The following is a 474,317-nucleotide window of genomic DNA, read 5'->3' as shown; positions in this document are numbered from 1 at the left end:
CAACAAATCTGAGATTTGTGCCAAGTTACTACATTCAGTCATCACATTCTCACAAACAGATTGCATCTAATTGCCAGCTTGAAGGGCGTGGTCTGCGGTGCTGCTACAGGGGAGGCGGACGCACCTGAGCGGCATCCGCAATCATACCTCAACGGCATAAAGAGTCTGCCCTAGGTCCTGTCGGTTGTTGTTGGAGTGTTTGGCTGAGCTGAAAAGCTGCAGCTGTGTGATTGTGCACAGCAACCGTGAGTGTTAAGAAAGATTATGCTGCAAAGCATGTAAATATCATCGGGTTTGCCGTGGGTCATTTACACTATTCAATTTCAGCAACCATTGAAAAAGCAACAAGATCACAATTCATTGCACATGGCCACTGTAATTTTGGTTGTGCTCCGGCCTCCACCCACAGCTTTCTCCAGTGTGACTGTAGCATTGCTGACACAGTGTCTCAGCCTGTAGGTTGGTCACCATCTTTAGTCTGGACTGAAGTATCTCAACAAAAATTAGATTGCCGTAGAGTTTGGGCAAACATTTTTGGTCCTCAGAAGTGGTCACCCCATCCCCTCTCAGAAGTGTTTGAGCAAATCTACTGTTCCCACCAGAATTATTGTGGTTTCCATTAACTCTAATCATTGAACGCTGGGTTGTTATTCACTGGTGAACATCTAAACATAACTTTTAAATATCACTATTTTAGCATGGCTGCACATGTTGATATGATTTTTTTTTTATAGAACAAATGCATAAACCAGTACTTAACATTAAAGCCAAAATCCCTAATATTGTTTTTATGTCTCGTTGTGATGCCAAAACAGCTCTTAGTAGCTGGGACATGGAGAGGAGCTCTCTGGCAGTGTCCAGGGCAGTGTGATGTTGGCAGAGGATCCTTTGGGTGCGTGCTTTGGGCTGGGATTTCCCTGTATTGGATTGTCCCTGGCACAACAAACACATGCTGGATTGGATTTAGACTTGCTAGTTTGAAGGCTGGCTCAGTGCTTTGGGATCTGATGCCGTGAGCAGGTTGTTCTACTATGGGAAACTGCTGCCATTGGGGGAGCTTTGTTGAAAAATAATGTTTAGGCTTGTTCTAAGTGTATAAGTATAATACAAAGCAATAGTGCACAAAACTCCAAATGTATTTTCATAATTGTCATAATTACACTTGAGTAAATACCAACAAACAAGGTTTCCCAGCTGAACAATGCGCTGCGCAATATAATGACCTGCCAGTGGTTTTAATGCTGAGGCTACCGCACCACCTTCTAGCAGAGAAGACATCTGTTTGTGTTCCACGGCACAGATCTGTATATACATATATACTCATCACAGCTACAAAGTAAAGGGATTTGCCAATAGTACACAATAACCCTCTCTGTCTCTCTTTAACACAAACACACACGCGCTTGCATGGGCAAAAGTATTGGGAATTAGATTGTTGCCAGCTCCCAGGCACAGGGCTGCCATGTGTTTGAGGCACAGTTTTGCAGAACATACAAGCCTTGTAAGTGCTGCCAGGAGCCGGGCTTGCATGTGGGTTCCTGACGCATTGCAGAGGCAAACAAGTATTGAACATGTCTCTGTGCTCACACACAAACATACACACAGACACACACATGGTGTAGATATACAGAAATTACACAAACATCCATACTCATGATTGTGTGTTATCATACTTTCTTCCCACTTGTCAGTCACATGCTCATGCACTGAGACCATGCATTATACGACACTCGGGTTGGCAGAAGAAGGAAGGTGATGATAGAGGAATTGCTGAGGCTTTATGTTTCTTCAAGTAGGAACATTAGAATGCAGAAGACTGCAAGAACAAAAGCTTCTATAGCAGCTTGAAAAAATGTGAAGTTAAAAGTGGTAGGATGCAACCCAAAATGTTCTCTGGGTTTCAAGGACTGTTTGGTTGATGTGATATTTGTTGATTTCACTGTCGCACGCTTATGTTTTAAATTATTTTCTATGTATTTATTGTTTTTGATGATCAGAGATGTCTGCATCTGACAATAGAGGTGGAGACAGTTTTATTTCTCAAAATGAGGCTAAAAACAATAAAATCTCATATTAAGGGTAGAATAGAAAACATAAGGTAAAAGGAAATGGAAATGCCATAATCAATACTAAATCAACAGATGGCTAAATTAGTACTTAGGGTTTGATGAAGAATAAAATGCATTTCTAATACAGTATTTGTATTACTATTATTGTAAATTGCCTTTTGACTGGAGTGGTACTGCAATAATTACATTCTTGTTTACATTAAAATGTGTATATTAAGACTTTCCCTTGTTACTCACAATAAAGGAATGAGGTGATCAATTAAAGGTATATGATATATAAAGCTTTACGATGGTATGAGATTTATTGCTAAGAAGTAATGTTACAACAAAGAAAGTTTATATTCTTTCAATCACAGAGATACACTAAATAGATTCCCCAAATGTTTCTCTGACCATGGTGACCACTTCATGACGTGCCATGATGGCACTTGGCAAATAATCAAGGTAAAGTGCAAAGGTGGGGTGAAAAAAAAAAAGAAACGCGCAAGAAGAAAATGAGGAAGTTAAATTACCTGAAACGACACGGTGAAATAAGGACAAGCTGCTAAAGTTATTTGTATGTGTAGCTTCACATGGCTGCATCACAAAAGCAAAAAGCAAACTGTGCCGCGTATAATATAAACATCCCAAACAAACAGTGCTGCTGGCGTCGACATCAGGCTTTGAAATCTTTGTTCCTGCTTCTGATTCACAGCATCGCTTTTTGTCTGTCTGGGGTTTTGATTACAGAGAGATGCTGACTGAAATATCGTCTCCAAAGCTGTTGCTACTTACTGTTAAACCAACAATCCTAATGGAAACAAGGGCAATATTGGACCAAATATCAATATTGCATCATTTCCTCTTGCAATAACAGCATCAATACCCGGGCGCCAAATATTGATATTTTCTTAAAGCAGGCAGGTGCCCTAATCCGATTCCCGGGCATTTTATCCTAGCAGAGTGACTCCTTTATGACTCCTCATGGTTGTAGTAATCAAGTAAATGCTTAGGAAGATTAAATTGAAGTTGTTGTGAAAAAGAAGGAATTGACAATGAGAAATACTGGATCGGCGGGGAACAAAAACTACTACTTTACTGAAATCAGTAATGAGTAATATTACACACAGACACCAATACTGCAGAGCTGTTAATACATAATTCCTTCTTTTTGCCTATTTTACAGTCGCACAGATATTGTGCAACTGTGCAGTTGTGCAATTGTACATCAGAGATGATTGGCTTGCAGGATATTGTAATAGCATCATAATGGGACTGTACTGCATTGAGTTACTCTTTGATTCTCAGCCCTACTGTGGACAATCCAGTGTAACCAAGACAACGTATAAAAATGTATTAACAGTATTAACAGCAGTGCAAATCAAATACATTCATCTCCACTGAACTAGCGGGGATCTGTCCTCATGTCTTCTATTATTGCTATGGATAAATGTTCTTCCTCCTTTTGAATTGCAGTGCTAATACAGCTGATAACTATTGCGTAAAGCCAAGGCTAAACATTACTGCTGTAATAGGTGCACATTAATTCACACTGGTGCAGTGAGTCATAGCGAAGAGGCAATTTGTTGATGCTTCAGAAGTCTGATAAAAAAAATGGCTCAATTTAAATTCAGTGCAATTTTGTGCCCTCATACCCTCAGCACAATAACACAGCCCGCAGCGTTTGATTGTCTCTTGCTCTGTTTGCCATGAACTGTGTCGCATGGAGACATAAGCACACATTTACTGACATACTCTATGGATGCCACCCCCTGTAGGCCATAACTCCCAGTTACATACAGAGTGTCTGATTACAGCAGGGCTGAAATGTGCAACACGGGGCATCGAACAGCACCGAGCGCTGTTGGATCACTTGGTCTTATGATTAAAAACCCCACGCTGCACGGCGGTGCAAGACCCCAAGAATTTTAAACTGTTTAAAGCTTTGCTAAAAATGTTTAGTTTAATGGAAATATTAGAACATTTATTTTTGGATGAATTGTTGCGCTTGGATCAAACATTCCTTTGATTTGCTTAGAAAAGGGAAGAAATCATGTTGGCTTCAACGGTGACAATATATCAAAATAACCCAGCTGTCACAGACGGTGTGAACTCATCCATCAACTTTCAAAAACATTTACCAAAGTGATCTCTCTGTTCTACAAATCTGTAAATATCTCCTTGCTTCTGCTGCTTATTTCCAAGTTTTTTTTGTTGTTGTTTTGTTTTTTTGCCAAGAGGGATTCAGACCTTTTCATAGGTTATGCCTCAACTTCCTTAAAAACTTTATAAAGAAAATGCTAAAAGAAAAAAGTGATTGATCTGAAGTGTTTACTGTACTCTCCAGAGCTCCAGCTGGTGCTTTAGACCTTTTCCCTGAAGCGTGCCGTCATGTTTACATCTTGCTGAGTTGCAGGTATTATCAAGTGATTGATTTTCCAAGAAAATTTGTGCTTTAAAGTGTTGTTTGTGCGTTCTGACTCGCTCTTCAGCAGGATCGGGATCATTACTGAGTAGCCATGAATGTCTTTATTTGTTTGTGTAGCTTCACGTGTGTGCATCACAAGCTGTGCTGTACAATATGAAAATCACAAACAAACTGTACTGCTGGCTTCTCTATTGTCAGTCTCTGAAATGTTTGTTCCTGCTGTCGATTCAAAGTATCAATTTTTCTCTCAGATGGCGATCTTGATTATAGACAGATGCTGACTGAAATATTATCTCCGGAGCTGCAGTTCTTTACTGCTTTGCAGTTCTGTGCCAACACATGAATGACTGTAATTGCACTCCAAGACGTCATAGCGCCATGCTAAAAGAAATGTGAAACATACATGTCCCTGTACTCAACGTACTTGCTCGTCTTGCATTAGAGGTCAGGTTTCTGATTATGAAGCCCAGTTAATGCACTTTTGTTTTAAAATGTGCTGTGAAACTCATGAAAGAGCTGTTAGTTCAAATGTGCGTCACAGACATCAGTCCCTTTAATGAATACAAACAGAAAACTGTACTTAAAACGTAGTTGTAGACACTGTTTTGGCACCCCTGTGTTTGTGAACTCACATTTTGTGTCATGTTTTTCTTTTGTTTTGTTGTAATCACTGGTTCTAGTTTTACTTTGGTAATTTTCACTAATTGTCACCTTCCTGATCAATAGAATCGTCTTTCACATCTGTTTCCTAGTCGTGGTTATGCTCCTGTGTTCAGTCAGTTAATCACCAACTAGCATGTTTCATTCTCCAGTTCTTTGTCAGATTGTCTTGTTTTTAATAGTCAATCATTTCAGCATTTCTTGATTTCCTGGTGTTCCTCTTGGTTTTTTTCCTTGAGTTATTGATTAAACTGTGTGTGACGTTTGGACTGTTCTCGGGTTTTCCCCTTTTTCCTGTGTCTTACTAGTTTGGATTGAAGATTAAGGTTAAGATTAAAAACTTTGAACTTTTTAATCTTGTTAGTTTTTGTTTTCATTGTTCTTCTGTTTTGTTGTGCTTTGTTTTTTAATTACCATATTGCAAAAGTCATATTTTCCATGGACACATCTAAGAAGGTAAAATATTTATTACAGCATAAAAACAAAACAGCGATGAAGACATCCCAAATCCACGAAAGCTTTGAGAAACTGGTTTGATCCTAAATTTGACCAGATTGACAAAGATTAAAAACACTTGCTGCAATTTTTTTTTAATTTTAGCTTTATCTTTTGATCATACAATATCATGTGCCTTTTTTCAGTGATCTTTTACGGCCTAGTTTGAGTTTTTAGTTTAGTTTTGGTTTGTTACGTTAACCTTGAATGGGACCATGCTTTACAAAATGGTCATATTGCTTGTATGAAATTTGGAACCGGTAACTGAGACCATGAGCTCATTAGAAAAGTGTTTACTGAGGTCATAAATCAAGACGTAAGCAGATTTTGTGTTCCTGTACAAGTCCATACAACCCGACTTACTCAATACATGAAAAATTAATTATCTTGCAGCTGGTTTAAAACCACGTTTTCTTATCATCACAGCAGATACTTTATTGGTTTCATGTTTCTGTAGTTTATATATAATCATTACAGGTTTGTGCTGCCAGAAGTGATTAGACTGAAGTGATGGTGCATGTCTGTAACTCTCATTTAAACTCATTTTTAAAAATCAGGAATTTTCAGTTTTTACAGAATTTTCCTAAAAAAACATTTAAAAGCTGCAAAAAAACATGTAAACATTGTAAAAGCAGGAAAATGACATCATTCAAACACTTCATTTCAAAAGCTAAAGCTGTTGTAGTGCGTAACAATATTTTGCTTTGTAACTAAATGCCATTGTGGGGTTAATAATCAGCTGGTTTGGGGTCTGTACACACAGCAGCACACTGAATGAAAAACCATGCAAACAAATGTATCCTTCCCTCAAAGGATCTCTTATTGTCAACACAAGCAAAGCTCGTCACTGTTTAGGAATATCAACTGACTGCACAGACACACACTCCTTTAGTGCTTAAAAAAAGAAAAAAGATTGTTTTTGAAAGTCTAGCAGAGAATCTTCTCAGCATGCTTTCCGTCTTTTCATTCTTTCGCTCTTGATTGTTTTCCCAAAAGCCTTCTCGACTCTGTTTAGACACGTTTCCTTTTGTCTCTTTTGTTTCTCCCCTGTATCTTCTTTTACATCCTCCTCTGCATTTAAAGTTGTTTTCTTGTGCGCGAGATATGTGAAGACTTATCGAAGTGTCTGAAATGTAACATTCCAACTTCCCCCTTAGTGTGTTTGTTGGGCAGCTTAGATAATGTCACTTCAGAAAAGAATATAGCCCATATGATCTTCACTGCCCTATGCATAGCCAAGAAAACAGTCCTCATGAACTGGAAAAATAAAAATAATCTTAATTCTAACCAATATAGAAATTATCTATTAGATTACATTAGTCTTGATACAGCCTCTGCCACCACATCAGATCAATTGCTCTGGGCTCCTTTGATCAGCTCCATCACCTAGTGGGGGTGGGGGGTCATAGTTTGGTCCCGCCTTCACTGTTGTGATTGGTGTGGGGGTAGGGACAGGCTTAGGGCGTCGGGGGGTTCCCCGGAGGCATCTTCCTTGGGGGGCTCAACCTGGGGTAGCGGTCACGTCCGGTTGAGGGCTCTGTTGGCTCTCAGGTGACTGTTTCCTCGCGGCTGCGTGCAGCGGGGCTAGGGGAGGGTCTGGGCTGACGGACGTGGGTTACTGACCTGGTAGCCTGGCTGCCCCTGGGTGGGTCCGGGATGGGCGTGAGGTTCTGGGGGCGCTCCGTCTCTGGGCTGGGACCCGGACCGGGCCTCGGGGGCTTGGGTCCTGGTTGGTGTGTTGCCGGGGTTGTGGGCGGGTGGGTGCATGGGGGCCCAGCCCTGGAGCAGGGTGCCGCCGGTGCGTCGAGCCACCTGGGGGGCTCTTCAACTGGTGGGGGAGATTGTCACATCTTGCAGGAGCTTTCCTCTCCTCAGGAGCTCCCTCTGCAGGAGGGGGAGATACAGGAGAGGTGGAGGAAGATCTCAGCCTGGGTGTTTATTGTCTTATGTAGTCTGGAAGATGAGTGGATGGTGGGGTGGGTGCAGTTTTCTCTGTGGTGGGGTTGGGTGGACTGTCCCGGGCTCTGTGGGGCCGGGCGGCGCTGCTGCACTGGGCCCGGTCTGGATGGGCCTGGGCCCCCTTTCCCTGGCGGGTCGCGGAGTATGGGGGTGCCTACTGGGGTCAGCGGGGGAGCTGGCCCCAGGGAGGGGTCACTTGCCCCTCCCTTCCTTCCCTCCCCATCTCCAGCTGCCTCCCTCTTCCCGCTCCACCACAACCACCCACACATGCAGGGCCTTGGAGTGGGGGTATGTCACCAGGGTGCAGAGGAGGCTACCCCCCCCCCCCCCCCCCCCCTCTGTCTTCTTCTGGCTGCCTCTGCCTCAATTTTATCCCACAACTTAGACATTCACATTACTCACACTCTCATTACACATACATATAGGATCTTGGGGGTGGGCACGATACACGGAGTCCAAAGTACCATCAGGGTGTACACCCCACCCCTGGCATCGTTGCCCACCTCTCAATTTTAAATACACGTAGACATTGAGGGCTAGCAGGAGGGACCATGCGCTTACCTGCTGCTCTCTGGCAGGTAGCTCCAAGCCCTCCTGGGTTTTAAATGCACCTTAGAACACACATGCATCAACACTACAATGAGCGGGTGGAGGGAGGTTTGGAGTCTTCTCTCACCCCCATTCTCTGCGACCTGCTGGAGCAGGGGGGCTAGGACTAGGAGGAGGAGTTGGCCGTCCGACTGCGGTCTGGAGTGTGGAGCCTTCCTGCTGCTGCGGAGTCGGGGCGGTCTGCCTCCCCCCACCGCAGGGAAAAGGGAAACACCACCTGGGTCTGGGTGCAGTTCCCCCCTCCAGGGGCGGGGGCACCTAGACCCGGTTTGTAGAGTACGCTTGGGGAGTGTGATTGTGTGTACAACGTCTCTTTATGTCTGTCTCCACGTTGGTTGAGTGTGGAGTAAGTGCATATGAGAGCATGAGGGTGGGATGGATGTTTGTATCTGTGTGTGCCTGTATGTCTGTGTCTATATGTCAGGTTGGGTGTCAGGCGCCACCTCTCTGGGGACATCTCAGGCCCTCCAAGATTTGGAGGCCTATCTCCCCCTACCACCACTTCCCCTGCCAGTGGCGGACTCCCTCAGACATCGGTGCGTTGGTGGTTCTTTGTGTCCGGGGATGGGCGTCCAGGTACACACCGGCTCACTCCTTGGCGGCCGCTTATCGGGGCCTGGAGCCTGGGGCTCGCTCGGGCCACTTCGGAGGTGGGGTGCCCCCGGCCTCTCGGCCTGGGGCTCGGTCACTCAGGCGCAGCTGGCTGCCGGCGGAGCTCACGGGCGCGTCACTGCAACTCCCCCTGGCTTCTGCTCCGCGGCTGCTGAGTGAGCCCTCATCTGGGACTCTCCTCAGCTCTTTCCGGGACAGTGGCGCAGCTGCCCCTCTGTTGGTCTTCCTTGGTCTCTTGTGTTCTGGGGGCCTCTGGATGTCTGGAGTTTTGATCTCCTCCATACCTGCTTCATGCCCTGGAGGACGGGGCTGTGGCCCCCCCACACCCTCTAGCAGATTATTACATGAAGGAACCTTTTAAAAAACAAAAAACAAGCGCGTCCATGCTCACAGGTGTACACACGGGTGATCACACCCACAAACTACACCCTTTTTGGCTCCTACCTCAAAGCACACTGTGTTCTGTTGATCTTATGTGCTGCACAATAATGTTTAACATTTAGTATTTACTGTCATATTCCCATATATCATTGTGATGTTGTTTATTCTATTACTCTTGTTCTCTTCTGCTTGCTTTCTTTTTTCTTTCTCAGCAGGTGATCCAGGTGATTGATATATGCATTTTTTTTCTCTGCCCGTTCTGTTGGTTTTTGTCTTTTGCCCTTCTCCCCCGTCCCTCTTCTCAGCTGTTTCTCTTTCCCTCTTTCTTTCTCCCCTTCTTTCCCCCAGTCAAGTCTGTCCCGTATTCAGTAAGTGAAAATAAAATAAACAATAAAAGGTGAATCAAATGGACCATTACGGCAAGGCTGGGATGGTCAGTTTGGTAAAGTAAATCCGTTGGGCATCTTTCTTTGCCTTCAGACAACAATTCTGATGGCAAAAGAGCCAAACGGGACAGGCCAAAAAAAAAAAAAAAAAAAAAGTTTTCTTGTCGGTGTTTTCAAAGTCAGCGTAATTATACAACCTCGGTACGTATGCTTGCTGAAAACCACCGCAGAGCCTTCTTGCAAATAATCCTGTCAAAACAAGGAAGATCAATTTCCCTGTGGTTGTACTGAGACCAGGAACTACTGACTGTGTATTTGTTTACTGTGCCACAGACAGAAAAGGGATGTGTGACGCAAACACACACTTATTTTCCATGTTTGTGGAAAATGCACACAGAGTGAGAACACAGGAATTGATATTCTGACAGGAGAGGTTTCAGAGAGCAGCGGGGAAATGTGTATAAGAATTCTATTATTTTGCAGCCATTAGAGCTCGACTGCACTCTTTTTCTTTTTTTTTTTAAACATCAACCCTGACCTCCGCGGAGTCCTCATCATTAAAACGGCAGCTCTGAATAAATGTTTGTTGTCCCTATTTTAGATCTCGGGACAAGCTGCGTGACTGCATCACCATATCTTGCAGCTGAGGCGCACTCTCCATGTTTACGCATCCTTACACTGCCTGATGTTCATGCATGGTGGATATACTTGGTAACAGGACAATAAACCCAGTGTGTATCTGTAAAATTACAGTGTGTCTCCACACTCGTTCATTGTTTTAAATTTGACACATTCTGTGTAACTTTATTTCACTATAATCGATATAAATAGAATAAATATACCAGTTATTCTAAGGATATCTCTTACTATAATGATGTGTATGTATATATGCACCCTCTCCTCCTTAACGAGCAGGCCAATCTGAATGAAACCTTGCACAAACATTGCTACACACACAGCAGTTATTCAAATATATATGTTTTTAAAAAGCTTTTAATATAAATCCCAATTCTTTTGATTTTCCTGTATATCATTCAGGTCATCTCCAATTTGCATAAAAGTTTATGGCTCCAAGTTTAATTGACCTCAATTTCAGGTATTTAGCGGTTAGACCCCGACAGCCCAGGGGAGCAAAACTGAATCCCAGCGGTGACAGCGATTAGGACAGGACTCCCCGAAGTCTAGATGCTGGTGGTGGAGATGAAGGTGGAGGCTTGGGAGGAGGTGGGTTGCACAAAGGCGACTGCAAGGAAAAATGACAGGTGCACAGTGAGATTTAAAGCATGCGGACTGAAAGCTACATGGCCAGAAAAAGGCCGGCAGAAAGCTGATCAGACTAGACCCATGATGTCACAATCAGCTGGACAGCGTGGGAAAGTGGAAGCGATGTAAAACTTAGATTAGCCAAAACCTGGAAAGCAGACAGGTGAGTGACAACAGATCTTCATCACTGAACTTACGCATAAATTTCATAATGAAACCTTTGAAGCTATAATGAAAAACCTGTTCACAAAGCTGCCAAAATCAACATTTAAATCCAGTAATATGCTTATTGGGGGTTTTCCCTTTCCTCCAGTTTATGGAGTAGCTTTAGTGTTCAGAGTGCACACTGAAGGAAGTTACTCATGGAAAGTACTTACCACAATCGAGCTGAATTCCCTGTTGCCAGTCCAAGCTTTTCACCTGTTTCTTATTTCTATCATATTTGCATAAATAACACCTCACATCTAGTGTGGCTCCTCCTTAAACGAATAACAAAGAGCTGCCTCTCAGTCTGCAGCTTCCTCACTAGAGCGGCTTATGGTAACTAAAATGTCTCAGCCAGGAAAAAAGTTATATCTGTGGTTATTCCAGAGTCCTGATATGTTTGAATTTCAGTAGAGTTGGACTTGTTTTAGATTTCTTGTATTAACCTTGTACTTTGAATTGTTCCAAGCCCCTCAGTGCTCCTTATGTCATGTTCAGTGTGTGTGGTTCTTGGCTCTCAGTCAAAAATCCAAAACAACTGAAGTGAAACCCTTAAAGGGTTACTGTGCTTTCAAATCACCCATTATCTATTTTGCTGCCTAAAAAAAGCAGCTTAATGCTACTCTCACAAAAGGGAAGTGTCTGGGCACGGCAGGATTACAAAGTAATGACCTTGCGGGCTTGTTGGCTTTGAAATGGTTGCTTTGAAGATTTGGATCAACCACTGACAGACCTGGTCTTCAGAATGCCTTTAGTGCGTCAAGACAATGCTAACACTTCAAAAAGATGGAATTACTCAATCACATTGCAATTGCATGGAGTCAAGTTGGCAATTACCTGCAATTTGTTTGCAATAGATGGTGATTAACTGTTATATAATAGTGAAAATTACCAACCTGTTGCTTTGTGCATGCACAGAAATTTGCATTAACTACTTTAATGTCCAGCCAGAAACCCACAGATTTGACACGCAAATTTAGAAAAATTAGCAATTTAACAGAAAAATGACATGGACAGTCATGACCTTGCTTTTATATTAGAAAATAACCAGTTGGCAACCAGCTGAGTGGAGTCCCCTATTGCAAAGAGATGTTTTAGATGAGTTGTGCTTACTCAGAGTGATTGCAGGCTATCAGCATCACCTTTCTATCCATCCAAAGTTAGAAAAAGTTGATCATTTGGGTTAAATAACAGCCCTTTTTTCCAGGTTAACATTTACTGGAGATTTACTTTATGGTGTATCTACAAGTTCTAATAATTGCAGTGCATTGCGTGAGAAAATTAAGTATTTTTTAACATTCAAATGATGCCATAATTCTAAACCTCACAACAAAACTGAAAATGAGATTAACATGGGGACTTTAAGTTGGTATGAAAAGGGAACTAGTGTGACCTCATTGTCAGAAAAAAAAACTATTACATTAAAGAAGCATCAACAAAACTCACCTTTAATAGTAACTCTTAATATCTGTGCCCTCAGAAACATAGTTCATTCATAAAAACTAGATTGTCCTGTCATATATAGTACACTATCTATCCACTGCCGTCATCTCACAAATGTTCCAATGCAGGTTTTTTTGTTTTTAAATCATCAGTTTTGATCTTTACTAACAACACCTGAATGATTTCTGTGTCTCTCACTGGCTCAGAAAAGTCGAAAATACTCCTAACATCCTGTAAAGAAGCTGGTTTTAGAGCTAGTGTGACTTTGGATAGTTTGTTTCAATTTTGAATTATGTATAAAAAATATCCTCTTTATTAAATTAATGTTCACATTTCTAGATCACATCAACACATTTTCCCTGTCAACACGGTGCAGCAGAAACATAATGCTGAAAGATTACCACCCGTTGTTATGGTGAACTTCTTATGAAGCTGTAGCCTGTTTTCATGTGTCTGACTGCACGTTTCGTCCTACTGATTATAACGTCTACATTCACGTGCCACACTGGGCGTTTTTCTAATCACCGCTAACACCTCCACGATGGAATGACACGCTCGCTGCTGTGCGTTTCAAAGAGTTTCCCTCGTGACTGACCATATCCATTTGGATTTTACTCCACACGGCTTTTGCCTCCCTCATTTTCTCCATGCTACTGCAGAACCAGAGGAAGTCAGTCTTCGCCTTTGCTGAGGCCCAGACGTAATAAGATTTGAGGGACATCAAAGTGCCTCTCCTTTGAGGAGGAAAAATAGATCGGATGAAAAATAGGCCTGAAATGCAAATGTCCCACTGCGCTGATGAACATGAGTCAGCTTCCTCAGGAGTGCTGCACAAAGACACGAAGACAAGCTTGGACAGTTCAGAAGTTTTGGAAAATGAGTTCATGGATACATTTCAAAGAAAAGCTGTTTGTGTTTAAAACAAGATATGAATCATGTTGTGATGAAAGGCTGCAGTTGGAAAATTGACACTCGGAGGTAATGATGTGAAGCTGTTGAAAAACAAGACAGAGATGAATGCACACAAAAGCAAATACACTAAAGTGAGTCAACAAGGGAGGCACAATGGCATCTCAAGAAGTGTCATTCCTTCTTTTGAGGAGCGTGAATGGAGTTGGCTCGTGCTTTGAATACTGATCACTGACCTCGCTGCAACGTGAAGCAGGATTAGAGGCTGTTTGCGTGCACAAACTTTGAGGTTAGGACCGACTTTTCCGTCTCATTGACAAGTTAGATCTAAGCTCTGTCTCCGTGCTATTTAATTACCTGACACCGTAATAAGAGCGCGGTAGTGTAGCAAGCATATGAAAAACAAGAGTTTTCAAGATAACACAGTTTCATATCAGCCTGCGTTTCCTGTCTCTGTGCTTTGTTTGTTTGCCTTTAACTATTTATTGACAATGCAACCAAGTGGAAGCTCGATTCGGCATTGATCCCCTCCCTACAGCTACAGATACTGTCAGGGGTTGGTTGAGTCATAGTTTCCTGTAAACATTAGGGCCCTGCGAATTTAAACAAATGCGTGGATTTGTGTATGCACAGCGATGTCACGTGTGTAGAATTCTTCTTTTTTATGAAAGCTTGAGTGTTGCAGGAGATGTGCGCAAGTTTCATTTCAACTTGTAAAGAAGAAGTGCAAGTCTATAATTATGAATTGATTTGTTGACTTGGCGAACTGAAAATAACTTTCCACTGATGTGGACAATGAAGGTATTCTTTTCTTTTCTAGTCTAGTCTAGTCTGCACACACAACCATTGCACACATTTGTGTTATTGGTTTTTGTTTTAGTCAGTTATCCTTGTTACAAAATGCCACTCTCATCTGTCTCTGGGCTTTTGGACATGATGTAGCTTGTTGCAGCGTTAGTCTTTCTCAAAAACCCAAGCATCAGATACCATCACTGTCAAACAATTCCTGGACTCCACAGTAAAAAATACCCAACTTTACAGCAGAGAGATTTCAGTTTCAGTATTCAGATGAGTTTTTATGGACCAATTTGTAACGTTTCTGCATCAGTACTTGGTGAAATTGGCTCTGTTTGTTCAAAGGCAGCACAGAAATTAGGTGCCAAATAAGGATTCACCACATACTGGAGTATTATGCAGTGAGCCTGTTTAATTATTCTCAGTTCTCATCTTCTGGCAACCAGCGTTCATCATCATAATTTTTTGGTGCTGTCATTAGATTTGTGTAAATAGTATCATGCAAACCACTTGCAAAAAAACTGCGTTTTTTACAAATTTTCTACTAAATTTAACCAGATCTCAGTTTGTATTAAAGTTACATTATCATCTTATTTCTGCTGCTGTTTGCTTTATTGCTCTCACTTAATATGTTTCGCCTGTGCACACATTTACATTTCAGTAATGCAAATAACAGTGTGGAAGTTTGCGTCCCTGTGTGTGGGTAATGGGACATTTTTCCCATAGTGATTTGGATGACGCTTGATTGTTTTTGCTTTTTATTACAAATGGAGCATTTAGAGGAGCATTACGAGAGCATTTGGGCCGTAAGTGCTGCTGGAAATGGACAGTTTAAATGCAGCCTTATGCTTTTTTTATTCATATATTTCGATTTACGCTCCATTAGGAATTGTCACATAAATTAATATGAAAGTATAGTAGAGAAAAAGACATAAGATGAATGTTTAGAGAGCATCATAGAGAGCGAGGAAATAATGCCTGGAGGCTCCAGGTGGATATAGAGAAATGATCAGGGTTAAATCATCTGGCATCCTTGGCCTACTGGGCGTCTGGACTTCTTTTCTTTTCTCTGGATGATCATCCTTTTGTGAAGAAATGCTGGTAGGAATTTTTTGTAATGAAAGTCTCGAGGGGCTAGTAAAAGCAATGGTAATAACAAACAGTAATACAGCACAGCTAAATGAATTTCCCTTTTGCTTATTTCATCGCCACACAGCAAGGATAACTGCAGGGATGACAATGAAGTTAACAAATGAAACAAGTGAGTTTTGTCAAAGGCGGGGAAAAACATTACAGTTTGTCATGTTCACTTAAATACAAAAGAAGTATCCTAGAATCTTCAATCACTGCTTTTACTAAGGAGTGTGATGTAGTAATATTCATGCGGATGGCTTTAATATGTATAAATGTTATTGCTTTAGTTTTGCTGATTTGTTTTTTTCAGCTCCAGGGTCCTTAGATCCCTGCTTCTTTGTGGGGATTTCGTTTCTTTCCTTTTGGGATGTAAGCCCTCTTAATCTGGTTTTTCGTAGCTTTAATTGTTGGTTTACCTCATTTGTTTATGAAGGGAAGTCCCCAGTTTGTGGCTTGCACATACTCCTTCCACTTTTTTTGCATTATTTTTTTCTTTACAGCAAGAACATTGGTTTATTTTCTGTTTTCTGGAGGTTTTGGTGCAGCACCTGCTTTGCATCTGACTTGAGGCAGGAATGGCAAACAACCAAAAAAAGTGTTTTTGGGGAATACACAAGTTTGGCTGACCGCTCTTTAGGCCTGAGTGACTGAAGCATTATCAGTGAGATATGTTGAGGCTGTTTTTCCTGGTTGTGGCTCTTGCACAGTGAAAGCATTGCAGTTAACATCATCACCTCACAGCAAGAATGCTCTGGCCTCAGATCTGTTGCTTCCATAGGTGTGAATGTGAATGGTTGTCAGTCCGGTGATTAACTGCATGTGGTGCAAAACACATATCAGCAGTTGATTCTGCACACGCCTCAGGTAGTTTTCTTCCCACAGCGATAGGAGTTGGTAATCTTGCTGCAGAGTTAAAGACGTAAAGCCTGTCAGCTCGCCTGCTCCCTCTTACCCCATTACTCCCTGCAGTATTTGAAACTGAGATGCACATTGGATGAAAAACGTCAGCATTAACCTGCTTTTCTGCCACTGTTCCACAGTGAGTCTGTGGTCTTTTGCCGAGCAGAGACATGGTTGCAAATGTGACAAAGTTAAAAGTATCTTTACATGTATGTAGCATGTGTTGAATTAAAGTGCATTTAGTCAATTATTCTGCATTTTTACCTTAACTAATAAATTAATCGTAGTGCTTAGGAGCACCACACAACAAAAATCGAATTCTTCAGTTGACTCTGTTTTAACATAAGTGTGAGAAGCCATCATCTTTCCCCCACTTTGAATTCCCAACTCAAAATAATATGTGCTGATCTATGAATCCTCGCTGATTTCAGCTTCTATTTAACCTCCGTCATTTTGCCCTTTACGTAATCGATACTTTTAACCTCAGTAGTTTGTGTGATTTTGCCAGACAGATTAAAGACAAATTAAAATTTCAGACAACCTTCTGTCCCATATTATTGCTTGCAAAACACACTCTTTACACCACATTTAGTCTGTTGGGATCTGGTCACCCTGAAGCCAAAATTATGCTCGCTTGCAGATGTGGACAAGGACAGCTGCAAACATCACAGTTGAGTAGTTATTCCTATTATCCTTTTTTTCTAGTCCACTTGGATTCCGCCTCAAGGACAAATGCATAGATGCTGCGTCATAGTACACATTGCAAAAACTGAAGACCATCCATTTGCATTTGCTCTTTGATTATGAAATGTCAGGAATTCGCTGCATCCATAGTGTCACAGCTTCATTAATTTAACAAAATAGTAAATAAAACACAACCTGTGTTCCTTACTGTGTAACAATAATGAAACAAAGACATGTTATTTGTGACTAATTACAGCCAGCAACCTCCTGCAACCACTCTCCAATCAGCAAATACACATTTTTCCCTAGCGACCGGTGGATACCAGAGGAACACTCACTGATTTCCAAGCATATGTTTAACAATAAATTTCACAACAACTATCAGCAGCATGCAGCAACCAATCAGGGTGTACTAATTTTTCCCTTGGTCAGTGGTTGCCAGGGGTCCCCAATTGGTCTGTAGGCCTGTGTGACTCGAGCCTTAGAAATGAACATTTGAAGTAGATCACACACAAATTATACTAGATGAAAAAAGTTGCTTTTATAATCATCTTATTTATAAATGTATTTATTTTTATTTGCTTTAATCATTTATTTATGAATAAAAGTATAAGTAACCATGGTTGCTTGATCTCACATATTCTTAAAAAATTAAGACGAATGTCTGAGAATGTATTGAAATAATAAAGGACCCTCTTCAATTGTTTCCCCAACACAAGAAGTGAAACGTTTTAAAACCCAGCAGTTGATTGTATTGTACTGGCACATAACCTTGAGCACAGCAGGGCCTGTATTAAGCAAAGGACAATATGTTAACTTCAGTCAACAGAGATTGCTATCTTTACGGGCTTGATTAGGTACTTGTGCAATTAAGGCAGAGTACAAGCTGCATGGAGCGATCCATTATTCAGAGCAGAGCATCTCTAGTATCGGGCTCTGACAGCCATTTGTTAGATTAACTCTCACTCCCGTGCACCGGACAATTCATGTTGAAAAATGTATACTTTAATTGGAAAGTGTTGCTCCTTTACCTAAACACACTAAGCTTGTTTAAAGAGTTTGACAGAATGGTGGATGCTGCTGGGGTTCTGTAGTCATATTCAAAAAGGATTTGACTGCTCATTTGCAGTTGCAGAGGATCACCTTGCAAATGTCACAGGTGCAGCTTTCCATTAAAGTGGGGTTTTGTTGTTATACCAACAAAGGAACACACAATCAGCGATAGGGTCAAAAATACAAGTGCAAAAGGCAAGAAGGAAATGAGGTTAAATCGAGGGCATGGGCATGAATAATGCTCACTCTAAACCACTTGTTTTTATTCCTTTGTCCTCTCAAGTGTGAAATATTGTGGTCTGAATAAGGGATTCAAGATGCAGCTACCTTTCGTTCATTTGATTTCAGTGGTCTAGCCGGCATAAATATATTTATTGTATTTTCAGATGAGTTCCTCATGTGGAAATTGCATTTTATGCATCGACTTTCTGGTGCTCAAAAACAAAGATTACCAAAGAGAAGCACTCCCAGTTAGATTGCTTAATAATTGAAAAATCATTTATACAGCTGGTTCTGACATTTGGCATCAGAGTCATATTTACATTGTTCTTCTCATTTTGACTGATAAGCATTTTTTTTTTATAACAAGCTTTTTAAATCCTACACATTGTACCAATAACAATATGTAAAAATTAATTTATGAGCAGGGCGGGCAATCAGTGCTTCCATAGGATTAACACTGGAAGAAAATGGGGATTTAATTCAGTCTGTGACCTACGCAGACAGTTTTTATTGCTTTTTTAAATCTCCAAAATCTCTTCAGCGTTGTAGCGTCAAGTGCAGAGAGACAATAAAATACTGGGTTTAGTGTTAAAGCTCTAAATGCCATTTTTGCCCTTACTGTATGGAAATACGCCAAGGCTGCTTTGGCAACATTTAGATATGGGCTTGAACTGAAAAAGTTGAAGGCTGTCGCTCGTGTGCTCTGTCATTTTGGCATAATTTTACTTATTATATGTACAGCCAGGTGAGATCATTAACAGCTCAAGCAGTAAAGCAAATCTTTATTTAAATAACACATTTCATTGCATGGGGAATACAGTGTGTTTCACAGAAAGCCAACGATCATTAGAAGAATATGCATATGCATGGGCACAGGTTTCACTCGCACACTGGTGGGAAAGAGGACATATTAAGTGTGCAGCCTGGCGGTTTCCAATTAGAATTTTTTTAGTGTCAGAAAATGAATTTCCTCCGTGGATTGTGGTGAATTTTTAAGCATCAACATGTGTCCTTTCTGCATCAAATAAAGCTGGACTTTATTTCTGTAAAGGAAACATAAAAACCTTTTCTTTTCTAAATAAAAGGTTCTGTTTTGTTTGGTTTTTAATTTTACTGAGAGGGAGGAAAGCGTAGGGGGAAAACATATAATTTTCCACATATGTGTATGCTGTATAGATTGCTAAATGCAAAATCACAGTGACAAATTGCACAAAGCCCAAGTGAAGCACTGCAAGTTATTTGTCTTTTTAACCGCAATAAGTGTCTCAAATACAATCCTGAGCTTTCCATCAATTTCTAGAAAGAAAAAAAGACTTTGCAGACATATTTGACTGTGCCATTTGGCATTTTTTTGGTTTCGTGGCTTCGGTAATGTTGATAAATGGTGAATCCAAATCCAAGTCTCGAATTTCCCAGATGCTCTCTATGCATTTCTCCACAGTCTGTGGTGGGAATAGATTCATATAGAAAGGCTATTATCCATCCAGCTGTCCATCTTCACCCTCATTCACGTGTTCATCCATCCATTCTCCAGACCAGATGTCCTCATGGCATCTTCCCCCAGCTCCTTTACAGCCAAATCTCTGCATAGTGCATGTAATGCGCTCCTAGTGGATTCTGTAGTGGTTTTATGCCAGTGCAGGAAGAAGGGCTGACATTTGAAAAGCATGTCGCCAAAGGTTAAGTTTAGGTAGTGCAGTGTGTAATTAAAGTGCTTGATTGGACACTTGGAGAATTTAATATTCATCCTTGAAATTGATCTTGTTGTAAAGTAGTTGCTCATGAATAAACCCAGCACTGCATTTGTGTGTCAGTAGGTGGTTGTACTACTGGATGGATTGGCAAAAACTAAAACTGCTCTAAAGTTCACAGTTGATGCATTTCTCCACCATGCTGATCCCCCAGCTTCATTTCCACCAGCAGGTTGATTTTTGATCCAGAGTGAACGTGTCCTGCATCAACTGGCTGGAGCGTCATGCAATTTGGCACACGGTTGCTGTCCCTCAGTAATTGGCGTCCTTCGGCGTTATCACAGCAGCAGCTGAAACTGATGACATCTGAACTAAAAACTCCAGATGCAAGCCTGTAAATCACGCGCCTATTCGACACCCTCTTTAAAGCAGAACAGAGAGGAATACATCATCATTATTATTAACTAGTGTCTTTCTGTGAGCAGCCGGTGGTTATTTGGTTGTTGGCGCTTTATTTTACAGAACAGGCTCTTCCTGAAAATAGAAGAGGAAATGAAACAAAGCAGCAAATGACACTAGCGCGACGCCAAACAGAAAGTCTCATATTAGGGTTCACATTTTAAAGCCCTGTGTGGGAATGCAGACACACAAAAATCGTTCATGTGTGTGCTGCAGTGGCATTTGAACTTGAAATAAACCTTTATTCTTTACACATTTCCACTTCTGCAAACCCATGAAATGTAAATGCCACACATTCTGGGTGTTCAGTGTCAACAGAGTGTGTCACTCTCGGAGCTGACGACTGCCTGCATATTTGCGAGCAAGATTAGCTGGACAGAAATATCCGTATGGCTTTCAGGGGCTGTACATTCACCAAACACAGGATGTCTCTCAAGACTGGAGAGAGGAAGGAGAAAGCTTTTGAATCCCTGAAGCTTCACTTCATAAGATCTTCCGGCGCCATGCTCTTTTTAAGAAAAAAAAAGTTGGACTTTATTCTAAAAAAGATGTGATGGTATTATTTATATATTTTTTTTGAAAAAAGAAAGCTTTTGCACTTTACCATTTGATGATAGAATCCTTGATGCCTTCGGGATCTCAGCGGGACGGCTTATTTGAAGCAATTGTGTTAATTTTGCTGCAAGAAAGAAGATTATGTTTTTCCAGCTGTTATTTTGATCAAAATAAGTGGTGTCTATTATCTCTCAAGTTTAATATTATATTTGATGATAACAAAGAATATTATCCGCTCTGTATCCACAGTTGTTGTTAGCTATTAAATAAGTGGAATGATGCACAAGAAAGCGAGAATGAGATTGTAGTGAGAAGAAAACACGTTTTATTAAATATGATGCGTAATCTAGGGGTGACAAACATACGGCTCGCAGACCAGAAATGGCACGGCAAGGGGTGCAGTCTTGCTGGTTGCCTTTCTAACATCCAGTGAGTTAAAAATAAGGAATATATAAGATGCACCATATATTAGAGCCAAATGTTAAAAAAACAACAGCATTTAGAGCGGTCTGAAGCCTGCTCTTTGTCTGATGTAGGTTTCTATCTGCGCCGCAGTGCTGCGTCTCCTTTGTTATATTTTTCACTTCCAGCGGGGCAAAGGCCTGAACTGCATGCAGGTCGCTTCAGCATCCCGACTCCTCTGCTATGAAGCCATGCTGCTCTAATAGCCACAGTAAGCTGTTTAGCATCATCATCATCCTACTGAAATATATAAGCTTCCGTGAACAGGACATCATCTGGATGGAAGCATGTGTTCTTCTAAAACCTTTAATACCTTTATAGCACTGATGGTCCCTTTCCATATGTGAAAGCTGACAATTCCATAGGCACTAACGCATCCCCATACCATCAGAGACAGCAGGTTTCTGAACTTAACTCTGATTAGCCAGACAGTCGCCCTCCTTAAATTCAATTTAATTCAATTTTACTTATATAGCGTCAAATCACAACAGTCGCCTACAATAATACAACAGAGAAAAACCCAACAACCCCCTATGAGCAAGCACTTTGGCGACAGTGGGAAGGAAAAACTCCCCTTTAACAGGAAGAAACCTCCTGCAGAACCAGGCTCAGGGAGGGGCGGCCTTCTGCTGTGATTGGTTGGGGTGAGAGAAGGAAGACTGGACAAAAGACATGCTGTGGAAGAGAGACAGAGATTAATAACAAGTATGACTGAATGCAGAGAGGTCAAAATGAGCTTTGATCCAGAGAAGACGGCGGCGTTTTAGAATTATGTTGACATATGGCTTCTTCTTTGCATGATGGAGCTTTAACCTGAATTTGTTAATGGCACGGTGAACTTTCACACACAATGACTTCTGAAGTGTTCCTGAGCCCATACTGTGATTTCCATGACAGAATGATGCCTGTCTTTAATGCAGTGCCGCCTGAGGACCTAAACATCACATGCATCCAGTATTGATTTTCAGCTTTGTCCCTTGTGTACAGAGATTTCTCCAGATTCTTGGAATCATTTCATGGTGTTACGTACTGTAGATGATGAGACATTCAAAGTCTTTGCAATTTTACATTAAAGAAAATTATTCTGAGATTGTTGTAATGCGCATTTTTGCATATTGATGAACTAATTCCTAGCTTTACTCATGAAAAACTTCGCCTACTTAAGATGCACATTTTATGCTCACCTAAATAGTTGCAAAATGTTTCTCCAGCATTTTTTAGGACCATTTTTCGAGACCCTTTTTGCCCCTGTCCCTAATTTCCACATTTTTTGCTGGTGCTATCAAATTAAAAACAAGACAATATTTTCTTAGAATTGTAGATAATTTTATTTTATTTAGAAAAAGATTTTATTGGAGTAGGTTTGGACATATATGTTTAAAAGATATGATAATTGATTAGGCTAACAGATGAATCAATAAAATCGAGTGCTTTATTGAATAAAAATATTTCACTATCCACCTTTCTTTAAAAATCAACTGTAAAGGGATATTAATCAAACAAGACAATAAACTCGGAAGGATTATTAATTATTTTGGTGATTATTTCTAATCACTTCATGTGTAAAATGTCTGAAAAGCATGGGCATACTCCCATATAGTCAGTTTACGTTTGATTTTTTCTAAAGAATTATTCAATAAATTGCTCAATTTTATTGATTCTTCAATAGACCTAATCAATTATATTAAAAAAATGCACGTCCAAACCGATTCCAATCAAAATATAGCTATTTGTGGAATCCTATTAATAAAATGTATCTGTATATATCTATATTAGTTATTTTATTATTAATATATATTATTATATTTCCCCGGCTCTTACATTGTTTCCTATTACAGTGTTTCACGCCTCTGTTACGTCCATTCATGACATCTGAATGTTCATTGAGGTGAATGACTCCCAGATTCTCAGGGGGAGGGAGGGAAGGATGAGGAGGAAACGGGGATGGAGGGGGTCTCCGAGGGGGTGATGATGAAGTCAATAAATAAGGGCAAGTGAGGCGAGTCAAAGAAGAGGATTGCGCCGCATTTCACGCGACACGAACGTCCCGACATGTGTCCGTGTGTACAGTGCGTGCTTTACAGTGGAATTCCTGTAGAGAGCAGTAGATAGTTTTAATAAGTGCTTACACCGCCGAGCGCTGCCCTTACTGTACCGGGCATAAGCGGAGGGAGGAGCGAGCGTGTAGTATTTCTTTTTCGCTTCTTTCCCCCGATGTCGTTGCAGCCCATCCAAACGCTACTGGAAGGCAGCAAAAAGAGGAAACAAACGGCTTCAATCCGCGCTGAAGCTTTGCAGGAAGGAGCACTGGGGGTTGTTGTCCGAGCGGGGAGATAATTTGACGGTACGAGGAGCAGCAGCTTGGCCGAGGAATGGGCTCGGAGTGAGGGGACGGGGGAGCCATCCAGCGCTTCTCTACTGCTACACTTGTGCATGAACCCGGGGACTTTCTCACGCTTTATTTCCGCCTCGTATCCCAGCGGGAAGTTGTGTCCAAACCGCGTGGGGAGTAACTGAAGGTGAAGGTGAGTGTCGCGATCATGCCGAAACACGACGTTCACAGCGTGGTGGGCAGGCAGTTGTTTGGCGGCGCTAGCCTCAGTAGCCCGGGCTGGTTTGACAGATCGGATCAGCAGCGAAGGGTAACGCACGGAGTGGAGTCCAGCAGGGGCTGGGTAATCCTGCTCGTCACTCCGGCACCACCGTATCACTCCGGCTAGCAGTTGTCAGCATACCCAAAGTGATCGTCAGGGTACTGACAGCCTTTTTTTTTTGTTTGCTTTTGTTGCGGTTAATTGTGGTGTGTGCAGCTTGGCATTTACGCCTGCTGCACACTGACGCGCACGGTCAAATCACGCATGCACACGTGCACACACGCATAGGGGCTGATAGCCTAACTGATAAAGATCAGTAGCTATGACAGGCTACACCTACAGTCCTAAAGGGAACCTCAAGCGGCGGTTACCTGACCCTAATTTGGTTTCCAACTTTTTCTTCCCTCGGATGTTGCAGAAGTTACAGTGCTGTCTGTAATCTAGTATCAGTAAGAGCACTGCAGATCAATACTTATTATTACTATGACTTACGGCTCTAATAAATTAACTTTTATGTCAGGGGCGTTTCCAGGATTTTCTTTTTCTTTTTTTACAGTGGGGTGGTGAAGGGGAGGTCCACAGGAAGTCAGAATATTTGATCAGAAAGAGGGGAAAAAACTTTATTGTATTTTCAGGCTCCTGTGCAGCCCTGTGCACTAATGCAAGCAATATTAAATGAAAAGTAGTGTTGCACAAGAGTTTAAGCATCATTTTGTAGAGGGTGGGATTTAGACTCTTGAAGTAAAAGCTATGGCCATAATTTAGTAATAGTACTAAAGCTTATCATCAACACAAGTGTCTACAGTGAAAATAGTTATTATACAGATTGCACTTATTGAGTCATTAATGTGATTCACTGCAATCGTGCTGAGGCATATGATTCCACTTTCAATTCTGCTTTATCAATATCAATCTGCAAAAATAGCAACTGACTGTGCAAAGCTATAATGTATATGGTGGTTGAGCAAATCTACTGACTATATGCAACCGCTGGTTTTATCCATGCTCTCATTCATTGGTGGGAGGCCAGTAATGTGTCACTGATGGGGGGTTGTGTCACTCTGTTTCCCTCTCATGGACACCACAGCCCTGCTCAGGTGATGCAGAAGTAAGATTTTAAAGCACTGGAAATGATCTTGCATTGCAAACAGTCCTATAGATCAAAACGAGTATGCACTTTTAAGTTTGCAAGATCCTATGTTTGCATGTATTTTGTGCATTTGTGTAAATATAGCTGGTTACATAATAGTCCCTGTAATCCTTACAGGCTAGCATTTAGGACCTTTTCTCTTCCTGCTTCTGTCTATGCACAAGTACACCAGTACAGCTCTGGTGATCGCTGTCGGATCTGATCACTTTATATTGCACATATCAGAGCATTGTTCCAGTTGATCAGCACATTAAAGCAATTGCAGCTGTTAAATGCGCTGTTATGCTGTGCATCCACTAATACAGTTTGTTTTAGATAAACAGCTGCAGAATAGAGTACAGTTCAATACAGCAGGGTGGTTAAAGCCAGCTTTGGCATGAATGCCAAACCAAATGCAAAGTGTTGCCAACTGAACTGCTTAATGATGCCAAGAAAAACCTTAATAATGCTTGTTAATATGCAGCAGCTTTGACTGACAGATGACAAGCAACACTGACACCTTCATCATCCCCACGAGGCATGTGAGAATCCCTGCTGAAAACAACCACTGTGCACAATTGCAGATCGTTAGTAAATGCAACTGGGATTGTTCCCTGTGCGCACTCGCAGCTGTTTGCGTGCAAAAGCAGTCATCACCACATTACAGCACTATAATAATGAAATCACTTAATGTAACCACTCTGCTTAACGCCTTTCCTGGGTCTGGATTCTTAGCGGCTTGTGCTGTGCTGATAGAAGGTGACAGTCTAAAAGCTGTAGGCTCTTGCAGTCGAATCCATCAAGCTTGCAACAGAAACACTTTCTCTGGCTCAGTGAAGCATTTATCAGTTAGCAGGCTATAAGGTTTTAAACATGCTAACCAGCTGCAAATCTTAACATGGAGAGTTTTTACATTTGGAAGCGCTTCAGAGATAGAGAGCAATTTGCACATCAAAAGGACCTGAAACCTAAAAGTGTATTAGTCATATTTTTGGACGAGGCTCTAAATGACCGTACAGTCTTGGGGTTTAATACAAAAGCAGTCTAAAAGTGTTACTTTATGTCAGATGAGGTGATATGACCCCAGATGGCTGCGATTCATTAATCATTAGCTATCAGTTTAAATCTCAGGGTTCTGTCCCTGGGTTGATTATTAGCCTTGGACAAATCCACCATTCGAGTGCAGCTGTGTTCTTTAGAGGTCCGTTTAGAGGCTGTGACTGTAAATGGACTGAAAATGAGGTGTGAGACAAATTTAAGTGATGTTTTTTACACTCAAACTTTTATTAGTGTAAATGTATTTATTTTTTCTATGCAAAGAAGAAAAGCAAATAAGAAATCCTGGCTCTGCTTGTTGACTGAGTGTGTGATGTAACAGGGTTGCCTGAAAGATCACAAGGATGGTGGATCTGATCTTCTCTTCTCTTCTCTTCTCTGGGGCTCCTTAAGGGGGCCAAGGGTGACCTTCAGTTTCTCCCGGCAGCAAGCACCCCAGCGGGCCTCTCTTTTTCAGACGCTCTTTCTTTTCGTCTTTCTTCCTGGCCTCCTTGCTCTTTTTCCTTTTCCTTATTCCTCCCCCCCATCATCTACTCCCATCCCCTCCCTTTTCCCCATGGTGGGGCAGCAGAGCTGAATGCTAAGAAACATAGAGAGTTCACTTATATAACCTCGACTGTGCAGCTGATGTCCTGGTCTGTATCTGCTGTATAATGATGTCAGAGCTGTCTAGAGAGGCAGAGGGCATGCTGGGTAGGCCAATATGTCAAGAGCTATTCCTGAACCTAGTATGGTGAATGGGTTCAGTCCAAGTTTTCCTTCCTTTTTAACCTCCTAGAGTCCATTTGGACCTAAATTCCAGGTACTGAATATAGAATTGACAGTCTTGGTAAAGGGTCATAGATTTTATTGGATCATGGATTTTATTAGCACAGGTTGTCACAGTACTCATGCACTCTTTTCCCCATAAATGTACATTCTTGATTACCATAGGACATGTCAGTTATTCACTGGTCTTCACTGTCTCTTTGACTTTAGTTGCCCAACATCTGTGAGTTGACCCACAGAGTTTTTGCCTTCCACTAATTAAACCATGAATCTAAATCGTGAATGGATTTCATAGATGTTTTGAGCTTTATTCTGATGGGTTTTATCAGTAAAAACATCCTGTACAAGTGCTCATGATGTTTGATTCAGTTTGTATTTATTCAAGCGAAGAAATTGGCCTCTTTATGCACAAAGAGAGTGCTCAGATGACTAACCAAACATCCAGCATCTTTGACTGAGTGTGCCTATACATGATTATGCATACTAATTAATGAGTCCAAGCATGCAAGCAAACAAGAAATGATGTTAACCTGCATATTTAGATGGACTTTAGGGCTATTGGAGAGTTTGCCGGCCCTGTATAATGCTTGCAAATGTACAGGTTTGACGGTAGCTTGGAATAACATACAGAAAACTAGGGATTGCTCTTTCTTTGTGACAGTGCTGCAAAAATTCTATTATGGCACCAAAATACAGAATTCTACTTATTTCTGTCACTTATAATGAATTAGATTAATTAGATACCTAAACAAAACCTGTGCATTTACAATAAATGCTGTGAACCTGTTACCCTTTTACGAGCACTATCTCCCATTTATTTCTGTATAAAGGCAGTCTCTGCACCCCAAAAAGTAGCGTCATTGTTAAAACCTTTGTTTTTTAGGGCTTGATTTGCTAAAGCTGAATGGACATATTTATTTATCAGATTGTTAGAAATACAGTAAATTCACTTATTTACTGAACACACCCAGACTCGCTGCCTTTAATATAAGCGAACCAATTGTTCTTACATTCGTAGTCACTCCCAAAGGCTGTTGGCTCCTAAGCCCTCAAATGAGTGTAGATTTGGTCTCATTTTGTTTAGGGACACAGAAACCACAGTTTCCCTCCCTTTTACTGACTCAACATGTGACACAATTTTGATACACAGAACTATCAGTGTAGGATTGGTGTCCTCCTCAGTTACACTGTGTGCACATCTAGCTCACAGCCCAACACATTAGTGAGAAATGGCAACGCTAATACTAATATTAGTGATAGGTGAAAGTTATGCACCAAATACAAAAATGCATATGATGTTAGTATCAAATATGAAATTGCCAGAACAGTGGTAACATCCTTACTATTAATTACACGCATGTCCTTATAGTTTGGTAATTTCATTAGACTTAAACCCCCAAATAACAAAATGTGTTGAAAAATCGAATAATCCACTGTGAAGAAGAGTAACGCACAGAGTTTGTGTTCCAGAAATCAGTAAAGACCTGGATATTTTAATTACTGAATAATTGATTATTTTTAAATTGCTTGAATAACGCCAGACAAACCAGTTTAGTTCAGTTTACCAGTTTCTAAGCCCCAATATCTTTGTGTCATGTGGTTAAGTTCTTGCTGTACAACGCAGAAAAGTGCAAATATATTAGTTTTGACATTTTTGTCCTGATGTTTATCAAAAATGTATTCATATTATTTATTTCAATTACCAGACTGTTGGTTCGGCTGCAGTTTAATAGCAGGCCATCCTGCTGTAATGTTTTGGGGACACAGTAATGGTTCTAATGGAAAGTGGCAATTCAGACCTCATTAGCAGAGAAGAATGAGTCTAACCCTCCAGTGTGATGTCGTAGCTGGTTTGCGTGTTGCATTCAGAGGCCCGTGACGCTCCACCGCTGATAAGCATGCTGTGTTGGTGAGCAGGACAAGAGATTATCACTCTGCTCTGCACCAGTCTTCACACAAACCTCTGGGGGTCCTGCTGTCTTTTAGATACTGCAGCGTCTCATCCCTCTAGCACACAAACACACTAGTAGATGTATTACATCAGATGTCAGCCAGCAGCGGGTACCGAGTTTGTGGTTTTCTTTTTTTTTCCCCCTTTTTCATAGTGTAGTATGTTTGGGACCCTCCTTTTTGTCTTCTCTTTGTAGGTTAGGTTTCGTTTTAATGCGTAGTTGGGGTTTTTTTTTCAGTTGTTTCTGTTAAGCAGTGGTTTCAATGCAGATGGTTACCAGAGGCTCCCCTGCTTTATCTTTTGTATTTCTCATTCCCATTGAACCGTCGCTGCTCTCTGCTGCCGCTCCTCTTTGCCAGCTTTTGCTTCACCACCTTCCAAATCACCGGGGAAAATAATAACTTGTAAAATGGCCTTTATTGGCCAGAAAGAGCTGCAAGAGTGTTTTACACAGCCGCCCTTCTTTCTTATTAACGCCAGTCAGCTTGGCTCTGCCGGGGTACGACTGGGGCCACTCACAACTAGCTTTTCATCAACGGGAATACTTTGCACCAAGGGCTGTGAGGTTTATTTCTGCCAGGGTGAAGCGTAGCACTTTACGAGGTGGAGTCCATCCGACGTTTGATGGCACTGCTTCCTCTCTCTCTTGTCTCTCTGTGAGAGCCACCTAAGTTTATGCAGATTTGTTGACATGTTGAACAAGCAGTTCCCGTGACGCTAAAGTGGCTACTTACAAAAAAAAAGTTATAAAGATTCAGAGCTTAATCCAGACAGATTCCCTACATGGGCATCCAGGATTAAATGGGCAATAATGCTTTCATTATCTTCGCCCCTGGGGCAGAAGCTAATCGGCTCATAATCAGAGGTCCTTTGAGAACTCCTTGTGTGATTATAAGTTTGTATGTGAGTACAACAGCGGAGGACGCTGAAAATAAAAGTAATCAAAGATAACTGTAAGTTTACTCTAATAATACTCTTGATTAAACTTTTTCCTGCACAGAAATATTTGTGGTAGCTACTAAAGAGCTTTTAGCCAGAGCTTCAAGAACATCATCAGCACTGTAATTATGATCTGCTTTGATTAAGTAACACAGATTTGTTGCTTTTAGTGTGAGAGGAGCAGCTGGTACCTCAGACCTCAGGCACACAAGCCTGGAGACCAGTTGGCAAACCCCCTGGCAACCTCTGGTCGCTGGGATAAAAATGTGTACTCCGTAGCTGGTTGGTTGGTGAGTGGTTGCAGGCAACCAAAGCAGTTGCACAGAGGTTTTCTGTGCAGAGCATGCCTTTCGGTGACAAATTTTACCAAGCGACAGCATGCAAACTTCATCAAGCTGTGACCTGTTACCAGTGTGCTGTGCATCAGTCTCTTACATGTGTAGGAAAAAACCCCAACTGCTCATTTTAACCCCGGAAAAACCCTGCTGATAGCTGTTTTAAATGCTGTCTTAGATTATTTCTAATGTCCTGGATGTATCCCTGTACTAAGGATGTGCCAGTTGTCAGTTTCTTTATAAATACTAATTTTCAAAATGTCGATTTACTGATAGGCAGCATCAAAACTGATGTTTTTTGTTTTTTAAATGTAAATATTTATTTTTACTTTGGTTTCTGTTTTTGCCAGTGAACCAGAGAAAGCTTCCTTAGGAAAAAAAAAAAAAGTCCTTTGGCTCTTCGTCACACTATTTTTGCATGATTTGCTAGTGCATAATTGATATGACACAACAAATTAGTCACAGGCATCAGTCAATGTATTTATTTACCATCAGGCAAACAGCAGCCGCACCATCGTGACCAATATCAATATTAGGCCAGTGTATCGGTTAATCCCTAAACTGTGCATATGACACGTGTAAAATATCAGAAAATAGTTCAAAATGCCTGTCAAAAATGAAACATTGCACCTTTGAAAAAGCTGTTGTGTAAAAAGAATGAAGATCACAATCACAGCTAAATACCTCGCAGCATATGGGAGCAGAGCGCAGCTGACAGGGCTACAAAGCAGTGGAGCCAAACGAACAAAATCTGCTGGAGTAATGAATAACGCTGAGCAAAGAGATGCTTATAACAAAAATCCACAATTACAATTTTGGCTCAGACCCAAGCCTTGATATGGATACTCTGTCCTGCCAGCATTTACTGTACATCACTCAGCATTTCATTAGCGCAGAAAAGAAAAAGCCATGAGTACAGGACAGTTTGACCTCCTTTATCCTATCAGTGTGTGTTTAACGTGTTTGCCTTGCTGCTGCTGCGCTGTATTGTTGAATAGAACTTAACCAGGATTACTTCTTTTGGGAAACCAGGATTTAATTTCTCTATGAAGCCAGTGCAGCTCGAATTCCGCTAAAACCCCCGGATTTAGGAGCTGAATGAATGGTCGGCCGTAGAAGCAGGAGTTTTATTGCTCCCTCTTTTTCCTAATCTGTCACGCTTGAGGAAATTTAGATGGACTCGTTCCAACACCTGATGGTTTGGCAAGATCTGAAACGCCACCTCTTAATCTTTGTAATTTTATTTATTTATTTTGTTTTGGAAGTGAGGATAAGGCCATTACTTATTCCGTGCAGTGCTGCAAAGTAGCTGCACTTACAGTTGGCCTTCGGGAGAATAGCATGCAGCTTTTCATTAGGGCCAAGGCTTTTCACTTTAGATGGTGTGGAAATAGAAGTGTAGTAATGAGGCCGTGCTTTGCTTGCTCTACAGCACCAGCCTTGCTCGTCGGGTGCTCGTACAGTCTCTACTAAAGTACCCATTTCAGTGTGACCACTAGCCATCTTCTAGATGTTTTCAACTGATTTTATTTTAGTGGGATATCACTCAACAATAAGAGTGTAAATTGTGCTTGCACAGAGGATGTTACAATTGCATTTTCAGTGCTTACATTTGCAGCTGTACTTGCAGAAATGGAATAGAATACCCTTATCTGTCATTGTATGGGTATAAGGCGAAATTTGGAAGTGGAAGCTATAAACAATCGTCGTTAATTTCTGCAAATTTGAATATTAATTTAACAATGCTGAAAGTTCAACTGTTTAGCTCTATGCACACATCCTCCTTGCACGTTGCTTTAAAGTTGAAGGTTGGTTGACCCAAGACCTTTCAAGCTCTAGTTAGTTAACCCTTTTATATATATTTTTGTCATATATAATTCAGTGGTACCTATACATTATCTGCCACTAGCAGCCACTTCAAGGTTGAGATGACTTGCCCACTTTGTGCTGCTAAAAGTTATTTCGCTGACTTTTATTGTCACTTCTTGGTATCTGGCCACCACATCGCTGCTAATCCTCTCCTTTGTGGACTTCAGTTTGTCTCATAATGCTTCTGTGGTAGCTGCTTATCTGCTACTTCTGTCAAACTGTTTCAGCTTTACGTCACTGTTTTGGGTAGCTGTAACATCTTTGGTACCTGCTAACTAGTTTATATGCTCTGCCTCTTTGTGTCTGAGTTGCTGTGGTCCCTAAATACTTCCACTTTGCAATGATACCACTGGTAGTTGATCAAGAAATATCTAGGAGGGTCAAAAATTCACCAAATCACGTGTTGCAATAGTGACATCCTATTACGGTGCCATACTCTCATTCGGTGAACTCTATAGAATGAAATAAGGCAGACTTTATGACTAGGTGCTTAAAGATGAAGAAACTTTGTGGCCCACGGCACAAGTACCACTTTGTACCACTAATCCATCTACTACTGTTAGTTACTGTTAACTAAAAGTCCAATCAGTTGTTGAAATTGTTATTTCTATTTTTCTGAATGAACCACTGATTCTGTATACACTCTGGTATCCCTGGTTGGGAATCAGTGTTGTGCAAACACTTCGAAGTAACATTTGCTAAGTATTTGTGAGATATTATTACGTATTTAAAAAAGGTTTAGGACTCTGTTTTTAAGACTTATCAAGATTTGAATCAGCTTAGTTATGGCAGGTTGCTCTCGTTTCACTACTTTTTAAAGCAACTGCTTCTTAAGCCAGAGAGTGACCTCTAGTTTGTCCATATGTGGGGTTTTCACAGTAGCAGTCCCAACTCCTGTCTGACTGATGCAAATATGAATGTGCATGCAAGATATTCCCCCGGGCTAAGGAACTAGACGTTGGTTTATGTTATGACTGTCTGTGAGGTTAAAAGATCACTTCAGAGTTTAGTTGAGCTCCTTTGAAGTGTGACCAACAGTTACCCACACTAGGCTCTCTGTTATTGCGTGCCGTGCACTTTTCTGTTTGAGGAAACTTTTTTTTTTTCTGACATCACATTTCCAAACATTTCTGAAGACGTCATTTGTCCCCCCCCCCCTCCCCCCGATGGCCTTTTTCCCTCCTCCCGTCACGGCGAAGGCACCGCGTTTGACAGAAAGTGAAGCCGGCCACCGGCTGAGCGAGGTCAGCTCGAGCCCGAGTGTTTCTGTGAACATCGGTTTGTCAGCTGGCCTGTGATCGAATGATGATTGTGGAAATGGTCTGTCATTAAACACAGCTGCAGGTAGGCACACTGTGGCTTGTGGAGAGGCTTACTGTTAACAGGAAATGTCAATCACCTTTACAGAAATTTGTTGGTGGGTGCTATATCGGGAGCGGGGTTATTAGTCATCTCCTGTTGATTAATATCTCTCCTGCACGTTGGCACATTAGCACAGTTGTTTTTCACGCTTGCGTTTTCTGCTTTTTCAAGGAACAATAATAATAATGAGGGAGGATTATTGTAATTAGCTTGCACATTTTAAGAATGTGTTTCAAAACATTTGAATTTGTTATAAATACATATTCATATGAAGGCAATGGTTGTGAAAAACAGTGTGAGATCTGCCACTCGGTCCTGAAGGCTTAAAGTATTTTTCAGATGAGCACTTTAGAGGCTTGCTTCATGCTCGGAATATTTCTAAAACGAGGCGATGTGACCTTTGTGACCTTTTTTTTTTTTTTCCTTCATCCAAAGCAACCCTACAGGCTTCATTTGCTGATGCTCGCTGTCTGTATGGATTTAACCTTTTAAAGCTGTTATAGAAAACTCACGCTGTGCAGCCAAGCTGAGCAAAAAACCCCACATGCCGACTTTGATGCTCTTCTTTATAACGCAGGATTGTAAACTCGATATCCGAAGGTAACGTTTTACAGATAACCAATAAATAAAGCTAATAACGGCATTTTAATCAGCAAAGAAAATCTAGTAATTAGTTACAGGCCTATCTTTCCTGTCAGACACTGTGAAATGAGATGATTTTTAGAGCATGTAATTAAAAAAAGAATATAATTAATTTGTTTTTATATCAGGAATCAGGTTTGCCCATCAGTCTATGTTTTGAATGAGTCAAAGGTGTAAACTGAAATGCTCAAAGGGAAATTTGTTCTACTCCACGTGTGAAAATTGCAAATAATAAAGTGAAAGATAGAAGAGCCGGTCTTGTGCTTCCAGTCTTTCCTCAAAACTAAAAATCAATCCAGCGTATAGGAATGGTTGTTTTCGAGAAGGCTGCACTGCAAGGTCTTTCGGCCGATTAGGAGTATCCTGTAATTAAATTCGGGAAAATTTCTTCAAGAATTACAGAAATTTGGAAGCAGTTTTAGATTTGAAAAACCCACCGAGGTCCCTCAGTCTACACACAGCCTTGCTAGCTTTGCTCAGTTGGAATTTGTGATTAATCCAGGGATCCGCGCAGCATTTTAACTAAGTCTATGCTTCAGGTTTTTTTAAATACCTCCAAGGATGGTTTAATCCACTAAAATATAGATGACAAAAGAGCCCAGCTGATACTGGCTTTCTGGGGTGGATGTCATTACTCATTGATTGCTGCAGTGGTGTTTTTGCTGACAGCACTCTCTCTCTGCTGTGCTTCACTGGGTGTGCGAACAGTGAGACTCGAGAAAGTCACAGAGAGCAGTGGCAGATAGTGTGAATGAAACTCACTCCTCTCACCCACGGCAGTCGTGGCAGATGGCTGCCCCTTTCTGAGCCTGGTTCTGCTGGAGGGAGCTTCCTGTTAAAAGGGAGTTTTTCCTTCCCACTGTCATCTAAGTGCTTGGTCATAAGGCGTCGTCTGATTGTTGGGGTTTCCCTGTATCATGGTAGGTTCTTTATCTTACAGCATTAAGCGCCTTGAGGCGATCATTTTACCTGTTTTCAAAGCCAGCCTTTGTTAGTTTTTTGGGTTGTTTTAGATGTGCACTCCTTCTGAGCTTATTGTGCACAAAACATTTGTGTATGTTGTACAGTCTGGTCATCCATGATGCTATTTTGCTACAGGTGCTGCAGAAAATGAAGGACTGTAAACAGTGGAGTCTGAATGTTGCCGAATAAACAATTTCACAAAATCATTTGCATTTTGGTCAACGTATACGTCTATATCAGTATATGTAGGCCAGTATTGGCTAGTGGTCTGTCTCTGCATGACAGGATTCGCACGAGAGTCAAGGAGTGCTTTTCATCTCTACCTGTTAATTTTGCTAGCCAAGCAGGGATGGAGAGCTACACACTGGGAGGTCCAGAGTGCAAAGTTAATGCCAAGCACCCTGAGGCAGTGCATGTGCATGTGTGTATGCGTTTGTACAAGAACCAAGAGACTTTTGGATCTGGCAGCCTCGTGCATTCCTCATCTGAATTGTTTCAACTACAGCCAATCAACAAACGCTGGCACATAGCAGAGATCTGTGTAGTCCAAGTTCATTCAGTTTCTCACTTGTACTGAAAGTAACAGAATTTATGTGTGGGCATGTAGTGAGAGCTGTGTTATATGTTAATGCGTGTACTCGGATGGTGCTAATAGTATGCGTGGGAATATGTGTGTGCTTGTGTAATTCTGATTCTTAGAGCACGGTGTTTCTGCACCGTCTCCATGTGTTTGATGCCGACGACAGGCTCATGTTTCCCTCAACATAACTGGCCTTGCTAGAAGGAAACTTAATAGGCAAAGTGTGAGGCAACCACTCTGTGATTAGTTTGCACTACCGCTTTGAAGTAGCCTTTGCCTGGCAGCGCTGGACACAGAAATTCTGGCAAGCTGCACGCAAGCATTGCACACTTGCACAGCTTCTCAGACAAACGATACGCATGCATGTACGTGCATGCTTTCAAACCAGCATGTAAAACCCGCACATGCATGTTCACAAACATGCAGACAGCTGTTCTTAGTTACGACGTCGTCAGCTTCAAATTTTATAAATCACTGCCCTTTAATGAACACATGTTCACATTCATTTGCCTTTACTACTGACGCTGGCCCTTTTTTATGTCTCATTTTTTTTTTATTATGGGTTAGCAATTCACCTCATTGATCAGTTCGTGTTTTAAACACTTGCATTTCATAATCGGCGCGTCGCTAGTTTGCACAGATTTGTGTATATACACAAAGGTGCATCCTTTTCATTTTTCCGCTGGCCGACCAGCTGCCTGTTTGTACAGCTCTGTCCAAACTGTCTCCAGTGAGCGGCTACTTCTGTGCCCAACAACAACTGTTCGGCTTTGTTTATTGCAAGATGACACTGGATGGCAAAAGCAGCTGCCAATAGCCCTGTATGACAGAAACAGCTTCTTGTTTAGGATTACTTTGACATGGGTACACTGTACCACTGCAAAATTCTCAAGCTGTGAATACTGTCCAGTCCTGAGCATGCATAAAACACATAAAACGCACCAGAGAAACATCAACAAGAGCAAACTGAAAGTACACTTGTAGCCCCATGCAGCACATGGATTTTAAGTAAAGCTGTTTTCAGGACTAAACTGATGATTGAAACAACGGATGAGGTGTGAAAGTGAACTGTGAAAATAATCAAATGAGTCCACCGATGATTTATAGATTTGTTTTTAAGGTGGTCCAGGGTGACTGAAGAAGGTGACAAGCCGGCAGGCCCCTGAGAAGAAGCTCCGATTGCTGCTTGTGTTCTCTCACTCGTGTCCCTGACCCTTGTCCAGGTTGGACGGGCTCCAGCTGGTCCTCAGAGCGAGCGAGCTCTCCGTGCTTTCACATCTGTAGCCCTGTTTTTGTGCCAAGGCAGGCAGCGCTAACCCCTCTGACCTTCCATTCGGGTTTGTGTGTGAGAGGGAGCGAGAACTATAAACAGATGACATTACAGTGAGGAACTGGCATAAAGGGAGAAATGGTGCCAAGACCGTGTTTGTATTATGAGTTTGTTTATTCTCTCCGTGTTCATATCAGGTGTCACGTGAAAAAACATGGTTAACAGTCTATTGCTTCCCCTTGTTATTGGTTGTGCGCGCGTGTGTGTGTATGAGTGTGTCAGACCTTATCTGACACGAAGGATTAGCAGACTGAAGCCAGCCTCTGGTGTTCTTTACCCTCCCTGCCTGCAGAGGTCCATCTGATTCTTGTTGCCTTGCTGTTTTGGGTTTATTACCAAAAACGACACGATTGTCTGGTATTCCTTTTGAAGTAATCAGCATCTGAGACATGATATCCCCCACTGTATCAGTAACTATAAACTTGAATTTCGTTATGGAATTAAGGACAAAGTCAAAGGGAGCCAAATTTGGCGTGTAGGGCGGCCAACATTTACGTGCATCCAGCTGCCTTTGTGCTATAATTATAATTTTGAGCGTTCTCCTTCAGATGCTGAAGAACGTCAGCATCTGAATGAAAGTCTTGCTGTTGCAGTCTGACCCTGGAGGGTGGATTTAAGCTGCACCACCCTGTTAATGTCAAAGAAAATGTTGTGTATTTTTTGGGCTCGTGCCCCTGATAGTCTTCTTCAGTCCTTTAGACTGCAGCCTCTTCTACTGCAAACTTTGCATCCTGTTTTCATCACCGGTGATGATCCTCAAGGCAGGTTTGCTGTCAAAGAGCCCTGCAGAGAAGGTTATTAGACAGGATACTGACTACCAAAGTTACTGCTAGCACCTGTTGTGTGGTTGTGCATTTCTCCTTCTCACCGGGCGTTTTTGATTTGCAAGCATCATTTTAAATGTGCAGTTTTTAAATAGCAGCCAAATTCCTAAACAAAAAGATCAGGCTACGCACTTTTATTTTATTTAGCCTCTTTTGTCATTAGCGGAAGAATCTGTTTTGCCTGCACAGGATTCAGATTAACTTCACGTAAACAAGGGGTTCACAGGAAATGATGCAGCATGCAGCCCATCCTTTGTTAGTGTTTGCGATCTTATCTTGATCAAGACAGTCTCACTCTGCTCTTACCGTCTATCAGACTTCAGCCACAAACAATGGATGGTTAATGAAATGTAGTAACTGTAACCTCTGATAAATGTAGAGCTGGGCGATAGAACGATAACGATATGTATCGCGATATAACTTTTACTCGATAGAGAAATTAAGCTATCGCGATAGACCTCGCCGCTCTTGTTCTCTTAAAAAAAAAAAAAAAAAAAAAAAAAAAAAGGTCAGCCGATCCAAATTAAGTAGCGCAGAGCCGAACCAATCACAGCCGCAGCGTCACGTCGCGTGACTTGTTACGTACAGAACAAGTGCCAAGCCGCACGTGTGTTTGTTTGGGAGGGTAATGGAGCCAGCGCATAATGGAGGAAATGTGTGTGTCGACTAGAAAAATCAACCGAGCGTGACCGAAGAGAAAACAGATGATGGTTCCAACGCCGGAGAGATTGTTGAACGGAAGAGCCATAGAAGTTCCGTAGTTTGAAGGTATTTCGGCTATTTCAAGTCTGACAAAAAACAGAGTAGCGTGCACTGTAAATTGTGCCGAAAGCAAGTCTGGAAATACAATAAACTGGTGCATGCGTCACACTGTGCGCCACGTTATTGTTTCGGTGAAATGATTTTCTACAATACTGTCACTGTTAATTCTACTCTCTGCAGTGTTTAAATGCTTACATATACACACAGTTACTGTCCCTCCACACATACGACTCGGTTCTGCTTCTATGCCCCAGCTTTGTTTACTTTTTCCCACCGAGGCTTCTAGACTTCTGATTGGCCAACATTTCTGCACGGTTAGGAATCTAGCGCCACCTGCTGCTTTGGCATGTTCATAGCAGCGTTTTCCTTCATTTCTGCCTTTATGTGTGGACGGGATTATTTTTTAAAACGAAAACGGAAAATCTCCGTTTTCAAAAATACCCGTGTACGTGTGGACATAGCCTCAGTCTCTGACTGGAAGCGCTAATTCGTCATTCGGCTTTTGTCAGACTAAAGTAACTGTTAAAACTGTTTGAAAAGCTCAGCTATACAACAAGGAGAGATTGAGAATTTCCTTTTAGTTCTCAGTTTATTTGATATTGACAAAAGTTAGTCAGTTTTGTCTGTTCTTCTGTAAAACAAACTAAGATTTATTTTTAGAATTAATATTTTGTTTCTAAGTGGAATTGACAATTTAGTCTGTTTCGTTTGTCCTATTTTGAAACTTAAACGCTTTAGCGGCTGTCTTTTGTGTAGTTTGCAATATTTGCCTTTATTTATCTGAAAAAGTCTCATGTTCCATAAGTACATCTACCCTGTTGAACTTATTATGGGAAATAAATATTTAAAAACAAGCTGCTGATTATTTCACATTTTACTTGTGAGCAATGGCACATTTAAATCTTACAAATATAGTTATTTGGCTTATATCGTGATAGATATCGTTATCGCCTGAAATGAAAAAAACATATCGTGATATGAAAAAATCTCATATCGCCCAGCTCTAGATAAATGTTACTTTAAAAAAAAATAACATCTCTCCCACCTATCCTTTTATTTTTTACTAATTTGGGGAAACTGTACCTTTAAAACTAACTCGAAGCAACTGCGAAATATGCAGAAAAAGTTATGTAGTAAGCGTAGTGCACTCGAAAAACTGAAATACAGAAAACACTATATAATGTGAAAGTAATATGCATTAAAACAACTGGTGGGAGGGCGCCATTATGTCTTATCACTCTATTTAATGCCATACTGTATGTTCATCGTTTTGGCCTAATGTGAGTCGATTGTGTGCTTCAGAAATGCAATAAATATGTATTTTGTTTTTGCATCCAACTGTTGTGCCAACAGATTTTATTATTAGAAATGAGCACCAGTGTATTTCCAGCGAGTGAATAATTGATTATTGAACCGTTTCTTTGGGAACAAAGGCCTCTCGCCATGCATACTGATGAGCTCATACAGTACATGCGCCTGCCGTGCATAGGGTACACACATCCCCATAAAAGGCCACTCAAAGGATATAAAACTGTCAGCAGTTGAAGCAGAGCATGGTCTGGTGCTATACTCTAGATCACGTATACGTGTTTGTCTGTGCTGGCTTTGGTCCTGCGGCACACTGCTGCTTCAGTGAATCAGAGTCCCAGAGCTTCTTTACTCTAGATTAGAGAAAGGAAGGAAATTAGAGAGAAAGAGAGAGCAAAAGCTGAAAATAGGTCAGACATCTAAGAGCCAGGCATTTCTTTTTCTAAGATGGGTGTCAAGACTTTATCCAATTGCTTCTCTTTCCTTCTTTATCTTACTTTGTCTCGCATGCACCCCCCCCAACTCTCCCACTATTCCAGCCAAAGAAAAGTGCAAAGGGAGGAGAAAGTTATTATGCCTGGCATGGCTGCAGAGGACTGCCTTTAATTTGGACGCAACCCAGCTGATCAATCTCCTCATTGGCTCTGTTACAGCACTGTGTGTTTGTGAGTGAGAGTGCGTGTTCAAGCCCATATGTAACAGCTAAGCTTTTAAACTACGCAAACCAACAGAGTGTTCCAAAAGTAAAGCACACTGGATTAATTCCATGTGGAATTGACTTAACTCTGTAGACAGAGCCGCGGAGGAACAATGAATCGGATTAGAGCTGGAATGAGCGTTAGCGGAATAAATATTGCAACAAAGTCAAAATAAAGGACCATCAGATGCATGTGTGGAGTTCTATAGATGCTGATGTTAGACCGGGTCAACGGGTTTGGAAAGAGGGGCTCTTGAATGCACACACACACACACAGATGGAGGCATGCATTCACTCTAATTTACATTTAAGTAACTCTGCGTGATTTGCATACTGTGCAAACATATGGACGTGATTCAGCGGGTGGTTTGGCAAAGAGGGAGAGCCTGCAACATTTCCTTTTGAGGCTATTCTCTGGCATTGACAGCATTTAGCCGACTTCTTTTAGGAAGCATTAGTTATAAATGCATGACAGCAGCTTTCCAAAACAGCAGCCTGGGTCCCCTCAGAATTCATTTTAACAGGAAATCCCCGAAAGGAAACAATAACGTTTATTCATATGTGTGCTGTAAGGAGCACAGGGTCAGTTATTTTCTCTTTATTCTAGTTAATTATTTTGCCAATAAAATGCAATAAAATGTTTGCAGTTTTTTTTAAAAAACTGAAAATAACTGTTTGTTAAAACAGCAAAAAGTGACCAATAGCCGCTTATCAGTACCAGCACCTCACAATGAGGCCTGCTCCCACAGGAAACAACACGGATAATGTTGTAATTCCAAAGCACTTACGTGACGTCACAATTGTGGAGCAAAAAAGCCAAACAACCTGCTCAGTTTGGCCACAATATACAGGTTACACTGTTTATAGACTGTACTTTGTATTACCTTCACTGCTGTTTGCTTGCTTTCTTCATACTCAGCATACAGCAGTGTGCAGCACTTCATGCATTTGCATTAAATGTCTTTATTATAGCTGTTTGTTTTTGTTTTTTTTACTTTAAAAAAAAAAGGGCTACCAGCTTGTAGGCAAAGCAGCCTCCATATTGTGCATTTACATTGACATGCAATGTGTGAGTGTGGTTGATTTTGATTGGCTATTTACTGTTTCCATGGTTACAAATTGATCATTGGGAACAGTAGTCTTCCCTTCAGTGCGCCGTCCTGTTCTATTTTCATGTGGAAGAACTTGATGCATTTTAAAATGTCAAGCTTTGGATAAATGGCTCGGTACTAAAGCTGAGATTTATCTAAAAGGATTAACAGTCCTCACAGAAGCTGTCATCTTCTTTTATTATTGTGAAGATAAGCATCACACTGTGCTTGCAAAATATTGGTTTGCAGGACCGGCATACTGATTTTTTTTTTTTATTTTAAACTCGAAGACTGAAAAGCTCATGACGAGAAAATGGAACGATACTTAAAGCTGAAACAGCTTTGCAAGAAAACGTAACAGCCTGTTAGTAAATATCCTTTTATGCGGTCTCAGAATGATTGCAGAGCAAACAAACAGACTCGTACTCGCTCCCTTTTCCATCACCTGCTTTTCTGATGGACTTCTGATTGAAGAGCAGAAAGTAATGGCATTTTATTTTTCAGTCAGGGCAAAAGTGAATCGAGTTTTCTTGATGTTGTGTGACACTTTTTTTTTTTTAAATTTTTTTTTTTAACATGAGCCATTTTGCTTTTCTTCTGGAAAATAAAATAAAATAAAAATTCTAACAATAATCAGGGTCAGAGCTTCCTAGTTGTTACTGTATATATCACTGGGTTTATCCAAGGTTTTAAAGATTCTTTGTCATTATTCAGTCACATAATGAAATTCTGTGAGGTAGTTATCATCTTTAAACAGCTGATATTGAACACACAGACAGAAACCCATTAAATAAATAAACCCAATAGGGAAACATAAACAGTAGGTAGCATTGCAGTTACATGTTGTAAAGTGCATGTCCCTGTCTTTGTAGGCATGAGGTGTGAGCTCTGGGGAAGAAGATGGCCCTCAGTCTGATTCTTGTTTTTTTTTGGTCCTAGACTGTCTTCGAGAAGGCAGAGGGACAAACAGCTTATTACCTGGGTGGGTGGAGCCATCATCTGGACACAGCCAGCATACATTGTCATAGAACTGGGAGAGGAATTCCTACAATCCCCATTACTGTTCTGAGTACTTACCTTTGCATACACTCATTGGGAACTTCATTAGTGACATCTGTTCATCTCCTTGTTAACACAAATTTCTTATGAGCCAGTCACTTGGCAGCAACTCAACGCATTCAGGCATGTAGACATGGTCAAGATGACCTGCTGAATCTTAAACAGAAGTTCTTAGAATTGGGAGTAAAAATTAATTATGTGACTTTGAATGTTGCATGGTTGCCAGATGGACTGATCTTAGTATTTCTGAAACTGCTGATTTACTGCAGTTTCAAAAGAGAAAATATGCAGTAAATTGAAGTTTTCTGGATGAAACTGCCTTGTTGATATCAGCGGTTAGTGGAAAATGGTCAGACTGCTTCATGCTGACAGGCAACAGCAGCTCAAATATGCTCTTCTGCAACCGAAGCGAACCGAGCATCCTGAATACCCGACATGTTGTCCATACCAGGTGCTACTTCTAACAGCTAAGAGTAAGAGACTGAGGCTACAGGAGATATTATGCTGAAAATATTATATCATTATGTGACTCAAGGTGCACCTAATAAAGTGGCTAAGTGTAGACAGAAATGCCACCAAATCTCTCACATTTGCAGATTCAACAAAAACATCCTAGCATAGTATCACTGGGTTTACTCATCCTAAAAGCATCAGTTGTAGTCACTGCTAAAATATGGAAACTCTGCCCCAAATCCAGTTATATTTGCTATATCATCTTCCAAACATCTTCCAAACAAGCATCTGGGATGAAGGGGGCTTGTGTTGTATTCATTATGTGGTGAGACTCAAGAAAGAAGGGAAAAAAAAAAAAAAAAAAAAGAAAGAAAGAAGGGAAAAAGCCTCAAGGAACAGCTGATATTATTTAATGCTTTTAAAACTGCCGCATACGTAATCTGTTGTGAACATCTGCTGAACCTTTAAATCAGACATTGACCTCTCGGTGTGGCTGTGTGTCGCTGTGCACCAAAGCATGTCACAAGAATGAAGCTCATGTGAAGACATGTTATGCTGTTGAGGAAACAAGTCAGTCTCTCTCAGGCTGACAAGTTAGAAAAAGAGCATTTTTACTCCTCTTTGTATCACCTGTTCTTTTTGTGCATCACGATCGGAGGCAGGAATATTAATGAGAAGCTCATATACTGCCATTTGTAATCTCTGCTCCCTGCTTATCTTTTATTTGCTCAGACAAATTACTCAAGTAATGATGTTTGGCTCGGGTGATATTTTTATGCCCGTGTTTAAACACCACAACAATAGTAGTGCAATAAAGGTGCAACTGCTAAAGCCGGTTGTTGGCTATCAAAATAGATTAATCAATGCTGATAAAGAAATGAGCTGTCTAATACTCCAGTGCAATAAAGCCTTCCTAGTATGCGTTACTCCATGTAAGTCCTTTGTTTTGTTTAGCACTTAGGCGTTATCCAATGAGCTTCAAGCTCTGTGGATTTTCTTTCCGAATAGCATCTTCTTTTTGTGTTCCAACTCTTTCAGAATAAAGCACCGGGTTTTCATATAGCAAAACAAAAATCTGGAGAGGTGCTGTCTCCTTACATGTAGCAAGAGAACTTGTAAGGGAACGAGACTCACAGAGTGAGATCTTGGTTGGATGAGCCTACAAGTGCGTGAATAACGTTTACATTTTGATTTACATCAAGCTATAGCTTAGCAGGGTGCTGGTGTAGCTCACCTGGTTCAGCAGTTGACTATATGGTAAAGGTTACAGTGTGTGTGCCCCCTACCCTCTCCCTGATTTCCAGTCTACACTCTAATAAAAACTCTAAAAATAGCTGTTAATTCTCTAATATGTTTAACATGTTGATCCTGAACGCAGCTCATTGCTTTAAGTCTGTTTTGGAGTCTGATTGATCCTTTATGATTTTTGGTGAGCTCAGCACGGTGCATTATGGAAAATGTCGCATGGGGAGGAAAGCGCCGCTGAAGAGTTTGCTGCAATGACTGCTAACGTTGTTAATAAGTTAAAGCTTGGTACGTCTGGACCCTTCTTGCATACCAGCACTAGTGTACGGCACAAAATAAAGTATCATTAACTACAAACACCAACTTATTTCTCTTTTAAATAGATTTTATAATGTAGGTTTCCTGTCAGGTTTACCTCTTCTCTCTGCCACCTGTGAGGATGCATATTTATCCCTCCCCAAGTCCTAAGAGCTGGGTTAGCATATGGGTTAACTGAACAATCAAATGCATGGCTGCCAAACTCGATCACTCTTATCAAATGAAGAGTATTGGTTGCAGAAACGTACATTTCTTCAACTTAGAGCTAATTTATCGAAGAGATCCGGTGTGAAGTTGTGCGTGATTGGATGATGGTACAATCCTTTTTTTTCTTCGTTTGATCAGTCCATGAGTAGTAAGGCTTGGCCTCTCTGGTTCATTCTGTTAAAAATTAAAGGCCTTTTAATAGACCTCCCTGCTTTACAAGCATTAGGTAGCACTAACAAACTGCTTCTGAAATTAGTTCACTGAGATTAGGTGTGGTGAGGTCTTGTGTAAGTTTTTAGGTCCATTATTTTATTGGCTACCACTGGAAGGAGACACTAATGCTGTTCCCAAGCCCTGATAGATTGGGGGTGGGTTGCATCACAAACCTGGACAATAAGGAAAACACCCAGATCCATCTGCTGTAGCGACCCTTTGGGGGAAAAAAGTGTAGCCAAAAGTACCTTTTAAGTTATTAGCTGTCACCGTGTTCCCAGCATAAAATGAAAATGAGAATAATCAATCCACGTAGCCTCTGCATATCTTTATATTTTAATTTGTGAAGCAGCAACAGCTGTGAGACAACATCTAACACCCAAAGGCCACCATTTCTGTTTCTCATTCCCGTTGATTGTGCCGCCAACAAGCTGTCTTTTAATGAATAACTTCATCATTATCTTTTCAGTGCAAGATATGATTTTATGTGTGCTGCCTGTCAGGTCAAGAGGAAAAGTGTCAGCGGTGATGTGCGTCTGCGACTGAAAGTCATCAGATAATGATACAAGCTATGGAAATATATCTAGTATGCCAAACAGAAGATTATGATGTAAAGATACCAAGTGTGTTCAGTTGTGTGTGGATATCTCAGTCAGAGCTTTGAACGTATTTCTTTACATGTCACATTGTTAACTACGCTCGGGAGGCATCTGTTTTCTGGACTTTGTTATTCTCTTGACATATAAGCATGTGAACGTATTTGTGTGTACGTAACAGTAGCGTCCTTAAAAAGGATCCTGATGTTTTGCACTGTTGACATTAGCTGTATTCAGATTATTGTTACTACTATTATACTTACTTATTTTTAACTTTTTGCTGTGATCAATGATGATTCTGAGGCCTCATTTACCTTGGAAGTCAAAGGAGAATCGCAGTGGGCAAGGCAACGACGAACTCATTGGATAAGGTCTTCAAATCTAAGGACATTTCTTAGCCGATGAAAACATTGATTTTCACTTTTTTTTTCTCCATGGGGACCTATAGTTGGGGAAAGTTTTCCTGGGGAAAACAGGACAGTCGACAAATTGTACGTGGTGCTGTAGAAGGATTTTATTAAAACCATAGACAGCCACCAGAAGGACCAACAAATCAATCTTGGAAGAAATCAAGCCATCAACGTCACTGGAAAGACAAAAGATATGACACGCCAACTTTGAACATGTCATCAGAACAGAATAGTCATTAAAAAAGGACATCGTTATTGGAAGAACAGTAGGAAAAAGGCAATGCGTTGGTTCGGCGCCATTAAAACAATGACAAGAAGACTTCAAACTCACACAGGATCAATGTTGCTGTACAATCCACCAGATTTAGATTTCTGAGGTGAATCTTTGCAGAGCCTATAACATATCCTGCATCCTTGTAAAAAGAGGATGACTGATATTTTCTGGCTGGAAATCAAACAAGAGGAACTGACAGTACCGGACAGCTCATTGACAATAGTAGCGGGCTGTGTCGACCCTACATGTAGTTGTGCATAAATCCCCAGGAAGGCCCAACCTTTTGCCTTCTTGTAGGAGTTGTGAAACTTGCCATGTCATTGGCATATTTTCTGACTACATTCTGGTTGAACTATTGTCTTCAATTTCAGAAACTCACATGCATTCATCTTAGCCTGTAGCCCCGCTCATGTGATGCTGTAAAACAGACTTTTTTTGTGCTTGTTTCTATTTTCACACAGTACACATTAATGTGGGCACCAACCTCTGCACCCCCCACCTCCCACAGGGTGTGAGATACAGCATCTTATGAACATGGGCATGTGTTAAACATTTTTGCAGTTTATATACAATTAAATGCTAATAGAGTGGGAGGCTGGAGAGTTGGAGGGAGTTAAATAGCTGAAAGCATGAAGTCATGCAGAGCGAGGATACAGAGGTCAGCACAGTTGTACGCATCGCCTATGGGGAGAGGTAGGCCATGGCTATACATGATTAGAGCGTGCGTGAAACTATTGTGAGCATAAATTTACTGGCATGCCTAGCTGAGCTATTGCGAGGCTCAATTATCTGTGGTTGTTCGTCCCATACTCTTGCATTCACTGCCTGTATGTATTAATTAATCATTTCAATCCCCCTTTTTCACGATCAAAAAATAAGCTAAATAAAATCGAGCCATTTTGAGTTGGCATTTTTATCAGACTGAGTTAGTGTTGTCCGAAACACAAACACACACAAAACATTATTTAATTTGCTTCTACCAGATCACTTCAGTTGATCTGATATAAAGGGCCTGTTCAGAATAAAACAACTCAATGTTAAATATAATTTACTTTAGTGGTCATATATAAAGACCAGCTCTATTATGCTTATAGCCTTTAGAAAAAGTGCAGGTATGCCTAGCGTGAATGCTCTCTCTCAGCTTGCTTTTTACTTGGCGTTCATCAGCATCGCCATGAGTGTGCAAGTACCTTGATAGTATGTGTTGAAGCATGAGTGGTAATTATTCAGTTTTTCTAATGCAACTGATTAAAATATTTAACTTGGCCGAGATGTCTGTTAATATTGCCTGGGGTCTTTCGTTTATGTACAGTAATAGGTGTTAATATTGAAAGGTCTTTTTGTACAAAGTGTAATGAAGCCAAGCAGACAGTAAAGCGAATATCTGCATAGTGTACTGGAGAGCTGTATACTCCATATACCTGCCCCTTTGAAAGTTCGGCAACATTCATGCTATAACGGCGTTTTGATGCCTTTGACCAAAGCCTCGAATTAGACAATTCATTTGGTTGAAGGATTAGACTGCTAAGGTTTTTAGTGGTAAGCTGGTCACATGAAGATCTAAAATTGGTTTTGATAGACAAGAAAACCTTGCGCCTCCTTTGGGGATTTTCCTCTCTTGAACTCCCAGACTCCTCCCATGTCATCCCTGACTTAGCAGTACATGCATGCTTCAGTGGCCATGTGGATTTGCTTGTGCTTGAGTTGTGGCTATCTGTAGGATTTGGCTCACAGGATTCCTCTGAAAGCCTTTTCACTCCCTGGAACTTTTGGCCTGGTGAATGTTTTGCTTTTGTTGGCAAAGACACGAAGAATCACAGATTGTCTCTTCTGATTGCAGAGTCTGCGAAGACCTGTGTTGGGATAAAAGCTGTATTCAAATCTAAAGAAAGGGCACTGAAGTGAAGGCAGCTGACAACCAAGGTAAGAAAAAGTTTGCATGGCTTTGTGTACAACGCTGGCGGCTTGTATTAACTGTCAGACTTCGTCAATGGGATCTGTTAGTGTGATGGTACTGTGATATATTGACAGTGAAAAGCCTGGTTGGTGGTTGGTGTTACTTTTCCACTGGAACACAGTGTCTCATTTCCACAGGTACAGAGTTGATGGGGTTTTTTTATGGTTGTTTTACGGGAGACTTCTGTATATATAGTACATATGAACTGTACACTTATTGACTGGCACTGACATGTTTGTCAGGTTCCCATGGTTTCCACCTGTCAAGAATGTCCAGAACATTGGAAAACGATCAAAAATAATCTATCCAGAGCGTTTCCTCATCTTTCCAGACGAGCTATGTTAGCAAACCTGATTCTATTTGCCACCTAAGCACCTCAAGGGTCACATGTGTTGTATGAACAAGCTCCAGACTTCATTTACAAAGGAAATCGCATGCTAGATAGTTTTGCATTTTGCATGTGCTTAATGATTCTTACATATGCTGTTTCCTGTGTATGCAGCTTTTTCAGTGTGGCAAATGAAGGAAACTACACTTTGAGAACAATAACAGTGTGTTTGGGCAGTGCATTATGCGTGCTATGCAAACACATTCTCAACTGGTGCAACATCCCTGTAGGGTTGTGGAGAGTTGAGGAATCACTCAGTCTTGACAAGACAGTAAATGTGGACATGGTGGAATTAACCTTGTTCTGCAACACATTTTCTGGGCCAGCTTTTCTTTTTTGTCTGCTGGCAGCGGGTCAGCGTATCGTCTGACAGTTTACATTCCTGAAATTGCAACAGTCAACGATTTTCCCCAAGAGTGGTGTCTTGCACCGTGTTGGATTTTTGCCTTTTATCATAACTGCTACATGTTAACATGCTGTGCCTCATTGACGAGTCGTGTCTTTGATTCAAAGCGGCGTTCCTGATGACTGATGATCTCTTTCTTGCTTTATGCATGTTCTCACTGTCTAACACCACCCTGGTTGATGGAGTAATTGGAAGAAGTCTGCTGAATCCTAATCAGGTTTTGAGTCTGATACAGAAGAAGTAAAAGTGAAAGATTCATATGTAATGACTTCTGTTGGCTGAGGAGTAGGAAACAATCAAGCTTTGAGCTGCAACCTAATAAATGTTAAACAGCCTGTGTCTACAATCGGAAAGTGAGAGTAACCGCATATCTAACGTTGATTAAATAAATGCATTAGAATGAGAGCTGGAGGCTGCTGACATTTCCAAGCTTTTATTTCTTTAGCTAATTCTCCAAATGCAGGTGGTCCCAGGTCAGAACTTGAAGTTGACAAGCTTGAATTACAGATTTGATATAAATCAGAGATTAACATAGAGACTCTGACATGTGGAACCGATATGGTGTTATTAGGTCCATTGTTTTTCTGAGGATTTATAACTCAGTCGGTCACAATCGGAGGGCGGCTTTGGGCACTGACGCATGGATCTATATCTTTACTTACTTTGGCTGATTACTGTCATCACTTTGCAGAGCCAAATTTCATTTTGACATTTGGGATAATGGCAGGAACATGCTCCTCTGCACTGTATAAAAGCATTCATACTGTAGATAAAGGGTAGATATGAAGCAGAGAAATTCAGGGTCCAATCATCTACAGCAGCTGAACGCATTGAATTAAAATTGTTAAAAAATGCTGAATGAAATTTTAAATAAGGTAGGGAAAAGTAGGAGAAGTTTGAATATTTTTGGAGATTGTACTATCTATATAGCTGAATCATCCAGGTTTGACTGTATGATGGTGGGTGCCACAGATGGATGTGCTTCTCTTTTGAAACCTAACTGCACATTGCTACGATGCCACGTTGTTGATTGTTTAGTGTGGGAGCACTCCTACACACTTACATTGATCTGAACACTTTTGTTTCCTTTGTACCCAAAAAATGTAAAAGTTGTGTGATAGCATCTGGCTACGTCAAAGAGCTAACTAGCATCATAATTATTAGAAAGTTGTCAACTGCTGCTTCCCCATTTCTATAGTTCTCTAATTCTGTGTGTATTGTTAGTTGCTTTGAAGTTCTTCCTCTTTTTGATATCACATTGTTTGAATTTACTACATACAGTGGGAAAGTTACCCCACCTCCTACTAGTTTTTAAAGGTATAGTTACATAGTGAATAGGACATAAAATGGTCATTTTCGGTTGGATTTTATTGTACTCAAAGCTGAGTCCATTAGCCTGCATCACACTTTAAAATTTGTTTTAGTGACAGAAATAGTAGTTTTTGTAACAATCAATCCATCCATCCATTCATCCAACTATCCATGATCTGCCGTCATCTGTTTTATAAGGGGCAATAGTCCAGGCAGAGATACCCAGTAGCAGAAACGCCTAAAATACCTCACCTAGAAGACACCTGGTTAGGTGCCTGAACCACCTTCAAATAGTGGCTCTCTGAGGCCCTCTTGAATGACTAAGCTCTTTCCTCTGTCTCTCAGGCAGAGCCTAGACACCCTTTAGGTACAGACTAATAGAATGAGATCACAGCAGAAATGAGCTTTCTCAAGAGTAGGTGAGGATAGGAACGCAGATCATCTGGTAAATCTGCAGCTTTGCCTTCCTGCTCTTCACCGCAACAGACTGATACACAGTCTGCGTTATTGTTGTGTCGTGTCAATCTACTGCTCAAGTCTTGCCTCACTTGTGAGCAAGATCCAGAGATGCTCAAACTCCTCTACTTGGAAGAAATGGTTAGAAATCTTTCTAATAGCTTAAAATGTGTCAAATATAGGGCGTTATTACTTCTGCGTCATTACTTCTGACTAAAAAGGGTGGAACTGATATTTAGGTGTGGTACTGAGATTATGTATTTCAATTGCATTTTGATTAGAAACAGAATGATGACGTGACTCACATTATAGTAGGTATCAGTGCAAACATATCAAGTGCATTTTAGATACATAAAAAAACCCTTTCTAAAATGGGCCTGCCTTCTGACATAAACTTGAATAAAAGTTCTTGACTCAAATGGTCAGGTTTGCTGGCTGTGTGAGAACACAGATTACCCATAACACACAGATAAACTCTGTAACAGCAAGATAAATATCTGTAGTTGACAGAGCCTACCGCAGTTTATGAATTGTAGTACTGACTAAAAATGAAACGCTTGGCGTCTGAGTGTTTTGTAGTTTGCTAATTGCTATTAAACCAGAAACCACAATATAATCCTTTTCTAATTATAGTCAATTGACTTTTCTGTTGTGCTGCGCCGAGCGACTAAATCAAAACAAAGCAATCTCTGTCAGCGGATTGAGCGTCGGGCATCGCCTCTGTATACCCTCGTGGCTCTCAGGTGGCAGAGAGAACGAGCAGATCCACTCCCTCCCCATCTGTCGTGCCCGTCAGGGGAATCACCTTCTCGCTCTGGCACACACTTGCAAACAGACGCACACACACATCCACCTGGGAATGCATTCACAGCTACAATCATAAACAAGAGCAAGCATAATCAAATGAGCATCCACAAGCTCACAGTCGCTGATAAAACAAATGGGACGCATTCCGATTCACGCAAAGATAATCTGTGAGCTTTGCTTATCTGCAGACAGGATGTACCTGGGGATGTGTAAAGCAGGATAGGCAAAGTGTGAGTGGGCTGAAAGCCAGTGGCTGAATTGCTTTTTTTCTTTGACAGTTTGACTCACCACCTCCCTGGGTAATCCCAGCGTTCGCTTTTGGACAACTCGCGTACCAAGCAGCAGTTTCACTTTGATTGAATTGAATTCGTCAGATGGCCATTCAGGCCTTTGCTGCCACTAACGGGAAGACGTAAACTGTATGACAGTCAAAGCTGCGTAGAAGAGAGACACAGTGACATTTAAACTGAAACCATTTCAGTCAGACAGATGAGCGTTCAGGCTGTCTCTGTATTAATGCTGTCTCCTTTTCTGTGACATTTGAATGAGCTTTTTTCCCCCTCCACATTGGTGATCAATAAAGTAACTTAATAACCTGCCTCGAGACTCTAGGACGATTGGACAGAATAGAGTAGCGTCAATTTAGTGCAGTTTTATTCTGCAAGGAAGCAAGGGTTTCATTTGATATTTCCAGGAACAATGGAAACAATAACTGAATAATGACACTGACTAATACCAGGTGCGGGTTTACCTGCGTTTTGGCTGGAAACATGGCTGGGTGTCAGTGAAGCAGTAGAGACATGACACTGTTATCTTATTGTGTTTTTTTTTTCTTTCTTTCTTTTTGTGCAGCGCAAGTGCTCTTTGCTTTCCAGCGTATGGGTTTATTGTGTTGTAAACAAGGGGCAGCTATAATGTTAGGCTGCAGCATTATCGAGGTAGCGTGTGTGGTATTTTTATGAAACTGTGTGGTTTTTAGGACGGCTCTCTCATTCACTCACAGGAAGTGGTTTTTGCCTCTTTTCTGCAAAGCACAAAATGTTCCTCTTTTGCAGGTCTCCTGATACTTATTTCATTCATTTCTTTGTGATCACGCCAACATCTGTATTAAAGGCGAGCTCTGCTTGGGGTCAAAGCGGAAAAGTGCAAACCGCAATTGGTAAAGATTAGAAAGGTTTTGTGGTGTAACGTAGCTACCCCTGAGGGCCGCGTTTGTATTTGAACTGTAGTTTATTGGTGCTGCACAGAAAAAAAGATAACGTGAAATATATATTAAATATATTTTACCAACACAGCCTGTTTAGATTGTCTTTCAACTGCATTCTTTTCATTACATGATTTGTACTGCTTTGTTGTAGACATTGAAGATAACTGGCACAATGGCACAACAGGGAAGGAAATAGTACTCAGCACCATCCTGTCCTTTGTTTGTTGGCCCCACTTCAGTGCTAGACTTTTAATCTTCATATATGAAGGTGCTCTAGTTAAAAGTTAAAGTCCAGAGAAGCCTGCACTCACCGAGATGCACTCGCTCACCCTCTGAAATACTTGCTGTGTGGCCCAAACGCAAAATAAACAGACCAGACGAAAGACACACCGGGAGTATATTTCCCACTTCGAGCAGCACGGGGAGAAAGAAGTGACGAGAGAGGGAGAGCCTTGTTCACATACACTCACTAGCCATTTCATTAGGTATACTATACTTAGTATTGAGTGTGAGCCCGTTTTGCCCTTAATTCCTCATGGCATAGATTCAACAGTCCTGAGAGATTTTGGGCCGTATCGACATGACAGCATGTCACATTTCCTGCAGGTCTGTAATGTAAATCTCCTGTTTGACTACATCCTAAAGGTGCTCTGTATGATTGAGATTTAGTGACTCAGTTTCCTCAGCTGACAGGCGTGGCAGTCGGTGTGGTCTACTGGTGCTGTAGCCCATCTGTTTCAACATTTTGGGCGTATCCTGCATATCTTGGCTGTAATGAGTGGCTATTTGAGTTACTGTTGCCTTGCTGTCACCTTGAGGTGTCTTTAGAGATGCAGCAGTAACTCAAATGAGCAGACGCTCTTCTGCAACTGAGGTATGCAGACGAGCATCTGATTATTGCCTAATTATGGTGCTGTTGCTTATCACCTTGAAGCAGTCCTCTGAACTCTGGCATTAACGAGGCGTTTTTGCCCATAGAACCGCTGCGTACTGGGTAGGGATGGTTGTGTGGGAAAATCCCAGCAGAGCAGCGGTTTCTGATATCCAAATGTGTCTGTAATGACACAGTTGCTTTAACCTCTGATTTAAAATTCAAAACAATAGAAATGTAAAAGTGCAGAGGTGCTAGCCTGAGGTTGCACGGTACGAAACAAAGCAGAGCTAAACACAATCCACAGTTCTGATAGCTTGTTTTAATCGACCAGCTATCGCAAAATGAAAATCTGGATCTCATATCATAATTGTTTTAACATTTTCTTCGGGGGGAATAAAAGCTGCATCAGAAGAAGAAAGCCAAAAATAGATTCAATTCTGTAGCTTTAAGTCCTGCACAATCTCAACATTTTAACAATAAATGAACCAAAACTTCATTTGCAAATGCTTTTGAGGGACTCCTCAAACATGTTTACATTGACTTGTTTTGCTATCGTGTCACACTGTCATTGAAAAAAATGACGTTAGATTCATGTAAAATAGGCAGCAGCTCACTGCACAGGCAGTGCACTTTAATCGGCTACAGAACTGACTTCTCTTTTATATTCCTCCCACTTTGTAAGCCATGATTGCAGCCACATGCCGTTGTTCCATTCAGATCACATACTGCAACACTAAGTCTTCACCAGGCTGCAACAGCTCCTGTCAGACAGCCAACTGTACTTCCTGGTGTGAAACAGATCTGATTGTATCGACTGCTATCTAGTTTCAAAGTAACAATGAGGCAGTTCTTTTAGCAACCCAAGCTGGAAACATTTTTCTAAGTTCACAGGTTTCACGGGGAGCTTGTGTTTCCATACACCGCAGCGGCAGCAAATCTGACAGGAATACAAGTTTCTTTAAATGTTGACATTTTAATGCATCCATATAACAGACAGGTTAGTGGAGTCCTGAGGTTTTGCACACTCAAAATAACGAACATGGTCGTGCAGCTTTTTCCAAAATAGCATTATGTGTAAACAGTCTGTCACGTGTCAAAAACCAGCCGAGGGGGCCAGAACTACTCCACTAATAAAAGTCATTAATTACTCTAATTTGTCTACTTTGTAAAAATCTTGAGCCACCCCCCTTTTCTTTATGTTTTGTTTCCAAGGAGCCAGACCCTCTTGTAATTTTTTAAGTGGTCTTGAACAATAGTTTTCTAGGATTTTTGAAAGTCTTTCAAAGATTTCTTTTGGACATTGGCTGGGATGTTTTTGTTTTTTTGACAAACCTGGATATGTGGAAGATAACAGAAGGTGTAAAAGGCCTCAAAATATCTACAGCAGATGAACAGTAGCTAAAAGGCATGTCCCTAAGAAACAGGAAAGATGCATCTAGTCCTTCAGTTGATCCACCTGCTGTTGAACGAAACCTCATCGAAAGTCACATCTCTGAATTGGAAGGAAATTTGGAACAAAATTACTTAATAACTGAACTGAAACAGGTGAAAACAGGTCTTATAGGGTGATTAAATCAAATCTGAAATTTTTTGGATCAAATCATCAATAATATGCACAGAGAAAGTCCAGGAAAGAAATACAACGTCTACAGCCGTCTGTAAAACACGATGGAGGCTTTGTCTTGGTTTGGGGCAGAATTTCAGCAAGTTTTGTTGGAGATCTTGTCAAAATCAATTGAATTATAAACTGTCATTGTGCAATATTTGAAGCAGTTTGTATTTAGAGGGATCAAAAGCTGCTAACGAAGACCCAAAGTTCCAAAGAAGAACTTTGAAAGCCCTTCGAGAAGCCTGGAAAACTATACCTGAAGACTATTTAAACAAATGACAAGAAATCTTGCTTAAGAGAGTTTAAGCTTTGATGAAGATTAAATGTAGTCATGCCAAATGTTGACTTTTAAGCTTGTTGAAATTGCTGCATCTGTTTCCCTATGAAAGAACTAAAACAAGTTGTCACCGCTTGTTTAAATGAAGGTAAAATGAAATTAATAGTTTCAAGTAATTGCACACATTTGATTTAATGGCTGTTTTATGAATACTTTATACTCCATTAAGCACCAAACCCCAGTTCACATTTCCCTCATGTTTATTAAATGGGTGGATTTAGTTCTTTTCCCTTAAAAAAATCACTGCCCCCTCCCCACTTGTTAATGTTTCCGAAAGTGGTGTCAGTTGAGTCACGTAACAGGTGCAGCAGGCACAAGATCCTGCCCAAACATTTTGGCCCCCCCGCCATGTTATATATGTAGTATACAGTCCAGCCTGTCCCTGTGGTGCCAGAAAACACGCTCAGCCACACCAGACAGATCATTTTGCTTCTCTGGCTAACGTTGCCCTGCCTGTGTTTGGTCTCGCTGTCACGGTTCAGCTATATGGGACTATAGATAAAGGTAACATATACCTTGTGATGTCTTTCACCTCAAGCTAAGGACCAAAACATCTGAGCTACTGCTGCTTTACAAGTTTAATGAATACGCCTTCAGCATGGATAAGAAGCACTGTACATTAAATGTTGATTGGATAGAAAGTAGGTCATTTTGTTGCATAAGCTCTGAGGGAGTACATGCAAGAACACGCTGGCTTATATTTTTCTATACTGAGTGTTTATCACAGCATGTGGTAGTGGTGGTGGAGCGTTAGTGCACAGTGTTGATGTTAAATGCAGTTTGTGCCATCTGCCCATATATATATTTGTTATATATTTGTAATGATGTAAAGAGACAGAGAGAAGAAGGAACGATTAAAAAAAACTGACAGAGACGTTGGAAAGAGACTTGAGGAAGGGGAAGAGGAAAGAAGTGGCCTGTGACCGGTGGGCAGCGTTAACCAGTTGAGAAAAAGGCATTCCAGCGCTTTTGTTGTCGGGCCACAAATATTCCAGTCTTCCCTTCCTACTCCTTTGCCACACAAACAAAGTGAACTCCGGCAAAGGCGGAGAAGAGAGAAGACATTTAAAGGTCTCACGTACAGTGGACATCATTGTGTCCCATCTGTTAGCTCTACACTTTGTTTGGCTTGAGTTTCAGCCATACATGTGTATGAGAGTTTATTAAAGACAGACTAAGGAGGAAATTGAGTCCAGCTTCAGAACTTTGTTTGCAGATATGAATGCACGCACAAACACCACCTCCCCCGCGCACACAGGCGAATGTGTGCTCAAATACGTCGAGTATATTCAAATGTATTTCTTAACCTCCTAAGACCCGAACTCTTCCACGGCATGCATTTTTAATTTCTCTTTGATATTTGGGCTGATTGGGGCCTGATAAATGTAAAAACAAAGAATTAGCAGATTTATTTATTTTTACCTAATTTTAGTTTCTAAGAAAAATGAGAGCCACATATGAGGATATTCATTTAAAATTTTGATAGAACAGTAGCAGTATGCTGTCCTCGTAAGTGGATATCAGGCCCTTTTAGAGCAAAATTGAGTATTTTGGTCTAAGTAACCCAAAATGTGATCTCCACATATGTGGACGCCAGGTCCTAGGAGGTTAAGCTTTCAAGCACATAGTGAGGAGATGGATGCAGGAAGGTACTGGTGCACCTTTTGTACTGTATTTGGATGAGTTCCAGGTCATTGACCCGAGTCCTCCACTTTCTCATTAAAGATACAATTCTAGAATCTGAGCAGACTCAGCTCAACATGCCATCACTACTAAAAGACATATTGGGACATTTTCCCTCCACCACTGGAAGGAGACCTATAGGAGAGCAGATTGTGAAGTAAAGTGAATAATATTGACACAATTTTTTTAACTTATTGCTTGGTTGAACATTAACTGGGTATATGCTTTAATTTTTTGGCAACTTGATGACAGCAACAGAGAAGGTATAAGCCCAAACGTATGGTTTCAGATTATATTACAAGTCTTATTTTCTCTCACTTTAAAGCCTCTGCTTTGCTTTGTCTTAAAGCTAGCTGTTATAACGGTTGCCATTTTTTTTTATTGTTTGATGTCTCGCTAAGCTGGCAGCTGATGAGTTATCTCCATTATATCAATTGCCCATGTGCCGTTTGGCAAAGTACCTAATCCAAGTCTGTCAGGGTTAGTTTAGCTGTAATTCTGCCAATGTGGTTTGACAAACTTCTTCTGTGTGGATGTGTTTGTGTGTGCAGGTGCTGTCAGAAACTTTGTTCAGCACTTGTCCGTTAGTCAGATAGGCCTGCAGTGCACACGCTTCTTTTTCCACCAAATATTTGAGAATCTTTAAGCTTTTTTTTATTTATAATGCACCAAATCACAACAACAGCCACAGCCAACAAACGCTACAATAATACAGAGGAAACTCGAACAATCAGATGACCCCCTGTGAGCAAGCACTTGGCAAAAGGGGGAAGGAAAAACTCCCTTTTAGCAGGAAGAAAACCTCAAGCAGAATCAGGTTTAGGGAGGGGCAGTTATCTGCTGCGATGTGAGGGGAGAAAGACGGGGTAAAAGACGAGAGCGCTACAGATTAATAATAACTAAAGTTTAAATGCAGAATGTTGTATAAAAAAATCAGTATGGCTCATATTTCATTGTTTTTTTCGTTGCTAGGCTATTGAGATTGATTAAGTTGATTATATTCGTGTGACCCCACCTCACCCTAGATGATAATCTGTGTGTATGAGTTTCCATTTGGATATTGCTACAAGTAGAATAGGCGACTGATAATTTGGGGGTAAAAGATTTGGGATAAAAGAAGTTTTACTCTCAAGCAGAACAGAAAAGAGAAGCGACTGGAGACAAATCTCACAGTGAGTCAACTTTTGAACTATTAGCTGATTGAGATTTTCCTCGGATTTGTTGTGAGGATGCTGGATTATGGGATTGTACAAACGCAGTAAGCAGCTCACTTTGCAGCATGGGTTGTCTGTGGAGTCTACGGTGAAATCCGAAGAAATGATCAGCTCTGTGGGGTGCACCAGAAAGAGTCTGCTCCCTGTTTTCATCCAGCTGTCCATTTCTCAAAGTTATTAAATTCATTTGTAAGAAGTTTACCCAACAAAGTGCACAGTAGCAGCTATAGCAGTGCTTCTTAGTGTGAATAAATGTAGCCCTAATGTGAGCCTGAGTATATACTGATCAGTCTTAGTTATTACACACAAAGCCTGGTGGGGTTAGGCTAAAGTGTCTTAGACTCGTTAACATGGCTCTTGAGCCATTACTGGGCACTTCTTGCAGGATGGTGGGACACACTGTGCTGCTTAGGGAGTGCCTTTACCATAAGATGGGTGGTGGGTTGTTTCATAACATGGATGAAAGACCCCCTAAGTGCAGAACACTTAACTGTGACTAAGTGATCACTGTTACTAACTTCACCTGTCAGGGATTTTAATCTGTGTCTGATCTGTGTGACTGTACCTCCCAGTGTGTGTGCCCACATTTGTATCAATTGCTGTAGTTGACTCTTTATATATGCCTCCCTGTCTGTTCGTAACCCTATTTGTGTTTGCGTCTTCTTGCGCCGTGTCTCTGAATGCGTCTCATTGTGTTCATCACTGCCCATGTGTGGACTCCCAAGGCTGTGTGAGTTCATTGTGCGTGTCTCCTCCTGTTTAGATAACGCCAGTGTTGTCCATACGCGGAGAGACAACTGCAGAGGCATACACTATGCATACTTATGTGGTCAGAAGCCTATGTTTTATGGAACGTACTGTACTGAGCTGCTCTGCTGCAGTAAAGGGGCTATAAATAGAAGGTGCTGATAAAGAGTAAGAAAAAAGGGGGCACGGTGTGAAATAGACTCACCAAGCCGGTTACTGTTTAAACACTCAGACAGGAGCTTAAGGAACACCAGACTGGGCTTAAACCAACACTACGGTAGATTATATAACCGTGAGCAATATTAAAAGCACAAGTATTCTCAGTATTGACTTTGAATTGATGTGTCTATATTTATAGTAGGGGTTTGGCTTTCATTACCTGACGTATTTATGATTTTCATTAGTGAAGGAACGCAGAGTCATATATGTTAACTGTGAAGGCTGAAACCACATTGAGGTCTGCCAGATAGGTTCACTGGGGGAACAATTCAACTATTCTTCACCAGCACAGTTGGCCAGCCTTACCTGGCATTTGCACCGGACCTCATTTTCATGTGTTGTTTTCAAAGGAGGACCTTTTTCGTCTTTGACTTTGTATGCTTCTGTTGTTTGTACAGTAGCTGCAGTCATCACACTGCACCGCCCATGCATTACCAATCCACAAACAGTCATCTCAAGACAGTTTATATTAGAAGTTAAGAATCTCAACGAAAGAGCTGCGGCGGAGAGAAAGTTCTCACTTCCAACAGGAAGACATCTCCATCAGAAACAGACAGAGAGACGGCACAGAGAGAAGTTAATAACACGCTGAAGTGGCATGTGAGTGGAAAAGGAACGCTCCATGCAGCATGGGAAGTCCCCCGAGCATCCTGAGCCTATAGCAGCATAAATCAGGGATAGTCCAGGCTCACTCGACCCAGCCCCTAACTGTAAGTTTAATCAAAATGAAAGTATTAAGGCTGATCTTAAAAGTAGTGTGTTTCTGTTTCCTGAACCACCATTTACTTGAACTGGTGGTGTGTTTTAAACTCACAGATGCCAGGAAGAACATGGGAAAGTATTTATTTTTAAGACAATACATTTTCAACTTTTTAAAAAAAATTTGGTGATTGGAGGATAGTAAAACATCTTTAGCCAAACCTTAACTTTGACCCAAGAATCTGGTGTGGTCCCGCTCTGAAACAGACCCTTGGAAAACCCGGAGAAACCCAAAACAATGACATAAATAATTTTCTTATTTATTTATATATATATTTGTAATTTGATTTAAGGATGATTATGTCCTGTCCAAAACTGAGAGGGGGATTAACAAACCTCACCCAGACTGATGAGCATCTGATGAGCATCTAATTAGCATCAGTTGGTTTAGTGGAGGCGCGCTGCCTGGGTGGCAAGATGATGCCCTCTCGCTCGCTCCTAATTCTCCAGGCAATTAACTCTGCTGCTCTGATATGAGCACAATCCAGCATCAAACAGATTGTGTGCTATGGAACTGGTAAGCAACTCACATGCACCTCTGCCGGGAAATGTCTGCAAAAGTTCAGGGATGGAGTGCATGTGCGAAAACATTTTCAGGACAGTTATGAGGGAATTTCCCTGCAGTGCAGTATGGTCACCTCGAAACAGGACAAGTCGGTAATATATCACACCTTCTATCTATAGAAGCGTCATGATTTTAAAGAGCAAGTCATAGTTGATGATTTGTCATGACTACAATTAGTTTAAACACATTGAAACTGGCAGGAAATGCGTTTTACAACAGCAAAGGTTTCCGGTCGCTGAGCAAGAGAGATGAGGGGTATCCTATCCCTGCCATGAGCGACATACTCAGAGGAGGAGGTGTTTTCAATTGTTTGTCCTCTGATCCAAAAGGTTACAATGGTTTACATGGATGGGCTCCCCTAGCCTTAGAAAAAGATGAAATGCAAAGAGAACTGTGGGCTTGCACACCCGCGGCCCTTCTTTTGTTGTCTTATCATGTTGGGATTTTATGCTTTCAGAACAATATGTTGCAAAGACAAATTGAGGTTTTTGCTCTCGAGTTTTGCAAAAGACGATACAAACATTTTTTGCTCTGGTGATGATCTGCAGAATTTATTAGAGGATATGACTAATGAAATAAGTAAAGTGAAGTTCTGGCTTGATAAAAACAAATTATCATTAAATTTGAATAAATCTAAACTGATGTTATTTGGAAATAGTAGTTTAAATACAAATGCAAAGATTCAAATAAATGGTGTTGATATTGAAAGAGTCAGTGAAAATAAATTTCTGGGGGTAATAATAGATGAAAAACTTAACTGGAGAGCTCACGTAAGATATATTCATTCCAAAGTATCACGAAGCATTGCAGTACTAAACAAGGCAAAACAGGTATTCGACAGAACATCACTTCATATTCTCTACTGTTCACTGGTTTCACCATACTTAAGCTATTGTGCAGAGGTCTGGGGCAATAACTATAAAACCACATTACATTCACTTTTTACTCTTCAAAAAAAAGCAATTCGAATCATCCACAATGCAGGTTATAGGGAACATACAAACTCACTATTTTTGCAGTCTGAAATATTGAAACTTGACGATATAGTGAAATTCCAAACAGCACAAATTCTATTCAAAGCAAAAAATAAAGAACTGCCAGGTAATATTCAGAGTATGTTTTTTTTGAAAGAAGGAAGTTATAATTTAAGGGGTTTTTGTAACTTCAAAACAATGAAGGTACGTACTACAAGAAAAGGCTTTTGTGTTTCTGTTCACGGAGTGAAACTATGGAACAAACTGAATATGGAATTAAAGCAATGTCCAAACATAAAACTGTTCAAAAAGAGTTATAAAAATACGATCTTCTCGATCTATAAAGAAAAGGAAAATATTTAAATTAAGTGAATGTCTCTATTTAAAAACAAACAAACAAAAAATTCATGATGTGATATTATAGTATATAGTATATCAGAAATCTGTTCACTATTTTTATTACAAATTATATCAGTAAGGAAGCTGACTAAATATTCACTGATAATTTATGGGACAGGGGTGGGATTAAATAAGTGTATACTTCTTCCCACTCCCTTTCAACATGTAAATTAATCAGAATGTTTTTTGTATGTAATTTGTATAGTATTTTTTTCTCTCTTATTTCTTTTCTAAATGTACTTGTATATTGTTCACATGTTGAAATAAATTATCAATCAATCAATCAATCACTGAAAAATTGATCCCAGATCTGTTCAGTCTCACTTTCACCTGCCTTGCTTTTCCACGAATCCTTGGCCTTGATCTTCCCTAGTCCCCCCCCCCTTTGCTTCTACCTTCTGCTGTGCCTCCATAACACTCCTTCAGATTTTCTTTATGCCTTTGTGTTAACACATGCGATACATGCACGCGCATGCACATTCAAACCATATCCATTTGGCTCCCTGCACACACTGCACCCCCAGTGTTCCCATTTGGAATTCTCCCATCCCCTCATTTCCAGAGTCCTGTTTTACCATAGCAACACTAGCATGTCTGAGCTCAAACACACATTTCATATTCACCACACTTCGCCCTCTCTCTTTCTCTTCTTTAAAGCCTCAGTTCTGGGCCTGTTTTTCTGGCCAGCTCCCCTCTTACTGTGTTCCTTCAGGAATTTTGGCGCAGATTCAAACATCTTAAATTAAGTACAGGCTGCCACAGCAGCCCGGGCCCCTTCGCTCCTCGTCTTCCACCCCACATGTTGACCCCAGGGAGTATTTGTGTGCAGAAAGGGGGCTGACAATCAGGCCACTGACAACCTGTCCCAAGAAGACTTTGCCGCCTGTCACATCCCTTTCCCCCCGTCTCTTAACTCCTCCCTGTCCATCATTTTCCCACTCCTTTCCCTTCAGTTTGTTTTGTCACTATTGGATAGATTAACATTTAACTAACACTATCTCAGTCTCCTACAAGGATGGCTGATTTTGTAGTCCCAAGTTAAAATTTCAGAGAGATTAACATTTTATATGCGTCTGTGTATCATTGACGCCCAAGCACAAAGTGTATCAAATTGAGCAATCAGATTTTTTTTTTATTATTTTTTGTTAGTGTCTGTAGTTAGTGTTTGTGGGGTTTTTAAACTTTAATCTTGATCTACTTGGAATTTCGTTTTGTATTGTTGCAGAAACATTTCTTATAAACCAGTGCATTTGTTTGAATATCTTAAAGCGGTAGCCGGGTACATATTTCACCAGTCTGGCTCGATGAAATCAAGAGACTGTTTTAGGTAGACAGCGTCCCTACAAAGTCAGATTTTCAAACCTTTCCTTTGGCAGTTTATGCATCTGGATTGTTTTGGGGTGAGATTTCCAGACCTCGAATGTCTGTTGAAATATCTGCCTTCGTTTATAGATATAACACAAAAAGACAGCACACAGCTTTTATATTTGAAAGACTTATGAAAGATTTTTTCAGAATTCATCACCTGATTATCTGCAGTCACTGCTAAAGCAAAAAAACCCAGTTCCTACGTGAAACTGCTCACATTGAGTTTTATGAATTTAATCACATTAATAAAAACTTAATTTGTTTAAATCAAATTGCTAAAACCTCGTATTTTATTTTAGTTTAATGGATTAAAACGGTGTCATTTGACCTGCAGTCGCTTCCATTCATCTGCAGTAATTTGCAGAATGAACCCGAGGAGAGATCACATGCATCAAAACCTGTTTCAGTGTTTAAAGAAAGAGTAAAAAAGTGCAATTGGCAATCTAACGATTCTCTCTACTTTTGTGTCTTTTCTCCAGGGCTCATTCCCGCTCTGCTTTTCTTATTTGTGAGGGGGGGAAAAGCAACAGCTTCCCCCCAAAAGTCAAGTGGGAAGAAAGTAATTCTACAGATGTTGTCTGCTGGAGCCCAAAGTTACTTTCTCCTTCTTCCTTCCCTTTACCTCTTCGTGACCCTCTTGAATCATTTACTCATCTACACTTTGTTTTTCTCTTCCATACGGGACATCTGTCTGGTTTTTATATGCTGATTAACTAACTGCCTTTAATTTTTTTGCACTGGTGTAACACTAAGATCTGCTAAGCTGTGTGGACAAAGGAGGCCCTCTTTTTGTTCTTTCATGTGGTTTTGTGTACATGAGACTGGACGTGTATAGAGCTACTCGAGACACTATCCAAGTTTTTTTTCCTTCATATGCGAGATGCTCATATGACAAGCCTGCTGCACATTAGTCCGGTGATTTACAGAGTTTGGCTGTGGCGCCAACCTCACCCCCTCCTGCTTCGACTCTCTCGCTGGTTCATCCGTCTTTGGTTGTCCATTGTATTTGGTCTGGTTTAGATTCTCAGTTTGATGGCTTCACTGCTGGAGAGAGAACACATGTGCGAAGCGGATGTGTTGCCTCGCGTTTTCACAGCCAACTCCCTCACATCTCGGCAGCTGTCGTTGTCACATTGAAAACTAGAACCTAATATTTTTCATGCCTTTTATGCGCTACATGGAATGGCACTGCATTCCCATCAACATTTAAAAATAACATCAGAAATAATCCCAAGGTGCCAAGATGAAGTCGGAACAGACAGACGGCTCTGAGCTTATGATTACCATATTTTCAATGGGGACTCTGTCCTTGTGGCGTTCATGGCTTTTAATGGCCATGCATTCATTTAGTCTTACACAAAGGCATCAAACAAATGTAGGCTGTAACGGACTGGCGTGTTTCTTTTTGTTTTTTTGAACAGAGTGTGTGGCTTGAAAGGCTTTGGACATCAAGTTGTCTGTCAAGACACTTTCTTTGTTACAGTGAAGTTATGCTGGTTTCTGTTCTCAATTGGTGAGGCTGTCCTGATCTATTCATCATCCTCTTCTGTTGCCATTCAGTGTACAGTCATCATTTACAACAGTCCAAGCCTATTGTGGTCTCTCTTGGAAACCAAACATGAGTAACAGACCTTTCTTGATTGGTTCAGGAATCATATTTTTTTCCTAGTTATTATTAAATTGGAAGTTGTCCTGCGTGACCTGATTTTTTTTTTTTTTTTTTTTGCAGTGTATGCAAGGCTTGCCTCTTTCCACATCTCTAAACAGCAGCCAGCATTTCTAGTCTAATCAGCAACTCTGTTTGTCAGCTCAATGCCCACAGCGGTGGCATCAGGAATGGGGACGTCATCTTCCTACTTCTTCTTCTACTTCTTCCATCTCTTCTTTAGTTTTTTTCATTTATCAGCTGATGAGTGAAAATGACTAAGCTCTGCTCTGTAAATTATTTACTTGTAAAGCAGGGATGGGCATTGAAAACTAGCTTTTTCTGTAAATGCAGTGGCGTGTTGCCTAACGTATTTATCTCTCTGTGTTATGGTCCGTCTAGGTGTGGCCAGACCATAACATAAGGGTGATCCATCCCCGTCCGACCCCAGCAGCACATCACACAATTACTACTGTTTGATGGTGATTTATTTCCAATGAGTGGATTAAAAAAAAACAAAGAAAAGGAGCGAATTATAACTGTGGGGTGGACCTAATGCCAAAATAACAAACAGAAGGAGCCTATCACAAGGATAAATCAAACTTGCCTACTCAAAAAGAATTAAACCAAACGACTGCAACTTAGCCCCCTAACTAACAAAAACATGAGAAACCTGTAATCAAACAAAAGGGCAGTCCACTCCTATATGCTCCTGTATCAAACAAACATGGCTAGACAGGGAACACAAAGTCTGCCGGTTGGGAAGGGCCGAGGATGAATGACTGGCCATCCATGGTGGTGTCATCCAGATCATTAGCCAATCTGTATGGTCCGTCCCCTGGATCCACCAATCACGGAGAGGCACCTGCAGACTCAGATTTACATATGAGACAGCATTACGACAACAGTCGTAGCACTATGTAAAAAATAAACTAAACTTAAAAAATAAAAAAGTGCAAAATTGCTGAATAAGGACAACGCAGTTGACTCCTCTGGAAGTCTCCAAGCGATGCTAGATAATCTAGTATTGCTAGCTCTTCTCACTCACCACCACACTGGGCGCACTGATGCTGTTTACTTTTTTGTTCATTCATACGGCGTTCTTCATCTGATTGCTTCATGTAGATCCGTCGGCTCACTAGTTTTGTCTGGTTTAAAACAAAAATAGTCCCCAATAGGCTATTTAGGCTTTTTTTCTTACAGTAAATGACTGTGTGGTGTGAACGGGCATACCCCGAGGCTAAACTACAGTCTTGGCCATGAGCTAGTACAGTTTGTTGTAGGTTTCGTTACAGAAATCAGTCTCTAACTGGCATATGTTTTTGGTTTCAAATATAATCGGTAAATTGAGTCCTCTGTGCTGTTGTACTGTCCCTGGTTGAGTGGAAACATCACTTGTTAGTGATTAGCTAAGGCAAAAAGAAAAAGAGCATAAACCTTCTGGCAAAAGTAAATTGGCAAACTTGAACAGTATGTCAGACTGAGTGAACCAGTTGAGACAAAAAGGCCTTTTACAGTGCAGAGGGAGCTCTTTCATCTGTTCCGTGACCTTATATCAAAATGTTGACATTCCTGGCCTGACCTTCTTTATCCCGCACCTGCATATCTTTATCTTTTATTGCTTATATTGAATTATCTTTTAATATTCTCCATTGACTGTACAGTAGGTATTCTGTCTCTGGGTATCTTCTCCAGAAATGTCTCACATTTGATATGTTGCTCTGTTGGTTTGTTAGCCAACAGAGCAAAAGCAGCAGGTCTTCTGAGCAGATCTCTTAGAGTTTCCATAGATTTGATCACAGATCAAGTATCTGTCACATCTACAGTTCTCCGTGTACAAAAGGAAAGCGTACAGTTACTCTACGCGGATTGAGTCTCTGGCAGAGATACCCGAGCCAGGTAAAACGTGGCAGTTGATGCGTTGAGCCATCATTACAGTATGTACAAAATCAGTGGAATCAAGTTTTCTGTAAAACAAACAAACAACAAAAATGTCAAAAAACAAAAACACAACACATCCGTTTAGGTTTTAGCATCGTCCAAATAAGTTTTAATGTTCTTTGGTTATAATTACATTTCATATTAGACAGTGCGATTGTGATCTTTGCTTATCCAGCAGAAAAAAGTCAGACTTCAAGGGTCATGTGATCCACTGTTTTGTTTGTTTGTTTTTCCAGTACACTGGTATAAAACCTAAACAGCCGTCTGGCGCTTCTTAACAACAGACCTTTTAGGTAGATTTCCCACAACTTGAACACCAAGATAATTGGGTCACAGTGCTGATTTACAAGCTCATGCAAACTTTTACTTCAGTGCTACAATTGCTTAAGGTATTACATAAAGCCTTAGAGAGTGCACTTGTACAGTAGTGAGCACTGCATCTCTACAGGATGTGGTTGGCTGTCCGGTGTTCTACCTTCTACTAAATGCATGACACCCTACAGTATCTACGTTGCGGTTGGCAGCTTTGTTGTTGCTATGTTTTTTTTTAACGCAACAGCACTACATGTGTATCAACCGCAGAGTTTGATAGCGCGATCGGTCAGACCATGAGGTGGCAAACGCTCTCGCTTTTTGGTGCCGCTTGTCAGATGCCTGTCTGGTTTCCCCGAGGCGTCTCTACTCTGCTGTTGTCTGAGGCAGGCGGAGGGAGGTAGCAGTGTGACAAAGTCAAAGTTAGATCAGATCAGCCTGGAAATCTTTTTCTGCTCGACACTTATGAAGCTACAGTAAGCAAGTACTGTAAGGCCCTGTGCAGCTGTGTAGCTGGGAAATAATATGGTGAATTTTACAGAGTGCATTTAGCGTGTTTATTTAAATCCTGCTGTTGAAAATGCTCAGTGAAGGTATTTTCAGTTGCCAACATGGTTCTTTAACAGGAGTCAGTGGAAGGACCAGGGCAAGTTGTAATGAGCAGAGCTGGCTACAGCTTGTGGTGTTTTCTTGTGTTGACTGCCCCTGGGAGGGGTGGTAACATTATCCTCACTTCACCTGTCTCTTCTTTGCTCCACTCCTTGGAGCCCATTCCCTTCTATACAAACACACATACAGGGAAGACAGGTTGCTAGTTATGGCAGGGTAACAGCCACCTGTGGTCAATCTAGAATCACTAAATACCCTTTAGACTGTGGGAGGAAGCTGGAGAGAACCCACAGAGGCAAGGGAAGGACCCCAGCCAGTCGGTGGATTCAACCCCAGAACATTGTTGCTGTGTTGCTGACCACTGTGCTGCCTGCTTTACCTTATCTACTGTCATTTACTGTATGTACTGTTATTATGGTTTATGTTACTTTTTAAGATAGTCATAGTTTAAAATGATGAAATCAGCATATCTAGAAGTAATCCTTGAGACAAAAGGTTTCAGACTTCTCTAAACTTTCGGGGTTTTTTTTTTTCTACTTTAGGCTCTTTATGATGTCACTAAGAGCAGATAACCCCATGGTCATCTCTTATGCCCCGTCCACCCGTCATTCATACTTTCTAATTGTGAGATGCAGCCAATTAGATCAAGCACAGTTCAAAGGAGTGGGACGGTTGCTAAAACGAGCAACTTTTCAATTCTCGACAACCATTAATTTATGACTCTTCTGTGTCCTTCAAGATGCTGTCACTTCATAACCATTACAGATAACCAGTCATGAATGAAGTGTTACTGAGAACATGCAAAGGTGACATCTAATTTTGCTGACGCTTTCATGGCTGACAGCGAGCACAGCCCTGGTAGTTTACAAAGGACAGTGTTATGAAGGAACAAAGTATTTATCAGATCAAAGAAGAAATGAACAAATCCAACCAGACGTCTGATGCTCAACGCTGGTGCTTGGTAGGTTTTAATATCTGGTGCTGTGGATGTGTTTGTGTACTAAAGTGTCCTGGTTGAACGTCTGTGCTGTTAATGAGAACTGGGCTTGTTTTTCATTTTGTTGGAGAGATCCTGTTTGGCCGGCTTGCTGGGTTTGGGTTGTGCTTGACTCATGCAGCATGTTGTTAGTTCTAGGAGGAGCACTGCCCTGACCTCACCCACAGATGAAGAAGTGCTAGACCAGGTGACTGACTGCAGGGTGCACAAATGTACCTCATACCAGAGGGAAATCTCTTTCATTGTCTGTGGTCTTGTCTCCTGTTGTAATCGCAATCATCAGTCGAAAATTTGAGTGACCTCAGGTCGCCCACTTTGAGCAGCTTGTTTGTTTCTCAGAATGGTTTATGGATGGAAAGAGACCTAACTATTGGCTGAGAGGAGGCAGGACATCCCATTCTGCGTCCCCTTCAAACGTCCACTTTGGATTACACGTCCTCAGACTTCATTCGTTACTGGAAGCAGCTAGCTTCACTCTGTCTGAGGGTTAAAAAATACATAAATTAATAACAGCATTTCGGAAGCTGAATGCTGAACTGCTAAAATCATCCTTTTAAGTGTCTCAAGATGAATTTCACCTAAACCCTTTACCTCATTGCTCCTCTGCACAGCGCCTCTGCAAATCTGCTTCGTGATAAAGCAGAAAGGCTTTTAAAATATCTGTGCGTTCAGAGAGAGCCTGTTATTAGCTACTTTGATCTTCCTTTTAATTACCCCCTGCGGCTCCCTCTTTAACACTGTTAGACGTAAAAGGCCACAGTTACATCTGACCTGCAGCCGGCTCTGACACAGGCCGACGTCTGTGGCTTCACTTGTTGAAGATCTTGCTGTATTGTGGCATGGAGTTGTGTGCATAGAAGAATAGGCAGCAAGGTAAACTGCCTTATATCATGGTGAAGTCCATAATCCTGGACTGTACACACCAGGACGCCGTTCAAAGGAGGAGATAAGCAAAGACAAAGGTTGTGTTTACACTACGTTCTGCTACAGAGTTCAAGTTTTAAGTGAAGCAAAGCAATTTGTTTTATTCTGACATAGGGGTGGGTGGGTGTGCTCTTTAAGATGTTCCCTATAGAGTGGGGCGGGGCCTTGCCGCGTGGCCAGAGGGTTATGCAATTTTACTTCATAGGAGAATATATGGTGAGAAGCAGAAGTGCAGCTGTCTTGCAGTGATTTTCCAGTCACCCTCTGACTCACTTTGCTGATATACTTACTGGATAATAAAAAACAAACTCAAACAGTGATTGATTTGTGTGTCTTTCAGTTAACTGTATTGGCCAATCATTTGTCTTAATTTGCTTTTGCACTTCATCATTTTCTTGCCAAAACCCTACCAATTTCCGTTTTTACATATCTATTTTTTTTTCAGTTGTGCAACCTGAATTAAATGCTCCAGTCGAACCTCATGAACATCAATATTCTAAATGCAACGAGTTGAAGCACACTGCACTAACCATCTTAAGTAAAATGATTTGCATTTGCAGTAGGTTAAAATCATTTCACTGCCCTGTTGTTGCTATTTTCTGTGTGTCTGACAGTAGATGTGAAAGTAGGCTCAAAGCCGACTGTGGCAAAGCAATTGCAGAACTTCGACCCAAAGGCAGCGTCTCTTTGAGGTTTTCCTCTTGCGAGAAATAAGATGAATGGTCCTCTATAAGCACATTTAAAAGCATACAAATTTGTAAAAATGCAAATGACTAAAAACCCAGCGAGATGTTAACGATAGCTTTCCTTTTTTGAAAAATTATGATTTATCTCTGGTAGTATAAATTTCTACTCTCGCAGCTTTTAACACACTCTTGCTGCCAAGGGTTTGACGAGAACATGTGTTTCTGTTTTAACTCATATGAAGGTTGTTTAAACAAATGACATGTTCTTTCTGATTTGTTTAAAAAGTCATTTTCTGTCCATACATGCAGCTTCATAGTTTACATAAGAACCGTAGTCTTTTTGGACATTTTTTTAAGAAAGACAAAAGAAAACGTTACAAAAGTTGGAGATCGCCATTATGACTCTTACTGTCTGTTCTGTCTTTCTTTTTCTGCGCCTCTTTATGTTTCACCTTTGCTTCCTTTCACTTATTGCCCACACCCACTGTTTCTTAGGCCTCGCTCACTCTAGAGTAAAAATAAAATGGCAAGCTCGATGTGACTGTGAAAAACCAGTGATTGGCGAGTGATTGCATTGGATTTCTTTACTGTTTGGGACTGATTGCAAATTGTTGTGGTGACCAATTTTGGCCACAAGGCAATCATGCAGGTTGTGCATTTCTATGCAGGGAAGGAGGCATCTTATTCCATCTATGGAGACCAACAGATTTTGGAGCTTCAGTGTCAATAAATATGTAAAAATCTTTCATGTGTTTTACAGCATAATGAACTGCAAGTTCTAATTTGAATGGTGACGTGAATGACATTCAGCTCAGGGTTGATGTTTTCATTCAGGACTGTGGCTGCTCCTCAGTTGCAAAGCCTCTTGCTAAAAATCTGGTCGTTAATGAAATTAACAAGCTTCAAGATTGAAAAGTCGATGTCACGTGCTCATCATTGTCTCCAACCGCTGTTTTCTCTAGTGTAACTGCAGCCTCATGCAAACTTCACCCACTCTCTGTGTTGGTTTATCACACTCGTAAAACTTTTGCACCACAGTTTTGCCCCGTTTCTTCCTCTTTGTAATGGTATCTGCAGAGACCAAAGTTGGCACATGCAAAACTTGAAAGAGAGTGAAACCTTGTATTTCTCTGCTTTGCACTTTCAAGTATGGAAAGAGCCACAAAATAGCCCCCCCCTCCCCCGCATCTGAAAAGAACCAAGCTCAAAGCTATAAACAGGAAAGTGCTTAACACAGTCTGTGTGTGTGTGTGTGTGTGTGTGGTGGGGATTTCTGTTGATAACATAATTTTGCTGACATAAAGATCTGTGAAGTTAAGGTTTTGTATGTTGGAGTTTTCCGTAAAGTGAGCATCTCAGCCGCTTTGCATGTCCTTCCTGTAAACATCTCCCATTGAGATTAAGATTGATAGCTTGAAGCACTTTCCAGTTTAAGAGCTCAGTATTATCTGAAAGGTTCTGATGCCAAAGCGATAAATTACTTTTTCAACAACATTTAATTAAAAAAGCAAAGGTTCTGGTTAATGTTGTCACAGCCACTTAAAAAACAAGACCCCTGTAAACTGATGTGTATAATGTAGAATGCTATTCATGTACACATTTAAACACAACAGACTCTGACCAAAGGATTGCACTGGTGGTAATTAAAGCGATAATGTTTTGCATGCGAAAACCCAACTGAAGTCCAAGAGCTTCATTTTTTACTTTTTTAATGTTTTTTATGTCTCAAATATCGCAGACAGACGCTGAACGTGTAGAGTAGGACAACAATTGCAATAGTGTGATAACCTATTAAAAGGTCTAGTTTGGTGACAGATTTTGCTCTTCCTACCTGATCAGCTCAGTCCTTGCATGCATGGCGCTTGGTAACAGTCAGGTCAGTATAGAATCTGAATTATCAGCCTCGTCAGCCCGCTAACAGAGCTGGAGTCTGCTGGTTCAGCGATCCCATGCGCTAACATGAACTCGGATTCTTTCTCCATCTGTTTGTGTTTTTCCAAAGATCCCGTAGAAACGTTGGATATTGGGTTGAGTATCGATGCACTGCTCAATTAAGGTGGTATGTACGTATGTGACGGTGTGTCAGAAAGGAGGGATGAGTACGACTCAAACAACTGAAATTTTTTATCATACAAAAGTACAGTTCTTCATTATTTTATTGGATTTGCTATAGTTACTGTATTGTTTTATTTTATATTTTTAAACCAGGTGATTCTGAGGAAATAAATTGGGATAGAATCACAGATTTTCTATAGAGTGACTCTAAGGACCAATACATTCATATTTAGATGTACTAGCCGGGAGTCCAAGAACAGCATTTTGAAGCAATTGTAACGTCACAGTAGCTTCTGACAGGACTTTAAATATTCTGCATTAGGGTTAAAACTCTGGATATGCAGTGAAGTTTAGTTGAGGTAGAAATAAACTGTTTTCAGGATTTCCACACAGATAGTTTGCCTCTGTGGACCTGCAGGCAGAAGTTTTGATCGTTTTACCTGGCCCCCGTCATGCCGTCAGTATCGTAAGAGCTCAGAGACAAATGAAAACTCAACAACGGGTTGACCTTTACAATTTAACAGAGATGCGTTACAAACCTTGTGTATGAGTTTGCACTGCAGTTCAAAAAAATAACCAGTATTTCAATATGTCGTGCATATCATGGCTCAAGAGTTGGCAGTTCGTCTTGTAATCAGAAGGTTGCCGGTTCGAGCCCCGGCTCCGACAGTCTCGGTCGTTGTGTCCTTGGGCGGGACACTTCACCCGTTGCCTACTGGTGGTGGTCTGAGGGCTCGGTGGCGCCAGTGTCCGGCAGCCTCGCCTCTGTCAGTGCGCCCCAGGGCAGTTGTGGCTACAATGTAGCTGCCATCACCAGTGTGTGAATGTGTGGGTGACTGGATGTAGTGTAAAGCACTTTGGGGTCCCTAGGGACTAAGACTACGTCCACACGTACCCGGGTATTTTTGAAAACGCAGATTTTTCTATGCGTTTGCACCTTTCGTCCACACGTAAACGGCGTTTTCGGTCACTGATAACGGAGATTTTTAAGAACTCCGGCCAGGGTGGATATTTTTGAAAACTCAGTTTTTGCATTTACGTGTGGACGAGAAAAACGCAGAAAACGCAGCGTCAAAGGTGTGCGCCTTTTTTGACGTCACACTGTGCGCCACGTTATTGTTTCGGTGAAATGAATTTCTACAATACTGTTACTTGTACTCTCTGCAGTGTTTAAATGCTTACATATACACACACAGTTACTGTCCCTCCACACATACGACTCAGTTCTGCTTCTATGCCCCATCTTTGGCTACGTTCACACTGCAGGTCTTGATGCTCAATTCCGATTTTTTGATCAAATCCGATTTTTTTTGTCTGCTCGTTCACACTACAAATAAAATGCGACAGCAAACGCGCTCTAGTGTGAACGCTCAAAGCGGCCCGCATGCGCAAAAGAAGATGTCACACACAACGCGCTCTGTTTAGACCAAGAGCAAACAGTATTGTTTGACTGATGGCCCTTAATATAAAGACTTTGGACTTCACGTTTCCCAATTTTTGCTTTAAGTTATTTTGTTATTTACATAATAATATAAATAACCTAATAATGATCCTTATTGCTGTTTAAGAGAGGAGCGGTGCTTCAAAGGATAGCTGCAGATTTCTGTCAGAATCTGCAGATTAGACAGTACAAATAAAATGTTTACGTTGTCTTCCCAACAGTTTCACTGACATCTCGCGATGTCTTCTCGGGCGCTTCTCTGGCGCTGATAATTGGCTTCAGTCTTGTGTCGGTGACGTAAAAGACGGATTTAATGCGACCTGACCGTTCAAACAGCAGTCGCTTTCTAAAACATCGGATATGTATCGGATTCAGTACCACATACGAAAGTGACCCAGATCGGATTTGAAAATATCGGATTTGCGCCGTTCACACTGTCATAGCATGATCGGATATGGGTCGCATAGGGTCAAAAAGATCGGATTTGATGCGCTTTCGCCTGCAGTGTGAACGTAGCCTTTGTTTACTATTTCCCACCGAGGCTTCTAGACTTCTGATTGGCCATCATTTCTACACGGTTAGGAATATATCGCCACCTGTTGCTGTGGCATGTTCCTAGCAGCGTTTTCCTTCATTTCTGCCTTTACGTGTGGATGGGATTATCTTTTAAAACGAAAACGGAAAATCTCCGTTTTTAAAAATACCCGCGTACGTGTGGACATAGCCTAAGTAAAGCGCTATACAAATACAAGCCATTTTACTATTAACCATTCAGTACACTAAAAGCTTATTGTGCTCAGTATCACAACATTAGGTAAACATTTAGTTGCTTCAGGTTTAAACGCAGATGCAGATTTACATGAAGTGGGCTATGCTTGTGTGGTTTAGATTAGAGTTTTGCTCCAGCTCTTTCATCTTTGCTCTCTAGAAACGTCTGTCAGACTCGGCTCTTCTTCGTGAAGAAAATGAAAGCAGTGTTCAGTGTGGTTGGTTCATGTGGTTACATTAATGCTGCCATTTTAAGGGTGTATTTATGTTTGTGCACGTATTTTAGGTTTGAATAATGTATTTAATACAGACTGATTATGTATTTATCAGAACTCCAGCATTAAAGCTTGCTGCTTCATTCATGGTGTGATTTCTTGTACGCATGGCTACTCTTAAAAATCTGTAGATACTCCACTTCTGCTTTTCTGAGTGACATCACAGTCCCCGGGGTCTATTCTACAGAAAATTTGATGTGAACAGTGCGTCACTCTGTGCATGTGTGTTTGTTGATACAGCTGAAAGGAGGACAGTTTCAGTTTATTAAAAAAATGGAGAATGGGGAGAAGAGTTTTCTTATTATGCAGCGATAAACACAGAGATAGCGTATCCTTTGCAATGTGTGACAACATGTGGTGAGTCACATGGTTTCTCGCTGTTTTGTGTGGCTGAATGCGGCGAATGACCTCAAACGTCAACTCCTAATTGTCACTGATTGTGCTATAAAACGTCACGGATTTAAAAGGGAGTTTATTATGCACATATGTATCAAAGCTTAAAAACAGTGGCTTCTATACAGATGCCCACGTGAATGCAGTGAGTCGGTGTGTGCTCTGGGTACATGTGGCGACGTTTCAAAGGTTAGTTGGATTTGTGAAATTACAGTCAGCAAACTTTTGAATGTTAAAGTCATCATGTGGTGGAATCTGCAGCATCAGACGAGTCTTCAAGTCTCCCAGCCTCTCATCACATATGTTCTTAAGGCACTAACTGAAGAACTGCAGCATGCTGGGTTATGTTAATGACATGGCTGCACAAAGGAACTGTCCGCTTGAATTATGGAAGTGTTGGACTCCTGGCTTCTGCTCTCGTTTCTTTTTTCCCCTCGTCTTCTTCCGCGCACTTCCTTCCCCTTTTTCAACCGCTTCCCACTGTCCTTTGATTTTCCCCTCCCCTGCACAGTGAGGAGAGGTGGGCTAATCCTCTGTATCAAATGTGTCACCTACTCTAAGCAGGAATGAATAGGCCCTAGATTACCACCAGACACTAATCGCATTTAGCCTTCCCGATGATAGCTTCTGTTCCGGGTTGGGCACTGAGGCCCGTGTTATTTGACGCATGCCTTGAGTTTTGTTCGGATGCAGCTGTTGTCATGCACCTGTTGTGCGTCTTCCTTCCTTTTTTCTTCCTGAATTCTGTGGAGGTCATTGTGGGATTATAAATTCAAGGTTTGCACAGATGGAGGTGAGTTTGGTTTACATAGGCACAAAAGCCTATAGAACTGCTGTTGCGACAGTGCAGACAACTATGTTTGAAGGTCCAGCAGGATCTTTCGTGCTAAAAGCTGATCTGTAGCTGAGTTCTGTGCACCAATCATTTCTGAGCAGACTTTGGTCAAATGATCGCCCTGAAGATCCAAAAAAGGAAATACAGTTACACCAAAGTGCAGTTTCAAAACCACTGGCTATTGTTTGTTAGCTTTTTAACACGTATCAGCAATAACTAACTCACAAAACAGGAAGTTTCAGACCCTATGTAGAGATGCATTGATTGTAAAAGTGTGATTGCCATTTTATTTCTAAGAACTGACTGCACATATAAGCAAAAATCAACTATTCTTCAATGCAAATTGTTATAAATGTAATAAAAGAACTTATTCAACTGTATAACTCCCCCTGCAGTGAGTTACAGTTTGTCAGCTGGGTGGAGGTGATTTTAAGTGTTTGATTAGGTTTGCTGTTACAAACGTTTTCATGGTGGTCCCTCTGTGGTTTACCTTAGCGAGCTTTGTGTCTTCACTCACACTGGGGAGTTTGTAAGCTAACAAGTGTGTGCCTGCACCGATGTACGAGTGCTGAGTGTTAATGAAAGGGACAGACATATGGGAAGCTGACCTGCCAGTCAGTAGTCGGGGCCAATATTGCTCATGATCATCCGATTTGTGTCTGAAGCTCAATCAATGCATTTCTAAATACATATGCACTCGGTTACACTGATATCATGATTTCACTGGAAGCCCCAGAAAATGTGTTTTTTCCTTTGAGAGAGTTAAATAAGATCAGTTTTATGTCTGTGCTCGAGATGTTCCTGCCTAATAATTTAATAGCTGTTAAAACAATAGAAAAAGAATTCTCACACTTTGAATGGACAAAGTTAAACACGCAAACAAATATTTTGAGCTGTTATTCTCGTTTCATGTTAATAAGATGTTAGATATGACACATGCACATACAACCTTCATTCACAGAGAGAGGGAAGTAGAGCCATCTGCAGCCCCGGGCAGTGGCCAGTGTAACAAGTTTCAACTGGTACCTGCAGTTGTGCGCTGATAAAATAAACATTATATTTTCAATCGACTAATATTTCTGGCTCCAGCTAACGTCTAGTCCAGGGGTCGGCAACCTGCGTCTCCGGAGCCGCATGCGGCTCTTTAGTCCTTATAGTGCGGCTCCGCGTGGTTTGGGAAAATAAATTAGAAGTATTTAGCTGAAGTGTATTTTATTTATGTTAGTTCTTTTTTAACTTGTAGTTCTAAATTGGAAGATTATTGTGATATTGAAATAAAAAAATATTATATTCTGTTATTTTTTTCATCGCTCAAAATAAGCGTCACACTCGCGGAAGCCGGTGTACCCGCCAAAACGCCGTGCATTTATCGAGACTTTCAACCCCAGGTAGGCCAATTATGGATCTTCGGATCCACATTACGTCAGCAGCTATTCTCTACAGCTATTCTTAAAAACAAACACCGCTCACGCCTCACAGATGACAGCTTACAGTCCTGCGTAAAGATGAAAGCCCCGATTTGCAGACGCTGTTCGGGAGCAGAAGTCCCATTGTAAACATATCACGGCAGACCCGACGATGTTTGCATGAACACGCTTTTCAGCATTTCTTTATGGACCACTTTTCACACACGGTTGCTGACGCATACAGACGGCTGTAGCTTTTCAGCTCACAGCCCGACACATACCAACACAACAGCATAGATAGCACAGATGTAAAGGCGGCGAGGCGTGGTTGCGGGCGCCGCTCAGGTGCGTCCGCCTCCCCTGCGGCGGAGCTGTAGACCACGCCCCGCCACACACATTAACCAGGTAAAATACATATTTAATCCGAATTTTGCAAATATCTATTTTTCATTTTTTAGCAGAAAAATTTTTCTATAGAATAAAAATGGCCTTTCAGTTTCTCTAAAGCTTTGAGATTTTTGTTTTATTCTGTTTGGAGTGGAAGAGTAAGGGGGCTGTTTCTTAGCTGTGTGCTTGCGAAATATCCATAGTTGTCATAATTCTTCTCCTTAATTACACTTGAGAGGTGGAACTGCAGATTTCATTTGGAAAAAAAGGCCAATAGTAAACATACAAGGAGTTTCAACTGAGATTTTGAATATAGCTTTAATTTGACACTCGACTAAAGACGCTCTCTTGGAGATTAAAATGATCAGTTCCCCTTCGATGAGGACAAACACATTCTTTCACGTACATATTTCATACATGAGATCAGCTAAAGAGCTACACACAGCATATAAAACACACTGACAGCTCCTTGCAGTCTCTGTCAGTGTGTTTTAGATATATTGTGTTACTATATGGGTCAACATAACATAACATAAACATAACCTAATTATATCTTGGACCCATTCTTTATGCCTGTCAGGCTTTGTTTGTACTGGCTGAAGCTTAAATGAGGGCATTGTGGACATCACAACAGCCAATCTACGAACAAGCTCTGCAAATTAGTTTGGACTATAACTGCTGTGTTGTGCGGCATTGGTCCATATCCTTATGCAAATAAACTGCAGATTCATAGAAGAAAAATCACGGTGTTTGATCAGTGGTGCAGCTACCCAGACTAACTACATCCTGCCCTTTTTACAAAGCATCAAAACAGCCTGAGAATATAAATGCCAGTGACTGTACATCGCTGTAACCACTTTTTCTATATTTAGTTTAATACTGCTTAACATTAACAGTTACAGCATTTTAATTAGGCATTTCCAATGTGGTTAACTTGCACCAGCGATATAAAAGTACATTTTGTGTGTATGTTTTAGGTCATGGGTGTGATGTTTTTTTACATCTCAATACAATATACAGAAATGCTGCTCTTTCTGTAGCCTCCATTCTCCCTTACTCCTCTTCCCAGCACATACTTCATTCTAATACAGTGTCAAGGGCACTGGAGCAAAGCTATATGCAGCTTGACCAGCAGTAAATTTTCCTTCTGTCAAGCCCTGTTCCAGTGTCTTCTCCTTATTTGCCATGACCTTCGCACTACCCTCTTTCTGTCTCCTTGAACCATGCAGCTCTGCAGGCTCTCATCAGCAAAGCCTTGTGTCACTCTCTGACTCCTCTTCCTTCTATCGCTCCTTATTGCCACCCCCTCCCCATCTCCCGTTAGTCATCCTCTCCCTGAGAGCTGTGAATTTTACGACTGCTCGTACAGTGAACCTAGTCTTCTAGACCGAGGCTAAACGACTGCCCTTGGAATGACACGTTCTCGAGCCCCAACCCAATCTATTTGTAATCTTAATAGATCGACATAGATGTATTTGGTAGAACTTTTTCTGTGTTTTCCTTTTTCTTAAATGTGCGAGGATAGTTTCTAGCATGCACATCAATGTAAAATTATTTTCTTCACAGCTGGCTTTATTATTGATTCCTGACATCAGAGGCAATATCTCCAGCTACATAGCAAAGTGTGCATTCAAATCCAAATGACATTCTGCTTTAAAATGCATGTAAAAGCTGCACAATGGAACAATTTCCCTTATCCATAATTAACATAAATTGCAGCTGGTTGCAACAGAAACAGGAAAACCTGCAAGTTTAAGTTGCTGCAAGCCTCTTTGCATGTAGATCACAACTTTATTTGTGATCTATATGTCCTAATCGAGGTCATATCTTTTCCTGCCCACTGTGTTCTGGGCAGTTCTTTCCACTGCTCTTCCTCCTTTTAACTTTTACGTTACAAGAATTGGAGAATGTTGAAGTCCCAGAAAGGAGCCAAAAGTGTAAACTTTGTGTGAACTGATTACTACAGCTGTGTACATTTAGGTTTTATTAGTTTTGTTTGTTTAAAATTTGAATTAATTTAGCTGGATAAGGCATTTTATACTAACTGTGACTCAGCATGAAGCACTCTCAAAGATGCTGGATCCTCTAAATGATACACGCAGTGTCCTTTGGTATGATCGACATGAAGCACCAAATGCTGCAGTATTAAACACTGAAGGCAAACACATCCAGCAATATAAAACTGCGACAAAGGGCCTTATGTCATATTTGGGAAGTTTATATTTCCTTTGTTTCAGTTCACTTTTTGACACAGGTTTTGTTCTGCTGTTTGGTTTAGGCACGAATGCTTCTGGCTAGATGTAGGAACGCACCGTGACATCCTTAACCTTGGATATTGAAGAGTTACACTACAGCATGCTTTTAGATGGTATCGATACAGTGCGGATTATGAGTTCTCGCATTCCACATTGTTTCTGTTCATTCATTCATTATTGATTATTTTGCTGTGAGAGGACATAAACAGCAGGCCTGCACAGGTCTCCAGCCTGAACAGGGCTTTTTAATTATCTCTGAGTCTGAACACACATGAGAATTTCTTCTTTTTTTAAACATAAACAGCTTGAATTCAACTCAGGTGTGCAAAACCTCCATCGCCATGCATTTGATGTAAATGTGCAACTGTTAGAAAAGCATGCCAGAACGGATCAAAGGAACTGATAACTGTGGGGACAAACAGTTCATATGAAATTTCAAATGAACCACTTTTCATTTTTCTTTCGTGACCAACTGTCTACCAAGTGACAATTTACAGAAGATTGCAACTGCACACATTTCGCAGTGCATTGCACTATTTGGATGGCATCGTGGTGTAGTGGTTATCACTTTGAGCACACAGCAGATTCTGCGTTGGTTGTGGGCTTTCAGTGTGGAGCTTGCATGTTCTCACTGTCACATCCATGCAAGTTTATAGATGATCCTAAGGTGCTCATGTGTGAGAGGTACATACAACCTTTAAACTGCATATAATAAAACGCTGTGTGAATGGAATTTGGTCTGAATCACCCTGAGTACTGTAGTATCTGAATGCCAGTCCATTTTCACTCCCTGACTCTCTGTAATAATGGATATCCGGATACCTTTGCCAGACAAGTTTGTGATCCCTTAGGCTGCTGGCATGGATGCTGTTAAATTGCTGCAATTGTTTGATGGAATTCTGCCTTTATGCCATTAGTGTGTGCACAGTGTGGGCATGTCTTTTTCCAGATGTTAGATTGACTCTCCTTCTTATTTTGAGTAAGTGAGATGGGTCAAGGTTAAGTGCAGTGGAAGGAGGAGATAGCATTGTTGTCAAGTGTGGGATTAGACAACTAAAGGAGCCCTGCTCATGCACACTCCACAAAGCTATTAACAGGGGCGTCTGCTTAATATCAGTCTGTTGCAGATTGATATTACACTGCACATACACTGCATTAGTAGGGTCTTCATTAGACTTTTTTTCTTTCCTTAAGCTCTATCCTAAGTACTGCAATTTACTCTTTGCTTCTTATCTCTTCTTCATGTATGTGAAGACCATTTCTGCAACTTGTGCATTCAAAATTGCCAATTGTTGATTCCAATTTTCTAAATAAAAGATCTTATAGAAGATATATTTTGGTTTTCCATATGTTAATGTGACACTTTGTACACTCAGAGTTTGAGCTCTTTATAATATGCAGTGTTTAGCCTGACGTGGCTCGGTCTGCTATGTCATAAAATTCTCCCTGAAGGCAGAACAGCGAGGCAGGATCTGATCTTTCCCATCCACCATTACTCAGTCCTGACAGGCCAGTGAATTCCCCACACCCCTCCCAGTCGGCAGTTCAAAGCCTTACATTTGCCACTAGAGAGGAGGGGGCGCCGCGTTGAACTTGGGGCCCACTGACAGAATTTACCCTCAAGATGTTTTCGGTTGAATGTCCTCTGAAGTGGGAGGACTTTTTCTGCTTCTGTTTTAAACTTCCTTGGGATCAGTGTGGACATTTCATTTGGGGAGATCACATTGGTGATTTTTCACACTTTCACGCCAAAAGCAACGGGTGCACAAATCCTGCAAAACGCAGCACTTCTTGCAGCTTGCATGAAAATTTCTTGGCCACAAGCCTCGCATCTCCAGTGCCTGTGCTCTTGCATCATTGCACATGATTGTTTTTAATAATTGGCAAATACCACTAGTTGTAAAATAAAATCCCACAATTTACTATAGTGAAAGTTTGCAGCCAGATTGTTAGAACATCATAAAGGAATTTATGAATCAGGTTTTACAGTTTTCATTTGCAAGTGTAAAGATGTGGCAGTGATATTAATTGTTTTTTTTTATTTCAGTCAGACAGCTTTGTGAAAAAAGGACAAAAAATCCAATAGAACTAGAGAAAGGACAGCAAAGAACTAAATTAAATTAAAGAAGCACAAATTATTATTGTGCTCTTATTATTGTGTTATTATTGACATGATGTAGGGGAATGGAGGGCAGGCGTGGGTCAGATAAGCATCAAGTGATCCGTCATGGTGAGCACAAGAGTCAGCATATGAGCGATCTTATCGAAGTATCCGCATTTGGATGTTCTGGCACCCTTCCAGTCTTGGATGGATAATTGAGATCACATAATTAAATATTCCTGCCAGGAAGCTACTTTACGACATTATGCCTTTAGGTCACATACAGCTTGGGAACATTAGAACCTTAAACACTTCCCACATCTGGATCTTCTTGCAGTGTCGTAGGTATCTACGCTACATTTAATTACCGCGCTCGTATTGTTTTTACTTATGGCATCTGTGTTTGTTTTGTTAAAGGCAACCTAATTTGGTTTTCCTTATTTGTTGTCATATGTATACTGTTACAGTAGAGGATGCTCATATTGAACACAGGCAAAGTTAAGAGTCAGAGACAGACTGCTGTAAGCACTCTGTCTCTGACAGATTTTTCTGCTCTTAGGTCTGTACGATGCCAATGAAAGCAGATACTTCTATTTTGAACTCTGAATCATGCAAAGCTAGTTATTTAAGAATAAAAACATGCAGTTGAAAATGAGCCGAATGGGTTCCCTTTAACAGGAAACAGGAAGTTGCCGGTTTCAAGTTTGCTATGTTGTTATTTCATAGTTAAAGAATCTACACCTTTAAGTTTGAGGTGATTCTTCAGAATATGCCGTCTGAAGCAAAGAAGAAAGTAGGTAATTGAAGGCAGTCCATGGTGAAAGCTGCTGAACATATGGCCTGATGTGTCCTTGGCTTTGGTTCAATCAGATCTGCGCATACGGTTTCGACCCACATCCTAAAGTGCTCAGCAGTATGTGACATTGCACTGAGGTTGGCTTAGTGCTATATAAGAAGGTGGTCCAGTCAGCGCAAATATAGCACAAGCATGTGATCAAATGGCACACGCATACGATTGAAACCCGACTTGTCACAGGACACTCGTGAACACGGGCCCAGCAAAGTTTCACATGCTCTGTGCAAAACACAAGACAGCTGTGATCATTTTATTATTCACAAAGGACATGCATTGTAGATGCAGAACATACCATGAAGTATTCTTTATTGAATATGAAGTAGGGCTGCCACAAATGATTATTTTGATAGTCGACTAGTCACCGAATATTTTTGCGATTAGTCGACTAATCAGATCATGCATCCATTGGACGTAAAACGTACAGCTTATTGCACCAGCAGCATCTGCTCTTATATAACTATCATTAGCTTACAGCTTTAAGTGTTTAAGGTATGTGCTAACTAAAAATAAAGACAAGATGATAGTTTATTACATTTTAATGAAATTTGCAGATTGTTTTGGTGAAGTTTAATAAACTCAGTCTCGTCTGCTCCTTGCTATCTAAAATATAACAGGACACCGGAGTATATTCTCAAGCATCTCACACTTCTGATAATCAGTTGTCTGCTTGATGTTTATTCAGCTGTGTAAAAACTATAACTTTAATCTCAGCCAAACCGATTTACTCAGGAACAAATAAAATACTAAAAAAAGCCAAACAATAACATTTTTAAGTTATCTAAGTGACTTATATATCATGTTTAACCTGAGTAGCAAAAGACGGCGGTGGGTTTGAAAACGATTTGCCGGGAGTCCGGTGTTCTCACCGGCTCTAGTGAGCCTTGCCCCCGGCTAGCTATCGAGCTGGTGGGTAACAGACGTCTCCAAAAACGTTGGAGCGCTTTTGAAAATATGTAGTGTCTTAATAAACTGAGCAGATATTTGAGGTTTATACAGCTACAGTCTCGCCTGAAAATATGTTAAATGTTTATTTTGTGACCCAGAAAGAATAATAAGAGTAATATTAAAACTAACTAGCTGCCGCCATTGTTGGAAACTGAGCTGGGCCACGCTATGAATCCTGGGACACAGCTTCTTCTTCTTCGGGGTTTAACGGCAGCTGGCATCCTTGTACATGCAGTGCTGCCATCTTCTGTTTCAGTCCGTTATTACACTCTTAAATCCTGCTACTTATTCCTGCGTCCTAAATCTTCAAACGACGAGTCGACTATTAAATTAGTCGTCGACGATTTTGATAGTCGACGTAATCGTGACTAGTCGACTAATCGTGGCAGCCCTAATACAAAGATTATATTATAGTTTAAGGATTACACTATTATGCAAGTAAAGTTAAAAAAAACAAAGCAAAGAAACATCTAAATTTTTAAACCCTGGTGTGAATCATCCAAAAATTTCACAGCTTCTCCATTCAGTTCTCTTACAGTTTCCACATTTTCCTTCATGCTAAGAAACCTTCTTCCTTGTGCCCCATCTTCTTTTTTTCTCTATTTTTTGCCCACACAGGCCTACAAGGGAAGAGCCCTCCAGCTAATTAAAAACTTGCCAGTGGAATTTCGCTGTGACAAAAGGAGCTATTCATGTCAGCAGGACGGTGAAAAGGCTGCGCCGGCAGCAGCGATAACATTGCTCAGCGTTAGCAAAATGAAGAGGCTTTACTTTGAAGCTCGTCCTCTTACGAAGACACCCAAGCACTTGACTCGGTGCATTGCTGCTCTCCCTTTGCTTCTGTTTTGACATCCATTATCATCTGATGCTCTGCAGTGGGGGAGTGCAGCTTAAACTTGAGTGTCAGTAGGTCTGCGTAGCTGACCTTCAGTCTGAAGATGCTGTCCTTAATGAGTTCATCTGTTGCCTGTGAAACGTATCTGACCCATACTACATTTTTCTTTTTTGCACACAAAAAAAATCCATTATAGACTCGATCCATTTCACCGCCACGTTGTTAGTCCACCCCTCGGCTGTATCTGCAAAGTCAGAGATCCCATGTGCAAACTCAGGGAATGACCTTCGGCCTCATCTCTTAGCCAAATTAGTCATCTTTAGGGCCTTCAGTCTATCAAATTATCCACCCATACCCTCATCCATCCATCCAACCTTCCTGTTCTCTCTGCAGCAGTTTCTCCGGGAAAATTGATTCTTTACGTTAAAGCAGAGGGGAGTTCCCTCGTATGTGGTATTTTAAGTGCAACCCACACTTTCCATTGCAGACACACGTCATCGAGAGTACATTGGTAGTGGGTGATATGAATAGAATTCACTCACAGTGTATAGTACATACTCTGAAACATCACTTGAGAAAATTGAATGTGAAAGTCCATTGTTGACCTTGGCAACAGCGATTGATCCTCCTGCAGCAGATGGAATATCCTCGGTGGAAAACTCTGGAGAAAAGTATTGAGTGGACTTCAGGCTAGGAAGTATATGTCAAATTGAGATAGTATTGACATTAAATAATAAATGAGGAGAAGAGGAGGAGGAAAAGTGTCCATTTCAAGAAGCTGAAAACGCTTTTCTCCAAATCTCAACTTTCTTTAACTGACTGCAAAGTTGTCTACATCATTCTCTGACTTTTTTTGTTGACACTTTCCAGTTTTGTAGTACAGTCAGTTCAACATATGGAGACATACAAACAAAAGCATTACTTCAGGCATTTCCTATCGTAGGGGATCGTGGAGACATTAAGGGCTTCCTTCCTTCTTCAACGTCTTAAAACACTTTCAAATTTCTGTTTCCTTCCTCTTTCTAATTTTTTATTTTTTTTTTACCATGAAGTGATTTTCTCGTGTTCTTGAACCCCCTCTCTCATTCAGTTTCTCTCTTCCTCTCTTTCTATTTCCTCTTCTGCCTCTAACCTCTGTCATTGTGTGCCAAGTAGCTGTTGTAGCCAGTATGCATTCTGACACTTGTGGGCATTACTGTCCTCATGGAGCTTTATAGGGAGACAAACTGTAATGAAATGCTACAAGGATGCTGGGATGTATTTGTCAACAGTATAGTGTTGTCTACTAAAGTATTCATTTAGGTGTCACCAGAGAATAGACAAGCTGAACTAAACATCTTTCACAGCCAAACCTCAGACATTAAAATGAGACATTGCATGCTGAGTCACTGCTCCATTGCATAAAGTCGAACTTGTGCAACAGAGTTTACTTTTGTTAAGTTACTGTGGTTTTATAGGCATAAAGTAAAGCGTCATATCTGTGGAAAATTGAATATTTTGGGGAGAAATGTGTTTGAAAGAATTAATAAGTGTGAAATGACAGGATGTAGATAACAAAGGAAGGAAAAACAAAAGATGGGCTTATGATGACACTACATGCGGAGCCATCAGGGGTTTTCCTGTCTCAAAATTGGCCTTTGGGGAGTGACTTTGCATCTAATGTTGATTGGACTGTGTGCACTAAAGGCAGTAGGTCTGTGTCATTTTATGTGACAGAAATCTGTGTCTGTTATGCTTGAATAAATGAAACCACAATCTATAAAACTGGTTAAAAATATCTAATGCCAGTGCTGAGGTTTTCTGACTAAAACCTCTTAGGAATTTTAGTGGCTAAAATTCCCCTATGTATGAAAAACCCTGGCCATATGCTGTGCAATAGTGGCTTTTGCTTTTTAACCAATTAATTGGTTAAAGTTCTTTCCCCCCTGTTCCAGTCCACATTCAGCTCTTTAGCTTGTGTACATACAGGGTTGATGTCGATCCTTTTATCTCACTTAAGTGGCCCACATAGTAGCACAAAGTTTCTAACCTGAGATGATATGTAGGTGAAGATCAGAGTCAGAGCCTGCTCCAGGAAGCAGATGTCTGCAGCATCTGTCTGATGCGAGACTTTCAACGTTCACTTCTAGTCTGACTGCAGCTAACATAAAACCAGTTATGCTAGCTGCAGGAGGACGTTTCTGCGTCCGTTACAGCATGACTGTGACACAGACCCATACATAAATGTTTGGCTTTCATGTCGGTCTCTGAGGTAAACAGGCCAAGTCTCCTGAGGCCAGAGTTAAAGAGTTAGAGAGAAAAGAGAGAGAAGGAAAAAGAAAGTGAGACGGAGTGGAAGAATGGGACAATAGAAGAAAATGAGAAGGAAAGGAGGAAAAAGGTGTGTCGAAGGAGAGTAACGTCAGGTGGTCAAAAGAAGGATGGAGTGAAAAAACCAGTTCTTCAATGTGAAAGAATGAAAGAATTGAGGAAAGGAGAGAACAAACAGAAAGGACAGCAAGAACACTGAGCCTGAGGAATGAGGACAAAGGGCAAGGAGGTGCCGTTACTGGCCTTTGTACCGTGTACCTTTGTTTGTCTTCTATATATTATATCCCTGCATCCTCCAACCACCACCTAAGCTTTTCATCCACTCTGACAATCCTCTTTTTATTTCTTCCAGAACGGAGGCAAGGCGGACTACACAACGCAAGAGGCCTGGGGAAATCATTAACTCCACGCTCGCGCAGTATGACTGGTAGGCTGTGTTCTGCCTGTCTTCTTGTGTATTTAATAAATGTATGCTTATTATGCGAGTGTACACAGCAGAGCCTCAGCGAGCCGCTGGCTTGTAGCCGGTGCTGTTTGTATAGCCGTTCATTATCTAATTGTAGCAGTGCCCACATGCCCACTTTGTCTGCTTGGTCCCACTGATCACTTGCTGGTCTGATTACATAGATGTAATTTTCACAGAGAAACGGTTCGACACGTCGGATTCACTGTGTGAAAACAATGCAGTATTATCATAATGACACAGCACCATCACCCAAATCTGCAGCTCTCCTCTGCTCCGCAGAGCTTTATGGCGAGTTTTTCTCTCACACCATGTCTGCAGCTCTCGAGAAACCCGTTGTGCGCTACCTGATCCACAGACAGTAAGCAGGCAAAGTTGAAGGCTTCCGCAGTGGAGTGGCTGGAAGCTAGAAAGCCAGATATTTCCCTCAGGGGTTGATTGGGAATAAAAGCAATACAAGAGAGACTGGAAATAAATAATAGATTCTGCAGTCGGTGTTTTTCATGTCGAGTTGATGATAACGTTGCGTTCCTGTGCTTCCACTTCCAACGATTGGGAGGAAAACAAGCATTTAATTCCTCTAAATTTTTTGAAATGTCAGTAGGTTCACTGTGGATTGCTCTGTAGTGTTTAAAAGTACACAGCAAAAGAGCGTTGACTGTTATTTATGTGTGTGTGTGTTTTCTTTTTGGAATGTCTAACCTCTTTAGATCACCATTGCTTTTATTAATTAAAGACTGCCAAACAGGGGACTGACTTCATTGGTATTCTGGAGCTTTGTTTCTTTTGTTCCTAGCTTGACAAGCTGTGTCTGCTGCTCGTGTAATTTTCAACTCTCGTCTCAATATTTCATCCAGTTCTTCTTGACCAAAGGGGAAAACCCCCCACTAATGTGCCACCTAATGTCATGGATTGGACTATTAACAAGTGTGTGCAGACCTACTGATTTATGTAAACATATTCATCTGTCAGAGGAAGAAGAAGCTCAAGCACCTGATGATTTGACACTTGTTTTGCATCACGTTTGCGCCATCATCCTTCACTGTGAGTCGTGTCTCGTCGTAATGACAGAACTGAATATTCGGGACTTTTAAGTTTCCTTCTGACTGGAGGGGATGTCTATAAAATATTTTCCATTCTTTGTCTTACAAATATTAATCAGCAGCAGTACATTCATCTGCTGCAGATCATTTATATCTGACAGAGCTGTCACACATCTTTTAAGGTCTTATTGGCTGGAATAACACTAGATAATAAATTGATCATCCAAGTAAATCAGCTGATCTTACTGCCAGGCTCGTCGGGTGATGGCTCAGCTGATACCTTCTATACACGCAGTTGGGTAATGTCATATAGGAAGTGATCGCTGCCTATCCTTGCTACTTCCTGCTTTTTCATGTCTGACACTGATGTGACATTTGACATTGATGTCTGCTCTGTTCAGTTTCTGAAAAATATATCTGTTTAGTTGTTGCAGTGTTCTGGTAGGTTATAAATATGCAAATATGTACGGTGGATTTGTGTACGTTGACAGTTGTATTTAAATTTGTTTGAGTCATTCAAAGATTCGTTTTGGGTCAAAGGTCTCCCTTCCTCTCCCGTCCTTTCCTCTCCCCTTTCTGCACAGCTGGGGAGAAAGGGGAAGCATATAATTGCAGTTTAATCCTCTTAAGTCCCTGCAGAGGAGGGAGGCAATGCATAGCGGCATGGACAGAAGAAGACAGAACAGCCATCGGAGTTGTTTGGACAGATGTTTGCAAGCCAAATGGGGACTCCTGTCAGTCACAGGTTGAAAGTGTGCATGTTAGATGGACACGTAATGTCGGAGCATTTGTAACAACAAAAGAATATTGAACATTTGACTGACTCGTTGTTTGGTAGCTTTTGCGATCAATATACACCTCAGGAGAAGTATTCTTTTATACTCTGAGCTTTTCTCACTTCTATTTCTTAATTTTAGTGAAGAGGAGACAGTAGAGCAGGGAGATGGAGCATCAGATGGCCTTGGGTTAGAATCAAAACCAGGCATCTGCATTTGGCCCCCTGTTCAACCACTGAGCGAAAACAATACCCCAGTAGAAGGGGAAAAAAAAGTCTGTTTTAAGCATTGACTTGTGTTGTAACTGATTATGATACTGCTGTAAATAATTGACATTCAGGATGCTCATCCTCGAAGGTTCGTGATTCAGGTTGAGAGATTGGTTAAACTGTCCAACAACCAGGTATGCCAGGGGTGTCCAGGAATCTGTGTCCTGCAGGTTTTAGATATCACCCTGGGTCAACACACCTGAATCAAATCAGTTCATTACCAGGATTGAAAGCCTATTTGACTCAGAAAATCCTGCAGATTTGACTGATCACTTGGTTTATTAGTTTGGCATGTGTAATAAAATATTAAGGTAAACGATTCTTTGAAAGGCATCCAAAAACATACAAGGTATGTTTGCTCGTCAAACCGAACCTTCATCAGTCATAAGAAAAGTTATTTTTGTTATAGCGTAAAGCAAACCTGCAGTAAGCAGCCATCCATCTGATATACATTCTGCATCCTGGATATGGGAGTATGTGTTTAGCTCACCTAAGCTATAGAATATATAGCAGCTGCAATAGAAAATGAAACCCTGTACTCTATATCATCCAGTGAAGGTAGAAGCCTCAGGTTGTAAAACATGCTCCCCTGTCAGGACAGCCTTTTCTGTCATAATGATCCGCACTGTACTGCATTTCTGTGTATGCTGTAATTCCAGAATATGTGTGAAGGAGGAGAGATTTAGTCAGCAGGGAAGAAAAATTGGTGAGCAGGACATTTTAGAAGGTGTTTTTAGCCCCAGGAAGCGTGTCTTTGAGAACTGGAGTGGGGGCAGTGAAGGCTTTAGCTACACTTTAAGGTTCAGGGGTTATGTGTGCATGTTTGTCTGGTGGGGTTACTCCATGTATAAGCGCAGCCATGTGTTTATGTGAATGTGTATCTTTAAGTGCTTGTGTGTCTTCAAGTGGAGGCAATCGGGGAGCGTTAGGCAGGGGTACAGGGAGGCGAGGAGGGCGAATCCGTCTCCCATCACTTGGCTACAGGCAAGCGTTCTTAGCACCTCGTAAATCTCACCTGCTGCTACAAGACTGCTGCTGACATAGCTGCTATAGTGCGTACTGTACTCACAAACATTCGTGCACACATGTGGTGTACATGCACATTTCGTAGAGCGTGTTGCATGCAGCACCAGAGTCGGTCATGTCAGCAGCAGGAGTGAAATTGGGAAAATAAAGTGATGTATAATCTGTCTGTTAGCGTTCCATGTTGGAAAATGGCATCTTTTATTGGAAGTGGTTTCTGTTGGAGCAAAGAGGAACAGCTGCTGAACTGAAAATAAGAAAATCCAGCTGTGCTCCATCTAGTCCTGTTATATTTTCTTTACTCTTTAGTTACATTGATGAATGATATATATGCGCTTGCAAATTTTCAACCTTTTGAAAGCGGTTCTTACTAAAGTTCTTACTAAGCTTAAAGGCGATTTCCAGTCAGATCTTATTTTCTTATAACTCTTATTAGCTGTAATGACACTGCAAGACGATACGTGATTGTAGGTTTTGGTTTTGTAAAGGAGCCAAAAGTTGAGAAAGATTACCAACGCTGCTTCGTTTTCAGTTTCAGTTTTGCCCTTCAAATAGATTTGACTTGGTAGTTTGAGCCTAAGCTCAAGCATCAGTGTCTTGAACCACGTTATAATCAACGACTCTTAACCAGTGTGGACACTCTGCATATCTCGTCTGTTCTCCTTGCAGTACGTTCCCACTCACGAAAACACGTTTTTACTTCAATGCAGTTGTGGTGCATCGTGGTAACCACAGATGTCAGAAGTTAAACCCGATTGCAGCACAGATTCCACTACTTGCACGGCGTTGCAAAATCGTGCACAGTTGTGTTGTACCCTTGGAGCTATTGCATTTGCGGAATTTGTGCTTGTAAACACAGCTCACTGCACTCACGTTAGCTCTCCAGGACATACTTTGCATGTAAAAAAAATGGAATACACATCCTTTACACATTGTGATACCTGTATGTGTGTGTGTGTGTGTTTTCTATGTTTAGTTCAAAGTGTTTCTCCCTGCTCGCGCCACTTGTGTTTTTCATTTCTGCTAGCTTTAGAAAGCTTTCCTTGCTCTTACAGTAACTCGCTTCACAGTGGTGACGATCGATCGGTGTAGCCTCTCCTTACACCAAACATCATTTCAAAATGTGCAGCGCTGGGAGTACGGATGGCATGTGCGCATGCAGTGCAAGTGTCGGTTATATATCCGCTGGATAGGAGACAGTGCTGGGTCAAATTAAAGTGAATATTTAAATAACAATAATATCATACATGAATTGAATTGGTTAAGTGCTTCAGAAACGGATGAATGGAAACACGAGCTAAATGTTATCATGTGTAGGAAATTTCTGAATGTTGTCAACGGTCAAAGACTGTGTTTGTTTTATCAGTTGATGCTTTGCATACTCATTCAAACAATTGCTTGTTTGTTATGCATCTGCACAGGCCTTTTTTAACAAGCGTTCAGCAACAGTTGCTGGCTGTTGCAAGTTTAACTGAGTCTTGAATGTATAAATTTATGCATGATCTGATGCGAGTGCCATGTTTTGCAAAAATAAGATGTGGTTTTTCATAATAAATTGTAATCTGCAAAATCCGAGCAAAGTCACTCAACCAAGACTGATCCTACTTTGAATTCATCATATTCATCATCAGAATTCAGTGGTTTTCTTTTGTTTGTTTGTTTGATTTAATATTTATGTTTTTTAGGTATTAGGGTTCAGTCATAATCCAGGTTCAGCATGAATTCTTAGCATTATGCTGCTGACAAAACAATAACCTCTAAAAAAAATGTTTCTGAATGCTTTCCAATAAATTTCAATATCATGTCTTGATTTCCTGTGACAGTCTGTCAGCCCACGTACTTGTCACACTGAGTCAGCTGCTGATACATATACAAGAGTAGTGAACAGTTCACTGGCCACATGGTATTTAAGTGGATTCATGTGATTCGTCTGTGAAGGTTCTCAGTCATCCAGGTCATCGTAGTCAAAGGAGCTTGCAAAGAAAAGCGTCTGGACTTCTTTAAGTTGCTTGAAGACGTTTCACCTCTCATCCGAGAAGCTTCTTCAGTTCTAAGGTCAAATGGTGGAGAGTCCCAGATGTGATTCATGCCTTCTTTAGCAGTACTGTATCTTTGCTGCTCACTAATTGTAGTCTTTGTAATGTTTGTTTATCTATTGGCAAATGTGTTCTAGTACTTTTTTTTATGAGTTCTGCACGGCTTCATTGATAAGGTAGAAACATACAGTTGGTGGCAATGAAACAAATTACCAAGTCAAAAAGTGTAGCGAACCATTGGCATAATGGCATTCAAGAAGACCGCAGTGATTGACATGTGACACTGATTGGCAGCACTTTGGTGCAGTGATTGCCAAAGTGCTGCCAATCACTGCTTCCCTAGAGTGTGGTCACAACTGGGTACCACGTGCTGTACCGAGAATCTTGTGATTGCTTTGGTTGTCAGCAGATTTTTATGGTTAAGCACACAGTTGTTGCCAATTTTCTGCATCTTGTTTGTCAAGATTTCTTCACAAGACACTGAAAGATGCGACACAAACTGGACTGTTTGTTGGCGCTGTTTGTCGCACTTTCTGAAACATTGCTGAAGTGGAAGGCCCAACATTCACTTTCAAAGCCAACATTGAGTGTTTGTAGACAAGTTGCCATGGTCCATGCAAACTATAAGCTGCTGTTGTACCTACCAGCGGACAAAGCAATAACAAGGAGGTTTTTGGTGCAGAACCCTCTTTGTGACTGATTTTACCTACCAGCTTTCAGCAAACTCCAACAGCCACTCGCCAGTCTGTTGGGAGTACACATTGGCTTGCCAACCGGCCTCCAGGCCTGTATGGCTGAGGTCTCGTGTTTTCTGTATACAATGAAATGCATCTTGTTATGTCCAGGATGTTTCTCACTTCCAGCATGAAAAGAAAGTTCGATGAGGATAAAATCGCAAATGAACCTATTAGATGATGTTAGACAGTGCTTTCGTACACCACCCTCATATGAGTAAATATCTTGATGAAGATTTTTTGTTCTCTCACTCCAGCAAAACTCCAGAGACTTGTTGAGCGAATATGAAAAGGCACCGAAGCGCTATTTCAGGTACAGCCCTTTCCATGTTACATATAGACTTTTTAAAAACTCTAATTGCTGTTAAAAACTCCAGAGGTGACTTCCTTGCCGTTAAAGGCTCTTTCGTCTTGGTCATGCCTGATTGAAAGATGAAATGTTCTTGGGAACTTGTTTGCCGAGAATTCTTTACAGGAATAGAAACAAACTGATTTTCCGATGTACCTGTTTTCCCATTTCAGTTGAAGAAAATTAGTGATGACTGATGTACTGATGCACGCACACACACACAGGCTTGACTTGACTTTAATGGCCACATTAGCAGGTTCAGTGGAATTTGTTTTCGGAAAGTATGACAGCTACGACTGGCTCGAGGTAAAATCTGTTTGCCTGAGGGATTCTGGAAAGAGACTCTCATTATTCCCATTTAGTCTGAGCTGTTTATACATGAAAGAATACATGTGCCGGTATTTGAACAGGTGCCTATAGAAGTTTTATTTGTTTTTAAGCAGCGACCGGAGTAATAGTTTAGTGCTGTAGTGCTCGCTTTCTTTCCTCGTTACTCTCACTCACAGCAGAAGTGTTGAGATTGCTGCACATAGTGTCACTGCCACTCTTCTCTCTGGCCTATTTTTCACACGGCTGTGCGGAACATTGATGGCTTACTCAGTAATGGCAGTTAAAAGCCACCAGTCCTGTGTCTGTCTGTCACCCACACAGATGTAGATGTCTGAGCAGATCTGTGTGTGTGTGTATGTGAGGCATAGACACAAACACATTCATTGACAGAGTAAATAAGAATCCTTCTCAACTTTTGTGGCTTATCTCGTTCTTCTGTTGTGATAAGAAGAAAGGGGTATTTGTGACGTATTTGTGGCCTTGAAGGGAAATTATCTCAAAAGTCATCTCTCCAAAATGGAAAATGTCAAAATGAATAAATGCCAGTACAGTACCACAAATGACAACAAAAATAGTAGAAGCTTGTGTCTACAAATGTGTTCAATGAACCTTCACTCCTCGGGCATGTTGCTTCAAAGCTGAGCAGCCATGAAGGAAAAAACCTTGGTCACTTTTTAAATCTACATCTCTAATGTTTAGGAGCCAGAGACAAGACAAGACTTCACTTAAAATTTACAGGGATGTAGATGTTAAATAATGGGAAGATATGTGGATAAATCATGACTTAGTGGTGTCCAAGTTTCTCAGTTAGATCCAGATGTGTTAAATACATCCGGTACGGCTAAAACGGTAGAATGAACAGTGAGCCGATGCACAGAAATCAAGCTGAAGTCACGTGGATGTTTGGGAACTACTACGAAACAAAGCTTACGACTAAGTCAGTTTAAAATGAACAATTAATTACACATTATGACTTAAACATGGACTCCAAGAAGCTGGCAGCCACAAATCTCTGAGGTACCCATCTAAAGACAGGCATGATAGATTACTGCTAGTATTCTCACTGTGCTGTTTTTGCTGTTGTCTTTGAACATCAATTCTCAAACCTCCAAAAACCACATGCAGACAACCGACATTGGCTACATCTCTGGAAGTGTCTGTGGGTATCTGTCAGCTGGACTAACTAGCTGTCTGCTGCCACCCTGTCCACAGCTCATTGATTACTGAAACCCCCTCTGCTCAGAGGCTATTTGCTAGTGGCTCAGGGGGGCAATGGTTTCCTGGCAAACAGAGTGCGTCCGGGCTAAACTGAGCTCTTTTTTTTTCATACCCTGACAGACGTTTGCTAAATGAGAGATCGAATACATTAGCGCAGAAGGTACACATTTGCGACTGCTGCACTTTGCCGATGCTGCTCGTGTTTTCGAGTGAACATGGTTATTTGCAGTTGTCGTACACAAGCGAGGCCTGATTATGTGGTGCTCGAAGACCAGACTCATTCATTTTCCCTGTGGCATTTTGATATGTGTTTGTGGATGTCATCTCTCTGGCCGCACCGCTACTTTTAGATGCTTTTTTTTTTTTTTACTTGGGAGGAGGGGTTACCATCTATTTCTACACACAGTTGGCATTAATGATCTGTTATGTTAGCCACTAGCAGTGGTACCTTTGGTCTGGCATCCTGTCGATACACTGTGTATATATAAATCAAGCTGAGCTCAAGGTTAAACATTTTATGTGTGTGTTGGCTGCTTTCTGTGCTGCTGGTGCTGAAATCTGGACAATAAATGGCCTCAGTCAGGACGTTTGCATAGCCTAATTAGCATGAATAAAGTTGGCCTTTTACTTTAATTTTTGCTGTCAGCAAAGTCTGTCTCCATACTTTCTAACTTCTCTTCCGTGTCTGTGGTGCTCTTGTCTTGCCTGTTAGTTCCTACTATTTAGGACAAATGTATATTATTTAAGTTTAAATAAAATGTTAATTTATCTCCTAAAATAGCTGACCCCTCCATCTTTTAGAAAACTGTCAAGCAGTAGTAATTTATTGGTGGATCAGTGGCAGACCTCCTGCTGTGAGTACTGGGACGTTGCCCTGTGGCTTCAGGGTCACTTTGACCTGCCGAGCAGTCAACTTGACCAGCAATAAAATAGTAAGTAGAAATTAGCTAAATCCACAGATCTCATGCAACTCCCTCATTCTTGGTGCCCCTGCACGTCAGTGATGCACACAGAGGTGCAACCAGGTCTACTTCTTTACAGGCTTCTTTACGGATAGATTAACCAATAGACTCTCACATCCACGATGATACAGACGCTGTACTGGTGTGTTGTGGTGAAGAGAGTGCTGAGGCTCCCTTGGCGAACACACCGTGAGAAGTTTGATTATTTAGGAGGGACTCTGAGTAGAACCACTACTCCTCTACTTGAAGGAGGCGGTTGAGGTGGTTCTGCGTCTGACTAGGATGACTTCTGAGCACCTCTTAGGTCAGGTGATTTGGGGTACTATGGGAGAAGGTTAGGGTCAGGGCATTCATCTCTTGGTTGGCTTGGGAACACCTCACTGTCCCCCGAGATGAGCTGGAGCAGGTGGCTGTTGACGGGGAAGTCTGAGACCTGTCTGCTCTCCCTGTGACCTGAAGAAGGGACAGAAGATGGATGGATTTATAATTGCTATGTTTGTGAGGATACACCTATAGGTATAGCATATGGGTTGTTGGTCAGTTCCAAATGTTTGCATTATGAAATCTGCATCAGTTTTTCCTCCCCAATTAACCAATTGTGCACATTTATCTCTAGTCTGATATTCCTCACATGCAAAATTAGCAGTCGAGTAGTTTTCCGTTCAGATTAATATGCAAGATTGGTGCAGGAGGCTGATTGACTCAAAAATAAATTACAGTCTGTGTGTCCGGGATAATTAACAAACATGTCATCCCGTGTGGCTTAATGATGGAGCTCCATGGAACAGAGCAGTAAGACATCAGGCGTCGACCCTACTGTTGTTAGCAGGATCCTTTCTTTTTATGGGATTTATCAGAAAATGCAGATTTTTGTGAGGGTGGCGGAGTAGTGTGCTACTGCGTCATACCTCAGCACTACTGAAGGAAGGAAGAACACCGGCCTCTGCCGCTAATAGGACAGCATTTTCTCTGCACTAATTGCTGAGTGTTGTTTTGCTTAGACTGTGGGATCCACAGTGCGGCTTTTATTGCCTCCCAGAATCCTCGCTGATAATTCATTGAGCAGTAATTATTGTTTGTTTTGCCTTGCTTTCCCACATAAAATCGGTCCGAGGTCAGCAGCTCAGGCTGTCATCAGAAATTTGACTCTCTGAGCACAATCACATCACATAATGATCTGTAACAAACAAGCCCCCCCACCCATCGCCCTCCGTCTCTCCTGCTGTGGCGGCGTCAAGCGTAATGACTCGTCCTCATCCTTTCCCCACTTATCTGCCAGCTCGTTTTGCTCCTCATCACGAGGCCCTCGGCGGTCCAGCTTCAAAAACAGAAACACACTGATGCCGTTCAGCGCCTGCTTATTAGGAGCGCCGCACTTGAAGATCCAAGAAATTGACCGTTTGTATTAGAGGTGGGAATCACCATACATCCCACGATACGATATTATCACAATAATTAATGCACGATACGATATTATTGCAATTTTTTTTAAATATTTTGCGATATTCAGATTCTGTACATAAAGGTAAACTTTATCAATATTCATTTTATCTAATATCAAAGTCTCGCACTCAGTCTTTCTCTCATTTCAGTCAGTTGTATTGTTGACAAACTTGAACGGTTTGTATTACAGTCTAGTCCAACTTAACTGAATGCAACCATCTGGTACAATTATAGCTATTCTGAACTATGCAATTTATGAAAACTATGCAGCCCCTTCAGCAACTGAAGAATTTGAAAGTAAATTAAAACAAAATATAATTTTACATTAAATAAAAAAGTTTTAAACTTAATTAAAATAAAACATTTCTTAAATTAAAATAAGTAAACTGTCATGTTTATTTCTGCCAAAAAAAAGTTAAACACATTTGGACAGTGAAGGAATGTCAGAATTCTTGCTCAGAAAAAGGATCAACATGCTCTGAAGTCACAGTTCCAGTCCACAAAAACTTTTTTTGTAACAAAATATCGATTTCTGCTGTCCCTGTATCGATACATTATTAGCAAACAAAATATCACGATACTACACAGTATCGATTTTTCCCCCCACCCCTAGTTTGTATTATGTCTGTTTATTTTTGCACCCTGCTAAATGTGCTTATGTTTAAGTGTTTTAGCGTGTGCTTGGTGTGTGTTCCCTCTACTATTCGAACATCTTAGGGCTTCATCTGTGACAGAACGTAAACACTCACACACTGTGTTTCATCCCAAACGGCATCTTTATCGCCATGAACAAATATTATGTGTTCAAAAACACACACTTGTGGCTACAGCATAAAGAAATCCTTGCAGCGCTTCCAAAGCGTGTCAGAGGTCTTTCTCCTGTTTTTTTCAGACGTGTCAACATGTATTTTTCCTCTGCGCATGCAGCATTTTATCTGGCCTTGGCCCACAGCTTTTGATTTCCGAGCACGTACAGGGTGGGCCTTTGCTGATCAAACGACCGCGCCTTAACGCGAGCGGAAGCCCTGGACATTGTCCCATCAATCAGATCGTAAATGTCATCAGAAGGATGTGGGATGTGGCGGCTACGGGGCAGATGAAACATGCTGAGGAAGGACTTTTATCCTGCAGGCTGGGATCCAGTGGGAGGTAGAACTTTATTCCTGTTCTGGGACGGTTATATAAGTTAGAGCCTGGTTTCTTTAACTAGCAGTTGGGGCCTGGTTTGGTCTGCAGGCCTGCATCTGGTCAATTCCCACATGACGAGTATATTCAAGTGTGAACTTGGATCCCATGGTTAAAAAATGTGGCTTCTTTCAACGCCAAGTTATAGACTGTGATGATTATGTCCAGTCTTTGTTAGATAATAGCCAGAAAAATAGCCATCAGCATGCTCATGTAGTCTCTATTGTGATGTCACCTCAAAAAAATTCTCACTTTAGTTCGAGTGTCACTGTCACAGTTAGATTTTTCTGGGAAAATAACACAGGAGTTTATGAGAATAGGGCATACATGTAGACAAGGGAGGGTTTTAAAAAGCGATTACATCATAGCGTTTGTTATTTTCCCACAGAAGATTGTATTTTTGCTTCTGCTTATTGCCAGGCATTACAAATTCATGTTGTGCAACTTCACAGTATTGGTTCTGGCACAACTTTATTTTAAGTTATGCTGGAATTTCCGAGGAAACAGTTTGTCAATGTGAATTTTTGGTAAAGTTTTCTATTAAAGGTGTTTTATGGTTTGAATAGAACTTTCAGTGACATCATATAACTCACGGTGTGGCATAAATCCTTTATTCAACAGTAAAACTGTCAAGTTAAAATGAAACAGAAACTTAGATGGATGGAAGGTAAAAAGATCCTTGTCTGAACTCCAAACAGGTGCCTTGGTACAGCAACGGTGAAAAGATGTAATGATTTGAGGACTTTGTTAAAGAGGATGCTGGATTCAATTAATTTTTCGCTATTACAGCATTTCCATTTTAGATTCCCGGGATTAGTGCACACTGGCCGTCACGTCCTGCTGTGCATTTGCAGAGTAACGCATTCATTCAAGCATTTAAATCACATAACCTCATAACTTAGATAATTAGAGCCCACCCACAGCAGGAGTCCGGTCCACTGTCAGTCTGTTAGATCAGCTAATTACCTCAATTACGCAGACAGACACACAAACACAAAACCCAAGAGACCGGTTTTAAGGAGCAAGTCGCTTGGCCTTGGGATCTTTCATCAGTCTGGAGCTTTTTGCTTCAAACTATTGGTTTGCGCTGCCACAAAACTTGAAGTATGACGTTCATAGTTTCGGATGGGGAGGTTTTGCATTTAAAAATGAGCAAAAGTTCATTTTGCTAATTCCTGCAGTAATAAAACCTGGTTCTCCCTATTGATCCTTGAGCTGTGACTCAGCGGTTATCTGCCGTGAAAGTCTTGGGTGTTTTTTGTGATGTGGTGTAAAGTATGGCAGCTTTAGTTATTTTTGTACACACTTTCATTCTCAGTATTTCCCACAGAATGAGATTGTATCGTGTTTTTCATGAAGCAGGGGTTTTTGTATATACTCGTCTGGGCTTGAGAGGGGATTTTTAAATGCTTTCTTTGTTCATAGATAACAATATCTGATATATTCTACCATCCATCAGCTCAACCGCCTCAGACTTGCTCGTACTTGCTTTCTTGGAAGGATTGGTAATCTCAGCAGACTGAAACCTGCTGGTCCATCGACTCATAGCGTGAAACAGTGACCACCCCTTGCTAGCTGCAGTCCATGACAGTGGAGTTGGAGTCTGCGCAACCCTGCGACTCGAGATTCAAAACAACTGAATGGCACTGAGTTCTGTCAAGAGCAGAAACCTGACCTTAACTGTAATGAACCAGACCAGACAGGAAAAACTGGGGTTAGCTGGTTAGAAATAATCTTAACTTTAAAAATACGGTCAAGTAGTGTATCATTATTTCAAATATTTGGAAATCAAAAATTTGACTGTAAAATATATTCAGACGAGCATCAGTATACCTGGGCTGGAAAGTCAAGTTTGTGTGTGGAAGGAAGCAGAGTCATTAGCAGTATTTAAACTGAATGCCTAATTATCTGGAGGTAATAAGATTATCAGCAGCATTTTGCCTCATCTCCCCAGTGTAACCTACCGAGCTTCTCCTCTAACTTTCTCCTCCTTTTCATTCAGGCTTTTATGTTTTCCCCTCACATCTGCCCTTTTCCTTTTTCTTTTTCCTGCCCTCCTCTCTCCTTCGTGTTCCTTCTGCAGGAAAAATGAGGCACATTTCCCCTCTGTTAATCACTATGATCAATGACTGCCTTGCCACCGTGTTGCCCGTATGGCTGCTTTCTGCTGCCTGTGTGCTCTCTCTCACTGCTCTGGAGCAGCTCACGCTCGGAAAGGCATTATGAGCCTGTAACTGACTCTAAAACACGCAGGAAACAAATCAGCTGAGCTGCATGTCTAGCTCTTGTATTCTGCATCACAAGCAGACTCCTAGTAAAAGCCATGTGCCCAGAAATAAATGTAAGATTTAAAATAAATATTTTATGTCAGGTTTTTGTCATTTAATATAAGTTTTATTGATTTTTCTTGGCTTCAGCTCCAGGATTTATGTAGTTGCGGTTCTCTAATGTAGCCAAGCAGAAGGGCAAAGCTGGAATTTCCCCTATCGGAGCCATATGCTGTTACATCCTTGTGTTTGCTCATCTTATAAAACTGCACTTTTACTTTTCCGTAATTCAATTTGTTCTCTATAGACGACAGTTAAACGGAACAGGTCAGAATCTGTCCCTGAACCGCACCAATCTTCCAGTTTTAGTAGATCGTAAGGAAATCTTTGTTTTACTGTCATTTAAGCATATGTGCACAGTCATACATCAGTGGCTAAGCTGTGTGTAGATAGAAAATACATCTTATAGGTGGTCTGCGATGAGGTTCTCACTGTGGGCTGAGTGTGGTTTAAAGGGCAGGCTCGTGGTAAAGCTGCAGAAATGATGAAAATGCGCCACATTGAGGCTTAGAGATATGTCTGCGGTGTGTGAACTCTGACTTTTAATTTCCTCCTCTTCATGCCTAGAAATAGCACGTTGTTGTGCCCATTTTTGAATCATGGTGACTCTCCTCTCCCTGGAGTGTTACTTCATTTAGCACCTCGTCTCGTGCCGTATTCTACTGAGACTCTATCAATGAAACACCAGCGGAATAACAACAAACAGTGTGTAGGTGTGAGCAATGTGTTTTGACACAGCCAGTCACTTTTGGCAGCTGTCCTCCGGAGCAGAGCCCAGGTCTGACGTTTGCTAATGTGCTGACTTTAGCACTCGTGTGTCCTGTTTTTTGTTTTTGTTTTTTCATTTGTTTTTTTTGGGTGTGTGTGTCTGTGAGTGTATTTGTGTGTGTGTGGGTGGGTGTGTGCACAGTCACGTAACACTGATGCAAACCTCCAATTGCCTGGGCAGAAAGGGCCAGAAACCAGTGCCAGAAACCTAAGCAAGAATTTCAGAGTAGGCGTGTCGTGGGTATGTACTGCTTTCAGCCAATCGGCTCACGGATTCACCCGGAAGTTGTGGCTTGGAACACGTGTTGTTGTGGCAACACGGGAACTGAAAGGGTTGCAGATGGGGACGGGAAGAAAACAAGCCATTTGAAGCCAGAGTGCAACCTCTGCAGGTCATTTAATGTGATTCTTGGATTTGCAGATACAATTCCATGACAGAGATACTTTTGCACCAGTTAGTAATGTTAAAAGGCTTGTTCCAGGAAAATGTGAGCTAACAGAAAGAAAAGGAAAAGGCAGAATCTTATCTGAGGAGGCCGCTGGTGTAAAATAGTCTCATCTTTTACAGCTGGGTCTTGTCAGACACAGAACAAATGTCTCTCTGGTAATGTTCTCTCCACACTTCTGTTGTCAGCTAATGGACCAGCCCAAGATAAAGGCAGATCCCCGACGGACATACACACACATGCAAAGACACAAAAGACACTGCATGCAATCCAACATGCTCCTATCCTGAGAAACGGTTGACTGACTAGAGCCAATATTCTTCCTGCTCCCATAGACACATACTATCACTGCAGGTGCTGCACAATGAGGCATTGTGCAGCCAGACTGTAACAAAAGCCAGAGTGAATTCTTTTCCAAAAAAAGGAAGTGTAAAGTAGACATCAGGAGGATACATGAGCTCGAAAACGAGTCTGCGAGAAATTCCTACCCTGGGGAGAAATAGGCATTACTGCGCAACATCTCTGAAATTACATTAACACTACCGTTTACAAAAGGAGGACCAGATTATCTGGAAACAAATCCAGGTTGGATTAATTACTGCTAAAGATCCGCTGCTACATTGTGACAAAATGATGATACGCCTTGAGTTTGTTTATTATCTCATTGTACTGATTCTAACAGACTTCGGATTTCTGAAACGGAGCAAAACTTTCCTGATGGTTTTCTGCTTCCTGTTTGTTTAAACTTGTGCATTATCAGATATAACACTAGTCACCATGTGGCAAGAAAGGAGGTTTTAAATTGAAACCATAACGATGGTTTTCACACCGTGTACTTCTGGGTTTTGCATTGCATTCTTTTGCTTTAGACACTCTGGTAACTTCAGTAGTATACAAGCCTGTGCATACTGTGCATTTTAAACAACAGGACTCAACTATTGTCTGGTTAATATCAGGACTTTTGTTTTCTTAACATGGACTTTTTACTACTAATGTCAACGCTACCCACATGAGTGAGATGGTGGTGTCATGTGAAAAAAGTTTCTATGGGCTTGTAGGGAAAACTAAGTACAGCCCATGATTCAGTAGCTTGTAGAACAGGGTGGGCAATCTCAGTCCACGAGGGCCGGTGTCCCTGCAGGTTTTAGATGTGTCCTCGAACCAACATCTCCACTTTGGTCTCATCTGTCCAAAGGACATTGTTGCAGAAGTCTTGTGCTTTGTTCAGACACAACTTTGCAAGCCTAACCTCTTCTGCCATGTTGGTTTTTAAAACTTTTTCCTGACCCTTCCAAACAAACAATACTTTATCTCTGTTTTACATTTGCTGTCATGAACTTGAACATTTAGCATGCTGACTGAGACCTGTTGAGTTCAAGATTTCTCTGAGAATTGCACAGTCTGACCTTAGGACGAATTTGTTGTTATATCAACACTGCAATGTTTCTCACTGGGAAATGGCCAAAACCCTGCTTTCATAGAGGTGGTCACATCTGCTGATTAATAAGCTACAATGCACATACACTTTTTTTTTGAAAGATCATAAGAAGCTAAATTGTTTTAAATGATAGCTGACAGCTTCAAATTGCATGCTGTCCTTTTTCCTCTGCACAGGTTCTGTTTACCTGCATGCAACCAAAGCCTGTAATTGGTCAAAAGAATTCAGGCTACAGAAAGAAACCTAGAGAACCCCTGGTACCAGTAATCCTGTCCCTTGGCTATAGATTCATATGCATAACTGTGTATATACATAACAGTTGTATTAATTTGGAAGGCACACGTGTTAGTAATGTGGTGTCTGGTGTGCTTGTCTCTTGTAAGGGACAGTGTGGCTAAAGAAGCAGAGCGATGGAGAGAGCTGAAGTGAACAAAAGAATGAAACATGAGATCAGGCACCTTCCCCAGCAGAGAAAAGGGGCTTTTTATTAAATCAGATCTTCAGTTTATGCTCTGTTTGCAGGCACAATGGCTGCTTTTCCCTCAAGAAGCTTACTGGCTGGCATTTCCTGCCCTGGGATGGCCCTGTCCAGATTAGAGGAAATTGGTTTGGTTTAATGGCTCAAAAGACAGAATCCAGTCTGGATACTTGTTCCTTATCATTTGCTTTTTTTTTTCTCTCTCTCTGGCTGTTGGTGCCTAATTTTCTGCATCTACTTTGCATCACACACTTAATAAGAATATTAGTAAATAAGTGTCGATTTCTCACTTTACAGCTTCTGATGGTCTTTGGTTGCATATACGGACACCTTGGATCAGGACCAGCAGTAAACTAACACCTACAGCCTCGGGCACAGCAGGGGGGTTTCGGTTAACTGGGGCTGGTACATACAGACACAATCGCATTGTTTCTGCACACCAGCTATGTTGTGTAATAGGAGCAAATAGTGAAGAACCAGTGATGTTAAACCAGTTTATATAAGAAAAATAAATCTGAGTGTCTGTGCTTCTACTCCCTCTGTCAGTTAAAAGAGACTAGTAGTTTTCCAACAGACCCTGCTCCAGTTAAAACAGCTTGTCTGCTGCAGTCCCCGAGGGGCCATTCAGGATGCACATCCTTATCTTTTCTTGGTGTTAAAGTGTCAGTGCCACACTGATACTGAGTGGCCCTTCTGCTTTGGAAAATAATCATTAGTATGAACAAAGGAATAAAAGTTTGTACAAATGGTTGCTCATGCCTATCACAGCAACAGCAGCAGCATTATAAAAGTAAACACTTAAAGACTGTGGGTGGGTTCGGACAAAAAGACAAACAACAACAAGATATTGTGATCTCTTGATTTAAGATAAGATAAGATAAGATAGAACTTTATTAATCCCTCGGGTGGGTTCCTCTGGGAAATTCGACTTCCAAAAAGCACAGCAACGACCGAAGTTACAGTTACAGAATTGTTTTTTATATATATATATATATATATATATATATATATATATATATATATATATATATATATATATATATATATATATATATATATATATATATACACACACATACAGAGACAAATATAAATAAAATATGCAAAGGGGATAAATAGAATAAATAGGAATAAAAAATAAAAATACAAGTGAATTGCACATTTCAAGTATTGAGTCTATTGCACTGTTGACTATTTACAAAAAGTATTGCACAAGGTATTGTACAGTGAGGTGAAGAGGCACTACAGCTTAGTTGTTCCCCCCTCCTTTGTCCTCCTGTCTCCCCTCCCTCTCCCCTCCAGAGAGGAGTTAAACAGTTTGATGGCGTGTGGGACAAAGGAGTTTTTAAGTCTGTTAGTTCTTGTCTTGGGGAGAAGCAACCTGTCACTGAACAGACTCTTCTGATTGTTTATGGCCGTGTGCAGAGGATGCCCAGCATTGTCCATAATGTCCATCAGTTTCTTTAATGTCCTTTTCTCTGCCACTGTCACCAGAGTGTCCAGCTTCATGCCGACCACAGAGCTAGCCCTCCTGATCAGTTTCTCCAGCCTGCATGAGTCCTTCTTTGCTGTGCTGCTCCCCCAGCACACCACAGCATAGAAAAGTACTCCAGCAACCACCGACTGGTAAAACATCCTCAGGAGCTTCCTGCAGATGTTAAAAGACCTCAGCCTCCTGAGGAAGTACAGTCGGCTTTGGGCTTTTTTATACAGGTGCTCTGTGTTGCATGACCAGTCCAGTTTATTGTCCACCCACAGCCCGAGGTACTTGTACTTGTTGACCACCTCCACCTCCTCCCCCTCTATCTGAACTGGCAGTGGACCTGCTCTAGACCTCCCGAAGTCCACAACCAGTTCCTTAGTCTTTGAGGTGTTGAGTTGCAGGTGGTTTGTGTGACTCCATGCGACAAAGTTCCTCACCAGACTTCTGTACTCCTCTTCCTGATCATCCCAGATACACCCCATGATGGCTGTGTCATCTGCAAACTTCTGAATATGGCATAATTCAGAGTTGTAGCAGAAGTCAGAGGTGTACAGGGTGAAGAGAAGAGGGGACAGCACAGTTCCCTGTGGTGCTCCTGTGCTGCTGACCACAGTGTCAGACGTGATGTCCTTCAGCCTGACGTACTGTGGTCTGTCGGTGAGGTAGTCGGAGAGCCAAGCCACCAGGCAGGGGTCCACCTCCATCCTGTTCAGTTTTTCCTGAAGCATACAGGGCCGGATGGTATTAAAGGCACTGGAAAAGTCAAGAAACAGGATCCTGACCGTGCCTTTTCCCCCATCCAGGTGTGAGTGGGCTCTGTGTAGGAGGTACAGGATGGCATCCTCCACTCCGACACCCGCCTTGTATGCAAACTGTAGTGGGTCCTGGGCATGTTGTACCTGTGGTCGGAGGAGGTTGAGGAAGAGCCGCTCTAGAGTCTTCATAAGATGTGACGTCAGTGCCACCGGTCGGAAGTCATTCAGCTCATTGGGCCGGTTCTTTTTGGGGACCGGGACGATGCAGGATGTCTTCCATAGGGCGGGCACTCTCCCCAGTCGCAGACTGAGGTTGAAGACTCGTTGTAGCGGCTCCCCAAGTTCAGCAGCACACGCCTTAAGCATCCTAGGACACACCTTGTCTGGGCCTGCTGCCTTTCTGGGGCGAAGCTTCCTCAGTTGCCTCCTGACCTGATCCACTGTGACATTGGGAGATGTTTGGGAGGAGGGGAGGGGGGGAGATGTCTTGCTGCTGAGAGAGGGATTGGAGGAGGGGGGTGTCATGGTGTCAGGAAGGGGGGGAAGCGAGGGAGGCAGGAGAGTGGGGAGAGGACTCTGTAGTGAAGGTGAGGGTGAGGGTGGGGGGGTTGTGGGCTGGTCAAACCTGTTGAAGTTGTTGAGTTTGTTTGCCTTCTCCACAGTCCCCCCCACTGTGCTTTTCTTGGTGTTGTGGCCTGTGATGGTTTTCACACCATTCCAGACCTCCCTCATATTGTTCCTGATTTGTAGCATGTGAGGAATTTGTATTTGAGCACAGAGTTTTATTGGGCTCTTAGCGCGTTTACAGCTGCACATAGGTATGAGTTGGAGTCAAACTGACAATACTCAAGTCAGGAGCTTTAAAACAACAAAATATCCTGAGTTTAAATGCTCCTATAGTTTTCTATGCATATAAATATACATATCTTTGCAACTAGGGGAGTCACTCTTGCTAGTCATTAAGAAGAATGTAGGTTTAAGGCAAGTTACAGAAGCTACATCTGTCTTTTAGACATAGGGCGCTAATAAGTCCTTAGGATAACCAGAAGAGAATAGATGAACGGATGGATGGATGAACTTATATACTTATGTGTATGACTGTGTACGTGACAAATAAAATTTGAATTTGAATTTATAAGTCCTTAGGAGATGGCTGTGAACATATATTAGGTGGTGATAAGAATATTATAAATCATGCTACAAATAGTGTTATTAACGTAATTAAGTAAGTAATTAAAATTAGACTAAAAAGTAGATTATTCAAGAAAATGTGCAAAAACCAGGACTGTCGTGTAATTTTTTGATGGCATTATTATTCCATTGTTACTCACATTAATAAAAAATAGATTTTTTTTTTGGTTGCTTTTTTAAGATTAATCTATATGCTAAGCAATTATTGACCACTGGGTAAAATATTTCTTTATGCTTCTTACAAATAATGCTTATTCCCCTGACTTTAAGTTAAAACATTATCATTCATATTTTACATACTTTAAGCATCGAAGTGAGGTATATATGCTTAAAAGATAATTCCATTACTTTAATTTTTGCAGGACAACAACAACAGGATATCTTTCTCGTGAGTTCATTCATATTTATATACGCTTGTTATATTCCACTCGGTGGCCTCGCAAACGCATTGCACACAAGTACTCACAGCTGCGCGTGTAAACAGAAACTTTTAATAATGAAGCACTTAAAACCAGCAGAACATCTAATCTAATCTTCCATATTTGTGCTCTTTCCACTTACTGCTGGAAAATCCTGTTATAGTTCGCATAAATATGCAAACTGAGAAGATGAAGAGAACAAGAAGTACCAAGTCGACGTCAGTATGCATACAGAGAGCCCATCACCTGAGCGTACGAGTATATATGAGATGTTGCTGTGACTTTTATTATTTTTTTAAAAACAATCAAAGCCAAGTGCACCAAGCAAGCTCATATTAATTATCCCGCAGGTCCGTGAGGTGATTGGGTGTCTCGGATGTTCACCAGCACAGAACAACCTTGTGCGGCGCTCATTTAGAGTGCAATTACTTAAACACAGGCACAATAATGATATGTGCTCATTCACCAAAAAACTGGCAGCGTGACAGTTAATGAAGCTAACCCACGGGTTCTCTGACGATTGAGCAAGGTAATTATATAGCTGTATTCAATGCAATTAGCTGTAGCATACCGAGGTCAGGGAGGGGACACACACACGTGTTCTTTCACCGTTGCAGAGGGACTGTTAGCAAAGAGAAGCAGGATGGCTCCAATCCTCTTTCCCAGTCCCCTAAGGTCCCATGTTATTTTAATGTTTCCCATCTGACGTCGGCCATGCATGTCTGGTTCTGTTAGTTAGCAGCACAGGGGAGGCAGTGTAGCCAGTCTGTCTCCTGCGCTCACTCGTGCAAGTGTGCATGGCGTGCGTTTGAGTGCGACAGATGAGGAATTGTAGTGCACTATCTAGGTTATCTATTTGGACTGCTTGTTTAGTTGCAGAAGAGCCTTAAGGGCTGTGATTATGAGTCGCAGTGCACGGGTTTAAGTCTTTGCCTTCTGTTGGTTTTTATGGTGCCGATATAAATAATTCAAACAACTGCATCGTGCATTGATCACCATGGATCTACAGAACCTTATATCTTTTCATGGAATTGCACTTAAAATATTATTTTTGGGTTTTTTGTATTTGTAACTTGCCAGGATTTTTATCATGGCAGCTGCACTCTTAGTATATCCACTCATGTCCTAAATATTCTTTGTTGAAGGGATTAGAGTGTATAGAGCAGATTTTGGCAGAGACGTTCTTCGTAAATAGTTGAATAGAGTCACAGTTTGACTTTTATTTTCAAATCCTGCATTAGGTAATGGGTTGCACGCCGTTGCTTTGCCAGTAGAGGCACCAAGAGGATGCTGCCATCATTATATCAGCTTCACAAATAATACATTTCGTGTTCAAACACTCAGTAAAAGACATCCCCATAGGGGTGCTACATTCAAAGTGCCAGCTGAAACTTCAATGAGATCAAAGAGCATGCGTTTGCTTTACAGCCCAATTACACAGGAAAGGTAAAAACTGTCCAAGTCAATCTTTCCACATGTTTAAAAAACACGTCACGCCAAACAGTGAGGCTATATCCAAATATGTTGGTACATAATTGGTTTATAACTTTATCCCCATGCAGCTGATGAAAAGAACTGGCTGCCAATACAGGTACTGGATTTTAGTCTTTCATCTGTGGAGGAAAGAAAGCGAAAAATGCCATGTTGCTGCTGGCAATTTTTTAATAATTGTGCCTTAACGTGTTTCTTTTCTATCATTCATTCATGCTACTGCTGCATATCCACAGAAGCTAAAATATTTTATTCTTTCAAAAGAAATCTGAGGATGCAAAATAAGAATTGTGCAAACATAATAGAGACAACGATGAGACAAAGGCCTGCCTCATTTACTTGCTCAAACAGACCTGAGTTACACATATTTTTGGGGTGGCTGTAGCTCAGGTGGCAGAGCAGGTCAGCCACTAATCAGAAGGTCAGTGGTTCGATCCCAGGCTGCATCCTGGCTGCATGCCAAATATCCTTGGGCAAGATACTAACCCCGTGTTTGCCTACTGGTGGTGGTCAGAGGGCCCGGTGGCGCCTGTGTCCGGCAGCCTCGCCTCTGTCAGTGCGCCCCAGGGCAGCTGTGGCTACAATGTAGCTTGCTATCGCCAGTGTGTGAATGGGTGGATGACTGAATGTAGTGTAAAGCGCTTTGGGGTCCTATGGACTAGAAAAGCGCTATACAAATGCAGGCCATTTACCATTTACCATATTTGCTTTAAGCCATGCCAAGGCAAACTCCACCTTAAATTTTTATTTTGGGTGCTACGCTGAATGCACCGCATCATCTCAAACCATGAAGCAGTTACTACGAGCAAGCGGGAAAGGCCAGTAATGGCTTGCTGCCATGTTTTTATTGGCATGGCACACACAGCACACCCCAGTTTTATTCAATAAAATGATATCTTCCTAATGGGATGTTGACTTTTGGGCTGCTTCAAAACTACTGGTGCATTGTTGCTGTTTAAACACACTGTGCTACTAAATTAGTCGATAGCTGTGAGAATAGTTTCGGTGCGTTGCATGCACCTGAGTTACAGTTAAACCTTTGCATAAAGCTGCCACCCTTCAGTTGTGTTATCAGGTGTCAGCATCGCTCGTAATCGCACCTCACACTTTCCCAAACAGCTCGAGACCACTAAAAGACAAAACAGGAATCCCGTGTGGTTTTGCACCTTTATGTGGTAAATGACATGTCTGAAATGTTGTTGCTGTAGCTCTTGTTAAGAATCTCTGTGCCAATCAATATATTGTTTGAGGTGTTGCTGTTGTTTATAAGGATCTCATGCGAGGGAAAAAATGTTGTTGTTTTTCACCTCACCCTCCCAGTGTCCCATTTGCACCAACCACCCTCGCTCACTGACATCAAAAAGCTAGCGTAATGCCTCCTAGCTGTGTCTCACGTACGGGCTCCCACCACCAGCTCAGCATTCGAACAGCCTGGGACCCCTCCAGGTGTGATATTTTATTCAGCAGAAGCTGCCTGGTTTGAATTCCTAACCCTCTTAAGCAGGGGTATTGCCATCGTAGGTAGCTATTGCCTCTCAGCATCCTTGAAAACGTACTGTATACTTCATCTTTAACACGAAGCTCTCCTAACATGTCAGATGTATAAAGTTTTTGACTCTCAAGTACAGGTTAAGGAAACATGATATACGGTAGTCAGTGCTGGCCCTCACAACAAGTCTTTCCAGCAGAGCTTTGAAGTCTGTGTTATTTAGAGATGGTGTCCAGTTGCTGATACTGCAAGGTAAAACCTTCAGGGTTCGTAACCTTTTAGATTAAATGATACTGACGAATATACTTCTAGTATTTTGGGGTTGTGTACAGACTTGATATAAAAAAGTGTGACATCGCCAGTTGGCATTTCCATAAACTCACTTATTGAATCAATCAGAGTGAAGCCACTGCTTTTTTTGTCCTTGAATGAAAAAGCAGATGTTTATCAGGCCTCTGATTAGTTGCTATTTTAAGACCGTTTTAAGACGGGAATTACATTGTATGGATATATGTATTGGTCCAACCCTCTTATTCCTTGAATTCACGTGTTTTCAGTCCTGAAAACAAGAGTATAAAATCAAACACCTAGCCATGCAGTCTGCCTTTGAAAACGTTTGTGAAAAACTGGGTTGTTCTAAAGATCTCAGTTCTGAGTGGTTCTGTAATCTAATGCCAGCATTGCAGCAAGTCAGTTTGTGAAACTTCTTCCCTCAATCATGATCCTTGATGAGCTTGCAAAGCGGATGCGCTTAGGATCCACAGCACTGGAAAGTTACAGAGCGGGGCTTCTCATTGCGGAGGTGCATTGTGTGTAAAAGATGACTCAAAGCTCCCAGTGCATGGTTTTTGATGGCATGGGTTTCAGTGGCTGTGCAGATCCTACACAGTCTGTAGGTAAGTGACCCAGTACTTTTGTCCATACGTGGCCAATAAAGCTGGTTGGTCTAAATGTCCCATCAGAAAGTTCTTTCGCATACAAGCAGGATGAATCAGCGTTTGGGGCACAGAGACTGAGCAGGTCTTAAACACACCATTTATTCCAGAGAAGGAAGAAAAAAACTGAATTAACAAACACAAAAGACACTTATGTAATAAAAAACATTTTCTGTGTGCAAAAATCCCTGCCGACAGGAATAAACAATGTTTTTCATACACTAAAATTCCCCCCTCAGTCCCGTGATACCGCTGTCCAGCCACACCCGGGGAAATGCTCCTTATATTTAAAACCAGGGGAGGAATTCCTCTTCTGAGATAGAGACCACGCCAGTCAGAACGCCAAGGAGAACCTCCTACCTCCGCCCTGTCTCTCCCTGAGGGGCTCGTTGCCGCACAGCCCAGGCGCACTCCACACTTGGGGCTCTCGATTGCTGCCACCGCGGCCTCCCTCGTAGCACCGCCCTGAAACAGACAGACACTGGCCAGCAACGTTGTCGGCACGGCCGCTGCGACCCTCCCGTGACAAAGCTGCACCCTGCGCACAGCAGTGGGGAAAGCGATGCTCACATATGCAGGCAGAGGTACACCCTAACCCTAATATAAATATCAGGGTAAAACCTTGCAAATGACATCAATACTGTACGCACCAATACACACTAAGCTCAAGACAGCACAAACTACAAAACAAACACAAATTTACTTTCTTTAGTCTTTTGCCATTGTGTTCCTGACTCTGATCCTGCAGATAGAAGAAAATAGAGGATGGGTAATTCCATTAATTTTGATGAAAGAGCTGAGCATTATTAAGAAGAACATTCTAACACTGCCTGTCTCCACCATGGCAACATGCATGAACTGTTTCACTGGATAAAGAAGGGTATCCGGATCTGAATTTAATTTGATTTGCATGAACAAAGACCCAAAATCTCAAATATTGCCATATCTCACAGTGGTAAAGAGTCCTTCCAAAAACTCCTGAATCCAGAGCTCCAAATGTTATTTTGGACTCTATTCAGCAGCCTAAAAGCTTATAATGCAAATTCACCCTTAGCCTTTGGAATTACAAACAAATCAAGCAAACATATCCTGGTTCAGATAATAAACCAGGATATGTTTGATGTCTTATGAGACAAATGCAAATTTGGAAGTTTCCTAAATTTTCACTGTCTTTTGGTGATTAAAGAAAATGATTAAAACCCGCCTTTCGTCCCATGACAGCTGGATTGCCCTAATGCCAGAGAGATTTCCGCTGGAGAAATTGCAAGGCAACAACATGTGCGGAGAAATTTCATTCCCACCTTAATAACCCATTTGGTTTCTTTTTAATTATAGTTTTCTTTGAATCATTTATACACACAAACTGACCTTGTCAGTTGATGGCACTCTATAATTTCAGTGACTCAGTCGAGAACGCTTAAGTTAAAATTAAGTTGTCACGGAGCCCTAATTTAATGTTTTATGCACCATTAAGAAGCAAGAATCGGCAGCACACTCTACCACGATCTGCTTTGTCAGCAAGAATAAGCACTTTCACAGAGCTTCAGTGGCACGATTATTAAAGCTTCATGGTTAATTACCTAATAACATCTCACTGTATCAGTCTTCTGTTCGGCCAGGGACAGCAGGGACATCTCTGAATCTAATTTGTTGTACATTGCACCACTTTGTAACCCGATGTAGACCTGATGTGATCAAATGAAATCAAGTAACATAAGGGCTGTTTCAAAAATTATATTATACTTTTGATTTGTCCTCCAGCTGCATTTCTGTTTGTGTCTTGTTTCTGTTTCTCAGCAGCAGGGAGGGGTGACAGTAACATAAAACAGGAATGTGAGATGCTCCCCGTAAAAGGACGAAAACACGTCTACCCTGGATCGTCTGTTTAATTCATGGATTGAATTTGTGGTGGACTCATGACAAAACAACGACTGATCTTCGAGTGATTAAGAAACAATCACAAAGGAAAACTATAAGAATGAGCTGTATGTCTGAGCGAGCTCTACTGGCAAGTTAACATTAATTGACCGCCCATTAGACTAATGATAGATCACATGAGCTCCGGGCAGCTGGGCCCGTAGGCCTGCTGTTTGTGATAAGGCTGCCGAAGCAGCATGTTTGTCTTTGGGTGCAGCTGTTGTAGGGTGGTGGCTGCAGCATAATGGGCTCTTTTATAATGCCCATCTGAGCTGATGCACGAGCAGCATGCTCCCAATTTGTTTATTATTAATTACATAATTAACTTTGTAATGTTGCTGCTGTACACCACTATAGTGGATTTTAAATGAACCAAGATGTGATTAAAGTGCCGACTTTCAGCTTTTATTCTGAAACTTTTTGTATTGTGACTACTGAATAAAACTCCGTTGTGGGCAGTGACTTCCAGAAGTCTAGACACCACATACAAATGCTGTATTTCCTCCTGTGAGATCCTCTGCTCGGTCTTTACTGCAGTCGCCTCCAGTTGCTGCTTATTTCTTTCAGTTTTGTATTTAATAACTTAAAAGCATGCTCCAGGCCACTGACGGCCTTGGCTATTTCTTTGCTTTGAAAAACTCTTGAGGTACTTTTGCAGTATGCTTTCGGTCGTTTGCGCTGTGAAGCACAGGCTGATCAGTCAAATGAAAGCCATGAGCTTTTTACCTTCTTGTTTCCGTCATTCTGGTTTCATCAGTCCAAAGATTCTTCCTGAACTTTTCAGGCTTCTGTAGATGTTTACTACAAAGTCTAATCTGGCCTTCCATGTATACAACAATCTGTATTTTGATTCATTAAATCATCTTTTGTTTGTAGCCTACCTCCTCGAGAGTGATCTTGACTTGGCTGGATGGCGTAAAGAGGTTTTCCTTCGTCCACTTGTCTTGTTTTCCGTGATCTTTCAGGCGTTTTTGGTGTTGCTGAGACTTCTTTTCAAGTATGTACCAGACTGTTGATTTGGCCACTTCTAAAGTTTATACTATTGTTTAGTAGGTTTATTTTGGGATTTACCGCTTAACGATGGCCTCTTTCGCTTGCATCAACATAACCTTGGACCTCATATTGAGGTTTTCAGTGAAAAGCAATGAAATGGAAGTTTGGCAAATTCCAGACCTTTTATCTTCTTAAGTAGTTGTGAAATATGCCATAAAAACTCGTTAGTCAGTTGTCCAGTTAGTTTTAGGCCTCTGAAAATGTGGGGCTGTGTATAAAAATGGCTGTAGTTTCAGAACAGTAAATGCAAAACTTTTGTTAAACGCCTTCAATTAATGCTGAAAGTTGCAAAATGACAAAAATTGCATCATTGTCCAAAAACGTGGACTGACTATGTAAGCATTGTCTGAAAAGTTGATATTAAACATCCTGTTTACTTTTCTAAATGTTGAATCTGGCTTTAGACACAATGCAAACTGTTAGCTTTAGTAATCCTGATGTCCCATGACTACATATAGCCCCGTCACATCTCCGTCTACGATGTTAATGCCACTGTCAAAGCTTGACAGTAGATCTTACTAGCCCTGCGTTACATCACTGGGCTTAATGGTGCTAGGCTTAGCTCATTCACTATTTATGTCACTTGGTTTCTCTTTTAGCACGGTGAAGAATAATAGCCTTCTTTTGAACTTTATTCCCTGAGATTTGAGTCACTATAACAGAGGCCACATTTGATCTCAGGTTTTTAAGTCTTTATTGCTGCCCTGGTGGCTGAGTCCCACTTGACTAATGGGAGCCGTGGAAGCGTCTGTTGGCTGTGCACTAGTCACTGGATCTGCTCTTACACACTGTGTGTGGCCGGTGAGCCAGTTCCAGTAGTTAATTGATTGTCTCTCAGTCACAACAGCTTATTTGTCTTTAATGTCACGGCTGGGTCAACTGATAAATGAACGAATTATTTCAACAGCAGTGTCTACATAAAATCCCCCCCCCCCCATACTCTCCATTCTGCATTGCTATCTTTGGGTAAAACATGCTTGGGAATCTGCTCTTGGTATGTTATCCATGCATGGCGTGTTTTTGATGTTTTCTAATGTTTTGGCTGCTTTGCTTACTCATCTTACTTCTAAAAATAGTGGCTAGCTAATGATGCTGGTATTTTGGAATGATTTTAGCAGACCGTGCTGGAGGAAAATACATAAATGTAATGCACGGGTAAACATTTTTTGTGCCAGCTGCTAGTGCTCCCACCAGCCAGGACGTGCTCCCTAAAGTAACACTTGTTTGGAAGCTCTCTTTGCACCTTTACTATGCTGATGCCTTCTCTTTTACCCGCCTCACTTACATTTTACTGCTTGAAAAAGAAACACAGCGTAGATGAACAGATGCTGATGTGTTTTCCACATACAATAGTGTTACTGTTGTACTGCAAGAACTACTGATTAGATTATAGCATAGCAGAAATAAATGCATGCCTTTGTTTTGTGTTTTTTTGTTTTTAATGCATTTGACTGACAGCTAATTTGGTTACCAAATAGTTGTCAACAGTCACACAACATGTTCTTCTTGTGCACATAACCTGTTGATTTATTTATAAACAATATTTTTCAAAAAAGTTCTGTCTCATCTGTTGCATGGCGAGCTAATCAAATCTAGCCTGTCACAAGCGATGCCCGTCTCCCCCCAATATCGATAATATGAAGCTGAGATGTGAGCAGATATTCATTTAGCACAGTGGGATTAAAAATGACCCCCAGAGTGAGAAGTTGGACCACTTTAAGTTGTGAAATTGCTAACAAAAATAATATAAAACGGCTCTTGAACACAGATTTGTCTTGATGGAAAGTATCTCGAGCCACCCGTGAACTTGTGACCACCAGCCCTGAATTATTCAGTGTCCAAATGTTCGCTGGTGTAGCGTTGTACGCTCACTTGCTTACATATGCATAAGTGCTGTGTTCAAGTACACCTTGAAAAAATGATGGCTGTCTGTGTGGGACGCAAAAAAGATCTGCCAGAGGTCACCAATGACTCAGTGGAGTGAACAGAAGTTAGCCACGGTCTCCTCTATTTTAATTAGAGCCACTGGTTTCTTCCTGTTCATACTGGACAATGTGACCACTTTAATGGGATTGTTAAAACCTTTGTTTCACTTAAGCAGAGAAATCTTCTGAAGCTTTACTCATTTTAGTGTTCAGATCTTCTATTTGTGCGACTGTTCCTCCACTGCCCCATCAGAAAGCGGCATTAGCACCATGTCAAGAAATATTTATTTAGACAGCACTCAGAGACTCAGGCTTCACAGTCAGGAGACACAAAGTGCTTTACTGAAGAGACACAACAAAATATAGGTTAAATTTTATAAAACAACAATGCATCTTGACTGTAACCTTAAAAAAAAACTACCTTACAGGTAAATCTGTGCTGATTCTAGTGACTAATGAGGAGCAGCACGCTTGTTTTGTTTTGTAGTAAAAATCAAATTGGAATAAGTTTGCAAACTAGAACTTGTATCCATGTCCAGGTCAGTTTCGTTCTTCAGTATCAAACCACATTAAGAAAAATAGAACTATATGAAGTAAAAGTCCCCTTCTGTTTCTCTGATTATTGGCTTTAAATTTTGCCGCCTCCTACTTTTTCCCCAATCGGACATTTTTGGGAAATGCCGTCATAATTAGCCTTTTAATTCTCGAGGCAGGGCTAAAAGCAGGTCACTGTGACCTTTTGAGCACCAAATTCTAATCGATGCATTAAAAAAGTTCCCTCAAGACGTTCAAGCAATATCACACTCATGAGAATGTGGACGTACAGCCCAAGCACATGCATCCGCCCGCGTCCGTCGCCGGCAGAAGCACATAAAAAGGATTTTACGACAGAAAGGTGGCCGAGAACTCAGATGGCATGACCGTGTGTCGATGAATTATTGTTTGCACCTGTGAATACAAACAGCTGTGTTTCTGGAAGGTTGTGAGAAACCGTATTCCTTTCTCCATTGTTGATGTATGTACACGCCCGCATGCATACTGCATGTGCACTGTAAGGCAAACATGTACAGATTATTGTGTGAGGTCAACATGCCTCCAATCCTTATCTGGCTTCTGTGTTTGGGTCCCATAGGTGCCCTCCCTCGCCTCTCTGTTCCTTACTTAGCTGGCACCTTTTGTTTCTACCTTTGATTCAGAGGAGCCTGTGGGTAAGAGCATGTTGGGGTCAGCATGCCAAATTGATGCAGTGCTGATCCCCCGCCCCCCGCTGTAAGGGAAACCGAGTGTATGCGCTCCTTTGGCAGCCTAAAACACCCTGCAGTGTGGTGAACTTGAGGCCACTGTACCCGTCTGACCTTTCCATGCACAAACATCTATACAGCATGTGGTGCCTGCATGATTTTATGTATACTGTAAGTATATGTTGGCTTTATTTGAATATGTGTGTGGTGGTATTTTAAACACAGGTTCTCTGAAGTGTGAAAGCGCCTCTCTGTCGTCTGAGTCTCACAGCATCTGTGGCGTATCTGGTCGAACAGGACTGTCCCACTGCAAATGTCCTGTCGAGTCGTGTCTACGTTCGCCAGAGGGGAAACGCATAGCTGCTCACACAGAAACTGACTAAGCGCACATAATTTGGTATTTTTCCATTCATTGTACAGGTTAATTAAAGTACACGTTTAAAAAATTGCCTCATTCGAATGTGAATTCCCACACTGTGTTAATATTTTATTTAAAACTCATTTCCTCACGTTGCATTACCTCTTCTTGTTTTGAAAATTGAAAATTTTGACCTACATTCTGAAATATGATCTTATCCACTCTCATAAATACGAAAACGTGGTTTAATTAAAAGCAACATCAATTTAAAGTTTGTTATCACAAGTCTCTGTGAACTAGTCCTGATGGAGGGAAGTTGTAGCAGAAGTTTTAAGTGTAGGTGTTTAATTTCTTATGAGTTCAACTTTTAATTTTAGGAGAATGATTGTGTTGTTTCTTTCCATGCACAGCGCGACTTAAATAATTCATAGCATGCTAGACTTGAAAGTTTCTTTTTTTTTTTCCAGAGTTCACAGCTTTGAAGATCAATATCGTAAAATAATTGTTGGTTTGATTATTTCATTTGCTCATCTCGAGCTGAAACAGGCAGAGCGGAGACAAAAAGAGAAAGCAAACACCTAAATAAACCAATTTTGCTCACATTCTGACCCCACATTCGCAACGTGCAAATTAAACAGCTGGATCCTTTCATGTAATTGTCTTGTTTAGCCATCAAAGTCCAATAAAGGCTTTTGATGTTTTCTTGTGAAGCTGTCTGAGAAGAAAAATGTGGAAGGTAGACGAGAAATATAAGCTGGAATCACACCTGCACAAAGTCAAGTGTTCTGCTTGTGCCTCGAGGATAGTTACATATGTGCACGTGCAAACAAAAAAGGCATATTGGCATAGGCTGCAGTATTTAAGGCCCTCACCGCTTAGAAATCTGTTTTAGTTATTGTTCATTTTAGGTGTTTGACCTTCACTGTGCAGAACAATAAATGTTTACAAATTGGCGCTGGAGGGCTGTTTTCACATTGGAAAAGTTTAATTGAAAATCAAAGTTCTGCATTTCTGACGCAGTTAAGATCATGACCTGTGCCATTAGAACTTTTTTTTCTGAGTCCAGTAATCTTTCAAGATGTGGGTTGCAGATGAAAAAAACGACTTCTGCAAATTGGGAAATTGGAAACTACCAATGCATGTAGAGTGTAAAACATGTGCTTGTTTTGCCACTTGGGCTGGAGTACAAACAGGCTATGAAGGCACATGAGAAGGAGGAACTAGCAGTTGGTGATACGTAACCCAAAAGTAAACAAATTACTCAACCAAGCATTGCTACGGCGTTTGCTAGCTGCATTGCATATAACAGGAAGAGCAAATGGTGGATGGAGATTACTGATGTGGTTACATGGTGGTGAAAGAGGGCTTTGAGCAAGTGGTTCGAATCAACCCAAGATAAAATATCCCAGGCAGAACTTTTTTTTTCATCTGACAATATTATGCAGTCATTTGAACAATTACAAAGTTGTTACTTAAGTTTTTGTTAAAATAAAGGGTTAAGTAGTTAAGATTTCCAAGGAAAACACTATCTAGGCTACTTTTATGCTTATATTTATCATGTTGTGTCACTGTTTCAATGTTTCAAGGTTTTGCAGACACATGACCAACAACCCTTAATGCTGACTTGTTCAACATGTGCCAATCAAGTGGTAGTGTAGATTTAGGTGAATTTCACACAGGATTCTGTGACCATGTGGCAACCACCAATTGTGATGGAAAAACAGGTATACCCTGAATGGTTGTTGACGGTTGTTGAAGGTTGTTTGTTAAAGGCCCAGACACAGGCCTACAGATCACAAAAGCATAATTGCTTGGGTTTTTTGCATATTGCCACAGTTATTGTTTTCATAGAAGTAATAGAAAATGGAGGCTGTTTACCTTCAAAGTAAAAGTCGCGGCTTTCGAAACATGTCGGCTGCCGTGCTGAGCTACAGCTTTTACTCTGCGTCACTCTTTTTCCACTGTTGCTCAGCTAGTAGTTAGCAGGTGTTTTGAAGAAAACATGAAAAAACTACCGGAAGCTGTAGTAACCAAAGCAGTCACCACCGTCTTTGCAACCGTTCCTTTAGCGACAGCCAACAATGTCCGTGAACCACTGCCAACCAGTGGAGGGATACACGTTTTTCCCTAGCAACCAATGTTTGTGTCACATCTAATATGGCCACCAGCTCTTGAGCAATTTACACATGACATCATGTGAGAAACCTCAACATAATGACATGACTATGATGCTTCTGCTGCTGGCATTGTGTGGAAGTAGATTCACACTTTGAAATAGGTAGTCTGTGATCACTGACTGTAGCTCATTGGAAAAGAAGAATGGAAAATACCCTTCATTTGGTTTGCACTAATAAATGCTGCTCCCTGCCACCTGCAATCACTGAGAAAACTCTAAGTATTCTTTTTCTGTATCATCATACGCATCATTTTTAAAGCGGCAGAAAGAAACCTGTGATGTTTCTGCAACTGACGCAAGGGGTCACAACATTTTCCATTAGTTTGGTAAGATACCTTAGATAACTTAAAAAGAGGAACCACCTCCACTCATGGTCAGGTCCAGCTGGGGGTCAGTGTAGGCCTGGCAGCCTGACCGCAATGAGGCCTCCCTCGCTGGCGAGCCTGCTCATTAGTCTCCTGAAATAGTAAGATGGTAATTTAACAGGAAAAATGAAAAACAGTCCTGCTGAAAACTGCAACAGGTGCCTAGAAGTGCGTCTGAATGTCAAAGCTTAGGGCAGCAGTATTTTTATTTATTTGCTTTTTGACATAAGCATTTCTTCGAGTCTTACCTCACTAACTGTTCACCGTGAACTGACATCAATGTGTTTACTTGGATGTAGATTATGTTTTTACTTCTGATGTGTGTTTTCATTGCAAACCGGGTTGTAAATTTCATCTTAAATTGTGATAAAAGTCTTAAACTGAACTTGCATATGCTGGCAGACACACAGGAATATCACAGCAGATGCATTGTGATACAATATAATAAGCTTTATACATATTTACATAAATGGTACACACTCTACTGGGTAAATAAAGCGCTCACACACTCACCACAGATACCCTGCCATATACTTCCAACACATATTTTAAAGAGTCTACCCGATCATTACGCACATTCCAAACCCACTAAGGCAGAAACAAAAGGCAGAGGTGGCGATGATGTGCTGCTGACAGCTCGTCCCGGCCCTTTGCCCCTCCTTTTTCCTTCTAAGCATCGAGCGTGCCTCACTTGAACTTTTCCCACATGCTGTTTATTCAATTTCATCATAGGAGTCATCTGACTGCACGCTCCGCTGGAAAATAATAGATTTGTCTTGTAAAAGTGACTGAAACGAGTGAAACTGTTCCTGGATTGAATCCTAAATGGCTCCTTTTGTCTCAATGATTGTAACAGGTTCTACTTTTTTCAATTTTAGTAGCAAATGAAGTAAATTGAAGGGGAATAACGCCAGTGGAGACAGATAATAAGTCATCAGCACACAGAATCACATGCAGGCTCACGTCCTGGGGTGTTAGGTGGAGCCTGTCTGAACACACATTGTAAAGGTGTGCACTCTGCTGCTTCCACTCTTTTTACTACCCAGTAACTAAGAAGCAAAGACATGCTCAAGTAGCATAAAATTCATCCTGACATCCATCAACCCAGCACATTTCTTGTCCCTCTCTGATTATTTTTTTTAATCATTGACACATATTCTCATGCGCTGTCTGGGAGACTTTGTATATATAGGGTGCCACATGGACATGATTTTCCTTGTGTCTATATGTGTGTGTATCTGTGTGTGCGTGTCCATGAAAGGAAAAACAAAGAGAAAGCATGGGGTAAAAATATGAAATGATTGAGTAACCGTTTCATTTTATTCCCCAGGGATGAAAACTCAAGATTTTGCACTTTGACAGACTTGGCTCTCGCCACATTCTCTCCTCCCCCTGCTTTTCTTATTCACAGCCCTATCATTTTCTTCTGTTGTACCGTCTCTCTGAGTCAGTGACAAAAGTAAGCTGCCCGTTCGCTTCATCTGTTCTGACAATGCTCGGAGAGCGAGCGAAGCCGCGGACACCGAGGATTGACATGCCGCGTGTGTGCGACATGTGTAGACCGCCTGACTGGGCGTGTGTCTGTAAAATGTAAATGTGTGCAAATGTTAGCCTTGATCACCATGCACATGTGGGCTCCTGTAAGCTTGTGTGTCCGAGTATGACAAGAGCTTTGCTGGTAATCAGAACCAGGACCACACAGGCATTCAGGCTAGCTGGTGGGAATCGGGGGGCCCCTTGCTCTCGGCACCCAACATGACTTTCTGCCAAGAAAATCACCTTCCAGCCTGTTGGCTCTACCTTTTTGTCGCTGCCAAGTTCTCCTCCCCCTTTACCACCTTCTCCTCTTTCACAGAATCCTGTGCACATAGCTAGAAAGGACTGAGATTATACTGTGGGGTGGGTGTAGTTATAGCTCTGTGGAGCCCCGGGGCCTCACCAGGTTTTGTGGGCTTCATTACACCGGTGGGTGGGAGGCATTGGTTGGGGGCATGTGTAAGAATTGACCATGTGGTCCTTTGTGAGTGTATGTGTGTTTTTGTGGGCTCTTTACAGTATGTGTTTTATTGCTCATTACAGAGGTGGCTGAGATGTGTAGATGAATGGGAGGTCTTGAGGGGGTTGAAGGGTGTCACGGTGTGTGGGGTAGGTGGTTACACATGCAGCTTGCTGCAGGTCAGGTCTGTGTCTTAACACCTGTATGCACATTCAAGTAAGACGCAGTTCATTTGAGTCCTTGGGGTGAAAACGGGCCGATTTACATTAAAATATTCTTTTTTTTAATTTGACACCATTTGAATATTATATTAGTGACTATAAGTTACTCTTGCTAAATACACATAAGTCCTTCAAGATGGAAATGTCTCTGCAGCCTTCCTCAAATGCTTTTGGGCACGTTGTTGGAGAGTTATTACTATGTAATAGCTCAATCACACTAGAATAAAAATAGGATAACAACCTCATTACCTCACAACCTTCAGTCCTTCAAGTATCTTGGTGTCCACATCTCCTCAGACCTGACATGGGCTGCCCACATTCAGGCCCAGACCAAAAAGGCTAGGCAGCGCCTGTATCACCTACGACAACTGAGGAAGTTCAGGGTCTCTCCAAAGATCCTCAGGATTTTCTATACAGGCGCTGTGGAGAGCATCCTCACACAGAACATGACATCGTGGTTTGGGAACAGCTGTGTGAAGGACCAAAAAGCTCTCCAGAGAGTGATCCGTACAGCAGAACGCTGCTGCAGGATTGCTCTCCCCCCGCTTCAGGACACCTACACCAGGAGATGCCGGACTAGAGCAGCGCAGATACTGAAGGACCCGTCCCATCCTGGCAACAAACTGTTCCAACTTCTGCAATCTGGTAGAAGGTTCTGCATCATCCGGGCAAGGACAGAGAGACTCAAGAGGAGCTTCTATCCCCAAGCCATCCGGGCCCTAAACACACACACCCGCCCTCTCACATCATCTATAATTGACTGAGACAGGACTCTTCCAGACACTAAACCAAGGCACAATGTACATTTCAATTCCTTTAATTTTAAATATGTTTATATTGTCTATCCTGTAAAATAGTCAGATGTCTATTCATATTAATGTACAGAATTCACCTGCTTGCTGCTACTACTGCACATTCACCCAATGTATATACTACATATATATGTAGTGTATATATATATATATGTAGTATATATATGTATGTATATATAGATATTAGGGGTGCAACGATATTCGTATCGATATTGAACCGTTCGATACAGTGCTTTCGGTTCGGTACGCATATGTATCAAACAATACAACATTGGTAATTTATTTTATCAATTTTCCTTCTGACGATGCTGTCTGTGTTGAGCGCTCAGTGAATCTGTGTTCGACTACTCCGCCTAGGCTGCACTGTCGAGCGCAGATCCACTGAGCGCTCAACACAGACAGCATAGTCAGGAGGAAGAGCGCAGGGCAAGCTAGCGAGACAGAAGTTAAGCTCTACTTGCAACAGGCAAATTGAACGTCATTCAGATCTGGCGTTTGGAATTATTTTGGTTTTCATGTGACGTATGACCCTGAAGGTAAGCGAGTCATGGACTAAAGTAAAACAGTATGTTGGATGTGCCATGCAATGCTCAATTACATTGGTGTGAACTAGTGTGTTAGCGCAGTTAGCTCGTTAACGTGTTGGCCGTCTAGCCCCATGCACGGAGCGATCGGCGGTAGCTCGTTAACGGAGATTTGCCGTGTTGTGGCGTTAAGGTCATTTCAACGAGATTAACCTGAAAGCACTAGTGGGAACACAACGAATATGACTGCACATTTACGCCGACATCATCCTAGTGCAAAGACAAGTGGAAGCAGACAAAAAAAAGCAAGCATGCTACTAACTTTAGCCGAGTCATTTAGACAGCTGTTAGCACATGATTCTCCTTATGCTGCTGAGAATATAGCCCAGAAGAAGCGGATAGTATAGCTTTTATTTTGGAAAGAGCCATTTCTCTGTAATAAACTCTCTTTTCCAAAGATGATGTGATTCCTCAATCAGATACAGGGCTTGCAATATCGCTAGCCCGACGTCCCGGAGCTAGCGATTTTTTCAGTCGGGCTACCAAAATCTATCTCTTCCCTGCCCGTCGGGCTATTGTAGGAAAAATATATGTCAATGCTTCTGCATTCTTTCAGAAATGTAGCTGGGTAATTATGTCATTGGCATCGGTGAGCCACTGTCAATATGTGACATATTGAAATCGCGTTTGAATTTGCACTCGTTTTTTTGCTTTCACTTTGCAATCGTGCGAACTGTGTATAGAGAGCGACAGCACTGATCTGTGAGTGATGATAATTTGTGCACCAATTCCTCTGACATCGTCTTATTAATCGTTAGCTTACTATGCAAACATGACAAGTGAAATCTCCCGCAGCAAGCTTAAACATGTGAGAGGTTGATCGTGCAGAGAATCGCTGAGCTTATGTGAGTGCGTGTAAAAGCATTTCAGTTCTGCTGAGCCAAATAAGACAGGTCAGGGTGAAGAAGTGACAGCCAAAGAAAAGCTTACCACAAAACGGAGAAGTTATGACAAATCAGACTATAAGGCAAAAAGAAAGTGCAGCTTTATGGTTTCATGGACAAAAGAATTTCTGTGGCTGCAATATGACGAGCTAAATAACCAGGGCTGCACATAAGTGGTCCGCAGGTGCGCATTCGCTGTCAAAATAAAAAACACGCACAAGGGTTAGGGTTAAATTTAAAAACTGTACTTTTGAGTTAAAATATATATTTATACTTTTAATAAATGACAAATTAAAAATGCATGAACATTTTTTTGTATCGAAAAAATATCGAACCGTGACACCAAAGTATCGAACCGAACCGTGAATTTTGTGTATCGTTGCACCCCTAATAGATATATATATATATATATATATATATATATATATATATATATATAATGTTCTTCCTCTACACCCCCCCCCCCCCCCCCCCCCCCCCCCCCAATTTTTTTTACACATGTCGAGGAGCGTGTCAGGCTACATTTCACTGTGTGTTATACTTGTATAACTATGCATGTGACAAATAAAGAACCTTGAACTTGAACATTACAACTAGGAAAAGCTGGTGATTGCCCTTGAACTGCAAGCTGATAGCAGACTGACTCCATCTGATTGCAATTTTATCATTTTCTTGATGCACCCAAGCTGCTTTGCAGAGGGCAACAGGTTGCAACTGGTTGCAGACCAGTTGGCTGTCTTAAAAACATCAATTTCAAAGGTTTGCTGCATACAGGAGTAATTATAGTCTCCAACTACTCGTGTGTGACTGTTGTCAACTTAGAGTCGCCAGGAAATGAAAAAATGCGTAGAATAACCAGCTTGCCATCTGAAACACACAATAAGGTTTTAAAAGGCTTTACTTTGGAAATGTTTAACTTTGGGACAAACAGCTGGAGCAAAATAATCAGACTGCTGTTTGTGAATTCAGTCCTTGTTGTGTTCAGCATCTTCGCTTAGATAAACGTAGCAATCGATGAAGCAGTTCTGCACCTGTTGCAGGATCTTATTGCTGTGCTAGAGAAGCACAGCAATAAGATTGCAGCAGGTACCTACCAAGGCTTCAGTCACTAAATATGATGGGTGGTTTCCAGGGGGGCACTAAATATGACTGCCAGCCTGGGTAAAGCTTTTATGTGGGTAACGCAGATATTGGTAGTCATATTTTCAGTCTGTCAGCCTTCTGCAGTGAAATGGTAATATTTAAAGCATCAAGCAGATGATGACAGACTATATTGCACGATAAACTAAAGAGTCTGATGAATGCTCCTCTGCTTATTAGTACGTCTGTTCTCTTTAAACAGGCTGACAGGCAGCTGACCTGAATACCCGACGGGCACGGCTCACTCTTGCAGTGTTTGAGCTCTCAAATATGGTCAGGATGGCCTCAGTCTTGTCAGAGGTGTCATCTTATACACGGCCAGTTGTCATCATGCATGCATGCAGCGAGCACATTCCCAGGACGTATATAGTATAATATAGCACTCGAAGTGTCATACTGCACAGTGAGAAATAGAAAAATCGACTTGTATAACTGATTACAGCACATTTCCATTCCCGTTAAGAAACCAGATGATGTGGGGCTGAATCTTAATGTTTGTCTTCCCAGCGGAGCTCAGACTGGCTCCCTCTCAAATCTAAACCCGTCCCAATTTGTTTAGGCTTTTTCATTTCTCTTGATAATTTACACATATTTATTTATATGATTTTGTTTGTACGCTTGACGCGAGTCTGTTTTGTTCTGTTTGCACTGCGGCTGGTGCCTGCACCCCAGCCTTGTTTGTAAACTCTGAGAAAGTGAACGCATGCTGGAAGACATAAAATACTCACTGCTAGGCTTGTGTAGTGCAACTTGACATGCACAGCTGCTGCTGCTTCACAGTCAACTTCATACAAATTCAAATTATCTGGAAAAAAAGGTAAATAGCTGAAAGAATGAAACCATCAGCGGTGCCATAGTGGCATTCTGTGCCTATCTGGAAAGCTCAAGGGCATCACCTTGATGTATCCTTGAGCAGTGTTGCACTACCTCTGGCATGGATGGACGTCTGCTGTTAATGGGTTTTTTGAAGGTTCCAGCAAGTTTGCGTATTACGCTCATTCACAAACATATCAGTACTGATATTGCTGATAAGCCTGCCATGGCTGTGGCCTTCTGGGAGTTTTCCTGTTGCTCCATCACGTATCTGCGAAAAGGAGACCTCTCCCAGGGCTGTTGATATGGCAACAGTAACTGTGTGGGTTGAGTGAAAAGAAGCGAGCGAGGCGGGAGGGGAGGAGAGGGAAATCGGAGTCCCAGATTGCTGGCACAGTTGGATAAAGTTACCCGTGCAGTCAGCCTGCTTGAGTGTGTATGGCCGTGCATGCACACACACACGTATGCACACGCACACACACACTGAGGCACGTTAGGCTCGGCGCCCAGTCGCACCACAGACGCACAAACTCTCCTCTAGTATCAGCATTGCCAGCTCACTCTGCCTAATGTTGAGACACACTTAATTATACAGTAACACACACATTAATAAATGCACACGCTCACACACTGAAAACAGAATTTGCTGCTCCTCTAGACTAATTATACCACCTGCACACGCCGACACACCACACAGTCACACCTTTTCCTCTCTGGTAGAGTGACGTTTGGCGTGAGAGTGCACACGCACAGAGGAAACTCTTCTCCAGCATTTCAGTCTTAAAGTTAAACCAGCATTATGCACCTGGTCCCTGCACTGGTGACCACTACGGAAAAAGTTATTTTATTTTTAAATAGCTAAATAGTGGTCCTCCTAGGACCTGGCGTCCACATATGTGGACATTTTGGGTTGTCTAGACCAATATACTAAATTTTGCTCTACAAGGGCCTGATATCCACTTACGAGGACATTAATACTGCCACTGTTTTATCAAAATTTAAAACGAATATCCTCATATGTGGCTCTCATTTTTCTTAGATCGGGTAAAAAAAAAAAAATCTGGTGATTCTTTGTTTTTACATTGACCGGGTCCCAGTCAGCCCAAATATCAAAGAGAAATTAAAAATGCATGCCGTGGAAGAGTTGGGGTCTTTGGAGGTTAAAGTTTCTTGGTTGCAATGATGCTAGATGTTTCCTAGGGTTTACTTTGAAGCACCGAACTGGACCTCTCAGCTATATTTGAGTTTGAGTTAAGTTTTTTAATATAACTGTCTTACAAATTATGTCTTGCTGTGAGGTGTGGCCCATCCAAGAAGCCTGTGCTGGTGATTGAAGTAGTAGTAATTGCTTTATATATTTCTTAATGCTAAATAACGGCTTTCTGTATCTGTGCAGTGGACCCATACATTTGATGGATGCACCTTTTGTTGTTACCTTAACACTCCACCTTCTTGTCCAAGTATGCTCAGTACACCAAAACGAACAAACAAAAGCGACATAGAAGTAAAATTGCTGAAATCAAGGCTTAAAAAGCAGGATTGCACTAACCAATGGGTGATGTCATGGTCCATCATTTATTTACAGATTATAAAAGAGATAAGGGAGTGTGGGTGGTTGTCAACCACCCATTGTTGCTAATACCCGTTAATTCTTTAACTTTGTTACGGTCCTTGCAGGGTATCCTTCTGAAGTTGCCTGCGTGGGCGTGTCCTCTCTTGCCTTAGGTGCCACCTCTTTCTTTCGTACAGCTGACTCCCATCAGCAATTTAAAGTATTTAAGGGCAGAGAAAGGTGAGCTCGGGTGCCAGGATGCCATGTGAGTGGGTGCAGCTAGTGAGCTGCACTCCTGCTTGGCAGAGAGGAGTGTGTTTGGTTACTAACCACTAACCCTGACTTACTTTTCAGTTTACTGACCGACGCTTGAGTTTTGTTTTGTTTCTTTAAATGGTGATAGCGGCTTGTCTGTCCGTCTCTTTTAGCTGAGTTATTAATAGAAACTTTAATAAAACTCTTTAATTTAACCATTTTGCCTCTCTGTCTCCTTTTTCCGACCCGGACACTTTTTGTTACCTTCCCTAATCGCCTGGACCCTTTTAGGGGAACACAACAAACTTCCAAAAGGAGCTATCCTTCATCCATCTGTCGTGTCCTATTAGCTGTGAGGAAATGAACAAGTGTCAGGAAGTGGAAGTATACTATACAGCCTCCAGTTTCACAGAATGCACTTTTTTTAATAAGCTGGAGAAACGGCTGAATGTGTGTTTGTAAGAATGGGTTAGAAAGAGGCTTAGCTTAGCTGCATTGAAAGCGGTGAGCTGCAGGTCGCTGTCTAAAACCTCAGTTGCAAACTTTTGTCGGGAGCTCTGCTGCACTCAATGGCCCACCTTAAAAAAGAACAAGAAACAACAGCCATTGGTGCAAAAGAGAAAACTCGAAGAGCAAAGAAAGAGAAGCTAGCTGGATTTGTTTTCCAAACTCAGTCACATTCTTGGCAGCACCTGAACTTGTCCTTGCCAAAGGAGGGTGGGAAGAGGAGGGACATGAGGAGAGAGGAGAAAGTGGAAGTAAGAGCAAGAAAGGGCAAATTGTTCTCCGCCTAGTGCATTAAAAGTTAATATGTCAAAAGTACCTGGAGATGTACAGCACTGTGCACTAAAAGTATAGCAAGGGTGCTTTTAAAAATAAGGCACTGGATTGTCTACACGGGGTTTTTCAGGTATTTGGCAGGCTTTGCTCCGTTCTGTGGATTTAGACAGTCTCTTTGTTTAATTGCGGACTGATTCCATGATGGTGAGATTGGGGCTCTATGAAAGCCTCAGCATCAGATTGCCACAGTCAACTCACCTCCCTCCATGCAAACTACAAGTAACCACAGCAGAGCAACCAAAGCAATTAGAAGGAGGCTGCCAGCAACCACTACACACTCTGTAGGCCTGGTTCAGGAGCTTAAGCAACTGATTTTACAGCAGCTGACATACACATTTTTCACGGTAAGTGTCGAGGGGTCAACAGCTGGTCTCTAGGCATATATGACCTGGGCCTTACTCATGCTGCACTTTAATCTTTGGCCTCAGTTTAGATCTGTATGCAAACACAAGGGTTACTTTAGTTGCAGTACAGTACCTTTAGGCCTGCTGACCATCCTATGTTTACTTTTTTAGGATTAACACAGACCTGTTGGAGAGAGTTCATTTTAATCCAGCATTGCCCTTTTGTTTTGTTTTTTTACAAGCCTGTTCTGTGTGCATTTATTTTTACTTTTGTCTTTAAAAAGTACCACTGCAATAAAGCTGCCTTTAAAGCGTTTAAAACATAGATTTAACTGTGATGGGAAACAGTAAAGAAAACCATGTTAATAAACTTGCCAGGATCAACATATTCAAATGTAATATTATTGTTTCTTTGGACTCTGAGAACTTATTATAAGCAATTATTTACCTGTCTCAAAGGCTAATTGATTCATCTGTTGAATGATAGAATTAAATGACACGTTTATTGGCAATAAAAAAAAACAGCTTCATAGCCGCAACCTTTATTGATTATTTTTAACGTTAACTGACGCACAAATCAAGATCAGAACAGACGGCATAGCAGAAAGACACAAAGGAAGGACACAAAACGTCTGTTGTTTTTACTTGAGCCTCGTTAAGATTTATGGGCTGTCTGCTTTAACGGGACAATAAAATGTTAAGAATAGGAGACTTTGTACTGTTGGGAGCGACGAAGGGGAGGCTGGCAGCATCATTAGCGACTTGGCCGTGCCCTGCTAGTATTCAAATGTCTCATGTAAATTTATGTCTTCCATTGGTCTTCAGTTTCGGTGCCAGGCGCCAGCGTGATCTGCTGTGGTGTGCCGCTGGGCTTCCCTTTAAACAGCTACTGCTGACATGCCGCTGAGCAAGGCAGCTGACCTTTAACTGTCCACGGTTTGTTTGAACACTGTAATTGGGCAGCTACTGAGGTCGAATGTGTGCTCAGACTCCTTAATCTGGGTAAACAAAGGTTTTAAAGTATTTCCAGCATGCCTGTCTGTATGTGAACTGGCTCTGCTGACTTCTCTCTGCTCGCTTGCCTGTTTCAGCAAGACCAAGCAGCATCCTCGTGGGCTGAAAAAATGAATCCGATGTTAAAGTGCAGTTCTTCTTATGTCCACTTGAAGCTGGCTCCATAATGCGAGTCAGTTCACACAGGCTCTCATATTAGTGTGTCCAACACTAAATTTCTCCTTCACAACAACCATGCAACTTTTTCATTAGAAGTCTCCTCTGTAAGAAATCCTTGTTAGGGGCCACGATAGGTGACAGGTGGATGCAAATACAGGAGCCATCTGGCTTCACCTCACATAATTAGAGAGTCTGAAATGAACAGCTAGCGCGTGCTTGTGGTGTGCTGCCTGCCTTTTGACGCATTTGTGAGGTAATGAGCTGACAAAATATTATGGCCTGCTGTGCGTTTAATTGCATTAAAACCCCACCCAAGAAGTCTGTTCTTGAGTTTGGGGAAGTTCTGGTGTTTTATTCATCGTTTATTTATCACTAATTACCACAACTTAGTGTGTGTGTCTGTTATGAATGTATCCATGCAGTTTGTGGATGAACCTTACTCACCAAGTTCTGTTAGTTAGTCCCTTCATCTAAATATGGTCAGTTTTGACTACAACAACACCAAAGGTAGTATTAATTAGGATCAATAAGGGCTTCAAAATGTTTAAGTCTGTGAGTTCACAGTAGTTATGTCCTTTTTTTTGTTTGGAGTCGTTTTTTTATGCCTTTTTTGGTAACATGTCTTCTTGATGATTGAATAGCAAAATAAACAGCGGTTCTGCTTTCCTGTGAGTGCTGTTCTACCAGCTTTATCGTCGCCACGATCGTCAGTGAGAGTGGCATGTTCAAAGTATATGGTAAGGACAGATGGTGAAGAGGCGACGAAAAAAATTGCAAGGGCATAAAATTAAGAAAAAAGAAGAGATGACAGAGATAGTTAATGCAAGGATTAAGAGAAATAGCAGTGGTGGTTGGGGGGCAATATGCAAAACTTGCAGTATGCATACTTAAAGACAAGTGCATGCAAACTGAATGAGAATGCACTGCAGTTATACAAGAGGAGAAACTCTTTTCAGGGTTTTTTGGAAAACTGGGGGATTTAGCATGTGTTGTGTATCAAAGCGTTTGATATACAAGCAGTGAGACGAGGGCTCTTTTGGAAATGAAACCCTGTTGTTATGAACCAAGCAAAGAACATGTGTCACATTTTAAAAAAAATCCAGTGTTTGTTTGCTTGACATCTGAATTAAGGATACATGAGGCAAACCAAGCGCACCTAATTACACCCGAACGCTCGCTGTCAAAGTACGTCAGAGTTCGAACTGTTTGTAACGAGAGATTCCTACATGCTGTTTTTCTTTAAGAGTTTCCTGCGGCGCCTGTCGCAAGCTGCTGACTGAGTTGTTATTGCTTCCACCAACGTAAATAAATGGATGTATGCACTTTCTGAGTAGTTTCTGTATTTGTCCTTTACCTGACGAGCATGAAACCTTGAATCCCCATCTGTGTATACACGTGGATGTTGAACATTAACATTTTTTGTGTATGCAGACATCTGTGATTGTATATACTCGCAACCACAAGGTCACGCTTAGAAGAATGGCCGCAACAGACATAATTTTGTTGCTTCGCCGTGATCTATTAGCGCATATTGATAATTCCCTGGCAGTAATTGGCCTGGAGAGAGACCAAGCATGAAATATGATGTCTTTGCCTTTGACTACTTTTAACCCTGAGGTACTAACACCTCCTTCCTCCTCCCCTTTTCTACCACCGTTTGCTCTATGATCGGACTGCATCAACAACTTTGCCCTGCCCCTTCTCCATTACTTAATCACTAATTGCCCCGGCAACCCTTGGGATTCGGGAGCACTGACCCCAACGTCTGCTGTCATGGTGTGAATTTTAATAAGGGCTCTCTTCAGGAGCTCAAGAGGCTAGGCATGCATGCACCATCATCCTCCACTGCATTAACACTGGCATTTACATTATAACTGCTGCAACTACAGGGAAAGACATGTTTATGCTTTGTTTTTAATGTGTGCTTATTTCACCTCAACTAATTTCATATTTTAAATGAAAAGACATGTGTATAAACTTTTGTACATGAATATCTGTACTAGTAGGGCCTTTAGCAAGCACCATGTAGGCTTGACTGCAATCCTTATGATTTAATTAGCTCTAAATCAAAATGCTCGGGCAACACATAAGGGTGCATATTTTCTCCTAATTAGACACTGGACATTTTGACATTTAAATAGACACGTAATTGGGGTGGGGGCACATTTTTAGACTTGCTCCGAAGCGTCATTAGGGTTGTCAATCTTAGCCTTGAACTGGTTTTTAGAGGTTACAAACTGCATGCAGAACCATCGAGAACGTGTAACCAAACAGATTTACTGCAGGTTCTAGATTTGCTGAGATAGAACAGTAATGAGGGTGTGTACAAAATTGCTTGCAAAGTTCCTGATGCATTCCTGAGTCATGTGCACAGGTAAATTTACTTCTAACTGACATGCATGTGTGTGTTAGTGGATCTGACCCATAAACTGAGGTGTGCTGCTTCATAGTGACGATTGGTCAAGATTTACAGGCTTCACTTAGTAATCTACTAGGTTAAGGGTCAATTTTCAGCATGCAAACATGTGAAAAACACATGATAAGACAGTGAAGGTGCTCTGGTGGTTTTGTCTCTATTGCAGATGTGCAGTTGTGGTAAACAAAGAAAGAGAAGTTTCCTTTAATTATGTGAAATAATGAGGGTGTAAACATTGATATAAAAGGGCATCAATTTCATGGATATTTGCTCAATGCGTCCATTAAATGAACAGTTTTCAATGTCATATTCTGCTAATGAATGAATGGATTAATAATAGGCCAACGGTTTAATTCAAAGATTTGTTTTCTGCAACAATCCAGACTTCATGATCTTTAGCGCAGACGTGCTCGACTGCAGTTTGTCCTCTTTCGTGTACAAAGTCGCATAAATCCTGCGTTTGCGCGCGAAACATTTTTGCGAAGTGTTTGTAAATGAGGCCTGTCATCGTCTTTTCGCCTGGGATACCACAAACAACGCAGTCGCTTCATCGACAAACATTCATCAGACCACTCGAGCTGGTTTTACGATCGCATCGGTCATGCGAGGGTTTAAAAATATTGTTCGTTGACAGTATAACGGAAGACCTTGAGTGACACGAGACGTGCATGTCAGATGTGGCAAATCAGTTTCTCATTGATGGTTTAGAAGCTGGAAGTTTGCAATTAGACATAGATGCAGCAACATCTGCATGTCAAAGCTGCACGACAGCTTATTCTCACATGAACTGACTGCCAGCTGATGTAGAGATAAAAAAGAAATGTCCTTTTATTTTATTTCAACCACTTATTTTCTTTTGATTTTCCCCAAATCGATACATATTAACAATATCCACATTCTCCATTGTCATCCACCTTCATTTCCTCTGTTTTTCAAGAGCAGAGGTACCTTGATTTTTCTTTAATTTTCTCGTTTTTCTTTCTTTTTTCTGGCCTGAAACGGCATAGAAAGAGTTTAATTAATTCTGCTTCTCCAGGCATCAACATGCATTCGCTAGTTATTCTTTTGATGCATTTTAAAGCATACAATTAAAGGTGAACCCTGTTTGAGGGGAAAACGCCAGCGTTTGCAGGTCCAATTAAAATTTTGAGGCTGTACTGGAAAGTGTGCTAGTCAAGGTAGATGAAGCTGAGATGTGAGTTTTAAAGAGTGTGGGGTGGCTGTGTGTGCTTCCTAGAATTCCTTGAACCTAAATTTTGGAAGTCTTTTTCACATAAAATGTCATCGCATCAATATTTGATGAATGCACAGTCATCAGGATCTTTATGAATGCGTCATCTTGTCCATCAGAAAACAGGATCTAAAGAATGTTATGAGTGTTGTAAATCACTTGGAGCAAATGTAGCTGCATGCTCTGCATGCATGCATGCAAAATTAATGTCGAAATCTTTGAAAACTAAACTTTGGGATACTGGTTTGTCAATAAACTTCTGCTGCGTTACTTTATACCATACTTGTGACAAAGTTTTTCCTTTTATACTGTGACTGCTGCTGCTGCAGGCTCTTCTTCCAGAAATCTCATGCGGTAATGCTATCTTATGATAACACTGGCATCATGGTACAACGATTCAACAATACTGGACACATTGACAAGACAATCTATGACACATCATGATGTCTGTTTAACTAAAGGTAACTGGATTCTGGTTTCTGTGTCAGTGTGCCTATCATTATCATTGTTTAAAGGTGTTGGTTGAAATTGTTTGCTTTATGATTAGTGCACCGATTTCCCCGTGAGATTCTTCCTCATCACTGCAAGTCGATGTAATTGACACCACAAGGAGTCATGAATGAATGAATCTGGGGCACATTCAGTGTGAAAACAGTATGCAACAGTTTGCTACAGTTTTAAGGTTGAATAACTCACTGAAAAGGTGTGCATCAGTAGGCAGTGAGCATTAGTTTTCTCCTTTTTTTTGTTCTGTTTTTGGGTGTGAAAATCATGCCTATGTATACGTTAGAGAGCATTTACTATGTTTTGGCAGGCTAAATGGATGGACACTGGTGAAGTTCAAAATGTTGTATGAGGTGTTTTGATGCGTTTCAATAGCTGCAGTGACCGCTATAGGGGGACTTTATGATATAAAGTGGATTAGTGTGTAATGGACAACCAATGAATGTTAGAGGTGATTCTCTTCCCTATACTCTGTCTCTTGGCTGACCTTTACTGTTAAATAAAGACAAGAATGCTCAAATTTGGCACAGTTTTCATTCACTTTCAGTACACCAGGGGGATTAGCCTGGAGAAGGCTCCACGAGAGACGTTGGTGGCCTATTTTCAAATCAAGGAGTAAGGTTATTGTGGGTTTTTTTGTATGTACAGTAGTGGTAGTAGTAGCTTGGTTTCAACGAAACTTAATTCTTTCATGAAAATTCTTTCTTTTCACATTTTATAAGTGGTCAGAAACTTGTAAATAACTCATGAAAGAATAAAGTTACGTTGAAACCACACCATTGTTTTTCTTGTGACATTACCAATAAGTTTGATGTGTCGCATGACCCTCTTCCTATTGAAAAAACAAAAGCTGTATCCAAGATGGCCGACTTCTAAATGGCCACCATGGTCACCACCCATCTTGAGGAGTTTGCCCCCTCACATACGTATACTAATGTGCCACAAACAGGACTTTAACATCACCAACCATTCCCATGTTATTACGGTGTATCCATATAAATGGCCCACCCTGTATGTTCATGTTCAAAATACCCGAATGAGAGCTTTGACAAGCTCTACCTCGTCCTGTTATTTGTCTTCGAGCTCACATATAAGTAGGTTTGTTTTGTCTTCATTCCAGCTTTCATCAGCTTTACTTCCACTCTCCATGTACTGTATATATTATCCCCAACTTTTTTTCTTGGCTCTTAGTCTTTCACTTTGCCCCCTTTCATCTTCCCTGTTTCATGCTGTCTTTCCATAGCTCAAGTATGCAATGTACACATTACTGGCCCTAGACCACTTAAAATATATTTTCATGCCCTGACCTTGGATATAGGGAATATTTATACAAGCATAACTTCCTGAATTGGATCAAGGACGAATGAGAGCAAACAAGGACACAGTTAAGATGAAACAGGTGAACGTTATAGCTTGTGGACAGGGGGAGATAAGTTTTATTGCAAAGTCTAATGCGATGTCACTTTTTGACAAAGACTTATAGAACATTTCTACAGTCACACATACACACACACACACACACACACACACACACACACACACACACACACACACACACACACACACACACACACATATATATATATATATATATATATATATATATATATATATATATATATATGGGGATGTTCTAAGTGTGGTAGGGTAGCAGATACAGCCTCACAAGTACTTAACAAGCTCGAGGCTCTTCCAAAAAAAAAAAAAAAAAAAACAAGCTCGAGGCTCAATCCTATCTGTGATCATGATACCGTGTGCCACTTTGTGTTGCATAAACTCACAGGTAGTGAGTTTATAGAAGAGAGAAGTTGTGGAAGAGTTTGTCAAACATGGTGCCGAGTTTGGACGATCTGTTTAATGACTCAACAGTCTTTGTAGTAACATGAATTAAAGTTAATGCCTGTTATAAATCAATACAAAGGTTAGGGAGCTCTCTGGGTGGAATTCAGAATTTACTGTATGTCCTTTTAAAGGTTGAACGCTTTAAAGAAGCCTGGTCAATAGCAGAGATCAGTAAACAGCCCGTGTTTTTTGATTTAACACTAAAGGAGTGTTTTTAGAGTAACTGTTTTTAAACGGTGTGAAAACAGAAAAAATTCACCACCATCAAAGTTTTTGGAAGCCCATTTTTGGTAGGACCATAAATGGTATGAAAAATAGACTTAGACTTTGAATCTGAAAAGTGAAGCCAATGTGGAAGTGTGTTAAACCTGCAGTCTTTTTAATGGCCAACAGGGGACAAGTGCTGCAAAAAGTCATGTAGCCAGTATTTGCAACCAGTGACTGCACTCGACTACTACTGATCCACGCTGCACAGGACCCAGCTAGTGAGCCCACTGAGGCCCAGGCTTGTGTAGCTCTTTGGGGCTGAGCTCGGTTGGGCCTAGCCCCATGGGCTCATGCCTTGTTGCAAAAGTTGCTGGAAGTAGCCAAGGAGAGGAGACTCTACCCCTGTGATCTGGACTCTGGAGAAAATTGATGGAAACACTTGAACATTAAAAAACTGACAGTCTTTAGTTTTAGGACTAAAAACTGGAAGAAACTCCAGCAGTGAAGTCCAGGCCTCCAGTGCGGGAAATCTTACAATTTAGAACAAATTAGAAAAAAACATGCACTAGCACTTCCCTATAACTCGCTGTTGGCAAACACAATACAGTGAGGAAATGTAGAGAAAAAATGAAGAGGATGTAAAAAGGTTCACAACGAAGTAAAAGTCGACAAAGAGCAGTGCCTCTGCAATTAGCGATGCTAAAGCAAGCAGAAGAAAAGCTCGGATGGCACATAGTTCCAGGGCAACCACCCCAGTGGGTACTTACCCTCTTATAGTTGCCAAAGCTTTTTAGTCCAAAAGAAGCTGTTGTAACTCCTAACCAGAGGCTTGAAGCACTATTTCTACAAATATACCCCGAAGCTAAACCTGCAGCATCATTATAATTTACAGTTCCCTAGAGCCTCGCTGTTTATAGATACAGTGAAGAAAATGGAAAGGAATAGGGTCCAGTTCTAAAAAGACTTGTCTTGCTCTAATAGCATATGGTACTTGGATGTAATTTCAGTTCCTAATCAGACAATACTCTGCTTTCAGATTTTGAGCTCATTGTTCCAGTGTGATAAACGACTTATTGTTTGTGTTACAGACACATACTGAGGTTAATGCCACTTGTAGTGGTGATCTGTTGATGTTGATAGAGAGTAGAGCTATGATAAAGCACACTCCATTTATATTTGATATGCAGTTTATATCACTCCTGTCCTATATCAATATCACGCCACAGTTTGCCCTGTTGGTTTCAGCCTTGTAGACTACTCCGCTCTGTGTGTGCGTGTGTTTTATCTTTAAGTGTCTTTAAGTGCCTACTTCATGCCTAATATTTAGTCTTTGTGGGGTTCTTGATTAAGGTTGTTTTGTTTAACAGATGTTTATTAAAATTTTTAGCTGATGATTGTACAATGTTTGCAATGTTAATAAAACCAGTTTTATTATTCTCACATACAACTCTGCATTCAGAAATTTATCGGTGGTTGGTAAGGGCCCAATAATGCAAAGTCCAGCAGCAATCCATTTGAATCACAATCAGAATACTTTATTGATCCCTGGGGGAAATTATTTTTCGTTACATATATATAGGTGAGCACGGTGCCACGGTGGTTAGCACTGTTGCCGCACAGCAAGAAGGTCCTGAGTTCAATTCCAACATCAGGCCGGGGTCTTTCTGTGTGGAGTTTGCATGTTCTCCCCGTGTTTGCGTGGGTTCCCTCCGGGTACTCTGGCTTCCTCCCACCGTCCAAAGACATGCAACTTGTGGGGATAGGTTAATTGGAAAATCCAAATTGCCATTAGGTGTGAATGTGCGAGTGAATGTGAGTGCGAATGGTTGTCTGTCCCTGTGTGTTGGCCCTGCGACAGACTGGCGACCTGTCCAGGGTGTACCCCGCCTCTCGCCCTATGACAGCTGGGATAGGCTCCAGTACCCCCCGCGACCCTGAAAAGGATAAGCGGAAGTGAATGGATGGATGGATGGGTGGATGGGCATCAACACACATACTGCACATTTGTCAGCTGCACATCCATGATGTGAATCTCCTGTGTCTCCATTGGACAACAACCATGGCACATCCAAAGTCACCTAAATCACCTTTTTTCCCTGAATTCTGATGCTCTGTTTGCTGCCATGTGTCTGGCTTATTAGATATTTGCATTAACAAACAGATTAAATGGATAGTGAGTAGATGCACCGTATATAGTGTTGTGGAAGTTTTCCATTAAATAAAGCCTGCAGACGAGCGGTGAGCGGTAGCTAACATTCTTTAATCACAAAGAAAGAACAGAAAAACCTGAGCTTGGTGGAGAGCCTGCATGACCGCGGGGCAGACGGCCAGCAGAGTCTCCCGAGCCTAACATGGCTCTCAGTTAAATACCTTCTTCAGGAACAAAAGGCAGTACACAGCTGTTTCACACCTTAAGGTTCACACTCCCTTGCTACCTCAGAGAAGAGTCCGTCAGAGAAGATACAAAAGATTCTTCCTGTGAAGTTGTCTGCTTCCCCCAACTTCCTTACTAGACCCCCACCATTTGTCTTACTGTATGAGTGTGAGACATGTTAAAATCCACTGGCACCAAGGCATCATACAATAAAATAATGTTATTAATACATAATTAAAAGAAATTCCTATGCAATCAGCAGACAGATGGAGCAGTGGGCCTGCATATATACACCTCTGCAAACATAAGGAAAGAGGAGATGGAGGAGATATTTACTTACCTATGTCGAAAATTGCATCTTTATATATTAGAAGAACATAGAAGTCATTTAACTTTATTTGCATGCACTGATAAATGATGTAGCCTACCTTCATTAGTGGTCATGCTTTTACAGATGAACATTGGTCTTTAAATTATTTTTAAGTGGAGGAAAATGGATTGATATGCAAAACGATTTAAAGAAATCTTGGTGCACCACCACACATTTGGATTTTATCTTGCACTCTTACTGTTTTCAGCAACCATCGGTCTGATATTATCAGATTCAGGGTTTCACAATCAGTCACCTTCTGCTAATATGGCCACAAAATAACTGATAAAAGCCTCATTTTCCTGTTTAGAAAGGTTGTTTTTAAAACAGTATTGCACACAGCATATTCTCTATGTTAGTAATACTAATTTGGTCTCATTTGTGGCCATTCTTGTGCTCTGTGTGTGCTCTGTTGTTAGAAAGCTATCGAATGAAGGGTTAGCAAAGGAAAGAAAGAAGCCTTCCTTTAACAACAGAGGGAGGAGGGCAGGGGTTAAAGGATCAAGATCCTCTTAGTACTTACACAAACACACATACCCTTTCACGGATTCAGCTGCTAATCTTAAAACTACTTAACCCTTTGCAAGAGGTGACGTTCTCTAAGCAGTTTTCCAGGAACTAGTAATGGCACCAGTAACAGCTGAACGTGACAGAGTTTCTGACCTTCAGACCAACTTATCCAGCTTTAACTTTGTGTGTGAATGGGAAAAAAATCTATTTGCTTCTGCATGCATGAGTAAAAGCCTCTATTTCTTATGTCCAAGGGTCATGTAATGGTAGATGGAGTATGAGTCTCAGTGGATTTGACAGCTTAACTCAGTGGTCACAACATGTGGTGAAGTACTTGTTTGGTTGTAGTATGGCCACATCCTTGGTGAAACAAATTCAGAAGACTTTTTTTGATCGTTCGTGGCACAAGACCTCAAACCTGGCTATTTTTTAGCTTTTTCTTGCCTGTAGACTCGGTCTGGTGTCCCGTTCTCACTTTATCAGTTGTCTGCATTCATGCAGATCATACATTCAGATGGGTAGTTAAATAATGCCCACTGGGAGGGAGCGCCAAGATAACAACGTGCACCAAAATGCCTTATGTGTGGGATAATTGTAGCTAAACTATGAAGTAGTCTGGGTTCAGTTCCAAGCTCCTACAATTTGCATGTCCTAGGGCAAAGGCGCTTACCCAACTGCTCTTTGTGGTTAGGCCACTGCCTTGTATGACTTTCTATGACTTGCTGCCATTGCTGTTTGTGTGTTGTTTTTTTTTGTTTTTTGTACGTGACTGACAGGCAAATTGTAAAGCACGTTGTATAAATGCTTTCTGTTTCAAAGCAACATGTCAGGTCTCGGATCAAGTTTGTGTCTCAGGTTTTGAGATGGGTTGGGTTTTACAGAGTTGAGGTCTGATTTCTGTGTCTACCTTGGTTCCTAGTGATTCAAATCTTGGGATCATTCTCTCCGACACATTTTTATAGAGCATTGTAGTGAAAAAAGTAACCTTGACTCTGTGACTGCAGCTTCTCTGATATGAACACTTCCAGATTTCTCCAGCCTGCTGTCACAGGAAACTCACTGTCAGTTTGGACTCTTAGGACTAAAATGAGTGTTGTGGTGTTGTGTGGAATGTCTTGTTGTCTTTGAAAAGGTTGTTTCGAGAACAACCAGGTCTTCAGTGGCTGTCTTTGTAGCAACTTTATTCTGTTGCTGTCCACCGAAACTACAACTACTTTAACTACCTTCATTCAGAGTTAAGCCATAATTCCTCCATAATTAGTGACGTGGTTGCTGCGTTCTCTAAGTGCGTTCTATCTAACATTCACACACATTCATCAGAGAGCAACTTGGGGTTATTATCTTGCCCAAGGACAGTCTAAACTTCAATCTATGCCTGATATTTCAATGTGGTTTCTATTTTTCCAGTGTATTAATCATTAAGTGATCATTATTGTCCTGATAGATGGGAGCTTTAGTCGTGCACATATTCCCATTGTTTCATATCTGGAGACTTTTTAATCTGAGTGTGACCTTTGTTCTCTTCCAGCCTGGATCCCAGTCCTGCCACTGCGTTCCTGAGACTGTCATCCACCTCCAGCCCTGGCCTCAAGGCCAGCTGATATACCCGAGGAACCTACATCATCTTTCATATTTTCCAGCATCACCCTGAGCAACAACACACCGGGTGCACTCCTTTTGGAGAAACGCCCAAAACCCACCTTCCGAGGACACCAGGGACCGGCCCCTAGGGACTGGCCCCTGTTATGTTTTGTTGACCGACTCGTCCCAACCGGCGAATGACAAGTGTGCATCCGAGGGTGGGGCTTGCCTCAGTCTCTCATGATTGGCTGCTGGATGGAATTAAGGTGAATGGAACACATGCCCAAGGAGCAGGACTCTAACCCATCAGAGGGAGAAGAGAAACAGTGAGTTTGAATTATGTATTTATTGTTTAACGTTAACACAGTTTAATGCCTCAGAAGCAAATTTTGAAATTTTGAAATGGCATCGTTGTTTCATAATGGCTGTTAAAAGTAAGCAGTAGTCGTACCAGTTCCTTTATAGCCATCCCATCTCCTTCTCTACCTTTAGCTTTCCTACTGTAGGTTGTATCTTTACTGAAGCAGCCATGATTTTTTTCTTAGTGCTGTAGAAAAGAGGTTTTCTGATAAGGCAGTATTCATTTTTCAAGATAAGCTAAGCATCGTCGTGTTCTCTTTTTTCCTCCGTACCACTCGCCCCTCTCTCCCTCTTGCCCTTTCCCTCTTGTCTGAATTGTTTCTGAGAAACTAGACCTTCAGCTGCTCCTGACCCTGACGTCCGCGCCCTCGCTCAGCTTCTTCAGACTGAGTCAGTCTAGCCTAAATGCAAACAAACATGGCGCTTTTTAAGCCCCTTCTCATTAATGAAAACATAATATTAGTGGAATGGGCTGTTTTCTCATACTGCTAGAGGAAGGGGCCCCTCTGTATGGAAGAGGCCTCTGGGTAAAGGAAATAGTTATCGCTGTATATCAGGCTGCTTTGGGTTTGAAACAAGTCTTTAATTAGAAAGCACCACGATTTCCTTTCATTTGAACTGTGAAATGTCGAAGGTAAAGACACGTCGCCTTCACAGTTATTTGAAGGTGTAATGACAGGTTGGTTTTGTGGTTTCACAAAATAAGTGTTGAAAGCTTCATGAAAGCTTCTGTTTAATCACATCAGGTCTTTATTTTATAGTATTTGTTGTTGCCCATAAGTTCTTAAATGAGCAATTTTAACACAACAGAAATCTGTTTCACCCTTAAATCAAGTATACGTGTTTCTCCTCTGGCATGAATCTAGTGGAAACTAGCTGGTGGTCAGAATCTTAAGAAGTACACTATAGCAACACCTCTTTCCACAAATCATGACCTAGATATGTGTGTGCAGTTTCATGTCGGAACTGTCTGACTACATCCGCCAATTAAAGCGTGCAGCCAGCTAATTACAGCTCAGCTGAGTGGGTTCCCATTAGTGTTTACATCCTGCCACGCGGTCACGAGCATGAGGTCACGGGTAGCTCGTTTTGCACAGCGATACAGTTGATGGGGGTAGTTCGGTAGAAAGGAAGTAGGTCCTACATAAACCTGCTCACAGTCCTGTTGTATTTGAACAGATGGATTAATAGCACTTTCAGCTTTTGGTTGCTCCCTTTTGGGCTCACCACAGTAGATCATCTACCTTCAACGAGTATCTTCTTCTGTCACACCACTTCTCTGCATGTCCTACATTTGATTTTCAGGGTGAACTCTAACTTATTACAATAAAAAATGTATATATTTTGGATAAAACTGTCACAAAAACATGAAATGTTTGGATTAAATCATGCCGAAAAAGACCCTTCCTTACAGGTTTGTCGTCTTGTTGTCTTAAATGAGTAGTTGTATTTACACCATGTGGTATATACCATTTACAGGCTGAGCAGTCAGAGGATAAAGCGAGCATTTGAAGGCAGTACTGGACACCGGCATTAACATGCAGTCTTTGAATTTAACACCGGAACGTTTTCAGTCTTTCGTCTCCGCAGTCAAATTTATGTAAAATGTAAGGTCATGTTTTAGTTACCGTGTGGAGGGACTGACTGCCTGTTCCGCACCGTCAGAAGCCGACGGATTCCTAAGATAACACGGACACCTGTCAGGAGATTAACAGCTCTGCTGCCGGGGGAAACAGAAAGTCGGCGTGGCAGAAGACATCTTGCTTCATTTCACATGTGCGGGTGTAATAACTGAGTGTATCTCTGTTTACACCTGTACCTGCTGGCTGCAGTACTCTGCACGTTAAAAGGACGATGAATTAAGCTCCCGAGGCTACAGACTGGAGTGGTTTCTGCTTAGAGTGGATATCACTAGTGCGCTCAGCATGACAGTGGATTTTATTAAATTTCTACCCCTCCCTTCTGCGTGTTGTCAACCAGTTGTTGTGATCTGATCCGGTCCTTTAAAGTGGTGTTTTGGATACCAGAAGGCAGACGGAGAATACGCCCTCCTCCTAAAGATTGATTGATACGTCGTCAGCCTTGTTCAGCTGATTTTTCTTTTCTTTTCTTTTTTCTATAAATAAATCCATACAAATATACATTCTATGCACTAAATTTCATTCTCGGCACTCGCTTTTGATGCTGTTTTGCTTCGTGCTCCTATTAACATATTAAGATGCACAAATTGCTGCACATGTCGGATTCTTCCTTGCATCACTCCTCTGAACATGTCACCATAGCTGACGCAAGACTGCTTGCACTGTGTTGCATTAACAGTGGTAAAGGCTTACACCATACAAGTGTTGTGTAGTCTCTTGTATCCAGGAAACTTTGTTCACGAGGCGCGAGGCCTGTTTTTATCCTTTGGACTTATGTGAGATCCTCCCATCCATCATGCACGAGAGACGATCACAGCTCAGCTGGTGGTGCTTGTCTGCATGTGGAATCGTTGGCTTTCTCTGTGTACAATAAGTATTAAGTGCTCCTCTCAACTGTAAATAACATAAGATGGCTCGCAGTAATTGTGTCGTGCTGTTGGATTTGTGTCAGGGAACGCACTTAAGCCTCAAACAGACCTGCTGTTCTTAATTTCTACACGTAGAGACAAATGGAGGACGCCTGTCCTGCAAAGGAAAACAATTACATTGACACACATGGAGAATATGTGCTCTTTCTCCAAATCATATGCCGTATGTAAACCTAGAGATGGACTTAACGACTGTCAGGCCGATTATGAATGCAGTTTGGAGGTGCTGGCTGATGAGGACCAGTCCCACCAGATCAGTTCCAGTTGGGCTCAGCTGGTGTTTACATTCAGCAGATAACGCCGTGCAGTGTGTGCGGCGTGTAAAGATTCTAGTCTGAATTCTTCGGAACAGTCACTGCCAGACGTTCTCATTCAGATATTTTTTTAAACCTTGTATAAAATTTGTAACTGACAGCCGCGATTTATGGCGTCACTGTTGCTTGGAAGATGCAAAACAAACACGAGAAGAGGAATGGCGGGCGAAAAAGTTTGTGACATAGAAGTATCCCTGCAGAGCGTCCCCTCCTTGGATGGTCTCGCACATTTTGATGACGCTATATACAAGCCGCACAGTGTTATGGTAAAAATAAAACCAGCTGTGATTGTTTGGCTCTCTGCGCTGCACAATTTCTTTGTTTGTTTGTTTCGTTTTTGCACACTACGTTTTATTCCAATTGTCACTTATTTGAAAAAGTGGGACGATCCTCATCGAAGCACGTGATTTTTATTTCCAGTTATGTCTGCTCTCTTGCATCTGAACGTAGTGCATAAAATGTCCAGTCATGGGACATTTAACTGAAAGATGAAGGTGAAAAACTGGGGATAGGAGCAAGAGTGAAAGGGAAGGTTTACAAGATGAGACCTGCTATGATGTATGGTTTGGAGACAGTGGCACTGACAAAAAGATGGTGGAGCTGAAGATGAAATGATTATCAGTGAGTCTGAAAGAGACAGTTCAGGCAGAGCAGTTTGGAGACAAAGTTAGCGAGACAAGGCTGACATGTTGAGAGGAGAGAGAGTGGATATACTGGACCAAGGATGTTGATGATGGAGCTGCCAGGCAGGAGGAAAACAGGGAGCAGAATGATATTATCAGCCATTAAGTGCAGTGCATAGTGGACTGCTTTAAGGGATTTCATGGTTATGCATTGATTGCAAAGCTTTGCAGACAGTCGTCTACATGTTGTAGCTGTTTCCTGTCGCCCCCACCCTCAAACCGGGCACGGCTGCCCCTCCCCCCGGCTGCTCCTGCTGGGAAGGAAAATGGTTTGATTGTTGGGGTTTTCTCCAGAACACTGCAGGGTCTTTATCATATAGTATAAAGCGCCTTGAGGTGATTGTTGGTGTTATTTAGATAAATAAACCTGAAGTGAATTTTTATGCCATCTGTGTCACTCAATCTGCATATTTTGATCTTCAAGCATGTTTTGTGCTTCTTTTTCTTTATGCACTCAAAAAAAAAATCTGCCCAAATTTCTGACTTGAATGTAAAATTTTCCCTGTAATTTTGTTACATAAGTAAAATTGTTACATTTGATTGAATCTGGTGAAGTACAATGTACTTGAATGAGCCTTTGATTGAAGGTGAAGAACGAGTGAAGGTTTGTTTCCTCACTGCCAAAGTCTCTGTGTTGGTCAGATTTTCCCACAACAGTGTCTTTGGTGGAACTGAGCACATAAACAACATTCAGCTTTTCCTTCCCCCTATACATGAGGATGTCCTGCTGTGCCCACGTTAAAAGCATTGTTATTCGCTCTCTTCCTATGGATTTTACGACTATTACTTCCTGTTCCCTTGTTTGTGGATGCAGAGTGTAGTGGTTTACACATTTGCCTAACCAAGCAAAAGATCCCCAGTTTGATCCCATGAGGAGATACAGATCCTTGTGGGGGTTGTGTCAGGAAGAGCATCCAGTGTAAAAATCTGCCAAATGTTTTTGACACTGTAGGCGACCTGTGGTGAATAGGGGATTAGCTGAAATAGCTTTAAACGTCCCCTTCCTTTGTTCGTTGGGGACTTAAAAATGTATTTTGATCATCCTCGTTTGTTTGAGATCAGTGTGAGCTGCAGTCTACCATCTTTTAAAGCTCTTAAACCAGAGTTTATTTCACAATTACCCCTAATGTGAGAGGTGGGTACCCATTAAGGCCAGGTGGGTGGGTGTCAATCTGTGAGTCAGTCGGCGTAAACCTCAGACTAATTGACTGAAACACTGTCAGGTTTTATTTCTGCATTTGTGAAAGAAAAGTCCCCCTGCAGGATCTCAGTGATACTTTAAAGAGCTGTGAACATTTCACGGCAGAACTGCATTTGTGTTGTTCGATTTGGGTTATAAATTTGAGTTATTATATCATGATCACAGAAATAACAGCAAATACATGCTGCAGATCTCTTTGGTGTGGTTACGTGTAAAACAAGTGCTTCATACTGGCAAAAGCACTGGGATTTCTCTCTCATGATCATGTAAAACCACCACGCCCAGTATGAAACTGTGAAAACTTTCAGTGAGAATTGGTTTGATTCATGCAATATCAGTCTATATTCGCTTTGTCGTGTGCATTAGTCTGGACTGAGAATTGTGTGAATAAATAGACTTCAGCGCTACTATGTTTGCATGACAGATTAATTTTATTCATCCTGTCAAATTTGCTAAACGAACTTGCAGCTTTAGTGAAATCTTTCTTTTAAAAAAAAAAAATTCACTTCACAGTATCAACATAAATAAGTCTGAACCTCTATATTTATAACAGAGTGTATATGTGCACACCAGACACATCTGGATATGGAAAAAAAATCCAGTTAAATGTAGTCGAATACCTACTAAGTGTTTCCCTTTGGTTTTAGTTCAGAACATTTCAAGCTGTTTATATTTGAGCTTTTAACTACATGTTTATTATTGGTTATGTCTGGGTTACTGTAGAGTCATGGATTTAATCAGAGGGAGTTGTCTTGCTTTCACTCTGTGGCATACTACATCCCCTTCTTCCTCAGCCTGTAATTTAGAGAGTGGCGGGAACAAAGTGTCCATTAGCTCTGGATGTATAGGACGGGGCAGACGCAGCTGTTGGCCCGCAGCATGTAAGCACAACAATAGGCGACTGTGGCCCTCTAAACATAGGACAGGGGCCTCTTTCAGTGTTTGTTATGGATATAATTCTCCAGGCTATTTTGAGCATCTTTGTGTTGTTCTGTCTAAGATGCACGAGCTTCAGAGCAGACAGTTTCCGTTCACCTAGATTAAAAAAGGCAACAAACTCTAGCCAATCACAGGCAGAGTATCGGCAGAATGTAGATAAGTGTGAAAAAGGAAGAGTGAGCGTGGTTAGGAGGGTAAAAATATTACAAATATGTATTGATTACATAAAGAAAAACTTTAACTGAGGTTACAACATACAAAAGTTATGAAAAGCTGTGTGTGTGTAATGCCACGGCTGTGGCTCAGGAGGTGGCGCAGGTCATCTCCTAATTGGAATGTCAGCGGTTCGATCCCATCTCTCCTAGATACTAGATACCATCCTTGGGTTGTCCCTGATGCATCCGTCACTGTGAATTTTAGGTTTAAAAAAAGCTTGTGTGAGCGAATGAGGCTTGTAGTAGGAAAGCGCTTTGAGTGCTCTGTTAGTAGGACCGATTATCTACAGAGCGCCTGCAGAGCTCTATAAATAAATATTTGCTGGCCTTTAGCAGCATAACACAAGGTTGATTCAGGGTCACCTGATCCAGTTCAAACTGTAAGCTTTATCAAAGAGCAAAGTTTAAATGTAGAGAGGTTTTCACGTCTTTGTCCTGCAGCCAAACTGGGAGCTGGTTCCACGGGAGAGGAGACTGATGGCTCTTTGTGACATGTTGCATCATTAACATGGTCTAGAGTGCCAGATGTGCATTAATCCGCAGCCAAATATAGTCAACAACAAATGCTCTCACCAGCTGTTTTAGCTCCTTTTATAAATGCTATTTTTAAAAATGTATATGTCTCTAATGAGGGGAGGATTTAAGGCCTGAATGTCATAAACAGCTAGAGTATTCAGAGATTGTCTGTCTTTTTACGGGGGGAAATATATATTTACCCTTAATGATCTACACTGTAGTTCCCTGTGACTGGTGTTGGCTGCTTTTTATGTAGTGTATCTATATCTTTATTATTAAGTCCTCCAGTGTCAGTTACCTGACAGACCAGTAATACCTGTGTCGCGCTCACTGTCAGAGTCACAAGTGGAGAAGCTGACTGTATAAGAGGAGCCTGGGTGGTACCAAGTTCCATGGATAGGAATAAAAGGGAGGGAGCGGCAGAGAGTATCCATGTGGGTCAGCAGGCTAAACATAGCACGAGTGGACGAGATATCAGTGTGAAGGAGAGTGGGAAAAACAGACAGTGTCCATGCATGAGGGCCGTGCACAGCTTTAGCTGCGGCTTTAACTAGAACTGTACCTCAGCCATGCATATTTTACATTCCCACTGCTACATCAGGTCAGCACTATGTGTTTTGTTTGTGTCATCCTTTTGGCTCAAACTCTTGTTTCTTCTCTTGTGTATTTGTTTTTGGACCGCGCGGCCACATTCGGCACACATGTCGAGCCGCAAGGAATTCATCTGCTGCTCTTGAACGCCAGTTTAGGTTTTATACTGTTTACTGCGGAGAATGTAGAGTATGTGCATTGAGTTTTCCGAGAGGCACAGTCTACAGGACTCGCACATTTAGAACTGTGTTGCAATCTGTATCTCGCCGCGGAGCAAGACCTGGGAATTGAACTTACTTTGGTATGCTCGTATAGCACACGCTGTCCTGCCTCAACCTGCAGAGACTCAGATTCCATCAACATATATTCAGTTTAAACCCATGAACAGAAGGTCTTCTATGTGCTAAGTGACCAACGTCTTCCTCAACTGTGCAATACAATTTTTTATATATATATATATATATATATATATATATATATATATATAAAAACAAATCTACTTTTCTGTTTGTTTGTAGCAACAAAACATCATAACAGATGAAGATGCAACATGCCACTGTGAATCTAAACAGCCGTAAAAGCTTTCAGACTAAACCACTTTTTAAAATACAGTCATTTTATGCCATTATGTTATGTATTATACAGCTATTTTATTTTTCAGGGTCACTCGTCACAATGTCTGTCTTTTTTTAATGAGGGCTCTTTGAACAAAGAACACCTCTGAGGTTACTGCATAGACTGTATATAAAAGGCAGAGATAGGCAATGTAATATGACTCATTAGCTTCTGGATTCCCATATTAAAGCCTTGATTTTAGGCATTGCCATCTGGTAATAAGTTCTAAGTTGTGGTACCACAATGTGGATGTGACATCATGACTACATTTGAAGTTAGGGTGGGTTATAGCCTATTTTATCATGGCTTTAGCTGATGCTAATAGCATGCTTTTTACTGTGGCTAAAAACCTCTCTTGCATATTTGTAGAAACTCACTCTGTTGGTTACGTAATTCTTATTTTGATTTAATACAAAGTTTGTTTCTCTGCACTTGCGGCTGCTGTTGATCCTCATCTTCTCACTGTTTTTCAAGTGGTCCACGTTAGCTAGCTAAGGCTAGCTGGCTGCTCTGGTCACAAAGGCCTAGAGACCAGTTAGCAACCACCGGTTGCTAGGGAAAAGTATTTCCTTTTTTCCTGTCACTAGTTAAAATTGGTCAGAAAGAGCTGTTGTTTCTGTGTTTTTGTTATTATTTTGTTATAATTTTCAGTGAATCACTAGTCATTACTCTGCCATTTGTTGCATCATTCATCAGAGCTCACGTTGCCGAGCTTGTGTTGCGGCACCTTAGGGTTTGTGCAAACTCTCTGTACAGAAATGCAGAGGTATAGGATAGTGTTTAGTGTAGTATAGAAGTATAGTCCTTGTAGGAGTGACAGAGACCTGATTAATGAGTATCTGATGTCATCCCGTTTGCTGATGTTCCCATCTGCACCAACATGCTGCTGCACTGGAAGACTGAGCTGTCACATAGCTGACAGTCTGATGGTTGTCGCCTCCAGCAGCTCCGTGGGGTGATGTTGGAGCCAGTTGGCAGACGGAGAGATATTTACCTTTGAGTGGCATTGAGTGAAAACCCCATCGCATCTTTCTGCTGCTGTGACAGCTTTAATTCTTTTTTTTTCGCATCCTACTGGCACTTTAACTGACATGTTTGCCCACAAAGTGAATGAAAAACAACAGCCGTGTTCAAAGGCTCTCGGATTTCTTTAGGTATTACTTTGTAAAATATGCATATTGCATCAATTTGTTGTTGTATGTAGAAGTGTTGCTTCACAGGTGAGCAGCATAACTGCTAGAAATGGAGACGGTTGTCAGTGCCAGTAACATTATACCGTGCTTTTGACCACTGAAATCCACTAAAGAAGATACCCAACAGTCATGATAAATCAAGCCTTAATTCAACAGGCTGTTCAAGAGCCCAGTATAATACACATTTGTATTCTGAAAAGTGCAAAAGGGAACCATAGCTGAGAACAAGACACTGCTATAATTAAAACCAGTTTAAAATATGAAGGGTAGTTTGAGCCGGCATTCATGCACAATTATAGCAACTCGTGAGCCTGACAGGTAATTATATTGTTATGTTTCCCAGTTGGAGACAATGTTTGCTGGTGTGAAACACAAAAACATGCTCTCTTACAGGAGAAAAGAAAAGCCTGTGTCTCATTTAGAAGCAGTAACATAAAACATGTTGTTTATCAGACGTGTGGTTTTTTTTTTTGACCAAGAGAGCAGAGAAGAAAAATGTGCTATATAGCCACAGAAACATTAAGCAATGAGTAACATGACTGGAGCTCATTTAGTGTAGAACTTTTTTGTTTTGTCTTTGTGTAAACAAGACATACTGAGAGCTGCAATCATGGCAGTATAGCGCTTTATCAAAGTCAAAGTCAAATTTATTTATATGGCACATGGCTGTACAATTAAGATAATCAAAAGAGAAAAACATAGGGAGACATGATAAAAGTTAAGAAAAACAATCATCAAATTAGAAGATTTGAGTAAAACATAAGATCAATAAAAGTCATACAAACTCATTCTGATTTAAAAGCCAGGGAGTAAAAGTTGGTTTTCAGACGGGTTTTGAAAGTTTCCAGTGTTGGGGAGGTCCTGATGTGAAGGGGCAATTTGTTCCACAATTTAGGAGCACCAAAGTCCCGATCTCCTCTGTACTTGAATTCTGCAGACCTCAGTGATTTTGCAGGAGTTTGCAGGAGTGTATCAATTTAAAAGATCGGAAAGGAATGAGGGTGCTAACCCATGCAACGCCTTAAAAACAAATAATAAAATCTTAAAATTAATTTGAAAACTAACTGGCAGACAGTGTAATGATGCCAGTATGGGAGATATGTGTTCTCGCTTGCGTGTGCCACTTAGTAACCGTGCTGCAGTGTTTTGGACCAGCTGCAGACGGCTAACTGATGACAGGCTAACAGCAGAGTAAAGACTATTACAATAGTCGAGGCAAGATGAAATGAAGGCATGGATAGCTCTCTCAAAGTCTCTAAAAAAGAGAAATGGCTTCACTTTAGCAAGTAGCCGAAGATGAAAGAAACTTGATTACAGCATTGATCTGTTTATCAAACATTACATTGGAGTCAAAAATCACTCCTAGGTTCCTCGCAAAGGTTTTTTTTTTTTTTAACATTTCTAAGGGGCCAAAGTCGCAGTGGTCACAGGGACCAAACACAATCACCTCTGTTTTCTGTTCATTTAGGTTAAGAGAGTTTATCGCTTCATAAAGCAAGAAGGCTCCAGAAGCCACGCTCTCATGTTAAAACGCTAACTTCCTCCATACAGTTCATGGAGTCTGGATGGCAGTTGAATATTTTTGCAAGTCATTTGTTCAAATTATATCAAGCTTAAAGCTATTCTTTATTAAATGCATCAGCTAGATTTTAAAGCTCATCAAGCCACTGAACTGTCCATGTTGATGCTTTTTTGGATTTATTTCATGAAACAGTTCATATTGTTGCTATTCGTGAGTTTTCAGATTTACTGTTTTACAAAAAGGCTAGAAAATAGAAAAGCGTGTTATGATTTTTTTTGATTAAGATGACACTTACTTTCTCGCGTTCTTGAAAGTGTGCTGGGTCTAAAAATGTGAATTCACTGCTAGTATTAGGTAAGTTGGAGCTTACACTATTGTCCAATTGTGGCTTTAGAGACCAAGATGGCAACAGCAATAAGCTAAAGTTGAGACTTCTGAATTCAAGTATGCAAACAATGGCTGACTTCACAGTGGCTAACGCTCCTTTATCCATGTACAGTCTGGAGGAGACTAACCTACCTTTTATTTATTTGTTGTTGATGGCTAACAGGGCAACAGCTTGCATGAACTTTACTTAATAAAGGGATGATTTGTCAACTTGGGTTAGGAAGTTCAGTCCCATTTTAAGTTTACTATTCAAATCCACTCATATGCTTAAGTTAAGAGTATTTAAATTATTAAATTATCCATCTCTCTAGATGCCTGTCTTTGGATGTCTTATTGCAGTAGCTAATCAGGGACGGCTTGCCGTGACCGCCATTTGAACCCGGTTATGTCATTAGAAAGGCAGCGACTCTCTCATTAAAAACTCCTTTCATAAGATTAAAATGTAGCAGCAGAGGAAGGATCCTTTCACCCATTAATAAAGAGTACACTCTTATACATCTCTGTCACAGAGCAAATTTAACTCTGAGGCTTGTGTGTTGTGACCTAGAGTCCAGCAGAGTTGGAGCTCAGTTTATTTATGGTTGTAATGGAGTCCTGCTCCCTCTCCTGGAGCTGGCATTAAAGGGTCCTGGTGTGGGAGGAGAGCCGGAGGCTGTTAGAGAGCAAAGAGCTGGACTCTTGGGATTCTAAACACATCCCAGACTTGCAGGGAGCACTCGCTGACTCCGGCCCATACTGTACTCGCTTTTCATAACCCCCCTTACCTCACCTCTCTCTGCTTTCATAACTCTCCTGCAAGCAGCCAGCTCCCATCTGCGCTTTACATGCCTTCCACATGTGTCAGCGTGGCTTCAGGTGTGTGTGCACATCCTTGCTGTGAATGCGTGTTGCTTTTGGCTGCATGGTTGACACCTACACTCTTTGCAGTTCTTGTCTTTCGGCTGCTATTGTGGGGTTTCCCCATGAGCGCTCTCGTAATTGGCGTGGTTTTGGGGACCTTACTAGTATTCCCCGCAAAGTCTTTTTCCTGCTACTTGGATTCAGTTTGGGAGCACTTTCAGCTTTTACTGCCAAAATGCATCAATTTGCTGCAAGTAAAGCTGCCTTTTTCTTTGACATAAACTTTATGACTTAACTTTTGGTCTAGAGAGCTCAGTTACAACTGAAAATTAAAATTTATGGTGGCAAATCATGCTCCTATATCTCTACGTGATTTGAGTACCAGATGCTTGGCTGGTAAATGGATATAGGGAGAAGGTTTACACAAATAGAGAAGCCAGTTTACTTTCCATATATGGTTTAGCATGAATTATACAGATTACATTATCTCTTAGTCACTCGATCTGTTGTTTATAGATCTGTCCTGGAGCCCATTTATACCTGATATTAACGTGGAGACTTGGATTACTTGGAAAATGATATTTCCATCTGGTATTGATTCTCATTAGCTTGATTTTGAAGCTGACGAATCTCTATAAACAGAAGTGCTGACCATGTGTTTGCCAAAATGCAAGCTCAAAGCTACCATCTGTCATCTAAAGACATATAACAGAACTTACCTGTATTTATAATCAGTGACCACTGGATGGAACATAATATATCTGCTGGCTTCCCCTCACGATGTGGCCACATTGCTGATTGGTTTTGTTGGCATAAAGGGAAACGGTGCTATTGTATCAGATCTACTTATTTTCCATTCGCGGAGAAAGCATTTGTCTGCAGTTCTTTGATGTGCAATTTGAAAAATCACAATTGAGGGCACATAATCTGTCTGGCTGAACAACCAGACACCTGCCTGCAATGTGATGTCAGTGTGAGCCAAACCCCCTCCAGATGTGATTTGTCTGATTCAGCTCAGACTGTGATGTGTTTGGCATACCTGGCTATATATTTTCTTTATGACCTACATACATACAGCTTTACAGAAATAAGTGTTGTATATTTACAGGCGTTGATTGTTCCTCTTTGCTTGTCTCTCTTTGTTCCTTTGTTATTTCTCAGGTGGCTCAATGGCCCAAAAAGGAAGAGGAAGAACAGCCAATGTTCGGTGAAGAGCATGACTGGTGAGTGTCTGATGGATTGACTCTCTGGAGTGGCACCTAAGAAAAAAGCACTTCTCTTACCTGAAATATGCCTGACGTCTTCAGATGTACCCCTTTACTTTAGAGAACAAACAGTCTCCAAATATAGGTAACCATTCATTTTGAAAATTGCTTTTCCAGCACTTTGTTTTGGAGGTGTTTGATATATTTTTGGATTCTCTGAATCTTTTTTGCTTTATAAAAAAGGACTCTCAGTCTCGCCACAGTGTACCCAAGCACTGAGTGAGTGACTGCAAAGAAGTTAAGCACAAGATTGATTCCTGCCGCGTGTACATTACACTTTCAATTTGTCAAGAGCAAAGAGAAGAAGTAAAACATCTTGGCACCTGTCATCAATAAACGAAAGCCTTCTGCTTTGTCTGTTTTCATGTTGGATGCAGTTCATTGTCAGAGTGACAGCTCCAAATCCCCTGAGCTGGAAGAAGCGAGTGAGGAAGGGAGGTGAGAGATTGGGAGCGATAGAGTGGGAGGAACACCAACATAAAAATCCAAGTCTACAGGATAGCTGATTTAATAAAATATATCTCCCAAGGCTGAGTCCAAATGTTTCCCCTCCCAGCAGGCTTCCTCCCTGCATGACTGCTTGTGCCATGCTTTACCTGCCATGGTTCATTTGAACTGGGAAAGTATGACAGTATGTCTGTCTTAGGGGCATGGTTGTCTGAGATTCAATTATATACACTGTCAGAATTTTCCTCTGAGAGTGGACCAACCCTCAGCAAGTGAATGGATACCTTAACAACCATAATATCATTGTGTTGTGTCCATACAGTGCATTAATAGGCGACTAGCATAAATATAGACGATTATAATATGTTAATAATGAAGCCAATAATCTAAGCCTAGGTAACCAAATCATCTTGATAGATAGTAGATTTACAGTAGAGCTACTTTACAAGAGTAGCTTTGCATGAATCGCTAATGAGCCATTCATGTCCTTATTATCCATATGGCACATTTGGTGTAATTTCAGCTTGTCGTGCCCCTTCCAGTTCTCCAGGCTGGACACAGAAGTGTACAATCAAGTCAGTTATATGTGCAGGAGCTCAGAACTTCTCAGATTACACCAAGGAAAAGCTGAAACAGCTTGAAAAAGTTTCTTTGTTTTTAATCAATCGGTAGAAGATTGCAAGAAGTCCAGAGCACCCAAAATGCCAGGATAAGTGCTTACAGGGCTGTGATGATGTTACAAACTGTTGCATCCTTTAAACCAAAAACTTGTACGAGCTTTGACTGCAGACTGAAGACTGAGGTTTTGGATTACTGGCATTACTGGTAATATGTGCATCAAACATTTTAGGTTTTCGATTTTGGATGCAGGGCAAGCACAGTGGCATGGATGTCAGCACTGTTGCCTGAGTTCAATTCCACCATCAGGCCGGGGTCTTTCTATGTGGAGTTTGCATGTTCTCCCTGTGTTTGCGTGGGTTCTCTCCGGGTGCTCCGGCTTCCTCCCACAATCCAGAGACATGCAGTTAGTGGGGATAGGTTAATTGGAAACACTAAATTGCCTATAGGTGTGAATAGGGGAGTGAATGTGAGTGTGGTTGTTTGTCTCTGTCTGTGTGTTAGCCCTGCGACAGACTGGCAACCTATCCAGGGTGTACCCTGCCTCTCACCCTAAGACAGCTGGGATAGGCTCAAGCGCGCCCCGCGACCCTGACAAGGATAAGCAGGAGCGAATGCAAGGATTTTGGATGCACTGATTCTCTTTTTTTCCTTTGCACATTACTCTATTTTCCGTTCTCTCAAAGTGCACAAGCCTTCTGCCACCTCAGTTTCTTGTCGCTCCCTTTGTCTGCATTTTCACATCTTCTGTAAAGGAACCAGAAACTGGCTTTTGCCCCTGCAGGATTATGTTCCCAGGCAAAAATAAACCCTCCTCTGACAGAGCAACCCTGTGCCCACCGCTATTTTAGTTTCATTTTAACTTAATTCATTTATTAAAAGTTCAAGGACGTCCACCGCTTAAAAGAAGGCTGTTTAAAACAAAAAGCACCAGACAAAAGCGCATTGACCAAAACGATTTTTGCCACGTTTGCCATAATTGGTAGTTTGATCAATTCTTCTCGGGCCCTTTCAGCGGTACATAAACACAGCATTTAATCCATTTACAGCAATAGATTTTAAGTGGCATTCAGGGAAGGGACAATAAACACAGCTGCACTTAGCTTTGCGTAATAGCTGTTGATTCAACTCCAGCTATCGGTGTAGTATTGTCCTCCGGTGTCATCAGTGTTTACAGTTTCAAATGTCACCTCGCTTGGATGTTGTCATGTAAGGACCTCTAAGAAACAATCCCGAGACTCCTTCAGGGATTCAAACGCCCCTCCCCACCCGATTTCACTCACACACACAGACATACTCTCACATGCACACACACTTTGATAAAACAAAAACGGCAAGTGTTATGGTGGGAAACTTGCGGAGACAAAATATTTATCTTGACTCAGCCACACTTGAAAAATCTCCTTCCTTTTCCTGCGTTTTGCTGGTGGCCCGTCTGGGAGGGGCCGGCAGCCAGAGCCAGAGAGCTGCAGCGGTATTGATTTTGGGCTTGGCTTCCAAACACAGCCACAGCAGCGGCTCGGGGATCCGCCTGCTGCTGCCTGCCCTGCCAACACAGCGGGGCTCACATTTTATCTTATGTGATGGTTCTCTGGTTCTTCTGACTCCTTTTTAAACCTCTTTCCCCTCCTGCATTCTCCCATCTGACCTTTTGTCATTTCTCTGGCTCACCTCCCTTTTACTACTTTTCTTTCTTTTTCTCTTTTTAGATAAGTTCTTCTTATCTTTTTTTTTTTTTTTTAATTTGACAGAAAGAAGCCGAGTGCTCCTCAGTTTGGAAAACTGTCACTTTTGTGCCTTTGGCAAGTGCTCTTCTCTCTCTTTTGTCTTTTTTCTCTTCTTCCCACTATCCGCTTCTTGCCTTCCCCCTCCTCCTCTAAAATCTGTAACCGAGCCAAAAAGGCAGAGCCCAACTGACACTGCCAGTCACTGCTCTCACCACGCCTTGGTGTACGCACACAGACACACAAAAGCGTATATCACTGGATCCATTTTTAACCGCTAAAAATAAAGAAAAGCAGGCTTTCAAAGATATCCCTCATTAGATTTTCTATATCATTTTTTTAATAGAAATATAATCAATAGAAAAAGTAAAACTACATTAAATCAATACTTATTGTGTACTTTGCCTTTAACATCACCGGTTTTTCAGCTTTTTTTTTCTTTGAATCACCGAGAGCTTGCCACAGTTCTTCTGTGGATTCGCTTCCGTCTCCTAATGTAATCTGAAACTCTGTGGGGACCGAACCATCTGTTGCGCGAACCTTTAGTCTTCTTTCTTTATGATTGGGGTCTTTGTCGTGCTGCAGAATGAATTTGGGACCAATCAGACGCTTCCTTGGTGATACTGTGTGATAGATCACAATCTCAACACCCCGATCCTCACACACAGTGCGTGTATGTGCAAAGTGCAGAGATTTGTGTGGGGCTGCACTTAAAACACCCACACTGAATTTTTTTGCGACTTGTAGTGCATCGTCTCCGCCCCTCCCAGCTTCATAGCTACTGTAAATATCACATGAAATGTCTGCAAATCTGCTATTTCCTGTGTCTCCTTGCTTGCTTTTTTGGTCTCGCAGTATGGAAAAAAGAACAAACTGTGCCTTTTCTGAGTTTAAAGCAGAGGAACGACTGTGAAATAGGACAGAAAGAGAACAATCCAAATACTGTCACTTTAGATGAGCTGGCGCTGTAGTATCTGCTGTGAGAACCTCAGCTCAGTTAGGATCAAACCAAACAGTAAAGCTCTTGTGTGTTTAATTGTGTGACCACAGTAATTTGAGTAGCTTTGTGTCAGTACACAACTTAAAGGAATGACTGAAGTAGGAAAATATGCATAGTACTTTTTTCTTGTTTTAGTTTAAAACAAAGTTTGCAGACTTTCCAAAGTAATTCATGTAATACAGCTTCCTCCCAGTCTAACCCTATTAGTTACTTGGAAACCTTGTTGAATATCCTGTTTGCTAATTAAAGACTGGGGGTTCACTTCTTACATGCTCTCCTCAGAGCATTATCATATGCCAGTGTAAAAAGAAGTATTTCAACTCCGGCCACATTTACTGTAGCACCAGAGGGTAAGTGGGGTTGATTGTGAGCTGCTGCCTCTGTAACCACACAGCGGTGTCACAGTGCACTGATGTGCTCGTCTGCATGGCTGTAGAAAGGTTAAACCATTACAGTTTACTAGGAGGGGAGCTTTAAAGAGACGAGAGCTAAAACTGTTTGGCTTCAAAGGTCACAGTAACATAAGTAACTTAGTTTTTTATTATGTGAATCATGCAAAATTACACTAGTAAAGTCTAAAACTAAAAATATGATGCTGGAAAGTGAACTCCCATTGACCACTTTAAAGGTGCCACAGGCTGCGTAGCGGTACTGTTCACCACAGAAACTGTGTGGGTATAGTCTAGTGGCCCTATTTGAATTATTAGCACTTGTCCCTATTAGAAAGGTACTGACTGCGTTACCCTGCAGGTTAAATGATGTGAAGAAACAGACGATTTTTTTTATTCAGGCATCACAGTGAAAAACTCGAACACTACTGTTGTGTTCCTTCCAAGGTCTCCAAATGTGCTTTTACTTTCTTATTCAGAGGTTTGAATTCACAGTGATGTACAGTAGCACAAAAAGGTAAGGACGACGATGATGAAGTACTTCTGCCGTGGTAGGATGTAATTGTTTTATAGATGCTCGCCCACAGCATCGGTGAGAAACACACGATCTGTCTTTTCATTGGTTCTTTCTCTTTCAGGGTACATTCCCAGCTACCTCGAAAAGGATGAGCCATGTGTGGTGTGTGGCGACAAGGCCACGGGTTACCACTACCGCTGCATTACCTGCGAGGGCTGCAAGGTACACACACAAACCCAGAGAAGCCCACAGCAGGTTCATAACCCGCATAATGGCTGCAGGAAAACTTAATTTAATGCCTTCGAGGTCAAGTGCCAAGACACACGACTCACAGCCGTGCACGCGCACACTCTTTATAGTGAACAGCCATGCACCGAGGTCATACACATATTGCTGTCACTTCATCTCTGAGCCGTGTGTCATTTGTCTTCCTCGCTGTCAGTGTGCTGTGTGATCAGACTGCTTTGCTTCCTTTTGCTCATGTGTTTGTTTATCATTTTATATTTAGGCGTCACTGAAGGGATTGAGCGTTGCTGGCAATGATGCATTTGATGTCTCAGTTATTGGGCAGCATTGGGGGGGAAAAAGACTTTTTTTCCTTTTGTTTTTTTCAAATAAATCTGATTTATGGTAAATATTTCATGCTCACTTCCCTTCGGTATGTAGAAGTATCTACGCCTGTCAAAAGAATGCTTTAGATCTAATAATACAAGCATAATATTAAATCTCCTTTCACATTTCCATCTACAGTTTGTTTGTCTTGTGCGTAGATCATTGGGCCGCCGCGTAGCTTTCACAGAAATTGCCTCAGATTTAGTAGCAAGTGGGGCTGACAATACGTTTAATCAAATTTTGCATTAAACACATAAATTTCACAGTAAAGACGCAGCAGCGGTAATTAAAATGTCTCCCTTCCCGCCAGCAGCGGTTGCGGCTGGAAGCAAAATGTTTTCAGGGCTTTTACTGTGCTCGTATTTCTCCATCTGTGTCACATCCACGTCTGCCTGCTCTGTCTACCTCCAGGGTTTTTTTCGTAGGACCATTCAGAAGAACCTCCACCCGGCCTACTCCTGTAAGTACGATGGTTGCTGCATCATCGACAAGATCACCCGCAACCAGTGCCAGCTGTGCCGCTTCAAGAAGTGCATTGCTGTGGGCATGGCCATGGACTGTGAGTGCACGCACAAAAATATAAAACGAAAATGAATTGATGTCACTTGTTTATTTTTATAATAAACATTCAAGAGGTAGTAAGACTAAACAGCACGGGGACCTAATATTTCACAGCTGGAGCTGCAACTTTATATATATGCAAACAAATTTGAGGTGATATACAAATAGTGTGCCTGCCTTTTTTTTCTAATTTCTTCCTCCTCCTCTTCCCACCTCCTTTTCCCTCCAGTGGTACTGGATGACTCAAAACGGGTGGCTAAACGGCGCCTGATTGAGGAGAACAGGGAGCGGCGTAAGAAGGAGGAGATGGTAAAATCCCTCCAGACCCGTCCGGAGCCCACGGGGGCTGAGTGGGAGCTGATCCGCTTGGTGACGGAAGCCCATCGTCACACCAATGCTCAGGGCGCACAGTGGAAGCAGAAGCGCAAATTCCTGGTGAGAAGCTACGGCACAGTGATACACAGCCAATTGTGATTGTGCATTTTCTTTTCTACATTGTTGCCGCACTGTTTTTCCAGCATATTTAAGTGATAGCTTAGGGTTACCTCAGCTGGGATTTTTCATTGCTGTCATTTCTTTAGAGCAATTTAAGGCGACTTCTTACATTACAAGATTATCTACTGAAAAAAGTAGCTTGTTAGGTTTCACCATTACCTTAGAAAAAAGCTTCTTCTCCGACAACATAAACAGCAACAAGCTCATTAATTTTACTCAGTGACAGCCTTAGCCGAACTAAAACCTAGCCATTGCTGTTTTGAAGCTGGCTTAATTGCCTTCCTCAGCGGGCTTCACAAACAGTGTTGGGGGACTGTGATTAGCTTGCAGTGACTGAGGTGGAGCTCACAGACACTTATTGATGTTGTTTGTGTCAGTTTCACTTGTAAGTTCAAGGTGGTTACGGCATGATGTAAAGGTTGTCCTTTCTGAAATCCAGCACGCTGAGCTACAGATAAACGCTGTGGCAAAAGTACAATTCATTGTCTTTCAATATAAAGGATCCATAGTAGCTGCACACATACAGAAACTGTGGGGCAAGGAACAAAGGAGTACAGCAGCCTTTTAACAGCATAAAATTGCTCCTTTAAAAAAAATCTTTTGTTTTGTTTGGTTTTTTTGCATTACTTCATTTGCAAAACTTATCTGAGAACTCTTTACATCAGGAATACAGGTGAGAGACATCCGAAGCAGATTATCAGAGGGTCTTTTATTTTGAAAATTCTCTTTCTTTTGAAGGCAAACAATCTGCACTTCTGATTTGTGTCAAATTTTCACACTTTCATAACCACTTAGTGGGCGAGTTCTTATAGACAAGGCATTGTCTTTCATGTAAACTATGAGTGACTGTGGCAGTCTGCTAGCAACCACAGCAGTCACAAGGAGGCTCAAAGTGCAGCACTGTACACACCTTTGCAACAAATTTCACCTAGCAGCAGCAAACAATACTCATCAGTGTTCCATTTATGGAATACTCGGAGGTTGCCGGGGTCTCGCCAGCCAGTCTCTAGACCTGTTCACTGGGGTTTTAGCTGTCAGTTTCACAGCAACTACCAGCAACGTCCAGCAACCACTGGGTGAAATCAGAAAGCACTACGCCACATACCTCTTTGCGATTGTTTTGGTCTCAAAGTAATGGATTGCCACAGTCACTTTAGGTTTGAGCGGTGGTTGAAGAATAGTCATTTTTCCCTAGCAACCAATGGTTGACAGGCTGTCATCAACTGGTCTTTAGGCCTTAACATCATGACCTGTTTACATCGATGACGAATCAATTATCTTATTTAGTATTTTGATTTATCAACCTTTCCACTTCAGATTTTTCTTCATTTTGAAAAAGTTCATATTAAAAATATATTGCATGCATCTTAATTTTGGGATGATTTCAAAGATACCCAAGCTTTTATAGAAGCCATCACACCCATATTTCTTAACCTGCCTGCATACACAGAACCAGAGAAGCTCTCTGTGCATGTGTGAATATGTGTGTTTGACAGTGGCAGGGATAATTACATTTACCCCAAAAGATTTGAGGCTTATATGAACTTTTAATTTATATTCATATTTTGGGAGTAAAAAATACCCATTGCAGAAATAAAAAGAGAACCACTCCTGACAGAAGCATTCCCACCTGACTAATGTTATAATATTTCTTTCAAGTCATCTCCTTCTTTCACCGGTGTGGGTTGTTGCAGGGGACACATCAATAATAACTGCACTTATAGTACTCTAACAAGTTCCTTTGGATGGATTCAATTCAATTCAGCTTTATGTATACAGCCCCCAAATCACAACAACAGTGACCTCAAGTTGCTTTAGATAATACGGTGAAGACACTACAGTAATACAGTGAAACTGAAATATTCAGACGACTCCCTATGAGCAAGAACTTGGCAACAATAGGGAGGAAAAACTCATTTTTAACAGGAAGAAACCTCTGACAGAGCCAGGCTCAGGGAGGGGCAGGGTGAGGGGAGAAGAATAGAAAGGCCATTACAGCCGAAACAAGTTTAAGTCACATTAAGGTCATTTTAAATCTGTTTAAAGCACTAAATATAGGTTGAAAATACCCAATAAACACAAGCACCACAATCTATTTCACACAATAAAATTCTGTAGCTCTATTTTAGTGTTTTCCAACAAACATGCAGTCACTCACATGTCTTTATCGCTGTGTATTCCCCGGTCTTTTTCTATTTTTCTCACCTCGTCTGTGCCTTTATTCCTCAGTTCCCTCCAGAGTTGTGAGTTTTATTCATTCAAATCTTCTGGGTTCTTAACGCAGACATAATTCTCCACATAGTTTTCACCTCAACTTTTCGTTTCCACTTTAATCTCACGCTTGTCTTCATTTCTTTGTTTTCTCTCTCACTGTCCCTCGGCGTCTCCCCTCGCTTTCCTTTCTGTTTTGCCCATCTGCTTTCCGTAAGATCCTTTCTTATCTCAGCCAAGGCAAATCCTCAGTCATTAGCGCTCATCTGCAAGTTGGCAGGCATTGTGTGTGTCTCTCACACACTGCTCTCCTGCATGTGTTAGTGCTCAGATTCATCCTGGACAGCCCCGTCTGGGTGTCCCCGTCTGTATCAAGCTCCCCTGTCACGCATAAACACAGACTCTGACCTTATGTTTTGGCTCAGGCTTATCGGAGATACTTACACAGTTTTAAGTGCCTGTCAACAGCTTTGCAGCAGAATGAGATGATATGTCACGTACAAATCAAGGCGCTGTATTTAAAAAATTCTATCCCACCAAGGTGGAGAGGGTTTCAAAGCATTTGTGGCCTGCTTATTTCAGAAGGCAGTGGATGGATGTGATGAGAACGTACTCACATAGCTGCATAGCTTTGTCCTGTCACCACTTCCTCATGACTCATGACTTGGTTGAAGGCTACAGTGAGCAGGTGGAAGGTCAGAGTTGGTGTTAAAATTAGGGTTAAACATATTTTTAACAGCACTTAAAATTAAAGCGCTTTATGTTACGGACGGGTCTTGCACCAAGCAGAATTTAAAGCTCAGCACAGTAACCCTGAGCTTGGTTCCTCTAAAGGATCAACTGTTCCATTTCACACGGCATTCACACACTAACGGGGCGCTGGAGTCACTTAACCCTGAATATCTAAATTTAAATGCTAAGCCAACCAGGATGAGCCCATTCTGCCCTATGAGGACTACTACTTTAAAACAGCAGCAATCACACTTCTTCTCATACATTGTACTTCAGCATGCAAATGATGCCGGATGCACTGAGGGATGACCCTCCTCACTTAAACTGCAGTGTTTTCCTGAGAGAAGAGAAGAAATTCAGTATGTTGGAACGCTAGTTTCATTGTTACGCTGCATATATCAGGTACAGATCAGATACAGGCACAGAACAAATAAAGAATATGGGGGGGATACATGAGTACCTCGCATATATGTGTGGAAACCAGCTGCAACCCACACGAACAAATTGAAAATATGTAAATAGTTCGATTTCCTCTGGTGGCCGATTGAGGCTGACTACTGTAGCGATCAGTAGCGGTAGACTCTTATGTGAAAATGGCAAATTCTAAAGTAGAAATAACTGCCTGATGCTAAAAATGGTTTTGTTCTCTATAGCTGACTTAAACCTTTATAAGCACAGGGGAAAGTTAAACTGTCGTGTGGATGCCAATGCACATTTTAAGCATGAACTCACCACACTCATCTGTATGGTGTTAAAAGTCCCTAGAACCCTTTTGTTCAAATATGGGAACTTTAAGACCATGGCAGGCAATAATCTCAACACAATGCAGCCTAAAGTGGAAATTTGAATTCTAATGCATCTTTTTTAATTTAAAAAAAGTAACAAAGTGCTTGAGAGAGGTGGTCCTTAGGTGTCATTCACACAGGCCTAGACACTGGATAGCAACCTGCTGGCAACCTTCAGTCTCCAGGCAAAAACGTGTATTCTCCAACTGCTTCGCAAGAGGTTGCCGGCAGTTGGTAGGTGAAGTTGGTCTCAAAGAAATGTATGGTGCTACCCCGAAAACCTTATTACGATCAATTTGGCCGCTAGCAGACTGCCGCAGTGACTTGTAGCTTGCGACTTGTTTACAAGCACTTGCCAACTCTTTGGTAGCGGCAGTGAAACTGTTAATAGTGTGAAGCGCAGAGAGCATTCCCCTTCAGATTAAATGTGTTTGTTTCAGCAGTAAGGCACGACTTCTGGTCTGCTTCTTCTAGCACTTGTTGGGTATTTAACATACTTTCTATGTAAATATACAGGTGACCACTGGTTCTAGCAACCAGAGAAATTCAAAGTATATTTTTAGTGCCTTAGCCTAAGTGCAATGAATTTCAGCCAGTGACAGCAGCAGCCTACAGAATCCAACCAGTTGAGGGAAACACATTTTTTCCCTACTGACCAGGGGTTCCCATTGGGTTGCTGACTGCTCTCTAGCTCTGTGTGGCTGAGGCTTTACAGACTATAAAGGATAATAAGAAAACATCTGCTATCATTACACTTAATCTAATTTTTAGACCAAGAAGAAGTGACACATGAGCCACTCTGTTTCCATTTTTAGTTTTGTGTGCTTTGTTTGTTTGTCTCGTGGCATCACCCACAGCACATTGTGGCAGTGTTGACTGCTTGTGAATGAAACCGTTTCAGAGATAATGCGGGGCCTGATGTTTCAGATTTTTTATTGTTGCTAAGACCAACTAACATATCTAGCCCATTGAATCATTTATGGAGGGGAACACACTGCTCTGACTTGTAACACAGTGTTCTCTCTCACACGCTTTGGTCTGGCATCTGGAAACGGCGTTGATGAGAGAACATTCGGTTCAGCTGTGTGCGGCAGCTGTGCCTGTGTGGGTCTCTACATCGGTCCAAAGGTCATAGCATTCCTAATTGTCTGATAGCGTTTCTATTAAAAGTAATAGCAAATCTTGTTCGTTCACAGTTCAACGCAGTCTGCAGAAAATGCATGAGATAGTTTTGTTTGTGCACACCTACATATTCATGTATCCATCAAACAAGCTGCAGACGAGGTGTAACGTCTCGTCGACGTCAACAACCCCGTCTCAAAGAAAGGAATGTCAGCACACTGGTGGTCTGCAGCTTTCCAATGCAGTAGGATAAGATTGATTCCATGTGTATTCAAAAGGCTTTTCCCTCAATATTCAGATAGTTCTCAAAGATAGAACTACAATACACGGGATCATACAAATTTGTGAAGCATGAATGCAAAATTATTCACTCATATTTACTAACAGGCGGGATGGCGAGCTATCCATCTTCCTTCTACTTCCCGGCTACTAATGGTCAAAATGCACTACTTGTTCCAAGTTTTCTATTCAGTTTGTTAGGCGGGAGAAGTGAAGCATAAATCGTCACGGCGGCACTTCATCTCACACAAACCTCCTTTTTTCCCCCGATTGGTCCTGAACTTCTGACCTTTAAGCTGTTGCTCTCAAAAACATTAAAAGGCCTTGAAAAGCTCTCTCTAGCTACTTAGTTGTGCTGCAACCAGGCAATGAGAAACAGACATATGTGATTCATGCATGGTGGGCATATGGTTTTGGTTGAACAGAGAGATCCAGAGTTAAAAACAGCAGTTTTTTAACCTGTATTCATGAGGTGCTCTTACGATCATGCCATGCAGTTCATTTTACTCTACTGTGTATTTAAAGCACTGATATGCAAATGATATGTGACCTTGTATATCTAAAATTCTTGCACCTTGCAAAGTCGCTTCTGAGTGATTGGCACTGATAACAATTCAGCATGTTGTGGCAGTTTCACTATCAATGTTCCGTCACATTTCTGTGATTGGTGATAATTTATTCATTAGTAATGCATTTTAACCACACACATGTTCACTGTTTCACAACAGTGAACCCAATTTATCTTCTCCAGCTCTGCAGCAGCAAACTTTTTGCAGACCTATTGCATCTGATAAAATAAAAGGTCAGGATGACACTGCAGCAAAAAGTTTTTACTGTTTTCTCCTCTTAATGAGCAAATCCCCTGAATGTAATGCTGCTCATCTTCAAGTCTAAATATCTTTTGGCTTCCTTTGGGACACATTCTGGGCCTTTTCCTTTTCAATGTGCAGTTCAAGGAGAGCTTAACACTTATTAAAAAGCCTGCTTCGGCTCCCTGACTAACTAGTCTGTACAGCAGCAAACAAACACATAATCCCTTGCCATCTCTGCGGGTACAGCTGAGTGCTTTTCCTCAGTGTCACCCAGATGGCTATGCAGTAAATAAACAATAACAGTTGGAAGAAAATCACACGAGTCCATTAGAAAGCACATATGAGCATTGCATAGGCCAGAGAAGAGGAAACTATTTACAAATACTAATTAATACCCGTACATTCATTGTGCATGAACGGCTCTATGGCAATACCAATTCACCAGCTGCAGTCATGTGAAAAAGAACGTTTTCACAGGCCTCTATGCAGGGCTGTGAAAGTTTTAGAACATCCCGATAACTTGAAGTTAGCATTTTCTGTGTGACTTTTTCAGTCTCATATCCATGTGGAGGAATTTTGGCCCAATCTTCTTTACAATGTTGCTTTAGTTCATTGAGGTTTGCAGGCATTTGTTTATGCAGAGCTCTGTTGCAGCATTACAGTCGGTTTAAACACGTGAGTCTTTCCTTTTTCAGTCATTCTGTTTTGGATTTGCTGCTGCGCTTGTGATCATTGTCATATAGCATGACTTAGTTTGGGTCAAACTCTACCTGCCTTCACTCTTGTATACCTCTTTTTGGTATACAAGAGTAATCTGCGGTCGACTCAGTTACTGAAAGTCTTGTGGTTGCAAAACTGGCCTCCTCCACCACCCTGACAGTTGGTTTGAGGGGTTTGTGCTGGTATGCTGTATTTGGTTTTCACCAATTCTGGCGCTGTGCGTAATGACCAGACATCAGCGTTTTGGTCTCATAGAACTCTTGTGTTTTATTCACATGCAGCTCTGCAGACTTGCAGCTCTATCCTTTTTACAGAGAGGAGGCTTTTTTTTAATTGTCCTGTCATCAGCTTTAGCATTTAGCATCCATGTTGGTGTTTATTTGTTGTTTATTTTCAGATTGTTTTGGGGTTTTTTTTTTTGCAATTTCTTTGAGCATTGCACACCACGCATCTGACCTTGGGATGAACAGCCACTGGGAAGACTGTAGCATTGTGTTAACACACAGTTGAGGAATGAATCAAATACACTACTCACACATATAGCTGGGTTAAAACTTGGAAAATAGTCCTGCAAACTAGATACACGAAACAAATGCTGTTGAGCGGATTCTTAAAAATTGTGAACTGTATCACTGCCAGAGCAGAACAATGCTGCATGAACTTTATTCAAAGAACTGAAGGCTGCATTTGCATTTTGTTGATTAGGCAAGCTTTACTGAATCGCTTTTAATTTAAAGATACTGGATGCCACCCCTCCATAATACGCACTTGGCAAACTATCAAGTCTACTTTGTCATGTTTAATTTAAAAGGTCGGTAAGTCCGAATGAGTAATTAAAGAGTTTAAAAGTGTTCTTGTGTAAATAAAATTGTACCCATGAAGTCGGGTAGTGACGATGGGATCTGTGGAGTGTTGCCTTTACAGATGCATTGGTTCAAAGAAGAGAAGACCATCCCCAACTCTGTCTGTTGCTGCTGCCATCATGTGGGGTGGTTTCTGCACAGGCTGCAAATATTGCACAGTAGATTTGTAATTTTAGCAGATCTAAAGCCTGCTTGCTTTCTTTAAGTGCTTCTCTTTTGTCCCCATTAAGAGTGAGGGACATCAGCTGATGTTAGCAAGTGACAAAGCACATAAGATCATTGAGAAAAGGAGCTGAGGGACGTTTTCCCAAAGTCTTCGGCCTCCTGGGTCTCCTCCAAGTGGCTATCGAAAAGAGCATCTTCTTTTTACACTGTCTGTGCACTCACCTTTTTACCTATACTTGTATTAACTAGTGAAGTGTAATAATCAGCAACGATTGTATTTTTGTGCCTGTGCAAACTTCACTGGGAATTACATAACATATTTTGCCAGAGGACCTGTGAGAGTCAGCGTCTGCGATTTGAGCTCTTTTCTTTCCAAGTTTTTTGTTTTTCTGCTGCCTCTTTTTCTGCTTGAGAATTTGAGTAGAGGAGTTTGCGTCAGCAAAGCTTGGAGCAGCATTTGTGTGCGATTTCATGACTCATGTTGCCACACAGCATGATGAACGGTTTACAGAAAATGCAGGCTGAAATCCATCAGAAGCAAAATCCCAAAGGATGATCAGATGGATGGGATCAATGGCAGCGTGAGCTGAGCGACATTTTTCCTAATGAATATTTGTAATCAAGTCTGCGGATGATGGTAGAAAATTTGAGTGAAATACAAACTTTGCTTATTCCATACAAATTCATCACACAGAACAGTGACATGATGGGATCATTTCCAAATCACATTAAGTCCCCCGGTAATACTAATCCTGGATGGATTGAGCTAAAGACTATATTACATTGTCATCTGTGTCAGTTGTGAATCGTGACACAGAGCTAAACCCGAGAGATCTGCCCGTCTCTCTCCCGGCAGCTGTTTTCCCAATACTGACATGAAAAATGGCCGCTGACCTCCACCAACAAAAGCAATGTTTTGTTTTGGCTCTTGCACGACAAGAGTTGCAGTCCATCAAAGTTATTATAACAACTACTTGAAATTTTCCATAATTGCCCGGCTTTCAGCCTCACAGCAGAGGACTGGCTGTGTTTGCACTGACTTACGCAATCCTTCTTCCTCTGCATCATGATTGATGACTCTTTGTTCGAGGTGATTATTCCTCTACTTTTATCTCATCCCATTTATAGCCGGAGCAAAGTCTGAATAAATGACTCTGTCCCTGACACATGCTTTATTTACTGGAGCGGGAAACAATATTTTTCATAGTCATAACATCAATTCAAACAACTCTGTAAACATATATATTAGTGATCGGCGGTCTCCCTTTAAGTAAGTGTTATCGGTTTGATTACATGTCGCCGTCCTTTCTCCAAGGACACTCCACTGTCCTCTGAAAAACTGTTCGTTGATTTGCAGCACTTTGTGGAAAACAAACCATTTAGAAAAATGTTGTGTTCTGAAACACCTTAAAGAAATTCCATAAAAAGGCCATAATATTTACTACTTTGTCTGAGGTGCTCAACTACAACAACACACCGTACGAACTGGAAAGGCAAGCAGCTGTGACTGGGAGTTGGCTCGAATCACTTTGCTATTAAAAAAAAAGGCTATGCGTAGTACACATAGACAAATGTAGCCACAGATATAAAAGTGCAAAAATGTCTGTCTTAGACTGCAGAGACAAACAGGAGGGATGCTTTCTCTAAGTCAAGAAGTGGATCACAGATTAGGACATCTGACTGCGAGCGCATGATATCCTCAGCACATTTCCATTCCATTTATTTTGTAATTTTGTGTAGGATCATGCTTTAAACTATCAAGCTGATGAATGACATCACTTTAATGTCAAAGAGACATGAGGGGTGTGTTCCAAAGTCTCTCCTGCACAGGCCTCCTCAGTGTCCTCTTAAGTCAGGGGTGTCCAACTCCAGGCCTCAAGGGCCGGTGTCCTGCAGGTTTCAGATGCATCCTTGATCCATCACAGCTGATTCAAATGGCTAAATTACCTCCTCAAGATGTCTTGAAGTTCTCCAAAGGCCTGGTAATGAACTAATCATTTGATTCAGATGTTCTGACCCAGGGTGAGATCTAAAACCTGCCGGACGCTGGGCCTTGGGGCCTGGAGTTGGACACCCCTGTCTTAAGTCATACTGGTTTCCACGATTGGTACAGAAGCACTGAACTACTGTCCACTGGATACTTAGGATATTATAGGCTTTGGACAACACTGAGCGTGGTTGTTTTTGATGTTTTTATGGAATTGTTGACTATAAGCATTTGAAACAATGCAACTGGCCCACAGTTCAGTCAGTTCAGTCTTTTGACTGCATTTAAAAGATGTAGGTAGCAATCGTGACATTGTGCATTGTTTAGTAAGCCCTACTTTATCCTTGTTTCTGACTCATAATTTACAAAATCAGCATTTTGTTGCACATAGGTGTTAAACCAGCAACTGAACCCAAAAATATTCATGAAAGTGTTTACTGAGGTCAAAGATCGAGGGACCCTCAGGGCTGGTTTGCAGTTGCTTGGGCATTAGAAGCCTGGGCTTCACTTTGCAGAGCTGTAAACTAGGTTCATCATATATGGATGAAACAGTTTTTATTCTTTTCTGCTTTACTAATATCTAATTTAACTTTTCCTCTGTGCACTAATCAACCGCCCACATTTATTTCCCCATTTAGCCAGAGAAAATCGGCCAGTCTCCAGTCGCTCCAACATCAGACGGAGACAAGGTGGACCTGGAGGCCTTCAGCGAGTTCACCAAGATCATCACTCCCGCCATCACCCGTGTCGTTGACTTTGCCAAAAAACTGCCCATGTTCTCTGAGGTGAGTGGCGGTTAATTTGACCTGAAGAGCACAGCGGAGGCCAGAATTAACACAAAAATTGGCAAAACTGTTCATTTACCACAGCTAAACCAAGATTGCTTCAGTTTACCAGAAAAGTCCAGCACACAAGGAAAGTGCTGATCATTTACATATTTCCTCAAGCAATCGCAGTGTTTGCAAAATAAACCGGCCTTTGTTTCTGACAATTAGTGAAGCATTCCTGCTCCTGTTTGGCCTGCCTCACTTAGCAGCATGTAATCATGTTTCCCTTCTGCGCTGCTTGTAATGAGACCTCGGGTGATTGGATAATTATCAGGGTGTATCAGAACTGTTGTCTAGCGGGACAGCTGTAGTGACAGAGCAGTATGACTGTGAGTCTGCTGCGTGATGAATTACAGAAGAGGAAAAAGTCTTTACTGTGATCTATTAGAGTTTATGAAAATGTCACTTTTTTATTTTTTAATCAGCATATTTTAATGCATTGTATAATTATTATACAAGAATCGCTATCATGATGGATACTACTAATCAAGTCAGTGTCTGAGCATAGATAAACTCCTCTTAGTTTAGCTATAACAAATTTAAAGTTTGAATATTCCAGACACAAGCACATGATCAGCAATGTTTAATTTCCTATCTTCTTCTCACATTGTAACATATTTTATTATAAAAGAAGCCATTTTAATCTGATTAAAGAGGCAGAGGGAGGGAACTTGTTTGGCTTACAAGCGATCTGTTCGTGGCTCTGCAATAAATTACTAATAAGAATCCACAGAAACAAAGCCAGCATTCATTTAGCCAGTAAAAATTAATCTGTTGCTTTTTGACAAATTGATGCAGTACTAACTGCATTATTAGGCATTTACTTTTAAGCCTGCCCCCTAGTTAGAAATTTACAAGACAAATCAAGCCAGTGAATGTCAATTAATCTGCTCTGCAGTCAAGAGCAACGAGGAAAGAAACCAGCTTACATCAAGGTACGATTAATTCAGCACATCAGAGGCTGCAGATTTAATTGAACAGGTTTTAACTCAGAGTTTCTAATATCCATGTAAATCAGGGTGTATTAGTCATAATCTGTGTTCATCAGTGGGGGGGGAGGTACGCCTATTTTCAGCCCATCTTCATATTTCTCCTCCCCCCATCCCTTCCTCTTTAGCACGTCTCTCTGCCTTCCTTGCTCTCATTTATTATTTAGTATCCTCTTTACCTAAATTCTCTCTGCCATTATTTGCTGTACTGCTTTATTGACACTTGGATAATGGCGAAGATGTGGGAAGGTAGCAACGCAGCTGAGTCATATCTAATGTGTGAGCACTAAGGCAATCAACTGAAGGGCAGATATTTCTCATTTTTCTATGAAACTTACTGAATTAAATAAAAAATTGGTGTCAAAGATTCAGTTTGTGGATGGCAGGTTTACAGGGCAGTACCGGCTGTGAAACCATGGATGTATACAGATGCCAGTGTTTGAAATAATGCTGCAGAAGACATTTTTTTGTTAGCTTGCTTCATTTTTGTAGTTATTTATTACTACGACCCGTTGATATCGGCCATAAAATGAGATGATACAAGCAGCTTAATTGAGTTTCCACTGAAGGGTGTCTGCGATCCAGATTGGCTGAGGAGCTCAGTAATTTGGGATGGACTCAGATTAGAGCCACTATTCCTCCACATTGAAAGGAGCTAGGTGAAGTGGTTGGAGCACCTGATTAGGACGCCTCCTGAACACCTCCTTGTTGAGGTGTTTTTGGCATGTTCAGCTGGAATGTTGGCCCCGGGCAAACCAGGGCTCACTGCAGAGAATATACCTCTCAGATGGCTTCTGGTGTTTCTGGAAGAAGAGCTGGTGAAAAGGAGGTCTGGGCATCTCTGCTCAGACTGCTGCCCCAGCCTTTAGATCCAGATAATGAGCAGATGGATGGATATTATACAGCAAAATGGTTTATAAAGGAACACAGCTCTCTGAAATACAGTAAACTAAATAAAATACAGTAAAAATGGGTTAATAAATTTGGTAAAAACATACAAGGACATCAACTTTCAGATGACATTATAGTGACTCAGCATAAACAGCATGTAAAGTATAGTGGTATCTTTTATTGAATGATTATTTATTTATTTATTTAAAAAACCTGTTAAATCGTTTTGTTTTTGGTTTTTTTGCACTTAATGTTCACGTTTATTTTTAGCCTTTCGCGTGACCGCTTGTCTGTGAAAAGCGCTTCATAGATAAACTTTTCTTACGTACTTGCTTTGTTTTTGAGAATATGACAATATGTTTGCTCGGAAATGAAAACGAACGTGTTTTTCATTCACCAGCTGCCTTGTGAAGACCAGATCATCCTGTTGAAGGGCTGCTGCATGGAGATCATGTCCTTGCGCGCAGCCATGCGCTACGACCCGGAGAGCGAGACGCTGACGCTCAGTGGGGAGATGGCTGTGAAGCGGGAGCAACTGAAGAACGGCGGGCTGGGCGTGGTGTCGGACGCCATCTTTGATTTGGGCAAGAGCCTGGCACAGTTCAACCTTGACGACACGGAAGTGGCGCTCTTGCAAGCCGTGCTTCTCATGAGCTCAGGTTAATGCTAAAACCTTTATTCCACATATTTAAAGCTATATGGCAGTCTCTGGACTTGTTGCACATGTTATTAGTGATATATCAGTTTGAATTTAATGCAATTTAAATGCAAATTTTTAGTGTCCTTTGGCCTTGCAGTTGCAATACAAAGACATCATTACTCGATACTCTACATATTATACAATGTAGCCTATTTTGAATCAAAATCTAATTATAGTCTGAAGATAAATGTCCACATGCATATTCAGTGTTGGGAGCTCAATTTAGATGTGATGAATAAGTCTTTGCATGTCTCTAGTCTTGGTTTATTTATTGTAGAACATTTATTACGTACATGCGCAAAAGTGCAGTTTTTTCAAATAGTAGGATGCAAAAAAAGAGGGGATGCCCTTGTCTCTTTCAGTGCATCCACCAATTATTTAAAATATGGCAAATATACATAAATAATATATGAATATATATTTGGTGCTGCTGCCCCATGGTTAGCACCATCGGCTCACAGCAAGAAGGTGCTGGGATCTATGTGGTCATTTCTTTTCATTTTGTTGAGTGATATTCCGGCCTTCTCCCACATTCCTAAAACATGCATGGTTAAAGTACTTCTAAACTGGCCATAGGTGTGAGTGTGAATGGTTGTCTATCTCTATGTGTTGGCCCTGTGATAGACTGGCACCCTTTCAGGGCCTACCCAGTCTTTAGCTCTATGACAGTTGAAATAGGCTGCAGCGCCCCTGAACTGGATAAATGGAATAAATTGGATAGATGAATGAACGTAAATAATTTAAAGTTGTTTTTGTTTTTTTTTTACTGATATATATATATATATATATGAGAGAGAGAGAGATTAATTAGTCTAGAAGCATAAAAACATTTAAAAAATTGACAAATATATATATTTGTCAATTTTTTTATGTTCCTAGACTAAACGCTTGTATTTTTCCCAAGTTTAATAAACTGGAAAATTAGGATTTTTTTCTGGGTTGTAATCACCCAGATGGCACCATGATAATATAATGCTATTTGCAGTGAGAACCTTGGACATGATGCTTGATAACAGGTCTCATCTTATTTAGTATTGCTAACATTTATAGTTCTTACATCTTCAACTATGTAGTACTCATTGTCCATATGTTCTCTTTTCCCTTCTCCTTCTTCTATCCTTTTCCCATATTTCTTCTCCAACCCCCTCCCCACCGCCATCTGTGCTCCCTCTTCCCGCTCGCCTTCTTTGCTTTGTGCAGATCGCTCAGGCCTGACCTGTACGGAAAAGATCGAGAAGTGCCAGGAGACGTACCTGCTGGCGTTCGAGCACTACATCAACTACCGCAAGCACAACATTCCCCACTTCTGGCCGAAGCTTCTGATGAAGGTGACGGACCTGCGGATGATCGGGGCGTGCCACGCCAGTCGCTTCCTTCACATGAAGGTGGAATGTCCCAACGAACTCTTCCCCCCGCTCTTCTTAGAGGTCTTCGAGGACCAGGAGGTGTGAGGCACACTTGCCGGCACGCAAAGGGAAGAGAAAGTTGGAGCGAAACAGAAGATGGGTTAGTCCATCGTGCTTGTGGGGGAAGAATGGAGGGAGAATCCTCTCTGCAGGAATCTGCATCTCTCTGACATCACATTCACAGTATGTGGTTTTAAAACTGGAAACAACAATATCAGAAACGACACACCAGCAACAGGAGAGTGAAGCAAACAGAGGATTTTGTTTTGTGAACACCCTCTTCTCCACCTCTTTCTCCTCCTTATACCAACCCCTGTTTTAAAATCTGTTTGGGGGCCCTTCTGTCTGAGCATGATGTCTTATCTAGTAAGAGTTGTAGCCATTTGCCAAGACACAAACACACACAGACACACACACACACACTCACAGCCTGTTCCACCTCAGTTCTTCAGGGCAGCACTCTTTGGAGGGTCAGTTCCCCCTCCTTGGTTTTATTGTAGCGGTCACAGATTTACACTTGTCTTGAAGCCCATGTTTCCGGCGTCAAAGCTGGCCAGCACCTCTCAGTATTATTTCTGAATAAGTGTTAAGGCATTGATTCAGAAAGTATGGACAGTAGTGTCATCTTGTTGCTCACAGTCATGCAGGCGCACGAATTTAGCAGACACTGCACATAAAAATTTCAGCAGACGTAAACGTTTCCGTGGTGCATAACGGCGGCAGTAAAGCAGAGCAGCCACACCACTTATCAATTACTCAACTCAATCTGAGCCATGACAGCTGTTTTTGGAGCTTGTTCTTCTCATATCCCTGTGAAACCGGTGCTATATTTATATAAGGCTACTCCAGTTTTATGAAATTGTGTTCTCTACCTTTGAAAAACATACAGACCATGGCTTCATATCTACTTTCATTTTTGTCATTGGACCGGTTCCTGTGACATACAACACACACATACGCACACACACGAGCAGACTTGCCTTGTCATTGCCTATGCTGCTTGTGCCAGCAGCCTACCATCTTATGAATGACAAGTAAGCCCTTCTCTGTCTGAAGAGTTACAGCATTGAAGGAAGGGAAGGAAGAGAAAAAGAAGGGGAAGGAGAAAGGGAGATGCTTAGAGGGGAGGTGGGAGAAAAGGAAGGCGCAGGGACAGAGAGAGGAATTACAACGTAAAAGCTGGACTGTAGCCAGAGTTCAGAAGTAAATCTCCCACACCCAACCTCCGAGGAGGCTCTGAATAGCAGCAAACACCAGCAAGACGGCAGGCCTCATCACATACACACTGACTCTCTTTTTGTCTTTTTAACTCTCTCACACACACACGAAAACACACATCACCTCAGAGTAACGTGAATGCCTCATTTTACTGAATGCACTGCACGGCAGTGTTGATATACAGCCCTAACCTGCAGGGTTTGTACAGAGTCCTCTTATCGTGGGCTCAACTCAGTGTGGCCCCTCCAGGCTTCCATACACATTTGCCTTCTGTTTTGTTTTGTTTTTTTTCTTGTTTCTTGGTTATTTTATTCTTTTTTTTTTATTTTATTTTTTTAACATGGACGTCACTGAGAGCAGGCAAATGCCAAGAAGGCTACCATTTACCTCAAAGTGGACACACCCCTAGGCTGGGGCAGCATTACTGCCCCTGTGGTGTCAGGCACTACCTCACCTCTGTGGACACAGGGCAGCTGCCCACAGCCTACACACAGACATACACCATTCGAGTTGGAGTATGTGTAGAATGATACACAGATGTGCATAGCTTTTTGCATAGGTGCACACTCGTAGTCATGGAAAGACTAAAACACTCACAGAATACACACATACACACAGCGCTGTCACTTGGTTCAAATGAAATACCACTGAAGACAGGAGGGCCAACCATCCCCCTGGAAGGTTTTACCCCCTTCCAGGGAGTGGTACCCATAACATTCGGGTTATCTCTTCTTCTTTTTCTTTTTCTTTTTTTTTATCAAGTGGGACCAAGTGTCATCTTTTCAAATTTGGATTTACCAGTTTCTCTAAAGACAGAAACCGGCTCGCAGAAGCAACGAAGGACAGCGTGGGATGTGCAGCCCATTAAAGCAAAAAGCAGCAAGAGGAACGATTACACGGAGTAACTGAAAAGTCAAGGTGGCCACGCCCGTCAAATCAGCATGTGGTGATGACGTACCACGCTACACTTACGATAGCTGCCACTGGAGCTTGGTAAATATTTTCATGGAAAATTTCAGCTTTCTGTCATGCATGGGCAGTGTGTTTGACATAAAAAATGATGGAGTGAAGCCTCCTCACAAGCAACTCAATCGCACTTCTAGCTCCCCAACGCTCACTACTATAGCAGTAATATCTCAGCTCAAACATCCATGGCAGATATGACAAGTTTACCCTCCAAATGACCATACAAGAGTGTTTGATTTGATTTCAAAAGCTCACTCTGTTCAATCCAATTCTGGGGCCAAGCCAAATCTCACTGGGTTGAAAGAAATCTAGTTTATTTTCTATCCAATACCAAGCAGTAGTTTATACTGGGCACATGCACAGGATGGGTTATCCACACCTCCTCAGAGCTTGAGTGCAGTTGGGAGGGGAGAGGAACTGGAACGCCATCTTTGGGCACAGCGGTGGAGTCTGGTTTGACTGTTCCTAAAGTGCATCACCACCTCTAGAGATCCATCCCCACTCTTTTCTTTTCTACCCTCCTCTTGTCCAGTCCGTGACACTGCCCTTTCTGGAGCCTAGCTCAAGTCTAGCCCCCCCTCCTGCCATCAATATGATAACAGACCCCACTCAGCCAGGCTGGTGGGAGTTTTTGCACTAATGCAACACCCCATAAACTCTCCTTTTCGGGTTAGTTTCCCCAATTAAAATTGACCACAAATGGGTATCCTGAACTGCTCTGTTTAACTGGGCCTTTGCACTTGCAGTGGGCTTGGCCCTAAACCTGTCCTGTTGTCAGCATTACACCAGTAGAGCCAAAACAGCCCAAAAGCAGTGGGCAGAGATCCCTCCATAGGAGGGCTTTCTCTTTATCCGTGTAGTACTCACTGTCCCATACTAGAGCCCACTCAAAGTTCACTTTAAGCCCTCTTCTGAACACTGAAAATCCTCTCCTTTACCCAAAGCATCCTAGCTGTCACCGCTGAGCAGTTCATACCCAGTTTTGTCCAGATTCATTCACACCAAACAGGATCCAGGCCTTGTGAAACAAGGCTGGCCATAACTGCCCTTTTAGAGTGGCGCCACCAATTGAATGTGACCGACAAAGCAGCAGGGACGAGAGACTGGAGTGTGAGAATGCGTGGATGCAAGAGAAGAAGAAAGGACAGGAAACAAAGAAACAAACAAACAAAAAAAGCTGAGGGCCCCAACTCTCACTGCCATCATTGACATGGGCGAGAGGGGGTGATGTGGCTGGTTGCAGAGACAATGTCGTCAAACACAGGGAGGAAGGGCAGATGTCCCCTTCGGCTCCCACGCAGCCCCACGCAAACCCCCGCTCCCGTGCCAGCTGACGACCCCAAATGTCCTCCCTCAGCTCCCACTGTAAGGATTACCTCCAACGTTCAGATTGTGAGGATCAGGAAGACAGATCCCGCATTCCTGAGATGCAGGTTTGGGATTCCAACACATCTTTGTAAAAGAACCGATAAAGAAATCGACGGCCTTTGTTTTTGTGAGCTGTATGGGTATGTGCGTGTGACAGTAGGGGTTATAATGCTGCTTTTTACTTTCTGAGTCTGATGTAGATTAAGAAAACAAAAGATATATGAAAAGGATTTTACATCCGTCAAACAATATGAAAAAAAAAGATGACTTTAAAAAAAAAAAAGACTCCGGAACAAAATTATTGGAGATTTTTTTTTTTTCATTTTATCATTGTTTTCTTATATTTCTGTTTGTTTGTTTTTTTTGACCCTTCAACTGCTCTGTGTAAAAGAAAAACAAAACAGCTGTTGTCACTTTTTGACCATGTGTGCAGTGTAACATATTTCACTTCTTTTTCACGTCTATAGTTTGTGTTTGTAAGCCAACTGATCTGTTTGTCCCTGTCCCTGTGTCTGTGTCTGTCCAGTTGTCCGTCCCCTTTTATCAGGAGGAAATTTACAACCAACAAAAAAAAACCAGGAATTTCTTTTTTTTATATATATTTTGTTCCTTTTTTTTTTAATGAAATACATCTTTGGAGGAAAGAAAAAAAAAACAAATAGAAAAAAAATAACGCAACAAAAACTGAAAATACAAAAAAAAAACAAAAAAACTGAAACACAATCTTGTCATACCTCACACAACACAAGACTCAAAGGAACTTGGGAGGAGTCATATTTTGCAGGCACATGTGAAAGTTCAGAGATGCATATATAGATTTTAAAAAAGTGTACATGTCGAGATAATATGTGCTTGTGTACGCATCAGTGTAAGTTACAAAAGGACTCTTCCCTCAAGCTTTGGTGCCCTCTACCTTATTGATTTGGTTCTCGAATGACAGGAGGTGCAACTTAAACTCAAGAAAATGTCGAGACATCAGCTCTGAGCGCTGCCAACGTGAGCACTTCTCCACCTTAAAGGCACAGTCTTTAGACGGTAAACCTAAAATGTGAATGGCCCAGAGACTGAGGGATTGACTTCTGTAATAGCTGAGTGTTTTATGGAATTGAATGTAGCTGACAGGAGGGGGCTGGACCTGACCCCGGCACCCACAACCTAACTTCCACACACCAGCAGAGAGGATAGTGGTGTCACATAGATGTTACAAAACAACCAACAAAACTGAGAATATATATATTGCCCATCTGCAAGGTGCAATACTATGTTATGTATTTTTCTATGTTTTGTGTTTTGTTTTGTTTTTTTCATTTACAGCTTATTTTGGCCATAACCAAGGATGTAAATACAAAAACATACAACACTCGAAGATTCATTGTAAAAAGTCAATTTAACCGCTCCATCCCATTGTCATGCAAGTGGATAAAAGTAAAAAGAAAAAAAAGAGCAAAGTAATGTGTAATGCTTGTTACATTTTTTTTATGTGTGCACCCTCTCACATGTGCATGCAGATCCATATTCAGAAGTGCCCTGTGACATTAATCGTAAGCCCTGTGCCTCGTGTTGTTTGCAAAGAGATGGATGCATACCCCTCGTGTTCTCACGCTTCACATGAATGACTATAGTTTTGTGTGTGAGTGTGCGTTTACCTATGGGATCAGATTCCGTTTTTCCAAACTATTGATGTGAGTGTTGCCAGCAGCTGTGGCAGTTAAAGGTCAGGAGTGCAGTGGGGGATGTTTTATTAAAGAGACGCTTCACCCCAAAGTCAAATCTACATGGCCCATAGTAGAGCCGGGGTTCTCTAAGTGTGCTCCAGTGGCTCTCAGTGGCATTTTTGTGGCCCAAGTAAGAATCCACTACTATTATAATTTCATATATTTGCATATATTTTATTCATCCACAGTTCTATCAGGACTGAGAAGCCAAAAGTAAGACATGACAGGAAAACAAGGACTTTATTAAAGTGTCAAAGAGCAGTGGATAAAGAGGCAGGTCGATCTAGCAATAGGGAACCCAACAGAAAAATAGGGAAACAACAGAAAAGACTTGGGAAAAATGAGGCTTGACCAAGATGGATAGGTAAGGGTGATAAGCAACAGGTGAATTCAATCAACAGAACATGTTAAAAGAAAATTCAATAATCAACTAGTTTTCTGAAGATACACACACTTAAAAAGCCTTTGATTAAATGTGCATTTTTCTTGTGCTCCCTAAATCTGCAATTGGTCATCGAAACACCGAGAACCCCTGACCGAGATTATGTTGGTGTGAGTTGCCTTTTTCTTTTCCAGAGACATGAGCTGCAGAAACGTCAGCCTTCTCTTGAGGAACAATAATTCTAACGGGCCCATTTACTTTGTGCTTCTTAAAAACTCCCCTGTCCAACTGAGCTTTCAGTCGCCAAGTCGCTGCACTGAAGGAAAGCATGCATCTACCATGTGACAAGAAGCTCGTGCCTATGACAGAATGTGAACATGACCGGCATTCATTTCAGCTGAGCGGTAATGCTTTTCATTTGCAATGGCAGGCTTAGTTTAGTGCAAAGAAAACAGTCTGTACCTGAAACTGGTCATGTCGCAACACGGTTTCTGACTTTTCTGTAAGTAACTTCACATTACTTCTGAGTTTTATAGATTTTGGGGCACTTATGTTATAATTAAAGAGAAAACAGGCGTATCTACAAATTATATATCCAAAACTCTGCAACTCACACCAAATACTCCAGGTAGATAAACGTGTAGATTTGATTTTGGGTGACTTACAAAGGAAAGTTGGAAGTGGGATAGGGAGCAGGGTATTATTGGGCATGAATGCCAAACAGCTGTTTAACACCCACATCGTAGTTGTCAAAGTCTAAAATGGATTTGTTCACCAATGCCCCAAAAAGCCAGCCTAAATACACTGAATCCGAACTTTCTGTGAGGATCAATTTAACTGAAACCTGAAGTAGTTTGCAACAAGTACGTGAGGCCTCATTAACACAAGTCATTTCAGATGCCATTGGGGCCTTCTTCCACAGGTCATTTGCTGATGTGGTTGCACTTGTGAGGCATAAAGATTACTTGTGCATCTTGGAAAGACAAATGTGTATGTATAGCATTTCAGTAACTAGCTAAAACGAGTCTGGAATCACCTCTCGAATTAGTTTCAGTAATCAGATCTCAGTCAGTTTTAAATGCTTTTCTGGATCCATTTCCTTTTTTCTGCTTCTATGAGATTGAATAGCTAACCAACCTCCCCACAATGCATAAATGAAAGTACAAATGGTGTCTTAAATGATGCAAGTTTGAACCAAGCATCATATTTTCAGCTCCAACTGTTTAAAGCTGAAAGTAATTTTGGTTTATAACAATTGGTGACACCCCGAGCTCACACAAATCATGCTGTTCCTCACCACAACAAGCAGACTGATGTTTTTGAGGCTGGCTTTGTGGAGCTTCTCAGCCCTTCCCCTCCATGGATCCTGGTTTATTCTCACATGTTGACATGTTGGACAAGGGTGGAGATTGTCTGTAATGTCTTTTGGTTTTATGGTTGTTTTTGGTTTCCCTCTCCCCTCCCCCATGCCAAATGTAGAGTTTGTTAAGACATGCAAGTAGCAAGATGTCTATGCAATTTCCCTCCAAATCCCTCCAAAAGACATGCTCACTGTAACAACTGTGAGCCGGTCTTGCTTATGAAATCAGATTTGGCCCTTGCTTGAATTCCAGAGGTTCTTTGCATGACCCAGAGACCCTTGCTACTTTCTGTGGGTGTGGGCCAGAACTGTTGGGGTTAGCTGGCCTTTAGCCCAGCCTGCTGGCTGGTCCTTAGGCTCAGTAAATCTTCACAGTCGTCTGGGACCCAGAGAAGTAGGAGGGGTTCCGGGGATGTTGTGGAGAACAAGGATTCTACGAGACGTGCTGTTTTTTTTGTAAACTGCTCAGAAAGTGGTGTGTGTATGTATATGTGTGTTGTTTGGAACTTTGCTTGTGTGCGTCGAATGCGATGCTCTCATTGTTTGGTGTGTCTCAGAGCCTCAAAATATAAAATTAAAACCAGGCCCTAAATTCAGTCTTTCTTGAAAATGTAGCTTTAATCTTTGCATATCGCGACCAAGTTGCTGAAATTTATGTAGCACAAGTAAGGTTAGTTAACCATGTGCTTACCTCTTCTTTTGAAATGTGAGGCAAGTGTTTGATAGCAAAAATCCATTTTCCTTTAGCACTTACTTAGAAGCACTTTGAATTGACCAAACCAACAGTAGGTAGAAGATTCTTCAGAGGTAATACTATAATTATGAATATATATATATATATGTATATTTAAATTGCACCCAAGCCAAATGACTTTTGCACCATTAAATTTCTGTTCAATCTGAAAGTAAAAACGGCAGAGGCCTTTGGGCAAAGCCATGCAATGAAATAATCAATTATAGCGTTTACAGTTATTTTGAATGAAGTGCAATAAGTGGCCGAGTAAACATTGTGAATTTTATTTGATTTTTATGTCTAATCAGATCTCTTTCTTACATTTGTGTGAAAATAATGCACTGTCCCATGAGAGCATCGGCAAGACCCAGTACACACACACAGACACACACACGTGCACGCACACACGCAAACACAGACCACTTTTTGTGAATGGGTAAAGGAAGCTATTGAAGGATTCTCTCAGGTAAAAGAACATTTTCTAATAAATGATGATGAACCTTGGATGAAAAAACCATTGTTAGCTCCTCTTTTTTGTCTCAATTTGCAATCACCAGTGTTCATTTTACACTTGTTCTGTCATCCTTTCCTGGATGGAAAGGAGTAGACATCCAGGTTCCCAGAAATCGGACCCCAAGTCCAACCTCGGGCAGACATAACCAGGCCCTCACTGCTTTCTTAACCCTAAATCGAAATCGATTTCTTTACATGTGGGGAGTGTTTTGTCTGTTGGTTTTTGTTTGTTCGGGTTTGGGTGCTTTTGTGTATCGCTTGGGTTTTGTGCCGCACTATATGGAAGACCATTCCTGCCAGAAAAAAAGAAAAACATCTGAAATATTAGGAGTATTTTTTAAAGCATCAGATTGATAAGAAAATGCTGAGAGACCAAGTCATCATTTTTACTTAAAGGAGATCGACTCCCATGTTCAAGTCGTATATTTTGATTTCACACGGTGATTATCATCACTTAACTCATTCACTGCAATTGACGTCTATAGCCGTCAATTGCAGTGAATGAGTCAATGGGTTTAACTCATTCACTGCCAATGGCTGGCAGTGAATGAGTTAATTTTGACATTTGATTAATTTAAAGTGTTAATTACGGGGTTATAACATCAAAGTCACATATGTTTCATGAAACACGTCTTTCATAAAAGATCATGAAAGAGAAAGTCAAGATCTGTTGTTTTTGACTCCGTTTGGTCAGTTTTTTCGTGGAATAGGTGAGTTACCATAACACAGTAAAGACATACAAAATGATTGATTTTGGTTACAGTTTTATTTTTGATTATCAATAAATTACATTCGCATAGATATGTGCAAGAAAAACTGTGTGCAAAAATTAATTCATCCTTTCATGTCAGCAACACTCTAGCGTCTTTGCACTCTTTAGGGTCAAAGTGCCAGCAGCAATATTCAGCTTTTCCTCATCCAATTGCTTGTGGTGTACATACAGCAGTGCATGGCTCCCATCCAAGCCAGGCACTATTTGCCCTCAGCGGGGCAAATGAACTGGCTGTAGTCCTCCAGCCACAGGCCTCTTTTATTTTCTGTTTAACTCTCAGTTGTATGGCTAAAACCAAGGCTGTGCATGTATATAAGTGTGTGCACGTGGATGTTGCTGTTTCACATGAGAACTGTGCTGTGTGCAAGTGAACGTTGAGTGTAAGTGTGTGAATGCTGAATGTCTGATGGACCTGCTTTGCTTCCCCTTCCAAAAATCCCTAAAGCACCTTTTCAGGCCGCGGTGTGTGACGGAAGTCTGTAAAAACAGATTCCTGTCACATACTTGTGTTATTTCCTTTGAAGAATGTAACCAACACTGTGTTCAGCGGGCTAACAGAGAGGAAGTAGGAGGGGTCACTTGGGAAGCATTTCTACTTGAGTGTGGCGGGACTGCAAGAGATAAAAAACAAAACAAAACTGTGAATTTCAGGAGTGGGTGATATTTTAAACTAAAAGCTGCATCAATTCTTACAAATGGACTGTTGCTGCAGAAAAGAGCAGCCACGGCTGCGCTTCGAGGCTTTGCAATTTTGGGTTCTCCTTTCCAATGATGGCCTTATCGATTGTTTTTATATCCCTCCTCTTGTGTGGCATTGCTGTACAGCATGTTTCATAGGACTCCAGAGGATTTATTATGAAGGCTTGCACTTAGAAATGCTGTGGAGTTTGTTCTCGGGGAAAAGAATGAATTAATATGCTGCATGGTAGGAACTGAGGACTCCCAAGAGTGACTTTAAGGTTATCACTACATACAATATGTCCAAGCTAGTACTCCCTTTGTGGCTGCATTAGTGCAACAAGAAAATCAGAAGAGAAAATTGAAACCCATGAGCTAAACAATGTAATCAAAGCACCAAATGTTATTTATTGGACAAGCTACAAACATTGTTACAAGTTTCTGACAATGTTCAGTAAGCGTGAATTATAATTGACTGTTAGAGTATGTTTGGATAGCTATGCATTAATGGCTGAGTAAGATGCATATAAATTAAGCTGTATTGATCAAGAGACTAAAGTCACCCCGTTTATCCAAGGTTACATTAAAGGGAACAGTTATCCTCATTTCCAGCTAAATATTTTTTATTCTTGGACTGTACTTGAGTTGCTCTGAATGAGTCACAATTCATTATTATCCTTGTTTACCTCATGCTCCAGTCACACTACAGAAAACAGAGGCTGGAGACACAAATTATTGCAACAGTGTGCAATGAACTTGCAATCTTGTTACCTTTGAAATGGTTGCTTTAGAGACGGGCGACCACTCGTCAGTTGCTGCCATCAAGACAATGATAAAACATTTGCAAGGTAATTCCCCTGCTGCAAAGACGTGTCATAGATGAGTTTTGCTGATTGGCGCAGACTATTGCTGATTGCATTGTGTTGGCAGTCTGTCTGGATTTATAAATCCGACTGTAATTATTTGCAAACCTGTTCCAGTTTGTTTGAGAGTGATTGCACGCAGCCCAACTCAGATCACGTTTGTTTGGAGACTGGTCGCCTCCCAACTGGCAATCTGTGCAATTGCCTTGTGATCAAATGTGGTCACTGAGAAGTTGAGGGTGTTGCACGCTCAACCGCTGCAACAATCAATGCAATCACTGGGCAACCGCCCTTTTTTCTTTGTCGCACGGAGGCTGCCTTTTTTTACTCTCATGTGACTGAGCCATCATACTCTGCCACTATTATACTTTACGATTTTACCCTGTAAGCCAACTTTCTTCTGATTGGCTGCCCCTCATAAACAAAACAAAAAAGGAAACTTCTGTGCTGGCAGCCTGAGCTGTGTGCCTGAAATTACCATATTAGGGGATATCTGTTCTCAGCGACATCACACCAAGTGAAGAGCACACTTATTTAGAAAAGATGAACTTTGCCACCGTGGCACCCAATTATTAGGGAAGTCCCATCTTGTGACATTCACAGGAATTACCCCTTTGTGGCCATTAGAAAGAATGCTGGTTTAAGGCACTTTCACAGTGCCTTTAATAGTCACACCTATGTTTTATATGCAGTTTATAGCCAAGAGTAGAGAAAACTATCTGAAATTTGAGCTTATGGCTCACAGGAACTACTTGAACTTATCTCAACCTCATTATTTGAAACACTGATCATGTTTAATATGAGTATCCAGAGAATATATGTGACAGAAAATATGTAAAAGTATAGTTGGTCCCCTGTTAGCTGAGTTCAGTGCTGTATGATTTGGCCACTATGAATAACTTTATGTGGACACTGTTTTCCTTTTTACACCAAATACCAAGTAAGACCTGAAGATACTTATAGGTGGTACAGTGGTGTGGTCTTGGAATAAGTTTTATGCTGCTCTGACTGTCTGCATGGAGATTTATAGCAATGTTTTTTGTAAACGGGTGTAAAATGCATGCCTAGACAGATAAGAATGTACACGGATTAGCTCATTTATTAACAGTCTATCAATCAGAGATACAGATCAGAGAATATATGAATATATAAACTGTATAGTAGTTGTATGGAGGTGGGGGCTGCTTCTAAGAAAATTATGCAATGCTTGTCAGGTTGAAAAATTGGTTTAAAACTGCTCAGGTTTGATTAAAAAGGCCTCAAAGGGTGCTTTCATCCATCCTCTGTCTTTCCCACTCTATTGGTCCAAGATGTCTCACTTGTCCTGTTTTGTCAAACGCTCTCAGAGCATGTGCACCATCAGCTCTCATGGCCCATGAGCCCATTCTTGTACGCAAAATCCGAAGAAAACTCTCTCTGGTCAGCAAACCTTAAGGAAAGAAATCCATTTATTTCACTATGTAGCAGGTCCAAGTCACTTGATACAGCACCAGCAAATTACCAAAAACCACCATGGCTTCAAGGCGCCATGCCCACTGCTTACATCGTCTTTACTGCACACCTTTTTGCCCACAATGTTTGTAACAGATAGGTCTCAGTGTTGCATGTACAGAAAGCTTAGCATGCTTATAGTATGTTCTGTGAAACTCGCAAAAACTGTGTTTCAAGGAAGGTTTCATTTTACCAGGAAGCAGACAGTTCTACATCCAGTATGCAGCAGCTGGTGCTCGTGCTAGATGTTTTTGTGTCAGACTATTTCTAGATGGGGTTGTCATGTACAAATGTCTATGAGCTATATGTGTCTGTATTCACTATTTTACTATTGATTGTCCTATTTAAAAGAGACACTTTGTGCAACACGGGTGTGTGAGGCCATATGATAAATCAAGAACAAGTAAAGTCTTTAGAGCTGCAATTAATAGACTGAACGACTTAGTAGGATGTATTTTTTTCTTGATTTAACATGAAAACATCAGTTTCACGGTCTGTATTGTGCATTACCCTCAACACTTTTTACAAACCTCATGTGGTAAATATTACAGAAAAATCAGCCAATAGAAGCAAAGTAACCTCACAGTCGGAGATGAAGAGCTCTTTCGCTCTCTCCCTCTTTTTTCTCTCTCTTTCTCTCGCTCTCTGGGTTAAGTTTTAATTTGATGTTTCTTTGGGAATTTTCTTTCTCCTCTGATCTTCTCAAGGACAGTCTTTCAGCCTGCATATTTGTGTCGGTGGAAAAACACACTACAATACATTTAACAAAATTACAAAAAAGGAACCACTGTTCTTTGTTTGATGCCACTCTTTCAAATGTTCCTTGTTTCACTGTGACTGCAGAAGCTGCTGGGAAAAAGATGTGTTCTGCAGACACTCAGGGGTTGACCTGACCAGTCAGGGATAATTGGAAGGTGCCAAAGACAGGATGCTAGGTGTTTTTGTTAGTTATTTTGAAACTTTTCAGCCAGGTTATTATCTTTGGAGCAACCACAAACAATTGTTACTTACCCCAATCCAGGATAATGTGTAGGATTTCATCAAGTCAGTGGCTCATGAAGTTCCTTTAGTTCATTTTAATTTAAACAAAACCTCACGTAATGAAGTGATTATTAGTTGTAACATTAGAAAAAGATTTGCCTAGCTACTGTTACATGGTCATACTGTTACACAGTCCCATTTTGATGCACAAAATTAATGTTCAAAATAGATTACTTTATTAAATATGACTTAAAGCGACTGAATGACCCCAGAAACTCATCAGGACAGTGCTAAAAAGTCAAGACAGAAAACTGTTTTCCCATACAGTTCTATAGAACTCGAAATCTTTTTGCGACCACAACTATCGCCATCTGGTGGCCTCTAAATAGAATGCAGGTTTAAGACACTTCCGCATAGGCTTTATTTTTTCCACTCGGAAGCTATGTCCGCGTTTTATATTGTCTGTTAGTTATATTGGCATTTTTGGAAAAAAAAATAGGCTAGAATCTGATTAACAATCACCAGTAACTAGGGAAAAATAAGTATCGCCAAAGAGGTTGCTTGCTTTGTTAGGTGAAACTGGTTGCAAAAAGGTATATACTGCTGCACCGGCAACCTCCTTGCGATTGCTTTGTTGCTATCAGATTGATTGACGCAGTTTGAATAAAACACACCAACTTGTTTGCAAATAGTCACCAACTACTCTCTGAGCTGTAGTAAAACAGAGGCACTTCACTTTCAAAGTAAATCAATCAATTGTCGAATGACTTCTACCGCTAGCAATGTCAAATGTCAAACATTGTTGATTTTAGCTAATTAAATCATGTTGTGCAAATATACTGAGAGAGCGACATGGTAGCCTGTGTAGTTCAACACCAATATGTGGGAAAAGTTGCACATTGCTGTGAATTATCACCCTGTTGTATAGGAACATAGTTACTAACATGTAGCTAACTTGGCTAATACTAACTGCTAATCGACAGGTGGTTAATTTGCCATGTGTTGATTGGTTGATTGATTGTTGCTATAATGATTCCACCAACAAAGATAAATGGTGTATCTCTCAGCGCGACACACATGTCATACAGTAAACACAACATACGATAACAGTGTGTCTTAGTACTAGTTTGGCAATAACGCAAACGGAAACAACAAGATTCGGACTTGACTTCACATGGTGGGTGTCATTAATAATAACAATTTTATGGCTGTTACACGAGAACCTTTAAAGTTGGCGCCAACTTCCAAGAAAGAAAAAAAAGTGTTGCTTTATATTGTAAGCCAGAACAATAGAGATCTCCTGTTTAGCAAGAACTTGGCAATTGTGCTGCTTTTAGGACACTGTGCAAACATAAAAGAAGAAAATCCAGAAGCTGGTAGATATTTCTTTTTTATGGGCTCAAGAGAACAGCGTCATCTTGGAATTCAGTTATTAAAACACATTCATGGTTATTTTTCACTTGTCAATCACTGATATCCCTCATCTTAGAAGTTACTACGAAGACTCCCTAAAACTGGAAGAGTTTTTATTTTTATTATTCTTGAGCTGAATATTATGAGTCACTGAAGGATTGATGTCGAGGTCCTGGAACAGTACTAGACAAGGGGAGAGAATACAACTCCAAAGGAAATAAACACTGAGATGGAAAGCTTCAATAGAAAACCATTGAGACTGCAGGTACAGCCTTTGCTAGACTTTGGTGCATTATAGGAAACAGTGCACAGAAAATAAAGGCCATTAACTGTATGAGTACAGATCTCTCATTCAATCTTGATCCCGAGGTGCCAGACCGTCATGTATTATCAGGGTAATAAAAGGGTTACAGAAGCTCTTTAAAAGTTTACTCTTATGTTACTGACATATGGGAGACTATGTAAATTTCCTTGGTATGACAAACCCCACCTTCTGGATGTCTGGTGCCAGTTCAACCACACAAGAATAACATTATACCAACAAATTTTAAGAAACCCAGGTTTTGTTCTTTTTGTCTCCTTTTCCTCTCTTTATTTACCTCTCAGTTGACGCCACTGTCACTGGCATGCAAAGCAAAGGAACAATGTTCAGGATTCATTCCCATGATGCACGGGGGTAAACAAACATGCAAAGACATACAATGAAGCTTAAGGCAATGCTCTGGGCTAAATAAATCCACACTGACAGCACTTATTGCAGATAAACGCATATACACGCAGGAAACATCCGAATATCTACTGTGATCTCCTCTCACACCACCCACAACTTCATCACACCAAACCCTTCCTCACCTGGACCTATTACCCACCCCTCCATTTTACACCCTCCACCCCTCCCCCCCCCCAACATGAGTCCAGTGGGTGGTGTGCTGTCAGGTTTATATGGTGGGCTGCTTACGACAGGTCCAGACAATCAGCGTGTTTGTAAATGTCAGTGTGTGATTTTCAAATCTTTGTTTATGGTCAGGGTTTTAAAGGAAGATATTTTTTATGGTAATTGTTGCTGGTCTATTTTACTATATATTTATGTAATAAATATGTGAGTACATTTACATCTCATTGGCTCTTTGGTCTGTTATTAGCCCTCGGTTTTCCAGCTGAACCATGTGCTGGAAGGTTTTCATTAATGGACTAATAAATGGAATTCACAAAAACCTTTTTCTCATTGTCTCTTTGTGTTTTTACAGCTGTATAAGCGTGGGATTTGTTCTTAGATTTAAATGGTAAATGGTAAATGGCCTGCATTTGTATAGCGCTTTTCTAGTCCCTAAGGACCCCAAAGCGCTTTACACTACATTCAGTCATTGGCAATGGCAAGCTACATTATAGCCACAGCTGCCCTGGGGCGCACTGACAGAGGCGAGGCTGTCGGACACTGGCGCCACCGGGCCCCCTGACCACCACCAGTAGGCAAACACGGGGTTAGTATCTTGCCCAAGGATATTTGGCATGCAGCCAGGAGGCAGCCTGGGATCGAACCACCGACCTTCTGATTAGTGGCTGACCTGCTCTGCCACCTAAGCTACAGCCACCCTAACAATCAGATCCATATGTGCAATGACATTTTTTTGTAGTTTTGCCTTTGCACACTGCCAAGTATGCACCAGACAATCAAGATGTGATTGAATTGTAGAGTTTTAGATTTGATTCAAGGGGTTTGGCAAAAGTGTTCCATTAACAGTTTGCAATTTTTAAACAGTGTCCCGATTAATTGGATTATTTGCCAGTAAACACTTTCGTGGCTGGTTATTATTTCATCACAAATTAGGCAGATAAGACATCTGGAGTTGATTCTTATTGTTATAAATGCATTTTGTAGCCATTCGCTGGAACTTTCCATGTTAGGAAAGTCCAAAGAAATTAGTGCAAGTGAATGACACCATCACTAGGCTGAAAAACAAAATAAACATGTCAGAGGACATTTTTCCAAATGAGCAATGTTGTGCAATTAAAAAAAAGAAGAAGAAAGAAACACCAAAAGACCTGAAAGACCACAGAAGGCAACCGAAGTGCATGATGACAGAATTATTTCCACTGTTAAGAAAAACAACATCGTAGTATAGTAGGCAGTTGACCTGGGTCACGGCTGTTTATTAATGAAGCTGCTGCTAGTGCTGATAGAAGCAGCAGGATGAATTTTAAAGCATACAGGACTATACTCTGCTCAGATTCAGACACATTTTCCAAAACTATTTCACTGTAGAGAGATAATGACAAAAAAATGTACTGCAAAAGCAGCCCAAAAAGTTTATCAAGGAAATTTGATAGTCTTCAATGTCCTAGTCAGTCATCCATTCCCAGCCCATCAGAGCATGCTTTTCAGATACTAAAGAGAAACCTTTAGGCAGAGAAATCCACAAACAAGCAGTGACTAAAGGGCCTAGCAGTGCATCTCAAGGGAGGAAACAGACTTCAGATAGCCAATGGCTACAAAGGATTTTCATCCAAGTATTAGAAACAATCCTTCACCAATTACTTTTGAACCTCAAAATGTGGGCTATGTGTAAACATGGCTGTAATACTAAACAGTTAATGCAATACTTTTCCTAAACCCCTTTAAATAAACCTGAAAGTCAGCACTTCAATTACATATTGATTTAACATCCACAGTGATGGTGTAGAGAGGCGAAATAGCCAACAAGAAGTCACCATCCTAAGACTTTTTCCCTTGATTGTACACACCGTGAATAGAAATTAAATTAAAATGTTATTTCAATATCTTGAATTTATAAGAGCTGCAGTAAACATAAAATCCTGACAGTTTATTTTCACTGTGCCAAAAAAATATAAAAACATTATCACTGTTTGAACTCTTTTTAATGACCAGTCTAGCATGCTATGCAGTTCTGAGAGAGGTTTTGGTATTAATATCAGAAAATGTAAATATCCCTGTAAACCATAATCCAAGAGGAACACTTAATCCTTCTTAGGTGAAGGACAACGATGTTTGCCAGTGGTCTGTGTGTACCTCCTCTTAGTGAAACACATTTGCATAATTGGAAACAACATTCTTTACAGTTTGCAGGCAGCAACTATATAAACTCAGTGTGCTGAAATAATGGCTAAATGAGGAGTAAACAAGATTTGTCTGCTCAAATCAGCATCAGAGGAGAAGGACAGGCGCTGGCAGCACTGCTCAGTTCATCAGCGCATGTCACAGCACATCCCGTCCGATTTATTGACAGATCAACTCAGATGTCTCTCAGCGTGCTGTGAGGTTTCCCAGTGAGGTACAGTGAGTCACAGGGCTATGACTGCTAATTCTTTAACTCACAGTGAATTTCCTCATGACAGATGGGAAAGGTGTCCGCCTGCTTGGTGGGGAATTCAGCAGATTCCAGCTGATGTATTAATAACATTTAGAGATGCTAAATCTTTATTTATAATTAACATAAATAAACATATCTTTTTAATGTTGGTAGACAAATCTATGGTACCAGTTAAAAAATAATACATCTTCCTCTTCTGATGTTAATGCATTTACAAGATGTTCACAAAACTTATTCTGATCTTGAGGTCCTTGAGGTCAAGTTCACTGACATTACACTTTCTTTTTGCCAAAGCCCACCCAAGCTGGTGGAAAAATCCTATTCAGTTATCACACTCCCAAGAAGATCGAAAGTCTTATCCTTCATTTTCAAGACAACAGGAACTTTTAAGAGTTGGATTCCTAATTTATTGAAAATAATAATGGCCCAAGTGACTTCATGTAGGTCTGTTTGCTCATAAGGAAGTGTTAAACCAGTGTGAGTTGTTTGTTTGAGTCACTTGTGATTTGCATACTTTATTTATTCTAATGTAATCAATAAATAGATTAAAATGTAAGAAATTCTTGCTCAAAAGTCTATATAGGACATCCAGGTGATGCTTAAAAAGTAGGTTTAAGCAATGCCATAACTATGACTGAATGCTGAAAAAAGACTGCCTGCAGCATGGGCCTTTTCACATGAAGTCCGCCATGTGGGTGGAAGCTGTTGTGGGGGCTGTGATCTCACAAAGGCAGCTTTTCCGCCAACCAATCCCTCACTTGCTGTTTGGACGCAAGCCCAGCCCCCCTTGGATCGCCCTCCTCTTTTCCTCTCTCGCTCTCACTGGTGTGTGTGTCATGCACATACACTCTCTCGCTCACATATACACACTTAATGCTCCATGCTCAGTCATAGTAGGAATTTTCCACTCAGCAGCAGCAGGAGAACATTGCAGCCAGCTGTGCTGTCAATTGCAGTATATGCTCAAATCCCAAAGACTGTTTGCAGACATCCTTATACTCCCAACCAGCTTTTTCTGTCTTCCCTCATGTGTATGGATACAGGCACGCACACAACTGTGGGGGCAGAAAAGCACATGGCGTGCTAGTGTGTTGATGTCTATTAGCAGCAAGACTCTAACCTACAAACTACGTATTGCAAGAATAACTAAAAAGAACTTTATGCAAAGATCAATGTGTGCTTTTTAACAGAAGAGTGAAGCAGAAGCATATAAATCCAACTACTGGGATCCAGAGGAGGCTGTTTCTTTCACTCTTTTCTAAACTCTCACCTTCTCAAGAATCTTTCATGGATCCCCTCCAACAACAGCACACTCTCCCTTTCTCCTTTTCTCGCTCCTCACAGTCTCTCCCTCTTTTGCGTCATCATCACTCACCATAGAAATCATGCGTAAGGACAGACATGCACATCTAGCATGTGTTCTGTTTACATTGGAGGGCTGTTATGTAAGTGAGAGCCCACCCACTTCCCTTCCCCCTTAGCCCATACGTTTCCCTGCTTCCTCTCAAATCAGGTCAGGTGAGGACTGCTGACTGAGAGAATTGCCCTCAATCGGCCCCTAAATGAAAATATATGTACAATCTTGGAAGTCTACACCAGACAGAGAAAGCAGTGATGGGGGGAAATGAGGAGTTTGAGGAACATGTTTGATAAACATTGGTTGGATGTGCGTAAATGGACAAAGAGAAAAACAAATCGGTTCTCTATGAATCTTTGAATCCCCAGTCTGACACAGCAGATGGTGCAGCCTGTTTCCAAATACAGTTTTGTAAAATAGTATTTTCCCCCTTCTTTCCTTGCAGGTTTGTTTCAGTTCATCAAACAAATTGTAACATTAGATAAAGATAGCCCAAGTACACACAAAATGCAGTTTTTAAGTGATGGCTTCATTTGTTATGGGGAACAACTCCATCCAAACCTACCTGGCCCTATGTGAAAAAGTAACTTTTTCAAGCATGACCAGCCTGTTTAGGGTTCAGATCATTGTCCTGCTACATAACATGAACTGACGGCTGGACATCCCCGTCCAGTATTTTATGGTAGAGACCAGAATTCATCGCCCTTCAATTATGGCAAATTGCCCAGGTCCTGATAGATGCTGGAGCTATTTGTAACTTAGCTGCACCATAATCAGTAAAACGGATGTGCAATTTCCAGCAATGTGGCAACCACAACACCATAAAAAGTCAATGGCATTCAGCAAGTTAAAGTCAGCAGGTAAAATAACTGTTTGTGATGCAAAATGTGGAAGTCCCAAGTTAAACTTTTCTTAGTTTCAAGACAAGAGACCACCACTGACTGTCTGGACTGTCTGGAGTCAGCTTTTATGTCGTTGTACCAATACTCAAGTACATAAGACACTATATATGGTTGCTTCATAGTCTAGTGGTTAACATATTTGCTTTACAAATGAAAGGTTGTTGGTTTGATGCTAGTTGGAGACACAAATCCCTTTAGAGTTGTGTCAGAGGAAAGGCATCTGGCATAGAACTCTCTGAAGTCAAGCTATGTGGGCCTACTAACTGTTGTGACCCCTTGTGAAAAGAGAGCAGCCAAAAGTAGCTTTTATAGTATACTGTTTATGCTCTTGGTCATGGAACAGAATCCATGGCATGCAGTATATACAACAGTGCAACGTAAGCTTGCAGGACAGTCTTGTGTGTTTTGGTAGATATGGAGTAAGAGTCCCCTCACCACAGTACAGGGTTTGTGTCCCAATGATCCTAGGGGCTATGTTGCCTTTTGCCCCTGACAGTGTTTCCTGGGGCAAACTGGCCTGGTGGGGGGCCAGACAAAGAGTGATTTAGAGGACCCCCATGAAAAAGAAAAAATCATGGGACCAGTTTATCCTGAGGGTTACCAGGGCACCACTCTGTAGCCAGGCCTGGGGATGTAGCTTGAGGGAGAGTGCCTGGTGGCTGGGCCTTAGCCCACGGGGTTCTGGGCATGTTCTATTGGAAGGATGCCCCAGGACACGCTGGAGAGATTAGATCTTGGTTAGGCTGCTGTCTCTGATAAGCAGGACACCATTGATGAGGAATTTACTCATTGCTATACCAAAAATATTTTGACATGAAGACATTCATGTTACAGAGCTTGGAAAACATTTTGGAAACAGCTATTTCATCTCTCCTTAAAGCACCTAAAATCACCAACAAACAATAGTTGAATAGTTGATAAATGATTGTAACAAGACTCCAGAGAGTTGCTGCACCTATTCACTAAGAAATAGTTACAGCACTTAACTTGCCCTGAAAGCATAAACTGTCATCTGAGTATTTAGATTAAACAAACAAGAGACATTGTGTTCGCTAACAAGCTTTAAATAGCAACAGCATCAACTGTATAAAAGATGGGTGTAGTCACTGTGAAGTTCCCGATTAGTGAAGTTCCTTAATGAAGCCCTAAGCTGAGTTTTTGTTGTTGTTGCTGTTGTCATTGTTGGTGAGTGTGGTGCAGATCTGCATGAGAAGCAAGAACGCAGCAAAGTACATCCCCACATATCCGCAATGGGGACCGTCTTTGTCATATTCAGGACAACGTGAACCAGCACTAAGCCCATAGTCTTATGGGAGACAAGTGCCATTTTCCTATAACTTCTACACTACCTGAATGTCATTGCAACTGGAGTAGTCGAAAAAAATGACAGTTTAAGGCAGTATCGCACTGACTTCACTTTTTAGATTTAGAAAGTGCACTCATCTCTTATATGAAGTTCGATAAATCGAGATGCTTTGAAATGTGGTTTATTAACATTTGATTCTAATTAATAAGCTTAGTAATAATTCAGATATGATTAATAAGCTATTTCTTGATCATACTCCATTGAATCATCATAGCAGTTCTGAGTCCCAGCGATGATTGGATTTTGGTAAGGATCTCTGTAGAGTCTAGATGTTGGTGCTGGTAAAGGTGAAGATGTAGGCTTGAATGAGGCTCTGAATGACCAGGGAGAGGTGGAAATGGGAAAAAGGGATGCACGAATGATACTCTTAAAAGCAGACTGACAGAAGAGTACTGAGATTACTGAAGCACACAGGAAAGAGGCTTATTGGCTCACAGAAGATGGGCAAGAAAAGGACTGGTTTAGAGTAATGGTGCCATTACTGATCCCATAAAGTCGATTCTGTCCATCTCGACATAACATTTTCAGTGTGAGAAGATGAAATGAAAACACTACGTCTACATGAACAAAATCATCTTTCTCAGATTTCCTTCCTTATGCATGCACCAAGACATGGTGTCAGTACTGAATTTGAAAGCGTGTGAAAGAAGAAGCAATGTAAAGAATAGAGTTGTAGCCTGAACACACAGGATACCACACAGACGCATGATTACTGGTGTTCCTTACTCAGAATCAGAATCAGAATCAGAATCAGAAAGGGTTTTATTGCCAAATGTTGAGCAGGTTTACAACATTAGGAAATTGCTGCGGTGCTTCAGTGCAAACATACTGTCATAAAAATATAAAAATAAGAATAAGAATTAAAAGTGCTAAGTGGATAGATATATACATGATATATACATGAGTGCAGGTGGTGATCAGTGCCAAACATGGAATGATGCAGTGACACAGCGTAGGGTCATGTGTTAGTGGTGGGAACAGTCATACGGTTATTGTTCATGTGTCCGACAGCAGAGGGGAAGAAACTGTTCTTATGGCGAGAGGTTCTGGTGCGAATGGACCGGAGCCTCCTGCCTGAGGGGAGCAGGTCAAACAGACTGTGTCCAGGGTGAGAAGGGTCAGCTGAGATCCGGGCTGCACGCCGCAGTGTCCTGGAGGTGTACAGGTCCTGCAGAGATGGGAGTCTGCAGCCAATCACCTTCTCAGCAGAGCGCACAACACGCTGCAGTCTCTGTTTGTCCCTGATAGTGGCTCCAGCGTACCACACGGTGATGGAGGAGGTGAGGATGGACTCGATGATTGCAGTGTAGAATTGCATCATCGTCCGTGTTGGCAGGTTGAATTTCTTCAGCTGCCTCAGGAAGTACATCCTCTGCTGGGCTTTCTTGATGACGGAAGTGATGGTGGGCTCCCACTTCAGGTCCTGGGTGATGGTGGTACCCAGGAAGCGGAACGAGTCCACAGAGGTGATGGGGGTGTCAGTCAGGATGATGGGGGGGAGTGGAGCTGTGTGCTTCCTGAAGTCCACAATAATCTCCACTGTCTTCTGGGCATTCAGCACCAGGTTGTTGTGGCTGCACCAGGACACCAGACGTTCAACCTCCCTCCTGTAGGCAGACTCATCCCCGTCCGAGATGAGTCCGATAACGGTGGTGTCATCTGCAAACTTGATTAGCTTGACAGACTGGTGGGTGGAGGTGCAGCAGTTGGTGTACAGGGAGAAGAGCAGAGGAGAAAGAACACAGCCCTGAGGGGAGCCGGTGCTGATGGTCCGGGAGTCCGAGACATTCTTTCCCAGCCTCACATGCTGCTTCCTGTCCGTCAGGAAGTCAGTGATCCACCGGCAGATGGGATCAGGCACATTCATCTGGGAAAGCTTGCCTCGGAGATGGTCTGGAAGGATGGTGTTGAAGGCAGAGCTGAAGTCCACAAACAGGATCCTGGCGTACCCATTAGCTCACAAACTCCAGGCCTCGAGGGCCGGTGTCCTGCATGTTTTAGATGTCTCCTTGATCCAAACACAGCTGATTTAAAGGCTAAATTACCTCCTCAACTTATCCTGAAGTTCTCCAGAAGCCTGGTAATGACCTAATCATTTGATTCAGGTGTGTTGAAACAGGGTGATATCTAAAACCTGCAGCACACCGGCCCTCGAGGCCAGGAGTTTGACACCCATGCTTTAAAGTGAAGTAAGGGCTCTTTAGAAAAATAAGTGCCAACTGCATGTTTCAACATGACAATATCATAGCATGCAAAGCCAGATGCAGATTTTCTGACCTCACCTCTATTCAGAAGCCTTGGGATGAATCAGAGCACTATGTGTTAGTGAGACTTTATCACCCTACCTCCATGCTCAACCTCGCTAATACTATTGTGGCAGAATCTGAGCCTGTCCCTGAAGATTGGAGGACATTGTTCCAGTAGATTAATGCCCATACCTTTGGAATGAGATCTTTTACAATCACACATGGGTGTAATGTTCAGGTGTCCACACATTTCTGGCTGCGCTGTGTACATGCTTTGAACTTTTGGCAGCATAGACAGTACCAAAGAGATAAACAGTGAAATAAATTCCAGATTGCATTTTGAACAGTGTGAGAGTGGGAGAAACTGACTTGCAAAAGATCATGAGGGATTTATTAGGAAAGCAGACTGCTACAATGGGAGATTCTCCATGAGAATCCCTTTCTGACTAAGTCATACTACAGGAACAAATGGAAGGATGTGATGGCAGAAATGTCAAGTGAAGTAAAAGGAAAAAAAAAAGATCAAACATGAGTGAAATTCAGGACTCGTCTGACACGGCAAAACACATTGGGAGATAATGTTCTTTTCAAAAATGATAAAATGTCAGAAGTTATGTGGATGTTATGTGAAAACAAGGCTCTTAATCAGGATTAAAGTGGTGTGTGAAATAAGTAGTGTGTTTATGAATGGTAATGAGGATTGATTTTAATAAGGAGATTACAGGCGGGAGGCTTGTGAGGAGGGAGCCAACTAGACACCAACTGAGGGAAATGTGTAAACAGACAGATGGTGGTGGTGGTGGTGGTGGTGTGTGTGTGTGTGTGTGTGTGTGTGTACTTGCATTACTTATATTGTGGGGACAGTTCAAGTCTCTGTAGCACAAAATATTACATTTCTTAGAGCGTGTTTGGTACATGTGTGACTTACAGTCACACATGTACCAAACAACCGCTAACACATGTACTACAGGGTTAGCGGTTTGATCTCTGGTCCCACCCTGTGCCGAAGTGTCCTTGGGTAAAACTTAGAACTCCGGGTTTTTCCCAATGGTAAACGAACAGCTTACATGGGAGCTCTGCCCCCTTTGGGGCGCATATGAGTGAGAATGAGAAACAAAGGGTTCTGCAGAGCGAAGCTGAGGTTTAAAAGAGCTATAAGACTGCAGGTGATTTATCAGTCATGAGATCAAAGCTGGGAGGTATCCAAGGAGTAGACGAGGAAGGTTATCTCCTGTGCAGTGCATACCTTAATTTATCATATAAACATAGCTTTTTGCAGTAAGTTAAGATGCAGGTGATACAACATACAGTCTTGATTTTCCTTGCACCTTTACCTCAGTGAAACGTTCTCAAGACTCCACAAGAGATAAAACAGTTAGCGGGTAAAGAACTATGAATCAGCGACAGTGGCAGAAACAAAAACAGAAGTAAAGTCATAGCGTGAAACTGCTTAAACGTTCACGATTGCACAGCGTGATTCATTACTAGAAACTGAATTCTTGCTGTTGCAAATCACTTTGCTTCTCATGACCCATACACATAGTTCAGCATACAGTGCATGTGGGTAATCTTTAAATTTTCATATGTGCGGTTGCTGAACATTTCATGCCAAATCACTGGTCGTTCATTTTCTAGCGGCCTCTGCTCTTGTGTAAAGATCTAACTGCAGAGAGTAGTTCCCACAAGCATTTGCAATTTCATGCAAATGCGTTGGATGGGGATGAGGTAAGGGCTGCTTGCTACTTAAGCATAAAAAACCTTATCTTAATGGACTGGGTATGTGCATGATGTGCTGAAACAGAGGAGTGCCTTTACATTCTCTGGCCAAAACCATAAAAGTCAAGACGGCAACTATACCTGTCCACATACCATTAGTAGCAGGGTTGAGGCTTTCTTTTATCATTTCAAATACCCTGCACTCATCAGTGGCAATTAATTATTCATTGCACTGCAACGTTTTTTTTATGCAACAAGGCAACAACAGACATTTGTGTTTTGAAATGCATCCCAAGCTATGGCCCATCATCATAACATCACCCACTGGTTTTTGGATCTGCATTTCAAAGCCTCATCTTTAGGATTTTGCCCATTTTTTGTTGATATTTGTAGCCAGATGTGTTCATATTTACCTGTCATCATGCTGTATTTATTCACTTTATGGGTGCAAAGAACAGCTATATACTAGAATTTCACTCACCAAAACGATGTACCAGATTCTTGTGATATTTGTACTAAAATGGGCCGAAAGAAGTTCACAACATAGAGAAAGGTTCACTGGTGAAAGGTTCACTTCAGTGCCTCAGATTAGTGGGGGTGAAGCACAGAAGACAATTGTCAGCTACAGCTCCCTGTGTCAGCACACCTGTCAGTCAAAACAGCCGCACCTAACTCATTACATACCAAATTCATTTATGGTGTTAGGTTCTAAACATGCTTTTTTTTAATGAAGCGAAGTTTAGATGCTTTAATAAAGGAGTCTATGGGCATTAATTTGCTTTCAGAGAAACCTCAATTGAACATAAGAGGGGCTGGTGCTGGCTTTATTTTTTCATTTCTCGCCACTTGAGAAGAAAGAACATAAAACATGAAAAAAAGTCAATTTATCATCTATATTGTGGCAAAAAATAACGTATTAAACATTTGCACGAATAAACCATATACAGTTTATAAAACAAGCACAAAAGGCAAAATAAGGAGGAAAGCATATGGGCTAAGAACTGGCAAACCTCTTGCAAACGACATGAAATGAAAACCCCACATGTGAAGACATCTGTGGTGGAGACGTTTCAATTCAAATTTATTGTGAGGGTTTTGAGTGCCATCGTGTGGCAAGTAGGAGCCAGACCTTGAACTCTACTAAGTGTTTCCGTAAAGGGCGGAAGGGGATGTTGCCCATATCCAATATGTCTGCCGGCGTCTACGTTGTGTGAACAAAAACAACTCGTGGACGATGGCAGACATCGGAGTCGACGAGCTATCGCAGCTCGAATATCTGTCTTTAGTGTCGAAAGTCTGCACGGAGCTTGACAACCACCTGGGAATAAATGACAAAGATTTAGGTACGTATTTTATGTCTTTAAAAATCGCCTTCTGCCAAAACTAGCTAGCTAGCTTATGCTAACTAGCGGTTGTTAGCAAACTAGCATCTGTATTTACTGTAAACATATGAGTTCTTTTTGGATGTATTGTGTCGTTTACTAGATTTAAAAAAACTTTACGTACTAATCATTCAATAAATTCGTTGTGGGTCACTTTTTAATGCTGGGATATAAACTTCGACAGTTATGAGTCTCATGTAGTTCTTCGTTAATGTGTTGTTTGTGGTTCCTTTATAGCTGAATTTGTCATCAGCCTTGCCGAAAAACAACCGAGCTTTGATGGATTCAAAGCACTTTTACTCGAAAATGGAGCCGAATTCACAGTAAGTTAGTCTCTACGAGTTGTTCATGAAGCTTATTGTTATTCAACTAAACATTAACGTTTTCTTCGCTTATTGTAGGATTCTCTCATCAGTAATCTGCTCAGGCTCATTCAGACGATGCGACCACCATCCAAAGCATCTACAAGTAAAGGTAAAGTAGTTAGGCTAACTGTAAACTGGGCAGCTAATGGTCCCAAGGACATATTTTACTCCTTAAAAGTGACATTTCTAACCGTGTGCTCCTCTTCCAGCATCCGAGTCCGTGGCTAAGCCGAAATCAGAAAAGGAAAAGCTGAGGGAGATGTTTCCTGCACTGTGTAGACCAAATGAGCCGGCACCGAAGGTGTGTGGCTTCATCACACTGACATGAAGCTGCAGTGTCCACATTATCTTTATTGCAAAACAAGCTTGTACACATGGGCGCTGTACAAAGAAACGATCTAAACACACACAGGGTGTCTTCTGTTGGCAATCAGGCTAAACGGTGTCACTAAGCTGGTTATCATTTTGATAAGTGAACCCAGGATTTTCCTTTTTGTGTTTACATGAAAGGGCTGGTGTTGGCAGTACAGCTAGGAGATGCAGCCTCAAAATTACAATATTTTAAGAAACTGCGATGATAATACAATATATACTGACAATATATACACAAAATACCAAATGTGGTATTGATGCTTGTAGGTAGGCAATAGAAACGTTGACCAATTTATGTTGACTGATTTTTGTTATACTGAACTTCGTAGGCTCTCCTGGATGAAGATGATGTTAAAGTAGCAGCTGATGCCATGAAGGAACTGGAAATGTTCATGCCCAGTGTCAGTGGGACAGAGTCCAAAGGGAGCAAGAACAGGTAAGACTCAAGTCACTGGTCACATTTCATTGTCATGTTGGGTTTATTTAAATCTCTGATACCTGTGCTCCAACTAGCAAACTTGCGACGGCTGTTTGAATTCAGGATATTATTGTTGTGTTTATTGTATTATGTATTTCTGGCTCTTCTCCTCTCGTAGATCAGAAAAAAACAGGCGAAGTCGCAGCAGAAGCAGAGAAAAAGACAGACACAGAGATCGAGACAGAGATCGGGAAAAGGACCGAAAGAGACGGCATCGTTCCAGATCCTATTCCAGATCCAGGTCACGCTCCAGAGACCGTGATCGGCATAGAGATAGAGATAGAGACCGTGGCAAGAGAAGAGACAAATCTTCCCGCTGGTCTGAGCGCTCACCTAGTCCGAGAAAAGACCAAGAGAGAGAGTCTGACCGCTGGAAGGACAAACACGTGGATCGCCCTCCACCTGAGGAACCTTCTGTTGGTGATATCTACAATGGAAAGGTTACCAGCATCATGCAGTTTGGATGCTTTGTTCAGCTTGAGGGACTCAGGTTAGTATAAGGTCGCAAACATTGTATAAATATACTTTCAGTTTTAAAGGGGTCTGCTGGTTACTAAAGATGTTTTCAGTGCATACTATTTAGAGATGTCTCCTCTTTTGTCCTGTCTCTTATTTCATTGTTAAAGTTGTCCATGATCATCTTCTCAATTTCTAGGAAGCGATGGGAGGGTCTGGTCCACATTTCTGAGCTGCGCAGGGAGGGTCGTGTGGCCAACGTGGCCGACGTTGTTAGCAAAGGCCAAAGAGTCAAAGTCAAGGTGCTCTCATTCACAGGGTCCAAGACCAGCCTCAGTATGAAGGTAAAAAAACAAAACATAACAGTGTGGTGCTCAGTTGATTTTAGAGTAGTAAGTAGAGATTTTCTGTGTTAAAGTGAAGGAAGTTTTCAGATGTCTTCCTTCTGATCCTGTCTGAAGAAATAAGATTTTTATCAAATAATTTGTGCTTAATTAATTTCACATTTATTATATTATAAATGTATGTATTTATTCATTCTGGTGAGTTTCAGCCAGTAGAACTAAATCAAATTTTCCTTGAGATTTTTCAGCTGTTGTATCTCAGCTCCAGGTACAGATAATGGAACGTTTTTATTTCCTCCTCTGTTTGCCAGGATGTAGACCAGGAGACGGGAGAAGACCTGAACCCCAACAGGAGGAGGAACGTTGGCCCCGACGGGGGGGAGGAAATTTCCATGAGGAATCCTGATCGGCCGAGCAACCTGAACCTCGGCCACGCGCCGGAGCTGGAACAGGATGACACACTGGAGCGCAAGAGGCTCACCAAAATCTCAGACCCAGAGAAGTGGGAGATCAAACAGGTGGGTTCACATTTGAAGTGGCTGAAGCTTCGTTTATGTCTGTGCGTCTATCTAATTTTAAAAGGTGTTTGTTAAAATCATCAGATGATTGCTGCCAATGTTTTGTCCAAAGAAGAATTTCCTGATTTTGATGATGAGACAGGCATCCTTCCTAAAGTTGATGATGAAGAGGGTAAGAAATTGTTTTGTCTATGACTGAACTGCTTTAATAAATGAGTAATTCAGGCTAGTAAAGGCACTTAATAAAACAGTCATCAAGTATTTAAACAATTTCAGTTTTTTAGCATTAAGCATAAATATTTAATACTATCTTGTATATTTGGGTTAGGGTTAGCTCTTGTTCATGTGAACCATGACTAAGTGTGACCTGATTGCTAACTGGTTGGTTTCATTTCATACAGATGAAGACTTGGAAATTGAGCTGGTTGAAGAGGAACCACCGTTTCTGAGAGGCCACACGAAGCAAAGCATGGACATGAGCCCTGTCAAGATTGTCAAGGTAACAGTAGAAGTTTGAGTGAAAGGAAAAAAAGAATAAACTAGGAGTAAATTTTCAAAAAATGATCAGGCCATAAAGTTTTCCAGCACCCTGCTGTGATTTATAAATTGAATTAATTATATTATAATTCTGGCGAAATATTCTTGTTTATATTTAATAGTTAAATTTAAGCATCTCGGCAGTCAAACAAACAGAACGTCCCTGGTTTGAATCCATTGGCCAGCTGGAGCCTTTCTGTAAGGAATTTGCATGTGTTTCCTGCGTGGGTTCTCTCTAGGTTCCTCCCAGTGGAACATGCAGATTAGGTCAATTGGTAATGCTGAGTTGGCTGTAGGTGTGAGTGGTTGTGTCAGCGCTGGGATATACTGGTGAACCTTTCCAACCAGCTTAACCACAGCCTTGAGCAAGAATGGTGAAAAAAGATGGATGAGTTTATAAATTTTTAATGTTATGAAGTAAATGAGTTTCTGTAATATATCACCATGGACTGATTCAGGAAAAGGCACAACTTGGTGCATAAAACACCATCTCCTGCAGATAGTGATCTTATAGTCAGAGCAATACAGTATGTGGTTTAATTTGGATTTAAGGATTTATACGGTATTTAATTATGATCTCTTCCTGTGCTCTTCATAGAATCCAGATGGCTCGCTGTCCCAGGCAGCCATGATGCAGAGTGCTCTGGCAAAAGAGAGACGAGAACTGAAGCAGGCGGCGCGGGAAGCAGAGATGGACTCCATCCCCATGGGGCTGAACAAACACTGGGTTGACCCGCTGCCAGATGGTTAGAAATCTTTTGGACGTCCTCATTAAATCAGTTTTAAACTAATGCTAAATAGGAGTTTGTTGAGCAACACATCTGCAATCGTGACATGAGGAAGTATCTTAAATTGGGTTTTCAGATGTTATTGGACAATATTTTATCTTTGCTTTTGGATAAGCTTTAAATTAATGTAGCACTGTAGCATGTATGCTAGCCCTGCTTATTAAAAACCACAGCCCAGACACGACACTTCCTCCATGCTGGCAGACAGCACCCCTCAGGCTTGCCGGTACTGGAGATAGTTATCTGGTTTCCTGCCGCCCCCCATCTGGCCGGAATAGTCTTGTCATGGTTTAGTGTGCCTGTGTGCCCTCCTTAAGCACAAGGTGGTCTAGATGGCTTCCACTGGTGGGCATTATTCTGCCAACCCAACAGAGATGTAGCTTAATATGCGGTCAAACTTGAGTTGTAAAGCTAGATATATTTCCTCTTCTCTCTTACAGTTGATGGTCGACAGATTGCCGCTAACATGAGAGGCATTGGCATGATGCCCAATGACATCCCAGAGTGGAAGAAACATGCGTTTGGAGGGAACAAGGCATCCTATGGAAAGAAGACCCAACTCTCTATCCTGGAGCAGAGAGAGAGCCTACCCATCTACAAGCTGAAAGAGCAGCTCATTCAGGTTCATTACAGTTTAAACTCAGTGGGAGAAATTTCTGAGATTTAGTTTCACGTTTCAAAAATTTGTTTCTAACTGAATCTATTCAAAGATGGCTGCAGGTTGTTAAACGTCCTAGGCAGACACTTTCACCTATAAATGGCCTTTAAAAAGAAAAGAAATGACTAAAATTGGACTTTGAAAGTTTAGATTGCTCAATCTGACTGTTGGGCTAATATGGTCATTTATAGTTTGAGCGTTTCAGGGTATGTTGTGTAATAAAAAACTTCTGAAATACTAAAACATTCTCAGCCTAAAAACATCCTCAAAATACAAAAATCCACAAAGCTTCAGCCCAGTGGGGTGGAAATATTGACATGTGCAAGTCTAATAACAAATAGCTATCCTAAAGAGGATATTTTCACGTTTTTTCTAAGATTTAGCAATGACATTTTCAAGTTGATATGTAAAAGTTCTTAAAATGTTTTACATTAACTTGGTCCTTGATGTTGATGATTAGGTTAATTGAGCTTTTAGTAATGTTAATGACCAGATTTTTAGCTGGTGTCTTCTTTCTTCTGGTTCTGACTAAGTAAAATACAACACCCCCAATAAAAACTCTGTTATTCCCTCTAAAAAAAATAAACCCAAATAAGGATGGATGCTTTTTGTTTACCAGTTACTAACTGTTGCCGTGTCCTTGTTAATCTGTTGCAGGCTGTTCACGACAACCAGATCCTGATCGTCATTGGAGAGACGGGATCTGGAAAGACCACACAGATCACCCAGTACCTGGCAGAGGCTGGTTACACAGCCAGGGGGAAGATTGGCTGTACGCAGCCCCGTCGTGTGGCTGCCATGTCAGTGGCTAAGAGAGTCTCTGAGGAGTACGGTTGTTGTCTGGGACAAGAGGTTAGTTAAATATTTCTGATCTTGAGTAAAGTGCAATCGTGTTACAGTATATAATTACTGAGCACCTTTTGCACACTGCAGCTTTGCTTAATCTCATTGGGACTTATCTTTTTGTGTTTTCCAGGTGGGCTACACCATCCGTTTTGAGGATTGCACAAGTCCTGAGACTGTAATCAAGTACATGACAGACGGTATGTTATTGAGAGAGTGTTTGATTGACTCAGAGTTGGGTCAGTACGCCATTATCATGTTAGATGAAGCTCATGAGAGGACAATCCACACTGATGTTCTTTTTGGCCTCCTCAAGAAGGTAAGCAAAGGTTTCCTACATTTAATCTATGACTTAATGGAGAATCAGAGACAAAAGGGATTCTGAGTGTTTCTTCTTGTGTTTGTCAGACTGTACAGAAGCGCACAGACATGAAGCTTATTGTGACATCAGCTACACTGGATGCTGTGAAGTTCTCTCAGTATTTCTATGAAGCACCCATCTTCACCATCCCCGGCAGAACGTATCCAGTAGAGGTTCTTTACACCAAAGAACCTGAGACGGACTACCTGGATGCCAGCCTCATCACTGTCATGCAGATTCATCTGACTGAGCCTCCAGGTATGTTTTTTTCTCTTTAAGTCATGAAAAATGGATGTTCTTTCCACCTTTGGACTCTAGTATCAGTCCATGTCATCCATCTTACTGTGACTCTTCCTTTGCAGGAGACATCCTGGTGTTTTTAACTGGACAGGAGGAGATCGACACAGCCTGTGAGATCCTTTATGAGCGAATGAAGTCTCTTGGGCCTGATGTTCCTGAGCTGATCATTCTGCCAGTTTATTCTGCCCTGCCCAGTGAGATGCAGACCAGAATCTTTGACCCAGCACCCCCAGGCAGCAGAAAGGTACTTTCAGTAAATCTTTAGAATCTATAGAAACATATAACATTCGTTTTGTTCAAAGATTACAATTTGTGTAACTGTCTGTCCCTTTTCATTTGTCTGTAGAACTAAAAGTTTGGTTCATTTAATATGTTTCAGTGATTTAGTCAGTGTGTTTAGTATTTTTGTGGCCTTATATTGACATGGGTAAAGTCAATTCCGGATATTTTGTTGCTTCAGAGCAAATATATAACGTCCTTTGTTCTTTCTCTCAGGTTGTCATCGCCACAAACATTGCAGAGACCTCTCTGACCATCGATGGAATCTATTATGTTGTAGATCCAGGCTTTGTCAAGCAGAAAGTGTACAACTCTAAGACTGGCATTGATCAGCTGGTGGTGACGCCAATCTCACAGGTACAGCGGTTTTGCGATGTACTTGATGTTGTAGCAAAGGAGGTCTTAGAGCCTCGCTGAAGGCATTAGTGTTTCAAAATGATTTAGTGTGACATAAAACTCTTTATTGTATTTGCTCCAGGCTCAGGCTAAGCAGAGGGCAGGTCGTGCCGGCAGAACAGGCCCTGGAAAGTGTTACAGGCTGTACACTGAGAGAGCCTACAGAGATGAGATGCTGACAACCAATGTACCTGAAATCCAGAGAACCAACTTGGCCAGCACTGTGCTGTCGCTGAAGGTAGGAGCTGTTGTCCTTCAGTTCTTATCATGCATAGGATGACATCCTGCGTTATTGAGAAGAAGAAATTAAACGAGTTAAAAAACAAACAAACAAAACAACTAACAGACAGGAGAAGTAAACTAGACCTCTGCTTTAACATTTCAGATCACTAACGTTCATATTAATATTTACTCCTCCAGGCAATGGGCATCAATGATCTGCTGTCTTTTGACTTCATGGACGCTCCTCCTATGGAGACTCTGATCACAGCCATGGAGCAGCTCTACACCTTAGGAGCTCTGGACGATGAAGGCTTACTCACACGACTGGGTCGAAGGGTAAGGATGTTTTTACCCAATGGTTTCTCTTTGCTGCAAAGAAGAGCAGATAAATCTACATGTAATCAGATTTATGTAGCTGTATTTTCTTTAACTTCTTGTCTTTCTGTTATTCTGATAAGACTTTTAATCTCCTGTGCGTTTGTGTCTGCTAGATGGCTGAGTTCCCTCTGGAGCCCATGTTGTGTAAGATGCTGATCATGTCCGTCCATCTGGGCTGCAGCGAAGAGATGCTCACAATCGTGTCGATGCTGTCTGTGCAGAATGTCTTTTACAGGCCTAAGGTATGCTTTGAACACCGTCCAGTCATTTCTACACATCTCATTCCTTATCTGTGTAAGCAGTCATGCAATGTGTTGTGGTAGCGCTTCCTTTGAATCAATGGAGCATTGAATCCACTACGGTTTAACTGCATTAAGTTGAGATCAAGGCCACTTTATACAGATTAGTGGATGTCCAGTGGAAATGAACACTTCTGGGAAATCTTTAGCAACCTCAGGACTTATTTACTTCAGATGTTTTTAGAAACATTTAAACTTGAAAATGCAAAGTTTCATAAAAACTTTACAAATGTTGAAAGTGGCTATGAGAGCTGCAGCTGAGTGTTTGTGATGTTTTTAACATTTTTATAGTAAAAGATTTTGAAATGTATTCTGAATTCAATGATTCCCCCCCCCATTTTTTGTGTTAAAGGACAAGCAGGCCTTGGCTGACCAGAAGAAGGCAAAGTTCCACCAACCTGAGGGCGATCACCTCACCCTGCTAGCTGTCTACAACTCCTGGAAGAACAACAAGTTCTCCAACCCCTGGTGCTACGAGAACTTCATCCAGGCTCGCTCCCTGCGCAGAGCCCAGGATATCCGCAAACAGATGCTGGGGATCATGGACAGGTACATTAGGGCCAAAATGTTAAATACTAAAAATCAAAAATCACTTTAAATGTTAACGGTAGCGCAAGAAATTATATTGCTTAGAAAGATTTAACATGTTCTTTTCTCTCTAGACATAAACTGGATGTAGTATCTTGTGGTAAAGCTACTGTGCGAGTCCAGAAAGCCATCTGCAGTGGTTTCTTCAGGAATGCGGCCAAAAAAGATCCTCAGGAGGGCTACAGAACCCTGATAGACCAGCAAGTTGTTTACATCCACCCCTCCAGTGCTCTGTTCAACCGGCAGCCTGAGTGGTATGTCAGCATTTCAGTTTTACTGTGCCACAGCGAAAGAGGAAGTAAATCTTTCTTGCAAGTTGGGCACTGTCTGATTTCTCAAATTCTTTGTCGACAGGGTTGTGTACCACGAGCTGGTGCTGACTACAAAGGAGTACATGCGTGAGGTGACCACCATCGACCCTCGCTGGCTGGTGGAGTTCGCACCTGCCTTCTTTAAAGTGTCCGACCCCACCCGCCTCAGCAAGCAGAAGAAACAGCAGCGCCTCGAGCCCCTGTACAACCGTTACGAAGAGCCCAACGCTTGGAGAATCTCACGCGCCTTCAGACGCCGATAATGTGTGTGACATCACAAACGCGCAACTCGGGTACTTGGACAGTAGTGGCAAAGTCGGACGTGTGGTCTCGTACCAGCACTGGGAAAACCCTGCAGGATGAAGGGTTTGCGTCACAGTTTGATTTGACGCTGCAGTCAGTCCTCCTTTCAGTTTTGTAAACAGTGTACATTTTCCACCAAAACTTACTGATCACATTTCTGTATTCGTCTTGACTTTTTGTTGTTGTTTTGTTTTAAAAAAAAATTGAGATGGGATGGGAATCTTGGTGTCAGTTGTTTTAGAAACACCAGAGGTATTTCCTTTGTTTAAGACTAGCAGGAAAAATTGGCGATTTTAATGTTCTGTTTGCAGATTTTGCAAAACAATTTATATTTATTTCTATTCTCTAAATTGTAACAGTAATATTGTACTGCAATGTTAAGTCTTAAGTAATGACCTAAAGGAAATCATAATGGGCTTTTATATTTTAACTAATCGACTGATGTCAGAGTAAAAGGATGGAAAAACATTTGTTTGATGTATTTTGTACAGGAATTGAGACTTTCACTTGTCGGTGTATCAAAGAATTACAGTGAAACTATGAAAACGTGTTCTCATTAAATACTGAATTTTCCTAAGCCTGTTGAGATTTTGTTGTCATCCATCCATTTTTATCCAGCTATCTGAAGTCGAGTCAGAGCTTTTTCCCTTCCTCCTGAGGGATGCCGAATGCCAGACAGATCTCTGGGTTAGGTGTGCCAGAAAAACATCCAATGGGAGTCATCCAGGAGAGGTCCTCATCAGATGCCCAAACCACCTTAGCTGATTTGTTTTGGATGGGAAGGTGGGGTGGCTGCTCTGAGCTTCCTCTGCATGTCCAAGTTACTCTTCCTGATCAGTTGGTAAATTAAAAGCTTTAACTTCTAGCTCAGCTTTCTCTTCACAACCATCAGTAACACCGCTGACTCGTAAGCTCTTCTTACGAAGGTAGAGAATGGTACACTGGAAATTTTCCTGAGGGGGAAATTGTGGTATTGTAGCTAGGCACAAAGAGGAGAATAAAAATGAGCCAAAGAAGTTAATAGAAGAAAAACAATTACAGAAATTTGAATGAGGATGTTTAAAAATGCATGAAAAAGATCAATTTGATAACTTTGATGTTAAGGGTGGATATGCTAGGGATTAAGAATCAGCGGTGGTAACAAGCTAACAGGTAACCTAAGGACACCTAAGAAAATATATGAAAAGTCTTATATGAAGATGGAAACTCAAGATTTAAAACTTTAGGATGTTTACAAAGAGACACACTAAATGTAACCAGAGGTTTTCATTACCAGAATTATTCCACAGGCCACTTACAATATATTTTTAATAATGGGATTATCAATATATATATATGTATAGTATTGGGTTATTAATGAGTTAAAAATAAAACGTGAAGGCTAGGTGAGTATAAGCGCATAAGCCAAAAAATTGCTTAATGCATATTAACCTTGAGCTATGTAGAGTTGCCCAACAGGGGGCAGCAGTGCTGAAACATTTAGCTTCAATCACGAGAAGCGAAATGGCGTTTGACGTGTAACAACTTGCACGTTTGTGTTTGGTGTGCACAGAGCTGGAGAATCTTGATGACAACATTACTCATAAAGACATAATTAGTTATCTTGACATTGCTTAATTGTAAAGATGTGTGATAAAGTTCGTCCTAGGAGTGTAAAGTTAGGATGAACTGCTGAGCATAGGTTGCTGTGTTGGAGCAGAATCTGTGATCAGTCTTACCGAGAATCCCAACATTTGAAGACTTTAAAGCATTTCTGACAGAAAATTGAGCCGTCTTTATAGTAAGTACTCCTTAAATTATTATTATTTTTTATCCATTTGCTGCTGTTGTTTTATTACTTTTTAAAAATGTTTTTTTTAAGTTCGTTTTTAGTATAGCTTTATTGGTTACTTATACTTAAATATAATGGCCTTGGCATAAGAAAAGTCTCATTGGGTGTGTTGTCGGCCTTTTGTTTTGATTGTCAGTGTATTTCCTTTAAAAAAAAAGCTTCCATATTTTAGTGAGTCAGGAGTGTGAATAAAAAAAACAGCAAAAAAATTAAATTGAAGTTGGACTGCAGGATACATTTTTACTCTATGCTTTCAAACTGCAGATGATGAAACGGATGGAGGTGGTTAAATGGTACTCACCATTCCTGAGGGTCAGACTAATGGTCAGCAGACGTCATTCACAGTTTTCAAGGTATACTGTCTGATATTATCCATGTGAACACTATGTACTTCTTACTTACTGACATTTTCCAGTTCTGTTATGTGTTATTTCCTACATATGGAAACTTTAAGGGTCACTTCATATGAAATCTACCAAATCTAAAAGAATTCCCTCTTGACTCCCTCAGAAAGAAATTATTTACAATTATCGTACAATAACTTTACCATATTTAACCATATTTAATGATACCATGCAAAATTCATACTCTGAATATTTAGGAGTTGTGGTACTTTCTAGTTTTGCCTTATTTGCTTTTTCCAGCATTTTCACATAACTTCATAAGTACAGGAGATAGTCACACAGACGTTTCACACATCACACAAGACAACTCTCTGAAGGTTTACCCAAAATGCACTTAGAAGGTTTTCTGCACTGAGTTGCAAAAAAAGAAAAACATCCAGGGTAGCTTGTTTTTCCTCACTCTGCACTGATGCTCAAAATTGCTTATAGAAAAATTGTGCTGTGAGTTTGGCTTTAGATTGTGACACAGACTGATTTGATTTTAATTTCTAACAGAACGTATGCTTTTTCAGCCCCTGTGGATATCTCCCATATTTATAGTCTCGAGAGCTCACAAATGCTAGAAAAATAGCTCAAATTTAAGTGGCAAACCTCGATTGAGGACCAGTTTTAAGTACCTTCCATGTGTTCCTCTTGACTAAGCAAGGTGAGAAATGTAACTGGTAGGAATCAACAAAAACCAGCTGGATTTTTTTAAATCTTCAAAATGCCCACATATGAACATTTCCAAAATTTGTGTAACCTTTGCAGTGTCTTTCTCTTGCAATAATTCTCAAGCATCCTTGAAAGAAACCTACTTCCAGCCGGAAACTTAATTAAAATGCAACACCACCAATCTCTTGTTTGAGATTTGAAATTTAAAGAAATCAAACTCTAATTTCTCTTCTACGCCAGGCCTATTCCATTGTGACCTCAGAGCTGGAGATGATTATCAGGGCTTCCTCTGACTTTCCACTGGCACACAGAGGCGTAATGCACTCTTGTCTTCAGCAGCCTGAGGGGTCTCTGAGGTTTTACAAGTTCCTTCCAGCCCTGCTCACTACCTCTGACTCATACTTTAATACACAATGATCTTGTTGGGAAGTTTATTATCTTGGCAATTCATCTTAATTAAACAAAATGAAGACTGTTCTATGGATCTAGCTGGAAATTTACACATGTTCAGACTCACTGGAAGATCAGTGCCAACACAGTGTCACAATGCCTGGTGAGAAAAATGGAAAGTGGAACGACTGTATAGCATGCATCTTTAGTGACTTTAAAGCAACAAGAATTAGTTGCATGTGAATTTATTTTTGATTTTCTCTAAGAAACACAGGGTCAAAAGTATACATATCCCCCTTGACATTTCATATCTGGTGAAATGTCAAGTTGCACCTTGACCAGATACTTTTGTTCACTATCAACAAGCTTTTGGCATAATTTTGTCGATATTTAATGACTTTTCTTAACACAGTTTATTTAAACTGGTTAGTTTCCTGGCGTGAACCTGGCTTTTAAGCGCAGTCGACAAATTTTCAGTAGGGCTGAGGTCGGGGCTTTTGAAAGGCCATTCCAGAAGCTTAATGTTAGCCTGCTTTGTCCGTTCCCAAACTAGTTTTGATGTATATTTGGGGTCATTGTCCTGTTAGGACACCCAGTTTTCAACCATCGAGCGATTTGTGGTTATGTTGAAGAATTTGGAGGTAGTCCTCCTCCATTATTTCATCCACTTTGTGCAATGTAACAGTACCAATGGCATGAGAACAGCCTCAGAGCATGATGCTGCCATCACCGTGCTTGACGGTGCTCTTAAGTTTGAAAGCCTCACATACCTCTTGTCATTGTGGCGAAATAGTCTTTGCCTCAACTGACCATAAAACTTTACTCCAAAACACATTTGCCTTGTCCATGTAGGCAGCTGAAAATTTCAGCTGAGCTTAAAGGTGCTAATTTTGAAAAAGTGGCTTCTTTCTTTGTCCATGGTGATGTAAAACTCACTTCACTGGACAGTGACACTGGTGTTCTGCAGTTTCCAGTTCATAGCAGGCCTGGGTTGATTCCTGGGTTGTTCCTGAATGTCCCAAGTAATTTCCTCTCGTCTCCGAGGGTGATAGTTTGCCAAGGTTAGAAGAATACCTAAAGATCTTCTCTGAGTTCCTTGGTCTTTCCTATTGTTCGGAGTATTGGTCAATCCAATGAGTGCAGTCAGTTTATGCTAGCAAAGAAAAACTACCAGTTGTAGCCAATCATGATCACTTAAGACAACTTAATGGCCTTGTCAAGTTAAAAGACATTGTAATCCCTTCAGCACCACTTTAAACAAAAGATTTCAGTGAGTGTTTGTATAAAATTCATCTTGCATGTATGATTTTGATCTGGTGAGGACTGGAGTAAACCCAAAATAAATTAAAACTTAGGAACCCAGTTCTTGTTGGGTCTGTGTAATCTATACGGTTATTCCACACTGAAAACAATTGAAAGAAATTACTACCATTCAGTGCCTTGATGAGTGGATGTAAACTTCTGACCACAACTGTATATGATCTTACTTGGAACTTTTTCTCTCTAGGGCTATTTATCCACTTCAAAGTAGTTGCTTTTTTTTGTTAGCCTTAGCATCTATTAGCAACCCTAATTTCAAGTTGGTTAATTTATCAGTTTTGTGTGTATCAATCAAGTACATGACCCATGGTGTGCTGCAGAGATATGGACCCAGACATGACTCGGTAAGTCCACAACCCTACCAGTACTTTTTAGAAGTAATTTACTTAAAGTTAAATCAAGCTATTTGATTCAATCAATCAATCTTAGTTCAGGGTGATGATATCTCCCCCCTGACCTGTCATCCTGGCTCCCCCTCGCCATACCATGTTGGAACAGTGAGCTACTTGTTGTTTCACCGACCCTTACTTATTTTATGGATACAGATGCCCCCAGAAAGGAATCCGAACTTGTGATCCTCCACTCCAAAGGTGTGTAGTCTTGCCACTACGCTATACAGCTGGCCATAAATAGTATGTATTAAATAGTGTATATATAGTCACTTTAAGATAACATTATGGAGTCAGATGAATTATCACGTTCAAATGGCATTTATTATATTAGTAAGCAATGATTTAGTGTGCCTTCTTGAATTTGGTGCCTAACACCTGTAATCGACTTCTTTTGTTCTCTGCAGTGGTTTTCAAACGTCCTGCCTGAGGCACATCGAAGGGCAAGCCAGAATTTCAAGGCACACAATGGAGGTAGCAATCGTTATTGCTACCTCCAGTTAAAAGCTCTTTGGGTTTTAAAGTGTGTCTGTAGAGACTTTGCATCGTTTTAGTGCTAGTTAACTCCAAATGATGCATTTAGCCAGAAAGCTGTTGACATTTTACAACTGAACTTGTAACAGGTAGCTTTTGCAGTTTGTTTTTTTTCCCCTCATCTTTGTGGTTTTGTGTTGCTGTCTCCAAACGAAAACGTTTCACCACCTCACAAATGTTATCCTCCCCACTATGAACCAGAATGTTTCAGTTATGCTAAAATATCATCTTTTAAAGCTCAAAGGTATGCGGCCATACCTTGGTTGGTACCATAACCAGTTTTAGCAGCAGATGGTGCAGCTCCACCCTTACAACTATCCCTTAAACTGCCCTCCTGAATGACGAATAGTACCTGGCTACAACGGGTCAGTCTAATTTGAATTAAGAAACACTTGATTAAAATTCTCATCACTATTCAGTAACATTGCTTTCAGCTGTGTTAAAGAATTCTCAGGACTTCAGTTTGAATATTATTATGAGTATTTATTAAGCAATCTCTTCAACCACAGTCAGGTTTATGGATTGAATAAGCCTCGAATGTGAGAGGAATACAGCTCTTAAAAATAAAACAAAACCAAAAAAAATCCCTAATGCGATTAATTTAAAATAAAAACACCATATCCTTATATACAAGAGGATGGGGTGGGCATGTGCAAGAGGTGCATGGGGTTTTGTGGGGCATGTATGATGGTGGGTTGGTACAATGGGAACATCTCTGAAGGTGGGGTAGAAAGGAGGGCGTGTTGGGGCTGGCTTTAGTACATGTAGCCTTTGGAGTAGGGCTGAGGGCCCATGTTTTGAGGGGCTTGTTCCGGGGTGTAAGGCACCCCCTCGTCCAGGTGCGACAGAGGCACTGTGTCCTCCTCGTTGACGTAGCGCTCGAACTCAGCCTTCAGGCTGGGTCGCTGATTGTCGGGGAAGGCCAGGGAGATTAGAGCCTCGGGCTCACAAACGAACTTGTAAACGTAGCGCTCCCCAGCCACCTAGAGAGAGAGAGAGGAGGATTATTTAAAATGAAATACGAATGCATTTGTAAACTAATATTTCACAGTTTCTGTAGCCTCTGAGGGCTGCAGAGACTAAGCACTCAGTATAAGAGAAAATTGGGAGATGTATATAAATATAAAAGTGCTGGAAATGTGTTATATCCACTTTGAACGAGAACACCAAACTGTTTCCTTTTCTTTAGCTATCCAGCAAGACGAGTGCACGAGTATATTCCTATTCCAGGGCGTCAGATACTAACTTTTTGTCTTAAGTTGTCACAGACAAATGCACAAGATGCCTTTTCGGAATATTTGGTGTGAGAGTTTATGTTCCTGTTTTTATGGAGCATCCAGTGTGTGGTGATATTTAGACAAAGGGCAAATCTCAAAATCAGCACCTCTCCAGCCTTTTACTGAGTGAAAACAAAGCAAATCAGTGTATTTAGTGTACTTAGACATAAATCCAGGGGTTCCTTTGCAAACATTCATACGTGACAAGTTGCAAGAGGTCTATTTTTTTAATAACTTGCCAATGCATCAGGCACTGACATTAAGGGCACTTTTGTGCATCTTTGACTGCCCTCTGACAACTGGAGGCGCTGTACTGAAAACCTATGTGGGATTACTTTGGTTCCCAGTAGATTTAGTGCTGGCTGCGTTTTGTACCTTTTGCATGATTCCCTTCTCGTAGTAGTAGCGCAGAGAACGGCTGAGCTTGTCATAGTTCATGGCTGGACGGTTCTTCTGCATTCCCCACAGCCTGGCAACCTGAGAAAGAAGAAATAAATCAGTTAAAAATGTGTTTGCATGCTTTTAAATAGTGTAAAACATAACCTTCCTCAAATTACATTTCAAGAAGATCGAGTCTTTTTGCGCTAATAGTTGGACACAGGTAGTTAATTCCACAGGTTGCCCACTAGAGGGCCTCAGTAGCAAGCCAAACTTCATTCTGCTATTAAATTCGACAGTATCAACATGCCAAGACCAGGGCGAGTCCTCACATGTGGATTCACTTCCTTTTTATGTAACCATTACCACTTGAATGCAACCAGAGTCCCACAGTGTTTGCAGTGAAACAGGAGTCAGGGCGGGTTGTCAGGGGCAGCCCAAAATTTGAACCCTGGGCTGATAAAGCAGCTCTGCCTCTTATAGAAAATGAATGCCTCACATTAACACCCCCCCCCCCCCCCCCACCACCACCACCACCACACACACACACACACACACACATACACAAGGGGAAATAAATCAAGGAATTGTGCAACAGTGGATAAATTTTCTGTTGACAAACACCTTGGATGTAGGAAGAAACCGTAAAGCTTGGGATGGGGGGGGGGGGGGGGCATTGATATTCATGACTCAGGAAGACAGGTTGTATCCCACAGTGGCCCAGCAGCCCCGTTTGATCTCTGAGTGCGCTCTCAGCTCTAATTGCGCTTGTAAAACTCTTACCCCATTCATTTTTAATGTACAGTAAAAAGATAATGGAAAACACAATATAGGCCTGTCTGTATTAGGGCCCACCTAAATGGAGGCGCTCTGATATCCAATCAAACTGCAGACTTAAACATTGCAAAAATGTCTGGACTTAAGAAATGTGAGGAGGTGAGAGAGAACAGGGGTGTTGGATGTTTCTGTGATAGTGCTTGTCCTTCATTTATCAATCCAGTGCGTGTTGAATAATGTATGGGGGCCTAATGGAAGATGGATCAGAAAATAGGCCTATGAGGAAAGTGGCCAAATCCCCCTTCTCATTGAAGGTGCTACCTAGATTACAGCAAACCCTCACTAAATTTATTTAAAGAGTATCCTTATCATATTAATGTCACAATCACTACCAGTAATATCAGTGGACAAGGCCACACAGTAATGTGTTAAAAATAATGCATTTTATATCGCAGTAGTCTTTTTTTCAAACATTTAAAGTGATATTGTTACTGCAGAGAAAGCTCCAGTTAAACTAGAACTTCTTTTAAAGTTACCCAACAAAGTGACATATGTCTGACACTCACTGGATATTAAAGTCTAAGGAACTTAGCAAACTGAAACATAAAGATGTCTCTCTTAAGAGCTAGACAGCCTCTGCATCTGTGTATGGCCATTTTCAAAGATGCATTAAATCTAGTTTATGTAGTGCTGCGCAACACCTTCTGCCTCAGGGTGCTTTAAGGTAAAGACCCTACAACATTTGAGAGAGAATCCCAGGAATCAGACAGTCCCCTCTGAACAAGCACTAGGTGACTGTGGGAAGGAAGAACTCCTGTTTAACAGGAAGAGACCTGCAGCACTGATCGAATGAGCTTCTGAAGGGTTGCCCCTGTACTTCTGTAAACAAAAGTGTAAAAGATGGACATGACTACTGGACCTTAAAAAGTTTAGCAAGCATCGCTGTGCCTTAACCCTTTAAGACCTACCATAGAACCAAGTCCGCCAGAGCTTATATTATATTTTTACATGCTGTAGTGCCATTTTTGGGAGCATTTCAAGTTGCTATACATCAATATAACCATTACAGCCTAAATTTTAATAATATGTCTGCATTAAGTGCATAGTAATTACATAAATTGCAAAAAAGTGCAGTAAACTACCAAAAAATTGAAAATCGTTTTTGTTTTTTTAACATATATTTCTAGTTAGAGAAATTTAAGAGGCTTATCCCTCAAAACTGTAAATACAAAAAAGTTGCACAAAATAGTTTCCCACCACAGGAAATTTATTTTGAGTGTCTTCATAGTTTTATTTTTGAAATACACCAATTTCTATACACTGCAGGAAAAACGAAAATAAATATTATACTGCAAATTTGCAAAAAAACAGCATCTGCATCAAAATAAACTATTTTCAGCAGTGCAATATGTGTCCTAAGCATCCCAGAAACGACACAGAAAGTCATAAAGTCAAAGATAACTTTCAAAAACACCAGTATAGGCTCATGAGGCCCTGATGGTAAAAAACTACATTTCCGCGAAAATGACGCCACTTCCGATTTCGGGCAGGTCATGGCAGACATGTGAAAGTTCGCGCTGACGTCTATTCCAACATAGGAAGTGTTACAAACAGCTGATCGGATCAGCAAAGCGTGTTTCTGAATATTATGTTTTTGTTCCTGCAAGCGCTTTTTATGCAGTTTTTGCAAAGCTATATGTGGAAGGAAACTGTGACTTAGGGCAGGCTGATGGCATAAGATGTAAGTACAACTCCTCCGGTTTCATATGCAAAAAATTTTTTTGCGCTAGCTTACGTGGTTGCAGAGCTACCAGGATTTAAAAATAGTTACGCAAAACAGAGCGTGCCTGCTCCGATCGATTTTAAAGGGTTAAACCTTTGTTCTTTGTAATGGCCAGCAGGGGGCGGCTCTTCTTGTTTCAAAGAATTTCATTTTGTATTGAAGTCTTGGAAACAACCATTGACTCACTTTTACTGGGATGCCAGCGAACTCTTTCCTGATGATTTTATGGGCTTAGTCGTTAGTTTAAATTCATGTGACTACCAGTGATGGTGAAGGACACTGGTAATAGACATGTGATGTGGGAACTACACTACACTACACTTTTCTAAGCAGCCACATCCTGTCTGCTGGTTATAATCAACTGTCAAGTACAAAACAAGAAAAACGGGAAATGAGAGAATCGCTTTCGGTGTGGAAGCCCCTTAATTTTGTTTGCAATTTATGGTCATTCTAATAGTTAGAAAGGATGATCATTCAGACTCTAACCAGAGTAGATAATACCGTTTCAGTTACAAATCATTAGCCAATGAGTGTGTGGTTTCACAGTCTGATTCATCCTCTGTTATCAAATCGGGTTAAAATAGTAAGACCAGTGGGTGACATCATGATGGCTAGCCTGGTCGATTATAGTGCCTACAGACAACGCTTCCCCACCATCTTTGATTGAAGAAAAAAAAAGGTCGTTTACAGTTCAGACTTACCTCTTCTGGTTCAATTAGTTTGAATTCCATGCCGCGGCCTGTCCAGGCGATGAAGTGGGCATTGCCTGGGTCATCCAGAAGGGCCACCAGGAACTGCCAGAGCTGCAAAGAGCCACGGCGCTGGTAAGGTGTACCCTCACGGAAAAGACCACCCCCTTCCTGCTTCACCTCACCTGGACGAGGAATACAGAGGTACTCAGTATGTTTATAGGCGTCAAAATGCTTTCCATCTATTTCATGTAACCAGGAATTTAGAGATGTGTTGCCCTATGTGCACTGTGGTTTATCTCCAGCCAGTTAATGTGATAGTTGATATATTTTCAGCACATTAATGCATCCGACCATTAAGATTCAATCACTAAATTATGGTCTAAAGTACTTCTTGCTGTGCAAACAAGAAACATTTGACCCCTAACAGCCCAAAAGTGGCTTAATTCTAGTAGGATAAGTACATCCGTAGGTCATCTAATCTTGATTTCCCCCCCCCCCCCCCCCCCCCATGTTTGCATACTCACGTAAACCCAAATCCCCATAAATGTCAGCTTGCAGCTAAAAAAGCCAGAGCATGTTGAACTAGAGGCAAATAGAGATAAAAGTAAGGGGCAGTACAGGGCAAAAAGAAAGAAATCAAGCTTACTACTTAGTAAGGTAAATGGACACTGATTGGTGTTTGGTTCTCGGTTGTTTACCAGGTACTTGATATGTTGTACACAGGTGTTGGAACATGAGATGCACAGCTAAGTTACTGCTGTCGTCTCTCAGAGAACTTGCACACTTGACTGGTTCAACGAGTGCTGACGGCCTCAGGCTCTTCACTCAATCTCCCTTAGCATCAATAACCAACAACACCATGGGAAAAGCTTGTTTCTGTGACAGAGGAGCCCTGCCTGGAGGGTACAAGGAAACCAAACCCACTAACTCAGTTTCTGAGGACACCGGGATCCTTCTGATGTGTGTATAATATGATAGACAGTAAGGCAGTAGTTCCCAACTTTTTTTTTTTTTGTACTATGATGTACCTCGGTTTCCAGCAGTTTCATTTTCTGCAACCACCATGACCCCACATTAACCAATTAGCATGCAGATAAAATGGGAAAAATTGGCTTCTGTGTAAGAAAAACTAGACGTTGTTTTACTCCATACTGTCAGTACACTGTGAACATTAAAATGACGTGTAAATAATAATTATTGCTGCTCTGTTCACTTCGATTCTAAAGTGCAATTCACTTTCTGCAGCAAATTTCAAATGTATACCACTTTCTTGCTTTTTGACCATCATTAAACGCATTTCTTTTTCTTCTGCTTAGCCATTTACTTTTTTTTTTTTTTAAATAAACCATTAACCTTTCTTCTCAAACTTGTTAAGGTTCACTAAAATTGTAATAGTTGAGTTAATCCTTTCATGTCCCCCCACAGCGACTGTAGTGATACCCTTGGGGGTACTTTTACTTCTGGCAGAGAATCAGTCATGTAAGAGATTGAAGTAAGTGACTGTGTTTCCTGTGATTTTCTTTTCTTCCTGTTGTCACTAAGTAACACCTGTGTGCTGTGCATTTGAAGTTGTGTGTGTGCATGCAGAGGGGATATGTGGTAAGCAGGCTCACCTTCGAACTTCTCTGGAACCACACGGGAGTCATTTTCAAACAGATACCCTAAGAGACGAGGGGGGAGAATTGTGTCAGTATTTCAAATGGACTTCATCCTGGCACAACAAGGTTGTTCATCTGGAACCAGTGGCAAGCTTTAAATATATTTCAACCAAAATAACTCACAACATTAATGTCCTTTCAGTATACTAGACCTGTGATATCTTATATGCTGAGTGCATCTGAATGAGATTTCAAATTGCCGAAAATGGTCTTGCAAACAATGGTAAAGAAGGGAGGGCTTGTTTTCCTTTTTGCTGGGGAAATAGTGTGCTTTTTCTAAGACTTATGTTTATTCAGGGATTCTTGAGGCAGGGGTGAGGCGAGAGCCTCTGCCAATGGAAACAGACACACCACTGGTTGGCCAATGGAAGCACGCACACTCTAGGCCGGTTAGCCAATGACCGCAGACCTCTAACCAGAGTAGATAAAGCTTTTGAGACAGGGCAGATTGGGTACATGCAATTTCTGTATACTGACATCACTTAAATTCCTTTAACTCCATAATAACTTTTATTGGAGGCCTTTAAAGGGCATTATTGCAGTAGAATGCAAAACATTCACATTACCTTCATTGCCATGCTGGGAGTTTGGGTAGCCCTCATTGTGATGGTAAATAGAGGGACATCCAGGCACATCTGTAACAGAAACAACGAACTACAGGTTAACAAATTGAACCGACATTTAGATTATGGCATAAAGTACCATTTAGAAATCCCTGTAAGGTGTCAAGTCAAATTAAAATGCAAGGATGGCTGCTAATGTGCTTTCCTAAGCACTACCTGTTTGAGAAAAGTGGGTGTATTAGCTGGATTTAGTGGGATCATTGTGACTGCAAGGGCAAATGCTGCATTTATCATATCACTTCTCTTGTCCCTGGTGGTATTTTTAGGCCATGAGCAAGCACCTGCACCAGACCAGAAAAGTGGTACAGTATACAGTGTCTGCACTTTGTCTGGGCACATCGTTGGCTCGCTCAAATCACTGATATAGATTTTACACTGCTCTTCATAAACCTTCCGGCAAAATTCTCTGCAAGTTGGGACAGTTGTGAAGTGCATTTCACATGTAATGTGAGAATATTGTTTTCCATTTCCTGTGACCGAGCCACTAACCTTTGTCTGTGTGTTTTTCTCTTTCTTTGGCTAAGCATACAAAAAAAGGTGACTCATTGCCTATTATAAGAGCTTGTTTGTCTGTTTTTTACAGTCTGTCAACTGTATCAATGAGCCAAGCAAGTGTATAAAACTGAAAGGTGCAGCTCTTTGCCTCTGGCTCTGACCGTGACTCACTCCTGGGGAATGCAGCTGCAGCTCTGCGACTGTGATAAGATGCCACTGGGGAAAATCAAACCTCCATTCCAGAGCAGCGGCGCTCGATCATACTGTAAATAATATGTCTGCCAGAGATGGCAGGCTCTCACCAGGGATTGATGGGTAGACTGGGTGTGAGAGCACTGGGGTTAATTGTCTGCTCCGTGGCATGACCATTCTGCATCTTTGATTCAACACAATAGCAGTGATTAAGCGATGGAATGCCAATTTGTATGTGAAACTACGAGTCTCATTATCTACCCGGCTTTTAAAATGAGACTGTATACTTGCGGCATTTGACTGTTATTGTTCACATTGTGCAAAGTGAAAGAAAACACTGGTGGTGTTTTTTATTACTCGCTTTCCATTACGTGCTTCTGACATCAAAATTTTGGGATAGAATTTCTTACAGTGACACTGTAATTCAGCAGAAAATAACAAATAACTGAAGGAAAGTATGTCTTCAGACCTGCCTGTTGCAGATGTTGCGGCTGGCATGGCTGGGTTTTGTATGCTGCACATTAAGAAGCTCAAGAAGATCAATCGACAAGTATGTAGCATGTACTACTTGATCACTTAAAAAAAAAAAAAAAGGCAATAACAACTGTCCTCAATCATTGCTTAGGAGATTTTTGGGATGCGGTTTCTATCGTGAAGACTCCAATTCAGCTGCCTAAAAGAAACATCATTTTCCATTTAAATGTTTGCAGAATGCTTTTGGATTTTTATTGACGTGTTAAAAGAAAAAGGTTCTTTTAGACCAGCGGTCCCCCACAGACCGGTTTAATGACAAACAGTATTTTCACGGACCGACTTTTAAGGTGTCACGGATAAATACAACAAAATAAAATGATACGACCAAGACACAAACTGTGGTATTTTGTAAATATAATAATAAACGTGAATTCTCGGTGTAATTGTGTAACTTTATTAGGAGCGTCCTCCTGAAGTGCGCCAACAACATTGAGAGTAACATCCTCCTCTCTGCCCCTTAGCGCTCTATGGTCGCTATGGTAACCCGTAAATATTCCTTTCAAAATAAGACACACAACTACAACACGGGAAAAGACCCAGGGAAACCTAGTTAACTACAAAAAACCTGAAAACCATAATTTCACACCTGAGCAACAACTCTCACGGCCCGGTACCGATCCATGGCCTGAGGGTTGGGGACCGCTGTTTTAGACCACCTGAGATCCAGTGACTGACTTTTCAATACAGATGTTAAACACTGCTCAGTAACAGAGAGAGAGAGTACATGTTCTTAAGTGCAGAAAATTTACTGGTAATCACATCCAAGTTTTAGGCCCCTGTCACTTTCTATTATCCTGCACACAGTCCAGTCACTTGTTGTATAATCATCTACAAAAATAAAGATAAACTTTGATCTTTCATGTCAGATCAGCCTCTGGATTGGTTAAAACCCATATCAGAGAGAGTCTTTTAAGGAAACCCCACCAAATAAAACTTGCTCCTCCACCTAGCAGTTATCCACAGAAAAACATCCTTTGGTACTTTCCCCCATTTCTTTCTCAAGGTTGTGTGACTCTTGTCATTGTTACTGTAAAAACAGCAAGTCAAGACAGTCAGAAATTCTGTTTTCTTTGGATTTCAGCCGTTTTCAGCACATGTGGACCGCTGTCAGCCCTCTAGCCATTTTAATACAGGTGAACGAGGATGCTACGTGTTACTTTTCTCGCTCATTTTAGATTTAGGGAGAAGCCAACAGAAGAGCTACTTTGTATACTCGAATGCTGGTAGTGCTTGTTGTTAAAGTGCCTGAGCTGGCTACCCCACCCCTTACCTCCCCCACTCCCAAAGCCCGGCCAGTGAGAGGTTCGAGTTACTGTGGCCACGCTCATTTTTCCATTATGAGTTCATCTGCCTGCAGAAAAAGGAAGCCGCTGGTGCAACATGAAACCCTGGAGCACTCCACCGGGGACTCTAGTCTTTCCAGTGCCCTCCATTTTCTCAATGAAATTCCTCTGCCTCTCTCTCACAGAGAGCGGTGAAGGGAGGGAGCGGGATAAGGAAGGAGGGAGGGAGGGAGGGAGGGAAGGAAGGAGGGAGGGAGGGAGGGAGGGGTGTAGCTACAGCAGAAAAAAAACTTTTTTTTTCTTCCTTTTCACTGCAAAGTGTCAAGGAGGAGTTTTGGAGGCTAAGAGGGAGTTGAGTAGGAGTGCAGATACAGTGAAGAAGTTTGTTTGCCTTTTGGACATTTTGTTCTAGAGTAAGCAATGTACACAGGGGAGGGTTTTCAACCCATTGATTCGCAAGCAGTCTAACAAGGAGAAATGCTCTATATTTGCTGTTTTGAGTCCCTCAAATGCTTTTTTTCCTCTAATATGACCATTAACTGGTTGTGAACTATTTTCTGGACCAAAAGACAAAAAAGATTAGGACATGCCACCCAGGTCTTGGAAATTAATAGAGTAAAAGAATTTTAGCATACTCTTCAATTGTGTCTTTTGGCTCTTGTGCAAAACCTTTACATGCGCAGAAAAAGAAAACACAGTTGTGTCCATGCCAAACAGAGTTATAATCTCCCAGTAAAAAACAACAACAAAAAAAACACTATCATTGTGCCTGCAATGCCTTGTTTGCAGAGAAGGTTTTTTTTATACGGTCCTTATCTCCATCACTATGTAACATACTGGCACAATGTGTCTCACTTTCCCATCTGTTTCCTTCTCGCCTAATCTCTGTGGTCACATCCACAGCATTTCAAGATGGATGAAGTCCCAAATAAAGCTTTTCTCTTCTTTTACATATTTTTCAGTTGAATTTGTTAAACAGTGGAACAAATCTGAATAAAGCATCTGTTACTTTCAAGTCATTTTTTAGTCCACGGCATTGCTTAAGTCCTGAACATTGACATCTTTAATCAACACCCAGTAATTGGGTGTTGATTACTTGGATCACTTAGAAGTTGTCTTAGTGTTGCTAAAATGTTTTTGTTAGCAGAGCAAGTGCTTAAACAGTGTTGTCCTGTTTTTGGAATTCCACCTGACCAATCAGAGCAGGTTTGTCTTTACTGGTGGTCCTTGGACAGGAGCTAAAACGATGCGTTTCAGACAGATGAGTGTCATTATTGCTCACCTGGTTCATAGGTGTAATCTGTGGGCTCCTGCTTGACCATCATGTGGGCTGGTGGGAACCGATGTGGGTGCGAGTGTAACTGTGGGTGTTGGTGTGGTCCATGGCCATGGTTGTGTCCGTGTCCATGCCCGTGTCCCTGTCCACTCACATGACCCGGCCCCGCCATATGGGCTGCCCGCTCATACAGCGGGTCCATGTATTCTTGCTTAAAGCTTTGCTGCAGGTAAGGCATGCAGGGGTCAGAGTGCTGCCGATGGTAGCCAACACCACCACCGCCCCCTGGCCCCCCACCGCCACCCCCACCTCCACCAGTGGTGCAGTGGCCAGCTGGGGCAGATGGCATGCGCTGAAAGGCCTGCGCTGGTTGGGGGAACTGAGGGCACATGGGGTCTCCTGAAGGTCCCTGAAACCTGGAACTGGGAAATGAAATAAGGCAGTTTAGGATGCATTCGTCAGGAGAAATCAACATAATATCCAGAATTCCCAATGGTAAGATTTCAGTGCCGTGTCACCTGGCGTTCATGGGGTAACTGTTGCTGGGAAGTGGCTGGGAGGTGGCACCTGGGTTCATGTAACCAGCATCGGGCCGTCCGGCCGTGGCAGGTTTGGGGGAGTAATGCTGCTGCATGGGAGACACGGGGGTCCCTGGGCAGGAGCTCTTTGCTCCTCCTGCTGCCCTTTTCTGCTCATAGGCACTGTGAAGTCAAATAACACATGAATACACTCATGACAAAAAAAACATCCATGCATGACTACACATGTCACAACAGGGGTGAGCTGTTTCTTCAATGAATACAACAAACAAAGCAAGAGTTCATGTGCAGGGATTCAGTCAATAACGTGTGATAAGAGTTTACATGTGGGTTGACCAACTTGGGCTTGGTCATTGTACACTTTTGTTGAGAGAAAAAGTAAAATAAGCATTTATTTTGTCTTTGGTAAGAGTGGATTGTCTAAATATCTGAGGAGGCAATCATCCTTTTGTGTCACTTCAGAGTTCCTCCCCCACTTTCATACAGCAGAAATTAGTTGTTACGGTTGCCACAAATACTCATTGCTTGAGGTGTGCTTACTCATTGCCCATCATTTAGCAGAAAAAATGCTTATAGCCGCGGACTTGGTTGCACACTTTTGATTCCAGGTCAGCCACACTGGCCCCATTGAGCGGGCAAGTTCACAAAATTGGGAGATGTGATAAAGGCAATTTAAGACTTGCCATTGTCATCATCATGCATGGCAGCGTTTACAAAAGTGATGCAATGACTGCTGGTATACTGCACACTTTGGTGTTGTCTCCCATTTTGTGCAACGTGGGACAAGTCTGTGCCAGCCTGCTGATTCCCCTCCACAGAGATCTCTCTGATACAGATGACACCATCACAGAGAAGTTGTTGCTACAGTTGGAAAGTTTGCAGAAAAATTTCACCACCTTCAAACTTTTCCTCCCTGTTTTGACTTCTTGTATCCTTATTCCAGTGTTGTTCAGGTTTACTACCAGGATTAGACTGCAGCGAGTCGAGCGCACGTCAAGCGAGAGCAGCTCTCTAATGTGTCAACCATAAGCCAAAAACAACACCAAAGCACGAGTAGTGGTGACACTGCTTTTGTTTGTGCTGTTGCGTGCCGAGGCTTAAATTTAGAGGCGACGGTGGTGGTGGTGCTTTTGCCCTTCAGCTTTTGAACAGTTTTCCCGAGGGGGATGAGGCTTGCAGTGATTTCCTGTATATCAAGGTTCAAAACACTTAAGTTCGTGACATGACATCATATTTTCTTTATTTTAATTGATGTTTTATTTTTTGCATTATTACTTTTGTGATCTCCATTGGTTTTTTTGGTTTGTTTTTTTTAAAGGTGTTGTACAAAAAACTTACTGTGACTGAAACTATCCTATATTGAAGAAACAAGACCGTTTTGTCTGGATTGTCTTGAATAATCATGAAGGTAATTTTTGATGTTTGATGGCATTGTTGATGAAGAAATCCCAGAGATAAAATATTAAAGGTTCGACAGATTCAACCAAGAATTTATCTTCATAGTGAGATAAAGATAAGTTGAATGCACCGTTTTTATTTGGGTGAAGTCATCCATGACTAAACATGCACTACAGTAAATACCTGGCATAAAGGCACTGCTCTCCACTGGGGTAGCTGAAGCTCGGTTTGTGGCTACAAGACTGGCTGGGGTCGGAGCCCGGGCTCTGCGGTTCCTTCTTGATGGTGACTGGAGGGCTGTGAAATGCCACCGCTACAAGAGACAGTAAACAGAGATGAAACTTGGCGCACACACAGGACAACTTTTGTATATTCTTTTGTCATCCAGCCCTGCCCTGATACTACTGCTATTAAGCTCAAAGGCAAAAACGGCAAAAACAAATTCTTCTGTCTGCACAGGAATCTCTTTTACATGCCAGCCTAGATGCTTTAGTGACTGTCAACTGCAAAACACAGGGCAGCAGATAGACACGTATAAACACACATACACACACACTTACATAAACACTGACAGGGACAGGCACACAAAAGCACACATGCTCGCACACGACCACATTCCAGCAGTCATTTGAAAGCGCAGAGTGTCCTCGCCCACTTTTCTTCGCTCTTCCAGACACAACAGCAGTCAAAACTTCCTCTTTCAAAGTTAAGCTTCGTGTTAAACTTCAAGTTAAACAACTGTACGGGCCAGAGAGATGTCTATGGAGCGATGAAAGCAAATGTCACAGCTCTGTTAGAACGGCATATACACTCAGCATTCTTTCCGATTTGGTATCCAGATGTCAGCCTTTGCTTGTATCCTTCTTTTTTTGCATTTGATGGCGAGATAAAAAAGAAAGCACAGACAGCGATAACAGATAACCTGATAATGTGTCATGTGCTACAAAAAAAAAAAAAAAAAAAAGTTTCAGCTTCTTTTTAACTAAATGTTTTTTCCATATGATGATCCCCCAAAGGAATCTACTCAATCTTTAACACACCAAACTGTCCATCAAGCCAGACTGCTGGAGGGGACCTTTGCCTCGACAGCCACAGAAACCACCCAAAGTGGAGCTTCAAAATGTGCCGAGGGCTTGTGTTTATTATGTGAGGGGAGGTTTTCACCCGGAGAACTGTACAGGATGTTTTTCTGGTCCCGACAGGGTAAACAGCAGCAGCTGCGCACTTCCAGCTGGGGAGGCATGTATTTAAGTGTGCGCATGTGTGCAGGAGCGCGCGTGTGTATTAGCAATCTCGGCTAGTCTCAAAGTGGGCTGCGTGCATAAAAGTGTGTATCCCTTTTGTGTGTGGGTGTGGGTGTGTGTTCAGTGGGTGTGGAGCTGACGGAGCAGACCACACTGAAAGCTCAACCCAGGTAATTATATAGCATCGTCCATTCACAAAAAGAGGAGGAAAAAGAAGTCTGGCTCTAGTGAATGAAGCCCAAAATGACTGTCCCACTAAAGCAGGAGGTAGAAAGTGAAACAAAATGGAAACTGACACAACATTACAGTGACATAAACCACAAACTGCCTCAGGGATCTGCTGTTAAGATGGAAGTTGGAAGTATTACTTCTTAAAAAAGAAATAAAATGGCAACATTAAAATAGTTTTCATTAAATGGTTGTACACTCGGTCAACAAACATATGTAGTCACATGAAAACAGTTATTATTTTGCAGGACTCTTCAGAAGCTTTGTCAGTTTGCTGGTCTGAAGCTTTCCGGTGTGTGCTAACACAATTCCACCCCATAGTCCTACCATTCAATGCTTAACAAACTGCCAAAAAAAGGTCAAGAGCTACATCTCAGATTCTACAGGCCTCGGTGTGTTAAATGTTAACGTTCATGAGAGTATAATTGGAAAAAGACAGATTATTTGGAAGGGTTGCCAGGCGACGACCTCTTGGTGGCAGAGCTCAAGTTTGCAAAGTTACAACTGAACAAACCACGACACTTCTGGAACAGTGTCCTTTGGACTGATAAGACCAAAGTAGAGACGTCTGGGTACAATATACAACATATGATGATCTGGGCTTGTTTTGCAGTCATTGAGGCCATCTGCCCTCCAGCTAAAGCTTGGGCCAAACAGAGACATACAAGAGTGTCATCCCAAGCACAGCAGCAAATCTACAACAGAAAAACCTATGAGATGGATGCAGTGGTGCCATCCACACCTAAACCTGATTGAAACTGATATAAACAAATGTCTGCAAGCCTTGATGAACTCATGTACACTGTAAAGAAAAGAGGGCTAAAGTCCCTCCACAGTGACCTGAGAAACTGATGAAATCATATAGAAAACCATTACCTGAAAACATTGCTGCTAAAGGTGGTTTTTACAAGTTACTGAATAATGGGACGTACTTAGTTTTGCAGGACTGTACAAGTGTAATACCTTTACACAACGCTATCGCTAAAGTAATAATAATAATATTTAGTTGATAAAAAAAAAAGTTTGGAAATGCCAACAATTCACCCGAGTTTTTTTGCTTCTCACTCACTAGTTTCACACACAGCAGAACATTTTATATATGGTCCCATTTACAGTAAAATAAGAAACAAAACAAAAATATACTACAGGGTGTGACATCAACTGCTGTCCAATATACCTTGCCCTGCCCTTTATTATTTTCCCTCTCTGAGCATGTGTCACAAATACCCTTTTTAAACATTTTCAATAACACCTACGCATATCCAAAATCCTCTGCCAACTGCTGTGGATTCAAACTTGCAATTCCTGTTCGAGTGTTTGTTTTACTTTAACCTGAATGCCTTTGAGAAAGCAAACACATTAAATGATAAATTATGTGATTTCAGAGCGCTGCTCATCATCATATCCTTCCTATTTTTGGTCTGTACTTACTCTCCCATGGCAGGCAGGCAGGTGAGGAAGTGTTGGCTTTAGTGGAGGATCAACAGGATTAGAGAGCATTTACCCAGATTTCCCAGACAGACGCGATGGGATTCCAGCCTCCTCTAAGTCTCCGACAGTTTGTCTGCTAGCACACAGAGGGTGGCACATGACCGCTGCTCTAATAATACAGCAGTGTTTGTCTGTTGACATCCCCATCTTTCTCTGTCTTGGTCATGAACTGCAGACAATCCTCAGAGAGTGTCCACTCACAGCGCGGCCAAGCAGAGCCACTAATGCGATTGGCAGGAATATTGCCCTTGATGTGGCTTTCAGTTCATGATGATGTTCCATTTCAAAGAGACCGGCCGGGTAACGGCGTCAGCTGTACTCAGAAGGGTCTGGGTATGTGTGTGTGTTTGAGTTATTTGTGTGTGACCTTTCTGGAATATTAATTAATCTGGTAAATGAGCACCATGCAGATTTGTGTGTTTGTGTAATTTGCCTGCGAGTGTGACTGCTGTCGCATGGGGACTTCAATTAGACACACACACAGAGTTGGTGAAACATGAATACAGCAATTTCTGAGAGAATCTGCAGTCATTTTCACTAAAGGAACACAATCGCACTTGCAATGAATGATAACGTGTGATTTGGAAAAGCATTGTGCTGACAATGGCCTAAACATGCTGGGTCCCTTAGAAACACGGATCCATCTACACTATCTATTGTTAATGTTTATCTACACTAACAAGTGACAATGATTTATGAAATCTGGGGACTGTTTACTATACATAAGTGTTCAGAGGCCTATTTTAAGCAACCAAATCTCCTGTGCCCTGGGGCAGATTGCACTCCATTACTCAAATTTATCATCTTACATTTTTTAATTCTTTCAGCTATGCTAAAATGTGTGCTACTCCCCAGCTATTACAATCTAGTTCTTAAGAGTACCATGACATCAGTTTTAGGACCTGTAAGGCTCTGATGGCCTCTCTTTTTTTCTGGTTCGGGCCACTTTGTATCTTTCTGCTAAGGAAGCACACAAAGTTGTATTGTTTCCGTTTGTGGACATTTTGTTGCTTCGAATTTCTCATGAAACTTGTCATAGAGTTCTTGTACAAAGAAAGTTCTTTTTGTTTTTTCTTCCCCAAAAGAAATACCCCCGCGGGCGATGCTTCAGACATCATACAATGAGCCAAATGTATCACTTCTAACAGTTTTCACATGTGTACTTACGTAATTGGAAAAGGGTGGGTTTTTGTAATTAACCCTTAAGACCAGTTAAGTCTTTAATATATTGACTTGCTTTAGATAAAGTGGTCCACTGGGCTGACTGGAGCTAAAAATGGCTTCTCCAGCACATCCCTGTATCTGTAGTATCAAACCCATGAGTGAAAATGCTCCCTGAACCACTTCTTCATTGTTTGAGTTGAACTAATCCTGGCATTATTATCCTGGAGTATGTCTGTGCCAGCAGCGAATACAAAAGAAAACTCCATTTAAAATGGAAAAACCTGGTCTTTTTTTTCTGACCTCATTTCAGGTCACATCATAAGACTGCCCCTACTGGCTTGTACGGTAGCCACGAGGCGTGATGGGAACGCCACTTTATCCCCTTCTCTTCTTACCCAGAGGCATCCATTGGTCTGGACCAGGGCAAATCTGGATTCAGACCAAACAGTGTTTTCTTTACCATTGCTCCAGAGTCCAGCGTTTATGCTCCCCAAGCAAACTAAAGCCTTTAATTTTGATTAGCCTCACTGATAAGTGGTTTTCTTAAGGCTACACAGCTGTTTAGTCACAATCCCTCGAATTCTTTTTACACTGTGAGCGTGGAAATGTTCTTAATTTCACTGTTAAACACAATCAAGAGTTTTATTGCTGATTTCAATGATTTTATTTCACCAAGTGTTTAATGAACCTCCAGTTTCTGACTGCATTTATTTCTCAGAGATGACTATTATTCACCACTATGTCCTTCCAGGTTTAATGGACAGCATTATTAACTCAGTTTTATTTGTTTCAGTAGATTTTCTTTAGGTTTTTTTTTTTTCATCACTTGATGCGGGCCACCAATGACTAACTCTTCAGACGTGGAATAACATCTTTTCCACGAACACGGGATGTGTCTTCCTACATGGTGCTTTAAGAAATAAGCTATTGAGTGCATCAGTTGGGGTTAAATAACCTGTTGCCAGCTGAAACATATTATTCACTGCAGTAATTATCCAGTGGAAGGCTCTTACCTGTTTGCTTAGTGAAATCCAAGTGGGGACTTTTTTTCCCCCCAGGTAGTGTATATTGTTTAAGGTGCACGTGTGCATGCAGAAAATCTTCTTCTTGACACAGTAAAACTTTGATATATTAGAGCTAGAATGAAAAATTGGGGATTGCCACAATAAAAAAAAAAAAAAAATGTTGGGACATTGCCATCTTTAAAGCCAAGCCGCTGGTGTATCTTAAAACATAATCTGGGAATAAGTGTAACATCCAGCTCCAGGAATAGTCATTAAAACAAACTCTGGTCTCCCCCAACTATTACAAACTCTCTGGTATATCACAGTAAATCTCTCTGTCCAAATGATGTCAAATTTGCAGCTAAAGTTTATACGGTGCTGGCAGTCTTGTAAACGGATCCAGGGAGAGTTATGTTCTTCCACGTTCACTTCTCTTCCTGCTTTTATTTGGGGCAGTATAACCTCCTCTAACTGCTTTGTTAAATGTTACATCATCACAGAGACCCTCATATTTCATGGTTTTAGGGGGAGGGACAGTTTGTGAACTTAAACATGGATCACGGAGGAAACTGAAAGGTGTTTAGAAGTCAAGAGACAGATACAGTACACAACAGCTTTTGCGTTGTAAATCAGACAATTTTGAGATAACACAGAAGTATATACGGTAAAATAAATGTATGCGAGTGTAGTGATGTGTATGCCTTTCCACATTTCATGCACAGGAGTGTATAAAATGTGTGCAACGTCTGTTAGATTCCCACCACCTCTTAAGGTCAAAGGGCTCTTCCTCAATCCAAACACATCTCATCTCCTCCTTCCTTATTTTGTCGTATTCTTTGCCATTTGCACCCTTTTTTGAGCCCTGTGTAAAGGGATAACCCTGAGCTAAAGACAGGGTGGAGATGCGCTCTTACATATGTAAATGTTGGCTCTTAGAGGGGGAGGATGCAGGGTGAAAGGTGATGGTCATGGTTGAGTGCTTTAGGAAGTAGAGGGATAATTACATTGGGTAGGTTTCCATTCAACAGACACCTACCACAAACAAATGGCATAAGCAAGCACGATCCCCACACAGACTCTTCACTACACAATGGTCTCCTCAGCTGAGCCATATGGAGTTGGGGTGAAAATGTCAGGAAACACTATTGGGGTTCCACACAAAAACACAAATAGTACTGACACCGACTGATATTTTAAACCAGTTTTTGCAAAAATCTCTACGATCGCCTTGATTGAAAGAGACAGAATGATGGGATTAAACTTTCATGAACTGTATCAGTCAAAAATATTTTAATATCTTAAGTGAAGGAGCTGCTGCGTGCAGTTGACGAGACCTGGCTATGAACTCTTCCATCTTATTTTGGACAGATTATTTCCTACCATTAAAGGCTCTAGTGTAGGGAAATCCAATCTGAAGACAGGAGTGCATCTGGAGAGTCTTACGTTGGATGTTTATATGCTGCTTGGCCAAGTGCTAAGCCTCTGGAAGTCTGCAGCACACGACAGCCTCGCTCACAATAACTCATTGGACATCAGCCTCGGTGTCAAACAGGGTGACTGGAGCTTGCTAAAGCGAGGAACTTGTGAAGCGTAACGTAAATACACACTTAATGCATCCAATCATACAAATAAGATTCAAGTCGGACTCTTGGAGGGATCTTCTCGGGGTTATCTAGAGATCTGGTTCCCGTCTCACATGAAATGTGCTGTACATGGCAGAACGAATGACACGTGGCCTCAGCGTGCTGCACAGCCGCGTTAAAAGCAAGCTGCAAAGATGGCCTACACCTGGTCTCCCACTCTTTCCAATTGATCTCTTGTGGTGAGTGATCAATAATAACAAGGATGCCAATTATGCCATGATGGTTTTAAAGGTTAAAAAGGAAGTTATTGATTTACAGAGGCTGTGAATCACGTTATTTGCTTAGTGAATACATTGTGGTGGAGACATAATAGGAGAATGCCTGGCACAGTATAAAAGAATCTAAAAGCATTTAAAGTGTAGGTTACATCAAACCTATAATGCATGTGTTGACAGTCAAAGTTTTGCACAGACTGGTGGATTTTACTTTGTGAGACCAAGCTTATGGTCTAATTCTAAGTTTATATAGTTTGTTTTGTGTGGGTTCTCTTTTTTAAACACTAAACAGATAAAAATAAATAGATTGCAGCTGTGTACCTGATTTTTGAGCTTCATATTAAATGACTAATACCGCATGTTGAAGTGAATGTTTTGGCCTAGTAAACAGAGAAACAAATGCTTTATTGCATTACTTCTTTCAATTTTTACACCATTTGTCATGGTCAAAAAACGGTCATGTCGATGTACATATGGAGACCAGGGATAGCGCTAACATGCAATTCCTCAGTCCAAAAACGAGCTAGTGTGATTGCACATGCTCATTAGGATTCCCTCTCTGCTTGTGGAAATGCTGTGTTACTTTCTTTCTGCAGAGATTCAAGGGCAAAAGTAATTTGCTGTAAGAAATTCACTTTTTGGACAAATAGAACAGAAGTAGTTTGCTTCTGTGTAAAGTTCAGATGAATGAATTGAAATTTACATCAGTTTATCCAGTAAAAATGAACCATGATCAATGAATATGAATGACCCATCCTTATACAGGTGCTACCAGCTAGAACACATTTTTTAAATCATGGGTGCCATATTATTATAAGCAATCATATTAGTAACAATTGCAGGAACCTTGTTTAATTGTCTTTCTTACCGTTTCACTAAACTAAATTTTGTAATGATATTTAAAAATTAAAGTACATCTTTTTGTAGAAAATATATACATCTTATGTGTTAAAGAACTATTAGCTTAAATACTGATAGTATAGAACACACACTGTATCATGCATTACATCACACACTTAAATATATCATGAATTTCAATTCTTTTCCTTGTTCATTTTTCCCAGTTTAGGGCTGCATTTTTCATGTGCATTTTAAGAGTCAAAAGTGCCCAGTAATTGTGAAATAGAGCACCAAGGGCAAATCTTAAAAATCACCTAAATCTCATTTATCAAAGACAAGCTATAACTATAGCTAAAATGAGTGTCTTCCACATGTATTTAAGAACACAAGATTGTAACATTTGACTGCACAAATTACTTGTCTTTATCTAGAGCACGTCTAAAACCTTAAAGGGGGGAAAAATAGAAATTTAAAAAGTCAAAATCTGGTCACAATGTGGTACTGACTTTGGCCAAGTTTCTACTTATGTGTGAAAATGTGCAAGAGTGAGAGCAAAAAGAGAGCGAGGGAGGCTAGGCGAACCAATGTGATCCAGACCGTTTCGAGCCTGTCCAGTGGTGCATGGAAACATGTGTTGGGCATGTGTGCATGCTTTTAAGGCCACTGCACAATCAGGAAGACGAACTCACCCTCGTCTCTGGGAGCCAACGGGCTCAGGAGTGGCTTCACTGTCTGTCTGCTCGGGGGAGGCCCAGGAGTGTTGGCTCCATTAGTGTCTGCTTTATCAGATTTACAGATCATCTTCTCTCATCTGATAATGGTTCAGGCTACTTGAATATTTAAAGAACGGTTGTCAGATAGCTGCCAAACAAGCCTAACGAGATTGATGGAAAGTACTATAGTATCAGTAGGGCGGAGAGATGATTTCTTTGGATAGCACAGTGGCACTTCTGACAAATGTTTTCTGGACTTTGTTGGCCGTTGGAACGCCTCTGGTGCACTATGTTGCATTGGCTAACAGGATGTAGATCTAAATGACACTAAACATGGGAACAACAGTGACGCTACAGTTTTGCAAGCATCATAGTATCACTTCCCATTTTTTGAAATCGAAACAATATTTTTTGAAAGGGGTGTAATTGTTGTCTTAACAACTAAACTTAGATTTCTTCCCCCAGAATTCCTCCTACAGTACAACCTTGAATCCTCAGTGAACTGGATCAATTTGTATTGATATTGCTCTCGTTATAAGAGAAATGGGAAAAACTGAGTACGAGGGAGAGAAAATAAAGTATCAGGGGATCAGAATTTAATTGGTAAATCTTCTGAAATCATATGTTTTCCCTATTGTCCACTTCACTTTCAATTGTGCAGCGCTGGCTTTTTATAAATGGCCATTGAACAGCCATAAATCTTGGAGCCTTATTGCTGTTTAGTGCAGGCGATACAATACATTCCTGTCTTGGGACGTGCCATGAGAGGGACATCCCGTCACAGGCGAGAGGTGGATGTAATTAATCTGGAACAATATTGACTCTCGACTCTCAATCCCTCAGCCCCCAATATAGCTGTCCCCTCTTAATGTTTAATGTAGCGATCGATCCACCCCCTCACACTGTTACTGAAATGATATAATGAGCTGCCCACCGGGGCATCTCGTGGATGTGAGTGTGCAGTCGTTCACGTGTTTGTGAGAATGCATGCCTTTACGTATTTGGAGGTGAAATCTACCTCATCAGAAGGAGGAGATAACACACTGAAAGGCCGGGACACCTTCCTTGAAATTATCAGTGAGCATGCCACATCCACAGCTCTTCCCGCACTTCTCAGAAAGCCCCCACCCCCGGCCCTCTCGATAGTGATCTTGACCGTAATGCTTCGTGGCACGTTTGACCCGCTCCTAGCCCTCCACTTTCCCCTCCCTCTCCTACAGACTGATTTATCTCTGCTTTATCTTTATCAAGTCATCCATCCACCCTCTCCATCTCCTCCTGTTCCTCTCCTGGACTAGCGAGGATCAATATCAGCGTACGCCAGCTCTCAGCTCACGCTACACACCTTCTGCTGTGTGTCAGCAGGTTACTATGCATTGACCTCCTCTGCTCAGAAGCTGGACGTGTTTGGTGTGTTGATAACTGTGTTTGCTGAACTGTCTGGTTGGCCATGCAGCTACTAATTTCTTTGTTTTATCGTAAAACTGATGGAAAGGCAGCAGCATTGGTACAAGGAAAAAAAATTAGAGAGGAATGACAACACAGGTGGTTCTAAAGACAAATTTAGTTTGCAAAATTGCAAAATATCAAAGTCATTTTCTTACATGAGCTGTGAAAGCTGAAGTTGCCCCCTCTCAGTTCTAGCACATAGTGTCAGGCTTTGTCTCTTAGACGACGGTGCTGTCTGGGTAGCCTGTGCAGAAGGGAGCACATGATGCCCACTTGCTTACTGGGAATTCACCAGACTTTTACTGTCCAAGTTATTCTCACATGGGCTCAGTTAGGCATAACAAGTACTTTGTGCTAACAAGCCGGCAGGTTAAAGACTCCTTAACGCCTCAACTGACTGTGTTGGAGCTTTGTGTTCTCTCAAGCAGCTAAGCTGGGTAATGTCTAAAAATGTTGAGCGCTGCGGTACACATGATGATGGCCACCATACAAGGGACAAAGCCAAATAATGGTTTAGATGGGGTTGGGTTAAGTAAAGTATAAACAGTGCTAAAGTCTGAGTTCTGTCATGGACAGTCAAAACTTCTGTTTGGGAAAGTTACAAACTTAAAGTGATTATGACTTCAGAAAGGGTTGAAGAAGAGGGGGAAGAAGTGGAGCTGAAAATGTTGGGAATAATTGTAATTATACTGGACAACTGTATATGTACTGTAGATGGTCATTTTACCAGTTCTCTCTTATTTTAAGTGTCTTACAACTTGTTTTTATGCCTAACTGGAGCAAAACCCTATAAACTTTCAGGATATTGAGATTGAAGTGGACTGAAGGTAAACTAGACTCCTGCACCTGCCCTGGGTTTCGTTTTCGGGCCAATCACAGGTCTTTTCATACGGATTGGGTGAGTAAAGTCTCCAGATGACTTCCACCAAGGTGAATGGGGTTCGAGTCTGTTGAAATTGCCCTGGTGTGGGTGTGGTCTCTTCTGCCTAAGTGCCGTCCGTTGGGTACAGCTGACTCCAATCAGCAGTTAGAGGTACTTAAGGCCAGAGAAAGGTGAGCTCTAGGCTCAGCTGGTGAACTGTGTGTGCGCGCATCCTGCTCGATTACTCCTGCTCTGTGGAGAGGAGTGTGTTTGGTGATTAACATTTTGTTTTACTTACTTTCCAGGGCTTTGACCAACTACTGAGTTTTGTTGTGTTTCCCTTTAAAAGAGTGATAGCGGCTTGACCGTCTCTTTGAATTAGTATTGTTGAAACGTTAATAAAGCCTTTTAATTAAACCAGCTTGCCTCTTTCTCTCCTTTTTCAATCCGGACACTTTTTTGTTACTTCCCCTCATCCCCAGGACCTTTAGGGGGGAACGTAACAAGTGGGGGCTCGTCCGGGACGTCTCGCACCCGAAGCAAGAATCATACGCCTTGTTACGTTCCCCTCTAAAGGTCCAGGGAATAAGGGGAAGTAACAGAGTCTCGTGTGAAGCCAAAAGTAAGCACCGACTTATTTTTAGCTTTTATGGAACGTGGAACGTGTACTTAAAAGAGATGCCTAATTGTCAAATCCAAATTGACACTAAAGTTGTAATAAACACTGATTATCATAACAGCCAACATGTTCAAACTGGCCTTTGTCATTGCAATTGCTGCTTCTTCCTATTATTATTCAATCAAGTTAAGCTACTGTTGTTTTTATGGCCTCACCCTCTTCCACGGCATCTGTTCCCCACTTTGGTCTGTGCTCTCCTTTAAAAGAGAAAAATTCCAGCTGCAGAAAGCAAAGCTGTTCATGTAAATAACACAGAAAGAGACAGGCATGCATATGAGCATCCCATCAACCCTTTTTTCCTTGCACATACACCTCCCATCACTCTCCTGTAATAAAACACATACTGCTGTCCATTCACAGAACTATGCTGCTGACATGCGGGCTGTGCTGCCTGGCTCAAATCCCCCATGGCCCCCTGGCTTTTACAGGGCTGTTCTGAATCAACACAGGAGTTCAGCTTTAACTTCCCCACTGGAAGTTATTAAACGCCTTTTCCTCTACATTGTAGACATTACAAACTCCTTTTCAGTGGATTTGATTGCCTAAAACATGACTAAAAGATGTTGTAAACCTAAAGTAACTTTTATGTATATTTAAAAGGTCCCATCTTAACTGAATTTAGGACATTTAAACCAAACATGTGGCTCTAACTCCACCAAACAGAGAAAATACAAATAAAGACCTAGCAAAACAAACTCTCTGTATCACTGTAGTCAGTCAAAGACTGGCAGAAAAGAAGCCTGTACTTCTATAGGTGTTTTGGTAGAGGAATAACTCATGTTAATGTCATGAATGAAGGTTTACTCCCCCTAACTCAATGTGCTGCCTCAGCCAGTCTTTCACAACCAACCCATTCATAAAACTGCAGGGCTGAAGCCTGTGTATAAAAAACAAAACGTATACCAGCCCAAGTGTGTTTATGTACATGCGTGAGTAAGTGGAGGAGAAGCTGTCAAAAGAAATCATATGTTCATGTTAGAGAAATCAAGTGTTTTACTCATAAACAAAACAAAATGCCGCAACAAACACAGTCATTGAGGAAGGCTCGCCTCCCCCAGAGCGAGAAGGCGAGCGGTATCTGTGCATGTCTGGCAGGCACCTGGATGTTTTTGCACACTTTGTTGCATAGCAGCTGTATTTTGGAAAGTGGAGAACACAGAGCTGCATGTTTCTCTTTTGGGGAAAGAGGGAGCAGGGAAAGGGGGTGGGGATGGGTTCGATTCACCCATCGCCCCACGCTCCAAATAGGGCCTGATTGGGCCAGTTCGGATCCAGAAAAACAACCCAAACAAGAGGAGCGCTGTGAATTCATGACAAAGCAGAACACAGGGAGCCAGAGAGCCACGCTGCTGGGAGGATTTAGTTAGAGCTGGGTTACTGGAACCTTTTCTTCTTTTTTCTACCTTCTTTCCTTTCTTTAGAAAGAGAATCAGCAACTTTTAGTAACAGTTTAAATAGTTATATTTTTAGGCAAACGTGTCAAATCTATTCTGATTCTGTCAAAGACTGATCAAAAAGGCAGTAAGATGGAGTCAGTCTATTCGTTCTATTACTAGACAGACCCTCTAATCTGAAACAAAATTCAGAAATTCCTCCAATCAACTACAGTCAACCATTGCAAAGAGATGGGTGGCAGACGAGCTGTGCTCAGTGCCACAAACTGACTAGGATTGATTGCAATGCATCATTAGAGGCTGGGCTACCTTAACAGGTGGTGAGAGGTACCTTTAGCCACCATCCTCTTCTGCTCAAGATTTAGTGCCAACTAGCATATAAATACGTCTAGAATTTAATGCACAGATTTGCAGGTGTCTGTGCAATGCATGGATACAGTCTACAGATGCGGTGTGCTAACCAAGCTTCCTCAGCTCTTCCAGATAACCCAACACTCCACCTGCTTGCCAAAATAAAGCCTCTCCTTGCTTCCAAACACCAAGATAGCCACAATGCTAAAACTGAGGCTTCAGAATAAGAGTTCACAAAACAAACAGGTGCCACTGCGGTGGCTATGTCTATGTTTTATACACAGTTTGTGATTATATCTTGCATAACTTCAGCCTTTTAATGTCGGTCAGACAAAACAAGCAATCTGACAATGATGCCTTTGGGCTTTTCAGACACCTTTTGACACTTTCTGGACAGTGTATAGAAACGGATCATGCAGCCCTATTTCATAGCATGGTGTGCTACAATTAAAGAAAAGGTTGCAAAGAATAAAATGGAAAAACAGCTGCATGTAGACAATGTGTAAGGACCCCAGAAGGACGAAAGGTAGAAATTATTTTGACAAAGTTGATTTTCAGTTTTATGTCTTCATCTCTTTTTCTTTTCTTCCCCCTTTGCCCTCAGAAACTCTCGCTCTTTGTCATTTTGCTTTCTCTCCCTTGGTAAACTTACTCGCCGAGAAGAACTGTAACAGCATTCTATAGCCACAACTTCCTATATAATTACTGCAAGGCACAAAACTAAACAATCGTCCCACACAACTCTTAAAATCACTGGATTAGTTCACATCTTGGAACACTCAGTGTGTGCATGAATGTGTGTGTTTGGAGAGAAAGACAGAGAGAGGTAGAGAGAAAAGGGAAAGGGGAGTCCAGATTTTTAAATTTGACTTAGTTTGTACAGACACAGGAAGGGAGGGAGGAGTTTGGAGTATCTACTTGAAGAGCGGAGGGGGGGGGCGTCAGAAAGGCGGGGGGGGGGGGGGTCTGTAGTACTGTAGGGCTTTTTTATGAATGAAGACTGAAGGAGAGGACTGAGAGAGGGAGAAAGCGCAAGAGAGAGAGAGAGAAAGAGGGGGGAGGGAGAGGCACACTTCCTTTTACGCACACAGGGAAGAAAATTTATGAATGGGTCACATCTCTCGAGCTGCTCCAAGTGTAAACAACATACTTGAACAAAGAACAAGCTCTCAGTGCAGGCAAAGCCTCGGCAAACCCTCCGACTGTGGCCTTTTAGTGCGAAACTAGTGACGCGTCTAAACTATTTTAATTACGCTTGTGCACTGTAAATTTGACTGACACCTCCATGTGTTTCTCCCCCGAAGGCAGTAAACAGACAAAGTAATCTGTCTGACAGTAGCGTCACCACAGAAAAACAAGCATTAATCCTCACGGGCAATCACATGAAGCCGATGGAAAAAACATAGGGTGCACTGTTATCACCAATGGCTCAATTACCTTTAAGCACACACAGGCAGGTCAGCAAGTACATAAAAGTTGCATGTTTGCATAACCTTCCCTCAGTGGCGGCCTGCAGACAGAGCATGCTTGTTAGCTGTGAACTGAGGGAGAATGGACCAGATGAGATAGATTTACCAGATGTGCAGGTATTGCACAATCCCTGCTTTGCCCCCTCCTCTTCTCTAATCTAGCATTCCAACATGTTCCAATGTTTTTGCCTCTCTTTTGCCATTTCACTGGCTCCACATTTCCTCCCTTCGTCAGCACCACACCCATGCAGGTAACAACTTGACTCGGTAAACAACAATGTTTAATTTTTTACTAGGATGCTTATTCAGTGGAGGCCTCAATTATATTCCGGTCACCTGGGATTAAGGCTTTCCTTTATGTTTTTTTTTTTTCTCAATGTTTTTGAGTTTCCAAAACAGGTGAGTCACCTCTTTCTTTTTTAAACACTTGCTGAGAACGCCTTTTCAGTTCAGCATGGGAACAGAACAAGCGCAAATATTTAAAGTCGCTTGTCAGCTTCAGTTTTCCACCAGTCAGAGCTGAATAGAGATGCTCTAAGTGGACTCAGCGGCTATTGACCGTGATCAGCAGGGACACTGTCTGTCAACGCAGGAGTGTCTCTGCTGCGTATAAGTGAGCTGCCTGTCAAATTGAAGCCCCGCTGACCCTGCAAATCATACCCAGGTCAACCCTTAGTGGAGGCCTGACAGCTGATTGGCTGACAGTCCAGGGGGTTAAGTAGACATGACCTCTGTGTGGCCCGGGGATCATCCGCACATCCTCCTCCGTATTGTCGGCCGACACAGTGACAATATTGCGCAGGGCATGTGTCACCGAGGGGCTGAACAGTGGTGACACGGAGCTGGTTAAATCACATGATGTTTGCACACAAAAGTCACATGGAGGAAGCGCCTTTGACCGGGAACCAAAGCTGCCAGTTTTACTTAGGGGGTGGGATTAATTCTAGAAGTTCCCTTTAAGATTCCTTTAAGATTCCAGCCATTTCGGTGTCATTGCTTAAGACGGAGAAGCCTTCAATGTGCTGAATGGGGCCGAAAAAAACAAAAAACTGTTTGTAGAGCAACACGTACTCCCACCCATATCCTGAATCGCCATTGTTAAAACACACAACAAGAAAGGGAAACTCATTCAAATAGGCGCTCAGTTGTGCAGCCCAGGAATTTGCTTTTCTATTTTACACCTTCCGATGTGGACAAAAGGCCATCTTTGTACCTGGGCCCTGAATAATTTTTTTACTGGTTTCCTGGGCCGTCTCCATTCAACTTTTCAAAGGCATGCAAATGGATGGCGGCAGGACATAATGCCAGGATCCAAACTCACTCCATGTTGACTGGGTCATTAGCCCCTCTGTTTCTGCATAGCTTTGCCTCCCAAAGAGATTACTGTAACATCAGCGAGTTACAGTATCCCCACGTAAGCCTCTGGTGGCTTCACAGCCCAAATCTGACCGCTGCTTTCATCCCGTCTTTCTCGTAACATGCAAAATTCAACAGGAATTATATGAACAGGCTAAATGCCAAAGCAGAAAGATGGGGTTAGACGGGCATGTACAGCACTGTGTGTTACATGACTCAATACTGATTGAATTTGAAATTTTGTGACAAAGTGTGGTCAAAAGGCCAGAGTTTTGTTTTCTATGAAACTGACACAGAGCGCATTTCCAGACATTCGTTTAAAGGACAAAAACTGAATGTACTCACAGTTCTCAGAATGGAAATCAGGAACAAATTGCTCATCGCTGTCAGGAACCTGAGCTGAAATTAAGAAGAAACAGATTGTGTTTTAGACAAGAATCTAATATTTCTCTACCTTTCTTTCATCTCTGATGGTGTAACTTTCTTCTCTTCTTTGAAATCTGAGTCGTGCTCATTCAGGTGACCTTCATGATTTGTGTGTGTAGCATGCCAGCAGTTTACTCATCGATAAATCAATAGAACAACAACATGGATACACTGTAGATGTTAACCTGCCAAACTGGTTTTGTGTAGCATTTGTAGCAGTCACACCAAGTCGGAGAAAATACAAATTTTTCTTTGCCCTTGCTTTAAGACTATTATATAGAGGAAATAAAGTCCTTCAGCCCCCCACTCCCCCACCCAGCCTGCCCGCTTCGATTTCACAATGTTTTTGTCTATAAGTGAAAGTTCCCTCCGCCTCTTTAAAAACACTCATCTCAAACCCGTCACTAACAGGCAGGTGTTATCTAGTTTCTACTCGAAATCCCAACAGACAATACAAGCCGCTCTGGCCAAACCAGTGAAGAGATCTGTCACATGGTGTGACAAACCAGCTCTTTTCTTTTTTGATTTGTTTCCAAAGAGTTGGGGACTTTTGTCTAACAATCTAAAAGCAGTCTGGATTTCATCTTCTGCAGAGATGGCGACTGGCTTAAAATAGAAGTAGAGAGAAAACAAGGAAACTAAAAGCAAAAAGAAGAAGTGGAAGAGCGAAACAAGAGCAAGTGAAGATTACGTGAATAGTTCCCCACAAAATCAAGTCTAGATAATTTTCTTTTTGCTTGTAGGGTTATCAAGTATCTAGATTGTTTTGGTGTGCCATATTGGCTGTATTCTCTTGAATATAATAGAGCTACATTGACCGACCGCTTTATTAAGTGTACCTTGCTAGCACTGGGTTGGAGCCCATTTTGCTTTCAGGACTGCATTCTTCATGGCATAAATTCAACAAGGCGATGGAAACATTCCTCAGAGACTTTGGTCCATATGACGTGATACTGAAACAATGCTCAGTCGGTAATAAAGCAGGATGCTACCACGCTTTCGTGATGTTTACACCAAGTTCTGACCTCACCATCTAAATGTCACAGCAGAAACTCATACCTGATGATGTTTGTACAATTTTCTGTTGTCCGATTTTTTCGAGCTATTGCAAATTGTAGCCTCAGTTTCCTGTTTCTAGCTGACAGGAGCGACTCCTGGTGTGGTCTTCTACTTGAAGGTTTCGTATCTTGTGCGTTAAGATATGCTCTTTTGCATGCCTGGTTATTTGAGTTACTGTTGCCTTCCTCAAAACAATCTCATCCCTTTAACATCAAGAAGGAATTTTTGCCCAGAGAACAGCCGCTCGTTGGTTATTTTTGCTTTTTGCACCGTTCACTGTAAACCCTTGAAAAGGTTGTGCAGCAGTTATACTTAAAGTGGCCGGTGAGTGATTAAAATAAAAATGAATCTGCAAGCATAAATCCCCAAATTCCAGCCAAGTTTCAGTCCCATTAAAAGCTACATGATGTGATTTAAATCCCCCAAATATTGTGTAGATTGATAAAAGGCATTAGAGACAATGGATATGTGACTTTAGTAAAGTGCCCTCCATATGTGAGAGTGAATACTATTTAATGAGAGTAATATATTAACCCAAATTATATTCAGTTACCTTTCAGTGATAGAAAAGTTTGCATCTAAGAAACAAAATACACCCAACTTACACTGATTTGTAAAAATAGACGAGTCAATACGGTGATATGTGATATCTTCATCTGATCTGTAATGACTTGCAGTGGTGTACATTTTCAGTGGGCCTGATTAGGCACTCTCTCATAATGAATCTCATCTAGGATCTAACTGAATAAGCAGAGCCAGCGACGCCAAGCCCAGGTGCAGCAGAGCTAGACAGACGCTATTGTGCTACTCTTTCCAAACCCCATTCACAATTATCCTTTTGGAGCTTTGGACTTTGAGTCACACAAACGCAGTTGAAAAGCCTAAATCGTTGGACTGCCAACACCCTACTAAGGGTGAAGGGGTCAGATACACGCACTGGCATTTCTTTTGCCAACCCTCGAGTTAATGACCTAACCCTAATCGTAGCGCAGAGCCAGAGCTCGCAACCTTTTTAATCTGGCAATGCTCCAGCTACACAAGAGTGTGGACTTTAAGTGTTTCCATTGCTTGGGACTCAAACTTACGTCATGGTACAACCTAACTGGTAAGGAAAATTTGATGGGTATCATTAAATATCATGAACCCAATCAGGGGTGTAATGAGCTACAAAAAACACACTGTGGGTACTTAAGCATCATTTACCCACTAAAAAGAGGAAAAGTATCTACTTTTTAGATAAAGAGCAACTTTTTTTTACCTTACAAAAAGACATTTGCAGATGGCACTGCAACTCTGCAACAGGACCTTTGATTGTAACCTCACCCAAGAACCACAATCTGACCCAGCGTTCGACCTCAGTGGCCTCATCGCTCGCTCTCTCACTTCATCAGTGGAGACAACAAAACTCAGACAGCGAGCGAGCAGCAGAGGCAGAGGACAAAAAGAGGAAATAAGAAATTCAAATCCACTTTCTTGTTGTCACACTCCTCCTTCCTGTGCAGAGGAAACCGGATGACTCCGTTTTGGAGCATGTTCTGATAAATGACATCGATTTCTTATATAATGCCGCATCCTGTGGTTTACTATACCATAATAATATTACCCCCTTTTAACTTTTCAGTCTTTTGCCCTCAGGGGGGAGGAATAAAGCTGCCGTATGAGACAGAGCAGGGGCCAATATTTAGTTCTGCACATCCAACAATCAATCATTTCCACTAGTTTCAACATGTCCAAAGCGGAACATGCTGGACCTCGTAGAAACGCGGGAGAGGGAAAACAAATGATGAGCATCAGGCATCATCCTGTGTGTTTGTGTGTGCGTTTGTGTCTGCACACTTTCCTGTGTGCGTATGAGCGCTTGCACGTGTATCTGATTTGTTTCCAGGAACACCTCATCAGGGACTTTGAGATGCAAGTCAGCACAAGAAGGAAAGTGTGTTTATTCGGGCACAGACGCATGTTCTCCTCGATGCTTCCAGGCACCTTGAATGACTTCCCCCCCCCCCCCTTTCTTCTCACAGTGGGAGATCCTGGGAGGAGCTAAACAGCTACAGACATACAAACCTAAAGGCCCAGAAATCAGACAAGATGTGACAAGCTCCTGAACTCTTGCCATTCAGCGCTTCACCCTTTTTGTCTCACTCCTGCTTCCGCTCTCCTTTGGTAGAAAAAAAAAATCCCTCCAGCAAACCAGCTTTTACAACCTCGGTGAATCCCTCACAACTGCAATCACTCATGATAAGGTCTTTAATTAATGCAACAGGAAAGGAGAGGTCTTAGCTGAAAGCTGAAAACAAGCCCCATACTTAGGGTTAAATAACACTTTGATAAAGTTACACTTACACACTTCGTTTGGTCTTTCCCCCACCCCCTCCTTCACTCTCTGTGACTCAACAATAAGCTGCCAAACAATGTTTTAAATTCCTTTAAACGCCTGGTTTATCTAATTATAGAAAGGGCCTAATTTTCACTTTAAATGTTGCTTTCTGTGGTGTTTAGCCATGCAGACAGTTTTAGGTTTTATTGTTCCAGGATCTCTAGAGAAAACTCTACAAGTGACTTAAATATCTGAAAAACTGAGATTGAAACAGTCAAACGTCCATTATCAGATTTCAAAGGGACCGTTTCTTTGGTAGGAAGTTGCTACGCGAACTAAAAAGGCCCCGTGAATTAGTCAGCGTAACCACAACACTGTATCTGGGAAGCAACATTTCAAGACTGTGAGCGCCACAAACTAAACTTAATTTAGCTTCTATGTAGTAAAGTTGTTGGCAAAGATATCTAAATGGCTTAACACCACTGGAGGTAAGTGGAGAAGGTACATTTAAGTGTGGCCTTTAATAGCCAAATGTGTGAATACAAATAGGGCCTCAGCTTTGAAGTGACTTTCATCGTTGCACTTTATTGGTTTGGGGTCTTGTCTTTTTGTTAAAGCGAGACGCTGGTGTGAAGAGAAATTGCAGGTATTTGACGCCGCATGTGAAAAGGTGTGGAAGCTAACGTGGAAACGACATTGTTTGCTGTAAACAGTAGCTGGCTCAGAAGTAGGATCTATTTAAATATCCATCTGCTGTTTGGGCAGACACAAGCGCTTTCCACAAGGTCTCAGATCAAAGTTGCTTCACCTCCCTTATTCTCCTATGTACTACAGATGACTCAGAATGGGTCCCATTTGACTGTTAAAAGTAATCCAACGATCCTTAATCAAGTCAAAAGACACACATTGATCACATTCAGGTTCCACCAAAAATATGTTTACAAGAGATTTTACATTTTTTGGGGGGGGGGAACATGGAAGGAAAAAAAAAAAAAGACTCTTTTCATCCTACTAAATGAGTTAACTGGTCGACCAAAATGTTAACAGATGCTGATTAAACATGGGCTTAGACTAGATTAGCCAACTAGAGAACAATATTTTTTTAAAGCATTTTTTTTGTGACTAAGAAACATGACAGACTGCACGCTACTCCCCGATCACTCTTTCACTGCATGCACAGTGTCGTTAAGGAGGAGTTGCTAGCTACCACTTTCCATGAAATGATGACTAAAATATAATTTTGGCTGCCTTATTTGACTGAGCTACACCAGCAGTTTTATTCATATCCCCCTTTGCTTTGGCTTATTTTACAGTTGTACATGACTAAGTAATATTTTTTAAAAACAAAACAAAAACAAAAAACGTAAAACAACTACTACCACTTTATGTGCATCGGGAAACACAACGGAGATGAAAATATCCCCTAGTAGGGCATTTTGTCCTACTAGGGGTTGAGTCCATAGTGTCAAAATGAGCTGGCTAATTGATCTACATAGCAACAGGAAGGTTTGTTGCTCTTTGAGAAAAGTGATTAACTTCTTTATAGGTTAATGTATCAAAGCTTTCTATTGGCCCAAAGATGACGTGAGAGGACGTGATGGACACTATATCTATCCATCTATCTATAGGCATACATGTTTTAATGATACATCATGAGTTTTCCATTGATGGCAAACTAAATTAACAGGAGCTGATCCTAAAGTGTGGCACAAACTGTCTTTATTTGTATATTCTATTTTCATTCATTGGCTTTTAAACCTGACTGATATCCATTTTTTTAAATGTTATTTTAATGCATTTTTACTTATATAGCACCTTAGTAAATCCCTGTTTTTTAAATGTACTCATAAATAAATTGACCCTTTGGCTTTAGCCCTCAAACCTTTGAGAACCATAGTTTAGAAAGAAACCAACCAAGGACACTAAAAAACACTGCTCGGAGCAATAATTTGTGCACGACTGTCCCCAAAATTCAAAGCACAGCGCATGAAACAATCTTGAGCCTATGAACACATTAATATTTTTCAATTCCCAAATTTAACTGAGGAATATAACGCATCTCCAACTTCAAGGAAAAGTACCCTCTCACTGCATATTAGACCACCCTTAGTTTTGTGCATATGCAGCAGACAAACATTAAAAAAAAAGCGTCCAACTTTAATCGTCTGCACATTCATTCTGCATGGTGAAGTTCAAACATTCAAGTAAGCAAACAGAGTAGAAAATGACCTTAAGCAGCATTTATCAGGTTGTTCTGGCTCACATTGGAGTGAATGGCATATTTTATTAATCTTCCCCATCAAAGCAATTGACACAACAAAATTCACACCCAGTGATGATCTTCTCAATTTACTTGCAGCTTTTCTGCAAATTTAAACTCACTGTCCTGCCACTGCTGTGCTCCAGGTTACCACTAAAAAAAAAATAACCCACTCAGTGACTCACTGGTTGTGTTGTTTTCCCCCTCTTGACATACAGTATAATTACTCCATTGCAGCTCACGTCATCAGTGCACTTATTAAGTCTACTAGCTGACAATCACCTCTGACTGGGCCTCATTTCATCGCTATGCGCCTTTGAGTGACACAAGCCAAACAGCCTGTTTGTTTGCATTGGCCCCTAACTCGCACGCATACTACATGCCAACATGGCCAAAATAGGGTATGCTCAAAGCTAATAATGTCCCGTCTGTGTTCACTTTTTGGAGGTGGGGGGGATTCTGAGTATTTTATGAGCATGTGTGTTGAGTCAGAAAAATCGAGATCCTGTATGGCAGCAAAACTAACCCGATTAGCTTTGTCATAAAGTTTGAAAGCAGTTCAATAAAAGTGCAAAATGTTGTGGCATAAGCATAAAAAACAGGGAGCCATGCATATCTGTAGTAGTCTCAGAATGTTTCAAGCAAATCTTAGTATCAAATAAAATGATTCTTTGTGGTTTCAGTGGTTACAGATCTGTCCAGACACATGTAGCATCAACCCCCATGGCTGTCAAAGTCACATCACAGAAATTATACATTAAGAGTCAGCCAAGTCTCACCTTCTGTGAGCCACGTCTCTTGGAGTTGGATTAAATCCTGGAAGAGGTCTGAACAGAAAGACAGAAAAACAAAGAGTGAATATTCATCGACACACAGTAGCTATGACACAGACTGACTGACACTAACCATACATCATGATGTATAACATGTAAAAAGACCAGAGGACAAAACTTCTACTCTTTCACTTTACCTTCAGATTCCTGAGGGGGCAATTCTGTGTCCATGTATTTCCTTTTCGCTGCCATCAACAGTCTATTTAGGGGCCCATTTCCTTGCGACTTCTGCAAAAGCCATAGAGGTTAAGAGAGGAAAAGAAGTGAGAAATGGACTCCCAACAGGGCATTTTAAGCACATCAGTGTCAAAGCAGTTAACAGCTCTTTACTATGGCCAGGAAAAATGGCATGAAGTGATGCAAAAGCTACCACTTGGACTGATGATGATGATAATAATAATGATAACAGTGTCATGGATTACAAATGAGATCCTACTGCAGTTGGTGAGCGTCAAGCTCCACTGAAAACAACTGATTTCCCAGTTGTGGAGGCAATCTTGGAAAAACAAACGCGCCGTATGCGTCTGAACGACGTGACCATTTGGCACACATTGACACGTTCTCCAAACAAACTCGTTCACGTAAGAAACCCCGCGGACAAACATTAAATGCGCCACATTATATCCTTTACTTTGAGTGGGGTTTTTTTTCATAGTTTTAAGCGGCTTGACAAACAGTTTCCTATCGCGCGCACGCACACACAGCTGCTCCAGCCAAAACTCGTGCAGACGCGACGCCGAGAGAAATGTAAAAAACAAAAACAAAACCCGGTAGCAGAAACGTAAAAAACCAGGCAAAAGAGAAGTGGAGAGTTAATCCGAATATACGTACATTTGCTAAAGTGTAAGGCACTTGCTGGTCCAGATATCCATCCATCTTATAATCCATCCGTTAACCGTTTGTGGTCATTTAGGCTGAGTTGAGTGAGATCCACGCAGCCTGCAGAGAGAGGAGGGAGCGCTGCTTGTGAATGGAGCTGCGTGGAGGCTGCATGCATAATGAGCTCCATTCACAAAAAATGCCAAGGGGAAGCGATGGCGAGTGATTACCCAGCGGGCTGCGGCCCTCTTTACAAATCTTCTTTTTGCGTTTGTGTGTGTCTGTGTGACAGACAGCTCGACAGATTGCAAGTTTCAGGTAAAGTTAAAAACAACAACAACAAAAAAAAAACCAAAACCGAGCAACCACCTATTTACTTGTATTTGCAGAAGGATGCAGCTTTGTTAGTTAATGTGCGCAAAAAAGTTCCCCTTTCTGGTTCAAAAACACTTCGGATGTTTAGAAAAGTGCACAACATATAAGATGTGTATATTTGAGACATTTCGTGGGCTTTTTGCCACGTCTGCCCAGATTGCCAGGCTCCACTTTTTTTTTGTAAGAAACTGCGAGGGGAAAACAGATGTTGGATTTTTTGTGAGCGTGTGTTGTCGAGAGGCAACAACTAAACTAAACCCGATTTGATTGACGCACGCTCTTAGATAAAGTTTATACCGAAGTGTGGTGACTTTGAACGCCAGCTGTGCTGTCACTTCTCCAGCATAGATGATTTGGGGGTAATATGGAGACGTGCTTTTCTGGCTCGGTCCAGAGAGACTCGTGATTGGTGGATTTCCTCTTCAAGAGCTCGAATTTCTTGCCTTTGTCCGGATGAATACACTGGCTTATGAATGAAGTCTCGGTCCCCTCTATTAGCCAATCAAAGGCCTGGTAGTCAGGATCCTAGCAACCGTAGGTGGAGTTTGGGTCTTAGCAGCCAATCATATCTCGGCAGGCTGTTAGCTTTTATACTGGATTTTCCAGTTGTTTTTCATTCACAAAAAAGAGAGAGGAAAAAAAACCCCGTCCATTCATAAAAACCTGCCCTGGCACGAAAGTCCTGACATGTTTTTCTTTTCTGCCCAGACAAACTCAAAGAACCTCATGTTGTTTACCTCATTTCATGTCTCTCCCCCATATTTATAACAAGAGATCACAGCCAGGCCAGGAAAAAGTGGAACTAGCCCTGCAGGAGTTACATAGATCAAAATAAGCTTTAAAAAAGTGACGCAAATGAATTCAGGATTAAGGATTCTTACGTTTTTGTGGTTTTAACTCTACGCCACATGATAACCACAGGATTTAAAGCTCTTCGAGGCTGAGAGAATGGGGAAGTGCTCACTGCTTATGAAACTATTTTGCCAAATTAAAGCCACAGAAACAGTTTGAAAAAACAGAGAGAGGCCAGTCAAGAGACAGGAAATCAAGTCCTAAAGGGATTTGCGTTTAGTTTCAGTGGTGAACGAGATTCAGAGATACAGCAATGAGCCTTATAAGAGCATGTGCACCCTCCTCGTCCTCATTTCTCCTCTGTTGATATTCAGTCTCCATAACAAGGGATACTGTACAGGTTATTTCCTGCTTAATGATATTTAGATGCACATTTAGATGTACACAACAGGCTATAAATATTGCATCAGCTCTGCTCTGTACTGCTACAGTAGCACTGAGCAGTTTCACCACTGAACAGGAACACAGACTCAAGGAAATTAGAAAAGATTCTGATAATTTAATTGAATTTAAGCCGCTCAGTGCTCTTCTATAAGATGGTACAGTGGGTCTCAAGTCAGGGTTTGATGCCCCTCAAAATGCTGGAAGATGAAAGTAAAGTGGTGAAAAAAAACCCCCATCAAGTTACACAATTTTGTTTTTCTTTTGCGTAAGACACAGCATACCTTTGCAATCTTTGTTGGATCTCAAACTGCATAAACTAGGGGAGGTTGATATTCTGCATCCATTATGGATTTGCCTATAAAAGCACGCAGCTTCAGGGATGTTTTACGTGTTGTTTTGATGGATTTTCAACGTGTGTGTCAGTGTATGACCTTAAATAGGTCAAAAGACTACAGCTTAGACAGGCGTAGGTTCTCATTAGTCATTTGTCCGTGGTGTATATCGTCAAATAAAACATAAAAAGCAAAAATGAATTGTGATAACACACAGTGTGAGTTATGAAAATGGGTGTGCTGTTTATCCATAAATACAAGTCATTTCAACATATCAGGCCATTTGGGTCAATATGTACCAACAGTTATATGCACTGCAGCTAAATACTCAACCAAGATTTATGATCCCAAACAAATTCTGTCATTTGTTTCATATACCTCTACTGGTTACTCCACATTTTGACGTATCCAGTAAAATATCTCAAGAAGTTCTATACGTTAAGTTGTGGGCTAAAGAGGATGGATCTGTCTGATATTGTTATCCTTTTAACTTTCCTCTAGCACCACTTCAAGAGTGGCTTTTGTGGTTTCTGATAACGTGTACTAAGCACTTGTTCACTAGAATATTTGGTACACTGGTGTTCACTTAGCTAACCTTATCTCTTTAGACAATCCTACTTGTGTCTAGTGTCAGTCAGAACGCTAATATGCAAAACACTGAGGGTAAACTTGTGGTATACAAATGTCATTGTATTTGTCAAGTTCACAGGATAAAGAACCCAAATGCAGAGGGCTATACTGCAAATGATGTTCAACATAGCCAGGGTTTCTTTGCCTTCACTAGCTCAACAAAACATGAAACTCCAGTTGGCAATAATGGGTATCATGGTGATGATTGTTAGCTCTCTATTTCTTAAGCAGGGCTTTCTGCTTCAGGGTCCGTATGCACTTACATAAAAATGGCCGTCATATGACTCTTCTGCACAAAATGATCCCAATGAGTGCCACCTACTCCGATCAGTGGTCGATGATGAAAAATCTATAAAGAACATAAAATGCAACTATTTTACAAACACTATGAGAAGAATCCTGAGAACTTGCACCTATAAAACAACGACAATGCACTGAAAACATGCTGTGAATATAACAGTCAGTGTCAGTTGATTTTGAACCTGACTATAACTTGCTTGCTGACCAGGTTAAGTACTCAGTAGTTTATCACGGTGATGTAGCCAGGTAGAAGGTCAGCCGCTTTTGTGACAACAAAGCTCTGACTTCCATCTTGATATAGCTTGCTAAACCATGAATCTTGCACCTGTGGTCACAAGAGCAGGTAGATGTAACTGAAAACGAAGCAAACTTTTTATTCAGGTTGATCTAGAGTCCAAAGCGGGTGCACAGGTACACACCTAATAAACATGGCCCTGTGTGTGTGTGTGTGTGTGTGTGTGTGTGTGTGTGTGTTAATGTTGTTTTTTAATTTCCAAACTTTATAATAAATGGATATTTTTCACAGGCTGTCCTCATTTATATTACCTGCATTAAGCAAAAATGTAAGAAGCTCTTGTAGCGAGTTAAGATTTGCATGTTATAATCCAACTTCTGCACATCTGGCATTACATTGTTGTCCAGGCACCTACTGTAAAAACCTTCAAATTCTCAGTACACTACCCTTCTCCAGATACAAAAATTTAAGAGAACGGTCTGGACTATTTATACTCATGGAGTAATTGGGGAAGTGGAGACAGCTGGGGCAAAGGGGACACAGGTGAAGGCAATAAAGACAACCATGGGTAAGGCAGTCAAACTCAAATTTAGATACAAGAGATTAACTGATAATTAACAAAGTAAAATAGGAAATAACTAGAGGTTTAAACTAAGAAAACTCACTGAACGAAGGATGCTGGGGAGACAAAAACATTATACCAAAATATAAGGAACAAATCTCAAATGACAAGCTTCATAAACACTAAACTAGAAAAATAGGAAAAAATACAGAAACAAACTGGAATTGACTCGATACAACTACTAATCAAAAACCTGGAGCTTCTCAATAGCAAAGAAGGTCAAACTGAAAATGCTTAAAAATGAGAAAAACCCATAGACTCTAACATTACCTATATTTTAAAACATCTAAAATCTTTTGATTTAATTGTTCATGTCAGTATTAAAAGCAATGTTTGAAACGCACACAAACCCCCCCCAGCAACAACAACAGAAAAAGCAAAAACAGGCCGAAAACGTATGAGTCAAACCCAACATAGAAAGCTCACCAGTGTTCCCCAGAGAAGTCACAACCTAAAAAGCCCGGGCTTTACATAACCAGCTCTTTTCCAGTGACCGGTTGGAAAAAAACAAAGATTTTTTGCTGATGGTTGCACTACACTGCGCTTTATTAAAGCAACACTCAACATTATGGTGCCGTTACCACAGAGTATTGGCAAATACCTGCAAAAATAAGTCAGATGTGACAATCCACGTGACCGGAAGACATGTGAAAATTCCCCATTTTCCCTGTGAAAAAGACGATCTTTGTGTTTGTAAATGATCTCTTTCTTTATGCAAAATGAACTTTTCAGATGTGAAAAACGACGCTGTTATTTCAAAATCCTCACATGGAAACCCCCTCTCTCTTTGGCTTACTGTTACTTTTCACCCACGAGTCAACATTTTTACATCTAAAGTGGGAACTGTCACATGTGCTTCCAGACAATGCACCATGGAAAAAAAAAAGTTGACTTTGGAGATGTGGCACGTGCTCAGAAAGCACACATGTTTTTAATTCGACGTCCTCAAATTGGATAAAAGAGGAGAAAGGAGCAGAAACAGCACGTTAAGTACCTACACAGTGATACACCTACATTTAGCGTTGTGCTGATACAGTTCTGTTGCTACAGCTTATGCAAGATTTACAACTTCTTTAGGTCCTTTAGGATGAATGGAGAAGTGAAGCACATGGGCAGTGACTATAGATCACCTCCCATCTATTTCATTTACAGAACACACATACACACGCATAGTGCTGAAAAGCATTGTGAAATCTATTGTAATAGTCATCCACCCTTCAGTCTAATATAGCTTTGTCAGCAGAGAGATAAGTACTAACAGAGACAGAGGGGAGACATTTTAAGTTCAGTGCGGTGCTGCAGAGTGGACTCAAAGTGCTTATTGATCAAAGCTGGCTGTGCTTGATGGATGGATGAAATGTTATTATAGCTTTAGCTGTTGCCGCTATGGGGAGAGAAGAAGTGAGGTGTGTTGAAATGGAGGAAAGATGGGCAGAAAGTTTTCCAAAAGAGTGAAATGCTTTCAATAAAGAACGAAATCAAAGCATAAATGCATGACGGGAATGACAAACTGATGCAGAGGGAGACGAGGGGGCAGAAGGCGTCTGTGGGGGGATGGGTGTGTGTGGAAGGGCCGTCGACAACACCTCTCTGTCTTTCCTCTCTCCTCCCTCGCTCCTGATAAGGCTGATGGTGACTGATAAACATAAAATGAACTCTGATAAAACAAGGGCAACATCACACGAGGATTTACTGGAATCACGATGCATAATCAAAACAATCACACCCATACTACAGAGTTTCCCTCACCAACTCTTATGCATGTATTAATGTATTAAAATGATGTTGCTTTCAGGCATTTTAACCTAATCGTATTTTTTTAAACACAGGAAATCACAAAAGCAAAACCCCAGAATAACAACTTTACAGAGCAAGTTTGAGCGTTTGTTGTATTTGAGCTTCATCAGCACGTGAAGATTTCTTGTCATGTTGTTGTGCAAATTTTAGATTATTTCTGAAAAATTTAAAGACTTTTGGTCGATGTTAGCATAAATGCACCACGTGCAGGTATAAGCGTTCAACATTTATTTATGTTTTTTTAAATGGACAGACACTCACTGCCAGTTTTTGAGGTGCATGTGTTCAACTGCAAGTATCTAATCAGCCAGTCACACAGCAGCAGCTCTGTGTTTTTGTGCATGGTCAAAACAACCTGCTCAAGTTCAAACCTGAGTATAGTGTTGAGGAAGAAAGGTGACTTAGGTGACTTTGAACATGGCATGGTTGTTGGTGCCAGATGGGCTGCTGTGAGCATTTCAGAAACTGATGATCTACTTTGATTTTCAGACACAACAATCTCCTGAGTTTAGAGAGAAGGTCAAAAAAAAGAAAAAGAGAACATATCCAAAGAGTTATCTGGGAGAAAATGCATCGTTGATGTCAGAGGTCAAAGAGGTCAATGGCCAGACTCATTTGAGCTGACAGTAACTCAAATAACCACTGGTTCCCACCAAGAGAAGAGCTTCTAACATGTCAAACCTTTAAGCAGATGGGCTGTAATAGCAGAAGACCACACTGGGTCCCATAGCTATTAGCAGGAAAGCGAGGCAGTTTACACAGGATCACCAAAATTGGACAATTGAAGATTGGAAAAATGTTGCCTGGTCTGATGAGTCTTTATTTCTGTTGCAACATTCAGATCGCAGGGTCAGAATCTGCTTTGAGTGACATAGAAATATGGATCCATTCTGCCTCGTATCAGTGGTTCAGGCTGTGGTGGTATAATAGTGTGGGAAACTTCACACATTTTAGGCTCATTAGAACCAGTTGAGCATCATTCATATGTGAGAGCCTACCTGAGTATTATTACTGACGTGTCCATCCCTTTATGACCACAGTGAGTGACCTTAGATGATATCAAACCAGTTTATTGAACATAACAATGAGTTTACTGTAGTTAAATGGCATCCACAGTCACAGACCACGATCCAATAGAGCACCTTTGGGATGTGTTTGAACATGAGATTCACACCATGAATGAGCATCCAACAAATCTGCAGCAACTGTCTAATGCAACTCTGATGCTATCATGTCAATATGAACCAAAATCTCTGAGGAACGTTTCCAGCACCTTGTTGAATCTATGCCAAAAAGAAGTGAGGCAATTCTGAAGTCCAACCTAGTAGAGTGGGTTTAACAGTTATGGGGTATATGTAGCATATTAGGGGAAGGTGAAAGCGTAGTTGTTGAAAGCCTGTGACTTAGTAGGAAAACATTAACTTGGGAATAAAAAACAAAAAACACAGATTTATTTATTCTGATATACCAGGATAGAATAGAATTGTCTCTTCTTTTAAAATCAAAACATTTGCAATGACATTTAAATAGAGAGCACCTTTTTAAAGTTTAAAGCAGTTTGTTGTTGATATGGTATTTGTTGACTTGTCTTCTATGCTGTAAATGAAGATGAAGTGATTTAAATATTAACTCTACTTCCTAATGTTATGTGATGAGCCGCCACCCTGAGCACTTGCCAGCCATTAGTCATTCTCTGACAAAAACACTCTGACCCTGGTCTCCATTACTTGAGTAATATGAATTCAACACATCCTGTGTATGTGGGTTTGCTAGCAACCTTCATTGTCAGTTTATTTCACAAAGCTGCCCATTTCCACCAAGCATTTGTCGACAGTTTGCATGCAGCAGCTGCAGCTTTACTGGGAATGTAATAGATTCCCCATAACAGCTATTGTTCTGCTTTGCTGGGCAGTGGTTGTTAAGGGGAATCCAAAACTAAAACATATGGGTTCAATCTATGCTTGCAAATCTTCCCTGCAAATAAAACTATGTTTATTTGTTCATTCTTTTTACTGTCTTCACTCACTTTAGTTAAAATAGATTATGTCAGGCTCCTCGCTCAGTTTGGTTTCAGGGGATAGATACCCTCTGTAACCACTCTGGGTTCAGGGGGTAGAGACCCTCTCTACTTTTAAGATCAGGCTTTAAACCTTCCTTCTTGAGAAAGCTTAAGGCTGGATCAGACGACCTTAAATCATCCTTTAGTTATCCTGCTGAGAGACCTCCTCTGAGGATCTCTCCTCTATGCTCCTTTTTTCCCCTCCATGCATTTATATGCTAGTATGCCATGTCATTTCAACCAGTCGGCCTTCACTCTTCCCCAGTGTGTGCTTTGTCCTTTTAGTCGTCTCTCTGTCTTCCTCTTTTGTCTCTTCTTATTTCTCTAACAATACCCATTTGGCTGTGCTCCCTACTGCAGATGTCTTCCTATTAAAAGTGAGCTCTTCCTCTCTGCTGTCACAAAGTTCTTGCCTGTAGTGGATCACTGGATCATAGAGTTTCTATCTATAGCGTTGTAAGGTTCTCAAAATTTAAAGTGTTTTCAAATGGCTGATCAAACAGGTCTAAGTGAGGGTAACAGTGTATTCTTAGTAATTCTTCTGATTCTACTGAGGACAGGGATGCTAAGGTGGAGCTGGAGGTTAGCGTAGCAACAACCACATGTGTTTGTTGTCTTTTGTGGCTTCCATGCTGACAATGGACTTGTAAAAGTAGTGTTTTAGCCAGGTATGCAAAATGTGGTGGTTTGACTCCCATGAGATGCAACACCATAGAGCATTATCCCAGATGAAGTTAGGTGATAGTGACTATAACCCACTGGTGGTAGAGCTGAGTAAGTGGATATTTTTCTGGACAATCTGAATGACTTGGAGAGTGGGAGGAGGAGGGCCTGAAAGGGACAGTGACAGAACACAGTGAATTTAAAGGAAGCAGAGTAGAGGCTCAGAAAACACATGCAGGTACGTAATTGGAGCAGAATATTCATGTAAATATTTATAGCATGGGAAAGGAATGAAGACAGGACAAGAGAGAACTTACTGAACTCTCAGTTTCCTAATTTTCTCTCTGAATTACTTGTGCTCACTGTGTGTGAGCACCAAAGATTGCAAATTAAGAAGAAATGTGAGTAAAAATTGCTTTGTGAAGCCTTCCTTAGTGTTACTTGCTCAGCTCATGTTTACATGGATTTTTTTTCCAGATATGCCGACACTGCAATAATATTTGCTTATGTCTAGACCATTCCCATCACACCAACATTAGTCACTGGAGTCAGAGCATGAAAAGAAAAATGGGCTTCTAAGGAATTGTGTGAAGTGACGATACACAAGGAAGCGAAGACTTTCGCCAAGAAATATTGGAACAATGAAAAGATTTCTTTGGTCCACAAAAGCCTTATTGTTGTGATTAAGTGCTACTTAAGTAAATATTTATGCAAACGTTTAAATATTTAATCAGTACTAAATATTTAAATATTTATGCAAACATGACTGAATCAAAAACTTACGGGTTGTTTGAGTATTTCAGAAACTGCTGATCTACTGGGAAAAAACAGAGAAAAGCAGAAGAAGACCACACCGAGTGCCACTCCTATCATATAAGAACAGGAAACTGAGACTACAGTTCACACATGCTCACCAAAATTGGACAACAGAAGACTGGAAAAGTGTTGCCTGATCGATTTATGCTGATGCATTTGGATGGAAAGGTCAGGTTCAGGCTGGACGTGACGATGCAATGCTGTGAGGGATATTTTCTGGGCACACTTTAGGCTCCTCGGTACCATCTGAGCATTGCTTATGCACCAAAGCATTGTTTGGTTCCCGTTATTGGTATGCAGCCAACAAATCTGCTGCACTTTTGTCAGTATTACCAAAATGACTGAGGAATGTTTCCAGCACCTTGTTGAATCTGTGCCATGAACAGTTAAGGCAGTTCTGAAGGTAAAACGGTCCAACCTGGCAGTAGAAAAGTGTATTTCATAATCCTTCTGGTGTTTGTATATTCTAATCTTCTGAATGGCCCAAACTCAAACTTTCCAGTGCAAAACAGAAATAAAATAGCCATTCTTCTATATCTTGAAGCATACATCAGATGTCTTCACGGACAGTGGACCGTTAAAACAAACACTCTGAGGCTGGAAGCTAACAGGGAGCTCGGTTTGTTTGGAATATGGAATAGGCTTGCAAGGAAGAGCAGCCTCTCTGACATGCCATGCCAACTGGAAAATCCTTCATAATGCAAACAAGAACAACTGTGTGTACTGCCTGTGTGCATGTCCTACATGTCCTTGCAACATGTAAGACACCTTTTCCAGTTTTTTCCCCCCAAGGTGACCAAAAATAATATCAGCTCCACCTCCGCTCCCGACTATCTCACATCCTTAGTATGCTATGTTGCCAAATCTAGACCCCCCCAGGGCTGCCTCGTGTCCTGCCTGTCCAAAACCCAAGGTGCCTGATTTACATCCAGGACAATTTCCTTTGCAAACAATACATACCTGAAAATAACTCTAGACAAAATAGAGCCAGCTATGTTTGCTGTATGATTTTACAGGACACTTCCTCCGAAGGTCATGCGGGATTATTGAAACTTGGAACCTTCCTGAAAAGATCCTATTGTTTAAGGCGTTAAAAGACTATATCACGTTGCTACGCTTTGACAAACTGATGGTGATCATGCTGCATTTGAGCCTGTATGTACAAGAAAGCTGAGAGCTGATTTGTGATTCACTTTGCTTGACATGTTTGGTTCTTAACTCTGAGGCTGGTTCCAGGATTTTGATTTACGCCTTTTGGCAATGTGCAGAGGATTGTTACTGCCTGCTGGGTTTTAGACCACAGAGACATACCAAGTGATTTCCCACCCGTGCACCACCCTGTGGAATTCCTGGCAGTGATGTGCAGCCAGCACCAAAGACAGGCTTCACTCGCCTCAGCTGCAGCAGATGAGCTTCATCGGAGGTGCGTCTGTGAAAAGAGAGAGGTTAAAAGAGGTTGTGTGTTTATGAGGAAGTGTCTGTTTCATGTTTAATGCATACTACCATGTATGTGCACTCCCCCTCCTCCTTCGCCCATGTGTGCTGTAAAATCCACCCAAGGTCCTTTTCTTCATTCCCCCCAGGACGCTGCACCGTTGCTGGGATGCCTGCTTGTGTATAGCCATAGTCAGGAAATGTCACTGTTGGCATCTGACGAAGGCTAGTGCGCCAACCCAAGCGTGCCTCCTCGCCACCTGCGGCCCAACCTCCTCTGCTGCAGACACTGGCTCGCTTGTTTGTTCACCAACCATTCCCTGCCATTCCTCTCCAAAGTCAGCCTGTCTGGCCTGCCCTGAGCTTGTGAAAGATCAATCAGGTGAGCACAATAGCATTTATAGGGTTGTTTTTGACTGGTGGCCCTGTAAGTGGCTGCCATGCAGCTGCACCGTCCCAGCTGAGCTGCCAGGAACACAAACACAAAGCTGACTCTAAAGTCTCCCCCACAGAGATACTCCCACTCACACACACACATACATACACATTGGAAAATACCAATTTTAATGCTTTGAAATGGGAGAATATATCATAAACATAAATGTAATCTATGCCGTATTTATTTGTTATTTGATTTTATTTGTGTTTTTCTCCTGTATGTCCTTACAATCTTTTACAATCACCACTTAACCTAACACCATGTACATCTTTGGACTGTTGGAGGAAGCTGGTGACACCAGAGAGATTCCACGCAGACTTAAGAAGAACAGACCAAATGCACACGTAAAGGTCCCAGATTGAATTCAAATCGACTCTGCCCTCTTGCTGTGAGGTGCCAGTGCTAACCGCTGCAGTACTTAAACGGCTGGGTGATATCAACTTTTTTTTAAAGGCCAGTCTATGGAGGCATGGACATTTGCATTAACCTCCTAAGACCTGAACTCTTCCACGGCATGCATTTTTAATTTTTCTTTGATATTTGAGCTGATTGGGACCCGATGAATGTAAAAACAAAGAATTACCAGATATTTTTTTTAACCTAATTTTTGTTTCTAAGAAAAATGAGAGCCACATATGAGGATATTTGTTTCTGATAGAACAGTAGCAGTATAATGTCCTCGTAAGTGGATATCAGACCCTTGTAGAGCAAAATTGAGTATTTTGGTCTAAATAACCCAAAATGTGATGTCCACAGATGTGGACGCCAGGTCCTAGGAGGTTAAGGTAAGGCTAAGAGATAAAGCTCCAGTGCATTCGTACTCCTAATGCTTAATTTATGCTACCACAGTCGGGTCTGTTTGCAGTGGTATTTGCCTACAGACAGCCAACTGAAAGGGGTGGTCAACTAAACCAAACATGCTCCCAAATGCAGATTCCTCATCATGGATGATAGTGTGCATGTTATTTTTACACGGTGTCATACCAAAATCAAAAGTAAATAAATAAAAGAAGAAGAAAAAGTTAATAAAATGTTGAAAGAACTGTGATATTCAGATTCAGTCATTTGTGCAAAAGGAAGAAAGTAAAGTAGATTAAGTTAATCTGGTGTTTTGAGTTTTTAAGCACGATGATGACCGAGTCTACACTCTCTATATTATGGCAAAAACATACAAAAGATTATCACAACTAATTATTCTTTAAAGAAGGAGGATATTTTTACTTATTATTCGCAACATAAACCACTTGCTATTGCATCCGGTCATTTATAGACTGTTAAAGATACATTCAAATGCGTTTTTATCCATGGTTGACATACCGACACCATAAAACTGGGCTTCTATTACTAGCCAGACATCCATCATGGAGACCAAAGTCAGTTGTGGGAGACGCTGTTTTGTTCTAAAAGCAGAATAGCTTTGAGAAGACACAGAAGAGCCTTGTTATGTCTCTTTCTCTGACTCTCCCACTGCTCACATCGGGCTGGTTTTGAGTAAACCCTCTTATTGTTGCCAGCAGCCCCCTCTTCACCCACATTTCCATTTATATCCCATTTTCCACTTCATTTCCATGCTAATTTCAGGAGACAAAAAAATCCCATGTTATGTCATTTATAGGGCTGCAGCTGGTTTATCTATCCATACAAGGGGAAAACCAGTGGGGCTGGCCTCGGGGCATGGGCTCCCCTTCATCAAAACCTCCTCTGTTAAATCAAAGGCAGGACATGTAGATGGTAGGACTGTTTGGCATACTGATGATAAAGATGTCTGTTATGGGATGCCTGGCATTGAGATCGAAAGAACAAAAACAGATTAATAACAAGTTATTTTAGCTTTCCTGAGCTGTGCTCCACATTTTCTGCTAGGGTTTCATGGTTTTGCAACCCTGTATTGTGCTGTTTTCACAAGGGGGCCTGTCTAATTTTCTTGGATTCCTGCTTGTAATGACTCTCAATCCTTGTTAACTCTGTGGTGTAAACAATGCCTCCAGATCTTTCCACCAAAACAACACACAAGCCTGTTTGGAGGCCTGAACAAGTGGGTGGTTGTGTTTAGTTTGGGTTTATCCGGTACTAGGAGACCTGATAACGCAGCTTGACCGCAGATGTCCTACTATGGGTGATTGTGAGTTTAATAGGATGTGAGGGTCAGGGAAAACTATCCCAAGGAATGTCTTAAAGTTTCTGTATGATTCTGTATATTCTTTGTTGTCAGTGTAGATTTTTTTTCCACACAAAATACAGACAAATAAAATCTTCTCCGTCCACTATTTAACAATTTAACAAGACAAGTCAGATCAGATTAAAACAAACCCCTTTATGCTGACTGTCTGCAGTCTGCATGGACATCTTCATTTTTCTGCACTCCTTCCTGGCTGGATATCTCTGTGTAGGTTCTCAGTCATCCAGGTAGTCTAAGGAGTTTGGTTAAAAAGCGATAGACTTATTTAAGTTTCAAAACCTGAAAGTCAGGAATTGTACAATATTGATTACTTGTATAGCTAAATAAACACCTGTTATTTTACCAAAAACTATTGACTAGTAGCTGACAGCAACAAGTAGTGGAGGAATTTTATTTAAACTACACTTCAGTACGCACAAAACGTGTGCATAAAGTATACAAAGTAAAAATAATTCCTCTGCAGAAAAAAGATTCACATCAGTGTTAAATGATCAATATTACTCCTGCATATATTTAAAGTTTATCTCATTTAAAATACTTTATATTCTGTTTAATGTTCAGCATCATATCCTATAAATGATGTTTGTTGCTGTCCTATGAGGATTATGCAGCTCTGAAAACAAAAACAATAAAACAAACAACAAAACAGCTGTTCATGACCTCTGAAACACAAGCCTAAATCTTGATTTTAAAAATAAAATAAAATATATTAATTTAAAAAATCATCCATATTACACAGTGTGTGATTGTCAATATCTACAAGGGAGTGACGGTGAACACTGGCGGGGGAGTGTTTATAAAAACTGCTGGACCAAGTGATTTCTCACAGATGCTAATCTGAAAGTGCTGCTGAGCCTGCACCTGGTCGATTTAGCTTCTGTTTTCATTGTCAGAGATTTCCTTGATGATGTACTAAAGTAGTTTTATTACTCGATCTCCTCTACATCACACATGTTGCTCAATGTGGTTATCAAGAGGAAACTCATCTGTTGCAATGCTAATTCACTGACGCTCATTTATTTGCTAAAGCTAAATGGGTTTTGAAACAAAGCGCAGATCATAACTAATCTCGGAGAAGTGAAAGTAGAACCAGTGACAGCTTCCCTCGCACGCTGGTCTCCCATTAGTTTACTTTGAAAGAAGGTTGATCCACAATGGATATGTGCACACCGCTAAAAATAAGCACAAGTCATTGTTACTGGTGAATGGACGCACCAGTAAATTGGAGCCAGCTACAGTTTCAGTAAGTACAGTGGCAAGCGGTGCTTTTAGTGACAATAGCAAACTGCTGCCACAATATGACTGTAATGTAAAGGATAGATGGAAATAAGTAACGGGTTTTATGACAGCACCAATCTTTTTTTCGGTGGACTACAATTTATGGTTTGCCTGAAAATGTCCTCGTCTATCCTCTGCAAATGTTGCAAGTGGATGACGGTCCGTCCTAATCAACAATGCTTCATAGGTTAAACTGCTGACAGTATCTGCTAACATTATATAAATGCTTAACCTCCTAAGACCTGAACTCTTCCACGGCATACATTTTTAATTTCTCTTTGAAATTTGGGCTGCTTGGGGTTCTGTAAAATGTAAAAACAAAGAATTACCAGATTTATTTATTTCTTTTACCTAATTTTTGTTTCTAAGAAAAATGAGAGCCACATACGAGGATATTTGTTTTAAATTTAGATAGAACAGTAGCACTATAATGTCCTTTTAAGTGGATATCAGGCCCTTGTTGAGCAAAATTGAGTATTTTGGTCTAAATAACCCAAAATGTGATGTCCACAAATGTGGTTCGCCAGGTCCTAGGAGGTTAAGCTAACATAATGCAACTAACATTATACCTCATAGGTTGGTAGTGTACTCGGCAACCATACTTTTCAACATTTCAGCCTGTGTCCTGTCAAAAACATCAAAATTTATATTCACATTTTACAATAATATTTCATTTAAAAGGTGTATGGTAAATAAACAGTGTACAACCATGACTTTTAAATATCTAAATGCATGGGATGCTGAACATGGAGCTGCCTGACAGGAGGAAGCGAGACCATAGAGAAGATTTGTGGATGTAGGAAAGAAGGACATGTGAGATGGAGGCAGATGATCCTGAAATATTTCCAGGGAATCGTTCCCCTTGTAAGCTACATTCAAGCAAAAGAAACTTCCCGTTCTAATTCTCCCAACAATTTCTTTAGTTCATACGTGAAACATGCGTGAAATATGTGAACATAACCAAATCCTCTCTTTCAGCCTTCTAGTTGTTGGGATTTATTATTTGGAGACCATAACTGTCTGTAAATTTTCATCGCAATCCATCCAGTAGTTGTCGAGATATTTCACTCTGATGTTCTTTATCTAAAACCCTTCCATAATGTTTCTAGATCAAATGTTGCCTTTATTTTCAAACAATGACAAATAAAGTATTATTAGATATTAAATATGTTTAAACATGGAAGTTGCAGCTATAGTTAAAAAGTAAATCACATGAGACATCCCTACCATCACTACAGAGATGCCCCTCTTCAAACACACATTCACACACACCCTGCAAACAACTGTCACAGGAAGTCCAAAGACACAAGGTGACCTTTTGCACCTGTAAGAATCAGCTAATGCTCCACATGTATGAAATGCCTGGCACGCCACACTGTCTTTGAAGTTCTCCACCAGGCTATGTCAGACTAGCACCCATGCCATCCTGTGCCATCTGGGCCATCACCAGAGCAGGAATGTGAATGACTGCCCTTGATAGAGGAGTATGCACTGTATGTAGGTCTGATTGTCCAGGAGCAGATAGGATGTGGTTTAAGGGCCTCTGACATAAGCTTTGTCCTTGGGAGTGGAGATTCTACAATTTTGCATCAATGAAAAATATTCTTTGACACATGCTGGATGCCTGTCAGTAACAATAAAAATGAATTTCTAGTAGTTGGGGGCTTCTATTTTAGTCTGTTAGTGTCGCAAGACACTGAGGAGAATTTAGGAAAAGTGTTGAAATAACCACAAAGTAGTCATCACAAAAATGAATTAAATGCAATACTAATATTACTGGTAATATTTCGTTTGATTTTGGTGAGGGTGCTGCATCAATGGAGCATGCAGGAGGGAGGAAACAGGATGCCCTACATGCTTGCTGTGAATTTACTGGCCATGTAAGAATAGACGACAGTTCCCTGCTCTATTCTTAGATTACAAAAGTCTAACATGACACAGCCTTTGGGTACTAAGTTCATTTAAGACCATTTTATGTTAGATCTAACTGAATCAGGCTTTTGCACTCTCCCATGCAGCTCAGTTGGATCATGCACAAAAAAGTTCAGGTCTGCAATGCATGTGTCAAATCAGCTTAAATCGATATTAAGCTAATAAAGCCTTGTTAAAATGAATGCTTGCAGACGTACGTAGGTATTAATAACTTGGGGTCCATCAATGCCAACTTTTAACTTCTGTCTTCTATGAACCTATGCAATGTTTATAACTGGTTAAGAAGCATTTAAGCTCCTGCTGATTTCACAGGACAGTCTTGAGCTGTCTGAGACTTGATAGGAGGGGCTGTATGAATGTAGACTTTGGGACTTTGACCTGATACTGAAAATGTGCTTAGCCAGTGTAACCAATAAACATATACTGTTTACTTATTGGGTTTCCTGATACAATAAATTCCAAGTGAAGTAAAACAGTTTGTCCCCAGAAGTAAGTGCGCAACTTATAAACAGTTTCTCTAAATAGAGCTCTATGTGACATTATGCATGTTCAATTCTAATCAGGGTTTGTCATTTATCAGGACACATCTGTCTATACCCGACATCATATTTGATTGGATTTCATGTGGACTGCAACTGATTAGATAGACGGACATATTCATGATAATAATAATTATTAAAGTGACATAGTTAGTTAAACATATTTGGAAGCTAAAGCAAAAGTAAAAAAGTGAAAAAGACCAAATTCTCTCAAGACTTTCATCTAAACCGTCATATCTGTTGTTTTGCTCCTAATATTTTTAAGATTGTAAATTACATTTACGAGTATTTACACTTTAAAAGAGGGAAGAATGCAGTGCTTGAAAGGTGCACACTTGACTTTTAGCTAGGAAGCTGATGTTTTGTGCTTGGTTAAAGCTAGAAGAGATGGTTTAAGTAGAAATATTTATTAGTAACCTTGAATCTTAGACCTCCAGTTTTCCGAGTTCTGCCACATAAATATAGGACAACACCTGCACACGTTTCGCATCAGTCTACTCAGCTGTTGCTAACAGGTACCCTAAATAGCTTGCACAAAAGAGCCACAAGATTATTTTATCCTGAAATAAAATAAAAGCTTAAAACAAGAAATCTGCTACAGCCCTTATAAAATTAAAGGTGCTTTCACATCTCTGCTGTTCAGTTTGTTTAAACTCTGGTCCATTTGTGCAAATCTGAATATAGTAAATGTACTTGGGGTCTGGGTGTGGACCCAAACAACCTAACAGAGACCCCTTGGAGGAATTGGTCTTGGTCTACTTCAAAAATATTTTTTTATGGTGAGAATGTAACCTAGAGCTGACCCCACTACTAGGTGAATACTTCAAATTTCAGCTAAACACCTTACTGTAACTGAAGATGCTTTGAATTGTGGAATGCAACAGACCATAGACATGAAGAGTACGCACTGCCAGATAAATTTAAATGCTGGGAGTAAATCCAGAACAGAGCATCTTCTTCCTGTATTTACTTTTGTTGCTCCCGCCACAGACGTATCTGGCCAATAAACAGACTAACGTTCTCACACTGCGGTGACGCACTTTGGTTTGTTTGGAGTTTTCTTGAAGTGAAAAGAAATCAAAGACATGAGAAAATAAAAGCCCACAGTTAATGTCTTTAGAGTTTGTATTTGTCATCTTGGTTGAATGTATTAATACAACCAGCACTTGGAGCACATGCTTGAAAGTTAATTGAAATCGAAACAAAAAATAAATAAGAACAACTTAGGACTATAATACCAGATTTCCCCAGAGTCCTTGTTTAAAGATTGCCTGGCCATGTATTTAAGAAACGTGCATTTGAAACAGTTTTTGAGCAGTTTCATGTTTCATGTCACCTTATTGTAATTGTTCCCCAGCCCATGTTTGCATGTATAACACCATGCAACATGATGCAATAAAAACAACATTCCCCTGAGAAAACTTGGCCTGGTTTGAAGTGGCCACTCCCTACTCATGTCATTATTATTTATTTGCTCTGCTCAGGTAAAGCTGCACTGATGTCAGCCCTTTCTCAGTCTAACATCAGGGTATGAAGTCAGAGGCGTTTGAAGGAGTGAGATCATTTTTCCATTGACTGGAGAGTGGGGCAATGTAAGGGACACCTCTTGTGGCAATCAGGGAGATGTTGCTCGTCTGCCTGTTTGTCTCTCTATCGACCTGCCTGTCTACCTGCCTTTCTACTTACCTGCCTGTCTGCTTGCAGCTGTCTGCCTGAAAGTAACTCTTTTTCAGTTCATTCCAAAGACACGAGGCGCGTATCCGATGCAGGTCATGGTTTTAGTTTCTCTTTTTCTTTGTTTAATGGTCTTTGTGGGCGTATCATTCGACATACACTGTGGACCTTAAAATACCTAATGCTTGAGGTAATTCAATGAAAGCACATACTGTATGTACTACATGCTCTATGATCTAACAAAAAGAACCTACAGAGATACCAAAAAAAGATACAAAACAACACAAAAACAAATAAGAAAAATGGTTCACTCTTGAAATTGTAAATATGATTAGATATGTAAATATGAACTTAGACTTGATGCTATTGTACTGTATTAAATCCGTGTGTCTACACTGTAAATCCACTGCTGAGTGAAACTGAGCCGACACCTTGAGCTAGGTAACAGCTATTCTACTTTAACTGAAATGTAGGAAAAAGATTTTAGAACTTCTAAAAAGGAGTTTTAGACCTAATCTGAAAGGTAGGGAGGATGTCTGTCTCCTGAATTCAAAGTAGGAGCTGGTTCCAAAGAAGAGGGGCCTGGAAGCCAAAGCCTCTGCCTCCCATATGGTTCCGCTTTTTAGTCTCGGTCAGTACTCTCGCTGTAGCATTTTAGATCAACTGATGGCTTTTCAGATAACTTTAAAATCAACATAATAATAATGAATTACAACAGTTCAACCTAAAAGTAATAAATGCACAAACTAGCTTCTTAGCATCGCTCTGAGACAGGATGTTTCTAATTTTAGAAATATTGCGCAAATGAAGTCAGTCCTACATATTTGTTTGATGTGCTCACTGAAAGACAGAGCCTGGTTAAAAACAAAACAAAACAAAGAAACTTTCTCCAAACACACAGTGTTTTTGGAGGCAAAGGTAATGCCATCTAAAGTATCTGGTTAGATATGATATTTAGAACCGAGTACACTAACCTGAGTTTTATCTAAAGTTTAGCAGGAAATTAGAGATCATCGAGGTATTTATGTCTTCAAGATATGTCTGTATTTTAACTAGTTGAATTCTGTCTTTATGTTTTCCTGGATAAATAAATGTAGGTATCATCTGCATAGGAATGAAAACATATACAGTGTTTTGTAATCATACTGCCTAAGAGAAGCTTGTATAATAAAAAAAGTAATGGTCCCAACACAGAATTCTGTGGAACTTGGTGACTAACTTTTGTGTGTGAAGAAGACTTTTCATTTATGGCCAAAAAGATATGATTCAAAGAGCTGCAGCACATTTCCTTTAATACCAACCATGTGTTTTAATGTCTGTTGTAAGATACTCTGGTCAAGGGTATCGAATGCTGCTCTAAGGTCTAGCAGGACAAGCAGGGATGTCAGAGACAAGCAGGCATTATCAGAGGCCACACGAGGGTAATGTTAAACCTTCACTAGAGCAGTTCCTGTGCAACTACTCTTACAAGAATTTCTGAAGTAAAAAGGTTAGAAACTAATTTGTTATTAACTAAGCTTGATGAAGTAAGGTTTTTCAAATAATCGTTTAATTGCTGCCACCTTGTACTTAGCCTTTTCATAAAGATCAACGTCATATTTAAACTGCAGCATTAATTAATAATAAAACAGTCTTTAAGATGGGGGTCTAAAAGACACATTGATGGTTTAGATGAGGAAATTATTGAAGATACCTGAGAAAACTCAATAAAGACTCCAAGTAAAGCCATTATTAAAATTTTTGTACTTAAGGATACATCTGTGTGAAGGCTGTGAATATTCTTTTCTCTAATGGTTACATTTTCTTGGAAAGAAATTCATGAAGTCATTACTAGTTAAGGTTAAAGGAATACTTTGCTCAACAGAACGTCTTTGCCAGCCTAGCTACACTGAGGAATAGTCAGATGTCCTAGCTTTAAGAAAAGTGTTTTTACAGCACAAAACACTCTTTTTTTAGGCTGAATGAAGATCTTTCAACCAATTCCTCTTCAGCTTACGTCGTATCTGTTCACGTTTGAGCATTATATCAGGGAGTCAAGCGTCTCTGATTTGTTGCCTTCTCTTTCAAAGGAACTACACTAAACAGAATTGTATGCAGTGAGGATGTAACTCTATTAACAAGATATTCGACCTCTGTGGTTTTAGAGTTTAGATAGCTGCTCCGCATTGTGTGCGTGGCATTGAAGAAGATAACGGCGGAGGAGTCACTTCCATTAATTTAGTTACAGCACTTTCAGAAAGACATCTACTTCAGGTTGTTCAGGTTCTATGACGTATATCTGAACAGGATCCAGAGTATGATTAAAACAATGAATGGGATCAGGTACATTTTGAGAGTAGCTTGTTGAGTTTAATAAATAATGTTAAGACTGTCATTTTCAACCTGTACTTAAAATCACCTGCAACAATTCATTTATCAGAACCGAGCATGAAATGTGATTAAAGTCAGAAATCAGATAGAAACTCTGAAGCACTTAGAAGAGAGAGATCGAATGTATGAATAATAGTGTACACGTAACTGATTTACCCTTTGGGGGACTTGAGGATGTCATATTGTTCTTTGTGAATTTTTAATTATTATTACTTTTATTTTTGCTGGTTTTTGGTTTCATGGGAGCAGAAACAGTCTGTATGGGGATGGGGACATCTGCAGAGCAGCATGTATGACTGCTACTCTGCTCCCTGGTCCCAACTCTGGACAGTCATGATTTGGGGTATATAATAAATAAGTCAAATATCTAGAAATGAGAGCAGCTCTATCTGAAGTGGTACGTGTGCCATTTTTCCTATTAAGTTTTGGTTTTTGAGATTTGTGCTGTTACTTGTTACTTCTGTACATGTGATTTTATAGTTGAAATTTTACAAATATTGTATGGTTTGGTTTGTGTTCTTCAGTCGGCTTTTCCACTCACTATGTGTTAATAGACCTCTCTGCATTGAATCATGCTTGTTATTAATCTCTGGCTCTCTTCCACAGCATGTCTTTATCCTGTCTTCCTTCTCTTGGCGCTGTATAAATAAAATTAAATTGAATTTACAAGTTACTTTTGAAAGTAAACTGAGGACATGTATAGTTACTGACATACTTTAACAGGCATAGCCTGGCTGTGCATTTACAGTACCTCTGAGAGCACACTGCAGCACACAAAATGAAACAAAACCCTTACAGTGTTGGCCGAACACACACACACACACACACACACACTGCTTCTTTTGTTGAAAGGACACTCACTGACGTTGTGTCGACCAGCCAAAGTGTCCCCACATGGTAGCAATGTCCTCACAGTGGTTTGAACCATATGCGCGCACACACGTTTCACCAGGTCTGACTGTGTTACATCATGAGGTCCATGGGGGCACCGTTAGTCATATGACTTAACCTCATCTCCTGATCTCAGAGAAACACACACACAGACACAAACTATGTCTGAAACATGGCCTTGGCACACACAAATGGATGGGTTGCACACACACGCACGCACACACGCACGCACACACACACACACACTCCTCCCCCTCTGTACCCATCTCGGCATGACATCAGCTCATCCTGGGTTACTCGGCCTCCCGAGTGTCCTGATAGCAAAGATAAGGTAGGAAAGTCACTGATTAGCTGGGAATCTCGTTACACAGGGAGCAACGGATCCCTCCCTTCTTCCTCCTCCTCCCTCCTCCACTGCTGATGCCATGCGTGAGTGCTTCTGAGGGCGAATCATGAGTAGATGGAGAAGAAAATAAAGAGGTCAAACGCAGTCTTCGCCACACTGACATAAAGCCAGACCTTGAATAATTTGCTGTAATGCTTTTGGGTTGTGGTCTTTTGACTTTTTCTGAAGAAGCACCAGCATGTTTTATTTTTGACTTTCTTATTATTTTTATCTGAATTTTTGAATTACTGTAGCATCTTATAAATCTTATATTTAAATGACGTTTGCTATCATCTAACCTCTGCTCTAGAATGGATTTCTTGGTTTTTTTCGTCATGGTTTTCTTGCCTACAACATCATGACTTTCATTATGTCATGTTTGTGTCTGTTTGGTTAGATATTTTGCTACATAGATAATTTTCGGTGTTGGTCCAGATTGAACATTTCTGGAGAGATCAGAAAATGCCTTGTACTGATATTCCCTATCCTAGCTGATGGTGTTTGTTCTGCAAAGAAGACGGAGAGAAACCGCCCAAAAATAGGTGTGCCAAGCATGTAGCATCATACTCAAAAACACTTGAGGCTTTAATTGCTTCAACAAAGTACTGAGCTGTGAATACTTATGTAAATGTTATATTTTAGTTTTTGATTTTTAATAAATTTGGAAACATTTCAAGCAAAATTATGTGTTTAATTTTGAAGTGAAAAAGAAATTATATCCTTTCCTGTATTCTCACTTTGGTCTTCTTTGCAGCTGAGCTAAGCTATAGTACCAATAGCACCGCAAACACCATCAAGAGAAGCCCACTGACCAGCTGAGCCACATATTTTGAACACTATTACTGCTGATAGATAGCTGCAACATGAAGATAATGGTCTGTAAAGCTCTACATAGGACATCCAGCAGAAATCCATGCTGGTCATTTGATGTTATAAATTTGTGACTTGTGGAGAAAAAGCACATGTGGGATATTTGCCTCCAAGGGTTTCTAAAACATATTTAAAGCTGTGAAAGGGTCAATTTCAGTCCAAACCATTACCGTAACTGGTCTGCACTTTACAATGTGTTCCCGATGCACCCAGTCACACTGTGGAACCGCCATCCATGGCACTGGTCTGCCATGGATGGCAGGAACAACACTGATTTTAGTGTTTTGGACACTTCAGAGTAAAGGGGAGAACTGACCTGCTCCATCACTGGAGCCATAACAGTTCACGATTGCTTTCTAAACCCAACCAAGAGTTGAGTTTCCTAAGGCTTGGTGACCCTGTGGCAACTTCACTAGAGAAAAATGTGTCCCAGTTTCACCTAGTGAGACCTAAACCTAATCCAACTATACAGTAAGTATACAAAAAATGTAAACTAAAAGTCAAAAAGTATATAAAGTCAGTATTACTCTTTGTTTTTCACAATCTGCTCCCTGCATGGCTCTCAAATGAACCAATTTTTAAGAAGTGATGAAGTTCACGTCCCCCCTCTTTACTTTAAATCACAAATGAACAATAAAGAAGGCTTATTCTAGGGAAATAAATGCTGATAAACCTTTTTTTTTGCTTATACTTGAGGTTAAAAAATATTTTCAGCTCAGTTTCACTCCTTCTGTTTCTTCACGCCACACCTGCAGAGGCTCTAACCTCTTGAGAAACCCTGCCTTAACTTAAACCCAGTCTCACCCTTACCTTCACCTCATCCTAAACTCTTTATCTAACCTTAAAAGCATCTTTACTTTAAAATTAAATTATGTTGACTAAATGAGATTGAGCCGCTGACCAGAAGCGCTGATGCTTCTGGAGCAACTATGATATTGTTCTAGGAGCAACCTCCATATGGTAATATCACGCTGTCTGCCACCTGGAGGTGGACATTTGAACCATTCAGCAAAATGCTCGAAATATTATTTGGTTATTCAGGTTTTTTTAAAATTGAAAATCTTCCATTAATTCACTTTAAAATGTAAACATTTAAATCCAGCTGAGGCTGTATGAGATTGCTGCATTGTGCTCTATTCTTCTGATGTTACAGCATTTCTCAGTAAGGGTGTTGTTGCTCAACTGCTGCGTTGGGCCCATTGTCTCAAATACAAGGAGAGCAAATGTATGCTTGAGGGAGCTCCTATTAAGACTCAATCAGTCCTTTGGTGGGGTCCACTGACCCAGAAAATGGGTTTCCACAGCTAGAGGAAATGATACTCCATAATCACCTTACTGGCAACACTGGGGAGGGATTTTACTGGGATCCCACTCATTGTTACCGAGCAGAACTAAAATTGAACCTTTGCTTTTAGGATATTGCAGAAGATGTTTTTTTTTTGGACAAACTTATGAGTCAAAATTTATGGATAACATTTTCAAGCCTGTTTATTTTCTCGCAGGTAATCGACACATTTGCTGGTTGTTTTGTTCACAGCCTGTATTGCTTCATGGTTTGTTAGTGTTTCCCACGCATTCCTGTTATATATGTATAATACAAGTGCAGGTATATCATGTGTCCTTAGTGCTACTTTCACATGGGAGATGCAGTTATGGTAAATGGTAAATGGCCTGCATTTGTATAGCGCTTTACTCAGTCCCTAAGGACCCCAAAGCGCTTTACATTACATTCAGTCATTCACCCATTCACACACACTGGCAATGGCAAGCTACATTGTAGCCACAGCTGCCCTGGGGCGCACTGACAGAGTTGATGTTTCAAGACAGACAAGTCAAACCCTGCTTTTATTTCTACTTTGGAAGTTGAGTTATGATTTTTAGTTTTTGAATAGGAACATTTTACTCAAGCTTTTAACCAGTTCACTTCAAAATCTCTCAAATATTAAATGAACTGCCATGACATTTGTTGGCTGCAGATATTCCTAGTCCCCAGCGGATGAAACTTAATGTCTTCAGTGATATTTTACTGAACAGGATGTACACCGAAAATGGCTATAACAACAACTGAGGTTCTCCTTTTCAGCTAAACCATACATTTGGTTGTATTATTCACAGCCTTTCCCACACATTCCTGACATGCACGTATAATCCAAGTGCAGGTGTATCGTATGTCTTTCACCTTAGTTACTCATGGGTGATGCAGCTAATAAGTAAACAGAGACAAAGAATGCTCAACCCATTATTTCAAGCATATACTTTTCTTCATTTCTGATTTATACTTTAGTTATACTACATTTATTACCCTGCACTGACTGTCTAGCACTATGGATGCTTGTACCAGTCATTATTTTGATTCAAACTGAAATAACGTGTCATTATAGACAGTCCTGGATATTCATAGTCCCCATTGGATGAATCCTGTGGGACTGTGCCCCACACTGAGCCTTTATAGCTGCTAAGTGACCTCTCTTTTTGACCTACCACTGTACGACATGTGAAAAACAACAAACTTGCAATATCCCTTAAACTAATAACGCCATATTATGACACATAGTACACTTGATACGGGAGGGTCTAGTTCAGTGAAAACATTTTCCCTGTGCTATTCGGTTACACATGCCATTGCATAATCACAAGTGATTCTAAATGAGTCATTCAGGCACTTGTTATTTAAGATCTTCAGAGGACCTGTTTTGACAGCCGTGCCGATTGATCTGGCTTGGAGTCCTGTTTCACATGGGAATTGATTGTGTGATAAAGATAGAAAGACTGATTGACTTGACTCGGTAAGCTTTATATTCAACAGCATCACAGCTACAGAAATTAAACTACACGTTATAGCCTAGAGTTATTTTTATAGAGAACTAGAACTGAATTTAAAAAGACTAAGCATTGCTCTACAAATGCTTTACCCCTCCCCCTAAGTGAAGGAGGGGTCTCAAACCAATTTCGGTTCACTGGCCACAAGTGATTCAGTTTGATTTCAGGTGTTCTGGGTCATTAAAATGCACAGTCTCTATTCCAAAAACAAAAAAAGTACCTCATATTTTTTCTGAGATATTAACAATTATAACAGATTGAGATATTACTGGGAATTAGGCTTGTTTAATCAAAGCCTCCAAACCTTAAGCCTGTACTTCGGAGGAAGGCAAAACTGACTTTTTTGGAAAAAACTGATCTAGTGTTTGATGTGTGTCAGAATGATATTTTCTGTTCCCTGATATTTAATAAAAACAACAACGATTTATTATGATTGCCTAGGGTCATAGGTAGAAGTAGGGCTAGGGTTGGGTTTGTCACAGATGAATTAAAAACTGATGGCAAAGAGAGTAAGTACATTTATAGGTTGAAAAAAAGCTGCTGAAAACAGTTGCGACAGCTACCTTTATTTTGGCTTTAGCTGGACAGGGCATGTCAACTCCCCTTTGTGTGTCATATGTTAGGAGATGTTTGATAATGCTAAAAGAAACGTGGCCTACATCAAAGCAGTGAGTCCAAATCATCGGCTGGAAGACTGTTGGACTGCGCGGGAGAACAGAGTCGCTAAAAACTGAGCAGCTAAACCTGACTTTTCCTTCGAGAGTTAATGGAGAACAGAAGAGCGTAAACAAGATTAGACTTTTATCTGCCTGTGGACAGACACATGACTCCAAATAAATGGTAATGCTGCTGCTATCAGCTGAAAATGTGAGTCAGTGTATTTCCATTGCCCCAAGTAGTAAAATAACTACACAGTTATATCACTGTGATGTGTGTGGCTGAGCTAGCAAGCATCAGGTATACCCCCTTTATAAGTGCTGTTATTTAAAATTAAAAACAAAACTCAAATACATAGATTTGATTTCAAAGATACAATATAATAGCTGGCTATGAGATACGTATAACATTATTTACCTATAAGTAACATAAACTTATCTTTTCCTTGATCTCAAGTCTTATTTAATACATTATCCCACTGTAAGTCTTTCAGCAATCCCTCATTTCTTTATACTTTGTTAGGAAAATGAGAAATGGGTGCAGTGGTTTATTGAAACATGCAGACATTAGGCAAAAAACTTGAATGTTAATATTTGCTAAGACCACCTTGCATTTGATAAACACTTCAATAATGTTGAGATCCAGGCCCCGGGGAGGTCAGTCCGTGCCTGTTTTTTTATCTAGGCATGCTTGTCCACAGTGTGATCATTATCATACTAACACAGTACTGCATTTCACTTTTAATATAAAGGAAGATGTGGACGTGCAGTCTTTGTGTTTTCCTTTCTTGTTATCAGCGCAGCTTCTAGGTCAACACAACACAAAGTGCCAAAGAAATGGAAAAAAGATTGGCATAAAACAACACCGTGATTACTTAAATCCACTTTAACACCATGTAGCTACCTGAGAAAGTGACTGGCAATGCAAAATGTGAGCAAGAGCAGATGGCAGAGGTGATCAACTGAGAGAAGACGATAAGGTTTATTGGTGACATCCCCCGGCAACACAGCGTGTGAGAGATAAACTGCTGGTGCCATGTTTGGTTTGAGTAAATATTTTTGGAGGATGGATGGTGGTAGCTGCGTGATAGTCTGTCATATTCATGTTAATGATTGTGGAACATGTTCAGCATCTCTATGATGTTGGTCTGGTTATTGTTTGCTGGCTGTTTCCAGTAATAAGCCTTTCAAAAGAAATAGGGGCCGATGACCTGAACGGTTATTCAGTCAGTGCAGGTCAAATTGTAGTCAGAGGCGCCACCGTGAGGCTACTTATAGTAGAGCATGATTTTCCTGCAGGCTTGCACATGAATGTTTATGCAGTATGAGTCACCTACTACTCAGACACAACATAAAAGATATCCACATACACTTAAATCCAAGATAACAGTGGAATTAAAACTGGGCTACATTATGAAAACATCTATATCGATTGTGAATTACCACTTTTTTTCATTATTCACTCGTCTTTTTTATATGAACCAGCTGAGATAACAATCAATCTCAAAATATTTCAAGTCAAGTCAATTTTATTTATAAAGCACATTTAAAAACAACAAGAGCTGACCAAAGCGCTGTAAGGGAGGTTTAAAGACCAGTGAATTAAAATGGGGTTTTAAATGAGCTTTTAAAAGGAAGGACAGGTTCTAATATGCTGGGTCGGTTTATTTCATAGTTTCAGAGCAGCTACTGCAAAAGCCCTCTGCCCTCTGTGTTTCAGCCTGGATCTGGGAACGACAAGAAGATACTGTCAGCAGACCTTAGTGATCTAGCTGGTGTGTGTATAGTCAACAGATCACTGAGATAGTGGGGTGCCAGTCCATTTAAAATCAATTCTAAACCGCACAATTAACCAGTGAAGAAGAAGCCAGTATGATGGCAGTAATGTAGTCTTGCCTGCATGTGCCAGTTAAAAGTCGAGCTGCAGCATTTTGGACCAACTGCAGTCGGTTAATCCGTCATAAAGTCTGTTGCAATGGTCCATGCAATATAAAATCAAGGCCAGAAAAAAGACAGAAAGGGCTTCACCTTTGCGATCACTCATAACTGAAAGAAGCTAACTACATGTTTTGCATCAAGACAAGATGATTATCTGTCCTGTTTGTCGTTGTATCGTTTTCATTTGTTTTCATCCAAAGTATGTGAAGCTACATAATTTATTAACATAAAGAAACTATTTGTGCACTGTGTATATTTGTGTCTCAGTGTTTTATCGCTCAGTTTAGTTAAACCAACAAGTCATAATGTGTTCCTAAAATCTTTTTTGTTTTTGTCAGTTACCTATAAACCAATGTCTGGCTGTTACATGGAAAAATTGAACTAATGCTTTGAAGAAGACAAAGAGGAGAGAAGCAAACAAATCTAGTAAGTACTATAACATGCATTTTGTAGTATATTTTAATAAAAGCAGGAGTTTGTGTTTTATCCCTCCCTAACTTTATGAACTCTCTTAGATACATTTAAAAAGCTGTTAATTTAGCATAGATAGATAGAGTGTCCCACATTAACAAAACATTTAGTTAGGGGTAACAGTAAGGTAATAAAAAAATCAGTATACATGCATGGACTTTAAAAGCTTGGTGGTTCCTTGAGGTATTGGTATTAACAAATTTGCTTTATACATGAAATATCCCCATTCTGAGACCAGGAGGAGACACAAAACCCAGCCCAACCAAAGGAAGGACATCTGGTTTAAAGTCCCTACCAAATGAAACATTTTGATCCCATCTGGTGGGGACCTTTGGGAAAGATGGGAGCAGCCCAAAGTACCTACATGGATTTAAAAGCTGTGGGCAAGCTCTCATAAGTGAAGGATTGAAAGTGTCTCTTAGGTTGCTTTTGAGGGTACTCAAAGGTAGACTTAAATCGAAAGCCAAACATTAAAATCACACAAGTGCAAACACTGAAAAATAAAATATACAAATAAATAAATGAACGACTGGAGGCAGGCAATAAGCAAGACAGCTAAAGGACAACAAGCATAAGATTTTAAAACAATGATCTGCAAAGGAATCACATAAAAGCAGATCAATAAAGAAGTGATTTAAATGACAAAGTAGAATAGAATGCCTTTATTGACACTATACAGTTGTACAATGAGATACAGAAAATGTTACAATGAGATACAAAAAGTATACATGTAATCAGTGCTAAACCTGCGAGGCCTCGAAAGATGATTTTCTTTGAAGCTTTTTTACTATGCCTGACATTTTTTGCACTGGTTTTAGACGTTTTATCAGCATCATAGGTTTTTATAGCATCATCAAGTTGGAACAAGGTACATTTGGGACGTCTTTGGACTGTAAGAGGCTGGAGTAGCTGGAGGAAGCTCGTACAGATACAGATAGATCGTGTAATCTCTGCACAACCAGCTCATCCAAGAAGGAAGTTCAAATCTTCTTGCTAACTAATCCACTGCTGTTCCACCTAGCTTATTTTTTCATGCAGATACCAACAAAACTCCAGCCTGAGAAAACCTGTGAAGTTATGCAGGGCCTTAATGCTTTCTACACCTCAATCAGAATGTCTGTCTCAAAAGAAGTAATGTTACTTGCACCTAATATTTCTCATTTCTCTTTATTTATTCTTCATAGAGTGCACTGTAATCTAACCAATAATTAACGACAGCTTAAATTATCCTACAGGCATCTGTGAAGCAGTGGTCCCCTATGTATTTGGTTTTGTATCCAATCAAAGAAACAAAGACTGATGTGACTGACCACAAGGTGGAGTCAGTGAATTATTTTTCCAGAAATAAGAGTGCTGCCTTACACGGCATATTACAGCAAACTGCACCTATGTTTATCTTTTTCCCCTTTAGATGACAGTAGTGCACGGGTGAAGATGAACCTTGCTGCTTCAGCTGTTTAATGTTTTACTTGTACTGTTTTTCTTCCATGAAACTGAAATAAATTCTAAAAGTAAAAGTAGTTTTTGGTCAGTCTCAAAACTGAGTTTAAACTGAGATGTTTTGAATGTTGGTTTTATAGTATTACTTTTGAAATATTTATCCAGACTAAAATATGATTATCGCACAAGAAACATGCTGCAAATGTATTTGTAGTTAAAAAAAAATGTAACTAGAAAAAAAGGTAAGAAATCGAACAATAAAAAACAAACAGTAATATATAAATAATAATACAAATAAATCAAATAATACAAATAAATCAACAGTACAAGCCAAGTAAAAGTCAAGTTTTTTTGGCTTTTCTCAAGCGTCCAAGTTGTGGATTTTAAGAGTGTATAAAACTCATTTCAGTTAGTGTTTGTCACTGATGCACCGATGTACCTGCATGGTTGATTTAAAAAAATCAGATTAATCAACAACTTAAGAACATATTTAAAGTTGTCAGCTCAGAAATTGGTAAATTGTAACAGGCTTTTAAAATATTTTTCAGAGGCCACTCGATGAAATCCGAAACTATTTTTTTTTTGAATAATTGATGATTAAAACAGTAATTTGTCAAAGGCTTTCTTATTTAAAGACCCACATAAACTGTACAAAAAGCCATCATCAAAACAAAAAGGTTCCTCAGTTTTTGAGGAGCTAGAGAACCTTTCACAGTCTCCACCTCTCATCATGAGGTTTTGGTTCGCTGGTATTTTTGTGTTGTTGAGGGTTTGTACTTACAGAACATCACCTCAGAAGTGTAGTTAAACTTCCAGGTGGTCTATTGCAAAATTGAAAGCTGCTGCACTTTCCCCCCCTTTTTGGAGACCAGTGGTTTCCTTTGTGGTGTCCTTTCATTAACACCATTCATACTCAGTGTTTTTCTTAAGAGTGAATTTTTTTACCAAGTGATTTCTGCAGGCGTGTTGCTGTTAGCTTTTCATTTTTGTCTCTGTGATTATTATTTTTTTCTTTACTGAATGTTATGCCCTGTATATCATTACTTGGGAAAGTAGGGATGATTTTGAAATTATAGACAATATATCTTAGTATGTATTGCTCAGCGTTAAGAAGTGCTTTTGTAGCCTCCTGCATCTCCATAATCCTTCATCGAGGGTCTTTAAAAGTTGTTTTCTTTCTTGAGAAGATCAGACTTTTTCAGCTTCTACACTTTGCATGCTTTCATTTATACACCTCCACACTGATCCTTAATTGGAAATCCAGTTATCCTGGAAATAAATCATTAGCACAGACGATCAGTTACTTTTCCAGCCTAAAGTGTGTCCACTCACTGTGACATGAAAGGTACAACTTGTACTTGTTATTAGCGTAGTCATGGTGTTTCTCTAGTTGAGTAATCAGTGCAGGAATCCTGGTAATTTCTGGTAATTCACTAATTTTTTCCTGAAACTGTCTCTCTTTTCTGGATGTTTTATTTTTCATATGACACATAATATCCTAACTGAAACCTCTGGAGCCAAAGGTTCCTCTGGCCACTAGAGGCTGGCAAACCTCATAGACTCCAATATTACCCTCCTCAGCTTCAGCCATGAATATGAACATCTTAAAATATCTGGCTTTCTACAACAACTGTATGTGGGAGGATTTGCATAACTCATCCATTTGGATTTTGTTAAGTTTTCATTATCAGCAGTGTGGCTGCATTGAGTGACAGATGGGAGAAGACAGTCCTTCAGGCCTCCTTTAATGTCTCTTGAACTTGTGCTGTTGATGTCTTTTGGAGCATTTTAGTAGAATTATCTGACAAATAATATATGTGTGTGGTACAGACCGTCACAAATGCTGATATCTTTGTACTCCACCCTCAAAGAACAAACACAGCAACGTCCAAAACGAAATATATAGAGTACAGAAACCAGTAAGTGAGATCATAGCGGCTACATGCAGCCTTTACACAGTCTGTGATTAGAGCAGGAGATCAGAAACAGAGCTGAGGTTGCTTCTAATTGGGGCCTCTTTCTCCCTCTGTTTCTTGTCTTTTAGATGCTTTGGATAATATTTTTATTTTGGAGACAATATTACCTGAAGAGGTGTAGCACACTCCAAACCCTGTCTGAGGTCAACAGCAATATTCCATCATCTACAGTGTCTGACTTGGTTACATTCACCACAGATGAAGTTATCATGGTAGTGCTGCAGAGCCTCTATATATATATATATATATATATATGTATATATATATATATATATTATCTCATATCTCTTTCATTCACCACATCATGGAGCAGTGTTTCAGTCTTGCCCACTCGTTTGACCTCTGCGGGAAATCCAGACGATCTGGTAATGATGTCACTTTTCCGAGCCTATCAAGAACAATTAGTGTCCAACGCAAGGACACGTGCACGGGGGCGCAGACAGACGTACATAAACACTCACACACATGCACATATCTACATATTCGATATCATTAAGAAATAGACTTATATAAACAGAGTAATACAATATCTTAAAACCCATTTAGAAGGAACACTGAAATAAACCTTTGGCTTATGGCATTTGTCAGGTCTCTCAAACTGATTGGTCTGCCTCTTTCCTTCAGACTGATGAAATATTGTCCAGGAGATGAGTGAAATCTTGCCTCCTCTGATAAAAAGAGGTTGTTAGAAAGAGGTCTGGAGGGAAGCATAGAGGCCAAAGAGAGGAGAAGCAGGTAATAATAGTGGATTTTTTGGAACAGACCGTAGCTGGAGCAGGTTTCACCAAGGTCCCTCTTTTTCCAGTCTCGGAGCCTGTGGGTGTAGAATAACACAGTACTGTGACCTTGTGTCTCGTCCTCATGACAGATTGACAGAAGCACTATTTCTCTCTGCCTTTTTCTTACAGTTGAATGCAAGTATTCAAGTATTCTTTTCTCCTAATGAGAAAGTGGAGAAGTAAGAAAAGGTTTGAGACAAGGAAAGATCTGGCGGGATTCGAGCCAACAGAGTCAAGTTAGTGGTGGAGAGAATATTTTATTCATATCAAAAAAGCTCAATATTTGTGGTTAGAGCTTTGGAACCCAGATTTTACCATTAATAAATAAAACAGACCTCATGCTTTGTATCACAGCAGTCATTGCTAAGCAGACAGATTGATGTAAACATATTAATATTGTATAGGAATAGAAGGAGTGGGGATGCAGGTGCCAAACCTCAGTATTACTTTTATACAGATTGTGTTCATGCATTGAAAACATATTGGTCTGATGATTGCAGAAAATCAAGAAACCAGTCTTAGATTGGAGCTTTTACTCATACCCTGCACTAGATGATGCTAAAAAAGCAAAGTGGCAACGCAGAAGTACCAAAAAGTACATTTCCACGAATTTGAATAGCCACTTGAGGGTGCCTAACACAGGAAGCCAGTCCACACTCACTCCCATGTTCAAAAGCCTGACTTTAAAGGGGGCCTGTTATGCTCATTTTTAGTTTAGTCTTATTTGTTGTTTGTGGTGTGCTGTATGTTCTTTTTCCCCCCCATCACCTCCAACAAAGTCTGCCAAAGGCCTCTTCCTGTTAAAAGGGAGTGCTTCCTCCCCAATTGCTTCTCATAGCAGAAAAACTCCCTTTTCACCCTAATACTGTGGTATCTTCACCTTTGCGCGACTGTTGTGAACCGGTGCTATATAAATACAACTTAATTGAATTTCCAGCTCAGTATCATTATGTTTGGAGCCTGTTGGAGCAGGTTTGCATGATTCATAGCGTAAAAAAACAACAAAAATAACAAACAGAAAGTTTGAATGGCAGGTGGGTGGGGCTTGAGTAATGATTATATTATCTTCTATGTTTGATGCTTTACAGAGCCAAGAATGATTAAAACGTTGTCCATGCTTAACATGATGGAAGGACTGGTTCTTTCACTATGAAAGCTTATTTCCATCATTAATTTTTTTTTTAAGTCAATAAATAACTTTTTAATTAATTAACTTATTTTTGGGGATAGCGTAATATGGAAACAAGCTTCCATAGTGTACTGTCCAGCCAAAAAAAAAAAAAAAGTCACCACCTGGATTTAACTTTAGCAAAAAGTTAAGAGCTGTCCACTGAAGTGGAAGTCGAGGTTGAGCAACATATTATTATCATGTGCCCAATAATGAGGTCAGCTCGCTATGTGAGTATACTGAAAGAGCAGGTTTTTTAATCAGTGGATTCATTGGGCGTAAGTTGTAAAGGAGTGGTTCAGAGAGCATCCTCGTGATCGAGTGTAGACTTTAACCTCCATGGGAACCTTTGGGATGTGTGGAGAAGAATTTACAGAGTGGTCTGACTTTCCAATCACCAAAACAAAATCTTGGCAAAAAATAAATAAAAAAATCCGTGCAACTCTGACTGGAAATAAATATTGTTACATTGTAAAGGCTTAGCATATAACGAACTATTAGAGTGTGTGACTTTTTTGGCAGTGTTCTTTGATAACCTTTACCTACAGGCTACATTCACTCATTCACACAGTGCTTTATGTGCTGATGGATGAATCGGGGGGAATTTCGTTTTCATCATCTTGCCCACTGCCCACAGTGATTCACTCATCCACATGTAAGAGTGAATCGCTGACCTTCTTACATAATAACTGTACCGGGTGAATTTTTGTCACAGTTATCTAATTTTGTTTTGAATTATTGTAATGGCTTAAAATTCTGCACATTTTGGGGTGTGATTCCTGTTGTTGTCACTAACTGTGTGCTAGGCTTCACCTTAGCTAATATCACTCTTCAACCAGATGTGGAGATGTGTGCAGATGATCCATGTTTCTAATGTGTTTAATACTATTATGTGACAACATGGGAATTTTAGTCAAGGAGCTTATTTACTGAAATGTTACCTCATGGTGAAGTGGTTAACACATGATTACAGGTTTGAGACCAGGTGGAAACACCCATGAGCAGACTTTTGGGTTGTGGGGTTGTGTCAGGAAGGTCATGTGGTGTAAATTCTGATTCAAATCAAATATGAGCATCATAGAAAAATAAGGGAGAAGACATAAGTAGCAGTTAGTTAAAAACAACACACCAACATGTCCACTCCAGGACCCAAAAAGCCCATATGGTGATGGCCAAATTGCCAAAACTCAAAGGTTTAAAATAGGAAATCAAAACCCAAGGGATGCTGTTGCAGCTTTTATTTTGTTTATTTTGTGAGTTTGGTCTTCCTGTAAAAGTTTGTGGGACAACTTTAGCTCAAAAAGTGGCATATTTGATCATATCAGTTTTTCCTCAGGTCTCTGCACTGGCTTCTAGTTATTTTAAGAACTTTAAACTTATAATTTTTTTCTGAAACCATGCATGGCCTTGCTCCATTGCAACTCTATCAAATATGAGCTGACTCAGTCCTTCTGGCTGTTCCAGTGAGCCAATAAAATGTTGTCAAAGAGGATTATGATTTTTGTGCTCCCATCTGCTGGTACACAGTGAAAGCAGACTGGAAAAATCTGATTTCTACCATGCATTTGATTGTTTTGTTTTTTGTGCTAAAAAAAAGTCCTTTGTGGCCCATCCCTTTTTACTTATTCTATAGCTCACCTCGAAGACAAACTTTTATCTTTTCCAGGCACTGATTGTTTTGATTTTTCTATAAGTTAATGTTGTTGGTTTCTATGAAACACACATTTCATCCATAAAAACATATTTAAGAATTTAAATAATTTTGTTCCAGGCAAAAACAGAAGAACTCTGTCTAAAGAAATGTCTGCTGGTTCATCCACTTGTATCACGCGCTGGGTTTGCATCCGGCCAGACGAGGAATGTAGATTTACAAGCCTGTGCAGCCATGCAGATGTGGAACCAAAACGTAAGTGTTATTGTGTATCCCCTAGTGTGTGAGTCCACCGTCCCCCCCCCCACCATCCACACGCCTTCTGGCCTTCCACCTACCCCACCACACCTCCTCCTTTCCTTCCATGCTGTTCGCTTCTCCTCCATCCCTTCCCCCCGATCAGCGGCAGGAGCTGCAGCATCCCTGCTGGGCCTTGCCTGTTTATCTCTTCCGAAATGGCCATGATTAATGAGACCCTGAACACATCCTCTCTTTCCCCTGGACCTGGGGAGCTCCACAGCTGAGTAAACAAGCCCAGCCGCTGTTCCACCATGCGGCCCCAACCCCTGGTCTGAGGTGGGCCGACAGGGAACTCGCTAAAACAGGTAGCGACTCACAAGATCTGTCAAATCTGTGTTGTGCTTTCCTTTAAAATCTATGTCTATGAAGACATTCAAACAAAAGTTAATCTGAGTATTGATGGGTGAAAGACAAAACAATGTGTCCTCCTAACACTCAGTCTCCCTGAACATGTGTGGCAGACATTCATACATGTTGGCTCCTTATGGTCAAGCAGTTCCTGAGAGACTTCATTTTCTCTGGAAAAAGCCCATGCTGTGGCCGCAGATTTATTACCTTCTTAATCATTCTTTGAAATGAATGCAGTGACTAAGGTTATGGTTTCTGAGACCTGCTGGGAACGCGTTACGTCATGAAAAGACAAACGATCGCTGCCTTATGTGAAGCGACTTCATATATAGCGTAAAATGAATTCGTGCAGTGCCATGTAAAGATGACACATCTATGACAAATCAAAAGTAATCAGTGACATAAATAAGCTTTATTTTAACACAGTTTGAGTGCAATCTTAAATATGTCTGAATCAGACAAAAGTATTTTATAATTACAAGTAATGAGCACTAGGCAATGATAGGCAGGACCTTCTCTTAAAACTATTTTATAAATCCTATAAAATTCTTGTGGAGGTTTATATAAACCATATGAATTTTTGGGGGATGAATGCTGTCTGCTTATTTGCAGATATATCCACCATGAGTAATGCCAGATTTTAGCAACGATTTTCTTTTGGCAGCAGGTTTGAAGATTGATCTTTTGATCCCCATGCTCTGACAGGATGGCTAATCAAAACAGATACCTAGACGACAAAGGCATTACTTGTGGGTAGAAAACAACATAATTGCCAGCAGAATATGGAATTTAAAACAGCTTTATTCAGCAGGAGCTGCTCCCAGAACCACCAGAAGACAAGAACACGAAATACTTTCCGAGTCGAGGGATACCACGTGTCAAATATAATCTGCGTTCATGACAAATTTCTCCTGATGTGTGTACTGTTTCTATTACTTATCAAGATTAGCCTCCACAAAGAGCTCTCAGTTTGGTTAGGCCAGACCCTTGTGCCAAATGTTTGTTTCTCATCTCAGGCTGTGGTGTCAAATGTTGTGTTCCAGACCCAGCAGGGGAGCTTTCTCCTCCAGCAGTCCCAAAGTGGAATTAACGCCCATCATTATCTTCACAGGTGATGCCACAGGGCACATTATATGATGGTCATTTCACTTTTGTTGACAGGCATTTCCTGTTTTGATGTGTTTGTATTTGAAAGTGTTGAACGTAACACCATGCACTATTACAAACTTGACCAGAGGTTGACTTCATTATTTGTTACACCTTTGACTGCACTTCATTCTGTTATTTGTGTGATTCCATGCATGAGTTTTGGTTCTTAAGTCAGTTTCATACATGCACTGCATGTTTCTGGATTTCATAAAGGGGATAATGAAAGTGCAAATACAAATATGTGACAAGAACACAAATGTCTGATAAACTAGAGTGAACACCAAAGCCTTTAAGCGCAGATGGCATAAAACCTTTGACACTGTGATGACACCTATTGATCTGTCAAGTCCTGTTATGAAGCCTCAAGTCGAAGGGCATCACTAAGGAGATTTGATTGTGAAACTGAAAACTTATCAATCACAAGTTGTTAGCCCATGAGCATATCCTGGATAATCCTCCTTTCTGAAACTCTTCACTTGATGTTGACCATAAACTCATTAGGAAAGGGCCTATAGACCTCTATAGCATCTTTTTGCAGCCATAGTTGCTACTTTCATCGTATAAAACTTTCTGTGTCTCTAAGGGAGCGCCTTACAAAGACTGCTTCTTTTAACTGCTCCCTTATTCACAAAGCGTTGTCACAATGGAGCCACACATATGATTTTGGAGATTTTTTTTACATCAGATGCCTTTCCTCACACAACCCAGTCCTCAAATTTCTTCTTCCAGTCTCAAACCAGGGATCTTGGTTATGGGAGTTATTGCAAAATAAATATCCCCCTATTATAGGAAGAAACCATTCTTTCGGGCTTGTCTTGAGTGCCCTCTCTAGGAGCTACAGGAACTCTTTCAGTCCTGAAAGATGCTGCTTGGTTCCCTAATACAAGTTTCAGGTGATGTCCTGAGCCTGGCTCTGCTGGAGGTTTCTCATTATTGGTTTATTGGTTATTGATCATCCTGACAAAAATTATAATAGCCCAGCCTAGAAGTAATAGATACGCTAGTTATTCAGCATCACTCTGAGACAGGATGTTTCTAATTGTAGAGATATTGCACAAATGTAAGAAATATGGGCACTGAAGGATGTAGCTTGCTCAAAAATGATACCAGGACTCCTCACAGTGTCACTATAGGCTGCGGTAGTGCCATCTAGAGTAAGCAACTGCTTAGACACCATACATTTGATGATTTTTAGTCTGAATACAATAACCTCAGTTTTATCTGAAATCAGAAGAGAAAATGATCTTTAGGACATTCCTGAAGTTTAACTAACTTGGTGTGTGTCATCTGGCTTCATGGATCGATAAAGCTGGGTATTATCTGCATAGCTGTGAAAATGTATGCTATTTCTTCTAATGATTCTGCTAATGTATAATTTGCAGGATCTGGTCCTAGCAATTAACCTCAGTGTATGATGAGGACTTTCCATTTACATGGACAAACTGAGTCTGTCAGATAGATATGATTCAAACCACTGCAGTACCTGTAATACTGTTAATATGTCATGATCTAATTTCTTGTGAAGAAATTCATGAAGTCATTACTAGTTAATGTTAAAGGAATGCTTAGCTCAACAGGGCTCTGATTTCTCGTCAGCCTGGTTACAGCGCTAAAGAGAAACCTAGGATTTTTCTTATTTTCTTCAAGCAGTGATGAGTAGTAAGATGTTTCAGCTCTTTTTATAGAGCATCAAACTATTTTTCCAGGCTCAGTGTAGATCTTTCTATATTAGTGAGACACCATTTCTAGCTCCCAAGATTTCTGCTTTGAGGTGCGTATGTTAGAGTTATGTTAAGGAGTCAAGTATTTCTGATTTGAGGCTTGTTTTTTAGAGGAGCTACAGTATCCAGAGTGGCACTGCACACTTTTTGCTACAGGTGTGGATACTATATTGTTCTTTCTGTGTGATTTTTTAAATATTTAAATCATTTATTGCTGATTTTTGGTTTGGTTTTTGGTGGTGTGGGAGCAGACACAGTCTCTTGGGGGGATAACAGGAGGAGAGAAGCTGCAGAGAGCTCTGCTTCCTGGTCCCAACTCTGGTCATGTATTGGGGGTTTAACCAATTTGGCCAGATTTCTAGAAATAAGAGCAGCTCCATCCAAATGGCATCTCACATAACAAGACCACGTTTCCAAAAAAGCCCACATTATTTTATACACCACTCAGACAGCCAGCAATTTAAGGAGAATATGTGGCTAAACATGTCACTCCTGGTCCAAATGGGTGAGGGGACCAGAGAAAAGAGACTGACTTGTTGTTTTGACAAGGTTACACTGATTTAATATTGATTTTAGTGACCTCTAATTGGCATAACCAGGTGAATTTACATTTACCCTCAGCCAGCAGTTTCAGGGTTCCTTCAAAGTCGCCTGCTCTGGCCCTTGGTAGACAATTAGAGATGTGGACTGATTGGTGGCATACCGGGGGCTTCTGTTTATGACTATGCTTCCTCCTCACCGTCACCCAGCCTTCCATTTTTTCTGGTTATTCGGAACAATCTGCTGGGAGGGAACTAACGGTGGCTACGCTACATTCAGCCACACAAACTACAGCAGCCTGGCTAGTTGTTGCTTATAAGTCAAGCAGCCTATTCACCTTTAAATGGGAATGAGCGCAGGTATTTGAATAAAATGTTCATTAAAATTTAATTTGTTTTACTTTTTAAGGAAAAAAAAGAAAATCAGTGACAGCATTCACAAAGTTCTCCCAGAACTACAAAACAAATCCCAAAGTAATTTAAAAACAAAGAAACACACATGGGTCTTCGTCATTAAGAAACCTTTCTGACTGACATGTGCTTCAGTTTATCCACTGATAAGAGGCCTCTATATGCACATCCAAGTACCTTTGGAAAGACTCAGACTGATGATAGGTGGATGTATCCCCATCAGTTCTTTAAGTATTTGGAGGATGTGAGGCTTTGGATGCACATGTGTGAGTATGTGTTTGTATGTCTAACTGTGCATCCATGTGAGTGCTAAGGAATCCCCTGGTAGCTGGTGCCATAGTATGGGATCAAGGCAATGTGTGTGTGTAATGGATACAGTGATCTCCATCATCAAGGCCTTCTTTCCAGGACTGAATGACTAGCTGGCTGGCTGGGGGCGCCTGGCCTGTCTGTCCCCATGTCTACCCATCTGTCTCTGCACAGAAGTGTGAGGTGAAGGATGGGGAGCCGGGCAGATGTACAGCCATTAAGTGCTGACATGGGTGAGAGCCGTGGTTCTGTAAGCCTGTGGGAAGGCCGAACCATAGAGTTAGTAAAACTGGTGAACACCAACGGTGAAAGAGATAAAATACTTCTTTGAAGACCTGCAGGTTGTCATGCATGCATTTATTCAAACTAGATTAAACTACTGCAAGTCTCCCCATGTTGATTTTAATATGTTTTCACTGCAAGCTTTTTAGGTGGTCCAAACTGAAACAGTTTCAGTTTTTAACAAAGTGGTTACCTGTTGGTTTTATGATTCATTTCAAGGGTTTATTAATTGTTTAGAATCCTAAAATGGGAAAGTCAAAGTAACAGGTGAACATTTTGTAATTTTGGCTGTAATAAAATAATTTTCATCTTTCAGGGACCATCTGAATTATGTGAAGCACACACGGTAAACTCTAGGAGGAGCTGACTCTTTCTGTCCACGTTCAGACAGAAGTACCTTGTGAATTTACTACCAAGTCATATATCAATTAACAGTATCCTGCGATTTCATTTGTGGCTGTTTCAATCTTAAATGTGGTCAGCTTATTACTTTCATTGGGCTGTATACCATAAGCCTTTAAGATGGAAGCAATTAAATCATTAAAAAGGCATTACGTGACCCAGCTGTCATAACTAATTTAACCCTGTAAGACCCAACCCATCAAAAATAGCCAGAAAATTCTGATTTTCTTTGGAACTGGAATGTTTATTAACCCTTATAACAATCCACTTTTTTTTGCTATATCATGTTGTATATGAAATAATTTTATTATATATTTATTATATATTTTTTTGTAGTGCATTTAATAACTTTGGCATTTTTGGCAACCTTTTGTTAACAACAATGTTAGTTTTAGACAAAAAAAGAGTTTTGTCCATAACATTTTGAAAGTATTGCAAGTATTGATCGTGTTGATGAGATAGAGGTCTCAGAATCTCATGTATCAGATATGATACGATATGCTTTCCTTAGACAATATCGTTACAAGGCATAGCATGCATTATCATTCCTATGCAGATGACACTCAGCTTTATCTATCAATGAAACCAGATAACAAACACCAATTACTTAAACTGGAGGAATGTCTTAAAGATACAAAAGCCTGTATGCCATTTAATTTCCTGCTTCTTATAAGTATGGTGTAATCAGATCCTTATTCTGGATATTATTACCTTGACCTGCAGTAACACTGAGAGGAATTTGAGTCATTTGCGACCAGGTTGTTTCCTTTAGTACACATATGGAACAAATATGCAGGACTGCTTTCTCACATTTGTGCAATATTGCTAAAATTAGAAACATCCTGTCTTAGAGTGATGCTAAAAAGCTAGTTAATGCATTTATTATTTTTAGAATGACTATTGTAATTCATTATCAGGTTGTCCTAAAAGTCCCCTGAAACACCCTTTGTTGATCCAAAATGCTGCATATTTCTTCTTAATTGGGGTTTTGTTGGCTCCCTGTTAAATACATAAATTAGCATAATATAAATAATCATACCAGCTTTTACATACTTTCCTCAGAGATTAATAAAGTATTCTGTTTGCGATTCTGAATAAAGAATCAACGTCTCCTCACATAGAAGACCTTGAATAACCTTCAAGACCTTATCGTACGAATTCATCCCAATAAAGCACTTCTCAGACAGCTGGCTTATTTGTGGTTCCTAGGATAATTAAAAGTAGAATGGGTCATGCCAGTCTACAATTGATTAGTAGTTATTATTATTATTATAGTGGTTTTCTCTATATTATTGTAGGGGTTTTATTTTACAATATATAGCACTTTGAGCTGTTGTGATTTGGTGCTATATACATACAATTGACTTGAAACTTGGCTGTAATTTGAAAAAAGGTTTCGACTTGGGTCCCATTCACTTCATGTTAACAGCAGTTGTTTCATCCACAGTGACACAAATTTGGTGAATGTCCTTGACTTTCTATGGTCTCTGGTTGTCATGCTGCTGTGAAACTCTCACAAAATGTGTGTAACTTGAGGTTGAAAGGGTGTATTTGGCATACTTTTAAGGTTTATCAAACAAGAGAGCCTGGTTTGCATCCTTCTTGGCACCTTTGCATGTCACATTTTTCTTTTTTCCTTGTTCACCTGTTACTTTGACTTCCACTTACTTGTTATATTTAAGCACAACATTAACTACTTCCTTAGGGTTAGGAAAGGAACACAGTTTAAGTTACAACACACCCTATCACATCAGTAATCTTGCTTGTTTACAAAGGATCACTCACTCTCATTTATGCCATAACCAAGTGTTTCACATGCCAAAGGACGCCTCTTGCATAAATTAGCAACACCAGTGTCTTTTACTAAGCGGTACAATTGATGCCCAGTGGATGAGAACTGGCTAGATCATCTGTGCAGGTGGTCATTAAATCCAGGCTGAATTTTGTCCATTGCTGCCCCTAAACTTTGAAACATTTTTCAAACCACGTTGGCCTTTCAGATGGTCCATTTTCTCACTGGCTGTTTTTAATATACTATTTTAGTAAAGCTTGATTTAAAACTTGATTTGACCCTTTTGAGAGTAAGTAGTGACTTGTTCATTTTGTTACTGTTTGTGATAGTCAGTCTTTAGCTTTTGTTTTAGTGTCATTTCCTATTTTATAATTATTGTACAATTAGGCTATCATTTATCAAGATATATATATATATATATATATATATATACGGTATATAGATAGATAGATAGATAGATAGAGAGAGAGAGAATACTTGCTGTTTTCATGGGGCTTTCAGTAGAAAGTATTCCAACTCTTCAGAGCAAAGATGGTAGATTATCCAGGGCGGTCAGGACATTGTTTTTGGAAAGAGTTGTTGGTGTTAAATTCTCATTGTTTTAAACCACTAAAAGCAAATTCCATTTATCTTCATTGTGCTGCACTGGAGACTTAAATCTCTGAGGGAAATAAATCAACAGCATATTACATAAAACCAAAAAAAGAGTGAGAAAAGTTCTGTAGGCAGCACAAGTGATATTCACCAGTCATGGATCAGCTCAGTCTCTCAGCTTATTATCTTAGTTTCTTTTAATCAGCTTGATTTCATATAGATTTTTGTTCATATACACAAAGGACATTTTTCCAGTTTTAAAGGATGCAGAAGTGTGCATTTAGAGGGTAGAGAGGTGGTAAGTCATTTCACTCCTTACAGCAGACACATTTCAAGCACCACACAGAACAGATCATTTTCAAATTTCCTTTCATATTATTGTCGTATTTCTCCAAAACCTCAACTAAACTACTTACGGTTAGAAAAAGTTCAAAGTTGCTTACAGCATTTTTCTGCAGCTTCAATGTCTTGTCTGCCTTAAGTGAATCTTGAATGACTTACATCTCCTCAGAGGACTGATATGCATTGCACATATTCCCTCTCCATGTATGCCTTGTTCCAGGGGCCACCTGACACGGACCTTGTTAATACGGCCGTCGTCTAAGTCTGCGTGCTTCAGTTATTTCCTGCTCATATTCCGAGGTAGGCTTGTGTAGCGTGGGGGGCACACTGGATGCATGCCCTAGTCGGGATTCTAACTTCGGTCTATTATTCCAAATGTAATTTATTCAGTTTAAATTTATTTAAGATTTTCTCAAATCAAAACTATACATCCAGGTTAAAATACATGCATATATGCACACTTAAATATTTTAATAAATGGTTCTGAAGGTTCTGCAGTGTCTTAATTTGACATTGTCATGGATGGGATTCTGTAGACTTCTGTTCCCAAATGCTAACTCGTAGGATGGAGCTAATAAATAAAGAATAAACCTTTATTTTGATGTAGAAGAAGTTTAACAGGCAGCAGAAAACTAAGTCTGTAAATCCAAACAGGTGATACACGAGGGAAAACTTACAGGCAGTCAAAGTATGCAACAAAGCACAGAGGGGAAACAGAGGCTATAAATACACACAATGCAATTAGGGAAATGGGAAATACCAGGTACACAACTGAAACTAATCAGAGATCACCAGAAAAGGGAAGCAAATCTAAATACAATGTGCACGAGATAACAGACTATCAAAATGAAACAGGAAAACCACAACATGGGAACACCTGACTCAGAGACAGAGTAACTAGATATGAGGAACACAGTGAAGGCAGCACAAGGCTGGAAACGCAACAGTCAAACTAAGAATCCACATGAAGTTCACATGGACAAAGTTTCATAGTCAGATGAGGAAAAAAATTGAGCTATTTGGCATAATGACAAAAGGATGTTTGGAGGAATAAAGGTGAGGCTTGTGAGCCTAAGAATACAGTACCGACTCTCAAGCTCTCTATTATGCCAGAAGCATTGGTTAAAATGCAACTTGTTGTAGGGACACTTAACCAAATATTAGTGGGGTGTATGTATATATTTGAGCCTGTATACATGGTTTTAGCCCTGCAACAGACTGGCAGTCTCTCCAGGTGTACCCCACCTTTCATAGTATGGCAGCTGGAATAGGCTCCCATGTGACCCTGAATTGGATGAATGGATGGAGACTTTGACGTCGTGTGGATGAGAGAAAATCCCAAATAAATTCAGTCTTTTACACCCAATTCTTCTTTTTTTATAGTCATTAATTTCAAACAAGTTTCAAAAGATTTCTGGCAATTATTTCATGGTTCAGTGTTTACAAGGTTGAAAATGTATGCTGTACAATCAATCCACCCTGGAAAGAGAACAGTTCAACGAAGTCATTAAAAGCCCCCAATTAGCATGTCAGGACCTTGATGAGTAAACTTCTGACCACAACTATAAATGTAGTCCATTTACAAATAATTCAGCAAAATAAACAGGGAAACACACTTTTCTAACAGGACTTTTGTCATGCATTTGTCAGTCTTCATATCTTGAAAGAGAAATGAATGATCTTCCTACTACTGTGTGAGGTGGCAGTAAGAAACAGCTGCACTGCGTTTGGATGTAAGAGCCCCGCACTGAGGATCATGTTTCAGTTCAAGGCGAGATGTAAATGGTTTGCGATAAGCGTGTATGACCATGTGTAATCTTTATGTGTGCGGTTTTGTGTATGCTTGCAGTTAAAAAAAATAGTGCATCATGAACGTGCATCTGCATGTCTTTAGCGTCTCGGTTTGTGTGTCTGGCAGCGCGTCTGTGTATTGTTCTATGCGTGGTCATGTATAAGAGAGGTTAAATGATCACGGCCTGTCTGTCTGAGGTCTGCCTCCCCAAGAGGCCCGTGCTGCTCACTGGAAAAGCTCTCTGACGTGCTTCCTCTGTCTTTCGTTCCCTCTGTCTGTTGCTCTCTCAGGCTGGGAGAACACAAACAGAGGTGCTGCCTTCATGAAGCACAAATCCCCACTTCCTCTGAAACTTCCAGCGCCGCTTTTTTCCTGTCCAAATTCCACAGCCATTAAACTTTCCTGGCAGAAATTCAGAAAACAACTCAGAAGAGAGAAAGATGGAGGGGAGGAGTGGGTGGGAGGGGGAAGGGGGTCACTCCACCCTCCCACACCTCCTTCCCCCCCTCTCCTCCTTTCTCCTCTCCTCTGGATATCAATGATCTGTGCTCCTGCGGACTACCTTAAATAAAGATCTGACTTCATACTTGTTTTCCTTGCTGATCAGGTTTCCTCAAAGTGTCTACTGGTTTTTACAAAGGGTCACGACGAGGTGCCAGAGTGCTGCAGTCCCCCTCCTCCTCTTCCTCAGACATGTCTGTTTCCATCCACCCTCGGAGCTCAGATGATAGAAACCATGGTCAGATTAGTCTAAGGTAAATATTCAACTCAAGGCTGTGATCTTTGGGCTTTATTACCGCTGGTGCTTTGGTTCACCAGTGGTAGTTACACAACACAAACAACATGCCCTCCCAGTCAGTGGGACAGCTGACGGAGAGGTGGTGCTACCGTGCTGGACAGCTTCTCACTTTCTCACTTTCTGTTGATGGTGTCAGAGGGAAATTACACAGAGCTTAGGTGACTTTATGGGTGTTTGCAGTGCCACAGCTGGTGTTTAGGAAATAAAAGAAACTGGCATAAAAAAACAACACACACATAAAAATGACAGTTTTAGGTATTTTATTGACTTGTCTTTATTTTGCAAATGTCATGCAAGCTGCAGAACTGCATAAAGGTAAATACCATTGCTGGGAAAAAGGTTGCGACTGGAAAGTTTTACAAAACTCTATATCATTTAAAATGTCCCATATTTAATGGGACAAATCTGAAGTTTAGATTAGGCAACTAAAAGGTCCGGAGAAGATTGTAATTAGTTCAAGCTTGCTACAACCTTTGTTCTCCTGTATGAAAGTAAAATGTGCTACAGACTCACTACCACAAGTTTTACACTCTTATTTTTCTTCTTCTAACACCAGCACACACTACTCCCTGTAAGTGGACTGGAGGTTGCAACTGAATTGTGTGCTGTGAAATCAGCAAATATCTGTATAATTCCCAGGATACCAGGCTGGTATGTCTATGCTAAGGCAGTTGAATTTGAAAAATCCACTCGATGTTTTGCTCTCTGTGTAAAATAAACTAGTTTTCCTGCTTGGTTTTAAGTCTGCAGAGCAAATTAATATAAAACTACTGTCTGCAGGCTCTAGAAGGAAAAATGAAAAGACAGAAGCCTGCCAGAAGTAAATCTGAGTAGAAAATGGTCCCCTTTACTTCTCGCATTTTTTATTTTTGGTAAGACATGAACTTCTCGACAAACTGTAATGCCATAGCCTCTATATAAAAGATGAACACAGCAATACCAGTTGTAAAGTTGCATTTTAAAGTGCTGACGTGAACAAAACCTTTTGCACCCACATATGGCAGACACTGACACTGAAAAAAACACTCAAGACCTTCAGTTTATAGTCATAACAGGAGTTATGTTGCATAACCCGATGTGCCAAGAGGTACACAACCAGTCAAAATGACACCAGTGCATGACACGTAGCGCCGATTGTGACGCCACTTTTGGTGTACTCTGCTGTTCACAATTGCAGAATTGAGGAGCATATATGAGGTGCAATCCAGCACAAACTTATCAATCATTCCACACTCTGGAGCATAACATACTTTATGGTCTATATACTTTAAATAGAACCATAACTCACAAAATAAACGTCATACTATATTCAGTAAGAAGCTCATCAGGAAAGTATTTGCTGCCAAATCAAACAGGAAGTCAAGTCGTTTTAGGTCTCAAATAAACATATTTTTGCAACCAGAGGAGTCGCCCCCTTCTGGCTCTAGGAAAGAATGCAGGTTTACATCACTTTCCACAAGTACGCACATCTATTACACATCTATTATTCACCTGGTTAAAGGGCAACGTTTACTGTTTGAAAACTACTAAAAGATTTTAGCCAAAGAGATACTGAATATTTATGAAACAGAACAGGAAGCTCACCAGACAGAGCATTAAAAAATGCAACATCCTGTAGTTTTGGTTTCTTCAAGGGATAATACTAATAAGGAAGGCTAGTTTAAACCACAAATCTGTGAAACTGAATGTTTGTCAGATGGTACTGCACGGTGGTGCATGACACATTGAGACACGATCCTCTGTAGTGGTAACTCCAAGGTTAGACACAGAATAAAACCACCGAAGTTACTGTAATAGGAAAAACATGCGCATATAGACGGCAAATGTGGTGCAAGATCATTTTGCTTTGCATTTTGGCAAAAGTGCTGGTTTTATGACAGAGCTCTGTGCTGATGTGTAAACCTAGAGCAAATGAAGGTTTTCTGCTTTTTTTGCACACTGTCCTGATACCTGCCCAAACTCAACTTCAACTTGTTCATACATTTTACTCTAAGGGTCAATTTTACTCAGTTCCATATAAACCTTTACCCAGCAACTCATGCATACTCCAAAACCACCCTTTGTAATGTACCTTGAACTTTCCCTCTATCACTTTCCTCAAGCTTTATCTTCATAACTATCCCAAATCCCCAGAGATTTAGTGGTTAAACCAGCTGCTCAGACTTGTAAAACCAACAGAAGGATTGATGAAGAAAGGAACGTGTGTGTGTGTGTGCTTGTGTGACAGAGAGATGGACAGCGAGCAAGCAAGCTCTGAGGCCTGCAGTGAGATAGGAGCCCTGAACTCGCCAGACTAAATGAGAACAATCTGGACTGCTTGTGACTAACCCAGAAAGAAAGAGAGAGTGAGAAAAAGAGCGTGGGAGGGAGCGAGGCAGGGAGAGGACAGGGAATTAAAGAGCTCGTCAAAGAGGAGAAGGATTGACAGGAGGAGGAGAAGAAAGTCTCAGACACCTGTGGCGGAAGCCCTCAGCTCACTGTTCGGCTGGAGACGTCTTGTGAAGCCGAGGAGAGAGGTGACTGACTGCAGAGCTCAGCGCTGGACCGGACCACATCAGACCACGCTGGGCTGGAGCTGCTGTGAACAGCCGCACTGTAATAACTCAGGGGCTGGGGGGCTGAAAGGTGATAGCCTGGCAGGAATTGGTTTACAGCCAAGGCAGTCGACATTTGTGGATGCTGAGACTTCCCCTTCAGACAGAGGCAAACTTAAATGTAATCCATGTAAGGGTAGCTTTCCTGTCTATGAACGTTTGTGTGTACAGACCTGCGGCGAGTCAGGCAATGGAAACTAGATGATGGAAGAGGACAGAGTGATGAAGACTGACTATGGGGCCTTTGAAAGCTGGTGATGATGATGTACCGTATGGAGGTGGCACATTTGGCCACCGGCTTCACCAGGTGTTTTGCAGAAAGGCGAGGGTGTTCAGCAGTCTCCGAGAGTTCCTTTCTTCTGTGGGATGGGATTAAGAAATAGGATACAGATCGTTGGTTTCACACCAGCTGGTGCCCAACTTTCTGGCATGTATTTGGTTTATGCACCGCTGTTTTTGATGTGGTGTTAAATGGCCGTAATAATCGAGCAATCTGACAGTAGGAAGTGTTGAGAACTAAAGAGATTATTTCCAAGCTGTAACTACAATAATTAAAATACTTTTCCAAAGACTTCCTGGTATACATTTCTCCTTTTACAGTGCCTAGGTCCAAGATTTTTTTAATAAGTGATTGCCTGTTTTAAAAAAACAAAAACAATCAGGATTTACAAGCTAATGAGTAAGCGTGTTGTTAGTCTTCCGGATCTGAATCTCAGTGGATTTCGGCTGCAGTGAGACAAACAATGCACTGTGCTTCCTCATTTGTGCGGGACCACTCTGCTGAAGCACTGTGGGTAGAGATGCAGATGTGCTAAAGAAATGCAAAATCTTTGCCACAGTGTAATGCCATCAGTAAGGTATTGCCTTATTTATATGTATATGTGAAAATGCCCGTCTTTAGCAGGTGTACAGCTCTACTTTTCTGTTTACCCGACACTCAGTGTGGCAAACAAAAAATTATTTCTATCCAGTTCTTTTGTCTGGTGTGCCAAATCGCTGCCTCTGTTCCATAAACTTCATATTTCGTCATATTTCATCATCTCATCAGTGCACTAAAAAGTGTCAAAGTAGTTTTTATATCATCTGAGACACTGTTTAAAACTGAAGAGTTCAGCTTTATAATGTTTTTTAAAAGACTAGAAAGCACTAGAAGGTAAGGGCAGCCACGATGTATTCTTATTGACTGCACTTGTATTGCTGCTGCCCCGACTGATTCCCTCTGGGTGATGCTGCATGGTGTTTAGAAAGCCATAAGTCAACACTGACCCGTGTCCACAGATGGTCTGCAGTAATGGCTTATGTTGCTTTCAGAGGGGAGGGCGCTAACCTAGCCCAGAGCAAATAGTCAAACAAACACAGAGGTAACCCCCGGGTTGTTTAGGTTAGGCCCAGATAGCCTGCTGATCGGCAAAACAACCTGTCAAACAAGGATCACATGACGGTCAGAGGCTGTGTACCTTGTAACTTGTAACCTCAATAGCTTTACTTGATTGATCCAATTCTGAAAAATGAAAGTTATTATAAATCTCCTCTTCTGTGTTTCAGTTTGACTTACAAAGAAATGATACTCAAAACAAACACAATATTCCTTAGGTTATCTATATATTGTAAAATATAAATAAAGAAAATAGATTCTCCCCACAATCTAAGCATTTAGACTTAACTAATTCAAGTAAAGACTATCATGAGGCTACGGTTTAGCATAACTCTACTGGAGTTTATAAAGTAATTGATATATCAGTAAATATCGTGGATAAGGGAAAGGAGAATGGGGCCTGGGATGCTGCCTTGAGGAATTTCAGAATTCCCATATGTACAGAATCATTCTAAGGTTTGCACACCTACCAACTCAATATATTTCTGAAGATATGAACACTTAAAATAATGCAAAACCTTTCACTGGGGCAACATTTATACTCATAATTGATGTTGTACACACAACCATTGATTAACAGAAAGAAGAGGCAGATGAAGAAAACCAATTAACAACACTTAGATAAAGAGGCACGGTGACTGATAAGAGTTTTAAAGCCACACGGGGAGGCAGCATTTGCTCTTGAAAGAAAGGAAATGCAGTGTTCAGCATTGGGGTCTTTATTCACAGCTGTAGTAGTTAGTAAACAGCATTCAAAGGTGTTCCCACTTTTTAAAAAAGAAATGCTTTAAATAGGGCATTCCCATTACCGGGCATATTTGTGTATGAATGGAAAGGTTTCCCTGCTGTACATTCCCACAGATACCCTTTCTGCCCCCCTCTTGGGATTGTCTGAAGTTATTGACTCCCACTGGAATCAGAGGGCGTGGGGCTACCAGCAACACACAATGACGCTGGCCAGCTAACAATGGACACACACATATATTGTTATGGTTTGGCCCAGCGTTCGTTCCACCCTCCCCATCTCCTCCTCCTGTCCAGTGATGGATTGCTTTCCTCACTCTTGGTGTTTGGCGTGTGCTGTGGCCTCTCTGGACTCCAGCAGACCATTGGAAACTGTCCTGTTTTCCCTCTCTGTGACTCTAAACTTCTAAACAGTCAGCAACTCCACTCATTATCCATGCTATCCACCTACATTCTTCCATTTTTTAACCACATTGTGTTTTTTCTTCATTTGGCAGATAAGCAGGATGGAGTCTGCTGTTGGGTCTGAATGTACTTCCAGACAATACAGAGAAATGGAGCCAAAGTATAAAAAGTATCTTTTTTTTTCCAGTTCAAGAGGTGAAGGAAGAAGCAGGAAGATGTAACAAGAGAGGCATATAGCAGCTAGCTTTTACCCTGCCTGTACCAACATAATCCCATAGACAATTGCCACCCTATTGTTGCACATTCTGCCAACTTGCTAACATACAGACTATCCACTGTCCACATGGGGATGAAGTGTCGGGTCTCACTTTTAAAAAGGCGGAGGTGTCACAGGAAAGCAGATTGCCATCCACTGGGCGTGCAAGAGGTCTGCAGCTGGAGAACGCCTGGTCTGAGAGGCCTAATCCTATAGAGTTTAAGTAGGATTTTGTACATACAGGGTGCGCACACATACCCCAAACATATGGGGACATACTTTTTGGCCTCTACGCAGACATGTTTACAGAATCTTTAGACCTCAGCAATAGGATGTTAAGGGGCTCGCTTTCAATTTTGCCTTCAAATAAAGTGACAGCATAATAGATTTAATCATAAACTTATGTATTTGGTCAGTGTTCTGTTGAATTAAATCCCACAGTTTCAGCTTCTGCATTCATCAGGGACCAAACAGGAAAAATGGTAAACAGCCATTCTCAGGCATTGTATGAGGCACCTGATGGGTTAATCACAAGAGTAATCAAGCCATAATCTGTGCCACCTGCATTGCTACGTGACTTTTCTAGTCTCATTGTAGCATAAACCTAAAGGTTTCTGCAGGTACGTAAACAAATTTCCATCTTTTTGGAACAAAAAAGTGAAGTGAAAAAAATAATCAGATGTTCTGTTTGGCTTCCCAGTTTTCTTATTTCAAGATCTCTGGATCTGAGCTAAGAAATTTATGTAAGGGACCAAAAAGATATGTACTTTTTTTTTTTTTTTTTTTTTTTTGCAGTCTACAACGTTGGTTTAAATCTTATTAAAGCAGCAGTTCTTAAACTGTCAGGCATTTAGCCACTGCAGGTGAGTTTGCTGATGCATTCATGTCAACCTTTTTTCCACTAAAACTTCACATTCATAATTTCTTTATTAATAATGATTGATTAGAACCACGAGGCGTGAGCTTTTTCCTGTTTCTGAAGTGAGACATGCCGGAAAAAGATTAATCTAACATCTAAAATATGTTAAAATATCTAAAATTGAATGAGTCTCTGCAAAATAGTAACATTTTGAATCCTTAAAGGCTTTCTAAGTTACTGATAATCAAAAGAAAATATCAGTGTATCAAATCAGTGTATAGACCTGGTACGTACACTGTTCTGAAACCACATTTAAACCACTGACAAGTAAAGTGAATAACACTCACCATCTTATTACATTGCAATGCTGCTTTGAAACACTGGGTCCTGATGGTCATGTGGATTTTATTTACTACTGATGTGTACCTTACCTAAACATTACTGTAGACCAAACACAAACACCAGCACTCCCCATCGACACAGGCCTCAACCAGTAGGATTCATATCTCACCATTTTAAAAAAAAGTCCGGTCAAGCAAATCTGAGGTAAGGTGGCCCCACTCAAAGGATCTGCTGACAAACTTTCACTGCCAGACACCAGAGGGCCCCTGTCCAAAGACCCCCTGTTTGGTTTTCTTAAAACTACATATGGAACTAACAGAAAATTTAAAGCATCACCAAAGCCAGTAGGCTGTTGTTTCTGGAAACCACATATCCCAGAACCTCAAAATTGAAACGATATGAAAAAAATATAATGTACAAAATAAACAAAAGCAAAATAAAATTGTTCGGGAGTGAAGCGTAATTAGCAATATCCGTTCCAAACTTTTTAAATCTTGCCGCTAACAAATGCCCAACAACCCCCACTACAATAAAAAACATAAAGAATTAACAATGAACTTAAAAAAGAACCTTTGAAAAAAAAAGTAAAAATACTCTGAAATCTAACAGAAAGTAAAGTGAGATATAAGAACTAAGGAAATATACAAAACAATCATAACTGAGTGGTACACTTATGCAAATATGCAGCACCTTTTGTGGAAGATATTACAGTGAATGAATGGTATGCATGAAGCATTACTATCATGAATTTTTTTGCACTCGTGGATGCTTCTGTATGCGTGCATCCATCCCTCTGACTGAGAGCCAAGACGGGCAGATGAAGTGTGGGAGGGTGTGAATGATTCTGACATCATCACCGCCTGCCGTCTCGTCCTCTTCCACTGCCCGCATACTGACAGGTCCTCTATTGTTCCAGCTTTGCGTGGGCTCCCAAGGTTCCCATGTGTTAGAAATCATCCACCCACGTGCTACAGCAGACAGGGGCCCAAGACTGTGAAACTGTATACTGAGAGTCTGTGGGCTGCAGGACAGGGCCCTGATGAAAGACAGTGTGGCTGTGGAGAGAATAACAAACGCCAGGCTCCTACACAGAGCACATTTTGCACACACACGTACCTGCAGAGATGCAGACCAGCCACACACACCCACACATAGATATCCATGCAATACATACACACGTTGTCACGCTACAGGCTCATACAGCCCAGACTTGAGGGCCAATGGGACTTGGAGTATGGGGGTGGGTGGAGACATGGGTAGCGGGAGAGATGGATGGGTGCTGGTGGATTGGATGGATGAGAAGTTCTTACAAATCCTGGTTCACAACGGCTGAGCTAATTTCTGGTTCTACTCAAAGCTGGTTTGGATTCAGTCCAGACTGAGTGTGCTGGCACAGGTGAACATTCACACTCTTGGCTCACGACACCTCCACAGATCATTAAAATGCAGAGAAGACAGAAGCGGGGAGTATGTATATCTTCAAGTAGAGCTGGGCTCATTATGCGGCTTCATTTACATTTACTAAAATCATCCGCAGACCTATGAGAAAAAACTATTTGTAAGCATTTCTGTTGATTTTAAAAAATTCTGCTTGAGAAACAGATGTTTGGGAAATTTTATCTGAAAGTAAATTTGGCTTAAACATGATGCTTACAGATGTTTTCTGCAACTCTAGACCAGGTCTAAGCTTTTCTAAGATTTCACACTACTGACATTTATTAAAAAACAGGCTCTACCTCGAGCACTTCTAAAAGCCAACTTGTCCAAACACATGCTGTGCTGCTACCATGCTCTTTTGAATGGCATTACCTCACACAGGCTTTCCATTTTTGGATAAAGTCATCTCTTTTATAACAACTGTAGTAGAAAACTGCCATCTTGCTCCTAAAACTCTGCATAGAAACCCAAATCCCTGGAATTTACTGGAGGTAGTAAATGTGCAGCAGATACTCCATAACAGTGCTATTTATTGATCAGCCAGCGAGTGTTTAAATTCTACCTTTTCATGCTGGGACAAAGGACTCTTTCTTCAGACACAATGTAAAAAAATATAAAATATAACAATAGTAAAGAATATATTAAATCAGTTAAAATAAGAGGAGTCAAATGTTTTCATATTATTAGCGATATATTTCCCAGTGGTTATTTTGTCTGAAAAAGTAGTAATAAATGCTACTTCATGTTGTCTCATTGTTGGGGTTTCTTTCTAATATTGTAGAGTCTTTGCCCTACAATATAATGCATATAGAGGCAACTGTAGTTGTGAATTGTTGCAATTTAAATAAAACTGAATTGAAATAAAGTTCAGTTTATCTTGTCATTTATAGCAGTTAATATCTTTTTACCCACCCCTTCAAATACACATTACTGTGTATGCATGTGCAGAATCTTTAGGCAAGGGGGAAGATTTCTGTTTGTTCACTTGCATTTATTACATGATATTTATTAACCCATTATGTTAAAGGAGTATTTGGTTGTGCATGGACAAGCTGTTATTAGTAGTCCTAAGAGGCTAAGGCAGCAACCTTTCCTGTAACCCATCATTTCAATACTTGGAATGTTTTAGACATTAAAGCTGCATCACTATAATTGGTTAGTTTGTTTGTTCTGCTTGGGGGCATTGAAAGCTTTGATAAATGTATTAGCTAAAGATTTCATAATAAAGTAACTTAGGGTTGTTGCAAGCTTTAAGACTTTTCAAGACATAAAATTATTCATTTTTGCTGAAGAAGAGCTTACAGGTCATACCAACCGATATACAAGTGGAACTTTATTAGCAATGCTATAATATTAATATATGTCAGTATAACTCACATAGAAGAATCACATTAAAAGAAGAATAAGTTGGAACTTCTCTTCTTTTTAGCAGCAACTTGAGAAACGGGCCGAAAGGAGTGAAATGAAGGGGAACTTCGCCTAAACGTAATATTTATATTTGTGGGAACGGTCTGGGATTGGGTAGATTATTATCAGCTTTTAACCCGGGTTACAGCTACATGGCTGCAATCTTATCAGTACAGGTGGTTAGAATGTTTGTATGTTTTTATATGAGCTCTAGCAACCTGATTGAAAGTCTTCCTTGGGCCTTGCATCTGATTTTTCTTTTGGCTCTAATCTTTGGAAGTTTCTGTGAGACTATGCTAACACTGGATCTTTAGAGACGCGGGTGTTTTTGTTGTCCTGGGTTTGACTGTCTGGCGGCCCTGTCACCTTTATGACGGCGGTCTGATCCCAGTGCACTCTGGGAGCCCTGGTGTTGATGGATGATTGCTTTGCTGGCCAATGCCACTGCCTCCAGGACCATTTCCCCAGCACTCTTCAAACCCGGGCTGTTTGGATAGGTGACTTGTGAGGTAAGCAGATGAATGGAGACCTCGTCACAATGCCTGAATGAGCTTCTGTGTATGATGGAGAGGGTTGCTGACTGCACCAGAGTTTTAGGGGTTCGAGATGTGGGATTGGCTTACTGTGAAGACAAACTCTACTGTTCTGGAGGGAGAGCAAGAAGCTGCTGATGTATTTGATTGATATGCTTTTCTATGGACCTCTATCCTTTAAAGGCTGGTATGCATTTTATAAGGTTTAGCTGTTAACAAATGAGATTTTATGGCAAGTGGACTCAGGGAAGAACTTTGCTGCAATAATGTGACATAAATATGACTTTGAGACTAGCTTGAAATGAAGTTCCTGGTAGTTTAAAACAAATGGTTCTGAAACTTTAACCCTTATAAAATGTCCAAACACCGAGATCCCATTTCTCCCTGGAAAACCTGATTCATTGACAGAACTCTGAAGTATTTTTGGAAAATTGGAAATAGGGGCTGGGATTTACTGAAGCATGTAAAATGTCTGCAGTTTTCCAGTCATCCAACTCATTGTAGTCTTGAACACTTGCACCCATTTAGGTTTGCTAAGATGTTTCTCTTCTTGCACAAGAGGCTTCTTCAATTCTAAAAACAAATGTTGGTGAGTACCAGGTATTCAACTCCTAGCGGGGCTTGTACCATTTGGGAGTGCTTAGGGTCGTTGACCCACTATTGGTCAGATAAGATTTAGAAAAAGGCATGGGTCATTACCATGGCGGGGGGTTTAATGTGAAACCACTTGTTGCCCAGCCCATCATATGGCCTATTGAGGTTGCATGAGGCAAGGTGTGAGTGGGGCCTAAGTGACTCAGAAAGGATCTCAAGGCTACAGCTACACTAATCCAGATAAGTTTGAAAACAGCGTTTTCATCTAAAAATGCTCTGCGTCCACACTATGGTTTTCAATAGTTTCAGAACAGTTGTTCATCCACCCTGAAACGACTGAAACGCTTACGTTCCTGTATTGCGCATGAGTGAAACGTAAGACGATTCGACCTGCGTTATTAATGTCTGCTGTTTATTTACTTTCCAGCTCTTTGAGACGTCGCGGCAAAATGTCGAGGAAGTTTTTTTAATATTTTGACAATGAGTTGGAGTTGTTGCTGCGAGTAACACAAAAGTACAAAGTTGCAAAAGCAAGTGAGAATTAACGAATTTGAAGAAAAGCTATCTGGGGCCTGTACAAACTGATATTAATCTTTAATAGGGCTGTCAAAACTGAGGGCAAACTGCTGTATAATTCCCTCTGCTATCTTAGTTTAGCTGGTCACATGACTACATCATATGACTAAAATGCATCATCGTTTCCGAAAGCCTGCGGTTACGCTGTTCACACTTCGACACGAAAACTGTGTTTTGAAATGTATCCACTTTGGAGAGCGTCTTCAAAGAGCTCAGTTTTCCTTTACCAAAAATGCCGTCTCACTGTGGACGGAAGGCCAAAACAGAGAGAAAAAGATAAACGTATTAGTGTGGACATGGCCCAAGACTGCATCGTAATTGGCTGACCTTTGTTCAACAATGGTCAGTCACGATGGACATAAATGGCATACTTCACTCCTCTTTCAAACCATTTGTTTTCTCAGTCCAAAATGTGAACATCCACATCCTCAAAACATCTTTGCCCTGCACTTAAAGGACAAAGGCTGGTCTTTGTGTGATGGGATAACTCTCCCTATCTCTCTTTCTTACGAATGGCTTCATTACAGCCACCCTTCCACTGAGATCATTTCTGGTTAGGCTTTAGTGGACAGTAGATAGATTATTTGAAGAGTTGTAGGTTCTGTCAGATCTTTGCTGAATATTGTTCCTATTTTTTAATGACACGACTTACTTTTTCACTTTTGTTTAGGCCTGCCACTTCTTTTATCTCCTCAAACCTTTTAAGGGCACATAGCCATCCTGAAATATGCCACTTTTTGGCAAGTAGCTGTGTTATCTTTGGTATTTTTTTGTAGATTCAACTAAAAAATGTGAACAAATTAAGACTATATGTGACAGGCAAAATGGTTCTCATATGTGTAGATACAACACTGGTTCACCCCTTGAGCAAGGTGCCATTTTTTTGCACGAATGATTCATAGGTCGCAGGCAAGTTTCTTAAAAAAATAAGGTACAAGGACTTCACTGAAAAATGAGAGAAAAAGCAGCCAATTTCCAAAGAAAAACAAGAACTATTGCTCAAGACCATTAGAAAAAAAGAAAAAAACAGTCTGTGTCTTTGGAAGGAAAAAAGTCAACAAATGAGGCGTCACTCAAGACTTTTACACAGCGGTGTACTTCTATATGGTCACTGTTCCTAGTTGGTTAGTACTACTCAGTTTAATGTACATTTTATGCTAACTAAACATTTGTTTTATCTTGGAACTTTAATTGAGGAGATAAAATCTGAAGAAACGTGTAAAATGTTTGTCTTCAGTCACATCTTTTTCCTTGCCCAGATGTATAAATTCAGTTTTTCTGTGAGTTTGAACACACTTTAATAAAGATCAGGTATAGCACTAAATTTATTTGGGTCTAATGAAGGAGATCTTAAACAATGCTCCACTACTAGCCAAGACATCTTGAACACAGGACAGAAGACACAAAGAAGTGGGAGGTTGGTTTTATGAATCTATTTGTAAGGTACTGCCATCATAACTGATTTTTTTTTGTTCAGATGCGGTTTGAAAAAGATCAGAGATGTCCTGTAGTGCCAGATCTGAAAATGGAATTTGCGTTTTACTAGTTTTGCAGATGTCTTTGAGCTAAACAGCAAAGCCTCACTCTCCAGGTTTTGTTACTGTGTGGTTTCAGGTGAACAAGGCCTTCTATGTTCTCTTTGCTTAGCAAACACTATGATTGAGTATTCCTCTGTGTGATGATTTTCAGAGCTAAACTGCTTCTGGATTTCTTGGTTTCAAACCAGGCAGGTCAAAAGTACCAAGCAAGGGGAGCCATAGACAAGAATCCCACGACCTTAGGCTCTGGTATCCACTTCGCTTAAGATGCAACATCCAAAAGGAGCCTTTGCAGGAAGTCTCAGATAATTTAACGTTGTGCAGCTCCTCAGTTTTGGCCAGTCTTGACTGATTGTGAAATGGAAATCTGAGATTTATAGCTCCTGTAGGAGTCGCTAATCACCGGAGACAAGGGGCTTGGGAGAGAAGGATGAGCGGAGGCAAGCTGAATCAGTGTCCACTGCTGATTTCGTCCAACTGAGTACACATGAGTCTACATGTAGGGCTTGCTCGCATACCCTCAGGTACAGACTGACAAGCAAACATGCGCTGCTTGTATGCCTCCTTCAACACAACGGCTGTCTTGGGAGGATGTGCGGAAGACGTGCTTACTTCCTCCTCCCGTTCTTGCTGTTTGGTGGTTTTGGTTGTACATGTGTGAGAAGCTAAAAAAAACCAGACACGAACAACAGAGAGGCTGAAACCGAGAAACAGATTAACAATAAGGTTGAAAAGAAGAAGAGGATGTTATATCCACTGCTCCCAGCTACTCCAAGGTAACTTGATGCAGGAGTGCAGAGAAGAAGGCAGCGCAGACATCCAGGAAGAAAGGAGAACAGCCTTGTTACGCTGAGTTTCTCATGGGTCCGTTTCTTTTGACAAACTCCAGTGTGCTGTCATCTTCTGCAGCCCAATGCAGGGAAAGCGATGCACATGTCTGGTTGAAACTCTTACTGTCATATTTAAAAAGATGAGAATTAACAAGACTCAGAGTTTAAAGACAGAAGACTGTCTGCTGAGCATTCCCAAGGTCCTGTTGGACAAGTCTGTCAAAGACAATTAGGCACCAGAATATAACCACAGATATTTCATTTTTTCATTTATATATTAAACATGCAGAGACACATGTTCAGTCAGATGCACCACTTCATTATTATTCCATTGGGATGTTATCTTAAACTCTCACTGCCTCGTGGTTGCACAGCAGCGTCCTTCCTTATCAGCCTATCAAATTTAGTAGAAAGACTCTTTGATGTGACCTGCGAGGTGCCGCCTGGACACAATAACAGTGTGCAGATGGAGCTCATGGACCACATCACAGGGACCAGTAGGAGAAGGACATGCTTTAATTTCTACGGTCACCTCTTGTAGAGCTGACCTTCACACCTCCGGCGATCCATCAAGTGTTTTCCCTCCAAGAACTGCCGGAGGCTATCAGAGCGCTGGGTTTGTAAAATAAACATTTTTCTGTGCAGCACAGGTGAGAGTGCACCGCTTCCTAAAGAATCAAGTTGAGATGATAGTTTAATATTTGCTCACATCTTCACAATTAAACTAACAAGCAAACAAACAAAAAGAAAATTAACATTTTTAAGGCAGTTTACATTCATTTGGAGTCTTGAGTTGGATGTTTGAATAAAAAAGTCAAAGACCCTGCAGCCTCTAAGAGCAAGTAAAAGCTTAGCTGTGTACGTGTTCCCTCAGTGCTTGATAGCAAGCATGCCTGATGTTCGTACTTTGCTACCAGCTTAATCACAGACAACAGTATGATTATTCACAATAACTATAGGGGTTAGTTTTAATTCTGTTTGCCACTCGGTTTCAATTCTCTACCAAGACGTTTGTTATATTTTTTTGCTGTGTTCCTTTTACCTGGGAAGATGAAGGTACTGGGAGTGACATCACAAGTAGTGATAGTATTCAGAAAAGCAATATAGTCAATATAGTTTTTTCTTGCTTCCTAGCAAGCTACAGCTGTTCATCTACCAGTAGCACTGGAGTACAGCACAATGCCCATTTCTTTGTGCTGAAAACTAGTGTATGGCTTATTGAGCAGGTCAAATTAATGCAATGAAGCTATTGACTCAATACCTCCTGGGACCTGCGGTCCATGAGCTCCAGGTAGTGACTGAAAGAATAGGATTGTGTATAGAAATGCTGGAGATTAGTTTCCTCAGAAGTGTGGCTGGGCTCTCCCTGGAGATCTGAGTAGGATGCCTCCTGGATACCTTCTGGGTGAGGTGTTTCTGTCTTGTCCTAGTGGAATGAGGCTCCAGGGAAGACCCAGTAAACACTAAAGGAATTATATCTTTTATCTGGCATAGGAAAGCCTTGGTATCGCCTTGAATGAGCTTGAAGAGGCGGGTAGAGAGACAGAGGTATAGGCTTTTCTGCTTAGACTGACTGGGAACTCTGGATTTCTGACTTCCCACTTAAAATGGAAGTTGTGGACCGATGACAACAGCACAGACATAAACAAGAGGCCCCCAAAAAGAAAGAAACTAATAGAAAATAGAATTAAATTTAAAAAAAAAACCTTATTTGCTATATACAAAAATATTTCTGCTGATCTCCAAAAAGCTAATAAGGACTTGGATTTAAGTTCTGAAATGCATATGAAGATGATAATTAGCTTTAGTATTGCTCTGGTGATATAGTGTGCTTGGCTTTTCACAACAAAATGATCAAAGTCAGTTGGAAAAACATCTGAAATGTCCACTTTACAAAAAATCAACAACACAAAAAAAGAGTCTGTCATGTAACCCTTCTGAATCATTTAGATAATGTTGAATTATAGACAGTGAACTGAATTATGCTTCAATCCAATAACTACTAAATAACTACTAGGCTGTCATCGCCTATATTTTTAAAGGTTTTGAGGTGTGTGCCATCTTTTTTCATTTAGCTGAATGACTCACAATTGGAAATCTGTAAAAATGGAAATGTTGTAGTACAGCTGCATGTTGAATTTGTCCATAAATGCAACATTTTTAGCTTTGTGTTGGTGACGTGGTCTGCTGGAGAGCTCGCTTAAATTCTGCATTTGGCTGAAATCTCTGGTAATCTGTGCTTTTAGTGGCAATACCTTCCGTATGTTGAAAGTTAAGAATATGCCTGTTGAGTGCTGAGGGTGAGGTCAGTGACTGCTTCAAACTCTGACGAATGTTTTCTTATTGCTCTTTGCCCACAGAGAAGGTTGTGTTCAAAGAAGAGGAGTTATTTCAAGAATGTTTCCTGCAACTGAATCTGCTTTTATAATCACAGCAGAGGAGAAATTTCTGGGACACCATCCATCCTTATTTTTGGTGGCTTCAATTTGGTCGACTGTCAGCTGGATGCAGCATTGGAGTGATATTCTTAGAAATGTGTTCTCTCAATTTGCACATCTACAAGTCGTATTATATAAATAAAAATAGAACACGGCGTAGAGGAAAACAGCAGTGTAAGAAAATATGTTTAGACATATTTGTTAAGGTATAGATGAACTGTTCTCCTGCAGATCGAAGGGGAAAGGAAAACCTATTTCATTCTGACTGCTTGGGTGTTTTGGCAAGGCTAAAAATCCCACAATCACAACACCACCAAATTAAATCTAATCCATAAATTTGGCCACCCCAGTGTATTTAAAAGGAACCACCATGGTCAAAAAACAACATTCCAGCTTCATTAGTTTACACTGCTGATATTAATACTATCATTACAATTGGACATGGTTTATTTTGACTGCTATTACCACTAATACAATAATAGACCCTAATAGAGGCTAAGCAATGGGGGGGAAATGGGCACGGGATCGACTTGGAGTAATTCCCCCCCAGCAGCTGCAGCGGGGGGCCCAAAGGGGTCAGACGTACAGTAACACTTGACCCCAACTCTGTGTATGTGTGTGGAACAACCATCCCACCCTCCCACTAACTCCGGTCCCTGCAGACCAGCAAAAAGGGCAGTAACCTCTGAAGGCTTTGTTTGGTTGGCCGGAGTCTGAGCATAGGCCCACCATTGTAAGTCTGAGGACTCCTATGCTCGAGCTCTTGTTTTCTTTGGGAAGCAGGAAATTGGATGACTGGCTACCTGCTACAACAACATCCTGTACTTGAGAAGGCGTCTTTTCACCCATACCCACCTATTATTTCCCTTTTCCATCATACACAAGTGGTCAGCCAGCATTTTTTTTTTCTCCTTCTTTCTTTTTTTCCCTCTCGTCCTCAGGGCCCCGTGCGTGGGTTTGTCTAGGTTCCACTCAGGTTGAGATCAAATTGGCCCCATCCAGATGCTTCCGTTGAAAATAGTGTGTAGGGGCCAAATACTTTAGCTTTTGGAGCTTGACTCCACCTTGTCAGGTTAATGACCCTTTGTGAGCTCACTGGAATGACAGTGATGGTGTGCAAAAATGAATGTTCCTATTCAGACGCTCAAACATACTCACATCTACTTATAGCTCTGCCAGTGCTTTTCAGGTCACTGTAGACCAATCATCGTGATCTGTGTTGGGTCTACGGGAGACCACTTGCCACTATGAAAACATTCTTAAGGATTACCGTGCTATATAGACAGGATCTGTGTGGGCGTTGATGAGAGCTGATTCCAATCTGACCTCAGGGATATCCGACCTGCATTTGCGATATTAATGAAGATAATTATGCCATCATCAGGTGGGACGTTGGAGGTTGCAGGACTGCCCATGGACTACATAATCCTTCTTGATGAGGTTTTCTTGGAGAGACCCTCTTATATTGTAACCGTTTCACTGCACCTGGGACCATGTAACCATTGAGGTCACAATGCACACATATCTGCACATTTACATGAATGCTTTTAGCCTCATTATCAAAATAAATGAATTCATAATTCAGGCTGATATCATGTTGACACAAAATGACTTTGTATGTAGGAGACTGCCTGCTGCTGAAAATAAGGCATGGCATCAGTGTGAATGCACCAAATTACTAAGGCCAAAAGCAACATTAGGGCTGTGTTAGCAGCATTTTTGTGGATTAAACACTTTTATGTGATTGGATTAAACATAAAAAACAGAAACAGCCAGTGTTATTTCTATGTGTATTTCTATGTGAATTGCCATAAATATCCAAAGCATGTGATGTTCATGCTTGCTGTTAATTACCTTGAGTCAAGACTTCTCTTCCGCTTCCAGCTTCCAACACTCATTAGCAACATTAGCCAATGTTAGCTTTTAAATGGAACAATCGCTAATGTCAACAAATGACTGGCTCCAAGTGCAACACAGGTTCCAATGCAAATTCCAACACAAACTCTCCAAAAACAAAAACTATCCTGATTTTAGACAAGTTATGCTGCATTCCGTTTACCTCGGAAGTTTGAGCTGGGAATGACATCACTCACAAGTTGAGCGAGTTCTAATCGCAAAGTTGGAAAAGCTAGCAATAACAGGATTTGTTTTCCTCCTTACCAAGATAAAAAAAAAATTATGCATTACTATCAATACAGCACAAGGCATGTTTTTTTTTATGTGTGTGTGTGTGTGTGTGTGTGTATTTGTGATTGGCCTATTTAGCCAGTCACAAATACACAACAGTGGCTGTGACAGCTAAGTTACAGCTAGCTCAGAAGTTGCCTAACTTTAAGCTTCTTATATACTGGAAATGGTTTGCTAATTGCACGCCGCTTTGCAGCTGACAGCTGGATGCTTGTGGACATTGCAGGCCCTGATTGCCTGGGTAATCCTCTAACATATTTACTACCAGGTCATATGTCAATCAGCTGTATTCCTTGCTGTATTTGGTAGTTGTTGCAATTGCTTGGAAGTTGAGAAAGGTTTCTCTTGGTCCCACCCAATTGCTGTCATCAGTGATTATTTCACTCTTAGTCACTTGGAGTGAGGAATGTTATTCAGTTTCTCAGGTCTCCGGTTTCAACGTCACCAGTGTGGATTTTAGTTTCAGTTTCGCTTACTATAGCCGTTATTTATAAAACAGTGGTTGAACGGGCTATCTTGCAAGTTAAATTTAGCCAAGAATTTAAAAAATCTGAAATAAAAGTGCTACAGTAGTAGGCAAAAAAACACAAGTAGGCAGTAGATAGCATTGATAAATTTGATGATCAGGTCAATGTTTTTGTCATAGTAATGCTCAGGTATATAATCTGACATAAAATAGCCCAATACCATAGAACAACACTGTCCTGTGTATATTTAATCAGTGTTCACACAGCTGGCACATATATGCAGCATGCAAACAGGAGCTGCAGGGTGTTGACTTTAGTACACAGTGGCCATGTGGCTCATAACTAATCATGCTTCCTGTTTGTCATGTTAAAAACATTAAAATTAAAAACTGCTCTTCGACTACATGGTCAAAGGACAGGCTTATGAGTTCATTCCTATTTGGTTGCATTATATTGTACACTCACTGATAAACGGACCGATTAAGAATATTGATTGGTGCAGTTTTGTTTGTTAGATTTAGCAAAAAATATTTTTTTTGTGTGCTATTTCTTTAGCCCTTGCACAAGAAGAAGAGTCATCATTTTAAATCATGGTACAAAACACTGATAGTTTAAACAACCACCAATAAGTGCACCACAGTGTTTGATATAGCTACAATATTTCGCTGCATCCATTAAGTGCACACACATGCAAACTATTTAATACTTCTGCTTTCCCCTGCCAACAAAAATAGCAAATGGAAGCAAACTGAACTATCAGTAATTATTTTGCTTTTAGGAATTATAGTCACACATAATAAAACCATCTGCCAAAAATACACATCTACTGTACCTACTGTCCAGTCATAACTCAACTGTTGCAGGTGGAAGAAATTACCAATATGTTTCCCATTTTGCAACAGATGATTTATTTTATTTGCAGAAACAGTCAACATCTGTGTTTTATCAACAACATTCAAATGGTATAAAACATAGTAAAAATGCCTTACTGAAAAGAAAAAACCCCAAAAAACTATATTCTAGGAAAAAGAAACTCTCAAAATGAAAAAAAAAGAAAAATCTGATTCGGAGGCACTTAGGCCTTGGCAACACTCGTGCAGTCTGAGTTTTCCCAGGTGGTTGTAGTCAAGCGTCAAAGGCCATGATTACAATACTGGAAGCAAAGGGGAGGACCTCAAACACAATCACATCATAGGCTGATATGTCATCACTAGCCTTAAAGCTGCTGTATGGACTTTGTCACTAATATACAACGATCAGGAGTATCAAGAGTGGGCCTCTTAAATGGAGTATTTATCAAAGTTGTATGAAAATACAGTTCATTATGGACATAAATCAACTATTTACAACAGAAAACAGTGACGGATGCTTGGTGTTTTCTTCTTGGGAATGAAAAAGTCTCTGGAATTATTTGGTTCCTGGAGCCAACTTTCCATAAAATCAAAGGTTGCGTTGGTGTCCAGTTGAGCGCAGGCCTCGTTATTTTTTTTCTTCTTTTTTTTTGTCCGAAGACAATTTTTTAAAAACATCATTCAGAGCTGGGTGAAGCAGCTGAGTCTATGTCGTCATTTTCCAGCTCGTTGGGCGAAGCCGATTGTCCTCCCTTCACTCTCTTCCACTTCATTCGCCGATTCTGGAACCAAACTTTAACCTGTAGTGGAAAAAACACAGGAAATATTAAATTAGCATATAGAATGATGACTCTACAAAGTCGTTAGCATGGATACACTGTTGAGGTAAATTAATGTAGTTAATTGTGGATTAGGGGCAAAATTGCTAAGATGTCAAAGGTTGATTTCACAGCATTCTTTGTCTTTTGTGATCAGTTTTTAGATTTGTATAGATCATTAATTGAAAAGAACAATAGTAGCTCTAGTAGTATAAACACTTTGCACTACAAATAAAGGCTGTGGTCTTAGGACAATACAAATCTAAACCAGATACCCTTCTCACAGTACTTTGAATTTTTCACCACATTTGAACGTGTAACAGGATCACTGTGGCTTTTCTCTCCAGTTTGCAATTTTTAGCAAAATTTACAACACGGTCAGCAAAAAAATAGACAAATAATCCTCCACAAATCTCCCAGCACAGATTATAAATTCACTTGGTTTGCATTGGCCTTGCAGGGAGCACGGCTTGTCAGTACAAAGCACTGAGGCCTGGCTGCAAAATCACTCCAAATGGAGGGAGAGAGTATCGTATAGACAGCAGGTCAGAAAAGTCAACTGTCAGGAAGTCAGCCTACACAGGATGTGAGTTTACTGTACTTGTGGTGTGGACAGTGCTCATCTGTATCTTTGTGCTGTTCAAAAATGAGAATGAGCTCATATTTTAACTATCCAGACATAAATAGCTGCAAAAACACACACTTCCCGAGACCTGGGGAAATTACAGAGAAAAACTGACAGGAAAAAAAAATGAAGAGTGAGCATTTGTTAAGTCTGTGACCAAGATAGTTTATTTAAAGCTTTAGAAAATGTCTTACTTAAGCCTTTATCAGTAGGTGTCTAATACAGTTGGTTCCTCAAACAGCTGGGGCCTGTACATTTTAGTTAACATTATTCACAGTGGAGGAAACAATACACTTTGAAGATTATTGTTAGCTGCGGATTTGGTGCGGTAGTGAGTATTTACAACAGAAGAATGGTGTGTGGGATGCTCCATGGCAGAGAGAAATACATGCATTTTAAAGCAAATAAACCTCAAGTTATAACCAGGCTATGCATACGCAGTTATTATGTTTTTAAACTACTTGATTATGTCAATTTGCAGACAAAAGCACAGGTTTATTTCCCTTAAAATTATAAACTAAACTCTCTCAAATAGATTCAAATTAACTCCAACCTGTGTGTGCACAATTCAAGGAAGCCTTAGGCGACCCCTGCACATCCCACTAGAAGTGTCCTCCCCTACAGCTCTGGGATTCAGATAAACCTCAGTCTGTCCATTACTCAGGACTGATTGAAAGGACGGCAAACTGCCAAAGCATGTAGGATGAATTGGAAAGCGCTGTCTGGTTGCAGTGGGAGCCCTGAGCGAAGATGGAACCTGGCTGTGTGTGAATATTTCTGTCCATGTATGTGTGTGTGTTTTTTAGGGATCTGGGAAATAGATTTAGGAGCAGACGGCAGCATGTGTGGTCACTGTGGCACCACGGCCTCATTAGAAGGAGCTGAGAGGGACAGTGGCTTGACAAGCAGACCGGGGTTTGATCCAGCAGCATCGACACATGTTCGCCCGATTTCATCGAGTCTGGAGCTGCCACCCACTCATTAAAGCTGCATGTCATTCTGCTAGAACCACAGAATGAAAACTACTGTGGAAAAAACATGTTCATTGTACTTCAAATGCCTCTGTGTTTATGCATTGGTATTTAGTACAGGGGAAGGACAGACATTAAGGCTTTCCAATATGTTCCAAGATGTTGTATGATGTTGATGTGGAATGATAACATTATGGTTCATCCTGCCCTGCTGGAAATTGTATATTAGGGAAAAGCGTTGTACCTGTCTCTCTGTGAGGTCCAGGTTTACAGCGATCTCGTAGCGACGCAGCCTGGTCAGGTAGTTATGGTGGGTGAACTCTGCCTCCAGTTCTCTCAGCTGCTCCTTGGTGAATGCTGTGCGCTCTTTTCTTGCCTTGCAGCTGGAATCCACCTTAAAGCTGGACTCCTGGATATCTGGAAAGAGAAAGGCATTTCATAGAGTGCGAGCCATTTGCCAGTTTATTCCTTTAAACCAGAGATTCCCAATCAGGTGTCAAAGTGCTCTAATGGGTTTGTCGACAGATGAAAAAAAAAAAAAGAACTATTTATGAATTGGGGTTTGAGTGAAGAAATGACTATTAATCAAAAGTCAAAGTAAAGGCATAGCTTTTTTCAGCTGCTCCCAAGGGATCGCCACAGTGGGTGGATCCACATATTTGATTTGGCACAGATTTTTACACCAGATGCCCTTTCTTATGCAACCCTTCCAAGGATTTGTCTCTCTTCCTAGTTTTGAATTGCAGACCTTTCGTGTATTAGGTTATGTGAAAATATTAACCACTACACAAGGGAGCTACTTTCCAGCCAACATAACGGCATAAATCAGTAAAATAGAAGAGTAAGCCTAATGGCCAATAAGAATCGAAACTTTAAAAGATTAAAATTATCAGTAAAAATGAGAAGGTTCTGCGTGTTGGTGTATCTGCCAGTTAATACCTTTAGCTAGCTAAACATTGTGAAAAATAGTTTCAATGGCAAGCTAAGGTTATGAATATTTTCTTAGTTAATAGGATGGCTACCAAATTGAAATTGTTAGTTAAAATGTGGATCATCAAATAGAATTTTAACTTAACATCCTAGATAAATAATAGACTAATATAAGAAATTGGCTATAATTACAAATAATTTTGTGCCCAGACTAAATATTGTACATAGTTTAACAACAATAATAATAATAATAGTTAATATAGCAAGCTAAAATGAATAAATTGAAAATTATAGCTAATTTTCTGCTAAAATCATGAATAACAATAAAGAAATTTGCTAAATATGTGTTAAAAGATTGAAGAGAAAATTATACAGAAACAGCTGAAAGTGCTCAATAAGGAACAGTGGTATACATGAATTCAGATAAGAATATTTGAACATTAAGAAGCTGTGTTGATGGCTTTCTCTATGAGTCTGTTTGGATCAACTTAAAGGGAAAGTCAGGTGACACAAGGAAACCAATGCTTTAAAGCTGTTTGCAGTGAAGGTAATAAATGATCTGTACGATCCCATAATTTTTGTTTAAAACTAAATAAAAATGATCAGCATCCCCTTTCTTCACAAGCAGCTACACATGCAAGTGTGCTACTTGACCTGGAGACCCTTCATTTTCCTATCATTCACAGCTAATCTGATTTAAATTAGCTCCCCACTCATTTTGTGACTGGCCTCTAGTTCGCAATTAAACTGACCTCAAGACCCTTTTCAACCAACAAACCATAACTCCAAAGGCTCTTTAAAGGGTGGCCCCTCATATAGTAAACACTAAAACCAGCACTTTTAAAAGAGACCACCATGACCTGGCCTCACGAGTCGCGTACACCTGCAACCTGCGCATGCCGTGGTTATTTTTTGCTGCTTATTTCCCCTTATTTGTCTGTTCATGAACACATGCTGTAAGTGCAAATGTCTTCCTCTAAACATTCCTTCGCGATTTATGTATGTAAGAGCGTATCAGCACAGGGCAGGGGCCACCAAACCAGCCACAGAGGGCCTAAGTTAGTGGAGGAATGCAGCGGAACATCGTTAAAGCCTCTAACAAAAGAACAAAGGTGCGGATGTGTCCAGGTCGGAGTGCTACGTCGGTGTGGGTGTGTGTGTCAGAACAGTCCCCGTGGGAGTGCTCGGGGCAGATTCACATTAACTCATCTTTACATGACAGCAAACATCAGAAAAAAAGCCTTGAGATATCTCTGTGAATGTGGCAGTCAGAAAACCCACAGCCTAAGATTATTCAAGAAATAATGCGGTTTATACATTTATATATTTCCCTGCATTTCTCACATAGCTTAGAGAAATGGCCAAATTTTAAACCTCATTAACAGGATAAACATATATGAAAGCTGGTTGATTTACCTTTAAGTAAAACCTCTCCTGTGTATTGAAGGGAATGAGTTTCGGTAATAATTGTGCAGGGGTAGAGACACCAGCAGCTGATGTAATCACCAGAAAATGGTTCTAATTTGTCAAAGTGAGAAGTTCTGCTCTGTGCTTGCCAGAGCAGTGTGCCAGAATGTGAAATGGACTGCAGCACCTGGGCCAGATGTGACTGGGCAAACCAGGACATACAGTGTTTGTGCACACGTGTAGTTTTTGTGTACAAACGCCTGATGTGCCATGTGGTTTGTTAGGGAAAAAAAGAAGATTTGTTTTTGTGGTTCAAGAATCAATAACGACGGGCATCCTCAAGTGTGCCGACTTTTGAAATTTCCCAAGACAGGTTTAGCTGCTTTGAACACCTGGCAGGGCACATACTGGCTCTCACCAAACAGGCCCCCAATAAATATCCTGCACAGCCAGAGGCCATAAACTAGCAGGGAGAGGGCTTCTGCACACAGCAGGGTCTCCCAAAGGCAAACAGCATTTGGTGCCTTTCTGGGTGGATGGTGCAAAAGGAGTTTGTCTTCATCAGGACTGAATTAAAGTTGTTGTAAATTAGTGATTGTTTTAAAGCAGAAAACCCCAGGCGAAAACTACTGATCGCAAAAATGTGTGCGCTAAAGTTCAAGACTGAATTTCACAATGTATTAAGACAGTTTATTGGCTAACGTTTATTTTAACCCCTTTAGATAGCGTCTTTAAACTGTTCTCAGTTAATAAATGTTTAATTTCTTATTACAGCACTTTATGAGAATGGTGCTCAAACTTACTAGGCATTTATTAAAGGAATAACATTTACCAAGAACCTCATTCATCGTCCTAATCCTAATAGAGATTAAGCATATAGTTGCAAACTATTTGTATTCTAAGATATTTTAACCAAAATACTTCATAAGCTTGTGATGCAATGGGCAACAGTATATCTTTCTATCAAGCCAAAGATTTCATGGTTGTACATTTCCAGTAACTGAGCACAGTTTTCTGTTTTTCTATTTTATACCCTTGGCTTATGGTCATGGACCCCTAGGTATGATGTACATTTGTGCAGATCATGCTGCATTTAATCAAAATCAGCAGCTTTAAAAAATATTTTTAAAAAAAACATTTTTACACCTACCTGAAAAATCATTTTTTGCATGTGTAGAATCATTTTGCAGTGCTTTATAGTATACATTTATTGCTTGTTTGTATATGGATGGTTCACAGAAGCAGTTAAATTGTTGAAAAAGCATCAAAATGCATGTAGCAAAACCATCCGAGCTGTTAGAGGAAGTATATTTGCTAACAGTTACTGTGTTAAGTGTTAACACGCTCATTTTGTAATGGTGAAGAACTCCTTTTCATGCATGTCAGACCTTAAAATTTAATATCAAAACCATATTGATTTTAGGGCCAGCAACAGTCAAATGTTTATAACAGCATCCCTGTTAAATATCACAGTGTTATGATGGTCAAATTTTGGATTGCAGTCAATGTCAGATCATATCATTTTGGTTTTAAACATTTGGAAACTTTACCCGAGTGCACCACATTTCCATATCAGAACAAATACACAGAAGCAGACCGTATAGCAGCTGCTATGTATGTGCATGTAATGTGAATGCCTTCAGGACATTTTCCTAATATATGCTCTCCTACCAGCTAGTCAATTCGAAAAAGTGAATGGTTCTTTTCTAAAACCCAGAACTGATGCGGTGGTCAGACATGTTGCATGCACTCAGTGGGAGATTATGTTACGGCTTAACGACAGGAAAATGTCAATGGATAAGAATGTAAGAAGTGGGCTCACAGGAAAGTGATTTTACCAGACGTGGTCTGGCATGTTTTCAGCGTAGAGAGTGGAGGTTACAATAAGGTAAAAAAAAAAGGAGGGTGGGTGGAGTGGGCTGGTGTGTGGGGTGCTCCCTCACCTCCTCTTTTTCAATTAGACTCATGTCTGTTGCATGCATTGGTCATGTAGTATTTCCAAATTTGCACGCTTTACAATCAGACATGGTCTGTTATGTTTGGACAGGTCAGGGTTAAATACTGGACACTTTAGATGACACCATCTTTAGCAACATGCACTAGTGTACTTCTCTATGTGGTTTGAATTCAATATTAACATTTCTGGACACTCATCGCTCTTATGAATGCGTTATTTTTGTATTTGTCTTGGTCTTTTAATTCTGTTTTGGGTTCCCCTTTTTTAACTTTTGTTTTAATTTCTTTGATATTTGCCTGGCAAGTGGAGTGTTGGCTATATGAATAACAATTACCCCACACTTGCTTGAGTTCTAATAACAAAATTTCATTTAAATATATATTAAAATGTGTAAAAAGTTACATTTTTTCCAAAGTATGGATGCTCATTTTTCTTTCCTGTAAGACGCATAAATCACTGTGTTTATTACAGGCTAAATTTACCAAAAGCGTCTACAAATGAAATATGAACGCTCCATATGTTCTGGATGTGTTTTTATTTTGCTAGGGTGACAGTCCCCATAATAAAACCTTCACACATTTAGATTCACTTTAAAACTAAATGTTTCCTTTGGCCTGTTGTTCTGCTGCTAATGTTTCGCCTGAAACTTTTAGGATTGGTCTGTCGTCTGTTACTTTTGTGTCCTATTAGCAAGTGTGAAATATGATAGGCGAAATTATCTAAGGGCATTACTTCTTATTGATGTTTAAGCATAAAAATATATTAAGTCATTTTTTGTGGGAATTTTTTTAGGAAATATCTGGAAAGAAAAATTGTATAAAATTAAATTAAATACATTGAAATATCACCAAATACAGTTTTTTTCAACCCTTTTATCCGCTTGAAAAATTCATAGCAGCAATCAATACGCAACAGGATTGTGTTCAGGAGAAAAATACAGCGCAAAATCCCCAAAAGGCCTTTAAACGCTTTCCTCTTCACACCCAACTTCGTTTTTTATCATAATTTTTAATGTCGCCCTGCTATAATAAATCAAAGGTCTTTTTCCAACGGATACAGCAGCAAAATGAAAAGTTCAAATGCCTCATGAATCATCCTTTTGAAAGCGCTGGAACAATAAGAGGATGCAACTGCTACTTAAAGTGTGTCTTGAACACAAAAGTCTCGTCACCTACTCACCTTTTACATAGCGATCGTGTGAGTGTGCTGCTTTAAGGCTGATTTGGTGAGGAAATGCAGAGAATTTGTGTCATTGCCAGCTGTGATACAGGGCGCGGGAGGAATTCTTGACCTTGATGCGTATTTTTTTGATTTTCAGTGAGGTAAGAATGACGTAAATATTGTTTTTAGTTGATCTGTTTTTACACCTGTGCAGTAGTTTGGCATAAAAACTAAAGGAAAACAATTGTGGAAGTGTTTTTTTTTTTTTTTTAGTCTAAAATTTATCAGAGACCCTAAACACAAAAACAATATATCTGCTTTTTTTTTTTTTTACCACTCCTAAATTTGGCTATTTGCTTTCAAATGCCTGTAGGGATCACTGTTTTTTCTGTTCTCCTATACTTTTAAACCAACACACACCAGGTGGCACCCCTTGATCCCAGCTCGCTGGCTTACCTGTGACATCTCTTTTCCTCTTATTGGAGCTCTTCTTGTCCGAATCGGCCGACGCCACGCTCTGGGGTGAGTATTCTCCCTCCATACACCCGGGCACGGTGCCTGGAAGCCTGTCCCCCCCTACACTGTCCAGCTCAGGCCCTCCAGCCCCACTGCCGCCGCCACCTATTACTGCAGGGGCAACAGGCGGGCAGGCCTCAGGTGCTCTCACACGAGTCTCACATTGGTTGAACTGCCAGTCAGCTCTTTGGTAACCCCCTTGGCTCTCTTGGTACAGTCTGTCATCGCGAGGGTAGGCTGCGTGCGGCGTGCTCGACACCAGGCAGGAGGTGGAGAAATCTGTGTAGGCCAGGAACTCAGGCTTCTGGTGGAGGGAGAACGGGGCCTGTTGGTAGGGCGACTGCAGATTCACCCCTGGGACCCCAGAGTGAGGGTTCCTCATGCAGCCCCAGATGGGGCTGCTGGGATGGGCGCTCCGCATGCAGCTGCTGGCCGGCTGATCCATCGTGATGCAAAAACCCTTCGCACGAGCACAGTCTTTTTCCTGTCGAGGAATTTCAACCTCTCTCAGAAAGTAAGTTAGGACTAGAAATCGATATCTTTGTCACTTTTGAGTAATATCCACTTCAGCTGACTAAATGAACACCATCGTCTCACTGCATCTACTCACTTCTGTCAGAGGCTGTTGACGCTTCCACAGCCCAGAGCACGTGAGGATAGACACCTTCCTGTGACAGCACGTTTCCCTCTCTCTCTGGGAGCGTGCGTGACGTCCTTTGGAGCCTCTGGTCCTGACACACTCTCACACACTTTCCCTTCTGCGTCGCTCTCACACACACCCTCTCTCCTTCCCAGATCTAACCAAGTTGCTGCTCTTCGGGAAAGCGGCATCCACAACTGTATAACTCCCGTTCTCGGGCTGGCTGTTTTCACAACTCTTCTAAGGCATTCTTGACAAGTGAGCCCTCCTCCTTTTTAAACATATAGGTGGGAAAGAGTGGCAAGTTTATGGAGTGTAACGTGAGACTGCAGAGGAGGAGCCCTGCCGGCCACATGTTGGTAGTACCCTCCAACCAACCCTGCCTCATCAAACTATTAATCACAGGGGAAATTTTATATGCACATCTAATGGGCTTTCCAGACGTGGTGCTTTTAAAGGGACATTGTCTGAAAAGTATAAAGCAAGCACCCACCCACATGGGAGCTGGGGGACCCTGACTTATTTCAACTCCTTAGTGCTTTCTGACACCCAATTTAGTTCCTTTTTTGACACCCTTTAGAGGAAAGTTAACCGTAACCCTTTCCCTCTGCACCCCTGATCCTTGCCTGTCCTCTCCAATCTGAAAAGTCTTTCCTTTTTTTCCTCGTGCTGTTTTTATGGCTGTGTAAGTGTGTGTGCACATTACTGCAACACACCTAAATCCACCTGGCTGGACTTATTTAACTTTGAGGTGAAAGGACAACTGGATTTGATATTGACTATTCAAGCGCTCACACCTCCTGAGGTTTTCTCACGTTATTGAAACACAGTATGAAATTTCACCGTCGTATTTTACACATACAATCTAATATTTCCCCTAAGCAAACACTGTGACTGGGAGGGGAGAGGGGGGTCTTTGTCAGTTCATTTTAATTTTGTGATCCTGCATCTCTTACTAAATCTCTCTGAGATGTCAAGCAGCGTCAGCAGCAATTGTTTGCGACACCAATCACATGTAGATTAACCGCATTTGGATGAAGCAAGGATGCAATTATTCAATTTTCTGATTGCTGATTTCTAATCTCTGCATGCTACACATGATAGAAGCCACTTCCCCATGAAGTAATGTCTCTAATACCATTGCAACCTTTTTGGCTAAACCAAATTTTGGATTCAATTTCAGCGTATCTGTTACCCAATAAACCCGCTGAACCGCACTTTACTTAAATGCAGTTTTTCTTCATACTGCTCATATTTGCGAGCTGAGCTGCTTGCCTTCCTCACGCGTCCTTACTCTGGTCTTGACCTCTCATATCGCACCTTGGAAATAAGACAGAGCTGGAAGCTGTGGGAAAAGAAGTGAGAAAATAAACATGTTAATAAAGACACAAGGCACGCTAAAGGAGAACTGATTTGAAGCCGTGAAGAAAAAACAGGAGTTGAAAATGCCCTCTTTCATTTTCTAAATACTAGAAAATAATTTGACCTGCTTTTGAGAACATTTCATTCAGTTGCCGCAAAACAAAAATAATAAGTAAAACGTCATAGCAACAAATAAAAGGTTGGAATGACATTAAATCAGATTAGGAAATGGGCAACAAAACCAGGAGTGGACAAAAGAGAAGAGAGTAAGTGAGACGGAGAAGGAGAGGAAGAAAGGAGAGTGTTTGAGGTCACACACCAAACCCTTTCCATTTAGCCAGCAAATTGTTGAGCCATGAAGCATCCCTCGCTTTTACTGGCAGTCTGAGCCTTGGCCACACCGCAGGGAGCAGGAGTTACTCTACATTTGTGGTCAAAGAAGAGGCCATCTGTGTGTCAGTATAAATTAGTGTGTCTGTGAGTGTGTGTGTGTGCAATGTGAAAATTTACGTCATTAAGAGAGCGCACATGTGCGTGTGTTTCAAGAAGAAGACACGCAGGGTATTTTTATGTGTTTCGGTGAATGTGAGAAGCTATGTGTTTGACATTAAAGGATATAGAAATGGTCAGCATAAAATTAATTTGCCTAGAAAGCCATATGAAGTAAAGTCAAGCAAGTAAACATTAGCAGATATCTGCTTATGAATATGTGGATCCAAAAGAGTTATAGCTTTGTTCTATTGACAAATACAATTTGAATTGGTATATGAACAGACCTGCTTAGTAAGAAAAGAGATTTAGGGCCAGATTTATTGACATATTGTGCTTTTGGTTTTGGAAAAGAAAAAAACTGTCTGTTTTTACAAAGACAGCGCAGTCACCAAACCAATGTAAGAGGTGGGAACTCAGAGATTTTTGCACTTTACCCAGTTGCACATGTATTTCTGGGAGTTCTTTTTGTAAGGTGCAAAATATAGAGAGGAGAATATTTAAACTCAAGCACACTGATTTAAAAATGCAATTCACTGCTAATTGTACTGATATTAGAAAAAACCAACCCATCCTATATTTTGTACTTGATATTCAAATGAAGTCACTACACCTGTTTTTAGAAAATACTGCAGCTTTCGTAAACCACACACATGCTTTTCTAAAACTGCACAAAACCTCTAAATTAATGTATGGATAAATAGCTATTACCGTGTTTTCCGCAATATAAGGCGCAAAATCTTTTAAGTTTCTCAAAAATTGCCTTATAATCCAGTGCCCCTTATGTATGAATTCTGCTTGTGCTTACTGAACTTGAACCAATTTTATGTGGTACACGGCGCTCAAAAATCTTTCAAAAATGTTTTAGTATGACTTTGGTAAGCTACGGAGCCGCACCGCTTGACATATTGTTGGAGCATTACGGCTGCCGTAGTTAGGAGCCTCACGGAGTAATCTGGGTCCAAGACTCTGTCAATTTCAGGTCCCAAAGTCGAACAACCACTGCGGCATCACTGAGACTTAAAAACTGTCTAAATTCTTTCATCTTTAATAAAATTATCAGCGTTGCTGCTTTACCAGGTGTAACAACTAAGTTTAACATCCAGGCATCCATGAAAACAGAATTTATTAAATTTAACAGTCTGAAGTTAGCAGGAAGTAAGCAGGAAGTTAGCTCGCTAGTTTCCACCTAAACATGATATAGCATGCTCTGACTGAGAGATTTCTGAAAACTAAACAGCAGTGGCGTTTGCAGGGTTACTGAAGTTGGCCTAGCTGGTATATAATGATGTGCTAGGGACACAGTTATGTTAGCATAACATAAACACAGTGAAGCTGGAGGATGAATGCTAACTTTTTTCCACTCGATAAAAGTTAACGGGTTCAGGATGGTTAGGGACAAATGATATCGCATGGCAGGATGTTGTAAACGGACCAAACTTCAGTCAGGAGAACTGAGATAATCCATCCACAATATGAGGTTAGTCATTAATATACTGAAAGAACATGGAAATAGAGCAGCTGCGAGAGAATTCAACATTAATGAATCAATGGTACAGTAGAGGATGAAGCAAGAAGAATAAGTTGAGTCAAATTTGACTAATCTGACTGTTTTGTTTCGCTTAATGCACCCATTATAATCCGGTGCACCTTATGAATGAAAACAGACTTGTTCATCGACAGTGCACCTTATGGTCCGAAAAATATGGTACTAGAATTCATTCAGAAAATTAATGCCATTCATCTTGAATGTAATAAATACATACATGACATTCTTGCCCATGCATACTAGATTTGTGCAATAAGTTGTGATAGAATAAATTTATTTTCAGGGTTGTTCTACATCTGATCTGCCATATCTTGTCACTAACTTTAGGGGTTATAAAGGTCTATGTCAGTATATCAAACACACAAAGGAAAAGTAAAAAGGAAAACAGAACTTACCCTAAAGATAGACTTGATAGGATATAAAAATGTCCCAGTAGCTGTGATAGAGCTCAGAAGAGAACTGCTAAAATTCCCACGCCTCACATACTGTAGCCCAATCTACTACTACATGGACATCTTTGTGAAATTTCAGCTAGGTTTTACCTCACCATCTCCCCAGTGCAACATCCTTCTAATGTCCTATTGAGCTTGTGTGTTAATAGAGCAGGTAATCATCCGGAGAATTTACAGCTTGCTTACTCAATCCAAGCACCCATTCCTCCATCGCCACACGTGACCCAAACGGAGTATTTCCCCTAGTGAAAACACATCTGAAATCTTTGCTGTTGTCTTCTAGATTGGAAAATGCCCCGTGTTTCTAGTCTGCATGTATCCACATCTCCGGCCTTTAAAGCAAAACAAACTTTGTTCTGTGCTCTCAGCAGTGTTTTTGGGTCAGATTTAGAGCTGGAATGGATGAAATTAACTTTTCGTTGCAGAAAAAATTAATGGAATCTTTGTATTATTTCCTGTAGAAGCATAGAGGCAGTGTGAGAGTGCAAGACAGAGCCCAAGAGCCAGTGTCTCTTTTCTAAAATTTCACTACCTAACTTACTTTACAGCTACTCTTGATTTTATTGGAATGAATTGATTTTACTGTTACATTTTGCAATTATAAAAGCCATGCAGTTTATGTTCTATTTTTCCACAAACATACAACTGTCAACTAATATTCGAACAACACAAAAATGGAAAATCAGCTGATTTTTACATTTATTGAAACTGAATCCAATCCTCTTTACTATCACAGTAGTGAGCAACACTGCTAAACTGGGTGTGCAGAAATTTTAGGGGGTTATGCACAATGGAGAAAGTACGTGTGTCCAGCTTTTAAAGACTGACTCCATCAAACAAACTGTCATTTGTTTTGGGCTTTTCAATGGATTTGTCTCCAATAGGAGAACTCTATACCATCACCGGCCTTATCCTCTAAGAAACTGAAGTTTTGTTTATGTTGAAAAATGTTTTACACATTCGATTTAGTAATGCATGTGAACATTTCTTGTAACGTTGTGTTTATTTAAGTGAAGGGGTGAGTTTTTGAGAAGCCTATGAGTCGGTGGACTGAAGTCATAGGCACCACACATTGCAGATAAATGAGCTGGACATGAGTCACATCACCCCTCACCCTGCTGACAACCTGTTTCTGTCAGTCTAGCTCCATGTGTGTGTTTAAGAGTGTGTGTTTGTGCACAACAGAGAAAAACTGAGAGAAGAGAGAGAATAAGAGAAAGCTCGAGTACGCACACGCATGCAGAATTTGTAAAAGACTGCTTTGCTGTCATGTCCCTATAGATGCAAACTTCCATAGGAATTGAATATGTATGTATGTATGTATGTATGTGTGTATGTGTGTGTGTGTGTGTTTTCATCTGATCCATCTTCATGACACTGGCAGGATTAAAGCCCTCCATCAGTCTCTTGAGTCTGACAGCATGACCTCCTGTGACCTCATGTTCACCTGGGTCTGACTGGACTGTGGGAGCCTTTTCTCGGCTACTGTCTTGAAAAACAAGCGTGGAATGAATATAGTAGAAAGGATTTTGAGTAAAATCTGGTAAAAGTGTATAAAGAAAGGAAACAGCATAATAAGAATAATGTTGAAATAATGTTTCAAATGTTAAAAAAAAAAACACTTAAATGTCTCTGGGTTTGTTTGACTCTGTCTCGTTAAGTAATCTCATGATTAAATAACCATGACACTGAGATATCATCAGTCCAGCTGGGACACATATAGGAGCTGATAAACAAGGAAACACTTGTCTTATTGGAACTAAAGCCAATAACCAAAATCACAACATGAAATCTGCTTTTGTGTAACCACAGAATACAAGAACATGGGTGCTCTGAGGCACGGAGCTTAGGGGTGTCAATAAAGTTCAACATGGCCTGGCTTTTTTGAGTTAGCTGGCTTGACTAAACCTAAAACTCCAGTCAAAGGGAGGAATGGGCATAATGCAATGGTCAACAGTCACAACAGTCAACAGCAACAGTTTTTGTTTTTGCTTCAGGCTGTACACAAAAGACACTTCTAATGCATTTTTTGACTATTCTTCTGTGCAAAACGGACCACGTGTGTGCTTCTTCCAATCAGAGACAGAGACTGAATATTATTGGTGACAAATAGACATTAGACTGCACTTCCAGATGTCTGAAACATCCATGTGCTTTTTGGTGCCAATGGTAGATTTTAAACTGAAATTCTGAACATAATCTTTTATGGAACAGGTCTTGTTGTCAACATTAGCTGAGAGCCCTATGAGCACAGGTAGACAGAGGTGGATTTTATTTTATCCAGAAAAATTATCAATAATTTTTTTGAGTGTAAAATATAACATTTAAACAGTACTAAACTCAGGTTTAATCTTCTTGTGACATTGCCAATCTTTTCCTAATTTAATTGCGATGACCTCAGCAGCCAAACATCCTACCCAAACACCAAGAGAACAACAAATGAAGAATTAATTCAACAAAAAAATATTTTATTTATATTTATTTACTCCCTTTTCCACCAGGATATGACTCTTCAGATTAAATATGTTTTACAGCAGTGTCCTGGCCAAGACAAACATCAGCGCGATAGACTGATAACACACACACAGAAATACACACAGAATTAATAAGTATACCAAATGTGCAAGTGATAATGAGTAAAATGGAAAAACAACCAAAATACTAATAAAGCCTACGACATGAGCAAAGGTCGCCGTCTCATTCCAACAAACAGGGATAGTGTTATTCAGGGAAAACATTTCCAGCTTGAAGTAACTGCCTGCAGGTCATTTAAAAATCACATTTTTAGTGGATTTTGCAGCTGAGTCCAGGTGGACCAAGCTGCAAATTTGAATCTCTTTTTCCATATTCAGTGTGGACTTCTGGGACACCAGAAGGACTGAGGTCTTGGGACTGTAGACAATAACTTCCCACACTTTTCTGATGAATGTAGGTCAGTAAGATGGAAGCAAGACAAGAGCAGCCTTATAAACAAGAATGTACCAGTGGCTCAGTCTACAAAATAACAAAACAATATGTATGTACTGTACCAATCAACGGTGAATTTACTCTGGTAGTCACTTCAGCAAAAACTTTGTCCATCATGGTCGAACTTTAAACAGTATTTTAGTTGCTGACCAGGTCATAATCACGTCATCATATTTGGCATGTTAAACATCTTTGGGTATGTGTAGCATCTGTATGTTTAAACTACTGACTGAATTGTTATAGAAACTCATCTAACAAGTACTACTTGTAATTATATTATACAGTTAAATTTCAAATGTTTTTAAATGTAAGTAAACTGTGCTTATTTTTTTTGTATAAACTGCTTTTTATAAGAGCTATTACAAATAGGGAAAATTGAGAAATAGCTGGAAGTGGTTATTCATGCCCAACTTGTTTCAAAAATAATTTGTAATGCACAATAAACTGTACAAACAGCTTCAGGCACAGAGAGATGTGGGTGAAATGGATGGTGTGTTTTTTATTCTTAGTTTGCCAACAGCATTACCTAAAGTCATTAGCTGCGCAAGCTAAATGACTGACTGCTATGCTGACAAATGGGCAGGATTTTGTGGTTGCTTAGCCAAAACAGCAGGATGATGTCAGTGCTCCTGGCTGTGAAAATGTCTTAAAATAAAAATAGAACAGTTTTTAGGTCGGTTGAAAAAAAAAGGTGATTTCTCTTTCACAATAAAACCTGCTTTAATGATTGTTTTGGCTACATGGCGGCTAAAAGCAAAAGTAAGCTAAGATAAAGTGTGATTCTGCCCACATGCTGAATGTAAGTTCTTTGGGTTATTTTGTTCATGTTATGAACCAATATAACTCCAACAAAAATACCTGGTTCCCTGTCTCCTAAATGTTCCAGTGTGCTTGTGTTCACTAGCTAGAAGCTAGCTAGCTAGCTATGTGTGTGACATCTTTTGCTAAGTAGGCTAGATTAAAACTTTGTCTGTTTAGTAAATAACAGTACTGAGACACAATCAAAGCAACAGGATTGTGGATCATAAAGTGCTTAAAGTAGTCAAGCAGACTCATGAAGCTGCATTGAACTGCTGAATGCAACAGTTTATTAGGAACAGGTGGCATCCTAGCGGTGGGTGTTGTGTTGCTTTTAGTGTTTGTTATTTTTCTGTTCAAATATGGTGGTTTATGCAGCCAAATTTATTTATTTTTGCCTGTTTGTATAGGCGTCATTGATGTGTATTTTTGGATGTGAGTCCATCATTTTTGTTTAAAATAGTATATTCAATTATCTTTTCAACATAATTCGTTTGATCTCTTATAGTTGCACCACCTGGCTTGTGTTTCTGGGTTTTACTTAGACTCCTTTATTAACTTTTATGTTTAATGTAATGATATTTTTTTTTAATCATTTTTGTCAAGTTAACATTTTCCTAATTTTGCATTGTAGCCCACCTGACACAGAGAGTGTGCCAGCCTACACATGAGTGGGATTTAGCTATTTCTATCCATATTTAAGGAAGAAATGCAAACCATTTCTTACCCCTATTAAACACCATCTTTGGTCTTCTGCATGATGAATTATCCTTTTGAAAAATTATTACCTTTTGACTTCAATATAATATTAAATAAATAAGTCTCACATGGTTGTGGCAACCTGATATTTGAAAACAGCCAAATTGCTGGACAACATTGCCTCAACAGCTTTAATAAATGTTGATTACTTAAAGAACTAATAACTCTTACAAGTGTATTTTATTATGAATTTATTGTCATTTAAAAAGAAGGTTTAGCCACCTGAAATTTTAGTTTTTTAGAGATCGAAATGGAAAAGAATATAATTTTATTGCAAACTAGCATACTATAAACCCCCACATGAATTGAATACATTATTTTAAATGGGGATGATGCACTCAGAATAAACAAAAGTCACTTTTTTTATATTTAACCAGTGGTTATTAAGCAAGCCATATTTGGGCATATTAAAAAAAAAAAAACTTGTCATGCACTCATGTCTGCAATACTGCGCTGCTGCAATTCAGTATGAAGTGACCAAAATATGCACTAGTTTCTATTTTTATTTAGTCATGGATGAACACAGTGCTGATGAAGTTTACTTTTTTTTTGTTTTTTCTAAACCCTTGTAAACTGAATCTCTTTGGAATTTAAACAGTTAATCAGACAGAATTAGATCTTTTCAAATGTCATTTTGGACCCTGAAAAGTTTGTTATGTAAATTAATCATTTGATTAATAGTAAAATGTATTTGATCTGGAGTCATTAGTTAGAAACATGTGTATTTAGGCAGTCAGTAGACTTCACTAGCCGCAGACATTCATCCATTTCACCACTACTACTAGACAGACACACACACACACACACACACACACACACACACACACACACACACACACACAGCCAATGAATTTGGTAACATGTGATTAAGAAATAATGGACATGTTGTAAAGAAAACAGTAACAGTACATGTGACTATGGCACAGTTTAGGTAATGTTTGGCCACAACAGTACAGCTCTCAGCATTTTTGCCATTGCGTTACTGCAAGCACTTGGATCATATTTTAAAGTGAAATCTCTGGATGTCTGACTAACTGACCAATCCATCATAAAAACTATTTTTAGGGTTACGGTTCCAATATTACAGCAATCCCAAGAATAATCTGCAAGCTATCTGGTGATTGCTCCTGAAAATGTAGTGTCTGCAAGACTTACAGCATTTTATATGTGAATGTGTATGTGGGGGAGAGATGGAGGGGGGCAGCCACAGGTGCTAATAATCACATATGATCACATATGATTGGAGTCAGGTGTTGGCAACAGTTTCTTGGTATTGTGGAGGAATATTATAGCTCTCCAAGGCTTTGGACTCTCATCATCTTGCATTGTGAAGTTGTTTACTATTTTTCCACAGTTATACTCCCAGAGAACATACTACAGGTCAAAGCCAGGTTATAGACTAAAGATGATTCCTAAGAGCATTGAGAGCTTAGAAAGCCAATGTGGATCAGCTGTTCAGAAAAAAAGCTTGTTAGCTTGTTTAGATGTGACCCAGAAAGGTGTGACTTTTAGAAGAATGGCTTAGGAAGCTAGTTTGGCAAATGCCAGGACCCCTGCAGTCCCTCTTGAGGGTGGTGAACTCATAAGTGACTGGGCACATGTGCCTTTTTTTGGGCCCAGCTGGGTCTCACTGGTTAAGGTTTGGCTCCAGTGTGGGTGAGGTTAATCTGTCCTTTCTTTATAGGGGCATTCTGAGTCACTTTTAGTCTGGCCCTTGCCCCCAGAGTACTTTTCTTTTCCTTCTGAAGCCCTACAAATTCAAATTGCCCCTGACAGCATAACTCCTGGGCACAGAAACACCTCGGCCACAATAAAGGTGGCAATTTGCCTCTTAGGTGAGGTGTTTAAGGTACGTCCTGGGAGGAGACCCAGGCAGACCCCAGGATATGCTGGAGAGGTTATGCCTCTTGGATCGCTTGGGATTACTTTGGCATCCTCCTGGAAGAAGGTAGTCAGTGACAGGGAGAAAGGTTTGTGCATCTCTGCTAAGACTCATACCTCTCTAACGTGGACTAGTGGAAATGTAGGTGGATGGCTAGGTTAGGCACCGACTTGGATGAAAGTGTAAACAACCACACACCATGTGAATCTCATTTTCAATATTAGAAAAGTTTCATTTTGGGGGAAATAAGACCAAAAGGTGACGTCTTTCAATGACAATTTATAAATATTCTCTCCACCTTTTAATTTAGAGCCCAGTAGAATAAAATATTTTGTCCAATTTTGTGAGATTCCTGCACAGTAGCTGGTTTGTTATCAACTTTTTTTTGTTGTGAAATGCTTGAATTGAGAATGAACTCTGACAAAATGTAGTGGTTTTAACAATAAATTATCCCTCTTGTAGTGTTCTGGAATTTCTTCATTCTAAGTGAACTGACCCCAAACGTGTCTTGTATTTTATTACAGGCCTTTAGCTTCCATGTTGGGTCATTTTACAACAATGAAAACAGCTAATCTTTACCTCACTGACACACCACCACAAAAACTAATTTCCCTGCTGCCACAATATTACCACACACTGTATAATATGAGCAGGACCAGGCTTGGTCAAACACTGGAAGCCAGGCCATTGATTTCATTGGCAAACACAGCAGATTTCTGTTCCAACCACATTCTCGGTCTGCTTTAGACCACAGAATGAATTAATGCTTCGCTCATGGAAAATCAATTGAAGAGTGCTCTCTAGTGGTTTTCAGTCAGAACAGCTGAAATATCCCTGAACCTTCATTTCAGAGTCAGTTTATCTCCTTGTGAGGAGAATTTCAGTGGTATCCTTTTTATTTCAGACAGCGACTAGATTATTGGCTTTCAGACTTTCCATTTATTGTGTATAGAAGCACTTCTTAAACCCTAAATCCCAGTTGTTTGGCTTATTCAACGCCTCCATAAAACACTTGTCATCAGTCTTTCTCTGAAAGGTAGGTGGCGTGCAGCACAGCTTAGCAGCAGGATGCTGTATTATTGCCATGAAAAACAATCAGATACATTCACTTGCTTCCAGCATTGTGTAACTGATGTGCTTTTGTGCTTTGGCTAGAGACAAATAAATCAGTCCAGATTCAAAAAGTAACCTCAGATCCATCATATTTGATAGCGCATACCTAATTTCTGGTTACTTTAGACAGAAGGTCTTACTGCACATTGTGCTGACCTTTGATTTTTCTGCTCAAATTCAACAGAAGAAAGAAGAACTCTCTACAGTGAGGTGCTGGTGATCACTTTAGAAATTTAAGAGCACAAAACAACATAAATCAGACTAAATTCCTGTGGGGTTCAAGGAATACACCTGTTTTTAAGGTGTCTGCAGGGACTCATTCAATCTTCTTGTATGTGTTCAAGTCTGCGTTGCGTGTTCATAGATTACCTTCCTTCTTGTCTGCCTCATTTTGTGTCCAAGCAGCGCAGGGCTGGACTTCCTGCTTTGGGAGCTGGGAGCCTTTGAAGGGGAATGCTGAGCATGCTCTCTGGAGGGTTGTCAGGATCTGCCTCAGCTAACAAACACCTCAAAAGGGAGCAAAGTCACTAGGCCAAACACTTCCTCAATCACCGAGCAAACTCTTTGGGATTTATATTCCCGAGGCATGGCGGCACCAGCTCCCTAATCTTCACAATGGGGAGTTCAGGCTGGGCAGAGGAACAGAGCACATGTCAGCACATGCATATCACACCATGTAGGGGGGACATGTAGGTATTCACAAACACACAAAGAAACCACCCACGCATCCACATGAAAGTTTAAAAAAAAAAGGAATCCCCAGATGTATGAAAAGGAAGGAACATAACCATAATGGGCGTACAGATGGCTGCACGCACACCATTTCCCTTAAGCTTTACAGCAGTGATGTAGGTAAAGACAGGGGAATATACTGAGGTAGGGCAGAAGATGACGAGGGGGTGTCCTCTCTAAATAACACCATATGGTTTGATCCTTTATAGATTTTCTGTTTATATGAATACAGTACTTAGTCCTGTCTCAGAGTGACGCTGAAAAACTAGTTCATGCATTTATTACTTCAAGGCTGGGCTACTGTAATTCATTATTTTCAGGATATCCTAAAAATCCCTGAAAAGGCTTCAGTTAATCCAAAATGCTGCAGCAAGAGTACTGACAGGGACTAGAAATGTGAATGAGAAGAAGTGACCCAAACGCAGGACTCGTTGATTAGTGAAGGATTACCAAGGTGTTTATTGTAGGTTGGATGAACAGAACATGACTGATTGATTGATTGATTGATTGATTGATTGATTGAACTGAAAACACACACAGGTAGACAGGCTGGCACAGAAAACAGAAAGTGAAAAACACAGATGTGGAAAATAAACTGAACATGACAAAACTGAAAACACTGGGTGAACCACCCAGGAACCCTGACAGCTCCCTGTTAAATCCAGAATTGAATTCAAAATCCTGCTCCTCGCATACAAGGTCTTAAATAATCAGGCCCCATCTTATCTTAATGACCTTGTAGTACCATATCACCCCATTAGAGCACTTCGTTCTCGCACTGCAGGCTTGTTCCTAGAGTATAGTAAGTAGAATGGGAGGCAGAGCCTTCAGTTTTCAGGCCCCTCTTCTATGGAATCAGCTTTGGATTCAGGAGACATAGATTATCTCTACTTTTAAGGTTAGGCTTAAAACTTTCCTTTTTGCTAAAGCATTTGTTAGGGCTGGACCAGGTGACCCTGGATCCTCCCTTTTTTATGCTGCAAAAGGCATAGGCTGCTGGGGGATTCCCATGATGCATTGAGTATATCTTCTTCAGTCACCTTTCTAACTATGTGTTCATAGACCTCTCTGCATTGAATCATACTTGTTTGTTATTAATCTCTGTCTCTCTTCCACAGCATGTTTTTATCCTGTCTTCCTTCTCTTACCCCAACCGGTCGCAGCAGATGGCCCCGCCCCTCCCCGAGCCTGGTTCTGCCGGAGTTTTCTTCCTGTTAAAAGGAAGTTTTTCCTTCCCACCATCACCAAAGTGTTTGCTCATAAGGGGTCATATGATTGTTGGGTTTTTCTCTGTATGTATTATTGTAGCGTCTACCTTACGATATAAAGCACCTTGAGGCGACTGTTGTGTTGATTTGGCGCTATATAAATAAAATTGAATTGAATTGAAGTACTGGATACAGATGACTGACACTGAAGACAGAATACTGTTTGTCAATAATACATTTGTACACAGTTGAGGTTCTGGATACGTTTCTGTGTTTGTTAATATATGTGTAATAAATGTGTCATCTGGGATTTTTCTCTTCATGTAAAGGTATTCATGTTTTTTTCTTCTAAAGGATAAGAACACTGGCAACACTGCACAGCTACTTTAACATGGTGCCTTAGTGGGAGATTAGCCAGTATTTGTGCTAAATGGAAATTGAGTTTACATAATGCAAGCTCAATTATTTTTTGAAGCTTTTGATAACAAATACTTGAGAGCTGTCATGAAGTGAAAGAGGACAGAGGATGATTCAAACCAGTAGATACTCTGCATGTTAAAGCCTCACAATTCGAGGATGCATAATACCCTATATATACACTAAAATATGTTAAAAAGATATAGTTCCATTATATACTGCAGTGAAAAAGCCTTTTAAACTAAATTCTCTTAAACAACAGACCTAACCCTCCCTTTAACTGCTATTCATTGCCCCATGTCTTTCTTAAGTTTCTGCAGACATCAAATACAAAATGTTCGCCCATGTTAATGTTTCATTTCATATATGAGAACCTTGAATTTTGTTTTATTTTGATTAGTAGGCATTACTTGAAAGACAGTCTTTTAACTTTGTACTTGCTTTAAACGTTTAAAGATTTTACTCTGATATTAGCATTTAGAGTTTTACTTACTGAAATCCTTCATTTTATTTGGTAAAAATTTTTTATTTCCTTGAGCTGGTCTACTTTATTTAACTATTATCTTATAAGATATATTGCAAGAATTTGCTAACTTTGGGATAAATTGTCAACCAAAAACAATCCATTATTCAGTTTAATTCCAGAAACAAAACAATAAACCAATATCCAAAATGTCATAAAAGGCAGCCATTCAAAACAGAGAGAGCACAAGAAGATTTACAGCCACTACAACAAAGGGCAGATGGAACTATTAGTGCAATGATAACTGACTGGAAATGACAAACAGGTGACAAATGAGACGCAGGCGATCATCGAATCAGAAGGCAAAGCTGACAACGATGTAAGAGCGAGCTAACCGTCAAAGTGAAACAGGAAAAATCACCCAAGTCACTAACACAGACCTGATGCTATTAAATAACACACAGGAACCAAAACTAAGACTATGATATATCTGGAAAAATAAAGAAATGAAAATAGAACAAAATTCAACCTAGCAAGAAATAAACAAAAACCTTCAAACATAAGAATAACAATATGAAAACTCTCAAAAATAACAAGAAGACAACAAATATCTTCTCTTGTTAAACAATCAAGTTCAAGTCAGTTCATTTCAAACATTCAATATGTTGTTGTTGTTCTATTTTCCATTGAACTTACGTTTTGTTTATTTGCAAACAGAATTGCAACATAATTTATCTTTGAGTTTACACGAGCCTCTAAATTCAAAACAATATACAATAAATCTTATTATTAGCAAAATTCAATAGAATATCAGGAAAACGAACCAAACTTATCACCTATCCTGGAGCTTTCTTGAATCACTAATGGATAAAAGTTTGGATCTGTTGACTCGCAGGATGTTTATAAGCACTTTAATTTATTTTGAATCGGTGCTGTCTCAGAAGAAAAACAGTGAAAGTCATTCTCAACCTTTAAAACTGAGTAAAATGCCTGATATCAATATTAATCCACAAAAGCTTCTGCAACAATAACCTTTTCTCCCAGATATGTATTTATATGTTGAATTATATATGTGCAATCACAGCAGTGGAAATGGTAAAACTAGCCTATTCAGCTGACAAAGACCAAAGCATGTAATGGATTGGCGGAGACAGTATCCACTGTATAATGACAACATGTGAGGACAAAAACTCAATGCTTCAGACAGAGTAATGTTAGCCTTAATGCAATGTCTGCCTCCTCAAAGCCACAGCAGACGACGGTATGATAAGACGCAAAGTGCAGTATCGGCGATGTGAGAAAAATTGCCACTGACAGCCTCCATTATTATAATTACCCAGAGAGTATATAGACCAGTGAAATCCTATCGGGGTTCAGTGTGGGGGCAAGCAAGCAGCAGTGGAGGGCATGATATCATGTGTGGTAAAATATGCAGTGCCAGAGCAGGCACAAGAAAACAAATGTCTATATTTAGCTGGCTGATACTTTTACGATGATGAATACTATACCAAGTGAGTCAGCCCTCAGTCAAAAAGGAAAAAAAGGAAGAAGAGGAAGAAGAAAATAAAAAGGATGGGGAGGAAAGGAATTCCAGATGTCAACAGTAAAGTTTGTCCAGCTCCGGTTTGTGGCCGCTGGAGCTTTGTGTACCTGCCCCTGCTAAAGCCATTACCTCTGGTTGCTGCTCCGGGGAGCTGCACAACAAAGCCAGAGAATTCTCGGAAGCCCTTCAATCAAGCGTCGTCCTGACACTGCTGCAGTTCCCTCTCCCAAGAACACACTGTTAATATGACAGGCTGGAAGTGGGGAAGAAGTGGAAGGTGTGTGTCCGTGTTCAGTGGTACTGGATAATGTTGAACATGTATATATGTGTGTGTGTGTGTGTGTGTGTGTGTGTGTGTGTGTGTGTTTTTGTCTGTATGTAAGTGTGTAATGTGCAAAATTCTGATCCAAACTAGACATTGCATTGATATCAAATAGTTTTACGATTTGCTACAAGTTGTGGTAACAAACTGCATTAATCAACTGCTCCAACGCTGAGGTTGTTGGGGTGGATGGTGGACCAGTAAAGAGATCGGGATTCACACTCAGATTCCTGTAGGTATGAATAGAAAATTATGTGAAGATTTAAAAAAGGGCTTTGTCTAATCAAGTGAAAAAGCTATATTAATAGTTTTTGCATTTTATTCAGAGAACTAAAATGAATTACTTAGACTTTAAATTACATCTACTCTTTTCCTCTGTTTGTGTGCAAGTATACGTGCGAGCCAGTCAGATTTGTGGTTTCCAAAATCATCATGCTGTCCTCCAAAACCCTGTTTAGCTTACATATCACCTCTATGGATGGACACACTTCATTCCAAGATTTTTAAGTCGTTTTCTTCCCATGGCCATCCTTTAACCACAATCAACCTCCTCTTCCAGTGCAACATCCCCCCTGGAGGGGGAAACTGGTCCCCATCACTTTCACTTTGAATTGAGTTGAACCAGACATGGTCGCTGAGTGTTGTATAATGTGATGATGAAGCCTGGGTGGCTCTCTCGTGTATCTAATCCAACCATGGGCTCTCTTGGGAGCCTTTTCTCTCTCAGAGATATTTTGCAACCACAAAATGAGAGACAACTGCCAAACAAGTTCAAGGAAACGTAATGCTGTGGAGAAGGCTTGCTAAGGTTCTGACTGCCAAAAAACATAAATGTGATTGTCTTTACCCTTTTCATTCCTCATATTCACATTTGAGTAGGGCATCCAAAATATTTCTTAACAACATATGAAAAGGGCCTCTTAAACTTTAGAAAGATATAGAACATTTGGGAGTGTGAATGTGAGAATTTTACAATGTTCTGTCAATAAATTTTAACAATAAATACTGCAATAAATAAAATTTTTTAAAAGGAGCTTTGTGACTTTTTATGCTACAGTCTCATTAGGGAAAACAATGGAAGCAGACTATGGCATGACAGAATTAATGCAACCGTGTGCAGCGTACTTGCAATCTTGCCATTTGAAACTGTTGCTTCAAAGACACCGACTAGCTCTACAATCTGTTTTGAGAGTATTTGCAGTCAGTCAAAGTCCTATTGTTTGGATACCCCCAAAAACTAAAAAACCAATTGCAACAATCCTGTTATCTTATTTTTTTCCACTAGTGTAACTCAGCTAATTAGTAAAAAACTCTCAACTAACTAACTTAATGTGTATATATGGTTTTCAAAATAAAAGCCCTTAGATTTTACAGAGATTTTATGCTAGACTGTCAAAATCAAAGGTCCTAGAAGTTAAATGGAGCGCACAATCAGAACCATAAATACTGCAATAAAGTAAATCATTTTATGACTTTCACTAAAACTTCACACTTTTCAAAGGCTTACAATGTATGCACACTATAAAAATGAGCTAATGTTGCAAAATTACAATTAATGCATTAAAGTGACACTGAAGTTTTTTTAAAAGTTTCAAATGATTGTAATAAAATTATACTGTTGTCACCTTTTGAAATGTGACCTGCTACATTTATTTTGGGCAGACCACAACTTCAGCTGTCTTTCTTTCCTGTCTTTCTGGTTGCTGTGTTTCTGTATCAGAGTGGGAGTGTTTAATTGCAGATTTCTGTCTGCTTTGTTATGTCTGAAAACATTTGTTTTGTTTGTTTGTTTTGTGATATTTAAATCTGTTTTTTTTTTAATTTAAATGTATATGAGGGCTGTTTAGCCATACTGACAATGTAAGGACTGTGGAAAGTGGGCCTCACCATGTCTGAAGATTTTATCCAATACTGCCCTCTACCTAATACAGAGGGAGTTTCAGGGAGTTGGACAAAATTGCTTACTTCATTATGACTATTAGTGGTGAATTATTTTTACCATTTTACTGGTTATTTACTCAATTTATTTTACTCACTTACTACTCTCTCTCTGTGTATATATGTGTGTATCGATCGATAGATATATAGATATAGCTCGAGAAGATGTGGAGGGTGAAGGTAACAGTGGTCCCAGTGGTAATCTGTGCACTAGGTGCGGTGACTCTCAAGCTAGGCGAGTCGCTCCAGCAGATCCCAGGAAGAACATCCGAGATCTCTGTCCAGGAGAGCGCAGTCCTAGGAACAGCAAAGATACTATGCAGGACCCTCAAGCTCCCAGGCCTCTGGTAGAGGTCCCGAGCTTGAAGGATAGACCACCTGCAGGGGTGAGAGGGGAATCTTTTTTTTTTTTATATATATATATATATATATATATATATAATATATATGTCTGCACGTGTGTACAATATTCATACTTTCCTAATTATAAATTGCAAGCATGCATCATTTTGAATCAGCCAAAGAAAGTGGTCAGTCTTTTATATTTTATTAAAAACGTATGACATAATCTGACTGAGGTCCCCTCAGGTTTACGGAGCTGGATAGTAAATTTCAGCTTATTACTGCAACTTTATTTGGTTCGCTTTCACCGCTTTGAATAATTTCTCAGCCAAAACAGGCAGATGTTTTCAGTAAAAAGCCCTGAAAGCCATTATAAATATGGGCCTTTCATTGATTAGATGGGAAAAACTACACATGAATCACAGTGAAAGTAAGTACTAAGCTGTTACAGTTTTAGGTTTAAAAGGTCAATCATTTACACTGAAGAGGTTATTCTCTTATGCTGATGTTTGAAGGTTTCTTTATTGTTACGCATTATGACAGTTCATCTGACATATGGAGTTCGGTGGGAAACAATCAGACTCCAGGATTAGCTCCATTAGCAATACCATCAGTTAGCCAGCCAAGTTAGCCATGGATCACACTGTCCATACTTTAGTGTTGTTCACTCACTTCTTATGCGGTGAGGAGTAGGGTGGAATGAGTGTCCTCCACAGTGGTACAGGTCTTGGAAACACATAAAGCCCGTTGATGGGTCCTAATTAGTCTGTATTGGCATTTAGCATCTGCTAAATTTTGCTTATTTTTAGAGCTCAAAGACTTGCCTAAAGCCCTGCTGAGATTGTCATCCAGACGGCCACAGGGTAAAGTGTAACAAGGATGGACAGGTGTCGACAACAGATTTAGGGTGACATAATTAGAAAAAAAAGGTAGAACTGTGCCTCGAAAAGCCTTGAGACCTCACTCCATGGTATCCGGACATACCGGCCTCCACTTAAGAGGTTATTAAATCTATTGTCTAAACAAATCTTTTATATCAAACCTAATAGAGAATATGCACAGTAATTAAAGTTATATGATGTGAATGAATTAGCAAGACATTAATTGTTGGCAGTACAACATTCTGTGGAGATATCGTCTGAATTTCAGGAGCGGGACCACTCCTCCTTCATGCCCCTCTGGCCTCAGCCTATAAAAGCCCCCCTTCTCCAATACCCGGTGTTCTCATTTTCATGCCCCCTTTTATTCTCTCTTCTCTTCTCCTGTCCTCTCCTCTCTTCCTTTCCTCCCTTTATTTCTCATAGTACAGGGGGTTCTGCCCGGCCCGAGAGCCGTCGCCAGTCCCCTTCAAGGCCTTCCCCAAACCGCAACACTAATCACACTTCCTCATCCCTCATTGCTCATCGTTACCAAAGGAGTGGTCCCTGCTAGTGAATTGCCTTTTATAAAAATATACACTCTGCATGCAGATCATTTAATTATACACTGAGATTATATTTCTGACAGATATATTTAATTAACACCAAGTTAAGTGGTGTCTTTCCATTCACATCCTTCACTGACCAACACCTTGGTATCCCATCAATGGTTTATATAAACTTTTGTATTCAGATCCATGAAATGAAGCTGGAATCCTGTCCAAGAACAGGAAATCAAAAGGTCAGCCCATTGGTTCACAATCGCTTCAGCGTGTTTAGTGAATTAAATTTAATAACCATTGTTCAGAAGAGTTTTGGATCAAATAAATTTAGATTGAATCACCTTGTAACTGTGCAGCAACTTCTTTAATAGTTGACCCTCTTGCTCAAGACATGGACTTCCTTTCAGTGAACTTTTCATTTTAATGCAACAAAAAAGTTTGTAAAAGTTTGCAGGACCCTGGGGACACTGGTCCTGTCCAGTGCTTTAAGTTGTTCTCGCCAGGTGATTTTACAAGCCCCGTGAAGACAGATCTGACAGGAGAGGACCGGGAAGAGAGAGCACGAGAGATTACGAGAGAGAGAGAGAGAGAGAGAGAGATGATAGAGCGCCTTAACATGTGCCAGAGAGGACGGGAGTTCTTCTAGAGGCCAAAGCTGCATGCTGCTAAACCCGAGCCAGAGTAGAGGCTTTGCTGTGACCTCTGTGTTCCCAGCTGCAAGTGAGAGTGATGGCTGGATGTCAAGAAGAGAAAGAATGAGTAGTTAAACCGAAACCACCTTCTCCTCCTCCATCTCCAACTCTGTGCAAGTCAGGTGCACAGCGGAGGCCAGGGATATGCAGATTCATAGGCTGAACCTGAACTGTGTTGTTCTTCCAAACTCCTGTTGACATGCTTGTCTGTGCCAACAGAAACATTGAAGGCTCTCTTTACCTAGACCACGAACATTGTTCCAAATAAGCATTTCGTGAAAAGTAACGAGCAAAAACATGGAGGAAAAAGCAACTGACAACTCTTTCCGGCCAAATGAAACAGGCTCCAGTGTGGCTCTCCAGCCCTCATCCAGCAGCTGGATGCTGAAACCTCTCTCTGATTGTGATTGAGACTGGCAGAGGTAGTCATGCAACACAATTTGGGAAGCTCTTCTGTATGAATTAAGTTGGAAAAGCAATACCTTCCTACAGTATGTAAGAGAAATGATGGAGTGATAAGACTGACTGGATTCCAGCTGAATCAACAGACTATATATCATATAAAGATTTAGCTTAGCCTTCAAACTACAGGCCCCTACACACCATTACGATTTTAGCCATCTCAGAAGTTTCATTACAAGCTACAACATGGAACATGGATCTGTGAAATTTAGGTAGGACATCAGGTTTGATGCATATCGACTGTGTGATGGTAATTCCTGCTGAATCACGGCCAAGGTGCATGTCTGTGATTCCACCACTATTCGTCTCTTTGCTATACCTCCCTTGGTGCAGCCTTGATAACAGCTGGAAGACACATCATACAAACGGAGAAACAACTTAGCATGAATCTTGTTGTGTTGTGTCTTCTGCTGCCCGCAACACAAGTAGCCTTTTTTCCTTTAAATCCCCCAGTTTTTGTTTTGCATGCATGACTTCCATTTATGTCAATGTGCTGATTCAGTTTTGATGCAGGATAACAGTTCTGGAACCACAACCAAAGAAAACATCACATAATTTGACTTTGATCATAGTTTGTCTGCAGTTTCAATCACATTTGTTTTATACACAATTTATGTTTTTAAATTTAAGTCTCTGCTAAAATAGTTTTTATGATATAAAGAATTACATAAAGTTTGAAATGCACAAAGCTGTGCTCTCTGGTGACTCTCCGGCTCATTGCAGCACACGTGGACTCTTTTCAGCACATTATAACATAAACAATAACAATAAAATTGAGCAGGCCTATGCACAGTTTTCTGCTCTGGTGCATCTGTCCAAGCAAACTGCTGCAGATAATGGATAACAAGAGAAAGAGTAATTAGCCAGCACATACTCTCTCTGTGCTCATTTCTTGAATTACTTTCCCTCCTGGAGCTGAGCCCTAACAAGGCACTGTTCCCACACTAAGATCAATTGAAGTACTACATTCTGTAATACCTCAATCCAGACTTGAAGAAAAAGATTGTTTAAAATTACATTAACTGTTTCATAGAGACAAAAACAAACCCATCAACTCTAAAAGTTATATTTCATATTAGCCAACTGATGTCAATGTAGGCCTGCCCATCCATGTGAAAATGACAAATCTAGTCTTCATATAGGAAAGTACATAAAATAAATTTTATTCATATGATGTTTTAAAGTCTTTATTGCACACAGGGAGGAAAATGGTAACTGAGGAGGACACTGAGGGGACCCAGCAAAGCTTCACGGGATGTATAGGACGGTCTTCTAGGAAAGGAAGTTCAGGTAAGTCAATATCAGTTAATCCACAGGAAGTTCTTCTGTTTCACCACAAAAGAACTGAACTAGAGTTCTTACTTAGAATTGAGGGGGAACTCTGTCACAGACGGGAGTCTGTCCACTGATTTGTTTCCTGGAGAGGAGGTCGATGGAGGGTGAGCAGGGAAGCAGGGGGAGTGAGGTGAGTGTTCCAAAGCGGGCTTTCAGTAGACGCTGACCAGCTTAATGGAAACAGGTTGGTTCAGGAGGTGAGTATAACACTTCTTCATCCAGCATGGAGAGAACAAACCAGTGCTGAATTATGACAACAGCCTCACAACAACCTGGCCTCCAACCACAGTTTCAGAGATTAGCTGCTTCTGAAAGCTTGACAAAAAAGGTATGTCTTAGATTTAAAGATTTGAATTGATGCAGGTCACTTGAGCGATCACTCACAGTCTTCTATGGCAACAGCAAAGACACAACACATTCTGAAATAAGCTTTGACAACAGGATGATAAAAAGTGACTGGGAAACAGACCCTAATGATCTTGAGAGAGTACCAAGACGCAGTATATTTACCACAGATGCGAGACCATTTAAGTCCTACATACTATTATGGACCTATTTTGCTGCTCTTGCTTTAATTTTTTTGTTAATTGAAACATTAACCCTGGTTGACATGAGCATCTATCGCTGTAGCCCTAATTTTTGTGACCAAAAAAATAAGGAAAAGCATAATGGGCCCCCTTTAAGAGTTACAACTCTACATGCCAAGCACAATAGTCTTTTCTGTGTCATTTTGATTTGGTTGTGTCAGGTTAATCCCCTTCTGTGTAGTTACGCTGTGTTTTAAATCATTCAAATGTTTTAAGGGGGAACTAAGAACACAAAACCAAATCACAGGGAAAACGCCTTCAACCGATTCATAGGAAACATCGGCGGTTTCTCTTTAATGTCGTAATATTGCTCATGCAAACAATGCCAAATGACACAAATAGCTCCAAACACAACACTCGCCCAACAAGATAAGCTTCCTTATAATGAAGCTCAGCCAACCTGTGGGAACATGAAGTCATACTGTCACATTCCCACGGCTTGAAAAACACAGCTGAGGTATTAAAGTGTGGTTTTGTGGAGTAGAGATATCATTTATCATTTCTCATTATCATTCCATCTGTTGACACTTACAGTTTTATTAACCACACCCACATCTGTTTGGCAGGTGTTGGCACATTAAAAGCTATTATTAGTATAGGCGCTGATTCTGAGCTGGCTTTTCTCTGAAGTGATCTGACGCTTTATTATTCTGCCAGTGAACCTTAACAAGTAGACACAACTTGAAATATTACAAACGTTCTAAATATCAGGATAAAAAGCAGGAAGTATAACATTATTTATTGTCTTTCATGGGTTTAATAAAAATGTGAACTTGTTTTGCCTTTTTTTTTAAAAATTGTATCTCTTTTTTTTATTCCCTGAAACAAATGGTAAATGGCCTGTATTTATATAGCGCTTTACTTAGTCCCTAAGGACCCCAAAGCGCTTTACATATCCAGTCATCCACCCATTCACACACACATTCACACACTATTCCCTGAAACAACTCAAAGTTATGCATCTGGATATGTTCTTTTATTGTTTTATATTGATAAGTCTAAAGAGTACATTTTTTGTGTTGGGATTTTTGCTTTTACAAAGCAATCCTGTGCTCTCTCTCAGTTTTAGCTCCTCATTAAGGGAGTTAAAATCCATCACAGCTTTCTTTTTAGGCAACCCTAAAGAAATCAAGCCCTTTCAGTGACTAAAATGACTAGGTTTTTATTTATATATATATATATATATATATATATACATACATTTAGCGCCACTTTATTAGGTACGCCTTGCTAGTACCAGGTTTAGCCTTCTTTTGCTTTCAGAACTGCTTGGCGTAGATTCAACAAGGTGATGGAAACATTCAGTGACACAAGTCAAGTCAAGATCTAGTCAAGTGGCTTTATTGTCACTTCAACCATGTACAGTAGTATAGTACAGTGAAACGACAGAACGTTCCTCCAAGACCAAGGTTGCTACATATGACATATAGCAGACAATCAACACTACATAAAGAAAAATACAAAAAATGCAAAAAAAGAAAACAAAGTGCAACACCAGACAGAACAGAATGATGCAGGCACGATAGTTGCTGCTCTATTCTGCAGCAACTATGCACAACAGAGCAGGCTTGCTGCAAATGTATCAACTGCACATCCATGATGTGAATCTCCCGTTCTACCACATCCCAAAGGTGCTCTTTTGGATTGAGATCTGTTGACTATGGAGACTATTTGACTACACTGAACTCATTGTAATGTTCAAGAAACCAGTTTAATTTGATCTGAGCTTTGTGACACGGCATGTTATCCTGTTGGAAGCAGCAATCAGAAGATGATCACACTGTGGTCATAAAGTGGTCATACTTAAACAATACTCAGTTGGTAAAAATGTGTGCCAAGAAGAAATCCCCTGACACCATTACACACTTAATCCACCTTTCTTCATCTTGAGCATGTCCTTATTTCTAAATGCACTGAATTGCTGTTGAACAGGTGTGCCTAATAAATCGAGTGTACTTGAACTAGTTGCGTCATCATACCGTTACTGTTTCCTTGATCCATAACAGATGTTCTAAAAATGTTCTACTGTAATTAGTCAAAGTTTTCAATCATTTCTTTTATGCAAACAGGAGTTTTTACATTGACAATTCCAGCAGATAAGTATGACATACTTGCCTGGTTTAGAACAAGATAAGGCCTGAAACTGTTCCTCCACACAAACATTACTCAAAGATCCCTGATAGCATCACGCTTGTCTACAACCCGCCTCTCTGCTCCCTGTTTTTACTTTAGGATATCTCTAATCTTTTTCTTTTGGCCTATTAGTCATGGTTCACTGCATAACACAACAATATTGGTTATAGAAATGGAAAATTACAATAAAGTCATGGGATATTATGTCAGGAAACATATTTCCATAAAACAGCTTTCCAACATTTTTACCACACGAACACCAACAGGGCCAGCTCTTGTAAAACTGAAAAGTTGTAGTAGGCTGGGGTCATGAATGAGCCCCCTCCATCTCTTAAAGGTTAGATGTGAACAAGGAGAGTGAAGGAGAGTGCCTCGGACTTTGTGTTTTCTTTATGTTTTCTTCCTTCCTTGTTGTTTTCCTTGTTTTCTTTCACATTCTAAATGAAAGAGGACCGACACTAATACCAACTTTAACCTGAGGTACATGGTATATATGAATATCTTCTGAGTCTATGTGTTATTTGTCTTTCCTTTTTTCTAATCTTTCTATATATAGTCTAAGGTATGACCTGGGTGGGATTTTTCTGATGAGCAGTGATGTTGTTGTCACTGGGAGCAGCCATATTCAACAACCATGACACAATGGCTGCCAGAACATAGCGGTCACGCGATGCTCGGAGTGAACCCCTGTGTTTGTATTTGCTTGTCTCTCCCCATGTGAGGTTGACCCAGATTACACCACCCATGGGTTGCTTTCTCCCTCACATCTGTCTCCAATTGACGGCAAACCAAGCGAGACCATGACCACTCATTATTCAGAGACAACCAGTTACTTACGTGACTTTACACCAGTCCAGTTACGTCATATTTGTTTATGCAGTTTGACAACGAGCCCCTGCTGAGTGGAAAGGCCACATTGTGAAACATTTATTTAAGTTTATTTCCCAAAAATGGGTTCCCTCATGAGTTAGGTTGTCTTGTATAACTAAGACTAATGGCAAGTGTTATGTTGTTAGATCATTAGATTTTGTTTTGGATTTTGTTGTGCTGAGGAGAAACAGAGATTTTACAGCACCTCTCAAGTGAAGTGACTAAGTGATCTGGGCAGGTTGTATTTTTTCTGTCCACAAGTGGGAGCTGTGTCACTGCAGAGCCCACTTCATGTTCAGCCTCTTAGCCTGAAACACATTTACTCCTACCTGCAGAGAAGAAAGTGAAATTTTCAGGTAAAATCCAACACTTTGATCTTCTATCTCCAAAGATGTCATAATTAAATGTATTTAGACAATCCAGTAATTTGATATAGACAGAATGATTGTACTTTAGTATTTGGGAAACAAACTTGCTCCACAGGTACCCTTTGGACTTCTGTACAGATACAAATCCACTGAATTTCATAGAGGACTTAAGCAGACCAGTTGCCTTTTTTTGCACAGCACACAGATGGATTCTTGTAGCTTTTGGACTAGGAGCAGCACAAATTCATCTAGCAAAAAGACTGCAATGTAGCCTGGTCAACCTCTTACAGGACAGTCTCCAGAGCAAACTTGGACATGTTGCATTAGGATATCTTTCACACAAGGCCCAGTCTGTTTCAACACTTGCGAACCTCAGCGCTCCTCGCTGGAGGACAATTTAACATCCGACTCAATAAACAGGAGTCACTTGTGTGTTTGCAAGTGTGCGCAGAGGTGTATATGCAGTTAAGGAGGGAGACGTGTGTTACTGTACGTGTGTGACCGGTGCAGTCTCCCAGCAGTTTTTATCTATTGATTTGTGTTTGTGGACATAAATTTTCGAGTGTATCATCTTCCGTGTCCCACTCTTATTTTCGTCCCCCTTTCTTGTCAGTCTACTGGTTAGTGTTCATGTACATGGATTTATTATTTTCCATTTTTAAAGGGCCAAAAAGTCCACTTTTGGAAGCTGGAGGTATTGAAAGTGGCATTAATCATTTTATTGATTATGTCTATGTAGGCTCTCAGATATTCAGGTCATGGTAGTCTTAAAGATTATCCACACAAGAAGCAATTCATAGCAACATTGTGACCAGAGATCATGCAATCTCAAGTGAGGAGGGATGAAAAAGTGGGTTTGATTAATGACAAGGAGGCAAATAAATTAGAAAGTTACCTAGGTAACCATAGCCTGTAATGCCCACTAGTTGCTGACTGCTGGTGACAAAGTCATGCTTTATGAGCGTCCTACGTGGATGTCCTTTCAAGCATTGGATATGAAGGCAACTGGTATCCCCTAGTGAGGCTGTCACAATGGAGGTCACATGGGTCAAGGTTAATAACTCACACGATGGCAGAGTAGGGCAATATCTCAAAAGGAATTCACACCTTGGCTCTTGTGACCCTTATTAGTCAGTCACATAAGAAAAATTGGTGGTTGCCTGGTGAATGCACTGATTTTTTTTCTGTTTTGTATTGAGGATTACAAGTAGTTACAAAGAGCACATTTGTTGCCAGAGGTTGAGGGTGCTGCACATTCATCCTCTGTGCAAACACTTGGACAGGTTGCTTGGTAAAGGGGCACCTACAGTCACTCTGAGACAGATTGGAAAAGGTTTGCCGGTAATTGGTGTCTAATTAATATAAATGCAAACAGAATACCAAAATGCTGCAATTAATCTAAGTCAGTTTGTGCTGAGGAACACAACTTGTCTGTGATGTGTCTCTTTGCAAAAAGGAAGCTGCCATCTGACTGTATTGTGGCTATATTTCATTATAAATGCCAGGTTTATGTGTTTCTGTGTGATGCTGCAGGACAGCAGGTTAATTGCAGCAACTATGTCACCGGAATGGCTTTGGCTCAGGTGGATGTAGAACAGGTTGTGTACCACTTGGGAGGTCATTGAAGCCATACCTGACTCCTCCAGTCAACATTCTTACTGAGCCCCAAATTGAGTGGTCAAATAAATAGAAAGGAGATATTTACGTCCATTTATTTGTGAAGAATTTGTTTTTAATGTGATTCCAGCTGGACTCTGAAGGTAAGTAGTTATGGTGACTTTCTATGTATGGAGTTGTCAACATTTGGGACTTCCATAGACTTGTAGAAGTTAATTGCCATTTTACCACAAACAGATTACATATATTTTGCAGTTTAACACCATTCACTCGCTATTTTGTTGTTGCTGTTATCCTGCTGTCTTAATGCAACAAAGTTGCTTGAAGAATAGCAATTGACTACAACTACTAGCAATCATTTCAAAAGCAATGAGAATCATTGCACACAGTTGCAATAATTTTATTTGTTCTCTGGTTCCCAACCACTGTTTTCCTGTGACTGTAGCGTCGGGCAGCTCACACGATGAAAGGATCGGTCAGCAACTCTCAACAGTATATCTCGATCAGCTTTTAGAGCTGAGGAACCTAAAATGAAATCTTCAAAAGTGTTTATTTTCATTACTTACACCAACGATTGGTTTGTCTTAGGCTTTAACTGATTTTCTTTCTTAAATTTGTGTTATAAACAGTCATTAAAAAGTACTTCTTTACAGTTAGGCAAAGTAAACAAGTCAGTTAAGGTCATTCAGTAACAGCTACTCTCTCAGGAATAGGTAATAACATCAACTTGGCTAGGTTCAAGCATAAACAACTGGTCAGGGTTCGGTGTTAAATCTATTTAGTTAGGAATAGGTAATATAAGCTACTTTGTTAGCGTTAGCAGAGGATGGTTTGTGTTTGGTTGCTGGGGTCCGTAAACACACACAAATTGATTTCTTTTGCGTGACTATTTTACATTTATCCATGACACCAGGCTGGAGTGACACTTTTGAGCACTTGTGCATCAGATGTGGGACAGTGAACACTTCAAGGCCCGAGGCACGTCTTGTTAAGTTAAGCATCAGTGTTTCTACGCTGCTGTCTCGACCTTCCCTCCCCGCCGCTCATCACTCAGCCGCGGATAACTGGGGAAAATAAAACCAAAGCCCACACCCACACAGCATTCACACCACACTTACAGTTTCGTACACAGACACACATACAGAACCGGATGTTCTCACATCAGCCAATCATAAATGACAGATTCCCCCCCTCCCCGGCTAAATCTCTGTTCTCTACACCATTGAATTTGAATGGGCATGGCAGTCAGGGTCACTGAACACCACTCACCGAAGCATATCCACTGTTTGCCCTGAATTTGACAAATTTTGCAGACATCCCATGCCGATATGATTGACTGAAAGAAAACAAATGCATTCATTTTTAGAGCTGTGGCTTGATAGTCATCTGAGCTTCATTTTTTCAGAGCCTAAGCTTGTGACAGCTTATGCATAATATGCAGCTCAGTTCCAATAAACAGTAAAGTTGAGAAAATAGTAGCATTTACAGTGCAAGCATTCATGAAGTTTGGTATAGGCAAGTCTAGCTCTGCCCTTTGCCTTCTCCGTGCCGTCCCTCTGTTGTACCTACTTTCCGTTTCTTGCTTGCAAAATAAACACACCGCGCCGTAGGAATGTTATCCCAAACCTACTAATTTGCCTTGATTACATTAATATTTTTTCGGTTGAAATTGGCCTTTTCCCTTTCCTACTGCCGTTGTTTATTTTCTTTTTCTCCCCTCCCGCTCGACTCCTCCTTCCCTGTATTGCTTTCACTATTAGCACACAATTAAGGGTGATTAGCTGTTAGACAAATGCCCAGTATTTCCTGTGCGAGAGTGTGTGTGTGTGGGTGTTGGGGTGCTTTTATTGTTGTGTTTTTGTAATCATGCAAAAGGAGTCATATATTAAGTGGGTGTATAAAGATCTTTTAATGGGGTTGAGGATTGGAGAGAATGGGCAGTAAATGGCATAAACCTTTGCTGCCTCAAATGAGGTTATTGTACAATTATGTTGTGATCTGTAGTTGTATAGTGTCTTTGTATGGACTAAAGTACATCAACGTCATTTTGACATAAAATGTCAGGCTCCTACTAGTTGTGTTTACATAGAGACTTGTGGGATTTAAGACTATTAACTAGTAATCATTGATGTTTTGACATGCACCAAGTCCCCTTATCAAAACTTACTTTGAGGCTACGATGTGTTTGTTTGCTTTTGCAGCATTTGGAAAGATCTGATCCCTCCCTGTTTATCCTCACATCACCCGTTGCACATAGATGGAAAAGTAGACTTGATATGAAAATAGAAGCATCAGCTAGAAAGTCAGGATTTTCACACAGGTCCTTTATAAAGTTAGAAATTTCTCCTCAAATTATTTGTTAGAAAAAAAAACATGACCGTCAAAGGCAGGTCTTTGCTGACCAGATCAGTGTGGATATACATTCAGATTCTTTCAGATTCAAATAAAAGAGTAAGAAAGCGGAGAAGCAGCCACTGCTTGCTATAAGGAAATTATGGCCAAATCATGTTTCAGATGTCAGCTTGACATGCGTCACGATTTTGCGAGGCTATGAATCCCTTTATTGCTGTTTGTGTGGAATGAAAGACCTCCGCTCGCTTGCGGAAGATATTAACAGGTGTTTGTCTGTTTTGTGAATCTGCTGCAGCTGCGTTACGTCCAAAAGGACATTTCTTTAAATTGTGACTCAGATCGTAACGCCGGTGCTTTTCAGGTTTGCCTGAAAGCATATGGTGCTCACAGCCTTGACCGATACCTTATATGCTCAAGTAATCCTAATTTTCCCAGTGATTATTTATACAGATTCAGGATCAAGACCGTGGCTCTTAGTAAAAGCAGACAGCCCATAATTCAACAAGCCGGTTTTACTAATTTTTTCCCCCTCTTATCATAATCCCAGTGAAACCCACATTGATTTATTGTGTTTCAAATTGTGCTTTGCTTTCAGCTATGTCACTGCTTGGAGTAAAAGGAAAAAGTCTTTCAAAGCTTGTCTGCATTCCTCACTAGTATCGCTATCACATGGCTGCGACACAAGGCCAAAGATCATCGTAAAAAGCCCAAAGGAACATCCACTTTATCTTTAACATCAGTTGCATGAAGAGCAAGAAAAATAAAAGCAAAAGCAAACTTGGGACCAGAGTAGAGAATAAATATAATAACAAAAACTTTTCTTTTACAAAGGGTTTGGAGACGTTCTTGTGTCTTTGATGAAGAGGCTGACATTCAAGGCAGGGAGACAACAAAAAAGAAGAAGAAAGAGGAGATGAAGAGAAAAATAGAAGAGCAAGAGATTAAGTTTGCGTTTCGAGCCGAGGCAGCATGCCAACAGAAACTCTGCTCTGTTTTTGTGACACAGATAAACAAAGTTATGCACAACTGTGTTCACTCACATGCGCACATGCAAAAGCGAAACAGCATACACAAATGTAAAGACACTGACACCTACACAGCTCATGCTTTGCTGTATAATTGGATAACGGGGCATGTGTTTATCATTGCAATGTTTTATTAAATATTACTCAACCTAGTACTAACAATTTAATACACAAGCCTAAATATTTGGAAAAATCAATATGGCACACTTTCAAAACCAACAGGGTTGCACAATGGGTGAATTGGTTTCACTCGGCTTCACGATATTTTGTCAAAAAGCGATTAATATCACAAGTAATGTTTGAACAATTGGGGACATGTTTGAAACAACCCTGAAGATTAAAATCAGATTTCAGAGTCGATTTTTTTTTCATTGAAACAGCCATAAACATCCTGATTACATCTGTATTTGTACAGCAACACAGTTATGGAAAGAAACGGGGCTTTCTAAGAAGCAACTTTCCATTGTGATTATTGCACTTTCAAAGTGTCACATGCAATACAGTACCACATTTTGCATAGAGAGTTTTAAAATGTACACACTCGTTTGAAGTTTGCATGTGTCTGTGTGTGTTCTCTCTGGGTACTCTGGCTTCCTCCAAAGACATGCAGTTATTTGGGTCAGGTTAACTGGTGATTCTAAATTGCCTATAGGTGTGATTGTGAGTGCAAATGGTTGTCTGTCTCTATATGTTGGCCCTGTGACAGACTGGCAACCTGTCCAGGATGTACCCTGCTTTTAGCCTTACGGTAGCTGGGACAGGCTCCAATCCCCCCTGACCCTGAATTGGATAAACGGAAGAGATGGATGGATGGATGGAGTTTAAATGGTGATTCTAAATTGCCCCATAGGGTAATTGTAATGAGAGGAGACAAAGGTTCAGTAGGGGTTCCAGTGCAGTTCAGGAAAGTGAAAATGAGGACATGACATGTCTTACTTGTTGCAGGTGGAGTAATGGTATAGAGCAACATGGAGAGGGTAGGCGGTCTGGGTGAACAGAGGTAAATCCAGACAGAGGTGATCCAAGAAATCTAAGTAGCCAAGGCAGGGAGGCAGGCAGGTGAGTGAAGTGAGCATGAGCTATGACAGAGAAGCTGCAGAGAAGACCAGTGTCCTAATGAAGGTGAGTGTTGTTAAGGTTTGATTGAGGTGACCAGGTGCATTACTGAAAGAGAACACAAGGTAAGCAGAGATAATCGCTATGATAAATTGAACAAGTGCTGTGGCGGCCTACACTAACACAGGTTAGTTGAAGATCTGGCAAAGAATAGTTGCAAGTGCTGGTTTTAAGCACCAGCAGCTTGATTGTGGAGCAGCACGCTGGAACGCCGTGACTCCGCCCAGAGGTGGAACCACCAGCTCTATGGAAAAATACATGCACTCACCCGGATCATGACAGGAGCTCAAACAACAACTTTGCCCTGAACTCTACAAAAACAAAAGAACTGTTCCTGCACTTTAAGTGATGGAAGTTCACAGCTTCCATTTCCTTAGAGTACATAACAGCAAAGATCTCTTGTGGGCCACCAGTTCATGAGTGATGGCTAATGAAAGTCCTCAGAGGCACCACGTCTTAAGGAGCCTGAAGAAAGCACAACTCCAATAACAGCTGCTGGTCAGTTTGTACAGGTGTACAGCAGTATCTGCCATCACATGATGCATCCCAGCACAGTACTTCAGTTGCACCTCTGAGAACAGGAGGTCGTTCCAGCACATCATAAAAAGAGCCCTCTTGGGAATCACTGGCAGCTGGACATTAACACTGGATGAGATGTATCAGCGGTTAGTAAGTATTTTCAAATCAATTCAATATTATTTATATTGCAAGCACTTGATGACAGCGGGAAGGAAAAACTCCCTTTTAACAGGAAGAAACCAGCAGAAGAGGTTGAGGGACGAGGAGCCGTGCACTTCCAACAGCTAGAGAGGGAGACAGGGCAATGGACACACTGTGGAAGAAAGCTGGAGATTAATGATAATAATCAGGTCAGGTACTTTTTTATACGAAATATTTCTTCTCTTTCTGCATCAAAAGCAGGAAAAATATGGCTACAAAAACAAAGGAAAAGATCTGCTGTTGGTCTAAGCCTATAATTTCACAATCAGCGCTTTCATACTGTTGTGTGAGTAATGTCTTCTGATTCAAAATACTTCAGTTTTTAATTTCAGAAGTACATGATTGCAGTGACACTTCAACAGCTTGCATCATCTATCTGGTTTGTGTTTTAAAATGACAGCTCCAGACGTAGTTCTTCTTTGCCAAAGTCACACAAACAATTTTTTTTCTTTAGCCTCCATCGTTTTGGTTTTGATCATCCAAAATGTCACCACATCCCTCTCACAGCTGTCATCTGATACAGCCAAAAATCTCAACACTGAAGGGGCTTTTTGTTTGACGCCATGCCAGAATCAGACATGCAAATGAGGGAATACGTTAATCCAGGATGATGGCTCTCTGAGTGAAGTAATGACAGAGATGGTGCTCGTGTCTATTTACGTTGTCTGCGTGTGCTGTGCGTGTGGAGCTGCATTCAATGATGCCTACAGGGGATTTGCCTATTCAGCTAAATCAAGGAACTCTTATCGCTCCCATTTTGTTATCTCTAACACGGTAATTGCTGACTTCCAATCACGCTTCTTTTCCTTTGATAGGACAACTTTTCCTCCTTAGCGTTGAGTTCATTCTGACTTCCTTTTTGAACTTAGAGCCGCCCCACCTCCTCACCGACACACAAGAAATACCCACAGGAATACAAAGACCCACACCCGTATGCCCTTTGTTCATGCCAAGACTAAAAAGGAAATCATTGGAACACAGGAAAAAAAAATTTATTACAGCATCCACAGTATCACAGAAGCCTTGCTACATTAAGCTCTTACATGAAAGCATCATTAAGCGGATGTAATGTAGCATTAAGGAGAATTTGAACTTCCAAAGGTGATTGATGATACAAGTAAACAGCAGGGATGTGTTCTTACATGACACACTGGATACTGCTATTTAAGGTTTCCAATGTGTTGCATAATGTTTTTTTTGGTGTTTTTTTGCTAGAATTGGGGGTATTTAGAAAGATTTAGCCTCAGGGACGGAAAAATAAAGCCAAAGTGGAAGTGATAAAAACTGGCCCCTTGAGGATGACTCTGAAACTCAATTAATTCCCAAAGATTTCCATGTTAAAATGCCCCATGTATTAAAAAGCATGTCTTTTATGTATTTATATATATATGCAGTATGTAATTAGATATTTAAGAGATAGTCAACTGTAGCCTTCATGTTTATTGAGTTGCTCAATGATGCTGCAGTAACACTAGGGAAAACAGTGGCTGAAGACTGGCGGGGCGTGGTTCGTGGCGCGGCTGAAGGGGAGGTTGACACACCGGAGCTGCATTGGCACATCACCCATCTCTTGTATTAAACGCGTCAGGACCTGAGGTGGTTGCTGCTGTGGTGTATGTGTGACTGGGGTTCAAAGATACGGCATCCCAAATAAAGTGTAAGTGTGTGAACTATGTGGTCAGATCCATCATTCCTGTCACAGAGACCAAAATGATCATGGATGTTTGCAATGAACTTGAAGTCTTGTTGCCTTTAAAATTGTTGCTTTGCAGACAGGGTCCAGGTCTGCATCCACTTGCAGTCAGATGCTCTCTTGAAAGCAACTTTGGTGCTGCTCAGTCTGATATAGTTTGTGATAATACAACGAGCAGCTGTGATAAATTTAGGAAAATCACAAATCTGTTGTTATCTACATAAACAGAAATTCACATTAACTACTTACATTCAGAGCCCAATCAGAATGTTATAGATTTGAATCAGAAAAATCAGAAATTCCTCCACAAGCATTTTGATATTGGCTGCAAGAAAATAACATCGGCACTTGGCAGACACTTTTATATAGGAATAGAAATGGAAAACAAACCCTTGGCAACTGGCTGGATCAAGTCCCAAAGAGACATGTTGCAGGGGACTTCTCCAAACTGTCTGAGAGTAGTTGCAATCAGTCAGTGTTTGCATACAATTTGTCTCTGACTAGGTGACATGTGCAATTGCTTTGCAAACAAAAATGATCGCTCTAGAATTTTAGGGTGTTGCATGCTCAGCCTTTGGACAACTGGTCATTGCAGCTATTTGCAATCATTCACCCCCTGTAGTCTGTGGATGGAGCAGCTAACCAAGTCTTATCAAAACCTAATGCTCTACACTATTTTCGAATATGGCGACTTTAAAAAAAAACACAGGGGTAGCAGCCAAATTGAAGATAAAGATAAAGAATTTCAAAGGAATTCTTTATCCTAAAAAACAATCTTTCCTTGTGTTTAAACAAACAGTTTCGTTTGTTTACCAGAACCCTGCATGCAACACACAGGAGTAGAGTAACCAGATGAAAGATGTAAGACTAGAATATGTCAGCGTTAACATTTATGAAGTTTCGAATAGATATCACAGTAGGTGTACTTTTTGACTGACTGACCAAATGAACAAAGACCAAATCTAAAGAGATTTGAAGCAGTATCCACTTATTTAAGTACAATATCATCACAGCACTTGCATCCTTTTCCCAGCAATCATCATTCATTAAATGTCCCACATTTTCATCAACTCCAGTTTACCTCAAAAGATCTGCCATCTGTTATTGCATTCTGATATGAAATCTATAATTACCACGCAGAAAAGAAGGGGAAGAAATACTATATATGTCCGTCAAATGACAAATGGGAAACATTTAGCCTGTATAGGTTTTTGTTTTTAAATTAATATATCAAAACTTCTAATAAGAGAAATAGGAGAATTTCTAACATAAACATTCACTCATTTGTTATGATCTGGTCAATCTACACACCTTCTGTGAAATATCTGCCTATATCATACTTCATTTCATTTTCTCTGTGCACTCCCAAGAGCACACAGTTACAGCCCTGTGGTGCTTGGCTTCCTTCTGTTGAAGGGGGACTGCACCACATGTTGTGTTGCGGTTAACCAAGAGCCAGCCACTTTAAAAGATCCCAAATAGATGCAAACCATCTTGAACTAATCTTCTGTTTGAGGATGAGAGAGACCTGGTGGATTGATTACTCCACCACAGATAGCATCTGTGTAACCTGGGCCGGTTACACGGTGGTAGACCACAGCAACCAGATGCCACTCGAGCATCTGTTGGTGTCTGTTGGAAGCAGCTGTTTTCTGACAAGGCCGCTATATTAGAGAAGTCGGATTTGACTATCAAGGCTAAATAAACACACTTGCAGAGCTATAAATTTAACCGAGTTTTGACAGAGTGAGATTTAATTGCTGTCCGCACCTGAACTGTTTGAGTCATCACAGACGTCACAGTTTGTATTGTGTTATACTGACAGGTGGTGTCATTATACAAAGCGAGGACACACCCATAACACTCAGATTGTTGGAGCACACATGCACTACAGACATTACATTGTAGACATTACCCAATAGCTGTACATGTGAGAATTTAAATGCCCACAAGTGTTTGATCGGATATTAGCTAGTCTTTAGCCTGTAATGATGGATTGCACCAGTATGCAAACAGCACAGCCAGTAGTCCAGTGTATTACGCTCTAGCAAGTGATGTCAACTTCACATCTTGCCCACATAGGTCCCTCATCCAAACACATGAATTATTTTCAGTTGTGCGAACCGTTCTGGAAACAGTTCTAAAGGACAACTGTGGAAAATATTCCAGCCTGATTCTCCTGCATTTTAAGTTCAAGACTTTTCTTTAGCAGTTTGCTTGGAATAGAGATGTATTGGAAACTTCGCTGAACATTCAGGAAGGAATCTGGTCCAATACGTATGAGCACCCAGCTGTTAGGTGTGTAAGCAACAAAATCAAAACAAAGAACTGGTAACTCTGAAGTGGTCCCTTTTACTGTCTCAGTGGGGGCATTTAGCTTGCTATCCAGTCATTGCTTTCACTAGTAAGTTACGCTACCCAAAACATACAGTACTTGTCAACAAGTGGATTTTTTGGCTCACATCTAAAAGGGCATTTTACTCTTTCTCCACTAAGGTCCTTCGGCAAGTGTTTTAAGGAAAGTCAGAGTAATTATATTGGCTTTGTTACACCTGGCGTACAAAAACAATAACACAGGTCCTATTCACATGTTCTTTAAGGCAATTCTTGTGTTTAATAATTAAATTTTAATGTATACTTTATACATTTAATAGTTGAAATGGTTTATTTTTCCAAATGAATTAAAGTTTTCAACAGAATATCAAAAAACACCAGATTTTATGTATTTTGTTAAAAAGATATCAACAGAAATCGAACTAGTGCTGAGCTGTACTTTATTGTAATACCATTTCATACCACAAGATGGTACACTGAGTTAATGTAACCTTTACTTAACCAGGCAAGTGATTAGGACCACTTATTTTTATTTACAATGGGGGGCAGAAATAGACAACACCTGTTAAGGAATACATCTGAAAAGGTTTCAGAACATATCAACTGGTGAAGATGCTTTACATACATTTAGCAGTGAGACATAGATTTAAAAACACAGACAAAAAAAACTTTAAAGGCCAAATAACCAATCCAAGTCCCTGGACCATCACTGTCATAAGATACATAACTTTAACAAATTAAAACAAAAGTCAGAATCCTTGACCCATGTGGTCATGCTAGGAGTGTTTTGTTAACACTTTTTGGCTAAACTTGTCCCTTAAAGGGAAGGCTCAGCACAAATCAGTACAAATTTGTTCTGAGTGATTGCCTTCATCACATGGCGAAACATTTCTTTTTTATGAGTGTGAGCTCATCAGGATAGGCACTAGTAAAATGGTTTAATGAGTATGAAAAATGATGTGAATCATATGCTATGTACTTCACAGTCACCAGATCTCAACCCACCCCCTATGGGAAGAGTTTTCCTCTACCATATTCAAAGCCAGTCATCAGTACTGAATCCCAACAAGCATAGCTGAAACTCCGCCGTTATCTCCCTAGTTAAAACTTCTGATGATACAATGAAAAAATATGCACGACAAATGCAGAGATGTTGACATTGTTTCCATGGAGAAACAACCAGTAAAACCAGTTTTTACAGAGGGGGAAACATTGATCATATTTGATATTGATATTTGATATTGAAGTAAGCCAATCCATGTCTTTTTTTTATACAACAAAATTTAGATGGTTATGAAAGGATTGTAATCACAGCCACATTGATATACACTGCGGGGAAGCAGACAATTACTGAAGGAGACCATTTTTAAAAAATATATAGACATTCATGCCATTTAAATATATATTATGTAGACAAAAATATACCTGCAGGAGCTGCTTGGCTTTGGAAACCCATGCCATTAAGCTCCCAGGGCACAGTTTCTTTGCTGATGTTAAGGCCAGAGGAAGGCTGGAACTCTTAAAGGCTGGAACTTTTAAACACTATTTACACACATTCAGTGACCCTGCTCTCTAACTTCATGTGGGCTGCCAATTTGTGGCTAAAATGCTGTGGTTTCTAAGTGCTTCCACTTTGCAATCATATTGCTTACAGTCGACTAGCTAGGAGACAGACACAGGCTTTTTGCAATGGTGGCATCCTATTACAGTACCACAATGGAAGGCCAATACAACAGTAGATGTGGCATGTTTAGTGTGTACTATAAGGAAATTGAAAACTTTCATTTTGCAAACATTTGTCAGCCAAGACTAACATAACGCTTTTAGCTGTGGCCTTTTCTGTTCTGACAAGCTCAAGCCTATGTTGATTGGACATGGACATGCCCATGTAAAGGACAGAAGCCAAAGATTTCAGTGCAACCAAATACAAACAGAATCGAGCCTGCTTCCAGAGACAATATTCAACTGTGGCCACAAGATGGCAGTAATTTAAGGTTCGATGCAAAGAGTTAAGAAATCATCTTCATAACCGAACATTATTTGAGATTGAAAGAAGTGAAATTGTTTTCACTTTGGTATGTTTTATTTGAGCTCGACTTTTAGATTTCATTGGGCATTGCTTGCCTTGATGCAACACTGATTTCCAGCAAAATTTATATTTCTTAACCTATTTTTCTAGCGGCAAAAGATAGAATCTATTAGTAAAATTTAGAAAATATAGAAGACCTCCCTGTACACTGCCTGCCCAGAACCAAACAACATGGAATATGTATGAACCCCACTTCAACTCACATTTTTTATGTGCTATATTTAAACAAATCACAATTTCTTCAAGTAGTTTACAATTGTTTTATAATTTATACAACATAAACCAGCCTTTGTTCTTAGGTTAGAACAGGGGGAAAATAAAAGAAACTGATATTTCAATGAAATTTTAATGAGTTGGTTTAATGAGTACGTAATGACTAACTGATTAAAAGTTCCAAGTTATTTTCCCAACACAGTCACACAGACATCTGGGCCACCCACAGAAAAACTTTTCTGGCTACACCTCAGCTCTTGGTATCGATGGCAGGGCGTTTTTTTTTCTTGTTTTTTTCTTTTGCATGACATATTAAAAGAAAGAAGGTGGCAGCAGTGGTGATGGAGATGGGAGTTTGGCCACACCACTGGAACAGTTGAGTACACTGAGAACGGTGCCGGAGTGTGATTAGCTTAGCGGCGGCAGTGCTTCGCCAGCTCCAGAGAAGCCAGTTCTCATCTGTCAGTGTGCGTTGTGTATGTTTGTATATGTGGGTGTGAGGGGTGGGGAGGGTGTGAACGAGAGTAAAAAACAGAGAGAGACAATAAGAAAGCGAAAAATAGGTGGGAGATATTGTAAGACAACCACTTGGGATTGGTATGTCTGCCTGCCATTTGAAACTGCAGGGACGTGTGGCCAGGCACCATGGTTTCAGTGTTACACCCAAAACAAACAAACAAAAGACTTTGGGCAGAGTGTGTGTTTGTGTGTCTGTGCAAGTGTGAGAGAGAGAGTGAGAGATTCTAAACCTCTGTGAATTTCACTGTGGCACACACACACACACATCCACTTCTGCAGGATGGATTTCCCTCCCAAGGTAACAATGACACAGTGCTTAGAGAAATCTTGCGGTGTTCCGGTTCATTGTGAATCTCTTGGAAAACCGTTCGTCACATTCCTAACACTCCACATCACATGTCACTGGTTCCAGGGCAAATATAAAATGCAAATATAGCATCTGATGTGCGTGTGTCATATTATAAAAAACCACGGCATAAAGTCACAGAGGGAGGAGTGTGTTGTCATGAGCAAACAGAGGGATGTATAATTGATACCAGAGCCTCCCAATAATGTCACTTTGATCACATTTCTCAGTAATTCAACACTCCACAAGTGTATGTGTAGAAAGTGCGTACCGTACTGGTACCTGCATTTCACATTTTTATTCCAGCCACGTGTATAAATATATATACAGTTCTGTTTTTCTTTCCTTTTTGTTCTAATTTGTGCCTCTTTATGCTCCGGTGGGGCACTGGGACCTCTTCATCCTCTCCAGATTTTTTGTCTGCTAAGGTTTCTGGGGTTAGGTCATATGAAAAACTTATTCCAGGGTTTGCTTCATCTCACATGTTTTCAATCACCTTTTCCTGCAGACCTTGCAGGTTCTGAGGCAGACCTTAACTCCAGGACTCCTCAACCTGGATCAGGCCAGTCACTGGGGAGCAAAGAAATTAGTTGGAATGAAGAAAATGAAGCAAGACTGAGCATGAGAATCCTCGTTTGCACACCCTTGTTAGTCTTATCTAACTCCTCTTGTCCTTTCTTATTCTATTTATAGTCCCCCATTGTCTCCACTTGTATTTGCTTTTTGCATCTCTAATCCTTTCCTCTTCTCCGATCTTCCCTCCTCTCGGCTTGTCCAGCCTTGTCTCCTTTTGTCACATCTCCTGTCCCGTGAGTGTTGTTTCCTCTACTCTTATTTCCCCTTTTTTGTCTAGCTTTCCTCCATTTGATCCTCTCATCTTCAGTTTTTTTTCCACCACAGTTATATCTAGTGGACGTGTTTGCTCATTTCTGAGCCTTATCTGGTTTCCCTGCTCACGTGTCCCTTCTCAAAACACACTGTTTCAGCAGCACCTGATCAAAATCTAACAGTTTTCAGCTGATCAATAACGATCTGTGACCAGCCAACCATCCGCAGATATATTAGGTTTTGTCAAGATCAAATTAGATTATGCTAGGGCCTGATACACACCTATCGACTATATTTAAAAGTTTAACATGGCCATCATTATGTCATCTAGTTGATTAGTCCTGTTATGAAGGAGAGCAATGTTGCTGTTGATCCTCCTGATATTTTGAATCTTGATGGGATAGGAAAAGGTGAATCTGACTGTAAAATCAAAGCACAGTCATATATTAACACTTTGTTACTCAAAGTGTAGCTCTTCCCCAAAGCACACACTGCTTTATTCTCCCTTTTGAAACTAATGGATACCATAATACTCATGCTTAATCTATCATGTTGCATTGCAAAAACTCATCAGGAAAGTTTACTGAGGTCAAAATTCAATGGAGAAGAATTCCATTTTCTCACAGGCTTCTTTACAGCCTGGTGCCTTTTTAAAATCTGAATTAGTAGCCTCAGGAGGAGGCTACTAATTCAAGAACCTGCTGTATTACTTTGTTAGGATTTTTGCTGATTTGCAAACTAATTTATTCAACACAAAATGATGTGCAGTGCCGCTTTTCACATATTGCCATCTGTATGGCGTCACAGGGCTGCACACGAGACTGTAAACCACACCGAGCGTTTTCTGCACTGGATTTCCTGTCGTCCCCTCGGTGCCATACCCTTAAAAAAATCCTGGAAACACTCCAGTACTTTTCCTCTCATATCCCCTCATATCTTCACGTCTCCTTTTGTGTGAACTCCTCTCCTCTGCTCATATCTTTCTGCCGGTTCTCATCTCCTCTCCCATCCTGTCTTCTCCTCCAATCTCCTCATCTGGTTTCCTCTCATCTCATCTCTCTTCCTCTCATCTCCTCTTTTCAAGTTTCATTTTTGTCTCGTCTTGTCCGCTCACATCTCCCCTCATCTTGTTGTCCGCACTTCTCTTTATTAGGTTACAGTGACATGCTAAATTATATGTAGCTGTCACTCTCTCACTGTTGCAGCGGACTGCCGAGTAAAATCTCATGTATTCTCCGAGCAGTGTTTATTGTTTCATCCATTGTTGAGGCCAGAAAGTCTCAAACTCACAAGATAGACAGGACAAGAGCAGGAAAGGGGACGCCAGTCTTTTTTATGCTTTCTTTGTCTTCCAAAAGTAGAAGCAAAAGAGGAAACAGCCTTGTGCTGGTGAGACAAGAAGCATATGCAACCAAGACAAAATTAAACAAAGGGCCTTCCCTTCTCTTCTCAGTGTACTAGAACGAGCTCTATTCCAAAGGATTTCCCTCAACACCACTCTTGGTGTCAACAGCAGGATTCATGGAGGCAAAGTGCGTTCACATGGATCCTGCAGAGAGGAGGGGCGGCCAGGGGTCACCTCAGGTCAGCGGCAGGCACCGCAGGAGGATGTGACTCTGCAGCCTAACAAGGCTTTGCTGATGCGGGCCTTCACATCACATCTGTCAGTGTAACTATTCCTCCTCCTCGCTGGCAAGAGCAAACTACATGCAACATTGAAGCCATGAGGGAGAAACAGTTTCCTGAGGAAGAGACCGGTGTGAAGGCCGACGAGGAACCGAGCTGTGGTTCCTTCTCCTACATTTGTTTTCATTCTCGCTGGGGTCGGAAGTGTTATTTGGGTTAGTATTCGGAGCGGTGGTTTATAAGCATGACTTCTGTACGATGGGAACAGGGAGTCTGGCGGACACATTTCTGAACTTTCTCTACTACTTCAGCTTAATTCGGCTTGAAGTAGAACAATAACATGTCGTCAAATGTAAAGTCACTGCTTGACGTAGATGAATACCACACCACAACTGTTTTTCAAAAACATCTTGGCACTTGGTTGGGCTTTGTCATTTGGACTTCACTTTAACAAATATGACCTAATCACACTTGGGAGAAGCAGCTCTGCATAAAAGAAATAATGCATCACATAAACTGCGGTCATACTTGCCAGGTGTTAAAAATTTGATTTTAATCAATTTGCCTCAGGACACACAACTTTTTGGGGAAAATTCCAGTTTATTAGGAATTGGGTCATATTTTAACAGTTTTGGCAACATCTTTGTAATAATATGCTCTCCAAGTTGGTTTTTGGAGATTTGGACACACAGCGACAACATCACTGCAAAGAAAATCACACAAGAGGCTGTCCTCTCCTATTTAACTGCTTGCTTCATACGGAGTTTATTTTGTGTTGATGTTGTGTACATGTGGTTACAAAGCAAGACGCACACGGTGCTTAGCTTAGCTTTACATAAGAATGAAGGAGGAGCCAACTTGCCCAAGGTGATTAAAATGTACCTGGCAGCACCTTTAAAGCTCGTTATTTAGCACACTATGTCACGCTTGTTTCATCCCTGTATAAATGCAGTCTAACAGTGACAGCTCATGACAAATTAAAGGCTTCATAACCACATAAAAGCAAATAATCACCTTGTTGGTTTTAGACGTTTGTCTGTGCATGCACTTGACATCCTTGATAATGTGCAAATAACTTGATAATGTGACAGGTAGAGGCTAGTTGATTCTCTCTGCTCTTATTTTTATGGACCTTTTGCTGCATGGCATCCCTCTCTTTCTCTCAGGCTAAATATTTACACCCCCCCCCCCCAAAAAAAAAAAGGTGTGTAAAATGAAATGAAGTATTATAAATAAATAATATAATGATTTTCAAATGTCACAAATTCATATTCTACTCATGAAAGAACACAGACAACATCGAATGACTGAAATGTAGTATTTTAGGAAAAAATGTTAGTTTAGTTTGAATTTGATGGCATCTCAAAAAGTTGGGACGTGGCCATGTTTACCACTCAGTCTGGTAACTGAGGAGAGCAGCTGCTGGATTGTTGGGAGAGAAATGCTGTCCCTTCCTTGTTTGGTTCTAGCTGACTCATTAGTCCCGGTTCTTCTTCGTCACATTTTTCATTTCATGATGAATCCAAATGTTTTGGGTTGGTGAAAGGTCTGGACTGCAGGCAGGCCAGTTCAGCACTCTGAACGCCTCTATTATTATGCCATGCTGTTGTATTAGCTGTTGAAATATGCACGGCCTTCTCTGAAGAAGACATCATCGGTTGGGATATATAGGACACAGTATGGAATTTCATATTTGGATTTGTCTCACTACAGTTTTCCACTTTGCCTCAATCATTTTAAAATTAACCTTGGCCCAGAGAAGCGGGTGGCATTTCTGGATCATGTTTATATATGGCTCCTTCTTTGAATGACAGCTCTTCAACCTGCATTTGTGGATGAAACAGTGAACACATAGTGATTTCTAGACGTGTTCTCGGGTCCATGTAGTGGTTTCCAAGCCCCCATCTTGCCCGTTTTTAATGTGATGTCGCCTGAAAAAACCTCAAAACAAATTATACAGCCTCATCTCAAACTTTCTTTGCCCTTTCCAGTGGGACCATCTGCTTCCTGGGTCCAGTACTGTCACAATCGGTGCACCAAATCTAGCTTCTAGCTAAACAGTGGTCCCAAAATTCAGGGCTAAAAAATCACTACTCTGTATTACTGTCTGCATGGGCTAGACAGGTCCGTTGGTCATGCTGATAAAGATCCGCTGTTGAGCTGCATAGTACAACAAACATGTACCCCGATAAATGACAGGACGGGGGGAGTTTACCCAAGGCAGTAGACATAAACACAGCAGCCCTCTTGGATGGAGGGAGGTAATTTAGGCATACCACCACCATTAGCCCTATTAGGGTTCAATGCCTGAGAATCCACAGGGCATTCCCCGTTCATGAGGGAAGGGGGAAAAGTACACTGCAATTACATGTGTTCATCAAAATAACAACAGAGGAGGAAATGGGAGAGGAAACCAAGGTGAAGTCTTAGCACTGGAGGTTCTTCTCAGCTGTCTGTAAGTCGGCCACTGAGGTAGGGTTGCACTGGGAAATGCCAGGAGCCGTTGGTGAAGCGTGCTGGCATTTCTGACACTGATCCTCGACTGAGTTAACAGAGATAAGGCATCCTGTCCACTCCCTTTGTGGGTCAGACATGCAAACTTTATCCAAGTTCAGTCTAACTCAGCATCGCATTGTCTTTCGCTGTGATGACTGGCTGTGTTTGCAAGCCTTCATATGTGAGGTTTGAGATTTTTTGTTGGATTTTATATCAGATGTTCTATAAATTATATGAGTTTTAAAAAATTTGAATATTTGGCACATCTAAAAAAATCTTCAGGAATTTGGATAACAGTTCAAGTCAGACAAAACCACATCCTCAGGATTTTATCAGCTGTTTTGTAACAAACACAAGTGGGTATAACTGGCCTTTGTGTCCAAATGCCGTGGCTGTGAACCATTAAGTCCTCAGGCTGCTTTGGCGTCTGATGGAGTTGATCCTTGAAGGAGCCAGCCTCGGTCTAAGGACTGTCCAAGCTCCAAATCTGCCATGACTCGGCGCACCCACACAATTGGAACAATTACAGGGGGAGGGAACAAGCAGTGGAATTTCAGAGGCCATGCCATCGTGTAGCAGAGCGAATTTCCTTCAGACTCACTTGGATAGTATCAAAGAGGGAGCGTAATAGTCTGCATTTGTCAAAGCTGATTGGATCTCTGCAAGAGAGCACAAGAGCAATAGTTTCAAATAATTTTGATAAATAGCATCCCAGGCAAAGGTGACATTAGGAAAATTCAGAACCAACATACTGAATCACTCATTGCGACGATGCTTCTGGTGAATGTCGTGCATATAATCTAAATGTTTCACAAAAATGTGACATCTTATTAATTTATGTTTCTTCTTTTTCTCTTGTTCTTTCTGCATCCTCCTCTCTGCGAAGATCCCGTGGTGTAATTATATGAACAGAAAAGGTCACAGCCCTGTTCTTTGTTTCACATTTTTGGTGGGTTTTAAAGAGGTTGTTATGGTTTGCAGATGTCACCCTGCATAGCATTTGGAGGGAGTCATTCCCCGGTGCTGTCAGGCAGGGACCCTCCTTTGCTCCCCTGTCTTCTCGCCTGGGTGTGGTGTCAGGGAGGGGTCTGTCCTGGGAAACCCCACAGGGTGGGTTTGAACATGGCCTCCAAGTGGGGTAAAAACACAAAGTAAGTGCATACACGTGTGTATTCAAACCTGAATGCAAAAGCGCAACATATGGCATGGAGATCACAGTAAATCTACATTCATGTTTGTAAAACAGAGGCTTTCAAATTCATCCTTAATATCAAAGAGGATCTGTTGGTCTGTACTTGAAAAGTACATCCATAAAAAGTCATACACCAACAGAGCAGCTGTTCCAGGCACGTGTTAGTAAATAAATAATGCTAATTTATCATTTGTTGACCACAGCTTCACACCCTGCAGAGCTCCACATCTTCCAAACCTTCTATCTCATCACTGTCACATTATGCTGTGAAAATGACACATTGCATCTTCCCATACATATTTCTCAGATTAACACCACAGCGATGATAGTTTTGAGTTTGGAACTCTGCTACTTTCAGCCTTTGGTGGTAACTGAAAATAAAGATTTTAAGACCTGTGTTCCAAAGTGTTCCAAAACCTGGATCGTTAAGCATTAATGTCGCGTGACACAGCACGGCCCTGTCTAGCAGCAAATCGACCAAAAGAAGCCGGTTGTCTTTTTTTTTGCCTCTGCTAGACTGGGAACATTTATAGCCAGAGTGTATAATCTGTCTGTGGAGTTTGGCTTATACTAACATGGTGCCACAAGCTGAAGAGGTACTTGGTAATGAAGCATTCCTCCTAAGAGAAACTTGGCTTATTTTAACACATTAAGACTGTTTGTTGAATTGCAATAAAGTTTCTAATAAGATGATTAAAGTAAAGTATGTGGTAGCGCAGGTGAACTGTTTGGTCCAAAATAAAAAGCATTTAGGACTAATTAGATACCTCCATCTTCATGCCCAAGATTTTGAGTGACTGATTAACTGAATAACTTGACTTTGTTCACGTTTAGTCTTGGTTTGTAAAATATTTCCAAAAATGAAAGTTCTGCTAATGTTGGATCCTGCTAGACAGCCTCTTTTTTAGTCTCTTAGATCACTAAATATTACCTTTTAATAATTAGCAATAAGAAACAAAAACGTCTTGCTTATAAAGATAATAAATTCATGACAAGACAGCTTAGTGTGAGAGATCATCAGTTTGAGTCTTCCATGAAGCATTTGCCCATGTTCTTTTGTTGCTTTTTTAAAGATTTATTTTAGTCTTTATTAGACAGAATAACATTTTACAGGAAAGCCACTCTGTGTGTTCTTTGGTAAATAGATGTGATTACACAGGGCATCTGTGCTTTCTTTGTTGCAAGAAAATGATCAACATTTCTTCCATTTTAAAAGACTGGGCGTCATTGTACAGAGAACCAATGTTAGTATATCCATTCACTGCCATCAACATCAATAATATAAATATTTCTATGGATTGGACTCAGTTTAAAGTGCTTACAGAATGACCGCAGTGAATTTACTTCTGCGCTTGTAAATAGTTTAAAAATATGAACATTCATTTAAATTTAGGTCGGTCATGTCTTCAGGAGAATGATGCACGCTTTAACACCAAGTCGGCAGGGTGATTTTAAATGGCGCTTTGTCAATTCCAGCTCTGGCCTTTAAAGGAAAGCAAATGTTCGTGCACCGCTGCATTATAAATGGATTTGATTTTGAGGAGTACTTAGGCACAGGACCAAACTAGTCTGAAAGGCCAAGGGACTGTAAACTAATATTGGTTTACAACACATGGCCCAGATTTCATAACCGACATTAAGACCCAATCCTAGTGGACACTCGTGTAGAAAAAGGATGATTGATGAACGTAACAGAAGGTGTAAGTTCTATATGTGTGTGTCACTGTGTGAGCACAGTTGTTTGCTGCATTAAAGTCCCTCTGTGCAGTGAACTGCAGGTACCTGTGACAAAATACATCTGTTAATTAAATGAGAAATAAAGCAGTTGAACACTTTAGGAAATGCACTTTCTTATTATGGCAACAGACTTTGCTTTCATGTCTGTTAAACATTAAGCTTCGACCAGTGGCCAGTTAGTCTATCTTAAAATGACTGGAAATGGGAGGAAACTGCTAGTATAGTTCTGTCCATAAAAACCTGCATACAAGTACCTTTTAAGCTCCACTGGTTGTTCGGGGACCTCAAAGTGACAACAAGACCCCAGGAAAGTGAATGCTCACAGCCAAGAAATAGTCAAACAAGATTTTTTGTGCATTTCGAAAGGAGCCAGGTTCTTTTCTTCTTTTGTTTTTGCAAAGGTAACCTGACTATACCTTAATATTATGAGAGCAGTCCAAGCCTGCAATATTTTTTTCAATCTTCTTTTGGTGATTCATTCACTGTAGCTTCAGTTTCCTGTTTTTAGGTGAGAGGAGTTGCTTCCTGTGTGGCGTTCTGCTGCTCTGCCATTCAGAGATTCTCCTCTTCGTACCTTGGTTGTAACAACTGGTTATTTGAGATACTCTTGCCTTTCTATCAGCGCCAGTCAGTGTAGTCATTCTCCTCTGACTACTGAGACCAACCCAGCCATGTATATACAAAGTCACTTAAATCGCCTTTCTTCCCCATTCTGATCCTTGGGTTGAACTTCAGCGGGTCATCCTGACCACATCTAAATGCCCAAATGCATTGAGTTGCTGCCATGTCATTGGCTGATTAGAAATTAACAAGCAGATGAACAGGTGCCACTAATGAAGTGGTTGGTGAGTGTATTTTTACTGTTTCAGCAACAGAGCAAATAAACCCAAATGTTAAGCTATTCCCTTAGAAACTGCCTGCAGAGTAACCTCTCTTTGTTTTACATGTCCTTTATGTAGGGTGCCTCATTACCTTCTCTAATAAAAACTACTTTTCAAACAAAAGCCTGGGTCTTTGATGAACACCAACAAGAAAAGGCTTGTGCCTAAATGCAGACCTTCAAAAGTTCCACAACAAAAGCCATGTAAAGAGACTAAAGTTAAACATTAAGGCTGAGAATCCTAAACTGAAATCTGTGGGAGAATTTTATAAAAGGAAAGAAAAGAAACTGTTAATTATTGATTCTATTTATGCAGTTTAAAAAGTTTATTTTCCGCAGTTATTTTGCCCATAGTGACTTAAAATCATCAAAAGCTCTTCATCCCTTTTTTTAAGCTTGAACAATTGATAAGTCAAAATCTAAAGAAATGGAGGATGACTTAAGACTTTTGCACAGTTTTTTTTAGCATTTCTGTACCTATTAAACCTTTCAAAAGCATTTGTGTTGATTACATTAACCATGTTAGATTTGTATCGAGATACTCAAGCTAGGCCAGTAACCTCAGCAGTAATAACATTATTCTAACAGCACACTTGAAACAAGTCTTTTCTAACAACAAAATAAAAAAAGATCCATGCAACTTACAGCGTTGAAAATCATAACTACAAACTGGTTTTGTTTTGTTTACCTATATTTTAAATAAGTGAAGCTGTGACACAATGTGTGCAGTGGGTAGCTGATGTGATATAACCCCCATGGTAGTGCAGACCGGTATGTTCAGAGGGATGCTCTGCTCCTATTAAAGAGCTGGAAAGAGAAACTAAAGCCAGGCAGTGATCAGTCTTACTTACCTCAATATTAATACTGTTATGCTTTGACTTTTGTTTGAGGCCTTGAACTTAAATTGACCAAACAGAGGAAGTTTGAAATAAGAGTCTGCCACCACTAAATGCCTGCTTCAAATAAATGTCTGTTACCTTCAACAATACTACAAGAAATGCTAAACTGTTATTGTATTCCACTCCTTCTATACTGCCTAATAATCCAGACAATAATACTGTTATTTAGAGGTCACACAGCACGTCTGTGCACCCAGTCTAAAGCTCAGATCTGGCTGTTTGCCAGGCTCTGGTGATAGGTATCGGCATGCTTGTGCTCTGAGTCATTACAGTAGTTCTGTAAATAGCAACCCAACGAAAAGGAAATATCTTAGATCAAATCGGAACATGAGTATTTTTCCCTAAATGCTTCCCCAAACATAGCACACACACACACACACACACTCACACACAGCAAAGAAGCAACCACCTACACACAGGCATGCACACTCACACTTTGGTACACTCTGCTTTGTCTTCTGAGGATTAGAGACTTTCTGGGATGACGATGACTCAACTGCTCCGCTGCGAGGATAATGTTAACAAAATAGAACATCTTATCAAACTGGTTCCTTGCTGCTTTACCACTCGCAGAAGAAGAATTGCAGTCTCTCTCTTGACATGTCCCGTTCAAACCTTTGATTTAGATACTAAACCAGATGACCAGAGCACTGGAGTTGCTCGCCATTCCCACACGGTCGATATGTTTCACTCAGATTACCGATTGTCACAACATAAAAATGAAGAAGTGACCGGTGGGGTCTCGTTGCAGCCTTTCTCTACTCTTTGGAAAGTCTCCCACGAAACGAACTGAAGTGCTACAATAACTTCACAACACACTTTCCCACTCCCAGAGGCTACATCCATACTACAGAGTAGCTGTTAATCTTGATGATACAGGATACAACGGCTCCGCTGTGGCTGCATTGCAGACTCAAATCTCTTTCTTACTCTCCATTTCAGTGACACATATCAGATATGTTATTTGTTGTCTTAACTAGGGTTTATTTACACGGGTCCAAACTTTTAGATTTTTAACTCTTTGCTGTACCAAAGCGGAAATGTCATGTTCAAATATGCTTTTGCGTTTCAAAGTGGATTGTCTTAATGGGCAAGAGTTGAGTTTTAGGATCTTTTATTTAATCTACGCTCAGATCAGATGTGCACACAATCTGGAAGATTTATTATTACTATTAGATACAGATATCTCATGATTGTGAGATTTTCCTGACTGATAATATAAATGAGGAAACCACATTAACCTGATTCTTTTCCCCTATTGTAGGATGTTATTAAGAGGCCACATCTGTGCCACAAAATACTTAAAACCAGATGTGTGTTACAATGTCAATACAGCCTGAGTCCTGTGGGCAGCATGTCAGGTTTATGCTGAGTGTGTAAATGTTGCCAGTGACAATTGTGTGCATTGGGAGTGCAGTTGTATGTCATTATATTTCAGCTGGGGTTTTTTGGTCTGATCCAGGAATGTGTAGGAGGCCCTTAATGGTGACATCACCATGCTGTGTATGACTCCCTTGAGTCACGATGTTGACCAAAACCAAGCTGCCTGGTCATGACCTTTTTGCTCTCGAAAACAGAATGATGCAATTACTTTTAAACAGTGGCAACATCCTAAAGTGGGAACATTTTACACAGAGTACAAAGAGAGTGGTTTCCTGAGTAATACCAGTGATTTAAATGTTACTTTATCCGTTCACCCAGTGTCTGTTTAAGCTTTTTGTGACAAGCACACTGACTGTACTCACAATTTATTAGGTACACTTGTGCAACTGCTTGTTTAAGGCAAATACCCAATTATATGTCAGTAACTCAATGCATTTAGCCATGTGGACATGGTCAAGAAGACATGCTGAAGTTCAAAATGAGCATGAGAATGGGGAAGAAAGGCGATTTAAGTGACTTTGAACGTGGCATCGTTTTTGGTGCCAGACTGACTGATCTGAGTATTTTGGAAACTGCTGCTCTACTGGGATTTTTCCATAAAAACATCCCTAGGGTTTAAAGAGGTTAGTCCGAAACAGAGAAAATATGCAGTAAGTGGCTGTTTTTTTTGGGCAAAATGCTTTGTTGTTCTCAGGGATCATTGGAGAATTGGAGAAAGCACTTATACAAAGGAAACAATAACTCAACCACTTGTTACAACCAAGGTATGCAGAAGAGCATCTTCTGAATGCACAAAATATCAAACGCTGACGTAGGAAGCAGAAGACCACATGGGTGCCACTCCTGGCAAGATGTAGATGGGATGCGCTACTGGACACACAAATGGAGTGGCTGGCATGTGTAGATAACTGAGTAATATAATCATTTACTTGACTCTGAATGTTTTATCTTACTGTACAGCTGGTGATTGATTTTGTCCTGGTCCTCTACAGCCTGGGTTAGCTGGTATATGGCACATGAAACAGTTCTCGGCCTGCCGCAGATTGAAGTTAAAGTGAGCCTCCAGTTCACAGTGAATCTTGAAAGTATATGAAACACCAACAAGGTGGAGTTTGAGTCCCACAACACCAGTCTGACCAGAAATTCAGCTGCTGAGAAAAAAAACACACAAGACGTGAAAGGCTAGGCCTGACTAGCTAGATCAAGTTGATCTTTCAAAATAAGTTAAAATCTTCTCTGAATGTTTTTTCCACTCTAGACCATGTGAAACTGAGAAAGTAAGACAGACTTTAACGATTTATTCTAACTGGCAGAAGTGTCTGTCAGGGCCCGGGCAGGTGTGGTAGTTTTCTGTAATTTTTTCTCTTCGGGTGGAATGGTGGGCAGATCTTGTCTCTTCTCCGCCCTTGGGTGGAGTCGCTGTTCCGTGGCTTAAGATCAACTGGGGAACTGATTCTCTGCCAGTTTGTCCCAAGCATTATGATGGTAAACTGGCAAAACTTGTTGTTTCCTATGCCTTATTGCCCCCTAAAGGATTCAGTCCACTTACCTGTAAAACCCATCTGCCTCACCTTGTGGAACTCTCAGCTCACAGCCAGATTGGATACCCTCCATAACAAGTCTTCTGCTACTTGCCGGTAAATCTTTCTTCTAATACTCGCCTGCCCACTCTCCACCGCATCTGTCAAGCTTTCCCTTGATTCCAGCCTGCCCTCAGACAAATCCTCTCTCAGAAACACTAAAATACTGAATTTTGACACCCCCTCAAGTGAGACATCTAAACTCACAACCCAAAGAAACTATTCAGTCATACCTGCCAACACTACCTCTGTCTCTCCCGCAGAAACCCAAGTCTTGCAAGACTGAACAAGAAGCCGATGACATAAATAAGTAAAGGGGGTTACAACAGGTACGGTGACAGTAACAGCAAAAATATATAAAGATTTTTCTTTATTTATCTTACTCTGAATGAACATTAATTCCAAACATCCTTTAACGGTCTCATTGACAACTACTGTCTGAACCTGGAAAAGCCATAATGGTCATACATAATATGTTCATGTTTAATGGGGAAACAAGACGGTTCAATACATGACAAACAGAAAAGGTTTGAGCTATGAGGAAAGGTAAAATCAAGTGTAACACTAACATCAACACCCTGAGCACATGTGTCTTCAGTGACCACACATGTACTGCTGTGTGCATGCACATGTGTACCGTCGTATACAGTACGGACTCTGCATTGGTGGTCTGCTTGTGCATTAGTGCTGCGGTGGTCTGAACCTCAAGCTGGCTCCGTCCCAGCAGCTCCGAGGCAGACGTGAGCCCCGCTGCCAGCTCCGGCCTCACTGTGGGAAACAGCCTCCATGTTATTGTATGTGCAATGAATTGCTGATGACGCATTTGTTTATGTGCTCGCCTAAATAATGGGAACATTAAATATTTGGTCCGAATAATAATAATCCATTTCCTTGCCACTATAGAAATATGACTAATCACATGGAAATTTAAAAATAAGCAAACAAGCCGTGAAATTATTGTATTTTGTGAAAATGAAGATTTTTCTGCACACACCCTGCGAGGTGAACATTACCTCAGTTTTAAATGCATCACAGAATCCGTCCTTTACACGAGGACAGCCACAGTTTTTGGAAAGTCCGCAATGTTGATGTGAATTTGAAATGTCTGAAATTCAGGACTGTCATTTTCGGGAGGTGCATGGAAATTCTGATCAAAATTATGAATCTATGTTTGGCAGCAAAAACAACGTCTGGTATTAATGGATGAATCAAACTGTGTTTGCATGTGTAGCCTTGTAGTCAGCATCTTCACTGGAAACTTCAAACTCCCTTGCAAATCCTCCCATCTAATACACTTTCCTCTAACTGTGAATGTGACCACAGAGCTGTTATTCCCCTGTGACAGATATTCCTCTGTCGAGAACTCTTACACTCTCCCACAATCATTCTCACAAGCTCCTCGCTCCATAAATGTAGAAGGAAAAAAAAATCCAGGACACGTGAAGATCAAACACAGGAATAAAACACTATAAACATCACACGCATGCGAAGGGCTCTTTATGGGTCAGCACATCTTGACTGACAGACAGCATGGTGGCTGGCATGTAAAACGGGGGGGGTTCAGGTCTATTCACTGACTTTCCTGTTTATATGTGGTGGGATTTTTCTTGAGCTGCATTCGGAGGGCGAGCAGGAGGAGTGTTTATAAATGGCTGACTGGTAGAGGGGGGAGGGAAGGGTGTGAGAAGTTTGGAGGAGAGGGGAGGTGAGGAGCTGTGCAAGGTAATTTAAATTCCTGAGGTTTGGCTGTGGCAGCTTTACAAAGATGTGAAGAATAGCAGCTTGGCTTGCAAGGTGTAAGGTTTTTAAAAAGTAAAGCATGCTGGAAGGTAGGAAGCAGGGTACTGTAGTTTGAACAGGATCAGGGTTAGTGACCTGTGGTAACTTTTATTCAGATTGCAAGCACTTTAGAAGAAGACTAACCCCTTTGTTTGGTCATCATAGCAGGCTTAATAGTCCTAGCACTGTCAAATATAACAAGTGTCAAGAAATGCCAGCTCACTTATAGTTGAACGACTGCCATGTCCGCACTAATACGCTTTAGTTTGAAAACTTTTTCTCTCCGTTTTGGCCTTCCGTCCACACTGAGATGGCGTTTTCGGTCAAGGAAAACTGAGCATTTTGAAAACGCTCTCCAAAACACATACATTTGAAAAAACGACACATTTTAGTCAGGTGATGCAGTCATGTGACCAATTAAACTAAGATAGCGGAGGGCATTACACACCAGTTGTTTTGTTTGCTTTCAATTTTGACAGCCATAATAAAGATTAATATCAGTTTGTACTGCTCCAGAGAGCTTTTCTTCAAATTCTTTAACTCTCACTCACTTTTGCAACTTTGTACTTTTGTGTTACTCGCAGCAACAACTCCGCCTCATTGTCAGTCCATTTAAAAAACTCGGTGCTTTTCCTCAACATTTTGCTGCGACGTTTCAAAGAGACGGAAAGTAAATTAACGGCAGACGGCAGGACGAATCGTCTTGTGTTCCACCCATGCGCAGTACAGCTGTTTCACTGTGGACGCACAACTCTGTGAAAACACATGAAAACGATGATGTGGACACAGAGCGTTTTCTACGGAGCCCCTCTGATGACATGGTCCAAAAAATAAATAAATTGTGGCCACAAAATACTACTTCGTGCCCTCGAAATAGTATAACGTGCCCACGAAATGCTAATTTGTGGGCACGAATTGGGTATAACGTGGCAACGAATTACGCATTTGTGGCAACGAAATAAATAATGTGCGCACATCATATTGATACAATTCCTGGACAGCTGCGTAGAGACATAAGCATAAGAGTAGGCTAAACCTATACACCATGGACAAAGATGGCATGATTGAGTTTTATTTTAGGCTGGGAATGAACTACAAATGCATTTTGAAAAGCCTGGCAATGCAAGCAACCATTATTATGGAGAGACATTTAAACAGGATATTGAGAGCCCAGTTGCTTTACAGACGTAAGTACGACCTGGACGCCGGGATAGATTTTATTGTCAACCAACTGCAAGGGGCTGGGAAGGATCACGGTTATCGGTCAAGTGTTTTGTGCCCACAAATTAGCATTTCGTGCCCTCGAAATAGTATTTCGTGGGCACAAATAAGTGTTTCGTGGGCATGTTACACCCATTTCGTGCCCACGAAGTAGTATTTTGTGGCCACAATATATTTATTTTTTGGACCATGTGATCAGAGGGGCTCCGTAGTTTTCAGATATGTACGCTGTTTTCAAATTTATCTGGGCTAGTGTAGATGTAGCCTATGTACAGAAATGACATATTACTGATCCATAGTCTGGCTGTCGTATGGTCCATGCAAGCTACGAGGAACTACAGCAATCTGCTAGTGTTGAAATCAATCACAAGGAGGAGGTGAAAACTCGTCAAGGAGTACACATTTTTCTCTAGTGAACAAGGGTTGCCACAGGTTGCCGACCGGACACTAGGCCTGTATGACTAAGGTCTTAACTGCTTATCAAACTCAGGTGGGATACATCCTGGAGAGGTTGCTAGTCCATTTCAAGCTAACACAGAGAGGCAGACAGCCATTCATGTTTCGCTTTAGTGGAAAAACAGGCAGACCACCTAAGAAATGAAAATTCAGGCACATGAAAATAATAAAATGATGCAGTTTCTTGTTTCAGGTTCTCTCAGGGTCAGTGGAAAGTAACTCGATATCTTACATTTAGTAAAACTACATCTGCAGTAATACTATTTAAGGAAAAAGTACTTGTTACAAGTGTAGCCCCATAGCTGCTGTTGTTTGACTGAAAGTAAAAAAAGTAAGCGCAATACATTTTGTGTAAAACACAGTATCAGTTGACAAAATACTAATCACATGAAAACATCCAGAGCCGAACCACACAGAACATTTCCTACAGATTTCCTCCTTCACAGATGTTAAGTATTTGTTTTCTCTGCAGATGGTATTTATCAGTACATAGGAGTGAAACAAGTCATCTTGTATATGTTTCTCATGCATCACTGCTGATCAGCCTACATCATTTCACAGACCAGATTCTGATAAAATACCACAAGTCACATTCTCATCCCCAGAGAAAAAAACCTTACTCATGACTGAGACGGCCTGAAGACCAACCTGACGCACAAGACGCGGAGCAAACAAAAAAAAAGCTTCATTTATCAAGCTTGGCTCGCTTTACATGAAAGCATTTTCACAATTTCATTCCTTGGCTTTTACTTTTAGTTGATAAATATAATGGAATTTGGATTTTTCTGCTCCAGAGAGGAAAAAAGAAGGGGACGCGAAGAGAAGAGCACTCAGGTTAAGACCTATCCTGCCAGACATTACTAATGAACTCAGCTGTCTGGGGACTTGCAATAGCAGCCTGCCTTCCGGCATTCTTATCATCACCCACACAAAACCTCCCCACCAATCAAACTGGATTCTGGAAAGGAAGTTGAAAATGTCAAAGGCTATTAATTCTGCTGCGGCCGCTTTGTCTGCCTCTCAGAATACTAATGGACGAGCAAGAGAGGGCCAACCCTCTTTTTTATGTTCGATTACAAGGAAAGTGAAAATCTTTTAAAGACAAGTGTGCTACAACTCACTGCCTAAGGGAAGTGAGAACCATGTAAAACCCTATTATTTTAAGATTCAGCCTAAGACCACCTACACAATAAGGCATTCACATTTTTTAAAAGCATGTTGTTGGCACTGGTTAAGCCGCGTTTCCTCTTTAATAGTAATGATATCCTGTTCAGCACACTTTCTTTCAAAGGATTCAGGTAAAGCATGGGTGGGACCTTCCGTTTCATGACATATTTTGTCAAAGTGATGACTTTTCTTTGTGCCTCTGCATATAAAGGGGCTAAAGTATACTCTTTAATGCACTTCCTACAGGCACAGGACCTTTACAGGAACTGCATGTTTCATTTGAAGCTGAGACACTGTCTTAACAGTTATCCTTGCTCAAAGCAGGTTATGCCCCACTATTATCATTATTACTTTGTCATTGCTCCAGCAAACAAAGCCTTACATGCTCTCGGGGTTAAAGACATCTAGGGCACTTTGTGGCCACGTTTGTGCTGCACATGACAGCAAGTATGTTCCTTGAGCTTTTCACAGAACAATTGTTCCCATACCACTCACTCACTCACTCACTCACATACTGCAAGCAAACATGTTTGTTAGATATAGCATGGTTTGAACCCTTTCCAATGTCAGCCCTATCTATGTCAAGTGCAATTTTGCTTTGTTACGCCTATAAACCCAATGAGAAACCCTGCAAAACACATGTGATGAACAGCCTGTTATACTTTACTAACCACACTGTTTAAAAAATTTCATCTGGATTACACAGTCTGTATTATATCTACATCAATCAGTACTTTTTAAACATTTTAATCAAATGTATGTATTCTTTAAAGATGCCTCTTTTAAAATGAGTCTGCAATGTGAACTCATTACTATTCCTGTCAGTCTCACCAAGTATGAACACCGAGCCATTTTATATCTATTGTTTACTAACAAATGGTTCTTATCAAGTGATCTTAAATTAATGCCAGATAAAATAAAACTGCACTGACATCCGTCGAGAGACTTCCTCAGATCTAATCTTTTGGCTGCCACTATGGCAGCTTTTTGGAGCAAGAACTGAACAAATTAGGATGAAAGGATTGAGTGACAAAACTAGCTTGGTTACCAAGCTGCATCCATGAACAGGGACACATATCTTTTAATTTGCAGTAACAGACAACAAAATTGAAGCATAAACTTTTTGAACAGCTAGTCATATTATCTGCCAGATAATTGCGTCAATAATGCTCCAAAAGGAACCAACTCAATGGCATTGAGGTTCAATTTGATAAGTCCAATTAGTAAGGACAGATACCGGGTTCAGTTATCTGTGTTAGTACATCTATCGAATCAAGCTGGGCATTTTAAAATGGGAGTATGGGGAGTTACTTCATTTTGGAGCCAAGTGGCCATTAAATGGAACTGCAGTTTTTGGTGCTAGCACATTGATTTTAATTTTTTAGCTGCTACTGACTAGTACAGAGCATAAAGTCAAGAGGTTACTGGTCTCAATCATATCAGTAACTACCAGCCTATTAAATACAAGGAAGATAATTAAAATCCACATATAAAAGGCTCAGCCACCAGGATTGAACTCTAGAATTTTCTTTGCTGCGAGGCAAAAACTCTAAGCTGCTTAGCTGAATAATATCCATCCACCCATTCGCTTCATTGAATAATATCCAATGAATATGAAATATAATTAATTGAAATGCCCAGTCCTTGTTAGGTTTAAGCATAACTAATTAGAATATATCGCTTTATGAGAGTAGAAAAATGACTCTTACAAAATGTATTCAAATGGAACTCTAAGCAGTCTTTTAGAAGCGTCCATATGCAAATAGCTTGGAATAAGACCTGCCTCACTTTTATTTTATAACCCACTGCATAACAGTTCACACACCTAAGGACAATTTGTATCTTTTAGATGTGAATAAGTGCATCAAAGCAGCAACCTCCAGGGCTGAAAAATGAAACCTTCATGCTAGAGCCAATTTCCTCTAATGACCACTGTTCCGACGACTCCCATCTAAAATGCCCAGCTCCAACCATGAAATTAACATGTTCGTCATGTGATAACAGGAGAAGGGAGAGCATTTTGATGTGTCAAAATAGGCAGCCAACCGCTGCCTGCTTAACCTCATCTCTGCCAGTCCCAGTCATTGAAGTGGACCTCCCAAACATGTTATGCATTATGGAGTGAATAATATGGTCTTATGTGAGGCATATCCCATCCAGGAAGTTTTGGAGGCTGAAATTACACAACCTTGAAAAAGTGTTTTGGTTTTTTTTTCCACACTTAAATGTTTCAGATCACACAAATTTTAATATGGGACAAAAATAACCTGAGTAAATATAAAATGCAGTTTTGAAATTAATTAATTAAGTGAAAAATGGCTCTTAAAAATCTACCATATGGGAAAAATTAATTGCCCACTAATCAAGTGTTTGTGGTAACTTAGTGTTTTGGCTCTCTTTCCTTTTCTGAAGAATTTTTGAGCATGAATGGGCCGTTTTTTAAGTTCATCTCGGATTTAAGCCCAGACTTTGAGAAAGCCAATCCAAAAAGTTTTTTGTTTTTTTTTTAAATTCAGAAATGGATTTGCTGGTGTGTTTCAGATCATTGTCCTGCTGCATAATCTAAGTGTGATAGAGCTTCAGGGCATTAACTGATACCCAGACATTCTTCTTCAAGATTTCTGGCAGGGAATCCACAATCCATCAAGTATGGCAAGTCATCCAGGTCCTGAAGCAGCGGAGCAGACACATACTATCATAGGGCCACCATGTTTGACCGTTGGTATGATCTTAATAAAATGCTGTCTTAGTTTTACAACACCTGCAGCAGGATTCAAACTTTCCACAAAGTTCAGCTGTTGGTTTGTCAGTCCACAGAATAGTCTGAAAAGTTCAGGAGATCACTGAGGTGTTTGGTATTTGTTAGCAAGTATGAGGCAAACATTTGGTTTTATTTGTTTTGTTTTTTTTGGTCAGCAGTGGCGATCACCTTGCTCTCCCATTGATGCAATTTTTTTGTCCAGTCCCTTACTGATTCGTGAACACCGACCTTAACTGAGGCAAGTGAAGACTTTAGTTCTTTAGATGTTGTTCTAGTATGTTTCGTGATGTCCTTGTTGACTTGTCAGTGTGTTTGGGGGGCATTTTTGATATTCAGGCCACTCCTGGGAAGGTTTGCCACTGTTCCAGGTTTTCTCGATATGTAAATGATGGCTCTCAGTGTGGGCCACTAAAGTCCCAAAGCCTTTGAAATGGCCTTGTAACCCTTTCCAGACTGAGAGATGTCAATTACTTTGTTTCTTAACTCTTCTATCCTTTCTTTAGGTTGAGCCATCATGTATTGGTTTTTGAGATCTCTAACCCTACATAACTTTATCAGACAAGCTCTTAAAGGATTTCTTGATTGAGCAGATCTAGCAGGGAGTTGCATGAAGAAGGCATTGATTGCGCCTTATAGTTTGTTGATGCAGCTTACTAGCCTAGCTTCCCAAGCTTTCTTACGCTAGCTGATAACTTAATTGTCTCTTCCAAATATGGCCAACTTCTAGTTCCAAAAATCCACCATAACCATGGCCAAAATGCTGAAGTTGAAACTTCAAAAGACAGAGTCCAAAAACAGATGTATGATATCAAGGTGTTTTTGCATGCAGGTTATGTGTTTGATGCCCTGGGATTGGGAGCAATGCCCCTTGTGGTCAAACACCGCCTGTAGCTGTGTTTACTTTGGACTGTATGAGGAGCCATCCATGCCTGCTTTTTTGTTTTTGAGGTTTTTAATGCCCATAAAGACAGAAAATTGTGTATGTTTTCTTTTCAGTGTGTCCAAAAACCACCAGCTTTCCCAGCTATCTCTGATTTGAGGACAAAAGCATTTCTGTTTTAAAAATGTTTTCATTGCCATTCAGAATCAGCCGCACTCATCACTACATATTGGAAATATTGGCAGGAACATCTAAGACCAATGATAGTGAAATAATACTGTTGATGCTGAGTTGGAAAGCAAACAGATAGATGATGAAACAGGAAATCTTTGTGCATGTGTGTTCCTCTTTCAGCAGCTTTTGATCTGAAATCTGACATCTTCATGCCAATTTAAAGTTGTTTCCCCTCCTCCAGTCTCTGTGGTTGTGTTGAAAACAAAAATCATCTGTTTAAGTGGCTGTCCTCCTCTGGGCCATGTGGCCAAGACTGAAGGTTTGGGAGCTGGTGACTAAGGCAAGATGTAATGCTTGGCACAAGGACACGCGTTCTCTTTTTTATTCCTCCCACAAATTCCCCCACTTTGGGGTGTGCAGAAGGATCAACAGGATAAGGTGCAAACTGTTCTGTGTGATCTAAAATGTTAGAACTTGGCTCATGAGCTTTTTCCCCCCCCTTACTATCCCTTTTCTCTATTATCTTTGTATGGAGTAATAGAAAAGCAAAGAGCTTATAAACCTCGCTTATTGCTCTTTTTCTTCCCCGGAGTCCCTCATTGAGCCTGTTGCTTGGAAGCTGGACAGACTGAGAATGATGGGAGCGTGCTCACCAGACCTTAGAGCATCTTAAAATGGACATATGTGTGGGATCTTTGTTTGAGCATGGGACCAGCTGGGCGCGGTAGCGTAGGTGTTCAAAGACAACCGGGGGTATCAGTGAAGTCATCTCTGACAGTAAAAATCAAGTTTCAGTTGAAAGAAATAACAGGTCAGATGCAGGGGCAAGCAAGTTGGATCGACATGTTTTACCTCATTTACTCCACACTCTGTTCCGATGATCTCATTTCCTCCAGGGCATCCCACTGGACGTACCATCTTGGATGCTGACCAACCACTTGGGCCTGAATGATAGGGTGTGATCTGAATGGGTAGATCCGTGAGTGTTTTGCACATCATTGTCCCACAGAAAGGACCATTACCAGGACCTTTTTCTTTTAGTCCAAGCCAGACTTGACCACAGCAGGCTTTCTTCTGTTCCTGTGCATCTGTTTTAGGTCAGGTGAAGGTGGCACTCCACATAAGTTTCAGTTCATTCCAACAGCTTGTTTTTTTTGATAGACCGACAGATTTACTAGAAATATACCGAGTCCAGTATCCATCCAGGCATCCATCAATTTTCTTCCACTTATTCAATTTTAGGGTTGCATAGGGGCTCAAGTATATCCCATATCTGTCAAAGCACTTGAACGAACTTCATAACAATCTTTTTTGACTTAATAGCAAAGAAAACTTCTAACCTTTCATTGTTAGCGTCCTTTATATTACATTAGCTCTCCTGCTGGCAGCCCATGCACTGCTGCTGATGCTTGGCATAGTAAACACAGAGCAACAGATTATAAAGCGCCTTATGATTTGGTGCTATACAAATAAAATTGAACTGAAATGTAATTAATTTGTTACCAACAATTTCCATTAAAATTATCTTTTTTTATTTTAACCAGTATTTTTACAGTGTAGCTTCTATATTTGTCTACTGTAAATTAATGTATTTTCCTTTTTTTGGACATATGATGATAACAACATTTTAGAATATTAATTCTTTTTTAAAATTGTTTAGAAGACAGGAAATGACATTAGCATTAAACTATGGATTCTACTCACCTAAACCTGAATTCTGTATTTTTCTGATCCCAACAGATATCCCTGATAAACATGCACAGCTTGCTCACTCATTTGCTGCTATATCCATCGAGGACACAGGCTGAGACACCACAGCTAACAGCTACTGCTGTTATTCTTCTTTGAAGTATTCATTAAAAAAAAAAAAAAAAAAAGTACAGCAGGAATTTAAAGGAGTATTTGAAATTTTCTCTTTCAAGAAAAAAATAACATGGTTTGGAGTCAGTGCAGTCAATATATATAGTGATGATACCTAGTTCATCTAGAAGGACTGGAGTAGGGCAACCGAGAGGCTGTTTTGGATGTCTGTGCTCATGCTGCTGTGGGTTTTTTTCTGGGTGTTGTGGGATTGTTTCCAGAGCTCTTGAATGCTTCACTGCAGCTCAGTGTATGGAGGCATCACACCACTGTGACAGGCCTTTGTGAGCCAGTGGAACAGATTAAAACCCTGCTCCGCCCAAGTAGAGAAGCAATCAAAATAAATTTGAGGAAAAAAAAGTAAAAAGTGAGCACCTCTGTCTCATCCTCTCTCCTTCAGTCTGTCCTTCTGTTTCTTATATCTCTGAACTTTACCATCTGTTACCTGACACACACATTGGCCTTCAGCCACAAAGCACCATTTTCAAGACCAGGACAATAGCTCGCCCTATGAAGAACTTCTGAATGCACAGGGTGGCACGGCCGTGAGGTTACAGTCAGCTATTGTTGGCCAGCACAATACAGAAGCACATCCTTCTTTTGATTGTATTGTGGCACTTGCGCTCTAAACAGCCATTCTAGTGCTATTCCATGCACGAGGTGATTTCCGCTTGCAGGGTATCGGCTTTCAGGTTATTGATGTCTCGTTTTGTTACTGGTGGCTTTCACGCAGCGGGTCAATGGGGGTTTTTTGGAACAGGTTGTCCTGTGAGTGTGTGAGAATGTGTCTGGGGAGGAAATTCTACAGAAACATAGGATATAGTCATCTTTTCACCTTTATCCTGTAGCTCATTTCTCTTTCACTCCCTTTTGTTTTTCCTGTCTGCCTGTGGGAAGATAGCATTTTTTTTTTGTTTGAAACTTTAAGAGCTTATCTCTTTTCATCAATAAACACGCTACAGTCTGCTGGAGGATAGGGCAGAACGAGTTCTGGGCTAGGTAGGATGTAGTGTGTTGAATTCGTTGTAATGTTTGTAGAGGTGCAAGAATAAATATAAAGAAACATGGTGTCTAACCAGATGCCTACTTTGGATGTTATCGCCTCAGCCTGCAATAAAACAGAGGAAGGTTTGAATCATTGTTGACCAGGATCTGCTGTGTGCTTCCTTTAACACACGTATTAAATAAATTGTGAAAATTAGAAACATCCCCCGCTCAGTGATGCTGAAAAACAAGTCGTGCATTAGTCGTTTTGAGGCTAAACTTCTAGGTTGTTCTTAAAGCTCTCTAAAGTTCTGTTGTTCTGTCTATTATCCCGGGAAAAGTACAGTATTTTCCTGTAATAATTATAGAAATTAAGTAAATTACAGAAAGGGCAGTGTAAAAATGACAGTAATTTTAGGGCAGCAACTCATGTGCTCTGAACGAAAACAGTCAAGCCTACATTGTCTTTAGTATAACTCTCTTTTGATGACGCCGGGTAAAAGTATTTTAAGCTATCTTTGTTAAGAGCTGGTTAAACACAACAAAGACATCCATCAGAACATGGGTTCTTTTGCGTGTGTTTCTAACCACAAGTCTGCTTTCTAAGCTGTAAGCGGACACAACATCACTAGAAACAAGTTGAACATGCTTTTGACTGGAATTAATGTTGTGAAATGGCCCATTTGTTTTTATTTTCCCACTTCAACATCATTAAAAGTATCTACTAGAGTCCATGGGTCACAGACATGAGACATTAACTGAAAACGTTAACTGGATTTTCTTGCACAATGGACAGTTTCTTTCCATATGTGCTTGTGGTTATACTTGTTCTTGTAAAACACGCCATTCATGTACGTGTAACCCTTGGATTACAGACTGCTCCAGACCAAAGCCTTTTTCTTCAAATTAGATCAAAGTTAGTATTTCAATCCAAGGAATGACTTCTAATCTGTGACATGGCCAAACAGTTTCTGGTGTTTACTTGGGTGGTGGCATAAATATGCAAAGTCTGGATAAAATTAGAAAAATATATTTGAAAATATTTGGAAATTCATGTGGAATCGCTCAAATAACAAATCTCGCGGAGAGTCGCATGGCTTTTCGGCTGCTTGACAGATTTGGTAGTCAGCGTTTCATGTCTGGTTGTCCTAAACATATTTTCAAAATATTTGTAAACCTAAATCACTTCAAGTACTTTAACAGACCTGCTGCATGCCATCTACTGAAAAGAGTCTTGATGGCATAAGGAGAATATTGGACTTGGCACACACTCACATATATACACATGGACGCGCGCACACACACACACACACACACACACACACACACACAGTCTGAGAACCAGCTGGCCTTGGTAACCTCTGGCAGCATGGCACTGTGACTTCGGCCTTGTAGCACTGACCCCCAGCCAGTCAGAGACGACTCGGGGAGCCACAGGGACCAAAAATTAAAAATGGGGGGCTTCCCATGAGCCCACTTGTAGTCCCTAATTAAACAGAATTGCATTCCTTTTCCTGGGATAAGGCTGGAAAAGGGGAACATTTTAAGGAAAGCCAATCTTCCCCCCTTTAAGTTTGTTTTCCCACAAAGCATGGATAAGAAGCTGGGAGGCTATTCCATTTTTGAATTCGCAGACAAAATATTTAGTCTTCCAAAGCATGAGCAACAGCATTATCTGCTGGGGCTGCACTGTTGTTGAATCATTAATAATCAGAGTTTCTTAATTTGGCCATGTGTCTGAGTGCACAGCCAGGCCATGTGGTTTGTTTGCTTAATAAACACAAAGGGAGAGGGAGCTGGTTTAATCCTTTAATCTCGCTCAACAGAGGCCCAGTGTCTTGACATTACTGAGCTTCTGAAAGACACAGCCATCAATTAAGAAACAATAAGGAGCTCTGAATGACCTCTTAAGAGAGTCATTCAGTCTATATGTATCAGTATAGACAGGCTTGTCTTGTCAGATTGAGACATTTTTGATGTGGAGAATACAGCCCAGCAACATGGATAAAAATGAATTCTGTGAGGTTAAAAAAAATAGTCTAGTGAAGCCCAAAGATAAGCTTTCTAACTGTCCATCTTAGCTTTTTAAGAGAAGATGTACTTTATTCATCCTCAAAATTGGGAAGTTACTGTGTCACATCAGACACACAAAAGTCTGTTTTTTTAATGGGACATTTAAAGGAAGGTTTATGAGACATTTTGAAATTCTGGGTTAGTGATATTGCTGGGAGTCTTGTTTCTAGTTTTATCTGTTTGGTTGTGAATTCTCAGTTATCCTGGCATTTTGTGTTTTTGGCTCTGGACTTTAGTACCATTTGTATTTGTTCCCTCTGTGTTTCCTGTTTCCGGTCCCCCAGGTTTAGATCATACATGTGTCATATGTGTTACTATCCTCACTTCCTGTTTTATTTTGGTAGTTATTTGTCCCTAGTGTCTCATCTTTAGTCTTACTTCCACCTCCTGTCTCATTAACTTTGATTATCTGAACCTGCATCTTGTTACCCTCCTGTGTCCAATTCCCTTATTACCTCTTTATGTATAAATCGTGCTGTCCCAGCCCCTCCTCCTCATCTCGGTCTCTCCCAGTATTTTTTCCTCTGTATGTGCTCAGAGGTTTCTGTTTGGAGCTTTATTATTTTACTTTTGTTACAACTGCAACAGAAAATAGCTCAGAAATGTAAAATATACTCTAAAGAACGAGCTTAATGTACAAAAAAGTTAATCAAATATTAATATGATGCAATAAGGTGGTTAAATCTAAAGTGAAGACTGGGTTTGTGATGAAGGATTTTCTTTATCTGTGAATGTGGCAGCAGAAAATGATGTGTAATCCATATGTCACAAGTGTGGCACAGATCTCACTATGAAACCATAACAATTATAATGCATATATGTAGCCACCATGACCCATTGGTTCATGTTCCTTAGAGAAAACATTAAAAAAAACCCTCACTTTATAAAGTTTTCCATTTTTCAAGCAGTTAAAGCATCTCTCACTCAGAATTTGTCATCATATACTCATTTGTTCAACCTGGCTGCACCAGCTGCTTCAGGTTACAATAATCGAAAGACCGAGCACAACCAGCAGAAACAACACTACATCGCAGTGCTTGAGCCTTCAAATGCAAAGCCCAAAACATGATGTCATTGTTCACAAGTGCATCTTTTATGTGATTCTCACAAATAGAGAAACTTTATTCGTTGCAATTAGTGTAATTTGAACACCAAGTGAACGTAGACTTCTTTTTGAGATATCACGTTTGATCAAGTTGTTTAAAACTTAATGTGCCACTCAGTTAGTTGAGAATAATGACTCCTCTGTGGTGCCGTATGAAAAAGTCACTTTTTCGAATTTCTGTGATTTATTTGCTCTTGAGCTTACTTCAAGTGTGTGTGTGTGTGTGTGTGTGTGTGTGTGTGTGTGTGTGTGTGTGTGTGTGTGTGTGTGTGTGTGTGTGCTTGTAAAAACTGTGATGTGATCATCAATTAAATCTGCTTGGAAAAAATAAAGACCAAAACAGCCACGATTTGTTATCATTTGCATATAAATTGAAAGCTTTTTCTTGGCATCTGCCATCGAATACATTTCAAGGGAAATCGCTTGAGAGGTTGAGTCCAAAAGGTGAAACTGCAGGTGGGGAATATATATATATATTTTTTTATATGAAGGAAAGGGGAAAAGATTTAGTAACGCTCACACATCCAGCATTTCAAATGAGCCGAAACATCACTGGGGAGCAAGTGAAAGACTGAAAAGGTGAGCTGAACACTATTGTACCATTTACTCAATTAGAAGCTGGAGCTGCACCAATCTAAACACTGGCGTGATGACAAAGTGATCACAGATTCTTGACAAGAGAACTTCCAGTGTTTGACCTGCATATGAGTTTGCTTTGGCTGATGCTCATGGCTTGTTGCCTCTCAAAAAAGTTCTGGGATCTCTAAATCTTCTTTTCTCATTACACTTTATACAGCACTTGCACCCCCTGTATCTACATGCACACTCTGACATGTACATATACACACGTGTTGGCTGCTGGAGAGAATAACATTCAGAGAGAGCTTGGTAAGCTGATAATGTTTTCTCATGGATAAAAAGCAGTTGGAATCTGTAGTTTTGGTGGAAGTTATGTTGTAATTTACATAATCTTGCTGTACAAACACTACAGGCCAAGAATTGTGTTGCAGTAACACCAAAAAAAGCTACATCTAACAACCTCTATCCATCAAATTATTGCTGCTTATCTGGGGCTGAGGGGGCAGCAGTCTAACGAAAAACGCTTCCCAGCTGCCACCTACGGTTTTTCAAGGAGCTCACCAATGTGTTCCCAATCCGATCAACAGACATTTTTTCTCCACTGCATCCTGGCTCTGCCCAAAGTTCTTGTAATAGGAACAGGACATGCACAAAAGACCTCACCTAAGAGGTATTTAAGACACCCTGGTCACATGCACAAACAACCTCAAATGGCTCCTTTCAGTGTGTTTGTTTAAGCTTTCTTTGTGCAGTGGAGTGCTCACATGTCTGCTGGACATGATCACACTTGACCTTGCTGGAATTTTTTAGGACTTCTCAGTGTTAATGACTTTTAAAAGTGCTTTGCACTACAAGTGTACTTGATCTACCTCACATGCATGGCCAACTATGTCTCATGTAAACTCCAAAGAAAGGGCCCAGTCAACATGAAGGTCCGAACTAGGGACCTTCTTGCTTTGTAGTAACAGTGCAAACCATTGTACTACTGTGGCACCTCAGGCCTTAAGCCACATATACACTGGAAGTGATTCACTTGTTGCACATTGCTTTGAAACTGCCAGATGGTTGTATGACATTCCTGGCTATGGTTGCCTCAGTGACCCTCTAATGTATTAGATAGCAGGTCATTTATCCACCAATGATATTCTTCACCCTCACTGGAAGTCTCTTCAGTCGCTTGCCTGAAGGTTTATTGCGAGTCACACCCACTTTGGATCGCCAGCAGTTATTTCACCCATAGTCACAAATCGCCAAGTATCATTCACTTTCTTCTGGTCGCCATGTCACTGCGAATCGCTTCAAGTGTGTAGGCAGCTTTTACTCAACTATAACTGTTCAATTTTCCCCCCTTGTTGGATTTGTTTGAAAATTTAAGCCAGTATAGCTTAGAACAGCAATATGCTTTTCCCATTAAAAAAATAATATATGGGCTGTGGTCACTCTGACAGGTGTGCTTAATTCCTCTAAACTGAGTTATTTAATTGGATTTTAGTTTGTAAAAATTCCAGTATTTCATTTTGTTAAAGTTTTTAAATGAAACCACAGAAAGAAGGTGGACACGACCACCATGACATCATCCACTCATTTCCAAAGTCCAGTTTTGAAGCCTCAATGAGCATTTTACCTTCATCATAAAATAATGTATTTTTTATGAGGAGGGGCAGGTCTCACTCAACAACCTGTCAAAAACTAATTGTTAGCCAATGAGGATAGCAATCTGTTTCTCTGTCTCTTTCCCCCAGTACGACCTGAAAAGAGTGGCTGAGCCCTACCTCATCAGTGAAGTATTTGCTGGGGTCAAGTCAGAGAGCCGTTTTGTTTTCTTCCAGAGAGTCGTTTCCCAGTAGACTTATATAGGACTGGAAGTCTTTTTGCAGCTTTTGCCATCCATTGGCCTTCAGACTAAGTGGCTTTATTTATCTGACCCAGAAGTTATATCCATGGATTATGTCTATGATCTCAGCATCCTAACCTAGTGTTAAGTCTGTCATCAAAATGTGAGAACTTTTAGTTTCAAAAAGATCAAATGAAAATGTGTCACAGTGGGTTCATCCATCTTTTATATACAGCTTATGGGTTTTGTTTTTTGATTTTTTTTTTTTTAAATCTACAAGGCTCAATTTCCTTAAAGGGAAAGGCTCGACCAGTAACAAGAATAGTGTTGCACTTTAGCTATCAGCCTCAGTCAACAGTTTACCAATACTGCAGGCCGGGTTGTTGCACGATGAACAAGTGCTCGACTCAGATTATTGACCTTTGATCATTCAAAGCAGCCCTAATATTAACATCAGCATGTCAGCAATATATATATATATATATATATATATATATATATATATATATATATATATATATATATTAGGGGTGCAACGATACTCGTATCGATATTGAACCGTTCGATACAGTGCTTTCGGTTCGGTACGCATATGTATCGAACAATACAACATTTTAAATTTATTTTATCAACTTTCCTTCTGACGATGCTGTCTGTGTTGAGCGCTCAGTGGATCTGCGCTCGACAGTGCAGCCTAGGCGGAGTAGTCGAACGCAGATTCACTGAGCGCAGGGCAAGCTAGCCAGACAGAAGTTAAGCTCTCCTTGCAACATGGCAAATTGAACCTCCCCCACCCTCATTCAGATCTGGCGTTTGGAACTATTTTGGTTTTCATGTGACGTATGACCCTGAAGGTAAGCCCGTCATGGACTAAAGTAAAACAGTATGTTGGATGTGCCACGCAATGCTCAATTACATCGGTGGGAGCTAGTGTGTTAGCGCAGTTAGCTCATTAACGTGTTGGCCGTCCAGCCCCACGCACGGGGCGATCCGCGGTAGCTCGTTAACGGAGATTTGCCGTGTTGTGGCGTTAACGTCATTTCAACGAGATTTACGCTGACAGCACTAGTGGGAACACAACGAATATGACTGCACATTTACGCCGACAAACAACAAGCACGCATGCTACAAACTTTACCCGAGTCATTTAAGATAAGATAAGATAAGATAGAACTTTATTAATCCCTCGGGTGGGTTCCTCTGGGAAATTCGACATTTAGACAGCCGTTAGCACATGATTCTCCTTATGGGGGCCTGATATGTTTAATATGCTGCTTAGAATATAGCCCAGAAGAAGCGTATAGTATAGCTTTTATTCTGGAAAGAGCCATTTCTCTGTAATAAACTCTCTTTTCCAAAGATGAGTGATTCCTCAATCAGATACAGGGCTCGCAAAATCGCTAGCCCGACGTCCCGGGGCTAGCGATTTTTCCAGTCGGGTTACCAAAATCTATCTCTGCCCTGCCCGTCGGGCTATCATAGGAAGGAAAAATATATGTCAATGCTTTTGCATTCTTTCGGAAATGTCATCATTGGCATCGGTGAGCCACTGTCAATATGTGACATATTGAAATCGCGTTTGAATTTGCGCTTGTTTTTTGCTTTCACTTTGCAATCGCACGAACTGTGTATAGAGATTGGTGAGTGATGATAATTTGCGCACCAATTCCTCTGACATCGTCTTATCAATCGTTAGCTTACTATGCAAACATGACAAGTGAAATCTCCCGCAGAAAGCTTAAACATGTGAGAGGTTGATCGCGCAGAGAATCGCTGAGCTTATGTGAGTCAGTGTGTAAAAGCAGCAGCATATATATTTTAGTTCTGCTGAGCCAAATAAGACAGGTCAGGGAGAAGAAGTGACAGTCAAAGAAAAGCTTACCACAAAACGGAAAAGTTATGACAAATCAGACTATAAGGCAAAAAGAAAGTGCAGCTTTATGGTTTCATGGACAAAAGAATTTCTGTGGCTGCAATACGACAAGCTAAATAACCAGGGCTGCACATAAGTGGTCCACAGGTGCGCATTCGCTGTCAAAATAAAAAACGCGCACAAGATAAGAAGTTGCAACGCGTGTTTGCGTACATAAGATTTTCAGGAGGAGGACAGACATTTGTTTAGAACTCTTAAAGATGTCGAAGAAGCAAGCTCCTTTAAGCAATTACTGTGATGTTTCTCCACCTCCAAAGAAATGTCAGGAGTCCGAACCACAAAAGAAGCGCGTATTCTCGGAAAAGTAGTTGCAGGAGGTGAGCTGGCTTCAAACAAATGATGAACGCACAGAGATGTGGTGCAAAATGTGCCATGAAAATTTAGTAAATGACAAATTAAAAAGGCATGAACATTTTTTTTGTATCGAAAAAATATCGAACCGTGACACCAAAGTATCGAACCGAACCGTGAATTTTGTGTATCATTGCACCCCTAATATATATATATATATATATATATATATATATATATATATATATATCCACACCTTCAGCTACTATTATTCATAAGGAGTTAGCACATCAGTTAGCTTTGCATTTGTAATTTGGAAAATATAGTCTCCAAGGGAGTGTCTACTTTTGCTAATAAAGTAATGAAGAATTAAGAAATGAGACAAGACTTATTTTTGAGGGTTACTAAAATTGTGTTTGATTACGTTGGGAACATCATTGATGTAGTGAAGTAGGACATACAGAGGATGCAATGGAGAGTGTGAGATGGAGGCAGATGATCCAGTGTGGTGGTCCCTAAAGGGAGCAGCAGAAAAGGAGAAGGAAACATGAATATCTCTATTGCTAGTTCCAAATTCATTAAATAATATGAACAAAAAACAAAAATATCAGTGTTTAGTAAATGAAATATCAGGTGATCGTTTGGCGTTATCACCTAGGGACCATCAGACTACATGTCTGCCTGCAGATTGATGCCTCTAGCCCATGCCAGAAAAACTATAAAAGGATTGCAATTCACAGAGAAATAAACCAAAAAAATATGAAGTGTTTGGACATGCTGGATGCTGTTTTGGGCCAAATTCCAGCATGTCAAACCACCTCATAATTTTTGCTTCACTGTTTGCATTTATACCACCACAGCTGTGCCTTGGCTTCAGTGTGAATAAATTAACAATATCACCACCACTTTTTCATTGTCTATCCTTTGGCATATTTCTTTAATGATGTGGGTCCAAAATAGCCCCATTTGTGTGGAAACACAAGGAAGTTGAGCCTATGCTGAAATAATTCTTCACTCAGTGGCGACAGAACGGCACACATGCACACGCATATACAAACATGTGGTTACACATAGGTGAACATAAATACACAGACACACGGATTAGAAAGCGGAGGACGCCTAACCACACTTGGGCAAGTTCGACTGTTTATTCACCGCAGGGGTGGGTCGTGGAGAACAAACACAGCCTCAGACACGGAAAAATGTGATTCAGGTGTGTGGGAAGTAAAGGTACTGTATATAAGGTGCAGCACAACATTAGTATGACATGCGTAGTGGAAATATTTACGAGCGGATGAGAAAGAAACAAATCAGACATAATGTCCTGGGTGTTGTCTTGGAGCATGAAGACAAACAATGGAGAGGATCAAATGGCATTTAAACCTTCAAGAGCCAACATGGTCATCATTTACAGATACTCAGAGCTGGCTGCTACTTCAATGCGCTGCTTAGATCCCTCTCAGAGTTTGATACACAGACCTGAGCTGCTGTTGGAGTATTTACTTGACATCAGTGGGTGTGAAGTGACATTGTTTATGTGCAGTCTTATGTAGCATGACATCAGCTACATCTGTAAAAGCTGGCTTTTTGTGGCCGTGATTGCAAAAATGAAGCAGCAACAGCTGATGTGCCAGACTCCCACAGCGTGAAGCCATGTGCCATTTTCCTGAGAGCCCCCACCAACACCGCCCTCGCTACAGTCCTTCCAGCATTAAAGAGCCTCTTTAACCCCAGTAATCATTTTAAGATGTCAAAAAAGGAGCACTGTGTTTCTGAGAAAAGTATGTATCACAACTGATGTCTGCAGCCTTCTAATGGATGTTAAGCTGAAATGATAAAGGGGCTAGTTCAAAGCAAAACACTCCCCTTCTACCTTGAAATCTTTAAAAGCCCCCCTCAAAGAGTGTGTAAGCATCCCAACTGGGCACCACCCTTAAATAAATTTGGCTCCACAGCCAACGACTGCCAAGAAAGTAATTGATGGTGGCTGACCAGTTATACTTTGAATGCAAACACTTTGGGGAGGATTGTGATGGTTCAACAGCATTTCTAAGAAGAACTCTCGGTCACTGGGCAGTTTACTGGCTCTCTGCGAGCAATGAGGAAGGTGAAGCAGAAGGCTGACATGTAATGCACACTGACAAAAACCCCTGGTTTTCATTTGGACAAACATTTACTGCATTTTCCGCTATTAAGTCTCAGAACAACAGCGAATCAACCTAAAGCCCCTATACTGAAGCCACAGACTTAGCATCATACCCACTGAAACAAAGCGCTGCCCTTCGCTGATGCATACTGTCTTGGACAGACTATGCACAAGGGATGGACTGTAAAGCTTTGTAACACAGCTTGCATGAATTAAGCTAGAGCACCTTGGAAGCGAAGCTAAACGCGCCATCTGTCAGAAAGAAATAATTCTCAGAAAACATAAACGTTGCAGGTACATACAAACAGCCAGCAACAAGCGTGACAGGCGCTCCAAATATTTAGGCTATATGTCCATGTACTCTACCGTAGGTACATGTCCATTGTTCCTCTGTGTGCATGTATGTATTTAAACATGCATGTACTTTAATTCATCCCCATGTTGCTATGCTGGCACAGGGAGACAGCTGAAGAATCTGCTCCCAAAAATTATCTGCTTCATCTCTCTTAGCCTCCATCCATCAGTCAGCTGTCAGAATTAGCAACCTCAAACTGACCTTAATATGTTCCCACAATCTCCCCTGTGGTGCTGCCTTTAAAACCTTGATAGATAAACAAGTATGTTCTTCCAGGTTTCATTTTTTTTAAATGGCAGAAAAGTTGCTATAACAAATAAATGTAATTATAATGATCTATCAGTCCTCTTCATGCCGGCTTCTTCTTTTCCTCTTGTAAATGATAAATGGACTCGTTCTTATAAAGTGCTTTTCTACTCAGCTTCCTAATTCACCCATTCATACAAGCACTTCTTTTTATGCTCTAAGAGGCATACATATTTATACTCCGATGGATGGATCGGGGAACAACTTGGGATGAGTATCTTTCCCAAGGATATTTGGCATGCCGACTGGAGGCATCAAACCAATGTTCCGATTAGCAGATGACCACCAGAGCTACAGCCACCCCGACACAGGTAAGTCTTTATTACTTGCTTGTGTTTGGTGGAAGGACTCTTTTTGGGTCCCATCCCTCTGGATCCACGCACCTGGAAGTGATCAGCTCACCTGTTCCTGATGATTTTGTTTGCAACCACTATTTAAGTTGACGGTTGATTTTCAGTCTTTGCTGAATTGCTAAACTACTCCCAAATGACCATATCTGGAAACCTCCAGGTGTCCTAACCACCTTAAATGAATAATTTGAATACAGTGATTTGCCTCACAGTGGGAGCTGTATTTCTCTAGGGTCTCTCAAGGCAAGTTGGCCTTGGGGCTGGGACTGGACTAAGAACAAATCATAAAACCCTAATGAAATTGAAATCTTTGTGCTGCATGACCTCAGAAGTGGGAATCCTGGGCCCCTTTCCCATGCCAGACCTAGAAAGAGGGCTTACAGATGAGTCTGTTTGCCAGGTCTGGATTCATGGGCATGCTGGGCACAGCCTAAAGAAATTATATGAATCCACTGCCCTGTATCCTACAAAAATATCCATCTAAAACTATAAATCCCAGATATCTGATTTATTAGCAGCAAATTACTCAAGGTACATGTTGGTATACTGAATGACAGGATCACAGTTTTTCTATTTGTACTTGCTGATGTACTGTATGTGTCATAGGGGCACCCATACATCTCATTCCATGGTGGCTTCACCTGGGTAGTCTAAGGAGCTTAGAAAGAAAGAAATTGGACTTCTTTAAGTTTCATGAAGATATTTCACCTGTCATTCAAGAGGTCCAAGAGGCTTTTTGATGACAAGCTCAGAAGAAAGCTCACAATTGAATAACTGAACTAAATTAGTGTCTTGGTTGGATATAACTTCTATCTATCCAAGCTCCTTAGATTACCATGACCTGAATCATTGAGAAGCTATTTCAACTGGGAGTTTGCCATTGCCATTTGTTTGTGTTGAAGTGGCTCAGACTATGAAACCCAGCATCACTGGCTAACAACTTGTGACTAATAAGTTCGCCAATAAGTTATACTAGATAGTTCTCCTTTCTGACTCAAGTGATCACAAGTTACACATAGACTTCCATTCAGTTCAGTTTTATTTATATAGTGCCAAATCACAACGGTTGCTTCAAGGCACTTTAATACAACTGAAAGGGTTTGTTTTTTTGTTTTTTTATAGCTCCAGACGTCTTGGACGTAGATTTAAGCCACTCCTGACTTGACCTTTCAGGCCTTAAAGCTACATTTATTTTATCTCATCTATCTATTTTCATTCCAAATGGTAGAGATCGACTCTACCAAAGCTTGTAATGGCAACTAGTAACCAAATGTGATCTACAAACAGATCAGTAATGAGAAAATAGCTCTATTTGTAGATGGTCATTTATTACCAGTATCCTATTGGGTGTCCTACAAGGTTAGGTGTTCACCAAGTTATGAAAACTTATGTCTGGGTTTTTTTATGGTGTTGGTAGTGCTTTACAAAACAGTTTTTAGTTTTTTGGTATTTTTAAAATTTTTACTGCAAGTAAGAAACAAAAGGAGGCACTGTCACACATATTTAAAGTTAACAGAAAACTGTTTGCTTTTTTCCCGAAGGTGAGGCTGTCTCTCTGTCTCCCTATTATGGGTGGGTTTTTTTTGGTTTTGTTTTTTTGTTTTGTTTTTTACCATTTTCTGATTGTTTGTGGACTGAACAATTACACCTGGACAGCCCACCCAAGTGAAGTGTCTGTATGGGAAACATTTCAGGGGTTTTGTCATTTAAAGAGGCAGTAGAAGCAAAGCATTCTGGCAGATTAAATGTGGAGTAGGTGGACAGATGTGAGAGATCAGATAAACACTGGCAGACTCAAAGAATTGAATTGATCCATCTGTACAACATATGCATGAGTGTGGTTTCCCTCTGAAACAAGGGAAACAAAATGAGGAGATCTTAACAGATAAGAAAAACACAATTGCAGAGAAAACTTTCTTCAACCCCCTGATGAGGGTCTCCTCCATGTCTCCGAGGGCTGACAGACTCAACATGCCCTTATTTAGAGAGTCGGGGGATGAGGAGTGTGTGAGGCTGGGTGATAGAGAGGATGAAAAGATGGTGGGGCAGGAGTATGAGGGATGTATAGATAGTGAAGGTTTATTGGTTCGGCCTTAACCCAAGGCCTCTCCCAGGTTGTACGACTGTCCCAAAGGATCTGAGCAATGCAAAACCCAGAGATGGAGCCCTACGATAAGGCCTCTGAGACTCCGCCCTTTCCCGCTATCTTCGTTTATAAACACCACAAGGGGGGTAAATAGGGGCACAGACTTCACACACACACACACACACTCCCTTCTCTTCTCACCGTACACCATCTGCATTCCTCTAATGCCCAGGGGATGGGTTTATTCCCTTTTCCTCACACGGTTGCGTATGCTTTGCACATGTTTGCTATAGACCTCAGTACACACAGAGACACCTTGACACACAAACACAGGCGCACTCGAAAGCAAACTCACACTGTAATCTCAGATTTGATAGATGTATGAGGCCCTCTTTAAGTGTACAACATGTGTGCCATATGATGCTACGGCCCCAAAGCGGGATGATTCAATCATGGTTTGAGTATATGCTGACAACTCTATAGTCGCTGTCCATTTAGAATAGCTCTGTGACATCAGATTTTTACTGCAGTGATGAGGTCTGGGCCCTCCGCGGACCGCTGTGATGCTTTCCCCACATCTGACTTGCATTTGTTTACATTCATTTATCAAAGCATTTGTTGAAGCTGATTTATTTGCATGAACATTTTTGTTTGTCCCAAAGGAGGTCTTGAACTAAAAGTTTGGAGTTCATCAACAAATACTTAAGCCAAGCAACATTTATATGAGACGTCCACAGAGGCTGGTAGAAAATTATGTCTTGGCTTGTCAGCAAGATTAATCAACAAGACTTTTAGAGCTTTTTTTCTTGAATAGATTTTCGAGAGTTTTAAGATATAATGTTCCTAATCTGTTAAATTTTTCGAATGCTATGGTAACCATTGCAGTAATGAAATTCAAAGCAACTTTAAACCTCAGGACATCTAACAGCTGTTTCTCCTGTTGGCAAATGCTGGAAAGAGAGGCTTAGTGCAATATTAGCAGAAATGTTATAAGCAATAGACATGGCACTAAAATGATCCGGAACAGAAATTCTGTAACGGCAAACATGGCAGTCAGCACCACCCTCCAACCGACAGCTAATCTGTTAACAGTTCAAATACATTTGAAAGTCACTGCATAGAAACTGCATTTTCATTTCTGTGCTTAATCAGCACACTGACAACGTTGGATTTTGCTTTTTGTGGATTAACAAGCATATAGGAAAAATAAACGTTAATTGTTTAGGCTTTTAAAAAAACAGAAAGCAAACTATTATATTAAAATCTTCCACGTAGAAGTTGCAGTATGATGTGATGCTCGAACTCAGCAGGCTGTCCATATCCAAATCATCTGTTTGAAACTTGAATATGAATGATAAAGAGTGGGCTTGTACTCATGACTTTTCTCATAATATTGGAATTGATGCTGATGAGTTTTCGACATCTTTGCATCATCGAACTTTAATTAAACTTTAAATTAAACCATTTGTCTCATCTGGCTTTTTGTGTGCTTATTTTTTGGAAATCCTGCCTAAATGTTAAATATTAGTGATGAGCAGCTCTGTAATGAGAAGTTTGTTTTCTTTATTTTTTATTAAAAGAACTCAGGGTGGTTTTTTTAGTTGATTGCTCATTAAATATGAAATTATCCTTGAAAAAATAACATGGCTGCTGTCTGTTGAATTTGTAAGGGTGTCATTCACTTTAGTTTAGATTATTTAACCACTTTTTGCTGATGTGAAGGTTATCAGAATGGAAATAATATAACTCCTCTTTTGGCAATGAGGTGGCTCAGAGGTCCATAAACAGAATTCCTTATATGGGGATAAAGGCGTAGTTTATAAGGCGGTTTTGCTTACTGACAAAGACATACTTATCTTTTAATAGTTCTAACGCTTAAAATATATTTTTATCTGTAAAAACGTTCAAATTTTAACTAGAAAAGGGATTAATGGAACATTAGGTTTATGTCTAAACCTCTGTCTTCATTACCACTCTCTCCACTTTACCTCAAGGTAAACTTATTTCCTTATCTGGAAAAACTGGGGTGTGGCAGTATGCCGATAATAAGCAGATTGTGGTGATTTAGAATTAGTCTTATTTACTACAGCAGTAAATTTACTAAAATTTTCTGATGCATATGTGAATAGGTTTGTATGCATTTTTTTTTCATAACGACAAAAGGCTCTCATACTAACAATGCAGGTGACTGTGGCAGGCATAGCAATGAAATACATCCTCTAGGGCTGCAGGAGCACAAGGGGAAAGGATTGGAGTTCAGACTCTTATCCTCAGAGTTAAACAGAGTGTATCAGTACAACCTGGATATTTATTTATCCACACAGATGTTAAGAAAAAAGTGACAACAACTGAAAGTAATTTACCCAGGCTGAAGTGAAAATAACAAACAGAACTAAGCTATCTTCCCCAAAAGAGGTGAAAACAAACAAAAACACCTCAACGTAACTCCCTGAAATACACAAAACAAAGAGTGCAAAAGAAAAAAGTTTCAATTCACTCCTTATTTTTCAAGGCGATTTTTAATAAAAGTGGAAAACTATGTTATGTATTATAGAAGTCTGGCAATGCCAACCAAATTATTAGCACTAGGCTGGCAAAAAATTGAGTATTTTCCATAAGAAACGCAAAATAAATTACAATGGATTTGAAGATGCTGCTGCTGCTGTCACTACTAGAGGAATCATGCAGACAAATGGATCTGCTACAGGCCACATAAGGCTGGAAGGGAACTATGATTCTGGCGATGATAACTCAATTCTTCCATGGAAAAGGCAGAGGGTGAACATCCTCTGCTCCATGTGTCTGTTGGAGCTGGCTGCACATTCACGGCTATTATATTACAGCTGTACCTGCTTGCCTTGCATCCCCCAGATGAAAGTGGTTAGGACAGCCCAATTAGGAAATTATGCTTGATGTTTCTAATCAGGCACTCGGCTAGAACAAAGAGGAGACTCACCCTGGCCCGTGGGGCTCGAACACGCGGATGTGGCCGTAGCTGTGTGTGTGTTTATATGCATGTGAAACCTGGATGAGCCCCAGTCCCTTACTGAAATGAAGAACATTAGTTCAATCACTCTGCTCGAGCAGATATACAACACAACTCCCCAGTGCCTTCCTATTTTTCCCCACAATAATTACAAATCTGAAGTTAAATGTGGTCTTTATTAATTAACTGCAGATTACACTTTAAGTATGACTAAATATCACAGTCATGGTTCTTGTTAGTTGTCCACGAGGACCCCTCTACTTACTAAACAGCCCTAATGAAATAGAAAATCTCACATCCAACCACAAGCTGAGCTGCCCTCCTTTTATGGACTGAAGTTCAGCCATAGTGTGCCACGGTTTCCTTTCACCCGAGTTCAGGCAAGAGAAAGGGGTAGTTTAAAAAAGCCCTCAAACCCCAACTGTTGTTTTAACCATTTAGGAGATTTTGACCACAAGCCAGGGTGCTGTAACAGTATCCACTTTTATGTGCTCGTAAAGCCGTTCTTTTCACACCACAGTGCAGCCTGTTTGTAAAAACACAAAAGCTTTTGAAGTATTTTTATCAATACGGTATGAAGTCCAAGTGCAGCATACAGTACATATGTCTGGAGATCTAATCTTTCGTGTCGTAATTGCTGTTTTTAATATGAAATGTGTAGAACTGGAAGGGGTTTTCCTGCATAAAGAGCTTATTAGTGCAGCTAAAGCATAAGCATTGTAATATTTAGTAAAACTGTTTCATTTACTCAAGCTTCAGATGTACTCGCATTCAGATTTTTGCCAAAAAACGTACTCGAAGACAGTGTTTGCATTGTTTGCATGCGTAGTCACCCCCAATAAGGCCATCCTAGGCCAGGAAGAAATGATGGGGATCACAGGCAAAAGTCAAGCAAACACCTTTTCTTTTAGTTTGCATTAGCTGACTCGTGAGCATAGCACAAATATTTCCACAGAGCGCAGAAACAACAAACAGGATTAAACACGTTCTTCAAGGCTGTGATTCCACTGCAGTTGGCCTGTAACATGTAAATGTCTTCCTGGGATTCGTGTTGTTGTAACCACATTGGGAAACCTTGAATAAATTGACTACAGTGCGCAGCGCTGGAAACAAACTGAGCAGATAGAAAGGCGAGGTTGTCCATGGGTCACGTTATGAACATGGGGGTCACTGCTAATATTCTCTGTGGGGGAGATCACTTTGCTCCAGAGGGGACAAAATCCTGGCAAACAGCCACGGCACGTCAGTTTGTCATTGTTTCACCTCCATGTTCACTATTCCAAAGCAGAGACCTGCGACTAAAAAAACAACTCAGAACCAGGTTAAAAGTACGTACTACATTAAAACAACTCTGCCGTCAAGTTAGGTGAAATATCGCAGCAATTCAGTCCTCACCTTCTGGCTGCTTTTTCATTGTTTTTAATGAGTTTCTGCTTTTTTCATATCTGTCAGTGCTCTCCCTATCTCTCTCTCTCTCTCTCCCCAGAGGGCAATGCGTTGTTCTAATGAAACTGTTAAAATTGACTTTGGAAGTACATTAAAGGAAGGGGTGGACAACTTTTAACGGGGCTTCTGCCAAGATGAACAAAGTAAGTCAGCTGCCCCGTTGGAAGATGAGCTAAAACACATCAGGAAAAACACAGTCCATCTCCTCTCTGCAGACACGCAGTATTTATCTCCTCTCTCTCCCTCTTTTTCCACGGTCTCATTCCAAGATTGTTTTTTTCTTATTTGTGAATTCTAGTCCTGCTAATAGAACAGCTAAAAACAGTTCACCGCTTTATCAGTTTTCCTCAAATATTCATGGTCCAGTCTGTCGATTAATCACTGAAAAACTGAAATGCAAGCCAGGCAGCTTTTTTTATTCTTCACAGAAATCGTTCCATTTACCAATACTAGTAAACTTAATGTATTCCTACTAGTTTGATCAGACAGCTGTGACAATAGGCTGGTCTATTCAGTTCTGTTGTTTTGTTTCCCATCTTATAAGTCAGAAATGCTGGTAGGAACTCATTTTTGCTAGGAGAACTAACAGTATCAATGATACATGCCAGCTAACACAAGAACGTGTCTTCTGTGTCCTAATAGTAAAGGTCAAATAAGTACATTTGACAGTGCTTTGTGGCAACTGTCTATTTCCTTTTAAGCCCAAATGCAGAATAGGTTCAGTACAGATGCAGAACACCCATCATAAACACCTGCTGTGCTACATAACTGTGCAAAGGCAATATTTGGTATGGCTACTTTTATTTGTACTCATTTTAGCTTAGATAACCTGTACCACTGTTAAAGGGAAATGGGTGCAGTAATTTATTGAAACATGCAAACACACATGGAAATGCAGAAAGTCATGAAAGTCAATAGTTGGTATGAATACCGTCAGTCTTCAACACAGCCTGAACTCTTTTCAGGCAAATCTTCTAGGAATTTCTTCAAGTGGTTTTGAGGAATAGTTGCTTCTTGAAAGATATTCAAAGCCGTTCTTTGGATGTTGGCTGCCCTTTGTTCTGTTCTCTGTTAAAATGATCCCACACTGCTTGAAAAACGTTGAGGTCTGGATTTTGGGGAGGCCAATCCAAGGATGTGACTTTCAGAAATTTTGTAGATGGTTCTTTAGGTCTGCCACTTCTTTTGTCTCCATTTGGCCTGTTTCCTCAATTTTTTGGGACACACGAGATATGCCAAGTCTTAAGCTAACGGCTCTTTGGGAGTCATCTTGTTGGTGCAAAAGTACTAATTTATGCCTGTTAGAGTGTGTTATCTTTGGCATTTTTCATAAATTCAAGAACTGGGAAGAATTCATGTCTAGCTACAGGCTGTAAGTAACGACAGGTGCCAAAAGATAAAATTACATTGTAAATTAGTTCTTTGCCAAGTTGATTGTTATGTGTAGACACATCCATTGAGTGTGTTTTGTATGCTTAAGTGATTCATAGGTCAGTGGTAAGTGGCTTAACAGACAAACAAACACTCCTCTGAAAATGGTCATGTATATAAATTGGAATGAAACTGAGTGAAAAAGCAGTCGATGGTCAAAATGGAGAAAAGGAAGCGACAGATTAAAGCTGTGCGGGGGCCAACTGAAATATCAGTTGACTTCGTCATCTGCTCGATCAACACTAGAAAGTACTGTTTGCATCTTAGCGTGCACAGTCTGGTCTGAATATAATAGAGTTAGTCCAAAGTCAGTCCTTCCAGTCCATAATACAAGGTTAGAACAAGTAGCAGGCCTTAAAGGAAATGTTCTCTCATGGTTTGAATCATATTTCTCTGAGAGGTCGTTCTCTGTCATGATGGGAAAATATTCCTCTTCATCTGCCCTTTTCCGCTGTGGTGTGCCCCAGGGCTCAGTACTGGGTCCTGTGTTGTTTTCTCTGTACATGTTGCCTTTGGGCTCCATTTTTGAAAAACATAATGTCTCTTTTCACTGCTATGCTGATGATATTCAAATCTACCTCCACTTGACTGGGGATGTTTCATCTTCACTACATCCTCTGTTTGATTGTCTGAGGGATGTCAAAGACTGGTTATCACGTAACTCTTACTTTAAATGAAAAGAAGACAGAAATTATTGTTTTTGATAGGAATATGCCTCTGGGAAAACTGACTGGTACACTCGGGCCTGTTGCTAATCACCTTACTGATGCTGCTAGGAATCGTGGAGTTTTCATGGACAGTTGCTTCAAACTAGATAAACAGGTTTCTACTGTGGTAAAAACCAGCTTCCACCAACTACGCCTAATTTCTAAGGCTAAACCTTATATACCACGCAAAGATCTGGAGAAACTCATTCATGCGTTCATCACTTCAAGACTAGACTAATGTAATTCTCTCTACTTGGGCCTCCAATCTTCCCTCCTCCAGCGATTGCAGTTGGTCCAAAATGCCTCAGCACGTCTCTTAACTGGCACTAGAAAGTATGATTCTATCACCCCTGTTCTAGCCAACTTACATTGGCTTCCTATTAAATATCGAATTGATTTTAAAATTTTATTGTTTACTTATAAAATCCTAAATAATATGGCACCTAATTACCTAGCTGATCTCCTCTGTCTGTATAGCCCTAAGAGAGCACTAAGATCATCGGGCCAACTGCTCTTAGTGCAACCTAGGTCTCGGCTGAAGACCAGAGGAGGTGCCTTTGCCGTTGCCGCACCCAGGTTATGGAATAGTCTTCCTCTTCATATTCGCGCATCAGATTCTATTCAATCTTTTAAATCACGTCTAAAAACGTACTTGTTTAACCTGCCATTCAAGGCTAATTAGGGTAATTTACATCTGGCTTTGCATTTAGATTATGTAATTATTTTATATTCTATATCTGTAATTTATATTTTATATTGTGATTTTTATCTGTATCATGGTTTTAATGGAAAGCACTTTGGTGTACTTCGGTCTTAAAAATGTGCTATATAAATAAATTTTGATTTTTGATTTGATCCTAACAGGGCTGTCAAATGACATTGTCAGGCCAGGATGAGATCAATAATGATTAATTACTGTTGCTAAAGATTCTAATTGTTTAGCACAATAAAAATCAAAAGAAGAGTGAAAAGAAATTATAGTAAATGCCAGGAGAACTTCTTGCACTGAGCTGAAATTAATGCAAATAAACGAAATTAAAAAAAAAAAAATCCCATTGTTTACACCAAAAACCAATTTGATTCTTCCTGTTAGTTTGGATTTAAATGTTACATAAAGTTAAAGATCATGGGAACAATTCAGAGACAGACAGGTGTGTTCCTTATGACCAAAACAGATTAGAAATTTGAACTAGGCCCAACTATGGACTACAGCTGCGTGCACCGTAACTTTAAACCTTAACACTATAAATGAGCCACTTCTATGTCCAGTATCCAGATACATTTATTTATTATAAAATTTACCTATAATGCATTTATAACTAAGCAAGAACAGATCCATAGAGGCTAAAACTGTTTCATACCAGGCTGTAAAATAAAATTGGCTTTTTAACATGGCAGCCTATGGGGATTGACTCTTTTAGAGCCAGCCTCTAGTGGTAAGTGGATGAACTGCAGTTTTGCTACTTTGGTGTTTTGTACATCGACACTGTAAATTGTGTTTTACAACATTGCCTCATACACATACCTTTAAGATACCCAGACTCTTCTTTACAATTTGGAACATGCTATATCAATTTATCACCGGTATCACCGGGTCCATTTGTAGTTGGAGCTCGCCAATACACTAAACTATACAGATGATAAACATGCCAGACATAATTCCTGAACAGCAGCCCTTCAGTTTTGGCATTGCAGAGCATTTTCATATACACGGGAAGAAGCTCCAACATACTGCAGTATTTCGATTGTCAAAATAACCTAGGATTTGCATTCTTCACAAAAAAACCTCCCACTTTCTTCCAAAGTTTTCTTCTCAAAGAAACACGGAGGTCCATTGAATGAAGTCTGAGTCATGAGGCTTAAAGGCCAGCCGACCTCTCCCAGGTGCCTTGTATGAGCGCAGCGAGCAATAGGGTGAGTGTGATGATGTTATGGGATTATTTTTATAGAGCTGCTGCATGAGGACACTTTGCCTGTGTTGCCATGAATTATTCCACCCCCATCGGTGTTGTTAGAGAACTCAGTGCTGCTTTGTGTGTGTGTGTCTGTGGGGGGGGGGGGCTGCTCTATTTTTCGTGTAGGAGATTAAACGCATGTTGCCGTTTTTATATGAAGCGTTGCCTTAGATGTACATTGGGTTGCCAGGGCCTCGTCCTCAGTGAGCTGTTTAAATTCACCACAGAGCTGCCTGCTCCCACAATAGACACCACCACCACCGCCGCCATGCACACGCTCATGTACCAGCGTGAAATGTGCCACACACATTTGTCTTTCCCTGCATGAAAAGCTCTTTGGCCAGGTTTGCCTGCCTGCCAGGCTGTTCTATGAGAACTTAGTCAACTGAATGCAGTGACTTGGGATGAAGACCACCAGGAAAGTGGATGATGAAAACTGCCAGAGGAGTATAAAAGTTGCCAGATTTGCTAGCCTGTCAGCTCAGTGCCAAAGTACTAAAGGTCCCACAGTGACAGCACACCCACATGCAGGTATTTCAGTGCTTTACTGGAGACTGAAGCCCTTTGTTTTCCAGTTTTCCACAACAAAGTCTTTAAACCCTAAAAGACATCAGTGTCATGCTTCAACACAACATCATTCTGCGATCCTAGACCAACTGCGGACAGGTGAAATTGCTTGAAAAATGGGGATAGTCAGAAAGCAAGCTCAAGGGAAAGCCCTCGTTTTCCCTGCATCATTAAACTAAAATATGTCTTGGGTAACATAACAGCTTTCACTACCACAGAGCAGTGCGCCTGCCATGTCTGGCACTGGCCTTAAAAGTGTGCATCACTATTTCCCAGCGCATTAATAGTCACAACATCCTGATTGGGTGAGAATTAAAAATGCCAGTTAAAGCCAACAGTCGGTTTGCATTAAGTATACCGATGCAGACTCCTGTTATGATTCCTCACTCAGTCTCCACAAGAAATGCTTAGAAGATATAAGGTTACAACAAACTAAATCTCCACGCGATGGAACAAATTTGCTCCCATATGCATTCACTCACTGGCATTAAGTGGCCTTACTTGTTGGTGGAAATACAGATTTCTAACCAGTAAGTTCTAATAATTCCAAACATTAGATTTGTGGCAGAAGGTTTTGATATAATAAGTACTCTGGTAAGTGTCCAGTAATTTTGACTCGATAGCTTACCAACCAAACCATAAATCCACTTCTTATTTCTAATTCATTGAAACTGATGTAGCGTCCCAACACGGTTCTGCCATCATGGTCTGAAATACTTCTCCCTAATGCATACCTAGCTTTATCATCCATTTTACTCTAAACGCAGTTTTTCCTGTGTAGAAGAAAGTTTGGTTCTATCCCAAGCCATTTTACCTAGCGATTCAGGAAAATCATGAGTGCCAAAGTGATAACAACGGAGACTAAAAATGTCAATTCAAGCACAATGATTGAACAAGCAGTTGAAACTTCAATATGACACTGTTATCTCATTTACAGTCATTGTATTTTACAGTATACAGGCGCTGGATAAGCTAGCTAAAGCTGCATTATTTTTATTTTGACTAGGTACGACTTTTATACTATCTGCGCTCCAATCGGTCTGCAGGAAACGATTCAGTTACAGCCCAGGTGGTTTTAAAAATAGCTTTTAATCTGAATCAGTCAGGCTATACCAGTCCAGGCATGTACTACTGATATTCAAAGAACTGAAGTCCCAGGGAAGTAATTTTATTTCTAATAGCAGTGTCCCCACATCAGCAGGGTAACGGCTATGCATGTTATGCTTTCTGTGCTCACATTGATCTCATTTTAATTTGGCAAAACTCCCAATAAAGCTGTTCTTTAGTACATATTTTCCTGTTTTTGTCGTCAGATGACTATACAGGTATGAAATGGTAAAACAAGCGCCTATCACTGAGACGAAGGTTTACTTTAAATCATTTCCAAAGCATTTTTCTTCATTTCTAGAATCCCAGTTTTAAAGCTGGCAAAATCACCATTAATGTTAGTTAAAATTAGTCATAACTGCTATATTTATATGTTGTATGACCTGCTGAATTAGAAGGTTTTAAATGACAAAATCCTGGTTAGTTATCACAACTCTCTGAGAGAAGGATGGAGGTAAAACACAGTTGTGTTCAGAACAAAGAAGTACAAGTCACTCAGCATCTGAACATTTAACAAGATAAAAACAAGATAAGTGAATTTCTGACTTGAGAAGTCAGAAATAAAAACACTAAATTTACTTTTTTTGTTCAGGAATGAGAGTAAACAGCTATAATTTGGCATCTTAGTCAAAAATAATAACGTGCTTTACAAATTTGTTATTTTGCTTTTTTTGTAAAACGGCAAATGTGAAAAATCAGACAAGAAGAATAATTATATTTTAGCATTTAAAATCTAATATTGATTAAAGAGCCTGTGGACACGGGTGGATTAACTATTACAGAAATATAAACTGTTGAACCTTTCTGTCATTTTAGATTATATTTAGCAGATTTAAATAAATTGTTCCATCTTTTCCGTCAACTCTTTGCATCTTTATTTCAAATTCTCACTTCAAACCCGTTTATAGTTGATGGTAATTTAAAAAACTTTTATACTTAGTTTCCAAGTTTATAAAATCAATGTTTTATTACAGTTTAGCTGTGACTGTTGATATTTTTGCAGCTATGACCCAGTAAATGTCAGCGCTAAAGTTTCTTAACTGACCTTTGCATTTAAATGTCAGCGAGTCAGTGAGAATGTCAGCAAGCTCATTTTTAGCTCGATAGTCTCTACAGACCCTGTGAAATCATTACCACTTTTCATTTAATATTTTAACCACTTAGCCTGTGGTTACACAGACAGAGAGAGAGACAATATAATGTTTTCCACAGGTTTCAGAAGCTCTTTTAAGTTCTTAATGGAAATATCTCTTGCACATTATTCCTAACCTTGGATGTTTTAGCATCACTGAAAGCAGAAGTTGGTTTAACCATTATTTTCTTAAGGAAGGAACATCGTCTATGCTTACCTGAAATCTCAGTACTTGTGTGACTCTATTTGTGTATTTGTGACTCTACGGTTAGTAAGGAAGACAATCACAGTCCAATATGCGACACAAACAAATGTAAAGTGGAAACCCAAAGCCTCCAGAGCACACTATGAGAATGCACTTTTCAGAGAAGGAAACATCTTGTGACTAGTAGTAAAACATGAAATGAACAACAGATGCTGAAATTTTTCATCCAGGGAGGAGGAGTGCACGGACTATACTACAAGGTTGATGAAATCTAAATGCGCAATATGCTTTTAAATAGTGTAGCAATGCACAAATAATTTTACAAGCGTTTTCTTTTAACATATGTCTGGATGGGAGGTTTAGAAAAAATGTAGTATTGAACTGAATCCATTTTAAGTATTAAGAAAAATTTGCTGTGGACCTTCAGATGTAGGTTGTGTAATAGACCCCCCTTTTTTTAAAGCAGACACTTTGATGTGATTAATGATGGCTGTATTTCTCTTAGAGGAGGTTCTGCTTTTGTACATGTTGGTTCACTGTCAAGGCTTCCTGGGACACTTAATGGAACAGAGCCATCATCAATTCCTGTGGTTTCCTTTCTGTAACAAGGTAAGGAAATAATGTCTGCTGTGGAGAAGGTCAATTTTAATGTAACTTTATAACCTCCGCCAAGAAGGTTTGCTTATTTCTTAGGATTAATCAAAAAGTTATGGATGGATTTGCATGAAAAGTTTACCAGAGGTGGAATTTGTCTCAACCTAGATGTGATTAGCTTTACATCCAGATCTATAGGGATCTTTTTTAAAAGAATAAAGGGCAAAGGCGGACATGTCTCAACTTTCAGAAATCAAATCAAATCGAAATACGAAAACCTGGGAGACAATTTCTGAATGTTTTCTAGGTAATATCACCAAATAATCTGGATCCAGGAACTAATGCATTGTTCTTGCATGGTGCAAAGGGAATTTTCGAGCCATTGAATCGCTTTTGTTAAAATAAATTAACGACAGATGACTCTGCAGGAGCCGATTTGTTCTTTTTTTTTCTTCTATTAACCATCTTAAGAAAAATGTTTAGAAGTGACTTTTTAATGTTCAATATTAGAAAAAAAGTTGTTAAAGCATCAAACTAAAGATGGATTACTCTGTTTCTACTGATTGTTGTGGTGGTTATTTTCTGTGTTGGATCACTTATGACAGTATTTAATAAGAGCCCCTAGAAAAACACTAATTGCATCAAATGGCAGATTGTCATGTCACACTGATCTAAATGTTTTGTAATGGAGTTATGTCAACACTGAGCTTAAGCTAAGCTGCAGACACTCAACAGGACTCGGCAACAAAGCTACACAGAAGAAAGTCACATTGAACGAATTATTAACTCCTCCACGCAAAAAATACCCCATAGACAACTCCCATAAAGTCTTACAGTATTCTGTGTAGTCACAGCAGTGCTTTGGAGATTCTCATGTCTTAAAACTGTTGGCGAAACGGTTCGTATTCCTCTTTCTCCCTCCACTTGCATTCCACTGGACCAAAATTTGCAAAACCTTAGCTGATTTACTGAGTGTCAGACAAGTCGTGATCTCTGGCCTTTACAGACAGCCAGTGGCGGTAAAACACACTCCCCATATGTAACCCACCTCCTCCGCTAATGAAGCCCATAAACCAGACTGTTTGACAAGCAGCAAACACAGCTGAGAGAGCAGGCCGGGTTTTAATCGGGCCTCTGGAGGGAGACCCACACCTACAGGGAGAGGACCCTGGGACACGCTGACATACATCAGGCGCGACAGGGAGGCCCGAGGCCCCGTGCAAGGCTTGAACGGGGACCGTCCCTGAGGTCCTCGGCTGCGCAGGTGTGTGACGGAGACACGGGGAGAGGGGTTAGAGTCAGGCTTCGGTAAACACAACTGTTCGGGATGGGAAATGGTCTGTGCTGTTGTTTTCCCTTACCCGAGTCAGGTCGGGAAAGTGAAAAGAGTTATGTCATCTCTAATCGTAATCAGTAACCGGTGGCGTTCGCATGACCTTTAAGATGTTATGTTTTTGGCTTTTCATTAATATAACAAACACCCAAACCTTCAAAGTTATTTTAGATGGCTTTTGAGGCCAGCTGTGATATATTACTCTTTTAATACATTTGTCTTTTCACTTGTTATTTTATTACTTTTATCATTTTCTGCTTTACGACTCCTTTGTTTAATTGCTATGATACCAAACTAAACTTTACTACCAAAACATGGCAAGCAGAGAACCATTTGAGAGCAGACCAGAAAAAGTCATTATGCATGTTTATTTAAATAAACTCATTTCATTTAATACGCTCTGACCTCTATTACGCTGATACCACCTCAGGGCTGTTTGTTCCCCATTTGGCTCCTGATGCCAAATCACTTTATAAACCGGACTCAAAATGTGGGAGATTTTCAAAGTTAAGACTTTTAGTCCTCCTGTTATGAAAGATTAATCAATTTCAACAAAAAAAAAGAAAAGAAAGAAAAAACAGAGCGGAGACTTCCACTGGAAAATAAAGCAACAGATGCTGAACCACTCCGAGACGCAGCCTGCCAACTGAGGGTTTAGCAGAATGATTCCCCGGCCATTTTTTCCCCTGATCTTGCAAGGAAAATAAAATCTCTCCTTGGCTGCAGATTAAGCATAAACGGAGGGAGGTCAACCTTGCTGATGCCTTTTCATCATAATTTATACTCCATCTGCCGACTCAATCAGCACCTCAGAGACACCCAGCTCTATTTGTCCACAGAGCCATTATTCCTAATGGATATTGCAGCACATTTCAATGACCGCCATAAAAAGTACACACATTATGCATCTATCTGACCCATCACGAGTTCACCCTTTAATGGGTACGTGCACGGATACAAGAGGAGTCAGATGGCACTGTATTTCTGAAGAAGTAAATACAAAAAAGGGACATTAACTTGCAAAAACAGTTTTTCCTTTCTCCCTTTGGTGATCTAAGGTTTCGACACAACAGCCCCGTTTGGATGCGGCTCTGTTGTTATTCACAAGAGGATGCATGTTTTTAATGGCACAAACATCAGTGGAATCCTACAGCCTTTCGCCTTCCCCCTCTCTCACTGACTTGTAACGTGAAGTCAAATGTTTGCAGTATAGTTCTGGCAAAGGAATCTCATGTATTATTTCAACTTTATCTACAGTGTTGTGTCACCACAGCGGTACGTAATGCAAAAAAATGGGTAATTACAGCTAAGGTTTGTTAAATTATGCTAATGCTGTCCTTTGGGTTTTTGTGATTTTGAAGAAAAGCGCCTTTGGGCAATGAAATCTCTCAGAAAATATTTGGATTGCAGCTGGTTTGAAAGCAAAAACATCCTCCCAGCAGAGGCACATTTCTAATGCAGAACAAGCTCGGGAGCAATGTAGGAGTTTTCTTTTACAGTAAAACCAGATACCCATCTGTCGTGCTGCAGCCCTGTATCAAGAGCAGAAGACGTTGCTTTGACAGAAATCTTGTCAAGAAGCAGGTTTTTTTGGTAGAAAACTCTGGCATTTATTAGCAAGTTTAAAAAAAATCTAACATGAGGCAGTTCAGCCAAACCAAAGTAATAAAAATAATAAAAGAATACCACCTGCACAGGTAAGTGAAACGCAAATAAAACTAAATCTAAATAAACAACAAATCATAACCTGATTTCTGCTGACATGCACCTGAAAGAAGGCAACATCAAGTATATAAACTGTGCATCCATATATCAAACAGCATGTCAGTGACTGCAGAAAGCCCCTCCCTTATTCTCCCCTACTGACCCTGCATGTCTCAAAGTCCTTTTTATTGTCAGTTCTGCAATATGCACATAATATACACAGGATTGAAATATCGTTATTCTGACCCATGGTATGCAACAAGAAATGAATCATGAATAAAACAGAGAAATATAAGAATACACATTAAAGGTATTAATAAATAAAGTATACACAATTTATTAAGGCCTACATATATTTTTGCAGTCTAGGTAAAAGAAAAAAAAAAAGTAGAGGTACAAGAATTATTAAACCCGGTTTGTTCACTTATCTGATTGTCCTCATGTCTTCAAATTAGATGCCAGGGGGATAAAACAAAACAGAATGACCACTAAAACAGTACAAATCAGTTTTCATAACTTAATATTATAAAACTGCTTGTATAATAATGATAATAGCTGACAATGTTCAGAAACCGGGAGAAGTGAGAAGAACTGGTCCATTTATAGCATAATTTAAAAAATGAGTAGCTGATATTTATTTCATCCTTTAAGCCAAAATAATATAAAGTGAACTGCAAGAAGCCATCAAAATAAAATGAGTGGAAAATATGCAGGCTGAAGCTATTCTCTGTTTAAAATATACAGTTTTATAATGAGTAAGCTCCTCAGTAGCTATAATACATTTAGTCTGGCTGTACGAATGCGCTTCTAATTCAAAATACAGACTCCACACACACACACACACACGGCCTACATTTACCAAAAAACATCCATCCACATCCACCCCAGCAGCTGTGGCAATAAATATAATTTTTAGTGATTTTGTCAAAATGAATGACAATTACTGCAGCTTTCATGATGAAACTATGACACCAGCAGCATGAGAATTTGTGTTTTATATATTTATTTATGTAAAACTTTGCAGTTGTGACCTCTGTCAGTCTAAAAAAACTTCTCAAATTCAAATTCAAATTTTTATTTGTCACGTACACAGTCATACACAGTACGATATGTAGTGAAATGCTTGGACAACTGCTCGTGACCTAAAGAAAACAAAAAAGGAAAAGGCTATGAATAAGATAGGAAATAAATATGAAAAATTAAAAAGGGTAAATTTAACTAGGAAGGAATAAAATATAAATTAAGGTTAAAAATGAAATAACTGTACAACACAAATTAGAATGAAGGGTAAATTTAACTGGGAAGAATAAGATAAAGATAAATATATAAATTAAAGTTGAAAATAAAATAACTGTACAACAAAATACACAATACACAATATAGAACTATATAAGAATGTATGAAGAAATCTAAATATAAATAAATATATACACAATAACAGCAGCTGTTCTCCCAGACAAAGTCGTTCAGAGCTTTACTTTTACTTTACTTACTTACCTAGACATATAAAGTGAGCCACACAATGCATTGTGGTGAAAGACTTCAGACAGCTCCAGAGCTGTTTTTTTTTTTGTTTTTTTTTACCAAGTTATTACTAGTTTCTAAAGTCAGTGCTGTTTTAAAGGCTGTTTTTCTCTTCAGAATGCTGGTCTCATATTTCTTATTTGTTTAGCTCTTTGTCTATCCATTAAAATAAGTTTGTTCAATCTTTAGATTTGCATATATGGTCGAAATCTGAGGACAGTAAACAAAAAAAAATTCTGAATAAAAGAAGTACTCTACTCTGTCTGCAGCAAGTGGCTGTTTTCTTATAGTCCATCTTTTTGTTTGCATTTGCTGGAAAAGCTGTGATTGTCTGTTAAAGTTCTGAGTAGGCCTTTACAGACTCAGTGGGACATTTGCCTTTTCATCTGTCGAGTGCATGGTCTGTTTCCTCACAAACCCAGTTTTACAGCCAGAGTCCAATTGGCCCGTGCAGGCGCATACCATGCCAGTGCCTTTATAAGAACCGAGTGTGAGTGTGTGCAAGAGTACGTCTGGAGTTTCGAAAGCCATTAAACTGGCTAATTGTTTGTCGAGTTATTTACTTTTAATCGCATCCCTCCCGTTTATGACGAATCGCAGCTGTGGAGGCAGTAAAGACAGATTTCGGTCCCAGCAGCGCGCCTGTCCATGCCAGGTGATCAAATACTGCTCAAGTCATGGGAAAAATAAAATACAACCAGTGGCAGGTTACAGGTCACAAATAAATGCACAAATAAAATCAAAAGAAGATGTTAAAAGAATTTTTCTTTCTTCTTCTTTTTATTTTTCTGCCTCCATCTCACCCTGTCTCTAGCATCACGCTATCCATCTGCATGTCCACCTTTGCTACACGAGTCAAGCTTCTTCCCTTTCTCTTAAAAAGATTTCTCCAAGTTTTGAAAACTAGTACTTTTAACTGGGTTACAAAATTTGGGGAAATCTTTCAAAGTAACCACGAAAACCAGTCTGACCAGTGTTTGGATATTTAGATGATTGATATCTGTGCTAATTCTTCCTGTTCCATGAGCTGATCATTGTTTACAAAAGCAGTTAAAATTTAATTGTATTTTCTTTTTCAAATTTACTTTTTCAATAGTTTTCAGAGAATCTCTCAAGATTTTGCAATTGCATTTTGGTTAAGGAGGAGACGTGGCACCCCACACATTTAAAGATGCTGAATGTCCCTCCCCTCCCTCAAAGCAGCCAAACCCCAAAACGTATGCGCTAAACACATTGTTGAGATTAAGGATGGCTTCTACTGTGTTTAGATGAGCATATCTACTCATTATCATTCTTAATATAGGAATAGGTAATATAGAAATGAAATTCATAAGTGTACTTCTCATAATATTCTTGAATTTGCATGCCATATTTTTAGTGCTCATGAGATGATGAACAGAGAGAGTGATCTGGACTGAGCTGTTAATGAACATGCAATGTTGTGTAACTTTGTGCATATGTAATGTAAATATTTTATAGTTTTATTTTATAGTTTTATCAGTCACATCCAGAGATGGGCAGTAACTTTGTAATCCAATTACTCTTTTCATGTAATGAGTAAAGTAATGAAATACCGGTGCAAAAAAAGTAATTAGATTACAGTTACTTTCCCATAAGCACATTGCGTTACTACGATACTAAACCGTGATTTTGTTTGTGAGAGTGTCTCGTGACAATGACGTACGAGCGTGTGACGTTCGTAGTAACAGATGTGTGCAGATCAACAATGGATAATATGGCGTGCGGGAGGGAGTACGACCATGCAGGTTTAAAGCTTGGAAGTACTGACATTAGTTTGAGTTTGGTTCCGTAAAAAGTGACAAAAACTTTAGCATCTGCTGTACATTCTGAGTGGGAAGAAAACTTCTTTCTATAGCGAAAACTTAAACTTCAAATCTGAGCAGGCACCTAGCACGCCGTCATGGGAATGTGAAATTCACAGAGAAACAACCGGATCCTCTCACTGACATGACCGCTGCAGCATCAGGCAAACCTCCGCCCGCCCAACTCCTGCTAAACAGGTGACAATAGATTCAAGAGTGGCAGGACTCAGTGTTGCTGAATCTTTGATTTTATTTGTTTTTTGCTGCGTTTTACTTGCATCTATTTGAAAGAGTGAGTGTAAACACAAAACATTATTTTATTTTATATGCTTGAATATGCAGAAAATAGGTTTAAATGTTCAACAATTTCTTCAAGTCAAAGACAGTTGCATAGGATTAAATTTTTGCTTAATGCAATGTGCATAAAATTAGAAGATTAAAACTAATAAAAAAATTTTTAAAAAATAGACTTTTTCACATGATTCAATTATATATGATGGATTATGCAGAAAAACTAGAATTGGGCTGAAAATTCTATTGGTTCATTACGTATTCAGGTTGTATATCATGTTTTTTTTAAAGTAACTAAGTAGTAAAGTAACTAATTACTTTTGAAAATAAGTAATCAGTAAAGTAACAGGATTACTTTCTTGTAGAAGTAATCAGAAATTAGTAACTAATTACTGTTTTTAAGTAACTGGACCAACACTGGTCACATCTGATTAAACTCAGGTGGTTTTTAATGTTCAAAATGAAAATTTCTTATTTGGAGCAAATGCTAAGCAGGGCCAAAGGAAAATCATTGCACAGTGTCATGTTATTTCCACCCCAGTATCTTAATATATAAATGCAGTTTTTAAAAAATATTTTTGATTTACCCCTCACCTCTCAAAGCATGAAAAGGAGAAATGTTCTCTGTCCCAAAGCACCAGTTTGGATAGACAGTTTAGCTGCATTCAAACCTGACTACAGAACAATAGCTACATGCAGTTCATATAAGGAAGCCAGAAAGCATCCAGTCCCAGGAATCTTGTCCCCTGTCTTCAAAGTCTGTATATTTATATGTAGACATCTGTTTATAGGGATAAGTAATAGTGCCACTACACTTGGCTATCTGTTTTAAAATCTTGTTTTACCGCAGACTATTTCCATTCAGGCAGTGTTTTCTTCTATAAGATTGACCAAATATGCTCTTCTCTTTGATCTATTACCCCTTGATTGGCTCACATGCTGCTCCTCTCTCTAGTTGCTGTCAGATGTGACATTTGATACTGCATAGGCCGTCTCACAGGATCTCCTGCTTTCTAATGACTAAACATGGCGTCACGTGCTAAGCCCCTCCATGGCTGTGGAACATCTTAGTGAGTGACGTGATGGAGCTCAGCTTAAAGAGGATGTGAGACGAGACGAAGGAGGAGGAGAGCCATTTAGGGGCTGACTTGCTGGCGACTCTGGCAGGAACAGGAGGCACCTGCACAGAGTCATGAGACAGCCCGCCTGGGGCTCCGATAGAGACTTATGGGTGCTGTCACGGGTCCAGGGCCGTGTCCTTGCTGTCACGCTGCATGATGGAGCCCAGAGCAATGCTTTAGAATCACGTTGTCTATCACACAGACAGGCACACTCCCTCACAGAGCAGCCAAAGTGGGGCTTTTTATGCCTTTCGGCCTCAGTTAAATTACTCTAAAAGACAAGCTAAGAAGGGGGAAAGGCGAGGAGATTTACCCATTGAGACCAATACCTATTAACAGCTAATAGAAATCACTAGGGCTGTATAGAACATTTACAAATCATTAGTAAGATTGAGTTTCTAGGTTGTAACAATGACTTTGGTTTGGATTTAAGCACCTCAAACATTATGTGTTGTGCTTTTTCCTCTTAAGGCCGCATGAAGACCCTTATCAACTGGAAATTTTGACCTCTAACCTTTTCAGAAACCTTTACACCTGAGCAAACATTAATGTACTATTAATATTCAGACCTGCACCTGTCCTTTTATTAAAGACTTAATATTTCTAATAGCAGAGGATTCCACAGGTATAAATCTCATTACCTATTTGTCTTACTCTATTCTGGGCCTCGGTGCAGCCCACTATAAATATTTTTCTGTCTAAAATAATTAGTTCAATGTTCTTCTCATTGGTTGAATCAAAAGGTTTGAATGGCTTGTTGAATGGAACTAGATACCTTAGCTGACCATATTAGGGATATCTCCTCTCACTGACTTTATACGGAGTCAAGGTAAAACTGTCCGAAACCTGGCCGAGTTTGTGTTCACAGGGACTACTTACACTGTTGATCTGATTATTTGAGACCATGTTTAAAATCATTTAGATATTTAGTTTGCACTAACTTGCCATTTTATCACATTCAGCTACTCATTAATGTAATCTAATTAGCAAATCACAGTGCAAAAACTCACTGTATCTAGTCACGTAGACATGGTCAAGACAACCTGCTGAGGTTCAAACCAACCATCAGAATGGGAAGAAATGTGATTTAAGGGATTTTGAGGCATAGTTGTCAGTACTAGGGATGGGTATCGTTTAGGTTTTATCCGATACCGATGCCAAACCGGACTTTTGAAACAGTGCCGGTGCTTAAACGGTGCTTGAACCGGTGCTTAAAAAATGGAGAACACAAACTTTGTCCAAAAACCTCTCATGTTCAGCTGTTTTCCACTTTTTCTTTGGTCATTTTAGCCTTTCTGGCCAGGGTGAAGGGAGTATCTGCCATCAAACAAGAAGACAGCCGCATGTAACTACGACGGTGTTTGCTAGTGCACCTTACGTGCATTAATTTAATAACGTGGTTAGCCTACTCAACGTAAATTACACACGAACAACATTAAGCTGCTCGTCAGAGAAGAACGGCTGCTGCTGCCATCATCATCCATCATCATTTCTGCTCCACTGGCAGGGCTAGGGGCCAGGACTCTCCTCTTCGGGTTGGGGGATGTTGCTAACTCCGGGTCCGATAACAGGCACCACACCCGCAGTAGGTGTACCGGTGTGAGGTCTCGCAGCAAGCTATCAAATACGGCGCATTTCTCGGCTTTTAAAAAAACGCTATACGTCGCCAGGTGTTTCATCAGTTTCGAGGTACCGGATACCGGTACACATCTCTAGTCAGTACTATATCAAAAACTGCAGATCTACTGGGTTGTTCTCACACTTACTTGGCTTTATAGAGATTTGTCTGAAAAAGGAAAAAAGTAAGTAGCAATTCTCTGGGCCAAAAGGCTTTTTGATGCCACAGCTCTGAGGAGCATGGCCAGACTGCTTTGTGCTGTTAAGAAATCAACAGCAACTCAAACACTTGTTGCCAAGGTAGGTTTCAGAAAAACATCCCTGAAATCACAACACATTGAACCATGAAGTAGACGGGCAAAAGCAGGAGAAGACCAGATGGGTGTTATTCCTCCCAGCTAAGAACAGGAAAATGAGACTACCGTTCACACAGGATCACCAAGTGTGATGTCGCCTGGTCTGATGAGTCTCTGTTTCTGCTCCCATATTTTGATGCTAGGGTCACAATTTGCAGCAAACAACATGAAAGCATTGAGCCATCCTGCCTTACAGCAACTGTTCAGTCTGGTGGAGGATGTTTTCTTGGCACATTCTGGGCCCATTAGTACCAGCTAAGCATCATTTAACACCATAGCAACACCACAGCTTACATGACTATTGTTGCTGACCATGTCCATCCATCTTCTGATCACTACCGTTTCTAGTAGGAAATGATTTAAAACTGTTTCTTTGTTTGTTTGTTGTTGTTTTTTAACATGAAAATGAGTTCACTGCACTCAAATGGCATCAGATTCACACTGTGGATGTGCTGCTAACAAATCTGTGAAACTGTGTGATGATGTCATGTCAACATGAACCACAATCTCTGAGCAATGTCTCCTGTACCTTGTTGAATCTATTCCATAAAGAATTAAAGCAGTGCTGATGGAGGTGGTACTAGCAAGTTGTATAATGCAGAAAATGAGGAAAATACCAACAGGCCTCCTAACTGTAGTGGCAAATTTGATGTTTATTACTTTCTTGATATGCATTTATTGCCACAGACTTGGTGGGTTGAAGGAAAAATTAGATTATTAATGACTTTATTTTCTGCTCTTTTACCACTCTGTGAAATTCTCGCAAACCCTCTGCAAAGTGAAACTTGTGAAAACTGATAAGCAATGACGTGTGTTTATAGATGACTAGAAAATTTTAGATACACAAACTCCCTTTGGGTGCAAAACTTTTTACAGCCTCATAACCCAATGCTGAAGAGTGAACTTGCCGTGATATTAAATCCCACGGAGTTCAAAGACGCTACAGTTGTTTGATGAAGAAAACACACTTAATAAATCCCATTCATCAATCAAGCATCTGCTTCTGCCCAGTTGTGCGGTCAGAAGGAATTCCAGGCATGTGGAGTGTGGTTTTAAGGAGTGCCACCTCTTCAGTTTTACTCAACAACACAATGCTGTTGACTCCCTCTGTGATCCAACGTGACTCTTTGGGATGGCTACGTGAAACCCCTGGAGACACCGAGAGTCCATTGCATTCTCCTTTAATTAATCAGACTGAGGTGAGATCAAGCAGCCTGCACCACTCCCACTGTAGGGTGGGGGAAAATACTGGAGCTGGGGAATTTTACTGCTTGTTTGGTTTTTGCAGCAGGAAGGGAATTGATGTTTGTTTTCTCTGCTTATGATTATCTTTTTCATTTAGATTTTTTAATAAAGTGATAAGGGATGATAGCCAAACGCACACTAATCTGTGTCCTTCCCTGCTGTCTTTATAAACACAGAGCTTTATTGGTCCAGATGCATGCATTTAAAAAGCTTGGGAATCTACAGCCGAGTCTGTCAAATTCAACACCTGCATTTCAGTCCCCCATAAAAACACTTTGTTTCACTCCCAGCGGTGATTTAAGGGCACGTTAGACTCCATCGCATCCCCTTAGCATCAAACTGCAGGTTTCGCCGGCTCGCTCACATCCCGAGGGTCATCTGTGTTTATTAAAATGATCACCGGCGTCATGGACTGACAGGAATCGTATGATTACGTCATGAAAAATGTCGAAAAATGTTCAAAGAGGCTGGCGAGAAATGTGGGATTATGTAAGGCTTTATCAAGAAGAAATTCAAACTGATTATATAAATATTTGGTCTGAATTGTTTTAAACCAATTCCATGTAGATCATTAAGCGTTCAAAGCTGTCATTTTTCATTTAATGAACAACAGAATCAGATTTAAAAAGACGTCAGAGCTGATTTCACATCATTTGAACACTTTGTTATTTCAGCTGTAATTCTCCTAAATAGCTTGACTGTTATTATAATTCTCAGCTGTAATATTTGTCTATTAAAAACAAACACTTATTGACATGTAGAAACTTTGCAGCATGCGAATGATTATTCTGTTCATGAACAAACTCATATAGCACTTTCTACTGAGCTCTCGTTGTATTTCACATCCTACATTAACACCTGTGTGACTCCCTGTAAGACTGAGGATGCATGTGCCTCTATTTCTCCTATATCAGCAGACTTATGCGCCCGAGATGTGCACTAAAACTTTAAATGAAAAACCTGTTGACATGTCCTCGGGGACAGCAGGAGAGCTTGTGGGACTGCGGCTCTCTTCGGTTCAGCTGGCCCGATGGCTAACGGGCTGCCATGAGGTGTTTAATGGCTGTGTGAAGTTCCCACAGGGGGATGGCTGCTGGGAACATGGATGAATCCGGCCCTCTCACTCCCTCCTGCTCCACAAACACAGCTCCAGCTCAGTGATGGACGAAACAGGCCGGAGCCTACCTCTCCTTTATTTATGGGAGCAGCAAGTGCTCTCCCCATTGCAGTGAATGCCATTATATGCAGGGGGAGAAGGGAAAAAGGTAAAAAAAAAAAGAAAAAGAGAAAAGACATCTGACATTGAAATGAGCTACAAGCTTGTAACAGTTCTTCTGGACATGGGAAGTTTTCACAGTTTGTAATATGGACATACCAGAAGTGGAAGTGAGGCAGACCACCAGAACTAGCCTGAGCTCCTCTGCTCTTCCAATCATGTTCTTTGCCCTCCACGGGTTGCTAATCCCTGATTGGGTTGCTGAATATACATTGGGCATTTGGTTGATGGGAGACTTAAGTGTGAAGATTACACTCATACGTGAAAGCTGAAATGCTAGATCTAAACAGCTGCCAACTGTACTTTTTTTCAGTTAGTGAGTGAGCATTCATTTGTTAACTGATAGTGTATTAACCCTGATTCTGGATCCTAGCTCCTACTGTGTTCATGAAATTGTTGTTTTAATGTGTTGCAATGCTTTTTCCTGAATAGAATAGAATAGAATAGAATAGAATAGAATAGAATAGCCCTTTACTAGTGCTCCACACAAACTGTGTTGGAATAAAATATGAATAGTAGACAGCAGGAATAAATAGAATCGAATCTGGATGTGTAAGAGTGGCCTGAGTGATGGGGGTTACTCTGACCATGGCTCAGATTGGGGGATGAGTGGACAGAAGCTGTTAGTGAGTCTGGAGGTGTTGGACCCGATTGACCTGAGGCGCCAGCCAGAGGGCAGCGGATCAAACAGGTGGTGTGCAGGGTGCAAGGGGTCACCTGTGTTGGCCCTGGTTTTCCTGAGGCAGGAGGATCTTGCGATGGCCTCCAGGGGTGGCAGAGGGCGACCAATGGCTTTTTTGGGAGTGTTAATTACCTTCCTGTTCTCAGTAGTGGTCCCTGTGTACCAAACATCCAGGCAGTAGGAGAGCATCTCCACTGAGGAGTGGTAGTCCAGGTTATTCTTATCAGGACATGGAGGAAGTGCAGAGAACTTCTTTACCAAGGCATTGGTGTTGTGGGTCCAGGTGAGATCGGCAAAGATGTGAGTGCCCAGAAACCTGAAGGTGAAGACATATTCCATCCATCCATTATGAGTTCTTTTGTTTTAAGGATGTTTGCATTCTGGTTATTTTCTGCACCAGTGGGACAAATTGAGCCCAACCACGGTGGTGTGACTGGCATATGTGACAGTGACATTGGTTGGGTGAGTTGGTGTAGAGTCTTAGGTGTGCAGGGCGTAAAGTTGGGGGCTGAGAACACAGTCCTGCTGGGATCTAGAGCTGAATGACAGGGGCAAGTCGGACTGATTGAGGCTGATCGATCAGTGTAGTTTTGCGTCTTCAACTGCAGATATGTGCATTTTAGTTTTTTAGAAATCTCTCAGTCAGAATATGGTATATCCTCTTTAGATAGAAACTAGCAAGTTAACTTCCTACTAACTTCTAAATCTGTTAAACCTTGTAAAACCTCTTTTTTTTATATAGATACCACGATGTTGAACTTTATTATAACACCTGGGAGAGCAGCCACACTTTATTAAAGAAAAAAACAATCTTGGCTGTTTTTTAACTCTCAGCGATGCCACAGTGTTTGAGTTTGATGTCACACTTAAGAATGGATAGCTGGCATGCTAACTGCTATCATGAATATGGTTATGTTAGATCAGCTGCAGTATTTGTCCAAACTTTTTTCAGGAAGTGTTTTCTTATAATAGAACTTACGGTAATACTGTTTAATAAAGAGCATCGGCATAACATTGTGCTGAACATTGGGGGGGTCAAGATCTCTGTCTAAATAAATAAATCTGGGTAAATTCCCAGATGTTTAAACATGCAACTATTTTGCTGCTAATAACTGAAATGAGTAAAGAAAATCAACAGATAATTGCATTGGGGGGGAGTTATATTGGTTGGGTCTGATTATTGGGGGGGTCATAACCCCCCTGGAAATTACGCCCCTGATAAAGAGTAACTTGCTCAAGCTAACAAGCTAGCCAATGGCTCCACTTCAAGGTATCCCAAACTGTTAAAAAATGCTTGATTTCAGACAGTTGCTTCTACCCATGGCGCTGTATGATAGGTACGTGTCCTTTATATGGTCACACAGCTTTGGATAGGAGCACAAGAGGCAGCCAATCAGAAGAAAGTTTGCCTAGCGGGAGAGGAAAGAGAATTAACACACCTTGTTTCAGACAGTGGATGAGAAACTGCATCAAGTCCCAGTATGGGATAAGCATGGATTATTTTCAACTTCAAATCATGCAAAGCTACTCTAGTGGAGTCCACTGTATGTTCAGTCCACTATAAATCACAGCTACAGGTATAGTGGGTTCCCCCATTTTTGTCTACCTAGTTCACCGTTATTTTTAAGGCCAGCACTAATAAAATGACTCACCAACAGTTGAATATGAGTAGCAGATTAACCAGTAGTACCACTTCAAGTCAGGTCTGGTGGCTGAAATGTATGGCGTGGTCCTGTTTACCCTAAAGAAAGATGATTCACTGTGGGAGGAGGAAAGGAAGAAGAAAAGAAGAATGTTTACTATTGTAATAAATGGTGATTTCTATAGTATGTGTTTCTCAATCTTGGGATTGTCCACATACCTCTGGCCAAGACGAGTGTTGTGATAGTCCTGGGTGGCGCCTGTGACTTCAGCTGTTTCAGATCTGGAGGCTGATGGCGGGGGTCTGGAAACAACTTTAAAGGGCTAAACAATATTGCGCACAAGTGCTTCCCTGCTTCTGGAATTCTTCTTGTTTTCAGCATTAGTGGCCTATAAGTTTACAAAACACTTCAAATTAATCAGACAAGTATGATTGGAATTGTAAATTGTAGTGCACTTGTTTTTGTATTTTTCCTTTTAGTTTCAGTTCAACACTTCCATAAGTGTTTCATCGCCATCCAGACTGAGAGTGATTTTAAACCAGACAAAGAATACATCATTTATATTGCCTCGATTGGAGGGAAAACACAGTGTCTGCACTGGGTGATTAACTGTTGACGCTCTAGCAATCAGGTTTTATTTATCGGGGATATTTCTGAACGTGCACTTCTCCTAGCCAAGTGCTGCAAAATATGATCGATCGAGCCATAAAACTCTCATCTCCATTAACGTAGAGGTTTTTTAAGAAGGTATTTGGCTTTGCAGTCTCCTAGTCATATACCATTTAACATTCAATGTCCATCTCTCTAAATTTATTAGAGCAGAAATTGCTCAATATCTAGAGGTAAAATAGTGCAGCGACTTCCGAGTTTCCCTCCAAAGTCAACGATATGGTGCAGAGATTTTTTGCATTTAATGACTGACCCGCTATACACGGTAGTAGGAGAGGGTTTTGTTATGCGTTTAATTATCTATGTTCTTCCAGGTCGCGTGTCCACAAAAGATCCCGGAGGCATCTGCTGGTTAAATTATGTCTCTTTTCAGTGGAGGCAGAAAACACAGTGTCAGCCCAGTGCTTCTTCCTGCTGTCTCAGATATGCTGACTAAGGGAGCGATCGCAACACACTGTGATAACAGCATGAAACCAACCAGGCCTTTTTGAGCAACTGTTAAATTTAGGCATGTGAGTTTGGCTGAACAAAATCGAGAGAGAGAGAAAAATAAACAGGGAAACGGGCCCTCGCTGTTTTGTTGAAACAATAGCACCACATCATTATAGATGTTCTCAAGAACAGTGACAGTATATCATCTTCAACAGGGGGAAAAAACAAGCAGCATTTTATTTGTGAGTTCTGTCCCACGCTTCTACTGATCTCAGTGAGAATTTGGAGATGATGCAAACATTTTAATGCTTAAAGTGGAAAAGTTCTCAGCAGATACACAGATGGTAGACCGTGAGTCATAAGAAGAGACACTTTCTCATAGAACAGTTCTATAAACAATTAGCCTTAGCTGTCATAACAGTAATAATCCTGCCCACGCCCCGGTATCAGCCTGCTCTGCTCTCACACCACACATTTGCCTTTTCCATGAGAAAAGCAAATGCAAAATGTGATAGTCGTGCCCAGCTATCAATTATGTTGTTGTCAAGCACAGAGATGACTTTTTCTCAGGGAACATTACTTTATAGCAGCATGTGGGTTGACAGATCCTCCCAGAATAGGCTAATGGGCATCATTATTCACCACATAATGGGAGCGTACGTTCAGAAACCTTCTTTGCAACCTGGGTCAAGTTTGGGACACTGAATCCGGCCTGGAGTTCCAGAGGCTCTTTGACATCTGATAAGGGCTGGAGCTCTGAATTGATCCTGATCTTAAACTCTCCTAAGCTGGGTAGATTGTGGAGATATTGGTCTTAGGCTCTCCTGGGTCTTGCACCCATGGCTATACGGATAGGAAACAATTTCCACTGCACTTGGAGCTGATTGCATTGAGCCCGTCCAAAGGGGTCAGAATAAAGTAGAAAATAACTGACGCCTGATTAATCAGCAACAGGCCTCAAATATAAAACAGCTTCCATCTGGGGCAAAAAAAAGGAATATACTGGCTGTTTATGTATCGGAGAAATGCTATCAAGTTTAGGGAGAAAGATGCTACGCTGCAGTGTTATGCTACTGCCCCAAAATAACCTCCTCAGATGAGGAACTATGACACAAACATACAAACAAGCATAAAGGCACCAGCATGTCTGTGGAAGTAGCCATAAAGCCTTGAGGGAAAGAAAACTCCAGTTTGTTGATCTGGGAAGGAGAATATGCCACTGTTTACTTCTCAATCCTGCAGACACTATTTTGCAATGCCAGTGAACTGAGCACGGTGTTTGCGGCTTTTCAAGATAGGCTGCATTACATACGATACCCTCCGCAAGGGAGAGTCGATAAATTACTGTCTGTGCCATTATAATTCAAACAGCATAAAGATGCCATCAGCCAGCTTCTGTCCAGAGAGGTTTGTCATGATCAGAATTAGATTAAAAATTTATGAGTATAAAAAACAGGGAGGGTACCGGGAGGGAAGGATCACTAGTCGCGGTCTGCTTGGCACTACCACATTAGTACAATCAGCATCACTGCGGTTAGCAATGATGACATCAACAAAATTGGTTTGATTCACTCATCTGTACGGATTCAAAATACAACGGGAGGTTTTGGTTAGAGACTGACTACTGCCTGTCATAAATCTGTTTCTCATGGGCTCCATAATCCCCGACATGCCATGTCTACCACCCCCACAAATACTTTGCTCCTGTTTTAAAATCATCCACAGCACATTTAATTGTTTCTGTGCGCTCTTAAAGGAGAAAAGCTTTAATGCCTCTGCTGATTTTAGTTTTTGCACAAATGTCTGCTAAATTAGCTCGCCTTATTGAAAACACACTTTGGCTGAAGTGCTTTGGGTGACCACCAGCTTTATGTGAGCGTGTGCTCGCACAAGGGTTGATGTGATTAAAAAAAAAAAGACAGCATTTGTCATTACCCAATAAATGGATATGGTTCACTCAGACACCACATGGTGATGTGGTTGCCAATAGGACCTCATGAATGCCTGAAAATAAAGCTGACATTTTCAAAATACACATTTTATGCCCCACCCGGGGATGGCTTTGTCCAGACCTGGGTGATAATCTTTGGAAAATGACCAGCTGAAAGGGGTATGGGAATAAAGTTAGCTCATATCTTGTTAACCAAATATATTAAACTTGTGAAATGTGAATTTGTTGCAACTGCTAAAATGTCTTGAACAAACTGTTTGTGGTTTTCTTGTGTCAGAGTTCATTTGAAAACAATGCATTACACTTGAGCTGGTAATCTGTACTTTATTTGTATGTCTAAACGCAGAAAACTAAGAAAAACTCCTACTTCCTGAACTTCTAGTTCAACATGGGGGTGCTGAAGATAATCCAGAAGAAAAGGGGGCCTATGGAGCTTTAGTCCAAAAATGGGAATTTTATTGGGTAAACATTTTTCCTCTGGCATTGCCAGCTATAAGTTGTGATAGGGGCTGACGACAGAGTCGTGTGAAAAAGAATTTTACAGGACTATGGAGGACTTTTTGCACAAACTCCAAAACATACCCAAGAGCTACATCTCAAAAACTACAGGCCTCAGTTAGCATGCCAATTATTAAAGTTCACATAAGAGCAATCGGAAATTAGAAAAAGACTGAAGTAAGGTTTTTTTGTAGACGTTGCCAAGGGAAAGCCTGGCAGCATGGCTTAGGTTTGCAAAGTTACATATAAATAAACCACAAGATGTCTGGAATATTGTCCTTTGGACAGACAATACCAAAGTGGAGATGTTTCGCCATAATGCACAACAAACTGCTCATACTAGCTGATAATGAAACGGCTGAAAAAGAAAAGAATCATGGTCAAAGTGCAGACCCCAACATGAGTGAAATGCTGTGGTGGGACCTTAAGAGAGCTGTGCATGAATGAATAAGGTTTGCAGACCTCAAGCCCACAAACTTTAATAAACTGACGCAACTTGTAAAGGAGAGTTGGCCAGAATTCCTCCACTAAGATGTAAGAAACTTCAGTATATTGCTGCTTAAGGTGACTGTACATGCTACTGAATTGTGGGTGTACATAGTTTTTCACAGAACTGCATAGACTGCCTGTGGAAACTATTTTGCTTTTTTTACATACAATTTGTTCCCTTGATTACCTAGATACTTTTTTTTTTCGTTGTGGGAGTACTGCTGCTTAAAAAGTAAAAGTGGAAAGTCTTAGGACAGCATATTGATATTGCACCAAGGTACTTCCTCTGCTTCCCTGGATTTGTGTAAGTTATTGAGAGGCACCAGATTAAACCATTGACTAAAGCAGACTGGAGACTGACCTCCAAAAAAGGTTAAAAAAAAAAGAAAGAAAAAAGATACTGTACTTCTCTGTCTGAAGAATGTGTCTATGGAAAACATTTAGCCATAAAAAACAGTTAAATAATAAGAAGAAGTGTAACTTGATAAGCTAAAAGAGTCGGTTGCTTTTGCCTCTAGTAGCAAAAAGTAATTTAATGTGTCTGCAAAAGAAATTTATTGTAATATTTATTTCTATCATGTAAAAATGCTTAAAATTTACCATTTTACAATATTTAGCAACATTTAAATAAACAGAAGGACTGAACTTACATCTCTTATCCCATGCCAAAGGGATCTCTGCACAACCATTTATTTATACAAAAATTTGCTGTTATGCCGTTACAATGTTCTACACATTCAATGTCGCAGTTTACAGCCTGTCAAATGTCTACAGGCATTATAATTGCTTGTGTGTGTGGAGGAACTGACCTTGCTTATGTCAGCTTTCCCCGAGTTGTCAGAATCATTGACCTCAAGCTAATTACAGAATGACAGGTTATGTAAACTCTTGATAATACACGTGTAGGGCTGACCTTTCGTGCCCTCTCCGTCACACACATAATAACATACATGTACTATACAGTCTGCAGCAGCAGACACATGATATTTGGAATAAAGTGCATAAAAAGTTGGTAAATTGCCTTGGATGCTACTCAAGTGCTACTAAAGCAAATAAAGATTCAGTTCAGTTCTACTAGAGTTTTGTTGTTGTACTATAAATAACCACAAGCAAAACAACACATTTTTCTAAAACATGACTATGAGTTAGTATTTCAGTGCACGTTTGTTCAAGATACAAAGTCCATAAGGTGATGATTAAGCATGGAAATGCATTCTGCCTCCGGGATCTTGGGGCTCGCTGTGGTTGTTTAGAATTGTTTGTTGACAGCCCTGTTTCCTATCCTCTGCACCTCCTGTTGTCCTGAGCACATATGGTCGGCTCGCTTCTCTACATGCCTGGCCTCAGCCGAGAGACAGAAAGAGAGCCGTTCATGGCTCAGTGGAAGCTCCTGACCCGTGCGGTGCTCCTGTCCATCCCTGGAAAAGTGTCACCTGCTTCTAAGACTTTCTACTCATGCTTCGTCATAGTTTCTCTGGGATGCATCTGGAGCATTAAGCAACACTAACAACGCTCTGATTCACTTACCGAGGTGCAGTCTGGATGCTGAAGCTAACACAGACCCCAGCTTCCCCCTTCCCTGCAGAGAATTATACTATGAGCTTGCAGGAAATGCTATCCACCTTCCAAAGCTTGTATTGCTGGAAGAACACAAAATTAGTTGAACTTGTGCTTTCCACGTTCCTCACTCCTTTAGGCAGCCAGACATCTCTTCTGGTTTCCATTTGTTTTAAAGCTATTAGTGTTCATGACCTGATAAGGGAGTGGTTGGCGTAGCACAAACATCCGTCTCTCAGTATATCCGTCATCGTCCATATGTGTTTGACCAGAGCAATAATATCCTCTCCTGGAAAAGTTTGAGTGGGAAGCCTGGGAGGTGAAACTACTGGGATCGAAACAGTTTTAGTTTATGTAATTCTTAATGAAGGTCTGAGCAAGATGTGCTCTATTACTTTGGTAAATATTCTCCATCTCCATAAACATTTTGGGCAGCCTGAAACATTGCATTGCACAGGCAGCTGACCAGAAACCCAACACTTTAAACTCATTTATATTTATATGGGGTTGGCATCCTGGAGAAAGTTCTTCACATGCTATGGATGTCAACTAAAGTCATTTTCCACTGGTGCTGTTTTCAGTCAACTGCAAGAGAGATTTGCTTGCTTTTGTAAGATGGATTCCACTGGCAAAAACAAGCACCAGTCAAGCATCTCTTTATTTGCAGATGATATACAGTCTATTTTATTTGACTGTCTCTTGTGCACTTGGCAGAACATCAACTAAGTCTGTGTTGACAGTGCCTAAGCCATTCAAGTGGCTGCTTTTTAGACAATGTTCTGACGATGCGATAAACAAGAAGCCTGTGCGGCACAGAGCTGAAATTAGATATTTTACCATAGCATCGTGTGACTTCAAAACCACCTAAATATGCATTTGGAAGCAGCGTCTCAACATTTGCTGCATGTAAACTTGCACTGAAGACGTGGCGAGATGGAGACGGGTCGATGATCGCACTGCAGCGAGAGCAGGATATCTGGAAAGCTGTGAGTATGTGTGAGTTGAAAGATGAGTTTAACACATAGAAAACTGAAGATCCAGCATCATTTTTATTCCTATGATGCAGAGGTAGTAACCTTATTGTGCAACACAGGCCACATAGTCTGATTTTAAAATCCCTGACAAATAGTACCTTCACCGTCAAGTGACTGTTGTTATTTATGACCCCCTGCCTCATATTTATATGTGCCGCTGTGATGAGATATATAAAAATGTTTATTCATGGCACACATTCAACAAGGTGCTATAAAGATTTCTTAGAGATTTTGGTCCATGCTAACCAGATTTGTTACAGATTTGTCACCTATAGCAACCCAAAGTTGTTGTATTGGGGATCTGGTGACTGTGGAGGCCGTTTGAGTACAATTACTCAATGTCATGTTCAAGAAACCAGTTTGATTTGAGCTTTGTGACATGATGCATTATCCTGTTAAAAGCAGTCATCAGAAGATGGGCACATTGTGGCTATAAATGGACGTAACTGGCTGATTAGGTATTTGCATTAGTGAGCTGCTGAACAGGTGTGCCTAATGAATATATTCCTCATTACGATTCAAACAACCTGTTGAGATGTACAAATGCTCTCAACTTTCCTTACATCTTCACTCATGTGCTACATCCCCATTGAAAAATTTGAATTATATAACTTCTGTACAGTTTTCGGCCCCTTTGGTGGACCTTGTGCTTGACAACTGTGTCCTGGAACAAGATGTGAATGTAATGTACGTCCACACGTACCCGGGTATCTATGCGTTTGCACCTTTCGTTCACACGTAAACGGCGTTTTCGGTCACTGAAAACTGAGATTTTTAAAAACGCCTGCCAGGGTGGATATTTTCGAAAACTCCGTTTTTGCATTTACGTGTGGACGAGAAAAACGGAGAAAACGCAGCGTCAAAGGTGTGTGCCTTTTTTTGACGTCACACTGTGCGCCATGTTATTGTTTCGGTGAAATTAATTTCTACAATGGGGACTTAGACAAAATACTGTTACTGTTAATTGTACTCTCTGCAGTGTTTAAATGCTTACATATACACACAGTTACTGTCCCTCCACACATACGACTCGTTTCTGCTTCTATGCCCCATCTTTGTTTACTATTTCCCACCGAGGCTTCTAGATTTCTGATTGGCCAACATTTCTACACGGTTATGATTATATCGCTACCTGTTGCTTTGGCATGTTCCTAGCAGTGTTTTCCTTCATTTTTGCGTTTATGTGTGGACGGGATTATTTTTTAAAACGATAACGGAAAATCTCAGTTTTCAAAAATACCCGCGTACGTGTGGACGTAGCCTAAGACAGATTTGGAAAGTGCTGCTAACTGTGTTATGAACAAATATGACAGCAGTTTAACAAGTAAACAATACGTGAAATAACTTCTGCTTCAGAGAACTTGCTGTTTTTGAGTGACTGTAAAAAGATTTTATTACTGTGTAATGTAGCGACATCGATAATTGAAGTACTAACACTGAATCTGTGATTTGGCACGTTTTAGTAAAAATGGCATTTTGAATGAATCACTTTAAGGGATTTTCTTTATTCTCCACAAGTTGTTTCTAAAAATACTTTTTATTCTCCTTTGTACTTTTACCTTCCTCTCCTCGCATTCTCACACCAGGAATAGCGGTGCAAAAATTCATAACAACTTTTCTAAATTTTGCACACTTTGCAAAGCCATCCACAGGACGAGATTGGACCCATGTCTCGGGCCCGGTCTGGCTCCTGGGCCCTATGTTTGACATCCCTGCCATAGTGCAATCATATCATTTATTCACCCACATTTGGACAAAGGAAGTCGGTAATCATTTGCTGTGGCCTGTGTGTCAGTTCTATAAATATTCCTTATAGAGGCCATGACTCAACTAGGAACTGTTTGTGAACTCTTGCTGTTGTGTGTACCGAACTGAATCCAGTTCTTACACTCGTAACAGAGGAGGGACCCTCAGGGACTTCTGCACCTGGTATTCAAAACTTCACCGATGACACTTGCGCCGGGGCCTGACCGAAGCGTCGTACACTTGCATCGCTTGCTGAACATAAATCATGTTTGGCTTCTCATGCACCTCTGTATTTCCCAGGTCTGTATGGGTTACTTGCAGGTCGCTGTGTGTGCAAGCGGTAACGCGGGGCAGATGCTTTGTCACCATCGATATATTTATATACTGTTTATATACAATTCTTAAGGATGTGTTATTGAATTTCTTAGGAAACTTTTCCATGCTAGTTGCCTGGCATGGCATATCTCTCCTGGAAAAGAGCGCTTGGAAATGACATAATGACAGCACATTATAGATGATGTAGTGAAATTTAATATCTACTGTTCTGCCTTGGCACAACTGAGGACAAGTTCTCAGTCACAGTTACCACAGTGATTTTCTGTTTTGTGTTTGCACTTAAGTTTATTTGGCCATTTAAGGGAGCTCTTGTGCTGCCAATTAAAAATAAATACTTCATTTAGGCTGGCTAGATTTTCAATGCTTGCATTGCATAAGTGCAAAGATTCGGTGAGCTTGGGTAGTATTGCTGGCAAGTTTGGATGGGCTACGACAAGTGTCCATTAAAAGCTCGCAGCACATCGAGCTCAGAGCCTCGAGGGAAGAGAGGTGGAGAGGAATAATGTTGAATGACGGCTATAGCCACCCGCACACACAGAGAAGCGTTGGTGTTGTGACTGAGATGTCGAGAATGTCTTCTTTTGTAAAGTTGTGCAGACAAGCAAACCTCAACTTCTTAAGCGCCTGAATTTCTTTCCACACACAGCAAAGCATGTACGCTCAGAGAGAACACTTTAACCTTCAATATTCAGCATTTATTTATATCATATTGTAGCACATAGAAGAGGAAGAAGTGTTATGTTTTTGTAAATTTACAGTATTTTTCTTGATTTATACATTCTCCTGTCATTAAAGCTGTATTTTTCATTTGTGCAGCGGTCTTTGCAGCTTACACCTCAATGTCAGATGTTAGATTCAACAGGGTTTTTTTTAACTGCTGCTCTGAAAAGAATTTGAGACCAACTCAGGACAACTAAATCTGAAGAAAAACAGCAGCTATTAAAGGTTCGGGACACCAGCGGTTTGGTTTTTGTGGTTCGGTTGAGGACATTAAAACAAACATATCCTCGTTAGCAATCGCAGCAAGTTGATGTATGATGCTACTGAAAATTTGCTTATGTAGGCTCTCTTGTCACAGCTGCACAGTAACACGTGGGCAGTTTTTGTCTGGGAATATTTGAAGACTATGATTCCACGCCCTTGATTTGAGTCACTGCCAGTATAAATTACTTAGTGCCCAATAATGCTAACCTCTGTAAACAGAGTCTGTATATGATTGTGTAGGATATTTAGGCTGGTCTTAACATTTTTGACACCGGGAGGTTTCTGGTGTTTAGTCCAAGGGGAGTAGTATGTGCTGAATAACTGTCAGCTATAGTCTTATGAAGATTTTGCTTTCCATGTTAATCTGTAACAAAAAATGATAATAATGAGAAGACAGAAAAAAAAAGCCTCTGACTACTAAGGAAAACTGGTTATTATCCTTTAAATATGCAGACTATTTGTGAGGTTCCCAGTTTGCAGCTGTTCAGCAAGCATATTAATGTGAGACATGTTTGATACATTATTTTCAAGATAATAAAGGAATAGATGTTACCAATTGTTTTGTGATTTTATACAGAAATATCAGAAATCCAATCAAAAGATTCTAAAATGTTCAGTGTTACTGTTTGTTTCTTGCTAAGTACCCAAGTTACCTAAATCTATATTCTGGAAATTGAAAAAAAAAAAGGCTTCTTTGGGGGGAAAATTAACTTTATGTGAGTGTTTGGGGTTTTTTTTTCCAAGACTTGGGAAGGCCACTGCAGGGCTCAAGGCTATCCCAGGCCTAATTCTATGTGTCAGTTTACAGTCTTTACTATCCTGTTTAATACAGGCTAAAATCGCATAATAGCTTATTGTAGAACTTGTTAACAGAGTGTTAAAAGGTGGGTTTAGTGTACTTATTGGATATGACAGTTAAAGACTTTTTATAGAGATTGCTTAACTGGTATTAAAATGCTTAAGATTAATGATTTGAGTGCCTTTGAATACATGCTCAAAGATATCCAAGAAACCTGCTGTGCTCAAGTACCAGCCTTCACTTTTGCAAAGGGAGTTGACAAATGCATTCATATCTGCTTGCAAAGTCTTTGTTATAGCCTGCAAGTCATTTATTATATACTACTTATGAATGAGAGCAAGCTGACACGTTGCCAGTTAACACCTTGGAAGACAAATGATACCAAAAAAGCCGTTTCTTTCAAATATATCTGGCTTTACTTTATTCATGTACTGTACAGTTTTTCACTTCCAAAGTCTTTATTATACTATATGACAATAATGGCTATCATTTACTACAAAAGGTTGCATAAATAATTTAAATGTAGAAATAAAAAATAAATATGTAGTTCATTCTTTTTTTTTTTTTTATAACAGTCCTTCGTTGTGTCTGTAGAAAAACGGCCTTTCCTGCTTCTCTGTAACACCTTGTCATGTGAGGGCAGAAGACCACACAGGTATGATATGTACAATCACGCTCTGCATCGCAGCTCTCGGCTAACATAACAAGCCCCTTCCAGTTGCTCTTTCAAACACACAGTTGGAAAAAGAAGCAAACATAGTCAGCATAGACTGGACAACCAAATCAGAAAGCAGTTTGAGCAGAGCTGACAATATGTGGAAACACTGACTATTCTTCATGAGTTCAGGAGGAAGGAGCTCGCTCTGTCGGCAGTGACACACTGGGTTCCTCTTCCTTGCTGGATTTAATCATAAAAACCCAATTATTGTTTTTATTGTGTTATTTTTATTCCTATCTTTCCTGACTGAGCTATTTACAGATTGAGAGCGGAGAGGAGTGGAGGTGTCTTGCAACCAGCAGGCTAATACGGCAGATGGATTTTGGCTCGCTCACTGCTCTGTTTGGCCCGTTGCAAAAGAATTCCAGTGTGGGTGTGCTGGAGAGCGCTTTGCCCCTAGGTAACAACACAACCACGCACATTTTCTGATGCCTCCTACACACCATGTGCACTTTTTTGTGTGTGATTCCAGCAAACAGGAACCGGCTATGACGACAGGAAGAGGCTTTTTTTATGACTCAAATCCCAGCACAGGAATGGGCTCATTTAGTGATTAAGAGGAGCCACAGGAAGGCCCGGTGCCCGTGTGGTGTTAGTGCTGCTTTCTCCTCTACTTCTCTGTTTCTTTGCGTGTACTTGTGGGGAAAGCACTACCGTAACTGACAGGGCTGGTCAGGGCTTCAGCAGCGTGGAGAGTGCTGTAGGTCTGTCCTGATGAGTGAGGCCTTTAGCGGGCTGTCAAAGAACTGCCTGGACCGCAGTATAGACCAGGGCCTCTCAAAACCTGTCAACATGCCTCCATCAGAGACCCCAGAACTGCCGCCTTCTCCTCTCCACACACAGCTGAAAGGAGATGGATTACAACCACTCTGGAGCAAAGATACACCTTTTTTCAGCTTTTAACAGAGCTGCACCGAGCGTAGGTCTGCATCTGCTGGATGTTTGTACAGATGGGTCTGAAACCTCGGGGAGGAGTTCTTATTTTTCATAAAGAAAAGCTGTTGGAGTGGAAGTCTGAGCTGTTGGGGTTATCAAACACCATTCATCTTCATGGCAAGCCCTGGCACTGACTCATTTTGTCATGCAAAAAAGCCAAGTTCACAAATATGCAGACAGGTGGCTGAACAATATATGGACTGACGACTTAAATCAGTCCAGCATTTTAGCTTATGGATTTGCAGTCTTTGAAATTGTATCTCCTCGCTATTTGAAGGAGATATGTTGGTTGATGTGTTGTGTAACGTGTGCGTGAGTATGAGTATATCTGTCCTCTGTCCCGGGATGCCAAGGGGGAGGATCAATATGAGTTCCCCGTCAAAGGCGTGTTGTTCTTGCTCCGATCTTGAGGCAAACGACTGTGCTTCTTGCTGCGTTGCGTCTTAGGGACCTCCTTGGCCACCGACTGGTTGTGATGCGGCCTAAAACGCTTGCACTTGCAGGAGGTGACCACGCGGATTTTGTACGTCCGAGTGTTGCTGTTGGGACACTGCAGCTGGACCCTGCGTGTCCGGGAGTGCGCCGGGATGCAGCGGTAGTCTGAGGCGCTGCTTCTCCACCACTTGCCACGGAGGATGGAGTTCGGCATGAGGTGCGCCGGCAGGCACTGACCCGAGCACACCAGCTCTCGGATAGGCTTGGCACTGCGGCAAGAGCCGTCGGTGATGTAACGGGTCGAACGCAGCTCCCTGCAGCTCACCTCCGAGGCACCTGGGTTGAAGAGAGGAGATAACAGTTAACACTCATGGATCGAGTCCAGAACAAACACGCACAGTGCTGCGGACTTTCTGCAGGGCGACTGCAGCTGTGTCTTATTTCAGTGTGTGATCATTTGCCTCGGTCTGTTTCTGACTTCACGTGTGGCGTTATTTATGTGAAAAACAAACAACGTAAGGCCAATAAAGTCTGAACCGGAGGCAGCGTTACATTTCAGCTCCGACATGTTACGAGACACAAAAGAGCAGCTGAAAAATCCACTTTTCTAAATTCAGCCTAATACAGTAATTTTTTACTTTTAACTGGAGGCTTAAGCCAATGAGATCAGAGTTTCTGAATTTGATTTATGGTCTGATCATTAGCTGACAACTGGGCCTGACGAAGAAATCCAGCTGGCAGCAATCAGCTGATAGCAAATCCAGACCAGAGGGCCATTAAAAAGCTCAATCAAACCGAACGGAGGTTTGGTCTGGAAGGAAAAAGCTGGCATTCACCGTTGGCCCTCAGGAAATGTATGTGGTGATGGAAGAGTAAATAGCTGTCTGGTTATTTTAAGGCAGCGCTACAACTGTACACTTCTGAATAAACTGGACATCTGCCAGGCTGATTCGAGACAGCACACTCAGGCTGTAATCCTATATTTCAGCTGCAGCTTTTTAACAGCCGTACGCATGAGTTATTGTCCTGTGTTTCTTTTTCTTTTTTCTTACAAGCTGCATGTTCAAAAAAAAGGGAAAACGAGGAGGCAAAAGAACTGTTGGTTAAGAAATGATACACTCGGAGAAGGATCTGTTTTCCTCTGTGGCTTTCTTTGCAAAAAGGGCTGAACAAAGGATTTATGTGAGGTGACTTCCTTTTTTTCCCTCCTCACGAGAACATGATCTAGCGTTATTCTGCGGCTGCTGGTGAAGGCGACCGCAGAAGTATACAACGCCTACAGCGTACACCGGGTGGCGGTTTGCACCAGTTACCACCATATGCCAAAACAGACAGGTTGTCTTATTTATGAAGCACCAGGATGTGTTTTAATCCAGCATAACATTTTCAATTCTCCACCCTGGTTTTAAAATTACTAATTAGCCTGAAATTTTCATGATTACACACTAGACTACTGTAGAGTTGCGTGAGCTGTTCTTTTCCCTCAGCTGTGGGAGACAAGCCTCTGGGGAAGACTGGAGGGAGGCCAGGCAGTGGTCACAGCCTCTTTTGTGACCCCACAGGGGAAGGGATAATTTGAGAATTAAGATATGGCTGAAGAAAATAATCCAGGAGAGTTCTGCCTCCATAAACTGCACATTCACTGTAAAAGCAAGAGATGCATTTTCCATCCTTGCTAATAACGAATAAATTCCTGTTAAATGAGATCTTCTGGAGCTGTTGCTTGGCGTGTGATTTTTTTTTTTCCTTTTTTTTTTTACCCTTTAAGACAACAAAATCAGTCACATTAACTCTCCTCGACTTAATAATCACTTCTTGTCAGCTGTTGCTCTTCTAATCTAATCAATCACCTCCTCTGATCTCCAAATCAAGGGGCCATAATTGAACAAAAATGTTGCACCACCCATCTCGAATCCATGAGACCAAGCATGAGATTATCCTGCATGCGCCACTTAATCAGAACACACAACCGTTACCGGCCACAGGTGGGAATCATTGTCAAAGGCAGTGTTGCATTTAAAAAGCAATTTCTAACCCCCCCAAAGACATCTCCCCGAAGAGCAAACTGTGGGCTTTTTTCTGTTTGGGAGACATGTTGTTGCAATCAAATAGTTATGGTGGAAGTAGAGCTTGACTAATAGTATAAAGAGAGAAGGAAACAACCTGGAAGACAATGTGAAAAAGCCCCGATGTCTCACTGAATGCTGTGTGTAGGGGAAGAAACCACAGGAATGTGCGTCTGCGCCGCTCTCATCACCCTCACCTCTGGATTAAACCAGATCTTTTACACTCTTCTTAATCAGGGAATTGATGTGATAATGAAGCCACATTAATTTGGAGAGCCTACATTTTCCACATACACTGAATATTTTTGACACAAGATTTTAAATTGTTGTTTTAAGCCAGAGAAAAAGTTGAATTAAAGTTTAAAATTCTTAAATGTGGAAAATATAACGAGAAGTAAACTTTCCTAATTTATATCACATTTTTGTGTATTAAGTAAAGGTTGGGTGTACAGCGCAGTTGGGTCCACGTTTATTCTTTATAAACGTGCACTAATTGGAAATGGGGACCTAAAATCAAATAAATAAGCATTTATGCTCCTTCCTGCTTGTTCTCATACAAGCTGGGAATAGGTTTTAGGCGATAAACCCGAAAGTTTTCTAAATTTAAGCCTTTTAATGAGTTTTTATAAAGCTCTGACGGATGGTTAATTTTACGCACAGGAGCCTCCAATTAAGAGATCAAATTAAATCACTTCAGCATTTAAACTTTAAGCATTGCGTCGATTTACTTACTGATCTTTACCGTTTAATTCTTGTAAAATTAAATATTTAACATTTGCTCTGTCATCTTTATCATACTTACTGTAGGAAACTGCGTTTGCCGCCCGTCCGCCGTTTTTTGCCCTGTTATTCATAGCGTTGCTGTTGTTGTTGTTGTTGTTGTTGTTATTGTTGCTGTTGGACGGCTGTAGTATTGCCTCCAGCGGCGTCCGCGTATTTTCTCTACGTTCTGGTAAAATCTCCGTGCCATCATTTTTTAAGACCTTCCATCCCTTCACAGCGGTGCAGCATCCCTGGAGCAGCAGGAAAGCCGAACTGGAGACGAGGAGGGCCACAGACACCTGCATGCTTGTCGGTCAGCAGGAATAAATCACACAAGGAGATTTAAAAAAATAAAATAAAATAAAAAAATATTAGTTAAAATTTAAAAAACACACACACACATACACACACATACACAAGAGATGTCCTTCTGAACAGGCTGATCACTTGCACTCTCAACGCAAGAGGCGAATGCGGTATTTAAGCCCTGCGCAAGTTTTCGTCAGGGCTGACAATTAGACGCTTACACAAAGTGGGAGGGATTGAACCTGGCTGAGAGATTCATTGAGAAAGGAGGAGGGGAGAGGTTTGGATGAATGCGCAGAGAGAGGAGAGAGCAGGAGAGGAATAACAGAGAGAGGAGAGACAAGAAGAAAAGTAATAGAAAACTGAGAAGATCAAGGAAGAAGAGACCGCAGTGAAGGAAAATACAGATATGAGCAGGAGTGCTTCCATTATTTATTTACTTATTTTTAAAATAGTTATTCAGAATATTTGATCAGAAATAAAAAGAGTGTAGAGGATATTAGCGAAGATTTCCAGGCTTGTGTGCAGCCTTATGCCTTCACACAGTACATGTGTTTTATATGAAAAGTGTCTGCACAAGTGCCTGAAAATCATTTTGTCAAATATTTAGACCCTTTATTGAAGTAAAAGCCATAATCTTACAGCTAATGTGTTTTGGGTCAATGTGTTTTGGCCATTTAGAGCAACAGTGTGGTGATATTTCCATCTACACGCAATAAAAGTAACATTTTCTTCTTTTTTTGATCTTTAAATGCTTCACAGTACTCATTATGCTATTCAATCATAAAAATTGATTCATTAATGTACATGTCATTTTAATCACCTTTACATACAAAATAATAAGTAACCAGACTGCATTGGTCAGTTAAATGCTTGAATAAAATTCTGAAGTTATGCTCTACCACTTATCCATGTCCTTATCCACTGGTGTTGGGGATTATAAGTCGAATAATTCTGGGCTGGTGAGATGAAACTGAAAAAGGAGAAGAGAGGGAAAGGTCAAAGGAGAGTGGAGGAAATGGGAGTAAAAAGAGGTAAAATAAGGGGGATGAACGCCAAAGGAAAGGGTTGAAAGGACAGAGAAATAAAAAGAGAGAGAGAGATACTGGAGAGGAGCTTACTTATGTCGGAGAGTGTTGAGTGAGGCAGCTCATCTGCACATCGCTCTGTGCCGCTGTTGTTGTTACTGGATTTAAGTGCACCGGTGCATCTTCTCCTCCCCCTTCTTTAACAACTTCCGCAGCATTACGTGTCTCAAAAAGCATCTTTTTTTTTTCAAGGGGGTTTATTTTGGACTGCATCGCAGGGTGCAACTTGTTCCACTGCTGCTGCAAACATGCGCCACACGCACTCCTCCCGAGACACGTTTTTATCCTGTCTTTGACTCAAGGCTACACAAATTAATCATTTGATCCTTCAAATTAATTACCCATCATTACACTTCTCAGCAGAGACACTTAATATAACGAGATGTGAAAATCTAAAAACGTATGAGCACATCAACATGTGTTCTGAGCACAATTTAAATGTTTGCCATGACAATCCAATATTCCATATCCACATATCTGTTTTAAATGAAATGTTATAGACTGTGAGTTCTTGGCACCCCTCATATCCCAGTGATTTGATGAGTGCTGACAGATGGAGGCTCTTCCATTCAAACACTGCCCTCTTGAGGGAGACTAAACAAGTTTTGCATGACACTGTCTGGCTCTACTGATGGGTACAGGCATGCAGATCTTTGGTTTTTATCTCTTAAACTCTAAAGTGGTTCTCTCGGTCAGTATTGCATCACTCTAACCGCTCATTGAGGCACCGATGTGCTTCCATAATCATACACACCCCCCTCATTGTCTTTCTAGTTTTACACAAGCCTCAAATGAGGGTTTGAAGCTTTGGCCAACTGGCCCATCCATCACAATTTAAAGTGGTGAACATAATGGGGATAAGATTAAATGACATTTATTGTTAAGGAGTTTTGAATAACATCATCCAGTCAAAAACATTTTCTTCTGAAGAGCAAGTAACAACAGAGCTTTTCATCATTTCTAAAAGCCTCGTATAGGGGCCACTCTTCTTGAGTGTCAAATCCAATTATCTTTCAAATTTGCATTTTCAGTCCAGCCTTTAGGAGCATAACAGTCCTTTCTTGTGTTAACGTCCCTGCATCGACTGTAGGTATGTACTAGTGTTGTTTTACAGCTGCTACTTGATTTGATGGAATTAAAAAAAATGTCAAATGTTGGTTTAGAGAGAACAAGTTTTTTTTCTTGGGGCTAAAACCAAATCTGCATTAAAAGTGAAGTAAAAAAAAACACAACACAGCAAAAACACTGAGCAGAAATGAAGATAAGAACATGGAACTTTCAAACAACAAGAGAAAACAGTCTTCAAATGGGGTTTGCGAGCCCTGAATATTAATTGTAGTTAAAAAGACTTAAAAAGCACCTGGATCTGTAACTCTGTTGTTCACAATAGTGAAGCTGCTCCTTAAGCAATAATCACGTCAGAGCTGAAAAACACTTTTTACTTTCAAAAAAGTACATAAAGAGAAATTTTGATACCTTCTGTGCAACCGCAGTACAGCTTCAAACATCAGGACACATTGCTGTGAAAACACAAAACAGTTTTTGCAGTAATTTAGCATTTTTTGTGCGTGTGTGCGGATAAATACTGTAATTGTTGACCGCCTGCTCATCTGAGCTTAACAGAACGACTCAAGTCATTCAACTCATTAATGTAGAAGTGTTGTTATGCCTGTTTTAGGTATGTCGTGTTTAGATTATGATCGTTGTGGATGTGTGGTTTGTGTGGTCCTAGCTAACAAAGGGCTATCAACACAAAGACTCCTGAAGCAATTCATCATGTCCAGACAGTGTTGTTCTAAAAGTCGGCTGTTCAAATGTTCTGTAAAGTATTATTCACATGACTGTTTGATGTGATGATGGGAAACTGCACAAAAGCTGATGTCAATACATAGTTTAAGAAGGAAAAGAAACTTGTTCAACAGCCATAATCTTACATTTTTATCTTTTTTTATCAGACAATATGATAAATTTACCACCTATTTGCACCAACTAACCTCAACTTTTTTGAGTGCATATAGTGCATTTCATATAGATGCATATTTGCCAGTAAAAACACAGTTATGCACTGGCTATCTCATGTGTTTGCATGGTTTCTGTTATAATTTATGATATTCATAACATGTAGGAGTTTATTCTATAAAACCCTTTTAGACTGAATGTATTTTCAGTGCATTTAAATAATATATATTTTATATTTTGGCATCTAAATGCCCCCAAAATATCAAGTGACCCAAAGATAAATTCAGAATAAAAAGTGCTGGGATCATTTTTATGATTGTTGAAATAAATTAAAATGTACAAAAATCAAAAGCTGTTGAGATGCCTACATTTTCTGTAATTTTGCCAAAATGTGTAAGTAGAGGAAATATTTATGGCATAACCATAAATATTGATAAAAAGTGATAGTGACACATTTAACACATAAAGAGCAACACTGCAGTGGTATTTCTGGCCATTTCCAATTTTCACTTACATTTTCATCTTTGCTGTTAAAATGCAGCACTATATTTAGCAGCTGTTTGGTGCTATCAGAAACTAAAATTCACACTTTAAAAGCGGGAAAAAATTGTTGTTCATTTTTAAAATGTAATTTATTTAAAACATGGTTTTACTTCTTAAGTGCAAACTTGTAAGAATTGGTCGAATTAATAAAAATGAGTTTGCCACACTTGGGCTAAACAGTGTTTTTATCCATGCATCCATTTTTTCTCCAGCTTATTTAATTCCGGTTCAAGGTGGAACTTGAGCGTATCCCAGCTGTCATAGGGCGACAGGTCAGGTAAATGCTCTAGTCTGTTGTACAGAGGGGCAAACAACCATTCACATTCCAGCCTAATGTGCATGTCTTTGGACTGTGGGAGGAAGTTGGAGCACCTGAAGAGAATCTACGCAGGTGCAGGGAGAACGTGAACACTTGCTTGGACGAGGCTAAGCACTGCGCCGCCATGCCGCCAAGGTGCAATGTGTAATATAGGAGTCTTCTACTGGCTACAACGGATAGAGTATAAAACTTTATTGCACTGAAGTTTGCATCAAATTCAAAGTGTTCGCTTTTTCCCAAAAACTGCAGATTGGCAGCAAGAACAACGTGAAATCTGATGAACAAGAGTATTGTGAAAGATGCTAACAGGGGAGTTTGGCAGACCTGTGCCAAAAATAAAAAAATTTGAACCAGAGGGTGATCTTTTGCAATGGTATCCATTGGTAATATAATATAATTACAGGTAAGAACTCTGTATTGGAGTATCATGTTTTGCCCCAGCACCGACGCTGCTTCTTTTGTAACATTTATGAATTTTGACATCAAGCATGATTCTCATTTTATAATCCAAGGGGTTCTAAAGTAGACCGAGCAGACAGCCTTGTCTTCCTATTGTGTGTAACCCTCCAGCTCTGAGGCTGTGCCAGATTTTTTTTTCCTAGTGGGGGATTGATGGTCCTACTGTCTACACTAAGCCAACTCTGATTACAGACTTCTCGCCGACATTGCGACGGATGCCAGTCACAGTCTCAATTTAGACCACTCTGGGTTTCTTTATAGAGCCCTTGGGCCCCAGCACAGTGTTTTTATCATGATAACAGTACAATGAGGCCCAAATAACAATCAGATGCTCACCAGATTGCAAGAACGCCTCCAGCAATGCAGAGCGTGGTGGAGAGTAATTTTTATGGAAATGAAGAAAAACTGTGTTTTTAGTTCATAAACAAACTGTTGCAGCTCCTTGTGCCCAGTGTTTGGTAATGTGATTCACTGTGCATGCTTCTTAACTGCTTTCTCACCAAGTTTAGAAGGAAATTTGTCATTTCCGCAACACAATTACGGGCCAGTGATAGCAAAGAAGGGCTGTGTCACCTGTTTGCCACCCTCACTGAGGGTTTGACTGAGGGAATTATTCATCATGTGTCCACAACAATTATGCAAAGTAGGTCAAAATTTGGCTGCTTGGCTTCCCTCATCTACAACCTCAAAGATATTACACTCGGGTCTTTGTGGGCGTGTAGAGGTTTCAAGGATTCAAAGAGCTTTACACATGTTTACATGAGGTGGAATGAAATTACGTGCACACAGTCCCAGAAATCAAGAAAAACAGTGTTTCTTTTTTCCTGATGAAAATGCTGGTAAACTATCAACTTTGTCCCAGCAATTTATTAAAAAGTCAAATTCACCATGCTCACTTTGTGACTACGACTGCATCATATTATCCGAATGATCTGCAGCCACTCATTTGGAAAAGAAAAGAGGTTTTCATACCTTGAGACTAAGTAAGGATTGATATTCAGCGTTGTTTTGATGCCGACTGAAACACATCTTTTATATAAACTCACTAGCCACTTTGTTATCTCTTTAAATTTTTGTCTTAGCAAACAGCTCATTAGTCAATCAAATAGCAGCAACTTCACATCATCAAGATGAATTGCTGGAGCTCAAATTGCGCATGAGAATGGGGAAGTGAGGTGACTTATTTGACTTTAAATTTTCAGTTTAATTCACTTTTACTTATAAATCACCGATTCACAACAGATGCCTCAAAGTGTTTTATATAGGCTAGAGATCTTACGGTATTAGAAATAAACCACAAAGTGCACAAAGAGAAGAGAGCAAGGAGAGAAATGACAAAAGACTAGAGTTTAACAATGACTAATGATTAAATGCAGTAGTGAAATACACTGTTAAAAAAAAATCCCAGAAAAACAGTAATATTCCGGCAGCTGGGGCGCCAAAATAATACCATGAAATAACAGAAAATAACTTTCCCATAAAAATACGGTTATTTTCAGTAATGACAATACAGTTTGTTGCCCTAATTTTACATGGGATTTTGCCTTTTCCAAGTGCTTTTAAACATTAAATTAGGAACATTTTAATGTGATCAAACAATGAAATTACCTATAAACAAGGTCAATGAATTTGGCAATATGAATAATAATACTTAAATGTACAGAAATATACAGTTAACAGTTGGTTTAAATAATAATGGATTGCATGCCCTGGGACAGACTGACAGAGGCGAGGCTGCCATATCGCACCATCGGCCCCTCTGGCCATCACTAGTAGGCTGTAGGTGAAGTGTCTTGACCAAGGACACAACGACCGAGACTGTCCGAGCTGGGGCTCACACCGTCAACCTTCTGATTACAAGGCGAACTGCCAACTCTTGAGCCACGATCGCCCTAAATAGCAATAATAGTAATAATTATTTGATGTAAACAAAGTTTATAGGAATCATGTTATATATTTTTCCATAGCACTACATTTGAATTTAACAGTTCAATCCTTCACATAACGGACAAATATTTGTGCAATCATGATACATTTGTGAATGTATTTTAACAATCTAAATATGCATATGTACAGACAAATACATTTAAAAAACAAGGAAATTATGTTTTATTACATTACAGTGATTTTACATTAATTTACATTTGAAATGTGAAATCACATTCTATTGATGTAAATTTAATGATATTCTAGAAGAACAGAACAAAACTGTAAAATACACAGTAAAATACTTTTATATTAGGACTTTTTCTTACAGTGTATAAACACAAAGAGAGTGAGACGTAAGTGAAGAAGAAATGCTCAATGCATCATGGGAAACCTCGCAGCAGCGCAAGCCTATTGCAGCATAACTAAGGGATGGTTCAGGGTCACCTGATTTAGTCCAAACTATAAGTTTTGTCAAAAAGAAACGTTTTAAGCCTAAACTTCAAAGTAAAGAGAGTGCCTGTCTCCTGAATCCAAACAAGAAGCTGGTTCCATTTCAGCTTGTCTGTGGTCTGCTGCTTCTGACAGGAGTGACTGTAGGAGCCGCTCCGCACAAAGGCTCACCAAAATAGAAGAAGAAGAAAATAGGACAATGGAAGATTGGTGGTGAGTCTCCATTATAGGGTCAGAATCCGGCGTAAACAACATGAAAGCATGGCTCCATCCTGCCTTGTATCAACTTTTCAGTCTGGAGTTGATGTAGTGGATATGTTCTTGGCACACTTTGAGCCCCTTAGGACCGACTGAGCATCGTCGAAACACAACAGCCTATCTTGATGGACAGTGTATCTATCTTCTGATGGCTGGCTTTGTGAAAGTACAACACTGAGATAAACAATGTACTACTGGTTGGTGGAATTTATTCAAACATTTCTCAAGTTTCTCAAGACTCACAGTTTAAGCTTACCACATCAAATACAATATAATTGCTTTCATAAAACACAAGAATCTCAAAACAAGATAAGAAATGTATCACAATCTGCTGACAATGTAACGTGCTAACAAACACATATATTTATGCTGTCTGCTATTAAACAAATGCGCTGGTTTGTTCTCTTTAGATGTGGATCAGTGATAAATACACTGATGTTTCTCCGTGGTTTAAAACATTCCTGAACGTTATCCCACTTGAAACGCTGTCATACTCTGTATATCTAAGAACAAATTGGACCGATTCCTGCTTACAAAATCAAGAGTGCACGAATGTATCATTTGTGACATAACAAATCTGAGCGCAGATAAAGTTACAGAGCAGACCTCTCTGGAACATCTGCGATCATACATATGCAGATATTTATCAGTGTGTCCAAGTGTTTTTGCATTTCAGATATCGATCATATTTACATTTCAAGAAGCTGCACATCTGGATACATTTAGCTCTGTTTTTAAATAGACTACGTGAACCATTACCGATCTACGTTTAATGTCACCGCGTGATTCGTTTCCACTTTAAAATCAGTTGCGGTTTATGAGAGCAGCTTTCGCAACTAATAATGATGCAGATTTTATGAATAATGTAGAGCTACGAGACAAAGCCTCTTAACCCTTCGGAGTTAGTTGGATTTCTGCACTTACTCATAAAATTTGGCCTGATTCTCATCTAAATCACAAATACAGATACAATCTGACTAAATTAATAACATACAAGGTTGTGCTTTTCATGTATTAGCTGTACTTTTCATGTCTTTATTGAACACAGTCAGTGATTCCTCAAAGTGTAGACAGGAAAACATATGTGAAGTCACAAGAAGTGAAGTTTCCTTTAGCTGCTTGTGAGACTTGCGCAAAAAGATTGAGGAATTTTGGGTTAGTCATCGCTACAAAACTGTTTCAGCTCATCAATGTTTCTGGGATGTCTTGATTGAAATGCTCCCTCCAGCTCCAGCCAGAGCATCCCAATTGTTTTAATGCCAGGACTTTCTAACTTGGCCCTCTCTTGTTCAGTTATCTATGTTCTCTTGTGCTGTGGATCTTCGCGTTGAATCAGCCAACCTTAAGCTTCAGCTTCTGCTGCCCTAATATTTTCCAGATTTTTGAAGCTATTGTTCTCTTTTTGACTGCAAAGTGCTCAAACCAACTCCGAACTATGTTGGTGTCCGCTTCATTTTCCGTAACATGTCCTTCTCTATCTCCTCTGTCCTCCTGCCTGTGAAGGACAGAGGAAAGAAGTCTGTCAATGGAGCTATAACTGAAGATGGCAGGTGTATTGGAAAGAGTTTTTTCTTACTGGAAATTTTTTTTTACCCACAGTTCTTAACGACATTGCTTCAGTTCACTGAGGCTTTCAGGCATTCATTCTCCCACAGCTCTCTTAAGGTCCCAGCATTTCGGCTGAGCTGAGGTCTCAACTCTGATTGGACCACCGAAACACTTTATTTTTTTCATTTTCAGCCATTCTTTCCTGGATTTGTTGATGTGGTTAAGGCAGCGGTCCGCAACCTGTTCTGCGCCACGGACCAGTTTATGTCCGACAATATTTTCACGGTCTTTAAGGTGTCGCGGACAAATACAACAAAATAAAACCAGTACCGGTTCCAAAAAAAAGAAGATTTATTCATTCGTTTTTTTTCAAACATGGTGTTGAACATTATGCTTTGGTCTCATATGTCTACAGGATGTTGTTCCAGAAGTCTTGTGGTTTGTTCACATGTAACTTTTTAAACCTACAATCTTGTTTTTAAAGAGGCTTTCTCCTGGCAACCCTTTACAACAGTCTTTTTCCAATTTTCTTATTATGAACTCTAACTTTCAAATTGCAAATTTAGGCCTGTAGAGTTTGACATGTAGCTCTTGAGCTTTTTGCAGTTTCTCTGCGTTTTGCATGTCTGACCTTAGGGTGACGGATGTGTTGAATATTTTCTACTTGTGAATTATCTTTCTCAGTGCTGAAATATGGACTTTAGATTGTTTGGGAATAGCCTTATAGTCCTTCCCAGATTAATGATCAGCAACAACTGCTTCTCTAAGATCATTACTGATATTTTTTCACCCTTGCTGATAAGTTAGTCAAGTGCATTTGATTAGTAGTGTTTGCTTGATACTCACCCTGGAAGCAGTAGGGGTGGATTTTGTTTTTCACATAACTGTATCTGCTGTATTTTTGCTTAGCTTTTGTTAAATAAATGATTACAAAGTGTTATACATTATATGCTGTTTTTCATCTTAGGTTATATTTATCTAATTTTAACATTTGATAAGGACCAGATCATTTTTCAATATGTCCTTGAGAACTTGAGAATTTTTTTCACATGATATATTACACTATATTAAACATTACTTTACAACGTCAGCTACTGTCACCAGTTTTGTACTGGTAACAGTAGTTCAATAAGGAGAGATCATTAAAAAGAAATTAACATGATTTATTGACGTACAGACATTAGATAAAGGTATGTGGCGGTTAGACTCCGATGGCCCGTCTCGGTGTAACGGAACCCCAGCGGTCACAGGGATTAGAGCAGGACCCCTCAGAGTCGCTGTTGGTGGAGACAAAGATGGAGGCTTGAATGGAGCCACAATGAGTTATGGGGAGGAGGTGGGTAGCACGAAGACGTCTGCAAAGGAGAACGATAGATGCGCAGGTTTATAGTACGCGGCGTGAATGCTGATTGGCCTGAACAAGGCCAAGAGAAAGATGATTGGAATAGACCAGTGATGTCACAAACAGCTGACAGTGTGGGAAAGCGGAAGTGATGTGAAGCATAACTGGCAACACCATAGTTATTGAACTTACACATGAGCTTCATAAAGTTGGGATAAGGTTTTGAAACTAGTGTGCAGTCCTTTGTTTCAACCCTTCGAAATACAGCAGCTGACATCTTTGCCTAAAAGAATCTTGATTCCAACTTTTTACCAAATTTTTGTCCCAGATCTGTTTTTAGAGAGCAGTGGTGTCCTTCCATTAACATCGCTTTTACTAGTGTTTTTCCTATAGTAGACACATACTGACAGATTTTAAGTAGATTTACCCTTGGTAGGCTTTCCCACCTCTTTGAGTAGTGCATATTGTCCTCTTGTTGCAACAAGAGTTGTAACAAAGTTACTACTGTCATCCATTTGTAAAGAGTTAAAGTAGGGAAACAGTGAAAACCTGAGTTTATAGTAATGCTTGTGTAGTCTTTGCCAATGTTGTGCTTCTCTATAACATTTCTTGTAAGGTTCTTTAAAAGTAGTGTGATTCACTCATTGTTCACCCCAATGAGGCTTTCTTGAGAAAAGCTGATTTCATCAGTAACTTGACTTGTAAGAGATTTATGGGGAGGGACACCTTCAGACTTCCGTTCTCATCTCCTAATTGAAACAAATTAGTTTTGGAGAACTTTCTAACGCAAAGGTTCATTTCCTTTTCCCGCCTGGGCTGTGAGCGATTACTGTGTTCAATGAAGATGAGAAGAGAAGTACAGCTGTTTATGTTTTATTAGCTTAGTCAGATTATATTACTCAGTAAATGCGACTTAGATAAAGATCAGACCACATTTTATGAGTAGTCAGCGCAGAAATATCAGTCATTCCAAACTGAACCAATCTTACTATCAGAACTCCCTTAATTTTAAATTAAGCCGAGGATACTGAAATGACAATGTCGCTGGGGTAAAGTGCTCAAAAACAACTCTGTGCTTGCACTTTGCATTTTCATTGCTCTCATCGTTTAAACACGTGTAAATAATTAAAAAATCATTCATGACAACAAAGACTTATTCACGGCTCAAAATGATAAATTGCTGTAAACTGACCTTGGACTCCTTTGAAAGTGTTTTGTTAGTGAGGGTGGCTCTGCTCAGCATCACTTTGTGTACATCACTGTACATCAGAGCCACTCCTCTCAGCGCTTTCCGACAACCCGGACAATTGATTTATCTGCTCTACCTTTAGTTTTTTCCAAGCCATATTGCTACAATGTCCTACAATGAAAAAAATATATCATAGAAAGATATTAAACAAGAAATTTGCCTTTTTTTTTATAAGATGAGAGAGAGCGAGAGGAATCTGTTGTCCACTTGCAGCCATGATTGGTTACTTCAGTAGAGCAGGAGGTCACCACGAGGTGACTGACTGCTCCAGGCGAGCTCTAAGATAAGCCTTTAAGTCCAAAGTGGAATTCTTCTTCCTCACTGATCTTTTATGTGGTTTCCACGCAGGAACACGGGACATTTAACCCTGGCTGTTATAAATCAGACTCCAGCCATTTCCATTGTTTGCCTTTTCAGAGAATCATCAAAATAGAAAGTGCAGCCTTGAAGCCAAGACGTAGGAACTGTGGGAACTAGTCTGGCTGGACCTCGGAGACCACACAAAACTGGTTGCTAACCACTGTGAGCCTCTCAGCGCACCGCTTGCCACTGGCACGCTGCCTGCCGGCCAACCACAGGTACTATTCTTAGCAGCAAGAGAAATTACCCAACAAATTATTCACTACACATGGTAGACCACTATCTCCCTGTGTGAGTCTCTTTTTGTGTCACACATGAACACAGTTGTTGTCAGTGTCATGAGCTTTAGCTGTCAACCAGCTGAGGTTATTTTTGGGCCAGATTTTGACCAGGAGGCAACTTTATTACTCCAGAATTTAAGGAGCTCTGCATAACTTCAGGAAACCATTGTTATTAAAGGCAGCCACAGCCTTCAAATGGATGACAGTAATTACTGTGCAACTCCTCACTGCACACCACCTGCAGGCTGGCATTGGAAACAACAGTGATGAGACATACACAAGACTGTCCTGCACTATTACGATGCACTGCTGTATGTATGTATTTCATGAATGTTGTGGACCAGCTGAGAGTGAGAGAGATTGACATTGACTTGAAATTAACAAAGCTTCTAATGTCAGATGCATATTGGCTAGTAAAAACACAGCTCAATAACCCACCTGTTAACGTAGAAAAACAAAGCTAGTTATACAGCTTTCTTTTGTGCCATTACATCACATACTGATGGCTGAAATGAACACATAAACAAATAATATAGTAATACACTGAGTTAGTTTTACACTACCTGGTGAAGTCATTTAGCAAGATTTAATGTGATTTTGATCGTAGATGGGGAATAGAGGATAGTGTGTGCATGCAAGATATCTTATAATTTAGCAAACCTTATCTAGTCAAGAACATGTTTTGCTACATAAGACATTTTGCAGTTAACAGCCATGTTAGTGTTAGCTAACACTGACCAGAAGAGCAAAAGTCAGCTGCATTGTGATCCAGAAAAGAACTAATGTTACCTACATGAATGATGTTGAGCTGATTTGACACTTGTCAAATTGGCATTTAGGCGTCTTTTGGCCAACATTATTTTGGCTTCTAATGTGGATATATTTCTTGATACTAAACATACCATGCTAACCCTAACTTGCTGACTTGCTAGCGTTTTAAACTCTCTTTGTTTTGTTACTCTAATATGTGTGACTGACTTCACAGACAGGGTCGCCCAAATAACTGTGGCTGTGGTGAATGGATATGAATAAATAAATCTACTTATTCGTAGATTTATTTTATTTAAATAAATCTATTTATTTTTCTTTTTTTCTTTTTTTTTCTTTTTTTACATTTTTCAAATATTATTCTTTTTAATTGAACTACAGATTTACAGTAATTCTTTTCATTGCTGGACTATTTTGTTTTGTGATGTTGCATTTTTTGGGCTGAGTGGTTTGGGCTGCTGGGAATATTTCCTCTCAGTTTTTTTGTTGTTGTTTTTTGTCAGAACCTAATAAAATGTATGCTAAAAATATCAGCCAAAACATAATTCTGGTCAAAGTAGTTCTGCCAAACACTGAAACTTCAAAGAAAGAAAAACAGAGAGAGACATTAATTACCTATACCTGTCCTTATAAAGGAAGAGACACTTTCTAACACTACCTACATAAGAAAGTACCAAATTTGAAAATTGTACAAGGTCAGGTAGTTTCAAGGGAAAAATTGGATTTTGTGTTTTCCTTTGTGCTATTCATATTATGTGTACATGTACTGAGGGTGAGTGCATGAGTTACACTGACATAAGATCAAGTTTTTATGTCAGTGTAGGACAACCATTACTGTTGTCATTGTTTTTCTCTATTCCCTAAATTGCCAAACCCTTCCCTTTCTTGCTTTTTTGGATCTAAACGTGTAGTTTCTTAGGAAACCTGCATCCGATTGTGTTTCACATGGCTGAAGAACACAAAAACTATATAAATACATTTGTTTTGAAGGATCTGTTATATCCACAGAAAATACAACCCTTTGTTTACAAGGTGGTTACTCTTCCTTGATTGACAACATCAACTTTGCTGTGTTAAATTAAATGTGCATGTTCACCAGCCTGTATTACTGGTGTCTTTTTCAAAGGCACTATGAGTCAGAACCCATATTGCACCTTCCCTTCAATCTAAACTGTATAGTATAAAAGAGCAGTGCTATAAAATCTCTAACTATAACCTGTGGAGTAGTCAGAGAAGCACGGACTGTAATTAACACAGCAGCTATTGTCATAGAGATAAAGGACTGTTGTCTCTGCAATGATTACAGTGCACTGTCTTAACATATAAAAGCTACCATAAGTCCTAACCAGAAATGGTTTGTGTATATGTATGTACAGCATTACATGCTGGGAGTCATTTTTAACCTGTCATAGGGAAAACCCTCACTGTAGGCAATACATTTACACAAGTTTAACCCAATAGTTGAATCCTCAAAGCCAGCATTTTTGTCCATGTTCTGTGGAGCGTTGAGTGCTAAGTTACCTGGTTAGGAAGTGGTGTCCATTTATAAATGGACACCACTTTATAAATGGACTGGTTGTTCTGCGCTCACAGACGGGACAGACAGCGCGCAGCAATGTGCCTGATGACGTTTAAAAGATGCCAAAGCACTTCAAAGACCGAAAAAGATGGGGGGGATGGCTTTACCAAACTTTATGTTCTATTATTGGGCATGTAATATTCGTATTCTCAGGTATTGGCTACAGGGGGAAGACACGAATAATGCCCCGGCCTGGCTCAGTTTGGAGACTTCTTCCTGTGTCTCAGCCTCTTTACCAGCCCTGATTTATGCCCAAAAGCAGCCTTCGAGTACAGGCTCTTATAATAACTCTATTGTCAAAGTTACCTTGAAAATATGGTATCAATTTCGTCGTTATTTTAAGTTGACCTTTTTTCCCCTTCAATCACCCATCTTGAAAAATCCCTCTTTTCAGCCTTCGTTAGCTGATGGTGCTTTTTATTTGTGGGCCTCTTTGGGTATCAGGTCTTTTTCTGATCTGTACATTCAGAATACATTTGCCTCCTTTGAACAGCTCTCATTGAAATTTGGCCTTCCAAAAAGTCACTTTTTTCGCTATTTACAAATCCGGAGTTTTGTTAAGGAGAAATCCTCTCAGTTCCCATCTAGACCTTCTTATCATGACTTTGATAACCTTCTATTGCCTCCGCCCTCATTACAGGGCCTGATCTCCTGTTTGTATGGGAGAATATGTTCCTTTGACAACTCTTCAATCTCGGCTATTAAATTGGCATGGGAGCAGGATCTGGGGTGTGTGATTCAGGATGACTCTTGGGATAAAATTCTTTACCGGGTCCATGGCTCCTCATTCTGTGCCAAACATGGGCTGATTCAATGTAAGATTCTGCACCGTGTACATTGGACTAAGGCCAGACTAGCTCAAATATACCCCAATCTTAGCCCTGACTGCGACCGTTGTCATCAAACACCTGCCTCTTTAATGCATATGTTTTGGTCATGTTCATCCCTCAAACAATACTGGATTAATATTTTCTTGATTTTATCTAAGATCATCCAGCTAACCCTCCAACCTGTACCCTTAACTGCTTTGTTTGGGGTTCTTCCTGATTCAGTTGCCTTGCCGACGCCTCAAGCGGATCTGGTCGCATTTCTCACCTTATTGGCAAGACGCAGAATATTGCTATGTTGGAAGTCCCCTTCTGCCCCATCCTGGGAAATCTGGATCAGAGACGTTCTGCATTTTAGCAAACTCGAAAAGATTAAATTCACCCTGCGCGGGTCTACGGCCAAATTTTTTAAGACCTGGCAACCCTTTTTTGATCATGTTCAGACTTTGCGGTCTCGCAATGCTCCCAATTAGCCAGCTCAGACTCTATCATATTTTATTTTTTCTTATCTTATGTTCAAGTAAGAGGCCTAAGTTTAAGTATATGGATTCTATTGTGCCTGCGTTCTATGATGGTATTTATTTAACTACTTTATACATATTTCTTTTCTCTAACAGAATTGATTTATCCCTATAACTAAGTTGACCATTTATCATGTGTGGGGTTTTTTTTGTTTTTTGTTTTTTTGTTTGTTTTTTTTGTTTGTTTGTGTGTTTTGGTTTTTATGTGTCTGTGTGGAGGTGGGGGTTTTGGATACTCTCCACATCTCCCTTGTACACTCAGGAACTGTTGTCTTGTACCCTAGGGTTTGTTACTAGTATTATTAGATTGGATTTTTTCCTTTTTCTGTTTGTACACCCACTGGTACTGCTATAATTATGAGGTGGGAGTGTATGTCTTATATTGCTTTATGTTCTTTAAAAAGAAAACGGCATATTGTTCAATTTGTCTTTTGTAAAAGTCGATGCAAAAACTTTAATAAAAATATCGGGGGAAAAAAAAAAAAAAAAAAGATGCCAAAGCACAAGTGCAGCTTTTCACACAAACTGCAAAAGAAATTTCCCTCGAACCGTCCTGGTACTGGTAATTTTTTTATACAGATGAGCCCTTATTTCTGTACCATTATTTAATTCCAGAGGTTTTTAAGTTATTTTTTTGCACTTGTTGACTCATAAAAGCCTATATGACATTTTTTTATTTCACCATTCATTAACCGCACATAGAAGGCATCGTTTAAATATGTCTAAATTCTCTTTAAGCAAACAGTATTAAAGTTCTTTATGACTGGGCCAAGTGTCCTCTTTTTTGGAAATCAAAATATGGTCACCCCAGTATATTTCATCATGGCATCTAATGGGAATCTACTCACTGTTGGAGCCAACCTCAAGTGGGCAAAACAGCAGTTTTTGGTATTTTCGCATTGCCTTCATTTTTTATCCCTGTAGTTGTGGCTTGTGATGGAGACTAGGAGAGTTATTTAAACTTACTAAGAGTTGTGGCCGGTGTCTGTGCATTTTGGAGCATGTTTCAGCCATGTAAAATTCTGCCATGTATATGTTAGCACTAATTAGGAGATACCTGCATCTGTGCAATCCACCGTTAAAGTCTATGGATGCAACTTCCTAAAAATGCTGGTAGCTTAGCATTCAGTTATCTTAATACAAATATGGAAATTTTGTAGCTCCAGAAATGTTATGCGATCAAAACGTTAGTACACAGGCTAACTGGTAATATTACATGGGCTACACCTATCATAAAGTTCATTGGTTTTCTTTGCTTTCAGTATTTAAGCTGTGATAGAGTAATCACGTCATTGTTTCATACTTCATGCATAAAATTGGAAATCCTGGTGTATTTATGTCACTTTAAGTACCAAAGCTAATAATTGGATATGCCAAAAATAGCTCTATAAATTGCGTGTGCTAGAAATCCAGACAGACTGAACCTTTAAACTTCAATTTATGTGGCGCTCAAGTCATTATTCACATGCTGTAATGCTCCCTTGTGATAATATATGATGTGCAAGCTTCAGTATTAAGTGCCAAGTAATGACTGACAAGAAGGAAAAAAAGATCTCACTGAGTTCATATAAATATCGGTATAAGCCTGCTGTGATATACGTAGATGTTGAATGAAAAATCTGGTTCTGGGGCTGCACATTCTTCCCCACTGTCAAAATCTCCCAGAGTCCTTTGCGAGGTGTGCTAATTAAGCATGAAAGTACAAGCAGGCTCAGCAGCCAAGCCTCCGCCAGCACAGAGACGGATATAGGGCTCAGAGAACCATTCATAACTTTAGTTTGTTTGGGTTTTTTTACAAGATTAATAAAACTAGATAACAAGCATGTGAATTTAATCTGCAGCTCTTGTTTTTAATCCAATAAAGCTAATTATAAGCAGAGATTTTAAATGAGGCTGGGCTTCAGCTCATCATGTAAAGGTGCTGCAGCTTGCTGTCAGCTCCAAGCCCACCCACTGTGCAGCTTCCTGACAAAGTCCAGCCTTTGTTTTTTAAGCAGAAATGTTGCTTTCCTGCACCTCTTCACAAAGTATGACCGCACACGGGTTATTTGTGACTGAAACAGCTGCATGCACTGGAGATATGATCACAGTCATGGTACAGCTGAAAGAGTATTTATTGGCCGCGCTTCTGAGGCAAATTTCTGCATAAACAGGGCAGATGCTTTCCACACGAGAGTCCTGTCACAGCCAGCAAATACTCAATGTGATGTAAGGTGCATTGGCGCGCAAATATTTTTTCAGGTCTTAAAGATGTTTTCGTGCTTTCTCATGAACAGGATATCACTTGACTTCCTCTGAAACCTAAAAAGCTGCGTGCACACAAACAAACACAAAGGACTTGAATGAGGGTACTAAAATCCAAAACCATGCCTGGAAGAGGAAAAAGTCAGTGTGTACCTCTACAATATGGGGTTTAAAGAGACTGCATGAAGAATATGAGCCTGTTAACATCGAGCAGGTGATACTAATTGAGTGGTGCAGTCCATCTGGAGCCGATTAAGGAAAATGTATCACTCAGATACAATTCCTGTAACCGGACAGGCGCAGTCACAAGGATACAGACGCAGTGCCTAAGCCGGTGTATTGTATTTATGTGCTTATAACAAACAGATTTAAGGTTCAGGGGAATACATCATTTTTCCATTGTGCAGTGAAATGTTTCACTCCTGGTTACACAACCGGTTGATGATGTGCAGCTCTCCTTTGCAGTTAGTGTGGCTGCGAAATCTGTTTTCAAGCTGAGAAGGAGGCCTGTGTTTCAACAATGTCACCCAGCTACTTTCCACGACTATTAAATGTCAATCTACAACCAACAGCTCTTCATAAAGATGTTTGTGTTTATGGACAAGGATAACGGTTCTCCCAAAGCAAGTGGTTCTTATTAAGTGTTTTCCATCATTGTCAAGAAATATATCTCCTTACCGTTCACCGCAAATGAGTATTGTGTTCATACACACAGTGGTTTGCATCTCTGACCTCATGACAGCAAAGATGGTGCTTATAAGTATAACTTAAATGTTCTTTTAGTGCAATTTTTTTTTTTAAGCAGTTCACATGCTTCAAGATAGCTGAAAAGACTTGTGTATTGCTGTCTTATCGCAATTATCGCTTAAGTCACTTGCCTCGAGGCTGAGAAAAGTTTAACTTGGCACTTACCTCCTTCATGCCGCCAGCGGATGTTTGATCTGCGGTTACTTGAAGTTGTCAAATGCCTTTGGCTTTCTAAGTTCTCCTCATTGCTGAGAATCGCTTCCTGTGTAGATATCGCTTAAGGTGTTGTCTGTTGCTGTGTTAGCTCTGGTAAGTGACTGGCAGGATATGTTGTCACGAGTATTAGTCACAAATGCTCACAGGAACTTGTGCCATGTCAGGTCTTGTCATGTCAATCACACAGTACGAACTCTGTCAAGAATCCATCAACCTATTCATTTTCTCGATCCATTGCCTTCAGATCTTCCTACTTTATGCCAAAAATTCCCAAACTGACTGAGAGACATCAATTTCTTAAAACATACCCAATTCTATTATCTCTTTTTTATTTACTTATAGGATTATAATTTATATCATGGCCCTCAACAAAATGTTTTGCTGGAGGTAACAGATCAAGTTAGCAAAGGCAGTGTAATTTTCTCCTAGACTTCTGTGCAATTGGACTTCCTTTGTAACCAGAAGTGTTGCACCTTGCTAGGTATTCAACAAAAAAAATGCAGGTTTATGTACAGACTGCATAACAGATTGATATACTGGAGGTTCTGGTGTGAAAACTGGAGCCAATGTGGAATTTCCTTAAACCTACATTCTGTTTAATTGCCAGTGGAAGGTGACTCCTCTAGATGCAAGAACACTTATTATTGCATAGTTCTGCTTCCTTTCTCTGGTACCTTAATAAACACTTTCTTAAAGAATGAGTGGGCTCACTTACTAGTTTCAGGTTAGTTATGGTAGTTAGAGTCAGAAAGGAGGATTAGCCAAAGTTTGTTCCACCCTTCATTCATCACAGGATGGCGACAGCAAAAACACCTAGCGTAACAGGACTTTCATTAGCCGTGTGACAGACTGGTGCCCTGCCTAGGGTAGACCCTGCCTCAATCCCTGTGCAGGCTGAGGTAGCCACGCTACTCTGAACTGTATAAGCAGAAGACGATGGATGGATGGATGGATGGATGGATGGATGGATGGATGGATGGATGGGTAACAGTACTTCACTAACCAACTGATAGCCTCTTATCTATCTCCTTCTTTTATATACAGTCACTCTGGCGCTGGCTTAAATTTTCCGACCTGGAAGCTACATCCATCTTCTCTAAACATGTTTCTGTTATTGTTTTTTAAAAAAAACTGTCTCGAAAGTACTTCTGCAGTGTCTTTTGTTTGCTCTTTTTATCTTCTTTGGCAGTTTTATCGTCACATCAGTCTAAGGGTTTGATCTACAAAAGCTGGACCCGCAGGATCAACGTATAGCACAACGAGAGCACTAAAAAGAAAAGGAGTTGAGAGACGTAGATGAAACAAGCAACACCAACATGGGCACAGGCACTTGGAAGAGGATCTGAGGACTGCTCGGTTCCAAAACCCAATCTCTCTTTCTCCCTCAGTATTTTCTTATAATTAGTGCTGCGCCACAGATGTGCATTTCTCCCTTTTTCGCCAGCTTCATACTCTGAATGTGAATGCAGGTTATTAGGATTTAAAGTGAGCATCATATGCTTTCTATTTGATAGTCATTAAAACCGGGGACAAAGATTAAAGTTGAAGGGTCCATGTGAAGAAAAGTGTATTTCAGGGCCGTAAGTAGTTCGATGAATCCTACATAAAAGAAAAGAAAAATGTAAGTGACTTTGGAAGTTTGAAACTCGAATCAGCGGAGTTCATAAAGCCCCAGGGAAACAGGATAAATGAGTCAACAAGCAGTAAAAAATTTCAAAGGCGAGTGATAACTTTATTTAGTGAGATTATGAGGAAAAATTTGGGTTCATTAAGGCCAGAAATATCTGGAGTTGATTGGATATCCTGTTTCTCACCAGTGAATCCAATGAATCATTTCCCCCATAAACAAATATCAAACATCAGCTCCCCACCCAGATTGTTCAAACATGATGAGTGTCTCTGAGATCATATGAGATCAGGTATGAAGACAATGAATCAGCGCGCGCTTTCATCTCCGGGTTCCCACCTAAAGCACGGCCCTTTAATTTGCTTTATTTGAAAAGCAGAAATCAAATCCATCGCAAATGTAAACACACTCTTCCTGCAAGTCACTAAAGTGTCACCAAGCGCACAGGAACTCGTGTCTGCTTTGATTCCGGCGTCAGCTATAAACATTTCCATTCTGCGCAGACTGCCGCTGCACATAGCTGGAATAAATGGCACTTCATCACACAGAGCCCAGCGCCGTTATTGATGAGATTTCGGAAACAAGCATCCTGGATTCCTTCAAGTAAGCAGCAGAGAGGGACCTATAACCTGCTGCAACACATAATCCCTCCTTTTCTTGCTTGAGCTACTTCCTGACCCTCAGCTCTCCCCGGTGTGTGCTGTACCTGGCATATTTCTAAATCAGAAACACTGGATGTAGGCTAATAGGTCTGGGATCCATTTAGTACAATTACAAAAAAATTAACCTTTTCTGTGCTTCGGCAGCACTGGAATTGTGGTTTCTATTTGAAACCCTCAGCTTGCAGGGATAGTTTGAATTCAGCCGGAGCAGGGAGGAGGTCCCTGGGTTACTGGAGGCCCCAAAGGGACCACACAGCTGGCCCGCTGTAATTGCAGTGTAAGGGACCGTGGAAAGAGAAGAGCAGCGCAGAAGGCAGAGAATTGGTTTCTCAGTAACCCTGATGGATGTCATGCTGTGTTACTGGTCCATCCCAGGTGTGTCTGTGCAGTCTTGTGAAACATAAAATAGCATTTGCATCAACACTTGGAGACTCAGACCTGGAAGGCTTGCTCATTCTCTCTCTGTCATCGTATTCCCATTCTTGATGTAATTTCCCCCTGGACTTTCTTTCCTTCTCTCCCTCTGTATCTGTTACTCTATTTTTGTCATTAGTCCTCGTTGCTGGGTCAAATCAGGAAGTTTGAACAAAGGTTTGTCTCCACCCAGTGGTGAACCTGTGCAGCAGCTACAGAGATACAAATGCAAGGCACACCCATAGACCCAGATATTTATTTCTGCATGTTTTGATTTTTTTATTTTAATGGTAAATGGACTGGTTCGTATATACACAACTTGCCTCATTCACCCATTCACGTAATCACTTTTTTGTACATTTTTGTGCTTTTTTTCTGATTTTATTTGTGTTTGAAATATATACTTCACTCACACAAACCTGCTACCGGCAAATAATTCATCAGCAAAGCTAAGATTTGATTTATGAACACAGTCTGATGCATGCATACTGTTTCCTTCCCGGATAGCTGACTCATTTGGGTAGAATCCAGGATACCTGTGACCTGTGATCTGTTACAGTTACAGCACTGGGAAGTGATGTGTCAGTCAAATATGGCCCAAAATGCCACAACACACACTCAACATTTGTCCCATAAAAGGTGATCAGTGGCTGAGCCAAAGTCATTATGGTTTTTTTTTTTCACATATATATAGTTGGTTTTTATTTATTTATTTTTTTCATTTATTTCCAGCCATTGACGTTTAGTTTCAGTTACTTTCCAGAATGGATTTTTTGTTTCAGTGATACAATTTACATATTAAATATCAATTTGTTTATTTTTAGTTTAGTTTTCTGAATTCACAAAATCATTTCTGTCAGTTGTTTTTCTTTTCCCCGTCGAGTTTTTAAAAAGAACCAATACAGCAAATACCTGGATCTCAATGATCGTTACTTTCCTCCACTATTGCCCTCACAGATGTGACTCAAATTCCTTTTGCATATAAAGGATAATTACGGACGGTAAAAGAACTGCTGAACTTTGGTCTATGATTTTCCTCTCTTATGTTTTTCTCTATTGGCCCTGATGATCATGTGATTTATTGGCTGTATTTTTGTTGAAAAAAATTCAAAAGTAAAGTTAAAAAACTACTAATAAGTTAAAGTTAAAGGAATTAAGGTAGAGGCCCCATTGTTTTTGAAACCCTGTGTTGCCATTATACATTTAAATGACACTTAGTCTGGCCCATTTGCCCAATAAAAGACTCCAATAGGGTCAAACTGACCACTAGGACCACAGCTGCTGGGATCAGCTAGGCACACAAATCCCTCGACTGCAGTTCGGTGGTGATTCAGGGACGATGTTTCCATCAACCTCACAAACTAACCCGAAGGAAATGTAAATGTTAGAGTGGGATCACTGTAAAACACAATTTTGTTTCCAGTAGTCTATATTTTATATTTAAGTTTAATCCATTACCTTTAAATCTTTAATATTTAGAGGAAAAGTCGTTAAGCTTTAATCAGACTTTTTTTCTGATAGAATAGTAGGTGAACAAATACCTGACTAAGGACATTACTGAAGCTTCTGTTCCATTTAGGTGCAAAGCCTTAATTTATGTGATTGGTAACATCTGTGTTCACTATTTCATGTCAAAGTGGCTGCTGAGAAAAAGGTCTGTTGGCTGTTGTTCCTTTACTTCTCTTATGGCCTTACGTCTTAACTAAAACACTGTGAATTGCCTTGTTGAAAGACACAAATTTGCCGGCAAATGAGACGCACTTAATTTTTTTAAGGTTTCCACTTCAGTAGGAATGAGCTGGCTTGCAGTCGACAGCTACAGACTGACGGTAAGAAAAGTGCACAAAATCATCAGTCTCATATTTTAAAAGTGTAACCACTTAAATAGAAACCCAACTAGTCAGGATGTTGTGTAAAACAAATAAAAACAGAATGTAATGATTTGCACATCTCGTACACTCATATTTTATTCAAAAACAACATAAAACATATCAAAAATTTACACCAGGACATTTGATTTACGTAAAATATTATCTGTATAAATAAATCTGCAAATTGTGGAATCATTTCAGAATAATGTTCCTTAATGTTAAAATACAAAGACTTCTACAGTAAATATATCATCAAAAGATTCTATGAATCTGGAGCAATCGGTATGCAAAGGACAAAGCCGAAAATCAATATTGGATGGCCGTGATCTTCAGAGACTCAAACATGGTGCATTACAAACATGCTGCTGTGGAAATCACTGCATAGGCTCAGGAACACTCCCAGAAATCATGGCCTGTGAACACAGTTTGCTGTGTCATTCATTAATGCAGATTAAAGCTCTACCATGTGTACCACAAGGTGGTCCAGTGAGTCAACGTAACCTTTATTTAACCAGCCAATTCTTCAAGAAAATATTCTTTATTGCAGAAATCTGGCTAAGGTCAAACCCTCTCAAAGAACTTGAGGAAGCCTAAAGAACAGAAATAAACATCTAATCACATCTTCACAACCACTCTCAAAATGCCACTTCCTGGTGGTTTAGTTCCAATTGGCAAAGGGTTGTTTAAGAAGTGGCTTTAAAGTTTTTGCAGCTCTTCATCAAGCTAAGTTTAGTCTATTTTGTTATACTTTGTGTTTAACATTTTACCTGCTGTGACTAAAAGGATTTATTCATAGCTTTTGGAATAAATGAAGAAGAATAACTGAAAAAAAAAAACAAAGTAGTCCCAAAAAGAAAAGATTTGTGCTTAAAGTAAAATAAAAACTGAAATAAAAATATTTAATATTTATTGATAAATATTTCATCAGCTCAAAACTGACTCAACATATAAATATTTTGTACCCTTCCCCTGTGCTGATTTTGAAGTATGTGCAAATTATCTAGTCTTGGTAGCTGGGGATCAGTCCGCCGGGCCTCGGGGC

At 40.6% G+C, this 474,317-nt stretch overlaps 5 protein-coding genes and 1 long non-coding RNA gene across 11 annotated transcripts; 3 read left to right on the top strand and 3 right to left on the bottom strand.

Annotated features, from left to right (window-relative positions):
* Positions 1 to 23,480: 23,480 nt before the first annotated feature.
* Positions 23,481 to 192,945, top strand: thrab (thyroid hormone receptor alpha b). 3 transcript variants are annotated; one of them, XM_085285221.1, is made up of 11 exons: positions 23,481 to 23,877; positions 48,168 to 48,250; positions 87,936 to 88,010; positions 143,266 to 143,644; positions 156,425 to 156,486; positions 161,345 to 161,445; positions 162,247 to 162,394; positions 162,626 to 162,831; positions 173,206 to 173,352; positions 175,675 to 175,933; positions 177,175 to 192,945. In XM_085285221.1, exons 4-11 carry the CDS (start codon positions 143,589 to 143,591, stop codon positions 177,423 to 177,425), a joined length of 1,230 nt encoding a protein of 409 aa, XP_085141347.1. In that variant the 5' UTR covers positions 23,481 to 23,877; positions 48,168 to 48,250; positions 87,936 to 88,010; positions 143,266 to 143,588; the 3' UTR covers positions 177,426 to 192,945. The 3 variants fall into 3 exon arrangements, with proteins under 3 accessions (XP_085141347.1, XP_085141348.1, XP_085141349.1); XM_085285222.1 differs by lacking the exon at positions 23,481 to 23,877 and adding an exon at positions 35,973 to 38,462; XM_085285223.1 differs by lacking the exons at positions 23,481 to 23,877; positions 48,168 to 48,250; positions 87,936 to 88,010; positions 143,266 to 143,644 and adding an exon at positions 150,646 to 150,716.
* Positions 192,946 to 203,912: 10,967 nt separating this feature from the next.
* dhx8 (DEAH (Asp-Glu-Ala-His) box polypeptide 8) lies at positions 203,913 to 213,504 on the top strand. Its single transcript, XM_085285219.1, has 23 exons — positions 203,913 to 204,092; positions 204,369 to 204,454; positions 204,533 to 204,605; positions 204,706 to 204,797; positions 205,198 to 205,304; positions 205,465 to 205,836; positions 206,002 to 206,146; positions 206,458 to 206,664; positions 206,749 to 206,836; positions 207,066 to 207,163; positions 207,800 to 207,947; positions 208,430 to 208,611; positions 209,305 to 209,499; positions 209,624 to 209,809; positions 209,899 to 210,109; positions 210,214 to 210,395; positions 210,647 to 210,787; positions 210,909 to 211,064; positions 211,247 to 211,384; positions 211,540 to 211,668; positions 212,078 to 212,274; positions 212,388 to 212,567; positions 212,668 to 213,504. Exons 1-23 carry the CDS (start codon positions 203,984 to 203,986, stop codon positions 212,885 to 212,887), a joined length of 3,642 nt encoding a protein of 1,213 aa, XP_085141345.1. The 5' UTR covers positions 203,913 to 203,983; the 3' UTR covers positions 212,888 to 213,504.
* A 951-nt stretch (positions 213,505 to 214,455) lies between these two features.
* LOC146568878 (uncharacterized) lies at positions 214,456 to 216,316 on the top strand. The gene is made up of 3 exons (XR_014893532.1): positions 214,456 to 214,707; positions 215,023 to 215,111; positions 216,057 to 216,316. It is a non-coding gene; the product is annotated as an uncharacterized LOC146568878 (long non-coding RNA).
* Positions 216,317 to 218,917: 2,601 nt separating this feature from the next.
* etv4 (ETS variant transcription factor 4) lies at positions 218,918 to 258,081 on the bottom strand. The gene is made up of 13 exons (XM_085285218.1): positions 258,007 to 258,081; positions 255,183 to 255,290; positions 254,489 to 254,579; positions 254,298 to 254,345; positions 247,802 to 247,855; positions 231,538 to 231,667; positions 229,936 to 230,118; positions 229,424 to 229,839; positions 225,581 to 225,649; positions 224,970 to 225,017; positions 223,366 to 223,538; positions 220,102 to 220,203; positions 218,918 to 219,432 (listed from the first exon to the last, which is right to left on the bottom strand). The coding sequence occupies exons 2-13, from the start codon at positions 255,237 to 255,239 to the stop codon at positions 219,205 to 219,207; spliced, it is 1,599 nt and encodes a 532-aa protein (XP_085141344.1). The 5' UTR covers positions 255,240 to 255,290; positions 258,007 to 258,081; the 3' UTR covers positions 218,918 to 219,204.
* Positions 258,082 to 321,327: 63,246 nt separating this feature from the next.
* Positions 321,328 to 330,603, bottom strand: meox1 (mesenchyme homeobox 1). Of its 2 annotated transcripts, XM_085285225.1 has the most exons (4): positions 330,334 to 330,603; positions 329,664 to 330,207; positions 323,997 to 324,169; positions 321,328 to 322,138 (listed from the first exon to the last, which is right to left on the bottom strand). In XM_085285225.1, the coding sequence occupies exons 2-4, from the start codon at positions 330,166 to 330,168 to the stop codon at positions 322,016 to 322,018; spliced, it is 801 nt and encodes a 266-aa protein (XP_085141351.1). In that variant the 5' UTR covers positions 330,169 to 330,207; positions 330,334 to 330,603; the 3' UTR covers positions 321,328 to 322,015. The 2 variants fall into 2 exon arrangements, with proteins under 2 accessions (XP_085141351.1, XP_085141350.1); XM_085285224.1 differs by having other exon boundaries at positions 329,664 to 330,603.
* Positions 330,604 to 445,184: 114,581 nt separating this feature from the next.
* Positions 445,185 to 451,165, bottom strand: sost (sclerostin). 3 transcript variants are annotated; one of them, XM_085285217.1, is made up of 3 exons: positions 451,136 to 451,165; positions 449,749 to 450,014; positions 445,185 to 447,216 (listed from the first exon to the last, which is right to left on the bottom strand). In XM_085285217.1, exons 2-3 carry the CDS (start codon positions 450,011 to 450,013, stop codon positions 446,807 to 446,809), a joined length of 675 nt encoding a protein of 224 aa, XP_085141343.1. In that variant the 5' UTR covers position 450,014; positions 451,136 to 451,165; the 3' UTR covers positions 445,185 to 446,806. The 3 variants fall into 3 exon arrangements, with proteins under 3 accessions (XP_085141343.1, XP_085141341.1, XP_085141342.1); XM_085285215.1 differs by lacking the exon at positions 451,136 to 451,165 and adding an exon at positions 450,917 to 450,984; XM_085285216.1 differs by lacking the exon at positions 451,136 to 451,165 and adding an exon at positions 450,124 to 450,146.
* Between the last annotated feature and the right edge of the window lie 23,152 nt (positions 451,166 to 474,317).

The sequence above is a fragment of the Mchenga conophoros genome, linkage group LG8, assembly GCF_057382185.1.
Source record: "Mchenga conophoros isolate Kocher_MC1m ecotype Shallow Benthic linkage group LG8, M_conophoros_male_GT1.1, whole genome shotgun sequence".
Lineage (NCBI taxonomy): Eukaryota > Metazoa > Chordata > Actinopteri > Cichliformes > Cichlidae > Mchenga > Mchenga conophoros.
The sequence above is the reverse complement of the archived record's forward strand: the minus strand, read 5'-3'. Positions and strand labels throughout refer to the sequence as shown.

Excerpts from the sequence above, each read along its gene's own strand:
- etv4 (XM_085285218.1), bottom strand. The coding sequence starts at position 255,239 with ATGGATTATAAGATGGATGGATATCTGGACCAGCAAGTGCCTTACACT. Across the intron at positions 225,650-229,423 it reads AGATTACACCTATGAACCAG|ATGTGCCTGGATGTCCCTCT; the intron begins GTGAGCAATAAT and ends TTTCTGTTACAG. Across the intron at positions 225,018-225,580 it reads CTCCCAGCATGGCAATGAAG|GGTATCTGTTTGAAAATGAC; the intron begins GTAATGTGAATG and ends CTCGTCTCTTAG.
- dhx8 (XM_085285219.1), top strand. The coding sequence starts at position 203,984 with ATGGCAGACATCGGAGTCGACGAGCTATCGCAGCTCGAATATCTGTCT. Across the intron at positions 206,147-206,457 it reads AGACCAGCCTCAGTATGAAG|GATGTAGACCAGGAGACGGG; the intron begins GTAAAAAAACAA and ends TCTGTTTGCCAG. Across the intron at positions 211,669-212,077 it reads ATGTCTTTTACAGGCCTAAG|GACAAGCAGGCCTTGGCTGA; the intron begins GTATGCTTTGAA and ends TTTGTGTTAAAG.
- thrab (XM_085285221.1), top strand. The coding sequence starts at position 143,589 with ATGGAACACATGCCCAAGGAGCAGGACTCTAACCCATCAGAGGGAGAA. Across the intron at positions 162,832-173,205 it reads AGCAGAAGCGCAAATTCCTG|CCAGAGAAAATCGGCCAGTC; the intron begins GTGAGAAGCTAC and ends TTCCCCATTTAG. Across the intron at positions 175,934-177,174 it reads CGTGCTTCTCATGAGCTCAG|ATCGCTCAGGCCTGACCTGT; the intron begins GTTAATGCTAAA and ends TGCTTTGTGCAG.
- sost (XM_085285215.1), bottom strand. Across the intron at positions 447,217-449,748 it reads GGCAAACGCAGTTTCCTACA|GTGCCTCGGAGGTGAGCTGC; the intron begins GTAAGTATGATA and ends TCTTCAACCCAG.
- meox1 (XM_085285224.1), bottom strand. The coding sequence starts at position 330,168 with ATGGATCAGCCGGCCAGCAGCTGCATGCGGAGCGCCCATCCCAGCAGC. Across the intron at positions 324,170-329,663 it reads GAGGAAAAGAGATGTCACAG|ATATCCAGGAGTCCAGCTTT; the intron begins GTAAGCCAGCGA and ends TTCTCTTTCCAG. Across the intron at positions 322,139-323,996 it reads TGGACCTCACAGAGAGACAG|GTTAAAGTTTGGTTCCAGAA; the intron begins GTACAACGCTTT and ends TTTCCACTACAG.